The following is a 520914-nucleotide window of genomic DNA, read 5'->3' as shown; positions in this document are numbered from 1 at the left end:
TGGGATTACAGGCACACGCCACCATGCCCAGCTAATTTTTGTTATTTTTTTTAGTAGAGATGGGGTTTCATCAAATTGGTCAGGCTGGTCTCAAACTCCTGAACTCGTGATCCACCTGCCTCAGCCTCCCAAAGTGCTGAGATTACAGGCATGAGCCACTGCACCCAGCCCCCTCCAGTATTCTTACTGTGCTGTCTGCAGCTTGGTGAGTACATTGGTTCCACTCATGGGGAAGCATGATTATAGCCTGTATGATTAGGAAACCTGATTATAGCCTCTCCTCCAAGCCATGTTTTCCAGTCTATTTCCAGTACAAAAAAAAAAAAAACAAAAAACTGATATTCATTTATCTTATCCCACTATCTATCTGGTTTAGAATTTAGAGAGAGACAGGAAACTATGATTCATTACCAAACCTCAACACGTGTCTAATTTTCTGTTCCTTGGCTGATTACATTGCCTACATCTCACAGCAGGCGTTTATAGTCTTACATGCCATAGGGTGCAGTCTGCTGCTTACAAGATTTGTGAGCATGGGCTAAACACATTAACTTCTTTCTGCCTCAATTCCATCACTTCAAAACAGAACCAAAAATAGCTATCTCATTCTGTTTCTACAAGAATGTAATGAGTGAATTATATACAGTTTCTATCTAGCATGGTATCTGATACAGATAGGTCTTGGTAGTTCTGTAACTTACAAACTGTAAGGTGCTTTCCCAAAGTACCCATAATGATCAAACTAAGCAGGGAATAGAAGATATTACTGGCATATAGCATGGAACATTTTTGTCTGAAGAGAGAGTGTATTATCTAAAATAAATATCCCAGGTGGTTCAGATTCACTAAATAGGTTCAGCTCCCTCTGTCTTTCCTCCTGGGGATCTCTTGCCATAGTACTGCTGAGAAAAGAGTGTGTAAGAAGCTCCTTTTTACTATAAAGCTAAATGAAATAGCATAGCACCTGGTCACCCATTCTAGTGGTATCCAAACAAAAAGCTATGATCTTCCCCCTCAAGCCTGCAACAGGGTCTTTTGAGAACCTCATGGGGAAAGCCTCTGAGATTTTCAGCCCACGGGAGCAAATCCAAAGAGTTAGATAACTGAGATAAAGAACTCCGGTAGACTAAGTGGAGGCCATTGTGTTTGAACAAACACCTTTGAAAGGTAGGAATATTCTTTGAATTTTTTCCCCTCCTAGAAACTGAAACTAGGGGTATTTAGGATCTCTTTATCCTGCCCTCTTGTGCAATTTCCTTTTCACTCTCAACTTCATTTTGCTGTGCTTGTCATCACTTCATATTCTATGGACTGTATAAGCTCTCCTTTGTTCCTGCTATTTTAAGCTTCCTCCTTATCACAGGACTGATGGTCTTAGCATCAGGTTTGAAACCCCTAGACATGCTGGAGCCACACTGCAGAATCCCAGCAGAGCTGAAGGGGTCCTTTTTCTTTCCCGAGGTGTTTTCAGTTTCTGAGGTTCAAAGCATGAAAACAAGAGTTATTTCCTTTAACAGAGGCTGTAAGAGCATTTTTATTCTAACAAAATGCTATGTTTTAGTAAAAGTGGCTGGTTGGAGGTTGCCCCTGTAGTAATTTCCTATGAGAAAAATTGGTTTCAAATGGAAGTTGTGTGGAGCACATATGTATTTTGATTTTTCTGATGCTACGTGTCCATATTAGAACGGCATAACATAGTTAGCTTCAGTTTGAACCCAGGGTCAATCTTATCTACCTGTGGCAGCTACCAGGGCACTTTAGTCTTTCTTACCTGCTTGCTGGTAGCTGAGGTTTCTTCAGTAGAGGAGAGAGCCTTTCAATTCCCAGTTAGCAATAAGGATTAACACTGAAAATTCAAAGACAATGGTTCTCCACCTGGTCTATTTCCACTTAAGTACACCTGAAGGATATGATGCACGTAATAGAAGCTTATGGTAAAGGTCAATCTCACCAGGTTGAGGTTAGGAGAGAAAAGAGCTATCAGAGAGTAAGATTGGATAGGGAGCTAGATGCTGGGAGAAAGGAGCCATAGAATGGAGAGGTCAGGAGCATTAAGACAAATTTGGAGGACTCCCAGTTCCTTTCCAAGGCTTACTCTGCCAATAGTCAAAAGCAAAAACACTTCCATGAGCCATAGTTTCTGTACCATGGAGACTCTCATCTAGTACTTATATACCAATTGTTCAAATCACTAGCTTCCCTATACCTGCTTTTAAGTGGGTCTCACAAAATCCGCAGTTTGCAACCACCCCTGCCTTCTCAGATGCATAACTCATCCAGCTATCTCTGCAGAGCAGATAGAGACCCCATGACAGCAGCAGCCAGATTACAGAGTGGATAGATACAAAGTTACAAAGATAGGAACTTAGTTACCAAGTTACCATTCATTAGGAAGTATTAGGTTTTCCATACAAAAGGAGGGATCTTATACACTTTTAATTCTTTGTGAAGTATTAATATACTGTTTTTTGGTTTTTTTTGCAAGACAGAGTCTTGCTCTGTCGCCCAGGCTGAAGTGCAGTGGCATGATGTTGGCTCACTACAACCTCCACCTCCCACGTTCAACCAATTCTCCTGCCTCAGCCTCCCTGGTAAACTGGGATTACAGGTGTGCACCACTATGCCTGGCTAATTTTTGTATTTTTAGTAGAGACGGGATTTCACCAGGTTGACCAGACTAGTCTCAAACTCCTGACCCTATGATCCGCCTATCTTGGCCTCCCAAAGTCCTGGGATTACAGGCATGAGCCACCACGCCCAATCAATATACTGCTTTTAAGAAGAGAAAATTGAGTCTTAGAGTGTTTAAATAACATGATCACACAGCTGCTGACTCCAGAAGCCTTTAGTCTTTCTATAACATCCTCCTCTCCTCTGCCTTTATAACCTGCAAAAATGTTCAAGACCCACAGGTAATATTCCAGGTACTAAGCAGATGGGCAATCCTAAGCCTGTTGCCTGGATTGCTACTCTTAATGGTGACATATATGGAAGTATCCCTAGAACTTTGAGCATGTTTCTGCCCCAACATTGTAATTAAGTATGTTAAACATGACTCAGAGATGAACTAATAAAAGTGTTCATGAAACAGACAAAGCAGCTTGTTTATTCCCATGGACATATGAAAGAAAGGTTGGACCACCACTCTTTAGATATAAATTATGGTCAGGCTGTCAGACACTTGCAACTCAACAAGATCCTGCTCTGCCTACCAATCTCCCAAAAGATAAGCTAAATTTCTGAGACAGTTGTGGACAGTGATTCTTCAAGTGTGATCCCTGGAGCAGCAGCAGCAGCAGCAGCATCACCATCACCTAAGAACTTGTTAGAAATGCAAATCCGGCCAGGTGCAGTGGCTCATGCCTGTAATCCCAGCGCTTTGGGAGGCCTAGGTGGGCAGACCACGAGGTCAAGAAATCGAGATTATCCTGGCCAAGATGGTGAAACCCCGTCTCTAGTAAAATACAAAAAATTAGCCTGGCATGGTGGCACGTGCCTGTAGTCCCAGCTACTCTGGAGACTGAGGCAGTGGAATTGCTTGAACCCAGGAAGCGGAGGTTGCAGTGAGCCGAGATGGTGCCTCTGCACTCCAGCTAGGCAACAGAGCCAGACTCTGTCTCAAAAATAAAAAAGAAATGCAAATCCTCCCACCATCCCCAGGTCTACTGAATCAAACGTTCTGAATCCAAGTTTTCCAAGTGATTCTAAGCATGTCAAAGCTTGAGGACCACTCACTGTCACCTCCTGTACCTTGATAATTTCAGCTCTCATTGGTCCAGTCAATCAGCTAAGCCACAAAAATTGATCCATCACCAGCTGTACCAGTCTTGGTAGGACTATAAAAGAACATTCTCTATCCTCAAGAAGTTACATATAGACTTGAAACAGTTAAAGAAAAAAACATGTAGTACATAATACCATGCTGCACTGCGTATAGGCCAGACTCATACAAAGAACCCTGTGACTATTACATATGTTAGCAGAGATCAGTCAATTCCAATTTAGGTGTGCAGGGAAAACACATATTTTCAAACTATGCAAAAGATCTGTGGATCACTAAACATCTATGGCAGCCAGTGGCTGACCTGAGGCTAATTCCTTGGAAATAGGGTGGCTCTTGGAGAAAGCATTAAAGACATGAAACTTAGAATTACAAATAGCTTCAGATTTTACACGTAATTGCCTTTGGCTGACAACCAAAGACTTGTGTGTCCAGTGGGGGCAATATTTTTGATCATCATCAAGCCATACTCATGTCTGCAGATAGAGATCTCCACATTAAAGAATTTCAGTCTCAGGGTTTAGGCAGACGGTTGTGCAGACCAGTCACTATAGTAGATGAGAGGGTTATATCTTGGACTTGGCTGATGCAGAAAAGATTTAAGTATTGTACTTGATGAACAGAAAACGATATTAATTAGCCATTTATTGAGCACTTTATGTACACAGAACGCTTACTGGTTATATGAGGTAGTTAAAATAGTACTCACTTTTGAAAAGCTCAAAAATGCCATCAAGACGTCAAAAACACAACAAAATGGACAAAAGAGAAAGACATGTGAGTACAGAATGAACTGTCTGAATTGAGTAGTTATCCAAAGAGTGACTAAAAACAAATTATGTTAGCGAAGGAGAATGCAACTAAAATATAAAAAATTAATAAGGAAAGGAAAATAGAAATGATGATGATTGAAGACAAGAGGAACAAATGATATAATGAATATGAAGAAGCCAGGCACAGTGGCTCACATCTGTAACCCCAGCACTTTGGAGGCCAAGGTGGGCGGTTCACTTGAGGTTAGGCATTCAAGCCCAGCCTGGCCTGGCCAACATGATGAAACCCCATCTCTACTAAAAAAAGAATATATATATATATATTCTTTTCTGCAATACTTAATTCTTTGTTATATATATATATAATCCCAGCATGGTGTGGCAGGCACCTATAAATCCCAGCTACTTGGGAGGCAGAGGCAGGAGAATCCCTTGAACCTGGGAGGCAGAGGTTGCAGTGAGCTGAGATCGTGCCACTGTGTTCCAGCCTGAATGACAGTACGAGACTGTCTCAAAAAAAAAAGAAGCTGGAGACCACCAATCTAGTTGAGAATATAAAACAGAAAACAGACCAAGTTCTAAGGAGAAATGGGAACGGACCTAGAAAGATCGATGAGTTGGAAACCTTGAGTTCCGTTATCTTAATTATATTTTTTTTAAAGTAGACATTCAGAAGTCAATACAGAATTCTGGACAGAATAATGCCTTGATAGAAAGTATGCTTGAAGACAATTTTCTGTTGTGTATCAACTAAACAGAGCTATAGGAGAAAAACAGCCCAGCTCTGTAAAAGTTTCTACACAAATGCTGAGAGCAAGAGGGTCATCATCTTGCTTTGTGGTTGTGGAGTGGAGGCAAAGGAGAGAGGACGGGAGAAATGCACAGAGAACAGTGAACAAGCTGTGGAGAAGACCAGCCAAAACTCAGTGCTTAGTTAGGTTCTCTTAACCCTAGCTGCACAATTAAATCACCAAATAACCAACTTAGACCAATTAAATTCCAGTCTCTCCAAGCTGAGATGATATTGATGCTTTAAAAAAAAAAATCCTCACACATTTCTACCATGCACCCAGAGTTAAGAGGCACCAGCCTAGTGCCCAGGAACACTGCAGTGGCAAAGATTAGGAACCAATGATTTTATTAAACTCACCTCTTTGGTGAGTTGGTGACAAATTCTTTCAAGGTAGATTATCTGTAAGGGGAAGGAAGTATGGACGTTTAAGGCAAGAGATAGAAAGTGGGAGTTATTAACTTACAGGGGATTTTTTTTTTTTTTTTTTTTTTTGAGATGGAGTCTCGCTCTGTCACCCAGGCTGGAGTGCAGTGGCATGATCTCGGTTCACTGAAACCTCCGTTTCCCAGCTTCGAGCAATTCTCCTGCCTCAGCCTCCCGAGTAGCTGGGACTACATGCATGCGCCAATGTGCCTGGCTAATTTTAACTTAAAGGGGATCTTTAAAGCTGTGTTAGCTGGTACCTCTAAGATGCTGCAGAGAGAACAGAGAAACTAACACAGATTTGTGGACCACTGCTTCCATGATTGATCAGAGTAATGAGTGGCTTATGGGTAAATGAAACGGGAGATTAGCAAACAGAAATAAAAGAGTAGAGGCAAACCTTCAGTCATCAATCACGTGCAATGAAATGATCCTTTGTCAATACTGAACTCTGACTTTTTGCATTATTTTCTTCCTTCCCTCCCCTCCTAATGGGCTTAGCTTTACCAGGTAGTATCCCAGCTTTACCGAATGCTTTTTGTATAGGACCTTTTCCTATGAAATGTTTGCCAAAAGAAGGAGAAACACTTGCCTGCCTTTGCATGTCTGTCCTTACACATGTAAGTGGTACTCTCAGTGGTATTTTCCTCCATCTCTGCTGTATTTTAGCTGACTGTTTCCAGCTGCCCCAAAATTGCCTGCCCCTAACTGTATAGATTACCCAGGTACGGCTTCCCTAGAGTAATAGATCCTAGTATTACAAACATTTGGATAATTCCTATCCCTTAAAGTTATTTGATTGTAATTGAACTGAGCAGAATAAACTGACCTCTCCCAAATATTAATAAACGAGATTGAATGAATCTTTCTGGGTTTTATTCTGCTTCTTAGCATCAAAGCAGAATTTTTGAAACTTGAAAATCTCAAAAAGAGACCCTCTGATGTATTTAGCTTTTAAAGTCTGCTAAACTCAACTCATTCTTAAATAAATAACTGGTAAAAGGAACAAGATTACCACAACCCGCTTAGGTTAATCACTGATAGTGGAAAAAAATTGCCAAGTCAGCCACAGTGATGACTGTGCTGGTTAAACTCTCATAGATCCTCATGGTTAATGAGCATGATTCGGGGAGCAGTTCTCCTCGGTCACTCTCATTGTCTGTATGAAATCCTTCGTATTTTGTAAGAGATGTAGTTTCACTCTGTCTTTGCATGGTATTGTCAACCGCCAACAGTCAAGGAGAGACAGACAACACAGGATGGACAGAGGTGGAACAGAGATGATAGAGACAGAAACCAGGGCCACTTTGTGGGAAAGAGAGAGCGCAGCATGGGTTAATTTCATAAGTGGTCAACTCAATCATGCATATTTTTACTTTATGATCACTCTTGGTTCCCAGTGTAATCTTGTAACTTCTGAGAACCACACAATTCATTTTCTAAAGAAAATGTACTTACATTTTCTTATATATTATAGTACTTACATTTTGAGTATATACTTCTTGATTCTCTAGTCAACTTCATTAAACATATCTTTCTGATAGGACCCCTGTTTAAAAAAAAAAGTGAACCTTTTGAAACTCAGGTCTGACCAAGCTACTTCTTGCTTAAAATAGTTCAGTGGTTTTCCACTGGTTTTAGGAGAAACATCAAAATCCCGAATAGGACCTATAAGCCAAGCAGTGTGTGGCCACTGCCTGCCTTGGAACATACTCTACCTTGTCCTTTATATTCCAGAATTTGTAAAATGGCTCAGTCACAAGTTTGCTCACTTGATTACAGGATGTTCTCTCTTGTTCTCCCAAATTTTCATGAGAAAATTCCTTAGTCAGTTAAAAATCACCCTAAACGCAAGGAATTAGCTAAATTCTTATATTTTTCATATTTTTATATAAAGCTGTTTAAAAAGTTTGTCAAAGAAGAACTTTTCAACTAAAAACCATTTCCTTACACAGTAGATTGGTCCTTAGGCAGACCGTTCATGTTGCTGTTTAAAATGCCATCTTTTTCTTTGCCAATTTTTTTTTGTTTTCTCTCCTTTTACCCTCTTTTCACTTTTCATTATCTCCTGCAGCACTCAAACTTGTGGCTAAAATTTGGTGAAAATGTTTGATAAACTCTATCTTGAATCACGGATAGATCTTACTAAATTTGAATTCTGAAGTCTGATCTTGGATGACCTCTTTTCTCTAAGCCTTCATTTTTCAATTATGCCAGACTGGGGTAGGGGAGAGGATAAGAGGTAATATTTATTTCCTATGATTACACAAGTAATTTACTCTTTGTAGAAAATGTGTAAAGACTAAAACTATATAAAGAAGCAGAAAAATAGTCTATAATCTTAACACTCAGAGACAACCACTGATAATACCCTGACATGTCCACTGCTCCCACTCTGGTGCCAGTCACCAGCACCTCACACTGAAACCAACCCAATAGTCCATAGATCAGTGGTCCCCCAACCTTTTTGGCACTAGGGACCAGTTTTGTGGGAGACAATGTCTCTAGAGACTGTGGGGGGCAGGGCGGGGAAGTGCCAGCAGGTGATGGTTTCAACATGATTCAAGCACATTACGTTTATCGTACACTTTATTTCTATTATTATTACATTGTAATATATAACAAAATAACTATACAACTCACCATAACATAGAATTAGTGAAAGCTCTCACTGAACATTAAGCATTAGATTCCCATAAGGAGCACACAACTATATCCCTCACATGCACAGTCCACAGTAGGGGTTTCACTCCTGTGAGAATCTAATGTTAACACTGATCTGCCTGGCAGAGCTCAGGCAGTAATGCAAGCGATGGGGAGTGGCTGTAAATACAGATGAAACTTTGCTTGCCTGTCACTCACCTCCTGCTGTGTGGCCTGGTTCATAACAGGCCATAGACCTGTACAAGTCTGTAGCCTGGAGATTGGGGACCCCCTCATAGATAGTTCTTTAAAGTGAACATAGAAATTGACACTTCTGATTTCCTGTTCAATGAATTATGCTGGGTTAACTAGCTAGCTATAAGCAAAAGATTAAAACTGGATCCTTTCTTTACACCATATACAAAAATTAAATCAAGATGAATTAAAGACTTAAATGTAATACCCAAAACTATAAAATCCCTGGAAGACAACCTAGACAATACCATTCAAGACACAGGCACAGGCACCAATAACTATAGCAACAAAAGCAAAAATTGACAAATGGGATCTAATTAAACCAAAGAGCTTCTGCACAGCAAAAGAAACTATCCTCAGAGTAAACAGACAACCTACAGAATGGGAGAAAATTTTTACAAAATGTGTATCTCACAAAAGTCTAATATCCAGTATCTATAAGGAACTTAAACAAATTTACAAGAGAAAAACAAATAACCCCATAAAAAAGTAGGCAAAGGACATAAACAGATGAACAGACACTTTTCAAAAGAAGACATATATGCAGCCAACAATCATGAAAAAAAGCTCAACATCACTGATTATTACAGAAATGCAAATCAAAACACAATGAGATGCCATCTCATACCAGTCAGATGGCTATTATTAAAAAGTCAAAAAATAATAGATGTTGGTGAGGTTGTGGAGAAAAAGGAATGCTTACACACTGTTGGCGGGAGTGTAAATTAGTTCAGCCATTTACTAATTGGAAGGAAGACAGCGTAATGATTTCTCAAAGACCTAAAGACAGAAATACCGTTCGACCCAGCAATCCCATTACTGGGTATAGACCCAAAGGAATATACATCGTTCTATTATAAAGACCCATCCCATGCACACTGTATTAGTCTGTTCTCATGTTGCTATGAAGAACTGCCTGAGACTGGGTAATTTATAAAGGAAAGAGGTTGAATTGATTCACAGTTCTACAGGGCTGGGGAGTCCTCAGGAAACTTACAATCACGGCAGAAGGGAAAACAAACACGTCCTTCTTTACATGGCAGCAAAAGAGAGAAGTGCCAAACAAAGGGGGAAAAGCCCCTAATAAAACTATCAAATCTTGTGAGAATTCATTCACTATCATATGAACAACATGAGGGGACCATCCCACGATGTAATCACCTCCCGCGAGGTCCTTCCCCAACTTGTGGGGATTATAATTTGGATTACAATTCAAGATGGAATTCCAATGGGGACACAGAGCCAGACCATATCATTCTGCCTCTGGTCCTTCCCAAATCTCACCTTTCAAAACTAATTATGCCAACAGTTCCCCAACATCTTGACTCATTTCACCATTAACCGAAAAGGGGGTACAGGCATTGGATAAATACACCCATTCCAAAGAGAAGTTGGCCAAAATGAAGAGGCTATAAGTCCCATGCAAGTCCAAAATCCAATAGGGCAGTCATTAAATCTTAAAGTTCCAAAATGATCTCCTTTGACTCCATGTCTCACATCCAGGTCATGCTGATGCAAGGGGTGGGTTCCCACAGCCTTGGGCAGCTCTGACCCTATGGCTTTGCAGGGTACAGCCCCCTTCCTGGCTGCTTTCATGGGCTAGCATGAGTGTCTGTGGCTTTTCCAGGCGTATGATGCAAATGATACAAGCTGTTGATGGATCTACTGTTCTGGGGTCTTGAGGATTAGTGCCCTCTTCTCACAGCTCTGCTAGGCAGTGCCTCAGTAGGGACTCTGTGTGGGGGTTGCAACCCCACATTACCCTTTCACACTGCCCTAGCAGAGGTTTTCCATGAGGGCTCCTTAGCAAACTACCACAGTAACAGAAAACCAAAGACTGCCAGTTCTGACTTTTAAGTGAGAGCTAAATGACAACACAAAGACACAGAGGGGAACGACACACTGGGGTTTATTGGAGGGTAGAGGGTGGGAGGTGGGAGAGGATCAAGAGAAACAACTAATGGGTACTAGGCTTAATACCTAGGTGATGAACTAATCTGTACAACCAACCCCCATGACAGAAGTTTACCTATGTAACAAACCTGCAAAGGTACCTCCGAACTTTAAAAAGTTGAAAAAAAAAAAGAAAAAAGAAAAGAAATTGACCCTTCTGGTCTTAAAGCTTGAAACTTATATTTGTTTTGTCTGAGATCCTTCCTCAGAAAAGGACCTTCAGGTCTCTCCAAAAAAGTATCAAAAGAACTGAAAGTTGCCAGATCACCACATCCAAACAATGCGACTCTGGACCCCTCATGCCTCGTGACTGCAGCTTGCCATTTCCTTAGGTTCCTGTTGGCTTGCACATTGTTACATTTCTTCCCTGCTATGGAAACCTCTAGTGTTGGTCCATTAGGGAGATGGATTTGAGTCTGAGTTCCCATTTTTTCTGCTGCAGAACCCAATTAAAGCCTTCTTCCTTGGCAATAATCATCATCTCAGTGATTGGCTTTCTGTGTGGTGAGGCGAGTAGGACCTAGACCAAATGTGTGACGTTTCAAAAACAACACCTGGACTATTGCACCAGGCCTCTGAGCTACCCTGTCTCACTGCCATCCACAGAATCTTCCAGGAGCTGTTTCTCAAACCAGACAAGCAGCTCCTGTCTCTTTTGCCTTCTAATACGGAAGCTTCTTTTCCAACAAAGACACATTTTACTCCCTTATCTTCATGTTTTCTGTCCCAATGTTCCCTTATCAGACCTTTTCTAACTAGCCTATCTGAAATAGCACCCTCACCCCCCATGACTCCCATCTCCCATTTTATCTCCCTGCTTTATTTTCCCTATAAGCACTTAGCATTTTCTGATTGTGTGTGTGTGTTTATGTACATGCCTATTTACTTATTTATTTGCTAATTGTCTGGCTCCTCTCACCATAATGGAAGCTTTATGAAAGCAGGAGCTTTGTTTTTGTTCGCCACTACTATATTCATAGCATTTAGCAGTGCCAGGCAAGTCACAGGCCCTCAATAAATATTCGTTAATGATTGAATGAAACAATTGGTATTTTTATTACCATGTCTTCTTCCAAAACGGGTTGAAATTTCAGTTCTTGAATGATTTCAAGTGCAACTCTAAATCTGGGCTTGGTTTACACAGCTACTCAGACTAGGTACATATATCTGCAAATTGGCAGGTTTCTAAATGGGCTATAACAAACATAGTTGACTTTTTGCCTGTCTTAGTCTATTCAGAATGCTGTAACAAAATACCATAAACTGGGTGGCTTATCAACAACAGACATTTATTTCAGACAGTTCTGGAAACTGGAAAATCCAAGATCCAGGAACCAGCAGATTTGGTGTCTTGCGAGGGCCTGCTTCCTGGTTCATAGATGGCACCTTCTCACTGTGTCCTCACATGGTGGAAGGGGAAAGGCAGTTCTCCAGGACCTCCTATAAAGAGGCTAATCCCATTCATTACTGCTCTGTCCTCAAGACTTAGTCCTTTCCCAAAGGCCCCACCTCCTAATAGCATCACATTGGTAATTTATTTTCAACATAAGAATTTTGGGAGAACACAAACAATCAGATGATAGCAATGCCTTAATGCAAGCTATTAATTGTTTTATGCATTTTTCTGTCAGAAACAAGGCTCAGCAACTTAAAACAAGAATAATCAAAGTAATCAGCAATAAAAGTGGCAGCACCCCAAGGTCTGGAAGATTTTCACTGGGTTCTTGGTGGATGGTAGGCTTATTTCTATTTCACTTTTCCAGGACTCCTGACTGGCCCAGAACTTTTATTCTTTTCCCTGAACAATCCTAGATCATGGCTACTTCACTCTTTTTTTTTTTTTTTTTTTTTTTTTTTTTTTTTTTTTTTGAGACAGAGTCTCGCTGTGTCACCAGGCTGGAATGCAGTGGTGTGATCTCAGCTCACTGCAACTTCCGCCTCCCAGGTTAAAGTGATTCTCCTGCCTCAGCCTCCCAAGTAGCTGGGACTACAGGCACCCACTACCACGCCCAGCTAATTTTTTGTATTTTTAATAGAGACAGGGTTTCACCATGTTAGCCAGGATGGGCTCGATCTCCTGACCTTGTGATCCACCCACCTCAGTCTTCCAAAGTCCTAGGATTACATGCATGAGCCACAGTGTCCGGCCGGCTACTTCACTTTAAAACTGACATTCTGTGATTTTCCAATAGTAAAGACTGTGATGATGATGATGATGATGATGATGATAGGTGAAATTACATTATATTACAAAATTACATATTTGTGTTTCCACCCAAATCTCATCCTGAACTGTAGCTCCGTAATCCCTATGTGTCATGGGAGGGACCAAGTGGGAGGTAATTGAATCATGGAGGTGGGTTTTTCCCATGCTGTTCTAGTGATAGTAAGTCTCATGAGATCTGATGGTTTTATAAAGGGCAGCTCCCCTGCACACACTCTCTTGCCTGCCACCATGTAAGATGTGCCTTTGTTCCTCCCTGGCATTCTGCCATAATTGTGAGGCCTCCCCAGTCATGTGGAACTGTGAGTCTATTAAGCCTTTTTTTCTTTATAAATTACCCAGTCTCAAGTATTTCTTCATAGCAGTATGAAAATGGACTAATACATTTCTCTAACTATTTAAATCCTCTGACACATGCAATTTTGTCAGTCAGAGCATTTATTGACAATCATGTGTAGGACAGTATGCCAGGTGCTGAGGGAAATCATAAAGGTTTGTGTTACAGTGTAATTGTCTTGGCCATGAAATATATTCAATAAATATGTGTTGACTGATTCATTATTAAACCCTTTGGTTTTGTTGCTCATAATCCTATTCAGTTTTTTTCTGTTAATTTTTATTCCAAATACAAGCCATATTTTACAAAATCTCTGATTACAACCCAAGGAAAATACCTAATGGCACAAATTAGGAAATTTAAAAAACAGATAATAAAAGCAGCATAGTAATATTTCATTTGAGAGTGTAAAATAACTGGGAAACTAGATCACTATCACCAAAAAAGAACACTTTGTGGCTGCAGCAACACAAAAAGTGTTAAAAAAAAAAAAGTATCCGTTCCCTTTTTACAGTCAAATTCTGTAACTTACACTCCACTTATTTAAAGTATATGATAATTCAAACAAAGCCCAAATTAAAGTGCATTTTTGCCCTATATATTTTTTAATCTATTCTGTGAGCATGAGTGGTATAATAAGAGTTTAAATGAATATTTAATCTACTTAAGGGAATGTGGCAGACAGGGCTGGCTGCCTATTCAATGTGCATTGTTCCATTCTTCATTACTAACAGAGCCCAGATTTTGTTGAGGGTAGCAGTTTAGCCCAGTAAAAGTATTCAGCTTTCCAGACTCTTTGCAGCTCAAGGTGGTTTTCTGACTCAACACAGGACACTGAAATTAAAATGCAAGGTGATAGGGTTGTTTTCCTAATAAAAAACCAAACTCAGCTGGCAGGCATCTTTTACTCTTAGTTCTGCTCCCTTTTTCTCCATTTTGAATAGAGATGCAATGGCTGGAACTGGAGTAGCCATCTTGCAACCATACAAGGATGCAAAGCACATGGTAAGAATGATAGGACAGGAAGTATGAAAAAGCCTGTGCCCTTGACTGAGCATGATGGCTAACACCTGTAATCCCAATGCTTTGGGAGGCCAAGATGGGAGGATTGTTTGAGCCTAGGAGTTTGAGACAAACCTGGGCAACATAGCAGAACCCTGTCACTTCAAATAAGAAGAAAAATTAGCCAGTCATGGTGGCATGCACCTGTAGTCCCAGCTACTTGAGAGGCTGAAGCAGAAGAATCACTTGAGCTCAGTTTGAGGTTACAATGAGCTAGGATCATACCTCTACAGGCCAGCTTGGGTAGTAGAGTAAGACCTCATCTCTAAAAAAAAAAAAAAAATACAGAGAGGCTCTGCTCTTGATGGCTTCCTTGAGTGACTGCACCAGCTCTGGCTGTCAAGTTTCTGATACACATAGCCAAACACAGTTCTCACAGACAGGATAATCTCCTAATCTCCTGAAGGTTTCATTTATGTGCAATTGGATATAGACATGATAGATGCATAATAAATAATTCTTACTTTCTTTCTGGTTATAAGTGTTAGCCTCTACCATGCTATTAGCTTACTTCCAGTCACTATTAACTATAACATTTTCTTTCTTAAAAATAATGCATCATTTCGTATTTTCCACTGAAATGGCCCACATGAGTATGACTGTGGTATTATTTCATCTCAGAATCTATATACTATTTACTAGTTACCTATTCAAAGTCAGTGATGTGGGCAACTGAAGAAATAGGCATCAATCTTAGGATATGCATGCACAGATTTCAGAGTCATAGACACTGAGATTGAATCCTGCCTCTACCCCTTACAAGCTCTGTGACCCTGAATACATTACTTAACCTTTCCTTTCTCTGTCCACCATCCCTTAAACCCTGTGCTACTACAATTATCGCAGCATTTACTACACTACACTGAAATCACTAACTTACTTCTCTTTCTTCTCAACTGTACTGTGAGCACTTTGAAGTTCAGGATGGTATCTTTAACGACTCTTTTCTCCTAGTATCCATCTCAGTATCTACCACCTGGATGTTATTCAGTAACGATTTGTTGAATGAATCAATAAGCAATTCTGAACCCATAACTAAGTAATTGACTCTCCAAAGATGACATTCCCTACAAAGGAAATGTAGAAAACACGGAAATTGAAGGTATGAAAAGTGTCTGGAAAGTGACTGTCGTGATCAACAAAAGAGAATGTATCCCACCAGAAAGCATTTCACCAAACCAGCATGGTAATACATCACAAGTGGGAAGGGCCATGTGCCTTCTAAGTCTCTCTCTTACTGAGTCTTAGTGGAACCCGTGGGAATTTAAGAGGCTACTCGATGGTATTTAAAGTCTGTATGAAATGAAATGATCCCCTGGAACTAAAGTCCATTGCATTCCTTAGATTTGGCTTCTTTCCTCTCCATCTGTAGAGGACTTTCTGTGTTCTGGACCATATGGTGTGGAGAGAGGGATTCTCCCTCTCTCCTCTCTCCACATACAGGACTCCAGTGTTGGTGCCACAGAACCGTCGTGTGCACCCATGGCCTTACGTGGGAAGCGGTATGAGCAGAACCGGGAGTGACAGTGCTTCTCCGGATGGCTGTGAGAGGCAGCTCTCTGAAACAAGAATCCGCATGCTGCTGTGAGTCAGACTGTCAACTACATTACATGAAACACCCACCAGAAAGAAAGAGACAGAAGGAAAAGAGAGGGGAAGAGAGAGGAGGGGAGGGGAGAGGAAAATTGCTCTAGGATCTGTGGAGGGAGGACATTGCCAATTAATGATATCTAGGATCTCACTATTGGGAGCTGCTTATATCAAATACTGTGCAAATCACTTCCCACATACTATCTCACAGCAGCAATCTTAATAAGAAGGGTGTTACTATTATCTCCATTTACAGGTGAAGAAACGAAGGTCAAGATAGATTAAGCAGCATGTCTGCAGTCAGTCATGCAGCTAGAGAATAATAGAAGGATGGCACCTGGATTTAACGCTTGGTCTATGATTCCAAAGCCTATGCCTTTAAATATTCTGATAAACTGCCTCAAAGAACCTAGAGTCTAATAGGAAATGCACTCACATATAGAAGTACACTTGTATATACACATATACTCACATACACATATACATAAACATGTACATATACATATGCACATACACACATTCATGTATACATGCATACCTACTCACAAACACATATTCACATGCATACCCACATGCATAACATAGTCACACACACACACAAACACACACACACACACACACACACACGACTAGGGCTGCCCATCCACAGAGACTCTCCCAATGCATGCTGATTTTTTTGTTTGTTTCATTTTTTTTTTTTTTTTTTGACACAAAGTCTCACTCTGTCACCCAAGCTGGAGTGCAGTGGCACAATCTCGGCTCACTGTAACTTCCACCTCCCAGGTTCAAGGGATTCTCCAGCCCCAGTCTCCCAAGTACCTGAGATTATAGGCATGCACCACCATGCCCAGCTAATTTTTGTATTTTTAGCAGAAATGGGATTTCACCATGTTGGCCAGGCTGGTCCCAAACTCCTTACCTCAGATGATCCACCCGCCTCAGCCTCCCAAAGTGCTGGGACTACAGGCATGAGCCACCACACCCAGCCTCGTGCTGATTTGAGAGAGCACTTTGCTGCATCCAGTCCACACCCTCCCCTTTATCTCCCACTCCTCATAAAGGTCCTTGGAATTAGCCAAGGACTCTCTCATACAATTTATTTAAGATTCTGCAAATACCAGAGGGCTAAAAAGGCATTCAGACCACTAGGGGATGTTGCTGTGTGGGGATTTTGAAATAATCAATTAGAACATGTATTATGGACTCCCTGAAAACACTTTTTAACTCAAGGGAGTAACTTGACTGGTTTTGTTAGAAGTCAAAAGGATGAGTGCAGAGCCTGACCTCCTATTTTAGGCTTAGAAAAAAAAAATAGCCTCATCTCATTTTGTGGATTTTCCCCCTTATCTTTTTGATACCAAGGGAACTTATTTCTTTTCTTGATTACACATATCACAGACAGTGAAGAGGCAATCTTTAGAGAGCTTTTATTTGAAGTGGTTTAATTAAAAAATGAGTCACATTCTCAGTGCTGTTTTTCAGGTTCCAAGATATTTTTCACTTTTCCTTTCCCACAGCCAACACAAGGAAAATAGACTGCAGGTCAGGTAATGTAAGCAACAGACCACAAGATTATTGCCAAAAATGTAACCATCCAATCAACTTCAAAGGAAAATATTCATTAAAGTGACACACGTTAATAGTTTTGAATTCAAAACACTTGTTTGGACACCCAGATACCGGAAAGTGCCATATCCTGCTTAGCTGAAATAGTCTCAATTCTCTCAGATCTTCCTTCCTTATTTTGATTGCAAGTCAGGTTTCAGAGAAATTCTTTCCCACTACTGTCTACTGATCACATCACTAAAGCATTTAAAAATCTTACTTGTTTCCTATAAGAAGAAATGGAAATCACAACCACAAATATTTGTGTAAATGTCACCATTTATTATTGGAGGCTTTGTTCAGGCTGTTAGAGAATTTCTGCAGCAAGTTCTTGTAGCTGGACTCCTCTTCAGACACTTCCTACACTAAACATGCACACTCAGACACACCCATAGGCTCACTCTCTGTTTTTTTCTATGCAGATGATTGATTTTCGATTTCTTTCATCTTCTACATGTAGTCTTCAGATGGAAGGTATATGTTCTACTATGAGTGTTTTCAAGCCCAGGGGAAGTGGAAAGGCAAGGGAGCTGTTCTCGCCCATAGAAGGCAGCAAATATAATCCACAGAGAGGAAGATAAAGCACTTCCAGAAGGCAGCAAGTTCACGTCCCAGCCTATCATTCACCAAAAAGGAAGAACAGAGTGAGGCAGCAAAATTGGGCTTTAACTCTTTCCTGGAATGCTCTGAACCAGATGCCCGGGATTTCATTTTTATAGAATTAGATCATAAATGGGACCAAGCTCCCTGTTCAGTCATTTGTCACCAAATAGCAAGAATGTGGTGTCCTAACATGGAAAGAATGTTATGTCCTAAACATTTATTTCTGGCCATGTCTTTCCCAGCCTTGAGATCAAAACTTCACCTAATAGATAAGCATGAGGCCTGGACCCCTTGTCCTACCCACTCCTCGATAGATAGCACCCCACTTGCCCAGCCTGGAATAGTCATCTTCTCCATGTTTTAGCCTGGCTGGGCTGCAGTGATCTTTAGCCTCAGTTATGTTTCTGGAACGAGTCTCCCTCACATTTTCTCACACCCATTCATCTCTCTGGTAGGAGTGCGATTCCTCTCTCTGTTTCCCTTTGCCTTGCTGGTGTTTCTAGGAAAACAACTCTGTATTTTATTAACTGAATAAGTATTAGTCATTTGTCCAACTCTATCACTCACTCATGCTTGTTGCTATACAAGGAGTGTATATGTAGGGTGAGTCTGTGGGAGTGGGGGAGGGATCCAGTGGATTTCCACACAATCCAGATGCTAGACTGAATTATCTTTGGGCAACATCATGAAATGCTGGAATTGGTTTCATCCCCATTAAGAGCTGTGTATGAGGAGTGATTCACTACAGCAATGTCAACAGTTTCTTGTCCAATAGTCAAAGGCTTTAGCCTCTGCATAGTTCACTCTGTACCAAGGGAACTATACTTCCTTACACAGAGGAAAAATCTAGATTTGCAGCTTTTCCTCATTCTGTCTTTGTTTACTGTGCCTGTCTTACCATGCCCAGGACTAGCACTTGCCATGTGGTTACACAAGAAGAATGCAGCAAATTTATTGATATCATATTTTCTCAAATTAAAAAAAAAAAGCAGATTGCTTAATGATAAGAAGGAGAACACTGGACAAAATGAATGATATTTGGATCCACACCAGGGGTTAATATTTTTATTTTTATTTACACCTTAGTTATGTGATTGATTGCTTTGGCCCAAGCTATTTGTACAGATGTGTTGCTTTGCATAAGAGCCGTGGTACTCCAAAACACAGAAATGCTGTTGAGAAGAGGGAGCTACAGGGTACAGGGTCAGGATCCCAGCTACATCTCTTATTAAGGTGTGACTCTGGGAGAGTTACTAAGTTTTCTAAACCTTAAGGGTTTATTTGTTTGTTTTTCAATTAGGCTAACATCTTTATTTTTTAATTTTTATTTTATTTTAATACTTTTTGGGGAACAGGTGTAAACTTCAAATTTTAAAAAGCAGAAGACAATGATTTTTGGGAGACAGAAATGAGGTATTTCATATAAAGCTCATAGCTCAGTACCTGACACAAAAGGTTTATAAATGCTAATTTTAATATTATTATAAATACTAATATTCAAATCCTATTGTAAAGGATCTATGGAAGTTTACTAGTTCATTTATAATCTTGTGAGGAATCATTTTGTGAAGAAATAATTGTTTTGCAGGTGAAAAATTCTGCCCTTATCAATTGTTTATACATATGGACTGTTTTGGCCCAAAGATATTGACATCAGTTTCATATTTTCATTAATAAATTTTACCAAAAGATGTTTACACACACACAAACATACAGAAACATACATACACATATTATGTGCATACATAGTTATTTTATGTGTGTGTATATGTAAATCAATACTTTCTTTTTCTTGAATCAATTATCAGTGCCCCATAGATCAGAGGACTTATTGAAGACACACACCAATGTTTTCTTCTTAAGGCTCCAAGAGGGAAAAATCATTTGATAATCAGCAGCTTCCTATACCGCAACACTCCAGACTCCCTTCAAAGGACAAAGTTTAGTAACATTTCTGTCATCATTATTCCATCTAGTCTCAGCCTCTAACTGCCTGAAAGGATACAGTCACTGTGAGCACAAGCCTTCTGAGGTTACCAGCAGGATGGTGTGGAATTCCACCCTCCCCTAAATGCTCTGAACATAAGTCATCACTGATGTTGACTTGAACTGATTCACATTGCCCAGGACTTCTTCCTTATTGAGTACCAGTCCTTCAAAGGATCAAATGAGATCATCTCCCTCTCTCTCTCTCTCTCTCTTTTAATAGGGATAGAGAAAACTTAAAGTGCTTTTCAAACTGCTGGGTCTTGCAATGTCTTCCGATATCCTAATGCCCTCTGCTTCTCCATTCCTCTCTATTCTAACAAGAACCTCATCAAGTCGTGCTCTAAGAGGGATCTATCCAAAGGAAAAAAAAATGAAAAAATGTTCTCATCCAAAGGAAAAAAAAATGAAACCATTTGTAAGACAGAATAAGGTAATGTTCCATTCTAATACACCTTTACTTCTTTAGCCAGGATTATAGCTGGACCACTCTGGACGATAAAGACACTACCTTGTAAGATTTATGTTTTTATTTTGTTATACTTTTAGCTTTTTTGTTTAATACCAACAAAAAATGCAGATAGTTTTTTGCCTCTCCTTTGACTTCTTTACATATCTAATTCTAATTTACTTGTGTCTAACTTTCCTATTGAGTTCACATTTTCTTACAAAAATGTGTCCCCAAGAAAGAATGCGTGAGAGAAGATAGTCAGTATTTTAGAATTCTGAAACATCCTGTCATTGGAATTTTCATGTGAAGCATTTTCAGTTGACACATATTATCTCCTGAAATCTGTATGGGTGTTGGGCCTTAAAAAGAATACCTGAAAATGACAGCCTCAGCAACAGCCTCAGAAAGCCAAAGTTTCTCTCTGACCTTCTGCCCTCCTGCCTCAGTCTCATCCTCTCCTAAGGCTAGCACAGGAACTAGAAGCCCTCTTGTCTAGCTGGTCACCTGGACAAAACCCCTTTGCTCCAAAGCCAGCCATAAAACTTACAAATATTATTCTAATTTTCCCTCCGCCTTTCTGTGTAAAAAAATTGGCCATAAAGAAATGATCTGACATACTTTGTTCAACTGTAGGTCATAAGACCCCCATTCCAGAGAGGGCCCTGCCCCATACCCAGAAAGAAAGAATACATGATCAGAGAGGCCGAGAAGAATCCAGGCAGTCAGGCCTTGGTGGGTTTCCCACTCAGTCTATTAGCATTAGACCATAACCCTCTTGTCTAATCATATTTCTACATGGCTGTCCATTCTTTGTTTGAGCATAAAAATGGACAATTTCCTCTGTATCCTTGGGTGTTCCTTCCAAAAGCCCTCCATGTGTACATGGCAAATAAATTTGTACACCTTTTCTCCTATCAATCTGCCTTTCGAGGGTTGATTTTTCAGCAAACCTTCAGAGGGCCCTTGGTCGCTACATAAATCGTGTCTCATCAGTGAGTAAGTATTTTGTTCAGGAACTATCATCGTTACGATTATGTGGGACTCAGAGTCGGGGACAATGGGCACTTCAGCGGTTGCTCCTTGGCTCCTAACTCAGGCTCCACTTAAGCTTTAGGAGAAGAGAATGCGAGAGGAATGGAAGGAAAAGGGAAGAAAGATGAAGCCTAGAGAAGCAGCTCCCTCATCTATAGAATGAGCAAAAGTAAAGATACTAAAAGAATCAAAGCCCAGCCTAGCACCAAGTTCAATTTAAAACAGTATTTAAATCACCCATTTTGACTGGATTACTGACCATACTCATGCTTTGCCTGATCTGGCCAATATTAGTTAAAACAGAGAATATTTCTTCTCAGATATAAATGTGTTCATTCTTTGTTCATTCTTTGAATAAATTGCTCTCTTGCTTTAAGTTCAGGAGGTTACCTTAGCTTTTGCAGTGTCTTGAGTTTTCCTTTCCATGGATGACGGCTCATGGACTTTAAAACAACAATTAAAAAGCCGTTGATTTAATTGTTAAGATAACCATTAAAAGCACGCAGGTCTTGTTATTTTGGCCCTTAGCAACAGCCATCCCCTAGTTTGTTTAGGGGTGGGAAAGGAGAAGAGAGAGCAGAAACCTGCTGGGCATTATTCTAATCAGGGTTCTCCATTTGGCAGCCAGCACAGACCAGCTCCTGTTCTGCAGAGTGGTTATCCCCAGGGTGCTGGAGAGGCGAATACAAAGGCCGAGCAGGTGCTGGGCTTTCCCGACTCACCATTCAGGAAGGCGTTCTTTGTTTTGTGCCAGAAAGTTGTTGGTAAGCCACTAACGAAACTACTGGGCATGTTCAAGTAGTATAGCAAAAGCATTCTCAGTGCCTCCAGATCAAGCTGAGGGTAGCAACCTAAGAAAAATCTCAGAGAAACAATATCATCTTGGTTTCAAGAATATAATGGCTATTTAGTCAACAGTTGGGCTGAGAAATGTCTTTCTTTCCCTCGGCCAACCTCGTGTGTTTGGAGGCATGTTCCAAATGCATGATGTCATAGATCAGAGATATGTAAACGGAAATTGATATCCATCAATCACCCTATACCACGCAATCAACAGTTCCACTGAGGGTCTTACTCTCACAGAGAAATGATCCCTAAATGCCACAAAGGAGCAACCTGCAATGCAATCTCTTTTCTCTAAATGATGTGAAAAAGGCTTTGTTGCACAAAAGCGCAGAAGGGGGTTTTAACAGCACTTCTCTTTTTTAGCTTTTTGGTCAAAGGTCTACTCTTGCTAGCAAGGGGAAATCTGTCACTTCATAAAGATTTGAAAAGTAGTATGAAGGCATACAATAAAATATAAAAAGCACATGAAATGGTAATCAGGAGAACCTGGGATTTTGTCCCAGATTCAGAAGACATGTAATCTAATCTCACTCTGACTTCAGGCTGGAGTGCAGTGGCGAGATCTCGGCTCACTGCAACCTCTGACTTCCTGGTTCAAGGGTTTCTCCTGCCTCAGCCTCCCGAGTAGCTGGGATTACAGGCGCGCACCATCATGCCCAGCTAATTTTTGTATTTTTAGTAGAGACGGGGTTTCACCATGTTGGCCAGGATGGTCTCGATCTCCTGACCTTGTGATCTGCCCACCTTGGCCTCTCAAAGTGCTGGGATTACAGTGTGAGCCACCGCGCTTGGCCCCCTTTTTTTTTTTTTTGAGATGGAGTCTCGCCCAGGCTGGAGTGCAGTGGCGCAATCTTGGCTCACTGCAACCTCCACCTCGCAGGTTCAAGCGATTCGCCTGCCTCAGCCTCCTGAGTAGCTGGGATTACAGCTGCCCGCCACCATGCCTGCCTAACTTTTGTATTTTTAGTAGAGACGGGGGGGTGTTCACTTGTTGGCCAGGCTGGTCTTGAACTCCTGACCTCATGATCTGCCCACCTCGGCCTCCCAAAGTTCTGGGATTACCAGCGTGAGCCACTGTGCCAGGCTCAGATATTGGCGCTCTTATACAATGGAGCTGTACCGGACATTGTGCTTAAAGGAATACATGTAAGTCCAGATTAAATGAAGTTTCTATCCTTCACCTGTAACACTAGTCAGTACGATAAAACAAACAAGCAAACAGAAATGGAAACTAAATTAACTACCATGATAGCTTGCAGTATGACTGCCTTGTGCATACTTTAACACTGTGGTCATTTGAGAGGAAAAAAACAAGAATACTGTGTATGCAAATTTGAACAGAAAGGATTAAATAAAACTCATAATTAGCAATGAAAACAAATAATAGGTAAAGTATGGATAATAGAAAAAGGTGGCACATTTGCTGGCGTTTAATTTTAGATGGATTGGGATGTAGAGAGAAGAAAGATAGAAGCCAATTAGAAAATGTCCTTCTTGCATAAAAAGCTATTAGTTGGCCTTAGTGACTTTGAGGGGTAACTGACAGGAAGCCTCAGTTTTGCGTATTTAATAACTTTTCACGAATGACTATATTGGGATACCATGATAGGAGATTCTAGACAAAATAGTTACTTTCTTTACACCTGGGAAACCATGCCAGGCTCACTAAGAGAGAAACCCTCACTGTCCGCTGGACTAAGCAGAGATAGAGAGTGGCAAGTTGTGCATTTGCGTCTCACCTCTTCCCACCCTTACTTTGTTCTGTGCTGCATCCCCAGTACCCAGCTCAGTACTGGCACATGAAGCAGAGTCAGCAAAATTTTATGGAATACATTTTCCCACTATGCAAGAATGTAATCATCCCTTTATCTTTGTCAGCTAGTCACTGCTCATTCATTCAAAAACTATGAGTCCATCACTATATTAGATGCTGGAGATAAAATGTCATTTAAGCAAACGTTGTTCTCCGTCATGGAGAGCTCACTCTAGTAGAAGAGATTGACATTAACCAGATAACCACATAAAAGTTCAGCCTATAAATATGGATGTGATGGTACCATGAAGGAAAAGGCAGAGCAGTCTGAGGAGAGACCCCAACTTGGTCTTGGTCTAGAGTGAGAAAACCTGTTCTAGAAGCTTCCTTGAAGCAGTGACTGTTGAACTCGTAACTGAAAGATGACTTGGCAGTTGACAATGTGAAGATGAGGAAACGGCAAGTCAGACATAGGGACTAGCACGAGGTGGACGTGAGCATGGAAGGTTGGAGCATGGTAGCCGGAGCACAGAACGTGAGAACAAGATGCAGGAGGCAGGAGACGTCGGCAGGTGCTGCATCCTGGAAGCCACACCAAGAATTACCATCGATTAGCCAGGCATGGTGGTTTATGCCTGTTAAACCCATCAGTTTTAGAGGATCCCTTGAGGCCAGGACTTCATGGCTGCCGTGAGCTATGATGATGCCACTGTATTCCACCCTGGGTGACACAGTGAGACTGTCTCAAAAAAAAATATGTATGTATACATAATTTCCATCGATAGATAGATAGTAGTCAATTCCAAGCAGATGCTTTGTGTAGGGCACTCTTCTTACGTGCTGAGCATCTCAGGAAGGTAAGGCTCAATCTCTCATCTCAATGAAATAGAACTCTAGTTTGTGAAAATAGGATGTTTTTTACATGATTAAAAATTAAAAAGTTAACAAATGCCTTCAGCTAGGGGCCAAGTGAGTGGGTCCCAGGCATTGCAGAATGGAAGCTCACTGGAAGCCATCCCAGAAGAGGAAGAACTTCACCTGGACACTGAAGAGCAGACAGGACAAATCACACAGAGATTCCAAGTGTGAAGACCAAGACTGGAAGAGGACATTGGTAGGATGCTTGGGGAGTCATCCTAGGACGCCTTTGACACTGTCCACCTAAGAGGGTAAAATCAAATGAAAAGAGGCCCACCAGACTCCCACGCAGTGCCTGTCTGTCTGATTTCAACTGAGTTTTTTCCTAAATTCCATCAAAACAGAGAGTAGATGACACACCGATTATTTGCCTTTTGTATGTATCCTGCAAAAATTAGTTAAGCAATAACACAGTCTGCGTGTAAATTTTTCCATCTGCAACAGAAGGAAAATGTATCTGCTCATACCAACTAACCCAAGATTCAACAGACTGAACCAGTGAAGGAGGAAAATGAACTTAGTCATTTGCAATGTGTCTGTCAGGATAAATTAAATTCTCATACCTACACTTTGATGTACTTGTCCTCAATTCTTTCAAACCAGTTTCAATTACTTTCCCACCATACAGTAATGTTCATTAGTATGTTTCTGGATGATTTTAAGTATTTCACAAGTATTAACTCATTTTATCTTCACAATCACCCAATGCGGTTAGTACTGGTGTTATCTCCATTTAATGGTTGAGAAAACCGAGGCAGAGCGAGGAGAGGTGACTTAACCAAAGCCACAGCAGGGCAAAGGAAGAAATGGCATTTGAACCTGGGACATCTGGCTCCAGAGCTATACTCCTAACCTTTACATTATACTGCTTCCCTAATGTGTATAATAAAGCAGGGGCCAACACACTTTGTCTGGGAAGTCCCGGGTAGTAAGTATGTTTGGCTTTGCAGGCCATACATTATCTCTGTCTTCACTACTTTATTGTCGTCATTGCAATGTAAAGCAGCCACAGACAATATGGAAAAGCAAGAAGCGTAGGCCAAGCATGGTGGCTCACACTTGTAATCCCAGCACTTTGGGAGGCTGAGGTGGGTGGATAACTTGAGATCAGGAGTTCGAGACCAGTCTGGCCAACATAGTAAAATCCCATCTCTACTAAAAATACAAAAAAAATCGCCAGGCATAGTGGCATGTGCCTGTAGTCTCAGCTACTCAAGAGGCTGAGACAGGACAATTGCTTGAACCAAGGAGGCGGAGGTTGCAATGAGCTGAGATCGCACCGCTGCACTCCAACCTGGGTGACAGAGCAAAACTCTGTCTCCAAAAAAAAGGAAGAAGCGTGGCTAGATTTGACCCATGGCAGACCTGACCAACCCCTTACATAATTTGCCATTGCAAATTAAAATAAGGTTACTTTTCGTATATTTACATACCGTGAAAAGGATCTTGCTTATTAGCCTTTTAGTCCCCATTTGTGAACATTCATTTATTTACTTAACAAATATATAGTGAGCCCATACTCTGGACTGGACACTTTTTTTAGGTATTAAAATAGCATCAGTAAACCGGATAGTTTCTATCCTCTATTGCTATATTCTAGTAGAGAAGACAGACAATAGGCAAACAATAGAGACAGGCTAGATAGACCACAGGACAGTAGGCGTCGATAAGCACTATGAAGAAAGACAAAGCAGAAAGAGAGACTACGACAGACAGCGATTGCCACTGCAGGGTGTGGTCAAGGAAGGCGTCCCTGTTGGGGAGGTTTCTGTAGAAGTAGTCACTGAAGTCTGGGAGTTCGATGAGATCTCCGAGAGTGTACGCATCATTTGAAAAGAGAAGTTCAGGGACTGAACTTTCAAAACTGAAAAGTGAAGGATTCAGCAAAGAAGGCTAAAAGAATGCTTCAATGAGGAGAGCGAAGCCAACTGCAACTGCATTGAACACTGAAAACATTCACACGAAGCGGGTCTGAGAGGTGCCCGTCGGATTTGGCAATGAGCATAACCCTGGTAACTTTAACGAGAGCATTTTCAGAAGAGGGAAGAAAGCCCATTTAAAGGAGGTTCAGGAGCAAGTGAAAGAGAAAGGAAGACAGTGAGTGTGAAAAAACTCCAGGAATTTTACTATAAGGAAAAGAAATAGAACAGGGTAGACAGAGGTTAGTATAGTATAAAGGAAGTGATTTGCTTTTGTTTTGTTTTGTGTTTTTTTAAGTAGGAAGACATAATACACAATATGCTTTTGTATTAATAGAAATCATCTATAATAATATATTAATATATGTTACTATATTAATATTAATATACACTAATTCATACATATATAATTAATATATAATATATATTAATTAACCTATATATTAATATGTTAGTATATTATATAAATGTTAATATATATTAATATTAATATTATTAATAATCTATTAATCTAAATAAGAGAAAAAGTGGAGGAAGTGAGAAAAAGAATAAATGCTCTTGTGTTTGATGTTGCTATTCACCTGTATAATGGGCATTGAATATAATTTAGATGTTTTATATGTTGCTCTTCACCTGTAAGAGGTATATAGTGTCATTTCCATGTAACACAGACCAGAGCTCAATGCAGAAACAGGGCCAGTATTAATACGCACCAGTACACACATAGCAGTTGTCTATGGTCAGTATCTGTTCTGACTGCTTAATGCATTTCCAGTTAAATATTTTATTTCTCATTCCTGCTCAGAGTGTTTATGTAATCCTAATTTTTACACATAGTCATTTATACTATAATAAAATTTTTTTAATTGAAAAGAATCTTTGCTTTTCAATAGAATTCACCAACAACAATGAAATAAAAAACCGTTGGATTAGAACATCAGACAGGTTACCGGTTTTTGGGTTATTGGTTGATTTTAGCTAGAACACATCTCTCTATTACTCGATCTACATTTTGGGTAGTCATCCTGAGTTGCTTGCTGTGGGCATTTTTAGAAATCTTAGGCCACTCTAAGTAGAACGATATCTCATACCCAAGCCATTGTGTTTGTGGGTTTGCTTAACTGATCTAAGGTTAATGCAAGTGCCGAGCAAACAAGCTTTTGCCCATGTAAGGACTGTGAGTCTCGAATGTGCCCAATGACAGAGAGGATTCCTGCAGAGTTTATGACATTAGACCTGGTTGGTGGGGGGTGGGGGAACAGCCGCCACTAACCACATTCCTGAGATGTACAAATGCCTTGGGAGGAAAGGTATCTTGTTTGAAGGAAATTCCAGAATCATTTTTGAATTCCCAGGTCTGGGGACAAAATCACGAATTAAGTGGACATCCTTAAATTCCTATTGACAACACATAAAGACTAGTGCCAAACTCCCTTAAAATGTTTTCTATGTCATATTTTCTCATTTTATTTTATGCTATAGACCATACACATTTAGAGCGTGGGTGGAGAGGGAAGTAACTGAATATATTTGGAGTAGATACATGATGAGCTCCTTAAAAGCAGTCAACTTGTCAGTTTTGTATCCCACCAAATGGCACTTATGTGGGTGTCGTGTGAATGAATGAATAAATAAATAAATAATTGGGCAAATACATACTCAGTAGTCCAGCTTTGGGTAGATTACAGCTGGTTTCTCACTCACTGTCTGTGTGGTCAATACTGTGTAGTTTACTCATGTTTCCCGTTTTTCATATCTAAGTCATTGAAATACAGTTTCTCAAGCCAGATGTACTTAACAAAGCCTTAATGAGACACTAAATGTTTATAAACCAGTATCAAAATTATATTTGAGTTTTGGTTTTTGCTATTTATGTTTTTGTCTCTCTTTCTTTTTTTAATTACAAAGCTATAGTTGTTTAGCCGCCTCTCTCTCATCAGACCCTTCATTCATTCGACACTCATTCACTAATATGAGCTAGACCAAATGAGTGTTCCAAGTGCTGGAGATACCAACTGAAAGAAAGCGCCAGACCTCTGTGAGCTCACTGACTGGAGGCTGTGACCATGACAAAGCAAGGGGTTGTTTTAATAACAGCTCGCTTCTCCATCATCACCCTCCTTGATGTCTCTTCATACTCATCTTTGAATCATCTGGGTCATGTCAATGTCTGAATCTGGCTTGTTTTCTATTGGAAATATCTTTACTATGCTCATTAAGTAGTGAGTTGGCCAGTAACTATCACATTGTTATACTGCCTTCATGAGGGCAAGGCCTTCCTTCATTTGCTTCTGACTTTACCCAGAGATGATGATAACTGAGTGTTATCTTGGAAAGATTTCTGTTCCTGCTCCTGACTGCTACGGGAGCCTTCAGAAAGCCATGGCCTCTTTAAAATTCAATTCCCTGAATATAAAATAAGACCATGGAGATCGACAGTCTCAAGATCCTTTCTAATTTCCAGTGTCTGTGATTATTTAATACTCAGAAACGTTCATTACTAAGCTAGAAGGAATTTCTGGCACCTAAACATTTATTTTGAGGGAAGTTTAGCTTAGTAGTGAAATCTGACCTTTGAAGTGCCCTGAAGAATCAGGTAGTTGCTTTCAAATGCAAATAACTAGTTTAATAGGAGTAACACAAAAATAAGAGCCTTGAAGAACCCAAATTTGGTCAGATCATTTTTGTTTTTTGAATCTGATCTTTCTCTTAAAGGATCAAAACAAGGACAGCCCTGAGAAAATCAAGGCAGTAAGTTGCAGCAATTAATTCAGCCCTGGACTAGAAGCACAGACTTTCAACCCACCCCTCTAATAGTGATGGCTGATGGCATCAGGCATCTCCCTGGCCCCAGTTTCTTACCAAAAAAATTAAATGGTCAAATCCAGAGACCGCAAAGTTCCCATACAGTTCCATCATAACATGGTTTTAGGAAGTCTGTAGCGTTAGTATAGTTATGTAAATATCCTAGTATTTCAGAAGTCCTTATAACATCAGTTTAGCAACCTTAGATAATCAATAATCCAAGAACTTGTCATTGCAATTTCAGCCTATATTGCTACAGACTCTGGTATTTTTCTAGGCTTAAGCAAAGCAGCACAGATTAATTCATTTGATAATTAAAGACCTATATATGCATGGAACTTGGTAGACACTATAGCTAACATGGATAAATATATCTTAACCTTGTCCTCAGGTAACATGGTAGGTACATATATAAAATACACACAATTCATTCACTTCTATAATAACATTTTGAGCCAACAGTTCCAGACACACAAATACAACAATGAAACAAGTAAAATCAAGCATGACATAGACTGAGTTCAGAGGAACAGAGGAAGGAAGAGGCACAGCAAGTTAATATGATTAGGAAGAGCTGAAAGAGAAAATGAAATTTGGAGTGAGGATTGGTCATTGGGCAGAAGTTTCACAGACAGGCACGAAGAAAAAAGCATTTTAGGTAGAAAGAATGGCATGAACAGTTACTCAGAATTGCAAGTGCACATGGCTTTTCCCAAGCTGTGAGTAAGACTGGAGTTTAGAATATGGGAGAGGTCAAAGATGAGACTTGGAAGATAGACTGAATCAGAGTATGAAGTATATTGGATGCCAGGCTAAGGCATTTAAATTTGTTTTGAAGATACTGTAGATTTGCATCAAGGCAAGGCACACGCTTTAGGAAAGTTGCTTGATAGCTGCCACTATGGTTGTGAGTAGGGAAACATGGAAACGGGAAGAGAGAAGAAGATGTTGGCACAAAGATTCTTATTATTAAATTATTTATATTAAGTAGAAAGTAAGAAATTACTGTAAGGACTGATAATAAGGGTAAGTTGGATTGTTACACAACCATTAAAATATGATTACAAGGAGTTCGTAATTACACGGAAAAATGACTATAAATTTAAAAGTTTGTGAGACAAATTATATATATAGACACACCCAGACATATATGTATGTGTGTACATTCATGCATCATTTAACGACAGGGATACGCTCCGAGAAATGCATTGTTAGGTGACTGTCATTGTGTAAACATCCTTTACGTACCCTGGAGGGTATAGCCTACTACACAGCTGCAGCTATTTACACGCCACAGCTACAGCTATCCTAGCTACACAGCTAGGATATATAGTATAGTATCTTGCTCCTAGGCTACAAATCTGTGCAGCGTATTACTGTGCTGAACACTATACAACTAGACAACTGTCTATAACACTAGACAACTGTAACACGATGGAATTTGTTTATTTAAAGTGATCTAAACATAGAAAAGGCACAGTAAAAAGATGGTATAAAAGATAAAGAACGGTACACCTGGAGCCTGCAGAACTGGAGGTTGCTCTGGGTGAGTCAGTCAGTGAGTGGTGAGTGAAACTGAAGGCCCAGGACATTACTGTATGCTACTGTAGGCTTTGTAAACACGGTGCACTTACGCTGCACTAAATTTATGTTTAACATTTTCTTTGTTTAATAATAAATTAACCTTAGCTTACTGTAAGTTTTTTTTTTTGTTTTTTTTTTGAGATGGAGTTTCGCTCTTGTTACCCAGGCTGGAGTGCAATGGTGCGATCTCGGCTCACCGCAACCTCTGCCTCCTGGGTTCAGGCAATTCTCCTGCCTCAGCCTCCTGAGTAGCTGGGATTACAGGCACGCGCCACCGTGCCCAGCTAATTTTTTGTATTTTTAGTAGAGACGGGGTTTCACCATGTTGACCAGGATGGTCTCGATCTCTTGACCTTGTGATCCACCCGCCTCGGCCTCCCAAAGTGCTGGGATTACAGGCGTGAGCCACCGTGCCCGGCCCAGCTTACTGTAAGTTTTTTAACTTTATAAACTTTTTAAGTTTTTTAACTTTTTGATTTTTTTTGCATTATCAGTGAGCTTAAAACACAAATACATTGTATCGCTGTACAAAAAGAATTTCTTTATATCCTTGTTCTAAAAGCTTTTTTTCTGTTTTCTAATTTTTTTTTTTTACTTTTTAAATTTCTTTTGTTAAACAAATAGCAAACATATGCACTAGCCTAGGGCTACCTGTGACAGGGACAGGACTGTCAATATTGCTGTCTTCCACCTCCACATCTTGTCCCAGTGGAAGGTCTTCAGGGACAATAACATGCATGGAGCTGTCATCTCCTATGATGACAATGCTTTCCTCTGGATCCCTCCTAAAAGACCTGTCTGAGCCTGTTTTACAGTTAGCTTTTTTTATATATAAGTAGAAGGAGTACACTCAAAAATAATGATAAGAAATCATAGTAAATTCATAAACCCCAGCATAGTTGTTTATTATGATTATGAATAATATGCATTGTACGTAATTGTATGTGCTATACTTTTATATGAGTAGTAATGCAGTGGTTTTGCTTACACCGTCATCACAACAAAAGTGTGAATAGTGCATTGCACTACAGAGTCAGGGTCGCCATAACATGACTAGGCAATAGAAATTGTTCAGCTCTGTTATAATCTTACGAGATCACCATCATATATGCAGTTCATTACTGACTGAAGCATCATTATGTGCCCCATGACTATCTATATGTGTGTGTATAACTCTAAAATATAATTGGAAAAATAGCCAAAAGAAAATGTAACAGCTATTCCTAATTATGGAACTTGTAGGTGAAGTTTCTTTTGATGCCAACTTTTTCTTCTTTTCCATAATTTTGATAAAATATAATAATATTAAGTAGCAAGAAATAACATTTTCCAAGGAAGTTTGGGTAAGAAGTAATGGCAACCTGAGTTCTGGTATGAGCAATAGAAATGAAAAGCAGAAACTTAGTGACGTATACGGAAGATATGCTTTTGGAATCTACAGATTTTATTTATTTATTTATTTTTTGAGACAGAGTCTCACTCTGTCGCCCAGTCTAGAGTGCAATGGTGTGATCTCGGCTTACTGTAACCTCTGCCTCCCAGGTTCAAGCGATTCTCCCACCTTAGCCTCCTGAATAGCTAGGATTACAAGTGCATGTTACCACTCCTGAATAATTTTTGTATTTTTTAGTAGAGACGTGGTTTCAACATGTTGGCCAAACTGGCCTCGAACTTTTGGTCTTAAGTGATACATCTCCCTCTGTCTCCCAAAGTGTTAGGATTATAGGCATGAGCCAACCGTGCCTGGCCTGGAATCCATAGATTATTCAAATTCTTTCTTCATTTTGGCCAATAACATCAATCTCCTGTGGTATCAAACCTTTCAAACTTCATACGCAAGGGACTACAAAGAATAGTGTTCAAGAGAATGAGCTCTGATGTCAGATTGGTTGAGTTTTAATCCCTTTCTGCTACTAACTAGCTTGGTGAGTTTAGGCAAGTCGCTCTCTAAGCCTCAGTTTCCTCATCTTTAAAATGGGAGTGATAATACAAATTCATAAGGCTATCAAAAGGACTTAGTGAAGTCAAACATTAAACCATTTAGTAAAATGTTATCCACATAGTAACGACTCAGGAAAGGTTAACCGCTATTTTTATTATTATTATTTGTCTTGTTCATCCTCTAAACAAAGATCAAGTAGAAATAAGAGATAATCAGTTCTCTATGGAGCATCAGAGAGAAAAAGGCAATATTCATGCAAATGGATAATAACCACTGAGAGCCAGAGTCGCATGTATACAGTCAATAGCTGAACCTTCTTTCTTATCTCCAGCACTAATCTAGTTACTCTCTTTTGTTCTTGACTGAATTTCAGCTCTCTAACAGCTCCTGAAAGTTGATGATTATAAATTATTATGCTGTTACCCACCTCGCCAGCCCATCATCCTAAGTTACAAAATACATTTTATTTCTTTATTCCATTTTTTTTTTTTTTAGATGGAGTCTTGCTCTGTTGCCCAGGTTGGAGTGCAGTGGCTGTATCTTGGCTCGCTGCAACCTCCGTCTCCTGAGTTCAAGCACTTCTCCTGCCTCAGCCTGAGTAGCTAGGATTACAAACATGCGCCACCACGCCCAGCTAATCGTTGCATTGTTAGCAGAGACAGGGTTTCACCATGTTGACCAGGCAGGTCTTGGACTCCTGACCTCAAGTGATCTGCCTTCTATTTTAATTCCTGAAGAGTCACATAATACTTTGCAACCTAAGGCTGAGTGAGAGCAAGTGTCCAAGGACCTCTAGTCAGTGTTCCATATTCACAGTCAGAGATCAAATGTACTTTGTTAGCCGGGCGTGGTGGCTAACATCTACAGATGTTCATCATGAAATAAAAGAGCTGCATCACTGAGTTAAAGAATTTCCAAAAGATGCCAACAGGAAACAAAATTTCTTCCTCTTAGAACCTTCTTGCGTGACAATGTGTACTTCAGGAATTAAAATAGAAGCTTTGTTGATTGAAAACTAAAAACCAGCCAAAAGGAAGTAGTGTCTTTTACTGTGACTTTTCTGGATCATAAAATACTCTTCATTATTCATTGCCACAAAACAGAGGCATTTCTATTATCCAGAATATATTATTGACCTTCATTTATCCAAAGGAAAAAGTGCATTACTTTTTTTCTGCTGCTTTAAATTCCACTTTCCATTATCCCATCCTTCCCCTCTTCCTCCTCTCTATGTTAATATATACAGCATAGACAGAAATGACTATCACATAGAGTATAGATTGATAAAATAAATTCATTTAAAAGTGTTTAAATGAGATCCACATATCTGCATATAAACCCATGTAGGCAAATACTGAAACTAATTCTCTAGTTCCATAGTTAAATTCTTCTTCCTTTAGTCAGTAGATAAAGAAACTTATTTAGAGAGAAACTAGAAAAACTCACAGTGGTACAGTAGCAGCTAGGCAGTTGAAGAGCCAGGAAAGGAATACAGGAGCCCTCCCTGCTTATCCTATTTAATTAATTCCCCCACACTATCCCCTTCAGAGCAATGATAATACCCAACCTTTCTTGGAAAGCACCATATTTTTCAGGCTATGTTTCCTTTGGAATTGTTCTGGAGACAACAACATCACTAAAATTTCAGGCAAGGGACAGACACAATATCTATCTGGTTGCTATTAGTGTTTTGGAAACTCCAAATGAAATACTGCTAGTTAGCAACTAGAGGTGTTGATGAAACAATAGTTCCCCAGCCAACATAAAAACTGATTGTACCCAGATGACTCTGCTCTCAAGCATTGGAATTTGGGGCATGTGGGTAAAGCTTGCTAATTATGATACTGACCACAGTAAAGCACACATATGTATGGGAAAACAGTCATACATTGAATTTATGGCATGCCAGAGATAGCCATTACATGTGACACAACCAGCTTTATCATCCAAAGCAACTTTGTCCCAATGTAGTAAACTGTTAGGGTTCATGATAATCCATTGAACAATTCATCTATCTCATAGTCTCTCTTGCACTCCATTTTACAAACTGGGACTATACTTTGGGACTGAAAATATGGGAAAGCATTCAGATATGAATTGCTGAAATAACTACAAGGAAATCTCATTGCACACCATACAAGTTATGTTGACATGGAAGAATATCTCCCCATCAGTCTGAGTAAACTATTACATAACAGCTAAGCTATAATAAAATCCTGATTCCAAATCAAATAAGTCTCCCAGACTTCTAAAATGAGTCACCAACAGCTTTATAAACATACAAAATACTTGACAAGGAAGTCTCTGATAATTTTTTAGTAATTATGTCTGCAAATTGTTCCTTGCTGACATCACCATTAGAAATGGTTTCCCATAAGCTTGTATTGCCTCTTCACATCTGTTCATTAATCACTAATGCTTTGAATATTTCTATCATTATTAGGTAATTCACGGGGTTTACATGATTCCGCAGTGCTCTCCTCAGTGGAGTTTTTAATTAGTGGAATCAGTGTGATCAAAGCTGATATAATTATGGTCTCATGTTCCTTGCAGTATTTTTTAGTGCAGATTCATGACATTGACAAACCTTTACCCTAAAATAATATTTCAAAAACAAAGATGACATAATTTCTAAACATCTTGAAAAAAAGTCCAAGGGAGAGAGAGGGGACAGAGTTGAGGGGTCACCAAGTTGACATATTTTGTGTTTAAAGACATTTCAAAGCACTGGCGTCATCTCTCTTTGTGTTGGACATGAGATTTGAAGTCCTGTTCTGACATGTGATTCACAAACCAGCCCTAAGCCAAGTATGAGTGTCAGATTCTGGGTTCTGCATACTGTATCGTCTGGCAGTGAGTGTAGGAGAGAGGGAAAGCTATGCAAAGCAGTCCTGCTGCTCTAGGATAAAGAAAGAGCAATGCCAGCCTGGCCACATGGTTTTATCCCTCAACGGAGGGCAACACAGCAGAAAATGGAAATCTTAGACCTGGGAAAGTGGTTGGGGACAAGAGGACTCCTTGGCCTAAACTATGCCATTATAATGGATGTGACCCAGAATAAACTAAGTCCTTGATCTCTCTGTAACTGTACTCATCCAGTGATAAACACTGGCTCCCTGGAAGCCTGAGAAAGTACAATATTTAGAGGAGTTAAAAATGTGTCTAAATGGAATTTGGATTTCTCCCTAAATGACCTGTGTGGTGGGCATGCCAGAAGCTTGCCACTGGAATGCCACTGGAATGAAGATGGTTGGACAAGCAAAGGAATAAGCACGGTACTTCCTGTCGAAAACAAAATTGCTATCTTCGTCAGGCCCGAAGCCTTCAGTTTAATACATAAAATAAATGCTTGGGAAAGAGAAGATGTTTTCTATGGGAAATTGGAAGCTCTGAGGGTAAGATTTAGGTTAATACAAAGAAAAATCTTTCTATCATTACAACTATCCGACATAGTTGGATAGGGTTGAGAAGCAAAGTAGAAAGTATTTCACAACAGGAAGCTTTCCAGAGGAAACTGTGTATGTGTCATATAAGTAATTCACTTGTTAATTTATTCACTCATAAGAAATTATTTGTGGAGTGCTTATTAAGTAATCATAAGGTACTGAGAATACAAAGATTGATAAAATATATCCCCTAACATCCAGGAGTTCACAAATCAACGGATGAGACCACACCAAAGCAGAACATTAAAACACAATATACTCAATAATAAGCTAACAAAATGACCCAGCTTTGGGCCACACATAAGACCTGTCTTCAAAAGATGCTGGAGAAACAGACTGTATTCTTCCACTGGGCTTCTGAGTGGTTGATTCTCTATGCTTCCAAAAAGACAGAGCTTCAGACTCGTTGGTCATGTTAATAGAAATTGATGCTCATTCCTTTAATTTAAAGAGAAGTAGCAAGTTGGAATAATAGAGAATAGTAGAACAAGCCATGCTACCAAATAAAAGTGAATTCATAGGGGGGAAAAGATAAAGAAAAAAGAAAATGGTATGGGTAGACTCTTGGAAATCATGGTTTCCACGGCAAAAAGTTTGCTTTCTCTCTGCCTCTGACCCAGGAAGTAAACACCTTCTCATGACCATAATTACAAGATACTCCAGACTGTAGAAATTTGCAATGACAGGAAAATTCACACACACACACATGCAAACTCACACACACACACACGAGCCTGTTTCCATAAACTAACCATGGAAACTATTTAAAAACTAATAGTCATATAACCTATACCAGAATGTATGAAAATAATTTTTAAACCCAAAGCATATAATAAATACCAATAGGAAAGAATTTATGCTGAAATAGAATGAAAACTATTTATTTTATATAAGATCCCTGAGATAAGAAAACTGAAAGCTGAGAACCATGAACCATTGGCAATTGTTTTGAGAAACTATGAAGAATATGAAAGGTGACAGAACATTGGAGAAGAAAAAATGTGGTTCCAGACCAAGCCCACCATGAGGTTCACTGAATTAAGCAAGAAATAGGAACTTATTTCCTGTTCTGACAACTGAGAACTTTGACTGTCTGAGAAGGATAGTTGACAAGGTGAGTCATGATGTCCTTGTGGGGAAGATGTAGAAATGTGGGCTGAGATGACCAGGCCACTGGTGACTTTGTAACTGGTCGAATGACTGTAACCTAAGCGTGATGACTATGGAGGGCATTTAACCTAGAAGAATTCTCAGAGCAAGCCATGGATGGCTCTTCCTCTGTCTTATGCCTTATTTCAGTCAACATATTTGCCACTAATTAAATGAGAACCCTGACAGTGTACTGACGACATACATAGATAACAATAAACAATAAACTAATCAGAGGAATACCTGATTAGTTAGTTGAGAGAATTCTGTTTCAAAAGAAGTTTTGTCACTCTGAAGCAACGGGTATTATAGCTACGAGTAGAAAATTCTGTAGCTGACCTAAACATTCCAATTTCAAAAGTAAACCAGGGTGAAATGAGATTTAAGAAGAGAATTCTTGAAAGTAATCAGAATTATATCACAGTATACTGCCACTACCGAAAGCTACTGTAATATGAAATTTTCAGTAGTATTAAAAGTATGGTTGAGAAGGTAAAACAAAGACTAAGGTACAAATGGAAGGTATGCAGGTTTTAGTGCAACGCAAGGAACACTTTCCGATATCGAGAACTGTTTAAAACCGTAATGGGTTTCCGGAGGAAAATCAGAGGGTACTGGAGTGAATTATTCCTTTGTGACTATATAAAACTGTGTTGTCCTATATGGTGTCTACTAACCATATAGGCTAGTTAGCACCTGAAATATGGCTGGTCCAAATTAAAATGCACTTTAATTGTAAAATACACTCTGAATTTTGAAGACTTGATATGAAAACGAGAAAGATAAAATATCTCACTGATACGGTTTGGCTGTGTCCCCACGCAAATCTCATCTGGAATTGTAATCCCCATGTGTCAGGGGAGAGACCTAGTGGGAGGTGATTGGATTATGGGGGTACTTTCCCCCATGCTGTTCTTGTGACAGTGAGTTCGTTCTCAGGAGATCTGATGGTTTAGAAGTATGTAGAGATTCCCTCCTCTCTGCCTCTCTGTCTGTCTCTCCTGCTCCATCATAGTAAAGAAGTGTTTGCTTCCCCTTCCCCTTCTGCTATGATTATGCTTCCTGAGGCCTTCAAACCATGCTTCCCATTAAGCCTGCAGAAATGTGAGTCAATTAAACCTCTTCTTAAATTACCCAGTCTCAGGTAGTTCAGCAATGTGAGAACAAACATTAATTCTTATAACGATTACATGCTGAAGTAATAATTGTTTGAACATATTGAGATAAATATAGTATTAAAATCAGTTTCACCTATGTCTGATTACTTTTGAAAAATGACTACTAGAAAATTTAAAATTACGTATGTGGTTTGCCTTTTGGCTCACATTCTACCTCTAGTGAATAGTTAGTAAAAGAGGTCAGACAATTCTAGACAGTTTGGGATGAGAGTTACATGCTTGTCTCAGTCTCTAAGTCCCCTTCAGATTTCAAATTTTAGCTGTAGGTTAAAGAACTGCTAATAGAAGCTGCAAAACAATTAATGTTTTCATTGTTAAATACAAATGCCTCTCTAGTAGCTAACATTTGTTGGTTTAAGAGTCCTGCTCAAGTTAAGACCATTTGTGGAAGAAGCTAAATAGCAATGACTCATTACAAAAGTGTCTCTGGACTCACGGCATTTTCTAACAGGATCATCGTGTTGATCAGCCATCACATTGATATCTGTTGACACAGAATCTCAAACTAACAAATGACCAGCCTTTAAAATAGACACCTATAATAATCGTATTTAAGAATTTTCTAATTTTTGTTTCCTTCACTACCTTATAAAAATGATATTTACAAGTTTAATAAATGAATTTTTAAAATTGCAGACAAGATCAAAACAACTCAACCTCAAATATTTATTCTATGTGTTAAGGAAAATTGAGGGAGGAAGTACAGCCTATGTTCCTAAAATCTTTATAATGGGTGTTCTTTACATTTCAAGATTGAATTGTTTATCTCCTTAACCAGGTTATTATAATCACCTTACACTTAGCATGTAAGTTCTTTATATATGAAGTGTGAGCTTTGTACAATAAGAGATCTGTTAGGCACCAGATAGATGCTTGCTATGTCTAGAGATTATAATAAAGTTAAGTATTTGGGGAGAAGAGTTCATTTTCAGAGGGGAGTGGAATTTTCAGATAAGCCCTGAAAGCCATATAGGAAGTTATCCTAGTTCAGATCACTGCAAATTCTAATCCCACCTTCCTCCCTCCAGTAATCAGCAAGCTCTTCAAGAAGTTTATAATCTAGCTAAAAAGTTCACAGTCACATATTATGGGATATTAGGGCTGAATAAGCCAGCTCTGAAAACTCTCCTGACTCCAGTCTTGATCTCTTAAGTTCCACTTGTGTATGTTACTACCTAGGCATCTCACGTGATTATAGGAGTTTAGTATTTTATGGGACAGGGGAGAGGGTCAGGAGCAGAAGTAATGGTTACTATTGATAATAATCCTCGACTGGAAGTGATCTGCTTTTCGCTCATCTTGATCAGTGATCTAGAAATTCTGACAAAATATCAATATCCCAAAGCTCTGCAAAGACTGCTTATATAATTGTTATCCCTATTGTTTTATAGGCATTTGGCTTGATAGAAAGCTGATGATGGGCACTTAAAAGTCAAATGACATGAGTAATTAAGAATAGCCATGAAGGATGATGTAAGGGCATCTCCATTTCAGACTGGGGAAAGCACAGAAATGTTCTACCTAGTGGATCATAGATAAAAATAGCTGCCATCTGCTGGTGCCAGGTACTTTTTATGATTCTCTCATTGAATACTCACAGCCAATTTATGAGATGGGTGCTACATTATTCCTACGTAAGACGTGAGGAATCCAAGGCAAGGAGAGATTTTGCCACTTGTCAAAGGTTACAGTCACTGTGGCTGGAACTCAGTACCACGCTGATCTGATTTCAAAACCTAATCTCTTAACCATTGTACTGTGCTGAGATGAGACAGGCTCAGATGGGTCCCTGCTTAGGGAGTTGTTTCCTCTGAAGGAAAAGTGGGAGCTTCTATAGAGCAGGAGGGAGAGAAGCCGAACTGCCAAGACAGAGCTGGGTGTGCTCCTGGGTCCCATGGTGGGCCCTCAGGGAAATCTTTACCTAGCAAGTCCGTGATGACACAGGACCTTGCTCTAAAAAGTTCCATACATCTTATAGCTGTACACCTCACTCAAGACAGCAACTAAGAAAAAAAATTACCAAAAAAAAACCCACCTAACATTCGGGTTAAGTATTATTGGCAGCACAATTTCAGTAACAATTCACTCCCTAACTCCCACTAGAAAGAGGTAAATCAACTCTTCTTATTTCTCATTGAAACTTCTCTTTTGTACCCTTGATCATTATGCTGCTCCAGTGGAACTGTGTGCAAATTAAAACCCTTAACAAACTTGCTATCTTTGTTTTCTGTTCTGAATTCAGTCACGAAATGAAGGACTCTAGTCACAATCACAAGCCAAGAGAAAACAAATGCATGTAATTCATTACCATTAAAACCTTAGAAGCTTTACACTAGTGATGTTGGGTAAGAAATGTTATCTTTGGGTAAGAGAAACAGAAAAAAAAAAAGTGATGGCATGTCTCTCAGAGTCAAGCAGGAAACATTCTGGAAAAGTAGGTCACATTAGAAAATGTCTGCAGTTGTTACAAAGCCAAAAAGATATTGACTGTTTTGTGCAGAACACAGTTCTAGGCACTATTAAGGTAAAGCGCAAGAGAAAAAGGCAGGAAGAAAGGAGGGAAGGATTAAATGCGAGAAGGCTGAACAGATGGATAGTTGAAAGGAACAAAACATACTTCCTGCTTTTAAAGCGTTTATCTTTGCGCAGGCTTCACTAACTGACTTATTTGCAACCACCAGATCATCAAAGCCTTAATAAAAGTGAAACTATTCTCCATCGCTAAATTAGCCAGTGGCTAATAAGGAGAGAGTATGAAAGAGTGTGGATTACCCACTCCAATTCATCAGGAAAATAATAACTCAAACCACAGGACCTAGAAGAGGATGATTTAAATAAGGATAGGCACTCGCTTCAAAGAAAGAACAAAGTAGTTAGGGGATTCAATGAATAGCGCAATTCAAGTGGCAGATATCTTAATTACCTAATTTAGCTGAGTTAAATTGTGTGCCTGCCTTTGCCAGTAAAAAATTGCCATCTAATAATACGGCCAGTTGTTAATAAAGTATTATTTAGAAAAAGAAAACAATTCCAGATTCAATATTATATAAAGGTAATGGCCTCATTAGGTATGCGTCAAAATGATGCATAATCCGTACCATTATTATTATTTATTAATAACAGTGGTATGGAACCCGATTTCACAGTGGCTGAGGTCAGCCTCACATGGATGACTCACACACATGGCTGATCTACATAAATAGCATGTGCTAAGATTACCATCTGGTATAACAATCTACATCACAAGACTCCACATTTCCTGTTACCCAGGGTAAGTAAATTTCAAGCATGAGGGAAAATTTTAGCAAGTTTCTCCAAGTACCTTTACTGAGAGACTAATGTGGCTTACAAAGAGAGGAGGGGAAAGGAAATTATGAGGTAAAGGTTATTCTCCCTTTCATCTCCCCCTGACTTCCTCTTCACATGAGAGGAGAAACACCACCTTTGCAATTCTGGCTCATATCATCTATAAAATCAAATTTGTTTAATTAATCTCTAACAAAGGCACACCAGGCATACTGTAAGACACATATGTGAAACAACATTAACAACAGATGGCATACATTTGAAAATCTCTTATTCCTTTCCTTGTACCTTCCTCTTTTTTTCTTTTCTTACCTGAAGACATCAGCCTCTATCATGAAATGACACAGAGAGGCTGTGGCCCCTGAAGATTACTTTGATATTTTGGATTTCCAATAAAGACATCTATATCTGAGACCATTCTCATATAAAACTAATTTTGAGTCATGTGTAAGATTGTTATCAGGGTGTTATTACTGCCATAACCACCGTCAGAGATGGGTGAGGGACCTCCTACATTCGTACCTGTTTGCATGAGTCCCTCTGGTGCATGATCAAACACCCCCTTCTCCCTGAGAACTCCCAGGGTGTACCAGTCTCAGAAGCCTGGCTAGATACCTTATTCCCTCCCTATGGATGAAGTTCCTAAAACTTCCACAAATGAAGTGGCTTCCTGAGGGAATACACCTAGTAAATGTTGGAACCAGGACTTGAATTTGGACTTCTTAACTATTAAATAGATTATGATTTAGGGAATATACCACGTCTCTTCTTCTTCTGATTTGCCAAGGTAAATATTAAACTCTAATGATATTTCAAGTATTGATATCAACCAAAAGATTTTTGGGACCTCATTTTAGGTAATGTTTATCAGAATATTTTCAATGGTGGTCCATCTTCATCCTAAGATGTTTAGAAACGGCCCCAAGTCTTCTTACGCCATCTCTTAACATAAACTTCGAGTCACGAACACAATTTGGCTACAATGTAATGAGATATTTCTTCTGGATGGGCCTCAGAAACCAATTCTGAAGATAATATTTAAGCAGAACACCCCCTACGAAGTATCTTTTAAGCAAATAAATCTTTATTGGATGAATAAATAGCCTTTCGGTGAATTAATCTTTATAGAATTTTAGAATTTACCATTTAGGAACTTTGAAAATAAATTTTTCCAATTTCCTTATTTATAGAAGATGAAGGAAACAAATTTAGAAATGTTACTTTGAAGAACAACATCCAAATCGTAAAATCTAATGTTTGTTTTAAAACTTCTCTCTCAGCAGTAATAAATAATAATGAATTGCTCTCCAGTACACATCTTGTAAATTACACTGGGTATAGTGATTTTAAACCAGGAAGGGTAAAATCTGGGAAGTCTGGATATTTTGGGCCAAGCTACTCATTCAGATGACTTCCCCAAATCTCTTCCAATCCAAAACTCTGTGATACTATGTAAAATTAGCTGGAGTCAAAGCCAAGTTTTGTAAGCAGTGGTAACCATTTACTGAGGGCTTCCTATATGCCTTGCGGAGTTCTCAGCCCTTAGCTCATAAAACAATCCTATATGGTAGTTATTGTTATTCCCATCTTATAAATGAGGAAACCTAGGCTTAGAGATGTTTGCCTAAGTTCACATTTATAGTTAGGGGCAGATATTAGATTCCCAATTGATTGGTTAGTTAGGATTCAATAAGAAAAGATTATCAAGAGTGATATATATTTGACATTATACAGTTAGCGGAACCGGCTAGACTGGTTATTTACTGCTGTTGCTTTTGCATTTGGTGCTAGGCTTAAGGAGCAGGCTGACAGGAAAGAAAGATAAATATAAAGTAGGAAAGAGCAAAGACAAACTAAATCCATGAGGATAAGCTGGAATCTATGAGGATGAACTGGAGCCTGTGCTATCCTCTCACCTCCAAGCCTCAACTTCAACGGTATGTGCAGAACTGGCCTATTTTGCCACAATGCTCCACGTGAAACTGAGCAGCATTCTCGACTTCCAGTTTAATGAAATCACTACTGTGGTCACTCCCTTGGAAACTAAGACCTCTAGACTAACAGAGCATGGACAGGAAGCAAAAATTCCACTAGGATTCAAGAGGTGCATTTGCATAGATAGGTAAATCTTACTTCTGGCAGAAACAGCATCATATATTGGTCAGTGATTAGAGCAAATAAAACATCCTGGAGGATATTACTTTTGTCCTCCAAGTTATTTACATCCAGTTGACACTGTATCCCAGTCTTCCAAAGGTCATCCCACTGTTCTAGCAGGCCAACTGCTTTACAGTGCATGGGAACATAGAAAGACCAGTGAATTCCATGAATATGAGCCCAATGCTGCACTTAATTTGCTGTAAACTGAATTGTTTTGTCAGCAGCAATGTGTAGAGAAGACAGCATTCTGTGAGTTCACAGATGGTGGCATTGGCAAGAGTACTACAGGAAGTTAAGGCTAATCTAAATCTAGAATAAATGTCTATTCTAGTAATAACAAAGTGCTGGTGCTGTCCCTTACCTGATGGAATTGATCCAGTGTAATCAACCTGCCACCAGGTGCCTCGTTAAACCCACCAGGTAGTGATGCCGTACAAGTGTTGTTCTTGCTATTGATAGGACAGACCCTTAGCAGTGGCTGAAACAAGTCAGCCTTAATGAGTAGAAGTCTATGTTGCTGAGCCCATGCATAACTTCCACCCTTTCTGTTATGCCCACTTTCTTCATAGAGCCCTTTGGACAAGGACGGGGGTGGCTGGAGACAGAAACTGATTGATGACCATAAGCCAGGTCATCTCATACACCTGATCATTGAGATCCTCCTCTGCTTAAATTGCTCTTTGGTGCACATTCAAAGAGGCCCATCTACAAAACTTTTCCCCAGACCTCTTTGTCACTAATTTTCTAATAGGGCTTCTTCGAAGTCCCTAACCATCCAGGTAAACTAATAGATACAGTCAATGAGTCACTATATATCCATACTTTTTGCCCTTTCTCTTTTCAAGCAAAATGAACAACCAGGTGCACTTCTTAAAGTTCTGCCTACTGGTATGTTTTTGTTTTTGTTTTTTGCCACCGTCTTTAGGGCCACTCCAGAATGGGGCTATAGGGATGCAGCTGTCTACTTTTGGGCACTGACAGCACATCATGAAGAACTATCTATAAATCAGGCTGAAATGTTTCCCCTTCAGTCAGCATCTGTGCCTTTGCATGTGCAATTTACCTTTGCCTTCAACACCTGCTTCAACCTGATCTCATTTATATCATTTTCCTTTAATAATGGAGTACTTCTACGTACATATGACTTTTCTTTTTAAGTGATGGAATCTCATTCTGTTGCCCAGCCCAGGCTGGAGTGCAGTGGTACAATCATAGCTCATTATAACCTTATACTTGTGAACTCAAGTAATCTTCCTGTCCCAGCCTCCCAAGTCGTGAATAGCTAGAACTATAGGCATAGGCCACCATGCCTGGCTAATTTTTTATTTTCGGTTTTTGTAGAGTCGAGGTCTTGCTGTGTTGCCCAGGCTGATCTCGGATTCCTAGCCTCCAGCAACCCTCCAGCCTTAACCTCCCAAAAAGGTGGGGTTTTAGGTCTGAGCCACAGTGCCCAGCCACACACACGACTTTATGAGCCAAATATTTGTGTCTCTATATCCCGTAATCTTGGCTATTGTGCTACACTTCTGTCATAACAAACAGGAACGAATGTATTTAACATAGAAGGAAAGGGCAGATAACCATCATTGTTTTCAACATCGCTGTAGACATTTATTGTGTTAACACTTCTAATTACGAATATAAAGTAGAATTAATGGAAGAGCTATGACTTAGGCAATTTCTGAGAAAATTACAATGGAGGATGTCTGATTTACACTCTTGGAGATAATGACCTGTGACTAGTAACTAAATACACACGAGAAAATGTCTCCTATATTATATATAATTTAAATTCTAAGCATCTTTTAAAGTAAATAAGTGTTTCACAATTTTTTTCTGTTTAATGATGCATTCCTGTTGCAAAAGAATAAAGGATTCGGTCTCTTCTTGACTTTTCAATTTTCTTCTCAGGCTTTCTAAAATACAACTTTATACAAATTATGGTAATTCCTCAAAAAACATAACATTTATTCCATCACCAACCTCAAAACATTCTGCATTGTATTTTGTCACAAGTTGTAAACTATAGCTATCTGATAAACTTGGTTGTCCCTTTGGGAGGTTCTAATATGTTTCAGGCAGATTTGATCCCCGAATTTATAGAGAGTAAATAAAAGGAGAGACAAGCAATTCCTTCCTGAAGCGTGGAAAAAAAGAAAAAGAAAAAGAAAAAACCATGTCTCAGGAAACAGAGTGCAAAGATGACACTGGAAAAGCATGGCTGTGATGTCAATATTGCTACTTCACCCATCATGGACCAACGAAGGCCTCTCTAAGTGGAAAGGTTGTGCATCTATGAATTAGGAGACACTAGGCTCATCAACATTATACACATACGAATAACAAGAAGTAATTTTCTTCTAAAAAGTTATAGTATTGCATTTACAAAGATTAAAATATTAAAAATGGAGTCAGCTATCCCTTGAATTTTCCTTCCAGTCTTCTGGATGACTTTTACTCTCTGGGCTTCACAATGGTGGCTGTGACCTGTAAATCTCAGCTCTAGTCTCTAAGCTTCTGACATGTGAAATTTCTCTAGGTTGTTTTTTTTTCTTTCCTGTTCAATTGTCCTCCTCCGGCTACTTGTTGACATAAATGAGAAACGAAGTTAAAAATGCAGTCACTGTCAAGGGTATTAAAAAAAAATAAAGGAAACGGTAACAAGGATAATCCAAGACCTACAGTTACTGTCAAATGCAAGGATAATCGAAGAATTGCAGTTAAGCCAGAGCATTAATGCTTAGCTTTGGAATGGATCATCGAATTTAGATAGCCTTCTTGCTGAACTCTAACAAATACTAAAACGAGTCTGTGCCCTGGGGATATCCACCAATTTATAATTCTGATAGACCAGCCTGCATTTAACATTTTTCTTCAGTTGAGGTACAAAGTGGACAATCCAGATACATTAATGGAAAATCAATTGTATATGTTAAATGTTGAGAAATGCCAGCGGGATGAGGAAAGGGAAGAAGAGATGAAGCAAGGACGCATATTTCACATGTAGCCAGGCCTACAGGGCCTCCAATCAGATCCGTAATCCTATCTCCCACACTTTAGACGATGCTTACAATAGTCACGGGTCACCACACGAAATCTTCTATTCCCATGGCAAATAGCATTTGAAAATGAAGCTCCGTGCAATTAAGGTTTGTTGGGAATTTTTTCTCTTTTCACATATGGCAATATTTATCTTCAAAGTCCTTCTCTTTGGCTCACAGGCTCCTTTATAAAGCAGCTGGTCTTGTGTGGCCTAATTGTGAGATGATTTGTTGTGTGATTCAGTAGCATTGTTTATTTGTACAGTGGTTCGGTGGAATTTATAAACTGCATAATATTGTTCTAGACTGTTTTCCTTTTACTAAGAAGCCACATTTTCTCCAGCATTCATGACTGAGATTATAATTAGGTGGAGCACTTGAGATATTTTCATCCCAACTTCCTCTGTTAATTAATGACATTAAACAAGAAACTCTTGCAATTGAATGGAAAGATGTAAGCAGAACATGGAAAGAGAACCAGAGTGACGAATCAAGTTGAATTCAATCTTTGTTTTGCGTATGAGAGCTTGTAACAAATGCTCACATGTAACTAATACAAGCGGTAAGTTATTTCTAATTAGTCCTAGCTGTTCTCAGCAAAACCTAATCAAATCATGGAGTATTTTAGAAAAGATCTCTTTTGCTATTCTTGGTCTGTCCCTGAGAAACCCTCAGCAAATGGTCCCAGTTACTTGTCACACGTTCTTCAATGATGAAATGTCTCCAGTGCTGCCAGACCTATAAAAAGTTCTAAAAGCAATTTGACCTTCCCATTTCGTTTCCTTTATTAAAAAGAAGCTGCATGTGGGCATTTTGATTTTTTTCCGATAGAATACTTCCAAATCAAGTATGAATGGAATTTCCAAAGTACTTCAGAGATTAAAAAACAAAGTGATCATTTCAGGATCTGGGATGAGAGTTGAAATCATTAAGATCTGTTGACGCTCAAAGAATGGCTTGGGGCAAAATAGGGATGTCACATGGGAACAGCCAGTTAGCTATTGGTCAAGCAGTTTTCGACGTGGCATTGCTTTGATGAATGAATTACAAGCCAGGATCTGGCCCTCGGACTTTGCAGCCCAGCAAACGGACCTTATCAATAATCCCGGACTTGGTCAGAAACTTGTGGAGCCACTCACACACTAGTGCACAGGAGATTAATGTATAAACCAAAAGATCAGTTTACAACTTTATTATGGCAGATATCTCTGTCCAGAGTCTTGAATTGTTGCCCCTCCTAGCTAAGGCATCCTTTTGCACATGCTGAAGGAAATGTTCCCATCTTCCCAGCTGGGAAACTGGGTTATTATTCTGAATGTTGTTTGGTTGGCATGGAACTGCAACAAAGGGAAGGGAAATGTCTCAAGGATCATGTCATCTGAGTGAAGATAGGGTTCAATAAAATTTCCATCATCTCACAGGGAACAATCCACTACACGTGTCCCCCAAATTCAGTGATTTCAATCTTCCAAGACTGAAGGTAAATTATTAATTCTGTTATTGCTTTCTTCCTATGCTGCATGTCTTTATTTAAAAGTTTAAGATTATTGTTAATTAACATCCAATGAATATTTCTATAGACCCCAGAAGACATGCTATCCATTCCTGTTATATGCTTATTTAATTTATTTAAATTTCTAAGAGCAAACTTTTTTACCCCAGGTCTAAGTTTCTTGGGAAAGTCTTGCCATCACCCCAATGTATCATCTTTAAACTTTAAAATTCAACCATTCACTGAAGATATATTCATTTATCTGAAATGTATTGAGTACATGCTCAGTGCAGAGCACTGGGTTGGGCATAGTTAAAGGCATAAAAAGAAAGAGGAGATAAGCCCTGCTGTCGGGAAACCTCAGATTCATTTAGAGAGATGAACTACACACAGACACATCCAAAAAAAATAATATAGTGCAGTACATCACTTAGTGACAACTGTGTAGTAGAGTTCAAAGGAAGGAATAACTAGAATTGTTCAGAGGAAGTTTTTGTTTTGTTTTGGGACAGGAGCTCTCTTTGTCATCCAGGCTGGAGTGCAGTGGTGCAATCATTGCTCACAGCAGGCTCGACTCCCCAGGCTCAAGCGACCCTCCCACTTCAGCCTCCTGCGTAGCTGGGCTACAGGCATGTGCTGCCACACATGGCTAATTTTTCTTTTTAATGTAGAGACAAGGTTTCACAATGTTGCCAAGATGATCTTGAACTCCTGGGCTCAAGTAATCAATCCACCCACCTTGGCCTCCCAAAGTGCTGGATGACAGGCATGAACCACTGTTCCCCATCCAAAAAAAGTGTAATGGAAAAAGTGGGATTTCGTAGAAAAACTGGATAAATTCCTTCTTAGATTAGGCAAGATTTCTCTATCTAGGCACTATGGATATGTGGATATGTGAATCAGAGAATTCCTTGTCGTGGGGGCCTTTCTCATGCGTTCTAGGATATCTAGCAACATCCCTGGCCTCTACCCACCATGCCAATAGCACCTTCCCCTTAAGTTTCAACAATCAAAACATCTCCAGAAATTGTCAAATATCTCCTGAGGGGCAAAATCACCCCAGGTGAGAACTATAAGGTTAAGGTGACCAGTCATGTAAGTGAATTATTCAACTGACCCTTAGAGATGGGTGAACAGTGTTCAGGGGAGAGGTTAGGGCTAAAGATTCAGAGTGGTGAGTTGGCAACACAAGGATGTGAATAGATAATTCCAGGGAGTGGGCAAGAGGAGAATCTAAGAGAAGAGGTGGGCCTGGGACTGGATGTAGCATAACTGTGGTTATGACACTTATGTTTTGCACAAACACTAATGTTTTATAAGTGCTAAAAAGGCTCCCATCTTTATTCTAAGTTGGTGACATTTAAAAACAGATTTTTCTTTGAAAATACTACAAATAAAGGGGAAGGGTGGCAACACACAACAATTATCTCAGGAGACATCTAAAATAATATTTCAGGGCCAGATACAGTGGCTCACACCTGTAATCCTAGCACTTTGGGAGGTCAAGGAGGGCCGATTACTTGAGGTCAGGAGTTCAAGACCAGCCTGGACAACATGATGAAACCCCATCTCCGCTAAAATACAAAAATTAGCTGGGTATGGTGGCTCACTCCTGTAATTCCAGCTACTCGAGAGGCTGAAGTAGGAGAATTGCTTGAACCCGGGAGGTGAAGGTTTCAGTGAGCCGAGATGGCACCACTGCACTACAGTCTGGAGGATAGAGCAAGACTCCCTCAAAAAAAAAAATTAATAAATAAGATAATAATAATAGTAATATCTCAGAAGACATGTAACTTTGTCCTATAAGAAAAAAAATGGGATTATAGGAATGCCACCAACAAAAATTTGCAAGGGGAGCAGAGAGTTTCCTCCTTACTATATATAATGCTGCTTGAGAACTTAAAATCTAAGCTGAGTGCCTGAAATATTACAAAGCACATTTCAAAATAACAATCCTTATAAGCAATGTCATTCACAACTATCATCCAAACCCTTTCAGGGTGGTTTTTTTCCCCACATTAGGGCTGCACATGAGCAAAACCCCAATCATCACCAATAGCCATTTGGTTTTCCCAAAATGCCTAATGAAACAGGCCAGCTTGAGAGAAGTAATTGTTATCTGTGGGCTGTCCATGTCTTTGCTGGTGACCCTAGAAAGGGAATCAAGGAGAGGGCCGCTGGCAAAGGGATGCCTGATACCACAGCAGGCCTGTGTACAGTCTGTGAAGGGAAGTCATCAACAGGCTCATTGTATCCCAAATACATTTTGTAATAATTCTAGCAGGAAGTGAGAAGGTCCAGTGAGTCATGGAGAAATACATCCTTCAAAAAAAAAAAAAATCTAATTGACCTTTCCAACTTGTCCAGATGTACACTGTTTTTAAATTTTGCTTGTTTTTAACTCACCATACAAATAGGTACTGTGAGGATACCGGTTAAGTGCTGATCCCAGGAGATTCTTTTGCCTACAGGGTGGTGCCCAGAAGCCTAAAGGGGCACAGAGGAGAACAACGAATTCAGAGAGGAAGTTAGGCTGTATCTGAAACCTTTACCAGCCTTGCAGAGTTAGTTTCAATTCTTTTTATTTTGCTGTTTGCCTGGCCTCCAGCGTGTCGGGAGCAGAGGTGCAGAAACAACGCTGATTCAGAAAGTCTGGTTGCCAGACATTCTGCTGGAAACAGAAATCCGAAAGGGATTCTGACCTGTGTTGAGGGGGAAAGCTGGACATGGCTAAGACCTGTTATCCTTGCATGCAGAGGAAAGAATCAGAATCCCCCGAGTCAAAAAAAATCACAGTGCAAAGCAGCCTTAAAAAAGAAAAAAAAAGTGCTCGCTTTCCTTGGATTTCCAGAGTTTTGGGTTAGAATCCAATGGGAAATGCCACAGTGGGGAAAATTTCTCAGACAATTCCTCCCCCCACAACCCCGCCCCAGATAAAACCTTTTCTATGCAGCGATTCTCTCAAGCCAAAGAATAATGTTTAGGGTAAATTTTACTTTGTCCAGACCCTTTTATCGATTTTTCACCATTTATTCCCTTTCTTCCCCAACCATTGCCACTTGTTTCCTTTAAAAAAAGAAGAAACTGCTCACATGATGGCACACACTTGAATAGCTCTAAGACCTATTCTTAGACTGATATATAAGGAATTTACTCACCACTCCCTTCAGGATTAAAGAGCATTAACCTTTGGAATACAGTCTTTTTATGCATGTCAGAGTATTTTTAAGAATGGGAAAAGCCAGGATACCGATAAACAACAATGGTTCCAAAGGAGAGTTATTTTTAGACCTGACATCCCCAAGTATGTAAAGCTACAGACACCAGAATGGTTCTCATTCATGTACCCATCCTGTCACTTTTACAAATCACTCTCCAACCACCCACTTGGTCTGATGCGTTTGTGCATGTGCACAAACATGCACACACATGGCACATACACCGCAGACCTCTACATAAAAAATCCCACCATCACAATCTCTAGTTTTTATCATAACCCAAACCATGCTGAAAAGCAGAATTTTAACAGTTTCCCCCAGATTAAATACCATTCTTGATAAGTCTTCCTCCTAAAACTTTTGTAAAAATTGCCAGGATGGTTGAAAGTTTTTCTATACACATTTAAATGTTGGATGTTTCCCCAAACGAGTCCTGAACTCTTGAGGGCGTCATGGGAAAATGCTGGCCATGTTATCCTTCCTGCTGTTACTACCAACAACCAGTCTTTGAAAAAATGGACAGAGACTCCATTGAAAAGAATAGAAAAAGCTCACTTATGTGATATTGCATATAAAATCTGCAACAGAAGAGAAAGTAATAACACCTGAAAGTTTAATTCACTTAAACTAATAGATCTAGAGCACTCTGTTGAGGTTCCACGTGGGACATGCAAAATTACATGTTTATTCCCCAAATGTGAATCTATCTAAAATATGGAGTACACTTTAGTAGATCTCTTGCTTTCCACTTATTCAGGGCATATTTTGTCCTCTAAAGAACTAATAGGGTCTGAGGATAATGTGAACTGTTAGCCACACATATGGCTAAATAGTTCTAGCACCCAGAGGGAATCAATTTCTCTGGATGGTTTTACCAAAATTGTCTAAGCATGTTTATGTTCCAGGAGCAGAAATATCATTGTGTTAACAATTTTAAAGATCTTGGTCAACTGATTCACTACCTGGGATATCTTTCCAAATAATCCAGTGGAGGAAAGGGGAAAGTGAAGAATAATGTAAATAAGGCAGTTAGTTATAGATGAATAAAGGATACATGGGGCTCCTGTACTCTTCTTGCTACTTTTGTGTATGTTTGAAATTTTCTGTGGTAATAAACTTTTAAAATGTCCATGTAGTCATTCGTTTATGTGACTTTCAAGAAAGCACATTTTTCCAGTGTAATTCACATAATTAAAGCATACATACAGCTAGCAATCTAGTTTGGGGGCTTCATGGAGCAGTGTAAGCAGTAAGACACCCAGAGACCCAAATCCCGGCTTCACCCCTTCCTAACAGAGGGATCTGAGGCAAAATTACTTACACTCCCTGAACATGGTGATTTTATATGTAATTTGATGATGGTAACAGTATCTACTTTATCATAAAGTTGTTGAGAAGGGTTAAAAAGTTAATAGAACTAAAAGGGTCCTGATGCAATTGGTAATGAATAAATATGAGGTGTATTTTCCATCAAAATCATTGTTGGAATGTTAAAAGCCAAAATTATTTCAAACTAAACACACACACACACATACACACACACACACACACACACAAAACAGAGTGTAAGTGCTTATTTAGGTATGAATCTGACCTTCATATAGTAAGCACCTTTTGTGTGCTTTGAACTGTGCCAGGCACAACACGGAATAATATATAAACATTGTTTTAGAGGATCCCATAGCCTAATGGTGGACAGGTAAACAAATTTATACAACCAGTGAAGAAGAGCTAAAACGGGGGTATGGATGTAGAACTCCTGCAGTCCTAGAGAGGACACTGTGAGCCCAACCCAGAAGGGGTCACTGAGTGGTTAATCAGGCACTCACTAGGGCATCCTACTGACCACTAAGCCCTGCTCCACAGCCTCCCAGGGAATCCATCCAAGCCCCCGGCCAATCCTTTGCCTCCCCTGGCCATATCCTAGGTAACCAACAGACAGCCACGGAAACGGAGCATACACAGTGGAAGGAAACCAGAACAAATAACCTCTGGCATTTCCACTCATTTCAAGACAGTACATCTGAATTGTTAATAAACAGAGAACAGAACTGTTGGAAGGAGCATAGCAGATTGGAGGGTCTAACTAGAGGGGTTTGGGCGGAGACGTGGGACAGAGGGGCATATAATAGGAACGCTTGAAAGGTTGTTTATTGCCAGTACAGGGGTCAGATGCAGAGCCCCTTGGGCATCAGATGGCTGTCTCTTGCAGGCTTTGCCTTCAGGCAGGGGACAAAGAAGATGTGAAAACCGAAAAAGAGAAATAGCTGGCAGGGAGGACAGTGTGCAGAAAAAGGCAATGCTCCAAATAACTTGCCCCTCCTATTTTCTATTGGCACTATAAATACCATTCTAAAATGTTACCGTAACTTAAGGAGTCTCTTTTAGGAAGCATTTGGTAGTGAGTCATCCCACAACTATGTATAAAGCTGAACACCCTGCTGTGACTCTGTGAAACTCAACTGGCTTTTACTGGGTCTGTTTTGGAATCCCATCTCTGTGGCAAGGAAGGACATGTGCAATTTGCAGGCAAGGTCACCTTTGCTGTCATGATCTCGCACACGGCACTTAAAACTGTCTTGCCCAGGGGACTTCCAGGAGATGAGGGGGGAGAGTCAGAAACCTGGACGACACAGATCCACTTTGAGGAGAGGAAGGCAGGGGCTAAATTTAATGAATAAATTTTTCAGAACACCACACTTTTCAGTTGACAGGCTACAGACAAAAGAGCAATAGACCCAGGGTTCAAGACAATGGACTTGAGACAATTAAATCTTATCCCCAAATATCCTAGATGCACTTTTGCCTGGTGTCTTTGCTGCTGCAGCGGCCAAGCCGCCATTTTGGCCACCTGCCTAAGTAAGCTCCACGCACTTCCCTTTCAAGCCTCATCCCCTCCGCCCCGTGGCTCTTCGGAAAGCCAGCAAGAACAATCAAGGGCCCGCATTGTGCTGACACAATGCTAGCAAAATTGTCACATTACCTTACACAGAGAGGGCCTTTCAGTTTATATGGAATCCTTACCAAACCCCATGACACAGGCAGTGCTTATTAGCTTTGGGTTATTGATATGGTTTCATGATTCTATCTTTTGAATAAAATTTATTTGTCAGTATGATATTGTGTGTTTACTATGTGAAGATAATAAAGCAAAAAATAATAACCCAAAGAGATAAGAACTAGTCTTGCATCACACAGAGGTAAGAACAAATGAGGCTTTTGGTCCATTTCTCTGCTGCATTGCACAGTAGGTCAGCGCATAGGCTCTGGAGCTCATTGCTTACTTTATATTCTTAGCTCCTCCCTTTTTTTTTTTTTTTTTTTTTTATGAGACAGAGTGAGACTCTGTCTGACTCCCTGGTTCAAGTGATTCTCCTGCCTCAGCCTCCTGAGTAGCTGGGATTACAGGCACATGCCACCATGCCCAGCTGATTTTTGTATTTTCAGTAGAGATGGATTTCACCATGTTGGCCAGGATGGTCTCCATCTCCTGACCTCCCCGTCTGCCTGCCTCAGGCTCCCAAAGAGCTAAGGCCAGGCGTGAGTCACCACACCTGGCCTTAGCTCCTCCTTTTAAGGACTGTATGACTTTAGCCCATCTACTTCTCTGGTTATCTCACGTTACTCACCAGAAAAATGGGGACTGTAATAGACTCTATCTCGTAGGGTTGTTGTAAAGACTACGTGTATTAACAAATGCAAAGCACTTAATAACAGTGACTGAAAAAACAAGCGGTATGGAAGTTCGCTCTTCTCAAGGTTCAGCTATTCTCTGCCTGCACTTTTGTATCCTGCTTGCCACTTCAAATCAAACTAGATATATTTTTATATGATGCTAGCAACACTTCATAAACAAAATTTTGTAACGTTTCTTTTTAATGATAAACTATTAAATGTTTGCATGAAAATTTAGAAAGTATAGAAAAGCACAAAAAAGAAAATGACGGTGTCACCAGATCTTACTGACCTTGGATAACAATTATTAAATTCTATGTGTCTCAGTATTTTGTATGTAGAAATTTTGTCAAAATTTAAACCGATTGTAAGTATTTTATATTTTACTAAATATTCTTCTATAGCATTTTATTAGCTTGATTGAGGCATATAATTTATATACTATAACATTCACTCAATCATAAGTGTATAGTTTGACAAGTTTTAACATATATTCTGCTGTGCAACCATCACAGAAACACAGCTTGAAAACACTTCCATCTCCCTAACACAATGTGATTTTAACTACTATATAATATTACCCTATACGGTTATACTGTGTTATATACATTACATAAGTAATTTATCTAACTAAATCCACATTGCTGGGCCTCTGAATTATTTTAATTTTCTGTAACTATAATTAATACTGTAGTGAGTATCTTTGTGCCTGGAGCTATTGTGATTACTTTATTAAGATAATTTACCACAAACAGCGTTACGGATGTGTGTAAATATGTACAACCATCTTTTTCCGTATTTAATCTTTGTGGTTATATAATAGGTGTGTATATTTATGGGGTAGATGAGATGTTTTAATACAGGTATGCAATGTGAAATAAGCACTTCATGGAGAATGAGGTATCCATCCTCTCTAGCATTTATCCTTTGAGTTGTGGACAATCCAATCCACTCTTTATTTCAAAATATACAATTAAGTTACAGTTATCCTTTTGTACTATCAAACAGTAGTTCTTATTCATTCTTTCTAACTACTTTTTTGTACCCATTAACCATCCCCCACCTCCCCTTCACCCTCCCACTATCCTTCTCAGCCTTTGGTAACCATATTTCTACTCTTTATGTCCATGAGTTGAGTTGTTTTGATTTTTAGATCCCACATACAAGTGAAAACATCCAATGTTTGTCTTTCTGTGTCCTGCTTATTTTTCTTAACATAATGATCTTCAGTTCCATTCATGTTGCTGCAGATGACTGAATGTCATTCTTTTTATGGCCGAATAGTACTCCATTGTGTATATGTACCACATTTTCTTTATCAGTTCGTCTGTTGATGGACACTTAGATTGCTTCCAAATCCTAGCTATTGTAAACAGTGCTGCAATAAACACAGGAGTGCAGCTATCTCTTTGATATACTGGTTTCCTTTCTTTTGGGTATATACCCAGTAGTGTGATTGCTAGATCATATGGGAGCTGAATTTTTAACATTTTTAGGAATCTCCAAACTGTTTTCTATAGTGATTATACTAATTTACATTCCCACCAACATCGTACAAGGGTTCTCTTTTCTCCACATCCTCACCAGCATTTGTCACTGTCTGTCTTTTGGATATAAGCCATTTTAACTGGGACGACATGTCTCAGTGTAGTTTTGATTTGCATTTCTCTGATGATCAGTGACGTTCAGCACCTTTTCATGTTTGTTTCCCATTTGTATGTCTTCTTTTTGAGAAATATCTATTCAAATATTTTGCCTAATTTTTGATTGGATTATTAGATGTTTTTCTATAGAGTTGTTTGAGTTCCCTTTATATTCTGGTTATTAATCCCTTGTCAGAGGGGTTTATAACAATCTTGATAGTCAAAATTCGTTCTAAAAGAGTTATGAATTAACTTCATTGCAGAAAGATGTTCATTTCACACATCTTCACCAGTATTGAGTGTTAACAATTATTTCTATTTCTTAATAGTGGAAACAGAAGCTTTATTTATGTGCTGTTTAGTACTGTAGCCACTAGCCACATGTGGCTACTAAGCACATAAAGTGTGGCTTATTCAAATTGAGATGTATGGTAAGTGTAAAATACACACTAGATCCTGAAGACTTTTGATTAAAAAAAATATATAAAATGTATTATTCATAAAGTTATATATTAATTACATGTTGGAATCATAATATTTTGGCTGTACTATGTTAAAATATTTTGTTAAAAATAACTTTACTTGTTTCTTTTTACATTTTTAATATAAATTGGTCTTAGTTCATTTTCCATTGCTGTATCTGAATACCACAGACTGAGTAATTTATAGTGAAAAAAAATTTATTTCTTACAGTTCTGGAGGCTGAGAAGTCTAAGATCAAGGTGCTAGCACCTGGTTAGGGCTTTCTTCCTGCACCGTAAAATGGCAGAAGGCATCACATGGTGTGCAGGCAAAGGCATGCCAGCTCAGGTCTCACTTCCTCTTCTTAAAAAGGTACCAGTCCCATCATGGGACACCACTCTGTGACTCTATCTAATTCAAATTAGCTCCCAAAGGGCCCACCTCTAAATGCCATCCATAAACAAATTTGGGAATTAAGTTTCCAACACATGAAATCTGGAGGACACATTCAAACCACAGCAGGATTCTAGAATATTTAAACTATGCATGTAGTTTTCATTCTACTCCTAGTGGAGAGTACTTTCTCTGAGACTAAATGGTGTCTGTATTTATGTATCTGGTGAGCAGAAAAACTGAAACCAGACTAATAATGTCTTACAGCTTTGAGTCCAGAAATTTCCTACTATATCACTGGAAGAAAGTTATAGCGCTTTCTTTGTATAAAAGCTACTATTTATTGAGATGCTTTTCTACCAAGTGCTGGGAACTGTCTTAGCTATTTTATAGCCACAATCTGTAATTATTAAAGATGTGTTCTCTTGGGCTGGTCGTGGTGGCTTACGCCTGTAATCGCAGCACTTTGGGAGGCTGAGGTGGATGCATCACCTGAGGTCAGGAGTTTGAGACCAGCCTGACCAACATAGAGAAACCCTGTCTCTACTAAAAATACAAAAATTTAGCCAGGTATGGTGGCACATGCCTGTAATCCCAGCTGCTTGGGAGTCTGAGGCAGGAGAATTGCTTGAACCCAGGAGGCAGAGGTTGTGGTGAGCTGAGAGCGCACCATTGCACTCCAGCCTGGGCAACAAGAGTGAAACTCCACCTAAAAAAAAAGTATGTTCCCTTTTCCTTATTTTACAGCTGAAGAAAAAAGAAGTTCAATGTTGCCTTGCTACATAAAGAAACTATCTCACGGCCCTCAAATTGCTGATTTCTTTGGTTGTGTTACTCACTGACTACAATCTCAAGAACAACAACAACAAAAAAGCTTGGATTATGAAGACAGGAAATACAGATAAAATACAAGGAAAACATACAAATAAGTAAAAATGAAGCAAAACTCTATTAATAAGAACACACTAATTAGGCCGGGCACGGTGGCTCACGCCTGTAATCCTAGCACTTTGGGAGGCTGAGATGGGTGGATCACCTGAGGTCAGGAGTTCAAGACCAGCCTGGCCATCATGGTGAAACCCCATCTTAAAAAAAAAAAAAGAACACACTAATTTAGATTATTCATATGGAGACTGAGCTTGGCACTGTCTTCATTTTCACTAATGTTAATTTTTCCTTTTACTGGTATTACCCATGCCTTGCCCATCTCCAGAAAAAATGAGTCACAGCAAAAAGACAGGTAACAGAATGGGGAGTAAGTAATAGAAAGCAGAGGCGGAAGGAGGAGAAAATCCTACCTGGCATCCCAGGCTAAGGAAACGCCTGTGGTAAGCTATGAAATTTAGCTCTGAGCTCACTGGCAGTCAAGATAGAAACAGATAATCTATGCATTGTATTCTTATAATTTCATTAAAGAAAGTCTCCTACGACATCAGGAAAGAGTTATATTTTATTAACAGTTGACTGTAAGAGAAATTAGTTTGTGGTCTTCCACGTGTGGGACCATAAGGAACACAGTAGAGGTTATATTTTAAGTTTTTATCCAAAACGGAGATGTTTCTCTGGCACCCATTTCTCATGTTTTCTCAATGCTGTCCAACTGCATAATGATTTGCTTTTAAAATTGAATAATATTTGGAAAAACAAACTTAAATCACCCCACATACAACAGATCATTCTTGATTTAGTAATCTGTTGTTGCTTTATCATAAGTCTACATGGGTTTTTTGTTTTATATTTTAGATTTCTGTGAATAGTCTATGTGGTTTAATGCAGTATTTTATTTTACTGCTATATATATAATTACAATGTATACTGTTTCTTTTTTGTGTTTTGTTTTTTCAGATGGAGTCTTGCTCTGTCCCACAGGCTGGAGTGCATTGGCATGATCTCAGCTCAGTGCAACCTCCGCCTCCCAGGTTCAAGCAATTCTCCTGCCTCAGCCTCCTAAGTAACTGGGACTACAGGTGTGCACCACCATGCCCACCTAATTTTTGAATGTTTAATAGAGATGGGATTTTACCATGTTGGCCAGGCTGGTCTCGAACTCCTGACCTCAAGTGATCCACCTGCCTCAGCCTCCCAAAGTACTGATATTACAGGCGTGAGCCACTGCATCCTCCCCAACAATGTGTACTGTTTCTTGATAGAGGGAATATATAAATTCATTCTGCTTAAGGAGAGAACATGAATTTTTTAAATCGTGTCTTGACACTATATTGACTATGGTATCAGAAGAATATTTTTAAAACAAATCTTGCAAATTGAATAGGAAAGACAAAGATCACACTGAACTTATTAAACATATGTGAGGATAATTTAAAACTCTTCAAAGGTTTACATACCAAAACTGACAATTAAAAATAGTTCTTCTGTGACTTATCTACATCATTTGTGTGATTTCCCAAAGCCTCTATTATATAACACTTTGTTCTAGAGTCACTGCACACTGAATACTTGAAAATATTAACATTGCATTCTTAAGTGATAGCTTGCGTTTAGACTTTCTATTAACTCAAATGTTTCAATGAATACACCCTATAATTATACTTGCAAAGATACTCAGGGGATAAAAATAGGTCAGTAATCAGAGAATCAGGCCCCTAGAACTATGGAAATTTCCACAATCATCCGTGGAATAGGCTTCCTTTTTGAACTCCTGGTTGATTTTTCCAAAGATCATAGGAACCTCGAAATAGCATTTTGTTTGAGAGGGAGACTTAGACTTTGTGTGAGAGACTTAGGTAATAGTTAATGGTATTTGTAATTAGAAAATGATGCTACAGCTTCCCCAGAAGGGATTTTAGTTCACTACATAATTTGTTCACATAATGTATCTGATGCTAAGTAGATTGTTGTGGAAGTAGGAGCAGAGAGATTCTTTCCATGCACCTCTGTTGCACTTCATAGTGTAAGAGCTGCTTTCAGGCTCACTGTGATGGCACCGGAGGTGACTTGAGGTTTTAAACTATATTTGTGCGAAATGGTCCTTGAGTTTTGCAAGTTCAGCCTCAGGTGGTCCATGTTCAGGTATTGTACCACTACGATCAACCACATGTAGCCACGCTACACAGCATCCAACACACCATTTCCCACCGAGACTTGTGGAGGTTTTAGGCAGAAGACGTGGTAAGACAGAAGAAGACAAGACAAATTGAGGAAGAAACTTCTGTTTGAAGGCTTCATGCACAACTCCAATTGGTTCCCTTTATTGGTAAAGTTTTCCTTTGTTGCTTTTCTTTCTGGTCTCTTGAGGACTTGACCAATAACTCATGGAATGTGTCAGCTCTAATTGCCTGTGTGGATTGGCACAAGTCATGCCTCAAAATTGGAATGTTGTCACATATAACATAGTCCTGCAGGGGGATAAATGTGGCCTGGAAAATGTTTTATCCAAACATTCCTTAAAAGCAATTGTGTTCTGCCATGGTAAGAGGCAGACAACATTTAAGAACCAGCTGAGTGAATTCCCAGGATGCCAAAGTTTCAACAGGTGTCAGGACACTGCTTCCTCCCCCTTCCCCTAAAAATGCAGATGGCCTCCTCCCTCCAAGGACTTCAGACAATGGCCAATTGCCCTCTGGGGTACTCTGGCACAGTTGTAGCCAGGGCAGCTTTCCAAAAGAAGTGGGTAATTGGTGAGTGGTGAGGACAGATGAGGGATCTATGAACCTGGGCTGGCTTTGGTGAGTGCCTCCTAATTGATGAGCAACTTACGCAAGTGTTGCTGATGGCCAGGTAATAGCTGTCAAGCAAGCCTCATTGGAACGGGTTTGAAGAAAGTATAGAAGCTATCTGTAGGGGGAGATTGGCCACTAAGAAAGATGCCATGAGGTAAGCATATAATATGATTAGGGAGGAGAAGAATGGACACGGACATCTGTGGAGCACCTATTGTGTGCTAGGCACTATGAGTTGACATTTCCACACATTTTCTCACAGGGCTCCACAGGTCAAGTACCTACATTCTCATTGCAACGTCTGTTTGCTTTAAAAATAAATTGTGGCAATCTGGTTCCTGGCAACCAATTAAGTAGTAAACACTGGGCTACGCAGACAAATCAGTTCTTTGCTTATGCATTCTCCTTTCCTTTGCACCAGGCAGACAGGTGCTGGGAGGAAAACAGGTGCTTGAAGCAAACACCGCAACATAGTAGGGAAAACATTCATTTCAAATGTAGTAAGCTCAGATAATGTTCCTCTAACCTCAGAAACATTCCTCATTAAAGGTGCATATGCAGATACCAAAACAGTTGTTGAACATAAAATAATAATTATTATTTTGGCTACCTACAACTAATCAACTTGTTGACTTAATTTTTGGAAAAAATAATCGAAGAGTTGAATTGCTCTTTTTATCTGGAAAGATTGAGTTGGCTGGGGACTACTATAAAACCAAAACTATCCGTTGGGGAAGGACAATCAAAATCAAAAGCTGCCACCAGGGAAGGGCTCTCTACAAGAAAACCTTTCAAAAAGTTCCCATAGAAAACTTCAGGCCCACAGGAAATGTCTGGTTGAGATGATGGATCACAGACTGCCCCGATCACCAGACATGCATGGCAACCTTCTGCAGGCACCATCATGTGAAGGAACAATTCTCATTTTTGTCCTAGGATACGTCTTTTTTAGGAAATGACAAACCATGATCTTCTAAACATTTCATGTTTGATATTTGACATTTTCCCAAGACTCCAGCCCTGACCTTGCCATGCAACAGAATGGGGAGAAATTCTTCTTTTTTAGAGATGGGCAACATTGCTTTTAGAGAGCTGGGCAGATACACAACCATCTCCCAACAGCACATGGAGCTGAGATGATTGGGATTCCTGGAGAAGTGAATATGAGTCTGTTATCACACCACATCATAGATCCTCATCTTCTGATAGTAGTTCAAATATTTGCAGTTATCATGAAAATATCTTTCATTGAAATGGTCTCATTTTTGTGAAGATGTTCTCATACATTTATATCCCACTTGGTTAGACAGTTATTGACAAATGCTAGCATTGTACTGCATTAGATTTACCTGGAATGTATTTCTTTTTTACTATAAAATTCCTTTTCTATCCTCCCAAATGGTCTGACACAGTAGGTCTGGGATAGACCTGAAAATCTGTAATTTTAGAAGCTGTCAGGCGACTGTTGCATGCCCTGGTTTTGGATCAGTGAGGACAGGAGGAAGTGCCCATCCACACAGAAGTGTGAGAGTTTTGCTCCAAAAGTCTACAACTGTAGACTTTTTCAAAGTGTCTGACAAAGAAGACCGGGTTACAGAGTTTGATCTAATTGACCCAAATCTTTCCCTGTTACTGGCAGAAATATCTGGCCTTTAGCATGTTGGTAAAGCCCATTTTTCATTCAGTTAATTCTTCCTTGAATTTCTCCAGAAATAACTATTAATAGTCAGTCTCTTCTGCAGGTCAGAGTTAAACTGTTATAGATTGAATTGTGTCCTCCCTATAAAGGATAGGCTGGAGTCCTAACCCCTAGTACCGTAGAATATGACCTTATTTCAAAATAGGGTCTTTATAGAGGAGATTAAGTTAAAATGCAGTTATTAGGGTTGGTCCTAATCCAATAGGACTGATGTCTTTATAAAAGGGAAATTTGGACAAAAGAACAGACACACATCAAGAGAAGACAGTGTGAAGAAATGCAGGGAAAAGATGGCCATCTGCAAACCGAGGAAAGAGACCTGAACTAGATCTTCCCTCAACAGCTCTCAGATGACACCAACCATGTCAATGCCTTAATTTTAGACTTCTAGCCTTCAGAACTGACACAATAAAACCTTGTTGTTAAAGCCACCCAGTTTGTGGTACTTTGTTACAGCAGTCCCAGCAAACTAATACATAAATATTAGCGGCCCAGCCTCCACGTTTCTTCCTAATAAACAACTTTTCTCCTGTGTAATTATTTTTTTTTCTTTTCTTTTTCTTTCTTTTTTTTTTTAAGATGGAGTCTCACTCTGTTGCCCAGGCTGGAGTGCAGTTGCTTGATCTTGGCTCACTGCAACCTCCGCCTCCTGGGTTCAAGGGATTTTCCTGCCTCAGCCTCCCGAGTAGCTGGGAGTACAGGTGTATGCCACCATGCCTGACTAATTTTTTTTTGTATTTTTAGTAGAGACACGGATTCACCATGTTAGCCAGGATGGTTTCTATCTCCTGACCTAGTGATCCCCCAACCTTGGCCTCCCAATTTGCTGGGATTACAGGTGTGAGCCACCTTGCCTAGCCTATTGTTTTTAATATAGGCAGTCTTGCTGGGAGAGTAACTACTTCCTGTTGCTCTACTTGCCACAGAAGGAACCCAGATTCTTTCCTAAAATCCCATGTTCTAGCAAAGGAACTGGCTCATGACCTAAGTTCAGTCAATTGATTTCTTTCTTCTGGAACTTTCCATCTTGAGTGAGGGAAGCACTGAGTAAAGAAGTATTGGGAGGCTATGCTCATAGCCGCCACAGAGCAGTGGTGTCTAGCCCAGCAGTGACTCCCCTGGTGCTATGGTCTGAATGTTTGTCCTCACAAAATTCATATGTTGAGGTTCTAAACTCCAAAGTAAGGGTGTTAGGAGGTGGAGCCTTTGGTAAGTGATTAGTTCACAGAAGCAGAGCCTTTATGGATGGCATTAATGCCCTTATAAAAGTGGCCTGAGACAGGCCCCTTGGCCCTTCTACTATGCAGTGAAAAGATGGCCATCCATGAACTGGAAAGCAGGGTCTTATCAGATACTAAATCCGCTGGTTCCTTGATCTTAGACTTCAGTCTTCAGAACTGTGAGAAGTGAGTTTCTGTTGTTTATAAGCCACCCAGTCTATATGATAGCAGCCTGAATGTATGGGTTTCCTCTTTTCTGCCTCTAGTCCCTCCAGGACTTCCTTGATCATTGCTAATCCCCAAGCCTGTTTTCCCTGTGCCTTATTCATTCCGCAAACCTCATGTGAAATGATCAATAGTCAGTCTTTTATTTTCTTATTTTTGCCCCCCGACACAAAAAAACCTAATGATGTAGCCAGAGTCATTTTTTCTTGTTACTAGTAGCCTCAATATTTCCAGTGCATCTCATACACATGTTATAACCCAAGAGCATAATTCACATGTGTCTCTCTTCCCAACACCACTGTATTCTCAATACCTGTAAAGTCTTTCGTAATTTTTTTTTGATTCTTTGGTTGCCCTGGTGTGTTTTTCTGTGATTGTCCTAACACAGGTACAAGAAAACAAGCATCTACTCGTTAATTCAACAAATAATTACTGAACATATTCTATATGTCATATTTTGTTTTAGGTTTTATGTTCTAGATTCACCAAGTAAACAAAACAGGACTTTACTGGTCACCCCATTTCAATATTTTTGTTATTTACAAAGAAAGCAGTGACAAAGTTAGGTGGTTTTACCATGTCCCACAGTATGTCAGTGGCAGAGCTGGAGCTACAGTCCTATCTATGCCCTTTTTCAGTTTAACAAACATTTATTAAATTGCCATAAGCTCAATTGTGTACTAGAGGCTGGAAACAGGATAAATAAGGAGTTGTACTAGTCTGTTCTCACACTGCTATGAAGAAATACCCGAGACTGAGTAATTTATAAAGAAAAGAGGTTTAATTGACACGATTCCATATGGCTGGTGAGACCTCAGAAAACTTACAATTATGGTGGAAGGCACCTGTTCACAGGATGGCAGGAAAGAAAATGAGTGCCAGCAGGGGAAACGCCAGATGCTTATAAACTATCAGCTCTCGTGAGAACTCTCACTCTCATGAGAACAGCATGGGGAAAACCGTCCCCAAGATTCAATCACTTCCCATCAGGTCCCTCCCATGACTCATGGGGATTATGGGATTACAATTCAAGCTGAGATTTTGGTGGGGACGCAGAACCAAATCATGTCAAGAATGGTCTTGAATAAGAAGCATAGGACTGGGAACACTCGCTGATTATAGGGAGGCTCCTGGAAGTGGGATCTGACAATTCCAGAAACCCAGCACAACAGGGCACAGACTGAGAACAAGGGGCCACTTTTTCCCATCGTATCATTTCTGCAGCTAGCACTTTGGCTTTTAAAGACTCATATCGAAAGACAATGGCACAGCGAGATTCCTGGTCTGAATCTTTTATTTCAAGTTAAGCCCAGTTGACCACTTTTCTCTGTTTTTCTCTCTACATTTGTTTCATTATTTTTTCTTTATGTAGGCAGTCTTGCTGGGAGAGTAACTATTCCCTGTTGCTCTTCTTACCACAAAAGAAGTTTACTGCCGTGATGGTATATACAGGACATCAGACTCGACTAAGTGTGTGGCACACGTAATGTTGATGCTCAGGGTCCCCAACTCCCTTTCTGGCTCAACTTGCTTTGTCCATCCTGCCCTTCCACTTCCATCTTGCCCCGAGATATTCAATGGACTCACTATTCCAGGTCCCTGATGGAGATTAAATAAATCAAAATCCATCTTAGCATGTTTCAACTGAAATTGTTTCCTGTGCTGCCCTATTGAGGATATTCATATTTAAAACTATATATATATATATTTCCACAAGAATATATTATGTATATCATATATATGTGTGTGTGTGTATATATATACATATATATATATATATATATATAAATTTGAATGCAGCCAGTGATTTCTTGGAAGGCCAGGTTATGAGCAAAGGGAAGATGTGCACACGTGGTGATGTGAAATTTGATATTTCACTAAATGAACAACCGCCACTTGATTTAAAGTTCTCCCCAGTTTTCTGTAGAGTTTAATTTTGGTTCAAATGAAGAAATTAGTGTTACACCCATGCTTGAGGACAGGCCAAACTGCATGACTTCACATCTCTTTTAGAGCAGTATTGAATTACATAACTTCTTAACTTGTTTGCTCCCAACAGCCTGAGATTCAGGATTTTTCAGAATTGAGATTTGGGCCTGAGGAGAGGGTTTCCAACTCCAGGGCTGGCCAGACCTTGGTGATGTCACCTGAGGAACATGTCTGTGTTCTTTCAGTTGGGTTGGCATCTATAGGAAAGAAAATCCCACATTGGAGGGAAAGCCTAAGAGATTATATTGGGCCTCTTTCCTGACTAGTAATTTTTTTTCTTTTTTGTTTAATTATGTCTGTTCTCTTAGGCTGAATGATTTTCCTAGTTCTGATCACACAGCACAAAGTCTCTCTCAGTACATTCTGTTCCTTTTACAAGGTCTCTGCCCAATTACAGGAACACACTCATCTCTTCTCCAAACAACCATTACTTGCTGAAATAAAGAAACTAACTACAAAATAATTCAGGGAAATAAGATTCAATCAGGGAAAAACCTAAAGCAACCCTTTTATTTAAAAAAGGCAATTAAAAAGGATTCTGTTTGCAATGTTGAGTATAATTATTCATATATATTGATACAATTACCTAATATTTATATCATTTCTCTAATCTCATCAGATCTAGTTATTATGCTCCAAAAGAGGCACAAAAATAACATTTCCTCTACTATCTCTGACCTGACCTGGAATGTTAGTAAAATCAGGGTCCTAGTTTTCTTTGTAAGTACAGAGGAGGTGGTTGCAGAGACAGCAGAAAGACTCGAGAATAGAGTGATGATTTCGTAGATTAGCAAAAAGACATGCGATCTAGTTTTGCTAGTCTTTGATAGAAACAAAGGCATGTATTAGCTAACATTCAGACACAGGTTTGCCATGATGCGCTTGAAGTCCTGGCCTTTCACTTTTATGGGCAATTTTGTATTTGAAATTTTGCTTCTTTTTTTTTTGAAGCAATCCCCTTCCCACATACATTATATGTGTTTCAGGAAGACAAGGCATACATCCATCCTTAGCCTAAGGCCTATTAGCAAAAGGAGCACAGCTCAGCTTATTCCCAGATAGAAAAGCAATGCCATCTCAAGACTAGTGACTGCACGGAACACAGTGAGTTTTTGGCTTTTTCTTTTTATTCCCCACTAAAAATGGTAGAAAAGGTTGGCACAGGTATATTACTGAAGGTTTCTACAGGTTGAAATCATTTGATACAATAGCCCAACTTGCTTAGGAGTAGGTTGTGCTGTTCCACTTAGTGGGGCTTTGCTTGTGTGTAACCATCAGTTTCATCAAGGGCTTTGCCAGTGAGTCTTAGGTAACATTTGCATTTTCATTATCACAGATGTCAGTCAGCACCACCTTTTATGTTGAACTCTATAGAATGCCAATATTCAACATATTTTGACCTACAAAAACTTCACTTTCATAAGGTCTGACCTAATATTGTTCAATCATATGTAAATTACAAAAACAAAACCTGGTAATATTATAGCTTATGGGAATCATATAGCCATTGTTTGTAAACAGAACTGCTTTCAAATTCTTCTCCAGAGTTGTCTACTAGAAATAGAACACAAGATACAAATGTGAGCCACATATGTAATTTTAAATTTTCTAGTAACTGTATTGAATAAGTGAAAAAACAGGTAAAAATAATATACTTTATTTACTCCCATATATTCAAAATAGTATTATTTAGACATGTAATCAATATAAAAATCATTACTGAGACATTTTACACTCTTTTGTACTAAGTCTTCAAAATCTGGTGTTTATTTTACACATCTGGCATATCTCAATTCACATTAGCCATCTTTCAACTGCTCAGTGACCACATGTGGCTGGTGGCTAATTAATGGACAATGAAGTTCTGGACCCTTCACTTAAACTGAGTGGTCTTCGACAAGTAATTTAAGTGTTCTGAGTCTGCGCACTTCCTTGTAAAATGGAGTTATATATTTTTTAAAAACCTACATCATAGGATTAAATATGAGATTAAATAAATAAAAAGACAACAGTATGTGGTAGGTGCTCAGAATACTGTAATTATCAATACTGCATTATCATGTTAGGGAGTGGGTCATTCAACTAGCCACTGTTCTCTTTTACTTTGAATTTTAGTTGATGGGCTTCAGCAAAGCTTAAAATGAACATCTCCCCTGTAAATAACTTCTGTCAGTCCTGTAACCAGGTTAACATATAGAGTTATAGAATATTCTCAGGAATTACTGATGTCCTGATCAATTTACGAGATAAGGGTCTGGATGTTTTACACATTTAGTATCAAGATGGAGAAATATGAGCCCAGGTTATAGTCTGGAGGTTGAAAGTTCATTACAAGATTGCCAAGAAACCAAAAACAGCAGGCTGGGAAACATTGTTAAGCCTGCCTGCCATTTACTCTGTCAATTACAGACCAAACCCTAAGCAAAGTACCTTTTCACGTGCCTATTCACTTAGCAAGGGCACTAAAACACACAGGCAAAACGCTGTAGAGCAGGTATTCTCATCTTCATTTTAAAGATAAATAAAGGCCCAGAGTTGCTGATACATTTGCCAAAGTTGGTAAGACTGTTAGGTGGCTTTTTTCATCTCTCTGATTCTATGATACCTTCTATGCTTACTCAACAATTAAATATAATGTGGGTTGGGGCGTTAGGTCTGGGACTGGCCACGCTGCACAGAAGCATTAACTAATGGGTTTAGAGTGACACACTCCCTCGCTCTCTTGAGTTTACTATAAAAGATCAAACACAGATGAGATTGCAGAAAAGGGAATCATTTTCTCTTCTACCTCAATACTCGAATTGATGGTTTGTTTCTAGATGATGTTTAGACAACACAACAGGCACACACTAATTCTTTCACTAGACAAAGCAAGACAACCAGATTGAGTCACAACTTCTTTTTTATCAGTTCTATTTATTAAGAGATTGGCAACTTATTTGAAACGTCTGGTCTTGTAGGCAACAGCCAAAAAAATTGGAGGAAATAGGGTGGGCTTTTTGTTTTTGGTGCAGTAGTACCAGTGAAACTGACAGACGAGTAGCTAATCCCAAATAACCAACCCCAAAGAGCACGTGGCTCTTGTTATATCTGGCTGGCTCAGCAACTATCCAAGTTATGGGGCTACAGGGGATACTGTCTAGACCAGTCCTTTTGGCCCTGGCGTTGGCAGAACATAGAACCAGAAAGCCAAAGCATGGTGCAAACATCTCTCTGCATTTTTTCTGGTCGGCAGTCAAGCTGGATGGAAACTAAATCTCAAACAATTACCAAATAGCAATAAATAAGGGAATAAAAAGACTGCACAGGGATTTCTTCCATCCTTGATGGATATGGCCTGACTCCTATGCTTTAAAGCATGACTTCTGAAGTGACTATCCTTAAGGAAAAAAGCACAGAGGGCAATCTAAAAGGTGGTATGACTTTTCCAGCTTGAGAGAGTCTCATTGCATCACAGGTGTTTTCTAGACTCAGTGACTGTACTGATAGGAAAAAGACATCCACATATCATTGAAATAATTTATTTACCACTAGAGCACCACAAAAACAGACATACATCGTGTTAAAATACAGCATAATTGGTCATCAAAATACAAAACAGCTAATCTTATATTCCATTTTTTTAAACCATGCCAACGATCAAATTGTACTGCTGATTAACACACGAAAAATTGCTGCCCACTTGCATACTACCACTTCCCCTGCCTTCCCACCTCCACCCCCCTCCCACGGCAACATTTACTTATGGGAAATAAAGACCTTATAGAACCCCCCCCAAATTAAAAAAAAAAGATTCAGGAGATCTTAAAATAGAGCTTTTAAAATATTATCAGTGCATTCATGAGGAAAGACAAAATAATACAAAAAAAAAGTCATCCTATCTGAGAGGAAAATACCTGCAGAAATAAAAGTGATTTACACATAATTAATAGAAAAGTGGAAGACACAAAAGAAATAATCAACACACACTCAAATCTGGGATTGGGTTACATCCAACACAAGGGCTGTTTACTATTGTGGCATCCCATCTCTTGCTTTTCCAGTTTTCAAACTTGCAAATCCAATCTTTATTTTAATTAATGGTCAGGAAATTCCAAAAAAGAAGTAGACCATATCAAACAACTTCACTTTGGATTCTCACCTCCTTATGCTGCTCTTTAGGCGAAACTGCAAATATTCCATTGCTTTCCCTATTAATTTTTATTTTAAAGCTAAATAAGTGACAAGTGACAAACTGACATATTCTATAAACCCCAAATGAAGATACCTCTTCTGCAATGATGTGGCAAATTATTTATTAAAGCAAGGCAAACTTTAGCCTCAGCTATAGATAACTTTCACTCAGAGGAAAGAAAGAATTTTTTGATCATAGGAAAAATTGGCTCGTGCCTTTTCACCTTGACAGAACATTTATGAAAACCTTAACTTCAGTGAAATACACAAAATGACTTAGGCTGACCTGGACTTTTTCCCCTTTTGAAAAATCAACTAAAACGTCTATCTTTCAATTTCCCCCTGAATATTAAAAACCTGACTAAAGAAAAAGATGTTTCCTATGAAGTGTCTGCTTTGTAATAACAAGAGAATTTTATAAAAATATGGATTACACCAAGGTAGAGAAAATTTTCTTAACTCAATTGAGTCTGAGTTTTAGTTAGATCCCTAAATCCTTGCTAAAACTAAAACATTTGACCTCAATTTTCTATGTAGCTATAACATTCCTCCTTTTCCTAACATAAAAGCTTGTTAACGTCTGACATAGTTAGTAATGATGCTTAGAAGATGAAGGAAGACCACTGAACTCGAACCCATCTTTTTTGTAAAAGAAAAAAAGGACAAGTGGACCCAGGTAGCTTATGTCATAATAATGAACAATACACAAAGCACAAGTAGGGCAAATATCATAAAAAATGCATTTGTAGTGCAAGTCAAAATATAGGGGCTTTACTCAAAAGTACTGGCCAGCTAAAAGAAACATACATTTGTGAGTCATCATTAAAAAGAGCCGAAATTTAAGTCAATCTAAATCGTAGTTGACATTATTACAGAATATAAAAAATATGGTAAAAATTTACACATTACACATAAAGTAGTTAATGTTTTGATTTAATAGTTCACAAAAGAGATCTGCAGATGTGTTTTCAATTATGCTGGCCTCTATATCCATCTATTTTAATAATATAGGTATGGTTACATATACCAAAACAAAGGAAAAAAAAACCTATACCATAGCTATACAGCAATATTTTAAGGTCTGAAGTTTGACCAGTACATGTCAAAACATTTCAACATTTCATCGGTTTACTAAACTGACAAAGAACCATTTACAATTAAAAAGAAAAAAAAAATCTTACAGACTTGTTCTGACTGAAAGTTTCTTTTATTAACAGGCTTTTTAGTTTTTGGATCTTACAAGAAGCTTCCTTAGGCAGCTGGTACATAACATGTGTTTTCAGGGTCTTTATCTTAATGTAGACTTTCTCGGTCATATAATAACTCACTTGGGTTTTCATCCCATTAATATGGCCTCTTTTTTTCTGGCTCGTTTGAGTTCAAGTTCCTTAAGCCATCCATGAGTTTCTGGCAAAGTATTTGGTCTCCACTTTATACACCTGTTTTATTTTCCAAGGGCAATGAAACGTTCATTATATAGTAACACACAATAAATAACTCACTGTTAACTCTAAGAGTAAGAATGGGAAGGGTGCCTATTGCATAGCAATACAGAGAAATCAAGTGAGGCGTGGGATAGGAACGGTACGTACAGCAACTCCACTTAATGGGATTTTCCTGTTTTATTTTGTTGTTGTTGTTCACATAATTAACACTAATAAATTCTTCCAGTGTTTATTTTTTTCTTTAAAAAAATTTTGCTTCTTGTCTCTCTCACTTACAAAGTAGGTGAAATGTAGAATAAGGCCTTCAACTTTTTTTGTGTCAGATGCCAGTTTTAACAAACAACACAAACTTCCAAAGTGTCTGAACTAGTACCGCCTTTTCAAATTTTTTTCTAACACTGATGAACCAAGGCTCTCTTATGTTTTCTTGTTACAAACATCATCATTGTCGTCGTCGTCATCATTATCATCATCGTCGTGATTTTGGTCTTGCCACTTTTCCAAGAATTTTAGCTGCATTTGCAAGACTTTACAATCATATTAGAAAGCTGTTCAATCTTGGGTGTTTTGCCGATGTAGTAGAGAATGGTTAGAGGTTCTAAATCTTGGGACACGCAGCAGGGAGAAGCAGATGCTTCTGGATTTATGGTATTATATAAGCTCAGGACCTGAAAGGACACAGGAGGGGAGAGACAACGTAGGGAAAGACCGAGAACAAACACAATTAGTTTTTAAAAAACAATTCGGCATTGTTATCACTCACAGCACTGAGCAGGCAATTTAAATTATTTTCGGTTCCTAATTTCCTAAATCACAGTCAAACGGAACGCGTTCTTCACACATCTGAAGCAAATGATTCTATAAGAGTCAGATTGGAAAAAATTGCTCATTCAACAGATTTTCCCAGTTTTTCCAGTAAGTCTTTCCTCTGATCGGTGCTTGGTCACACATACTTCCTAGGTCCCCACAAAACTGGATCCTTGTAGTATTTGGTCTTATTTCTACACTACTCTCTAAATGAAGTTGTTTCCTGAGTGTACATTTTTAATTCCATCTAGATTAAAAGCTCCCTCCAGGTCAGGAACTCTATAGACTTTGTTTTTATCTTGTAGCCCTAGTAAGTCTTCTCTGGACAAAATGAGATTCATGTACTAAGTGAAGAAATGAATACATGAGTAAGCAGAAGAAATAAAAAGTTTTATCAAAGCTCTCATAAGAGCTTTAATCTACCCTCGGGTATAGAAAAAGACACCTGTCTGCAACGTGGAATCTTTCCACAGTCTGGGCGCAGTGGCTCACGCCTGTAATCCAAACACTTTGAGAGGTCAAGGCCGAAGGATTACTTGAGTCCAGTAGTTCAGGACCAGCCTGGACAACAGACCCAGGTGCTGTTTCTTTAAATACATAAATAAGGAAGAAAGGAAATGAAATCTTTCTATGTTAAGTGTCTCCTCAGGCCTGTTTCTTTAAATACATAAATAAGGAAGGAAGAAAATGAAATCTATGTTAAGTGTCTCCTCAGGCCAATTTAACATATCCTCAATTTTCATTTTTTAAAAAAAGCCTTTTTATTTACCATTACTTCATAAACACAGTGATGCTAGGAACAACATAAAAGGTGATCTCTAAGATCGCCTATAAGAAAGAATTATTCACTTTCTTACATTTTGCTTAAAACGATCATAATCGTAATCACAATCATAATCAACCCTCCATTAACCTTCCAGGAGGTAAATGGTAGCTGCCGAGCTGGCGGAGTGAATGGCAAGTCCGAGAACAGAATGAAGAGACAGTTCTATAATTAGCCCTATTATACCTTTAACCCCATTCTATATCAGAGGGGTGTGCAGCTTTTACTAATGGAAGTATGTAGGTTCCCTGCTGATGATACAGAGACATTTCCAAGGATGCCATTAATGTGTTAGTCAAACAGCAAGTGACCTTTTCCTCGAGATTCACTGCAATTTTTTCAGCCTAAGACAGAAGATCTGTTCAGCACAGCAACACTGACTACTTTATTAAGCTACCTCTGACTTCTTGGGTAACTGTCCAAACCACATATTTGTGACCATGACAGTTATTCTTCCTCTCTCCTTGAAAAACAAGCATGGTCTCAGCCTTCACACACTCCCTCTGTGTATCAGAGAGGAGAATTATGTTTCTACTTGGCAACAGGGCCTTGCCCACATTACAGCTACTGCTGCCGCAGCCCAGAGGAGGCAGCCCGGCCAGAGAGCTCAGACAAAGGGACAGGCATGAGCAAGCTTCCCTCACATGGCCAAGCACACGGTCGCCCCCGAGTGCCAAAGTCTACAGGGGAGTTGGGAAAACAGCTGAAGGAAGGGGAGCCATATTTGTCAATTTAAATTCCAGCATATGCAGGCATTTATAAATAAATATACTTTATGCTCCATGAACACATGATTTTTCATATGAACTAAAGAGAAATTTTTATAATACAGATTGTCTAAAATAATTGATAACCCCCAAACTCGTGAATTCAGCTGAATGTAGTATGTGATCTTTTTGGCAGCTGATTCATTTTCCTACCCTGCAGTGAAGGCAATTTTTCTAATGCCTCTTTAACAGGGAGATTTACAGAGGCATAAAGAGCAGAATAGAAACCCCAATGTGTAGCCACATTTTAGGAATTAAACCCAGTAAGACAGAGCTAATGGAGGCCTGGTTATAAAACAAGGAGGCATGCATGCCAAGCCTTGGTTTGTCACTAATTTTCTGTTTGGTCTTGGGCATCATCTAGACTATGTGATCTAGTCCTCAATTTCTTTAAGAAAATGAAAGGGTTGGATAAGATAACTCATGAAGTCCTTTCTATCTCTAAAATCCTGATGAGCCATAAGGAGGAAGCATGTGAACAAATATCATTATCACACAGAAAAAGCCTTCTCTAATCTTGGCTGGAAACCCATACCATCCACTCTGAAAATTACCTTCTGAATTAACCCTCTATCTTCATTGAAATAATTTGATAAAATACTCAGATCCTCGATTACTTTGTGTCACATTTAAAAAAGTAGAGAAACTAATTTTCAAATCATTTTCACATATATCATCTTTTGTACTTCATATCAACTCTTGAGTTTGGCATTATTATTTTAAAGATAATTTCTAATGCAAACATTTCTTCTTACTGATAAGAAACTGAGGTTTAGAGATGTTAAATGACTTTCTAACTGTCATACATTAGTAAATTGCTAGCGTATTCACTAAACATCACATAAGCCCAGGCATTAACTGAAATCGCCAAAATTCATTCTTATATAACAGTCCCTGATGGAGATGACAGCAAATATTTTTTTAGATGAAGACCTGAGTCCCTTCACACTCTATCTATAAAGGACACTATGTAACATATTGATTCTAAAAAGGGTATTTTTTGGCTAGTTATGCTTTTAGCTGTTAAGAATATAAAATTCATGGAGGCAGAGAGTAGAGTAATGGTTACCAGAGGCTGGGAACAGGGTAAGGGTGAAGAGAAGTTGATTAATAGGTACAAAAATACAGTTAGATAGAAGGAATAAATTTTAATGTCTTACAGCACAGTAGGTTTACTATAGTTCACAATAATTTATTGTGTATTTAAAAATAACTAGAAGAGATGATCTGTAATGTTCCCCAAATGAGGAAGTAATACATTTTTGAGGTGATGGATATCCTAATTACTCTGATTTCATCATTAACACAGTGTATGCATGTATCAATGAACCTCGTTAATATATGCAATTATGTATCAATAAAAAATATTTTCTAAAAAGGATACAAAATAAAGAAAAAAATTAAACAAAACTTCCTTCCGGTTGTTTCTAACTGGACAGGTGAGACCTATAGTTTGAAACTGACCAGTGTTACATTCTGATTTCACCCACAGACTACATTCTTACTCCTCATCTATTGGGGGGTGCAAAAATAATCATGGTTTTTGCCATCGAAAGTAATGGCAAAAACTGGGATTACTTTTGCACCAAACTAATGAGAATTTCTCCAGTACCCATATATGTGTGATGGTAAAAGGCCACTGGGTTAATTACAACTCATTTGCAAATACAATCAGCAGGTGCACACGGTAACCCAAGAATAGAGGTAACAGGTTAGCCGAACACTCACCCTGCTGTGCTGAGTGTCTGAACTCCATAAATATGGGCATGCTCCAGCACAGAAGTTGGCATTGTACCCTTTGGGTTCGTGTATCCATTTCCACCCAAGATCCCTCTTGAAATCAATGTAAAGTGGGCGCAGGCAGCAATTGTCCTGCACATTTCTGTTAAGAAAAAAAAAAGCAATGGAGATTTTAAAGCTGATTCACCACCCTCACTCTCCCACCACCTCACCCCAAACCAGAAAAATGACTCAATCATTTATTCAACAAACATCTAATAAGCAAATATCATGGGCCAGGTTTTAATGGCTTTATTGTAATCTTAAGTGACTTTCATGATAGGGTGTTGTGTGTGGTGATTTGCTGGACTACTTGCCCTTATGAGTTCTATACCCTGACTCCCTTGTCTGTGACCTGGAAAGTCATTACCTTTACCTTCAAATGACAAGATATAAGCAGGGAGTGGCTGGATGAAGCCCTTTCCAATCAACACTGGGCAGTTCTGCCATCCAGCCTCTATTGCACTTTCAAATATAAAATGAAAGAAGTATAACAGCAATTTTCAAAGAACCATCTAAGGCATTTTCTTTTGAGAATCAATCCTTAATTTCACCATGTGTTCCCTGATCTACATAGGATGAACCAGAGATCAAGAAACATGGGAGTCTTGCTGAGGGTAACCACTGGATCTGGTACCCAAAAACTGCCACTTTCCTCATGGCCTCTGATGCTTTGAGCACTTCATCAGTGAGGACCCTTCCCTGCCCTATACCTCAACAAAATAAGGAGGGAGCCCTCCTCTTACTAACTGAGACCACATAAGAACATTCACATTCTCCCTCCATGCCTCCATGTGGGAATAGGAAATAAATTCTTCTTGCTTCTCTCATATGCTGTTGCTAGAGGCGTGACAGATGGCATTCTTCTGCTGTCTCATCTCTGTTATGATGAAAGAAGTGTGGCTATGAGCACTTGGACTTGGTGAGGGTGAAGGCTTCATACAGATGCTGGGTCTTCCTTAATTAAGGAGTTGCCATCATGCACCTCAAATAAGCATCTATTTGTTATGAGGAGCAGAGAGCCCACTTTCTTCTTCAGCACCAAAGAACTTCCAAGGAATTTGAGGGAAAAAATTCAGGGGGCTAGTTTTCTCCCTTCCTACTTGGTTCATTGCTAAAGAGCTGATGAATATAAGCCTCTGGGAAGAATGGTGTTATGAGTTGGAGGAGCTGTGCTGCACTCTTCCTGGCATTAGCAATGAGTTCCACTTGGGTCAATACACAGTAGAAGAAAGGGCAAAGGCAGTGTAAGAGTTAACAGATGCAATTACTTGGTTCTATTTTTATTTCCTTTACCTAAAGCAATAGGCTGCATCCAAAGCACGCTTCTTCCGCCGGTTGGTCTGTTGTGACTCAAGTCTGTAGGAGGGCAATAACATTAGCAGGAGATGTGGGGTCTTCCCACTGTTTTTTTTCCTATTGGACTTTAGAGTTCTCTGATCACCACTGGTATATGTGGAGGTGCCATCAATACCTTGAAAAAATGCATTTGGGTAATAAACATTTAGCTTCACCTTCATCAAATATAATCAGCCATATTTTTTCCTTTGTATATTGTCACAAATAGCAGTGATGACCACCAAAGCAGCATCAGCTAGCAACAGTCATTCCCCATGGAAACAGATATGGCACAACAGGACTACGACGAACCCATGTGACAATTAATTAACACTTCTAAATGGGGCTCTTGTCAGAAGGCAGTTTGGTGTCAAAGCCAGGGCTGTTGGTTGTGAAAGTCACTACAGAAGCAGTGTTTGACATAGTCCAAGGGCAATCTAGGCAGTTTATTTTAGTCAATCCTCAGTTTAGGCTGTGTTCAAACCCTCAACAACTGAACACATGGCAATAGAACATGCCTTGTCACCCACTGGTTCACACTCTTCCTAAGACTACTAAACTCAAAAGACTTTCCTAATGAACATAAACTGAGACTTAACTGAATTGGAGTGAATTAGGTTCAAGTGAAACAGAAGTCACCCTTACCTAATGCTATTTTGGGAAGCTGTGAAGAAAGGGCTTTTTCATTTATTTTATGGCATCCTCAACACTTTCCTGATTCCATCTGAGATTTAGAAACTTGAGCTCCCCAAAGCATGCTCAAGAGACTGCCAGTTTAAGCATTTAATCTCCACACTCCAGAGAATCATGACTAGGTTAGAGACTGAAATAAATCTCTAGACCTCTGGGAGTATTTTTCCATGAGCGAGGGCTGCTGTAGTCTTCTAAAAGTGGATGGAGGTCCTGGGTGATGTTAGGAGGGCAGGGAAATCAGTTCTCTGGCCTGGCATTGTGGACAGATGCTGTACTGGCACATGGGCACAGATTCCCTCTCACCTCCCATCATCCAACAACTCATCATCTAACACATGAAGTGACCTGATCCCTTGGTATCTCCTTACTCTCCATGACAAAAGTCCAACTTACTTAAAGGTGAGCATGGGGAAAGCCAAAACGCTTTTTATGTGTGTATAAACTTCTGATAAGGAAGCCACTTGAAATGTTGGGTATGGGCTAGAAAAGGTGGAATGTTCTTATACATGGAAGGTTAGTTATGGAAGCTGTAGATGAGGAGACTCCTTTCTTCTGTGAAATATGGTTATTGGTTCCTGACGTTTGGTTTGGGGGATTATGAATGAATTTTCTTAGATGCATGCTGTATTTCTCTATAATATCAGTATAGATGGTAAGCTGGTTTGCTAAAATGAAGAACAAAGGTGTTATCTTACTACTGGAGGGCCAATGAGTTAATCAGTTAGTACTGACCAAGTCTTCACTGGGCATCGAGAATTATAAACTGGGAACCAATCCGTTCTTCCAGTTCTTTCTCCCTTCACATATGTATATCCAACCATATCATTGTCCAAATGAATGAAAGTCCCCAAGCCTCACCAGTCTCATTTTCACCTACAAACTGATTTTTATCCCCATGAAATTATCAATATAGACCCTTCCCGCTCCCATCACATATGACCAAGTTACAGTTACCTGCAAATCTTGCTTCTAGTTCTTCGCTTTTATTTGGGATGATGTAATTATTAGATGGTATAAAAGTACAACAGGGACAATGTAAGCTTATTTTAAATCCCAGGTTCCTGTCTGGAAAACATTAAGTCAAGGAGGTCATTTGTATGTATGTCTATATTCTTAAATCTGCAATCAATTTAAAGTAACTTAGGGATACTGAACATCTCGGGAGGAAAAGAGAGAGTGACTTATGACCTTTATGGTGAAGCCATTCATGAACAGCATCAGTTACATCAAAAGAGAGCCATTCGCCTTCTGCTCTTGTTTTCACAACTTTGCTGTCGATGTAGCGCTGGGTTGGAGATGTTAAATCTTTGGACTTGAGAATCTAGAGGGGAAAAGAGCAAGAGAAAAGGCTGAGTTGGCATTCTGACAGCATGACTAAACCAAAACTTTAACAGTGTTCTAATTCATTATCTAAATTTAGCTCTACTGTAGTATAGCCATGTATTGTCATTTCAATAGCATGGTCACATGCATAAAAACATAACACCAGGCTATTTGCCATGAAAAACAGAGCTACTAAATCAGCTGCATGTTATGATAAAGGTGACAGGAACCATAAAGCCAAGTGTCTAAAAGAAAGTGACAGTAATTATTTTACTTTGCTGACCTAAGCTTTGCAAGGTTTTAGTCATAAATTCTATGCTATTAAGTTAATGGTTTTCTTGTTCTGCTTCCCTACTTAGTTAATTTGGGGAGTTGGGGTACAGGAAGGGACAAGAGAAGAAGTCCAGTTCAAGGACCCAGGCACACTCTCAAAGGCCCTGAATTATAAATCTCCTTCTAATAAAGAACGGTCCTAACCTTGGTTTCTAAATCCACTGCTATTAAAGTAGGTGTCATGCCTCAGCTTTTGAGGTAAGTCTCTAGCTGGGATTTTTTTACTCTCAGTGTGACTTTTTGTGATGTATAGAGATATTCCAGCTCCTGCAGACTAAGAATGAATCTAAGCAGAAGTAATTTGGCACAGTGCATAGATGAGTATCTGAAAGAAAATCAGCCTAAACACTGAGACTTTAGAAAGGTGTATTTATCTCAGGCTGGGCGCAGTGGCTCACTGTAATCCCGGCACTTTGGGAGGCTGAGGTGGATGGATCACTTTAGGTCAGGGGTTCAAGACCAGCTTGGACAACATGGTAAAACCCTCTGTCTCTACTAAATACAAAAATTAGTCAGGCATGGTGGCGGGTGCCTATAATCCCAGCTACTCAGTAGGCCGAGGCAGGAGAATCTCATGAACCTGGGAGACGGAGGTTGCAGTGAGCTGAGATTGCACCACTGCACTCCAGCCTGGGCAACAGAATGAAACTCCCTCTCAAAAAATAAGAAAAAGTTAAAATTTCAAGAAAGATGTATTTATTTCAAATGAGTAAAGCACAACTGCAGTATGTTCCTGGGTTTCGACAAGAAGTGAATATTTTAGGTGGTTTTTTTTTAAAATGCTATTTTGAAATGATAGTGCTTTAGGAACTAAATCATGATTCCAAGTCTTCTAGAGCTATAGTAAATCCCTACCGAAACCCTGTATCCTGCCGTTCCTGAGTACTAAGGGATTCAAGCTCTGTCATTTTTGTACTATTCTTCCTGATATGAAGTCTACCTGTTTTGTGGTCATTTCCATACCTATGGGTTCCGTCTCTCCACCAAGTTCATAAAACTTCCCAGGCCAGGGATCATGTGTTCAATTTGATATCATTTCAAAGCATAGCCCTCAACTGAATCAATGTCTATTAAATGCTTACTTCAGTATCTAAAAGATCTTGTAAAACAAAAATGCAAGGCCGGGCGCGGTGGCTCAAGCCTGTAATCCCAGCACTTTGGGAGGCCGAGGCGGGTGGATCACGAGGTCGAGAGATCAAGACCATCCTGGTCAGCATGGTGAAACCCCGTCTCTACTAAAATACAAAAAATTAGCTGGGCACGGTGGCGCGTGCCTGTAATCCCAGCTACTCAGGAGGCTGAGGCAGGAGAATTGCCTGAACCCAGGAGGCGGAGGTTGCGGTGAGCCGAGATCGCGCCATTGCACTCCAGCCTGGGTAACAAGAGCGAAACTCCGTCTCAAAAAAAAAAAAGAAAAAAAAACAAAAATGCATAATCTTTCCACTGATTTGAAAATGTTCTTTTCTTCCATGTGTGTACATGCTTTGTTTCAGGTAATTTGGCAACAAACACTTCCTGAAATATTTGGCATAATAGTAGACTTTTTTCTGGATTAAGTGGGTATAGAAAAGGAAGGAGATTCTGACACAAGAACAGAAAACCAAACACAGCATGTTCTCACTCATAGGCGGGTGTTGAACAATGAGAACACGTGGACTCAGGGAGAGGAGCATCACACACTGGGGGCAGTTGGAGGGAGGCTAGGGGAGGGACAGTGGGGGCTGGGGAGGGATAACAAGGGGAGAAATGCCGGATATAGTCAAAGGGGGAATAGGGGAAGCAAACCACCTGGTTATGTATGCACCTAGGCAACAACCCTGCATGACCTGCACGTGTACACCAGAACCTAAAGTAAAATTAAAAAAAAAAAAAAAAAAGATCTTGGGGAGGGGAGAGGCAAAAAAAAAAAAAAGAAAAAAGAAAAATTTTAAGTCATTAAAAAATAAAAAAGAGTGGGCTAGGCATGGTGGCTCACGCCTGTAATCCAAGCACTTTGGAGGCCAAGGCGGGTGGATCACCTGAGGTCAGGAGTTCAAGACCAGCCTGACTAACATGGTGAACCCCCATCTTTAAAAGAAAAAAGGAAAAAGAAAAGAAAAGGAAGGAGATTCATACAATTGGACCCCTGGGTGCCCTCACGAATTTTACACAAGTCCTACTCTACAGACCTGCACCTGTAGTCCAAAAATTCTACTAAAAGAAGAGAATGTAGAGGCGATCATGACTCTATTATAGGCAAGAAATGCTCTTTGTGAATTAAAGAAAGCAGATGAACATGACTTGAGGGCTGGGTACGCTGAGCTCTGGGCTTGGCACACATTATTTTATTTTATTTAATCCTCCAAATATTCCTGTAAGGTAGACTAAGGAAGCAACTCAAGGGGATGCCTCCCAGTGAACAAGTGTGACGAGAGGATCTAACTCAGTCCCGAGTCATTTTCCCACTTCCCACAGTGCTAGATTTTTAAAGGCCAAACAACTTGTGGAAAACATTCAATGATAGAGGCAAAAATTTTTAAATAAGATCAAAATAAATGTTGGTACAAGATGAAAATATAAGACGGTAGAACATACACACAATGAATGTTGGTGTAAAGCTGTAATTTTAAAGATATAGCTTAACAGCAGTCCATCCCCTGAATCAAAACTTGCCTTGAAAATACTCCCAGTTGGGCAAATAAGACATCATCTATCTAATTCCGAATAAATGGTATAATTAACCTACTATGGAATAGCAATGATAAAAACAATGGTTGAGAAGTTTTCAGGCATTTTGATCTGCCTCACTGGCTAAAAATCGGTAACATTCACAGAACTCACTGTTCTGTCTTTAAATTCTTCCCCTAGCTAATCTGCAACCATGCCTTTTTACATAATGCTTTGCATATCGCTGTGCTGCTCATTAGCACAGTGTATATCTTTATTCATATAGCTAACACTTAGACACACTACCTAGAATTAAACATTGTTTCCATTGCTGAATTAATTACTTATGATATACATAGTCAAATGTCTGACATATATAACACACGTATATATGTGTGTATATATATGTCCAGTCTCACTAAAGACACAGAATTTTTAAAATTATGACCATATCAACCAGTTGGGCAGAAAAGACACATAATGCTAAATCTATAGAAATCTTTCACTTTACAGAAAAAAAATACATTTAGATTATCTTGTTTGAAAAGAGTCCAAAGAGCAGCAAAGAGACTCTGAAGTTTTTCTCTTTTAAATCTCACTAGGAGACTTACGATGAGGGCTTCCTCAACCACAGAGCACTGGTCGGCTCAGACAATGGACATCTTCATCCTCTCCCTTGGGTGAAAGATCCTCTGGATCTTTTTCACTAGCTCCAGATTCAAGAACAGGCCACATATAAACCATCCCAGAAATACAGTTAGTTAGCTACATAATTCTCAAACACAGAAGTCACTTTCGCCTGGTAGATTTGCTGTCTTGAACTTCATGGCCAAAGAGTTCTTAAACCCACTTGTTGCATGTTAACTCCGTTCTTCTTATCCAGTCCTTAGTGGAAATAGGAAACAGCTGCTTTCCATCACTCAGAGACTATCCTTCATATTCTTGGAGACTATGATTAAGTCCCCCTCAGCATGCTTGCTTGCTCTCTCTAAACTAAATAAACCTAGTTCCTTTAGACCATATTTAGAGGGGTAATTTCCCAAACCTTTAATCATTTGGGTCACTAACGAGGATGAATGATGCTATACAAAAGTATTCCTCCTACAGCTTCATGATTTCGCCTCAGAACTGTCTAGAAAACCTTCTAATCACATCGTAAAATCTTGACTCTTAACTTGAAAGGTATCTTCTTCCTAAGAATAGGCAAAACCTCATTATCCTCGTTTATCTCCCATTTATCACCCACACTAAATTGAACTATAAGAGAAGAAGGCATGGAAAATCAACCTGCTGCTTCATTCAAAAGTTTATACAAGAAGTGACCAGATCAGTCAACTTCTCATTCCATTTTAGCCTTTGCTGTCGGCCTGCCTTTCTCTGGTCTCTGAATAACAAGAGTATTGAATGTTAGCAGTCATTGATATGTAGTTGTTAATTGTTTTTCCAGATTCACGAGTCATTTACTTCTTCTTCATTTCTTTATGCATCTTTTTTTTTTTGGAGACAGGGTCTTACTCTATCACCCAGGTTGGAGTGCAGTGGTGTGATCTTGACTCACTGCAACCTCCACCTCCCAGGTTCAAGTGATTCTTCTGCTTCAGCCTCCTGAGTAACTGGGACTACAGTTGTGCGCTACCCACGCCTGGCTAATTTTTTGTATTTTTAGTAGAAATGGGGTTTTGCCATGTTGCCCACCTGGTCTCAAGCCACCCGCCTCAGTTTCCCAAAGTGCTAGGATTACAGGCTTGAGCCACCATGCTCGGCCTCTTTATACATCTAATCATGACAAAGATAATTTAGTTGAATAGTAGAAGCTCTCTTAACTGGCCTCCACTTAACTGGCCAGAGTAACCAACATTCTCCATTAATTCTGTGTTTTATAATATGTATTGGCTGACGCCCAAAGCACACTGGGGATCGTTGGGGAAAGTTACTCTCCAAGCACCTCCAGTCTTACCAATTGAGTTGTATGCTTAACAAATATCAACTATATATATTTCTTTTTTCCCTAGAAAGCATGAAATGATATACATTTCTAAACCTGTTTATGACACTTGGACTTATTATTGTAATTATGCAAGTTAATCAAATGGTCTAGAAACTGATGAAATGCAGGACCAAAAGTAAAGAGAGCCGTTTCTTCTCTGAAAGCCAAGTTGACTGTTTTGGAAAGTCTTCCTAAAGACGAGTTCCTGTAAGAAAGAAAGTTTTTTGGAAAACAGTTTGGTAGTTTCTCAAAAAAGGCGAACACTGAATTACCCCAGGATCCAGAAATTCCACTCTTAGCTATATAGCCAAAAGAACTGAAAGCTGGCAGTCAAGCAATACTTATACTTCAATGTTCATAGCAGCATTACTCACAATAGTCAAAAGTTGGAGAAAAATTCAAGTATTCATCAAGAGATGAATGCATGAACAAAATGTTGTACACTCATCCACTGAGGTATTATTCAGCCATACGAAAGAATAAAATTCGGACACATGCTACATGGATGAACTCTGAGGATTATGCAAAGTGAAATAAGCTGACACAGAAGGACAAATACTGTGATTCCACTTACATGAGGTACTTCGAATAGGCAAATGCATAGAGATAAAAAGCAGAATAGCAGGCGTGTAGAGGGTAATTAGAAGGTATTGTTTAATGGGTACAGGGTTTCTGCTGGGGATACAAAAAGTTCTAGAAATGGGTATTTTTTTGTATTTTTAGTAGAGGTGGATACTAAGGGGATAGTGCTGAGGGCTATATAATATTGTGAATGTACTTAATGCTACTGTCTTGTATACTTAAAGAATGGTTAAACTGCAATTATGTATATTTATCACAATAATTTTTTTTGGATTTTAGGTGTAAGAGAGACAACTATAAAAGAAATAATAAAAATTTAGAAGAATCTTGCACTCAGGTTGTTCAGCAATTATCCTTAAACTTCTCTCTCTACTTCAGAGAAACTAAAAATTAGAAATTGTAGACGATGCACAATGAATGTGGTTTATACAAAAAAAAAATGACACGAATTGGCAATTGGCACATCCAGGTCAAAGAAAAGTCTTTGGCCTTTCATGAAAAAAAAAAAACACCTCAGCCTCAGCATGTGAATGTGTATGTATACATCTATATGTATGTACAAATACATTTGTTTTAAGAAATTTAAGGTTTGCATCTCTCTCTTTCCTTTTTTCTAATCCCCTGCTTTAACTGATTTTTTATCTTTGATCAAAAACTGTTTCTGATTGAATTAGAAAAGGGGGCTTCTCATGTATTGAAAATGAGATTTAGCTGTCTCTGGCTTAGCTGCCACCCACAGTGATGTCTGAATGCCACCTTCATTACATTACTGATATATACACATTAGATATAATATGTGCGAAATACCCACATATCGCCTTTAGCAAGGCTCTCAGCTCTTCAGTGAATTACAAAACTCCTTACACAAAAGCATCCATTCATTTCTCTGCCTTTGGAAAGCAGCCAACTAGGGAGTGGATAAAGGTGAAAGTCACTGATGTTACCCAATAATCTGAGGGGGGAAAAACAAGAAGTCTAGATGCAAAATTATAGCCAGAAAAAATCTTAAGCTTAAAAAAATGCTGTAAAACAACTCAGGATTTGGGTTAGACACTAAGGGCAACATCTCTTACACATCTATGAGACAATGCAAAGAGTCGTAAGAAAGCATTGGGAATTCAATGTTACTTTCCATATTCATACATCAGTAGACCCACAGGAGACCATGGGGCAATGCAATCAGACTTCTAATGCAAAGGGAACTTAACTATAGAGAGCGCTATAGAGAAAAGCTGATGCCAAGTTCATCAGCGTGGGCCCATCTTGTTTCTAAATGCATTTAATGTTTTTAATGCTTTAAACATGTTTAATCATAAATATCTTTAAATGTATTCAATGTTTAAATGTATTTAAATGTTTTAAATGTTTGCAGTGACTTGCAAGCAGTGATGCACAAATGATGAATCAAACATTCACTCTGCTGGCTATAAGCAGGATTCTCTCAGATCTGCCTGACCTCAAGTCATTCACTTCAGCATTATGAAATACTAGCATTGGCAAGGCACTTACAGGCCATCTGCTTCAATCTAATACAGTTCATTCTCTAACATCTCTTTGTCTAAAGACCTCTCATGACCGTGAATTCACTATTTAACGAGAAAGGTCATCCCCGTTTTGGACAATCCATATTGTTGAGATTCTCCATTATCTTGGGCTTAAAAATTCTCATCAACTAGTTTTCCTTAATAGCGCCATTGCTTCGTATTTGTACAATCATTGTAGCTTTTCAAATATTTGAACATTTTGCCATGTTTTTTAGCCTTGACAGAAACCCTGTGTGGTGAACATTATGGCCCTTATTATCTGCATTCTGAAAGAAAAAGAAAGCTGAAGTGCTTAGATGTTTCACCAAAGCCCTTCAGGAAGAGCCTGGACTAATGTCTTTCCCTCTTAGCACAAATGGAGAAGGCTTTCTAATATTGTGTTTTGCCCTCTGGAGCAAGATGTAAAATTATTTCTTTTCCACGTCAGGTTCCAATCACAAGAGGTGGCTTCCCTCAACTGATCCCTTTAGGACAAAGTTCAAGGTGTGTCACCTTCCTTGTTTAATCCCTTTCCAATGTCTTCTTAAAATTAGTTCCTCAACAAACTCCAGATATGGTCTAACATAATATGGAGATATACAGAACCTGTCAAATGTGAAGACGGGAGTAGCTATGGCTTCCCTTGTTCCAGTCACTACTTTTAATACAAACTATTTACTTTTGTCAGCAGCCACATCACACCATTGAGGCACAGAAATTTTTTTGTAAAATAAAACGTTTGTTCTTATTCACAAACTGTTGTTAAGTCAGATTTTTCCACCCCAAATCCTTTCTGGAATGAGGTGGAATAAAAAGAAAGAAAGAAAGGAAAGCAAGAAGGGAGGGAGGGCTGGTCTTTCTAGGCCAGTGGTCTCCAATGTTAGCCTGCTTCAGAAACATCTGGAGTGCTCATTAACACAGATTGCTAAGCCCCATCCCCAGAGCTTCTGATTTAATAGGATGAGGTGGAGGCCCAAGAATTTGCATTTCTAACAAGTTCCCAGGTGACGCAGAAGCTGCTAATCAGGGATTGCTCTGAGAATCACTGCTGTAGTCTGTATTTATAGAATTCATTTTTCAAACATAAATGCAAATCACACATCTATATCTGTTAATGTTGAACACTATTACCTGACCCAGGTTTTAGCCTTTTGTAATCTCTCTGAATCTTCAGTTTGGTAGTCAATGTATAAGCTACTCTTCACAGCCACAGAGCACCAGCAACGGTGCAGCCAATGTCTGAATCACATTGGTGATAACAATGTTAAAATCATAAGGCCAAAACCAGAAACTGTTGCTGGCTTCTTAGTTACTTCCTTCCTGGTGCCCATTTCTGAAATCAACACTCTGTGGTATGTTGTATACAGCCCGAAAAAAGTAGAATTTCACTTGTTGACTAAGAGTCCTGGCCATCTGGGCCACCTGACAGTCAATCCATTCCATTTCCTCAATGGTCCCTTAGAGTTCTTTGAAGCAGCCTTAGGGCTGTGACAAATGCGTTTGAAAATCATTAGCATAGTGAAAGGGTCCAGAGGCTTTGGAGTCAGACAAGCCTAAGCTATGGCTTACTGGATCTATGATTTTCTCATCAGCAAAAGGGAATGATAAAACCCACCTTGTCTGCGTGTTGAGAAAATTAAGTGTCACAGACGAGGAAGAGGATCAGTCACATTGCCTGGTATTCAATACATGTGAGTTATTGTTATGATTATGTCCTTACCTGGTCAAAAACTGTCAGAGGCTTCTAATGCCTAGTGAATAAACTCCAGATTCCTTAGTTTAGTATTGATAATACAACTGGCCACCAACCTATCATCCCAGACTCGCCTTTTATCCCTAGACGCCTAATCTAAACAGTATCTCTAAAACATGGATTATGTACTCCAAACTTTGGCTTCTGACTAGTAACCCTATCAGAATGCCTTTCCCTCCTCCAGTTTCCCCCTAAAAAAACAAAACAAGCCTTTCCACTCTTCAAACCCAAACTTCAAGTCCAGTTTTTCAATGACATGCTTCACTTTCACTCTAAATTAAAGTCAGGTTCCTCTTCCTAGTTCCCCATGCAATTCTACAGGGTTTGCTGAACATTTGGTCCCGTGCTGCACACAGCGGCTTCAAGAGTAACCCTGGGTGTGTGAAAACGTCCATTTCCTCCAGTATGAAGCCCACAAAAGATAGAGGGAAACATAAACTTACTTAAATCTCCAACAAACCCTTATATTCTGGTTTGCTGACACTGATAGCTTAAAGAATATATATTCATTGATTAATTTTGGAGGAATCTGACTCTCTAGGTTGAAACCCTGTTATTAAAGACCAACATTTTCTCTCAGGCAGACAGGCACAGAGAACACACTCCTGTGAGCATTTCTTGGCATATCCACAACAGGAACAAGTAATTCCTCCAACACGTCACTCTCACATCCATACTCTGGAAGGCTTTCATTGGCTTTGAAGGAGCCTTTTACCCTCATTCAAAGTACAATAATAACAACCAATAACATTCAAATATTTAATATGATCAGCTAATTTGTTTGGTCATTCATTCATTCATTCATTGTTGAGCATCTTGTATGCACCCGAGTCCTCATTTATTCATTTGTTTGATTTTATTTTATAGCTTACTTCCTCATGTTTAATTCAACAAATATTAAACACTGGCTGTAAGCAAAGCATTGCACTATATGTATATCCCAGGACAGTAAGATGGTCCCTGTTCTTAAAGGAGTGCATTGGATAGTAAGGAAATACAGACATCTCAACAAAAACGTAAAACAATGTGTTCACAGGGTGCCAGGAAATGTTAGAGGGGGAGCGTCTATCCTTGCCAGGTAGATGAGTTCAGGGAAGATTTCCTGGAGAGAGGAGAGAGTAAAAGGGTGACTATGAACATGCAAAAAGACCAGCACTAAGAGATCACAGTCCAGGTAATAGAGATGTAGGGGTTCATTAGCAAGGAGAACAAGGCCAGGCGTGGTGCCTCATGCCTTAATCTCAGCACTGTGGGACACTGAGATGGGAGGATCACTTGAGCCCAGAAGTTTGAGACCAGTCTGAGCAACAACATAGTGAGACCTCATCTGTATAAAAGCATTTGAAAAAAACAGCTGGACATGGTGGTGCACATCTGTAGTCCCAGCTACTCAAGAGGCTGGAGCAGGAAGATCTGTTGAGCCTGAGAGGTTGAGACTGTAGTGAGCCGAGATTGTACCACTGCATTCCAGCCTATGTGACAAAGTGAGACTCTGTCTCAAAAAAAAAAGAAAGAATAAAGACAGGAGAAAAAATAAATGCATCCTCCTCTCGCTTCGGTGCCCTTGTGTCTTTTCTAACAATATATACTAGAACTTACAAAGAGTTGGCTTGACAGGAGTAAGGATTTCCTAGAACTGCAGTAACAAAGTACCACAAACTGGGTGGCTTAAAATAACACAAACTTATCCTCTCACAGATCTGGGGGCTAGAAGTCTGAAATCAGGGTGTTGGTCGGGCCATTCTCTCTCTGAAGCCTCAAGTGGAGGATGCTTCTTTGCCTCTTCTAGCATCCGGTGGTTTGCTGGCAATTTCTGGTGTTCCTTGGCTGTAGTTGCACAGCTTCAATCTCTGCCTTCATCTTCACATGGCAGGCTCCCTGTGACCGTGTCTTCACATGGCTGTCTTTTTATAAGAACACCGGTCATACTGGATTAGGGACCCACCCTTCTGCAGGATGACCTCATCTCAAATAATTATATCTGCAATGACCCTATTTTCAAATCAGATCACATTCTGAAGTACTGGGGAAGTACTTTTTTTGTGTGTAGGGGAGGGGAGGCTATGTCACTTCTAACAGTAGGGATTCATAAATTATACTGTGGGGAATATAATGCTGGATCTAACTATGAGCTTCTGCAAAGCAAAAAATGTTCTTTCTCTCTCTTATTACCCCCACAGAGTCCTTTTCATGGCAGCTCACACAATCCCTGCTTGGTAAATTCTTATTAACTAACAGACTTCATTAGAAAGACACATTTAATCAAGTGACAAGCCCCCAAACAATCAGTCTTTCACAATGATTAAAAAAAAAAATTTTGCTTCTTGGAATTTTATACACACTCAGAAACCCACCACAGAGATTATATAGATCAAGAAGGACAGAAAGAATCATCAGACAGAATAAGCAATTTAATACTGTATTTTATCCTTTCTACTTATTTCATTATGAGAATGAAATAAGGGAGAGAAAGCAAGAAAGAGAATTTCCCAGTAATAGCCAGTTGAGTCTTACAGAGAATCAGAACTGGGTAAAGTGGCTTTTATGTCACGGAGGCACAAATGGACTCTCTCTTCCTGTCTAACTGTAGCCTCCCTCATTACACTGGGTCACTTTGGGTGACACACTGCATGATTATCCTTCAGAAGTGGCTTAGCACACCCAGTACTTATCTTGCTTCTGCCATCAACATGTCCTGTAATTGCCGTGGCTCCTTTAAAATTGCATCTTTCTACGACTTCGTAAGTAATGTACACCTGGCAAGGCTTCACGAGGGCCTGCAGAGTCAGCTCCCATGGAATACACATCAGCCTCAGAAGACTGAAAACACAGTCTCTTGGGAGCTCAGATAGCTACCTTATGATGTCACTACGTGAACTCTTCCTCTTGACTGTACAGAGCACTGCACTCTGATACATACTTGTATTACACATACTCATGTCCAATTATGATAAAGTAGACCTTTAATGACCTTTATGGAAATGTCACTAGATATGTCTTCAAGTTATACACACACATGCACGCACACAGGAACGTCTCTCCTCTGTGATGAAAACACCTTATAATTCCCTATTGTTTTCTTCATTTAAAAAAAAAATCTGTACAGATGAACCTTTGTGCTGAGTCCACATGTGCATAAACAAGTGAATCCATTTCTCCAGGTCGAAGGGATGAAGGAGTCCTTTGTGTGAACAGAAAGTCTCTCGGATGCTGCAGCTCGGTAGCACTCATGAGACCATCAGGCATAAATCACACAAAAGAGAAAAGGATTCAACTGGACTAAAGCCACATCAGTATAGACCAGGAGCGAGAGAAGTGCAGTACATTATGGAATGGCAGAATTTGAAGGAAAAGTAAATCAATACCATACTATCCTTTTCTCAGCTGAATTCATACAGTCCCTGAGCCTGTACCACACAGCCCAGCACTATGGATGTTGACAAATTACTAGCTGTTTCCTGCCATGGAGGGAAAAACTGTCCACAAGACCTCAAGCTCTCTGGGGCCGTATCTTCTCATTTTTTATTTGACCTCCCCCTTCCAATTCCACTCTGACTTTAACACTAACACTTGTGCACTTGGGGAAGAGACTTCAAACACTCGATTCCTACCTCCTGGCACCTATAACACAAGTGGCCTGTACTATGATTTAAGTGAGCACTTTAATTTAGGGCATGTGACTATAAACTAACAAGCCCAAATAAATAAATAAAGAGCCTGGTTTTTCTAAAAACCTCAAGTTTATGGGATACCCCAGGATATCAGTTTCATTAATTTATTACATAATTTTATTTTTTTACCTACATGGTTATTATCTACTAATATTAAATATTTCATCAGAATTTGCTCTGAATAAGTCACAGAAGATACATAGTTATATATATTTCTTTTTTAAATCAATATTTAGATATCTTTACAACAAATGGAGCAGAATTTCCAAATCCAAATAAATGAGTGATGTTTCTCAAAAGAATCCCCTCATAAAGTTACAAGCTTATTTGAAGGACGTTCCTTATAGTTGAATCTTATTTTGACACTTTACTTAAATTTAGTCAAAAACACTTATTGAAACACCCACTGCTGTGAACCAGACACATCTCCAGGAGTTTATGGCTAGAGGTGGAGATAAGATTATGAACAATGCGAAGATGGAATCAATCGAATATGGCAGATAGCGAAGATTATCAAGTAGGAAAGCACAGTAGACACTGGGGCTAGGATGTGTCGGGGAGAGGGCCTCTGAGATCTTAGGTAGGGTAGCCAAAGAAGGTCTCCCTGAACAGGTGATCTCTGAGGAAAGACCTAAAGGAATAGAGGGAACCAGGCATATGGGTAGCTGGGAAAAGCACTGTGGCTGGAAGGAACAGTGTCCACAAGCTACAGGAAGGAGTGACCGCAGGGTTTCAGGAAGAGCAAAGAGGTTAGCATGGGGGAGCCGCAGGAGTGAGGGGGAAGTTACGGCTGAGAGGCGGGTGCCTGAGGAGCAGGTCGGAGCCAGCCTCCTAAGTCATGGTAGAGACTTGGCTCTTACTCAGTGTGAGATAAGAAGCCACTGTAGATCTTTAAAGAGGGAATTTTGATCTGACCAACATTTTATCAGAATCACTCTGACTGCTATGCTGCAAACAGTTGCTGAGGGGGTATATTAGTCCATTTTCATGCTGCTGATAAAGACATACCTGAGACAGCAATTTACAAAAGAGAGAGGTTTATTGGACTTAACAGTTCCACATGGCTGGGGAAGCCTCACAATCATGGCAGCAGGGAAGGAGGAACAAGTCACATCTTATGTGGATGGCAGGAGGCAAAGAGAGCGAGCTTGTGCAGGGGAATGCCTGTTTTTAAAACCATCAGATCCCATGAAACTTATTCACAATCAAGAGAACAGAATGGGAAAGACTTGCCCTCATGATTCAGTTACCTCCCACCAGGTCCTTCCCACAACACGTTGGACTTCAAGATGAGATGTGAGTGAAGACATAGCCAAACCATATCAGCGGGCCAGCGTGGAAACAGGGGGACCAACCAGGAGGCCACTGCCATGGCCCAGGTGAGAGACAAGAACTGCTTGGACAAGCACAGTATCAGCAGAGACATGGGAGGTGGCTGGCTTTCAGAAATAGAAGAACCAGCAAAATCAGCTGAATGACTTATCATTTTCCTCTTCCATAGAACTTTGACAGTCTTCAAAAAGCAACACTAACTTTCACAAATCCAGATTTGTCCCCTTTGAGGGAATTCGCAAGTATGTATGCTGGGCTTTGCCACAGTTCCAGAACAGGGGTTCCAAAAAATATCCTGAGTACTGTTGGCATTGAGAAATAAACATACATGCTCCTTTCAAACAGCTTTTGCCCTAAAGGAGGTTACAGAAGAGTTGGAATACTGAACATTTATAACATTAAAAAAAAAAAGGACTGTAATCCCAGCACTTTTGGAGGCTGAGGCGGGCAGATCATGAAGTCAAGAGATCGAGACCATCCTGGCCAACATGGCAAAACCTGCCCCCATCCCTGTCTCTACTAAAAATACAAAAATTAGCTGGGCGTGGTGGCGTGTACCTGATGTCCCAGCTACTCGTGGGGCTGAGGCAGGAGAACTGCTTGAACCTGGGAGGCAGAGGTTGCAGTGAGCTGAGATTGCACCACTGCACTCCAGCCTGGCGCCTGGCAACAGAATGAGACTCTGTCTCAAAAAAAAAAAAAAAAAAAAAAAGAATCGTATTGAAAATCAATTGGGAAGCATATATCAAGCCTATTTGTGTGGTGGTGGAGCAGGGAGAGGTAGTAACAGGATGGGAGAGGAAATAAAAAGATAACCCCTGTTGGAGTCAGTCACTGTAATCATTCTTCAAAAAGAGAAGCAAGACACAGCACAGCCCCCATCTCAGCCCTGCAGCCCTTAGCATCTTGATAAAGCAAATGTACTCAGTGACAAAACAATGGCTGTTCCCCAAAACCCTGCTCTATCCCACTGAAACCAGGAAACAGGTCAGACCTCATCAAGCAGAGATGCCTGACACCACTGTAGAGTGGTTTTAGAATCACAAGCCAACCTTAGGGGAAATATGAACCATGTCCAAGATGACGAGAAAAATCCTGACAGTAACCCACTCCTTCTGCATCTAACGTGCCAGACACTTAACCTAGGTGTTCTCCTCACAGAAACTCATTAGGCAAGAGCTGTTATCTCTGTTTTAAGATGAAAAACTGAGGTTCAGAGAGAGGAGTGATATGTAAGGCCAGAAAGCTAGTAAGTAGAAAGAGGAAGAGGTAAACCCAGGCTGACTGCCTGCAAAGGTCTTCTCCTTTCCCACTCTGAGATGCTCATCTGCAACTTTTTTTTTTTTTTGAGATGGACTCTTACTTTGTCGCCCAGGCTGGAGTGCAGTGGCACAATCTGGGCTCACTGCAACCTCCGTCTACCAAGTTCAAGTCATTCTCCTGCCTCAGCCTCCCAAGTAGCTGGGATTACAGGCACATGCCACCATGCCTGTATAATTTTTGTAATTTTAGTAGAGATGGGGTTTTGCCATGTTGGCCAGGCTAGTCTCGAACTCCTGACCTCAAGTGATCCACCTGCCTCGGCGTCTCAAAGCGCTGGGATTACAGGCATGAGCCACCATGCCTGGCCTGCTCATCTGCAACTTAATCAGACCACCACAAGCTGAGTGAGTGGAAAATATTCTTGAAGGACTCCCTGAAGCAAACTCCTGGGACAGCAACCGAGAAGCCAGACCCTGAAGCAAGAAGGGATGGGGGAGCATTCATTTTTAAGAGATTCTGAGCAGACCATAAATTTCAGAGAATGTTTCTTATAAAAGTTCAAATCCAATGCTTGGAAACTGTAATGATAGTAACGTTGAGGATACAGATACTGTGCTAGAAGTTTCCATGCATTATCTCTATGCCTTACAAAATCTTTGTCAAGTAGGTGATTTACCTGCATTTTACTGGTGTGGAAATATTGTCAGTGACATGACTTCCTCAGACTCCCCAGAGGACCAAAGCTATGCCTTGAGCCCACCCTGATCAACTCCGAAGTCTGTATTCTTTCTGTTAGTATGGAATCATGGTCAAGAGCATGACCCATGAGGTCAGACTGCCTGGGTTCAAATCCTGGCTCTGCTTCTTCCTAGCTGCCTGGCCTAGGCAAGCTACTGAACTTCACTGTGTCCCAGTTTCCTCACTTATAAAATAAGGATGAGATACAGTAAGCACTGCATGTATTAGTGATAACTATCAATATTGTTACTGAGTCACATTATGAAAAAAGAATAAGATTATTAGTTACTATTGCATATTCATTAATATTTGTTTGAAAATAGTGGAGAAGGGCAGCTGCTCATTCTACTTTTTGGAGGGTCTTGTCTGTTGACAAGATTACCACACTTGTGCTAATATTATAACCTAATGCAAATGATAACAATCCAATTGCCTTATGAGGCAAGCATGCCATTCGATCAGTTTGAAAAAAACCTGAGATATTAATAGCCCTGTGCAAACAAAGTGTTTATTATACTTCACGGCTTTTTTTTTTTTTAGGTGGGTTACTATGCTATGTATGTCTCCAATGTGGCGCCGGGGCTAGGCTCGGTATTAAGAAGATTGTATGCTGTAAAATTCTGCACCACGGGAGCACAGTATGGCTTTTTGTTTGTTTGGCTGGCTTTTTTTTTCAGTAGCACTTTTGCAAGTCTAATTTAACAGAAAGTTTTTTTGGCTGACCTCTTTTTTTTTTACACCCCCTTGGGCAATATGAGAAATGAAAGCTGAACCGTGTGTGTGTGTGTGTGTGTGTTGGTATATACGTGTGCATGCACAAAAATAAGCACACGCATGCGTTTAGGGTTAGGAAAAGGGGGCACTCTTCATTAACCCCATTAGTGCTGGGCTCCCTGGTATGATAAAAACTCCACCTTTCAATTTTGCAGCATTAGAATCCCTTACCTGGGCCATCTGCCCTGAACTTGACTATAAAGCCTTAAGAATGTGCACTTTAAAATCGTTTGCAGAGATGTTATATATGGAACGTCCATTAAAGGGAGCTGATGATTCACTCCCCCCACTACAGTCTTTGCTTACTTATTTTCCTCCATAAACATCAATTCACCCTATCACCCTCAAATCTGAAAAATCATTTAATATTTACTATACAACTTGAAGCCAAAACTAAATGGATATGAATGACTTAGGATTTTGCCACTGTTTTATATATTCTTGCAACTGATATCCTCTAGAAAACATTTCATCACATTTGACATGCTTGGTACTGTTTAAGTGCAAATTCAACAAGGCATTAAAATCCTAAGGAAAGAGATCAGAGTAAATAGGAGGACAGATTTTATTCTACAGATGCTCCTCGACTTACAATGGGATTGTGCCTTGATGCTATATATATGAACAAAAGTAAGCTGAGTCACTTTCACACCATCATAAAGTTGAAAACATCATAAGTAGGGGACCATCTGTGCTTTCACTTGCCAAAGTCTTGACAGTTTTCTGTAGAGAGGGGGGTTCCTTTGCCATGCTAGTGGTGGCTTCAACTGAAACCAGATGCCCAGCCTCTCTGTAAAAATGCACAGTGCTGGTGCCTTCTCCGGCCAATCAAGAAATCTAAGGTTCCCATTAAATCCACTGAGCTGACTTCATCTCAGCACATTTCTCTTCTACTGGTTAACAGGAACCCATCGGTGGATGGTATTCTAGCAGCACCAACAGTGGCACAACAGTGCTTTCGGCTCGCTGCAACCTCCGCCTCCTGGGTTCAGGCGATTCTCCTGCCTCAGCCTCCCAAGTAGCTGGGATTACAGGCATGTGGCACCACGCCCAGCTAATTTTTGTATTTCTTAGTAGAGATGGGGTTTCACCATGCTGCCCAGGCTGGTCTCGAACTCCTGGGCTCAAGCGATCCATCTGCCTCACCCTCCCAAAGTGCTGGGATTATAGGTGTGAGCCACCACGCCTAGACTCTGGACCTAGTTTTTAAGAGGACTTGCAGCTTCTGCCTTGGACATTTGCACACTTGAGTCTCCATGTAAGAAGTCAGACTGTTCTTCTGGGAAGACCACATGGAGACACCTGAGACTATCACTGAGGGAAAAGGCAATATTTTAGTGGATTTTTCTCCTGATGTTGTAAGATGTATGAAGCCAATACATCACTGTGCTTCCCCCAGGGAGTTACTTTTGTATTATTTTATTCAGTGGTCTGAAGCTAATAAATCAACTTAAAAACAACCTGGCAACTGACTTTCACAGGTAACTCACGAGAGAGCTCTTCCTACTGGAGGAATCAAAGATGTGGAAGTCAAAATCTAAGCATCAAGAGCAAAGGAAGGAAGCTCACACATGTTGAACACGCACTCCCCACCTGGCAGTCACAGACATTACTTCATTTCACCTTCACAATAAGCCCCAAGCTAATCGGGAATTGCTAAGAAAGCTTAGGTCACAAGGCCCATAGCGTTGCATACTATGCCATGCCGCCTCAATAAGGTAAACAGGGAGTACAGACATAGTCACCAAATCCCGGGGCAGACGTAGTCACCAAATCCCGGGGCATTAGTGCACACACTGAAACACAGTGAAGGTTGTTCTAACGTAAAACTATGCATACCACTTAAGCAAACCCACTCCTATTTCAATCTAATCTATTCGGATATCTCTGCAACAAATATTGTTGGGTTCAAAGGAATCTCTTGATTCGGGCACGTGGCTCAGTGCCTCGGAATTACATGTCTGCCCATGAAAGGAGCCCAATCAAGATGACAAGTTGCCCCCAAATTCTCACAACTCCCTTTCTGGCAGAAATGAGTTCTGAGGCATTTCTCTGGATTCTCCCGCTTTTGCTCTTTATTCATGGAAAGACACCACTTATATGGACATTCTTCACAAGACCCTGAGCAACCGGAAGGCGGAGGCTAATTTTTCTCTAGATGGCTGGCACCAGGTGTGATGCTGACCCCAGGAGGTGCATGCTCACAGTCTGCTGACCACCACTTTACTTTAATCTGGGTTAGTGTTCGAGATTAAAGATGGCTGCAACTTCTTTGACACATTTCCCGTTGATATATAGAATCTATTCCCTTTCCCTTTGAATCTGGGCCACCCTGTAGTTCATTTGACCAACAGAGTAAGGTAAAGTGATGCTGTGTCATTTCTGAGTCTAACATTTTTTTTTCTTTCTTTTTTTTTTTTTTGTGAGACCGAGTTTGGCTCTGTCACCCAGGCCGGGGTGCAGTGGCGTGATCTCTGCTCACTGCAACCTCCACCTCCCATGTTCAAGCTATTCTCCTTCCTCAGCCTCCCGAGTAGCTAGGATTACAGGTGTGTGCCACCATGCCTGGGTAATTTTTGTATTTTTGGTAGAGATAGGGTTTCACCATGTTGCCCGAACTCCTGGGCCAAGCGATCCACCTGCCTTGGCCTCCCAAAGTGTTGGGATTACAGGTGTGAGCCACTGCATCCAGCCTTTGGGTTTAGTCTTTAAGAGGACTTGCGGCTTCTGCCTTAGACATTTGCACACCTGAGTCCCCATGTAAGAAATCAGACTACTCTTCTGCAAAGAGCACATGGAGACATCTGAGACTACTTAGCGGGAGAGCCCAGCTGAGCCCAGCCTTCTAGTCATCCTACTAAAGTTCCAAGCATAGGCACAAAGCCATCATAAATCCTCCAGACCAGCCCAACTATTATCTAAATACCACCCAGTGACCCCCAGCCAAAGCCATATGGAGAAACAGAACATTCAGCCAAGCTCTGATCGAATTTCTGACCATGAAAACTTTTGAAGTATAATACAATGATTATTATTTGAGGCCACAAAATTTTGAAGCAGTTTGTTACACAGCAAATAGATAACCCAAACAGTGGTATGAATCTTATTATTCTGGAGGTGGTAAGGTTTTAAATGAGAAGTATTGAAAGGGTGTGAGTTGGTCAGAAGAAACTAGAAATACTGGATAGTCCTCTGTGGTTAGCAAACTTAAATATAAGTATTCTTTGGTGGTCCCAAAGAATTATTTAGGGCCATGAAGTTATGGGTACCCTTAGATAAGTCATTAGGTTCCCCAGGCATTTCTTCATGTGTAAATGGGGTTTTATCCAACTCCAAGATGGCAGGTGTTCTTGCTCTTACAGGAGATGCTTAACTTGAAGAGAAATCTCCTTCCTATTTTCTCTCCCTCTACCTCATAACTCTGGTCATGATTTTAATCATGTATACAGGGGAAACTATGTGTTCAACTTTACAGATAGGCTGAGAGCTATAACAACAATCATGGGTTTGAAGGCATTCCTAGAGCACTGGAGTTTTATCTGAACATATTGAAATAAAGGCTGCTTGTGGCATAAAGCTTTAAAAATATGGCAAGGATCGTTACTATCTAAAAATTTTTCATCTTTGTTTTCTCCTCTTTCCCTCCCTCTGTCAGAGAACTTTATCCCTTTCAGAATCTCTTCACTACTGGCATACATGGGAAGCCATATCTTGATCACACCAGTAGATGCTACTTAGAGTTTGTTAACTTGAAAGAGGTTAGAGAAAACAGGACAGAAAGATTTTATTTTACTATCATTCATTAATGTTCTGACAGACTGTTCTGTAGAGAGGGGAGGGAAAGGAGAATCTGAAGTTCACAAGCTTTTTAGTTTTAGCCAAGCTCAGAGTGACTTCCACAGAGGCATGGGTGCCCTAACTATCCCAGATGGAGAGAAACAACAGACCTCCACAGCTCTGGACAAGACAAACCCTGAACTCATGTATAGAATTGCTATCCCAGGTCCATCCAGTCTCATATTATGACTCTATATAAAGAATGCCTGGAGGCATTTTTATGAGACAGAATGACCCAAAAATCTTGGGCTATACTTTAAATCTGTGAATTCCAATTGGAAGATCCAAATCTGAACAATCACATGTGAATCACCAGGAGAGCTTTTTGAAACCAACATCTGTGCCCAGGCAACTCTCATTTTCCTTTCTAGGGAAAATCAGAATCTCCTTGAAGGGAACTGTGGTTAGTCTTTGTAAAAGATTCAAAGGGATTCAAAACTTAGGGGAGCTCAAAACGTGGGGGAGTGCCAATGCTCACATGTAAGTTCACAGGCATGTGTGCACACATGCACATACATACATACTCTCCTCCTGCGGAAAATCAGTGTCCTGAAGAATCCTGATAAGTCATCCATACAACCATGTAAACAACCTGAGAACCTTTTCATAGTCACCCTGTCTTCCTCTAGGGAGTAGGATGCCAACTGAGTGTCAAGTAACACAGTAATCAAAAGGTATCCAAGAACTCCAGAGGCTTTGTTCTTCTGAAGAGCTGAGCTTTCCAAATAGCTCAAGATCTGCCCATTTAAGCACCAAGTCTTTTTTTTTTTTTCAAAATAATATTTCAGCAATTTTGGATGTGAAACTCTGTAAAATTTATTGCATGTGTTCAGTTTCCTGACTATAATTTAGCCTCATCTTCATAATTCAATGCTATTATCATAGGCATCAATTCCTGCAATGGGAGAGATGGGAGTTTATTACCAAAGACTACAAAGACCTCCAAATGGCAGCTGGAGACAAGAGGAAAGTTGGAGAACACCATGCTAAAAATGGGACTCCAAATAAAGGAGCCAGAAGCAAAAGTCAGAAGCCAGACAGGAAGCCAAGGAGATGAAGGGTGGGTTAATTATCAACAGGGTAAGATTTAGAAAACTTGTCCACAACAGGCATTGCTTCTGTAACCTGATAATCTGAGATAGCATTACTGTGATGCACTGGCTGAAATTTTTAGTCCAAATCTGGACGGTACCGGTCCATGGCCCATTAGGAACCGGGCCACACAGCAGGAGGTGAGCAGCAGGCAAGCAAGCAAAGCTCCATATGTGTTTACAGCCACTCCCCATTGCTTGCAGTAACGCCTGAGCTCCACCCCGCCAGATCAGCAGTGGCATTAGATTCTCAAAGGAGCAGGAACCCTATTGTGAACTGCACACGTGAGGAATCTAGGTTGCGCGCTCCTTATGAGAATCTAACGCCTGATGATCTGACACCGTCTCCCATCACTGCCAGATGGGACCGTATAGTTGCAGGAAAACAAGCTCAGGGCTGCCACTGATTCTACATTATGGTGAGTTGTATAATTGTTACATTATATATTACAATAAAATAAAGTGCACAATAAAAGTAATGCTCCGTGGAAAATTGTCTTCCACAAAACTGGTCCCTGGTGCCAAAAAGGTTGGGGACTGCTGGTCTAAAGGACCTGCTGCTGCTGTCAGGTCATCTTCCTCAAGCCCTCTTCTTTTAACTCAGTGCTTCTGATTTCCTGCGGTCCTCCAGATAATCAACCTAGTTGAAACAATAAAAAGCAAGAGGCTGCCCTTCCGATCTGTCAACGGCGCGTGTGCTTTGTCTTCTTTTCGGGTGTTCAGGAATCTCTTTGACTTGCTCTCTAGACCTTGTCTGTGTTTCAGCACGTGTATGGCTGAGCCCCAGAAAGATTTTAAAAATGCTATTGTTTTATGTTTTTCTGCTATAACTTTCTTCTTCCAGATGCCCATGTTTAGTGACAGCGAACATGCCCATGCCTCTCTAAACTAAAAGCTTCCATCTTGGGCTGTTCCTCTTTCAACCGAAGGACTCTAAGCCATGCAGATCTTGCTGCTTGAGTCATGGAGCAGCCGGTGCTGCAGAAACCACTGAGACACATCCACTAAGAACTCACTAAGGTCCTCTAAGTTGCCAGCCTCAAGAGAAACACCCTTTCCTGGAGATGAGATGGGCTCTGGAAAGAAAACAGTCATTGGCGAGCCTGCTGGCAGAGGCTACTCTTCAGAGGACAGGGTCAAGGGGCCACAAAATAATAGTGACTTAGCAGCTTACATTACAGGCAATGAGATCCAGGAGACCCTGCCTTCAATTTACTGAAGTCATGTAACTAAAGTAGGACCAAAGAGAGCAACCTATGAGGCTGTCGTCAGTACAGAAGGAAATTTAAGAGTGATTACATTGGTAAAAAAGAGAAAAAAAAAAGGGAGACATAATCATGTTTTTTGTTTGTTTAAATCATCTTATAATTTATCTGGCTACCCTTAATCTGGCTTTTTTTCATAGGAACCAGTTTTTGCTTTCCCTCCAAATATTATTTCATCCTCTAGCCTAGTTTGTCTTATTATTATTCTATTCTGGCTGATCCCGAGGGTAAGAGAAAGGGGAAAATTTGCTAGGAATAGCATAGTATGTAGTGAGGAGCAGGAGGGACTTGGGAGTCAGAGGTGGGTTTGTATCCCAGCCCTGCCATTTCCTACCTGTGTGACCCTGGCCAAGTTACTTAATTTCTCTAGGATTTAGCATCATTCTCTGTGAAATGGAGAAAGACTATAATAGCAGAAAGAATACTTCAAGCTGGGCGCAGTGGCTGACGCCTGTAATCCCAGCACTTTGAGAGGCCGAGGTCGGTGGACCATTTGATGTTAGGAGTTCGAGACCAGCCTCGGCAACATGGTGAAACCGCATCGCTACTAAAAATACAAAAAAATTAGCCAGGCATGGTGGCGGGTGCCTATAATCCCAGCTACTCGGGAGACTGGGGCAGGAGAATCGCTTGAACCAGGGAGGCGGAGGTTGCAGTGAGCCAGGGTCATGCCATTGCACTCAGTCTAGCCTGGGCAACAAGAGTGAGACTCCATCTCAAAAAAAACAAAAAGAATACTTCATTGTGCAAACTTCATAGAATAGCTATGAGTATCACCGGGAACAATACTTCGGATTGTTTGCTCAGCATAGCGTCTGAGCTCAGCATAGCGTCTGGTCACACAAGCATGACCTGTCTGACCTGGAGGTGATAAGCAACGGCTGGCCCATTGGTGCTACCCAGAATGCAAGTTAGGATTTAAAGGTCTCCAAAAACAAGTTCTTGAGAACCCATTTAAATAAGAAAGAATAATTCTTCATGAACACACATGTGAACTAGTACTTTAAAACTGGGTCATTAATATGACCTCTTGTTTTCTGGCTCGTTTGAGTTCAAACTGGGGCCAGGCACAGTGGCTCATGCCTGTAATCCCAGGGCTTTGGGAAGCCGAGGTGGGACAATCTCTTGAGCTCAGGAGTTTGAGACCAGACTGGACAACAAAGCAAGACCCCGTCTTTACTAAAAATTTAAAAAAAAATTAGCTAGGCGTGGTGACGGACAACTGTCTGATCGTTTGAGCCCTGAAAGTTGAGGGTTGTAGTGAGCTATGATTGCATCACTGCATTCTAGCCTGGACCACAGAGCAAGGCGCTGTCTCAAAAAACAGAAAAAGAAAACAAAACGACTGCTTTAAGTATTTTAAACTATTCTTCAGGTCTCATATACATTTGTATGGTAGTTCTCCATTCTCACAATAAATACAAAGAAAATTTTGATCCTAATTATCCAAATTTCCATATGATTAGAGTCCAGAGAAACTAGAGGTTTCTGCACATAGATGCCAATTTCTTTTTCTCAAGGAATCCCATGTTTTAATCATATTGTCATACATATCTACTACCCCTTATCACGGGGATCCCAAGGGGTTTGTTCTTAATCCTCTGTAGTGTCATTCTACACACTCTCCCTGGAGAGCCACCTTCTCCCCGGTCTCTCCTCACCTCCGGGCACTGAGTGCCATCCATGCACCAGGTACCCTCAGCAAGCCCATTCAAGACTGTCTTTGCACTGGCTGCTCTTCCTACCAAGAATGAGGATCCCTCATCCTGTTTTAATAGATATTTCTCAAGGCCTCACCGAAATGTCAGCTCCCTGGTGAAATTTCCCCACCTATACCCTATATGTGAGTACCACCGTTCATACAGCACCAGGATATATTAAGTTGCCTGTTTACAAGGCTGCACCAGACTCAGGATTTGTCAAGTGGTCCTTTAATGTGCACAAGAAGCACCTGGGAATCTTAAATGGAGATTCTGATTCTGTAAAGTGTGGGGTGGGGCCTGAGAATCTACATTTCTCATAGCCCCTAGGTAATGCTGATGCAAATGCCCTGTGGACTACACTCAGGTAACAAGCTTTTAAGAACATCTCTGAAAATCTCAGTAAGTTACCATTTCAACATCATCATCATTATAATTTAACACAGCTGCCCACCAACTCCACTCTACTAGAAATATGAGAACAGTAGACGTCAGGGATGTCCAAATGGAGGAAAGGGGTACCCAGAAGGGGGTGTGTGTGTGTGTGTGTGTGTGTGTGTGTGTGTGTGTATTGGGTGGGTGGATTGGAGAGAGTAAGTAGAATTAGAAAGGAAAAGGAAACGGAATAAGGTTAATAAAGAGACAGAAGGTTGCAGGCTGGGCGCAGTGGCTCACGCCTGTAATCCCAGAACTTTGGGAGGCCGAGGCAGGCGGATCACGAGGTCAAGAGATCGAGACCATCCTGGCCAACATGGAGAAACCTGTCTCTACTAAAAATACAAAAATTAGCTGGGTGTGGTGGTGCGTGCCTGTAATCCCAGCTGCTCGGGAGGCTGAGACAGGAGAATCACTTGAACCTGGGAAGTGGAGGTTGTAGTGAGTTGAGATCACACCACTGCACTCTAGGCTGGCGACGGAGTGAAACTCCATCTTAGAAAAAAAGAGAAGCTTGCAAAGAGAGGAAGAAGAAAGTGAAAAAGACAGGAAGACAGAAGACAATAGAAAAAGAAGAAATCATAGAAAAGGAGAAAGAAACAGCCATAGAATGAGAAAAGGAAGGTCAGCTGACCACTCCTCAGGAAGGAATTGGACCTATGTTATCTGACTTTCCAGTTTAAGGCGTTGACTTCTGGAAGCAAACCCCCTCAAGAGTACATACACCCCAGCTGTTCATGCAACATGAAGTGTGCTCAGAGCTTCAACACTTCATTCTAAAGGTTCTTCCTTCCTGAGTGATTAGGAACAAGCCATTACTGTAACAGTAATAGCAAATGAGGGTCTATATCATGATTGTGAATTTATAGAATGACTTATATATCAGCTAAGAAAATCTAAGACACTAGAATTCTTTTACTCTAAGACCTTAAACTGATTGCCCACTAAAACAACCTAAATGAACCAGGCATGGTGGTTCATGTCTGTAATCCCCAAATTTTGGGAGGCCAAGGCAGGAAGATCACTTGAGGCCAGGAGTTCCAGACCAGCCAGGGCAACACGGTGAGACTCCATATCTACAAAAAGTTTTTTAAAAATATAGCTGGGTGTGGTGGTGCACTCTGCAGTCCCAGTGACTTGGGAAGCTGAGGCAAGAGGAGTGAGCCCAGGAGTTCAGGATTACAGTGAGCTGTGATCATGCCACTGCACTCCAGCCTGTGTCAGAGAGAGAGACTCTGTCTCAAAAAAAAAAAATACCCCAAATGAACATTACCTGATACAGCTCGATCCGTTGTTCAGGCACTCTGGCTTTTGGGTTCTGCAAACGAAAGACTCTGAACTCTGCTTTCACCAAATTGGAAGCATTCTTCTCCATGGCTGAGACATCAAATCGGACAATTCTGAAGTAGGGTCTGTAGAAAGTGGGCGGGATGGCATCTGTAAAAAGTTAGGGCAATCATTGAAAATGATAAAATCCATTGTACTTTCAAAAAAGACCATAGTGTGAGATAATCCCAAGAAACCATAAGGGAACTATCTACAGAATGATTAAGTTTCCGATGGCCAATTTGGCACCATTAACAATTTACCCAGAAAAAGAAGAAATAAAATAAACATGTGCATTTAGTTACAGGAGCAGCAAATTAATAGAGATTAACAAACCACTTCCAACTCTATTTGAAAGCATGCAGTTAACCCCATCCTTTGAAGGTTGACAGAGTGGTGGAAAATCCTAGATGGTTTTGAATTGGAACAAGTTTATGACAGTTGATGACTGGAGAGAGCTGTCAGGCCTGCATACACTTTAATCAGATGTGCCAAGAAAATAGTTCCTAATGGCAAGCAGTTTGCCCATGTATTTTTTTTCCTTGAAAGTTTGGCATCCAAATAATCTTCTTCTAACTGGGTTCATGTATCGAATCTCTTTTGGCTTTCATATTTTAGTTTTTCACACACGTATGATTTAACATAATCTCTAGTCAAGTTATAAGGAGGAAATCTGAATAAACAAAAGCGTAGCCCACATACTAGCCTATACCAGCTCTAGTATTAAAATTCTTTATTCAGGATAATGTCTGTTGGTGGGAGGTCATCCTAGCTAACCAAGAAAAAGAATCGGCACAAATTCCTTCAGTTCTAAACCAGGTAAAATACAGAGTTGCTGATAGTATATGACAATTTAAAGCTCCTGGGAAGCCCAGGTGCAGTGGCTCACCCCAGTAATCCCAGCACTTTAGGAGGCCGAAGCAGGCAGACCACTTAAGATCAGGAGTTTGAGACCAGCCCTGGCCAACATGGTGAAACCCCATCTCTACTAAAAATAAAAAATTAGCCAGGTGTGGTGGCACATGCCTGTAATCCAAGCTACTCCAGAGGCTGAAGCAGGACAACTTCTTGAACCCCAGGGGCGAGGGTTGCAGTGAGCCCAAATAGCACCACTACACTCCAGCCTGAGCAACAGAGTGAGGCTCCATCTCAAAAATGAATGAATGAATCAATCAATCAATCAATAAAGCTCCTGGGTTACTTTAGGGTTTTGCTGGGATTCTTTTTAGTAATCTGCCAATGCCTTTGAATATGCAACTGAGGCTATACCAAGACCAGAGCAGGTCCTATTCTAACTCCACACTTTCAAATACAATATTCATTTATTAAGCACCTACACTGTGCAGACCACTTGTTGCAGGTATGTTTCTACAATCTTCTTCCAGAATCTCCTGGACACTCTTTCTCCCGCTTCCAGATGTTCCATCCAACTCTGGTGGCTCCATTTCTTTCTACTCACTCTTCAATTATCTGATTTTATTGCAAATAATCATTCACAGTTGTTCATGTGTCTTTATAAATGTTTTTATGACTTCTGCATTACATTTGTTTATTTTGTTCCCCCTGTGAAATTTTAAGAATCTTGAGGGCAGAGCCTGCATTTGCCAAGTCTTTCTTCTTTCCCATGTATCTGGAACAGGGTTCTGTATACATGGAGTTCACCAAATATCCTATTTGCATAGTTGGTCATCAACAGGAGTCTCTTGAAAGACTCAGGCATCTGACTGTTGGCAATGCTAACTTCTTATTAAATAAATGAGCCATCTCGCCGATCTTAAAATAGAAATGAATACCTTCCGTGATTTCTTGGGGAAATCCATGCCCTGACGAGTACACTGAAGAAAAAAAGATGCTAGGAACACACCAACATGTTCTCTCCTTAAGAGCCCTGAATTTTTTCCTTCATAGGAACTTTCTCCCAACCCTTCTCCTTCGCCTATATAAGTGTGACTCTCAGAACACAGCCTCACGGAGAAAGCAAGGATTTCGACACCAGTCTGCTCCATACTGGTTCATAAAATGACTGTGTGAATTGAGGCTTTGTAACCCATGAGTCAGAAGTCTCAGAAACAAACAAACAAACAAAAAACCCCAAAAATCCAAAGTATCCAGGTTTCAGAGTAAAAAAGTATTCATGCAGACATGGTGATGCCCCAGTGCATCCCACTGCAAACTAGGCAGCTTCCCGGCTAGGGAGGACCAGTCCGCGCAGAAAGGCTTTTGGAGCCCCCTAGCACAGCATGTTGACAAGGTAGCTGCTGAGAACAAATAGAACTTTTTCTCCTCCGAAATATGCCCGCCCCCATGATTGGAACGGCTGGTACTATGCTGACCAGCTCAGCTGAAAAAAACAGGCTGGACGCCCAGAGAACCCTAGGCCGGTCTAGGGCCAGGCTCTCTGGCTTTGCACACCCTCTTGGCCAAAACCTTCCATAGGCTGATGATGCATTCATCTTCACATAGCCTCTGCATTAGACAGCAGAAGCTTCAAACATCTTTGAAGGCGCATGGAAGAGCGAAGCTAATTTAGCGTGTTTCCTGTCGTTAGGAAGAATAAACATCTCATTCATTTTCCCCCTTTCAGTGGAATCCCTGCAGGCCTCTTCCACTTTCACAAACACCCATCTTTCACACCCATCCGCCTCAATCTTATCCTTCTATCAAGTTTGTAAATAAGTGCTCTTGAGATTTATTTTTATCTCTTTTGTGTTTATTAAACTTTGGACCATTTTTTTCTCCCTTTTCTGGTCCTCTGCCCATCCACACTCTTTCTTTTTATGGCTGCCTCGGACCATGAGGTCAATTTTGTTTCTTCTTCTTCTAAGCAAATCATCCAATGATCCTGTCCTAGGCTTTTGAGCTTTGAAGGGGCGTTTGCAAATATTTACAGGAGTAGCTCGCTCGTTAAGTAGAGTTGTTCAGCTGGGCTTCCTATACATTGGCAAACAGCCCTCCTCCCCTCTGGCTCTTATAAGCATTTAGGCTGTTTAGATTTCAACTGTCTAATAACACAAATCTGCATTTTTGGTTTTTGTTTTATAAGTAGAAGTAGCTAATACACACAGTGAAAGCACTGCTGAGCAGCCCCCATCAGCCACTCCGCTTTGGTCTTGTAACCACAGCGAGGCGGCCAGGCCAGGCCAGGAGGAACCGGCAGCCTTCCCTCTGTGCTCCTGCTCCGGCATAGGCTAGCGCGGTAAAAACCGTCAACCGAAGAACTGACTACTCCTTCCAGGGGTCGATGCCAGCTGTCCTGTGCTGTCATCTGCTCTGGGTCACAAGCCCCCTGCCTGGCTGAGGAACGTGAGCAACTGGCCAAATGCCTCCTCATTTGGAAAGACAAATTTGCTGCAAATTGCTGTGGCACAGTCTGTGACCCTGCCTTTACTTCATAAACGCCTATGGCTACAGGGAGCAGGGGGACCCAAAAAGGCCCCTCGACGCCCAGTCGGACGCGGCAGGCTCCCGCCCTCCACTTACGGAGTGCGGGGTAGGTGTTTAATGGCTTGTGCAGCTCTGATCCACCCACTTAGTCTTGGAGGGATGGAGCTTTTTCCTCTGCTTCCTCCAAGAACTCATTTCCCCCTTTGGAATGGGAGTTCTCTCTCAAGTCCTCTGTAATTCGCATCCCAGCTCCTATTCCATTGCCAGGTGGTCAGGTACTTGAGCTTGACCTTTGCCAACTTATCCACACTCACATCCTGGCCCACTCCTTCCCTCAATTTCTGACCTACTTTTTCAGTTCAATCAAATCGATTTTCCTTCAACCGTTTGGATTTCATACCAGGAGGCCGATTCTGGTCCTCCTCCCAGGCTTTCTCATGGGCCTTCCTCCCAGGGAAAATTTTGCACATAGAAGATTCCAGTATGTCATCGAGTGGTGTCCCCCTCACCTCAACTCTGGCCACACATGCCTGTAAAATCATATTTCGGAGAAGGAAAAGAGGGAAAAAAGCTGAGAAAATCTAACTGGTCACTGATTTCCAAAGTAACAGTATACAAAAAGCTTAAATACAGCGCTTAATCACATACTACTGTATAAACATTATATGTTGACTTGTACCTGCTCCAAATACTTCACTAACTTAATTGTATGTAAGCACCCTGAACTCACAAATCTTTCCTTATAGTTTTTCTCCACAGCCCAGGGTGCACTTCGCGAGCGTGTGGCCAGCACAGGTGCACAGGGTCTCCATCCTCAGAAAGGTCTCATACTTGAATTTAGTGCTCTGTGGCATCTACAGTCACCATTTTGAAATCCTCAATCGTTTTATCTTTGAATTGATGCTTTGTAAGTGAAGTCTTATAGGACAATGGAGCATGCACAGAGGGCTGGGGACCTCAGGCCTATGCCATCCCACCTCCCGTCACCTGTCCACTTGCCCAGGACACTCTGCCTCCTACCCCTTGCCCTCTGGTGTCCCCAGTCTCACCCGGCCTTCCCTGGCCCACCCAGTGGCCACTGTTTTCCTCTATCCAGCGAGAGTTGGGGTCAGGCACACAACCCATGCCATTTCAGGGCAGGGCCTGGTGGCAGCTGTCCCCACCACAAGCTGTTAGTGCCACAGTGTGTTCAGGGGGCAACTCAGTTAGAAGCATGTCTCTCACCCACTCCTTTTTAAAATTTTTTTTCAATACTTTCTGGGGTACAGGTGCTTTTTGGTAACATGAATGAGTTCTTCAGTGGGTGATTTCTGAGATTTTAGTGCACCCTCTTAATCCAGGTCCCAAGCACATCCCAGTGCAGAGTTTCCAATTCTACGGGTTGAAGTGGCAGTCCCATGGGAAAGGAGATACCTGGCTCAATGCATCATGAATCTTGCGGGCTTGTGGCAGGGGGACCCCAGCAGCTGGTGGGCTGCATGTTCCAAGTTGCAGGGCAGGGTCTCAGGTCCCCGTAAGAGTCTCTTGTCACTCTGGGAGCATCCCCATGCCCAAGCAAGCACAATATTAAAAAGCACATAAAAAAACACCATGACACTTAGAGTGAGAGAGAGACGGAGAGAGGGAGGCCATGGGACAAAGGAAAAGGTTTTATATTTTCGCATCTTTAATAGAACTCCTTTTCCTTCTTTTTGAACAAGAGGCCCCATATTTTCCTATTGAAAAAGGATTCTGCAAATTTTGTAGCTAGCCCTGCCAAAGCCTCAGATAGTTATAGGATTCTTATGTACTGAAGGACCTCCGAGGCTATCTGAATTCTAATCCAGTTAAGAATGAACTGGTTGAATTGAATCAACCAGTTCGTAGCTATGTGGCAGCAGGGACATTATCTGGCTTTTCTGAGCCTGTTTCTTTGTCTATATAATGAAGTAAATAATTTTCTACCTCATCTGTATTGGATCGTATTGTCAGGATTACATAAGTAAGCAGATGGAAAGTTGGAGCGCTGGGTCTAGCATAAATTTCGACACAGTTCCCTCCCTGCCTCCTTTCCCATCCCGCAGCAAAGCTGCCAAGTGGTCAGTGGGCCTTTCATGAATGCCCCTGAGAGAGAGTGCTCTGCCTGCCTGACAGACTTAATTAGAAGAGGAGAGAAAGAACAGGAGGAGCTGAGTGTCCTGGGGCAGTTTATACAGGACGCTATCTACTCGAATCCTTTTTCCTGCACAGGGAGAAATTAAAGTCACCAAAGTTCTCACAGACTCCCCACCACTATCCTTTCATATTTCACCTGTTTTATATAAACCTATCATCATCAGAAAGGGGGACAAGAGAATCCTATCTTTTCACCAAACAGCTCTGCATCAAGCAATTTCACCTCTCACTACAATGTTCATATTAGGACTATTTTTTTTAGATGGAATCTTGCTCTGTCACCCAGGCTGGAGTGCAATGGTGAGGTCTCAGCTCACCTGCAACCTCCGCCTCCTGGGTTCAAGCAATTCTCCTGCCTCAGCCTCCCGAGTAGCTGGGATTACGGGCACCTGCCACCACACCCGGCTAATATTTCTATTTTTAGTAGAGACGGGGTTTCACCATGTTGGCCGGGATAGTCTAGATCTCTTGACCTCATGATCCGCCCACCTCGGCCTCCCAAAGTGGTGGGATTACAGGCATGAGCCACCGCGTCCGGCCAAAGCAGTGATTCTTAAAGTGAGGTTCCCAGCCCACGGCATCAGCCTCACCTGGGAATCTGTGATAAATGCCAATCATCCAGGAAAGTCTGATGCACCGTCTCATCAAAGTTTGAGAACCAATGTGTGACTACATATTGGTTGACTCCTAGCTGGTGAAACCAGTGCTAGTTAACAATTAAAAGCACATTAGTAAAGTCCAGGGGAAAAGAAGGAGACCTTAGTGTCTAATATCAGCTTTCCTGGAGTCAGCACTGACCACAGTCCTGAAGGACAGATGAGCACTGGTCTCAGTGTCCTTGGGGATTTTCCAAGATAAGCCAGAAAGGTCAGTAGTTCAAAGTGAAACACAGAAGGTGTGGGTGTGAACGGAATTGGTAGTGGCCTGAAGGTTTTGTTTATCCTCCTGCCTGAGGTACTACTCACCAATTACCTGAACAGCAAATCCAAGCTAGTCCCCCTCCTAGGGGAATAACTGCACAAGGCCTACAAGGCAGCACAGGTTCTGCCGATTGCAGTGGATGTATGGATCCTATATAAGTCTTTCTCAAAGAGTGCGAATGGTGGTCTGCACTTTAGCAAACTTCTTGAGCAATTCCTATTTACCCTAACATTTGAGAGCCCCTGAAATATAGGACAAAAGAAAAGAAATCTACAAAGAAATACAGAAAGACAAAAGGGCACCTAAAGTTTTGTTGTTGTTGTTTTTGAGACTGAGTCTTCCTCTGTCACCCAGGCTGGAATACAATGGAGTGATTTCGGCTCACTGCAACCTCTGCCTCCCAGATGCATGCAATTCTCCTGTCTCAGCCTGCTGAGTAGCTGGGATTACAGGCACCCACCACCATGCCTGGCTAATTCTTTGTATTTTTAGTAGAGATGGGGTTTCACCATATTGGCCAGGCTGGTCTCGAACTCCTGACCTCAGGTGATCCACTCACCTCAGCCTCCCAAAGTGTTGGGATTACAGGCATGAGCCACTGCACCTGGCCCAAGCACCTAAACTTTTGATCAGGCTTTATACCTAGAAAAAAGAGTAAGACAGATAAAAGGGGAAGAGTTCTAAAGCTCTTAAACTAGAAAAATAGGATTCCTCTATGATTTGGAGTAATAGTCTGCCTTGACTGCACGTTTGAATCAACCAAGGAACTTTGAAAATCCCGATGCCTGGGTTGAACGCCCTTGCAGTCTAGTTAATTGGCTGGGGTGGACGTAGTTCTAAGTTCCTCCGATGATTTTAATGTGCAGGCAGGATCAGCAGCCCTCACTGAAAGAAACTGGTAATACTCAGACTGAAGAAGGGAAGACTTAGAGATATCAAATCCCTTAAGGGATTTCAAATATTTCAGGGACTTACTTTCTATATAGCCAAGGAGCCATAGTTCGACTCGATATAAAAATAATTTTCTAATAATTTAGAAGAGTCAAAAAAAATGACTCACTCTCTTTCAAGGTTGTGAGAGATCACACCTCACTGGTCTCACTGGAATAGCATGTGTATCACAAGCTGCACTCTGTCCTGCAAGATGCAATGGGGCTTCCTGAATGTGGCAGCAGGTGAGCTAGACGGCCTCGCAGCTCACTTCCAGCCTGCTGTTACATCATGCTCATTTTAATGCTCTCCACAAATGGAGCCTCCAAAAATGGTTTTTCTTCCCTAAATCCCACTCTGTTAATTAGGTATTTGTTCACTGACCCCCTGAATCAGAATCACCTGAGGGGCTTTTTAATACGTTTGCTACTTGGTTCCATACTATACCTACTGGGTGAATAGTAGGTGATTCTTTTTTATACTCAAGTTTGAGAACTTCTGCCCTAGACTATGATGGTCTAACCACAATGCACTTGACCAAGCTTCCCTTCTGGTTACTCAGTGTCATGAACTAGCCAGAGAGGAATAAATAATGTCCATCCTACCTTCCCTACTCCAGAAAGAATGACCTGATCTCACTGCAGACTGAGAATTCTGTTTCACGTCCCCTTCTCATTTTATAATAGCTTTCCTAACTTCATCACTGCAAAGGCCTTTTTTAATAATCCCCATTTCACAGACAAAGAAATTAAGAGTGAGGAAAGTAAAATAACTTTGGGCTAAAGTCAAAGTGAGGCTGGCCTTTGAATCAAGAGCTTTTCAGTACAATATCCTGCCTTCTGTGCAAAGGAGCCCTGAGTTGAAGGCATGACTACCACCCCAGGCAGAAATACCAACACATTCGATGGAGGAAGGTGGCAGCAAAATAAAAATAAAATAACAAGGCAGCAGCTCCTCCTCTACTAGAAGTAAGTTTGACCTTGCAATAAAGCTTGAAAAACTTTAATGCAAGGTCATAGTATTTTCATGGATACTCCCTAAGAGAGTGACGCAATTTGGAGACCTGGGGGCTCACACAGTGTGAAAGTTTCCCAGTGAGAGGCACTTTACTAATACCAGTATTGCCCGGAGTCTTTCAGATCCCCATACATTGGTGCCTCGTGCTGCTGTTCTCAGTGGTATCCCCTGGCTCTTATTCCCAAGCCCCTGGAGTGAACAGAACAAACTCCCCATTTCCCTCTCCAGAAATGACTGCACTTTTCCTGCAGCTCAGCAGTGACTGGGGTGGACTTCTGACATGCTTAATGAGTGTGTAGTGGCCCCTCATTCCTGACATCCCCAGCTTTGAAGGAAGTAGTTTGGGGTTCATTAGCCATCCCCCAGAGTGTGGCAAGACAAGCGACCCACCAAGTGGTTGGAGGGCAATAAACTAGCTACTATGTGTGTGTGCACAGACACAGCCAGCAAGAAACCAAGACAATTGTGTTTTGGGGTTTTCTGAAATTTGTCTTGGCACACTAGATATGGATTTTATTTCACTACCACATCCCAAACACTGCTGACATTCAAGTCACAGCAATTTAACATAAAATGACTGAGAAATAAACAGCGCATCAGCGGTGGTTTCTGATTTTCTCTGCGGCCATCCCACCTATTAAATGTAACACAGCACCAGAGCATCTGCTATGTAGAGACAGAGTCTCCGAGAGGGGGATGGTATCAGACTTGATGAGCTGCTGGCAATGGTGAGTCTAATTGTGTCAGCATCAGCTTATGTGACTTGGCCTTCATCTAACTGCTATTTGAGACTGTGCGTACTGTCAGCATGAGTGTTTGGGCTCCTTCTTACACTGTGCAAAAAAAGTAAAATAACAGTGGTGCCGGCCCATGGTGTTTAGTTTTCTCGAACTGTGTCAGACATGGGGTTTCTAGTTTCTATTCCAAAGTTTCCATCATCCTCATAAAACCCCACGTACACAGAGACACCTATTTCACTTCAGTTCCTTTACATTTCTCATCAGGCTCAGGGTCGTGCAGGCAATTTGTGTAGGGTGTACTGGGTGTTAGCGGGAAAAGCACTGGGTGCTGAAAGGCAGGCCAACTGTTGCTGTTAAGAGGTTGATGCCTAACCTAGAGGCATCTCAGAGCGCGTAGCATGAAAAGAGCATGGCTAGACCCACGTTTGTGGGCAGGTAAACCATGAATGTGATATGTCCCTTCCCAATGGCCTCACCGGGTCAGGTGGTCCTTACAGTTGGAACAGGCCACAGAAGCAGCTCTTCTTTGCCATAATCTCATCCTTAAAAGTACATAAATGTATTTATTTTTCTCTCTCCCTTCCTAGCTTTTCTCCTTCATTTGCTCCATTTTCTTTCTCTCCTCTTTTTCTTACTTCCCTTCAATCTGTGCTTTTGTTTGCTGTGATAGCCAGGGAGCAAAATGGTCATCTTTTTGGTCCATGCATGGCTTTTAATGAGGCCAATGACCCATGACAGAGATAACCATATACTATACTAGAATGCAGCAAAGGCTACAAGCAAGATCAGTAGAAGGAAGCCAACCTGTGTTGATTCCTTTAATGAATTAAACTTGGACATTTAGGATCTCATCCTTAACCTTTTAATAGATTAGAAGCACATTTTATTTTGATCTCTTTTACAGATTAAGAACTGAAGAGTAAAATCTTTGCAGGATGACCCCAAGCATTGGCAAAATGGGACTTAAAGCACACAGCCCTGGACGTTCTTGCTCATCTCTGCAAAGAAAGCATTCTTCTCCCACAACAAATCAACGCCAACATTCCCCTTTCCAGAAACAAATGCACATTCCCTGCAGCTCTGCAATGACTAGTATGGACTTTTGACATGCTTAATGGGTGTAGCGGCTCCTTATTAGCCCAAAAATCTTTCTCTAATCTTTTCAAAATTATAGCAGTGATGCATGTAATGGCCAATGCATGTCTTGTACTGTGAGATTTTCTTTGTGTTTTCTGTAAGCTTCTTGCTTGTGGCCTAATTTTTCTGCAAGACAATTGCCTAATTACTTTGAGGCACTGTGCTGATTTGTTGCTCTGCCCTAAAGCCTAAGCTAATAAGTGGCAGGGCACACCCTGTTAGGGTTGCAGGCTGTTTACCAACTTAACCAAGTGACATGGGCTGTTATTACTAGCATATGAAATTCATGGCTTGAGACTGAATAAATACGAAGAGAATACATGGTCTTATCCAGTTTTAGAGAAGTAAAAAGCAAATACAGCTGATGTTCAGTCTCTTTGCGAGTCTTTATTGAAATTAGAAATGATAGCACACAAAGAGATTGCCTGGCACCTATTAGGCGCTCACTCTTATAGGCATCTAACTCTTCTTACTGCAATTTTCTTATTTTCTTTACAAGACAAGACAAGACAGTCACTCTCAGAACCCTTCAGTGACAGGGAACTTAGAACCCAGATGGGTGGCCCACTTCAGCCTCTGACCACTGTTCCAACTGCACAAGAGTTCTTCCCTGCCTTGGGCTCTCAGTTGCTTTCTTCAAGAACTATGCCACGGTGGGTCTAGTTCTGCCACACAAGATGATCTATTCCCCTTCCACTCGATCCTACTTAGATCAAGCCAGTTTTTGCATATTCTCTTCTTCATCTCTTTTCTTCTGTGAGCACACATCCCCTCTTTCCTTTCACGTTTTGTCATAAAAGCCATTCACTTGTTCTAATTGTTATCTACGTTGCCCCAATATTAAACCTGAACCATTACATCTGAACATAATTCTCGAGGTAGAATAGAGTAGAACTATCACCTTCTCTGTGATATCCAGGGAGCAAAATGCTCCTGCATGCTTTTAGGAATGCATCCCAACACTGAATTATTCTCTCTCTTTATTTTTTGACCTTTGCACTCAACATCATATTCTCTGTGTTCTGGATATCTAATAAGTTACAAGTCTGTGGTCTTTTCCACACAAACCATTTTTCAGATGTCATCATCTTACGCTTACACTCTGCAATATTTACAATATACTCCTATTCAGTGTATACTTATTTGATTTGAGTCCTCATTTAAAATATGCTGAGAAGAATTTGAAGTCTGATGTGGTGAACCTGTGCACTCATGTGTTAAATGATACTGCAGGGCACAGTGTTTTATAATACAATGAAGGGTCCTTGATGTTATTTCATTCAATCCTCAAAACTCACAGAGAAGTAACAAAGTTTGTTAGTTAAACGTTAAGTTACCAGATATCCATATTAGCACTTGAAGATGGCCATTTAGTGGTGTAGAAAGATATTAAGAGTTTCAAATGATGGTGCTTTCTTAGGGTTGGTAGATGTATTCATTCCCTCAAGTTTGTTTAGGTGGAAGAGGACCTGAATTCACACTAGAACTTATTCCTTCTGAGGTGTTTCCTCTGCACCAGGCACTGCCCACTGTGCTGCTCAATGCCAGGGACACAGCCAAGTCTACGGGCAGGGGGCTCCGGACCTGTTCAGGCACACACTTTCACCACAATGACTTCCAGTGTGCCCAGCAGCACATCTTCTTCAAGGGGGACCAGTAGGCCAGCTGTGTCCTACTGCCAATCACCAAGGAAAATGCCCAGTGGGACAGAACTCAGGAAGGTTCTGGAACCCACCTTGGCCCAGAATGCCCGCCCCCTATTAATCAGCACTCTGAGGGATTTGTTTCAAAATATGCTTCCTTGAAAAGCTGAATGGAAATAAAATAAATAAATTAAAAAAGAACAAAAAAAGAACAAAAGAAAGAAAGAAAGAAAGAAAAGCTGAATGGAAAGTCTGAATTTTTCTTTATGCCAAATGGTAGCCCTCTATCTAGAATATAAAGATGGTAGGGAGTAAGCATTGCTCAGAAGAAACGTTAAGTTACCAGATATCCATATCAGCACTTCAGTAGACGGCCATTTAGTGCCGTGGAAAGAACATTAAGAGTTTCAAATGATGGTGCTTTCTTAGGGGTTGGTAGATGTATTCATTAAGGGTGTGCACTCTTCCCTCATCCTGTTTGTACTGGCAACACAGCTATGGGCAATTAAGATATGGGAACGTACAGGAATTATAGGAATCCAGATGAACTGTGGCATGAACAAGTTCTGGAATGGAGCCAAGGGTGTTATGCTTGTTTTAAGAAATCATGTTCATTTGGGTGCTAAGCAGCTTTCTGTTCTTCAAGGTTGGGCCACTGTTTGTGAGAGGACGAAAAACAGTCTTTAAATTCAGAATCCACATTGCATAACTAGACCCTGGCTAAGTACTTTAAAATGCTGAAGTATGTGTTATTTTAATTCAATTGAACTAGCTGAGAGCAAGCTCCTATAGTTTAGCTTCAATCTCATTATTTTTGTGCACAGAGGCTATAAAATGTCCGAATTTTAATCTGCTCTAGGGACACTGGGAGAGAAAACTGCCTGAAAAATGGCAGCTATGGTCTCCAAGGAGTTAATCCAACTGGTCCCAATTTATTGGAAAGCACTGTAGTTTTCAGAATGGAAGGAGAATTATTTTAAAATAAAATGGTTTTTTTTTCGTTTGGGGAAGCTTAAGATCTGTCATGCAGATCTCTGTTTTTTTTAGGAACCTTCAAGAAGTCTTTGCAATGGAGGCACAAAAAACTCAGGTGGTTTCCAAAGTTTTCCTACTCTCTTTTCTCAGGTGGTTGTATAGATAAGGCAGAGCAAATGCTTTTAATTAGTCCCAAGTCAATGGCTATCCTGTACTGCCTAAAAAGCACTTGCTAAGTCCTCTTTAAAGAAGTGTTTTTTGAATAAAGCCAGTGGTTTATAAATGTGTGAGGGTGAAAGCAAACAGAATTCCCAGAGCACCACAGTGGAGTGATACATACATGACAAGAATTAAATAGCAAACGAAGGTATAGACATGGGAATTTTACACAAAGCCTGCATAGGGCTTATCTATATGTACTCAAGTATATCCTAAAGTGAGTGGAATCACTTTTAGTATGACAGGGTACCTTAGTGATGTCACTGAAGATGTTCATTTCTTACATATTATTTTGGTTTCACTAGACTACTCTTAAAGGCTAGACAACATGTCTGAAAAATTTCCTTGTGTCAGAAAAGTGAAAAAATAGTGAGTTCCACAACTGTATCTGAATAAATTAATTCAGCTTCTGCATGTGCAGTGCCTGAAAGCTTACCAATAAAGAAGATATATTCCTTGAATGGTTGATTAGTATCCATATACACTGTACCACAGAGCACCCATGAGATACTATTCTGAGTACATTCATTGGCCAGAGGGTTTTGATCAGGGAAAAGTGATAACTCCTCTCAGTTCTCTTCAGTGCTCTTAAACACCCGAGAATGCTCTTTAGTGGGAAGAAGTCGTATTGCTGCCTGACTGTAGCACTGGATTAGAGATCGCTGAAGGCCCGGAAGAGGTCTGTTTTACCTGTGAGCAGGTGCATATAGGACTGGTACAGGAAGAAGAGCCTCTGTATCAGGGAAGGGTGCCTTTGTAAGTTTCACGAGCACACACACTGAATCTGTCATCTTCCCACTCCTGTGTCCTAGCTCCAGGCCCAAGACAAAGTCCCTTAGTATACAATAGGTGTTCAACAAGTATCACAAAGCAAAAGGAAATTAATCCCTCTCAAACAGCTAAATCACATAACAATGATGAATGTTAATCCCAATCCTTTAGGTCTTCATAAGTGCTTCACCAAGCACCTCCACATATACTATTTCACCCTAGCCTGATAACTCTGTAGGCTAAATAGGATTATCCCCATTTTACTGTTGAGAAACCACAAGTCAGAGGCCAGATGATTTCATGTAAGTGACTCCTCCAGACTTCTCAGTGCTAATTCAACGCTTGTCTTCTGACATCAAGGCTCAAGAATAGGCTCCCCTGAAAGATGTAAAGCAGCAGGTGGAAAAACCAACCCTGTACAGAGTGCCTCCTTTTTTTTTTTTTTTTTTTGAGACGGAGTTTTGCTCTTGATACCCAGGCTGGAGTGCAATGGCGCTATCTCGGCTCACCGCAACCTCCGCCTCCTGGGTTCAGGCAATTCTCCTGCCTTGGCTCCTCCCGAGTAGCTGGGATTACAGGCACGCGCCACCGTGCCCAGCTAATTTTTTGTATTTTTAGTAGAGACGGGGTTTCACCAAGTTGACCAGGATGGTCTCGATCTCTTGACCTCGTGATTCACCCGCCTCGGCCTCCCAAAGTGCTGGGATTACAGGCGTGAGCCACCGCGCCCGGCCCCAGAGTGCCTTCTAAAGGGGAAGCAGGACAAGGCCAATTCTGAGACCTCCATCATATTCCAACTTGAAGAGATACTCCAACATTAAAACAGTTTGTTTGTAGCTGCCTTTTCAACTGGCACTGATACTCTGACAAGAGCGGTTTTTCTCTTCATTATGATTGTGAATCGTTATTACTAGTGCTGAGAGCATAAGTATCTTCCTCTAAATGCACAGCAGCCTTAGTGGCGGACACTGTCTGGAAGGGATCAGGATGGAGAAAGTGATTAGTGTTCAGGCAGCCAACTCAGGAATCAGCTATTCAGCAGCTCCCTATACACGGTGACCTTCTTTGGAAATGGTACTTTGGGGATGACCTGGGGATGAGATCCAGAGAGTGACAAGCAGGGAGAGGACCAGGTGCCCCATGTTTCAGCAGGAATAAAGATGTCTTCAGAACAGCCTGCTCTTTCTTTCATGGTGGGCAAGGGGGCCATGGGCCCACCTCAGTGGGCACAGCAGAGACTCACAGATGTTGCTCAATCATCAGCCTCAATGACAAAATCACTTTTTGGTGTACCAAGCAATCCATAATTGCACAGTAGTTTACTGCATTTTTAAAATGTCCCTCTGGATGTAAGGGGACCAGCTGTGACCTCTCTTCCCTCAGGATGGCCTGACGCAGGTCAGTCTGCCTTGGACAAGCAATCAGTGCAACCTAAACACAGATAGACTTTAAAAAACACCAGTTGATCCCTTTGCTTTGTTTTATTGGAAGAAACCGAACATACATTACCTTTTTTAATTGTCAGAAGGAAGCTGAGAAGCTCTAGGAACCAAAATGTGCCTTCTCCATAGTTCTACTCTAATTATATACTATGCCTAATTCCATGTTCATTCCTCTGTGGGTGCACAGGTCCTTTAACTATAGCTTCTATTCTTGCAGAGGACACAGATATGTTCTTGCTCTCTACAGGTCATCCAGATCACAGTCATTTCCATGTGGAATAATGCCAGTGGGGGTGGGGGGATATAAACAAGGACATGAACTTCGTGGTATGGTGAACCCTTTAAAATATCTCAGAGAAGGATCCCAGAATCCTAAAAGCATTTTCTAAGTCTAATAGCCAGACATCATAGAGTCATCATTCTAATTTCCCAGCCTTCAATCAGACCACCTTTTCTCACAAGTCTGGCCTGGTCAGAAGGAACAAAAAGTTCAGGTGGGAATAGGCCTTGTACAGCAACCACTTGAACTGTGAAGGGATTTAAGATGTGCAACACAGGTGGGGCTTTTCAGAAGTGAGCATTAAGAGAAGGTAGTGGTACAACTGATTGCTCTGTAGATCTCATATAGAGAGCAGCATCAACTTCCCCAGGCCTCGATTCCCTCATGTCTAAAAGAATGATGGGCTTGGATGAGACTCTTCCATCCAAGGCTAGGAAAGATACTAGTCGCCTTTGAGGTTACTGGGGTTCAAGGTCAGAAAGCACTACCCTGTGTAGCTGGGCATGCCTTTTCCAGGAACAGAGACAGCCTGGTACCAAGCAAGCCTACTTCCACTCTTAACCATCCTTTTCTCTCTCTCAACCTCTAACAAGTGAAAAGTCTTGATAAATTTCAAATATCCCAAAGAGACAACTTCATGGCATGTCCATTTTTGTACTCCTGACCCCAAACTCCCTTTCCAGCTTCGTCGGCACTCCGTCGTCTCTCCTCCACTCCCCTCCCACCCCTGCCATATGGGATTCTGCCCCAGGCCCTAGGTGTACCACATCATTTCCAGTCTCCAAATATGTTAAGCACCACCACACCCATGCCATGTCAGTCTTTCACCTGGAAACCTTTACATTTGCCAAATCCTATTCAACCTCAAAGGCCCAGCCTACTGTCACCTCTTTTTAGAAGTGTCTCCAGCTCTTCCAGAGCACAAAGGAGTTTCTCCCTTCTTTGCATCCTGACACTTATCATACTGTGTATTATAGTCGCCTCTTTAGGTATTTACCTTGATAGATGGGAACAGCAAAAGAGCAGGGACTCACTTTATTTCTGTACCTTTAAAATATGATAATAGTAGCACTAAGAATTGCCATAAGGATCAAATAAGGTAATAAATATGAACATACTAAGTACTCAATAAACATAAGCTCATATTATCAACAGAACACTGGAAGCCAAAGAGTAAAGGGTGCGCCTACATTCAGAATCTTATGTCAAGAAGACTTTTCTAGATGGGAATACAGAAAAGGTTACAAATCTCAAGACAGGAGCAGTATCAAAAAACCTTGTGGATGGAAGCCCTCCCTTTCTCTGCCATCCAGAATCAAAGAAACCAGAATGGTCCTGAGGTCTGCCTCTAGACCTCAGTTTGTAACTATTAGCATCAGGAACCTGTGGGCAGGCTTAAGCCTGATTCAGTAGGACACATCTTTGAAAGCCATTAGTTTTGTTGGCCCATTAGATTACTTGATAAATCAGCTATACAAAGAGACTTTCATTGATTTTCTAGGAGTTCTAGGAGCAGTGCCCGCATTTGAAAATGACTTACAAAGGGCTTTCTTGGACATAATCTCATTTTTAATGACACCTGGCAATCTCAAATAAATGCTATCTTATTGATAGTGCCTACTAGGTTGGCTAGATAATTTCCAATCCCCACCACTCTCATTGTATGAATAAAGAGACTGAGGTTTCCAGCATCAGGAACCTGACTTGCCTAAGTCACAAGCATACAGCTGAAACAGAAAGGTAGCTAGAAATTCCAAACCAAGTCTATCTGATCCCAAGTCTGCACTCCTTCCACTGTCCCATGTCCCCATCCCTCCTGATAAAGATTTGTTCTGTGGTATTTAAAGGATCGGGGGATGATAAATCTCAGAACAGCCCAAGCTCAGTACAATGAAGAGCCTTCAAACAGAGTTACCTACAAAAGGAGCAAGCGGCATCCCTGCGAGTAGCCAGGATCTTATGACAGGATTCAAGGAGTAATGACAGAACTAGATGACCTTTAAAATAAGACCACTGTAGTCTCTCTGAACTTATTCTGGTTTGGGGGAAAGAATTGGGGGAGAGACTGTCCAATTAAAAAAAATAAAAATAAAAACAAAATAAAATGCAACCACCGTAACAACCTCTGACACTGAGGCTTAGTAGAGAAGTCTAGTTCTAACAGTTTGAATCTTCAATTTTCCTCCAAGGGGAAGATGGGGAAGGAGTCAGATAGCACTGAGTGCAGAGACTGAGCTTATGAAAAGCCTAATTTAGGTTTTGAAGGAGATGCTAGGAAACCCCTGCTATGCCCCTTCTCATCAGCCCCTCACCAGCCAAAGACATCCTCTGTGTATGATCCTCTGAAGCTATGTGAGAAGACCGTAGCCTTAGCCTTGACATGTGGTCATGTTAAAACCCTTCAGCAAAAATCTCCCGAATCTCATGGTTAAAGGGATAAAGGGCTTATCTACCAAGGATGGTCACCTCTTAGCAAGCAGTCCCATTTTCCTCGGAAGTCGTGTTACTTTGGGGAAGGCCCAAAACGTTTGTGCTTTGTGAACTGGTGATCACAGGGCTGTCGTGGAGCTCAAATACGATAATGCATGTCCACGCCCTTTTGTTAAATGCGAAATGATAAGTGAAAGGTAGCATCACTGTACTTCAACTTACTCTTAATTATCATTGAATAAGAATATGCTGTCCACACATTCCCAGAGGTCATTCAGAAATAAGCAATTGCTTACATTATCTTATTTAATTCTACCACATCCCTCCAAACAGCTTTTGAGGTACATCTCCCCTTTGCAGATAAGGAAACCAAGGCTCAGAGCTACCTACCAGAAAGTACTAGTAAGTGGGGGGAAAATAGAATCAAACCCAGACCCCGTCTCCTAACACACCACTCACCACATCCGCCTCAAACATGGGAAGGGTTCACTCGGGTTTCAATGCATGTAATAAAAGGAGCCATCCTTCGGGTGGTTATGTGACATCACTGCAGCATCGGCCTTAGGGATAATAACTGCACAGGCTGCAATGTGCTCTGGGGCAGCCTCTGAAGCATCTGCAGTCACTTTGTCCTCAACTGTCAGAGACATTCGGGCTTCACTGAACCTCCTCCCGCCATGAGTCATCCCCCCGGGTTTTATGTTAACCATCCATTCTCAGCAGATTTAAGTTCTGCCTTCTGACCTTTTCTGGCAAGACTCTAGGGGTGTGAATGGACTGTCCATAGCCCCTCAGTTTAAGGGAAAATGAGATGAAGCAAACGTATGTTACATCCACTGCCTGGAAAGCCAGCCTCTCTCAATACGTGCAGGGCCAAGAATAATAACAGCAGCTGGGGCTGACCTGGATTATCTCGTTTAAGCCTCACAAGAACTCCACGAGGTAGATACTATTTTCATTTCCATTTTGCAGATGAGGAGACTAAGGCTTATGAGGATTAAATAATTTAGCTAATAAGTGGTGGAGTCAGAGTGGAAGTGGCTTGCAATGAACTACTTTTAGTGCTTTATTTTAAAAGGTAAGAGAGACTCTTATTGTACGTAATCTTTCTTATAACACATAATAGTATAGGAAGCATTTAACATACTTGTTTTTCTAAGCCTTTCAAATATCCCACATACCTGCTAATGCTTTTTCCACCATGATATTCCAAATCGTTCTAACTCCATTCCAACACACATAGCTACTTTCATTATCTACCTAAAAATGATTGTAACTTTTAATCCAATAAAATAATGAGTGACAAGATACAGTTACTAAAAATAAAACATAAACCCAATGCATTCAAAATACTTATGCTATTTAATTCCTTTTGTTTTTCTTTTTAATGAATCAAAGCGTTCTAGAAGGGAAGGGGGGGAAAATCCTGTAAATGACTTTATACTATTCACATAAACCTTAAAAATACTTTCTCTGTATCTCATTTTCACAGAACTGTAACAACAACCACAAAATCATCATAAATGACAAACTCTGTGATGTGGAAAGGAAGCAAAGGAGGAGGGAAAGCATTCTTGTGTTGTTTCACAATTATTTTTGGGATCCCGACTGTGGTGCTTTTTGTCAGTGCATGTTTACTCTCTACCTTTCTAGATGGGGAAATCCAAAGTCAGTGTTTCTTACTCTAAAATGCCTTTCATGGAAAGTTCTTCCAAAGCCTGTGGTTGATTTTGCTGCAGTTTGTAACCCCTTGAAACCTGACTCATGGGACATATAATCAAATCTTGCAAGTCCTTCCACCATGTAGCTGTGTTAAAATCCTTCAGTAAAACCTCACAAACACTATGGCTGAAGGGATGCGGGCTTCCGTAAGGACCGCCACTTCTTGCTAAGATTTTCTATCTGCATGTGAAGTCAATAGAGGGCTGTGTGACGCTGAAGGCCTGAGGACACTCTCCGTCTCCCGCCTACTCCCCACATACACACACTTCTCATGCACCTGCTTTCCCAACAAAGAAAATGAAAAATGACTTCCGAAGGTCAATCAGCAGCCCTGTGATTGCATTTTAAAATGGTCTTGTGTTTTCTTAAGGTAGATTCATATTTGCAATAGACTATATATTAAAAAGGACACATGCTTTCTAGCCTTGAATTTTGGACCCTCCTAAAGGTCACTTGGAAATCCATGCAGAATTATGCACTGACAAAACAGAGGTTTCAGATTCTGTCTAAATGTGGTTCCATTCGTGCCCACATCTTCTAATTAAACCCCTGGCTGCATGATAAATCCAGTCAGAGGACCTTGCTATAATATCCAAGGACAGAATACGAAAGTTGAAGACTCCATCACACAGGTTTCCTTCCTCTTGGTTGGGAATGGCCTTTCTTTTTAACTTTTATCCTTCTTTGAAACCTCTCCTTATCACCTAGTGTTTAATTTTAAAACTCAAATATTTTCAAGAAGACTAAAAAGAATTTACAGTGGGCTTGTGTCATAAAACAATCTTCTCACCCCTATGAACATTTATTTTCAAAATTTGAGATGAGCAGCCCAAAGAGAAACAGCACCTCACACCTCCGTATACACCACCAGTGCTTAAAACTGAACACTCAGGAGAGACTAGAACTCCTATGGAAACTAGAGGTTGCATTTGAAGATGATCTCAGCGATTGTATTGGGACCAGAAGCTGGTGACTCTAGTCCTTGTTTTCCTAATCCTGACGTTTTTACTCAAAGACTGGCCAATTCATTACAAACAAACTATTCTACCTCTCTTCTAATTTGGATTTCAAGTAATAGAAAATCATCCCTTGCATTCAGTTCCTATGTCCAAATGTCCATGGGACATGGTGGTACTGTGAAGTCAGTAGAGAAAAAAAATCTCACTTTTCACAAAACAAATTTATTGTTTCAGAATAAACTATGAATATTTTAATTCAGAAGTATGGCCAACTGCTTAAAACTAGTCACGTTATCAGTCTCACATCAGTGAGCACCTGGATGAATCAGTGGTTCCGCTCAAGCGTGTGGATGTGTCTTGGGGCACCTATCTCTCCACGGGGGTGACTGTTCTTCCACTGGCAGCACTAACCACAGAGCGTCACTTCACACCTTTGCTTTTATCATTTTCCACCTTCAGCTAAAAACATTGATGTTGGGGTGAGATTCAACCAAAGCACGGTCCCCAAAAGCAAAGGTACCAGTAACTGAATAAGGGCTCTTGCCAGGGGCCTCTAGGCAAGACATTTTTTCTATTTATTTTTCCAGCTTTGTCTTCTATTTATTTTGTCTTCCAGCTTCCTTGGAAGACAGCTTTGAGCACTGCGGGAGGTGTGGAGGGAGATGTATAGAGTGGTTTCCAATGCTATAGCTTAGTTTTCACAAAAATACTTCAATAATTTTTTTTTCAGTTGAGTTGAGGGTTTTAACGGCGGCCTCCATCTGGTAAGGGCAGGAAAGAACTCAAGCCAGATTTCACCATCTCTTTTTGCTGACCTGCAGGAATCCCCTTAAAATTTATTCGTCAGATGAAGTGATGATGAAAGTAAAACATGGGACATTGCACACGTGCTTCTCTGGCAACTGCTAATTTCTTCAATTTAAAAATAAATCTCCCCTGCTCCAGCCTGCAACCGCCCCACTGTGTGCATATGTACACACACACAAATGCACACACACACGCACAGACACACAGACACACCTAGTAGCATTATCACATTTACTAGCTCTGTTTATTCACACACAGGATTCAGTACAAACTATCTGAGCTCTGCCTCAATCCCCTTCCCTTTTAGGAACATCACAGAAAACTGAGCTTGTCCAGAGTTAGAGTTGTGTTTTGTTTGTGATCTTGTCACTGATGCCTAATGAAGACATCATGTTTTAACACAAACAGATTTAAGATCTGGGATTCAGTAAACCCAGATTCTGCTCCTGGATTTACCACTGAAAAATGTGGCCTTTGGCAAATGTCTTTAGCTCTAAGACCTCAGTTTCCTTGCAGAATGTTAATAACACCTAACTTTCAGGGCAGTTGGGAAGGTTAGAGAAAGTTAAGAATCAAGAGGAGATACAGTAAGTGCCTTGACTTGTTGGGGCTCGGCTTGATGCACTGTCATTCCTTGCTCTGAACTAGTTTTAGTAAAGTAACAAAGAGACTTTGGAACAGAAGAGAATTGACCTTGGGTAATTAACTTAACTCTCTAAGCTGCACTTTCCCCATCTACAAAGTAGGGATAGTAATAGCATCTATCTCGTAGAATTGTAAGGATGAGTTAGGATCATGAAAGCCGGACATCTGGCACTGTGTCTGGCCCATGGTAAGCACCCCAGTATGTTAGCCTCTGTTATTTTTTCCTAGATTCCAAGTTGCCAGCAAAAGGGCTTTTTCTGGCAAATCTCTGTTCCCTTCCCAGCTACCTACTCATTCAGGGATTCCTCTCAACACTGAGCTCCCTTCCCAGCAGCCTGAGCTCCCTTCCCACCCCCACTCTATTCATCTCTGCTCTTCATCTCCAGATGAAGCAAAAATCTGGTAAATATTACACTTACAAGGTAACAGGTCTGGAATGCTTGGCATCCCAGGCAGAGTGCAGTTGCTTCTTGGCACCCGGACACATATACTCTGCAGCCTAGGGCCAAACTACATTTGGCTGCTTTGTGCAATTCAAATAAAGATATTAAAAATCTTCCAACTCTATAAACATTTGTACTATTTGCTAATCAAAGGGGTTAGCTAGGGAAAAAAGCCATTTAGAGAGAACTTAGCACTCTGATTCCTCTTGCCAGTTTCAGACTGTAAGAAGCATAGCATGTGTGTGCACCATGTAAGTTTCTGACTTGCTGTGATAGCACAATGATGTATATATTTTATGCCAGGTGGAATCTACTTCTAGAGTGGAATGTCCTTCCCCAAACATACAAACCTAGGCCATTTTCATTCCAGAGTTTGTGCCCTTAATCATTACACTGTACTGCTGCTTTAGGGACACAGGACTGGCAACTGACTTGAGCTTCCAATGAAGGCGAGTGATTGATGGGTAAACTTCTCAGCTATACCACTCATAGCTTGGGCAAGTTATTTAATCTCTCTTTGCCTTGGTTTTCTCACATGTGAAACAAAGAGAGTAATAAAATCTATTATTGCCAGGATCAAATGAATATTGACGTCTCTAAAACTGTGTAGAAGAGCGCCTGGAGTATATGAAGCACTGCATCAGTATTACTGTTGCTGTTATTATTATTGACCAAATACCAAATGCGGATAAAAGGAACTAGACATAGGTACTTATCAAAAGGTAACTGGTTCCTTAAGTAAGAGAAGTTAAATGCAACAGAACGTTTTAAGACCCAGCTTCCTCCATTAACTAAAAGCATGTGAAAGAAAATGGTAAAATGAGATTGTATCACAGCCAGCTGACTTCAACTCTGGTCTTCCCTGATTCAAACATCAGGACTGACTGAACTTCTCTCAGGCATCAGAACAGAAAAAGAACACTGTTTTCAACTGGCTTCATCTTATCTTCCAGGTATTTAACCTCAGAACTTTTAAATAAAACCTCCTGCCAAATGGCAACCTTGAGAAAAAATATGAAAACTAAATTTGAGTGTTAGATAGGAACAAAGACAGGGGTAGCATTTTCATCAAGTTAAAGATAAGATGTTCCAAACTCCCAGAAGTAAAAAAATAAAAAAATAAAAAAATTAAATAGAATTTAAAAATAAAGAAAAGGTACCATGTTTTCTTGGTCTGCTTTTATAAGTAAAGGTACTAATGAGACCAGATTTCTCTTGTGAGTGGCAGAAGGTAATGTTTTAAAGACTGCTGGGATGACAACTAGAATTTGCTAGCAGACAGCTTTCTAGGCTGAGCTGGCCTGAGAAGGTGCTGCTCGGGAGGGTAATAGCCACAGACTCAATGGAAGCATGTGAAGGCTGCTGCCCTGGCCGCCCCTCTTCTTCCATTACCCGCCTTTCCTCCCCTTTCCTTGTCTGCCTTTCCCCATCCCTCTATGTGCACCCACAGTGCATGATGTTCCCCAGGTCCCTTCTGTATAAGAAAAAGAAAAAAAAAGACCGGGCGTGATGTAGCGCCCCTGTGATCCCAGAGCTCTGGGAGGCTGAGGCAGAAGAATCCTTTGGGGCCAGGAGTTCCAGGCTGTAGTGAGCTATGATCACTGCACTCCAGCCTGGGTGGCAGAGTAAGACTCTGTCTCAACAGCAAAACAAACAGGCTGGGCACAGTGGCTCACACCTGTAATCCCAGAACTTTGGGAGGCTGAAGGGAAGAGGATCACTTGAGGTCAGGAGTTCGAGACCAGCCTGGCCACCATGGTGAAACCCCATCTCTACTAAAATTACAAAAAAAAACTAGCCAGGCATGGTGGTGGGTGCTGTGATCCCAGCTACCTGGGAGACTGAGGCAGGAGAATTGCTTGAACCCCGGAGGCGGAGGTTGCAGTGAGCCAAGATCATGCCACCGCACTCCAGCCTGGAAAACAGAGCAAGACTCTGTCTCAAACGTGAACATACAAACAAACAAAAACGTCATAACATATATAATGAACTAAACTAAGGAGGTGGTGGCAAATGGGAAGCCTCATCTCTGGATTCATTTTAAGGAAGATACAGGAGGATGCTGGGGTTATATTAGTAAGAGAGAAGAAAAGATTTTTTCCTCAGTAAGGCCTTCTGGGAACTCAGACTGCATCCTTTGGAAGCATCTGTCCTGCTTCCCCATGAAACTGGGCAGAGTTTCTCCCCAGCCACAGCTACCCAGGGTATAGGACAGGATTGGGCTTCCCAGGGGTTGCGGGTGGGGCAAGGTGGCACAACAGAGGGGCAGGTGATCGGCAGAAGAGTAGGATTTCTGTTCTTTGTGCTTGAGGAAGCATAAGTATCTCACAATGTAAAGTACATTACGGGGAGGAGAACTAAATTGAATGAATCACAGTGCTGATTTGGGGGTGGAGCTGGTGGGGAGGGATGCCCTTGTGGTTAACCACATTTTACTGGGGTTTTTATTGATTGCAGTTGTATTGAAAGAGACATGACTCACACATACCATATTCAAAGCCACGTAAAGCACTGGGTTCTAATGGAATTTCAGTGTCTGAGAATGTCATGAACTATACTACAAAATGTGAAAGTTATGCTATCAACATAGGTATTTGCTTCTGTCCTCTACCAGCTGAAAAGGAGGCTGATTTTTCTATTTCCCTTTTACTTTAAGGCTGTGGCTAAGCACTTGAGATATACGTGTTGTTCTATACATGCTAGAGACTCCTAAAAGTTGGTTCCGGCTGGGCACAGTGGCTTACGCCTGTAATCCCAACACTTTGGGAGGCCGAGGAGGGAGAATCTCTTGAGCCCAGGAGTTGGAGACCAGCCTGGGCAACAAAGCGAGACCTCATCTCTACCAAAAAAAAATTAAAAAATTAGCCAGATATGGTGGCAGCGTCCGTAGTCCCAGCTAACCTAGGCTGAGGTGGGAGGGTCACTTGAGTCCAGGAGGTCAGGCTGCAGTGAGGCAGTGAGCTATAATTACACCACTGCACTCCAGCCTGGATGACAGAGCAAGACCATGTCTCAAAACAAATAAGCTGGTTTCACTAATCAACTATCTTCCTATGCGTTCAGATTGAAGTCTGCTTGTAAATATCATTCGGCAATTTTTAAATTTTTCTGCTTTGTTCAGGGTAGCATGTACAAATGTGGCAGGGATCATATAGTAATAATAAAAAGAATGAGCATAAGAGCAAAAGCAATGTTACTAGCTATTGGGAGCACATCAGCTGTCAGGTATACACCTGGATTTATCCCACTTAGGTGGGGATAAGAAACTGAGGCTTAAAAGAGGGAACTTGCTGAGTGCTATGGAACTAGAAACAGTAACACTTCCATTTAAACCTAGGTTGTATGGTCCTAGTAGTCTCTGAGCTGTTGGTGATGCCTCTTCCAAGAGGGATTCATCCCTACTTATCTCATTTTTTATTCACCTGCATAATCCAGGCACCAAACTCTTAAGGCAGTATATGCTTGGTGAATTTTAACTGAATTAAATAGAATAAAATAAAATGTTCTAGGTCATTGTTTTCAGGAACCATCCAGGCAGAGCTTAAAGTGAAATGAAAGGCTGGGCGTGGTGGCTCATATGTGTAATCCCAGCACTTTGGGAGGCCAAGGCAGGCAGATCGCAAGGTCAGGAGATCGAAACCACCCTGGCTAACACACTGAAACTCCATCCATACTAAAAATACAAAAAATTAGCCAGGTATGGTAGCACGTGCTTGTAGTCCCAGCTACTTGGGAGGCTGAGGCAGGAGAATCACTTGAACACAGGAGGTGAAGGTTGCAGTGAGCCAAGATCACTGAACTCCAGCCTGGGCAATAGAGCAAGACGCCATCTCACAAAAAAAAAAAGAAAAGAAATGACAAGGAAGTGACATGGCTGATGTTCCACCTATTTGTAGAAATAGTTCTAATAAGATAATTCTATTGTGTAAGAACACTTAACCGGAGATGTACGCCCTTAATACATTTTTAATTTACAATGTATTATTGTTGTCTATGGGTACAATGTTGTGCAACAGCTCTCTAGATCTTACTCATCTTGCTCAACTGAAACTTTATGCCCATTTATTAGTAACTCCTCATTTCCCCCATTACCACAGACCCTGGCAACCACCACTCCTCTCTTTGATTCCATAAATTTGACTTACAAATATAAGTTATAGATATCACATGTTTTTTTCTTCAACTTCTCAGTCCAGAGGTACATGTGCAGGATGTGCAGGTTTGTGACACAGGTAAACGTGTGCCATGGTGGTTTGCTGCACAGATCATCCCATCACCTAGGTATTAAGGCCAGCATCCATTAGCTATTCCTTCCGATGCTCTCACTCCTCCCCTGATATCCCATATTTCTAAACACTATCTCCAATATTATCTTCCTCTCACAGAAATTGGTACCACTTTTCTTCTTTTCTAGACTTTGAAAAAAAAAACACTCGCTGTTCTCAATGTATGCTGACATGAGATTTAATATATGGCCAAGAATTTCTACTTTTTCTATGGTTTTCAAAATAAGAAAGCAAAATTGTTAAAGGCATCAATGATCACCCTAAAATGACTGAATGAATGACAATTTACTCAGCCTCTACCATGTGAAAAACATTTTTATGTATTAGATAATTTCTCTTTTTAAAGAACCATTAAGAAGTAGTGTTGAGGTTTTGGGGGTTTTTTTTGGTGTTTTTATTTTGTTTTTGTTTTTTAATTAACTCTCATTTTGCGGAGGCGGGGAAGAAAAAGGTTCAGAAAGGGTAACTGACTTTCCCAATGTTACACAGTCAGAATTTTACCCAGGTCTCCTGTATGCAAAGCGTATATTTTCTTTCTACTCTTTTGTAAGACTAATTGTCACACTCAAGAGTCATCGTTGGCTCACATGTGAGTCAACAGCAGGTTGGGATAAAAAACCCAAAGGTTGACATCTTCACAAAGTTTAAAGGAAGGGACCACCGTCTGTTAGACAAAGCGAAAGAAACAGAGAGACCCATTATATGAACTCGTCTGTCTAGACAGATGACTAAACAGGGGTCCCTCCAGGGTTAGACTTGAATTTCCTCCGTTCAGCCTGTTGGATATTTAGCAATAAAAAAAATTTTTTTTAAACTGTTTAAAGGCTGTAGTACTAATCCAACCCCTCCTACTCTGCCCAGAGAGTAGTTTAAAAGTATTTCAGCGAAGCCTGCATGTGTTAAAGTTTCAAGTAGAAATCAGATTGAGACAAAAAGAGCCCTAAAAATACTTGTGCTGTCTGGCTGCAGACCCAAGAACACAAGCCTAAATGTCCCTTTATAACTCCAGTGACAGCAGTTTGAACTCACAGAGGGAGCAGGGTCTCATCCAGGTGTCCCTGTAGCAGGGGACATGAATGCATCCAAGTTGGGCTTCTCATCTTTCACACGGGCTGGCAAGCAACTTCTCTCCTGTTCCTTATGTGCCCTGGGGACAACAGAACTTTTTCTAACTTGTAATATGAAGAACGCTGCTTAGAGTAAAGCCAAAGTCAGCCTTCTTTCATCAAGGCTGAGAGATATAAACAGAAGCTTGTGATGATAAGATTTTTTTTAAGCCTACTAATATTGCTACGTTTAGCGTACAGAAAGCTACTTCTGGTAGACAATTAGGAGTTGGTTAGCAGACCATGGGGTCCCCGTGGAGGAACTGGGAGCACAGCAACTTACTAAGACCAACCACTCTCACTTCCCAAGAAGTCCTTATCAATATGCAGGGTGCTGTTTCTATTAGGGTCCACATATGCAAAAATTCATTCACTGTCTCTTTTAAGAAATATTTAGGCAGGGCGCGGTGGCTCATATCTGTAATCCCAGCACTTTAGGAGGCCAAGGTGGGCAGATCACGAGGTCAAGAGATCGAGACCATCCTGGCCAACATGGTGAAACCCCATCTCTACTAAAAAATACAAAAATTAGCTGGGCGTGGTGGCATGCACCTGTAGTCTCAGCTACTGAGGAAGCTGAGGCAGGGGAATCACTTGAACCCAGGAGATGGAGGTTGCAGTGAGCCAAGATCGCGCCACTGCACTCCAGCCTAGCAACAGAGCAAGACTCCGTCTCACAAAAAAAAAAAAAAAAAAAAAAGAAAGAAAGAAAAAGCTATTTTCACTCTTTTAATGAGGAACATGAAAAGCATGTATGAGCTAAGCTCAGAGGCCACTGCTTAATTCCAATACCAGTTTGCAAGCCCCTGGGTTCTACTGCCTGCCTTGAACTTTCACAGGTTCTTAGGAAAAAAATATTGCATTTAAGAGAAAAAAGGAAACACATCCAGACATATCTTTTTTTTCCCATTTATCAGAAAAGAGATTCCTTGACACATATAGATGCATGTGGTTCTTGCTCAGAGGATTCTCCTTTTTAGACATCTCATTCTTTAATCCACACTTTCTCTATTTAAATGTAAATTTGGAGGAGTGATGACTAGGATGAGCCTTGGAGTGAAACAGCTGTGTGACTGTGAGGAAATCACATCCGATGTTACTAAACCTCAGTTTCCTCATTGATAAAACTTGGCATAATAATAGTGTTTATGCATAGTGCTGATATGGAGATTAGTCCAGAGCCTAATGTAACTACTCCATAACTGATGGTTAGTATTATTGCTAATCATATTGTTATAAAAGACAGAATCCACTGCCCCCATCCATCAACGTCACCACCCAAATAGATGTCTTTTCTTCATGCAGAAATTCACTCAAAATATAACATGGATATCTAGATAGAGCCACACAGTTTTATTAAAAGCTTTGTAAGCCCCCAGAACAGAAGTTCTCAACTCCAGCTACCCATTAGAATCTCCTGGGAAGTTTTTTAAAGCTAAAGATGCCAAGTCCCACTCCAGACCAACCGAGTCAGAATTTCTGGAGGTGGACCCTGGCCTGAGTAATGCAAGTGATATGCTAAGTGCTCCCCAGGTGATTCTGATACACAGTGAAGTTGAGCACCTCTGCACTACAGCACCAAACAGAAGCCACAACCTTGACTGCCAGCGCTCCCAACAAAGAACCTGAGTGCTCGGATATCCCAAGTCCAGGTCCAAGTCGTTGCCGTGGTAACAGTGCACCTAGAAGGTTAGCTATTCTTGGTGCTTCACCTGTTTCGTTTCTGACAAACAATCTGTTCTCTACCTAACAGTAACACTAGAGTTAACGATCCTTGAAGTCCCAGCAGCCACAGTTCCACAGGGAGTTACCTTCCTGGTCTCCTGAGTGTAGACAATGGACAAGGTAAGCAGCAGTCTTGGGAAAACAAGCAACAGAGACCAGGAAAACAGAGAAGCAACCCCTGCTGCCACAGCGAACACAGACAAAGTCAGCTCCACTTCAGAGCAAAGATACAATCCAGCTGAATATTAGAAAAATATGGTCTGACCATTTAGATTTCAGAGGGATCCAAAACCAATTTAGACTCCAGTCGGTTGACAAAGTTCACATTCAGCAAAACAGCTCCAGCAGTTGCATCATACACACAACAGGGCAATTCAGAAACACAGATGTCCAGCCATGTGCAAAACAATGCTTTCATTTTTTTTTTTTCTCTTTCCCACCACTGACCCCGAGAGCAGGCTGGAAAAGCTCCGCATCTGTTGCTACTAAGAATAGGCTGTGGAGATAATTATTTATGAACTTGCAAGCACCGAGCTACCTAGCACGCTCAGGGGCGGTCAGAGCAGATCACTGTCACTGGGTTGAGGGTCACACAGCAGATGCCCCATGCCAGGCAGGGTTACTTTCCAGTTTGCTCACTGGAAACAACAGGTAGGAGCATGACTCTGAACAATCAATTTGGTGGGTCGTTCTCAAGAGACCAGGGTTCCAGTTACAGACAGGGTTCTAGGGAACTACGTGCTATACAGCATTTAAGATGGCGTGGAACTCACACAAGAGAGGTAAGAAACAGGAAAGCCTGGCTCCTTCTGGCAAACAGCTAAACATCCACAGAACCTCAGAACCTCATGGAAACTCAGCCTGAATCGCTTATTGTGGACAGCATCTACTGGATACTGCTAGGCATATCAGGACCACAGTGACAATCTGGGACTTAAGACTAAAAGATGTCACTACATGTTTTGGAGGTAAGCCTGAGTTTCAGAGTTTGCCAGACATACATTAACGCCATGTAATATATCAGGACTTGCTTTAGAAACCTGGTACTGGGGCCAGGTGCGGTGGCTCACGCCTGTAATCCCAGCACTTTGGGAGGCCGAGGCGGGTGGATCACGAGGTCAAGAGATCAGACCATCCTGGTCAACATGGTGAAACCCCGTCTCTACCAAAAATACAAAAAATTAGCTGATCATGGTGGTGCGTGCCTGCAATCCCAGCTACTCAGGAGGCTGAGGCGTGAGTACTGCCTCAACCCAGGAGGCAGAGGTTGCGGTGAGCCGAGATCGCGCCATTGCACTCCAGCCTGGATAACAAGAGCAAAACTCCATCTCAAAAAAAAAAAAGAAACCTGGTACTGCCAACGGGGCCTTTTGAAACAGATAAACTTATCTGGGTTGGAGGAGAATGGCATTGATGAAAATGGAGGGAAATAACATGTATGTCTTTTAAAACCAACCAAGTATGCAGTAAATATCCGTATTTCAATTAAGTGCCCCATATTTCCACAGATACAGCAATAGTGTGGAGCCAATCATGTCATATCCACAAATCAGAAAGTTTTTCTTTTCTTTTTTAAAATTTATTTTTAGTTATTTACTTATTTATTTATTTTTTTGAGACAGAGTCTCCCCTCTGTCACCCATGCTGGAGTATACCGGTGCAATCTTGGCTCACTGCAACCTCTACCACCCAGGCTCAACTGACCCTCCCACCTCAGCCTCCTGAATAACTGGGAACACAGGCACATGTCACATTAGGCCTGGCGATTCTTTGTAAAGATGGGGTTTCATCATGTTGCCCAAGCTGATCTCAAACTCCTGGGCTCAAGTGATCCTCCCGCCTGGGCCTCCCAAAGAGCTGGGATTACAGGTGCGAGCCACTGCGCTCAGTCAGAAAGTTTTTAATGTGGGTAGAACCTTTCTCTCTTCCCCAACTCCTCCACCTACACTGTGGTAGATTGTATCATTTCTTCAAAATGCTGGCTGTCCCTCTCCCCTGAGGCCATCCTCACAGCCTTTCTCCCTTGTACCCAATTCCTACTCTACTGAAATCATGCGTGGCCGTGTGACCTGCTTAGACCAATGGAATGTGGGTAAAGGCAACTGCCACATCTCCTGGTTCTGCTATAAGGTCAGCATGCCCAGGTTAGGGGCTGCTCCCTAAGCCCTGGTCCTGGAATAAAGAGTTCACATAGCAGAGCCACAGACAATCCACAAGGCCATCTATATGAATGAGAGAGAAACCTGTGCTGTTGATTGCTCACTGAGATTGAGAGAAAAGGTCTAGACAGTGACCTTGAGCTTAAAAAATAATGCCATATTCCAGAGTGCCAGTATTCCATATCATCACGTGGATCTTTATATACAGTAGGTCCATTATGTCTTCTGAATCTATACTTGATGTAATTACATCGTCCAACTCTCCAGTCTCAGTATTTCAAAGCTGTTCTCTTGTAAAGAATACATCAATTTTTTCAAAGACCACACTAAGCATTTCTTGCTCTTTCAGGACTCATTACGATGGTAGTCATGCAAACTCACAGAGGAAGAAATGATATGAGCGGACAAATCTCCTTCCAGAAAACATAGACAGTTGACTACCAAACTACAATCTCAAAGGTCATCTTTTAAGATGTAAATATCATCTCCCCCAGTAAGGGTTTCTTTACGACTCTAGGCCAAGTTGAGCAATTCTTTTTCTGGCCTCTCAGACGCCCTCCTTGTAATCATCACATAGGGTTGACTTTTTCTTTCTCTTTGGTTGGTTTGGTCTGCCTGATTCCTCACTAAGCAGCAGGCTCCCTGAGGACAGAATCTCTGCAATTTTCTTACATTGAGCACATAGCCGGCTCAATGGATGTTTCTTGTACAGATGGACGAAGGAATAAAGTCAACATCCCAGAGTGAAGTCTTTCTGTTCAAAACTTAAGAATTAGAAAGCAAACTTTAGTCCAACAGAAATGCTTTTTGACTGATAAGAGACATAGTTTTACAAATTCTCTGGCTTATGACCTCATTTCAAAGTTTAGGCAAAAGTCCTATTTCATGCACAGAGCACAGCTGGACAGATCCAAAGATGGATCCTTCCAAGCCTGACTTTCTATTTTACACCAGGAAAGGTAGTTTGACATTCTCCCAGGCCAAAATATGGTCAGCTATGGGTATGGTGCCATATGTCTCTGGCCATCACGTCGAAGAGGGCCATGACTAGGCACTACCGAGAGAAGGAACTCCAGTAACTGCCATTCCACATGCGTCTGCACAAGATGGGAGACCCAGGGGGTTATTTCACACACAGAAGGCTGCAGAGCTGGCTTCTTCTCAGAAAGAAAGGGGGTGAGTTGCCAGTAACTAAGGACTATTAATTAAAAACCATCAAACAGAAAAACATTTCCTAAATACAAAACCCACTGTAGCCTGCCTATCAAACTATTTGCTAAAGGAAAAACTCAGCATAACGCAGGTCTCTTTGAGATCCTTGCTATAGAAATGCAGTTGCAAAGCGCCATCCCAATGCATCACAAAGACCTCACTGAACTTCCTATCTCCACCTTGGCCATTCGACGTACCACTCTTAACAGCCACATGGCCCTATAGCTAAAACCACTCTTCTCTCCGTTTTAGTCAGGAAAAGCCACAGACTTGACGATTGCCTAAAAGGCCCCACATCACTTACCTCTCATTATCTCTCTAATCTCATCCCTAGGATGCTTTTGACAATCCTTGAACACGTCAGGAACAGAACTAGCTATTCCCTCTGCCAGAATAGAATGCCCTTCCCTAGGTATCCCAGATTACTCTCTGACCGCCTTTCAATTGTCTGCTTACACACATCACCTTCTTAACAAACTCGTCCAAGCCCAGCTTATATAAAATTGCACTCACCTCCTCATCTCCATGACCAATCTCTACTTCCCCTGCAAAACATTTATCACATTCTAACATTCTTATTTCATCTTTATTATTCATTGTTTATCTTATGCCACCAGAATGTAAACTTCCCAAGGGCAAGGATTTTTGCTATTTGAATCACTGGCAGCTAGACTGCTGCCTGATACAAGTAAATACTCAATAAATACAGCTGAATAGGTTGGGCATGGTGGCTTATGTCTGTAATCCCAGCACTTTGGGAGGCCGAGGCGGGTGGATCACCTGAGTTCAGGAGTTTGAGACCAGTGGGGCCAACATGGTGAAGCCCCATCTCTACTAAAAATACAAAAATTAGCCGGGCATGGTGGCATGTGCCTATAATCCCAGCTACTCAGGAGCTTGAGGCAGGAGAATTGCTTGAACCCGGACGGTGGAGGTCACAGTGAGCCAAGATCACGCCACTGCACTCCAGCCTGGGCAACCAGAGTGAAACTCCGTCTCAAAAAATAAATAAATAAATAAATACAGCAGAATGAACTAGTATATCATAAGAATGTCCTCTCCTCACCTTTCTCTTCCAATAGTCTTTACATGCATTTGACATTTATCTTAAAATTACATCTATATTTGTAGTTAATGTATAGCTCTTTTAACTGAAGACTTATGTGGAAGTAAAATGAATACTATCAAGTCATTCTTCTCACACTTCAATAGCCATGTGGGCTATTTAGTGAGGCAGACCACACAAGAGAACTGGGCATTTCTATAAATAGTTCAATAGCCAGAAAGAATCTACAGTAGTTATAGAATATCCATACTGCACAGTTGGTTTCAAAATATTATGTGGTTCAAACACATCAGAATACCAGGAGGCACAGGGTTGCACAAAGAAAATTCCAAGTGATTTATCATTAACTTTGCTTCTTAATAGGTTGGTCAGATTCTTGCCTGCTCTAATGCCTCTGGTTGAACAAAACACCATTTGGAAAGAGAAACCTTCAGTTACCCAAAGCTGAGTTTGGCTGAGATAGTAAAGTTTACATTCCATTATTTGCTAGGTCCTTACCCCATGGAATGTCTCAGAACAGGATTCAGGCCATCAAGAGGTCAGCAGCGCTCTGACCAAATACTACCTCAAGGAATTATACATTACTTTATACATGATATATGGCACTTATGCATTTAAACACTAGCTTTGAAAATGCCTTTCCCACTCTACAGTTGCCCAGTTGAAGGCATCTGAGTGCAGAAATTCACTCGCATACACAACTTCCAAACTAGGCGTCCAACACCCACCCACATGATTAATTTACTTCCTTGCATACTCATTGTTCTCTTCTGTGATGAATAGTGAATAGAAGGTGTGCATGGTACTATTAATAACAAGTAATACTATTAATAACTACCCAAATATTTGCATGAAATATGAAAAAAAATTGGGAAAATTGAAAGCACATGGCAAAAACTCCATAGGGGCTGCTGTAGGTTCAGGGTCACACTTGAAGGTCCAGCTGATCCAACAGAGAGTCCACGGGATCTGAATCCATCCATGTGGTGTGACTGAGTAAACAGATGTGCATAATCAGAGTATGCTTTGACTTGAGCAGCTGCAAACTTCAGTGAGGTCAGATGCACCTGCAGTGCCTGTTTAAAATGTGCAGAGTCCTCAGCTCTACCCACCCCAGTGATTCTGACTCTGCAGCTCTGAAATAGGGCCAGAGAATCTGCTGGATGCCCCAGGAGACAGAAACACAGATCACATTTTGAGAAACACCACCTTGGGTCAGGCACAGTGGCTCATGTCTATAATTCCAGCACTTCAGAAGGCTGAGGCAGGTGAACTGTGTGAGGTCAGAAGTTTGAGCCCAGTCTGGGCAATACAGCCAGACCCCATCTCTACAAAAACTTTTTTTAAAAATTAGCCAGTGTGGTGGTGCACACTTGTAGTCCTAGCTACTCAGGAGGCTGGGGTGGGAGGATGCTTGAGCCCAGAATGAGACGTTACAGTGAGCTATGCTCATGCTACCATACTCCAGTCTGGACAACAGAGAGAGACCGTGTATCTGTCTCTAAAAAGAGAAAGAGAGAGAAACACCACCTTTAAATCTTAACCAAGTTACTTAAGAGCCTCTTACTCAGTAAATACAGTAAATACTTTTTTTAAAAAAAATTATATTTGCCTTCATGACTATTCATCCATTCCTTCACAGAGAGACTTATCTTTAATGCTTACACACTGGATTCTTACGTTTTAATAGGAAAACATTTAGGCAAGCTAACAGCATCTTAATCAATATTATCGGGGATAATAAGCTTGAGAACAGATAAATGATTTTGCAATCACATGGGCTGTGAGGAGCATGGACTATTTTCTCCCCCAGGGTATTTAATTTAAAGCTGGTGCAGCATCAGAGCTGCAAGTCCAATTGTCAGTGTCAGAACACGTCATTATCAACAACACCCAGGTTAGAGAGTGAGAAAAGCAAGAGGCGCCACAGGCCTCACGCTCCCTTCAGCCGCTCCCAACATCTCCTTGGAATGGAGAGGCGGTTCACGCAAGGTGACAGGGATGGCCCTGGAGCTGCTTGGCACAGGCCAACTTCACTTAACGAGTGTTCAGAATCACACTCAGCATGGAGAAACTCACCCTGACCCTGGATGCTTGCCCCCTGGCATACGCTCACTTACATTTTTACTCAATTACTATTTCTAAGAACAGAGACAAAAAAAAAAAAAAAAAATGCAGAGCCCCACTGCTCAGCAGCCTTGCATGGAAGGTCTAAAAGGGGTCTGCAGGCTTTTTGCAGGGCCTTGGAAGAGCCTCCCACTGCACGGGATTCCATGTGGAGCTTGCGCCCCATTTCCCCTTCCACACCCTCAGACACTCCTGATTTTCCCTGACTCGCTGAGGAGCAGGGTGGGTTTCCAATGTTTTTTTACCAAAGGAAGAGAGAAGCTCGCAGCAATTAAGTGACCGAAAATAACCCCAAGTGAGGAGTGTCTGAGAAGAAAAACCACCCAAAGAACTGGGGTAGGCCTCTCACTTTGTTTACTATGGGAGGAAAAGATGAAAAGGAAATTAATCCCAAGTAGCAGGCAAGAAAGTTACAAAATTAACAGGACAGGATTCCAAAGGAAATGCAAAAACTGGGGGGAAAAGTTTGGGGTCTCTGTTGTAATGTGGCCTCCAGGCCAGACCTGAATTCAGATTTTGGCTCTGTCACCAGTCAGCTCTGTGACCAAGGACAAGGTGTTTACCTCTCCAAACCACAATTTCCTAAAAAATGGGGATCGTCATTCTGGCCCTCCCTGACCAACCAATGCGGGGAAAATTAGGATGATGTGTCTTAAGTACCAGGGACATAGCGGGTATTCAACAAATGTTTTCTCTCTCTCATTCCCTCCCCTTTTCCTTTCCAAATAGCCAGTTAGCTAGGGGGGGAAAATCAGATGTCTAATTCCTTGGTTTAACTAGTGAAATAAAATTAGAATTTAGAGTATAAAAACAAAATGTAATGACTCACAAAAGGGAGCTTTAAAGGCATGATTAAACTTTTCACTCTTTTTATTCACATTGCAGCTTCTACCCACTTTGAGGCTTTCTGTACTAAAATCAACGTATACTCTCAATAGAATGAGTTCTTTTTGAGGAAACTCCAGCTTAGGCAATTGTAAATAAACTATACTGATTTCTAAGCAACAATGTGTAACCATGATAAATTGCAGAATAGGATATCCAGTGACCTAGGCTTTTCCTAGGATAAGAAAAACATTTCTTTTGTCTCTAGCTGGGACCTCCACCCGCACTTAGAATTGACATAATCCAAACCTTCTCAGGGCCTCAAAAATATGTAGTGAACCAATGCCAGGATTGCAAGCCTGCTTCCTTTCTTCCTGAGCATGGTTCAGGGATAACTTTCGCCACTGAATTCCTTGAGTGTTGGGATCGCCCAAGCTCACTTCTCTGCTGTGGAATCATTGACCAGCATATAGTAAGCATTCAATAAATGGCTGAATTAATCAGTGTTGCAAATGAGAAAGGGGTGAAGACCTCTGAATTTGGTACCCCTTAGCCTAACACCTGGTGCTGGCTCTGAGGAGCCTGCACCTGCTCTGAGGGTCAGGGCTAAGTGGTTTGAGCAAGTGGCAAGCTCACAGGTCCAGTTAGCTGAGGGCCTGACCCACGACAATCCATTTCCTCATGCAATCCAGACATGTCAATACAAAGGTCACAAATAATCAGCAGCATAACTTCCCCACGGGTCTCCCTCTAGAGCAGGGGCCTTCAGTCTTTTGGCTTCCCTGGGCCACATTGGAAAAAGAAGAATTGTCTTGGGCCACACATAAAATACACTAACACTAATGATAGCAGGTGAGCTTTAAAAATCGCAAAAAAAATTCATAATTTTTAAAGAAAGTTTACAAATTAGTGTTGGGCCGCATTCAAAGCCATCCTGGGCTGCATGCAGGCTGAGGGTTGGACAAGCTTGCTCTAGAACCTTAAAGGAGAGAAAATCTCCTTCCACTTTAGTTCAGGACAAGAAACATTAAATGAGCAACTACCATGCGTCAGGAACACGAACATAGATACAAATACGATATTAAAAAGGAACGTTCTCTTGACATTCAGGCCATACTGTCCAACCCTCCGGAGAGTGGCCTCCATGGGGGTCAGCAAAGGTGTATGTCAAATCATTCTGTGACCCCGAGAACACATAGCTCATTCCCACAAGTCATTCTTTTACATGCTGCGAGATAGTCATTGCATTACTTCAAAGCTATTCATCAGTTTTTCTCATGTACACTCTTACTAAAAAAAATTCTAGGCACCTTTGTGATCACTCAGCTACAAGGCTGCATTTCAGAATCTCATCTTGCCTCTGGCAAGTTCCCCAAGGAGACAAACACTAAAGATGGATTTGATATAACTATGTCAAACGAGGAATAAAGCAGACAAGTGTACTCACCAAGGTACCCACAGAGCACCTGGGACTGTCTGGAGCACAAGCTGCCCACTGAGCCAGAGGGTGTTGTAACAACTGGGCAGACAGCTAGGAGTTTTAAAAAGCACAGTCATTAGCTATTTTACTGAAGAGATGCCTGGCACAGAACTATACAAAGATTCAAAGTAGAAGAGGGACTCATTCTTATATCATTTCCCCAGAAATAAGGTCCCTGCTACCTGGGGCCAGGGAGTTAGACACTGAGGATCTAAGGAGGATTCTGGATTCTAGTCCCAGATATTCTGACATCCCTTAACCAGCAGTCAGACTCCTGGATTCGGTTTTCTCTTTAACATTAGTTCCAATGTTAAAATAACAGTGCACAATTTACATAGTGAAATGGTAAAATAAATACTTTGATTTATATTAGAGATGAATAAGAAAGGCTTTGACCTCCTTTGACAAAAGACAGCCTACCTATTAAGAATAAAACTTTGGTTTTCATTTGACTGGCCTAGATTTCAGTGTTCTTAAAACCACCTGTCATCATTTCTAACTCGCATGTGAAAACTCCTTCTTGAATAAGTCAAAAATACAAGTGAATGTTGGTTTGGGGCTACTTACCTACTGTTTAAAAAGCTAGAGCTCTCTGAAATGGATTAAACACATCTTCTGCGATAGTTATTACATCCGGAAAATCTGAACTTCGCTTTCTTTAAAGTAATAGCAACCCAATTTGTATTTTGCCCACCATTTTCTTAGAAAAGAAAGCATACCCCCTCCCCGCAAAAATACTGCAAACTGAAGAGAAAACATTGCTGGGTGTTCAAAAGCTTTTCTATCAGTGGTAAAGTCAATAAACATATAGAATTTTTGCAGGAGAAGATGTGAATTCAAACCCTTATTCTGTCACTGATTTCCTGTGACTCCATGGACAAGTCTGTAAGATGAGGCAGGCATAACCCCAGCCCTGAGGGTTTTTATAAAATTGAAATGAGATGATACATTTAAAACAGACTGACACATAAAAGGTGATGAAGGAATATGAGCAGTTGTCTAACTTGTGTAACAAAAGAAGCCCTGACTGCCTTTTAGGCCTGGCGTGAACATTATTCTTTCCTAGCTCCTTACATACATTGAGAATCCATGCACCTTCCATTTCCGTAGGGTACATCTTCTAGAAGTAACGCTACTACTATTCAGACCTGACTTGAAACCTTTCAACACAAGGCAAAGGCTTTGTGGACTCCTTTCTCGATTTTTATTTTATTTTATTTTGCCACATGTGTGCCTCTTATCACTCAATTTTTAAATGGATAACAAAGAATTTTTCCCTACTCTGGAACTTACCATGTCCAATATTCAGCCCACTAATGAGATCCCAGTGACAGATTTTTCACACATGTGTGGATTACACCTTCTACCCAGAACGCTCTTAAGCTGAGATATGGGACTCTGAATGGCCTGTGTGGCATGGAAGGCGAAGACCCGACACCCGGGACTCTATAAGCACATACTACTATCATGTGGCCACCATGTGCTGCTTCCAGCTGACATCTGCTCACATATGTCCCCACCAATAAGAAACCATGCTGTTTATTTTTAGAGGCTTCTCCACAGTCTTACAGGAAGAAAATTCCCTCAAATAACCAGTCGGCAAAGACAGGAAGCTACACTGGATATAAACTGTTTGTCACAAGATGAACAAGTCAAACAAAGTTTTCTCATTCATATCTGACCTTTAAAAAGAGACGCTGAAAGTTATCTTAAATAGAAATCTCAAAGACTATAACCAGAGAAAGGCAGAATATGCAGAGTAAGTCACTTGGTTAGCAATACTTATTCTTCGAACTATGGCCCTATGCATTTCTTGGGGGGATTTAACTGCTTTTCCTGGGAAACAGCACCTTCTTCAGGCCAGTGTACGCCGTGGTGCAGAAGAGGGACAATTCTATTCAACAGAATTCAGATCCCAAGGTCACCCAGGTCATAGGAAGTCTGTGTGGGAATAAGGTGAGATAATTACTGTCACTTGCAATTTCCAGCATGCAGTTCTCAAGTATGCACCTTTGGTTTACTTTCACTCTGCCTTAAAGCAGTATTTAAATCCCTTCTTTTCTTTCCTTTCTTTCTTTTTTGTATTTAAGGAAGCGGGGAGGACAGGGAGCTCTGGTGCTAATCCAATGCCTTAGAAGTTAAGACCATGAATTAGAAAGAGATGTAAAGATGCTAACGATTGTTCAGTCCACAGAAAGCAATCCTTAGTTTTAAAATAATCAGTTTTCAGCCCAGGCGCGGTGGCTCACTCCTGTAATCCCAGCACTTTGGGAGGCCAAGGTGGTCGGATCACGAAGTCAGTAGTTCAAGACCAGCCTGGCCAGTATGGTGAAACCCCATCTCTAGTAAAAATAGAAAAATTAGCTGGGTGTGGTGGGCATGCCTGTAGTCCCAGCTACTCGGGAGGCTGAGGCAGAATAATTGGTTGAACCTGGGAGATGGAGGTTGCAGTGAGCCAAGAACGTGCCACTGCACTCCAGCCTGGCGACAGAGTGAGACTCTGTCTCCAAATAATAACAATCAGTTTTCAATAATCTATATCATTGAAGCAGCACTGAGGTACAGATATGTAAAAATGCTTTATGAAATGTAAACAATTATGAAAATCAGAGACATTTATAGTCTTAGAAACAGAATTTTTTTGTTGTTTTAAATTTTATTTTATTTTAAGTTCCAGGATACACGTACAGGATGTGCACATTTGCTACATAGGTAAACGTGTGCCAGGTGGTTTGCTGCACCTATCAACCCCATCACCTAGATATTAAGCCCTGCATGCATTAGCAATTAATCCTGATGCTCTCCCTTCCGACTCCCCACTGACAGATCCCAGTGTGTGTTGTTCCCCTCACTGTGTCCATGTGAGAAACATAATATTTTTAGAAGAACCCAGGCACTCGCTAATTTATGATGGGGGACTACGGGTAACACAAGTCATAAAATAGAAACAGTCCTTTAAAATAGAATTAAAACTTTGCATGGGTAATTTACAAAGTAATTAAATGACTATGAAGTTAATTAACTATAAAAGTGTTGGGGCAGGGCATGGTGGCTCACGCCTGTAATCCCAGCACTTTGGGAAGCCAAGGTAGGCGGATCACGAGGTCAAGATATCAAGAGCATCCTGGCCAACATGGTGAAACCTCGTCTTTACTAAAAATACAAAAGTTAGCTGGGTGTGGTGGCACGCCTGTAGTCCCAGCTGCTCAGGAGGCTGAGGCAGAAGAACTGCTTGAACCCGGGAGGCGGAGGTTGCAGTGAGCCGAAATCGAGCCACTGCACTCCAGCCTGACGCCTGGCGACAGAGCAAGACTCTGTCTCAAAAAAAAAAAAAAAAGTTTTGGGGTTTATTTTTGCCTGTGATGACACGGCTAAGAAATAAAGCAACAAAATGAAAATATACAGTGTTTCCAGAGTATATTTCTGAACTATCTGCACAAGAATCACCTGGCCTTTTTATCAAGATGCAGGTTTCTGGAGCACACCTTAAAACGAATGAATTATAATCTGAATTGGGGTGGGCAACAAAGGCTTGGGAATCTACATTTATGAAGGTACATCAGTAATTATTTGGCATGGTAAAATTTGAGAAGCCTGATACAGGTCATCGTGCCTTACAGGTTAGAAAGGCCTTTTACAAAACCTCATTTGACCTCAAAACAATCCAATCAGGTGAATCAAGGAAAAATTATTCCCTCATAAGGGCTATTTGTTCTGAGTAGGTAGTGGTTTTGTATAGTGTTTAAGTGTCTACAGGGTAGAGATAAAGCCATTCTTACTGCAATGATGTCTTAAGCAAAATTAGATGTCTTACAAATGTAAACTCCCTATCAAATAAACTCCTGCCTCAATCCCTCCAGCCTCTCCACGCAAACATATAATGCATTTCTCTTGTGATTCAGCAATTCTATAAGTGGGTACAATCATTCCTCCCAACACTGAACTACAGTGAATTTCTACTCTTCTTAGAGAATTCTCAGCAAATGTTACTGAGAAAGGGAAAACTAACCCAAATGTATAACAATTTGGGGTCAGCTTGGATCAAGACCCTCTTTCTATAATCTGAGTACTTGTGACAAAGAGTTAATAAAATTAGACATGACTTTACACATAGTTTCATTATTGATGGTGATATTTCCTGACAAGGGAATTCTTCTGCAATATCTCTCTCTCCAGGACAAACGAGCACCAGTCACCTCATTCTACGTAGAAGAAAGGCATGTTTAGTAGGTGGAACAGAGGCAGTTCAGGACTTAGTTTAGAGATCTGATCAGTGACTTTAGTTAACACACAGAATAACCTGAGGCTTAATACCATGAAGAAATACAAATGAGTGACTAAATTACTATTTAAAACAACATGATGTTTTAAAAATGTCTCAAGATATCTCAGACAGAAAACAGTGAAGACAGCAACCCAGGGTGGTGAAGTTTAACAGACACATCTGAAGGTGGAACCTGGTGCTTCAGAGCCTGAGGTCATGGCTATTATTCAGCTTTGCTTCTGCTTGGCTACTTCCAAGTAAGAGTCTGAAGGTTTGGAGCGCTCCTTCCTCTGTCTCCCTCTCTAACCTGCAGAGCCCAAAAGGCCAAGCATGAGCTTGAATGTAGAAACGTTTTCCCACGAAAGCCCTGACTGACCTCCGGGGGGACCAAACCACCCATTCTTTGCACAGAAATGTCCTCGATCTGCAATTGTTTCTGTTTCCTTCTCCTGCTAAGGTAAAATCAGAATAAGTCATTCACACTTTTTTGGAGTTTCTAAGCCAGCAGCTTTATTACAAGAGTTCACTATAAAGGAAGTAGAAACAACTTCAGTCATATTGCTATAAGATGTCAAAGCAAAAGTGAAAATCAGATTAAGATAGGGAAATAAATGATCCTATTTTTTTAAAAGTCGAAATAGAATAAATGACAAAGTTACTGCTACATCTGGTGCAGACAGAAACATCCCTGATAAACTTGGTCTAAGAAGCATTGACATTACCAACACTGAAATGAATCCAAAACTTTAAAATTAAATTCTATTTCCCAGAAAATTCCCATTTAAGTTTTGGCAACAATAAATATTTTAGTGCTCTTAAAATCCACTAAAAAGTACACAGTAATCTTTCTCAGATAGAGAGATCTGCAGAGACCAGTGGACTCGCAGTCATTTCAGTGTCCTTCTCAAAACCAAATTTCGCATTCTTGTTCACAAGATGAAGTAACAACGATTCTTACAACAGCCTAAAATTATGAATGAATAGTTATTTGCAAACTAGCTTGTCAAGACAGAAGTGGCATTTGCCAGTGTGGTATGGGTCAGATAAGAAAAGCAAAATGAACAGAGCCAAAGTCACAGTCACAACGTTTTTCTTTTTCTTTCAGAAGACCAAAAAGACGTGACAGTATTTCCTTAAACAAAAACTCCAAAAGACCAGCGTGATTCTCAAATAGCTACTCCATGACTCTTTTTTTTTCAGAAACGTAGCTTCTCTTCTTCAGAAATAACCTGTTTCATAATTACCAACATATAGGTAGCTAGGAAGGCCCGAGGGACTGGGACACGCTGGTGGAACACGCTAGTGTGAGAGAAAAACAGCTGCCTGTGGAGGAATGGAAATGCATTCAAACTATTTCCACAAGGTTTGGGCTTCACAATAGCCAGGAAGGATTTTCCATTTGCCTTAAGTTCCTCAAGTCATTGTGGTCAAGGGAACATCTAAGCCAAACATGTCTGACTTATCAGGCACTAGCAAATTCAAGCGTTCATTCGGGAGAATGAAGGGATGGTCCCGGCCCAGGGAGGATCACTTTCTCAGCACGATGCGGCTTTCCCTCCTAACAGACACTAAAGCCAGTGAACTCAATTCCTCTTGGACGGCAATGTTTTTCCGCACCAGTCAAGTGGTGTTACTGGGTTGCCCCAGGAAAGCCAGGAGGCCAACTCACTGAGAGAACATGCTGCACTGAGCACAAGCACCCAAGGCCTTAGTGTGGCTTCCCCTCGCTGGTGTCATTCCTCCTCCTCAAACCCTCTGCAGTGACTCTCCACCAGCCCCTCCCCTTCGTCTCATCCAGCTTCCTCTTTGAGATTTCTACACCCTAATATCATACTTTTGCTAAAGCCTTTATTTATTTATTTATTTATTTATTTAGAGACAGAGTCTTGCACTGTCACCAGGCGCCAGGCTGGAGTGTAGTGGCACAATCTAGGCTCACTGCAATCTCCACCTCCTGGGTTCAAGCAATTCTCTTGCCTCAGCCTCCCGAGTAGCTGGGACTACAGGCGCAAGCCACCACATCCAGCTAATTTTTTTTGTATTTTTTGGTAGAGACGGTGTTTCACCATGTTGGCCAGGATGGTCTCGATCTCTTGACCTCGTGATCTGCCCGCCTCAGCCTCCCAAAGTGCAGGGATTACAGGTTTGAGCCACCTCACCTGGCCAAGCCTTTTTAAAAATGAATCCACTGAGGCTAAGAGGCAGCTGTGGCAGTGCTTGGTTGCAGAGGTGAAATGAGGTCTACCTGAGTGTAACCACAGCTGCCTGACCTGCCTCAGCCTTGACTCCAAATGTCCTGGCTTCTTTGCAAAGGGTGGAGGTGATGAGAGACAGGGCACCTGTGAGGAGAAGCGAATCCAGCCCAGCAGCGCATTACACCGAAGCCCTATCTGCATGTCAGCCTTTTATCAGCAACAGCCCCTCTTTGATTTTGGATTTTGAGATCCAGAAAAATGAAGAGGCAAGTACTATGTGACTCTTATGCACCTTCAGAGATCAGTTCAAATAGTTTAAACAATTTTTCTCAGCGGGATGTGGTGGCTCACATCTGTGATCATGGCACTTTAGGAGGCAGAGGCGGGAGGATTGCTTGAGACCAAAAGTTCAAGACCAGCCTGAGCAACATGGTGAGACCCCAACTCTATAAAAGATTGCAAAACTTAGCCAGGTATGGTGGTGCATGCCTGTGGTCCCTGCTATTCGAGAGACTGAGGCGGGAGGATCACTAGCGCCCAGGAGACGGAGGTTTCAGCGAGCTGTGTTTGTGCCACTCACTCCAGCCTGGGCAACAGAGCGAGACTGTCTCAAAACAAAAAGAAAAAAAATTCCCCTAAAAATTTATATACCCTTTGAAACAACTGGCACACGTTGAGATGTCAAAAATAAAAACAAAAAATGTTTGATTTCCAAGACACTCAGGCTGGGTGGAGTATGTACTATGTGGATTTTCTTCTCTTCATTCCACAGATGGGCTCCTAACATTCATTAACTAGAAAACGTTTCTGAGGGCAGATGTCATGCCTCCACTTGATTTCATTTTCCATGTGCTTCGGCTACGGCCCTCTATACCATGTGCACAGACTGCTATTCTTTCATTTCACAAATGTTTATGTGATTTCACTGATTCTATATATTTTTCACATTCTATTATCTCTAAAATCCAGATTCTCTCTTACAATCAATGGCCGAGTTAATTGGCAGTGATATTTAATGTTATGTTCTAACTAATAGTTAAATTAGCAGTGATATTTCTTTGTCAGTGGCACACAAAATAGTGGTGTGTTTTAAAGTCAATGAGATTCGATGAATAATAGCTGCTGTGCAAACAAGGCCAGAAGCAGCTGCACCAGGTGCTTTTTCACACACATCATCCTTTACAACCCCTAAAAAGTCGATGTTCTTCTTTACAAATGAAGAAACCGAGGCTGGGCTAAGTGAAGGGGGCTCAAATCCAGCTGCCAAGCCGACAACGGCAGAGCCAAGATCTGAATTCAGTAGGAAGCAACTTAAATATCAATGAGGCAGTTTTAATAACTTGCACTGAGAGAGCCAAGTTGCTAACCAGAACAGGATCACTCTTCAGCAAATGCCACAGGCCTGGAGCAGGACTTCTTGTCTTTGATGTTACCGCTTCCTTTTCAGCCTTCGAGATTCCTTTGGTACAATTCTCTTTTATTTATTCTCCTTCCTTTATTTAATGGGTCTGTCTAGCTCCAAAGTCCACACTCGTTGTATATCATCTTCCCTTCCCAAATAAATTAATTCTCTGAAATAGGAATGCCCTGTCAATAAAATGTATCCAAATTTTTGTGAGGAAAATGGTTGCAGTTCAAAAACAAAACCAAGACTGAGCACCGTGGCTCAGGCACCGTGGCCCAGCACTTTGGGAGGCCAACGTGAGCAGATCACTTGAGATCAGGAGTTCAAGACCAGCCCGGCCAACATGGTAAAACCCTATCTTGACTAAAAATACAAAAATTAGCTGGGCGTGGTGGCGTGTACCTCTAATCGCAGCTACTTGGGAGACTGAGGCAGGAGAATCACTTGGACCCGGGAGGCAGGGGTTGCAGTAAGCCGAGATTATGCCACTGCACTCTAGCCTGGGTGACAGAGCAAGACTCCATCTCACAAACAGACAAACAAACAGAAACAACCAAAGGCTTAATAAATCACACTTTCTGTATCAATTAAGTGCAGAAATAAACGCTGAATGTGTTCATGGCAAGGAAAAAAAACACCAGGTTTTGTGCAAGACTTCAGAGCTGTATTTTCTTTTCTAGGGAAAGAATTCAGAGCTTGTGAATGTCATTCTGGTTAACAGAGAGAGAGTCACCATTGTCTCATGGATGTATTACATCATTTATCAAGAGGGCAAGAAAGGTCATGCTCTCTATTTCCTGGGTTCTGTATAAGGGCTTCTATTACCTGTGGTGGCTGAAAGCCTAATTTCCATAACACGTCGCTAGTAGAAATAGCTATTTCCATTTCCTCAGATGTCAAAGGGACAATATGAGTATTAACCTCATAGGATTGCTTGTATTAAAGAGTACATAAATGTAAAATATTTAAAACTATGCTTGGCCTATAATTAGTCCTCAATAAATGTTAGCTTTAATCATCCTCATTATCACCACCTTCGTTATTATCTGAGAACTGGAACCAGAAAATATATGGCGATGAGAAGCCCTGTGCTCTTTAGCATAGTGACATGACCCATAAGACACATTTTCCCTGATAATGAAGGAAAGGACACTGCATCTCTCCCTGTCTCCTTGTCCTGACACCTCTTTGAACTCACAGATCCTTCATCTTCCTGTAGTTCAATCTTATTCTCTAAAGGGAATGCTCATTCATCAGACATTCCTTGATCAAACACAATATGCTAAGTTCTATAAGAATATAGATAAGTTAGACCTGGTTTCTGTTCTGAGGCAGTCTACAAACCAGTGAAGAAGAAAACCCAGAACAGAGAGAGATCTTACTAAGATCAAAAGAAAAGAGGCCAAGATAGAGATAACCATCAGTACAGTAAGAATGCAAAGGAAGAGCTAATTAAATAAGACTAGGACAATCAAGGAAGGTTTTCTAAGGAGGTAGCATCTGACTAGGCACAGACAGATTTTGTTTTGTTTTGTTATTTTTAGAGGCAGGGTCACATTCTGTTGCCCAGGCTGGAGGGCAGTGAGGCAATCATAGTTCACTACAGCCTCAAACTCCTAGCCTCAAGCAATCCTCCTGCTTCAGCCTCCCAAGTAGCTAGGATTACAGATACATGTCACCAGGCCCAACTACATTCTCTGTAGAGACAAGATCTTGCTATGTTGCCCAGGCTAGTTTTCAACTCCTGCCCTCAAGTGATCCTCCTGCCTCAGCTTCCCAAAGTGTTAAGATTATAGGCGTGGGCCACCATACCAGGCAGAAGAATTTTTAAAAGTGTGAAAAGATAGCTCTCTATGTGGAAGAAACAGCATAAACAAAGACCCCAGAGGCATGAAAATAAATGACCCATCTGGGTAAAGGCAAAGAGGATGATGTGACTGGAGTATAGTTTTCATGCAGGGATTTAGTGAGAGGAGGGGCTGAGAAAGGAGGAGACACCAGACTGAAATGTCTGAACCTAATAGCCTGAACTTTCAGGCCTTCTCATAGGAGGACTAGATAGTGCCAGGCATGGTGAATTACCAACTCTACATTCTCTGTTTTCAGTCCCACCCCATCCCTGCTGTGAAGTGGCAGAGGCTACCGAAGGAACAATCTGAGTGAGCAAAGGAAAGAGAGCCACTGAGTAGAACTATTACAAAGAATGAGCTGGAGGTTCCAAGACATCACAGCTTAATGGAAGTGGTTCCCAGGGCATTGCTTATAATCAGATTTTCATCTCTCTAAAATCCAGACCCTCTCTTAAAACCAATGGCATGTTCACTAGAGTGCTATTTTTTTTTCTTAGTGGCACATAAAATAATGGTACAGCCTAAAGTCAAAGGCGTTTGAGACAGAGAATTGCTGCCAGGCAAAGCAGGCCTACTCCATGCCTGAAGCAGCTGCACTAGGTGCTTCTTCACGTATGTCATCATCAATCCTTTACAACTCTAGGGAGGCAGGTGTTATTTTCTTCTTCTTTACAAGGGAAGAAACTGAGGCCTGGTTAAGTAAAGGGAGTGCTGTCTCCCACAAACTCAGCAGAGTATCGAATGGGAACACAATGTGTGAGCATTCGACCGTCCATCCATTGCAGACATTCCACCACAATGAAGGAAAAGAAGCCAACTTAGAGAGGGTGGGGAAGAGACCAAGGGGCAGTTTTATTCAGAGTCAAGGCCACCAAGCCAATTCAGAAAGTAAGGTAGCGGTGAGAGTGCAGCGCAGTTCAACACCCACTTCTGCATATCAGCGCTTAGGAAAGAAACAAAACAACCAACCGTCAAAAGCAGCTTGCGGTTGTAGCATGATGCAAATTCATTCTAAACAAATGACAGAAGCAAACTTTTTAGTCTAAACAAACCCATCAAAGAATCACTAACATATTATTAAGTCTAAAATAACATACCTGGAGAAGGCTGAATTCCCAGGTTAGAAACTATCATTGTTTAAAGGCAATTGTTTTAAATGAAAGCACACACGTGCCTTCAAAATGATAACGGACATTTGTTTATCTCCGGCAGAGCCACATTTCATCAAGCTGCTCAGTGGAATACACCCGTGAGCAGAAGCACTGCCTGAATAGAGCAAGCACATCTGGCAAATCCAAATCCTCTCTCCAGGAGCCTATCAGTACCGGAAATGCTACATCAAGATAGTGGAAAGGGCTGTTTCCAGAGCTCTTCATGCAGTCTCCCGCTCACTGCTCACCTTACTCCTGAACCTATAAGGGGGTGCGTGGGGCAGACACAGGGGTAGGCGGGTGGGAGTGGCGGTGGGCCAGAGTCCCGCTCCAGTGGTGACCCTGCACACCTCTCCCAGGACCAGGCAATTCCACTCTAATTTCTCGAACCTTCTAAATATGCACCTAAAGTATGTTGTAATCTCTGGGCAAAGGCCTACGAGTCAATGACCTCCTTGGTTCTAACCCAGATTTGATGTGGGTTCAGCAGTGAGTCATTAGCCCTTTTTTCACAACTCAGTTTCCTGTAGGAAAAATGATCTGTCATTCTTTCGTATCTCTATATGAAAGATGCTGTGACTAGGTTACATTAGCATTTTTTTACCAGGGAGAAGTCATCATTCAAAAAGTGCAGCTCCTCCAGTAGGCCACAGGGGGTGCTGTGGAGACACAGTGGGCTCCCCCAACCCCTTCCTTCTGTGGGGTGGAGAGGTCCCCACCTGCCCCTCAACCTCCGCCAAGCCTCTCTTTCATCGGGTAGGGTCTTCTCAGGAGAGGCATAAAGCTGGCTGGCCTCACTTGGCAACAAAGACGACCCAACTGCTTCAGTTATAAATAGTATACTTCTTTGAGAGGTTTTTCTAGTCTTTGAAAAGTGAAAAAAAGAGGAAATCCTGAAGGAGGAGCATGTGGCCTAACTTAAATGCAACCACAGTTAGGCACTAGAGTTAGTACAAGCAATGATGCCATAAAAAAGGGAGAATTAAGCTCGGTCTGTTGTGCATTAATAACTCAATCATTCTGGAAGTCAAGGAGTTCAAGTCTGTCTTTGATACACTCTCTTTTTCTTTCTGTTTCTCTCTCATACACCCACATACAAACACACAGAGAATCCTAAAAATTAAAATAGTAAAAATACTTACTACATAAAGCAGAAATACCACTATGTTCCAGCAATTGTTAATATTTTCCTTCACTGGGCAACTGGCCAACAGACCAGCAACTTGTATACAGAAAGACATATTCATGAATTGAATGCTAAGTCACATTCCCTAAAACCATAGTGTCATTGGTTTTCATTCTACATTCCACAATTTAACTTGGAAAATTACAGAGGAAATAGAAAAGGAGATTGCTTCATGTTAAATATTTAACATTCATGTGAAACAATTACAAAGGAAACCTCATTGTGAATTTTCAGGCTGTATATTTTTAGTTCATCTACTTCAAAATGGTAGAATAAACCAAGATGATTATTTACTTTCTCCGGTTGCTTAGCTTGGAGATCCCACTCTTTATTAACACAAACTGCTTATTTTCCTTGCAAGGAGAATCCATGATAATTCCTCACTTCTTTTTTCTCTGTTCTAACATCACACTGCTGCTGACTGAAGCTATGAATGGATAGGTCAACACCATCACTTAAGCTAAATAAATGGGTAATTTTGATGTCTCTAATTTAGGGGCTTTAAGACTACAAAAATAAAATATATCCCATATATAATGGGCTAAGCCACACTCCATTTAATTAAGATAACTGTCTGACTATCCTCCTCTTCGGTGATCTCATTTGAATATCATTTGATCATAAAAATTTTATTTTTATTACTGTTTTTAAAATGGTACTATTAACAGAATTCAGTAACCCCAAATAAATACAAGGACTCCTCAACAGGGGCATTACTGACATTGTGGGCAGGATAAATTCTTTGATGTTGGGGAGGGGAGGTTGCCCTGTGCATTACAGGATGGTTAGAAACACCCCTGGTTGACCCACTAAACAATAGTAGCACCCCTCCACCCCCAGTCATGATAACCAAAAGTGTCTCTGGACATTGCCAAACGTTCCAGTGGGAGTAGAAGTGGGAGGGTTGGGGGGAGCGGGGAGACAAAATCACCAGGGTGAGAACCACAAGATGTGCTGATTGGTCACAATGAAAAAGGGAGAAAAAAGAAAGAAAATGAAACTTTTTGTCTCTTCCTCTTTTTGACTGTCCAACTCTCAACAGATTTTTACATGTCAATGATTTGAATTCTTCCTGTGTCTAATGGAATCATCCTTTCTAAGTTTGTAAAACTTTGTGCAGCATCTTTCAAATACATGTGCCTTGAACTTCAAAAGGACTGTTAAACAACTAGAAGTCCACTAATTCCCAGTGGGCAAACTATCGGTAAACCTTAGCATAACTCCACTTTGAGTCTTAAACTAACAGCACATGAAACGATCAATATGAATAAATTCAAAACTAATCAGACCCCTTCTTTAAATGTTGACACAGTATTATTTATATCCCATAAATACATTCTTGACTAAAATTCATCCTAGGAGATTGGCACCGGGCCAGTACTATTCATATTTACTGTATTTATATAGTACACTTGGCCAAGGATACTATTTAAGACAAAATATGCCTGAGGGCATATACGATATCTCTTATATTTTCACTTTTAAATCTCCACATTGCTAAAAATATTTAGTCTGAACTTTATAAAATGTCCCGCAAAGGGCTATCAGCAATCTGTAATGATATATAGCTCATTGAGTATAATTAGAGCATATTTGTAATACTTGAGCTGCAGTCACTCCCTGAACGCTAATAAGTTGGTGGTAAAAAATGAACCAGTGATCTTTCCCATGCCTTCATCTCTGGGGCTTATGACCCTCACCGGACTCACTGCAAGGAATGACAGGCACACTCCCTCCCCACAGCCACTTCAGTGACAGCTGAGTTAAAAGTCAGGCAGAAAAGTCCTAAAGAGGGAAAGCTGGTATATACGCCAATGCTGTACTTTCAATTTGATTTTTAAAAATAAGGTTTTTTTTTTCTTTTCCTCCTTTTTTTTTTTGGAAAAGTTTGCTATATTCCAACGTAACTAGAAAGTGATGGAAAATCAGTTAACCTGTTTTCTATAAAATTATCCAGTCCTTGCACAGTAGTATCAAACCTGCTGTTAATATGGCTGTCTACTCCTAAATTTCCATACGGAATACAGACTTTTTAAAGCCTGTATTCTTTGTATGAAAACTGGCAGTATATTTTATTTATCCTGGATGTATCGGAGGTTTTCATTTATTTGGTGGCTGGGGTGAAATGGAGAGGAGAATCCACACATTGATGTTAAATGCCATACTCTGAAATCCTCCTAATAATCTAGGAATTTTTCCAGTTTGTTGATGACCATGACCACGGGTTGGACCATCTCAGCTCTTCAGACTGAAGTGTGCTTGAGAGAACAAAGAATTAATGCCCTCTTGGGTTACTTGCTCTCTCCATACCTATTCAGTAATGAGACCAGAGCTCCTTTCTGTGTTATAAAAGCCCTGGCAGTTTATTGGAACTTTTGCATATAAACATTGAAAGATGAGTTATTCGGGTTCTACATAACATACTCTCCTCTCTGCCCAAATACCAGTAGAACCGGTGCACGTGCTAGAGAAAGCAAACTGACTCAACTCCTTGTTTGTCTCAATGGTTTTGGACTAATTACAATGAACTTTCTTTCCTAATATCTCCCTGGCTCCACCCCAGATAGAAAGCTTTACTTCCCGAAGGGGATAACCAGGGGTGGAGTGTATTTATCAACACTGCTGTGGACAGTGCCATAATTACAGTAATAAAATCATCCTGCTTGCCAGAATTCTCTGCATCTGTTCTGCTATACAACAAGAACAGGAGAAGCTGCAGCAAGATAAAGGTCATCGGGAAGACTGCGGTTAGATACATGGGCTGACTTCTGAGACCATCAAGTACAAGACATGACAAGTCACATAGCTAGGACTTGTCAAACTAAAAACAAATATTAAAAAAGAAAAGCACCACCCTGCAATTAGAACCTCTATGATAAAATTATCAAGATGGCTGTATTATCTATTTAGGCAAGACACAGAGACTTTGCAAAGGCAGCCAGCAAGCATATAGGGCATGGAAAGGGGAGGAGAGAAATGAGCAACCAATGAAAAGTTTACGACTTGGGATTTGGAATAGGCAAATGTTGAAGAGCTTTTTGTTTGTTTGTTTTTTCCTTTTCTTCTTCTTCTTCCTGGTATTTAACCCCTCTCAGGTATTAGTGGATGCTGCTGCCTCTTTTCTTGTTTGTTTGTTTGTTTGTTTTAAAGAACTCTGAAATAATTCTACACTGTCTCTTCCCTTCCTCTACAATAAATCATTTCACTCCCATTGCTACTGTATGCCAGCTGGTTTTGAGGACACTGTTCTCAGAGAAGCCAGTTTAAAAAAAAAACAAAAAACGGCTGTCGTCTACTCTGAGTTTTAGAAATGCATTGAAATAACTGCAGGAAGCCTACGAAAAGGCAGGAGCGGGATAACAGACCAGAAAAACGTAAGAAAAATGATCTGCTACACTGGAGTTCTGAATAAGGCAGGTTTGGGTGTGTTCTGAAAAATAACGTGAACTAAAACCTTTTAAAACACAGTCAGAAACGAAGTTGTCCTTTCTACCACTCCAGGTGAAAAGGGAACGTGGTGATAGGATTTTGCCTTTGGGTAATTAAACATCTAGTGATGGCAAACGATACATCAAGGACTAAGGGTTTCCAGGTAGGTTTCTCGAGAGGTCTCCAAACCGGGTTTTGTCTCCGCGATGCTGACATTTTTAGGGGAGTTAGAGACAATAGAGAAGGCTTGGGGAACCAGCTGATAGGTCAGCACGGAAAGGGGGCGCCTTCCGGAGAGGCTAGTTTTGAGACACTTTTTTTTTAACCCCTTCATGCACCAATTCGGCGCGCTCCACGCCAATCGGAGCAAAGAAAACAAACCTACCAAGATTCCCAAGTTTAACTCTCCCCCTGGGAGCACCTCTAGTTTGACAGAGTGGGGCTGACTCCTAGTTGGTGGCCGACTAAAGAATTTTAGGGAAGAGAAAAAGAGAATAACGCCTTTTAAAGGGCTGAATTGATGAGGGGAAGGGAGAGATGGAGAAAATAAAGTAGAAAGTAAACGTTTTAGAGCCTGATGGCCTCAGGCATACAGATGGAAAGGAGGTGGATGGGGCGAAGGACAGGAGAACGGGAAAAGAGCAAACGGGAACTGCGAGAGGGAAGGGCGATCCCGGGAGCTGCTGCGGTTTTGAGAGCTCCGGGCAGCGCTAAACCTCGGGGGATGGAAGTGAAAATGAGTACTTACTTTCGGAGGGGAAGAAGGGCGGCATGTCTATTTTGTAAACCTCCTTGGCGTAGTACTCCTCGTCGCTTCTCTCGCGCTCGCAGGCGGCCGCCCTCCGGCTCGCCTTCTCCTGGAGCAAGTCCCTGGTGCTGTTGTAGATGGAAATCACCTCCGGGGGGACTTCCTCGGGCTCAGGATAGTCTTCTGGGGGGCTGGTGAGCTTCAGCTTGCTCAGGATCTGCCCGCGGATCGCCTCGATCCTCTTGCGCATGAACTGGTCCATATCGAGTGTGCTGCAGGTAGACAGGCTGAGCGCGACCGTGACCAGATGCAGGATCAGAAAAGCGCTCAGCACACAGTAGTGCATTTTTTAAAAAGGCGGAAAAAGGTTGTTTTTAAAAAGTCAGAAAAAAAAAAGAAATCAACAATTCTCAAAGTATAGATCAAGGAGAGTTGTTTGGTTTTGTTTGTTTTTGATGCGAAACTTTTGCAAACAATCTATTCAATGCCCAGTAGAAAAACGTATCTGCTTGAATTCCTTTAAAAAGAAAAGGCAAGTAGTTCCAAAAGTGGAAATATTAATACGGGACGGGCAGGGGGAACCCTGACTTTGGAGAGTAAGAAAAAAAAAAATTCTTGGAGCAACGAGATGGGGAAAAAAAGAGACGAGTGGGCTATTAAGCAGAAATAAATTTAAGAGGAGGAAATGGAGTTCAGTGTGTCAGTCTCGGGTGCGGAGTGGCGAATCTGAACTCGGCTCCTCCGGCCAAAAGGGAAGAGATGAAAAGGTCCCGGGGCTGGCAGCTGGCGAACTGACGGGAGGGGCGCCGGGAGCGCGGTGAGGGGGGCCGCCGAGGCTGACCTGGGCTGAAATTTATATATTTAAAGAAGGAGCGGTTCGGTCCTGCCTTCCACTGCGGCGCTGAGAGTAGGAGCAGCAGCAGCTCCGGAGCAGAGAAGCGCACACGTGTGTGCGTGTGTGTGTGTGTGCGCGTGTGCGCGCGCTGGGGGCGAGCCCGGCGCGCCGCGGGGAGGAGTGCGCTTCGCGCGGTGCACGGGACTCGGTCGGGTGCAGCAGGGGCCGCAGAGGCTGCTGAGGCGGCTCGGATCCTGCTCCCGGAGCTGCGCGCCGTGGCCTACACCCGGACGGGCGCGCGCTGACCCGCTTGCTTACTCCACGTTGCCGCCGCCGCCGCTTGCAAACGCATCCAGCCTGCAGCTCCCTCTTTCTCCTGCTCCTCCTTCTCCTGCTCCAAACGCCAACCCAGCCACAGACGATCAGCCGCCGCCGTTGCGTTCACCCCCTGCGGATCACAACGGCAGCCCTTGCGACACCCTGACTGGGGAGTTTTATTCCGGAGGGGGTTGCGCAGGGGCTCCCTGGGACTCCCACCCTTTCCCAACCTCTCCTGGCTTCTCCCCAACGTGGAATTGCTCGCTTAGGGTAGGTAGGTACTTGCCACCCTAAAATAGACCCTCTCTGTCTCCTCCAGTCTGCAGCCGGGCAGCCCCTTAGTTTGTTCCTGGATGACTCCCTAGACCGTTAGGCTAATATTCTCCAACCTCCTCCCCTGCCTCTTTCGCTTGCGCTCTGTCTCCGCTGTCTCTTTCTCTCTTTCTATTTCTATCTCTATCTGTCTCTCTCTTGTCAGGAGCTTCTGGAGCTCCGCTCGGAGCGAACCTCCTGCTGCCAGCAGATAACATCACGATCTTGCCGGGGAGGAGAGATTTATAAGTTCTCTCTGAACCACGTGTCTGCCTTCAACAAAGTGACGTGCTAGGATTACAGTCAGAAGTCCTCTCGTTACTTAGACCACGAGCTCTCCCCGTTGAGGGGCGGTGGAAATGAGGACCGCTGTGGGGAAGGGAGGAAGGAGGTGGGATGTGCGCTCTGTGATTTACGGTATTTACTTTCTAGTCATTTTGGACAGGTCTGTTGAAGGACAATCAAGTCTCCCGTTTTTACTTAGTGTAGCTCAGTCACAGCCTCCCAAACTGAATCACTTGCTCTAGAATGGAAGGATTTCCTCCTTTGTTACGTGTGCAAACCTGCTTCTATGGGAGGGAACGCCAGTCTACTCAGGGCCAGGCCAGTCCTGAAGACATACCTTCCAATCTTTTAAATTCATGTCCTCTAATTTTCTGGGATACCTCAACAGGCTGCCATCCTAGAGTTTGTTCTGTTAGTTTGTAGTTTACGATATAGCCTTCTGTTTGTGAACTGCTGGAAAACAAGAGAGGCATCATTTTTTGCCTAAAGAATAAGGTATATTTGTTTGTTTTACTGACTTGAATGAATGGTCACCTTTATAATTTGCTACCTAGCCACTTCCTGTATGGCTTTCTTTTCACCTTCTTGCTAGGCTAAACACTATCAACCAACTTCATTCTTTCCACAGCATTAATCCAGGAAGCTGGAATTTTAAGTGTTTGATGTCTACTGTTCTACACTACTCATAACTTGACATTTTCTATTTCAACCAAGTCTAAATTAGATGAATACAAGAATAATTCTTACCACTGTTCCACTTTCCCTTTTTCTTTTATTTTACCTTTAGTTACTCAAAGTCAACATTTTCATTTCAGCATGACTCTGAAGCCATACTGACTAGACAGATGATTTAAACTGGAAACTCTGTTGAGTTTTCCCCCAAAACCAAGGTGTCTATACTATTCCCTAGTTCATATGTTCCCTAGTTCAGAAAAGTCACAAAGAACCTTCCACCACTTTTGGAATTTATACTTTAGACATGTGTATGAGGCCTAGATTATGAGTAGAGCACTGGATAAATAAAATAATAATAGCTAACATGTACTACACTTAGTAATTTGATGTGTGTTGTGTATGGTCATTTAATCTTCACAACAACCCTATAAAGTAGGTATTACCATATTTTGCAGATGAGGAGACTGAGGTACAAAGAAGCTAAGTACTTTGTTTAAGACCACAGTAGACGGTAGAGCTGGATTTTTGCAGTCAGGATCCACTATGTTCTTACCCACTATGTGCTTTTGAGAAACTGTGGTCCCAGAATATGTTCTGACAAACAGAAATTCTGGGTCAAACAAGTCTGGGAGATACTGGGTACTCTACTGTCCTCTTAGATTCCTCATTCCGGAACATTATCATGTTAAAGGCTCTGAAACTCCTGCAGAAAACAAAACCTTTTCACTCTTTTAACCCAGCATTTTCTGAACTCCCTTGAATACAGAATTTTTTCCATTATCACATATTGAAAAACTCTGGAATAAAATAATTGTTCCAACCCATTTCTGAATAATTCTAAAAATTATGTCTAAATCAGTACTAGCAGGTTCCTTTCCTTCACACCAGTTTTGAATTGAAGCAACTTGAAAGGAGTTAGAAACCAGCTACCATCCCAGTAGCCCAAGATAAAGAAAATCAAGAGGCGCTATTGTCAGATTAGTAGTTTCATCCAGTTAAGTCCTCCCTCCGAGTTCAGTTTGAGAACTGCAGTAGGCTAGCTCTACTGATTGGACAAAAAGTGAATACTCCTACACCTGCGGCCATTATAGACATAGAGAAGGAGGTCCAAACTAGAGCCACTGAGTGAAGGTGCCGCTGTGGAATACGGCTGGTTACCTGAGTTAGCCGTCACCATATTTTGCTGAGGATATAGGTTCAGCTTTCCCACAAGCCAGTGAGCGTCTCTCATGTTTACAGACAACCTTCTTGGTACAGACACTGATGCACCTTAAGTTAAGTAGATTCAGATTAGAGTGTGGGGAGAGTAGCAAAAGTCCATTTACAGCACTTCTGGGAAAATGGCCTAAGCCATAAATTCTGAGAGACACCCCTCTTCCTGACGTAGACATACACACTTTTGTTCATATACTTAGTTTATTGAATACCTATTGCTCACTTAACAACTCTTCAGACCTGATACCCCTGACCTATTCGTAAGAGGCTACTTTAATTTCCCCAAAACCCAGCAGGGTAAGACAGGGGAGGTATCGGTAAAAGCTTCTGGAATGGGTAAGTGCAGAAAGTGAGTATAGCAAGAGAGGAGAAGCCCCTTTCCACGTCTCAAATGATCAGTTCTTTGAAGACCTAACAGGCAAGATCGCAAGAGCTGTCTCCCTGGTAACCGTAAATGAATCCTTTCTTCTATTAAATAATTCTTTTAATGCCTTTTCATCTCTATATTTAAAAAGAAAAACATTCACTAAATTTATGGAGATCTTATGTGCCAGGGTCTCTACAGTCTTCATGGTAAAAGGGTATTTAACTGATATACACCATCTTGACTACTTTAAGGAGGCAGGAGAGCACAGTGGTTTAAAGGGCAGGCTCCAGTTACAGTTTCTTGGGTTCAGATTTCTGTCACTTTCTGGCTTTGTGATCCTGACAGAGTTACACACTGACTCTCTGAGTTTCTTATCCTATCATGTCTTTATTTCTGTCAGAGAATTTATAATAAAAATATCTGGCCTTCACTTTCTCTGAAAGGCTGGGGAAGAACCCAAGAAGAATCTGCTTCTACTTATGCCTCCTAGAGTTTCTGTAGGCACATTTTAAATATTATGGTATTTTGCCCCCAGTAATTATAGGAGGAAAGGACAAGAAAATATACTTTTGGTGAATAAAATGCTAAATGACTATCAAAGTTCAGTTAAACATTCACGATTAAAGTCTCTTATTAACACCCTCAAATGGAATTTTGTTTCCAAATTACAGAGGTAGAGGGTGCAGCTGTTTCCATCTTAGCCATTCTCCACTCATCAATAGGTCTATTCACTTAAGTAATGTGGAATTTCTACAAGAGGCTGAAGAAAACAAAACTACTCATCCCTGTCCTGGACTTTTACGTCTATGGATCATAGGTCCTTCCTAACATTGACCAAAGAATAACTTCATTTGTAACAATTCTGGAAGCTTTCCAGGATAATTTCAAGCATGAAAAATAAGGAGGTAAAAAAAAGAAATACATGGAACAACTGTAATTGATTACATTTGCCCCCAAATAGTGATACTTGATAAATGCAAAATAACCCTTTAATATGAAAATACACCAAAAACCTTTTAAGCTTTTATTTATAATTTTATATTTGATACTACTATTCAAAAACAATGGTCTATATCAATTTTGTTTCCGTATGCATTTCTATAAACAGCTTCATTTCATTATTCTGGTTATGAATAATGAAATGGAAAGGTGGTTTCCTCATGAAGAATAATCCGATTATTATTTGTATTTAAAGGTTAATCTAAGGAAGAAGTATTATGAAAAAAGGAGGGAACGATGGGCAAGGAGGAAACTGGAAAGAGGATGGGTCTAAAGAGATCAGAGGTGGTAAAAGATAAAGAGACAGCACCAAGAGAAAACAGAGCATATCAGCAGGTTGTGAGGCTTTAAAGAGATAAACTCATCACACTAACGATACTACACCATGGGAACGTTATCTCATCCTTTGGAATTATGATTAGTTGACTGATGACTGCTTACGGCTTTTGGGCCAGTCATCTCTCTACAATTTTAGCTCTGCAGGAAAGTCTTTCTTTGGGAGGCGGTCTCACAGGGGCCTGCGCTATGTCATCCCTGTAGCTGCAGCCTCTGGTTTCTTGCCCCTGGTGAAATTCATCCACTAAGATAGCATTTAGTGACTGATATTTAAATAAATGAACATATGGTAATAGTTGGCATACAGCATAACACTATGGATATGTGCTTAACAAAATGCTAAACAATGTTGACAAAAAGAAGCCAGCAGTAGTATTTTCCTTATTTTTTAGAGCAGTATTTGACACTCACCTTTACAGAATCTCTACTCCCACTTCATTTACTCTACCACCATAGAAGTTCACAGACTTCACAAGGCAAGAAGCTAGAATGGTTGCTGAGGAGAACTGGACAGTGTTTTGGCCAACTAAAAATGAAAACAAAAGATGAGAAAGAAGAAGAGAAGGTGAATGATCGAGAAAAATATGACTGTGTTCTCATAATTAAAATGAGAATAACAAAAGTTTTTTTTTTAAAGATACATGTTCTTTAAATGAATTTGTGTCTGTTGTCATCTCAGAGGGCTTCATAGATTGGGGCAAATTCCAAAGGTCTAAATTTCCGCTACCAAAATTACCAACCTACATTTCAAACAACTTTGCCCTTCTGCTACCTCCATCAGCCTGCAATTAAAAAAAACAAAAACAGGCTGTGCACAGTGGTTCAAACCTATAATCCCAGCACTTTGGGAGGCCGAGGAGGGCAGATCATGTGGTCAAGATATCGAGACCATCCTGGCCAACATGGTGAAACCCCGTCTCTACTAAAAATACCAAAAAAATTAGCTGGGCATGGTGGCGTGTGCCAGTAGTCCCAGCTACCCGGGAGGCTGAGGCAGGAGAATTGCTTGAACCCGGGAGGCAGAGGTTGCAGTGAGCAGAGATCGCGCCACTGTACTCCAGCCTGGTGCCTGATAACAGAGTGAGACTCTGTCTCAAAAAACAAAAACAAAAACAAAACAAAACAAAAACCAAGGGTCAATAGTAATTGCATAAAAAAGAAAACCCAAGTGTAGTTTATGATAGAGGGAAAAATGAGTAAATACGTATTTTTAAAAGCCTAAGTATATGATAAGGATTTTTAAAAGCACAGCTATATGGATGGTTATAATTTATAAAACTAGAGACTACAGACTACAAACTCACTGATGATTATGTTAAGTCTTAGTAGAAAATAAAGTTCTCCTAACTAGGGTAACTATATCATTTATCATACAAATCCAAACGATTTTTGGAGTAAAGAGGATGCCACTCATTAATATATTAAGACAACAGGGGTAAACCAGGACTATCCCAGATAATTACCTTATTTAAAATGAAGCCACTTTAAAATCTAAATCTTTAAGAATACATCAGTTAGACTTTGATCTTTTTTCGGTTACAATGGTGATATTATATTTTACATACTTCCAATGCCTTTTTTTCCCTTTGCCTATGCAGCATATTCTAAAAATCACCACTGGAGATATATTTTGAAAATGGTTACTCGCACAATTTAGCATTGATATAAACCTGCACCACCACAAAAATGAATTCCCAAGAGGTGCTCGGTCAAGTTCTTTTGAGCTCAGTGAAAGCAGTCTCCCACAAAGAAAGGAAGAAGAAGATAAATACAGTAATGGGATTAACAAGCATTTTATGTATTTTGTGTACAGCCAGAAAAATTCATTTTAAAATTTTTCAAAATCAACAGAAAAAGAATCTCAAAGGTAAAAATGAGTTTGAGCGCCCCTTCCCATTTTAGTGCTAGTACAGAAAAAAAGAACAGTGTTTCTGTTTGTCGTTTGGTGCTTGCAGGTCACATAATAATGACTTTTCACATGTTGATCCGTCTTGTTTAGCAAACAGTAATTGCTTCATAAAACCAGAGACACCAGGAAAATTAACTTTGTATAATTGAAGGGGCTGTTTCCTGTTATTGTGAAAATTTTTGTGATCAAGAATCCTACAATTTGTGGTTTCTCTTTAGATTTGTTATATCTATATGAGTCCTTTTAAGTACAAAGGCAGCATCTTTACTGTCCAAGTAAATAGCAAGCTATCTACCATAAGCCAAATAAATAAATCCAGAAATGGATGTGTCACTGTGATCTGAAGAGACAAATATTTCTGGCTGCTGGCTTATTGGAGATAACAAGTGTTTTGTATGTTTCTTTAAGACCACTTTGTCTTATAATTTTAAGTTAATTAAGATCATTAAACAATAGACTATTACATGGTCAATCTGGCTACTTAACCAGTTGTAACAATTAAATCTAATCAATGTCGCACTTCAGAAACTACACACTCCTGTGGTTGTAGGGAAAAATTTGATTCAATGATAGTTTAAATCATGCCACCTAGAGGAAAGCTGTGGTATGTCTTACAACTTCATACTGTTACATTCATTAATTTATAATTTTGCATTGATTTGTTGTTACTGCACATCAAATAAAAATGTTTCAGATAAATGTTGTAAAACGCATTTTTAGAAAAGGTGCTAGGTCAACAGCAATGGGATATCCTTAATTATAAAGTTTTGGTTACCGGTTATCTCCTAGGCAGTAACATGGGAAGCTAAAAATCTCATCCTCATTTTTATAAAGCATAACTTGAATACCTAAATTCTTAATAGCAAAAATGTCAACCACTTACACCTTTATGACTCATCTAATGTCATTAAGCAATAAACAGCAGCAAATATCCAATATATTGTATCTTAGGAATAAAAAAAATAGCTATATATAGTAAATCATTGGATACCACTTCAGTAGTTAAAGTAGTTCCATTTCTGCAGCATCCAGATAATTCAAATGTAAAGTTTTAATTATCAGACATGCTCGGGTAAGACCTATAATGAATTATCCTATAGTACATTGCAGAATAAACTGACAGCAACAGCCTGGGGTGATATGTTAACTCTAAATTGACACAGCTAGGAAAATTTTCACCTTCTGATAAATGGCACCTACTAATTTTTTTAAAGTACAAATCCCATTTTACTTTTCTCCAGAGGATAGTTTTTCTTCAGTCCTCAAAGACAGCTCCTTTAATGAGCTTTGATGCCAGCATCTGCAGGTCTAAATAGGAGTAGGGATGTTGCAGGCTTCCTGCTGTGAATGGCACAGCTCACACAATAATGTAGCTTCACATACAGTTCAGGAAGCACATAGGCATTGAAGACACTTGCTGCAGGCTGTACTGTGTTTTGAGTAACTTCTTGGCGGGGAGCAGTGGCTCATGCCTGTAATCCCACCACTTTGGGAGGCCGAGGTGGGCAGATCGAGACCATCTTGGCCAACATGGTGAAAACCCATCTCTACTAAAATACAAAAAATTAGCCAGGATGGTGGCATGTAGCTGTAGTCCCAGCTACTCGGGGGGCTGAGGCAAGGGAATCGCTTGAACCCAGGAGGCAGAGGTTGCAGCGAGCCAAGATCGCGCCACTGCACTGCAGCTTGGCAGCAGAACAAGACACATCTCAAAAAAAAAAAAAAAAAAAAAAGAACTTAATAGCCCTGTCCTTGGGCACACATGTGGCCACCACCCTTTTTGTTATGATCATTGATCCTTTTCTTTGTCATCTTGGAAGTGAGGACCCGAAAGAGCATGGCATCTACTACTACCTTCCATTGGCCGTAGTTTTACGTCATAGTTAAATGAGACCAAAATACTGAATGCCCATTTATTTCTCCAGAAGAGTTGACTATCTAGAATTTCATTTTCTATAAGACATTATCATCTAAAATGTGAGGAATCACTGTTGTGTACAGCAGCTCTGTGACTCGAGCCTGGATTGAACTCTATTAGCTGTGTGGCCTTGGCCAGGTTACTGAAACCGATTGCTTGTTTCCTCATCTGTATAATGGGAACAACAGCATCTACCTAACAGGGCTATAAGGAAAATGGTATGAGTTAAGGGGCATTATGAAAATCTTAGATATTGTCTGGCATAAAATCAATATTATTTAAATGTTTGCTATTATTATTACATGTTCTGTTCCAACTTTTACTTGAATAAGTGTTAGAACTATGCAAAATAGGATGGTTAAAAACAAAATGGCAATGATTTTGTTTAAAAATCAAGGAAACACGTTCTCACTTAAAAATAAAGTTTTATTAATCAAGAGGCACAGGGAAACAGCGGACAGATGGAAAGGGAGTCAAATTTTTTTATATTCAACATTCAATGCAGGGTACTTAGCAAAATTTAAAAGATAAAGTAGGATTCTAGCAAATAGGACTCTTCATATAAGTCATCTAATGCAGCTAATATCAATAGTGCTCTATTAAACAGTATTTAGAGTTTGGGTTCTAGAACAGAGTAAGTAAGCAAAAAATAAAAAATGTTTTAGTATCTCATTCAATGTCGAATCTTTTTTCTCAATATAAGGCCTGTCTTTTCAGACTGTCAAAAATTACATTCTTTAAAAAAAGTATTATTGTTTTCACCTCACGCCTCTATGGCATTTAAGAAATTTACTTATACTATCCATAATGTTTTTAATCTTACTTTTTAGTTAACAAATTGACACTGTTTTCATCAGTCTTCACAACCATCATTTTACAAGGAAGTAGAAGGCTGGCGATTCAATAGTTTATATAAATGTCCTCATATCACTGAACTTGTAAGTTTTAAAAAATTTCTTGCTGTTAAAAACAATTCTATATAATACTGTTTACACAGCATTTTCTGTCATCAAGATCTTTTCCTGAGGAAGGTTTCCAAAAGTAGAATTGCTGGGCCTCAATAAGTACCTACCATCTGTCACACTTTAAACTTCTGTGGCGGTGGGGGGAATTCGATCTAGAAAAGGAACACTCACAATTACATAGATGAAGAATGAATGGCAAACCTACAGGCGCAGCATCTAATCTTCCAAATGCATAATAGAGAACATCTCTTGATACCTACTACATATCAGGCACTGTGCTAGAGAGACACTGCATATTAGTCCGATTTTTATACTATGAACTATATATTATTATATCTGATTTACATGCTAGCCTTATGAAGTTAAGAAACTTAAGCAAGGGCCAGGCACGGTGGCTCAAGCCTGTAATCCCAGCACTTTGGGAGGCCAAGGTGGGTGGATCACGAGGTCAAGAGATCGAGACCATCCTGGTCAACATGGTGAAACCCCGTCTCTACTAATACAAAAAATTAGCTGGGCATGGTGGCGTGTGCCTGTAATCCCAGCTACTCAGGAAGCTGAGGCAGGAGAATTGCCTGAACCCAGGAGGAGGAGGTTGCAGTGAGCCGAGATCGCGCCATTGCACTCCAGCCTGGGTAACAAGAGTGAAACTCCGTCTCAAAAAAAAAAAAAAAAAAAAAAAGTTAAGGACATTACATTTCTATTAACTTGGAAAATTCTGTATAATGTTTCAATATAAGCCATTAATAAATTGTTTAAAAAAAAAAAAAAAAGAAACTTATGCAAGGAAACCAAGCTAGTAAGACTCAAAATTGAACTCTGTTCTATTCCAAAATTATGCTGTCTCTCATCTAACAATGAATACTAGTATTTCTTGAAGTGTCCAGTGTAAATATAAATTTACTGGTTATTGAGGAGTATATTTGGGAATCCTAGGAAGGACCAAGATAGGCAGTCATGTCTCATGCAATCTATCCTAGTGTTCCTGCCATTTGTAGAGAAGGATATCATCACATTGAACCTTTTGGACTATGAACTTTTATATTTATAATATACTTAAGAGAACCCAGTGTTATTGTACAAAGACAAATATTATTGTGTAGAAACAGCCTTGATGTTATGCTTGGTACTTCTCAGTATTTCAGGGCAACTGCTGAGTCTGGCTGCTGCACTGATGTTTTCAGAGCTGATGTCAATCCATTGTTTATGTCCTTTCCATGGGAGGGATACATTTTTACCTAAGATTGAAGTCTGGTTCTGCAAGTGCAAAGAGGCAACTGTCTGGTAGCCTGAGGGTGAATCAACAGCTGCAAGGCCACCCACGCATACGGACACAGCTCGGACACAGCTCTCAGCTGTCTCTCCATTTAGAGCCCCAGTTGGTCCTGACCTTACAGATTTGGTGTTTTCACTTTGATGTTTATGAACCGATTGCATTAAAAATGCAGGATAATGATTCGGGGTTAGAGAAACTATTATTTATACAAATGTGGTTAACACCTCATCATTTTAAATTGGCTGTGCTAATAATGCTCATTGTGCTCTTTGTGTGTGTGTGTGTGTGTGTCTGTGTTTTCCAGCAGCCTACATTTGCTTTGGCAGTATGTTGAGCGTGTGCTAGAATAGAATGGAACTAGGCAACTCTAGGGTCCTACAACTAAATACGCTTACTCAGGAAGCCTCCTAAATAAGTAGGCTCCTAGATAGAAGTCAAAAGCATAGGAATTCAGTCCGTATATGGTCTATTGCTCCAGCAGTTCCCAAGATGTCCTTTTAATGTACCATAAACCCATTCTTTTGGAGAACAACAAAAAAGATTTAAGGTTTGATATATTAATTCTGAAAGCCTCAGATGATAAATAATACTAAAAAACCAAATACTATTTGTTATTAAGTAAGTGGCTTAATGTTTAAGGACAATAGTTACCATACAATACAATTTAATTATAAAGAAACATATCTTTTTCAAAATATAAATACTGAAAAAAAAGTAAACAATAACTCAATAAAATTTCACCAGTATTTCTATATGCCTAAATGACATCAATAAACATTTATAGAAAAAGCTCAAGAGAGATTTACGATTCCCAAATTCACTGTTGTTTTATTAGACTAGATGTATGCTCTGTAGCTTTACTCTCTTCATAGTTTGGATAGACCCACTAGCCACATGTAACTTTTAAAATTTAAATTAATTAAAGTAAAATTAAAAATTTAATTCCTCTGTATCACTAGCCACATGTGAAATGCTCAATACCCATTTGTGCTAGTGGCTACCATATTGGATAGCACAGACATAAAATATTTCCATCATCACAAAAAGTCCTATTGACAGCAATGATTTAGACTTTCATTCCCTATAATTTTATTATAAGGTATTATGCCCACTCTTCTAACATATATCCTTGCTTGCCTTACTCAGTTGAAAACCAAACAACATTTAACAGAAAGCTAAATATGTACTCCTCCCCCTGAAGGAGAGGGCAAAAAAGAAGGGGAAGAAAGGTGAGCAATGTTGGAACATGTATTTTAAGAAAGCAAACTTAAATTTAAAAGGTTTATCGCATCTCTAGATTAAAAAGTCCTAAATACTAACTCTCTGAAATTATGTTCAGTAGACTAGGTAAAAAATATTAATATGGCTCTCTAAGCTAGAAAGTACTCTAAATTTAGAGAATCTAAAATTATTTAAGAACTGTTAGAATGTATCTTCCATCTACATAATTATGATTAGATTCATTATAACTTAGCATTTTATTAAGATATTTGTCACAATTCTAAATGTCCTGTCGACTACCTTAAACATTCTACTTCTAAATCTGTTCACAGATTCCCCTCAGTAATATACTTAATTAAATTTCAGAAAAGCTCGCCCAATGAAAAATTTACCAAGACTACCAATGCTGCAATAGTAAGATTCAAACACCCAGCTGGCCAAAATTCAAACTCCTGTTTTCTTGGGGAAGGAATGAGAGAGCTTTTTGTGGGCACGAAGTAGTTCTCTCTCCTGTTTCCAAAATTTGCTCTCACTGCCAATTCACCTCAAACAGTCTTCAAACTCGTAACATCTGCAGGGCTTACAAGCGTCTATACCACTGACACAGAGAGTGGAGATAAATGTCAACCACATTGATCCTAATAGATGAACTTGAGGAAAGAACAGAATTAATTCTGCTTTGGTCAACTGGAAAAAAATGTTTCCAAATAAAAACAAAGCTAACATTATCAATAAAGTATTGACAAATTATAATATCCACAGCTCCACATAAGCTTCATTAGTCTAGGATCTCCATTAACGTGCTAACTTGAAGGAATTTAACTTCATTCCTTCAAGTTAGCACGTTAATGGAGATGTGGAAGGAAACGGAAGGAAACCATAAGAAGTTTCCCAGAATATATGCATCCCTTTCTTCACCCATCTGTTCTAAAAGACAAAAAATATTTTATTTTAGACAAATTGGACTGCCTGCAAAAAAACCTCCCAGAACCTCCTACTGAATGACTTTAGGCTCTAAATGCTAGTGGTAACCTTCTGTCTGAACTATTCATCCAAAAAGTTTCCAAGGTGTATTTTGCAATCAATTGAATAGTATTTGGACAATGCAGAATTCTAGGTAATTTGAAAATAAATTCAGTGCTCCAACTCCATGATAAAAAGTGCTGAACTACTATGATAATTCTATTTTCAGTCCTAATCAGGTATTATCTTTGGCTTTCAAATTCTGATGCTTAAAAATAATTAACAACCCATGCTAAACTAGGATAAATACTAAGAACATTAACCCCAGCCATCTAAGTATCTAGAACATTTTATGTAGGAAATAAGGAAATAAGATAATTATTTCTTTATATGAAATAAGGAAATAACACTTCCAAATTGTTGGTTCCTATTTCCTATAGTTCTAACTGAAGAAAAGTAACCTACTATATTATTCTAAGTAGTTACCAAAAATAAAATCCTAAAAGTGTTATGTTCAAACAAATGGCGAGGTGGGAAATACAGTTTTCTTTCCCCTCCTTAAAAAATTTAAAAGACAGATGGGGTATGGTGGCTCACACCTGTAACTGGAGCACTTTGGGAGGCAAGAGGCAGGAGGATCGATTGAGCTCAGGAGTTCATGACCAGCCTGGGCAACATGGCAAAACCCCATCTCCACCAAAAATACAAAAAATTAGCCAATATGGTGGTATATGCCTGTAGTCCCAGCTACTGAGGAGGCTGAGGTGGGAGGATAGCTTGAACCTGGGAGGCAGAGGTTGCCGTAAGCTGAGATTGCACCACTGCACTCCAGCCTGGGTGACAGTGTGAAACTGTCTCTCTCTCTCACACACACACACACACACACACACACACACACACAAAATGTAGAAAGATGAAATACATTCAGACTCATATCAGAATAATTTAAATGTTGTAGGTAAAATATTTAGAATAGAGGTGACAGAACTAAGCTACTCAAAACATTCATTTAAGATACATAATTAGTTTCTAAAATATGCACATTCTTGGTTTCATATTTATACATAATGGTATTCTGCTTATTTAATATCCAAGATGCAAAAATACTAATACCTAGAAGATATCAAATCTATATGATAAAAATCATGTCATATAATTTATATATACTTCATAGCCTTCTAACAGAAGTAATACTTTTTTTTCCTTATAGTGGCAACTCAATTTTGCTTTGGGATAAAATAATTTCTGAACAATGAAAATCTGCAAATATTCTCTTCCTTACTTTCAATGTGAAAATTTTGTCAAATTTTTTTCACATTAAATGAGAGACTATAAAATATGAGTGTTGTTTCAAAACATTTTAGTAAATAAGCTGTTTATCCATATCTATTATGTGAATGTACTATTCAGAAAAATTCCTGCAAAGCTCTAGTATAACCCAGAAACAGATGAAATTAAGTGCAATCTTATTTCTGGGGAGAAAAATGTGTTTAAGTTGCTACATATTTTTTTTTCAAAATTATGTGTTTGCTAGCTCATATTGAAATATTTATCTGTAGTAAGTTATAGCAGGATATTTAGCTCTCCTGTATTACTACTGAGGTATATTTGTTCATTTCTTTATACTGAAAGACACTAAAGTTCAAAAGTTAAATACAAAAATGCATCTTGTACTTTGCTGTTTTAATCACTTGATATCTTAGGTGTACATCTTCCTTTATGATAACAAATACCAGGCCACAGACTGATTCAGCTTCAGTCATATAATACTGTAACACTAAAATGGGTTTCAAAATATAAACATCTCTGCTCTTGCATAGTTTTTTGGGGGAGGATTATCCTTCAATATATAACAGATGCAAGTGTGTGCAACTGGTTGGTAGGAGGGAACTATTTTTATTACGAAAAGAGATGGGTCCTCTTCAAAAAGGAACAAATCACATTTATTAAATAATTCCCTTTAAAACTTTAGAGCATAGGCCACATTTCACAGAAATTTTGAAATGATTTAAACAATCTCTTCTCTTTTTAACAGCTAGATAGTAAAAGTCACCCAATTTAATAGCCTTTAAGGCAATAATATAGAATTGAGTCTCAAATCAGATGCAATATTCTGCTGCAGATTACTTGTTGTCTAACTACATTTCACTGGTTGGAAAGTCTATAAAAAAGAATTTAAGGTGACTCAAATATTTGGGAGGAAAAAAAAGGTGACAGACTAAAACATGTCAAACATGCTTCCTAAGAAATTTTGTCTCGTTGCGTAAGTTAAGCATGAGAACTTCCACCTCTGTAAAGCTATCATGCAAAAACAGCCTAACACTTAAATCTGTCATAATTTATATTATTTAATAAATAAAAGGAAATAAAAGTTGAACTCTGTGATTTCTTAAATCACAGCTTCCAGATTACCTAAAATTAAAATCATGACCCAAAATTCAAAAAATTATAATTTTAAATTTTATTATAAAGGTTTTCTCAATAACTTCCCAATACAAACCAAAAAACACCAATCATTCCCAAAAACTACAGATACATAGTTGGGTCTAGAAGTTCGAAGGCAGAGAACTATTAACTTGAAAGAGTTTAATTATGAATTGGTACTATATTTCTGAAAACATTGGTGATACTGAAATAACACACCAATAGACAGGACCAATATGATCCTGGCAAAATGCTTATCTCACTGGTCAAGCAGCAATATTTCCTTTTACAAATGTTCTGAGGAACAATGCTTAAAATTATACCAGGGTTTAAAATATAATTTTAATAAAGTATATATAAAGTGTACATGAAAAGGGGAAATAGGAAATCAGGCAAAAGTCTTTTGACTTTTGGTATCCTTATAATTCCCCAATTATCAGGGGATGAAATATTTTTCTAGAAAAAATAGAATGATTATTTTATTTCCTATGGTGCTTTATGTATCAGAGTCACTTGCAGATTCTGGTCTGCTGTCATCTGGCCCATCACTTTCCTTGTCCCAATCTTTCATAGATGCTCCCATCATGAAATCATCACGTAGGATCGTCCAACCTGGGCCCTCTTCTGATTTCACTTCAGTCTGAGGAAGATTATAGAATCAAAATATTCCAAAATTAATTCCATCATAAGGAAACAAAAAGGTCCAAGCCACAAAACAAATTTTTCGATGCTTAGTTTTTATAATAGGGGCAAAACCAAGAGAAATTATAAACTGACTGACTTTATACACTATGACTATATATGTACAGATGTATAATAAAGAACTAAACATTAGTAAAATATTCTATGGACTCCATAAAAGAAAAATGAAAGCAAAACAAAAAATGTTTAGAAGTGAGGGAAAAACACATAAATTTAGATTTGGTATTAATTTTTTAAACACTTTTGATAACCAAAACAGATTCACAATACTATTTAACCTTCGGTGATAATTTACTAGAAAATTTTGGCAAATTATTTCACCACAAATAACAATTTAACAAAGGCCTTTAACCTAAAGTAAATTAAAAGTGGAAAAAGAAACCTCCCTGGTACTATGTTAGGTTTTTTAAGCTGCCATCCCATTTAACATTTTTATAAAAATTTTGAACCAAATGTTGTTCATGTTATGAGCTGCCTGACCCAATCATGTAATCAGAGACTAATCACATGTTGAAATTATAAATAAATGAAGCGGGCAATAAACATAATAGTCAATTCATTTCATTTAGTCACAGGATTTATGAAAGCTTACAGGCTTTCATTTCATGGTACAACAGTACCACCTTGTGGTATCAATTAAGTAATACAACAGATGCAGCACTCAAAATTTTTCATTCCTTCCACAAATATTTATTGAGAATTAGCTGTGTATCAAGCAATATGTTAGAAACATAGTGATGAAAAAAAAACATGCCCTTCATTTGATGTGGAGCCTAATGAAGACTGACACATTTTAAAATCTAATTCCTCAAAACTGTTATGTAAGATAAAATATTAACCATAGTAAGACATTTTCAAATTATGAACTCATAAAACTTAGAAAATTTTTTATAAATTAAGTTAGAATTGACTTTTTCATTTGTCAATGAATTAAAATTTATTAGAAATCAAATGTATCATGTATTTAATGACTGTGTGTCTAATACAGATTTTAGAATCCCCCCCACCTCCCACTTTTTTTGTTGTTTTAATTAAAGACAGGGTCTTGCTGTGTCACTCAGGCTGGAGTACAGTGGTGTGATCACAGCTCACTGCAGCCTCAACCTCCTGGGCTCAAGCGATCCTCCCGCCTCAGCCTCCCTAGTAGCTGGAGCCATAGACACCATTAGGCCTGGCTGACTTTAAAATATTTTTTTAGAGATGGAGGTCTTGTCATATTACCCAGGCTGATCTCAAATTCTTGGGCTCAAGTGATTCTTCTGCCTCAGCCTCCCAAGGTGCTGCAATTACAGGTGTGAACTCTCAGCTCTTATGAAAATTTTCAAACAGGAAGAAAATTACAAAGAATAGTAGTGTAAACACCTATATTTCTATCACTTAGGTTTAAAAGTTTTTAATACTTATATATTTGTTTTACATAGCTATCTGCCTTTCTCTCCTTCTAGATTTTGTTTTGGGTTAATTATTTGAAAATACTATCCACATGTACCCCAAAGATTCTCTTTTAAAAAAAAAATCAGCTTTATTGAGGTATGATGTTCACATACCATACAATTAAAAGATTTTTTTTTTATAAGTTTGAGAACCAGAATTCAATCAAGGCTCACCATTGCATTTGATTGTGTCTTGCTCTCCCTTTAAAACAAGGTTTTCTTTCTTTTTTTGAGACCGAGTCTCATTCTGTTGCCCAGGCTGGAGTGCAGTGGTGTGATGGCTTACTGCAACCTCCTCCTCCCCGGTTTAAGTGATTCTCACGCCTTAGCCTCCCCAGTAGCTGGGATTATAAGCCTGTGCTACCACACCTGGGCTAATTTTTGTATTTTTCATAGAAATGGGGTTTTACCATGTTGGCCAGGCTAGTCTGAAATTCCTGACCTCAAGTGACCTGCCCGCCTCGGCACCGCAAACTCCTGGGATTACAGGTGTGAGCCACCATGCCTGGCCAGAGGCCATCTAATGTATGTACCTGTTTTTAAAATATATTAACCTACACTTGTTTGTATACATTTTCTATTGTGTCTTTTTTTCCCCAAATTATTGCTTCACAGTGTAAAAATGCTACTGTAATGATAGCTTGAATGATGCAAACTTAAACAAAAAGTATAATGATTGACTGTAAACACTGAATGAAGAAAAATCCCTATGTCCATGATATTTTAAAAAGACAAACAAGCCGGGTACAGTGGCTTACGCCTATAATCTGAACACTTTGAGAGGCTGAAGTGAGCAGATTACCTGAGGTCAGGAGTTTGAGACTAGTCTGGTCAACATGGTAAAACCCCATCTCTACTAAAAATACAAAAATCAGCCGACCGTGGTGGCCAGTGCCTGTAATCCCAGCTACTCAGGAGGCTGAGGCAGGAGAACTACTTGAACCCAGGAGGCAGAGGCTGCAGTGAGCCGAGATCGCGCACTCCAACCTGGGTTACAAGAGAGAGACTCCATCTCAAAAAAAAAGAAAAAGAAAGAAGAGAGGAAGGCTCATGTGCCTGCACTGGACGTGACTTAAACTCCTTACTCTGGAAAACCGTAACTAAAAGGGATGAAATATTAACCCCCATCTTTAGGAACTTTAATTCATCTCCTGAAAAATGTCAGCTAATAAATTAGAAAACAATTGAGAAAATCACCATTCTGTAACCTCAAGTCACTTAACTGTTTTAGGCAAGGATCACAAATAATTGATGCTAAAAGGCAAAAGATGGAGATAGGTATACTTGCTCCTGCAAAACTATTTGTCCCAGAAGTTACAATCTAACTGTGGGGTAGGAGGGTACACCTTTAATGAGAAAATATTTATTTATTATCACTTTAATCAAGTGGAAACTGGCATTACTAGTATGAGACATTCTGATGATGTGTCTCCTGATGTGTTACAATAGCAAGTACATAGCATAAACTATCACACATGATATAATTATGGCAAAAAAAGTTTAACCTAAATCTCAGCAAGCCTATAGTCCTAACTTCTAGCTTACAGGAAAAGGGCATAGAACAAGGTAAATGACACCATAATGAAGTAATCAGACAAATTAATAAACCTAGATTCATTATTCATTCATCAAGGCAACTGGCTTGTCTCTTTAAAAAGCCAGTTTAAAAAAAAAAAAAGGCAAGGGATTTGTCTAGAATAACAGAGAATAAGACACAATCAAATGCAATGGTGAGCCTTGATTGAATTCTGGTTCTCAAACTTATAAAAAAAATCTTTTAATTGTATGGTATCTAAACATCATACCTCAATAAAGCTGATTTTTTTTTTTTTAAAAAGAGAATCTTTGGGGTACATGTGGGTAGTATTTTCAAATAATTAACCCAAACAAACAAAATCTAGAAGGAGAGAAAGGCAGATAGCTATGTAAAACAAACATAGTAAGTATTAAAAACTTTTAAACCTAAGTGATAGAAATATAGGTGTTTACACTACTATTCTTTGTAATTTTCTTCCTGTTTGAAAATTTTCATAAAAGAGCCAGGAGCTCACGTCTGTAATTGCAGCACCTTGGGAGGCTTGAGGCAGAAGAATCACTTGAGCCCAAGAACTGATGATCAGCCTGGGCAACATGGCAAGACCTCCATCACTAGAAAAAAAATTTTAAAGTCAGCCAGGCCTAATGGTGTCTGTGGCTCCAGCTACTAGGGAGGCTGAGGCGGGAGGATCACTTGAGCCCAGGAGGTTGAGGCTGCAGTGAGCTGTGATCACACCACTATACTCCAGCCTGAGTGACACAGCAAGACCCTGTCTTTAATTAAAAAAAAAAAAAAAAAAAAAAAAAGGGTGGGGTGGGGGAAATCTAAAATCTGTATTAGACACACAATCATCAAATACATGATACATTTGATTTCTAATAAATTTTAATTCATTGACAAAGAAAAAGTCGATTCTAACTTAATTTATAAAAAATTTTCTAAGTTAGTTTTATGAGTTCATAATTTGAAAATGTCTTACTATGGTTAATATTTTATCTTACATAACAGTTTTGAGGAATTAGATTTTAAAATGTGTCAGTCTTCATTAGGCTCCACATCAAATGAGGGGCATGTGAGACCTAGGAAAAAGCAGAATGCAAGCTGCTTCCTTCACCATTCTCTTCCTAGTCTTGCTGATACTGTGGCTCATTAGCCAGCCCCAGTTCTTTCAGCTCATCTGAGTGAGAAAAGGAAGAGAAGTTTTCTACTGGAAATGAATTATGTAAAAACATCTGTCATAGCATCTGGCACAAAGCATACACTAGTAAGTGCCCTCACAATCCTTCTCCTCACTATCCTTACTTGCTGATGCCAAGTAATTGTGTATCCACATAATCCCCAACTTGGGACAGGTATAATCTTCTAATGATGTTATGCACACTTTTCACAAAGATGAGAACATTCAAATAGCATGACAGCATCCCCACAGAAACCAAACTTACCTTAATAAGTAAATTCTTGTAAATAATATAGTTAGCTCAACCAAACTTGAAATGGGGAACAAGACAAAGTGGACCCCTTTCTAGTTCCTCCAAATCTAGATTTATATTTTCTAAGAATTATGTACTACTAGAGCCATCACACCTAAAATGAGTGAGAATGTCCAAATCTAAACGTAATTTTAATCAAGGAAGATTTTTGGATTATCTAATAATTCAGATAAAAAGTAGTAATAGTTCCCCTTCAAACTGGTTTCCAACTTTGGAATTCATCTTTGACTACAATTTTTAGAGAAAAAATAAGCACTAAGTACAAGAAACTTGTTTTAATGGTATGCAATGCAAAATAAAAATAATTGCAAACATTTATATAGCACTTACTACGTACTAAGCATCATTCTCAGCGCTTTATGTATATTAACTCAATTGACTCTCAACTGACCTACGAGATAGGGGCTGTTATTACTACTATACATAACAGGCATTTTGAACTCAGGCAGTCTGGTTCCACAATCTGTGGCTTTAGTACTATGTGTTATATATCCCCACAAGTGGTCTCAACTGCCTACTATACAAAAAATGGTAATTTTTACCAAGACACAATAAAATATTCTGATTTTTAAACTTCATTATAGGTGCAAACACATAAGACTGATGTCTTAATATAATGCATTTTTACGAGTCAAATATATAAGACTCATTTGTGCAGGATAATTTTTTTTTAAAGCCTCAACCTCACTAAAGAAAATCCAATAAAGGCAGCCACTTCAGCCACTTCAAATAGTGAGCATATTTCTTCATATAGGGGCAAAAAGATATATGGCACCATTAATTTCAACAGTAACTAAAGATTTCTATAGCAGTTCTGTAATAACTAGTTCTTATTCTTCACTAATAACCGTATTTTCCCCACATCAAAATGCTGTATGTGCCATACTGCCAAACCCAAGTTCACTTTGATGACAACTGTTGTTCAAATCAGACCACCCTACATTAAAACTAAATAGCATATTTTAAAAGACTAAAATACTATGAGAAACTGGCTTAAAACTGTTCCCATCAACGGTAATATGTACAATCCTGCTCGTTCTCATTTCAAACTTGGAGTCTCACTTTTGTCTAAACTCTATCTAGGAATTTTCAGTAAACAAACATTAGGCTGAATTATTTACAAAATTAGGATTCCACAGATTCTTGTTAGAACAGCTTTATGTGAGAGTAAAACACTGCTGTCCTGCAATGCAGGGGCAATCTAAGGACAGCATCTTTCTCCACCCTCTTGCCTGCCTTCCACACTCCAACTTGATTTAAAAGCTAAATCCTGGCCGGGCATGGTGGCGCAAGCCTGTAATCCCAGCACTTTGGGAGGCTGAGGCAGGAGGATCACTTGACGCCAGGAGCTCGAGACCAGCCTGGTCAACATGGTAAAACCCCATCTCTACTAAAAATACAAAAAAAAAAAAAAAAAAAAAAAAAAAGCCAGGCATGGTGGCATGTGCCTGTAATCTCAGCTACTCAGGAAAGCTGAGGCATGAGAATTCCTCGAGCTTCCACCTTCCCGGGAGGTGGAGGTTGCAGTGAGCCAAGATCCCAACATTGCACTCCGGCCTAGGCGACAGAATGAGATCCTGCCTCAAAAAAAGAAAACAAAACTAAATCCTGAAAATTGCTGGAGGACCACCAAGAAACCTGAGTGAGGAAGTCCTCCTTTCCTAGGCTTCTGTCTTTAGAAGCAAGAATTCAGCAGATCTAAGAACTGAGAGAAATGCACATTTTTAAAAGTACACAGCAATCAGAGTCTGGGTCTAAGTTGTAAGATACCAAAGAGTCCAGGTATTTCAAAAGCATTCTCTCCACTAATTATCTACCTATGAAGAAATTAGGAGATTGTCATTTGTGAGAAATAAATGAGAAATAGAGAACCCTACCTTATCTTTGTTTGACATTTAAAGTGCTCATATCACAAAATCAGAAAAAACAATAAATATCTAGGCTTTTCCAGTAACTCTTTTTCCTAGGGACATGTATTGAAAATTGTTGTGTAGCAATGAAGTAACTTTCTAACAGAAACCAGCTAGCATTTTCCCTTACTATAAAATTATAATTGCAGTTTCATTATTAAAAAAACAAAACCTGAAATTGATATATTGGCAATTTCAAATAAATGAAAACCTTGTAGAAAGTCTGTAATTCAAGAATACAAGTAACATATAGCCAATGCTTTCCTAACAGCAGCCAATGTATTCTCCTTAGAGACTCATAGATTTAAAATCACACCTGCTTCTATCTGGCCTTTAGAGTAACAGAATTAAATTCCAAGAAATCTGATTAGATTTTAGTTGGCTTTTTAAGAAAACAGCAAAAGGAATAATTACAACTTTGAAAGCTAACAGAAAAAATTAATGCCTCTACATTAATAAAATCTTGATTATTTTAACATACTGAGAAACAAATCACTCTAGATAGGAACATGTTTTGAATAGAGGTATTAATCCTTTAAAAGTTAAAGCTTAAATTTTTAATAAATTTTTTCTTAAACAATATGTTTTTGTTGCTTCCTTAAACAGTGTTCCAAATACAATGTATTATTTTTAAAAACCACTCAGGGTCACCAAGCATGGCAGCTCATACCTGTAATCCCAGCACTTTGGGAGGCCAGGGTGGGTGGATTGCTTGAACCCAGGAGTTCGAAACCAGATTGGGTAGCATAGCAAAATCCCATCTCTTTAAAAATAATAAAATAACATAAAATAAAATGAAAAAAAAAATCACTTGGTGTCAACATCAAGATATTGGTCAATATACCTTGCCACATGTTGGTATGTAATTGGGACAGTGCTTCATGTATTTGGTCCCAAGGAGGAATTACAGCTCTGGATTAGGGAATTCCTTCCAAATTACTGAAAACTCATTATCTAAACATAGAAGATTTTACACTTAATCATGTGAAAAACTCTCTAAAACAGACTATTCATATTCCCTGACTCAGTAAACAAGTTAATCCTTAAAGATTCGGGGACCCTACTAAGACATACAGGACTCATCAGCTCCTGCCCCAAGTGGCCTCATCATACTCTGCTTTTCCGGTTGCCTCCTCATTTCTGGTCATCCTATTTTCTGAACTAACCAAACACTTCTCCCATACTGCCGCTAAGCTGATCTTTACTGTCATCCTTCTCATTCTGACTATAATCTGGAGCAGCCACTGCCTCCAAAAGTCTTTACCTCTCAGACATGTTCTATATTTTATATTCTCTATTTTTGTGAAAGCTGTCAGCATTTCTGAGTCTTTCAAGCTGTAAACCTGAGTTATTAATAACTCCTCCTTCTCCCATATCCCTCTGCATCATGTTAATCCCAAATCAAGTCAATCTATACCTTAAAACTGCCTCTTAAATCTGATTCCTCTTTTCTGTTCACCCCAACCCACTTTATCCCATACAATCTTAGTTCAAGTTCTCTCCTCCTGCTTTGAAAATGGCAATTGGTTCCCACTAATTGGTCTTCTGACTTTTCCATCAGCCCTTTATTTTCCTTAATAATGAAATCTTCACTATCTGAGCAACAGATTCAATCATTCCCCAAACCTCGGCATTGCACAATATTACTCTTATAACCTGCGCATGTAACCCCTTAGTCTAAAATAAAAGCTGAAATAAATCAAAAGAGAAAGAAAAATCAATTCTGATCACATCACTTACTTTATGGCATTGGCCTCCAAATATGTAAGGAATAAAGTCCAGATTCCTCAAGAGAAGATAGGAGAGTTCAAATCTGATGACAACCTAGTTCCTTAGAATCCCTTTTCCTAACTCCCCACCCATCAGCAAACATCCTTTATTCTAACTTCCATAGAAGAAAACAGAAAAGAAAATTATAAGAAATCTGAAAAACTAGAGAACTGGTAGGCTTTTTTCCCCTTACTATGTTTACTTCGTGTCATTTTAAAATCAAAGTTAAGTTTCTTATATTCTTCTAAAGTACATTCCTCCTGAGAGTCACATTTCCTATGAATATCCCCACCTCACAATTTTTCCAACACTACAATTTTCTAATTTCATGAGCAATATATGTACCACCCAGAACAACTACTAAAACAATTTGGCAAAGGGTTTCTCTTCTCGTTTCTAAATGAAGTATGTGGTAAGCTGATTCATTCCATAGAACCAAATCTCCAATGAATTTAACATTCAACACTTTACCCCAAATTTCTATTTATTGGCTAAAAATCATTTTTCTTATGTTTTCTCACATCCACTAACAGTATCTTTTTTCATAGGCCTCACTCACAAAAATATAAATAAAACAAAATTAGTGACTACCAATTAGTCACTATAAATTTTTTAAGAACAGGGATAGAGAAGATCTTAAGAGGTTCCAAAAAGAGAAGAATTAGAAAGCAGAATAGCACTGAATCTCTCAATGGCAAAAAATAAAAGAGAAAATTTCTCTCAAATTTCTGAGAGAAACTTACTTTCCAGCATGGACATCTATGTTCTTTTAGTTTCTTTGGCTGCCATAACAAATTATTACAAACTTGGTAGCTGAAACTAACAGCAATTTACTCTCTCACAGTTTTGGAGACCATAAGTCCGTATCTGGCAAAGCCTTACTCCTTCTTGGGGCTTTCAGGGAAGAAGCCATCCTTTGCTGTCTCCTCCAGCCTCTGGTGTTTCATGGCATTCTTTGACTTGCAGCCACATCACTCCCACCTATACCTCCATGGTCACACTGCTTGCTCTGCTTCTGTCTGTCAAATCTCTCCTGTGTGTCTAAGCACACTTGTCAACAGACTTAGGGCCTTACTGAATAATTCAGGATTACCCTTCATCTCGAGATCATTGACTTAATTGCATCTGCAAAAACCCTTTTTCCAAATATTGGAAGCCATCTATCAGGCCAATATAGCAATAAAAAATAACAACACCTATACTCTCTCCCAGAATGCTGATAACTGTGCCATCACCAAAATGCAGGAGAAAGCCAAGAGAAAAGAAGACATTTAGTCCAAAAAAAACAGAGGATACTGCACAGGAGAGAGGCAAATGGAATTCACAGGAAGGGAATAAAGAAATGTTGCAAAATGACAGTGCACAGCAGGTAAAGAAAAACCAGTTTAGACTGTAGCAGCAAGATGACCACAAGAAATATACTACTGAGAAGGGTTTAACAGTTCTTTTGAAGAGTATGGAAGGATTTTGACACATACAAAACTAAGAAATAAAAACAGGCAAGTGATAACTCTAGGAAAATAAACATTGTAAGAAAGTTAAAGAAAGTAAATATTATTGTATACTATTTTGCTCAGCAGTGAACAATATTCACAATGAATACTCGTATTTAATCTAGCATAAGATATTTTAATATGTTTGAAGGACAGAATGTGGAGAGGTATGAGAAAAACCAATTTTATCTTCCATAAAAGATAGTATCTAGTATTAATAAAGAAATAGTGTAAATCTTATTTAAGTTATGGAGATAAATACTAGGAGAAAGAACAAAGAGTTGCCAAGGTGTAGAGAAGAATGGAAAAGGGCAGTGGTTACTTTATTTAATCATAAGTTCACTTTTCATACTGTGCTCCTATTGCTTTGATAATAGAATTTTAAAATTCTAATGCAGAAAAGATTCTAAAAAAATGACTTGTTCGGGCCCTATCACAGTTAAAAAACATTTGTCAAAATGTCTGTTTCTTATATCTTGAAGAAATATGAAATTTCTATAAAAATTCTTTAAAAAAAAAAAGCATTCTTAAAATAAATTCCCAAGTCATGTGTACATTAGGAGAAAACAAAACCAAAGAAAACACCAAAACCACTCCTAAAGTATGGTCACCTATAATGGGCTCAACCTACATAACTTATGTAATATTATTATAATTTTATCCAGATTTACTTTAATATAAAACTCCTGCCTCTTTTGATTATTGAATATAAGACTTTAACATCAAAACTGAATAACACATATAACTGGGAAAAAGAATTTAAGTTATTAAAACGAAGGTGTTTCCGAATTGGTATCCTGATAGACAGCTGTCAGTGAATCTAGTTTATATGTGGGTGGCCTCTGATTTTAGAGACTTCACAATATTAGGAATATTGAATTTAAAAATATCTGTGCTCTGAATATCATTGCAGCCCAGGGAAGGGACAACAATCAGATTCCTTTCGTTCCATTCTGTGATGAGAGAAGGAACATCTATTAGGAATACAATAGCTATGGTGCTAGGACAAGGTTAAATATAAGAAAAAAACCGCAAATGTTATTTTCTACTTACTTAATATCCTCCTTAATCCAGTTCATTCAATGATTCATTTCTAAATAGCACTTTGGCACACCAAATCTATGCTCACCTTTGCCACACTGCCTTTCCTTGAACTGCCTTAAAAGTTCACCTATTTCAAGTAACATACATAGATATAATCAACTATGCTCTAAATAAATAGTAGCAGTTACTCTGAAATTCCCCCCTACACAGGGGTAGCTGTTTAACGTACATTTTGTTAGAGCTGGTGTAACTGATGTTAACGTGTACTCGGCATATTAATTTAGAATTTGCCCACTATCAAGTTAATCTTGCTTACTTACTTTACTTGAAGTCATTTGTCCATCTTAATTGTAAGACTTTAAAGGACACAAAGATAGCACCTGGTAGAAACAGGCACTTAATAAATAGTGTAAATCTTATTTATCTTATTGCTTTATATCAATAACTAATCCAATCTCAAATAGTATAGTACTTTCAGAGTTATTCAGATGCAAACTCAAGCAAAATTTTTTAAAAAGGAGTCTGTTTTTCCGTAAATATGAAATCAAAAAGAAAACACACATTTTTAAAAGAAAGAAATCTGTCAGGGTATTGGTGGCATGGGACAAGAAGTTCTAGAAACAAATTACTTTTAGAGCAAAACCACTTTGGCTTAAGTCTCAAGCAATTTTTGACCTTTTCCCAGATTTATAAATACCGTGATCACTGAAGTAGAAAAAAAGAAAGTCAAGGGCAAGTGCAAATGGTAAAAAACAAACAAAAACAACAACAACAAAGAAAAACAATGCCAGTGGGAGGAATCCCTTGTGCATTTTCATAACTCATGAAAGAAATAAGCCCAAAGCAAAATTATGTGCTTCTATAAAATGTTATTTTGAAACCGACTATAAAGAAAAAAAATAAGTCTTTTCATCTTCCCACCAGTTCTTTCCCGCCCAATCCTGCTGAATCTTTTTGTAACTCTTACAGTAAAATGTTACTAGTGAGAATACAGCCTATTAAGGCTTTTGAAGTAAAAAGTATAAATCTCCAAACAGAGTGTTTATTTACAAGTACTTCTGATAGACATTTTAAAATAGCAGCAATAGAGAGAACTATTATTATATAAATACACTATTTGAGCCCTTTGATATTCAAAAATAAGACAGTTTCAAAAACGTTAGCCAAAGTTAGGTAAAATTCAACTTAAACAAGAAACTTAAAAAAATGCTCCAACCCTAGGCTAGTATAAAATTCCCAAATGCTCTTCTTGCCTGGCTTTCAATCATCTTCCCAAAACACAAACAAAAAATTTATGACAGAAACTCTCATTTCTTGACTGATTAAAAGTACCTTTGGTTTTGCCAACAGAAATCAAGTCATCAAAATACAACTGGATACTTTGCTTTTTTAAAACAATGACAACAACATAGAAATCCACCCCTTATAAAGCACATTTTAAAACCTTTCACCTGGTACAGTAAAAAGAAACTACTGGCCGGGCGCCGTGGCTCACACCTGTAATCCTAGCACTTTGGAAGGCCAAGGTGGGTGGATTACCTGAGGTCAAGTTCAAGACCAGCCTGGTCAACATGGTAAAACCTCATCTCTACTAAAAATACAAAAATTAGCCGAGGGTGGTGGCGTGTACCTGTAGTCCCAGCTACTTGGGAGGAAGGAGAATCTCTTGAACCCAGGAGGCAGAGGTTGCAGTGAGCTGAGGTTGTGCCACTGAACTCCAGCCTGGGCGAAGAAGGGAGACTCCATTTCAAAAAAAAAGAAAAAAAAAAAAAAAGAAGAAGAAGAAAAAAACTACTGAGGTCCACAGGCCAAAGAGCTGGAGAAGCAAAGCTATGATGCCAAAGGTCACAGAGAGTATTTATGCTCTTAATCTTACAACCAGTCAAACATCACTAAAGATGCCTCCATGTAAGAATGACTTTCTACCATCTCTGACTCTTCATATTTTACAGGTTACACACCATCACAATTACTTCTATGGGTAAAAGTCTGAAATTAAAGCTGTGGCCCACACAGGCTTCTGTTCTCCAAAATGAGCAAAATGGCAGGATTTCAGCTAGGAGAGATGCAAGCCCTATCTCTAAAGGTTGTGGGCAGGGAGGAATTTTAATAAAATCTGGAAAAAAAAAAAACAAAAAAAACCTCTGTAATTCTATAGTCTGCTTTTCCATCTCAAGACTCTTTAGTCTTAGAGCTGAAAGTCTGATACACTGAATCCTGAATAAATGTTTTACCTGTTTGGCTTTTGGTTTCTTCTTGCTTGAGGTAGTCTCATTTGTACTTTCATCCATTCCTCTCAAAACACTAATAAAATCTTTCTTGGAAACAGTTGATATCAACTTAGTTCGCTTTCTAATAGAGCTTCCAGCTTCTTTAACCTTCTCATCAACGTTCTTTTGATGTTTCTGAACAGCATTAAATAACTGCACCACACCCCTATAGAATATAAAATGACCAGAACAATGTAGTTAAATAATTACATGAGATACAAACTCTGAGGATAGGAAAAATGTATTTTCACTGTCTAGAAAAGAGGCAAGCATTTATCAAGTACTCAAATGAAAGAGCTGGATAAATGGTTAAATACATCTGATAAATATATCTGAAAACTGAATATACACTTCAATGAATGAATATAAGTTTCTGAACAGATAACAAATGTGGATTGGTACATAACTTTGTGCTTGACCTGAGAAAAAATTTTTCTGGATCTCAATTTCATCTGTAAATTGGAAAAATAATACCTGAGTAGCTTAAAAGGTATTCAGCTATATTATCTGCAACTCTTGTATTATTAAACTATTTTAAAATCCTACTTTATAAAATACTTATTTTAAAAACTATGTTCTGTATTTATTTGAATTCAGTCAAAGATAAATTCTGAAAATTAAGACCTGCAGCATCCAATACAGGAGCCACAAATGGCTAGTGAGCACTTGAAATGTGACTGCTCTGAATTCCCATGTGCTATAAATGAAATACACACCAGATTTCAAAGACTCAGTATGAAAAGCAGAATCCTTAAATCTCATTAATAACTGCTTCATACTGATATGATGAATATTTGGAATATAGAGTTAAATAAAATATTGAAATTAATTTCACCTCTTTCATTTTACATTTCTCATTGTATCAACAAGAACATTTTAAACTACATATTAAATTACGAATGAATATCGTTCACATTCATTTCTCCTGGACAGCACTGATTTAGACTGTTAAGATCCCTTCCAGCTCTAAAATTCTGCAGTCTATGAACTTTCTTTCTCTAATAATTATTGGAAGAGGCAACCTTCCAGAAATTATTGGGCCTTCAGCATCCCTGCATATGCTTGCTGGATTTTTCAAGAATGAATGCAACTGACTGCTCTTTATCCAGGCCATTTCTCAGGGTTGTTTGTAGAAAGTGACCTTGAGGAATGAAGTAACGTCTCCCCCAGACAAAGAGCAGGCTAGTTACCAATCAGCATAAAAGTGATAGATTCCCAAGCACAGTGTTCCAACTCTTATAACACAACATATTGCACATGCAGGAATCCAACTGGGATACCAGCACTCCCTCTATGGGACACAGGAAACAGTGGGAATGTGAAGCGCTGCTACTGCTTTTGCCATGAGTAATAAAGTCCTTTGTCTTTGACCCAAAGTGTCTTGTCTTCTACCAGCGTCTAGGATAAACTTTCACAGGCTAGCTTATAAACTTATAAGGAGAGTAAAATTCCAGACCCTTGACAGCAGTGATTGGACCAGGGTGAGGAAAGGGAGGTGCCTAGGACATAAAATTTAAGGAGGCTTTCACTCTCATGTACTGATCCTATACTTTTCTAAGTTCTGTATATGTATCCACTTAACTATCAAAGAAACCCTATAGGCTAGGTATAGTATACTTATTCACAGATAAACTGAGAGAAAAAGAAATTAAGTAGCATGCCCAGAGATACACTGCTAGTAACAGCCAGTGCTAGGATTTGAACCTAGCAGTCTGGCCCTATTACTCATGCCCTTATTAACCACACCATACTATCACACTGTGTAATACCTAGATGGATTAGAAAATGACCAAAATAACTTAGGTAACAAGAATTTAAAAGTAATTCTGCCAAGTACAACTGCTACATTCTTTAGTAGCAGCCCAAATGTTATCTTCTCTGTAATGCCTTCTCAAACTCTCCCAGACAATCTTCTGTTCTATGTTCCCAACACATAGGCATAATTCTATCCTCAAAGAGACTGTAATTCTACAGATGACTAGGCAAAGACCACCCAGCAGCCACCATATCCTATTTATCTTTGGACACAGAGGGCAACGAGTAAATGTTTGGTGCCAATGATTAAATAAGCGGAGTAAAAAGATAGCATGAAGTAGCTATAATGTGTAATGTATTATGTCATAAATATAATGCAAGATAAAAATCATCGAGTGCCATAAATTTAGACAGGCATCATAAGTGAAATGCAGCAAGACGTCTGATTACACAGTTCTCGTGACTATAAAAACAAGATGATCCAAAATAGGTTCATACCAAATATACACTTAGCACATTAGATTCTTGCCTCACGAGACCTGCAAAATCTTTGGTTTAACTCAGTGTTAAACAGGCAGGCTTAGATATTTATCACTTGGCTCTAAGAAGGCTGAGCTTAAGAATCAAATCTGGTCAAAAATAGAATCATAACAAAGCTTTAGTATGCTTATTTTTTAAAGGGCAAAAACACTGTCTTACCTCGTTGCAATTCTCTGAAGATTTCTCTCTGTCTCCTTGTCTTGGACAACATCTGGCTTTACTCTGCACATCATTTCCCACTCCATCCTCTTATCACGCTGTGTTATAAATATTGTTATGTGAAAGAATATTAGATATTTCTGAAAGTGCAGCAAACATCAGTATGATACTCTGTGAAAGGGTGAAGGTAATAAATCATTCTGGCTTAGTTTGTCATTGGGACTTTTAAAAAAAAACACCATTTTAGGCGTTCAGCTTCAAAAGCCTGTGGTTAGCACTCAGTGTGTCATACGAGAGGTACAAAGTGAGTTTCTGTCAGGCCTCTGACAGCAGGGCCTGGAGAGCTGCCAGCATATTCGGCCAGGCAGTACAAGATAGGTTATAAGGGAGCCACAGGCCTGCTCTGCCATCGCCAGACCAGCCGACGAAAGCATAAAGAAGATTCCAAACTACACTCTTTGGAAATTGTAAGTTCATCTTTACTTTCAGAAAATGACTTCCTCAGTCATCAGAATTATTATTAGGAAATTGTATCACTTTTAAAAGAACAGCATCATATCCAGATACTTATACGATGACCAGTATTTCTTTGCACAAAATCATTTAAATCCATTTCTCTTCTCATAGCATATCTGACCAATATTCTTGCCATATATGGCATATCAGTTGTAAACTATAGCAAACTGTACAGAAGCAGAAGGGGAGGGGGGAAATAAGAAAATCCCATAGATAACATAATTTAGTTTGAACTTGTCTTTAAGTAGCATCCTTGTCCCAGGAATCTGATTTGATACATTGCTTGTTCATGTCTCCTTCTCAGGCCAACATTTAACCAAATATCAAACGTAATGATATAATTAATTAATCACCAAGAAGCTGGCAAGCATCAAAAGCATCAAAGCCAGTAACAAAGACATTTTTATTAAAATTTCTCTTTTTATCTATTTATTTTCTCTACTAATCTCTCATTTTTTATTAATGAAAATGTCTAATCACAGTAAAACCAAATTCTTGCTCTCACTATAAAGATTAGCCTGATTGATAGCTTTCTAAAGAAATAGATTCACCTTCAAACCAGACAAGTCATTTTAGTGGTCATGAAATTCACTGTCAGATTATGACAGAAATTTTTTTTTAAAATCTTACTTTTAAGTTTGAAAGTCAATTTTAAATTATATTCAGTACTCAAAGGCTAATAGGTATGCTTAATCCTGAAACACTTTTAACTCTGAAATTTATTTTTGTATTTATGATTAGAAATAAGTAGCTGATATACTAGAAAACTTAATGGTTAACATTAGGAAATGATAATTTACATACACTCTTCTAAGAAATATACACAAAGAGCATTTGTAGCTGCTGTGTCTTGTTTCTGGTATCAACACATGCACGTTCACGCATTATGGAGCCAGTATCATCTCTAGCACTCAAAGCTTTGGCCTAGAGCAGAGTTACAGACTCATTCCTCTTGGCTTCAAAGTGTTCTTACCCTCACTAGAACTCTGGGACCAGAGGAAATCAAAGATTCTGATATTGTTGAAGCCTCTTCTAGCATTTGCCAGATAATAAACAAAGATTCAAATTTTCAGTTGAAAAGCTATCTGTAAGATTCAAAGACAAAACGTATCTTAAATAAAACACAATGAGAATACTGAATTAATAATAGAGTATGCTATGTTTCTAAGAGCAACGCTTAAAAATTTCCATCTTTCACACAGAGCAACCAGTATTAAGAACAAAGAAAACATTCATCTTGAAACAAGATAAGGAGATGGTAAACATAAAAGGAAATATATGCCAATTCAAACCTATTTTTCTTTCATTTTTACCTATGAAATAACTTTGGGAATCAGTACTTCTATGCCTCCAGTACATTTGTAGAAAATTATTTTTCTTTCATTAAAAAATAATTTGTGTTTTAGTAACCAAGTATTTTAGACAGAGATCATCAAGTACAGTGATATGAAAACCTTATTTTTAGTTCTTATAATATACAACAAATTTATGTCCAACTTTTGGCCTTAATTAATAGATTATACCTAGTCTAATGTCTATCACCAGTAGTTCAACAAAAGCGTAATGAATTCAAATTTATCCAACACTGATTTGCCTCTAACATTGAAATAATCAGTTTTCAGAACTGCAACCAATCCTTGAGTTGTGACATCTTCACAGATTTCTATTATAAAATAAGTTTTGACAAAAAGTAACTAACATGCTTCTTAGTTCAAAACCTAATAAAGTCAGCATACAGACAGCTAAAACAAATAAAATAGGCTCAGGAATCACCACCACGTGTATAATTCTTGATTTTAAAAACTGGCTGGGTACGGTGGCTCACGCCTGTAATCCCAGCACTTTGGGAGGCCAAGGGGGGGTGGATCACCTGAGGTCAGAAGTTCGAGACCAGCTTGGCCAACATGGTGAAATCCCGGCTCTATTTAAAAAAAAAAAAAATCAAAAAATCATAATAAAATAAAAATAAAAACATGTTTCCTCAGCATTAACATTTCCATTACTTTGCCTGTGCCTAGATGATTAAAACGTGAACGTGCTCAATGGAGTAATGTAGACTAAATTCCTAAACATAACCTTAGTTATCCACCTTCACATAAAAAGCAAGTTAAAAACTGGAGTGTTAGTTGGACAAACACTGCAAGGAAGAGTTCAGTCAAGATAACAAGTAGCCTAGACAAACTACGTAATCTACAAGACAACTGGTGGAACACACCTGTTTTATTTTCTCTTGTCTTTCTTGCTTTAACTTTTCTTTTTCCTTTTCCAGCTTCTTATTTTTGACCAGAATAGTAGGTTTACTTTCAGGAGTTTTCTTGCTGAGGACTTTAGCCATGGCATCTGCCCAGCCCGTATTGGTCCCAATATTTGATTCTGCGTCATCTTCATTTTCTTCGTCACAGGGCTCAGCATCACCCTCATTGTCAGCTTCTATTGCTTCCTCATCAGAATAAAAGTAGTCATATTCTGATCCACAGCTTCCTATTATAGATCCTCCTACTATAGAACCTAAGAGTAAAAGCAAATTAAACTTTAATATCCTAGGCAGAGGTTGCCAAGACCCCTGGAACCCTTCCTGGAGCTCTGCCCATCCCCATTTTTGCAAGGGGGGACTTTTCTGAGTCCCACGCTACAGTAATGATGAAATGCAACAGTACCATCTATCCCATTGTTATTAGCTCCTAGAGACCTAGCCCAGCCACAGACAGGGGATGTCACAGCGGCTTCAAAACCTAGGACCCAGCCAAGCGTGGTGGCTGATGCCTGTAATCCCAGCACTTTGGGAGGCCAAGGCGGGCGGATCACGAGGTGAGGAGATCGAGACTGTCCTGGCCAACATGGTGAAACTCTGTCTCTACTGAAAATACAAAAATTAGCTGGGTGTGGTGGCACGCGCCTATAGCCCCAGCTTCTCAGGAGGCTGAGGCAGGAAATTGCTTGAACTCAGGAGGTAGAGGTTGCAGTGAGCCGAGCGGGACCGTGCCACTGCACTCCAGCCTAGTGACAGGACAAAACAAACAAACAACCCCAGGACTCAGGCAGCAGAAACAAATCCAATAGCCTCTGCCACGTCCCTATTGTCAAAGTGGTGACATGCTGACATGGAGTCAGTGCAAGGTGTGTTCAAGTACATGAACCTTAATTGTGTCACTAAACTAATGGAAGAGGCTAATGAAGACTATTAAAATAACAGAAGACTTTAATAAGAAAATGGTACAGCATTACCAGAATAAATCTTCTAAGGGATTTGTCCCAGATATTTAAAATTCTGAATTTGTGTGCAGAATAAAAGGCCTAAAACTAAAAATTAGCCTCATGTGAAAGAATTTGCATATAACATTAGAAAATTGGGCATTTTAACATTTTTGAAAAAAAATTAATGATGTGCCCAAGATACTGGATTCAACTATAGTGCTGAGTGACTGAATGAAAATACCAAGTTCTGAGTTGAAGATACAAATATCTAAGTGTACCTTTGACTTTTATCATACAGAATCACCGAAAAAAGCACCGACAGGTTACCAGCAAACTATCATCATTTAAAATTCAAATGGATGAGAAGGATTAGCAGAAACAATAAATAGTCCAGAAAGTGGCTTGGCTTGCAAATCAACCTGCTGAGCAGCTCTGGGTAATTTAAACTTTTCACGCTTTCAACTTCTTAAATTAAGTGCACTTTAACAAAGAGAGCACAAGCACCCAGCATAGCATGCATGCATCTCTATATCCCAGAGCTTCTGGAAAGCTTCTGTTCCTCAGAAACCTATAGAATTTAATAGGAAATACTTCGAAGAAGACAATCTTAGTAACCTTGAGTGTTTTTTAATTAGCAGAAGAGGAGCTAACAAAAAAGGCTGAGGCGTCAACAAAGAAGAAAACTCAGTAATATACAAACAGCTGCCATTTAGCAGTGATCACTTCGGATAAACAATTGTGCTTTCTTTGGATGACTCCAGAAATAGTTAAATCTCAAAAGATTCTTATGGAAAATGCCATTACCTGAAACTTTTCCTATCAAAGTACCTCTACAAAACAATATTAGTAGTTTAAGTATTTTTTTAATATTAAAATATTATTTAAAGTAACACTAGAAGAAAAAGGCCAAGGCATAAGCAGGTTTCCTGCTGCTCCTTACTTTACTCAATTCTGTTCCTCCCACCCAAATCAGAACCTTCACTTAAATGCAGAGGATTACAAAGAACTCCATATGCTAAAGGCACTGCAGTATTTCAGTGAGGCTGCTCTGGGTCCATTTGCCCTTAATCAAAGCCAAGCATCAGAACTGTAACTGCTGCTTCTACCGTCTATTGATTGGGTCTTACTATTGCTTCAAAATTAGATAATTTTCAACTCTGAGGCTCAGTTTCTTCTTTAAATAATTTCAAGAATATGTTCATAATTTGCCTATAACATCTTCTCAGTCTTTCATATCAGCTATTGTTATGAGCAAGTAAATGGAAGAGGCCACAGTCAGCTATTACCTTCAGAGTGTCCCCTCTACTCTCTTGACTTTAACCCATGAAAAGACCTGACTTTTTGCACTGATTATAATACTTGCAATTTGGGCATTATTTTTGCACGATATGTTTATTTTTTCAGTGCTGAAAATTCATAAAACAAAAATGATGAAAATCATTAATAGATTTCAAGTAAGAATTTATAACAAATTAGAAAGTAGCAAGTAAAAACATGCCTACATAAAAATGAACCTCGAGCATGAGTAAAAACAAAGTATCTTCAAAAATTTAACTGAACATTACATAAAAAAGAAAATAACATTTCACATTTTTAAAAGCATAAAACAAAGTGCCAACAGTATAAAAGAAAATGTTAAAAACAAGAAATCACTTGCAATTCTATCATGCTAATAGAGCTGCACATTTCTTGATAAAGAGAAAAAAATTAATGAAAATATTTAATTTGAGCTTTTTCTGTATCTTATACACTGGGCCAATTTAAGAAGCCTGAACACATTTGTGACTCTAGGCTTCAACATACAAATATAGTTGATATATAAGAAAGAATTTTATTATTGCTAATAACACTAAAAACAAAAGGTATCTAAATTAAAAGCTGGCAGCACTATTAACCAATTCAATAGGAGACTGAATTTTTTATTCCAGGGCCACAAAACTTTTCCCCGAGAAGCATCTCCAAAGGACCAGTGTGCCCTGGAAAGTACACTGGAAATCAAGGTTTGGAGAATATAGTTAGCTGAAAAATATATTATTTTAATACTACATATGTTTTACTCTTCAGAGTCAGTAGCGTTACACAGACACTAACACAAAATAAACAATTCTTAGAAAAAGTGCTTCCTATAATAAGTATTTAACTAAATGTAAAGAGGCAAGATGGCTTGAAAGTTTGGGTCAATAAAAACTATCATGGTGATTAAAAGCAGAAAGATCTTGACTAGCTTCTGGTAGCATGTCAAAACTGCAACACTGACATCTAGTGTTTCGTCCTGATGTACTCACACACAAATTGCCACAGATTTCATGTTTTTCAATGGTACTATAAAGGCAACCAAAGCAAGCCAAAACACTTTGCGATTGTGTAACCCATTCCAATTCTCCACTTCAAAACCATGGCTATTTTTCTTTGGTGCTTTTCTTACCCAGCTTGACTACAACATGCATAATATGAATATACAATTAAATCCATGAAAAGTTTATAGCACCATTTTATACAACTTGCACTCACCCCACCAATTAAAAAAAAAAATCCAGAAGAATTCCCTTAAGTCATGGTTTTTATTTTATTATTATTATTATTATTTTTTGAGACAGAGTTTCGCTCTGTTGCCCAGGCTGGAGTGCAGTGGCCTGATCTTGGCTCACTGCAACCTCTGCTCCCAGTTTCAAGTAATCCTCCTACCTCAGCCTCCCCAGTAACTGAGACTACAGGTGCGTGCCACCACACCCAGCTAATTTTTGTATTTTTTAATAGAGATGGGGTTTCACCATATTGGCCAGGCTGGTCTCAAACTCCTGACCTCGTGATCCACCCGCCTTGGCCTCCCAAAGTGCTGGGATTACAGGCATGAGCCATCCTGCCCAGCCTATTTTATTATCTTCTTAAAGAATCTCTATCTCGGAGGTTTTTTATCAGGCATTCACTGTCAATGCAAATGATGACATTCAGTATAAACAAATTAAAAACTGCAAAGTAATTCGGTCTCCCAGCATACTAAAAAAAAACAGGATTTACTTCTAGGATACCAAAGATTATCACTATGCAAATGAGAAAATAGAACTGGCTCAAAATATTATTATATCCTAATTAAATGAGATTTTAAAAAATTTTCCACTCACCGATCTATAACAGCAGAAGCAGATATATCCAGGTGTCTAAGGGCATAGACGGAAATCACTAAATGAAAAATGCCTTTGAAGTCCTGTGTGTTGCCTTAAACATTAATTTTGCATTCTACTATAAAAATCTGGAAATTAAAGGTCTACAAAGGATGCTTATTGAAGTAATGACTAAAAGTTCCAATCATGGCAATATTCTCTATCAAAGCTGCTCAGTAGCCACAGCCACAAGAGGCTATTGAGCACTTCAAATGCGGCCAGCACAACTGAAGAACTGAATTTTTATTTTCTTGAATTACCTTAGATTTAAATCACATGTGGCTAGAGGCTACCTTATTGAACAGAGCAGGGCTAAACCTCTGACGTACTGAGGTAGTCATAAGGCACTTCTCATCTCCTGCTGCCTTTTCCCCCAAACCTCCAGTTCCCTTTCAAACCTGCCATCTGTTCCCTGACCGGAGATACAAATGGTGAGCTACTGGCGGGAAAGTGAACTGTTTAAGGGCTGACCCTGCAGTGAACTGTATGGTGACCCTCATTAACCACACAACCACCTCGGGAGGCCTTCTGGAATTAGAAAACCTGAAATGCCCATAAGACCATGGAAAGAGGAAGGAATGATCAACCCCTGTGGTGCCTACTTAACTCTGAGACATTCTCTATTGTTTCTCATTCCATTCAAGCCTCAATTGACAAGGCCTTTGGACTTTGTAACTGACCTTGGCCAACACCTTACAACCAAACCCCATGAGGCCCTCCCAGTTTGGCCACCCTACAACCCTCTCCCAGCTTGGCCAACCTCATGACTCTACACCCTATAGATCCCCTCCCAGCTTGCAAAAAACCACCCTAAACTTTTGTAACTTTCCACTGCCTCCTCTACAACCTATAAAACCAACTCCTATTCCACTGCCCTTTTGCCCATTTTCAGCATCAGCCCGCCTGCACCCAGGTGAATAAACAGCCTTGTTGCTCACACAAAGCCTGTTTCTGGGGTTTCTCTGTTCAATGTGCATATTTTAACATGAGCCATTTTCCTTGGTCCGTGATAAAGTTTTAAGAAGACTCACAGTCCCTCAACATTCACTGAGCAGTCATGTGTGATGGGCAAGAAAGGACAAAGGAAAAATCTAAATCTAGATTTCTCTCCTTGAAGAACTCAGGAGTTTAGTAGGGTGGATAAATTACATAGCCAAATTGCAATAGGATTTGTAGGTGTTCTTAAAAACAATGAGGAAGAAAATTTTACAAAGACGATATTCAAGTTGTTTCTTAAAGGGCAAAGCAAAAGTTTATTTGAATTACAAGAGAAAGGAAGAGGCCAAGGAAGTAAGATTCCATAACCCAGACCAGCTGATCAGATGGCAAGATCTCTGAACCTAGAACCAAACACATCCTAGATTTGAGTCAGTGCTCTGTAAGTAAATCAAAATTAGTATTGTAATCATATTATTGGCACCCCAGGCAGAAGAAATCAGCATGTCCAAAGGCATGGGAATGTTAAAGATGATGAGATATTTATAAAATGACACAAAGCTGAGACTGGTTGAAACAAAACATTTGAGAACTAGATGGTAAAAATTGGGCATATCGCATACTATAAAAATGCTTCAAAATAAAAAAGCAAAGAAAAAATGATTGGGCATAAAGAAAGATTGGGATTTCATAAAAATGTGATTTATGATCCAAGAAATACAATACACATCAATTCCAAGATGAAAACCAAGTAGTTTAAAAGTTAATACTCCAGGTGTGTGCTTCCAGTAAAAGGCCAAATAGCTGGAATTTTTTCTCTCCTAGCACTTACCTTGAGTCTTTACTTCTAAAAACATTCTCTATTACAGTTTTTCTTTTAAAATGTAAATGCCACCTGAAAGTAGTAAGTCTATTGGTTAACCTTTAACTTCCTTCACACCTTCAAAATTTGCCTTAGTCAAACAGAACTCCTGGTAAAAACATGATTGAGGACAGTTAGTAGGGGACAAAGAAATAAGGCTACCAGGATTCAATCTCAACTCCAAACACAAATCTAAGTGGCTTTTCTGACATTAAGTCTTCTGCCTTAGTTGCCTCATCTGTAAAAATGGGAATAAAGCGGTAATTACTTCTTTGGGTTTTCATGATAATTAACATATATAAAGTTCTTTGAGTGTCTACCGCATAGTAAGCACCACTTAAATAGGTTACAAACCACATACACATGCAGAAGTACGCTCACAGACACACCCAATGAGAATTTCTATGTGGCTGTGGTAGAGAAGGAGAAAGAAACAAGGAAGGAATACCTCTGGTATTGGGAATCTGGAATTCACATGAGGTGTTAAATGAGAAGCTTTAGATGACTAGAGAGTTATGGCATGGGAGCAAAAATACAGATTACTGAATTAGACTAATAGCATAGTTTTAGGCAAGTTACCTAACCCTTCTGTGTACCAGTTTCCTTATCAGTAAAATGGGGATAAAAATAGTAACTACTTCACTGGATGATTAAATGAGATAACACATGAAAAGCACTTAGCTTAGACCTGGCACAAGAGTAGGCACTAAATAAATGATAATCAGTAATCAGAGGACAGACAGAGATCCTGCGAACCTGAGGAACAGAGAAGAGAGGATTACAAAAGCTTAAAAAAGGATGCCAAGAAATAGAGGGAAAATGAATGTGAATTCAATTATAAAAGTGCTGCCTGGCCGGGCATGGTGGCTCAAGTCTGCAATCTCAGCACTTTGGGAGGCCAAGGTCAGGAGATTGAGACCATCCTGGCCAACATGGTAAAACCTATCTCTACTAAAAGTACAAAAATTAGCTGGGTGTGGTGGCGCATGCCTGTAATCCCAGCTACTAGAGAGGCTGAGGCAGGAGAATTGCTTGAACCAGGGAGTTGGAAGTTGCAGTGAGCTGAGATCGTGCCACTGCACTCCAGCCTGGCAACAGAGCGAGACTCGGTCTCAAAAAAAAAAAGTGCTAAGTCTTGTTATAGTGTATAACCCGTATGCCATGGAATCATCACCTGCAGGCCACTTTTTACTTTATTTCATGAGTGGCCAATGTCTCTGTCCTACAACCTTTTCAAAGTACTGTAAAATAATGAGAGCTAACACACAGTTAGACCTAGGTACTATTTATAAAACACTTTCTATGTATTATCATTTCACAACACTTTTTCTTTTTTTTTTTTTTTTTTAAGAGACTCTGATGCCCAGTCTGGTATATAGTGGCACAATCTTGGCTCACTGCAGCCTGGATCTCCCAGGCTCACTCAGTCCTCTCCTTCAAGCCTCCCAAGTAGCTGGAACTACAGGCACACACCACCACACTCAGCTAATTTTTTGTAGAGATGAAGTCTCACTATGTTGCCCAGGCTGGTAACGAACTCCAGGGCTCAAATGCTCATCCCACCTCAGCCTTCTGAAGTGCTGTGAGTAAGCCACCATACCCAGCTCATCTCACAACATGTCTATGAGTTGCTTTTATTACTTTATTTACAAAGGTGATGATTCTGAAGCTTAGAAAAGTTAAAAACATGCCCAAAGTCAAAACGGCAAAGCTAATGGGACTGTTGGACTTCTGAGACACTACAAAGTTTTGCATCAAAGATTCAATTTGGACTAATGTGTGCTGAGCTAATGTAGCTACTCATTAAATATTTTAAAACATAGTTTAATAAAGCTTGAATTTAAAAAATTTCTAAGCCTCAGTTAACCTGAATAGTCTATTCCCCATCCTCATTCTGATTTTACCTAAGTATACACATCCCCCTAGTTATTCAAGGCTCTATAAAACTACTGCTCCCCATTCAGTTGTAAATCATCTGCTCTGCTCATGCCACGTGGTCTTTCCTACCAATTACTAAATTTAGAATATTCAAAATTGATGCTTTAAAACTTAAAAAAAATTTTACCTTTGAAAAAAATGAAGTCATCCCAGGTTTCCATAAAAATAACCAAAAATAAAATAATAGTGCTACCATGGGAAAACACTGTCAGATGTGATTACATGTGCTAGCGGGCAAGCCAAAACAGATAGAGCCTGGAAGTAGTCTGTTAACTGAGCCTGTCTTATAAATTGCTAAACCACTCAAGTAGGACTACGATATACTTCATTTCTTAGGCATGTTCCTTTGCTATTTTAAGTAACTTAAATGATAAAGGAGGCTATAAGCTACAGTTTGATGAAAAGCACATTTATCTGCTAGGTTATTATATCCTAAGTACAGCATTGTAGTTTATCAAAAATGAAGGGATATCTCCCAGGACCTTCTAACCTGAATTGTTATCAAGTCTTGTGTTATCAGTATATGGCCATTTTTCACATACGTAACCAGAACAATTCAGGCTTTTTAACTCCCTGGAAAACCTGAAATGATCCTCCTTACTATTTTATAGTCATATAGGCACATTTTATGAGGGAAGAGTAAATCAGATCATGGCCCTGGACAACAATCAAGGCTTCTTTTTTTTTAACCTGGGTTGATTTACAGACAACAGAAGCTTCCTGTCGCTTCCCCCCTCCCCCCCGCCCCGCCAAACCCCGCATCCTGTCCCAGGACTACAAGCTTAGAGTTGAACTTCCATAAATCTGAGTAGCTCAAGGATAACTCAGAGGTAGGGGCTATCATCTTACCCTTTATCATACTTGATATCATCAACCACTGTCCTTATTTTTTCACTTGAGGTGATTTACTGTCTAGGGAGGCTGTTTTTCTGTTTGTTTAGTTTTTCTTTTTTTAAGACTACAAGCTTAAGAACCAAGTATATATTGTATCTAAACTTCCAACAAGGTATCACATCAATAAATCTGAGTAGTTCATGGATAACTCAGGTAGGGGATTAGCTTCCCCTCTATAACACTTGTCATTTTTATATTATTTAAAATTCAGACTGTAGCACTTCACCTTCTGTGATACTGTGAAATATGTATTTGGTCAACTCCTAAAATCCTTGGAATCTCCAAAAGAGTGTCTTCTTGTACGCTAATGATTGAGGGCTGGTAGTCCCAAGGCAGCTTCAGGAGGATCAGGGCTGGTTACCAGATGCACCAAGACAGGATTAGAGATTTGGAACTTTCAGCTTCATTCCCAGCCTCTGGGAAGGGAGAGAAGCTGAAAGTCAAACAAATCACCAATGGCCAATAATTTAATCAAGCATGCTTATGTAATGAAGTCTCCATAAAAGGTTCAAAAAAACCATGGTTCAGAGAGCTTCTGGATAGCTGAACTCCTGGAGGTTCCTGCAGGGTGGCACACCCAGGGAGGGCATGGAAGCACCACACCCCTTCACCCTATACTTCGCCCCAACATCTCTTCATCTGTATCCTTTGTAATATGCTTTACGATAAACCCGTAAACTTAAGTGTCTCCCTGAGTTCTGTGAGTTGCTTTAGAAAATTAATTGAACCCAAAGGGAAGACTGTGGGAACTCCAATTTTAAGTCAGACAGTCAGAAGTTCCAGAGGTCTGGATTTAGGACTGGTATCTGAAGGGTTTGGGCAGTCTTATGGGGCTGAGCCCTCAATCTGTGGGGTCTGACACTACCTCCAGGTAGATAATGTTGAAATGAATTGGAGAGCAAACAGCTGGTATCCACTGCAGAACTGATTACTTGTTGATGTGTGGGAAGGAATCCATATACATTTAATCACAGAAGCCTGTGATGATTGTTGTTGAGTAGTTGAATGAGAAAACAGAGAAAAGCATACTGAGTGGTGTTTTTTCCACATTCACCTGCTGTATATCTCTGATTCATGAACTCCTTCAATTTTACTATGATCAAATTTCAAATCGTACTGAGAGTACCACAATTCACCAAAAATTCAATGAGTCATTTTGCTATTATTCAAGTTGACATATATAACTGCTAATTTTACCTCCATGATAATCCAGTATATGAGTATTAAAAAAAATCATGTTAAGAGAAATTTCTAATTTATTCAATGAATAAATGGACATCAAGTACTACACCATGAATCAGGCTCTATGCCAAATTAAGATGTAGCTGTCATCACAGTGACAAGGTCTCCATCCCCACAGAACTTAGAAAACTTCTGCAGTCTAACAAACAATACTTGAGTTTTGTTCTCATGAAAGCACACTCTTCTACCTTTCTTATACCATATGTCTAAAGAAATTAAAGCAAGAATAGAAAAAAAAATTCAAACAACATATGGGTTATATCTGTGTGTTTTCTATGAAACTCAAGTAGGGTCTTAATAAAGGAAGTTTTTCAAATGTAAACATAGGGCACATCCCTATCAATTTTTATAATTCAGTTAAAACTCAAAGATAAGTGTCTGATTCAGTTTCCTGATAAAACAAGCCAGTACTCTTTAAATATATCTATAATTTACACACTGATTCCTTATAGGTCGGAAGCCTCTGCCTTTATAGTTTCTCAGTACTATCATCTAAAAGTTTTTGATAACTTAGTAGTTCAACCAAGACCACATGTATACAATTACCTGACTAGAAAATCCATCTCCATGGGTAACCTTTACAGAAATACTTAGTTTCATGAGAGGAAAATAGCAATTTTTTATATTAAATAGCAAATTCTGGGTTAAACCAAAGAAGAAATGTTCCATCTTTAACCAATAGACCTCCATTACTAAATTTATTAAATAAAGAACTCTTGAACCAGGCGTCGTGGTGTGCACACATAAGACCATGGTGTGTACCTATGGTCCCAGTCATTGGAAGGCTGAGGCAGGAGGATTTCCTGAGCACAGGAATTGGAGGTTACAGTGAGCTATGATCATGCCACTGCACACCAGCCTGGGTGACACGCCAAGACCCTGTCTCTAAAAAATAGTAAGAAAAAAGTTATCTTTAAAATAATAAGTAAAATATATGACCCTTTATTATTTGTCTCTATGGCAGAGACAGGGTAAGTTGTAAAAGACAAAGTAAAAGAGACATTTATAAGTTGAAACCTAAAGGATAGAAAAAAGCTGGAGCTGGTTAGAAGAAAGTAAAGGAGAACAAAAAAAGACAGAAGCACGACTAGAAAGAGAAAGAGCAGAGTGTATTCAAGAAACTACTTCAGCATGCTATGACACTTGTCGTCTAGGGACTGACAAGATGTGAGCCCTGAGAGGTAAGCAGTGGTCAGGTCACATAGGTTGGGTATGCAGACTGTTGCCAATTCACAAGGAGATTCAGTCAGTCAATCGCTGTTACTTGTGGATTCTGTATTTGAGAATTCACCAACTCAGTAAAATGTATTTCTAGCCCCAAATCAATATTCATGGTACTTTCGCAGTCATTCACAGACATGCTTAGAGTAGTGATGAATTGGAGTCTCCCTACATGCACACCTCCTAGCTGAGGTTGTAGAAGAAAACACTCTGCCTTGTTTCAACTTTCTCACTGTAAACTGGTGTTCTTCCTACAGTCTATTTAGTGCCACATTTTCTATTTCTGTGCTTTTCCTTGGTTATTGCAATGCTTAAAATGGCCTTCAAGCATAATGCTGAAGGGTTGTGCAGTGTCCCTAAGCACAAGGATGCAAGGGGCCTTTCAGAGAAAATATGTGTTGGATAAGCTTTGTTCAGGCACATTACTGGCCATGAGTTCACATGTTAATGAATCAACAAAGTATATAAAATTATTATTATCCACTTCATTGAAGAGTATACTATGCCCAAAATGTATGGTGCTATGAGTTTATATTAAAGTTCATTGTTTGAAAAACTGAAGGCTGGGTGCAGTGGCTCATGCCTGTAATCCCAACACTTTGGGAGGCCGAGGCGGGAGGATCACTTGAGCCCAAGAGTTTGAGAACAGCCTGGGCAACATATTGAGAGCCATCTCTACAAAAAATAAAAAATTAGCTGGGCATGATGGCATGCACTCCAGCCTGGTGACAGAGCAAGACTCCATCTCAAAAAAAAGAAGATGACGCTTGTGTTTCCAGCTTGATGGGAGTACATGGCAGTGTCTTTCTTAGAGATAGAAGCAGCTTTGACAAAGAAAATTATAAATTGTTCTGCAAATATTGAGTTTGAGATGTGTATGGCACAACAAAGCAGACACAATCAATTGTTATCAAAATCATTACCACTGATCTTGAATTTTATCAATACGTGATCAAATGGTTAGAGTATAACAGCTGGAATAACAGATAACATCCTGCACCTATGGAGGTAACAGTTTTCTACTAGGAAGCAATGATGTACTGGAAACACTATTTCTAAGCTTCTTTTCTTATCTGTAAATAGAAATGCCATCAGCCACCTTACAGGGTTACTAGAGTAATTCAAACCTCTTTTCTGGGGAGAGCTCCAGCTTACAATCACCATGTTACCAAAGGTGGGAAAGCTTATTTGGCAAAAAGAAAGGACTAGTAGTTTCTTTTAGATTAGAAGAGACATCATCATCATCACTAATATTTATGAGTGGGTACCATGTGCCAAATATTAAATGCTTAACATATATAAACTCATTTAATCTTGACAACAATCCTGAAGTAGACACTATTATCATCCTCATTTTGTAGATGAGGAAAGTGAGGCAGATAATAGTAAATAACTAGCACAAAGTCACTCTGAAAGGCAGTACCAACACAGGTGCCTCTTACACAGTTGCGTGAACATCAGAATTTGTTTCCAGAAATAACGTGGATTTTAGGAGAAAGGAAGGAAGGAAGGAATACTCTGGTTATAAACACTGGAAGAAGTGCTATAGAAATCTGAACACAAAAATATTTCTTGGTTTAAGTTACTGCTAGCAGGTTAAGTTAAAAAAAAAATCCCTTGGTGATAAAACCTTCTTGAGTGGGAGGGAGAAAAGTTTGTCTCAATACCAAAGTCTCCTTGTTCCCAATCCTTTCTTTCTTTAGATTCAATGGCCCTGCCCTTTCACTTTCTAGATAATTTTTTTATTATCTGTGTCCTCCTGATTCCTCAACCATATTAAGGTAGTGGTCAAGAGCATAAGCTCTATAATCAAATGTCAATAATGGTTGTATCATTTATCAACTTGCTTATTAGCTTATGTACAGAAGTGGCAAGTTATAAACCTCTGTGTCTCAGTTTTTTCAATGTAACATGAGGATAATAGTAGCATCTATCTCAAAAAGCTGTCAGAATTCTCTGAGGTGATACATATATGTAAGGAACTCAGAACAGAACCAAGCACCTAGAAAAGCTCAAAAAATATAACTATTGTTATTATTAAATTCCTCTAACAGTGTAGTATGCCCAAAACTTACGGTGCTACAAACTTTCACCGAAGTTGGCTGTTTGGAAAACTGAATACTTTCTTTCCAAAAAATGTTTCAAGTGGGGCCTTTCTCTGTCTTCACTGTCCTGTCCTAGTGCAGATCCTAACATGTAGTTCTGCAAAACTGCCTACAAACTCTTTGGCAGTTACCATCTGGCAGCAGTACTTATAAATGTCTGTCACCATCTTGCTTAAAAAAGTTCTCAGTAGCTCCCTGCTGCCTACAAATATACAAGGCCCTTTATAATCTACTTTTAACCAGTTTCCAGTTTTACTTCTAGTCACTTCTCTGAACAACTAGAGCCATAACAGAAGATTACTTTGTCTGCAATAGGCCATGAATTTTAAAAGACTGCATGCCACTGTATATGCTTTTATGTCTGAGAAAACTGCCCTCTATGCTCCCAGGCCAAAAAAAAACTATTCATTCTTCTAAAGCCTAGACAGAATGCCACTTTATTCATTTATTCAACAAAACAATTTACTGAATACTAAAATATGCAAAGAAGACCCAGTGAAAATAAACAAGACATAGTTTCGACATTTGGGGAACTTATCTCAATAAGGAGAGAGACATGTTAATATAATGATAACATAGTAATATTATCAGTAATACATGTAAGATACAAGTACGCAATGCCTAGGTTGGGTTCCAGAGGATATGGATTTCTGTTTCCATCCTTACCTTTCCTAAATTGAACCATGATCTTGAAAACTACCTTTTAATTATACCTAATACATTATGTTACAGTCCTGTGTTTAATGTCTTTCCTAAAACTGTAATTTTAATGCAGACATTTATTCATCCTTTGTATCCTCAACACCTAGAGGGTGACTGGAACCTGAGGGAACATAACAATTGTTCATTGAATTGAATTAGATAAATTAGGTGTCCATATTAGCCAAAAACCTTCTTAATCCATAATGCAGCTGATCTATAATAGCAAGAGAACCTTAAAACCTAATCAGCATTTATAATAATACGCTGAAACATCAGAACAGTTCCAACTTGGAATTATCCAGTACTTGAACAGAAAAATCCAATTTGGCTCAGTGCAATAGCTCACTCAGGCCTATAATCTCAGCACTTTGGGAGGCTGAAACGTGTGGATCACTTGAACTCAGGAGTTTAAGACCGCCCTGGGCAACATGGCAAAATCCCATCTCTACCAAAAAAAAGCCAGGTACAGTGGTATGTGCCTGTAGTCCTAGCTACTTGGGGGCACTGAGGCAAGAGGATCACTTTTGGGGGCAGTGGGGGAGGAGGTCAAGGTTGCAATGAGCCATGTTTGTGCCACTGCAGTCTAGCCTGGGTGACAAAGCAAGACCCTGTCTCAAAAAGAAAAAAGAACCAATTTGTAAGCAGTACTGACATTTTGCTCCAAATACAGTACTCTTCCTTTTTTGAACAATACTGTTCGAACTAGTCTAATGAGTTCAAAAAGTATCAGAACCAAAAGCTCTAATTTCTGCTCAACAAATAGTTTGTTTTCCTTAACAATGTGGCAGGAGATGGACCCACAAGGCAATAGGAAGTGAGGATACAGCAGTTTCTACTTTTATGGAACTTACATTCCAGTTGGGAAAGATACGCAGCAAATATATACATCAAATGGTTGGGCAGGGTTGAAAAAAAAAATAAAGCAGGGCAATAAGTCAAAAAGCGAAGAAAGGAAGGCAGGAAGAAGAGTAGTGGTGGTACACTAGATAGGGTAGTCAGGGACAAGTCTCTCTGGTAAAGGACTGGATCAGAGGCTGAAGGAAGTGAGGGAGAGACATGCAAGCATTAGAAACCTATTCTAGGCAGTGGAGCCAACAAGTGCAGAAACCATGGTGTGGGAGCATGTTTAGGGTGTTAAACAAACACAAGCATACCGATATGGCTAGATTAGTTAGTGGTTCGTGAGGGGCAGACTGGCCTACAACAGACAACCCGGCCCAAATCACACAGGATAAAGATTTTGGATGTTATATGCCGAGATGGGAAGCCACTGAATCATCTCAAGCAGAAGGCGGACATGATTAGAAATATGTCATAAAAGGATAGCTCTGTTAAATGGGTATCAGCTAGTACAAAGCAGCAATAACTGGGCAGTAGGAAGTCAGGGATTATCTGCAATTCCTTGCAACCTAAGAAGCTGGTGCCAAAAATGATGTAAAGAGGAGCAACAGACACAGCATGGTTGAAAGCCTCAAAACACATCCTTCCATGTTTTATTATCAAGCATCTCTGAGAGACATAGTTATCAAACGCTACCAGTTTTTAGTCGACCTTAACCACCAACCTCTTCTTTCACTTACTATTGTTTAGTCTCTGAATCACGCACGCATCTACCACACAAGAAAAGTCAAGTACACGAGACTTCTTCCTCTTACCTCTTTTAACCTTTTGTTTCTTACACCCTGTGAGATCCATCCTACTCCTGTTTTCAAGTACCCTCTTCCTTTCACCCTTTGCTGCTGTAAGTTTCTCGGTAGCTGCAGCTGTTTCACCCATTTTATTATAATTAATAACAGTGACCCTGAAAATGCCTAGTAAAAGAATGCAGAAACTCAAAATTACAGTTGACAGCGTTCCTTCTCTGATGAACACGACTTCCCCAAGCCTCCTCACTAAGCCAAAGTCGCTGCTCCGATTTGGTGCCAAGATAAAACCCGGGGGGCTAGCAGCAAATGCAGTCGCAAGCGCTGCTTGACATGAACTCAGCCTGGCCCTTCCTCCTAGACACCAAAGCTCAGCCCTACCACATTACCTTCGCTATCGGAAGCGTCTGTGCCCTCCTCTTCCAGCACCGACGCTACGGCTCCGGTTGCCATTTTCATCCTCTTCTTTGGGGTCTTTTTCAGATTTTCCTTCGCACTCACACGTGAGTCCGGAACGGCGGCTGCCATTTTTCCGCGCCGGAAGTGTTTAGGTCACCCACAGTTGCGTCCGGGTACAACTAGAGGAACCTCTGCATTTAGTGCTGGTGACACAAAGTTCCGGGACGGGGTCTTCTAGCCTGGCGTTCCGGGGGCGGGGCCTCAGAATGTGACTTGAGAGAGCTCTGAATCGCCGGGTGTGTTCACGCGAAGTCGGTTCCAGGACGGAAGTCAGCGGCTGGATGGCCTCAGCCAACTCCTCCGCCAACTCGCCTGTGCCCTGACCCGCCGCCCCAGTGCGGCTCCAGCCCGGCGCGGTCCACTTTGATTTCCTCGGTTGCTTCCCTTGTCTGCTGCCTTAACGTTGGTTTGGAGCCCTCCTCAGGTGTCTCAGTGCCCACTGAACACAGCAGCAGCTCGGACGCGGGACAGATGCATTGGGGGTCCCTAGTTACAATACGATCATGTCTTCTCCTCACCCAAGGTAACACGCGAGACCTTTCTTGCAAACCGACTCACCTTCTTTTCCTGGGTCCCTGGTGTTGTGGGATCCAGCCGCACCCCGCTCCCTCGGACCCGGCTGGGGCCTGGAGGGTTTCTGGCGCCCGACTGCGCGGTGCAGACCGAGAGTGCGAATCCCTCGTTGTCTGCGCGAGGTTCCTGCCTCCTACCCGGGGCCAGCATTTCCCAGAAATCAGCCTCTGTCGCCAGCTCAGCCTCGCGTTCCATGGAAGCACCTAGCACAGTCGGCCTACATTTCCCCCGCTAAAATGTTGGCTCCTTGGAGGAAGGGAACGTATTTCGTTTACCACGTCCCCTCAAGGTTGGCAACAAAAGTTGGCCTGAAGTGAATTTTCCAAAAATATTTTTGGAAGGGATGAATGAATGAATGACAGAATACAACTATTGACAAGGTTAATGACCCAGACTGATAATGCAGCAAACCTTTACTGGCCAGGCTTGTTCTAAAGGCTTTCCCCACACTTAACGTTTTTCCCTTCCTCTCTTAAGGAGATTCATAGGTTTTGATACCCATAATTCTTTTTTTTTTTTTTTTTTTTTTGAGACGGAGTTTTGCTCTTGTTACCCAGGCTGGAGTGCAATGGCGCGATCTTGGCTCACCGCAACCTCCGCCTCCTGGCTTCAGGCAATTCTCCTGCCTCAGCCTCCTGAGTAGCTGGGATTACAGGCATGCACCACCATGCCCGGCTAATTTTTTGTATTTTTAGTAAAGACGGGGTTTCACCATGTTGACTAGGATGGTCTCGACCTCTTGACCTCGTGATCCACCCGCCTCGGACCTCCCAAAGTGCTGGGATTACAGGCGTGAGCCACCACGCCCGGCTGATACCCATAATTCAAAAACAAAAACAAGAATCCTCATTTTGACATATTTTAGTTGATGTTTATGTAGGGAATAAATGTGTATTCACATCCTAAAAACTCGCTACAACATTTTTTAACATTTTTTTTTAGTTTTTTTGTTTTTGTTTTTTTAAGAGAGAGGGGGGTCTCGCCCGCCACGGTGTCTCACACCTGTAATCCCGGCACTTTGGGAGGCTGATATAAACAGATCACTTGAGTCTAGGAGTTCAAGACCAGCCTGGCCAATGCGGTGAAACCCCGTCTCTACTAAAAATGCGCAAATTAGCCTGACACAGTGGCATGCGCCTGTAGTTACTCGGGAGGCTGAGGCAGAAGAATAGCCTGAACCTTAGAGGCGGAGGTTGCAGAGAGCCAAAATCTCGACTCTGCACTCCAGCCTGGTGACAGAGCGAGACTCCGTCTCAAAAACAAACAAAAACCACCACCAACAACAACAAAAAACAGTCTGCAGAAAAAAAAAAAAAAAATGACATGTTGAATACACGTGGTAAGAGATGAGATTCCAGTATAAACCTTTAAAAAGTGCAATTAGTGGCCGGGCGCGGTGACTCATGCCGGTAACTCCAGCACTTTGGGAGGCCTAGGCGGGAGGATCACTTGAGGCCAGGAGTTAGAGACCAGCCTGGACAACATTGTGAAACCCTGTCTCTACTAAAAATACAAAAAATTCGCCCGGCATGGTGGTGCGTACCTGTAGTCCCAGCTACTCAGCTACTCAGGAGGCTGAGGTGAGAATCGCTTAAACCCCGAGAGGCAAGGAGGTGGGGTGGGGGCGGGGAGGGGCAAAGGTTGCAGTGAGCACAGATCGCAGGTATGGTGGCTCCAGCCTGTAATCCTGGCTACTCCAAGGCTGAGGTAGGAGGATCACTTGAGTTTGGAAGTTTGCGGCTGCAGTGAGCCACGATTGCGCTACTGCATTCTGGCCTGGGTGACAGAGTGAGACACTAACTCTTGAAAAAATAAGAAGAGGTGCACTTTAGGACGCTACTGATGCCCAGAAGCTCTCACCGTCCTGCTCAGTGTGATCCTTTCATTGTTGCTGTGTCCTGGTCTGGAACCTGTTTTTTGCTGTCTTTCATATCTAACACTTGCTTTTGCGTAGGGCTAAGTATAAGTTGGAACAAAGAGTTCCAAATAAAGTTCGGAATGCATTGAAGAAAGTTGTAGAGAAGGAACCAAAGCGAAAAAAAAAAAATGATTGCAGTGGTTCATTGGAACCACTGCATTTGAAACATGAAGTTCCTGCATTAATATGTTAGTGTTATTTAGTGATCAAGAAGGGATGTTTTGTGCATTTAACATCTTAATGTGAGTTTATGTATAGAAATTTTTGTGTGTTTAGTTGCAGTTTAAGAAATTGCTTAGAGGGGAGGGATGGTTGATTCGTTACACATTCACATTTTTCTTCCTTAAAATAATGTTAAAAAGGCTCCAGGTTTTTTTGTTTTGTTTTTTGAGACGGAATTTCGCTCTTGTTACCCAGGCTGGAGTGCAATGGCGCGATCTCGGCTCACCGCAACCTCCACCTCCTGGGTTCAAGCAATTCTCCTGCCTCAGCCTCCCGAGTAGCTGGGACTACAGGCGTGCGCCACCACGCGCAGCTAATTTTTGTATTTTTAGTAGAGACGGGGTTTCACCATGTTGACCAGGATGGTCTCGATCTCTTGACCTCGTGATTCACCCGCCTCGGCCTCCCTAAGTGCTGGGATTATAAGCGTGAGCCATCGTGCCCAGCCAGACTCCAGGTTTTTATCTAGAAGTCTGATTTTCAGGAATTATTACTGCTGTTTAGTTGGAGATACTTATGTTAGCTTATTTAATCTTCACAATAAGCTAATGAATTAAGTATTTTTTCCATTTTATAGATGAGGAAACTGAGGCTCAGAGTAAATCACACAACCAGTACATGGCAGAATCACACTGAGACTCAAGCACTCAGCTGCAGAGTCTGCTCAACCACTGAGTTGCACTGCCCACTCAGAAGGTTGTACTTTAGCACTTAGTGTACAGTCACATAGGCAACAAAAATTTCCTTTTTTCTTTTTCTGGTTTTTCCTTTTTTAAATTTTACTTTTAAGTTCTGGGATACAGGTGCAGAATGTGTAGCTTTGTTACATAAGTGTACATGTGCCATGGTGGTTTGCTGCACCTTTCAACCCATCATCTAGATTTTAAGCCCTGCATGCATTAGCTATTTGTCCTAATGCTCTCCCTCCTCTCACCCCCAATTCCCGACTGACCCTGGTGTGTGTTGTTTTCTCCCTGTGTCCATGCGTTCTCAATTGTTGAACTCCTGCTTATGAGAGAGAACATATAGCATTTGGTTTTCTGTTCCTGCATTAGTTTGCTAAGGATGATGGCTTCCAGCTTCATCTATTTCCTTGCAAAAGACATGATCTCATTCCTTTTTATGGCTGCATAGTATTCCACAGTGTATATGTACCACATTTTCTTTATCCAGTCAATCATTAATAGGCATTTGAATTGGTTCCATGTCTTTGCTATTGTAAATAGCGCTATAATAAACATACGTGTGCATGTGTCTTTATAGTAGAAGGATTTATATTTCTTCGGGTATATACCCAGTAATGGGATGGCTGGGTCAAATGATATTTCCGGTTCTAGATCCTTGAGGAATGGCCACACTGTCTTCCACAATGGTTGAACTAATTTACATTCCTACCAACAGTGTAAAAGCATTCTTATTTCTCCACATCCTCTCCAGCATCTGTTGTTTCTTGAGTTTTCATAATTGCGATTCTGACTTGCATGAGATGGTATCTCATTGTGGTTTTGATTTAAGCAACAGAAATTTCTAACAAGAACTGGAATTCATGAATTAAAAAACAGTTTCTGCGCTTACAAGGAACCAAAATAATTGACAAGATTCAAACAGAATGTCCACAGTGTGGTGGAAATAACTGAAGTCACCTAATGATGAGGTTATATCCCAATAAACCCACCCTAAGTTGAAAAGATCAACAAAATGTATCTAATACACTTAAACATCACAGCTTGGCCTAGCCTACCTTAAACATGGCTGAGAACACTTACATTAGACTACACTCAGGCAAAATTATCTAAGCAAAGCCTATTTTATAATAAAGTGTTGAATAATCTCATGTAAATTACGGAATCCTGTGCTGAAAGTGAAAAACAGAATGGTTCTATGGGGTCTTACTCCATTTTCTGTTGCTTATAACAGAATATCTGTAACTTACTAATTTATAAAGAAAAAGAATTTATTTATTACAGTTATGGAGGCTGAGAAGTGCACGATCAAGGGATTATATCTGGTGATGGCTTTCATGCTGATGGGAACTCTCTGCGGAGTCCCAAAGCAGCACAAGGCAAACCCATGCTGAGGGAGCTAACTCACTCAGGTCTCTCTTCCTCTTCTTAGAAAGCTACCAGTCCCATTCCCATAATAACCCATTAATCCGTGAACCTAATAATCTATTAATCCATTAATTCATAAGTGGATTAATCTATTTATGAGGGCGCTGCCCCCATGACCCAATCACCTTTTAAAAGCCTCACGTTTCAATACTGCCTCATTGGGGATTAAGGTTCATCATGAGTTTCCAAGGGGATAAACATTCAAACCATAGCATATGAGTACTTGAAATACAGCTTCTACTGAATGCATCACTTTCACACTATCATAAAGCAGAAAAATCCTAAATTGAACTACTGTAAATCGGGGACCATCTGTATAAAGTAGCATTCACAGGTTCCACAGATTAGGACATGGAGTCTTTGGGGCCATTATTCAGTTTACTATGATATGTTTAATTTACTCAGTTTTAGGGACAGTGTTTTTAAAAAAGACCCTTTAGAACATTTTTTAAAAAAGATCTCTTTCTTCTTTATCTTTACTTTGCTCTGGCACTGAACTCCTGTGCTGGATATAATTAACACCCAGGCAGTGGCCTCATGATTACTAACCACACTGAGACCTTTGTACTATGTTTGATTGCCTCTTTAGAAACATCCCTGTAAACAAGAAAGGGACAGATTATATCATCTGGTTGGTGTTAAACAACGGAGCAGGTGAATACTGGCAAGACTAATAGGCTTTTTATTTCTTTTGAACAAATTACTCTTGGATTCCTGATCTCAGAGCCTGCATTAGTGAGACTGGTACTATCATGCATCAAGGAGACACATTCCACCTTGCAAAAAACCCTTCCATTAAAATCTCACCTCGCTATGGGATTTAACTGTCTCTTAAGCAATATTCATCAGCAATGACAAGATTGCCCAGCATTTCTGAATGATCAAGCAAACAAAGGAGAAAAATGGGCTACCTTGATCCCGCCAGAGTTTCAGACTTTTTCTTTCTGCTGGTAGAAAATGCATCCCGAGTTGTGAGAGGAACTACCACTTCGTTTCCTTGTGACTGTTAACCCCAACCTGTGTTCCTAATAGACCAGAGACTCAACTAAAAGAGGTCTCAAGAGCTCAGTCTTTTTATTCCATTCTTTTTTTTTTTTTTTTTTTTTAAAGATGGGGTTTCACCATGATGGCCAGGCTGGTCTTGAACTCCTGACCTCAGGTGATCCACCCACCTCGGCCTCCCAAAGTGCTAGGATTACAGGCGTGAGCCACCGTGCCCGGCCTTTATTCCATTCTTCCGAAGTTGAGTGGCCAAGTCACCCAAGACCAGTGATTTATCCAGTAATTAGGTCTTAGGGTCCAGCCTTCCTCAAAATGCCATTCATTCAGTTGACAAATATTCAATGAACCTTGCACCAAGTTCTCTTTATTTTATACTTTTTTATTCTTTTAGGTACACAATAGGTGTATATATTTATGGGTTACATAAGCTATTTTGATACAGTCATACAATGTGTAATAATTACATCAGGGTATTGGGGTTTCCATCACCTCAAGCATTCGTCATTTCTTTGTGTTACAAGTATTCCAATTGTACTCCCTCAGTTATTCTAAAATGTCCAACAAATTATTGCTAACTGTAGTCACTCTGTTGTGCTGTCAAATACTAGATCTTACTCATTGTATCTAACTCTTATTTTTGTACTCATTAAACAGCCCCATTTCTCCCACCCAAATCCTTCCAGCCTCTGGTAACCATCATTCTACTCTCTATGTCCATGAGTTCAACTGTTTAATTTTTAGCTCCTACAAAGGAGTGAGAACATGCGAAGTCTGTCTTTCTGTACCTGGCTTATTTCATTTAACATAATGTCCTCCAGTTCCATCCATATTGTTGCAAATGACAGGATCTCATTCATTTTACAGCTGAATCATATTCGATTTTGTGTATGTACCACATTTCCTCTGTCGATTTGTCTGTTGATGGACACGTAGGTTGATTCCAAATCTTGGCTATTGTGAATAGTGCTGCAGTAAACATAGGAAATGTAGAAATCTCTTCAATATACTGATTTCTTTTCTTTTAGATATATGCCCAGTGCTAAGATCTTTTTTAGACACAGAGGATTTCTAGCAAGACAGACAATTCCTTGTTCTTATGATGTTTACCTTCTATGTTTGAGTGAGACAACAATAAACAAGTATATTTAAAAAATAGAACAAATAGCTGCAGATAGCGGTATCAGGAAGATAAAACAGAGTAGTAGAATAGAGAATGGTTTGGGGACAGAAGAGTGGCTGGCATGGGACACTTTAGATCAGCGGTCCCCAATCTTTTTGGCACCAGGAACTGGTTTCATGGAAGACAGTTTTTCCACTGGTGAGGGATGGTTTCAGAATGAAACTGATCCACCTCAGATCATCAGTCATTAGATTGTCATAAAGAGCACACATCCTAGATCCCTTGCATGTGCAGTTCACAATACGGGTCTCGCTCCTATGAGAATCTGATGCTGCATCCGATCTGACAGGAGGTGAAGTTCAGTTGGTAATGCTCACTCACCCATCGCTCACCTCCTGTTGTGTGGCCCAGTTCCTAAGAGGCCACAGACCAGTAGTGGTCCATTACTCTGGGGTTGGGGACTCCTGCTCTAGATAGAGGTCAATAATGCTCTTAGGAGGTGATGTTTGAGTTGATATAGGAGTGGTGTGATTGACATGGGCATGTGGCAATCTAGGACAAAATTGTCCAGGAGAAGGCAACAAGCCCCTTTGAGGAGGAAAAGCCAGCATGAATAAGGAATAGTGAGCAGGGGAGGTGGGGTGCACATTGAAGGGAGAGGGGAGAGGAGAGTCCAGGGCAAGTATGTCCTTGAGGGCCATGGTAAGGACATTCAACTTTGCCGCAAGAGACCTTGGGAGTCATGTAGCTATTTTACACAGGATAATGACAAGACAGAACTTATTTCTGAAAGACTGGCCTGGCCTCCCAGCCTACATATTTCTCCTAAGCTGGATGCTTCCTGCCCTTGAACATCAGACTCCATGTGCTTCAGTTTTAGAACTTGGACTGGCTCTCCTTGCTCCTCAGCCTGCAGACAGCCTATGGTGGGACCTTGTGATCGTCTGAGTTAATACTTAATAAACTCCCCTTTATATATATATATATATATATCCCATTAGTTCTGTCCCTCTAGAGAACCCTGACTAATATAATGCAATAATGATGGAGTTCATTTCATCATCAGTTAGTAGAATGCAGTCAAAATTCAGATACAGTTGAACATCTTTCTTTGGGAGATATGAGGTCATGTAGCAACAATGAAATTCTATGGCAGCCTATGGGCCAGGCCATCTCAACTGAGAAAGATGGTGCAATGGCTTGGAGGTGACCCTTTCCCACACATTCTTGGCCTCCCTGTGCTGCAGTCTTGGAGTGCCCCCCGACCCTGTTCTCATTCCACATGAAATTTCTCTCCTCTCCATTGTTACTCTTTTTTTTTATTATTATTATTATTTTTGGTAGAGATGGGGTTTCACCATGTTGGCCAGGCTGGTCTCGAACTCCTGACCTCAGGTGATCCGCCTGCCTCAGCCTCCCAAAGTGCTGGGATTACAGGCATGAGCCACTGTGCCTGGCCACTGTTACTCTTAAAGGCATTCTTTTCTCTTCCAACACCCCTGAAACACATAACCTCTTAGAGTGAGTTTATGATTTTACAAAAACTTGAAGAGCACCAGATTTCAGACAGTTCATTTACAGCTCTGCACAAGTCACAAGGTCAGGGAAATACAAAGGCCTAGTTATCTACTTAAAACTTAAACTGAAAAGGACAGAGGGATTGGAGAGCAAAATACAAATTCTTATCTCCAAATTATTATCCAGACTTTCCTTACAGGAAGTATTTAGTTCAGACAAGTGTTAATGGAGACCATTAGTTATTATAAGGAATCTTCATAGCAGTACCAGGATTTGAAATCATCTTATGTACTTGTTAATTTCATTCACTCAAAAAAGTATTTGTTGGGTACCTTTTATATGCCATACACCATTCTGGATGAGGACACAGAGCCCAACCACGGCTGAGATTGTGACAAACTAAGTTCATTCTTTTTTTTTTCTCACCCTGTCACCCTGGCTGGAGTGCAGTAGTGTGATCTCAGCTCACTGCAACCTCTGCCTCCCAGGCTCAGGTCATCCTCCCACACCAGCCTCCCCGGTAGCTGGGATGACAGGTGCATGCCACCATGCCTGGCTAATGTTTTTGTATTTTCTGTAGAGACAGGGTTTTACAAAACATGTTGTCCAGGCTGGTCCTGGACTCCTGGGTTCAAGTGATCTGCCCACCTCGGCCTTCCACAGTGCTGGGATTACAGATGTGAGCCACCAGGCCTGACCCAATAGGTGATTTTTAAATGTGTCCTCTCTCTCTCACCCTCCCAGCTTCCCAGCTTCTTCTCCCCTTCTTCATTTTCTTTTTCTTTCTTTCTTTCTTTCTCTTTCTTTCTTTCTTTCTCTTTCTTTCTTTCTTCCTAACTTCCTTCATTCCTTCCCTCCTCTCTCTCTTTCTTTCTTTCTTCTTTCTGCCTCACTACGTTACCCAGGCTGCTTTCAAACTCGATTTGCCCCCCTCAGCCTCTCACAGTGCTGGTTTTACAATCATGAACCACTGTGCCTGGCCTTCTCCCTGCTTCTGGGTCTCTAATGTCCGTTGTACCACGACTTGAGGATGAGGACTTCTGTCATTAGATTTTCTTCCCTTTTACTGCACTATTGCCAGAACTAAAGTATGATTTTCTCTCAGTATCTGAAAAGGATGCTAAGCACAGAGGACTAATGCTATTACCCTACATATTTTTTTTTCCATTTTTTTCTTACCAAATTTGTGAGTATTGGCTATACTTGCTGGGATCAAAATATGAACTCAACAAACAGCACAATGCACTGCTCAGCCCCCAGCCTTCTTTGTCTAAGAAAGTAGGAATTCTTTTTGTGGGATTTCTGATTGACAGATGGATAGTGACAGGAAGCTTGAAGTTTTGACAATTCAGAAGTTTGTTTAGCCTGCCAGGCTTAATCTGAACACTTGATGCCTAGCAATAAGAGAAAAACATTTCTATTTTCAGAATAATCCTGGACCTGAACAGAAAGGGATCACAATATGCAGTGAATCTGGTGAAGCAGCTCCTGAGTTGAGAAAGAAATTAGGGAATTAATCACCAAAAGACAAACTTGTTCATTCTTAACAAGGAAATTTATTTTTTTTGTTGCCTCTTATGATCATATTAAAGTCAGAGAAAAGAAAAAGAAAATATGAAATGTTGTGAATTTATTTCTTATAAGCATAGAATTTTAATGTCTGAGAAGTCTTTATGTATTAATAAGAGATTCAGGTGGGTTGAGACCATATATGCCCAAGGCCACCTAGGAAAAACTATTCAGCACTCATATGTCTGTGCTCTTTCCTCTGCACCATGTTGCCTCTCCATGGCTAAGTTCAGTCTTTTCAGACTTCCTTCCAGCCTCTACGGAAATATTAACTTTCCATTTTCTTAAACTTCACTAACTTGAGGAGTTGTTGTAGTATTGATAGGAATAATGTTCCTTAAGCAAAATACAGGGGGTGGTGAGGTGGTTCACGCCTGTAATCCCAACACTTTAGGAGGCTAAGGTGGATGGATCACCTGAGTTCAGGAGTTCGAGACCAGCCTGGCCAACATGGCAAAACCCCGTCTCTACTAAAAATATAAAACTTAGCCGGGCATGGTGGTATATGCTAGTAATCCCAGCTACTTGGGAGGCTGAGACATGAGAATCGCTTGAACCTGGGAGGCAGAGGTTGCAGTGAACCAAGATCCTACCTCTGTACTCCAGCCTGGGTGACAGAGTGAGACTCCGTCTCAAAAAAAAAAAAGAAAGAAAAATGTGGATAATGATGTGTTTCATCAAGACTCATTATAAGCATTATTACAACACAGAAAATGGGCATTATTACAATAAATACTTTAAAAAAATTTTTTCTGTAGAGATGGGATCTTGCTATGTTGCCCAGACTGGTCTTGAACTCCTGGTCTCAGTTGATTATCTCACATTGGTCTCCTAAAGTGCTGGGATGACAGGCATGAGTCACTGTGCCCAGCTATTATATAACAAATACTTTTTTTTTTGAGACGGAGTCTTGCTCTATCGCCAGGCTGGAGTACAGTGGCGCAATCTCGGCTCACTGCAACCTCCGCCTCCTGGATTCAAGCGATTCTTCTGCCTCAGCCTCCCGCATAGCTGGGACCACAGGCACGTGCCACCATGCCCGGCTATTTTTTGTATTTTTAATAGAGACGGGGTTTCACTATGTTGGCCAGGATGGTCTCGATCTCTTGACCTCATGATCCGCCTGCCTCGGCCTCCCAAAGTGCTGGGATTACAGGCGTGAGCCACCGCGCTCGGCAACAAATACTTTCAAAGTAAGCTACAGCACATTGCCTACTGTCTTTTCTAATTTTTTTTTCTAATTTTTTAAAATAAAAACTGGTCATTTTGCCATTTAAGATAAATTTATTCACATAGACGTAGAAAACCTAAACTTTAATTTTCTTAAGAAGGAAACTAGATACAATTGGGTGTTGATTTCATCAAACTCATTGCACTAGGACCTTGTCACTGTACAGGAGAAAATGAAAGAAGAATGTTGAGATTTGCAATAGAATTTAGAGCAAGCTTTACCTCAGAGAAGATGTCTCTGTGAAGCAATTGGCTCACAGAGGCTGAATTTGGATATGCTGATCCAGATATATACCTACAGCCCTATGTTGTAATGGGTACCACTGGTTTTGTTACTATATGTGTATACTCATAGATCTTTATGAGAGGGTCTTTTCATCTTGCTTATGAAACATTGCTGGCTTTAGGAAAACTTGTGTTCTGTCTAAATGAAAGATTATTTTTTTGTCTCAATGCCAATATTATTTCTGCACTTGACGTTGAATATGATTCGCTATTGTAAAATTATATATTTGGAATGACTTTGGATTAGAAGCAGCTCCCAAATGTCTACCTAGCCAATAGGTTTTTAAATATAAAGAATATTAATAGAGTCCCTGGGGCTAGAATTCCACATTTAGAAAACCCATCAGTTATATTCTTACTAATTTTTGATCATCCATTGATGGTCTGTGTCTCACTCACAAGAAAACTAACAAGAATGAAATTGTATATTTTGTATTTTGTAGAGAAATTCAGTAATGGCCCAATTATGTTCTCTAGTGAAAGGTCTCTCTAATTAATGGATGAAAGTTGCAGGGAAGCTGTGACCTTTTGTTCCTTCTTTTACTAATGGAAAGGCCTTGTACTCTGTGAGGGTGGGCACAACAAAATTATACTGAAACCCACTAAATAGGGAAATACATATATTCTGACTATTGTTGATTTTTCTGTGAGATAACCAAAAGACTATTTTGTCGACTTCAGCAGATGCTCAGACTCTGGAAGACTCAACAATGATATTTTTTCCTTTAAACTTGAGATTCCTCCCTGAGTTTTTCTTGTCAAATAAGTATCAGTGGTATGATAGAAACTGCTTTGCTTTGACAAGCTTCTAGTAATCCTACTCTCAGGAAAAACAGAGAGATCACCAAAAGGGGCCTGTTTAACCTGGATTTCACTTCAAGAATAAATGCAAACAATGTTTTTCAGACCACACACAATCCAAGGTCAACCTTAATAAAAATTTAGAGTTAAAAATTATCCTCTGTAAGAAATAAACAAAGAAGTTTCCTGAATCTAAAAAAAAAAAAAAAAAAAAAAAAGTTGAAATCAGAAGTTATAACACAACCAGAAAAGCCCAGCTCAAAGCTTGAGGAAGAACCAGCAGAACAGAACAGGTCAGATGAAATAGTGAAAATGATCATAAAGATTATTAATGCTACTTACATTCTACTACCTAATACCTCTCAGATCTATCAGCTTTTCTCCATCCTGCTGCCACTACCTCAGTCCAAACCTCATCATTCCTCCAGTAGATTCTAGAATAAACTTAAGCTGTTTCTCTGCATGCTCTCAGGGATATAGGAAATTTCTTTTTTAATGCAAGTCAGATCATCATAATCTCCTACACACTCCTCTTCAAACCTTACAAGGCCTGAATGATTCTGCAATGACCTAATAGCTCAGTGTTTCAACCCCAGAAAGAGTTTTCCTTCAGAGGGTCATTATCTGAGATATTTTTTATTGTCACATTGAAGTGTGTTATTGGCCACTAGTGGATATGCTGCAAAACACTCTACAAAGTACAAGACAGATCCCCCCTACAACAAAAAATTATCTGGCCCCAAATGTCAATCATGCAGAGATTGAGAAATCCAGACCACTCTTCTCCTAATTTATGCTTCAAGTATGCTGGATTTCTTTTAGTTTCACAAATTTGCTATCTTTTCTTCCATTTATCATCCTCTGTACATGTTATTTTCTTTGAACGGTGTGCTTTCTCCCCTACAATTCTTCCTATTCATTATCTAAATGCTACCTTAATGTCCCTTCCTCAGAGAAACCTTTACTAATGTCCAACTGGCCTCTTATATGCTTACAAGCATTGTTAGGATTGTCTTAAATCCTGGGTAGGACTGAGACTACAGATTTAAAATCTTCAGTGGTGACAGCCAGCCAATGAGATAGGGCTATAGAGGAGACTAGTTCCAAAGGGGTCCATGTGTACATGGCTAAGTGCTTGAGTTTTCTTCTGCCTGATCGATTCACTTGTTGATGTTCTCTATTGCATTTTTTTCTTTATTGTATTTTTCAGCTCCAGAATTTCCATTTTATTTATTTATTTATTTATTATAAAGATGGGGTTTCACCATGATGGCCAGGCTGGTCTTGAACTCCTGACCTCAGGTGATCCACCCACCTCGGCCTCCCAAAGTGCTAGGATTACAGGTGTGAGCCACCGCATCCGGCCTTCCATTTTATTTTTAAAAATTATTATTTAAATTTCTCATTACATTTCTAATTCTGGTCACATTGTTTTCCTCATTTTGTTTGTTTCTCTAGATTTTCATTTATTCCCCAAGAGTCCAATAAATTGTTCTTTTATTTTCTCATTCTACATTCACATTCAATTATGTACCCATATTAGAGTTTCTCTGTATTTTCCTGAAGTTTGCTGAGCTTCCTCAAAACAGTTATTTTGAATTCTTTGTCAGGTAGTCTGTACATCTCCATTTCTTTAGAGTTGGTCATTTGTGCCTTATTTTTTCCATTTGGTGATGACATGTTTCCCTGATTATTATTTTTATTTTTTTTTTAAGCCAGTAAAATTTAGCACTTGGAGGTTGTATACCCTGATTGTTCTTTTTTTTTTTTTTAAAGATGGAGTTTCACCATGATAGCCAGGTTGGTCTTGAACTCCTGGCCTCAGGTGATCCACCCACCTCGGTCTCCCAAAGTGCTAGGATTATAGGCGTGAGCCACTGCACCCGGCCCCCTGATTGTTCTTGATCTTTGCAGTCATGCATCAATATCTGCATATTCAAAGAAGTAGCTACTTATTCTAGTCTTTGCAGACTGGCTTTGTCTGAACGCTCTATAGCAGGGGTGGTACTGGGGCACACCAGAAGCCCTAGGCTAAGCAATTGTGGCTGGCATGGTGCTGCAAGAAGCCCAGAGACACTGAAGAATGCCTATCACTGAGGGCTGTCTGGAGCCCAGGGCCAATGACATCAGCCTGGTGGCAATGCAGACTAGAGATCAAATCCTCCATGCAAGCCTGAACCCTGGAGCTGTGGGGTCCAGGGAGAAGTCCTGTGCTAACTTCCCTCTTGTTCCCCCAAGCATACAGAATCTCCCTCTGCACTATGTAATCAGTATAAAATTATTATTATTATTATTTTAATTGAGACGGAGTTTCGCTCTTGTTACCCAGGCTGGAGTGCAATGGCACAATCTCGGCTCACTGCAACCTCTGCCTCCTGGGTTCAGGCCATTCTCCTGCCTCAGCCTCCTGAGTAGCTGGGATTACAGGCACGCACCACTATGCCCAGCTAATTTTTTGTATTTTTAGTAGAGACGGGGTTTCCCCATATTGACCAGGATGGTCTCGATCTCTTGACCTCGTGATCCACACGCCTCGGCCTCCCAAAGTGCTGGGATTACAGGCTTGAGCCACTGCGCCCGGCGCTTGTTAGCATCTTCTTATTGCAATTACAGCTAACATATTTTTAAGAGAAAGTAATTTATAAAAATTATTTTTTACACAGAATGAATTTCTAGGCATTGAAAAAGCATTTCTTCTGTCTTTGCTCTGACAGAGATCAGAAGAAGGAAAACCCCAGGAAAACCACATTCAAATTGGTAATAGAAAGCACTAGATCCCATGAAAATATTTCCATCTTGTCAGGCTCCTTATTTGTATTGCATCACATTTCCTGCACGACACTCTTTGTTATTGTATTTAATGCACAGACATAGAAATCTATTTACACTAGTAAGTTCAAATACTAAGTGCCATTAAGTAGAAAAAAGTAGTTATTTCCAAATGAAAGAAACAATTCAGTGCTCTTTAAAACCCTTCCAGAGCACACACAAAAAAGCATAGCTAAGTCTGAAATCTGAAAAAGTATTCTGTGCCCCCTCTGTGGTCAACTCTGATGTTCTGCTTTAGAAGGAGGTCCTTTTCTCCCTCTTCAGGGAAATACCATCCCTATGCCTCACTTTGGCATTCTTTATTTGCATGCGCTAGCCTTTTTATTGCAAATAGGGCTCTAAATCTTACTTTAGAAATGGATATTGCACTATGTGTGAGTACATGTGTGAGAGAAGCTATCAATAATGTTAGTTATGAAAACCTGATCATAAGTGTTTTTAGTCCATTAGCCATTTCACTTTATTTATGCCCCCTTTCAGGCAGGATTTGAAGCCAATATTCAAAAGATGAAGTTTGGATGAAGAGCAACACAAAAGGGTATAAAACACTGTCACATTTTTTCATGCTGGAAAATATTTCTTCCTTATATTATTTCTTTAAGCAGCTTCTAACAATAAGTAACCTCTGGGGACAATAAGGAGTGCAGAATAAGAAACCGGGCCAAGGATATGTATTATTTAATCTATCCTATCTATCTATCTATCTATCTATCTATCTATCTATCTATCTATCTACCTACCTACCTATTCTTTTTCTATTATTACATTTTATTATTTTTAACGATCATTATTAAATTTCAAAAGTTACTATGCACCCAATAAATGTACCTACAGGCAATTACGAATAGTTTGCTCCGTTTCACCTCCTAACAGAAATTCAGCTCATGGTTTATTAATAAAAATCCTGTTTGCACTTATTTCAGCTTTATCTTCCAAATCGCATACATTATGAACAGTTGAACCTCACTGTTAATGCTTCCTGTGCCTTCCCTGGTGTACAGTGGCTGTCAACTATTGAGATTGCTGGTGCATGGTTACCAATTTAATGTAACCCCAAAGTCATTGCTTGATCCTGTCACAGTGAGAAGTGTGTGGAAATGTCAGCCAGCCTCTGGACTTCTCTCAGTTCCTCACTTGAGCTGTAGGTAGGAAGACTATGGCAATCACTCCCAGATTTTGTTCATATTTCACAATGCCCAAGGAGAACAAAAAGAGAAAACAAGACTGGAGGGGAAAATGTTGCCTCACATAATCTTTCTTTCCATTGTATTAAAATTCATAATAAAATAAATCCAAAGGAGAATAAATTTTCTCCAGTAAATCAATGGGGAGGACTTTTAAGAAAAGAATCAAATGTTTAGTCTAATGTCCAAAAACAGCAAGTAAGGTTGTAACTCAATTATCTCACCTCGGCAAATATTTCACTTGAGTCTTGTGCACTTGATAGTGAGCCTCTGACTTTTATATTAATTTCCATCAATGACAATGCAGATAACATGTTTTAAATCTTCATGCAGCCCCAAAAGAAAGTGAATGCTAGCTCCTTGAATCACCTAGTCTTTCTCCATGGAATCATTTCTAATTGAATGTTAAGATCAAAGTTTAAGTTTATAAGAAAGAAAAACAAGTACAGATAAATAGTTATTATCTGACATCCTTATGAAAATTCATGACCTGCAGTTTTATCAGAGGCCTTATAAGAATTCTAATTGTGAAGTATGCAGAGCTATTAAGTGGCTAGTACGCTTCAGTCTCTTGATAAGAAGTGAGTTAAATAATTGTCCTGTTTAACTTGTGCTTGTTAACCTTTAAGGTCAACTAGTTTGAACATACGTTTAATGAAATCCTGGAGCCAGAATTTATGATACTGCTGCTGAATGTTAAATTGGACAATTTACATAAGCAGGACATTAACCTTCTGAGCACTAAATAGCATTTTAGCACTTAGCCGCTGGGGACAATAAGGGACATGTTCTATATATTTGTGATTAGCTTGCCTGGAAACTCTCATGATGACCAATTGGCCTACCAAGTTTAGCAGCATAATTAAATGAATGGACTCAGCCTAAGTAAATTATCAGTGCTGTGTACAGTATATCATTATAGTACAAAGGAAAAAAGATATGAATAATTTAATAATACATTACTAATTTATCAATGCTAAATGACTTAGAGGAGGCTCTTTGTAGTTCATTGTTTTAAATTTGATATTTGATTTACTGCTTATGTGATTAAAATTGAACCTATTTTATTTCCTACCAAAAATATATAGAAGCAGTAGATTTTATTTTATTATTTTAAGGAGAAAGGAGTGTTGTTTTCTGCTTTGGTGACATTACAAAATACCTACCACTGTGCACTGATAAGCATGTAAACTAGTAATTTGTCACAATCAGATGTATGTAGTCCACACTACTTGGTAGCCTTATGGAGGGAGGGCACTAACCCCGGAGTTGTTCATAAGCCCAGCTTGCAACATAGCAGCAATTATCATTATGGTTTGGAAGGGTCAAGCACCAGGGAAAGCAATTTGCACTTCACCTAGGAATGTTCCTGCTGATTGTGGATAATCAATCCACTGGGCTGACTCTCTGGGAGTTGTATTCTGCAACTGCAGACTAACATTAGGGTGTATTGAACTTTAATGGCCAAGTACCTATTTGGGGAAATAGTATGTCACCCTGAAGTCAGCTGGAGCCCCTGCCCCTTAGACTTCTAAAGTCAGTCTGGCCTGGATCTCAATCATTATCAGTGGCATTACAAAACTCTTCCTTTTATTCTCTAAAGGCTCTGCATTTTTACTTCTTTATACTTTTCTCTTGACCTCACTTGAATTCTCTTTTTTTTTTTGTTGAGAGTCTCTGAATGTAGTGCTTAGCCCTTTTAATGGCTTTCTTCAAAATCTACTCACCTTCACCCTTTCGGGTTTTTTTTGGCAAGTGATGTGGTAGGGTCACAATGTGGAGCCCCTGATCTTTGACTAATCTAGTTGTCAACCTTTCTTCTCTCCTCTTTCTCTTCTTCTTTAAAGGAACAATATTGTTTCTCTCTGTCTCCCCCAGGGCACCTGTGTGGTTTACCTTCTATCACAAAGATTTATGCAAGTATGTTTTCAAATCAATATTTTCCCTTTTATAACATGAAAAATGTCTTCACAGTCAGTGTTAATATAATAGGAATATGGTTCCAAGTGAGGTGGATATTTGACATATATTTGGTTGATTTGCTTAATGTAGCAAATATAACTGTCTATGTTAACTCTTCCCTTTCTGACTGCATGAACCAGAGCATGCATCACCAATATATAACCAACAATAATAACATTTTTACACTTTAGAGAATACTTATATTATCTCATCTGATCCTTGAGAACCTGTGAGTTGTGAGGTAGATATTATTATACCAATTTCCCTTAAGAAGAAATTGAAACTAAAAGATTTAGATCTTATACAAAGAAATCCAGCCAGTGGTTACAGATCCAAATTTAACATTTATGTCTAATTTCAAGTCTACTACTTCTGGATTCACATGACTTGTGTGTTCTAATCACTGTTTAGGTCAACGAACATTAATTGGACCTTTATTAAATACTATTAATGTTCAAATACTTTAAAGTAATTCATGTACATGATAAAAAATAATTAGAATAACACAAGTAATTATTTTCTTTGATTTAGTTACCCTTTCCAGAAGCAATTAATACCACTGATAGTCTATTCTTTATTAGTTTGTATGTCTATATTTTAAAAAATATTTGGTAACATACTAGACAGACCCTATTCAGCACCTTGATTGTTCACTTAACACTATGTCTTGGTGATTGATTCATATTAGCACGAATGCACCCATTTCATTTATTTTAATAGTTACACAGCCTTCCATTTTATGTATATCTATTTATTTACTGCTTTTGATAGCCATTTAGATTTTTTATACTTTCCTATCATAAACAATATTAAAATCTTTGTAATATATCTTTATATGCAGATTTAAGTATATCTAGAAGATGAATTCCTGTTTTTTTTTTTTTTTTTTTTTTTTTTGAGACTTGCTTTGTCGCAAGGCGCCAGGCTGGAGTGAAGTGGCGCAATCTTGGCTCACTGCAATCTCCGCCTCCTGGGTTCAAGCAATTCTCCTGCCTCAGCCTCCTGAGTAGCTGGGACTACAGGTGAACGCCACCACGCCCAGCTAATTTTTGTATTTTTTAGTAGAGACGGGGTTTCACCATGCTGGCCAGGATGGTCTCGATCTCTTGACTTCGTGATCCACCCGCCTCTGCCTCCGCCTCCCAAAGTGCTAGGATTATAGGCGCAAGCCACTGCGCCCAGCAGAATTCCTGATTTTTTTAAAAAAATCACTCTTGGCATTATTCATAGCCATGCACTGGCTGCTCAGCTTGGTGCTAATCTCTCTATCAAAAAGAAAGTAGGTTTTTCTATTAATATTTACTCCATTTGCTCCCTATTGCTTCAACTTCATCCCATCTTTCTAAACTAAGCTATGTTTGGGTTAGATCACCAGAGCAGAACAAATGAAAGATTAGGAAAATTAGAAATAGGGCAGAGCATTAGTAAACTAACTGAGAAACAGGAGAAGGTAGAGTCAAGCCAGTGTGGTGAGGACCCTGGAATAAAACATACCTAGATTTAAGTGGTGGCTCTGCTAGTTACTAACTCTGTGATGCGGGCGAGTTGCCCAGTCTCTCAGTCATCTTTTCTCATCTCTACATGGCTAATAACAGCACCAATATTCATAGAACCATAGAGGGATGAAATTACGTAATGCTTGTAAATGCAATTTCTGTCTTAAAGTAAGCAGTCAACACTTCTTTTTTTTCTTTTTTCTTTTTAATTTTTCTTTCCAAATAGGATGACAAACACTTAACTATTATCAGCTGTTAACATTATTACAACTGTGCAAATAGTTGATTAGACAGCTGAGTTAATGTTAGATAATGTTTGGCTGTTTTTTTTTTTTTTTTTTTTTGAGGCGGAGTTTCGCTCTTGTTACCCAGGCTGGAGTGCAATAGCGCGGCCTGGGCTCACCGCAACCTCCGCCTCCTGGGTGCAGGCAATTCTCCTGCTTCAGCCTCCCGAGTAGCTGGGATCACTACAGGCGCGCGCCACCATGCCCAGCTAATTTTTATATTTTTAGTAGAGATGGGGTTTCACCATGTTGGCCAGGATGGTCTCGATCTCTTGACCTCGTGATCCACCCGCCTCGGCCTCCCAAAGTGCTGGGATTACAGGCGTGAGCCACCACGCCCGGCCCGGTTGTTTATTTTTAATTTTTTAAGTATTCACATCAAGCTCTTACTTGACAACTAAGTGTTAATTGGTCGTATTAACAGCCTAACACTGGAATAGTCTTCCCAAGTAGATGTAACCCAAAGGTTAGGCACTATTATATATACATTGTTAGGAGAGAAGAGTATTGTTCAAGTGAGTATTTTCTTTATTGTTCAAGTGAGTATTTTCTTTTCTTTTCTTTTTTTTTTGAGACGTAGTTTTGCTCTTGTTACCCAGGCTGGAGTGCAATGGCGCGATCTCGACTCACTGCAACCTCCGCCTCCTGGGTTCAAGCAATTCTCCTGCCTCAGCCTCCCTAGTAGCTGGGACTACAGGCGTGCGCCACCATGCTCAGCTAATTTTTGTATTTTTAGTAGAAACAGGGTTTCACCATATTGACCAGGATGGTCTCGATCTCTTGACCTCGTGATCCACCCACCTCGGCCTCCCAAAGTGCTGGGATTATAGTCGTGAGCCACCGTGCCTGACCATCAAGTGAGTATTTTCAAATGAGACCTTATACTAAAATATTTTAAAGGTGTAAATTCCTAATTGTTTCTTTCTGTTTACTTTATTATTAATTTTGTATTTTTCTATAAACTAAAAGTATTAAAAAAGATTTTTAAAACGTTGGGATCTCCTCTTCTTTTTTTTTTTTTTTTTTTTACAAATGTAAAGGAAAGATATAATCAAGTTTCATGTCAGTCGTCTCCCTGATGTCCCTGATGCCTAACCTGACTATACAAAGCTGACGTCTCTCCTAGAATTCTCTGTGAGGATTCCTGTGATCAATTGCTTTTTGGGATATTTGATTTTCACTTGGATTGAACCAGCCCTTTTCAAAGTCCTCAACTTTGTCTCTAGATGTTCCAAGGATTGACATTTTGAGATAATTTGGCACAGTGAAAAAAGCACTTGGATTTGGAATTAGAGGACTTGGGTGTTTTTTACCTTCAGTAGGGCAGTTGCTGAAGTCAAGTGTTATAAAAATCTGTCAAATATTATTCAAAAATACTGGCCCTACTTACTTCAGGAACAAATAAGATGATGAAAGTTCTTGTCCGGGCGCGGTGGCTCAAGCCTGTAATCCCAGCATTTTGGGAGGCCAAGGCGGGTGGATCACGAGGTCAACAGATCGAGACCATCCTGATCAACATGATGAAACCCCGTCTCTACTAAAAATACGAAAAATTAGCTGGGCACGGTGGCGCGTGCCTGTAATCCCAGCTACTCAGGAGGCTGAGGCAGGAGAATTGCCTGAACCCAGGAAGCGGAGGTTGCGGTGAGCCGAGATCGCGCCATTGCACTCCAGCCTGGGTAACAAGAGTGAAACTCCGTCTCAAAAAAAAAAAAAAAAAAAAAAAAAGAAAAGAAAGTTCTTTACGAATAATACAGCATGGGTCAAATGTTAGTGATTATTGTCATTATAATTCCCATTGAGATTAGAAACAATGTTCAGCGAGGCAGAGATATTATAGTATCTAGGGGCCAGTAACAGAAGAATCTCTGCCAGGTGGGTTGGAGAAGCACTCTTTCATCTCTGAAATTAGCTGGCTTTTTTGTAATACTTCCCATTCTGTTATGCAAACACCTTGTCAGTATTTTCAGACCTCCTAGAGCTTATCTATTGGCAGAACTTTTCTCTTACTCATGGTCCAGCTGGGAATTTTATATATGAATGTGTTGACAATAGCACTGAATAATTTTCTTTTCTTTGCTCTCATGCACACTTTCAGCTGGCTAAGCTGAAACTGTAAAGGTTCTGTTTCTTTCTTATCAAGTCTTCCCATCATTTCCCTTCTAGTCTGTCTGCCAGTGGTCTCTAACAAATCACTGTATGTTCTGGAAATGCAAACTCACTAGAACAATAGCCATATTGAGGTGAAATGCGAAAGGTAACTTGTTGCAAAGAAACTCTATAAACCTTATTCTGCTTTCAAACCCAAATAGATGTGGTTTATGATTTAGCTAATAGTCTGGATTATCTAAACTGACATTCCCCTCTGTTATGTTTTGATACTCAAAGCGTTAATTCTTCTTAAATGCCCAGTTGTTTAGAGTAATTTATGGCAACAGATGCAGCAAGATAATAGTTTCATCTTTGTCCCCACCTTTTCTTTGTGACACATTTTCTCTTGCAAATATATCTGTAAATTCTCATTTTTAGAAAAATTAAGTATAGAAAATAACTATTGAGATGGATAAATCCTGGGACCTAAATATCCATTTGGGAATCCATAGTATAGTGCCCCCTAATGGTTACCGTATTCATCCACACAGAGTTAATCTGCTTTTTCCTTTAGCCACATTGCTTGCCAGACATTATAGAAGCATTAGTTTCAGAACACTTTCAAAGCATGCAAATAATTTCTTAGCCCTCTTCTTTTTAGTCAGTATAATCTCTGCTTGAGCTACTTTTCAATAAGCATTCGATGCTTCAATGAGGCAGGTTTCCTTGTCTCCTACTTATTGGTCTTCTGCCTTCCTTATATTTTCTTTCTTTTCTTGGCTTGGAATAAATTATTTAGTTGGGCAAGGGTAACTCTGAATTATCTCTAATCAGCATATGACTAGAAATATATACAGACAGACTTTTAAAATCTATCAGGACACACTCAAAGAATTTGAAAAATGAAAGTGTTGGTGTTGCCATCTGAAAAGATTTGAAGCATTCTTTCAACTTCATTGCAACTATCACCCACTTTGCAAGGAACATGATTCCTGCTAACTGAAAGGAAAAGAAATTTTTCTGACATATTTTTCGCCCAGACCTCTTCAAGATAATTCCTTTCATTGCTTTAAGTCAATCACACTAACAGGTACCAGTTATTCTCTGCCTGCCTTGGGCTAAATAGAGCAGGTGACAAAAACCCTTTCTGGTTGTCGGGTATTAATGTAAAATATCCCTAGACCTCACTGCTTATTCATCTTCATCTAGTTGACTAATGCTTTTCCCATGTTGTTACATGTTGGTAAATTAAAGGAACCTTCCAGACAGTTCCGTCAACAGTTTACTGAAATGTGCCTCATTAGTGAGGTTGAGTTGTCACATGAGCGTAATTTAATCCTATTGAATTATCACTCAAAAATACCTAAGTCCCGGGTTTTTATACACTGGATAGAAGGTTTGCTATGAACACTGTCACATTTCCATTTGATGAGAGAAGAAACAAGCAAAAAATATGCAGGGGCCTCTCTGTCCCCACCTGCCTCACTCAGTGCAGTGATACGATTTCAACTCTTGAACAGAATATTACATTTCACTGTAGAACAAGAACATTCTCATGGATCGTTTTCTTTTCAAATCTAAAATGTTAAGAGCGAGAGCTCACTGCTCCCTCCTTCACTTCCCTGTCCACTAACAAAAGGAATCACTGATAGAAAGGCCACTCTGAATGAGACATTCAGTTTCTCTAATGCTAATGGAACTCTTTACTGTAAGATACCATTTGTGAACCGCTATAAGTGGCACTGTGTTTTATAAATGGCAAAATAGAAAATAGCATATGAGATTTTTTTCTATAGTATTTTCATTGTGCTTTTTTTTTTCTCATCTTGTCTCAGCTCATCATTGTGCTTTTTATGCTATTCTGTGGTGAGCTATGTCAAGGGAAGGATAAGAACTAATTATAAGACATGAATACAGGCTGTGTGATGCACAGTAGGAACATTTTGTCCATCTCCCTTTTCTTTTCTTTAAATTTTTAAAATTTTAATTAATTTATTTTTATAGAGACGGGGTTTCACCATGTTGGCCAGGGTGGTCTTGAACTCCTGACCTCAGGTGATCCGCCTGCCTCGGCCTCCGAAAGTGTTGGGATTACAGGCGTGAGCCGCCACTCCCGGCTCATCTCTCTTTTCCAGAACACATTTGTAACTGTCTCCTCGGGTATTCTCACAATTGTGGTGATGTGATCAAGGCATGAGTTTTTAATTATTGTGACGTGCCAAGTTGATCAGTCCATCTGATACGGTTTTGCTATGTCCAACCCAAATCTCGTCTTGAATTGTAGTTCCCATAATTCCCCCGTGTTGTGGGAAAGAGCCGGCGGGAGAAAATTGAATCGCGGGGGCCGTTTCCTCCGTACTGTTCTCGTGGTGGCAAGTCTCACGAGATCTGATGGTTTGATCAGGTGTTTCCCCTTTCACTTGGCTCTCATTTCTGTAGCTTGCCTGCTGCCGGGAAAGACGCGTATTTTACTTTCTGCCATGATTGTGAGGCCTCCCCAGCTACGTGGAGCTGTGAGTCCATTAACCATTTTTTCTTTGTAAATTACTGTCGGGTATGTCTTTATCTGCGGTGTGAAACGGACTGATACTATCTTACAGAAACTGAGGAGAGTCTCGGCCGGGCGCGGTGGCTCACGCCTGTAATTCCAGTACTTTGAGAGGCCGAGGTAGGCAGTTCACGAGGTCAGGAGATGGAGACCGTCCTGGCCAACATGGTGAAACCCCGTCTGTACTAAAATACAAAAAATTAGCCGGGCGTGGTGGTGGGCGCCTGTAGTCTCAGCTATTCGGGAGACTGAGGCGGGAGTACTGCTTGAACCGTGGAGGCCGAGAATGCAGTGAGCCGAGATGGTGCCACTGCACTCCAGCCTGGCAAGAGTGAGGGAAAAAAAAAAAAAAGAAATTGAGGAAAGATTCTAGTGGCTAAAGCCAGATAGCCAAAAGGTATATAGACAAATTCAAAAAATTAGCCTGACACCACAGATACACTCATGAGGTATCTGTCATAATAACTGCTAATTTTTAGTGGGTGCTTAACATGTGCCGATCTCCATATTATGCATGTGACATGAATACTTTTTTTATTGTTGTTATTTCTCTCAACAACTCTAAGGATTTGGCTTTATTCCAATCACCTATTAAGGAAGTTGAAACTTAGAAAGGTTAAGGTTATCTAGCTCACAAATGGTAGAATCAGAATCTGGACTCAAAGCCCACGCACTTAGCACTGATGAAGCTCTTCGGTAACAGCTACGAAGTCACGGAGTCTGGTCGTAAGTTCTAGTTATCCTAACCTGTCACTACTGTTCTCCAAATGAATGTTGGCAACCAGGCAATGCTAGTTCTATCATTTGCATTCGGGCTCCTACTTAGTGTTTTCCTCTTCCGTCATAGCAGATTAGCTATGGCCCTGGAGTGGGACATTTGTTCACTGCAATGCAGGTCATGGGATAATGAAATAGGTTCCTGTAGCTTTTGGAGGCCTGGCTGGTGCCCCTTTGACAGCACACTCGACCTTACCTGCTTGCTGTGCTTTTACGGGAATGAGGATTGTAAATTATATAGCTGCTTTCTTAGCCTTCTTACCTTCCTCCAACCTCCCCCTACTCACCCTCCATGTACCTGTCAGGCTTCACCAAAGATGCACTAAATTCTAGGTGGTGAAAAACTGACTCTGCAAAATGGGTGGTTGAAAAAAGGCCACGGTAAAAAAAAAAAAAAAAAGAAAGAAAGAAAAGAAAAATGAGAAAAAAGAAAAGAAAAAAGGCCACGGTACCTTCTATTGCCATTAAGATGGCAGCCAACTTTTTGCCTGAGAAATACAAAGGAAAATGCTAGGGGAAAAATTTTCAGAAAGAACATATATTTTCATACTCATTTTTCTTCTAAAGGCAAATGAAAGAACTCAGAGTAGTTCTTTGATTTGCCTTTAGAAGAAAAAGAAATAAAAAAATCAGAGTAGGGCAGGTACACATCTTTTTTTCCATTGATAGACTAAAACTCATAAGCAACCTCTGAGACTGCTCTAGACATAGAACTCTTATTGCTCTTGACAGCTATTTTATATGAGAGACACAAAAGCTTCTAGTGATTTTAACAGGCCTGGGAAACCTCATTCGGGAAACAGCAAAGGTGGTAGAAATAAGCTGGGTCAGGAGTACTGAGTTCTAGTCCCACCACTACTGACTAAGTACAACATGCAATTAAAATTCATGTCTACTGATTTACTGACACAGAAATATATGTGATTATCTGGTAAATTATTATTTTTTCTTTTATTTTCTTTTTTTTAAAGTAGAGATGGGGTGTCACCATGTTGGCCAGGCTGGTTTCGAGCTCCTGACCACAGGTGATCTACCCATCTCGGCCTCCCAAAGTGCTGGGATTACAGGTGTGAGCCACCACGCCCGGCCTATCTGACAAATTATTAACATGTTGACATTATCTTTTTGGAAATGTCATTACATGTTTTGGTACAAGAAAAGGAATTGAGAATGATGCATCAAGGCTGTTGATAAAGTCATTCTTTAAGGGAAGAATAGGTTGCTATCCTTTTCCAACAAATGACACAAAGTGAAAAGCCTATACTGAAAAAATAGGTGTTTCACTGTCATTCCTTGCCCCAGACCACATTGAGCCAAGCCACAATTAGTTTGAAAATAATTGCAGCTTTCAGATTTTACATCTCCTGCTACCCTTTTAATAAAAGTGAGCATGCCCTTTCTATTAACATGGTAACAAAAAAATAAAAATTAATGATACCACGCATTTTAGTATTATTCCCTTCAATGTCTCTTCTTCAACCTATTATTTTTGTTAATAAACTACATACAAATTACATGCAAGCATATAATGTACAACTACATATAAATTATACAGCCAGTCACCTATTCATTCATTTATTTATAAAGTGGTCATGCCTGTTCCCCATTCCAAATCCTTGTCCCATTGTGGCTGGTCAATTATAACAACCTCTGTCTTATTTTCCTACTCTCTATTTCATTGTCTTTTATATTTACTCTTTTCTTATCTTTTTAAGTGTTATTTTATTTTTATTTCTTTTTTTAAAATTTTTTTCTTTTATTTCCTTATTCTACACTGGCTCAGAAACAATTTATTTTTATTTCTTATTTTATTTTATATTTTCAGAGATAGGGTTCTTACTCTTGCCCTGGCTCATCTTGAACTCCTGGCCTCAAGCGATCCTCCCATCTGAAGCCTCCCCAGTGGCTGAGATTACATGCTTGTGCCACTGCACCCAGCTCTGGTGTTCAACTGTTTTCAAATTTCATTGCCCTTTATCTGCCCTCAGAGTCTTCCAGGTGTCTTGCATTAGAAAACTGGAGAAATTGTAGTGCTCTTTTTTTTTTTTTTTTTTTTTTAACACGCCCACCACACCTGTAGAGCTAAATAGGTAGAAAATGTTGGAAGATTAGAATTAGAGAGTGGGCGGGGGGAAAGAACAGGTTGGAACTTACTGCATTAGGTATCAAGAAGGTGAAACAAATGTGAAAATGATTTCCAATATGTGACAAAACAAGGGTAGACATGATGGTGGATGAGATCTCTAAGAAGATCAAGTAAAGGGAAATGAGAACTGAGCATAATAGTGAGTACCCAATAAACTTTTGCTATTTATGGTATCCTTAGTGGGAAATGTATTTCTATTATGTTTGTTAGGATGATCATGAGCTGATTCTTTTTTTTTTTTTTTTGAGACAGATTCTTGTTCTGTCACCTGCGCTGGAGGGTAGTGGTGCAATCATAGCTCACTCAACCTCTGCTGCCTAGTCTCAAGCAATCCTCCCTCCGCAGCCTCCCATGCAGCTGGGGCCGCAGGCACTTGCCACCACACCAGGCATTTTTGTATTTTTAGTAAAGATGGGGTTTCGCCATTTTGGCTAGGCTGGTCTCAAACTCCTGAGCTCAAGTAATCTGCCTGCCTTGGACTCCCAAAGTGCTGGGACTACAGGCATAAGCCACCACACCTGGCCTCTGATTCTTTTAAATTGTGAAATTCTCTTATTCCTTTTGTTCATTATGGATTCTGATTCTCCACTTCAAAAGTTATTTGCAAGAGGGATATTCCTAGAAACGTTCTTTCGACAATCAAATAGCAGCTCAATGGATGGAAAGTTTCCAAAAACAGATCTTTAAAATAGATTGTAACCCTCATCCATCTTGAGGCTAAGAAAAGAACGAGTTTTGTAGAAGGAAAATCCAAGAGCAGCTGCAGAAAAGAAATACTAGAAAAAGACTTCAGAGATCACAGCCAGAACACTTGTTTACTATAAGAGAAAACAGGCAAAGAAAGGTTAAGAAACTAACTCAGGGCCTTCTGCTTATAACTGGCAGAAATCTCAACCCATGTCATAGAAGGGCGGATTCAGAAAAAGAAAATTCACTCAACGTTCTGGTAATGATGGGTGTACTCCCTGGAGCCAAATGTCAAAATAAAGACCCAGCGTGCGATCTCAAATTAAAACTTTAAAATGTCAATTAAAATTTTACTTAATTAAAAGAAAAAGCAGGAGCATTTTTCAAGAACACCCCTTCCCTTCGCTTGAAAATCAGCAAACAACCAAAGTCAGCCACTGATTTGGATTTTTTTCACTTTCTATCTAAAAATGGTCACGAGGCTGTCACAGGGTAGCTTGGGGGCGCCCCAGAAGGGCAGAGCAACCTCACAAGACAATCTGGACCCACTACCCTTCACAAACTCAGCGTGATTATACACTTTACCACATTTTAAGATCTGTATCATGAGTATGTTTCTGGAATTAATGTTAAACCTTTTAGAAAATTCAGAGCACAAAAATCTATAAAGGTGGAAAAAAAAAACCCAAAACAAACAAAAAAAATAGAAAAAAAAAATCTGTAAAGGTAGAGACAATATGGTACAGGTATAGTGAAGAGAATAAAGATTAAACAGCCCAGGTTTACATCTTAAATCCTTCTATGAACTTTAGCTTTCTCATTTTAAAAACGGGAATTCCTGCCACACAAGATTGTAATGAGAATAAATAGGTAACCAAATAAAGTGTTGAATACACCAGTGGTTCTCAACATAGAATAATTTTTACCTCCCTACCTCCTGCCAGGGGACAGTGGCAAAATCTAGTGATATTTTTGTTATCACAACTAAGGAGGGAGTGTTATTGGTGGGTAGAGGCCAAGGATGCTGCTAAAAACCCTATAATACATAAGACAGGCCCCATGACAGAGAGTTATCTGGCCCAAGTGTGGATAGTGTAGAGGCTGAGAAACCCTGGTATGCACAGAGCAATTAGGCAGGGAATGGTGGTTATTACTATTTCCTACAATATTTCAGTACTAGATCTGATATGAAACAGAAACAACATGAGTGGGGGGAGATGAAATGTCTCCCCATCTCTTATAATGAATTAACTCCTAGGTTTCCTTGGACATAAACATAATCATCTGAACAACTTGAATACCCTTCCTATAGCTCCAGTAACATTCAAAATAGTATCTGGGCTGAGACTGACTTGTATGAATGATTAAAGGAATTTTCCTGTCAATATTATTGTATGTCAAATAGCAAATCTCTTGATATATATGACAACTAAAACCTAAGACAGGCATAGGCTGAAAATACCGTTTAAAATTTGGATCTCTCAGCCTGGGCAACATGATAAAACCCCATCTCTACCAAAATACAAAAAGTAGCCCAGCGTGGTGGTGCATGCCTGTAGTCCCAGCTACTTGGGAGGCTGGGGTGGGAGGATCACTTGAGCCCGAGAGGCAGAGGCTGCAGTAAGCCAAGATTGTGTCACTGTACTCCAGCTTGGGTGACAGAGTGAAATCCCCCCTCTCAAAAAAAAAAAAATTGGATCTCTGTTGTAGTAACCTGACTGACTATTCCTTCCCACTCTCTCCCACCTGCATTACCATGAACTGAAATCCCTGCAAGCTTTGGGCCTTCTTTGCAGCCTCCCTCCCAGGACAGTCAGGCTTTGGGGTCAGTGAGATATTGCACACTATTTATAAAATACATCCTAAAGCTCCTGAGCTCTTGGAAATCTTACGTTGTTATTTCTGTGCTCTTCTACAAATGTGACGTTCCTCTGTCTTTTCTATTATGGAATTGTCCCATGATGTTCCTATGTAGGAATATTTTTCCATGGTAACTTTGAAAAATCACATAGTAGTTAAAATGCATTACACTTGGACTATTTTTTAATATGCCAATAAAATAATTTTTTTCTTTTAACTCAATCCATTAAATCAGATTCTGACATTTTCTGAAACGGACCTGTATTAAATTGAATCTAGTTTCTCACATACTGTTTTTATGGAATTTTTTAGATTAGCCATCCTCAGGTAAAAGCTTCCCTCTTCATTTTGTCATATGACAGTTTTGAACATTGTCACTTATAACCTCTTTGCCAGTTTACCTCAGCCACCTACTAGGAAGTTCGACCTTTCTGCATTGCCATAGCCATCGTATATGTATGTATTTCAAATATTACCCATGTACATTTTTTATTATTACTCTTTCATAATCAATTTATTTATTCACACCAGATTTAAGACAGTGGTTGTTTTAGGAATCTTTGTATTTCAGTAGAGTCAAGCATAATGCAGATACACCCTAAGCCCTCACTAAATGTTAATTTAATGAAGAAAGACTGATACATGTTCAACCAAGTTGAATGTTCAACATAAGTGTTTTTGATTCCCAAGAATAGTGTTTACATAATCTTATCAATGTTCCCTTGGTTCTTTCTATGTAATATTAGGAACATCACAAACATGTCACAGGTGGAATTTATCTGTAACTAGCACCAGATCTTATAGTAGATGGAAGTTTTGTAGTCATAGGAAAGATTCTGAAAATAAATATTGTTAAGAATTTATATCTATCTTGAGCTCCTTAATCATGAACAGGATATAAGATTGTATCTTTGATAAATATGAAATGAAGCAAAATGAAATGAAGTTAAGCAAAACCTTAAATATAAATAAAAGAACCCACTACATTGATGCAGATAACTTATTGCATACTCGCATACCAAATGACACTGGCCTAAAAATTTCTTGCCAAATATTTAATTTTGTAACATACTGCCAAAATAAAAGATTTCAAGAGTTTGAAATGACTTTTAAGTAAATGATACTAATTAAAACTGAAAAAAAAAAATAATCCAGTCTTGCCTTTAACCCAACAAATACTTACTGAATACCTATTATATGTTAGACCCTGTTCTAGATACTTGGGGCATAACAGTGACCAAACTTTTTTTTTTTTTTTTAAGAGATATACTCTCACTCTGTTGCCTAGGCTGCTGGAGTCTAGTAGCACAATCATAGCTCACCAAAACCTCAAGCTCCTGGAATCAAGGAATCTATCTGACTCAGTTTCCCAAAGCATTTAGATTTTAAGTGTGAATCATCACACCTAATGAAACCTGTTCTTGAAGCTCACACTCGATCCATACTCATTTGCAACTGGAGAAATAGGAAGGAATAATGGTTTGCTTCTTAAATGTATTAACAAATATATTGTTTGCATTTTTGAGATATATTTAATGAGTTGAGGATCTGGATTTTATATGAAAGAATTAGGAAAGAGTGCATGAGTTTTTAAAAGTTATATCCAAATAGGTGAGATTGAATAGTTTGAAAGCTATTTCCTAGAATGCTTCATTGATGGTCAGGTGAATTCCCAGTTAGGATGATTTTCTACTTTACTGTTTTACTTACACATAATCAGTGTTCATTGTCTTACGGATATAGAACAAATAGTTTTATGTACCTACACATTTAAGTGATATGTTCAAATTTTAATCTTTTATTTTAAAATAAACAGAGAAGTCTGAGGAAAAGGAAAAATAGCCAAAAATAAAAAATAAAATAAAAATACTTACCTCTGATCATTTGTGTAAATTCAGTTGTCTGTACATTATGGGGAATTAGTCACTTTTTAGAAAGAGGTTTTAATTGCTTAATCTAAGTAATGTGGGCAATGGCATACGTGTTTTATTTTAGGGTCTATCTAGCCCACTCAGAAAATGTAATGGACCTAATTTTCATTTAGTATAGGTCTGTGCAGTTCCTAAAACATCTAAATGGCTATTAATTTAATCAGGTAATTTAACTATAGCTCTAGAAAAGGCCACCAGCTAGTTGTCACGAAATGATTATGAGGATGACATTTCTATCCCATGATGCCAGAGGCAGACTTTGATACATCATTTTCTTTTTGAAGGTTAAACTCAGATAACCTGCCTTTGGCATTTAATTAGCTACATATTAAACACTCTTTTAATAATAAAATGATTAAAAATTTTATTGCTTCTCAAATGAGGCCCTTTTAGATAGATTTAATGACTTGGTTAGAGCTCTGTAGTTTGTGAACCAAACCTTACTTAGGCTAGTATGTAGTAATGATATGCTTTACGGCTTGCAAAATCTGTATTTTATTCAAATGATGGCCATAATCATTTTGGATAAAACTTATAATGCTTTCTTCTGTATTTTTAAGTCTAACTGTTAAATGTCATTGGAAAGTAACCAGAAACCCGTTGATTCAAAATTTTCAGAAATTACCAAGTTCAAGATTAATAAAGAGACTGTGAAGTCTGTTTAATGTGCTGAATCTTATATACTAATTGTTTACCCTTTGTAAAATCATTTGTCACCATTGAATACCTGCAAAAAAAAGTATTATAGAAATGACAGAGAAGTGTGAGTGGACTGCAAATCCCCATCCATATTTTCAGTTAATATTAGCTCTTCAGTGAAAACGGTCATCAAGAGAGCATTCATTGTTCATCCTTAGCATGAATCGAGAGGGAAAGGGGGCATTAAAATAATCTGTAAAATAGAGTTGAAGAGACAAAATACTGTCGCACAAGAGCATACAGTAACTATAGTTTGAATAAAAATGACCATTTTACTTTTATTCCTTTTTAAACTTTTTATTTAATTTTGAATTTATTTTATTATCTGTATCTGCACAGGTTTTAAATGCTCAGTTCCATGAGAATTGACATGAGTATACACCCATATAATGCCCACCTCAATAAAACTATAGAACAACTCAGTTATCCTCAAGAATTCCTCATGCCTTTCTAGTCTAGCAGTCCTCACCACTGCCCAACTCTGTTGAATTCTGTCACCATAATTTAGTTTTGCCTGTTTTAGGAAGATACATATAAACACAATCATGCAGTGGGCATACTTCTTTTGTCTATCACATTGTTTTGAGATTTATGCAAGTTCTTGCATGTATTTATTGTTTCTTTTTATTGCTGTACAGTATTCCGTTGTGTGACTATATCACAATTGTTTATCCATTCACCTGTTGATGGACATTTGGGTTGTTTTCAGTGGTTTACTATTGTAGATAAAGCTGTGAACATTCTTTTACAATTCTTTTTGGAACATATGTTTTCATTAATGTTGAGTAAATATCTAAGAGTGGAATTACTAGGTCATTATTAAACAAGTATATTTAACTTGAGGAGAAACTGCCAATTTCCTCACTTTTGAGGTAGTTGTCAATGAGTCAGTATCTATTCCTTTCAGCTTGGAAAGATGAAAGAATTCAATGAATAATATTCATTGCAATGAATGATGCAAAGGTGTTCAGAATTTTAAAGGTAATTTTCTTATTTCTGTACATATAAAATTTTCTTTTTGGTAGTTGAAAGAGAGTCCTCCCTTGTTCCCCATTCTATATTAACAGAATATTGCTTTCTTTCTTTTTGTTTTTAATTTTTAAAGATGAAGTCTAGCTGTATTGCCCAGGCTGGTCTTGAATGCCTAGGCTCAAGCAATTCTCTTGCCTCAGGCTTCTCAATAGCTGGGATTACAAGTGTGTACAACCAGGCCCAGCTAACAGGTTATTGCTTTTATTCCAGGTTTTAGGAAAATGTGGGATTTGGGGTAGTTAGAAAAAATAAGGGAAAACTATAAATACACAAATTGTTAATGAAATTAACATGAATAATATAGAAAAGGCCACCTGTTACTTTATCAAATGTAATATCTATTTGAACACTAAAGAAACATATATGGCTGGGTGCAGTGGCTCACACCTGTAATTCTGGCACTTTGGGAGGCCAAGGTGGGTGGATCACTTCAGCCAAGGAGTTCAAGACCAGCCTGGGCAATATGGTGAGACCCTGTTTCTAGAATAAATAAATAAAATAATAAAAATAAAAAAGACACACAAATAACCAAGCTTTGTAGATAGATGGCAACAATGTTGATCATTAGGGTCCATAGTAAGCAGCAAGTTACCAAATAACATAAGAAAGTATTTTTTCTCTCTAATGTGCAATCTAAGACAGCTAGCCCAAATTCTGAAGATTTTAGGTCTTTCTTTAATTGAAATTAAAAGAAATCCTAGGAAAAGGTTTTTTTTTCCCCCACTAGAATAGTTATTATAACTTCCCCTGATTACAGTCCTGACATCCGTAAGTCTAGGGGAGTGTACTTTCCCTAAACAACAGACTTAGTATTTGAGTCATTCCATTTACATTTTGTGCTAGTTCTTCCTTTATAATTGTATGTCAGGGTTTGTCAGGCCAACAAATATAGATTTAAAAAATATATATAACCAATAGATAAATGCACATTTTTATTTTAAAAATTACTGATGCGTTTTATTGAAGCAATAGGTGTTTGTTAGAAAAAATAGAAACAACAAATAGGCAAAAAAGAAAAATGAGTGGCAATTCTACCATTCATAGCCATTGTTAACATCACGGTGAATATTCTTTCAGGTTTTTATGTTTATATGTACATATAGGTGACCCTTGAACAACCCAGGTTTGAACTGCATGAGTACTTATACACACATTTTTTTCCCAATAAATACAGTCAGCCCTCCATGCCCCTGCATTCTGCATCTGCAACCAAATGTAGGTGGAAAATATAGTAGTCACTGGATGTGGAAACCTGCGGATATAGAGGGCACTTTCCATAAAGACAGGTTCCACGGGGCCACTGCAGGACCTGCAGATTTTTAGTATCCATTGGGGTCCTGGAAACAATCCCCAGAGAATACAATATGTGTGTGTGTGTGTGCGTGTGTGTGTGTGTGTATGTATGTGTATATATATACACAGACACACATATGTATGTACTTTTTAGAAACAGTAACCAACTTTTCTCACCAAACAAAATATAAAAGCATCTTTATATTTAATACATATATCTACGAAACGGTTTTGAATATTTGAATAATGCTCTATGTATTATAATATAAATAATCAATACCGCATTGTTGGACTTTTATGTTGTTTACAATTATTTATTTATTTATATCATTATACTATAAGTTCTGGGACATGTGCAGAACATGCAGGTTTGTTACATAGGTATACACATGCCATAATGGTTTGCTGCACCCATCAACCCATCATTTACATTAGATATTTCTCCTAATGCTATCCTTCTCCTAGCCCCCCACCCCTCAACAGGCCCTGGTGTGTGATGCTCTTCTCCTTGTGTCCATGTGTTCTTGTTCAACTCCCACTTGTGAGTGAAAACATGCAGTGTTTGGTTTTTTGTTCCTGGGTTAGTTTGCTGAGAATGATGGTTTCCAGCTTTATCCATGTCCCTGCAAAGGACATGAACTCATCCTTTTTATGGCTGCATAGTATTCCATGGTGTATATGCGCCACATTTTCTTTATCCAGTCTATCATTGATGGTCATTTGGTTTGGTTCCAAGTCTTTGCTATTGTGAACAGTGCTGCAGTAAACATATGTGTACATGTGTCTTTATAGTAGAAGGATTTATAATCCTTTGGATATATACCCAGTAATGGGATTGCTGGGTCAAATGGTATTTCTGGTTCTAGATCGTTGAGGAATCACCACACTGTCTTCCACAATGGTTGAACTCATTTACATTCCCACCAACAGTGTAAAAGTGTTCCTATTTCTCCACAGTCTCTCCAGCATCTGTTGTTTCCTGACTTTTTAATGATCGTCATCCTAACTGGCATGAGATGGTATCTTACTGTGGTTTTGATTTGCATTTCTCTAATGACCAGTGATTATTTTTTTCTTCAGTTCATTGGCTGCATAAATGTCTTCTTTTGAGAAGTGTCTGTTCATGTTCATTGCCCACTTTTTGATGGGGTCGTTTTTTTCTTGTAAATTTCTTTAAGTTCCTTGTAGATTCTGGATATTAGCCCTTTGTCAGATGAATAGATTGCAAACATTTTCTCCCATTCTATAGGTTGCCTGTTCACTCTGATGATAGTTTTTCTTTTGCTGTGCAGAAGCTCTTTAGTTTAGTTATATCCCATTTGTCTATTTTGGCTTTTGCTGCCATTGCTTTTGGTGTTTTAGTAATGAAGTCTTTGCCCATGCCTATGTCCAGAATGGCATTTCCTAGGATTTCTTCTAGGGTTTTTATGGTTTTAGGTCTTACATTTAAATCTTTAATCCATCTTGAGTTAATTTTTGTATAAGTTTTAAGGAAGGGGTCCAGTTTCAGTTTTCTGCATATGGCTAGCTAGTTTTCCCAACACCATTTATTAAATAGGGAATCCTTTCCCCATTGCTTTTGTCAGGTTTGTCAAAGATCAGATGGTTGTAGATGCACAGCATTATTTCTGAGGCCTCTGTTCTGTTCCATTGGTCTATATCTATTTTGGTACCAGTACCATACTGTTTTGGTTATTTCAGCCTTGTGGTATAGTTTGAAGTCAGGTAGCATGATGCCTCCAGCTTTGGTCTTTTGCTTAGGATTGTCTTGGCTACATGGACTCTTTTGAAATTTAAAGTCGTTTTTTCTAATTCTGTGAACAAAGTCAATGGTAGCTTAATGGGGATAACATTGAATCTATAAATTACTTTGGGCAGTATGGCCATTTTCATGATATTGATTCTTCCTGTTCATGAGCATGGAATGTTTTCCCATTTGTTTGTGTCCTTTCTTATTTCTTGAGCAGTGGTTTGTAGTTCTCCTTGAAGAAATTTTTCACATCTTTCATAAGATGTGTTCCTAGGTATTTTATTCTCTTGGTGGCAATTGTGAATGGGAATTCACTCATGATTTGGCTGTTTGTCTGTTATTGGTGTATAGGAATGCTTGTGATTTTTGCACATTGATTTTGTATCCTGAGACTTTGCTGAAGTTGCTTATCAGTTAAGGACATTTTGAGTTGAGATGATGGGGTTTTCTAAATATATAATCATATCATCTGCAAACAGAGACAATTTGACTTCCTCTCTTCTTCTTTGAATACCGTTATTTCTTTCTGTTGCCTGATTGACCTGTTCAGAACTTCCAATACTATGTTGAATAGGAGTGCTGAGAGAGGGCATCCTTTGTCTTGTGCCAGTTTTTAAAGAGAATGCTTCCAGTTTTTGACCAGTATGATACTGGCTGTGGGTTTTTCATAAATATTAAATATCTCATTATTTTGAGATACATTCCACCAATACCTAGTTTATTCAGAGCTTTTAGTATGAAGGGTGTTGAATTTTATCTAAGGCCTTTTCTGCATCTATTGAGACAATCGTGGTTTTTCTCATTTGTTTTGTTTATGTGATGGGTTACGTTCATTGATTTGTGTATGTTGAACCAGCCTTGCATCCCAGGGATGAAGCCGACTTGATCATGGTGGATAAGCTTTTTGGTGTGCTGCTGGATTCAGTTTGCCAGTATTTTACTGAGGATTTTTGCATTAATGTTCATCAGGGATATTGGCCTGAAATTTTCTTTTTTTGTTGTGTCTTTGCCAGGTTTTGATATCAGGATGATATTGGCCTCATAAAATGAGTTAGGGAGGAGTCCTTCTTTTTCTATTGTTTGGAATAGTTTCAGAAAGAATGGTACCAACTCCTCTTTGTACCTCTGGTGTTTTTGTTTTTTTACATAGTGATGAAGTAAACATGCTTGTAGACAATCCTATATATTAAAATTGTGTTTTCTTAGAATAAATTTATGTAAATAGAACTGCATAAGTAATGGGTATTCATAATAAAGATTTATGTTAGGAAAATTATTTTTATATGAAGAGCAAATAGACTTGAAACCAGTATTATACTATTAATCCCTATTGTTCATTTTTAACTATTTGTGGAACAATTTGTTAATTATAGTACCAGAATTGAGAATTTATGTGACCTATAGAAATATCCTTGGACTTTGACTTTGTGAAAAGAAATGCAATGGAGTCTGGCACCATCACCTGAGAGTAGATTCCTAGTTACGTAGAACCTTTATCTTTAGAATAAATCTATAGTAAAGGTCTCAGCAGAAACTTAACAATTTCGAGATCCAACCTAATAAAATGGATCTGCCTTTTGGAGCCACTTTATTTTATTTATTTATTTATTTATTTATTTATTTATTTTGAGACGGAGTTTCACTCTTGTTACCCAAGCTGGAGTGCAATGGCGCGGTCTCAGCTCACTGCAACCTCTGCCTCCTGGGTTCAGGCAATTCTCCTGCCTCAGCCTCCTGAGTAGCTGGGATTACAGGCACGCGCCACCACGCCCAGCTAATTTTTTTTGTATTTTTTTTAGTAGAGACAGGGTTTCACCATGTTGACCAGGATGGTCTCGATCTCTTGACCTCGTGATCCACCCGCCTCGGCCTCCCAAAGTGCTGGGATTACAGGCGTGAGCCACTGTGCCCGGCCTGGAGCCACTTTTGTTTAACTTTACTCTTAATGCCTTGCAGCCTCTTTCTTTTATTGTTTTATTTTTTTTAAATTAAGACAGGGTCTTATATGTTGCCTAGGCTAGTCTTGAACTCCTGGCCTCAAGCGATCTCCCTGCCTCAGCTTCCCAAAGTGCTAGGATTACAGGTGTGAGCCACTTCACCCGGTCTCACAGCCTCTTTTGATGACCCAGAATTGCACTGTCCAGTATGGTAGTCACTGACCACATGTGGCTACTGAAGACTTGAAATATAGCTGGTCAGAATTGAGACCTAGTACCAAAATATGTAAAACATCTCATGGCTCACGCCTGTAATCCCAACACTTTGGGAGGCTGAGGCGGGTGGATCACGAGGTCAAGAGATGAAGACCATCCTGGTCAACATGGTGAAACCCTGTCTCTACTAAAAATACAAAAAATTAGCTGGGCATGGTGGCGCGTGCCTGTAATCCCAGCTACTCAGGAGGCTGAGGCAGGAGAATTGCCTGAACCCAGGAGGCGGAGGTTGCGGTGAGCCGAGATCGCGCCATTGCACTCCAGCCTGGGTAATAAGAGCGAAACTCCGTCTCAATTAAAATAATAATAATAATAATAATTTTATACTGATTACATGTTAAGGTGATAATATTCTGGACGTATGGGTTAGATAAAATACATAGAAATGAATTTTAACTGGTTTCTTTTTACTTTTCTGAACACAGCTGTTGGAAAATTTAAAATTACGTATGTGGCTCCCATTTTATTGCTGATTGTCATTGTTCATCTAGATGTATTAATATAGTCCCATACTATACAAAGTATTAAACAAGTATTGCTACATGCTAATTATATTTTTTGTGGTTATAAATGGAGAGTGATTTCAATAGGTGACTGGTTCACAGAGGTCCCTTAAAATTGGCCTCTAGTGAGTGAATGAATGACTAACGAAGAAATCTTAAGTTTGTCTGAAGCACCTAAACTCTATGGGTACCAGAAGACCAATTCTACTTAGTAGTATTGTAGACTCCATCCCTGCTGAAGTTCTGAATTATTGGCAGGAGTGGTTATAACCAGTTTTCATAAGGATAGGTTGAGAGCAAATGGACAAAGCAAGCAGAATTCCATTCTTGATTCTCTTTTCTTGTTGCAAATTATGATGATCACTACTTCACAGAGGCATAATTTGTATTTATCCTCATACAATCTCAACATAAAAAGATGAGGATGAATGCAAGTGAAGAACAAATCTTCCCTAAAGACAGCTAGTAACTTAAACATGTGAAAGTAGAACTCCGTGTAAATTTTTCTTCATGTAGTTATCTATAAATATAGAATGCAGTAAATAATTGAGGGCATATATCCTTCTCCAAAAAGAACAAACAAACCACCCAAAATTTATAGCATAAAAGTTAAGTAACTCAAATTTTTTGACTACAGGCATTTATGTGATTGCCGTGTGTGTGTAGATATGGCCAAAAGGCAGACCTTATAGGATACTGGAGCATACATATTTTCTGAGAAGAGCAAAGAAAGTTCTCTGATTTCTAAGAAAACTCTCATCTACCTTGAGTGTAGCTCGGTCATAGGCCTCATTGATGGCATCTAAAAGTGAGTCTGTGGAGGGTATACTTGCAAGAGTTACAGAAAAAAGGAAAGAAAAACAATGTCATCCTATTCTCTTTTTAAACCGCTTTTTTTATTTAATAGAGGTGGGGTCTCACTATTTTGCCTAGGCCGGTCTTAAACTCCTGATCTCAAGCCATTCTCCTGCCTGGGACTCCCAAAGTGTTGGGATTACAGGCGTCAGTAAGTGCTCCCAGCTCACCCTATTCTCAACAGGATTAGAACTTTAATTTCTTTTTTTTTTTTTCTTCTTAAATTAGGTATATTTAAACTAGATGATAATCTACAGAAAAGGCTTTGGTTACTTTCTTTTTCTTTTCTTTTCTTTTTTTTTTTTTTTAGAACTTTAATTTCTTAATCCATGTATTGGATGCTATATCAAATGCAAAGCTCTCCCCACCCGAAGTTACTCTGTTTACAGAAACCTCTTGTTTAACTTTCCTTTTATAAATGTAATCCTTGCTGAAAATGTCACATTGAGTCTTAGACTGCCTATGTTCTCCCCACCAAACAGAGCTATCTGTGCCTCCCCAAACAAACTCTATCAATGCATTTTAGTCATGTATGTCTTCATAACCCCAAAAAGTTGACCAATGTGAGGACTGGTTAACCAACAAGTTGCTTGTTCTACATAAACCCAGCTAGCTGATGTGTTTGAGTAATTGGACTGGACAGCAAAGCTGTTTGACGTGAAGTTTCTAGTTGTAGGTGAGACAGAGTTCCAAGAAATATTTTGTACTGAAGAAATGTCATGCACATGACAATATGATTTCTGAATTGTGACATCCGTAGCTCTTTGTATATCGTTATCAATTGTAGTTTATATGCACAGACATTTAACTGTCAGAGAGTTAGGCGGTCTCCTTTAGTATACAGGGCCACTATGGTATGGCATTTAAGAGCAACGACACTGGAGCCGAACTGAGCTCTGCTACCTCCTAGCTGTGTGACCTAGGTACTCATCATTCCGGGCCTATTTCCTTGTCTTTACAACGGGGTAATAATAGTATGAAGTACAAAAGCTGTTCTGAAAATTAGGAATTTTTAACGTGCCTTAAGAAGTGCTTGGAATATATAAACACTGTTAATTGTTACCTATTTTATATTGCAATTAGAAAGTCTCACCAGTTCAATGCAGTTATGGGTGCATCAGTTTAGAAATACTTTTGCTGTTACACAGAACACCTAAATTTCTTATTTTTATTTTCTTTTTTATTTAAAAAATTGAGACATGTTCTCACTATGTTGCCCAGGATGGATTTGAACTCTTGGGCTCGAGCAATGTTCTCTCCTTGGCTTCCCAAAGTGCTGGGATTACAGGTGTGAGCCACCATGCGCGGCCAGAACACCTAAGTTTCTATAGCCTTGGACAGTCTTAGATGCAAAGAAGTTCAGGTAATTTCCTACAACCTTCCCACAAACTGCTAAAAATTACTTTTATCTTTTTTTGATGAGAAATGATTTCAAAACAGGAAACTAGAGTCAAAACTCCCTGTTCTTCCTCAAAATTACATACTTTTATGTGGAATTCTTTGGAAAAGATTTGTGCAAGCTAGCCACCCATCGGTGTCTGTTTCTTTAATCTAAGATATTAGCACAATTCGTGAAAGTTTTATCTTAGAGAGGAATGGCTTATAACTCTAAAGAGTCAGCATAATAGAAGTGATGCACAACAATTCAGGCTCCAGACTTCTAGGTGTCTCTTCTTTATGAGAACCAAGGCAAACCACCTAACCTCTTTGGGGTTCAGTTTTCTCCCCTGAAAAATGAGGATAATATAAGCCCCTGCCTCATGGGATTGTTGTGACAATTAAATGAATTAAATACATGTAAAACTAAGTATAGTACTTGACCCACAGAGTCCTCAAGAAGGGTTTGGCCTGTTAGATTTGTGACTCTAAATCTCAAAACTCTCAGTTTCTCAGAGCCTTTTGGAGAATTGTCTAGGCATCTTATTTCTAGTTTTCTCCCTGGAGAATTGTTGGGGAGCCCCTATGACTTCGTCAGGCTTGAAGAAGAGGTTTATTATGAAAAAGAGATTCTCATTATCAGACTGGTTCTGCATCTCACTTTCTTACTTCTCAGGGCAAGGGTTTTCAGCAGGTCTAGCAGCATCTTCTCAAATGGTCTCTTGGCTTGCATCAAGTTGCTTCAGTATACCAACATCTCTCATTTACAGCTCAATTCCACTCGTAATTTTTGGCGACAGAGTCTGGCTCTGTTGTCCAGGCTGGAGTACAGTGGCACAATCTCAGCTTACCATCACCTCACAATCTCAGCTTCCCAGGTTCAAACTATTCTCCTGACTCAACTTCCCAAGTAGCTGGGATTACAGGCGCATGACACCATGCCTGGCTAATTTTTGTAATTTTAGTAGAGATGGAGTTTCACCATGTTGGCCAGGCTGATCTTGAACTCCTGACCTCAGATAATCTGCCCGCCTTGGCCTCCCAAAGTACTGGGATTATAGGCGTGGATCACTGTGCCCAGCCTTACAAATCAGCTTTGAAAAGCATGTTTTCCCACAAGTCTATAGGAAGGAAAAAACAAACTTGATTTTCCCATGGTTCCTGCAGTACCCCTGTCTGGGACAAAGCTAGGTTGATTTGTTTTCCAAGCAACAAGAGTGCCATTAATGCAGTTGTGTTAATATGCTTCTCCAGTCAACAAACGTTCCCAGGCTGGGACTCGGGTCCTGGAAAGATAGGAGCCAAATGTGTATTTAATGACGAGGTCTGTATTTTTAGTTTCCAGGGTAGCATCTATAAATTGAAGATGTTCATTAAATTTAATATGAAATCTTTTTCTATCAAAAACTAGTGATTGATTTGTACATGGCTTGGAGTTTCAAATAAACAAAATTGCAGCAACTATTTAATGTGAACTTTGGGATTAGTTAAATAAATTTTGATATATCCATACAGTGGAATATGCAACAGCCATTAATAATGCAGTCTTGGGAATATGGTTATAGACATGTAAAGATACAATATGTTCTTAAGGGAAAAAAGGGCAAATTACAAAATAGCATTTATTATATGTCCCAGGGTCTTAGAAAAATATCTGAATGTCTAGGCATCAAAGTATTGATGAGTAATAATTTATGGTGATAGGAAATAAAAAATTTTATTTTGAGTGTTTTTTTTTACGTTTCCTAATTTTTATGCAATTAAAATATATTATTTATGAAAGGCATGTTAAACCAAGCTATAATATACAAATGTCATTAATACTATAGCTAACTATTAACAATTTTAGGTGATTTCTTTGTAAACATGAAAAATTAGGTCAAAATAGTATGAATTAGTCATTCAACAATTATTGCAATTTCTTGATTGCCTACTACTTGTGAGCTACTAATTGTGTAATATTAAAAGTTTTCTAGTAAATATTACTATACCCATTTTATTAATGACGAAGCTGAACTCAGAAAAGTTGAATAACTTGCACAAGTGTAGCTGATAAACAACAGGGCAAAGATTCAAATCTTGCTCTATTGAATTTCATTCTACCACTGCAACCTGCCTTTCAAAATGAGGACCAGAAGAATCAAATCAGGTTGACTAACAAATTACAGATTTCTGATTGGCACTGGGGTCTTTCTAATTCCAAAGCCTAAGGTTTTTCTACTACACTGCTATGTCTTTTTGTCTGCGAATGTGCTATTGGTGAAAGCAAGTCATGGCCAAGGGTAGAGTCAGTGTGAGAGGGGACTAAACACATGTATAGATAGCAGGAAGTGTGATTTATCAGGGGCCATTGATATGCAATCTGTCTTAGACATCTCTAGCTGCTGTAACAAAAATACCACAGACTGGACAGCTTAAACAAGTATTTGTTTGTCACAGTTTGGGAGGCTGGAAGTCTGAGATCAGGGTGCCAGCATGGTCACATTCTTGATGAAAGTATTCTTTCCATTTTACAGACAGAATTCCTTGTACCCTCACTTAGCAGGAAGCAAAGAGGGAGAGGAAGCAAACTCTCTCCTCCCTTTCCTTATAAGGGCACTAATTCCATCCTGAGGGCTTCACTCTTAGGATTTAATCACCTCCTAAAGTCTCCACCTTCTGATACCATCCCATTAGGGGTTAAGATTTCAAAGTATGAATTTGGGGAAACATAAACATACAGTCCATAGCATAGCCTAAAGAACTGAAGATGTTTCAGAGAAAAATAACTAAAATGGTTGAGGAAATGAGGTGGGAGAAAATTATAATATGGCCAAAAGTTTGCCTCTGAAAAGGAACATGAAGATATAAATAATATGGATAAATACACCTGAACATTTTTATCAAAGCCAAAAATACTATAAAGAGAATTCACCATTTGACACTAAATCTAAATAAATTTAAAGCAAATTTTAAAAAATTAAAATGTACAACTTTACACATCTAATTAATTTTGGGGATTCAGTATTCTATGGGGTGGTACTGGCAAAAAGTACAAATTGATCAAGAAAGAATGTGAACAAATTTATGTATGTTGGAGCTCCAAATGGGCTTTAGGGGAAGCACTGGTTTCCAAAAAAAAAAAATGATCAGACTCACTTTGGGGAGCTTTGAAGCATGTATATCTTGGTCTGCATACCGAAGAGATTTCACTGTTTCAGTGGGAAAGATACTTCAGGTCCTAATTTTCTCAAAAGATGGTCTTATACTGAAAACAAACAAGCAAAACCCAACTATTCCTTCCTCCTCTGAATGTTTGTACTGTTAAATTTCTGCAGAAGAAAATTAGGTCCTCAGTCCTACTTGAAGGCATAACATTTAGTCGTAAGAGACCTGAGTTCATACCTTGGTTTATTTACCTACTAGCTGTGTAAACTTGGGCAAGAGAAGCCATCTTTCCCAAGCAACTCTCCATTACATCCCCACCCTTTACCTGAAAAATGGGATAAAAATGCCAACTTCATAGGGGTTTTCTTTAGGATGAAATAGAATAATAGGGGTTTTTTTTTAGGATGAAATAGAATAATAATCTATCGCTTCTTGGCCTTTTGGCTAAGATCAAGTGTAAATAAAATAATCCATATAGTACTTAGTGCATGCTTTGTAAATATTATGGGCTCCATTAATAGAAATTATTATTACTAACAACTTGGTCGTTACTCTCCGTGTTGGTGACAGACTCCTTGAGTGAATGGGACATAGTTTTAGATTACTATGACAGTTCCTGTTCCTATGATTTTATAGTTTTGAAATTGATAAGAAAAACAAGATGATTTACTGTTGAGAGAATGTAGTCTCTTCCCTTGTTTTGAAAACTACATTAAAGTAGAACTATCTGTACACACTTGAAGGTAGTTAGCACATGAGGGTATATCAGGGAAATAATAATAGCAATGATGATGATAATTCTGTCATTTACCGAGATCCTATTTTGTTCCAGGTATAGTCCCAGGTTTGTTTTGTTTTGTTTCTTTTGAGATGGGGTCTTGTTCTGTCACCCAGACTGGAGTGCAGTGGTGCAATCTTGGCTCACTGCAACCTTTGCCTCCCAGGTTCAAGTGAGTCTCCTGCCTCAGCCTTCCAGGTAGCTGGGATTACAGGCACCTGCCATCATGCCCACCTAATTTTTGTATTTTAATAGAGACAGGTTTCACCACGTTGGCCAGGCTGGTCTTGAACTCCTGAACTCAAGGCTGACCTTGGCCTCCCAAAGTGCTGGGATTACAGGCATGAGCCACCATGCCTGTCCTGTCTGTTTTGTGTACTTTACCTTACTTCATTCTTGTAACAGTCTATTAGGATTATGCTACTGTTTTCATTTACAGATGAGGAAACAAGTTTGGAGATTTTTAGTCACTTGCTCTTGGTCAGCTTACAAGAGCCAGTATTCCGAACAGCTGTCTGAGTTGGTTGTAGACTTGATAATCTACTTAAATATAGGAATCTGCCTTGATTATCAGTATTTTCTCTTCAAGTATTTATGGAAAGAATGAGGGAGTAAGTGAACGAATGAATGAAAATGAAAGTAAAGGTGCAGAAAATGTTTAGGGCAATGAAATTACTGATCTGCTATTAGATTAAAAAAACACACACACACACAAACTTTAAGCAAAGTTGTGATCTTCAGGAAGAGCAAAGGGGATAATTTGAAATATTTCAATTTTGAAAATGTCTTTACTAAAAGATGCTGCTTTCTCCTCTCTCAAATTGACATACTTTTCTAAGGGCTTACTTATTATTGCAGCTAATTTCTCAATATTAATGTGTTCATAGGGAACTTTTGGCAGTCTAGGAATAAGCATGTTAAAGGGATTTTAGTGGTGAGGAGGAGATTGCAATTTCAGGTAATTTTCTACTTATACTGTTCTTTCCGTAGGCTTTTAGTTGGGTCATGGCTTTGTTCGAGAAACCAACTGCTGTTTGCAGCCCTACTTTGTCAATGAAACCTATTGTAGTAAAACTATTAAATCTATCTTCAACTGACAAACTATGTAACATTTCACTTTTTTAATATTGTTGCTGTTATGAGATCCCCCAAGTTTCTTGTCTTTGGTGGTGGTTTTTTTCTTCCTTTGCTATATGCTTAGCTAGTAAGATTAATTCAAGTAGAATATTCACACCACTCTTACCTAAACCAACTTTCTTCCCTCCTTTTGGTGTCTTCTTTGTAAAGGCACTCTCTTTGTGCCAGTTTAATGAGTTTGGGGAGGAGTTTTAGTTCTTTTGAGATCTGTGTACTTTCTGGAGGTCTCCAGAGAGTAAAACAAAGACTCCTGATTATGGCTATAAACATTGGTTTAAGTGGAGACCTCGTGATGGAGGACAAAGGGAGATTTTCTATGTCTCTGTGATTTCAATGGATTTATCTCTGTACTTTTCTGAACAGAAAAGAAGCCCCTAAACACCAGCAAATCAACAAATACACACTTTTTTTTTTCAGCCCAAATATTCACTAGAGGAAAGTGGCATCCAGGCAAAAGACATCCCAAAACACAAGGCTCTTGGGTTGGAATTGTACCAGTGGTCATTTTCCTTGCAGAAATCTCAAATGCCCCCCACCCTGAGCAAAGAGCCCCTGTGCAGAAGGGTTGAAATTGCTTACTGGCGGTGGCCACAGCAGGGACATCAATCCTCATCTGTTCCCCACCACTGAACTTTCCACTGAACACTAGAAACAAGCGACACTCTCTCCAACACCAGTGGGACCTGTCTTTTGGAAGTAAGATTGAATGGCTATTAGAAGGGGTGACGGGTATAACTTACCACTCCTTGCAGTGAGAGCACAGTAATGAAGTAACTCAGAATCATAGAAGGGTAGACCTGGAAGGCTCCTTAGACATTATCCCAGCCAATGTCTTCATTTTACAGGTGAAGAAACTGAGGTCCAAAGAGGTTAATTGACTTATGCATGGTCATGTTGTAAATTGTTGTTCTTTTGTTGTTCTAGGTCACCTTTAAACAAAATTATTTTTTTTCAAGGTTTCTAAGAGTTCAGAGTCCATAGTCCATCAACAATTATAGTTTGAAATGCTTTCTTTTAGAATTCATTCATTCTGCAGTATTTAATGGGAGCCTATAGTAAACATGTTCTATATATTATAGGTGATTTTAAAAAGGAAAAGAGATTTTAATTGGGGGTTTCAGAATTTATATAGCAAGAGGAATATCAAATGCTCAATTTATGTATATAAATGCTATATGTAAAGTCAATTTGATTGAACTAGCGTCTTCAGCTTTATCTTAAAGGTTTAGACTTATGGCCATTATTTGTATTAATATATGGAGAGCTGACTGGGCACAGTGGCTCACAACTGTAATCCTAGCACTTTGGAAGGCCGAGGTGAGAGGATCAGTGTGGCCTGGGAGCTTGAGACCAGCCTAGGCAACATAGTAAAACTCCATCTCTACAAAATATTTTAAAAATTAGTCTGGTCTGGTGGCACACATCTGTGGTCCTAGCTACTCAGGAGGCTGAGGTGGAAGGATCACTTGAGCCCAGGAGGTTGAGGTTGCGGTGAGCTGAGATTGTGCCACTGTACTCCAGCCTAGGTAATAGAGTGAGATCCCATCTCAAAAAAAAAAAAAATATATATATATATATACACACACACACACACACACACACACACACACATACGTATACATATATATGTATAAGTATTTTATATATGTGTGTGTGTATATATGTATATATGTGTATATGTATGTGTGTGTATATATACACATATGGAGAGAGAGAGAGAGCACTATTACTTTGTTAGAGATTATAAACTAAAAGTGCTGAATGAGAATTTATACCTTGTGATCTGTACTCTTCCCATATATCAGCAAGGTTTTCTGGGTGTTTCAGCAGCCATGTACATCAATTGAGAATATGCTTATGATCCATGAAAAAAAAATTGAATCTTGGCTCTTTGAAGTAGTTTCCTTTCTTGATCCTGGTTTCCTCATCTCTAATATAAATAATGTAAAGTGGTCAGATTGGCCGGGTGTGGTGGCTCACGCCTGTGATCTCAGCACTTTGGGAAGCTGAGGCAGGCAGATTGCTTGAGGTCAGGAGTTCGAGATCAGCCTGGCCAACATGGTGAAACCCCGTCTCTACTAAAAATACAAAAAAAAAAAAAAAAATTTAGCCAAGCATGGTGGCATGCACCTGTAGTCCCAGCTACTTGGGAAGCTAAGCCAGGAGAATCACTTGAACCCAGGAGACCGAAGTTGCAGCAAACCAAGATTGCACCACTACACTCCAGCCTGGGCAACAGAGCAAGACTCCATCTCAAATATATATATATGTTAAAAAAATAATAAAGTGGTCAGATCGGATGATCTTTACATTCCCTACTAATTTCCACTTTCTATGTTTCCATGATTAATGAGTGACCAAAGATGAAATCCCAAACATCTGGATCTGAGAAAAGTCCTGATGCACCTCAATCGTTTTAAATTGTTTTTCATTTTCTTGAGTGGCGAAATCCTAATACCATTGAGAATTTCATATGAGATCTTTTCACTAACCATTGAGAATTTCATATGAGATCCTTTCACTAGAAAAACTGATTTTAGGGCTATGCACTGTTCACCTTTTTGACAGATTTGGGTTACTCATTAATTCCATTGGGTAGAACAATATTCTGGTATCAGAAGTACCAAACTCAAGTTGTACAGGCACAAGTTTAATAGATGTAACACCTTGACAATTCTTCTGGAACTGATGCACTGTTTTTGTCTACCCATCAAAATAATTGGCAGAGGTAAATAAGTACTCATTATCCACATGAACTTTTCCACATCTTCTGCTGCAAAGTTGTTTCTAAGTATATAGTAGCATTAACAACCACTGAAACCTGAGTCAGCAATGGTCATTTAAAAAGCTCCTGTGACTTACAAATTTGTATTTACAGGTGCCAGGTAGCTAAGTGTCTCTCAGATACATTTGACAATCTTTGCCAATGCAGCTTTAGGCAGTAATAATACCTAACACTTAGTGAGACTAACTATGAACCAAGAACTATTACTAAATGTTTTGCATATATGATCTTATTTAATACTCCCAATAATCCTGTGAGATAGGTATTATTATTTACTTATATATTTATTTTTGAGAAAAGTCTCATTCTGTCTTTCAGGCTGCAACTTCCGCCTCCTGGGTTTAAGTGATTCTCATACCTCAGCCTTTCAAGTAGCTGGAATTACAGGTGCTGCCACTATGCCCAGTTAATTTTTAGGATCTTTAGTATAGATGAAGTATTGCCATGTTGGCCAGGCTGGTCTCAAACTCCTGACCTACGGTGATCTGCCCACCTGGTCTTCCCAAAATGCTGGGATTACAGGTGTGAGCCACCGCACCTGGCCAGAGATAGGTACTATTATTATCCCCATTTTGCAGATTTTAAAAACCTGAAGATGAGAAGATTAAGTAGTTTGCTAAAACACATCTAGAAAACAGTAAAGCTGAGATCTAAAACCAGTGTTTGACCCCATAGGCAAGCACTGATGACTATACAGTATTGCCTCCCTGCCTGCAATCTAGAAAACTGAGATTATTTTTTAAGTTGCTTTAGTAAAAGCACTTTATGTAGTAGAATGATGAGTATGTAGAGCAAGTAAGTATGTGATGGTGATAGGGGTTGAGGGTGAGAGGAATTGTTAATATTTAGTGACTTTAGCAAATTGTATTTAGTTAAAATCTGACCATGACATTTCGCAAGTGAATATTATGCTGATCTGCAGTATCACTGGGAGAAGGAATGTGGGTAAAAGGCTTAGTATCCATCGTTCCTTCAGAACCTTCACTTGCAGACACAAGCGTGCATCATCCAACCCAGGTCTGCACAGTGAGACCAGAAGCCATTTCATTATTTAAATTTCTGATCTGCAGTGTTGTATGAAATACTGTTAAGAACTCTGTGCTTTAAATTCTGTGGAATATCAACACACCTCCAAGCCTAAATCTAAAGCGATCGTGCTTAATAATTTATATGACCACATTCCCCTCCCCCTCAATGTTGTTAAAAATAATGAAATAGAGAACCTGCACTCTCTGAGAATGTAACAGGCCAATTTATGATTCTAATTCTCTGTTTGGTCATCTAAAATATACTATTTTAGCAGCTTTATGCCTTTAACAGGTATTTCTTAAAAGCAATTCCTACTTGCATTACTGTTCCATAATGTTTTGGCTTGAAAGAGAAAATGTGTCCTTCAAACAAGTCTGTTTCTTTCAGGGCTACTTCTGTACATGAATTCCTCCGTGGTGACTACCCAGGGTTTTCTGTTATCATCTTCTGAGGGTTCAATTCATTACCCCTGTTCATTATTCAATTTGTTGGGCTTTGAGCACCTGAATAATTGAAAGCTATGCAAGTATTATAAATTATATTGTCCACGTTCATAATCCCCATTTTAGAGTTTATAGCTTCACTGTAAAAATTCACTGTGTTGGAACCTTACATACAAGGTCTTATATTGAAAACAAATTAATTTATAAATTCTTTTTTTTTTCTTCTCCAAACTCTATTTTATCAAATCTTACATTTTTCAGTGATGGTTTTTATGGTTTTTACTGCCACAGCAAAACCAATGAAAAGAATGTTTTACATATTCATTTATTCATTCTTTTTTGCAACAAATATTTATTGAATGACTATTACTCTTTTGACAGTGGGAGGCTGGGGCTAGGTCAGCCTATTCTCTGAGAAGAATGAGAGGGAGCGCTGGCTTAAGCCAGTTTAAGATCTTTTTCTTTTAAGCCCATTAAGTTATGACCTCCACCTTCTGAAACCTTCCAAAAACAAAACAAACAAAAACAATGAAAAAGCATATTATCAGCAGCTCTGCCTCTGTAGTCCCTGCCCCTTGGCTCTTCCTGGTCCACCTAGTGCCAGGGGGACTGGAAGATTCTCCAGCCTCCTGGGGGCAGGTAACCGAGTTCTTGGCTCTGTATTTGAATATTGGAATATATTTCTCAATGAGAATAACAGAACTATGCTTTAAAAGTTAGAAAAGAAAGGGAGTGAGCATGTGGGTGAGGTTTAAGGGGCACCCATGACATCCATGCTAGTAAGTGCTTGAACTGGATCAAATCTTGTGGATGCAAATCTGATGAAGTTTTTCACTTCGTCAATGCTGCCTCACTATTGATAAATTGATTCATTGATTGATTGGTATACCACAATGAAAATAGCTCTACTGTTTTTTTTTCCTAATTATAAAATCCATACTGACCATTCTTGTAAAAGTTGAAACAACGGATGAAGGCATCAAGTTGAAAGCAAAATTTGCCTGCAAATGAATATGTTCAACATTAGTTTAACAAGTATTTATGGAGTACATATTCTGTACCACTCAGGCTGGATAAATAGTGGTAAATGATACTGATGTGGTTCCTGCCCTCATTTAGTATAAAGTTGGTAAAAGACACAAATAATAAATAAGAATGCAAACAAATAAGTGTATCTAATACTATTTTTTTTTTTTTTTGAGACAGGGTCATGCTCTATCACCCAGGCTAGAGTGTAGTGATGCAATCATGGCTCATTGCAGCTTCGACATCCTGGGCTAAAGTGATACTCCCGCCACAGCCTCGCCTCCCAAGTTGTTGGGACTACAGGCACATGACACCATACTTGGCTAATTTTTTATTTTTTGTAGAGACAGGGTCTTACTATGTTGCCTAGGTCAGTCTCCAACTCTTGGGCTCAAGCAAACCTTCTACGATCTCCCAAAGTGTTGGGATTGCAGGTGTGAGCCACCATGCCTGGCCTATAAAATACTCTTATGAAGACAAAAAACAGAGAATTATGAAAATTCAACAGGGGAAGAACTGCTTAGGGCAAGTTATCAGGGATGGCCTTTCTTAGAAAATGGCATTTGTGGGAGTGCCTTCCAGACTGGTTTCTCTGTATATGTACATACATTTTCACTTTATTCTTCTTTTATCTTTTTTTCTTTAGAGCTACCTCTAACTAGATGTATATACATTTTTTTTTCTAAAACAAGATCATATATGCACATTGATCTTTTGCAACTTGCTTTTTAAATACAAAATCATAAATGTAAATCTTCCATGTAAACAAGTCCAGATTGAGAGTATTCTGCTATATGAATATATTATAATTAAAAAAAATTAATTTCTATTGATGAATATCTACTTTTTGCTTTTATATGCATTGTTGAGATACATGCCCTTTCATATATCTCTTGGGGCATATTTACTATTATTTCTTAGCATAAAGACATGGAAATGAAATTCTGGGTCAAAGAGTATGCACACTCTAGAAGTTTTGATACATGTTATCAAATTGCCTTATGGAAACGTGTATTAATTTATACTCAATGCAACATAATGTTCAAGTGGGAGGTAGAATAGAAGAATGATTTCAGGGACTGGGCTTCGGAGTTGGATTACCTGGGGGTAAATCTCAGGTCCAGCTGTGTGACTTTGGACAAGTTAAATACCTCCCAATATTTCCATTTCCTCATCAGAATGTGGGCATAACAACTTATGGGGTTGTTGTGAAGATTAAATGAGATAAACTGTAGTAAGCATTTGACACAGGACATGGCATATATTAAATGCTCATTGATTATCAGGTATTACTATCATTTACCTGATGCTCTTGTCAATTCTGGGTACTGTAATTGTAATTTTTCTAATTTTTAACTTTTTTCTTTTTTGAGACAGCGTCTCGCTCTGTTGCCCAGGCTGTTGTGCAGTGGTAGAAACTTAGCTCACTAAAGTCTCCATCTCTGAGGCTCAAGCAATTCTCTCACCTTAGCCTCCCAAGCAGCGGACTACAGGTACCCACCACCACGCCCGGCTAATTTTTGTATTTTCCGTAGAGACAGGGTTTCACTATGTTTCTGGTCTCAAATCTCCTGGGCTCAAGTGATCCATCCACCTTGGCCTCCCAAAGTTCTGGGATTACAGGTGTGAGCCACTGGACCCAGCCAGTCTTTAACATTTTTAAATTACAAAAATAATGCATGCTTACAGTAAAGAAGGTCTCAAACCAAATCAAAGGATATAGAATGGAAAGTCCCCTAATTGCTCCTTCATCTGCAATTCCACTCCCTGGAGATAACCACTTAAAACTTTCTAAATTGCCACTATTACTTTAAAATAAATGCCCACAACAGCTATTCCTGATTGATCAATTTTAGACAAAATCTCTGGACAGGACACTATGAAAGAAGAGGAATTTAGTTCCCCTCCACTCTATGTCCACCTGATTTTTGTCAGTTTATTTTTCAGTTCATAGAAAAAAAAAATAGTGTTTCAAATCAAGTGTCTATGTTGTTAGAAACCTAATCAAAGAAGATTTACACTTCCCTTTTCATGTTGGCCTCATAAAATCCACAAAATTAGATAGACCTGTTACTGCAATGGGACATCTTGCAATGGTGACTTTGTAGTCACAGGGCACGTACTCATCCTGGTTTGTTTGGGACAGCCCCAGTTTACATTTTTTGTACCAGTGAAGTTTTTATTAGTATCCCTCATCACTTTCAAAACTATGTTATGTGGATAAGTTATGGATTCCCCCAATTTATGAAAAGAATGCAGGGGAGACTTCCTCGGATTGAGACTGTAGGCGGAAGGGGACCTCTGGTGGCTTCTTGACCACTCTAGCTCCATTCATATACTCTCACCAGCTATGAATAAGAGGTTTTATATTGTTGTAAAACTGTTAAACTCAGGAAATTAGACAACCAACTAATATTTATTGAGCATCTATTGGTACCTGTTCTAGGCATTGAAGATAGATACAGATAAATAAAAGGAAGTCTCTGCCATCTGATTTCGGGTAATAGAATCTATATACACATGAAATTCTTTACTGATACATTTATCAAATAACTACTACACATCAGCAACTGTCATAGGCAATAGAAAAATCAATAATTAAGACACAATTCCTGTTCTCAAAGCTAAGAGACTGAGGTTAGCAAGTGCATCCATTGTTGGAAGGAGGGTAACATTATTTCCAACTGGGTTGAATGGTGGGAGGTAAAATGAGGAGGCAAGGTTTCACCAGAAAGATTAGAATAAAGATGGAAAACAATTGAAAGACATTCCAGAAAATGTGAGTGATTTGTGTATTCCCTTTGCCACTCCTCCTTTTGCACCTTCTATACAATCGTGAATATATACCACATCGATCAATTTTCCAATTACTAAGGAAGACAACTCAGAAATGAAAATATTTCATAAATGTAAATAAATGGCTTGATTATATAAGGACTTTTTTTTTGTTATTGGTAACCTCCAGTATCTGAGACTAAATGTATAATATATTTAAGTAAATATGCTTTTTATTATTCTAAATGCACTTTAGAAAATTCCAGCTTTCTGTATATAGACTTTTGTTTGCTAGAGAACAAGAATTGTTATAAGAAGATATAAAAGCTACTTATTTTTTATGGGACTTCTGCATAAATCTTATATCTATAACGTGATCTAGTGACATAAATTTTAGCAGCGTGTTTCTGTTTCACCTGCTGTGGAACCAGTGCTGTCCTACAGCAATATCCAGGAGTGGAATTGAGCTATTTGCTGGTGTCATAAATAAGAAAGGATGTCATGGCTGTTTTCATTTGACTGAGCAGTAATGGAGTTAATTATACTTTCCGTCTCTTTGTTTTTGATCTGTGTTTCCAAAGTCATCTAAGCTTTTGGGAGTTCTCATATTTTAACTCTTCCCTTGTCTAATTGGATTTCATAGCTTTTGAAATTTCACCGCTATAGATTATTATTCTCCTTAAATTTCCACCTTTTATTTGTAACTGGGCAGGTTGTTTTACAATAGTTCTTCTCCAAAGGAATATGGAAATTGACAGCATTGTTTTGTACTTGATATGTAATGGGGGGCATTTTTATATAAATTATCTGTGGAGAAGGAAGAATTTTAGCCCAATTTTCTAGATGAGACAAACACAAGAAAGATGAGTTCTGAAGTATAACCTAGCAATCCAACTAAAGAATCAGGAATGGATTTTAAATTTTCTGTCATATTTCTGCTGGGATTATGCACCATTGCTGAAATGCAAAAGGGCTTCCAGAATTTTGCTCCCAGGCCATTATTTATTGATTAACTGGAGATGATATGAATACATAAAAACACATATACATATAAACATTTGGAGCCATCAGATTAATTTTTCATCTCTATTCATATTATTATTTAAGTCTATGACTGTACAATCTGAAATACCCAGATTATTAGTTAATAAGAATAATTTAGCTTTATCATCTTAATTTTTATCTATGTAAATATTCTCTTATTTTTCTGGAAACTAAGCTCCTAAGGAAGAAAATTAAGGAAAAAATTATTTGTGTATGTCTTTTTCTAACGACAGATATTAGAATATTTGGAAATAAGATTTTCTAGTTTTTTGTTTTTATCAATTGCTGGACAGTTTGGATAGCAGAGACATTAAAAAAGCAGTATATCGTTCTCATACACACAGACATATATACATATACGTACACAGTACATATTAAAAATAATAGAAGAAATTTACCAGTATCACGGTTTAATTTGATTTATAATTTGATTTGGCTTTTTAATACTTAGAACTCTTCCCTTGTAATGTTCCCTTGGTAATAAACAGCTTTACACAAAAGCTTTCTGATCCATAATGCTTCTTGTAGGTTGGGATTTGTTTTCAAAGATGATTTAAACAATTCCCAAGCTGCTTATTTTATTCAAGTTAAAAATACTTGAGAAATCCTGAATGCAATTGTTTTATCTCATCTTTTGTCTCCTGTACAAATGACTTTTTACTATGAATCATTCTGTTACTATGATTGCCATCTTTTTAATGAAGAATCTACCAGTCAGTTTGTGTTTTTTTATCACATGAAGAAATAGGTTAAATACAGAGGCAGTACACTAAAAATAGGGCTGGGAATCACAAAGAAGTTTTGTTGAAATGTAGGTGAGAAGTTAAGTAAGAATTCACAATAAGGCAGAAAAACTTGCCTTCATTTTTGGCCTGAGGTTTTCTATAAGGAGTTAAGTTAAATCTTTGTAGGCAGGAGTGTGGAGAGGCTCGGATGACATTAATTGTTAAGGATTTTCTGCAAACCTGCAGAGGATAATTTTTCTATCCCTGGATACTGAGGTATGACCCTGGTGGACTTATTTCACTTTTTAGGGTTTTGGTAGGAATTTTTGGTAGTGACTCAGTTAGGTTAACCCTGAACTCACTATAACAGACCCAAATGCTGCCACGGCAAAATTCCTTTGTAAACTGATAGGAAAAGTAACCTGGGCAAGAGCTGCGCCTTGTCATAGGATATACCCGTTTAACAAAAATTTTATATTACCAAAAAAAAAAAAAAAAAAACTGGTGAGGAGCATAGTGAATTAGCATTTTGTATTAATTCAGTAATTCAACTAACTTCATTCCAAAGTGATCCCAAGTAAATCAGATCTGCTGTTCAAAAGTAAAGAAAGGAAATACACTCATCCAGAACAACTCCAAAAGAGTGGAGTTGAAAAGGAAAAACAAAGAAACAAAAAACCCCAGACCCATAGCTGCTAAAGTTTCAGCCTCAGTGTTGTATGCATTAATGTACAGGAGAGGTGTGTGTCCCTTGATGTCCCTGGCTCTTTAACAGGCATGTATTTCAATCATGGGATTCACCATAAGAGTGAATTTTGACACATTTTGACCTAGGAGATGAAATACAAAATTTGACACATCTTTGGCATTAAGAAAAAACTTACAAACTAGAATTCCAGCTTGTTGGTTTTGGGTTGTTTAGGAAGTCAATTACAAGGAAAATGACATTCCTTATGTGTTTTATAAATGTCATGGAACTTCCTTACCTAAAAGTGAATTTAACTGAGCAATAGCCTTTTACTAAGGAAGGTCAAATTTTCTTCTCTTTGACGTCTTTCAGGCTCCTAACCAGTTTGCATATTGAGCTTCCCAGAACTATTTTCAACTACCTGGGGCAGTTGAGCATGAAGAACACCATTCTCGATGTCTTTAGCTACAAATTGGTAAGCAAATGGGCTACGGAGGCCTGGTGAGGAGGGGCACACCCCCTAAACCCCTCTGTTTATTACTGAGGAAGTTCTGATCAAGTTTATGGTGTTAAAGACTCCAACATATCAACTCCATTGAAGAGCAGGACAAGCCATTGTAAATATGAACCATCAAAGCATTAGCCATTTCAATGAAATGAAGCAAATCAATTGTTTTTCAGAAAGGTGCCTTTCAGATCTCCTTTCTCAGGTTCTGAGTTTTTGTATCAAGTTCACATTAAAACGACTTGTGCTAAGAGGATTTTAACTCAGGATTTTGGAAGGTCAGTGACTTGGCCAGTAAACCATGATTTACCTAATCTGTGGCAAAACAACAAACGTGCTACTTTAAAGCCATTTAAAATTTTTCGGTGACATTAGCACTAGGACAAAAACAAAATAGCTAAAATAATTCCAGTGATTTAGGTTTTGAATTTGCTTCTATGTATCAGTTTACTTTTATTTAATATAGCATTAATCATCCTCCCCATGCAAATCTGTTAGGGATATGGGTTAGATGCTTGTGAACTTAGAGAGGCTAGTTTTTGAAATAAAAATATATTTGGTTAATATATTTGTAATTTTGTATTCTATAAAATAATTTCAGATGCAAAGAGGATGTTGAATGAGGTTTCTGATGAAACCAGTAAAATAGTAATTACCATATCATGTACTGATGATTTATTCTAACATTAACTGAGTGTCTTCCATATAGCAAACATTGGATTTGACATTCTTGGATGTTATTTAATCTAATGTGAACATTATCAACCTCCACACGCTGTAGGCTCCTAGAAATTGAAGATATTTTCAAAACCTTTGTTTATCCTTAAGAACTAGTAAAGTGCCTGGTATATAATAGGTCCTCAAAAATGTTCTGTTAGATAAATATAAATATATGTTGACAGCTTTTAAAAATAGTAATCTTTGGACTGAGAATTTGAATTCAAGGTAGGAAGTCATTTGGACGAAGCAAAAACAAAGATTTACTTCTTTGTTTTTAGAATTTTTTTTTTCTTGTGGTCATGACAAAATTTTACTAAGTATTTTATAAGTTGCATTTACCTTTAAATTGGGAAGTGACTGAGCTTAGAGAAATTCATTTTGCTTAAAAATTATATAGTATTGAACAACTATAAAAATTAACCTGCTGTTAGGTAGAAGTTTGGGGACATTTCTTGAAGATGAGCTATCTTAATAAAATTAAAGCTAGATAATGAAAATCAGAACACTTGACCCACAGTCAAAGAACTACCTCTCTTTAAACTGGTTAGATGTTACTTTTGTATAATACACAACCTACCAACATAGATAGGTAGGTAAAGAGAGAGAGAGAGATAGAAAGATAAATAAAAAAATCAAGAATGGGGGGGCGAGGAGAGAGAGAGAGAGAGTCATTTTGCATCAGGAGCCAAGCACTAGGCTATACTGCAAAATATAGCATAGTCTGGAAACAGACAATAAACAGATAATTTTAATACAAGTCAGGCAGAGTGGGGTGGAGAGGGTATTGGCACAATCCCATTAGAAAGAATTTCAAAGACAAAAAGCCCAAACTGTGGTAAGTTCAGTGTAGCTAGAGGATAGCGGGGCTGTCAGGAGGTTTCCAGTAGGGTGGGTAGGTGATGTGGTCAGGCTTTGTGTCCCTACCCAAATCTCATCTTGAACTGTGGTCCCCATAATCCCTGTAATCCTCACCTGTTAAGGGAGACACCAAGTGGAGGTAACTGAATCATGGGGGCAGTTCCCTTATGCTGTTCTTGTGATACTGAGTGAGTTCTTACAAGATCTGATGGTTTTATAAGGGGTTCTTCTCCCCTTTTCTTGGCACTTCTCACTCCTGCTGCCTTGTGAAGAAGGTGTCTTGCTTCCCCTTTGCCTTCTGTCGTGATTTTAAGTTTCCTGAGGCCTCCCTACCCATGTTGAACTGTGAGTCAATTAAATCTTTCCTTTATAAATTACCCAGTCTCAGGCAGTTCTTTATAATAGTGTGGAAATGGACTAATACAATAGGAAAAAGCTTTGTTGAGGACTGTAAAACCTGCTAAAAGATTTGCTCCCCCAAGCGCCCACCCCAAGGCAAAGAGGATCTTTTCAAAGAATTGCCTGAAGGAGCAGCTTGATTTGAAGAGCATTCCAAACTTCAGCCAGCATTCCTCCTCTGGGTAAAGTTTGGAGAACAGATTGATGCGGGTTCACCCTGTTACAGGCTGCTGTAGTTAACACTGGATATTTCCATTATATGGTAGGAAAGTTTGGAAGAAGCAGAAGTGAGGTAATTTAAGAAAACATTATGAGAGAGAGAAAAGGTTGAAGCAGGAATTCTAGATTTCTGACGAGCTATTGGGAGAGGGTGCAGTTGTAGTCTGTAGATATAATGCAATAACACAGGGAAAGAAAACAATAATCGGGGAAGGGATGGGGAAGAGAGTAGCATAGAAGTCATGGTGAACCTGGAGAAGTTCCCTTGTTCCCCCTTGCAGGGGTGTGATGGGGGCATGGCTCGCTTCTTCAGTGATGCTCAAACCTCTAGGGGAGCATATGGACAAGCAGGTCCCTCGGCAGCGCGTCTAGGGTTGGATGTTTACTGCTCCTGAAGTCCCAGTGGGCATGTGTTACCGTCTGCTCTTTTAGTTTTGTCTCTATAGGCGACTTGTGTTAACCAGCAAAATTAGACCCTCTACCTTGTTGCAAAGACAGAGGGCTTTCTGTATCCTGGGTTCTTGCCTTGGTGTACAGGAAGAATCAGATCACTCCTGCGCTTGGAGAATGAGTGTAAGGTTTTATTGAGTGGAGGTAGCTCTCAGCAGATGGGGGAGGCCAGAAGGGGATGGAGTGGAAAGGTTTTCTCTAGGAGTCGGGCTGCTGAACAGCCTGAGGTCTCCTCCACGACTGCCTGGCCAAACTCCCCCTCATTCCACTGGTGATGGCCTGCCGCTGTGCCAATGTCTGTCATGTGTTCTTCCGCTGGCATGCTCCCCTCGATGTCCAGCCACTTGTGCCTTCTTCCACTGATGTGTTCCTCTCCACATCCAGCCACTCATGTGTCTGCCTGCTAGGGTCTTGGGGGGTTTTATAGGCACAGGATGGGGATGTGGCAGGCCAGGGTGGTCTTGGAAATGTAACATTTGGGTGTGAAGGCAGGAGTGCCTCTCCTCACCTAGGTCCATGGGCCTGGTGAACCCTCCCTAGGGAACCCCCCCTTCTCCTCCCAGCACTTCCCTGCCCCCCTTCCGTATTGATGGTAGAAGAAAAAGATGCATAAATTTAATTTTAGATCTGTTGAGCTTGAACAGTCCTCTAGACATTCAACTGAAACATTCAGTAGTTCATAGACTGGAAACAATATTTGGAATAGACAGGAAACTTGGAGGTCATTTGGCATTCTCTATCCTGATTCTACTAGTGCAGGGTCATTTTCAGCTCCAAACTAAACTCATCTAGGAAGTCTTTATTTTGTATTGCCACCTGCAAAATCTATGTCTTTTTAGTATTTATGGTTTAGAATATACAGCTTTTTTTTTTTTTAGAGCATAATGATTTGCAATGTTTTAGATATTGCTTCGAAGAAAAAAAAATAATAGTGTCTAAGAGGAGAGATTGTAATCAGGCATTCTGAGCCGAAATTCCATGTCTCTTACTTTCTAGCTCTGTGACCTCGAGCAACTCACTTAAACTCTCTGAATCTCAGTTTCTTTATCTGTAAAATTAGGATATCATTAACTGAATAAAGAGTTTTTATGAGAATTAGATAAAATAATATATAGAATGGTTGGCAGAAAAGGTGACATGTTACAATAGCTTAATAAATGGCTAGGTTAATTTTAATAGAATAAACACTGTTGACCAGTAACGCATAGTAGACATTATATAGACATTATAATTTGTCCTTTTACCATATTTTCTCATTTATTGCTCACAAAAACCCTGGGAGGTAAATATTATTTCTGTTTTATAGAAAGATAAATGAATCACAGTGGCACATAACTAAAAAGTCATGGAGCCAAGATTGGAAGTTAGATTTTAAAATTCTTATGACTGGTGTTTTATCTGCTCCCTTCTGGATTCTGGAGATTATGGATCAAAAGTTCTTGTCTATTTCTCAGTAACTTCCAGCTTTGTACTGTGTAGAAGGATGCTCTGTAAATATAGATGAACAGATTCAGGACCATATGGAATATTTATTGAGCTTCTACTACAGGCCAGACATGCACTGAGAATACAAATAATTTATGCTTCACCTTTGATTTTTTGATGCAGCAAACATTTTTACAGAGACCTATAATACAGTGAGGTCTGTGATCAACCAGAGGTAAGAGAAAAACAAAACATGAAGAAGCAGCACTGAATTTTGTTTTAAGGTTGGGATATGGAAGAGAAATAAAGTTCAAAAAAAATCTCAAAGGAGATGAAATCTGAATTAGGGTTATTTTGGAGAATTTTATTTAAAATAAAAATTTTTAATCCTTATTTCTATTTAATTGAGAAAGCATAGTTGGTGTTGTTAGACATTTCTTATTTCTTACAATAAGATTTCTTATCCAAACACCAGACATGACATTGAATTAGGTATAGCTTATGATAATTGATGGTCCTGTTTTAAAAAAATAATCTGACCATTTTAAAAGATCTGAATTTAGAAAATTTTAATTTCATTAGTAAAAACCATTTTAAAAGCTAAATAACTGTCCTGACTGTCCAAATTCCAGAAACAACCTCTTACTTGATATGTGGCCTTGAGAAGTTACATGACTTTTCTATGTCCAATTTTCTTTGTAAAATAAGATTTCTGTAAAAATTAAAATATTAGAAAGAGATAGTAAAATGATAAAGGCTCAGACTCTGGAATGAACCTGCCTAAGTTTGAGTTTTAGCTCTGTTGCATACTAGCTGTGTGACTGGGCAAGTTACCTAACCTCTCTGTGCTTTAGTTTCTTCATTTCCAAAATTGATAACCTACATCAATTGTCAGTACAAGTTAGTGAAGAGTTTGCTGTTTCCTCACAGATTTAAAAAAGATACACCTTTATTATATATTAAGTTCTTACATAAAGTAGGTAGATTTGGGGACTTTTTAGTGCAGTCATTGATTTGTTCTGTTTCTATCAGTGAATTTATATATTTTGTTAATTGTTTTAGTTCTATATGACATAATTTTAAATACATAAAAATTCAATTCTCCCTTCATCATTCACTCTCTCTCTTTCTCTGTGTGTATATGTGTGTATTTATATATAAACACAGAGGTTTTGTTAGCTTATTTATTCTTTATCATGATCTTAGAATCATTTGTAAACACAAAATCCCATTACATTTTGATAGGAATTGTATTAACCCATAAATTAATTACAGAGAAATTGACTATTAGATCTTACCAGCCAAAAAGAAGTTGATTATTTCAAGTCCTCTTTCATATCCCTTTCATATACCATAGGAAGATTTTGTGATTTTTCTTCACAAAAGCCTCTATCTTGGCTTGTTGTATTCATTTCTTATGCTGTTAAAGGTATCTGTTGCTAACATGAATGGAATAATAATGTTTCCCTTATTTTTCTGGTTAGTGCTCTTTTATAAAAACGTTATTGACTTTTGATGTTTATTTTGCAACTAGCCACCTTTTTGAATCATCTTATGATTTCTAATAGTCTCATAGTGGAGAATACCTATCAACTGGATTTTGCACTTACAACTTTTTTAAAAAGAACTTAAATTATGTTTATGATGTTTTGTGGGTTATTGCTTAAAAATGTAGTTAAAGTCTTCCAATGTACATGGGTTTAACAAGTAAAAACAAAGTAATATTTTACTCCACAAAAGTTTCATAAATTTATATTAAGGTATTAAAATAAAACAATTTATAGTTAACATATCCAGTAGAAAATATAATTCCACTCCTTTCTATAGTTCAATGTTTCACACTTAATAATGATAAATTCTATCATTTTTTGTATCTGCCATGTTTTGCTCCTTATAACTCCCTAATTATAGAAAAATTAAAAGTCCATTAAATAGTATACATTAACACCTACTATTATGGGATTAGCTATAACGAGTGAGCAGCTGCAAAATTCAGCAAGTTTGATTATTTTGATGTCTGAACACAAGATTCATTTAATCACACTTGCTTATTTGTATAAAGAAATAATACTGACCTAGGAAACAATTTATTTTGAAACAGGTCAATGGCAGGAATGTTAAACTTCTTCCAAAATCAGCCTGAAAAAGAAAATTGATAAGTAAAGGAGAAAATTTATTTGAACTGAAAATTTATTTGAACATTTTATTAGCTAAGATTTAAAAATGATCATATTTCTATATTATGGATATATGCAAACTATACTTACTTTGCTAGAAAAATAAATTAGACTTTCTGACATGGGTCTCATAGGAAAACCGTTTTTTTGTTTTGTTTTGTTTTTTATTTGTTTGTTTGTTCTTGAGATGGTATCTCACTCTGTCACCAGGCTGGAATGCAGTGGCGCAATCTCGGCTCACTGCAACTTCTGTCTCCCAGGTTCAAGTGATTCTCCTGCCTCAAACTCCTGAGTAGCTGAGACTACAGGCACACACCACCATCCTGGCTATTTTTTGTATTTTTAGTAGAGATGGGGTTTCACCATGTTGGCCAGGATAGTCTTGATCCCTTGACCTTGTGATCCACCCACTTCGGCTTCCCAAAGTGCTGGGATTACAGGTGTGAGCCACTGCACTTGGCCTGTTTTTTATTTTGATATTTTATTTAGCCATATTTTGACTGAACATTAAGAAAATACAAATATAGTAATCCCTTCTTATCCAAGGGACTTCTAAGACTTCCAGTGGATACCTGAAACTGCAAATAATACCAAATTCTAAATATACCTGCCATATTTTTTCCTCCAGTTATTTGCTGCATAATGACAATGTTTTGGTCTCAACAGCAGACCACATATATGACTATAAGATTATGAGATTACAATGGAGCTTTTATATGGTATTTTTACTGCACCCTTTTTTCTTCTTTTCTTTTTTTCTTTTTTTTAGATAGGGTCTCACTCTGTCACCCAGGCTGGAGAGTGACTCACTGCAACCACCACCTCCCGGGTTCAAGTGACTTTCCTGTCTCAGCTTCCCAGGTAGCTGGGACTACAGGGACACGCCACCACACTCAGCTAATTTTTGTAATTTTTGTAGAGATGGTGTTTTTCCATGTTGCCCAGGCTAGACTCGAACTCCTAACCTCAAGTGATCCTCCTGCCTCAGCCTCCCAAAGTGCTGGGATCACAGGCTTGAGTCATCGCACCTGGCCTACACCTTTTAAAAATGTTTAGAAACACAAATACTTATCATTATGTTACAGTTGCCTACAGTATTCAGTATAGTAACATGCTGTACAGGTTTGCAGCCTATGAGCAATAGGCCAGATCCTTCAGCATAAGTGTGTAGTAGGCTGTACTATCTAGGTTTGTTTAAGTACACTCTGATGCTCACACAACAAATTTGTCTAATGGCACATTCCTTAGAACACATTCTGTTGTTAAGTGATGCACCACTATACATACATATCTATAATAAAGTTTCATTTATAAATAGGCACAGTAGAAGTTTAACAATGATAGCTAATAATAAAATATAACAATGTGCCAGGAGCACTACTCTTGTGCTCTGGGGCTATTATTAAGTAAAATAAGGGTTCCTTGACCAAAAGCACTGCAATACTGCAACAGTCCATCTGATTACTGAGTAGGCAACCAAGTGACTAACTGGTGAATAGCTTTGACAGTGTGGTTGATTCATGTCCTGGACAGGACCGAGTCAGGTGGCATGAAATTTCATCATGCTCTTCAGAACAGTGCATGATTTAAACTTATGAAGTGTTTATTTCTGGAATTCTCCATTTAATATTGGAGAATTCCAGAAATAAACACTTCATAAGTTTAAATCATGCACTGTTCTGAAGAGCATGATGTAGACCATGAGTAAGTGAAACCATGAGTCAGGAGAGATTACTGCAATGTTTATTCTTATAGGCTTTGACTAAAAACATAACTGTGAGGACACCTCTGAATATCTAAGTCCTAGCATTATAAGATTTGGGATTGTGTACACAAGTAACTAAGCCATGTAGTCTTTCATCTGTATACACACGAGAAGTGCTATTTCATTTCTGCTGGCAGGTTCCAAAGGACTGAGTACATTTTCATTATGTGAAAAAAGGTAAAGGAAGGAAAGATATTGAATGCTAAAGACGTTACGAAGCAATGAAAGGTGGGCTAAAGTAGTAGAGAGAAAACCTGAAGGTGTCATATCAGAAAGTTATTCTGTCATTAAAGCATAAAAAGACACTTGGAGATGAAATCAGCTGCCAGTAAAAGTTTTATTTAGAAAGGCAAAGTTTTATTCATTTATTATTATTTGTTAGTATTAATATGTATTAGTTTTATGATAAAGGTATTTTTTAAGCCTTCAAAATCATAACATCATATATTAGGATATTAACACAGCATATTCTTACATGAAGTGAACACATTTTTTTAGAGTGTAAATATATTTGATAATGTATTGCATAAGACATTAAATTTTAAGATAATACATAACTAAATAAATAAGTAAATAAGTTTTGCAATTCTGACAAAGAAAAAGCCTATCTAATTGTTACATTCGGTTCAATATATCCCATTTGAATTGTTCGATCACTAGATGGTATGTAACTTCAGACACTTGTGTATATTCAATTAGCTATCACACTAATTTATGTATAATAGGCACTGAATAAATATTTTTGTTTCAAGGAATGATACTTCCATTGGATATTTCTAAGATCTTAGAAATTTTAAAATTAAAACTCAAGTTTGCAACTTAAATCACATGAATCAGGGCCAATATTTTCTATGTACTTTAAAACATTTTAATTATTAAATTAAGGTTGAGTTAGAAAATTAAAGGTAATTAAATTAATTATTTAATTTAAAAGATGTTATAAATGTTATGGCATTCTATGCTATTCTTTACTAAAGGATATATGTGCTTTAGATTCTATTATTTCCAAGGCATATGGTACCTAATATTATTTCTAAGGCATGAATGTGTTTTTAAAATGTTTTCTTACTAGACATAATGGGTCAGGCCTGTAATCCCAGCTACCCAGGAGGCTGAGGTAAGAGGATGCTTGAGGCTAGGAGTTTGAGGCTGCAGTGCACTATGATGGTGCCTGAGAATAGACACTGCACTCTAGCCAGGCCAACACAGTGAGACCCCATCGCTAAAAAAATAAAAATAAATGTGTTTCTGAATGAGGATATAATATTTTTAAACATTATATTCTGTATTATATTTTAAGTAAAAGCATCCTTTGTAATAAAATTTAAATAAACTAGTCTGTTAAAAATATAGAAAGTCCAGCCAGGTGTGGCAGCTAGCTCACGCTTGTAATCCTAGCACTTTGGGAGGTCGCTGAGTCCAGGACCAGCCTGGGCAACATGGGAAATCCCTGTCTCTACAAAAAATACAAAATGAGCTAGGCATGGTGGTGGACGCCTGTTGTCTTAGCTACTCAGGAGGTTGAGGTGGGAGAATCACATAAGCCTGGGAGGTCAAGGCTGTGGTGAGCCATGACCGTGCCACTGCACTGCAGCCTGGGTGACAGAGTGAGACCCTGTCTCCAAAAAAAAAAGAAGAAGCTTTAAAAATTATTTTAATTAAAAAAAAATAGAGAAAATATATATATATATGAACTGTGTTACCTAAAGATCCCTTAAATGTCTTGGCTTTAGACAAAGCCTGGGAAACTATAGTATCAAGAGATTATAAAACAAATGTTTGCTGAATTAGAACGGTCAGTTAGACTTTCACAGTCATTCTCAATCACTCGTTCCTCTGTAACCTTTATATCTACCCCACCTTCAAGTTCTGTTGATTTCTAAGCAAGTCATTGTCCATTTGTCCAACATATCCATATTGCATAGGCAAAGCTTCAGTGTTGGAAACTGATGGGGTCTGAGAAAGTCAATGATACATACGGAAACACTCAGCATGCTCAGACTCACGTGCAGCTACTGTCCACTGTGGTAGGTGGTTAATAGCACAGTATTTTGGATGACTTATTATGACTCCTTCCCAGTTCTGATCTTGTCTGCTAACATGCATTCCAGTCAAGAATTCAGCTTCTCTTTAAGTTCATCTGGATTGTAGACTTAGCAAGTATAACCCAGGGAAGAAATGATAAATAATTTAAAAAATCATGTTACTTAAGGGTCTCTCCAACAGGTACGTGGATCAGTGCAAATGAAATTTTAGTGGCCAGTATAAAAACTTGAGGGTCTTTACGTTTAAATCTACTCTTTTTAAAAAGTCAGTGACTTTTTAAAAATACATGTTCTCTTCTATTTCCTGAAGGAAATATGAAAAAATGTGTCTAAGTAATTTCTGCAACATGACATAAAAAAAAGGACAGGAAACTTGGCTCTTTGCTAATAAATCCTTCCTCTCCATTATTGGCTACTGTCTATTTTATGAGCTTTGACTAAGCCACAAATAGTCCAACAGCATAAATCCCTAATTTAGTAGAAGACGCTAATGAGAGCAATGTCTTCTACATTCTACAGGTAATGAAATACCCTTTCAGGTAACATTTTTATGGTGTTTGCATTTTAAAATTTTCACTTATATCCAGTTATCCTGAATGAATTAATCGATATATGAGAGTAGTAAATGTACAATTATCTGACACACATACCCAGTGAACAAGTATAAAATATTTGCGTTCTGCACCATTCATCAGATTTATGTTATTTTCCATATCCATTATGATTGTAGGCTCAAATGGCAATGGCCATTAACCTGGTGAAAATACTAGTCTTCAAACAGTTGTGAAGTAATGAAAGCTTTCCGATTTGTCTAGTTTCAACATATTTAAAATGTTATCATTTTTAAAAAGAGATAATTCCTATGACTTCTTAGAGGACAAGAATAAATGAATATAACAAATTAATTACTTTTATTAGAGTAACTGGGTTGAGTGAGAACATGCTGTTTCCAGTTCTAGTTATGTGCTCCCTTCCATCAGGAAGACTTTCCTAAACATTCCTGCCTGACTAAGGACTCTCCTGTCTTTCATAACTCTTAATATTTTGTAAACTTTTCCATAATCTTGGTTAATTTTACAGAGATTATTTTTCTAGCTCTTTGGCTTATATTTATTATCTTTGTATGTTCAGTGCCTAGAAAAGTACTTGCTACACATAGGTACTCAACAAACATTTATTGAACTAACTACAGAGATAACTTTTATATTTAAAGTCTAGTAAACTAAGTATTATTTGAAGACACATAAAATAAGCATTTTAGAGTCTATAAACTATAAAAACCTTGAAATCATTTTTCTTTTCTTTGGGGCTACTGTATGATTTAATTTTAGAAATGCCATAAGCAGATACCATTTTTGTCTATAGTGTTCCAGATAGTAAATACTTTGAGATGTCTGAATTTCCAGATAGTCTGGCCAGACAGTCTGTATCACAGCTATTCAACTCTGCTGTTATAGCATAAAGCATCCATCGACAACACATAAATGAATGAGCATGGCTGGATTCCAACAAAATTTTGTTTTGGACACTGAATTTGAATTTTCATGTGTCACTTAATTTTCTCTTTCTTTTCTTCTTTCTTTCTTTTCTTTCTTTCTCTCTTTCTCTTTTTCTCTTTCCCTTCCTCCCTCCCTTCCTTCCTTCTTCTCTCTTTCTTTCTTCATTGTCTCAGTCTATCAGCCAGGTTGGAGTGCAGTGGTGTGATCATAACTCACTGTGGCCTCGACCTGCTAAGCTCAAGTGATCCTCTTACCTCAGCTTATAGGCACATACCACTATGCCTGGCTATTATTATTATTATTATTATTATTATTATAGAGTCAGGTTCTTGCTATGTTGCCCAGTCTGGTCTTGAACTCCTGAACTGAAGCAATCCTCCTGCCTTAGCCTCCCAAAGTCCTGGGATTACAAGTGTGAGCCGCTGCACCTGGCAACATTTTTTTTCAACCACATAAGAATGTGGTTGATTCCAAACAAATGGCCAACCCCTGCTAGAAGTTTCAAAACAAATGGCCTACACCTGCTAGAATTTAATAGAGTATTAAATTAGAATTCTATAGAATTTAATATAGTATTAAATCGTATATTGCTACCGTTACCTAGTCACTAATAATCTTTCCCCCTGTACTATAAATATAAATATTTGTGGCCCATACTATTTATTTGTGAAATAAATTACTTAACGAATATTGGACCCTGCCAGACTTGGGAAAGTTGAGTTTGAGAAGTCAAGAATAGAAGCAGGAGGTTTTTGTAAAAATCTTCATGAGAGAAAATGACTTAAACTCGTAGGAAGAGCAAGTAAAAATTAGAGTTCAGAAATATTTAAGGCCTTGATAATTGATTGAGGAGGAATCAAGAATAACTTCTATCTTTGGGGTTGTTGTAGATGATGGTACCATGAAGGAAGATTGGAAATACAGAAGAAGTTTGGGGGAAAGACAGGTTTCTATTGGACATTGAGTTTTGGGTGCTTGAGTAATATCTAGATTGACATATCCATCAGGGGGTTTGAATAAATGAACCTGAGGTCTGGTCTAAAGGTGTGAATGTGTTAGTTATTTGCATACAGAGAATTGCCAAAACCAAGAGAAGGGGGTAAATCTGGGTCACTCAGGAACAATATAACAAGCCAGTTAAGCCTTGAGATAAATATATTACATAAAAGCCAACATTTAAAGGTGGGAGAAGAAAGAGGAGCTTATGAGCAAGAAGGAAGACATGGCCAGAGAAGGGAGGACAGCCAGCAGAATGGAGAGTTTGCATGCTACTAAAATAGACACAGGTATCAAATGCCATAGAGAAATACAATCAAATGCCAATTTGGCAGTAAGAAGGTGGAATTTTTAAAAAGTGCAATCAGGAGATGCAAGTCAGACATGCAGAGGTTGAACTGCACATTGAGAATATAAAATGAAAACTACACTTTAGAGAAATTTTGATTCAAAGGGAGAATTACACTGAAGATAGCTATGAGGAGAAGGTCAGTTCTTTGTTTTTGTCTGGGATAGGGCAGGAGGAGAAGGGGTTAAGAACACTGACAGGGCTTGAAGAGAAAGGAGACTTTCTTTTCACTAAAACTGAAAGAAAAAAGATAGGAATGAGTGAAAATAGAATGCCTTGATTTTTATGTATGCAGTAGTAAGTATAATAATCTCTTGAAGATTGGGCAGAGGTAAGAGTTAAAAAGAGCATTGAAGGATGGTGCAAAGGTTTGGTACGTTGAGGGAAATGAGAGAGTAGATTGATCAAAGACAAGAAAATGTTTGAATAAAAGTGGTGTTGCAGTCTGTATCAGTCCATTCTCATGCTGCTAATAAAGACATACCCAAGACTGGGTAATTTATAAAGGAAAGAGGTTTAATGGACTCACAGTTCCACATGGCTGCAGAGGCCTCACAATCATGGTAGAAGGCAAGGAGGAGCAAAGTCCCATCTTACATGGTGCAGGCAAGGGAAGTTGTTCAGGGGAACTCCCATTTATAAAACATCAGATCTCACTCTGTGCTTACGCAGCCAACTTGCAACATGGCACCGCAGAAAGACAAGAAGCCCAAGAAGTCCACCTGGAAGTTTAATTTGGACCTTACTCATCCAGTAGAAGATGGAATTTTTGATTCTGGAAATTTTGAGCAATTTCTATGGGAGAAGGTTAAAGTTAATGGCAAAACTGGAAATCTCAGGAATGCTTTTCACACTGAACGCTTCAAGAATAATATCACTGTTGTTTCTGAGAAACAGTTCTCTAAAAGGTATTTGAAATACCTTACCAAGAAATACCTTAAGAACAATCTTTGTGATTGGCTTCGGGTGGTTGCATCTGACAAGGAGACTTAGGAACTTCATTACTTCCAGATTAGTCAAGATGAAGATGAATCAGAGTCGGAGGACTAAGCAAAGGCTTCACTTACAGGGCTTTGCTTATTAATAAAATAGATGAAGTATACATGAGAAATACCATGAAATTGGTTTTTAGTTTATCAGTGAATAAAAAAATTCTGTACTCTTAAAAAAAAAACAAACAAAAAAAACCCCAAAAACATCAGCTCTCGTGAGACTTATGCACTACCATGAGAACAGTATGGGAGAGACCGCCCGCATGATTGATTCAGTTATCTCCCCCTGGCCCGGTCCTTGACACATGGGGATTATTACAATTCAAGGTGAGCTTTGGGTGGGGACACAGCCAAACCGTATCACAGTCCCAGCAGAGATCTGAAATTATACACTTGCCAGAATTGTGTGACTGCTTGATTTTCCTCTAACATTGTCAAACCATGTAACAGTCGCAGCAGAGGTCTGAAATTATACACTTGCCAGAACTGTGTGATTGCTTGATTTTCCTCTAGCAGGTGCCTAGATCCAGAGCTTGGATTTGGGAGGCTTGGTGCAAGAGATTCAAATGTGAAAGGAAATTGAGAGGCTAGTGAGAAAGTAAGTTCATAGTAGTTCCTGTAATCAACCACAGAGTCCAGATTGGGTTTTAAATGAAGAGGCCAAGAAGAATTCATGGCATTGGAGGTCTCCATGCAGTAGAGTGCAGAGACTGCTGGAAGGCCAAGTGGTTATGGTTAGAGAATATAAGACTTCCAGGATTATGGATCTGATAGATAAAAACAAATGCCAAAAAATTCCAAGAAGTGGCCATAAAAATGTGTAGCTAAAAAGGAGTCAAGGTGAAGGTTATTGGCATTTAGCTATAGTGTTGGGTGAATCAGCCTGTGGAATGAGGGAGAGTGATTTGGAGGTAAATTGAAGCAAGGGTGATGAGTGTTGGTATGGGATGTATAGCATGGAAGAAGCTCGAAAAAGGATGGACTCAGACATATATCCATAAGGATAACCTGAAGAGGCTCTATTACTATAGGCTTTATAAATCAGTAACAAATACTAATTCAAAAGGACTGAATCTAGGCCAGGTGTGGTAGCTCATGCCTGTAATTCCGGTACGTAGGGAGGCCAAGATGGGCAGATGGCTTGAGTCTAGGAGTTAGAGGCCAGCCTGGGTGACATGATGAAATGCCATCTCTACAAAAAATACAAAAATTAGCCTGACATGGTGGCACATGCCTATAGTCCCAGCTACTTGGGGCTGAGGTAGGAGGATCCCTTGACCATGCGAGGCAGAGGTTGCAGTGAGCTGAGATTGTGCCACTAGACTCCAGCCCGGGCCACAGAGCAAGACACCATCTCAAACAAAAAACCAAAAGAACAAATAAGAACTTAATATAGTTGGGGGCACATCTCTAAGAGCACAGAGACTTTTGTCCCTCAAAATATGTTTTGAAAAAGGTTTGGCTGAGCACAAAGTTGCTTGAAAGCTAAATGATCATAGAAATCTTGACTCAGTTGTGCATGAGAATTCTGTGCTTCTCAAACTTGAAAGTGCATGTGTATTACCCAGGGTATCTTGTAAAAATGCAAATTCTAATTCAATAGAATTAGAGGGGCATGAGATTCTGCATTTCTTAGAAACTCCCAGACACCTATTTGCTGTTCTGGAGATCACACTTGAGTAGTATGGCCCCAGAAATCCTCTAGCTTCTTCCTTACCTTTGATACTTTCCTTAAAACAATTATGCCTAGGCATGTAGATAGTGGAATCTAGTCAATTCTAATTCATTTAGAAGTGCGAGGATTATTTTGAATTACAGTTGGATATATTCAACATGAATAGCCTAATGATGGTCATGGCATAACACAATAACCACCAGTGGGAAAACAAAGGTTTTTTTATGGATTGGCAAATATGCATAAAGGAAACATTTATATATGTTTCCATGAATGTTAAATATGATCAATCTTGTCAACAAAAAACAAATATGAAGCTGGAAAACCAGTTAATAGAATAATAGAAGAAGCAGCTTTTGTTATAGCAAAAGCCAGCAATGTCCACGTTCATTCAGAAACTCACCATTTTATTTAGGAATAATACAAATACGCTCAGTACACATATGTGGACAAATCAGGGAGCAAGTTATCATAGGGTTAAAACTGAGTATGTGGGCAGCTAAAGTACATGCCACTTTTGAGAATAAAAATAGTGTGTACCTTATTAAAAGCCTCCTGACAGGGTCAGCAGCCTAGTCACAGAATACCTACCAAGAACAATTTCAATTTTAATAGGTTTTACTATGTATTTCATAAGCATGCCCATTGAAATTGAGTCATCAAAGCCTCCCAGTTCCTCCAAGACAGATTTTAGCCTGAGAGCTTGGAGTAATTATCCCACTGGATGTTAGCCTGTGTAGCTATTTCAGCCTCGTTCATCATTTCAAACAGCTACGTACTCTGCCTGCTAATTTCTTCCGATGGATTAGCTGCTCTCACTTGTCTATCTTTTTTTATTTCTGGGGGGTAAAATATTGCCTTCTTCCTATGTTTTAATAAGCTGAGCAGGCATGCACCACTGCACAGCTTCTGACTCCTATTTCTTTCAGCTCAAAGAATGATCTTCTGGGGGAAAAGCTGGGTATAAATGTGAAGGTGAAAACTTGGCCATTACTACCTGCAGCCTGAAACCAGCTGCATTTGAACAAGGGCTGAAAACACAGTTCTGAGCTGGTCTGCCTTTATCTGTTTATAGTACATTCTAAGCTGCTTTTCCTCCACTCTATGACTTTTCCTCTTCTTTTGAACTCTGATCTTTATTTTGTCCCCCACTCCTATATTTCACCTCCGCTCTGCCTGTGTGCCTCCTATTAGAAAACCACAATACACAGAATTATTCATTGCAGGATATAACTTCCTCAGTTCTTCACAATAATGACCCTGTTTGAGCCTTTTAATTCAGAGGTTCAGTGATTTCTTTATTATCTGACCTCCCAGTGAGAACACAGAACTTCATGTGCTGGAATATCATTCCTTCTTAGGTAGATTGTAAAAAAGCAGGGATCCTGACGACAAACAAAACAAAATTTTCACCCCATCTCTGCCACTTACTTGGAAGCTTGGTGACTTTGGGTAAGTTTTACACCATTTCTGAGCTTCGGTTTTCTCATCTATATAATAGGAACAAATACTTTTTTTAAAAAATTATAGGGTTATAGTGAGAAATTAATCAGTGAGATTGTGTGTGCCTGTCGTACAGTAGGCACCTCAGCATATCGAACTTACGTTTCTTTGATCTTAGTGATTTAATAAATGGTCTTTTGACTCCCTCACACTTGCTGTTAATGTCAATTAGCTGTTAAAGCTCTGGCAGCTTTGCAGTGGATCTTTAAAAAAACCAGATGAAATGACAGCAGAAGTTGAGGGAGGCATGTTCACGCAATTCACAAGTCTAGCCTACCTAACATTCAAAGCCATCTTTTCTGAAAACGTGTCTGAAGTTCTACAGCATCAGTCTAGGTGTCTCCACTTAACACTTTCCCATGACCCCACCTGAGTATCTTGACACTGGTTTGAACGACACGTATTTCCACTGAATTGAAAATAGAAAACGGACCCTGTAACCCAAGGTAAAGAGGACGAGACAACAGCAGGTAGACTGCTTCTTCAGATAAAATCTTCAAATGGATCCACAGAAAGGTAATGGGGGCTAAATTTTCTAACCTTTAGAAAAGACCAGTGCCCTGAGAGCTGCCAATTTAAGGAAAAGCTTCTTTTACTCTTGGTTCCATCCAGAACTATAATGTATTTGCTGATAAATTGGAGATGGATAATTTTTATCCAGCTTAGGAGGAAGTGTGAAAAGGAGTAATTTGGCTATTCTTAGAGAGTGGTGCAGGTCTCAAGTCACTCTCAAGAGATTTTTTTTTGGAAATATGATATCATCTGGTATTATATTAATAAAAGCACTGCCTGGGATCAGAAACTTGGAATTGGTAGAAGTTTCTTTCCTTCAGAAACATAAAGCATCCATATTCTTCATTTACACATAAATTATGTAACTGGATAAAATCCTCATTATTAGAGAATGACCTTTATGTTAGGACACATTGATATTATGGGTGATGTTCTTTGAATTTTTGCAATTTTTTGACATTAGTTATGGTTCAGTGCCAGTATCAAGATCATTAGTATTGAGTCAAATACTTTTGTATTCACAAGGTAGTACTTAAAATGACGTTTCCCACTATTTATGTATGTTTCATCCAATGAGATTTTACACGTATGTATATTTCATCTTCAATTTTTCATTTTTTTGTGACCTCTTGTTTCCTTCCCCCCACTTTTTTTTTGGCAATGGGTGAAGTGAAATATATAGATTTTGATACTGGCAAAGAAAGGGCATAACCAAAGACCTCTCTAGAGCAAGTCACCATTTCCATGGATGCTTTGTTCATTTTATTGAGGGAAATTTCCACAGTCGTGTTGCTTTCTTTATTTCTCCCTTGTCCCATCCCAATGGAATGAACAATTTCAAAACAATTTTATTATCTTAAGTGAAGAAATAAAACTAAGTATCAGACAAAATCTGCTTTCCAAAAGGTGGTACCTTTATTTATTTATTTATTATTTATTTTTTTTGAGACGGAGTTTCACTCTTGTTACCCAGGCTGGAGTGCAATGGCGCGATCTCGGCTCACCGCAACCTCCGCCTCCTGGGTTCAGGCAATTCTCCTGGCTCAGCCTCCTGAGTAGCTGGGATTACAGGCACGCGCCACCATGCCCAGCTAATTTTTTGTATTAGTAGAGACGGGGTTTCACCATGTTGACCAGGATGGTCTTGATCTCTTGACCTCGTGATCTACCCGCCTTGGCCTCCCAAAGTGCTGGGATTACAGGCTTGAGCCACCGGTAGCTTTATTTTATATTTTATTTTAAGGTGGAGTATTGCTGTGTCTCCCAGGCTGGAGTGTAGTGGTGCGATCTCTGCTCACTGCAACCTCCACCTCCCGGATTCAAGCGATTCTCCTGCCTCGGCCTTCAGAGTAGCTAGGATTCCTATAGTGCCTGAATTCTATTGCACAGAAAAATGGTTCTTAAATGCATACATCTTTATTGTGATCATTTGATAACATACATGAGAACCTATTATAGAATAAAACTATCTCATAAGATACTGAATCTGTGTCTTATCATGCTTATGTCATATATATGAGGTATTGTTATAAAAGATTGAGAATTTTAAAGCGAATTTACCTTGACATATATAACCAAATGTGTGTCATCGTTAAAAATGGTCTCTATCTCTGAGGATACCTACAAAAGGCAAGGTCCACAGATATGTGGAACATCACCATCCTTGGCCCAAGAGGACAAATGAACTTAGGGAAAATGTTTCTCATGCATACATCCTGAAATGTAAAGTAAGTGAGTCCATTAACTCAACTCCTTATAAAATCAAAATGGAAACGCATGAAACTTCCCTGACAAACACTGACACTCATGCTTAAAATGAGGCTGAGTGAGGACTTGCATCCACACAAATGATTAGACATTAAGAAAAAAATATAAAGAATTGAAAGAATAATTGTGCTCATTATTGTTTCTTGATTCAGATATTATGGTTTGTCTTCTAAATAAAGCTTCTTGGCCTTTTGTCTAATATCAAGCAAAGATTTATCATAAAAAAATAAGGATTCATTAAAAAAGCTTGAAAAGAAAGGTAAATAAAAATTTCACTCACCATTGAACACAGAAATAACATAAATATTAGTGTTTGCAATTCAAAAAAATACATTATATGCACATATATCTGTATACATTTAGCAATTTTAATCGAACTTTGCATGCCATTTGATGACCTTTCTCTATTTAAATATTCTCCATATTTTTATATCATCATCATCATAGTATTTGTTTACATGAATGTGATATATTCTATTGTAGACATGTTGCACTAGCTATCCCTTTTATTAATGGGCATTATCATTATTGGCAATTTTTAAGATTATGAATAATTCTGTGATAAATTTCCTTGTGCATAATGTTCCCCATAAATTAAGTATTATTTCTTTGGAATAAATTTTGAGAAGGGATGTTACTTTCCTAAATTATAAAAAAATTTTACTTTTTAAGAGAGAGATTTTAATCCATTCTAGTTCTAAAAATCATAAAAGTAAAATATGAAGATGAAAATAATTATGCACAATCCTAAAGCTAGAAAAATCATTATTAATAGCATTTTGGTATGTTTCCTCCACCTCTCTTTCTTCTATACATACATACATACATACATACATACATACATACAATACATGATTTATAAAGTTGAAATCTTATTGTGTATGTAGAGTTGGGTTCTGCTTTTTTTCATTTCATATTGAGTAAAAAGCATTTTCTCAGGCCATTAGTTATTAGTCATTTTCTTATTGTTGAATTTTTAAGCTGTTTTCAAAATTTTGCTGTTATAAATAATATATTTTTGTATGTGATAGAGTTCTTTAGGATGGAGTACCAGAAATAATATTACCAGGTCAAAGACTGTGCTGTTTTAGAAATTCATATTACCCATTTGCTTTCCACATAATTTGTATCAAAATATATACACTCTTACTGGCAGTATATGAAAGTCCCTATCTCATTGAACTTTCAATAACAGTTAATAATATGATTAGATTTTACTGTTTTTCATTATAAAAATGCAAAATGACAGCTCATTTAAAATTTTCTCACTCATTTTATTACTGGCAAAGTTTTCTTTTACCATATGTTGATTGGCCATTTTCAGTTTTTCAAAATTGCTTGTTCATGTCCTTTGCGTGTTAATGATTTTCTTATTGATTTAAAATTAGTTTTTATATACTAAGTACTGAACTTCATATTTTTGTAAATTCATATTGTCTTCTACTTTTTAAGTTTACGGTATTTTTGGTACATTTAAATTTTTATTATTTGGATGTTATGTTCTTCATTCTTTATTGTTCTTTTATTTATATATGCTGAGATCAAAAAAAGCATTGACTCCTTTTTTTCTTTTTCTAGTTTTACATTTTCCCCCCTTTACAAGATTTAACCCTTTAATTCTTACAGAATTGATTTTTTTGTCTGAACTTTTAAAATCTTTTCTCACGATAGACTTTTATTTTAAAGCAAAAGCATGAGACCATAGCAAATAGCCCAGCAACCAGTTACACAAGATCTAAGGCTTAGGTAACTGCAGATTGGGATGACCAGTGTGGACAGATCGTTACATTGGTATTATAATGCTAAACAATGGTTGTATCACATAAAATGGCAAAATTTGACTTTTATTCCAAGTGAGTTGGGCAGTTTTATGTTCATTTACTCGTTGTACTTAACATACATTGTCTCTTCGTGTCTGTTGTTCAGTATTCACAAACAGATCTAGTGCTCTATTTGCACAGAAACATCATTTTGATTTCCTTTTTGAATGCTGACCTGCATGAAATTCTCACAATGTGCTATTTTCATATTCTGGAACTTTCCCTACCCCTGTCCATTGACCCAATTAAGGGTACAGAACACATGAGAACCAGCATCTTCCATCATCCTACATGATCCTAGCACTTCATAGGCCAGACTCTTCCTCTGGCCTCTGAATACCAGACAGGCTAGAAGCTGAAGTCCTCATATCTGGCAGAGGACTGCTCACCCATTTCTCACCATGGCATTGGAGTCTAGGACTGGGATGGCCAAATGCTCTTAAAGCCATTAATCTTTCTGATTCACTTTGGAGGAACCATCCCTCCAAAGTGTGCGAAATAGCTATCATCTTTCTGCTCTATTTTAATGCTCTTAAACATTTACCCTAAAATTCAAACATATCTATATGTTTAGTGGGTATTATCTTCCTAGTTGGAAGGTTTCTGCCTCTCTTTTCCTGTCTTTCTGCACTCACATTCTGACCTACCCAGCTTTGTAGGGCTGTTAGTTTACTTGTTTATTATAAAGCATTATATGAATGGTCTATGACTATTCACAGTGTTTTACAGAATATAGATTTTTCATTAAAATATATATGCCTGTTTTAAGAAATCTAGTTACAAAGATGGAAGTAATAATTGCTTAAAAAATTTCAACACTCAGATATAATGTCATTTATACTAAGCGATCATCATTCCAGATGACCACATGCAAGTATACATTTTAAAGCAAAAGTGAATTGATATATTGACAGAGATAATATTTATAAGGTGGAATCACATTAGCAATGGCAGTTAAAATAAAAGGTCTTTAATTTTTTTTGACAGCAGCAAAAGAGTCTAAAATGTAATTGAAGGATCTATTAAACTTCTGAAAAATATTTTCCACTTCAGAAGGAATTAATTTCTAAAATCAAGGGGGAAAAACATTATGAAACAATTTAGTTATTGGCCAAATAACAAGTTTCACTTTTTAAAAAAATTTGTATTTAATTTTTGATAACTTGGACACCAGAGGTTTCCCTTTTAGACAATATTAATTGACTGATTCCATGCTGGGAAAAATTTAAAAATTAGTATATTCACAGTGCCTCTCACATCCTGAATTGTATTAATTACACATTTTTTTCTCACAGTTTGTACTGTTTATCTTCTGTTATTCTCATAGCTGCAATTCTTACAGTTGTTGCATTTTCACCCTGAAATGAATTTAAAGCTTATTCCCAGTTCTATCACTGGTAGAGTTCTTAATTTTAATTCATTTCTTAATTGACTAAATATCATTATCCAGAATTTTGGTTTTTTTAAAGCATAGCAAAGAGTGGCCTCAGAAGCTGGAAGAATAAGTCAGCACGCACTTGGGTTATCAACTACCAGCTTTCATTCATTCAAAAACATGGCTTCCCGCAGTCTCAAGATCCCCAGAACTTCCTCTTTTGGAAGTCTTCTATTCCCATTCTGGAGACTTTGTTTTGAAAGCATGAAATACTCCTAGGTGTGCACATTATACATGAACTTTAGGTTTGCAATATTGCTAGGTCTGGAACATTTCAGTGTCATTCTATGAGTACTCTTCAGTCTGGAATAGAGTTGTATCATTTCTCTATATCCCATCTTTCTTGAAACATGGAGTAGTTCAATACATGCATTTCCCCCTGAGTTAATGTCAATTTATATGATTACAATAATATCTGCCATTTGTTTAAAAGTTGTTTTTTTTTTAATAATTTCACTTTTTTGTTGTTGTTGTTGTTGAGACAGTCTTGTTCTGTTGCCCAGTCTGGAGTGCAGTGGTGTGATCTTGGCTCCGGAGCCTCAGCCTCCTAAGCCGACGGCATCCTTCCTCAGCCTCCCAAGTAGCTGGGACTACAGGTGCACGTCACTATACCTGGCTAATTTTTTTTCTCTTGTAGAGAGTGTATATTAGTCTGTTTTCATGATGCTTAATATAGACATATCCAAGACTGGGTAATTTATAAAGGAAAGGGGTTCAACTGACTTACAGTTCAGCATGGCTGGGGAGGCCTCACAATCATGGTGGAGGATGAAGGAAGGGCAAAGGCATGTCTAAATGGTGGCAGACAAGAGAGTGTGTGTGGGGGAACTCCCCTTTATAAAACCATCATATCTTGTGAGACTTAGTCACCATCATGAGAGCAGCATGAGAAAAACCTGCCCCCTTGATTCAATTACCTTGCCCTGGGTCTCTCCCATGACATGTGGGGATTATGGGTGCTACAATTCAAGATGAGATTTGGGTGGGGGGACACAGCCAAACCATATCAGACCAGGGCTCACTATGTTGCCTAGGCTAGTCCTCAAGATATTCTCCTGCTTCAGCCTCCCAAAGTACTAGGGTTACAGACATGAACCACCATACCCAACATCAATTTCATTTTAGTTGTCTGATTTTCAGTTCCAAATTGACTATTATTTCCTTAATGAAAGATGGCTTAATCAATTATCCAAGGTCATCCTTCTTTTGCCCTAATGTTGGCTTTGTTCTATAAATACGCCAACCTATTTGATTCTAATAGGTAAAAAAAAAACAAACAAAAAAACCCCAAAAAACAAAAAACTGTAATCTGGCTGGACATGGTGACTCACGCATGTAATCTCCGCATTTTGGGAGACCGAGGCAGGTGGTTCACCTGAGGCCAGGAGTTTGAGACCAGCCTGACCAACATGGTGAAACCCCATCTCTACTAAAAATACAAAAATTAGCCAGGCATGGTGGCGCACACCTGTAGTCCCAGATATTCAGGAGGCTGAGGCAGGAGAATTGCTTGAATCAGTGAGCTGAGATCGCACCATTGCACTCCAGCCTGGGCAATGGAACAAGACTCCGTCTCAAAAAAACAAACAAAACAAACAAAAAACAAAAACCTGTAACTTAAGTATAGATTGCAAGCTCCTCAAAGATTTTGTCTGCTGATATAACTTGGACAGTTTATAAGAACTTGTACATACAAATGTGTTATTTTAGATTGGATTGTTTTTGGCCTGATAAGCACTTAATAAATCATTTATTGATCATAAAATGTTATTTTCCAAACTAATTCTTTAAAATTCAGAATATGGCAGAAATTAAGACAAATATGTTGCCTAAGTTTGGAAGATAATGCTTTTCCAGAATTACCTCATGATATAGATGTTAGAGTTAGAAAGGGAAGAAAAGGGAAAGGGACACTAAGATTGATAATAACATTGATTTGAGAGAAAGGGAATATTTTTTAACTACAACATTGGGTCTTTTTAAAAAAGCACATTAAAAGTTCATGGATTTGCCCATTCTATTTACTTGCAAGCTCAAGTCTTTTTATTTGAGGATTTCTGAGGTCCTTTCACTTACGGGTATTAGGAATCAAACAATAGTGTAAGTCAGATGAATACTATATGAAATGTTCCATATTTGGAAAGTTTAATATTATTTTCAGGTAAGTTCAAGAACACAATTCAACTGTAGTTTTTAAAGAGTTTTTCTGTTGGTATCAAGCATATAAAATTGTTGCTTAAGTTTTACAAAGTAGATTCAGAAGAATAAGAATATTATTCTGAGTATTCCCAACACATATTCAGTGAGGATGGGGCAATCCTAGATGAATGTGATCCACATTAGAAAAGTTAAAAGATAAGTGGCCATCCTTTCCATTTGTCTGCTTACATTGAAGCTATCTTGAAGTATCTCATATAACTGATAATAAAAAACTTCAGTTTTTTATTCCCTTCTAGGTATTCATATCTATTTGAAATTTCATGGAAGCCAATATAAAAAGAATTTATCATAATGTTTTCACCTAAATTTCCATATATTTGGTGAAAACATTTTGGTATGTGTATGCAAACATTAGGATAAATATCATCCTTTGTCAAATGATCTTGATAACAGCTGGTAGGTATAGCCAATATCAAATTATTTCACATAGAAAGTTACTTTACTGATAAGTGGAATAAAAAAGGAAAAGGATATCAAGGCAATGTAACTAATAAAAACATGATAATATTAGGTTTAGAATTTCACTTTTTTTGTCTTCAAGATCTTTGCCAACATTAATTAATTAGTATGCATGGTGCCTTGGGAGGTAAATATTATCATCTCAATTTTAAATAAAATTGAAGAATAAAGGTTAAGTGGTTTCCCTCAGGCTACAAAAGGATTAGATTTTATTTTTTTACAAGGAAAATGAAAATGAGTATTTAACCACAATCGTAAATAAGATAGTGGATGTAAAAGTCCCTATATACAACATCTGATATAGAGTAGGTTTGCAATAACTATATGCTGAATATTTTAATCATAATACCAGTTAAATATATCTACTTCTCTTTTTATGTATTATACGTACATGCACACAGTCATGATTTGTGTATATACAGTTACTGATTAGAAAAACTAGAACAATTTTACTGCACAATCTTGTTTATTCTTTTCTCTTTAAGAAAGCTGCTTTCCTTGAGATCCAAAGGCAGTTGTTATATTTTTAAACATCATCATGAAGTGAGATTATAGATTCTCTGTAGTAACTAATGACACCCATGTTTATATAAAACTGTGTGATACACTTAATCAGGGCAATAAAGAATTCAGTTGATCATTAATAAGCTTTATAGATCTGCTACCACTACATATATGGCCTGGTTGGATTTTTTTTTCTCTTCATCTAATTAACTGAAATTTGATATAAATTTACCAGGGATTTCAGTGTAATGTTTAAATATTCTTTATGTCAGATTGTTCTCTACAGCTAACCTAAACTCTCTACGATACTCTTCTTGAATATTAGAAGGTCTTTGTTTTCTTCCTGGTCTCTGCTGGGCACACACTAGGAACAGAGCTCAGTGGATCTTGAGTGGTATCAGGAACTGCCATGAATATCCTTGTTAATTTTCTGTCTTGTTGATCTGTCTAATATTGACAGTGAGGTGTTAAAAGTCTCCCACTATTATTGTGTGGGAATCTAAGTCTCTTTGTAGGTCTCTAAGAACTTGCTGTATGAATCTAGGTGCTCCTGTGTCAGGTGCATACATATTTAGGATAGTTAGCTCTTCCTGTTACGTTGATCCCTTTATCATTGTGTGATGCCCTTCTTTGTTATTTTTGATCTTTGTTGGTTTAAAGTCTGTTTTATCAGACACTACGATTGCAACCCCTACTTTTTTTGCTTTTCATTTGCTTAGTAAATATTCCTCCATCCCCTTATTTTAAGCCTATGTGTGTCTTTGCATGTGAGATGGGTCTCCTGAATACAGCACACCGATGGGACTTGACTCTTTATCCAGTCTGCCAGTCCGTGTCTTTTAAGTGGGGCATTTAGCCCATTTACATTTAAGGTTATTATTGTTATGTGTGAATTTGATCCTGTCATTATGATGCTAGCTGGTTGTTTTGCCTGTTAGTTGATACAGTTTCTTCATAGTGTCAATGGTCTTTACAATTTGGTATGTTTTTGCAGTGGCTGGTTCCAGTTTTTCCTTCCCATATTTAGTGCTTCCTTCAGGAGCTCTTGTAAGGCAGGCCTGGTGGTAACAAAAATCTCTCAGCATTTGCTTGTCTGTAAAGGATTTTATTTATCCTTTGCTTATGAAGCTTAGTTTGGTTGGATATGAAATTCTGGGTTGAAAATTCTTTTCTTTAAGAATGTTGATTGTTGAGCCGGGCGCGGTGGCTCACTCCTGTAATCCCAGCACTTTGGGAGGCCGAGGCAGGTGGATCACGAGGTCAAGAGATCGAGGCCATCCTGGTCAACATGGTGAAACCCCGTCTCTACTAAAAATACAAAAAATTATCTGGGCATGGTGGCGTGTGCCTGTAATCCCAGCTACTCAGGAGGCTGAAGCAGGAGAATTGCCTGAACCTGGGAGGTGGAGGTTGCAGTGAGCCGAGATCACGCCATTGCACTCCAGCCTGTGTAACAAGAGCGAAACTCCGTCTCAAAAAAAAAAGAATGTTGATTGTTGGCTGAACTCTCTTCTGGCTTGTAGGGTTTCTGCAGAGAGATCCACTGTTAGTCTGATTGGCTTCCCTTTGTGGGTAACACAACCTTTCTCTTTGGCTGCCGTTAATATTTTTTCCTTCATTTCAACCTTGGTGAATCTGATGATTATATGTCTTGGGGTGCTCTTCTCAAGGAGTGTCTTTGTGGTGTTCTCTGTATTTCCTGAATTTGGATGTTGGCCTGCCTTGCTAGGTTGGGGAAGTTCTCCTGGATAATATCCTGAAGAGTGTTTTCCAACTTGGTACCATTCCTTGTCACTTTCAGGTACACCAATCAAATGTAGATTTGGTCTTTTCATACAGTCCCATATTTCTTGGAGGCTTTGTTTGTTCCTTTTCATTCTTTTTTCTCTAATCGTGTCTACATGCTTTATTTCATTAAGTTGACATTCAATCTCTGATATCCTTTCTTCTGCTTCATTGATTTGGCTATTGCTACGTGTGTATGCTTCACAAAGTTCTCATGCTGTGCTGTGTTTTTCAGCTCTATTAGGTCATTTATTTTCTTCTCTAAACTGGTTATTCTAGTTAGCAATTCATCTAATCTTTACTCAAGTTTCTTAGTTTCCTTGCGTTGGGTTAGAACATGCTCCTTTAGGTTGAAGGAGTTTGTTATTACCCTCCTTCTGAAACCTACTTCTGTCGATTCGTCAAACTCATTCTCCGTCCAGTTTTGTTCCTTGCTGGTGAGGAGTTTTGATCCTTTGGAGTAGAAGAGGTGTTCTAGTTTTTGGAATTTTCAGCCTTTTTGTGCTTTTTTCCTCATCTTTGTGGATTTATCTGCCTTTGGTCTTTGATGTTGGTGACCTTGGATGGGGCCTCAAAAATAATGCCACACATTTACAACCATCTGGTCTTTGATAAACCTGACAAAAACAAGCAATGGGGCAAGGATTTCCTATTTAATAAATGGTGTTGGAAAAACTGGCTAGTCATATGCAGAAAACTGAAACTGGATACCTTCCCTACACCTTAGACAAAACTTAATCAAGATGGATTAAAGACTTATATGTAAGACATAAAACCATAAAAAACCCTAGAAGAAAACTTACACAATACCATTCAGGGCATAGGCATGGGCAAAGACTTCATGACTAAAGTGCCAAAGCAACAGCAACAAAAGCCAGAATTGACAAATGGGATCTGATTAAATTAAAAAGCTTCCATACAGCAAAAGAAACTATCATCAGAGTGAAGAGGCAACCTACAGAATGGGAGAAAAATTTTGCACTCTATCCATCTGACAAAGGGCTAGTATCCAGAATCTACAAGGAACTTAAACAAATTTACAAGAAAAAAACAACCTCATCAAAAAGTGGGCAAAGGATATGAACAGACACTTCTGAAAATAAGACATTTATGTTGCCAACAAACATATGAAAAAAAGCTCATCATCACTGGTCATTAGAGAAATGCAAATCAAAAGCACAATGAGATACCATCTCATGCCAGCTAGAATGGTGATCATTAAAAAGTCTGGGAAAAACAGATCCTGGAGATGTGGAGAAATAGGAATGCTTTTACACTGTTGATGGGGGTGTAAATTAGTTCAACTATTGTGGAAGACAGTGTGGAAATTGCCCAAGGATCTAGAACCAGAAATACCATTTGGCCCAGCAATCCCATTACTGGGTGTATACTCAAAGGATTATAAATCATTCTACTATAAAGACACATGCACACATATGTTTATGCAGCACTGTTCACAATAGCAAAGACTTGGAACCAACCCAAATGCCCATCAGTGATAGACTGGATAAAGAAAATGTGGCACATATACACCATGAAATACTATGCAGCCATAAAAAAGGATGAGTTCATGTACTTCGCAGGGATATGGATGAAGCTGGAAACCATCATTCTCAGCAAACTAACACAGGAACAGAAAACCAAACACTGTGTATTCTCACTCACAGGTATGAGTTGAACAGTGAGAACACATGGATGGGAACATCACACACAGGGGCCTGTCAGGGGTTGGGGGGCTAAGGGAGGGATAGCATTAGGAGAAATACCTAATGTAGATGATGGGTTGATGGGTGCAGCAAGCCATCATGGCATGTGTATACCTATGTAACAAACCTGCACATTCTGCACATGTATCCCAGAACTTAAAGTATAATTTAAAAAAACAAGAAGAACTGCCCACGTAACCCCACACAATTCAATCACCCTTCATTCTTACCCTCTTTAGAGTTTAGGTATGCAGTACTCTACTGACTCTTTCCTGATTTCTTTCATAGTAAACAAAGATTGTTGTCAGCTGTTTTTGTTGTATAAAACAAATAAAAACCTCTTTGTATATTTTCAGTCCCTCAAACTCATCCCCCCACCTTACATGTTCAGGTATGATATTTGCTGGAGATATTTATAAACATTTCCAAATTCTTCTTAGGATGTTTGGATCCAGATTTTGCATGAACATATATCACCAGAAGGCAACCAGATTAATGATAGAGATGCAGAGTTAAGCCAGTGTGCTGGGATGGCCTCCTGGAACCTTCCCCCAGATCAGTCAGTCAAGTATCAAAACAGTCATCAGAAAGTGGGGGCACTAAGCCCAGTGAGGCAGCTCCCCAGGGCCAGTGGTAGGAGGAAGACTGCAGAGGGGACCACATCACACTGGGGCAAAAACACAGCAGAGGCAGCAAGACTACAATTAAGGCAAGAACACTGGGCATAATGTTCCTGAAAAATTTATTGTTGCTGTTGGTGCATCAGGTAATTCAGGTTTGATTCCCAGTTCTAATAGTTTCTATAATGTTTAGTAGCAGAAAATTGTTCTGACAAATGGCTTAATCCTTCTGTGCCTCAATTTCCTTAGTTGATAAGTACTGAATAATAACTTCAGAGTTGTTATGAAGGATAAATGAGGTAACACATAATAAAGAGCTAAGAACAGTGCCTGCCACATATTATTCCCTCAGTAAAGGTTAACTGATGATGATTGTAATTATAATGATGAGGAAGTATTTTATCCACAGTTCACAAAAATAGATGCATGATTGATTTTTGGATGCTAAAGAGTAGCAAAAATGGTACACAAATACTAAAACTAGGACTAATATAATACAAATAGTTATCAGTCTCCAGTATCAATATTGACTGTGAATATTTATTTGCTGGGCCAAGGGAATATGTAATCACCATGATTTTACCTAAGTAGTTCCCTGACAAAAATGTATATGATGAATTTTATAAAATTAGACTTTATTGTACAAATGATCAATGGAAAATACATTTAAACCTTGTCAAATAAGAGCATGAAACATAACAGTTTTCTCCTCCTGTCCTCTCTTCCTCCCTCCCTCAAAACCCACTGGTCTCTCTGGTAAACAAATTGAACTTTTCTAGACCAACTTTATTTATTTTATTTTATTTTATTTTTCTAGATCAACTTTAAACTAATGCTCTTGTTATTTTGGTACAAAACCATTGAAATTTGCAGCAAAAATTAAATCAGAAGAACAAATTACAAAGGCATCCATCCTTGTGGCAAAATCAGGCACATATTACAGCATAGCCAGTAATTCTGGAAAACCAGCCACAGTGTAAGTGACAAATACATTTAGTGGTTCTCTTAGGACACTGGCTCTGGGAGAATCCAGCTGCCTTGTCTGATTACCTCAAGGTTGTCATGCTAGAGACACCACATGGGGTGCTCTGGTTGTCAATCACTGCTGTGCCCAGCCACCCAGCTACTCCTACCAAGGCAGCAGACATGTGAATGAAGCTATTGCTGACTCCAGATGAGCCCATCCACCATCTGAGTCCCACTGAATGACCTTCATCAATGCAATAAGGACCAGAAGAAGTACCTGGCTGAGAGCTACATGAATTCCCAACCCCTAAAATATATTAAGTGGTTGTTGTTTTAAGCCATTAAATTTTGGGATAATTTGTTACCCAGCAATAGTAACTGAAACACTTTCAAGCAGGTTTTATGTTGATACCAACTTAGTAAACATGACTCCATAATTTTTTCATTTGAGTTTACTGGTAATATCCATAACTATCTGATAGTCATGTGTTTCAATTTTCAATGATTGCTTATTGTTAGTTAAGAAACTCTAGTTTAGAAAAGCAAGGAGTAAAATATTTTAAAAATTAAGAAATAAAACCACCTGGACATGAAACCTGACCTATGTTGTAAGCCTATATTGGACCACAGTCTGGGGAACTTGGTCAAGGACTGAAAACAAAATTATAGATAGAAGTGACATGAAGCTATTATTATTCAATTTTAATTGTGCTTGTAGATTTTTGTATTTTAACATTTGTAATCAAGTTTTAAATAAATTTCTTGAAAATACTGATGTATGTGACAAATGCCCTTAGGTCCTTGGCTGTAGCTTGAATTATATCTAAGGTCTTAAATAATGTAACACTTGACATAAATTGCTTAAGCATTAGTAATTCGTGAAGGTGATAGAAATATGGTACATCTTGGGTTCATACTCCAAGTTCACAATGATATATATCAGCATATCTCATCATAACAAACCTAGCTTTTAAGGAATAATTTGAATACCTGCTTCACTATCTTACACTTTCCAAAGATAATATTTAAAGAAATGAAGGAGAAATAAAGTCCATTTCTCTCTCTCTTTCCCCACCCACCACCATCTTCCCTCTCCATCCCATGGACTTGGCTACTCTAGTGGTTGAGTGGAATCATAGAAAATACAATGTTGAGGCCAGGTGTAGTGGCTCATGCCTGTAATCCCAGCACTTTGGGGAGACCAAGGTGGAAGGATCACTGAAAACCAAGAGTTCAAGACCAGCATAACCAACATGGCAAAACTCCGTCTCTACTAAAAATACAAAAAAATTAGCCTTGTATCGTGGTGCCTGCCTATAGTCCCAGCTACTCACGATGCTAAGGCACAAGAATCACTTGCTTGAACCTGGGAGGTAGAGGTTGCAGTGGGCCAAGATCACGCCACTGCACTCCAGCCTGGGTGAAAGAGCAAGACTCTGTCTCAACAAAACAAAACAAAAACCAGAAAATATAATGTTGATTCCTAAGGACCAAAAATATCCACATTTAGTAAGATTTTTTTTTCAAATTTTAGCTAATAATCTGATCATCTTGACAAAATGGTCTATTAGATAATCTAGGTTAAAACTTGAGAGTATGCTACATACATAAATAGTCAAATATTCATATACAGACTATAGTCTACATATATACTATATATGCTATAGGATATATGTAGAGAAGTACATATATCCTATAGCATATATAAGGATTATATGTGTCTGTATACATACACATATAATGTATGTGTATGTATACAGACACATACACATGTACTTATGTATAGCTTATGTAGTCAATAATATGTTTAAAATAACAGACAAAACTTTAGTCTTTTCAATATATAAACAGTTGTTTCAATTTATTACTTTATTTTGCTAGAGTATACTTGGTTACATGATCAAGTTACTAAACTCTCAGTAGGTGACCCTGGCAGATGCACTTATATGATCATTTTAGCAATGTGTTAAGCATTTTTATGAACTAGAAAAAAAATGTTGGAGCCAGAGGAAATGAAGTAAAAGGTAAGAGAGATCCTAAATCTACTAAGGATAGAGTCTGTTTCCATAAGCACTCACATCCTTTATAAAAGAGATAAATTTAAATTTCACCCTCACTGTCATTTCTCTTATGCTTCTTGATCAATATGGATCATAGGCAAATGGGGAAACACTCCAGTCGAATTTGCGTTTCTTTTTTAAAATGGTGTCTTTTGTCTTTTAATGCAACCACATAGATATCTTAATAACCATGAAATCACAAAATTCAGCCAATATTTAATTTCATTTTACAATACTGTATGTCAGTTCTTACATAAAAGCATAATGCTCCATAGTATCAACTTGTCTAAATCTGTGTAGAAAAGAAAACATTCAATAAGGACTATGATTTTTGCATAAAACATATTCCAAGGGTTAAATCAATAGCACAGTGGCTTCAAATCCTTATTTAAAATATGCCCCTTCATAGAAAAAAAAAAGAAAAATGATGGGTATTCACATGATTGACAACCTTTCCAAATAGAAGTGTTGCTATAATTAAGCAATAATGTATGAGTGAGTGTACATTATGACAAATTGGAAGCTTAGTTGATTAGATTGAGCATATAAGCTGTCAGTATAATTATCATATTTTAATCATTTTTCTCCATTTTTTATAACAGCATTGTCTTCAGCCTCATTTGGTGCTTATTAGATTGATATTCTAAGAGGAATTATACAACATAAAACATGTCCTTAAACAGGATGAACTTTAGATAAGGCTTTAGTTGTGTCTATAAACATTTATAATGATTGCTGTTATGTTTCTACTTTCTTCTGTCTACTGTTTTGCTTTAGGTAATGAAAAATTTTTTTCAAGATAAAATGGATAAACTTTAGCATATACATCTCCACAAAACAACACTATTTTTAATAGAAACAAGTAAAATGTTTTACTATAAATGCCTTCAAAATGTAGAGTTTTCCCCTTCCATTGCCTGCTCTATCTGTAGACAGATAATTCAAGTAGATAGCTCAATCCTTCAAGCTGAATGCCTTGTTTCTATTCCTTGGTTTGGCTCTCTTTAATCATAAATGCTGAATCTTCCAGCCACATAGGAAGGGAATTTGAGGGGAGCGGGTATTGTGGGAAGTGGTAATGGTCCAGCTTCTATTTAATAAGAGCCACTCAAATAACCAATGAAGAGATAGCACTAAGAAAAAGACAAGATGCTACTTAATATTCAAGTTATAAATACAAAGCTTGTACACAGGTTATTCTGATTTTATGTGGTAGAAATTTAGGAAAGACTTTAAGGGACTTGAATATTAATGTTCATCTCTCTGCCTTAAATTAGAATGCTAGCCAGCAGTGTCAACAATCCATCCTTCCACCATAGAAAGAAAATTCTTATGACGCTCTCGGGTCTACGTTTTGTCTTAGTGAGCCACAACACAGTAGTATGAACTATAGGGTTTATAGTGCATAAGAATGTGCATACTTAGAACCTAGCAAAGTTTCCATTTCCTTCAGTTTTTCAGTGTTCTGAGAGAGATGCCAGAGTTTTCAGTATGTCCTTCTAACTCAGATGCCCTTAACTCAAAGGTTTGTAAGCTAAAATATTTTCCATTTATTCATGAACTTTCACTGAGGGCCAAAAAAAGAAAAAAAAAAAAAAAAGGAACTGTGTTAAAGTTATCTGTTGTATGGCAGTAAATTATATGATGGTAAATACCAATGCTACCTTGTGTTAAGAGCAGTTCAAGCCATTAAGCCATCATTCAGCACACTCATGAATCCACAGGCTCAAGCAATAATTGGAGAAAAGATCATTCTTCAAGATGCCCAATCTGTTCTACACAAACACATTTTTAAAAATATTTAGAAACTGTACTATTATATATGCTGATCACAGCCTAAAGTTCTGGTATAGTCTTAGGCAAGTAAAAAATTATGGTATGTTATCTGGCTTGTATGGGTTTATCTTGGTGGGAATTCTACATGATACATGGGTTACTATGTGGAATTGGTAATATTTTTACAATGGCATGGATAAATTCAAAAACATGAACATTGGACGCTAAGGAGAGAACAGAAGTTTAACTCAGAAAAAAGGCATACAAAGGACAGAGAATGGACACTAGGAATTATTATTATTATTATTGAGACAGGGTCTGGCTCTTTAGCCCATGCTAGAGCGCAGTGATGCAGTCTTGGCTCACTGCAACCTCTGCCTCCTGAGCTCAAGCCATCCTCCCACCTTAGCTTCCCATGTAGCTGGGACTATAGGCGCATGCCACCACATCCAGCTAATTTTTGGATTTTTTATAGAGATGGGGTTTCACCATATTGTCTAGGCTGATCTTGAAACAGCTATAATTAAGCAATAATGTATGAGTGAGTGTACAAGCAATCCACCCACCTTGGCCTGTCAAAGTGCTGGGATTACAGGTGTGAGCCACTGTACCCAGCCAGAATTATCATTATTGAGACTTCATGTTTGATTAGTGTTTAAGAGAGCACCAAAGGTTAAGGAGGGGTTGGGGTAAGAGGAAGACGTATGTGGCTATTAAAGGGATAATATTAGGGATTCATGTGGTAATGAAGTATTCTGTGTCTTGACTGTACAAGTGTCAGCACACTTATGATATTGTACTATAGTTTTGCAAAATATTACCACTGAAGAACACTGGAAAGAGAAAGTGTTCATAAGATCCTTGTATATTGATTCTTACATCAGCATGTGAATCTAAAATTATCTCAAAATTAAAAGTTTAATTTGAAAAAGAGACTTGAGGCCAGGTGCAGTGGCTCATGCCTATAATCCTAACACTTTGGGAGGCCAAGACAGGAGGATCACTTGAGCCAAAAGCTGGAGACCAGCTTGGGCAATATAGTGAGACCTCATGTCTACAAAAAAACTTACAAAATTTGCCAAGTGTGGTAGTGCATGCCTGTAGTCCCAGCCATTCAAGAGGCTGAGGTGGGAGGATCACTTGAACCCAAGAGGCAGATGTTGCAGTGAGTTGAGATCTCACCACTGTACTCCAGCCTGGGCAACAGAGTAGAACCCTGTCTCAAAACAAAAAGAGGGAGAGAGACTTGACATTCTTTTGATGCATATTATGAACGAATGTTTGTATCCCCTCACAATTCATATGTTGAAATCTTAACTCCCAATATGATGGTTTTGATTTGAATATGAAAATTATTCTGCATTTTCTCTGGATTTATGCAACAAATTAAATTCAGAAGTAACTTCTGATTTACTTTTTTAAAAACTATCTGAATAAATTTGATTTCTTAAGCAAAAATGTTTCAATTGTCATATTTTTATTTTTTCAGATCTAAGCCCAGCATCTTAAAATACCAACATATCTGGAAATCATGTAACTCCTTTTTAAATCTCAGACTAATTTTATCATCTCTAAAATGGGGATACCCTTATCAATTTCATAGTTATTCTGAGTATTAAACTATAATTTATGTAAAGTATCTAACACAGTGCATAAGTATTCAAGAAATATTAGTAGCTCTCCCTGTCATGTTGCATATAAGCCCCCAGTAAATATTGAGCTTTGTGACAATCTAAGTGCCTGGCTCTATGATAGTCACTGAAGACACAGAAATAAGACATCATTTTTGCTTTCTAGGAGAACATCATGTTAACTCTTAGAAAGAGTAACCAAAGCAACATGTACAATGAACTGCTGAGAGTATGATAACAGTGGATGAGGTGCCCAGGAGGAGCACACAGAGTGGCTTCGGACTCAGGCCAGTCAGGGAAAGCCTCTGAGAAACAGTGCTGAGTCTCCAGGGACCAAGAGACTTGAGTAGAGAGAAATCAGAATAGATAAGGCCAGGAAACCTGGGAGAACAGGAGAAGGTGGATGGTTTGCTAAGATTCCAAGAGGTTAGATGTGAAACATGTCACTGAAGATGTAGGAAAATGCCAAATTATGTTGGCCTGGTATTTTAGGCCAAGGAGTTGTTGGTTTTTTTGTTTAATTTTACTTTGGGAGTAACAGTTTTGAAGGGTGTTAAGCAGAATCATTGATTAGATTTCAGTTTTAGGGAAATTATTCTGGTGGCAGTGTTGAAGATGGTTTGCAGAGGGATCAAACTGAAGGCAGAAATCATCAGAGGTAAATTAACATTGCGGATTTATGCGGCTTTTTTTTAGACGGTGTCTCGCTGTGTTGCCCAGGCTGAATGGCCCAGTGGCACGATCTTGGCCCACTGCAACCTCTGCCTCTTGAGTTCAAATGATTCTCCTGCCTCAGCCTACCGAGTAGCTGGGACTACAGGCATGCACCACCTTGCCTAATTTTTGAATTTTTAGTAGAGACAGGGTTTCACCATGTTGGTTAGGCTGGTCTTGAACTCCTGACCTAAAGTGATCTGCCCACCTTGGCCTCCCAAAGTGTTGGGATTATAGGTGTGAGCCACCACGCCTCACATATGAGGCTTCTTTTAAAGTACTAACACATATATAAGTTTGATTATAAGATTAAGATTGATTTTGCTAAATGCTTAATAATGAATGAATGAATTGATTAGCTCATATAATCAAGAAATCTCTAATGAACATATAGTATGTGTTAAGTATGCTAGATGTTTGGGCAACAAAGATGAATAGGTCCCTGCCCTCAATGATCTCTATTTATTTACCTATGGAGGCAAACTTGCAAGACAAATGACTTCTCTACTAAACAAATAAATTAATCTACACATCCAGTTAACACAAAAGCCTTCATCCAAGAGGGTTATTTGCATCTGAAAGAATTTAGTTTGGCAATCTGAAAGGTATTAGTTACCTATCTATATCTTTTTTCCTATGTGTTTGGGCTTGAGTGGTTTAGTGTATAACAGTCCTTTTTCATCTTTACCTAATGCATGTTTATGGTAGAAACAATCTGGTTAAGTTATATACATCCTGCTGGATCTGCATAAGGTGTGGACTAGGTAAGTGTTAAAATGGATTGGATAAACTAAAGATAACCACTAAATCCTTAAATACTTGGTCAAAGATCAAACTGAAACATTTAGAAAGCTCATCTATTGATATTAAACAAATCTTGGTCTCACAATTATATTAGCTTTAAATAGGAGCCCAAATTACAGGAAAGAAAATTAATGTTTTTTTGTTAGCAGTTTTTGCTGTCCCAGTAACATCTTCCAAGTTCATAGATGTTGAATCTGCCAGTGTTAGGGCAGACAAGGCTGACTTGAAACCACAGTTAAAAGCGTTGCTTAAACATCCTTTCTCCATGACATGGTTGGATCTGTGTCCCTTTCTGAATCTCATGTTGAATTGTAATCCCCAATGCTGAAGGTGGGGTCTAGTGGTAGGTGGTTGGACCATGAGGCAGTTTGTTATGAATGGTTTAACACTATCCCCTTTGGTGCTATTCTCATGAGAGTGAGTGAGTTCTCAAGAGATCTGATTGTTTATAAATGTGTAGCCCCTCCCTGCCCTTCCTCCTGCTCCAGCCATGTGAGATGTGCCTACTTCGGTTTTGCCTTCCACCATGAGTTAAAGCTCCCTGAGGCCTCCCCAGAAGCAGATGCTGCCATACTTCCTGTACAGCCCGCAGAACTGTGAACCAATTAAACCTTTTCTCTTTATAAATCACCCAGTCCCAGGTACTCTTTTTAGCAATGTGAGAACAGACTAGTGCACTCCATTTTCTACATTACAGAAAGAATTATAAACACATTCATATATTTTAAAAACAGGGTTTGTGCACATTCTAGTATTCCATAAGCTTTCTCTGTGGTTGTGACAATCAGTGTGACAGTCCTCTAGTACTATTTTTTACACATTCTAGTGTATCTGAGGCTTCTGGGGAACTTCTGACAAATACTGGTTGCTGGATCCTAGCAAGTGGAATTGATTCAATCTGTGTTTTTAAAAAGTCCCAAATGAATCGGATTCTAAGTTTGGTAACCACTGCTATATTTTATATACAAAAATACCTCTGTAAAGAACCTTGTCAAATGACAAATACAGTTATAATGCATCAGGTCATGCCCCCAGAGCTCACGTTAATGTAAGTTGGGTCCGTGTCACTCTAACAAAAAAAGATTGTAACAGTTTCCTTGGCCCCTGACCATAGCACTGTTAGTACAGTTCACCAGTTGGTAGTTAATTACTGGCTGAGTGCATGCTAAGGGAGAAGAGAAGGGAAGATTATCATGAAATGAAATAGTTCATTACTGGAGCTCTGAAATATTTTTCTTTCTTTAAAGAGTTCAAAGAATTACATAATTAAATTTTAAATTGAATAACTTCCCAATAGTAAGCATTTCAAACCTCGCAGTAACCGTGAGGTAGAAAAACAGAATTTATTACTGAACATCTACTGTGTGCTGTATGCAGCTCTAGATGCTTGACATTCAGCTCTAATCCTCACAATACTGTAGGAGAGGCCCCATAATCCATTTTTTGAACATACAGAAACAAGGCAATTTAAGTGGCTGGCCCTAGGCCACACAACTAGTAATTGAGAGAAATAACTAGTATTCAAACCAGGTCTACCTGATGCCCAAGTCCATATGAACTTTTCCATTCATAAGTAGGTGGGGATGAAATGAAGTTTTGCTGGGAAAGAAAGTTAATAGTCATTTCACCTGCCTAATCATCCTTCCTCATAATAACAGTTATTATTATGAGAATAGCAACAGAAAGTAATTCATTAAAACATCTCAAAACAATATGCAAACAGAAAATTATGGATGTATTTATTAACTTGATTGTGGTGATGATTCAAGGCGTGTATATATGTATATGCTTATGCATATATATGTTTGTGTGTGTTTGTCAAAATATATCAAATTATACACTTTATGCACAATTTATTGTAGTCAATTATACCTCAGTAAATTTGTTAAAAACAACCTATAGCATGATGGGGAGGAAGGCAGCAAATCACACTGCCATGTGTGTACCTATGCAGCAGTCTTGCATGTTCTTCACATGTTCCCCAAAACCTAAAATGCAATTAAAAAAAAACAACCTATAGCTACATACCAGTTAAGTCCACCAGTTAGACAGTAAGGTCACAATTATGGTTTAATTCCTGAATAGTCCAGTGGACTTCAGAGTTTTCTACTCCTTGCGTTTAGACCGATCTGCCTTCTCTTTAATGAAGGTCAGGGTCCAAGGAAGAACAGGTGAACATATGACGATACAAATAGATCAGAAAATAACTCAGGAGCTTACCTGTGCTTGGCTGCACATCTCTTAGCCCACTTGACTTCATAGCAGCTGAAGCAATCATTCCATGCACAGAACCCCCGTCTCTGCTGCAAGCTCCCTCCACTTTTCTGCCCTAGAGTTTTCTTCTTCAAAATCTGCAGAAAGTATGTGCAAGCACAGCTTAGGAGTGAAGAAGAGTTATCCTCTCCCAGGAAACCTTGCAACTTTGGGTGGACAGGAGTCTATGGACAAATGCCCCAGATTTCCATCTTTGGGAGGCACGATTGTGGGGCACAATTCTGAGGTGCATTTTGTATGGTTCCTTAGAGGGTCTCCCGTGGGATGGAGCAAGCCTCAGTTGCCCAAAGGGATTGCTAATGATGGAGCTTGATTGGCTTTTCCACTTCTCTTGACCTGCTCTCCTTGCTCCCTCGCTCATGCTTCCTAGGATCACTTCTTGCATAAACTACCTACAACCAAGTCCTTGCCTCAGGAAAAGCAAAGGCAGCACACAACTCTGATTTTCATATAAATATAAAAGTACCTATCAATTTTGTCAAGGAATAGCTTATGTTTATTTACATAGTGTGTAAATTACTAGGTGATATAGAGACAAAAATGGCCAATACCAAGGGCCTTTTATGTAGGGAGAGTGTATCATGTATTGCATGCAATTGCCAACAGTACTTGCTTCATGTTGGTTTATGATCATATAGATTATTGTTCATGTGGTTGGTCTGCTGGTTTGCAAGCTCCTTAAGAGAATTGTACCATCAACTCCCTTTACATGTTATTTCTTATGGTGTCCCCTGTTCTGCCTTTGTTGAATTCACTATTTCTTAATTTTCTATTTACATCTAAAATTTTACTTCTAGTTTTGTAAACCATCGGTATTATGCTAAAATAGGAAGGTTTATATTATTTAGTTATTTTATGGTACTAAGGTGTGGAATCAGTATTTCTAATTTTATGAACAACTTCAGATGTTCACAGAAAGATGGAGATTGCAACTAACTCCTTGCAATTCTTCACATTAAATGACCAGAATCTAGCCTCTTTTTGCTATTAAAATGGCATCCCAATTTTTTTGATTGAGGATATCACATGATAAGTAGTCCAGTTTCGTGCCTATACACTTGAAAAAGTCATCTCTTTCCCACCTAGTTTCCCCACTCCAATTTTCCAGAATTTGGATACAGGTTCCTTTTTGAGTAATTTCTTGTGTCCGCCTATAACATTATTCCACAGATTTTCTAGTGAAATGAAATACTGCAGTGACCTTTTTAATTCCCCTGACTTTTTACAATCTTGGAAATTTAGCACAACAGCAGGAGTTTAATCATATTCAATGGTGTAAAAGACAAAATAAGGCACCTTTAAATTCAGAAGATGTGACCTCCAAGGTGTCAGAGCCTTCAGAGACTCCCCTGCTGTCCCTACGGACTGCTGAAACTATGTTACTCATGTTTCTCAGGCCAAGTCACTACATCTCTGGCTGACACATCTATTCCCTGCTTATATTTTATTTTGAACCAATAGGCTACAAACTCCTGCATCTGTACCACATTTGAAAACTTAGCTCCCCGCCCTCCTGGGCTGAGTGGAGTTGGGTGGAATAAAAAAAGAAAGAAAGAAAGAAAGAAAACTTACTTGCCATACTGTTTATATTATGTATTCATTTCTTTTTTAAGAATGTAATTTTTGGTTTGTTTACCATAGTATTTATTTAAAGGTTTCAAAGACTTCCGTTCATTTTTAAAACCTATCCTGTGACATTGGATATTTGAAGTCTCTACAATATCAGACTATAACTCCATGATGTGCGATGCCAAATACCCATTTGTTTACATGAGTATCTAACTATTAGTGGGCTGATTCTTTAAATCAAATTGAACGGTTAGTCCGATTCCTTGTGGATTTAGCAGTGCCCAATCATTTAACCAAGTGTCATTATATGTGTTTTTTAGTTTTAGGTCTCAATTGTTGTGTAGTTTAGTTGATGGATGAGATGGCCTAGAGAAAAGAAAGAAAAAAAGAACAATGTTCTTCACATAGCCCAAAGTGACAGAGTAGATCAGCTCTCTTAAATCCCCTGTCCATATAGCCATTGTGATCAAGGTGATTGATGAAGAATCCTATCAGCTCTGAGCTGTTGAGGTGTCAAACTGATAGGAAAAAGCAGTACTCACAGTATTCCTGCAAACAGTTTGAGAGGCCAAGAGCTAACACATCTCTATAATTGGATATGGCTTCTCCTGTCCTTTAGATGCACACAAGTGATTATCAATTCACATTTGCCATGAGATTTTGCTTTCTGCAGCTTTATAGGTAGTCACCTTTAAAAAGCAAATCACTGAATGTTTCATCCTCTACAACTACTTTTTCAAAGCCTTAAATTGAGCCCTGCTAATGAGTATAGGTGTGTTAGTGCAGCTGGAAAAGTATGCTATGTATTTTTAGTTTTTTTTTTTTTTTTTTTTTAAGCATTTTTACCCTTCCCACTGAGTGTACTTTGTGGATTATCTTAATTACAGTGGTAGACAGTAGGCTTGCTGCTTTTCAGGGTCATAGTTTTTCTTCCCCAAACAATGTGTGTCTCTTAGTGACCTGTATGGTCACAATTAGCCCCTCAAATGTAAGTCCCCATGAAAACTGAAACCAAAGAGTAATGAGAAAGAGAGACAAATGATACACATTTATTTTTAGGCCTAAATTTACTAGGCTCCAGGTATATCAAAATATTGATGCTTGGACTATTCGCTATATACTATAAAGCAGATTTTCTGGTAAATTATAAGTAATTCAAAGATAAGAGAGTTTGGTTAAAGCTTACATTAACCAAAATCAAATATAGCTGTAAGAATATGTCTAATAAATTTATGATCATCATAGTGTTTGATGCATATTTGAACTCTAAAATATCATATATTCCTGATCATTGATCTAAAGATTCTTGGCAAGGGGGTTCTTCTTTATTTAAAATTGCTTGTCTCTTGATTGAGCTAGAAGTACTGAAAAAAAAAAATAAATAAAATAAAGATGTCATTCCTCTGATCTGAGACTGGGGAACTTCAGGCTCCATAAATTTGTTTTATTTGATTTGAATTAGGCAGTAGATAATGTATTTGGGCACAGTTAGCAAGAACTTATTTTTTTATTTAAAGAATTGTTTAAATAAAATTTAGGGGAAAAGAAGAAAAATAGAACATGCAAATACCCAAATGGTTCTGTTAGCTAAATTACAAGCAATACATCGCTGGCATTTTGGCATTTTGTCTTTTTGAATATGAAAAGATTTTTAAAAATATAGTTTTGATCATTTTACATATACTTGTTCTAAAATCCTGGTTATTAAACCTAGCATTATGTACCAAGACCCTACTACATTATTATGAATACATAGTTTTCACAAATTAAATCTTCTTGTAAGTTCTATTTGCAGACAATGTTGATTGCCTGTTTCCCCATTGAATCCTTGCTAGAAAATCCGCAGTTTGTTCAAGGGACTATCCCTCCCCTACATAACTTAGTGGGGGATAGGTTGTTTTTTTTATAAGATCTTGGATTGGGTCTCAATCCATCACAGTGGTCCCATTCCTATTTCCATTGGTTGGCTATGAGGTGCCATGTGACCTATTTATTCCCAGTGAGTTGAAACAGGGAGGTCTATCATTTTGCTCATAGCTGCATTTCAAGCCTTAGATTACTGCCTCACACTTACCAGGTGCTTAGTAAATAACTGTTGAATGAGTGAACTCTAAATGCCAAAGAGTTTTCCTTTCAAAGTAAGAATTTATTACAAAAGACAGTTCTTTCTGGATATTGCTGTGCCTATATGAAATGGCTGGAAATGCTACAGTCATTATAAGGATGAAGCTAACCCATAAATGAGGTGGACCCAGAGACTCAAGGAAGCAACACTCAAACTGTCCCTGCAGATCCCTTTTAGTTTTTTTTTTTTTTTTTTGAGAGGGAATCTCACTCTGTCATTCAAGATGGAGTGAGGTGGCACACAATCGGCTTACTGCAACCTCCACCTCCCAGGTTCAAGTGATTCAACTGCTTCAGCCTCCCAAGTAGCTGGGATTACAGGTGCCTGCCACCACACCCGGCAAATTTTTGTATTTTTAGTAGAGACAGGGTTTCACCATGTTGGTCAGCCTGGTCTTGAACTCCTGACCTCAGGTGATCTACCCTCCTTGGCGTCCCAAAGTGGGATTACAGGTGTGAGCCACCGCGCCAGGTTAATTTTTGTATTTTTAGTGGTGATGGGGTTTCACCATGTTGGCCAGGCTGGTCTTGAACTCCTTACCTCAGGTGATCTACCTGCCTTGGCCTCCCAAAGTGCTGGGATTACAGGTGTGAGCCACTGCATCTGGCCTCCCTTTTAGACTTTTTTGAGATAATGTTTTCTTGTTTAAACCAACTTGACTTAGGGATTCTGTCACTTGTTGCTGAAGTAATCTTAACTGATGCACACTGTTTTATATCTAGAGTTTACAAAGCCTCCATTTGGTGACCTACTATTACAAGACATACTAATATTATCTCTTGCTAAATTTAATGAAAAGATGGATGTTGATTTTTAAGAGATTTTATGAATGTGATACATATTTTATAAAATTCAGTAATACTTAACAAAACATGATATTGCCATAATACAAGTATCAACCCTGGTGGACCTTTTGAGAAGACTAGATAATTCTGTAACTCATCTTACACTGCTTTTAAAGCTGGGATTATCCTTTACTGCTTTCATTTCAGCACCAGATTTCTGAAAGTATGTTCTGGTCATCTATTGCTACATAATGAATGTCTGCAAAATTTAGTGATTTAAAACAATATTCACTGTATTATTCCTTATGGTTTCTATGGGTCATGAATTGGGGAAGGGCTTAGCAGGGTGGTTCTGACTACAGGACTTTGACTGCAGTCAGATGGTGGGTGGAGCATGATCGAGGTTGGAGCCACAATCAGCTGTAGACTGATTTGGCATCTCACTCACTTTGTGTGGTCTCAGGACCTTCCACATGTTCTCTGCTAATGGGCTAGTTTAGATTTCCTCACAACATGGTGATCTCAGCATAGTTAGGCTGCTCACATAGCAGCTGGAGGCTTCTAGAGGGAAGCAAGCCAGATAGAAGCCACGGTGCCTTTTATGACGTAGCCCAGAAGACACGCAGCATCACTACTGCCTCATTTTATTGGTTGCAAGTGAGCTACAAGCCTTTCCAGAATCAAGGGGAAGGGAATTATATTCTACTTCTTGATGGAGGAGCAAGGTTGTAGAAGAGCTTATGGGTAAAGGGATATTGTGATGGCTATCTTTGGAAACTACAGTTCACCAGAAATATTGAAGACCTTTATGTGTGGTTTGTCATTCTATGTCTCTTTCTTTTATATTAATTTGGCTGTTTTACCTCTATGTCTAAAATCTGTGGAATGACCAAAGCTTTCAGTTACTCAGAAGTAAAGAAGTCATTATTTCTTTCCACTCATTTCTAGGACCACTCAAATCCTATAACAAGAATCAAATTAAGTTCATAAAGTGAAAGAACTAAAGAGAATAATGATGTACGAGAGCATGAGTTTGTGCTGTAAAATATAAAAAGAATGATGTGTTTTAGTATGAGTGACAAGTAGTGGCAGGCATGTCTTTAAAAAATAGTAAGATTGAAGCTAAGTAACAAATTTGGAGGAAAAAAGTGTTCGAAAAACAAATCCCTATAACCATAGTTAATTTTCACCCTGCAAACTGATTGTCTACTTAGAAGTATATATCATAACATCTAAGCATCTTCATTAAAAATTTCTTGATCAGTGACTTTGTGTGATATGGCTAATGAAACACATTATTTATTACAAGAACCTACCCATTTGGTTAATGATCTAAATATCAATAAAGGAAAACTTTTGCAATAGGAAATCAAATGTACATTTTAGACATAAGCAGGTTGCAAAAACACAGAGGTTTCCTTATAAGAACCACACATTATTTTACAAGGAAAAGTAGAAAACCAGGTTTAGAAAGCCAATCCAATGTTTCAAGAGAACACATAAAAATTAGAACAAAATGAAATTCTAGCAGCTGATGGTAACATCCAATCTTATATATAAAAGTAAACAAAATGTAAAGTGCTCTTTTTGGTAAACTCTCTTCTTGCCTTGTGATTCTGTTGAGGTCAGACTTACTATGTTGTCACATCTAGAAAAAAAACCCACAAATCCAATTTCAGAAATGTTTCTCAGTAATGTACATCATGGGGCAGGGTGGTGGTGTGGAGAGATGCAGAAGGATGTTACATTGTACATGTTTTCCAGTCAGCACAACTTGGAGCTGTCTCCCCTTCTGGACCAGATTTTACCTCGGTTCTTTTTGATCTTGTACTTCTTATTCATGCATTGTGCTTAACATGTGTTACGAACATAATGTGTTTAATTATCTGTCTCTCCCATTTGACTATGTGGACATGAAAGTGGGGATTGTTTTTGTCTGGCACACCTAGCAGAATGAATGAACAATGCCAGTAATGTTTTATTCAAAGAGGAAAATAATTGTGTGTTTGTGTGTGTGTGTGTGTGTAAACATATTGGAAGAGTATGCAGAAATTGATATGTTTCTGTAGTTCCATAGGGTAAAAAACTAAGACTTACAGTAAATGAATCAGCAAGACAGGTTTCAAATCCTTACAAAAAAGGAAACATAAGCTGCACATGATAAAAAGATACAACATTATCTGCTAACTTTCTAACAAAAGATCTTTCCAATCACAACAGCTTTCCAACAATGGCTCAGGTTGCCTCAATATGTGATGAACCTATTGACATGAGAATACAAGCAGAGGCCACAGGAGTGTCTCTCAAAGATACTACAGTAGATTCTTGTTCTGGGTGGACAGTGAGATTAAATGAACTCCCAATGCCCTTCTAACACTATGAAGCTAATCTTAGTACAATACTAACTCTAAATGGAGTGGATAAGGGAAAATCGGCACTTTTGAAGCACCTCCAGTAGACAGATATAGTTCTAGTCATTGGGGATACAGCCATGAATAAGGCATAAAAGTCCCTGTGCTGATGGAGCTTAGATTCTAGTGAAGGAGATAAGTGATGAGTTAAAAAATAAATAATTTTAAATAATAATTAGCACTATGAAAAAGTAGGTACTGAGAGTGACTGGTGTTGAGACCCGACAACGTTAGATAAACTGGCAAAGAAGAAAACATTTTATGTTTCATATAATCTGCATTTATATTTTAGCATTTCTATAGAAACATCCAGGACATATTTAGTACTGGCACTTTAAAAGTTAACCTTATCGCTGAAAAGTGTGGTTCAGTGTATTATATGAATGCCAAAGAGGGGAGACACACCCCCTGATTTGGAGACATTACAACCATTTGGGAAAGACAATTATGTCATTTGTAAATAATTAAATAGTAAAACAGAGCTGTTGACAGCAAATGAGAGGATGGAGAGTAAATATTGTAGTATTATAATCAAAGGGGAAAAAGTAACATCATCAAGAGTGACCAGGGAAGATATGAAAATAAAGAGGACTCTAAAAATATGTAATTTTATATAAAATCATTAGAAAACCAAATATTCAGATTATAGTTAATGTGATAATGAAATGCCCATTACAGTCCCAGATATTTGATGCTACAAATTTCTGACATGCTTCTGCATGTAAGATATATCATTGCAAGCTCAGGACCCATTAATATGTGCAAATGTTCATGCAGCAGATGGCATCTCACTGTATAAACATCAATGCAGATATTAGCAGCTAAAACGTTACCTATTTCATATACTTACTTCTGTAACATGGACCCCAAGGATTACTTAATTGTGAAGGTTGGTGATATACAATTCTCATCTCTTTTTTTTTTTCTGTCCAAAGAAAAGATCCTTTAAAGCCCGCACACATGAAGTGTCTGTGTGTGCGTGTTGTAATCATTTGTCTTACTATTTTCTCTCAAATGTGGATAGATGTACAATGCAAATTTATGCTTTTAGGAAAAAGTTACTGATATTGGAGGGGAAAAAGAAAAGCATTTTTACATTCATTCATTCATTAATTTATTCATTCAAAAAATAATTATTGAAACTCTACTGTGTGCCAGGCACTGAGAAATCAAAGGTGAGGAAAAACTGATACTGCCCTTTTTCCTCAGACCAGTGCAAATAGCAAGGTACTCACATCAGGATCAGCAGGGTGTTATGAGGAAAGAATGCAGGCTCCCCATCTAAAGAGACCTTAAAAAGTCTATTCTATAATGAAAAATATATTAATGTTTAGGAGAAAGAAAATTCGGCAATTCTGATAAGGAAAATAAACACCAACATTTGTTAATGGACATATGAAGTTGGTTTTAGTTTAAAATGCTTTGAAATTACTTTGCATTCTTACAAGTCTCTGCTAAGAAAGAATTCCTATCTTGAAAGCACTTGGAGAGACAGTTTTTACACATAGAATAATCCCATCAATAATTATATAATATATAAGAATTTTAAACATCTCTAAAGGAAAAAGCTACAATCCTTATTATTTGATAAGCACTCATAAAATAACCTGGCTGTAAGAATAGGGCAATGTAAGACTCTCTTCAATTTGTGGAAATAATCAACTTTGCATGAATAAATTAATAGAAAGTTTTATGTCTTTGATTGCATTTGAACACTGCTGAGTGTTCCTGAGCATCTGAAATGCCTTTCTGAAAGTTCATTCAGCAAATTCACAATGAATTGTGAATTCAATCTTCGGCACTGTACAAATGGCATCAATGTGGAAGACCAAAAACCAACCCAGTATGACCATCCACCCTATAAACTCATTCAATTTAAAACTGTAAGAAAACCAGAAACAACCAGATGTTGATCGATACTACTGCACATTTGCCACTGCAGAAGGATTTATGGAACTCTACAATGACAGGAACCTTTTCATACATCAGCAGCATTCTTTATTCTGAGTGTTGTGCTGCCTCTTGGATGAAGACATCAAAGAGCCACAACCAGCAACAACAAATTTAGCACTAAGACTGCCTACGTACACTGAGCGAAACGGGAATTTGAGGCAGTAACCAGGATATGCTTTTAAAATCCCAACAATTTTTACATTGTTTGGTCAAATCTTTTAGGGAACATAAATTATGCAAAAGTTTTCCCCTCTGGCAGCTTCATTTCACCTTGAATATGCAGAAGAGGATACCCAATTCTGTATTAATTCCCATTTTTGTATTTTGAAATTTAATGGTAAACAAAAAGCATCTAGTCATTCTTGTATGGTGATATTTTAAAAAAATTGAGGAACATGTTAAAATAAGATGATGAAACACCTTAGAAAAGTCTATGAAATAATAATAATTTTATTATTAAATTGTTATTGGAATTTACTTACTGCATAATTTAAGCAAGATTAATTTCACTTAATATAAACAGATTCCATTTTAGTAGGCTGTTAGTCTTAGGACAAAGTTTGCTGTATTAATTTTGCAATTCTTTTCAACTATTTTAGTAAAAAATAGTATGATAGGTTAAGGGTATTTACTTACCGATAGTTTGGGTCTATAAATTATCTTTTTAATGCTTATCAAAAAATAGGATTGCCTTTCAATTTGAAGGTTTAGAACCTTTTTGTTGTGATTCTTGCTCTTTGCTAAAAATGCCTTTATATTTCTTTGTGAATTTTTAATTCTTTCATTTGTTTTTTGGGAAGATACAGAAAAGGTTCATTTTGATTCCAAGAGTATAATATCAAATGAATTTTCTCTGGATAAATCTGATTAGTTTAAACTATTTTAAAATGCATATCCATTATTATTTAAAAAATATCTGCTGACCAAGTTTGATCCTCTTGAAAACATCTTTAACACAAACAATATTTAAGAAATGTAAATTTGAAAGAAGAGTCATTAGTAAATAATTAGGATAAGATGTAAATGTTATATAAAATGTCTTTTAACAGGAAAGAATTTCTCATAAGTTTTAATTTTTATTTTATGAAAGCCCAAAGAAATTTTACAATAGCCTCCCCTTCTTCTGATGCTCCTCCTTCTGACCACCAGATGTCAGACTTTCACTGCAAATTTAAAATCCTTCATTGCGTAGTAAACAGTTACCTTTTCATTTGTAAATGTTCACTATTCTGAAATCATTTCTCTTTTTCACTTCCAGCACACGATTGAAAAACTTGCCTTTGAATATGAATACACAGACATTGATTTTAGCTGTTTCAGGCATACAATTACAGCTTCCATTTACAGTATGTCGATTTTCAATTCACTAATGAGTATCATATTTTGAGATATCTACATGTACATCAAAATAGAGCTCCTTTTAAAATAAAAATGTCATATATACATGCCAAAATATGACTATATTTGAAACAACATATATAAAAATTGATAATTTAAGAATACCAAAATTTATTTTTGATTCTTGCAAAAAAAAAGGTAAGAAAATATTTAAGTATTTTTATGTTTTTCACATAAAATCTGTTACATATGTATTGTTTTTACACAAATATCTACAACAGCTATGCCAAAATTCATAACCTTATTTGAGACATAAGCATAATTTAATATACTTACATAATTTTAAATGGAAAACATTAAATATCAGAGTGTTATACTTTTTAAAATTTTGTATATGCTACACCCCAAATGCATAAGCTTAATACAATACAAATTTATCTTTTCACTTAGTTATATATAATATATTGTGAATACTAGTTTAGTGTAAGACTTTAGTTCATGTTTTTAAAGAATCATCACTTTTTATTTGTGTATAATCCCTGAAATACATTGATAGAAATACAGTATAAGAAACAATACATAAAAGTAATTGAAGCACTTTGGTGTTAAAGTTTTTATGTGTATTAAGATTTTAAGTTTTAAAAAAGATTTTAAGTTTAATATTTATTAGTTTAATTAATATCTGATTCTAGGTAGTGCAGAACCTAAATAATTTCAAGAAGTATGTAATTGGAACAGGATAAGCCAGGAAAAAGTATACTCTGTTTGCATCACTCAACATGTTTTTTTAAAAACTAGATACACCCTATCATAAGCATTAAAGTGTTAGTAAATTGGCAAGAACTGGTAAACTGCTACTATCATTTACATTTCTGACTTGGCATTTACAACAGTAAATTGTAAAGCTACTAAACAGCTAGCTACAGCAAATTAAGTGATACAGTTATCTTAAAGGAAAGGAAAAGAAGGAGGCAAGGAGACTGCTAGAATGTGTGCAGGAGGGAACTATCTTATTTAAGCCAAATCTCCCAAGTGTTTTAGAATTTGCCTGCCTTTTGGCAGTATATCAAAAATAATACAATTGACATTTTCCTGTCTTCACTTCTGTTAAAACTTTACATTGTGTTATTCTTTCCAGTTGAGAGACATCAAATTCCTCGAATTGCTAAGACTGACTGTGGGTAGTCCTGATTTCTTTTATGATAATCTTTTAATTGTTGTTGATGTTAAGAGTTTTATTAAAATAAAAATATAAAGAGCTACTTTATTATTTTTCAGTTAATATAGTTATGTCTCACTTATTTCATTCAATATGCTTTTGGCATCTTTCTCTTTTTAATAGAAACTATACATATTTATCATATATTTCTATCTTTAATGCTGCTTAGATACCCTTTTTTAGAAGCTTCAATCTGACCTCTTTTAATATGCATGTATTCCTTAGTAAGTGAATAAAACTTTGCTTTCAGTTAATAGTAGGTACTTCATTCTCATTATTGAGACTATGTGGAAACCTTGAATACTTGTCACAGATTCATTTTATAATCCTGAGGTTGGTTTGGCATTCCATGATTTACGTGGGGGCTTTGCTTACAATAATTGATTCATTCCATACTTGAAACCTACTGATCTCATTACAATGATAAGAAGGCATTTTAGTTGTTGCAATTTAGACTTACCTCAAAGGAAAAAAAAAGGCACCCTCTACCTGCTTTGGATTTCTGCAACATGTGAAATAATTAGGTCATATCATGTATCAAAATAAAATCTTGTTACTGACCTTTCTAGACTCAAAAGGCTGCCCTGGAAAAATACAATAAAACATATTTCATTTTGAGCAATATTTGCATGGTTGAGAATGACAATATTATCAACTATTAATTCATGCACCTATTTTTCCATTAATAATTTTACAGTATTAAAATTACCAAAACACAGGTTCAAACTATAAATTCTACTATTTAAGTCCACTTCTACAAAGAAGCGCTCAGTTCTAAGAACCCAAAATATGGCATGTAGTATATTAAGTATACCTACTGAATATTATTGAAATCCTGACTCATCTTTAAAGGTATATACTGTATTTCTTTGTTTCATATACTATTCCATAAAAATTAAAGAACACATTTTTAAAACCAACTGATCATATTAAAATATGTCTTAGAACACTGCATTTTTGAAGGCTTTGATAAAAATGCAGTGGGTCTTAAGGAACACACGGAGAGAATTCTTTTTATATGCTAATATTTTGAACATTTAAGAAAATAGAAAATAATTGGTGAAATACGGGTTATTTAAGGCAAACCGAAGTAGCATTTTTATTTCATAAATAATTTAAAGTTATTTAAAAAGAAAGGGGTGTTGTACATCTCTTCCAGTTATGTTCTTTTCATTGAACTTTATTGCTACAAAGACTTTAAAAAAAAACTAGTTTACTACATTGTAATTTTATCCACAGCAGGAAAGAAGTTTTATAAAGTCAAAAAGAACATTTTTGCAAAAAGCATTTTCAAGTACTTATGAAAAACTACATGAAATAAATAAAATGAAAACTAGGTTATGTGCACTTAGTTTATTGCTTAGGAAACATTCTCTTTAAGCTAATATAATTATTTCTTTGACTTACCACTGTTTAGCTGTGGTGGTGGGGGACATTTCTCTGGTGGGGAAAAAGAAACTTGGAGTTTTCCTGTCAACTGTGAATATTCTTAATTTGGCTGATGGGAGTCTTGATCTCCCAATCCTAATATCTTCAAGTGCAGGGAAATCTAATTCATTAACTTTTCCAAGCGTTTTAAAAGTTTCTTTTCCATCAGAGACCATTTCGACCTTCTTTATCCATACCACTCTAGAGATCAGAAATACAAATGACAATAACAGATACCCATTAGTTAGCAGCTCAGAAGCCCACACTGTATGACTGTACACTCTAAAAGCAAATTATCTTTGTACAAAAATATCCATATTTTAAATGAACTGTTAGATGCAGGATACCACAATGACAAGTATTCTAAGATCAGCATAGGATCATTTAAAAATGTTCTAATCTTCAAAATGTGAGATGCAAAATACTTTTAAATGTATTTACAGCAAAATATATTTTTAAAATACCCTCGGAAAATTTATACATCTCTCTTCCTCCATTTATATGTTTCAATTAAATATTAAAAGTAAAGCAAAGTCCTGATAAATGACTGATTTTCAGCACAAAGGATAATTGTTGTTCTTCAAATTACTTCAAAATTATAGGAGGAACAGATCTTTTTAAAACTTGTATTGCTTGAACAAAAATTAATTTAATTTACATATATTTTCTTTTTACTGAATAATCCTTTAATAATTAGAATTTCAGTATAAAATGTGTTCTACTAATCCAAAGAATAGTATCAGATGCACATATGAAGAATTTTTCATCCTTACCAATAACTATATGATTTTTAATTTCTAATATTAAAATAAAAATGTTTACAGTTCATTTGTTTAAAATAATCATCTTATAATTAATATATAATATTTATAGAAACAAAAGGGAATTTTTGATTTTCAAATTTAGAATATATTGGAGTTTTTAGGAGATAATTTAAAGATTAAGGCAAATGACTATTTTTCAAGATTATGTTTGTGAGTGGTGTTGCTGAGTTTTCTAGACTTTAAATTTACATTTTTTTTTTTAGTTTCACAAAGTTGTATTCTACCCACACCAAAGGGGAGGAATGAATAAATTTGAAAGTTTTTTTGACCCTTAAAACAGAAATATTAATATGAATGATTACTGTGACTTTCTTTAGCCAACTCTAAGTGACTTCATTAAGGCAGGGAAATTAGTAAATCTCAATGCTTTAAGTTTTTTAAAATAAAAAATTTAAAATTAACTAGAAAATCAATTTTGAAGTACAATATTAGTGAGAATAACTATAAAAATCTATCAAATGCTTTAAAACTGAATCCATCAGAGGTGACTATTACGAGATAAATTTTCTTCAAAATTATCTAAATTTCTATTAGCTATGCCTTTCCTTTTTGTCTCAGAGTTTCTATTTCATATACTCTACTATTTTATATATCTTACTGAAATTATAAAACATACATTGTCCTGAAACAAATGTTAGTCAAACAGACATTTCATACTGCACTGAAACCTAAAATGCCCTCAGAAAAACTAATAGAAAAGACTTAAAAATAAATCTGGAAAGATTGGCATTGTAATAAGCTTTACGTTGACTAGAATAATTTATTCACTATGTTATTTTCAGTATTTTGTTGAAATAGAAGGCATTTATATATATACTTTTGTTACTCTTGTAGAAAAGAGATTCCCCCCTTTTTCAAGTATAATTAATGTACTGAAATCACTCTCCCGTCACTTATATAATTGCAACCATTAATAAACATTTGTGTGGCAGTATTACCAAGCAGCACCTAAAGTAAATACATACTTTACAAATTCTGGATTATGTTCTCAATTTGCACTCCATTTCCTTTTTCCACTTGGTTATATTTCCCTCACTTCCCTTGTTTATTTTCATAATCACACCTTCCCCGACCTGTCCACTAGTGTTAACTAACTACTGTCACAGTTAAAAACACTGTACAGAAACATTTTCTACAGCCAGTTTATGAGAGTATTGATTCATTTGGGGTGCTTTTTCTTGACACTCTACTGCTTTTCTGCCATTCTCACATATGCTTCTTATTCAGGGCACTTCCATAAACTCCCCTCCTCTCTCAGCTGCTGAATTCATCATGCCCACCACCCCCATCAAAAATTAACCCCCTTGAAGGACTCCTCCCAAATCTCATTCTGTAGATGGATGCATTAAGTTTAATTTTAAAAATTGGGTTTCTCGTGAAAGTTGGTTTTGTGATTAGGTGTCTTAGAAAATTCTTTGCACTGGGAAACGAAGTATATGGGAATTTCCTTGTTTTCTTTTTCTCTCCCCACAATGCCACATAAGGTGCGATTCAATATTTTTGATAACTTTAAGAGCAAATAATATTTCATGTTAATTCCTATTTCCTGAACAGAATTTTAAAGCAAAATAATATGCAGACAGTAACCCCTAAAGATGGTTTAAATTTTTTTTCTCATTTGCATAGCAAGATTTAATTTTATCCCTTAAATATGACGAATTGCTGAGATTTTCTCCAGTTAATGCTTTTAACAGCTCCCAATAAACTTCATTAATCAGGCAAGCTCGAGGCCCAATGTGTAGCCTGGAAGCAGCTAATTTGCTTGATGAGACCCCGACTTTGGTGAATAAACAGGTGTATAATCTGAGGGCTTTATGGCCTTAATTACAGTCTAATCAGTTCAGCGGTTGGCGGGCAAGAGAGAGAGGAAAAAAGTGCGGGGGGGGGGCCTCAAAGCCACTTTTCCTAAAATAGGCGGCATGCCCTCTTTCTTAATACACTTGAACGACTAATCTTAAGTTTCTTCTCCCTATTTCCTCCTTGCCGTCCTCTCGCTCTTTCTCCTCGGCCTGCCTTCCCCTTAACCTCTGCGTTCTGCTCCTCCCTTCTCGCTGTCTCGGCGTCTCCCCGGGAAGCGCCCCGCTCCCGGGTTCCGGCTCGCACCTCCGCGATCCCGGTTTCTGCCGTTCCTCGGGCGGCGGGGTCACTTTGCTGCCCCTCTCGTCGGCGTCCCCCCTTCCTTCCCTCCCTTCCCGCTCCCCCCGGCGTCTCCCGCCCCCGCTCCCCGCCGCACATCCTCCCTGTCACCCGTGGGCCGCCTGACAAATCACTTCAAGGGCAGCCGAACTTTGAAGGACAAGACAAAGCTACGGCATATGGTCCGATCCCCAGATGTTTGTCTTTCTTCCTCCGCAGCCCCCCACCTCCCCCTGCCTAGGGTTCGTTGGAAACCCCGCTTGGCGCTTCTTTCTCCGCTCGCGCCGCGCCGCTCCCCGCTCCTCCACCTCCAAGTTCCCCGCCGAGGGGAAGTCGCTTAATTTTCCTCTATGGCTTTTGTTTCGCCGGCCTCCCCCTCTAGACGATTAGTGGGCGGCCAGGCGAGGTTCCTTTAACCTAACGAGGTCTGTGGAACTCTGCCGTGAGTCTGCAGGTCGGCTCCTGGGACGGGGGGTGCGGAGAGGCCGCGACGCGGCAGGACAGGGCAGGGCCCAGGCGAGGTGCGGACCCCGCGGAGGCGCGGGCTGGGGCCGCCCGGGACGGGAGGGCGCGCGGCGGGTCGGCGGCTCCGCGCCGTCCCCAACCGCTCACTCGGGGGCGCGCTGGCACCCCCAGACCCCGGCCGCAGAGGAGCGAGCCTCCCTCGTCCGGCAGCCCGACTTCGGCTGGGAAGCTGCGGCAGGGGTGATCGAGGAGACACCCCCCGTTTGGGCGGAGGGAAGCCGCCGCGCCCAGGCAGCCGGGAGAGGTCCTGCGCTGCGCGCGCGGGATTGGCCCAGTTTGACCTGGGCCCCCTGCCGGGGAAAGTGCGGACGGGACTGGAAGGGACCAGACGGGACGAGACTGGGAGAAGGGAGCGACCCGCGCCGGGCCGGGCAAGGGCGGACTGGAAGCACCGGGGCTCGCGCGGGAGCGCCTCTAGGTTCTAGGCCGTCCGCCGAGCCCCACCTCACCCCTATTTCGGACCGGCCAGACCTCCACCCCGTCTTCTCGGTTCTGCTGATGACCCGTTGCTGACGAAAACTGTTTTGGGTCTAGAGGGTCGCGCACGTTTGGCCACCACAGTTCTGGGGCGAAGGAATTGGGTTTCACTGAGCCAAACTGCCCTGCGGTTTACTTTCTTCCTTCCCCTCAACCTGCATCCCCTTAGCAGTGATTGATCCATAAGCTCCCAGAGAAAGTCACTCCCCCCACTTCTTAATCAGCTGCCTCTATCTATTTATAACCACACAACTTTGCTGGCGGTAGGTCAACAAAGGCGTGGAGAGCGGCGAAGAGTCTCCGTAGTGCAAACAATGAAATAAACGGGACGTGTCTGTTTGCATATACATTACCCGGTGAAATCTGATTGTCCTAGGACAAGCCAGCGCTCAAAGGCTGCAGTCATTCTATTTCTCCATAATTTTATTTGCTTATATTTAAGGAAGTAGAAGGTACTAATCCTGCACAGCAAAAATAAAAGAGCATCCGGTAAACAGTCTCCTCTCTTCCACGAAATGTTTTAGAAGTCTGCGCTTGTGATGATGTCCTGTACAGCGAATTCTGGTTCTGACAAAAATGCAAATTCTAACCAGAGAAACAGTTTACATATTCAGATGTTGTTTTTATTGTTACTGTTCCCTTCCCCGACCCCACACCCTAGGTGGGGAGAGTTTTGGAGTTTTTACTTTTTGTTTATTCCCTGCTCTCACCATTCTTTAATAATATTATTTTAACAAAAGTATTTTAGTCATTTTAGAAACAGACTCGAATTATGTGAACCATGTGCACAGTAGAATACGTTATCAATATTCTTTCACTGATGTAATAGAAAAATATATCCTACGCAGAAGGATTAACTCGAATAAAATATTGACTAGTATAAAACAAACTTTATGTTTTCACCACATTTATTTTCGGTAAGTGGTTGAATCAGCAGAAAATTACTTAAAACTGTGTACAGCTATAATTTCTTAAAAACAGATTATGGCACTAACTCAAACCATGTAAATAATGAGATCATGAGAGTAAATCAGAGGTTTCCAAAAAACAGGAAGAACTTAAAAAATTAAAAAATAATTTTTTTGCTGCTATCCTCACATAAGTTAGATTCTACAGTCTTTGTGGACAATAGGTGAGCCTGGACCTTTTGCTCTTTTGTGTGTGTATGTGTGTGATCCTAAAGGAACAAATGTCTGTTTTGCGACTGGAGAATCAGGCATCTCCAAAAGAATAGCCATGCTCAGCATCCTCTACTTACCTAAACTAAATTACGGCTTAATAATATTGCATCCTGTGCTACCTGGGTGCTCTCACACACCTGAGTGGACCAGGGCATTTTACTGCCTAATTTCTCTTTTGTGTTATGTCTTGATAATAAAAACGCATTATTATTTCTTCTTCAAAATACAATAGGAATCCCTCATCCCCTGCCCCCAAGTTCTGAAAATTCTCATACCGGCCCTGGAGAAATACAAATGCACAAAGCGACAGGCGAAGCAGGCCCTGTGTTCAGCACTCAATCATTTCCTGTCACAGGTGCAGCCACTATGCATTATCCTGCCATGATTGATAGAGTGGGTTTGTGCAGACTGGGGGAGCTGGGGAGGCTCAGATGGGGTCCTGTCATTTGGGCTCCATTTCTTACTACCTGTAGGGAAAAGGAAATGCTTTGCAGGGATTGGCTGTTTCGTGAGTTTTAAATTTTAGTTTCTCATATATAGAAAGGTCATGTTTTCTCAAAGTTAGCTATAGCTTTAAGCTTTATCTTAGAGATAACTTCATTCTGGGAAAAACAAAACAGTCAATGGTAACACAATAGATTTAATTTCATTTAGAGTTGATATGTTACAGAAGTACACCCACAACCTAATTTCCCATAATTAGGTTAAGTATGTAGAGTTATTTTTTTAAATCTTAGTTTTTAAACAAAAAAACCCAAAACATGTTTGGGTTTGGTTTATATCCCCAAGTGGCTTAAGGATACAACCACCTAATACTGAGACTGATTTCTATATAACAAGGCTAAAAAAATGCACTTACATTATTGTGAAGCAGTTCACTAGGCAACAAATTGTGTTATTATTTGTCATTAATAATACATTAAACATAAAGAATACAATACAAAATGAAGCAGAAATATTTACCATTTTAAATTGTGGCTATTCATTTTAACTGAGGTGCAGATTTCTGAGTTTGCTGTTGCTATGATCAGTCAAGATCTTAACTAATTAATGTAAGATCAAAGTTGGCAGCCATCTCACCAGTGTTATGTAAAACTGTAAAATCCTCTAGGTCCTTCATTTCTTTTTGAAATGGCTAAAGGCAAAATGATTTGCATAAGGAGGTCTCAGATTTTAAAATGTAAAACTTCTTTCATTGGGATTATTAAGTGGCTTTCAATGATATCCACAGATGTTCATGCACCCACTGCAATGCTTTAGTATTTTTCCTTGTGGTTTTTACATGCAACCTGATAGATTGTTTAAAATGATAGGAGTGGGAAATGAAATAGCCTTTAAAATGTTCCCAATTTTTTTTGACACCAGAGCATTCTATCAACACATCTCCATTTTATAATTTCAGCAAACACTATTGCATTTCTCTGAAAAATTTGCCAACCTAATTGTTACCAAACATCAAATTATGCTTTATTTTTCTTAAACTGACAAATTATACCCAAAGAAAAGAAGGATTAAACATTTTAGCTTCTTAGAAAACAGACATACAATCTGTAAGGCATTTTTGGTTTTGTATTTGCCCTATTACAGCACCGATCTGGCAAATACAACACTTTAAAATTCTGATGGCCCGCTTAATCATTTGGAGTAAATGTTTATATAAGGAGCATTTATAAAGAAACATTAATAAAAGGTAATTTATATTGCCATTTTCTCTTTTTTATAAGAATTAGAATGAAGAGGGACAAAGACAACTTTAAAATACACACTATTTTATTGTAATTAGCATTAGACTACTAGATTCATAGTTAACTCTGTTCATTTTATGTTAACCATCAAGCAAGAACTGTAGTTATAAAGTGTTCATGATACAGAATGTTCCTTTAGTGTGTCATTTATTATTAGGTGAAAAATGTCCTCTGCCTTATAACACCATTGTATTAATGTTCTTAGTCAAGAAGAACTTTTGTGTTTACATAGAGAGAAACCTGCAGTTGTTTTTTGTTTTGTTTTTAATACCAGTGAGTTTCAGGTTTGTGTTGAATTACATTTATGACTTACGAATAAAATGGATACTGGTTGAAAGATGTGTATGGTTAAATGAAACAAACTTTGTGAGTGGGAGAAAAAAAGCTTTGGCATTGGGTATATGTATGTGTCTGTCTTTTTTATGATGGGATTTTTACAATCTTCTTTAAATATTGATACAGAATCCCCCACCCCCAAATTGACAGAGATGCCAAGTGAGATATCGCCACACGAGGGCAAGTTCATCCTTTTTCTTATACGAGGAATACCCTAAAAAGCAGACCCAAAGCTGCCAATGTGCCAAAGTAGGTAAGTCAACCAAAGAGCCAGATGCTGTAGTAGCGAAGCATTTTCTCTGTCCTTACAGCTCTTGCCTTGAAACAACTCAGAAGGAAGAGGAGAGGGTTTACCTCTAAATAATAGGTGGTATCCTTCCGTGAATAAAAATGTCTATATATTTCCACCTTTCTCTCAAACACACACCCACACATGATGGCATTCTTCAAAGAATATTATAATGTTATGCTGGTAGGAGTGAAGGGTGAACAACAATATAATAAAACACGAAAAGTCGAAGCTTAAAAATGTTTTTGGTTAGCTTGAATTATGTGACTTCACTTTTTTGTTGTTTCAATTTTTGCTTTGTGAGACCTGCAGACACTGATGATCAGGTTCAGTGCCTGAAGGAGCTTTTGGTTGAAATCTGGAACACCACCTTTACAAATGTATCTCTAAGTGAACAGAGTAAGCCAATGAGACAGCTACCTAAGCAAACAACACTATTGAGCTCTCTATTGGAAAGTCACAATTCTCACCTTTCTACATCCCTTTTCCACCCAGTAGATCTCAGTGCAGTTATTTTTCAATGTCTTATAGCTGTTGATTCTTCATGGCTTAAAAGGCTAGCTTTTTTTTTTTTTCCCCTGAAAGGTATCGTGTATACAGCTTGCTAACAAAACTTTTTGAAGTAGACTGGCATAGTGATTTATTAGCAGTGGCATTACTAATAATATACAGAGTAGTATTTCTCAAGTGACAGCAATATAATTAGTAATATCAAGAATACAAAAAACACAGGACTCAAGTGCCCGTCTGAGAAAAAGACAAATAACATTTAACCAAATCAGGATACAGGTACCCATTCAACCCAGTTGATTTACTTGGAATGTTAGACTTATTGATTTCTTTTTAGCTAAAGGATAATTTTTAAAAGTTACCAGAGCTACAATGCTAAATCATGTAAACAAATTGAATAAAATAAAAGGCATTTAGCTAGAAACTAGATTTTCCAATTTTATAGTTGCAACTTATTTGCCTTAATGATAATCTGGTTTGGCAGATAAGTAAATGGAAAAAAGAAAAAAGCAAATTGCCACTATTGTGAGGGAATTCGGGCAGGGTAGCATTCAGAACAGTGCTAGTAAAATGGATGCTGGGTCAGCGGTATTAGCAGCATTTCATTACCAGGGGCCCTACCCCAACCGATGGAATGAGATTCTTTGTGACTGGGGCCCAGGGTTCTGCATTACAAGCTCAAAGACAATTCTTATGCATAATGAAGATTGATAACTTCTATCTTAGAATGTAGCAAGGTGGTTTAGTCTTTCTTAGAAATGTATTTTCCTGAAATAGCTTCTATTTTAAGTAGGTTTCTATCAGAAGATATTTCTTATATAAGAAATGAAATTGACCAGAAAGTCTTAGCGCTTTGGAATCTCTGTCTAAATTACATTTATAACTTTTTGAACTTGCTTAAGTTGAAGTCTCTGAAGTTGAGATAATGTACAGACATTTCCTATATTCGTTTAAATAGCGTAAAGCATGAGTGTGTTAAGTAGTTATGTCTACATGCAATAGTTGTTTGGTTGTTTTGTTTTTATGACTAGCGTGTATGTGTGGCCCTAAAGGCTCTGACAAACCAGCTGTAGTTTTTGAGGGTTGATTACAAGCCTGCTTTTCTTGTGTGTATCACTTCCCACCCTGGATCACAAAGGAGGTGGGAGAACAGCAGGAACAGTGGGGAAATTAAAAAATAGTCTGGACAGTAGTTGGTATTTGACAAAATGACATGTATTATTTTTTGGAAACACTTTAGCAAATCAGTCAAGATTGAGATCGCCATAGAAAAGACAATGTAACATAGATTTGATCAACAAATATTAGTTGAATGATTAATGAAAGTATGTAAAAATCTGCTTAGTGAACTCTTCATCATTTCTTCTGTCTGGAAATCTCCTTCTTGATACAGGAGACGGCAATGACTTCTGTACTGCATTCCAGTAGAGCAGGGGTGTCCAATCTTTTGGCTTCCCTGGACCACATTGGAAGAAGAATTGTCTTGGACCACACTAAAGTACATTAATGATAGCTGATGAGCTTTAAAAAAAAAAAATCACAAAACATGTTTTAAGAAAGTTTACAAATTTGTGTTGAGCTGCATGCAAAGCTGTCCTGGACTGCCTGTGGCCCACAAGCAGGAGTTAGACAAACTTGCAATAGAGCATGCCCGATCAATGAAGCTAACAAGTCATAAAGTGTGTGGTGCTACTGCCTGAGGAGACGATGTCTTCGTCAACAGTCGAAAGACGATGTCTTTCGTCAAAGCATGAGTCAAAGCCAAAGTCAAACCATGAGTATGTATTGACTGTCTACTCTGTACCAGCACAGTGGTCAAAGGAAAAACAGAACTAATGGACTTCGTTGTACCCTCAAGAAATTTTGTTGGAGAGAAAATAATTGCTTGTTCAAAATAATAGGAAAGCCAAAATGAGCGGTGTCTATTTATTGCCAATGCAAATTTGTTCAAAGAAGATGATAGTGTTTCTTGTTGCAAGGAGCAGAAACTGGCCAAAACCTAAAGAGAATACTCAGCTTACAAAACTGAGTTGTCTTTAGACTGGAATTGGAAATGACCTAATTGAGAATCTTAGTGATTCATCCCATGTCTCATGTATTTCCTTCTTTCTACCTTACCTGCAGGAGTGTCAGTTTCATCCTAAGTCTAACTTGTTCATAGTTCCAAGATGTTTTCCAACAGCTCCTGGACCTGCATGCTTATTTGTGCAGTGGGAAAAGAAAGTACATCATTGTCTCAGCATTTTAGCAAAACCCTAGTAAATTTAATATGTCTATCCCTGAACTAAATATGCCATCAAGGGAATTCAGTGCCTGGGTTTAGCCCAGGTCTCAAGTCCCACTTTTAGAGCTGAGGATGGTGTGAACATCCTTGGAACCAGAACCTTGCCAAACACATCTTGGGACTGTTAAGAAGGAGGGAATGGAGGATAAAGAGGCAAACAAGAGCCAGCGTAAAGGGTAAATGAAGGCCAGAATAATGAAGTAGTACTTCTTGTAAGCCATGGTACTAGGCTGGCACTAGAAGAGCCAGTAAATAGAGATAAAGAGGAAAGGAGAACACTTAGTAGCAGAAAAGAAAAAATAAGTACAAAGTTGAGAATTGGCATGGGTGATGCAAACAATGAAGCAGTTCTGACTAAGCCAAAGCAAAAATCATATTGGACTGTGTAGGCTTCAAATTTGGTGTTTGGGGCCATATTTTGCAGGGTAGGCCAGTTTAGATTTAATAGGGTAAGCAATAGGGAATCATAGATAGACAGGTTGAGTAAAGGAGTTGCACAGTAAAAAGTATTCTCTTACACCGTTGTTCTTTCTCAAACCAATTGCATGTGACTTCATTTCATTTTTGTTTTGTTTTGTGTTTTGGCAAACAATTACGTGTGAGGTGATGGGTATAAAGATACAAAGCACAGAGCCGACGCTTAGAGAATTTCCAACCTAGTAATGTAGATCCATATAACCGACTTCATTATGCAGATTGTGCCAAACAAATTTTACCCCACTAATTCGTTTATTAAAACTAGGAAAAACACGATGAAATATGATTTTATATTTTGCTCAAAAACAATTACATTCCCTGACTCTTTACATCTTTAGGTTTTATACTCAGACTCAGGGCTTTGCTTCGTATTCTGTTTGGCCACAGTGAAAGAAGCCTTCATCAGCTTTGTGGGTGTGAGAAAGGAATTGAGAAGTCTAGCTGTGAAGGGGACTCAAGTTATTTTGAAAAAAAGTCATAAACAAAAACTCAAAAGGAATGCCCTACACAAGAAGGTACAAGACCCAGAGAAAGAGAGAGAGGGAGAGAGCTCCTGTATGCTGTCTTTGGAGGAGGCTTCGTGTCTCCCAATGGGCCGGGCAGCCTGGCTGCTCCGTTCAGCAGGGACGGGTGTCAGGTTGCTGCAGGTGTTGCTGACGGCCGGTGAGTGATTGCACCATCAGCTTCCTACCGCGATCCATCATGCGGCCCCAGCCGGTGAAGAATCACAGCCTCAGCAAGGTGCTGAGCCCAGCAACATATCATTAAACAAGGTTACCACCGGCAGATTTGTTCCCATGATCAATCTGGTCAATAACCGTTCCACCTCGCTGTACAATTTCTCCCCCACCCCCCCACCTTAAAACATAAACAAGTATTATGAAAGCACTTGCAGAACAATGTAAAGCTTTCAGAAGTCTTCATTTCTCCTCTGGCATTCCGCAAGCTTCTTTAAAAACCCTTATAAATCATGAAAAATAACCTTTACTACAGGATATATCCTCAGGCAAGTGCTCTACCCTAATTCCATATTTTATTACCTGATACTGACTGATTTTTTTTTCCTCCAATTGATTACTGAATAGCATTGGGACAATTTCTTTTTTTATTTCCCCTCAAGTCTGCATAGCTCACTAGTTTCTTCCCTTAGGAGGTCCCAAATGAGATAGAAGTAAAACACTTATTGCTTTTACTGCTCAACTTTAATTCTTGTGTTTTGCATTTAACTCTTCACATGCCTTTGCAGACAAATTACTCAGTAGTGTCAGATACTTGCTTAACAGAAAGTATCTTGACTTCATTACAGTGTAATTGAGATTGGTAAATGTTATAACCATTAGAATTGAGCAAATTGAACAGGAATCTCACAAGAAAAATCTATTCAGTACTCACCATTGGGTGGTTTGAAACAAAATATCCCACTACATATGGGAATTAAGCAAACAAACATGAAAAAGACCATATATATGAATGCTTATTTCAAAAAGAATATTTTTCAAACATAAACTCTCTTTTCTGACTGAGCCCCCTTGACTATTTCAGAAACTTTAAATTTTAGCTTATAAAGTATCTTACACTTTCAATATGAAATCATCCTTCAAATGGTAGACAAAATATTAATCTTGTTCAGGGTAGGTGCTATGGCTTATGCCTGTAATCCCAGCACTTTGGGAGCCAGAGGTGGGAAGATCATGTGAGCACAAGATTTCAAGACCATCATGGGCAACATATAGAGACCCCCATCTCTACAAAAAGTAAAAAGATTAGTTGGACATGGTGGCATGAACGCCTGTAGTCCTAGCTACCTGGGAGGCTGAGGAGGGAGGCTTGAGCATGGGAGGCTGAGGCTGCAGTGAGCCGTGATTGCACCACTGCAGTCCAACCTGGGTGACAGAGTGAGACCTTGTCTCAAAAAATATATACATTAATCTTGTTCAAGTGGGATCTCCTCTAATTCTAAAATTATGGATCTAGTTTCTCCTTATGCCTGAGTCACTTATGGCTGTGAGTTTATATTCATATGATTAAAAATATATACAATATGTGGTTAAAAATGACACATTGGTGATCTTGGCCTTCTTAAAAATTAGAATTTCAAATTTAATCACCAATATGAACTCAAACTCTATACCAATTTCCAAATCTTTCATTAATACATTAATAGAAAAATACAGTTTGTTCTCACTCCTACCTTTAGGGAAGGGCCTCTTGAGACGATCCTAGGGAGAGAAAACAGATTTCATTTTTAAATCCTTCCCAAAAACAAGGTTTCTACAAAGTCCCTTTAAGTAATTGCATCGAGTAGAAAATCCATATAGAGACTCAAGTTGCCTAATATTTTTCTTTATTCTTTTATTTAAATCCATTTCCTCCATTTCTTTATCTTCTTAGTAGAGATAAATTGCAGCTGGGGATTTATCTCTGTGTAGAACACCATGTATTCTAAGTTAAGCATTCATGGGTACAAGATTAAATGCTTTAAATGCTCAAGGTACCACTGGCTTGATAAACCTGAGCCTTCTTCCCAAGTAAAAATTTAGTTATTTGAAGAAAGTAGAACTCATTGTTTAAGACTTCAAAAGTATATAATTACTTCTTCTTTTAAATGTATATTTCCTGTTATTAATGGAATTCACTCTTTATATTATTTTTAAAAGTTTATTTTTAGCTTATTTTTGAATATTCCTGTAGTAATCCTTGCCAGAAAAGCCAATTTTAAGAAGCATATCTAACCTATATTGATATTACCACTAGGAAATTGATTGCATACTGGTGTAGATTAAAAGAATACATTGTTCTTTCAGAAGATGTGTGTTAGTCTATTCTATTCTGGCTAATGTGAGTTCCAGATTCTTCTAGGAATATCATTTCATATATCAATGTTGATGACATGATAAAAATGTTATAGATTAGTAGCCCTTAATTCATTTATAGAAGAAAAATAGGAAAGATTTGTAGTAGATCCAGGTCATATCTTTAGTTCAAGTAATATTTATTGTATGTCCATTGTGTGTAAGGCACTATGTTTTAGTTTTCTCTTATAATAATTGCATGGTTGCAGATTACATTGCTATCTTCAGAAGATACTAAATCTGAGTCATGTAGTAGAGACTTAATTTGGTTAAAACCAAGATGACTTATAGTCTAGACACAACATTCATGGCAGCTCCGTAATGGGCTTAGGTGGCTCTTATAGTATAATAATGCAAAAGATTGAAGGAAGCTATTGCTTCCATAATATACTATAATTTGACTTAGGCTCTGTGTAGATACAGTCATCAATAACTCAGTAAAAACAATTTCACATCTAAGCATTGTCTCTAACGACAAAAATGCCTGGACTCTTGAAAGGAAGGTGATAGAAATACAAGGCATTTTTCTTATTATCCATTATTTTTCTTTTGTTGTTGATTTAACTAATGACATAAACTCAAATTTAGAAGGATATAAATGAAAAAAGATACATTTGAAAATATATTAGTTATTGGTGTCTTTAGAGAGCATTTTAATAGTATTTTTAGTATTCTGCATAAAATTGTGTGCAAGCATTAGTAAATAACCAAATGCTGTTAAATAATAGCATTTAATTTTTAATTCAATGAAATTATTATTTTAATGACCCAGAACTAGGGATATTTGTTCCTATTTAAGGGTCAGATAAAGCTTTCTTGAGTGTGTGTGTGTGTGTGTGTGGTTGTGTGCACATTTTTAATGTTTCTCTGTGTCCCTATTGTAAACCAGTTGTGTGCCTCTCACAAATTAATTTTCAAAATCCTTCCACCGCCATCTTGCATAAATTTTATTCTCTGGAAATATTGTAGGAGAGTCAATCAAATGCTTTAATGATGCTATTGCCATATTTACTGTTTGTTCTACATTTAATTATTAATTCACAAATCCTTCCTAGAAATTCCACTCACCTCCAATCAAATGTGTTCCCATGTTTGTTTTCCTTTGGATCATTCTCTTTAGACCCTATTATGGTCAGCACAACATATCAAGCAAGCCTTGAAGCTTTACCTTAACTGAGGTTGCCTGCATTTCTCACATCTGGTGCATTACCAGGTGGCATGATGCAACTGTCACGAGACTCAATGCCTACCGATATGTATTCTAGTCCATTCTTTTCTGTCTGTTTTGTGTTCCAATTTCTTTTCAGTACCAAAATTTCACATATGTCCTTAGGTCTAACAAAAGAAGCTCCCTTTCTTTTGAAAGAAAGAGAAATGTGTTTAGCTAAGCAAGAATGAGGTATAGGGCTGGGGAGTAGGAGTGGTATGGAGGGTAAGTTTTTGTTTTTGTTTGTGTTTAATTTTGTTCAAGGCTGGAAGTTAGCCTACCAAGGCATTGCAAGTGAATAACTTGGCATTGTAGAGAACAGGATTTTCTAAGTTTTTTGGTTGATACTAGTAAAGCTGTGAACCTAGTTGTACCTGAAGGACTTTATATTTTGTATTTTCCATTTTGGCTTTTTAAATTGTGGCCATCATTGCTTGGATACCACTTCCTAGTTTCGGCTTATTAAAGCACAAGCACAAGTAGTCAGCACAGTGGAGGCCTCAGCCCCTCCAATGGTACCTACTGGTACCTGGTATTATGCCAGGTTTAGGGTCCTTTGAATGGCAACAGTCTAACACGTTTTGAGACTATAGGGCCAGATATAGTGGCTTCTATAGGGCCAGATAGAGTCTCCTTCTACCAATATCAGGCAGCTGTACGGTGTTTTTGTTAGCATTTCTGGACAGAGCTGTATGCATCATGGCAAAACAAGACTAATTGAGAGTTTGTGTGTCCAATCAGCCATGATGCATTAAGATGGCTAAACATGAACAGCAGGAACCTGTAAGTTCAGGCTCTTGCAATTCATCTCACTAGAGTAGACAAGTTTCAGGGAATCACATCTACTAAAACATGAAATACACTTGAATTTGCCTTATTCTTGATGTTTTGCTTGCTTACTTCATTCAACAGACACGACGAGGGTCTTCTTCAGACTCTGTGAGAAAGGAGATTTAAAAACACAGCTCCAGAAGCTCGGGGTGGAAAGCAATAACCAGAGAAGCAATGAGATCATCCCAGGATTATGTGAGAAGTGCAATGGCATGGATATGTACAGGGTGTGCTGAGAGCAGGTGTCAAGGAACTACACTGTCACCCCACATCAAGAAAGTCTTTGTGGAGTTGATGCTTAAAAGCAGGAGACTGCTGTCTGGACAAGGAGGCAAAGTGAGCAGCATGGTAAAAGTTCCTCAAGCCCACGGGAATGCAATGAGGCAGGTGTGGTGGTTGGACCACTGATTGCCTGTAGAGTACAGGTGAAAGATGAGGCTATATCAATTGGCAGGACCCACCTCCTGAAGGGATGTGCTGAGAAGTCTGGATTTCATTCTGGAAGAGAGCAAAGTAACTCATCAGTGACCTTGGAAAAGGATTTTCCTTCTTCTGTGAAACACTTCAACTCAGGGTACTAACAAATGTTTTAAAAATGCATTCATAATAATAAATATCATAATTGTAAAAGCAGTTAACTCTCACTTTCAGTATAAGGCACACAATTTCAGTTTTATGGAGGTTTATCATGGCTGTGCTCATTGAAAGAGAGATTAATTCGTTATGTCTGAAAGTCATCAAAGAAAGAATAAAATTATTATAGAAATAGAGAATCAAGGGGGCCTACACACCTAGTGAAATTATACCAATAAGTGAAATTGCATAATAACTGCCATATTCTTTCTTCAAGAAGCATTGCTATCAAAAGGATTTTAAAAGACAGGCAAAGAAATGGGAGGTAGAGAGCAGGCTCTAAATTTCTAAAGGGGGAGGTGTTGTCAAGAACTGTGGCCAGATGGATTGCTGGTGATGGAGAACTAGTATGATTCTGTGTCAGCTTTTCCTCCAAGAACGCCATGAGGGATGGGACTCCTCAGTTCTTGTTTTTCCGCTCTGATGGCAGAAGCAGTTCTGTTTAGGAGTCTTCAGTGAGTGACTGAGGTGGATACAGGTACAGCACTCAGTGGTTCGCAGAATAGGGGGAAGATGGTCTCCAAGTCAACAATAGCAAATAACTTTTACCTAATGTTTATTGCATCCGTTGACTGGGGAGCTCATCTAAAGAGAAAATATTGGAGTCATATATGAAAGATCAAGTATTTCCATAAAAAGTACTATTTTGAAATAAATAAAATGTTAAAACTCTTTGGCCTTAGACATTAAACCCAAAGTGGAAACACAAACATGCAAACGGTTAAATAGAGGATACTCAAGAGCTGACTTCTTGTTTACATTTCAGTATCATGGATAATATTTTGTTAGACCAATTTCCTTGCCTTTATCCATGTATAAACATTTGAGGGGATCAGAACAGAATCAATTCAAAGTGTAAGCTTATTCATATTCCTAGCATCATATTTTGCTTTTTGTGGACTTTACGTAAAGTGGAATTGTATAGCATATAATTTTCACATATTATTTTTTTTGTTTAATATTATGTTTGTGAGGTTCATCCGTGGATTATGCGAGCAGCTTTTCTTTCATTTTTATTGATGTACAATATTTCATTATATACCATAATGTACTTATTCGTGCTATTATTGATGGGCATTTAGGTAATTTCCAGTTTAGGGTTATTATGAATATTGCTGCTGTGAGTATGTCTTTGGTGAACATAGGTACATATCTCTGAAGGATGTACAGTTAAAAGTGCATCGGTCATTGGATATATTTGTGTTCAACTTTAGTGAATACCGCCAAATAGTTTTGCTAAGTTGTATCAATTTATAGTCTTTCCAGCAGTGTCTGAGAGCTTGTTGCTCCACATTATTGCTAAATATTTAATAGCTGATACTACTTTCTTTAATTAATCATTTTGGAGAGTGTTAAATAGTATCTCATTGTGGGTTTAATTTGCATTTTCTGATGAATGCTATTGAATGCCTTTTCATTTGTTTATTGACTAATGAATATACTCTTTGAAATGCCTTGTTTGAATTTTTTGTTATTGGATATCTTTCTTTTTATTAATGATTTGTGGAGGTTCATTTATAGTCTGGATTTAAATGATGTGTTGGATATACATATGATATACATCTCTCATTCTGTGGCTTTCTCATTCACTAGCTTAAGGGTGTCTTGATGAATAGAAGTTCTTAAAGTCAATAAGGCCTAATTTGTTCATTTTCTTCTTTAGAATTATAGCCTTTTCTATCCTATTTAAGAAATCATTGCTCATCCTCACATCCTACAGACACTTTTCTATGTTAAATTTTAAAAAATTTATTGTTTTATTTCTTACATTTAGGAAATCTATCTGAAGTTGATTTTTGTGTTTTGTGTGAGGTGACGGTCAAGAATTATTATTTTTTTTCCACACTGGCACCTGTCTGGGCCCTTTTCCCATTGCACCAGAATGTCACATGTCTACGCATGTGGGAGTCTGTTTCTGGACTCTGATATGGTTTAGCTCTGTGTCCCCAGCAAATCTTATCTCAAATCGTAAACCCCACATATCGAAGGAGGGACCTGGTGGGTGCTGATTAGATCATGGATGTGGCTTCCCCCAAGCTGTTTTTATAATAGTGAGTGAGTTCTCACAAGATCTGATGGTTTAAAAGTGTGGCACTTTTAAACCTTTGCTCACTCTCTCTTGGTTGCTGCCATGTAAGACATACCTTGCATCTCCTTTACCTTCTGCCATGATTGTAAGTTTCCTTAAGCCTCCCCAGCCATGTAGAACTGAGTCAATTAAACCTTTTTTTTGAGACAAAGTCTTGCTCTGTCACCAGACTGGAGCACAGTGGCGTAGTCTCGGCTCACTGCAACCTCCGTCTCCCGGGTTCAAGTGCTTCTTCCGCCTCAGCCTCCCGAGTAGCTGGGACTACAGGTGTGTGCCAAATGCATGGCTAATTTTTTTGTATTTTTAGTAGTGACGGGGTTTCACCATATTGGCCAGGATGGTCTCGATCTCTTGACCTCGTGATCCACCTGCCTCGGCTTTCCAAAGTGCTGGGATTACAGGCGTGAGCCACCGCACCCGGCCAACCTTTTTTTTTTTTAAGTAAATTACCCAGACTCAAGTATTTTTATAGCAGTTTGAAAACAGACTAATGCAGACTCTATTCTGTTTCATTGCTCAGTTCCTCTGTTCTGGCACTGATAGCACACTGTTTTAAATACTGTAGATTTGTAAGTCTGGTGGTTTTAGTTCTCCAATCTTGTCCTTCTTCAAAGTTTTCGCGGCTAATATTGATCCTTTGTGTTTCTTGTTAATTAAATTTCTTTCATTTCCACAAAATATGCTTTTTTATTGGAGTTAGTTTTTGAAAGGAGAATTTAGATCTTTATATTACTCTTTTAAGTCATGAGCATGATACATTCTACCATTTATTTAATTGTATTGAATTTCAGTAATGTTTTGTAGTTTTCTGTAAGACATTACATATGTTCATTAAATTTGTTTCTAGATGTTTAATTTTGTGATATTATATAAATGTGTTTTTCAACTTTTATTTTTCTAGTTATTTGTTGCTAGAACATAGAATATGTTGTTTTTATTTATTGACATTTTATCTAATAACCTTGCTAAATTCATTTAATAAGTCTGATAATTTATGTGTTGATTTCTTTTTAAGGTTTTCTCTGTATGCAGTCAATTCACCTACAAATTATGTTTTTTCAACATTTTACCATTTATTTTTTTTCTTGACTTATTGCCCTTTCAGTAACCTCCAATTTAATGTTAATGGTGGCAAGCATTCTTGTCATTTTTTTCTACTTTAAAAGGGAAATGAAAGCTTTCAATATTTTACACTTAATATACATAGCATTCATTGTAAGTTTTGGTAGATATTCCACACCAGAATAAGTTTTCTTTTCTACTATTTGTCTACTTTTTATTTTCTTTGTTTATTTATTTTAGAGACAGGGTTCCACTCTGTCACCCAGGCTGGAGTGCAGTGGCATTGCCATAGCTCACTGCAGCCTTGAATTCCTGGGCTCAAGCTAGGATGACAGGTGCATGCCACCATGCCCAGCTAATTTATAAATTTTTTGTAGAGACAAAGATCTATCATGTTGGCCAGACTGGTCTCAAACTCCTGGGCACAGGTAATCCTTCTGACTCAGCCTCCTAAAATGCTGGAATTATAAGCATGAGCCACTGTGCCCAGCGTATGTGTGTGTTTTTGTTTGTTGTTGTTTTTTAAATCGTGAATCACCGTTGAGTTTTATCAAAGCTTTTTCTGAATCATGTTTTTTCTTCATTATGTTAATGTGGCTTATTACTTCGATTTTCAAATTCTAAGCAATTTTATAATTCTGAAATAAATACAACTTTGTGATAATTTATCTTTTTAAAAATATAATTTAAAGGGCTATTTTATATGTAATCCAAAGAATTGAAACCAAAGGGCTTCAAATTGACAATGCAAGACTTGGGCAAATATTGCATTCCATTTTTATCACTGAAAGTTTCAATTTGTTGATGTTATAAAAAAACAAGCCAAAATAGGTTAATGCTTATTTATGAAATACAAAGATATTGTTATGGTTTGAGTTTGTCTCCATCAAAACTCATGTTTTCATGTTGCAAATTTATCCCTAGTTCAATTTTGGAGGTCAGGGCCTACTGGGAGGTGTTTGGGTTATGGGGCATATCCCTCATGAATGGCTTAGTGCCATTCTAGTGGTACTGAGTGAGTTCTTGCTTTTTATGAGACTGGTTAGTTCTCTCGAAAATGAGTCAGTTTCCACAGTGGGAGTTGTTACAGATTCAGTTTTCTTCTGTTTGGTCCTCTCTTTGCACAGGCCTTCTTCCCCTCCTTCTCTGCCATGTTATGACGCAGCATGAAAACCCTCACCAAAAGTTCCCATGCCCTTGAACTACCCAGCCTGCAGAATCATGAGCTAAATAAACTTCTTCTCTTTCTACATTATCTGGCCTCAGGTATTTTGTTACAGCAACACTAAGTGGACTAAAACAAACATATTCACAGTGCTTACAAGTGCAAAACTAAATTAGAGTTAGAGAGACAGCCTTCCCTAGTGGAAAGCACCCTCTTTGGAGTCAGATGCCCCGATTGAAACCTGGGCCTCACAGTTTACTTAGATGACTTTGAAAAGTGACTGTGAGCTCAGATAATTTATTTTATTTTATTCTTAGGTTTATTGTATGGTTTAAATAAAATCATGTATTTAAGATCTAGTTTCTTCTATAGGGTTTACATATTGTTAATCAATATGGACTTTTAATTAATTTTAACTGACATTTGTCAATTTTGCTCTTAAAAATATGTCAGTATTCATTACTGGAGCATACCAATGCAATTTCCTTCCATTCTGGGGAGATAACTTTCACTATTTCTATGAATAACAAGCAAATTAAATAATAATAAATAATCCAAGGAGCTAAATTTTTATTATCACTGCAAGTTTTGGCCAACTTTTCTCTAGCACCTCTATTAAACAAAGCAAAGTTGGCTGAGGGGAGAAGATGGGGAGGCCCATATTCTGAGAAAATTCTTCCACATGTATCTTTCTTAGAATATTTTGTTGCTGCTATATTCTTAGTGGTTGCTCTAAGGATTATAACAGGTACTTTATTACAATGTACTTCGGGTTAATGCTAATTTATTTCCAGTTAAATATGGCAACTTTGCTCCAATAAAGCAACATTTCTTTTCCTTTTTTCACAGGTTCTAATAGAGCAACATTTTTCTTCATCCTTGCTTTGTGCTCTTATAGTCATATATTTCATGTTATGTGATAAATTTAACAATTCAGAGTAATTATTATTGTTTTATAAAATTTTGTATATCTTTTAAAGAACTTAAGAGAAGAAAATGAAAAAGTATGAAGTCTATTGTATTTACCCACATAGTTACTATTTTCAGTGCTTTTCATGTTCTTTCTTCTTCTCTTTTTTTTTTTTTTTGAGACAGAGTTTTGCTCTTATTATACAGGCTGGAGTGCAGTGGCACGATCTTGGCTCACTGCAACCTCTGCCTCCTGGGTTCAAGTGATTCTCCTGTCTCAGCCTCCTGAGAAGCTGGGATTACAGGCATCCATCACCACGCCCAGCTAATTTTTTTGTATTTTTAGTAGAGATGGGTTTTCACCATATTAACCAGGCTGGTCTAAAACTCCTGACCTTCAGATGATCCACCTGCCTTGGCCTCCCAGAGTGCTGGGATTACAGACATAACCACTCCACCTGGTCTATTTTTCTATAAATTCAATTTACCATATAGTATCATTTCCTATCAGGATGAAGGACTTCCTTTTAAGTCAGGTGTGCTAGCAATAAATTTTCTTAGTCTCTTTATCTAGAAATGTCCCTTCTTTTCTTTACCATTAGAATGATAGTTTTGCTGGATATAGAATTCTTGATTGACAGTTATTTTTGTCACAGTACTTTAAATATGGCGTTCCAATTCCATTTGGGCCCTGATGTTTCTGAAAAGAAGTCAGCTATTAATCATATTATTATTCCCTTTATAAGATGAGTCTGTCTTCTCTGCTTTAATTTTTTTTTTAACAGTCTGATTATGATATGGTTAAGTGTGGATTTCTTTGTTTTGATCACATGTGATGTTACATTGACTTTCTTGGGTCTATAGATTAGTGTTTTTTTTAAGATCAAATTTGAAAACATTTTAGCCTTTGTTTCTTTTTATGCCTTTTGTTTCTCTCTCTCTCTCTGTCTCTCCACTATTTCTTAGACTTCCATTACATGTATTTTTAAAAAAATTTTTACTTTTTATTTTAATAGGCTTTTAGGAAACAGGTGGTATTTGGTTACATGGATAGGTTCTTTAGTGGTGATTTCTGAAATTTTGGTGCACCCATTACCCAAGCAGTGTACACTGTACCCAGTGTGTAGTCTTTTATCCCTTGCCCCGCTCCTGCCCTTCCTCCCAAGTCCCCAAAGTCCATTGTATTATTCTTATATAGTCCTCATAGCTTAGCTCCCACTTAGAAGTGAGAACATATGATATTTGTTTTTCTATTCTTGAGTTACTTCACTTAAAATAATGGTCTCCAATTCCATCTAGGTTGTTGCAAATGCCATTATTTTGTCCTTTACTATGGTTGAGTAGTAGTCTATGGTGTGTGTGTATGCGTATGTTTGTGGGTGTGTCTCACATATCTTTATTCACTCATTGATTGATGGACATTGGGCTGATTCCATATTTTTTGCAACTGCAATTTGTGCTGTTATAAACATGCATGTGCAAGTGTCTTTTTCATATAATGACTTTTTTTCCTCTGAGCAGATACCCAGTAGTGAGATTGCTGGGTCAAATAGTAGATCTACTTTTAGTTCTGTAAGGAATCTCCACACTGTTTCCTATAGTGGTTGTACTAGTCTGCATTCCCACTAGCAGTGTAAAAAATGTTCCCTTTTCACCACATCCATACCAATATCTATTTTTTAATTTTTAAATTACGTCAATTTGCAGGAGTGACAGGGTATTGCACTGTGGTTTTGATTTTTATTTCCCTGATCATTAGTGATGTTGAGCATTTTTCATATGTTTGTTGGCCATTGTATATATTCTTTTGAGAATTGTCTATTCACATCCTTAGCCCACTTTTTAATGGGATTGTTTGTTTTTTTCTTGTTGATCTGAGTTTCTTGTGGATTCTGGATGTTAGTCTTTTGTTGGATGCATAGTTAGTGAAAACTTTCTCCCACTGTATGGGTTTTCTGTTTACTCTGCTAATTAATTCCTTTACTGTGCAGAAGCTTTTTACTTTAATAAAGTCCCATATATTTGTTTTTGGGTTCTTGGTCATGAAGTCTTGCCTAAGCAAATGCTCTTAAAAATTTTTCCTTCATCTTTTTTTTTTTTTTTTTTCTTGTAGAGATGGGGTTTCACTATGTTGGCCAGGATGGTCTTGATCTCTTGACCTAGTGATCCGCCTGCCTCGGCCTCCCAAAATGCTGGGATTACAGGCATGAGCCACCTCACCCAGCCCTTATCCTTCATCTTGACTTTAGATAACCTAATGACTTTGTGTCTAGGCAATGATCTTTTTGTGATGAATTTCCCAGGTGTTCTTTGAGTTGCTTGTATTTTGATGTCTAGATCTTCAGCAAGGCTAGGGAAGTTTTCCCCAATTATTCCCTCAAATATATTTCCCACACTTTTAGATTTCTCTTTTTCCTCAGGAACACCAATTGTTCTCAGATTTGGTCACTTAACACAATCCCAATCTTCTTAGAGACTTTGTTCTTTTTTTGAATTCTTTTATCTTTGTCTTTGTTGGATTGGGTTAATTCAAAAGCCTTGTCGTTGAGCTCTGAAGTTCTTTCTTCTACTTGTATGATTCTGTTGCTGAGACTTTCCAGTTTATTTTGCATTTCTCTAAGTGTGTCCTTAATATCCAGAAGTTATGATTGTTTTTTATTTATATTATCTATTTCTCTGGAGATTTTTCTTTTTATATTTTGTATCATATTTTGGATTTAAGTTGGCATCATCTTTCTCTGGTGCCTCCTTAATAATCGACCTTCTGAAATATACATCTGGCAATTCAGAGGGTTTGTTTGTTTGTTTAGATCCATTGCTGGTGAACTAGTGTGATCATTTGGGGATATTAAATAAGCCTTGTTTTGTCATATTACCAGAATTGTTTTTCTATCTTCTTCTCATTTGGTTTGTCCTTGTCAGAGGGAAGATCTGGGGCTCAAGGGGTGCTATTCAAATTCTTTTGTCCCATGGAGTTTTCCCTTGATGTGGTGTTCTCCTCCTTCCCCTAGGGATGGGGCTCCCTGAGAGCTGGCTTAGTGATTGTTATTTCTCTTCTGGGTGTAACTACCCAGCAGAGCTACTGGGCCCTGGGCTGGTACTGAGGCGTATCTGGAAAGATCCTGTGATATGATCTGTCTTCAGGTCTTTCAACCTTGGATACCAGCACCTGCTCCAGTGGAGGTGGCAGGGGTGTGAAGTCGACTCTGTGAGAGTCCTTGGTTGTAGTTTAGTTTAGTGCATGAATTTTGTGTTGGTTGGCCTCCAGCCAGGAGGTGGCACTTTCAAGAGAGCATTAGCCACGGTAGTGTAGAGAAGATACAAGCTTACCATAGGGACTCCTGGATAAGTATTTCGATTTCTCAGGCAGTGGGCAGGTACGTAGAGCTCCCAAGAGATTATATCCTTTGTCTTCAGCTACCAGGGTAGGTAGAGAAAGACTATCAGATGGAGGCAGGATTAGGTGTTTCTGAGCTCAGACTCACCTTGGGTGAGGCTTGCTGCAGCTACTTTGGGGGATGGGGATGTGTTTTTTCCAGGCAGATAGAGTCATGTTCCCAGGGGGATTATGGCTGCCTCTGCTGCATCATTCAGTTCACCAGGGGAGGAGGGGGTGAAAGCCAGCAGTGACAGGTCTCACCCAGCCCCGACACAGCCCTACGAGTCTCACTCCCACCGTGCCCCTCCAACAGCACCAAGTTTCTTTCCAGGCAGCCAGTGACCAGGGCTAAGAACTTGCCCCAGGCTACGTCTCCCTGCTGAGACAGTAAGCAGGGCTTTCAAGTTTCATGCCTTCCCACCTGCCGTGGTTTCTGTGCTCCTATCTGCACTCCCTGTTTGCCCGCTTCCCTGTATTCTGTCCAGGAAACTTTGCATTTGGTTGAAATTGTTACAAAGTTCAGCTGGAAGTTTCCTTCTCTCTGTGGTCTTTTCCCAGTTACACTGGTAGCCCTCTCCAAGGACCCCATGAGACAAAATCAGGAATGGCTTCCCTAGGGACCAAGAGTGCCCACAGGGTTCTTCCCGATTCTTCCTCTATCACTATATTTTGCTTGGCTCTCTAAAATTTGTCTCAGCTCCAGGAAAGGTCAAATCCTTCTCCCATTATCTAGACTTTCAGGTTCCCCAGTGAGGATGTATGTTCAGGGGTGGACATTGCCCCTCTCACACTTTAGAAGCTGACAGTTTTTCGGCTGTCTCGTAGAGCCTGCAGAGGCAAGCTGATTCCTTCCTTTTACATGTATTTCGGTATGCTTGATATTGTCCCACATGTCTGTGTTGCTCTGTTTTAATTTTCTTCAACCTTCCCCCCCTTTTCTTGAGATTGAATAATTTCTATTTATGTACTTCAAGTTCACTGACTGTTCATTCTGCAACCTCAAATCTGCTGTTAGGCATATATAGTGAGGTTTTTATTTTAGTTATTGTAATTTTAACCTTCAGAATTTCCCTTTGATTATTTTTTACAGTTTCTAGGTTTTTTTTTAACTAAAATTTATTTGATGTGATAAATCATTGTCATCCTTTTCTCCCATAACTTTTTGTTAAAACCTGGGTATTTTATTTATTTATTTACTTATTTAGAGACAGAGTTTTGCTCTTCTTGTCCAGACTTGAGTGCAATGGTGGGATCTCAGCTCTCTGCAACCTCTGACTCCTGGGTTCAAGCGATTCTCCTGCCTCAGCCTCCTGAGTAGTTGGTATTACAAGTACCCATCATCACACCCAGCTAATTTTTGTACTTTTAGTAGAGAGGGGGTTTCACAATGTTGGCCAGGCTGGAACTCCTGACCTTAGGTGATCTGCCTGCCTTGGTCTCCCAAAGTACTGGGATTATAGGTCTGAGCCACTGTGCTAAATCTGGGTATTTTAGATAATACATTGTAGCATTTTGGGATTCTGATTTTTTTTTCCTGTGAGGACTTTTATGGTTTAGTTTTTAATAAATTGCCTTTACTTACCTCTAAAGAACCTCTCTCTCTATGGTGTATGGCTGCTGATATGTCTACAACATTCCTTCTTTTTAATAATTTTATTTTTTAGCCTGACTTCCGAAGGCTGGTCTGTGTTTGTATAGCATAGTTATCAGTAAATATTTAATCAGAGGTTGTGTTCAAATACATCTCTCCAGAAGTCTTCCTCTTTGAGTAACTGCTTTGGGTGGGAGCTGGGGAACATAGTCAAGGTTCAAGAAGTTTTCAAGTCTTCCCCAACCATTACTTTCTGCCAGGCCCTTTTGGGTCTGCCCTGCATGCCTACATAGGCCCCTAGTCAGCTAGGTAAATGTGGAGTGATTAGGTCCTCTCAGGTTTTCCCTATGAAGGTGTACAGCCCTTTATTCAGCCAGGGATGTGTGGAGAGCATACAGAGCCTCTCTGTGGCTCTCTTTACTTCCAAGTATTTCCTGTCAAACTTATGGCCGGTCTACCAGCTTTTGCCCACCCCAATAGGATGGTAACTATAGTCTTGCAAAGCTGCAGTCCTTTGTTTCTCACTGAGTTCAGTGTTTTTATTGACAATGCTACTGTGTGAGCTCTTCTTCCTCTGCTTCAAAGAATTACCCACGTTAGTCAGCCAAGCTACTGGTTTTCACAGCCAGTCCTCCCCTGGTAGCACTATTGCACAAACTGATCTGGGGGCAGCCTCTGGCAAGAATTCCCCATACTCTCACTATTCCTACCTAAAGTTTGGCATTTTTTCATGAATAATGCTTCTAAGTTTGTTATTTGCTTCGGGTCAATTTCTAGATCCCTGAAATGGTAGGGTTTTGAGTTTTGAAATTTCGTCCAGTTTTATAATTGTTTTTTTGGGGAAGAGAATTTGTCAATTGCTTTAGTTCGCCATCACTAGAATGACTTTCTCACTGAAGAAAATTTCAATAAAAATTTCCCAATTTTTTTCCAAGATAAATATTGTAAAAGTTCTCAATTTTTGATTGAGGATTGTGTGTTGAATTGTGCTTCTCTTCTGAATATGAGATATATTGAAATTCTAAACTCTGGTACCTGTAAAGATGACCTTATTTGAAAATATGGTCTTTGCAGTTGTAATCAAGTAAAGATGAGGTCATATTAAATTAAAGTGGGCCCTATCCCCAGTAACTGATGTCTTTATGAGAAAAAGAGGAAGATTTGGGTCAGGCACGGTGACTCACACCTATAATCCCAGCACTTTGGGAGACCGAGGTAGGCAAATCACTTGAGGTCAGGCATTTGAGACCAGCCTGGCCAACATGGTGAAACCCTGTCTCTAGTAAAAATACAAAAATTAGCCAGGAGTGGTGGTGTACACCTGTAGTCCCAGCTACTCAGAAGGCTGAGGCAGGAGAATCGCTTGAACCCAGGAGGCAGAGGTTGCAGTGAGCTGAGATCACGCCACTGCACTCCAGCCTAAGCAACAGAGTGAGACTCTCAAAAAAAAAAAGGAAAAAGAAAAAGAAGAAGATTTGGGCACACAGACACAGACACTTCAAAAAGGAAAATGGTCCTGTGAAGATGGAGGCAGAAACAGGAGTGATGTAGCCAGCAATAAGCGAAAAAATGCCAGTAATTGACAGCAGCCACCAGATGCTAGAAAACAGCAGAAAGGATTTTTTCCTGGAGCCTTCAGAGAGACCATGGTCTTGCTGACACCTTGATTTGGGACTTGTAGGTTCTACAACTACGAGATAATTAATAAGTTTCTGTTGTTTGAATACAACCAGTTTGTGATACTTTGTTATGGTAGACCTGGAAACTAATATATATGGCAAATAAACAAAAACAATAGGAAAGACATTGACTATTTGAATAGCACAATTAACAGGATCTATTTAATAGATTTAGAAAGTGCATTAATCTAGTAGTGAATACATTCTGTGACATATGTGTCACATTTGTAGAGATTAACCATCCTTATACCATAAGTCAAGTCCCTGCCCAATTTCGAAGAACTGGTATCATACAAACAAAAATTCAATTAAACATTCATTTTATGGTTGAGGAAATACAAACAGTAATAAATATCTGACCAATTGTTCAAATACCTAGTTACCAAATAAATGCTAATTAATTCCACAATGAGATACCATTTTTACTTGTATCTATTTGACAGGCCAATGTTAATAAGTCTGACAATAACAAACGTTGGTAAAAATATGTAGAAAGGGAAACTTTTATACATTGCTTCTGGAAATGTAACTTAATATTGAAAAATAGATTGGCTTTATCTTATTATATTGAACTTTTGCATAACCTATGATCTAGCCATTTCACTCTTAGAGATACTAGAGATAATATTCAGGGGTACCAAAAAACACACTTAAAATAATCAAGCCAGTCATAGTGGCATGTGCCTGTAGTCCTGGCTACTCAGGAGATTGAGATGGGAGAATAGCTTGCACTCAGGAGTTCAAGACCAGCCTAGATAACGTAATAAGAATCCTGTCTTGGAAAAAATTAATTAAAAAAAATTAATTTAAAATGTTCATTGCTGCATTGTTCATATCATGAAAAGCTGGGGAAAATTTATTTATCTGTTGGAAGGATAATGGATGTATAAAGTTTTATCATATAATGGAAAATTACATAACAGTGAAAATGAATTACATCTATATGCAATAATATGAATGAATTTTAGAAACATACATAGAAGCAAAAAACAATTTCTCGGAAGACTCATACAGCTTGATATTTTCATAAAATGTGAAGACAAGTGAACCTTTAGTAATAAATTGTTTAGAGACATATATGTATGCAATATAATTATAAACATAATAGAGTATAATTCCCAAGTATTGAAAAATACAAGTAAAGGAATGACATACTTAGGCCAATGGTAGAGGTAGGAGGTGGGGGTGACAGTGTGGTTCAATAGGACAAGGGCACCCCAACAGATGTAATGGTGGAGCTGTTAAATTGGGTGGTGGGTTTATGAATGTTCATGCTATTACTTTGTTTCATATCTTAGACATATTTCTATATATACTCTTCTGTATGAATCAAATATTAGATTTAGAATTTTGGCACAAAACAACATCTAATCACCACCACAAAAACAAATTGAACAATTCTTACATGTAGTAAATATACCACTATTAAAGCTTTTAATTTCCATTCTCTAGCAATGTCTTATTCTATTATTATTATTATTGTTATCATTATTGAGATGGAGTCTTGTTCTGTTGCCCAGGCTGGATGGAGTACAGTGGCACAATCTCAGCTCACTGCACCTTCCACCTCCTGGGTTGAAGCGATTCTCCTGCCTCAGCCTCCTATGTTACATTTCTCTCTTCAGACTGATCCTGACCCTTTCAAATCCTACATCTAAACCTAAAAACTTTGCCTGTATAAAAATTGCCTTTATTACAATTATAAAACTGCTCTGTGTATTTCACACAACAATCCAGACCTAGACAATGGCAGACACTGACAAACTGGTGGTTACTCTTTCTATCTAAAAGTAGCATGTTCACTTTGCATTCTGACTCACAAATCAATTGTGCATCATCTGAAAATTATTGTTTTAAATTGGTTACTTTTTTTTTTTTCTTATCTCCCAGGCTGGAGTACAGTGGCATGATCTTGGCTCATCGTAAACTCAATCTTCTGGGCTCATGCAATCCTTCCACCTCAGCCTTCTGAATTGTCAAGACTACAGGTGCACACCACCATGCCTGGTTAGTTTTTGTATTTTTTGTAGAGACAAAGTTTCACCATGTTTCCTTGGCTGGTCTCAAACTTCTGGGCTCAAGTGATCCACCTACCTCGGCCTCCCAAAATCCTGGGATTACAGGTGTGAGCCACTGTGCCCAGCCTTAAATTACTTACTTTTGAGTAAAATTAATGCCCCCACAATATATGCCATACCATGCTCATTTAGTGCCATCCATTTCCCAGTTTGGGAGGTCGTGGCACTTAGTTCAGTCCTCAATGGTAATAACATTTTATCACAAGTTTAGATTTTTAATATGCGCTTATAATCTTATACGATCTCCAATCTAAGATTGGAGAATGCATCATTCTTTATCAGAAGCATTAAACCATGAGAAATTGTGATTTTTTTGAAGTGATGGAAGTCTGTACTAGTGTGGTGGCAAAAGGAATAGCAGTTAAACAAGCATTCAATTCCTTATTTCCAAGGTGCAAAATAATAATTTTTAAAAATTAACTTTATTAAGGCATAGTTTACATTTAGAAAAGTGTACTAGTTTTAATTGTGTAGTTTGACTAGTTTTGACAAAAGTATACATCATGTAATCCCTGCCCCAAGATCAGGCTTGCTCTCTGTGAGGTTAGTCTCCTATCCAGCCCTGATCCCAGGCAACCACAAGTCTACTTTCTGCCATTACATAGTAATTTTCCTTTTCTCCAACTTTACATAACAAAATCACACAGCCTATACTCTTGTGTTCAAGCTGTATACTCTTCATATATATGCTCTTTGTCTGCACTCTTTTGTGTGTCAGTCATTCATATCTGTTATTACTAAGTAATATTTTATTGTGTGGATATTTATTGTACAGACTGACCCTGACTTACAATCGTTTTGTGGTAGGAGGTGGGACTTGACTCCAGAGAAGGGGCTTGGACATTGGACCAAATTCAGGGCTAGCTAAAACAGGGATGGGGCAGAAGCAGCTTTTTCCACAGGACACAGCCGCTAGTATGCCATGTCAGTTTACCATTACCATGGCAGCACCCAGGACTTACTGTTCCTTTCCACAGCAATAACCCAATGACCCAAAAGTTACCCCCATCTCCCTAGCAATTTCTGCATAAGCCACCCCTAAATCTACATGTAATTAAAGTAGGTAGAAATATGACTGCAAAACCTCCTGAGCTGCTACTCTCTGCCTATGGGGTAGTCCTGCTCTGCAGGAGCAATTACCACTGCAGGAGCTGTAAAGCTGCCTCTTCAACAAAGCTGTCGTCTTCCACCTTACCACCAGCCTGCCCTTGAATTCTTTCCTGGATGAAGCAAAGAACCCTTATGGGCTAAGCCCCTCTTTGGGGCTCACCTGCCCTGCATCAGTTTGACTTATGAGTTTTCATCTTTACGATGGTGTGAAAGTGATATGCATTCAGTAGAAACTGTACTTTGAGTTTTTAATTTTAATCTTTTCCTCGGCTGGTGATATGAAGTATGATACTGTCTCATGGTGCTGGGCAGTGGCAGTGAGCCACAGCTCCCAGTTAACCACTAGACCATGAGGGTAAACAACCAATACTCTACAGTGTACAGTGTTGCCAGATGATATTGCCCAATTAAAGCCTAATGTAAATGTTCTGGGCACATTTAAGGTTAGCTATGATGTTCGGCAGATTAGGTGTATTAAATACGTTTTAGACTTATGACATTTTTAATTTACAATGGGTTTATTGGTACATATTCCATCCTAAGTCAAGGAGTATCTGTAATCTGTTTCTACATTTATGTTTTGGTGGGTATTTAGGTTATTTTCAGTTTTTAGCTATTATAAATTAAACTGCATAAACATTTTTAGTGACGAAAACTAATAATATTGAGCATCTTCTTATGTGATAGTTGGCAATTTGTATATACTCTTTTGTGAAGAATCTGTTGAAATCTTTTGTTAATTTTTAAAAACTAGATTTTATCTTCTTATTGTTGATTGTAAAAGTTCTTTACAAATTCTGGATAGCAGTAATTTCTCAGGTTCAATACAAAATTTGGATTCAAATATTTTGTCAGAATGTTTTCTTCCAGTTAGAGGTTTTTCTTTTCTTTTTCTTATTTTGTTTTATTTTTGTTTTTGTTTGAGACACGATCTCGCTCTGCTGCTCAGGCTGGAGTTCAGTGACATGATTGACCTTGACCTCCTGGGCTCAAGCAGTCATCCCACCTTAGTCTTTAAAAGTAGCTGGAATTACAGGCATGCACTGCCACACCCAGCCAATTAAAAAAAATTTTTTTTTTTTTAAAGAGATGGGCTGTCACCCAAGCTGGGCTAAAACTATTATGCACAAGCAACCCTCCTGCCTCAGCCTGCTAAAGTGCTGGGATTATAGATATAAATCACTATGCTTTGCTACTTTTTTTTTTAAATGGTATATTTGAAAAGCATAAGTTTAGCCAGGTGCAGTGGCTTTCACCTGTAATCCCAGCACTTTGGGAGGCTGAGGCAGGTGGATCACAAGGTGAGGAGATTGAGACCATCCTGGCCAACATGGTGAAACCCTGTCTATACTAAAATACAAAAAATTATTCAGCATGGTGGTGTGTGCCTGTAGTCCCAGCTACTTGGGAGTCTGAGGCAGGGGAATCGCTTGAACCTGGGAGTTGAAGATTGCAGTGAGCTGAGATTGCACCACTGCACTCCAGCCTGGCAACAGAGTGAGACTCTGTCTCAGAAAAAAAAAAAGCATATGTTTTACGTTTTGATGAAGTACATTTATTATCTTTTTCTTTTATGGTCTTGGTTTTCGTATCCTAAAAATCAGGACTACTACAACTCTAAAAAAGTGTTTTCTCTTTTGTTTTCTTCTAGACGTTTTATCATTTTGACTTCTATTTTTAGGTGTGTGACCTATTTTAAGATAACTGCAGTGTGTGATGTGAAATAAAGATAGATGTCCATTTATTTTATATAGATAGACAGTGCCATTTGTTGAAAAGACTATCCCTTTCTCACTGAAGTACCATGGTACTCCTGTCATATGGCAATCACCCATATATGTGTGGATCTTTTTCTATCCTGTTGATTCTTACATGAATACCCACTGCCTTGATTACTGCATTTTTGTTTCAAAATTACCATGACTATTTTAGGTCCTGTGCATTTTCGTCATACATTTTGAACCAGCTTATTGATTTTTACTACATCCAACTTAGATTTTGATTGATTGAGATCTCTATAGATCAATTTAGGGAGAATTAATAGCTTTACAATATTGAGTCTTCTAAACCTTGAACCTAGGAAGTCTTTCCACTTTCTTAGATTGTCTTTGGTTTATCTCCACAAAATTTGAGAGAATTTTCAGTTTATAAATCTTACACACAACTTATTAAATTTATCCCTATATGTTTTATGTTTTGAAGCTACTCTGCAATTCATTTTGGCTTAGTGATCTTACATTCTGCAAACTCACTACGTTTACTTATTAGTTCTATGATCTCTTTTGTAGATTTCATATGGTATTGATTCACATGATCATGTCATCTATGAATAAAAACTGTTTTACTTCTTCCCTTTCCAATTTACATGATTTAAAAAATGTTTCTCTTGCTTTATTGCACTGGCCAGGACCTCCAGTGTAATGTTAAGTAAAAGTTATGGAACTGGACATCCTTACTTCTTCCTGATAGGAGGAAAATATTTAATCTTTCACCATTATGTTATTAGCTATGGGTTTTATAGATAATCTTTTATCAGATTGAAGAAGTTTCCTTTTATAACTAGTGTGCTGATTATTTCTGTCATACATGGCTACTGCAGTTTAAATTTTTTCACACCTCTTTCTGTACCTGTTGAGATAGTCACAGAGTTTTCAAATTCATCTATTAATATAGTGAATTACATTCATATATTTTTAAATATTAAACAAACCTTACATTTCTAGGATAAATTCCACATAGTCATGATGTACTATTGTATCAATCAGGTTTTGATCAGAAGAAAAGAACCACTATACTCAATATAGACTACAGAGTTTATTGTAAGGATTTGACTTTATGTAATTGAAGGAGCTAGCTAAACATTTTATGTACTACTATCACTTCTAACTTTGGTGCTAGGACTGGCTCAAGTGTTGGAGAACCTGAAAGAAGAGATTCAGTGTGACCTGGAAGAGCTGTGGGCTTGGCGGCTGCCCCAGGAGTTGCACATGCTGGCCAATGATTCAAAGAACCTGAAGGAAGAGATCTGGCGGGAGCTGGAGAAGCTGCAAGCTCAGCTGCTGCTTCTGGAGCTGTACACTCTGGCACTGGATTTAGAAAAACTGAAGGAGATGATCCAGTGGGAGTAAAGCAACTGAACGCCCAGATACTGTGCAGTGCCAACAAGGTAAGCCAGCAGATCAGCAACAATGTGTGTGCATTGTAACAGCACCAGATGCCCACATCAACCTTCCATGCATAAAAGCAATATGGTTGCTTCCACCTTTCATATCTTATGCAAAATGTGTCTTCAGGCCAATGCTAACTTAAAATTATGGATGGATAAGAATTCTGGGAAATGCAGTTTCAGCTTAGCTAGGTTCATGCAATACCAATCAACCATAGTTATCATTTTTACATGTCATTTAATTTGATTGAATCCTTTTTCTGTTTTTTGAGACAGGGTCTCATTCTGTCACCCAGGCTGGAGTGCAGTGGCATGATCACAGTTCACTGCAGACTTGATCTCCCAGGCACAAGTGATACTCCTGCCTCAGCCTCCCGAGTAGCTGGATCTCTAGGCATGTGCCACCATACCTGGCTAATTTTTGTATTTTTAGTAGAAACGGGGTTTTACCGTGTTGCCCAGGCTGGTCTTGAACTCCTGAGCTCAAGCAATCTGGCCACCTTGGCTTCTCAAAGTGCTGGGATTACAGGCATGAGCCACTGCACCCAGCCAATACTATTTTGTTAAGAATTTTTGCGTCTATATTTATGAGAGATTTGACCTGTAGCTTCTTTTTTTTCTTGATTTGGTTTTCGTATCAGACTAATACTGTCTTATGAAATAACTTAGAAGGAATCTCTTTTTATTTTTTGAATAGTTTATTGATTGATTGATTTAGTTCAACACTAGTTTATCTTGTTGCTCATATTGTTCTACTCTGGCCCTTTGACATACTTCCATCATTGAGGTGCTTAGTTTGTTTATTTGTTTTGAATACCTCTTTACTTTCTGATATAACAAGAGGCTCCAGGCTCACCTTGTATATTTCTTGCTCCAGTCCTAAAACCATCCATTTCTCCAAAGAGCCTTGGTTCTTTTTATTGGAAAGTGATATTAGAAACCAAGATCTGGGTGCTAGGTATGCTCGTTGCTACTAGAGTGTCACTGTTTCTAGACCCTCTCAGCTGACAGAGAAAGAAAACATGTGTGCATATATTAATTCATGTACAAATATATTTATCTATAAATATTTCTATGTGTAGATATTTTATGTATGTTAAGTGTGAGTTTATGCTGTTGTTGCTAACTCTAATCCATTACTATTAATGGATCCATAGATCCTTCTAGCCTCCTTTACCTGCTTTTTTTAGACTTCCACTCCAAGAGTGAGAAATTCGAATTCTACCGTTAACTATCTATTTAATAGTGTTCAATTCCATTATTCAGAAGTGTCAGAATTATTAATTCATATTTCTGTCAGGTACAACTTTATCAGCTGAGTACAGTGCTTATATACAGTTTTGGTGTTTTTTTTTTTCCTTTGGCTTTAAAAACTGCTCCTTGATTTAGTAAGGCCATATTAAAAACAACCAACCAAACAAAAACTCATCTCATTTCTAAAGTTACTTAGGTTAGCATTTTTTCTTTTAGCCCCTTCAGTGAGATTTTTTAATACATTTCTAATACAACCAGATTGTTTTGTCACGTTTAACATTCTCTCCTGGTATTCTCTCAGTCTCTTAAATGACTTTTTCTCCCCAAGTTTGTGTCTGTTATACTAACATTCATTCTTTGGGCTGTAAAATTCAATAAGTTTTGACAAATGCATAGTATCATGTATCCGCAATTATAGAATCATACAGAATAGTTTCACCACTCTAAAAAATATCCCCTGTGCTTCATCTATTTGACTTCTGCTCCTCTACTGCTAAACCTCTAGCAAACACTGATCTTTTCAAACACTGATCTTACTCCTGATGGGTAAGTATTAGATTTTTGTTATTTATTTATTTATGTTTATGTTTATTTTTTAGAGACAGGGTCTTGCTCTGTCACCCAGACTGGAGTGTAGTGGCATGATCATAGCTCACTGCAGCCTTGACATCCTATGTGCAAGTGATCTTCCCGACTCACCCACCTGATTAGCTGGGACTACAGGTATGTGCTACCACATCCAGCTAATTTTTAAACTCTTTTAGTAGAGATCAGGTCTCAGTACATGGCCCAGGCTGGTCTTAAACTCCTGGGCTCTAGAGATCCTCCCAGCCTCAACCTCCCAAAGTGCTGGTGTAAACCCCTGTGCCCAGCCCCTAGACTTCTATTTTTGTCTTCTTTAAGCAGCTCTGGAATTAAGAGCATAAAGACTTTTATTTTTAATGTATAGTTTTTTATTCATATATTGAGATGCCAAAGCACTAAACACCTGAACTTTGAAAAGAATAGGTGAGATACTATGGAAATAATATTTATAATAAAATGAAATGTAACATTTATGGAACTAGACAGTATGCTAAGCATGTTTTATATCTTATCTCATTTAATCCTCACAACACTGCTATGAAATATTTTATTTCTCACTACATCGATAAAGGGATTATGAAATCATTCCATTAATTCTCTCCTAAACACTCTGAGTTTGGTAGCTCTCGTATTTTTCCAAGTTACTATTTCATTAACCAAGGCACCAGAAGTCCAACATAGGTTACCCATTGTACTTTTGCAGACAGCCTAACTTGATGAGTAATAGCATACGCTAAATTCTAGTTCCATCATTTACTATATACATGACCTTGGTAACTGATCCTCCTAAGTACCCCAATTTCTGAAGCAAATTAAAAGTAAAAATGGAAATGTTCTTCTCAGTGCTTATGTGCTCAGGTTAGCAAATTTATTTTCTCACCTAGAAAGATCAATTCCAATGATAGGGAATGGAATCTCTGAGAGGATGTCGAATTATGTAAAACTCTGGAAAGATCTCCTGAAAACGTTCTGGGAAACCAGCCTGCTTGCCTAATGACTTATCCTCTTGGGCATCTGGCCTCCTGGTCTCAATGCCTTTCCAGTTGTAAACAAAACAAATTTAGTAAACTCTACCTAACCCCCGTCGCTTATTTCTCAAAAACCGCCTCCCAATTCAGCCCAACTGCCATTCTCGGGGGAGCTGTGCTGTGGAATTTGGAGACTGTTTAAAGACAGACGTCCAGCACTATGACTCAAGGAAAGGAAAGGCCATTGACTCAATGCCTATCCACCCTTCGGGTAACTTAAAGTTACTGTGTTAAATGCATAGCCTCTAGGACTATAATAATTCTGCCTACTCTAGCTTTAAAGGTGAGTTTTGCAATTTTTGAAAAGGTCCTTAGAATCACATTGCAGAATTAAAGGGTGTATTATAATTATCAATATCAATAGTAATAAAAGTTTATTAAAGGTCATTAAAATGAAAGGGGATGGCTCTAGATCCCATCAATCTGAATTGACTCCCTCCTCTTGTGTTAATTAGAAAACTCAGATAATGGTTCTATGGGGGAGTACAGGGAAAATTTAATTACGAAAGTTTAATGGGCCACAATCTACTTCCTGCCAGATTAAAAACTGATGATTTACACAATTTTAGATACTACGACAGGTTTTTCTAACAAAACATGTTGCAGAGTAATGTAAAAGTTTACTGAGAGCATTCTATTCATTTTAAAACAATGCCAGCAAAAGGCACATTTGCATGCTTCTTTAAAAAAAACCAGGCTACCACTGAAGGTATATATTCTGTTGATTAATGCTTACAACCCTAAAATAAATAGCAACCAGAAAATGCAGATTTTTTCACATATACATTGGTTAAAAATAAAATTAAATCTTTTATCCTATTGGAACCAGAGAATGGGAGACATATTGGGGTGGGGTGGGAATAGATTTGAAGCCATGGAGGAAAGGAAAAAATGTTTTCATGTTTCTGCCTCATGTTTTTTATTGAGAGCTTTCTACCTGGGATCTCAGCATCTAATCTACTTCCCTTGATCTAGAGTTGCCTGTGCCCAACACAGAGTGATAGGCTCTCTGGAAAATATGGAATTTAAAGAACATGGGTGTAGAGAAAAGAAATGACACAGGAAAGAAGAGAAGTAAAAGAAATAAGAAGCAGCCCATTCTTAACTATGACTTACTTTTTAAATGGTGTAGCATGGGATCATTGAGGAGTTAGATCCCTAATCTGGCTTGGAAAATAAGATATCCAGAACACTTACATAAAACACACAGACACTTTTGAATTTAATGATAAATTTCTGATTGTTAGCAAGTCCTCTAGATCTGCACTATTCAATATGGTAGCCACTAACCGCTTGTGGCTACTGAGCACTTAGAATATCCCTAGTTCAAATTGAGATGTGCTGCAAGTGTCAAATAAACACCAGATTTTAAGGCTTAGTATTTTAAAAAGGATGTAAAATATCATTAATAATGTTTACATTGATTACATTTTGAAATGATCGAGCTATTGGATTGAATAAGATCTATTATGAAAATTAATTTTTCCTGTTTCTTTTCACTTTTTAAAATGTGACTACTAGAAAATTCAAAATTGATATGTGGCTTGAATTCTGTTTCCCTCAGGCAAGTGAAGGATTTTAGGATGGGATTCCATGGCTAGGAGAATCCTTTTAGAGACCTCCAGGACTCACTTTTGAGGACTGAGAGCCTGAGATCCAGCTCAGGAACAGCACAAGAATGCAGGTAAGTGTGATACTGTGAAGTGTTAGCTCACGTCACAGCTAGAGGATCTCAACAAATTTCTGAGAAGATACGATAGTGTCACATCATACACATCTTCAACTTATGTTAAAGGAATGATAGAAACAGAGGAATTCTTGGACTGAGCTGGAGAGTGCATAGAACTTAAATAAAACTGGTGATTCTGCAGTGAATTCTACATTTTTGACCACATGGTCCAGACTGAACAAGTATGAATGAGATGTAGAAAAACCCTCATGTTTCTTCAATATCAACTCCTTTGAACTTCCCATACTGTGGAACTCTTTTATGTTGAGTGTTATTCTAGAGCTCAGAAAATACGAACCCAGGCTAACTTGTTCACATCGTGCTGTACATTAAAAAATATTATTGTTCCAACACCGGAGAAGATGATGGCTGTGTTGAATTTATAGAGACACTATATATCTGCATATTTGGGGTGCTGTATAAGTATTTTTTTTTGCTATACATGGTGAAAGCCATGTATAGTTAAAATTACCACGAGTTTCATCACATATAATGATGAAACATGAAAGCCATGTATAGTCAAAATTACCATGTATGAGTTTCACCACATAAAATGACTTCTCTGTATGAAAGAAACGTTCTCAAATTAAAAAGAAAACCTGGGAAGTGGGTTATTCAGAAAAAAGTTACCCCATCTTCCTACACGATGTGCCAAAACAAGTTCTGCATATATTAAATACTTCAGTGTAGACATAAAAGCACTAAAAAACAAAATGAAACAAAAAATAGAAGAATACATAGTTGAATATTTAACTGAGCTTAGATTAGAAAACAAAACACTTTTTAAAAATGCAGATGGCAATAAACAGAATTTCAAAGGATAGCATGGATAAATTTGACCAAATAAAATTTTAAAGGCTTTGGATGTAGAACAAATGAAAATTAAAGTCAAACAACTAAAATTTGAAAATTATATGTAATAGGTATGACTTATAAGGGATTAATATCTTTAAGATCTAAAAAATCTGTAATAAATAAGAAATATTAATTTCAGTTAGAAAATGAGAGCTAGGATATAAACTGGTAATCTAGAGTGTGAAAGTATAATGGAAGCATTTTGAAATTCAACTTTATTTGTAAACAAATAGATGCTAATTAAATAACAATCGAATATGATATTTATTAAAACAAAAATTATAACTAGATATTTAATAAGATGGTAGGATTTAAATAAATTATTGTACATTCAATGAATAAAAATAATAAAAATAATATTTTCAAATAGTTGTATTTGAAAGTTATATTTTCAAATTTTTTTAAGAATAAGAATATTATAAATAAAAAACAGAATTCTAAATTATATATACTATATGATCCTCATTGGAATAAGATTTAAGCCATAAAAAGTAAAATATCATTAATGGGAACGATATCTCTCAGTTGTGCAATTACAAATAATTTTTATTTATACATGTCTCTTTTGACATTTTCCTGATGAGCTTATACTACTTTTATCATATAAAAATTATTTAAGAAAAATGTAGACAAATTATTCAATATAACTAGTGATTCAAGAATACAAATTATATCAGTATCAAGTTGCCATTCTTTTCTCTGAAATCAGCAGTGAGTAAGAGCAACTAAGCATCAGTGTGGTAAGACAGAGTCCCTGGCAGCAATGTTGCATGACCATGGATCAAGAGCTGTCAATACAGTACCATGACATTCAGGAATTAATCTTAAGGGATTAACCTGAAATTTGAGCATGAATTCATTGTATCAAGGTGTTAATTGAAATTAGAATAGAACATTAGAAATAAGCCAAGCATTCAACAGTGGTGGTTCAGTTAAACGAGATTCAGCCATACAATGATCTATTAAATAGTCATCAAAAAGGTATTTTGGGAATGCTTTCAATGACATGGGGGATATTCATGGCATTCCCACTGAAAGCAAAAATTAAAATGCAAAACTATATGTAACTACCCATTATGCAAAATATTATATTGTATACTGAGAAAAGATTGAAAGGAACCATGGTAAAATGTTAATAGCAGTTATCTCTGAATTATAACATGATTAATTATTTTTTTCTTATGGCCAATTTAAGTTTTTTGTTTATCATTTTCTATGTTTTCCATGTTTAAAAATCAGGAAAAATGTTTTAAAATGGCTTTGATCCTAAAGAGCTGCGTTTAGTGTGCAGCTAAGATGCTCCTCAGAAGCTTCACTGAATGGTCCAGGGACTGAGGAATTCATAAACTAGTAGAAAGACTGGTTACTGTTACCACAGAACTAGAAGAAAGACTGGTTGCTGCAGGAGGTGTGGTCAGGAGCTGCTGCCAAGAGGGGAAGCATTCATGACTGCTGGGAAAGGATGCCCTGGTTAGAGTAGCAGCTTCCAGGAGCAGCTGTTAGGAGACTTCACAGATAAATGCCTTGGGAGCAATGCATGGTTTTTATGCAGGAAGGCCACCAACCTCCCATCCGCCTTGCCAGTAGTATTATTCAAATGAAAAGGGCCAGTCTTTCTCTTGCTCAACTTGCCCTCTTAGGGAAGAGTAAAGACTGTAGATTTTTCATTATAATCCTCCCTCAGGAGAGGAAAAGAAATATTTTTCTTTTGGAAATCTGGTGATATCTAATGCCCACTCTGGGTCATGAGTAATAATAACTCAACCTTTTCCTCACTTTCCAGCCAGAATCATGTTGCCTGGGGAAAGAGAGCTGGAGGAAAGAGTTACATGTTTTAAATGCTTGTTAACTTTAAACATTCTTTATTTTATAAATAATTTAGATTACATATCAAAAAAAGTTTTTGTCCCAGACCTCATTGGTCAAAAAGTATCGGGCAACCCCCTTACATAAAAGTTTTTACCCAAAATTTATGTAATGCTCTGATATACTAAGGATATGTTTACTATAAAACATATATATAAAGTATATATGTGTGTGTGTGTGTGTGTGTGTGTGTGTGTGTGTATATATATATTTAGTATGTGGATATAGAACCTACATAAAATAGAAATTCAGAAGGGATAAGTTAGATAAGATCAACAATATTAAAAATAATTTGTATTTGATTTATTGATGGTATAAAAAGTGTAATAGGAATTGTGGTTAAATATGCTTCATTAGTTTTGAAAGAAATTTTGTTAATTCTCTGTAACATAGTGATTTGAAGATCTGGTTTTTCAGCTTTTATTTTAGCAGTGTTTTAAGGGGATGTCATTGCTGGGAAAGCAGCATCTCACAAAGAAAGATAGATCCAAATGGAAGAAGTTCATTCTTGGCTCATCTTACTAAATTATGATGCTCATTTTTCAATCCCAAGCTCCAATTATGCAAAGGTATTTATTGTTGGCAAGGCTGTGGGGAAACAGACACTCTCATACATTGCTGGTGGGAGTGTAAATTGGTACAACATTTATGAAGAAAATTTGGCAGTATCCTTCAAAATTATAAATGCACACTTTTTGATCCAGATATTCGACCTCTTAAGAATGTATCCAACAGCCATACGAGCATGTGTGTAAATGGCACATAAAACATGGCTATCCAATGCAATGCTATGTGCACTAGCAAAAGACTGGAAAAAACATAAATATGTATCACTTGGGGATGACTAAATCAATCATGGCATATCTATAAAAAGGAATATTTCAAATCTTTTGGGTAAATACCCAGAAGTGGGATTGCTGGATCATATGGTAATTCTATTTTTAGTTTTCTAAGGAACCTCCGTACAGTTTTCCATAATGGCTGTACAAATTTACATTTCTGCCAACAGTGTACAAACATTCCCTTTTCTCCAAATGCTCACCATCACTTGTTATTACACAGTATGGTGAATATAGTTAATAATAGAGTATTGTACATGTCAAAATTGCTACGAGTGTACATTTCAAAATTCTCAGCAAAATTGTTAAGTATTTGAGGTGATGGATATTTTAACTAGCTTGATTTAATTATTTTACATAATGTTCATAAGTCATAATATTACTTTGTACTACCATAAGTTTATATAATTATAAATTGTCAATTTGCAATAAAAAATAAGAAATATTATGCAGCCATTAAGAAGAGCACAAAAATTCTTTACATATATGGAACTATCTCCATAACATAGCAAATAAAAAAAATTTAAGATGTAAAATGTTTATGGGATGCAACTATTTTTATTGTAAAAGAGAGGGGGTAGGCTGGGCATGGTGGCTCATGGCTGAAATCCCAGCATTTTGGGAGGCCAAGGTAGGCAGATTGCTTGAGCTGAGGAGTTCAAGACCAGCCTGTGCAGCACAGTGAAACCCCATCTCTACAAACAAACAGACAAACAAACAAACAAACAATCACCAGGTGTGGTGGTGCATGCCTTTAGTCCCAGCTACTTGGGAGGCTGAAGTAGGAGGATTGCTTAAGCCCAGGAGGTTGCAGTGAGATATGATTGTGCACTGCACTCCAGCCTGGGTGACAAAGTGAGACGCCCATCTCCAAAAATAAATAAAATAAAATAAAATAAAAAGGAGAATGGGTTGGAAGGCAAATATGAAGAAATGCCAGCTTGTTGTGTATGCATGGTGTATTTTTTTCTAGAAGAACCACAAGAAACTGGTACTGCTGATCATCTCCACGATGTGGATTGGGATGGGAAACCAGGATGGGAGGATGGCTTTTCATATGCTCTGAAGAGGTTTGGATTTTATACACTATGAAGGTAACATCTTTAAAACAAATTTTAAAGTTATTAAAAATATTTGTTTTTATAAAATTAACCACATTGATAACATCCTATAGCATGTAAACTGAAATATATTGCAGCTGACAAATGAAGGCCTGAGAAATGTGCCGTCTACCGTTGAATCGTAGAGTTCTTCAACTCTTCTCTCAGGATGTAGCAGGTTCTACATGTCACGTAGGAACCAAAAGGACAAGTGGTATTCATCCCTATATTAAAGGTCAGTAAAGCTTATTGATTGATTGATTGATTGGAGATAGGGTCTCTCTATGTTGCCCAGGCTGTTCTTGAATTCCTGGGCTCAAGAAATGATCCTCCCTCTTCAGCATCACAAGTAACTGGGACTACAGGCTGGGACTACACCATACTTGGCTTTTTCCCCTCACAATTTATACATAAAGTGAATAAAATAAAAGTTGCATTGTTATTATTCTTATTTTATTATCTATAGGTAAGGCAGGAATGTCCAATTTTTGGCTTCCCTAGGCCACATTGGAAGAAGGAGAATTGTCTTAGGTCACACATAAACTATACAAACGATAGCTGATGGGCTAAAAAATAAAAATGGCAAAAATATCTCATAATGTTTTAAGAAAGTTTACGAATTTGTGTTTGGCTGCATTTAAAGCCTTCCTGGGCTGCATGCAGGCTGCAGCCCATGAGTTGGAAAAGCTTGAGCTAAAGGATTTCCACAAATCCTGTGGATGCAGGCACCCTGCTTTGGGGGTACTGGTTCCAGTTAAAGTCATAGTACCATTGGTAAAATAGCCAAACATTAGCATAAACTAAGAGATAAGAATTTATTAATGTATCCTACATATTGGTAATACTTAACTTTTTCCACAATGCAAATTCTTTTTTTTTTTTTTTGAGATGGAGTCTTGCTCTGCCACCCAGGCTGGAGTGCAGTGACACGATCTCGGCTCACTGCAACCTCTGCGTCCCGGGTTCAGGTGATTCTCCTGCCTCAGCCTCCTGAGTAGCTGGGATTACAGGCATCAGCCACCACACATGGCTAATTTTTGTATTTTTAGTAGAGGCAGGATTTCACTATATTGGCCAGGCTGATCTTGAACTCCTGACATTACGATCCACCCCCGATGGCCTCCCAAAATGCTGGGATTAGAGGCATGAGCCACCACGCCCAGCCCTCCACAACACAAATTCTATGTAGTAAAAGCTGTACACCAAGTCAGTGAGAGGGTAACATACTTCAGAAGTCTTTGTGCCATCCTCTTTCTGCAGCACATATACTATGTGCTACAGTCAAGTCCCTTTGGACATTAAAATGGAGTAACTACTTTTGATTAATCATTTAACATCAGAAATATTTTCCTTTAAAATAAAGAGACATTTATGCAAAGGACAACAAAGAAGGTGCCCCAAAGCAAAACAAACAGAAAAACTCAGTTTGCTCTGTTTCCTTCTCTAGCTAGATTCCAGTGTTCCATAGTGAAGAATTTTGCATGATAAATCCGGGGCTGAGTTGTCAGTTCTAATTTAGGTGGATGTAGACAGTCTTCCACAGCAGATCTGGCCTGAAGCTGTCTATCTGACTTCTAGACACCATTGTATCAACAGCATGTCCTTGAATATTTCAGGTGCAGATAGAGTCAGTGGTTTATACCAGAGACAAGACATCAGAAACTAAGACACCAGGCAAGTGGAGCCATGTGATAGCAGTAGATATTTGAAAGTCCTTGTAGACTCGTTTTATAAGATGTCCAATGAATCCAGATGAAATATAGAAAAATGGTTATCCTATGGACACTTAATTGCAGAGAGTTTTTTCCAAAGCATGTTAACATTTTCTGGGAGGAGAAAGGTATACGACAAATTGTGAGAGTATAAACTGCAGAAACACTGTCAAGTATGCATCACAAGACAGACGCTGTGCCTTTTCCACATTTTCCCTTGCAAGCCTTAAAGTCAAAATCAGACTGGCATGTCCCATCTTGCCCATTTGACCAATGCTTAGACAACCAAGATTCATCTGGATTGTAGCCTCCTGACTGTAGTCTTCCTCAAATTTATGAATTTCCATCCCAGTTCCTAGGAATGCAGACTTAATTGCTCCCTCTCCTGTCCTAATGGCACTTTTAAGCAATGTCTATTCTTGCAATTCTGTGTTACACTCCGGCTTTGTCCACATGTCTGCCTTCCTACTGAAGTGAGCTTCTCAGACGATGACTGTGCCTTACTCACACTGATTATGTTTGATTTTCTAGTGCCCAGTGCTATGCATGCCACTTTTAGATTTTTCATAAAAGTAGATTTTAGAGTAAATAAATGCAATTTGATTTGAGTATGTACACATAGAATTCTTTCCTCTCAAATAATTGTTACATTCATTTGAGTTTTCTATTTATCTTATCAATAACATTTTTGTGTAGTCTGTGACCTACTATAATTATTGTGGCTGTAGATGCTTTCTTGTGCATTTGTAAAGCTGTGGATACATTTTTGGACTATAATTAATAGCTAGCACATAATAATGACTAGAAAAGAATGGACTGATTTCAGGATCACTTTCTCTAGGCTAACTAGTAAGAAATTTTCTCCCCACCTCCAGGATCTACATTAAATAACTTAGAGTAAACAATGATAACTGGGACAAAAATTAAGTTGGTATAATATTTTCCTTGTAGTTTCCTAATTACCATTTTCCTGTTTCTTATCATCTACCCTCCAGACTCTATACACCTTTCATTTCATTTCTTAACCAAGTGCCTATCTGTGTTTCATATTCAAAGTCATTTTTTGTCCAGAAATCGTTTGAAGAAAAAAATAAATCTTTAGATATAAACTCATCAGGGTTTAAAGTTAATGGGTATTTTCATTTGAATAGAAAAATCTGAAAAGAATAATTTTTGAATATGAAGCCATCTTTGAGAATAAAAAATGTCTTTATTGAATGAATAAGATGCGATATTATAAAAAGAGCCTTGAACTAGGAATCAAGAGATGGAGATTTATCCATCACTAGTTTATCCTTTATATCATAGATTCTAAGACATATTTTTGATGCAAATCTGAAAAGTTTTGTGCCCTTTCCCCTCCCAAATTAATATGTTGAAACCCTAATCCAAAAGTGATGGTATATGGAATTGAAGTCTTTGGGAAGTAATTAGATCACAAGGTTGGAATCCTCATAAAGGCATTGGTGCCCTTTTAAGGGCAGAGAGCTATCTAGTTCATTTCTGCCATATGAGGACATAATGAGAAGTTGGCCATCTGCCACTTAGAAAATGGCCCTCAGTAGAACTCAACCATGCTGGCATCCTGATCTCAAACTTCCAGGCTCTAGAACTGTAAAAAATAAATATCTATTGTTTGTAAGCCACTCAGTTTATGGTACTTTGTTATAGTAATCCAAGCTGAATAAGACATTTGGTCATCTTTTAATATCCATGAAATCAGGATGCTTATGATCAATGACATATATTTTGACAGTGTTTTTTATTTAGTGGTACATAAAATAATGGCACAATGCATGGCATTTTAGTCATTAAAACATATAAATATGATGTTTGATAATTTATAATCATTTACTAATTCTCGTATTTAATAAATGTTTATCCAGCACCTATTATGATCCACTATACTTGGCCTTGGAAACTCAGGAACAGTTTTTGTATTAAAGTTTAAAAACTATTAAAAGTGTAGGGGGTGACTCTGTATACCTGTTTTCTCACCAATAAAATGAAAGAATTGAAATAGATGACTTCTAACATTGACTTTAACATTTTATAGTCTTTAAAAATTAAATTATATGAAAAGCCTTTGGAACACTTTTTTCCTTGTAACAATCTTTTGGTATATTTTGTGTTATTTTATGGTTGGGAAGGACACTAATATTTATCATGTACCAAATTACTGTAATAGCTGCTTCACATGTGTTAATTCTTTTCATTCTTATACTTTTGTCAGATGAGTATTAGCCCCATTTTGCAAAACAACAATAAAAAAACTATAGTAAATATTTTAAATAATCTACAAAAAAGATGAATTTAATGGATAAAAGAGTGGGAAATCCTAAATAAGATATGAATGCTGTAAAATCAAAATAAACTGAAAGTCTTGGGACTCAAAATTGTAATATTTGAAATTAAAAATTGGCTTAATGGGACTAACCAGAAGAAAGGACCCAGTAGAAATTATGCAAATTGGAAAATATTTTAAGTTTTAAAAAATGAACAGAACCCCAATGACCTACTGTAGGAGAGTATCAAGTGGTCTAAAATATATAAAAGAATTTCAGAAAGGAAGGAGAGAAAGAGAATGGGACATAAAGATATTTAAAGAAATATTGGCTAAAAATTTCCCAATGTATTCAAAAACAGCAATCTATAAACCTGGAAACTGAATAAACCCAAGCAGAATAAATACTAAGAGAATAACACATTATAGTCAAACTGAAGAAAACCAAGGATAAAATAAAAATTCTAAAATTAGTAAAAAAAAAAAAAAAAAAAGGACGCATTATCCATTTTATGCTGGAGCCGGTTTGTACTGACTCATGACAGCTGATTATATATGCCTTTCTGCAAGTTTGTGCTCTGTGATGTGCTCTATGATGTGATGTTGGTGCCTTGAAATTGGCCATAGTTGGGTATTTACACTGCGGAAATCAGCAAACACTGCAAATCAGGCTGTTCCCCCCACAGAGAGCCAGTTGTTAAACATCTGCCAGCTCACCGCTTCACATCACATACAGGAGAACAGCAATAAGAGTGATAGATGATTTCTCATCAGAAACAATGGAGGTCAGAAGAAAATAAAGTACATTATTAAAGTATTAAAAAAATTTCCAATCTAAAATTGTATTTTGAATAAATATATCTTTCATAAATGAAGGTAAATTACAGATATTTCTATGTATCAAAGCTAAGAGATTGTCATCAGCTGAACTACACTGCTAGCAGTTCTTCAAGTTGAAGAAAAATTTGGATCTAGGAAGAAAAGAAGAGCAATGACAATGATAAATATAAAATGATCTTTCCTTCCTTATCTCAAATTTTTAAAAATTGAGTAGACTTGTTAAAACAAAATAACAAAATTGTAGTGTAAGGTTTAGGACATGTGTAGGTAAAATACAAAATGACATTGCACAATGGATGGGAAGAAGTCTGAATGAAAATATAGTGTTATAAGATTTTTACATTATGTATGAAGTGGGTAATACTAATTCCAGGTAGACTGTGATCAGTTAAAAACACAAATTGGAATCTCTAGAGAAACCACTAAAAAATACAAAGAGATATGAGTAAAAGCCAATGGAGTAGATAGAGTGAAATATTAAAATATTTGTTTAATCTGAAATAACTCCAAAAAGGGTAATGAAAGGAAGGAATAGAGTGGATGCATGTAAAGCAGATAGAAAGATGGTAAATTTAACCAAATCTTATCAATAATCATTAAATATGAATGGAACAAGCCCTTCAGTTCAAAGACAAATATTATCAGATAATGAAAATAAGACAACTTTTTACTACCTACAAGATATGTACTTAAAATATTAAGACACAAACAAATTGAAAGCAAAAGGACAGAAAAAGCTACGCCAACCAAAACTAATCACAAGAATGTCAAGCTCATATTATTATCAAAGTATATTTCAAAAGGACTACTGACACAGAAAAAGGGTCATTTTAAAATGATAAAATAGTTAATTAGTAAAGAAGGCATAACAATCTTCAGTGTGTTTGAATCTAATAACATAACAGTTTTTGACTTACAAGAAAAACTGAGAAAACTAAAGGAGGAAACCATATTATAGTAAAAGATTATAATATCTCTTTCTAGAACTGGGTATGGGAACTCATTGGGCTGTCTTTACAATTTTTCTTTTTTCTTTTTCTTTCTCTTTCTTTTTTTTTTTTTTTTTTTTTTTTGAGGCAGAGTTTTTCTCTTGTTGCCTAGGCTGGAGTGCAATGGCATGATCTCAGCTGACCACAACCTCTGTCTCCTGGGTTCAAGGGATTATCCTGCCTCAGCCTACCGAGTAGCTGGGATTACAGGCATGCACCACCATGTCTGGCTAATTTTTGTATTTTTAGTAGAGACGGGGTTTCTCCATGTTGGTTGGGCTGATCTTGAACTCCTGACGTCAGGTGATCCACCCACCTTGACCTCCCAAAGTGCTGGGATTACAAGCGTGAGCCACCGCACCTGGGGTACAATTTTTCTGTATGTCTTAAACTGTTCTATAATAAAAAATTTGCTAAGAAAAAATAGAACAAAATGGAATTATAGAATTGAAAATTATGATAACCTAAATGAAAAATTTACTAGAGAAGCTCAACAGTAGATTTGAATTGGCTGAAGAATCATAGAGCTTGTAGATAGAGATTATGTAATCTGAAGAGCAGAAAGAAAAAAGAAAAAAGAGAAATTAACAAGCTTCAGAGAATTGTGGGACACCATTAAGTAGACCAATATGCATATAATAAGAGGACCAGAAAGTAAAGAGAAATAAAAAGGAACGTGAATGTATGAATGATAATATAAAATCACAACATACCAAAATTTGAGGGAGCACCCCGAGAAGTGCTTAGGGGAAATTTATTGTTTTAAAATGCCTATATTGGATAAGATAAAAGTTCTAAAACCAATTATCTAAGCTACCACCGTAAGAAGCTAGAAGAAGAAATGCTATTAAGCCCAAAGTAAACTCAATAAAGGAAATAATGAAGATAAGAATGAAAAACAATGAAGTACAAGTCAAAGAAAAAAATCAACAAAGTAAAATTGGTTCTTTAAAAAGATTAATGCAATTAATAAACCTCTAGCCAGACCGATCAAGGAAAAAGAAGAGAGAAAACATTTTTCATCACTATCAGGAATGAAAGAGGAGATACCACTACAGATCCTACATAACATTACATTTTGTTTATTTGTTATTTTCTTAGTGGTTTCTCTAGGGCTTGCAGTCCATATCTTATTGCATCAAAATTGACTTCAGATTTATACTAACTTAATTTCAGTAAGATACAGAAAAATTACCTCATATGGCTCCCTATTTTTCTCTTTTTTTGACATATTATTGTTATACATACTGAATGCATATATATTACAAATGCCATAATACATTGTTGTAATTATTGCATTACATACTTTTCTATCTTCTAAATATGCTGGGAGAAGATCACAAATATATGTGTAATAAAGGAGGAAAGAGAACTAAATATACAATTATGCTGTCTTTCCTTATTACCTACAAATTAACCTTTATCAGAGCCCTTGTGTATGTTGTGGGGTGGGGGGTTGTGTATATGTGAATTCAAATTACTCTCTGGTGCTACTTTTAGCCTTGAGAACTCCTTTAAAATTCCTTTTAAGACAGTTCTGCTAGCAATAAATTATCTCAGATTTTGTTTATCTGGGAGTGTCTTTATTTCATCTTTAGGAAGATGGTTTTGCTGAATACTTGGTTGACAGAGTTTTCATTTTGTCCTTTGAATATGTTGTCCCACTAACTTCTGGCTGCCATTATTTCTGATGAGAAGTCAGCAATTTCCTTGTACATTATGAATCATTTTTCTCTGGCTGCTTTTAAGATTTTTTTTCTTTGTCTCTGTCTTTAGGCCATTTGACCATAAAATGTCTAGAGTTTATTTTACTTGGAGGATGTGCTTGTCAATCCTCTTGAATGTGTAGATTAGTGTTTTTCATCAAATCTGGGAAATTTTTAACCATTATTTTTTCAAAAAATTTTATGTTTCTTTTTTATTTTTATTTTATTTTATATATATATATATATTTTAAAAGACGGGGTTTCACCATGTTGGTCAGGCTGGTCTTGAACTCCCAACCTCAGGTGATCTGCCCGCCTTGGCCTCCAAAGTGCTTGGATTATAGGCGTGAACCACCATGCCTGGCCTTTTCTTTTCATCTCTCTACTGTTGGGCTCCTCTAGTAAATTTTTCATTTAGGTTATTATAATTTTCAAGTCTATAATTCCATTTGGTTCTATTTTTTCTTAGGAAACTTTATATTGTAGAACAGTTTAAAATATACAGAAAAACTGCAAAGATGTCACAGTGAGTTCTGAAGCTGTTTCCCCTATTATTAACATCTAACATTAGTAAGGGACATTTGTTACTTAAGGTACAATTAAGAAATTAATGTTGATATGGGTCACACTTTCCTGTTTCTTTGCATGTCTTTTTGTTAAAACCTGAACATTATATTTAATTTATTAAAGCAACTCTGGATACTGACTTCATACCTGTGAGGCTGATTATTGTTTGCTCAGCTGTTCGTTTTTTTTTTTACTGCCTTGTTTGAACTAGTCTGTGAAGTCTTTTTTCCCTACATTTTTCAGTCTGTGATATCCCTGCTCAGGTTTTTCTCCTTGTTTTATCTCTTAGCTTCCTATAAGTCGCCTTAGGTCGTTATAAGTCACTTATTGGTCAAGGTTTGTGTGTAAGCTCCCTTAGCCAGTTCGATTTTCACCCTTTGCTATTAGATGTGGTTGTATTTTGGAGACTGCTTTTAGAGTTCATTTCCGGCCCTGCATTTAGCCAGGAACTAGTAGCTCAAAAGTGTTCTCACTGGCTCTTCTTGAGAGAATGCAGTCTTGGATATGCAGTAGCCTTCTAGACTGTCAGGAATTAGTGTGGGTTATTTTTAATTCTAAATTTCCTGGAGTTACCTCTGGGCCAGAGTAGCTTATTGTTTAGTCAGTTGTGGTCAAAGGTTTTGCTGAAGCCCCTTGAACCACTAAGTATGCTGTCATTTTCTAATGGATCTGTGGGTGGTTTGGAGAATACTTTCAAAACTGCCCCATGTCTTTCTCTGATTGGCCTAGTGAATGCACTCAGCCTTGCAGATTGCACAGTTGACTGTGATCCCAGCAAAGCTCTTCTTGGCTATTTCTTCTTGGTTATTCCTTTCCCAAGATTTATCTTCTAAATGTCTAACTACACTGTTCTATTGCTTGTTTCATGCAGCTAGCAGCCTCCTCTTAATTTCTGTTTACTAAGATTTTCACTGTTTTTGACAAGGGCGTTAGGCATGGAGTTCTCTACATTCTGTTCCAAATAAAGTCAGTCCCCTTAGGCAGAGTTCTGGAGCTCTTCACAGTCTGCCTCTCCTCCCCTATGCATAACCTCACAGTTACTGCACTTAAGCTTTGGTGTGGACAATGGACCACTTTTTCCAGAATGACACCTCTGCAGACACAGAGGAAATGGTAACTCCTGGTCTTCTAGATTTGTCCTTCCTGACATTGAACCTCTGCTCTACAAGCAAACTGGGACAGGAGTATGGAATATGGCAGAGGGGGAAAGTATTGACATTAAGTCCCAATAAATGACATTGCCTACTGAAACTAACATAAATATTTGAATCTAAGAGTTGAGTGGAGAAAGAGAGTCCAACCTTTTGAGTCATGATCACTTAAAACAGAACGTCACCAACACGGAGCTGAGGTGAAAAATAATGATGGCCTGCCCCTTTCAGGGTGAAACTGTAGTTCCTAAGAGCTGAGGAGAGCTTTCATAAAATGGAGCTGGCTGAAGGGAGGTTGATGGGCACTAGACTCTTGTTATTCTTACTGAGTTAACAGATTTTCTTCAATTCATGTTTCTCTATTTGCTATATTTTCATGGTCAATTTCTAGACACTTTAATTTTTTTTCTTTTTATAATTTTTATCAGTTAAATGGTTGCTTAAGTGGGAATAGGGTTGGCCAAGCTCCTAAAAAAATCATTACAGGAGTGCTGCCTCTACAGATGTGAAAATTCAGTATTAGAGTAATAACAATAACTGAATTCCAATATATTAATCAATTTCAATTAAATGAATAAATTCCTTGAAAACTACAACTTACCAGTCACAACAAGAAATGTTTTTTACAAACCTATGTCTATTTTCTTTCCATGTTGTAATTGATATAAGATGTAATTGTAATTGATATAAGATGCTACACCTTACAATAGATATTGGAATTCCTGTTGGGGAGGATGGGTGGAAAGAAACGGTAGCATTCATTTACTTTAATGTCTCATTTAGCTCTTTTTTTTTTTTTTTTTTTTTTTTTTTGAGACAGAGTTTCGCTCTTATTACCCAGGCTGGAGTGCAATGGCGCGATCTCGGCTCACCGCAACCTCTGCCTCCTGGGTTCAGGCAATTCTCCTGCCTCAGCCTCCTGAGTAGCTGGGATTACAGGCACATGCCACTGTGCCCAGCTAATTTTTTGTATTTTCAGTAGAGACGGGGTTTCACCATGTTGACCAGGATGGTCTCGATCTCTTGACCTCGTGATCCACCTGCCTTGGCCTCCCAAGGTACTGGGATTACAGGCATGAGCCACCGCGCCCGGCTCATTTAGTTTTTAGTGGAACAATTTTGCTATACACTACCCAGCTGGAAAGATTTCAAAAATAAAGAGTATAATTTCTAAAATTATTTAAAGACTTTGTTACACTTTTGGCTTAGAAATATAACAACAAATTGCATTAAAAATAAATCATAGACATAAATATAAAATCTCTTGAAAATCAAAGATGCAATTTGTCATTTTATCTATTTCTTCAAATGAGTTTGAAGAGTAGTTCTAAGAGTGCTGCTTCATGTTTTTGCTGTTTTACCACTACTCTTGAGAGTTCCTTGTAACCACCACTTTCTAACCTGTCTAATCTATACAATTAGTTGTGGGATATAAGTTTTCTTCCTTTGTTGTTAAAAAGTTTCTGGAGGCCTCACTAGAAATGATGGAGTGAAGAGTATAAGGTGAAAAGGATCATATTCTAAAAAATGTCTGATAACACACATGCAGTTTATTCTAAATTGCTTGTTTCATAGATCATTCATAAAAAATGAAGTAGAGAGTTGCTACAATTTTCCATGTAAAGTGTGCCCTAAAGTTCCAAATACTCCTGTCTAAATGATCTAAATGTTGATAGCTAAAGTAGTGTTGAATGTGGCTAAATTGCCTCAATTCCTTCCTATACTTCGAGTGAGAAGACACCACCTGAGAGGAAATAGCTGAGGAGGGTATCCTATAGGCACCTAACAGCTGCTCGTTCTGAGGCTAGGAAACTGCATCATTAAGGATGATGAATGGCAAAGTTGAAGGACAAGAGGTGAATTTGGCAGGTTAGCCTGGAATATGGTAATGGAATGTTGTAATAGCACTTGGATTGGCTTCAGTAATTCCATGTGCAGAAATTTCTGATGCATCTGGTGTCAAATTATTGAGTTTCATCTCCAAGAAGGAGTGCTATTAAAAATCTACCTGGCTTGTATTGGCAGTAATGGGGATTTAATAAGAGTCAGTAAATACATTTACCAAATTTTTCATATAGTTGAAAAGCACTATTATTTCAGATCTTTTGCATGCCTTTAATGAAATTTCATTTTTTAGAGAAACTTCTGCCAAAGGCTCTCCATACTGTAGTAATTAAAATTTTCATTCATTCTTCCAGTCTACTGAGCTCTGTTGAAACCTGCTTTTATGATCCAATAGATAACTCCTTTTTTCAGCTTTATGTCATCTCAAGATATGATCGACATGTCATCAGATACACTGTGCCCTAGTTTCCTCATCTATAAAGTGAGGGTAATAATAATACCTAACCCAAAGGGTTCTAGCAAGTATTAAATCTGTTAATATAGATATAAAATTTTTAGTAAATTCAGTATTTCATATATTGTTGCTGTTATTACTATTTCATAAATTGATTTAAAGTAATAATTCAAAGGCAAGACCAAATGCCATATGTCACTACTCATGCTACTGCAAACCTCTTCTAGGAAATGGTGGTCAAATAACCAAAATGATTTGAGGATTTTTGTTTCTTTGTCTATTGAGTGATATATCCTTTTAGTTGGACCAGCACTCAGTCCATGCTTCTCACAAAAATAAAATGAGAGCTTTTGTCACATGGTATTTTTCTGATATAAGTAAAGTATTATGTATTTTTCTGATATAAGTAAATAACCCAATCCAAACATGAAACAGATTTTTGTTACATACAGTCAATACAAATTATCTGTATTATATTTATAGCTATTTCCTCTATAAATATTGGGCATTCTAGAGACCATCATCATTTTTCAAAAATGTTTAGAGACCCTTCATACATTTATTCTTTATTTAGAGTTGATGAGTACTTTCTATGTTCTAGGTAATAGTCTCTACATTAGAGATAAAGAATAGTTACTGTTTGGATGTCTTGTAGTCTAAGGAAATACAGGTAATCGTTATAATTTTATGGGGAAATTATAGCAGGAGGCCATAAAGGCCCAAAGGAGGGGTTTCTTTAAAGACGTGACACTTGAGCTAAGTCTGAAGACAAGTGAACCCTGGTGAAGGGAACAGGTAGAGCATTCTGAGAAGTAAGAGCAGGTGTGAAGGGATGGACATGTTTGTGAGAGGCAACTGTTGAGACAAGGAAAATAAGGTAACCTGTAGGGTTGTAGGGAATTGATAGGCAGTGATGCTGGAGATCTGGATAAGACTGATGAGTATAAATTAATTAGAGAACAATACTGTGTGGTACATGACTTAGTGCTAAATTGCTTGTTCAATCCTGTGATTTTTAAAGAGTTGAAGGCAGGGGATAGCTCTGGGATGGGGAAGGGTTGTGTAATTCTGTGGACAACAGAGTCTGACTGAGATATGACTGTACTGCAAGTCCTGTGAGTCTTAATCCTCTAAATGTCGCATACCTGTGGGAGAAGGGTAATGAGGAGATGCTCCTAACATCAGTGCAGACCATGAGGTCCCTGGCAGTGCCTCTCATCCAACCCTCGTGGGCAGTGAGTGGGGTGGTGACTTCTGTCCTTCATGAGGTGCCTTAGTGGAGGCAGCCTGCAGGAAGATAGCTCTCTGCTTTCTATGCAAGAGCAGACAGTGGATATAAATTCCATTTTAACCAGTGCCTTTCTTTGCATGTGTGAGTTCTTTTGTTCTCCACACGATGAGGAAAAACTTGTCAGAATAACTGATACTAGACTTGCTATTCAATTGTAGTCCATTCTTAGTTCAGGCCTCACTTCTGTCTCACAAAATTTTGTTTGAGCCTCATAGTACTTTTTAAAAATGAAAATAAAAATTCTATGCTGTACACAGAAAGTTCAATTTAATAAATTTCCAACGACCTAGCCACTTTAGGATATGAAATTTTCCTTGAGTTTAGAGCCTAAGACTTCAATGAGTGGTAATATATTAAGGGTCAAATCATGCCACCAACCACTCTGACCAATTCTTGCTGACTTAATCCCAAACTGATTAGTTTAAAGAACCCCAGAAAGTGTCTTACTTCTTAAGATTGTTGTTGTCACAAAGTCTTAATGGTCCTTTCAAATGAAAATGTACCTCGCAGGCCTAGTAACTGACCTATTTGATTCCAACATAGATCATAGTAATTTGACAGTGTCACTTATTTTAGAGTCTGATTGCCTTCTTTGCCTCCGGGTGCAAGAGAAAAAAGGATTTGTGACTGAAAGGGTTAAGTGGATTTTATTATAATGTGCTCCTATTTCATTTCCCTCCCTTCAGCTCCTTCACAAAATGTTAATCTAATTGTGATACTATCACTTTGATGACAATATGACAAGACAGACAAATTTGATTTTATTCTCCACAGAGCAAAGCATATGCTGCTTGGGAGGCTTTGACAGAGAGAAGGACATAAAACAAATGGAGTTCATGAATATACAATTTTTATTGTACACAGTAGTGACATCCAAACTTCGGAGACTAGGTGGGTGAGACTGAGACTTTACTATTGAGATTAATGGGTACGTAAAATGGTGCCAACAGAGAGTACTACAGTTTATGTTAAAAATGTCGATGTGGATAAGAATAATTTTCTTCTCAAGATGAATGATATACTTAATGGTTGTGAGACATTTGTGCCCAGTAGCAGTTTCTCCAAAGTAATTTTTTTGTTGTTATTGTAAATTATATAATCTTAACTGCAATTATAGTCCTGTTTAGGTAAAGGTCAAGTTAGTGCTGTGGATAGTTATAAAGCAAAGAGGAAATTGGTATAGGGATTCCCTTGTTGATAGCTTAGGAATGATTTCAAGTAAGATGATTTTTTGGTAACTCTATTTCTCGTTTAATGTAATATAGCAAGTAAAGACAGCACACATTAACAAACACAAATTAGATTTCTCTAAGTAAACATGTATCTTCTAAAGGAGTGTGGGGCTGTTGGGGAAAGGACAGTTTGAAGGTTAAAGACATCCAGCAAACAGGGGAGGCTCACTTTCAAGAAAAGCAGAAGCATGAGAAATTCTCATTGTTGGGTTTAAGTCTCTATTTTTCTATTTGGCTTACCGAAACACAAAATCCAGCACAGTTCCTCCTCTTTGCTTTTAAAAGCTTACTCTGACATTAAGTGAGATTCAGCTCACTTTGTCTGAAAGGGATAAAAATGGTGTCTGAATATCCTGGACGCTAAGCAGGAGAGTTTGGATCTCCCTATGATAATGAGTTTAGAGCAATTCAATCCAGGTCCAATTTGAATCTCAAACTTTATTCTTTATTTTGCAAAGAAGAATAAAGGTTAAGATCATCATATGAAATGTGAAAGTAGTATGTTAAACTTTAAAGTTTTTTTAAAAAATGTAATAAACCTCATATAATGAAAGGCCTGAAAAAATATTATTGGTATTATATGAAACTTTATGATTTAACTATGTAATTTCCTTCCACTGGAGTTTCCATATGATTCTGGTCAAACTTTCACAGAAGGTAGCGTCAAATAGAAAGAGAATAACCTTGATATTTCCAGCCATTTAAGATCATCTGGTTAAGCTATAGTTTCTTTCTCTAGTAGATGTATCCTTTCGGTCAGTGCAGCACCTTCTTGGGGGAAAAAGCCTCTCCTGGAATCAGGTGGGGGTGACTCTGCTCTCAGACTCTCAGAGGGAGTTTATGACCCAGGCCTGTCTTGTGCAAACTCCCCTAAGTCATTTGCTAGAGTATTCAAGAAAAAGGTACTCTCGGGGCCCGGGCGCGGTGGCTCACGCCTGTAATCCCAGCACTTTGGGAGGCCGAGGCAGGTGGATCATGAGGTCAAGAGATCGAGACCATCCTGGTCAACATGAGGAAACCCCGTCTCTACTAAAAATACAAAAAAATTAGCTGGGCATGGTGGTGCGTGCCTGTAATCGCAGCTACTCAGGAAGCTGAGGCAGGAGAATTGCCTGAACCCAGGAGGCAGAGGTTGCGGTGAGCCGAGACGTGCCATTGCACTCCAGCCTGGGTAACAAGAGCAAAACTCTGTCTCCAAAAAAAAAAAAAAAAAGGAAGAAAAAGGTACTCTCTTCCCGAGCAGTATGTATGTACTAAGCAAATACCGAATGCAGTCATGGAGCTTTTTGCAACCACCAGAATTTTAGATAAGCTGGGATACCAGTTTTTCTCTTCTGATTTGATATAATTTCAGCCAGAAACAACTTTGATGTCTTAGTGGGGCTTTGGTGGCTCAAAATGGGCTAGATACGTATACAATTTCCACTGGTGCTTTCAAAATACTGAAAATATCTCATGGATTCTTACTATCTTGAAGGGAAACTGGAAAATATAGCGTTGGATTGTCATAAAGGTCACTTCTGGATTTTTATTACATTCTTGGAATCTTCTTCAGGTTAGAATATGGAGTTCAGGTGTGTTTTTGGATTATTTTGGGTACAAACCATGTGCAGAAAGGTAATTATAAATGCAGTTTTTTTCCTTTTTTAATGTAACATGAGTTAATTTCAACAAAAACTGGTTTTAGTGTTATATAAAAAATAGTTTCTGAAGCCAGGTGCAGTGGCTCATGCCTGTAATCTCAACACTTTGGGAGGCCAAGCCAGGAGGATCACTTGAGGCCAGGAGCTTGAGACCAGCCTTGGTAATATAGTGAGACCCTGTCTCTATAAAAAATACAAAAATTAGTCAGGCATGGTGGCAGGTGCCTGTAAGTCTCAGTTACTTGTGAGGCTGAGGTTGGAGGATCACTTGAGCCTAGAAGCTGAGGCTGCAGTAAGCTGAGATTGCTCCACTGTTTCCCAGTCTAGGTGATAGAGTGAGATCCTGTCTCAAAAGTAAGTAATACATAAATAAGTCTTGGAGCTATTCTAGGCCACTTAGAGGCAAGGTAGTCTAGCCGAATGATTAAGAAAGTAGATTCTGGCACCAGTTGGTTTGAATCTTGACTCCTTACTAGCTATAGATCTTGGATAAGAAACTACATGTATTTTTTCTTAGTCTTCTTGTCTGCAAATTAAGGAACAGACTCACATTTTTTGTGGAGAATAAATAAGTAAATATATACAAAGTACTTAGAAAATTGTCCGATATGTACTATGTGCCACATACTTAGTTATTGACATTATAATTACTTCCTGCATCTGTATTTAACATGCTTCCCCTGAAAGGAATTAGAATATGCAATCCCCAGAATACTTGATTTTGGCATAAAAACTTTTTTAAGCTGAAGGCAACTGAAAAAAAAGCAAACACTGAAAAAGCTCTCTGCTTTTTCCCTGCTTGCCTAACAGCAGGGCATAAATTAACTTTGTGAAGGTGTCTCTCCTATCTTGTACCAAGAAGGGAGGAACAACCCTTATCAGTGGAGCAGGAGACAGTACTGATATGACTCTGTATAATAAACCTTACTAAATAGCCCTTATCTTCCATTAATTTTCCCTATATATTTACCTTCCCACAATTTACCACCCCTAGTAGCTCAAGCCCCTTTTTCTTTGTCTTATCCCTTCTTCACAATTTATTGTCCTTTGCCAAAATGATATATAATCTCCTGAGTTTAACCATTTCTTTGAGTCTTGACTTCTTTTTTACATAGGCCTCCATGCACATAGAAATTAAAATGTTAATATTAAATAAAAATTTTATGCCTTTTCTCCTATGAATCTGCCTTTTGTCAGTCTAATTTACAGGTTCAGCTGCAGACCTAATAAGGTAGAGGAAAATGTTTGTTTTCTTCCTTATACTTCCCACCCATCCCCTGCAAAATCAGTAACTTATTTCTCTGTAGGTTCTTCCTGGTCTTGTTGTAGATTACAACCACCCACTGCCCAAATCAGTTTTCTTACCTGAGCTACACAGTAGAACCACCTTAGGAACTTTTAAAACATCTCAATGCCCAGTCTGTACCCCAAAACCAATAAAATCAGAGTCTTGAGGCAGGCAGTGGTGGGGTGGAATTCAGGCATCAGTATTTTATAAAGCTCCTCAAAGTTGTAAGTGAACTAGCATCACCTGGGGTAATTTTTAAACAATATCTATTGATATGGTTTGACTGTGTCCCCACCCAAATCTCATCTTGAATTGTAGCTCCCATAATTTCCACATGTCTTGGGAGGGATCAGGTGGTGGGTAATTAAATTGTGGGGGTGGGTCTTTCCCATGCTGTTCTTGTAATGGTGAGTAACTTTCACAAGATCTGATGGTTATAAAGGGAAGCTCCCCTGCACAAGCTCTCTTACCTGCCACCATGTAAAATGTGACTTTGTTCCTCATTTGCCTTCCACTGTGACTGTGAGGCCTCCCCACTGTGTGGAACTGTGAGTCAATTAAACCTCTTTCATTTATAAAGTACTCACGCTTGGGTATGTCTTTGTTAGCAGCATGAGAACAAACTAATACATCTATATGGAGACTTACTTCTAGATTTTCTGATTTAACAAATCTAGGATGGACCTGAAATTAATATTTTTAAAAAGCTTCCAAATGAATAAAATCTGCCATCAAGACTGAAAACAATTAGAGTGTGATGTTAATTGCTAGAGGAACAAAACCCAGCAAAAACAATTCTCAGAACTGGAGGAACTGAGATTCCTAACTGATTTTGAGTCCAGCTCAGGCTGAAAAGAAAGGTATGAGATTGAGCAGGTAGAATTGGGTCATATGATCAGAGCAGGGTTTGAAATGTAAGTGAAAGGCTAAACTTAGAAATAAAGAGACATCTGACTAGAAGAGGAAGAATGGGTATGTTCAATAGAGGGTATGACAGATGGTGTGATTGGAGCAAAAGTGGAGAATAATTTGAGATGAGGCTGAAAAGGTATGTAGGGTTAGGGCAGGTAAAGCCTTACAGGGCATGTTATGGGTTTGATGTGCATCGTAAGAGTACAGACAACTAATAATTTTGAACACGGAAGACTATGATGACCTTTCTCCCAGGTACTGCCTTTTTCCCGAATTAGGCTGTAGTTTTTCTCCCCAGCACTTTGCACCATCTAATCCACTATAAATTTAATAAGTTGAGCCATATGAAATAGCTGATGGTAAACCATTTTGATGTACAAAAATGTCAGTTTCATTTAGCATAATCTATTGCTTATTTAGTTTTATTTCTTTCCCTCTAGAGTGTAAGTTTCATGAAGGCAAGGATTTTTGTCTTTTCTGTTTGTACTTGTGTTCTTAGAGTTTCAAACAGTGACTGGCACAAAAAAGGTACTCAATAAATATTTGTTAAATAAATAAATTTAGAAAGAGCTCACTGAAGATTAGAGAAAATCAATGAATAAAATCTATGTTTATGTTTGCTGGTGAGATGTTTGAATTGAAAAGATAAGAAAAACATATTTATACATATTCAGAAAAGAAAAGTAAAACATTTTTTGTAAAAGAAAAAAAAAACTTTTAGTATCAGATTCCTCCTTGCACTAAGTTAACAGAAACCTTTGAAATACATTTCCCGAAATTTTGATGGGAAGATCATCACCCAGAAATTGTATATCTTGCCCATTTTTTATTTATATGCGAAAGCACATAAGGCTGGGCATGGTGACTCATGGCTGTAATCCCAGCACTTTGGGAGGCCGAGATGGGTGGATCACTTGAGGTGAGGAGTTTGAGACCAGCCTGGCCAACATGGTGAAGTCCTGTCTCCACTAAAAATACAAAAAATTAGCTGGGCGTGGTGATGTGTGCCTGTAATCCCAGCTACTTGGGAGACTGAGGTAGAACCCAGGAGGTAGACGTTGCAGTAAGCTGAGATCATGCCAATGCACTCCAGCCAGGGCAACAAAGTGCGACTCTGACTCAAACAAATATGAAACACATAAAGTTTCTCTGACATAAAAGGACTAAATAAAAATATATCATTCTCAAACTTTTCTGGAGAAAATGATCTTTGAAAAGAAATCTGCAAAAGACTGAGAAATGAGTTCCAGTAAGGAACTTAAGACTTAAAGGGAGAGAAGCCTGGGTGAGACCCTGGTAAGAGTGAGGGTGTAGGAATATAGTAAGACCCTGTTCCTACCAAAAAAATAAATAAATAAATATATAAATTAGCCAGGCATGATGGATGTGCCTGTAGTCCCAGTTCTGGCAGCTGAAGTGGGAGGATTGCTTGAGCCTGGGAGGTTGAGACTGCGGTAAGCCATTATGATGCCACTGACCCTAACCTATGTGGCAGACTTAGACCCCATCTTGAAAAAAAAAAGAAAGAAAAAAGGGAGAGACTTAGTTAAAAAAAAAAATAGTGCTGAGCAATAGGACCATAAAATGCTTAATCAACCCAGTGCATGGGGTTCCATTCATATTAGTTTCAGCACAGTCATGAAGCAATGCAAATGTTAAAATAATTCCTGAAAGGTACATAGCCTATAACATTAATTATTTAAAATCACATCTAAAATTCTAAATAAACTCAACAAAAATTTGAGAGATAGAGAGGCATGTGTAAAGAGCATTATTTATAATAATAGAGAATTACATATCAATAAAGTTTGGGGGTAGAATATCAAGATAAGTCTTTTGGCTTAATTTACTTTCTTACAAATTAATATTGGATTTTACCCTACTTTTCAATACACAGCAATGGCTAATCGTTAATATTATCCTTTCATACCTCTGCTAATTCTGACGGGAACGAGATATGACATCTCTCAACGATGTGCTTTTTTTCTTAGAGAAAACTACAAGCTATCATGCCTGCAAATGTGTTTAAGCGAATTCACAAATATATTTTTATGAAAAAAAATTTTAATTTTCTTTAAACTAGAATCTGTGTTCTCCAATTAGCAAGAGGTATAGTCTGCAGATTCCCATCCCACTCTAAGAGGGATGCTGGCAGAGAGCTCCTGTAACTCGTCGTAGCTTGCAAAGCACAGCGGGGTTGCATGGCTTTCCTCTGAATGAATGTCAAGGCCGACCTTTCTCCTTTCCCTTCCCCTGGGGACCCAAGCCATCCTGATTAACCAAAACTTTGTGAAAAATGATCTCTCCTGCTATTTGCATGTTTTAGAGCATTCATCAATATCCTGTGCAGTGACGGCTTTATAATGCAGTTGTGACAGAGCTTGAAAGATGCCAGTTCTATCAATCAATATGTAGTAGAATTACAAAGCAATGCTTTCTCATGCTGTTTTCTTCCCTTTGTTCTTTTACTGTCTCCTTCTTTGGCAGTAATCATTTTTCTGTGTGCACGTTCTTGTTTGCCAAAAAAACTTAAGGATTTGCAGTTTAAAAGCCAGGGTAATCTTTTGTGGATGAACTTCAGCAAAATTCTTTAATAATAAACTTGGCTGCACCGGCTATCAACAACCTATTCCATCTCCTGTTGAATGTTGTTATATTTCAATTATGGAATGAATGAGTTACAGTTGGCTGCATTGAAACTACATATGTTTCTCACTCCTTTGCTGGTTTTGAAATTTTTTAAGGTATTTCTTATTTGGTTTTGTATCCCTTCCATCATCTGCATATACCAGCTAGAGAAATTTAAGCAGTTTTAAGGCAGAAAAAATGTCTTCTCAAACTTCATTTTTCTTCCTATCTCTACTCAATAACTGCATTTCTCTGTACACACGCCATTTGTAATTGGCCACCAAGTTACAATTATTTTGCCTTTTAGTCATCTCTTCTAAAAACTGAGGTCAACTATATGTAAAGGGAAGTGCACAGGTCTTAAGTATGTGATTTGATGAGTTTTTAATTCTATCTATTAACATCAGCTAGCTATCTTATATCTATCTATATCTATACCTATATAGCTTGTTTAATCATCACCTCAATCAAGATATAAAACATACCCAGCATTCCAGATTGTTCTTTCATGTTCCCTGCTGGCCAGTTTCCACCTTTTTCCCATACCTCAAGAAATAACACATCTCATTTTTCTGACTTCAGATTTTTTTTCCTTTGCTTAAATTTTTTTCAAAAGGAATTATAAAATATGTATTTTTTGATCTGGCCTCTTTCATTCAACATAATGTTTTTGGGCCTCTTTTTTATGTCAGCAGTTTATTCTTCTTTACATTTATGTCCATAAGGGATATTGGTCTGTAATTTTACTTTATTGTAATGTCTTTGTCAAGCTTTTGGTATTACAATGAATTGGGAAGTGTTCACTCTTTTTATCTATTAAAAATAATATCTATAGAATTGGCAATAATTTCTTCTAAAATATTGGATGGAAATTATTAATGAAAGCTTCTGAATTTTGAGGGTATTTTGATGAATTCAATAGCTTTAACCGATATAGGGCAATTTAAATTTTCTATTTCTTCCTGTGTCAATTTTGGTTAGTTGTGTTTTTTAGGCAGTTTGTCTACTTTATCTACTTTTGTTAATTATTGGTTAGTCATAGTTTTTTTTTTTTTTCTTTTTTTTTACTTTTCAAATGTCTTCACTGTACATATTCTTCGTTCCTGATATTGGTAATATTAATACTTGCCAATTTATTATACTTTATACAGAATTAACTTCCTGGTTAATTTTCTTTTTTCTTCTTTCATTGACATCTGCTATTATCTTTATTTTTTATGTCTATATACTTTGAGTTTATTACTTTCTTTTTTTAGCTTCTTGAGGTGTAAACTTATACAGTTTTCTTTATATCTGTGGTTTTCAGCAGTTGGAGTATGATGTACCTAGCTGATTATTTTTGTACTATTATTCTATACGATTTGAAAATTTTTAGCTATTTTTATTCAGGTTTTTTTTCTATTCCATCTGTCTTCTCCCTGTGGAACATTTAAATGCATGTACATTAGACTTAAACATATTATCCCACATGTAACTGAGGCTTTGTTCTTTTGTGCTTTGTTTTGTTGAGGATTGTTTTAGTCTTTCTTGCCTTTAGATCTTATACTATCTACTGATCTCTCCTCATATACACTGGATCTTTTGTTATCTTCATATTGCCATTGGATCCTTTTGATGTTTTGTTTTGATTTTAAATTTCAGATATTAGACTTTTCAGATCTAGATTTTTCATATGATTCTTTTTTTATTATTTTCATATTTGTATTGAGAATCTCTGTCTCTTCACTCACTATAACCTTTTCTGTTAAGCCTTGAAATATATTTACAATAACTCTTTTGAAGTATTTGCCAATTGCAAGACCTTAAACATCTCATATTCTGTTTCTGTTCATTCCTTTTATTCTTGATTGTAGGTCATATTTTCCTACAAGTCTGGATCTTTCAATATTCTATGTTAAACATTTCGGGTGGTGTGTTGTAGAGGTTCTGGGTTATGTTAGTGTTTGTTAATTGGGTTATGTTAGCATTTGTTAATTGGTTAATTAGTTGTTTTTTTTTTTTTAAAGAGATAAATCTGGGCCGGGCACGGTGGCTCACGCCTGTAATCCCAGCACTTTGGGAGGCCGAGGCAGGTGGATCACAAGGTCAAGAGATCGAGACCATCCTGGTCAACATGGTGAAACCCCATCTCTACTAAAAATACAAAAAATTAGCTGGGCATAGTGGCGTGTGCCTGTAATCCCAGCTACTCAGGAGGCTGAGGCAGGAGAATTGCTTGAACCCAGGAGGCGGAGGTTGCGGTGAGCCGAGATAGCGCCATTGCACTCCAGCCTGGGTAACAAGAGTGAAACTCCATCTCAAAAAAAAAAAAAAAAAAAAAAAAAGAGATAAATCTTATTTGTGACAACATAGATGAACCTAGGAGACATTATGTCTCCCAGGCCAAGAAAGACAGATACTGTGTAATCTTACCTATCTGTGGAATCTAAAAAAGTTGATTTCTTTTTTATTCTTCTTTTTTTTTTTTTAATTGCATTTTAGGTTTTGGGGTACATGTGAAGAACATGCAAGATTGTTGCATTGGTTAATTAGTTTTGTTCTGAAAGACGAATTACTGGCAGCTTCTTTTGAACATGTCAAGCATGGTTGTATTTTTATTAGGGTGAATCTCTTTGGATTTTGACTTTAGCCATTGAGTGTGGCATTATCCTTACTCCAAAATTGTGTCTTTTCGGAAGTTTCGGCTAAATGCATGAAGGGCTTTTGAATTCTTTCTTCTCTGACTGAACTGGGTCTCAAATGTCTCCCAATACTCTATGACTTGATACCATCATTTGACATTCCATCCCATAGCTGTCACTCTCTGCTAGGTCTTGCAGAGTTTTCCCTGTTCATGTATAGCTTAACCTTGAAGTAAAGGTTCATGGTGAACTACTAATGTAGACTCACGGTGACCTTCCCCCAACCCTTGCACAACTCCCTTTTCTCAGGTACCTTGTCCTGCAAACCCCAGCCGCTTCAACTGCCTTAATACACATGTCTCTCCCTCAGCTCAGTGTGCCTACTACAGTTTGAACTCTTCTTCCTATGCTAGCAGTAGGGAAAATGCCCCCATTCTGAGGTCTGTGTCATTTATGAAGCTGACTTCATGAATTTTTCTTCTCTCAAGTTCTGTCTGTTATTTAATACCTGCAAACAGTGCATTGTATATTTTGCCCAGTTTTATACTTGCCTACTGCAGAAATTCAAGTCTGATAACAGTTATGCTACCATGGCCAAAAATAGAATCTCTTAACTATTTTTTAAAATATAACCACTTTTCTGTATCTCCAAGCTACCATTTTTCATTTTTATTGTATAACCTACTAATTGATGTATCAGTATTTACTGTTTCCTATTCACTATGTCTCTCACTCTAAGCAGAAGTTAGAGTGCTATTTATCAAATATGAGTCTGATTATGCCACCCCATTGCTTAAAACTCTTAGATGCTTCACAGTTCTTTTAGACTGAAAGTAAAATTTATCAAATGATCTGCATAGTTGTGTTTGAATGCACCATTTCCTGCATCTTCTTCAACGAAGATCACTGTTGATTTCTCTCTGCCCTAGCCTTATCAGATTTGCATATCCAGGGATTTTGCACATTCTAGTCCTTCTCCCTGGAACTCTGTTTTCTTAATGGATTCCTTCAGAGCTTAATTCAAGGATCACTTTCTAGAAAACTCTTCCCTGATGTCCTTGACAAAGTCAGATTCTACTAAGATGAGCTTCTGTAGCACCGCAAACTTTGATAGGACTTATCATTGCTGCAATTTTACATGGATTTCTATATTTATTTGGCTGATTGCTCTCTTACCCACTAAGATGTAAGCTCTATTAGGGAAAGGATCTTACTTGCTATTGCTCCCAGTGCTTGGTGAATGCAAGCACAGAATGAATACTTGCTGAATGAAAGAATTCCTGCAGTGGGTCCCTGAACTCTTTGGAAATATATTTACATGTAATTAATACAATTTCTGAACTATAAGGATAGAACAAACAAAAATTGGATTCAATTGAGAGAATTTAGTAAATGCTACATAAACAGCTTATGTGTGGTGATAAAGCTCCTTGGCTATGTCTATGCAAAGTTACACTATACAATGAATGAAAATACAAAATGTCAATTAACTGTTTATATATTAGAAACAGCCATATGGTATCCTGTTTTATTTTTCATTCCCTGAATATGTATGGATTTAAGTCAGAAAATATGCAATATAATTTCTGAATCCAGAAATCAAAACAGCCAAAATTCATTAGAATAATTTTATTTGATGAAATATTTTTATGCTTTCCTTAAAAAAATGAGAATGGCCCATTTTTAAAGGCTCCAACTCCTGAAGAATAATCTGGCCTAGTTATAACACATACATTTTATTTGCTTGGTATAAATAAGCAACTGTTATTTAGTATCCTATAATAATTTAAGCTAGATTTCATATAAAAACATTGTTAAGAAGTGGTGGCCTATGCTTGTAGTTCTAGCTGCTCAGGAGGCTGCAGCGGGAGGATTGCTTGAGACCAGTAGTTTGAACCTGTAGTGAGCTATGATCATGCCATTGCACTCCAGCCTGAGCAACAGAATGAAACTCTGCCTCTCTTTGTGTGTGTGTGTATGTGTGTGTGTATATATATATATATGCACACACACACATATATGAAACTGACTAAACTACCATATTTACCACAATGACATTGTATTACAAATTATATTGCATTACAAGAAAGTATACACTTCATGAGACCACACAGATCATCTTCTTCTGAGTCTTACCTTTATTTTGCTTCAAATAGTGCTAAAAATGCAGTCAACCATAGCATAAAAATTTGTTACTGATATTTTAATTGTAATGTCATTTATATCAAAAGACTTGTCTATTAGTCTTTACTGTTGGAATATCCCAGCTATGGAGAATCTTAGGTTTTTAGATTAAAAAATAAAGGAATTTCTCAGCTAGATTGTAAATCACTTGAATAAAAAAAATTATTCATATATTCACTACATAATTATATGCATATGTATATACTTATGTGCATGTGTGTATGTGTGATGTATCCCTTATTAACTAGCATGAGCATGTTGTAGAGTATCAAGTAAAATTTGCTGATCGAATGTTGAGGAAAAGCACAGACTCAATCTTTTAAGTGTGAACTGCCCATAAAGCAACCAAGACTCTCTTATAACCAAAATAAGATTGGCAGCTACATGAGGACCTCTGTTGTGGTTTTTGGTATGATTGTCCCTGTAATTGTATAACAATAAACGAAGTCAGTTTTTCCTATTGTACTCTCACAGCATAGAACACTTCTTTGACTCAGATATGTGGGTTTCTTTTCCCTCCACACACCAAGCAATTCAGCAGCTGATTTTTTGGTGGACACCAGCTAGGTGTCCTCCAATTTAATCCAGTGCTGATGCTGTCTACCCGGAGATAGTATTAGACCTCACAGGTAGAAAGATCAACCCTACAAAATTGTTCTCTACTTCAGACACCAGTTGTAAGTTTCAGGTTGTGGCCCATGCTTCTGACTCACTGCTATTAATTGTCCCATGATCCCCTCTTTGGTTTCGATTAGTTTGCTAAAGCAGCTCACAAAACTCAGGGTAACACTTATCTACATTTACTCATTTATTAGAAAGGATATGACAAAGGATACAGATGAACAGCTAAAGAGATGCAGAGAGCCAGGTATGGGAAGGGGCATGGATCTTCCGTGTCGTCTCAGGTGTTCCACCCTCCAGGAACTTCCCTGTGTTCAGCTATCTGGAAGACCCCAGAACTCAGTCCTTTCAGGTTTCTAGGGAAGCTTCATCACCTGGGCATGACTGATTAAGTCACTGGCCATTGGTTTTCCAACCCAACCTTCAGCACCTCTTCCCTCCTCAGAGGTTAGTGGGTGGGATTAAATAACTTGGTTAGTTCCCTTGGCAACCAGCCCCCATCCTGAGGCTATTTTGGGGTCCCCAGACATTAGTCATCTCATTAACATACAAAAGACATTTATCACCCTGGAGATTCCAAGGGTTTTCTTTAGCTCTGTTAAATAGGAAGTAAAAAGCTACAGTATTGGTGCACTAAATAACATATTTAGGTGTAAGTGAGATTCTGAGCAATTTGTGTAATGCACACTCTTTCTATCATAAACTAGAAGAGATTGAGGCAGGAGTAGGGGAGGAAAAGGATACAGTAAGAATGAAGGGTGGTATCTTTGTCCATTATTGCTGCTATAACAAAATACCATAGACTGGCTTATAAACAATTCTGAAGCTTGGAAAGTCCAAGATCAAGGTGCCAGCAGATTCCATATTTGGTGAGGTGCAGGTTTCTGGTTCACTGATACCACCTTCTTACTGTGTCCTCACATAGCAGAAGGGGCAAGACAGCCCTCTAGGGTCTCTTGTATAAGGCCACTGATCCCATTCACGAAGGCTCAACTCTTAGGACCAAATCACTTCCCAAAGGCCCCTCCTCCTAATACCATTACATTGGTGATTAGGTTTCTACATATGGATTTTGGAGGAACAAAAACTTTCAGACCATAGCAGTGTGGAAACGAGGGAAAAAGTATTTTTTTCTTGTTGTGTTCTGTTTTAGCAGAAGTTAGAACCTAGGCACAATACATAAATTCCCTAACTTAATTTTGAAGTCAACTTGATCAAGTAGCTAATGTTACCTTCTCTGTTTTGAAGAGAGGTATAGAAAGAGTAAGTACTATGTCAATTACGAAGAGCTGATAAGGCCAACTTGGAACCCAGGACAAACTTGAAAGAAATCCTGAGACCTTCCCAGTATAATTTTAGGAAGATAAGTCTGATTCTTTATTCTAAAATGTCTATAGTTTAACGTTTTACCTATGGCATTAGCAATCAAAAGGACACTTCAGATTTCCTAAGTAGGATAATAGTATCCTAAATCTAATAAGATGTGACACAAGATCTAGAAAAAGATGACTCTCTGCTAACTAGGCTGGTTAGATGTTTTCTGTGACAGGCTCAACAAAAGGGCATTCTTGCTGTTTCTCTTAACAGTGTCTGAAGGGGGTCAGCTTCCACCTGGAGGACATGCTGGTGCTGAAGGGAACTTAGTGCAAATGATGTACAGCCTCCTCTGCTCTTGTGGACTTGCCATCTCCCTGCTCCCAGAGGGCTCCAGGCTGCCACAGGGGCAGTCCCAGCTGTCCTCTCTTGTAATGTGTATTTAATTCAAGGTTGGTTTTCTCACATTTATAAAATGCTGCTACAGCTACAAATCAGGCAGGCAGTTGTTTTCTAAGCATAGTAAACCATAAAGTTCATATATACATATAGTTCTGTGCATATATATAAGGTGCATCTATATATACATATAAATTATACATATATAATTTTAACTTCAATCTTTACAATTATAATCTTTATCAGTTCATCTTGAAAGATGGAGATATCTTCTTACAAATATATCTTAGTTACCTGTGTAATATGTGTTTCCTCTCAAAGTTTAGAATCAGGCAGTATTTACCCAATTGGTAGGATTAAAGTAGGTAAAAAATGTTCTGGGTTTTTGTGAACCAGCTGAAAGGTTCTAAGCATGTCACTTCAGTTCTCAGTGTTGCGGCTTTTCTCTCCCTTAGTTCAGTGAGAGGAAGGAAGTGGTGCCCAGCAGCTTCTTCCCTTCTGCCTCCGACAGCTTGGCAAATGGGAGCATTACAGCTCTTTCACTCCTGCAGTTCATCAAGTTCCTGGTTCTTTTTCACAATCAACAGGAATAAGGTACGTGGAAACTGGAGAGTCAATAAGGCAGAGTAGAATTTTATTGAGTGACAGAAGGAAAGCTTTCAGCAGCAAAAGGGAACCCGAAAGTGGGTTTCTGCTGTGAGGCTGAGTCCAGGGTCTTTATGAGCTTAGAATGGGTGAATGTGTGCTGATTGGTCCATGGATGTACTTGAAAAAGGCACCATTCGATTGGCTAAAAGGGACCATTCAAAAGGAACCAATTGAGAGAGCGTGGGTGAGACAAGAATAGAACTTCTCACTCCCGTCATGGACTCTATCCAGAACTGGCAGCTCAGTTTTCAGGCTTCAGACTGTCCTTGACCTGAAGGTTAAGTTTCACTGGGAACTCATCCTTGTCTGCCTAGGAACTTGTCTGTCTCCTGTCACTATCACTGGTATCTTAGTACCTTCATCAGGAAAATGCAATTTGATATATGTGTAGATAACTACTGGGACTTCCTTTGTCCATCCATTTCTATCCTGAGTAAACTCACCATTAATTGAATATAAATACATTTTATTATAATCCTAGTAAATCACAATTAAGAAAATAAATATTCCAGTAAAGTCATAAATACAATCTTAAGCCAAATATATGTGCATGTTTATGTACATGTATATACACGTGAACATACACACACACATATTTTGTCAATTATGTATACATGTATAAATTATTTGTCATTTTGACTGAAATTCATCATCATTCCCCCACTTTCATTGTATTCAGATTATCACCTGGGTAGTGTTCGCATTTAATGTTGTCTATCCCAGCTCAGCTCCCAAGTAGCCTGGAAGTTGCTCATTCTACCCACAGGAGTTGTTTCTTTCAGCCACGGTTTTACAATATAAGACAACTCCATTACTTCAATTGCTTGAGTCAGAGATGGGCACTTGACATAGGTTTGGTCAATGAGGAAAATGGTTTTGGGAGTAGGCAAAGGACAGGTAAACTGGGGAGGTTTCTGAGGGAGATGTGCTTCAGGACTTCACCAGGAGATGTAGAGGAAACTGGCCTGAAAACAGAAGAAAATGGATAAAGCAGATTCACAGAGAGGAGAAGCAATACAGATGAAGGATGTGTATTAAAGGTAGCCAGTAACTAGGTCCCACCTGTTTCAAAGGCCAGCTACATCTGTGCCCTCAGATTCTGCAAAACACTCATATTCTTATAATCAATTCCATTTTTGCTTAAGTTGGTTTCAGAAGGATTCTGTTATTTGCAATCAAGCAGTACTAACCAATGTGACCTCCAGCTAGCCACATTTACCCCCAAACTGCCAAATGTGTTTAATTTTCTGTCTGTATAGTAAGTACTATAATCTGTACAACTTAGATCTAATGTACATTCTTTTTGGTCAATATGTACAGCTGCTAAAAGAGTCTTTCAAGGTAACTTGCATTTATAAATCTCTCCATTCCATTTTCTCCACTAGCTACTGAATTATTACTTTGCAGCAAAACTCTTGGAATGAATTGTGTATATTTGCTGTCTCCAATTAATGTCCTCCATTCTCTATTTCACCTACTTTAATCCACTTTTATTCCATGTCTCTAAAGTGCTTTTGTCTTGGTCACTAACAAAGTCCATTGGAAAGTTTGTGGTTGATGTTGTGTCTTCATTTCACTTGGCCTGTCAGCATTTAACAACTGATCATTTCCTCTTTGACAGATTTTTTGACAGCTTTCAGAACACCACACTCTTCTAGCTTTTCTCCTACCTTATTAGTCATTCCTCATTCTTCTTTGCTAGTTTCTGCTCTTCTCCCAGTTTGCTTATTGTTAAAGTGGTCCTGTCTCAGTCCTTGGGCTTCTTTTCTTCTTAATCTTTCATTGATCTTATCTAGTCTCATGACATTAAATACATTTTTATACCAACAACTCCCAAATTTATGTCTCCAGCCACACCTTTCTCCCAACCTCTAAACTTAACTAGTTTCTTGATATTTTCAAGTGGATATCTCACTGATAGCCTCAATTCAACATATCCAAAATTGACCATCTAATGTATCCTGCATTACTTGTAATTATGCCATCTCTGCTGATAACAATTCCATCTTTCTAGTTTCTCAGATCAAATATCCTGTAGTCATCCTTGATTTCACTATTTCTTGACAAATATAAATGTGTTTTTTTCACTATGAAATTTCTCAGCTTGGCTTCTAAATATGTAAAGAATCTGACCCCTTCTTGCCACCTCCATCATACCACCATGGTCTGAACTACCATCATTTCCTGCCAGGATGCCTGCAGTGCTTCATAGCTGGTCCTCCTGCCTCCTTTACCTTTGACCTCCTTCAGTTGAATCTCAAAAAAGAAACTAGAATGTTTCTGTTAAAATGTACATCAGATGATGTGACACTTGTGCTCAAAACTCTTCTGCAGTTCCCTATTTCAACTCAGAGTAAAAGCTACAGTCCATAGAATGGTTTACAAGGTCCTGCTTGATCCAGCCCTTTCTCTCCTCTGATTACATCTCCGACTCCACACCAGTTCACTCTCACCTCAGGACATTTGTGCTGACTGCTTCCTCTTCCTGACCTACCCACCTCCCAGATAACTGCATGGCCAAATCCCTCATGTCCTTCACGTATTTTCTCAAATTCCCTATTCTCAATGAGATTCTGTTTCTTTCCACTATCTAACATATTATAAATGTGCAAATCCATTACACTTATTACTTATTGTCTCCCCCCCATGAGAATGTAAGCTCCACAAGGACAGGGACCTTGGTTTCATTTACTGATATATTCCAATGGCCTAAAACAGTGCCCAGAAAATTGCTGGAAATCAATACATTTATTGTTGAATGTATGAGGAGGAGCCTGATGCATCATGAATTCAAGTAACGTTCCCTTAGTCCAACAGATAGTAAATTGAAAAGTTGGGATCCCATCGATATTTGGTTAACATCATGCTTGGAGTAATTTATACAATTCCTAGGGGGAAAAGTGCATTAAATAATTTGTTCTTTATCTATTAAACTGCACATAAACTGGTGGAAATAATTCCAATTCTGCTTATTTATGAATTGCCAAGTTTCATTATCAAAAAAACATCGTGTGTCAGTACATCACAACTTTGATGTTGGTTCCAGTAATTATATGTTCTCTTTCCATTTGGCACAAACAAACAGAAACAAAACTAAATATAGACAAAAACAAAAGTGTTCAAAAATTGTATGTCGGCTTACTTCTGTGTTTCTGGTCTGCATCTGACTTGAAGGCATGGTGGAGTGGCAAGAGGAGGGAATAAGGAGGAAAACTTCTTTGCTTCTAAAATCCATTTAAAGAGTAATACAAGTTAACGAGTTTATATAAAATTTTTTTTATTTTAGAGTCAGGGTTACATGTGCAGGTTGCTTACATAGGTATGGGTTTGGGCTTCACCTGAATTCATCACCCAAATAGTAAGCATAGAACACAGTACGTAGTTTTTCAACCCTTGCCCGCTCCCTCTGCTCTCTAGTAGTCCCTGTTATCTATTGTTTCCATGTTTTATGTCCATGTATGCTCAATGTTTAGCTTTCTTATAAGTGAGAACATGCAGTATTTGGCTTTCTGTTTCTGTGTTAATTCAGTTAGGATAATGGCCTTCAGCTGCATCTGTGTTGCTGCAAAGGACACGATTTTGTTCTTTTTTATGGCTGTGTAGTATTCCGTGAGTTTTCTTTCTTTCACATTTTCTTCATCTAATCCTCAGTTGATGGACACCTAGGTTGATTCTGTGTCTCTGCTTTTGTAAATAGTGCTGTGACAAACATAGGAGTGGGCAGGCATCTTTTGGTAAAACATTGTACTTTCCTTTGGATATATACCCAGTAATGGGATTGCTGAGTCAAATGGTAATTCTATGCTTAGGTCTTTGAAAAATCTCCAGGCTACTTTTTACAGGGGCTGAATTAATTTACAATTCCACCAACAATGTGTAAGGTATTGCCTTTTCTTCCCAATGGGGTTTTTGTTGTTGTTGTTGTTGTTGTTTGAGACAGGACCTTGCTCTGTCACCCAGGCTGGAGTGCAGTGGTGCAGTTACAGCTCACTGCAGCTTCAGCTTCTGGGGATCAAGAGATCTTCCCACTTCAACCTCCCAAGGAGCTGAGACCACAAGCATGCACCACCATGCCTAGCTAATTCATTTTATATTTTGTAGAGAAAGGGGTCTCCCTATGTTGCCCAGCCGTGGTCTTGAACTCCTGGGCTCAAGTGATTCTCCTGCCTCTGTCCCCCAAAGTCCTGGGATTACTAGCGTGAGCTACTGCACCTGGCCAAGTTTCTTTTTCTTTTTTTTTTTTTTAAAGCAGATATCCTTAGAGTGAGTTTTTCACTTCATTCCCATTATATATGAGTGTCTTTAACCAAGTTTATTTTTTCTTAACCCATGCTAAAATAGCCCATTGTTCAATTTCAGGAAGAAAGTATTGGAGAATGGTGCACTCTCTAAACGGCTGCCTGGTGAATGTTCTTGAGAAAGGGCATTATCCAGCTAGGAGGAAATGGCAGGAGTCATGAAATAGAAGAAAGGCAGAAAAAAAATGGAGATTGGAGGTGACAAAACAAAATTCCCTTGGTTTAATGTTTTTCCTAGGACTCTATTGTCACCAATACTGATGATGCTGTAGTAGGCGTTGGGGCTTGCCTTCAGTGCTTCTCAGCTTTAGAAAATCTCAGAGGTCATTTTCTCGCAGTCTCTGTTAGCAGGTCTGTTCTCTTTCTGTCCTGTGAAATTCATACAACACACCTGCACAGGCACACTGTAGCCTTGAACTCCCAGGCTGATTTTAAATTTTTGTTTTTTTGGTAAAGGTGAGGTCTTGCTATTTTACCCAGTCTGGTCTCAAACTCCTGGGCTGAAGCGATCCTTCTACCTTGGTCTCCCAAAGTGTTGAGATTACAGGCATGAGCCACCATGCCAGGCCCCAGCTGTTCTTTTGACTAAACAAGTTAGAACTTACCAGGGGCAGGAGGAGTCCTGGTTTCTAACCTGTCTCTGCTTTCTTTAGTCCCTATTGTGTCTCCAAGTTCCAGCCTCCTCTTCTTCAAAACTGGCAAGTAGAAGGGTGGTTGGTTCAGATAAGCTCTCCTGTACTTTTGATCTCAAAAAGTCACAATTTAGTAATTCACAGCAGTCCCAAACTTGCCTTATAGTAACTAGCCCACATATGCTCATACAGGACCGTCAAATGCACACAGCATCCACCTGATTCCATGTTGGAAGAATGTAATTGCTTCAGTTCCCACAGCAAGTAATATGTCGATTAAAGAGTTGAAAGGCATAATTCCCTCACTTATTCATCAATTAAGAAATATTGCCAGGCATGGCAGCTCTCGCCTATCATCTCAGCACTTTGGAAGGCTGGGACGGGCAAATCCCCTGAGGTCGGGAGTTCGAGACTAGCCTGACCAACATGGAGAAACCCTGTCTCTATTAAAAATACAAAATTAGCCAGTAGTTTCTAGATTTCATGATTTCATGAAAATGTATAAAAAAATTTAAAATGGGACTAACATAGATTTGTCAGTTTTGTTTTTCCTGGTTAAGGGCATAACTTTTCCCTCCCATTTATGTAACTTTAATTTCAAAAAGAAAGGAGAGTTTAACTGAATTAATTTAAGCCCAGTCCTGAGAGGCACCAAGGATTTGATTGTGGATATTTACTACCTTTTCCATGATACTTTTTTTTCATTTATGTTTTCCTGTAATACAGCTCTCAAGGCTTTCATTTTTAAAACAATTATTATTATGGAGATGGAGTCTCACTATGTTGCCCAGGCTGGTCTTGAACTCCTGGCCTCAAGCAGTCCTCTCACCTTGGCCTCCCAAAGTGCTGGGATTACAGGCATGAGCCACTGTACCCTACTCCAGGACACTGCTTTATCCTGGTAGATGGCCTAACGCCTAAGTATCCAACCAGCAACCAGGAGCTCCTCTCACAGGAAACTTGTTAATGCTGGCAGATGCCCTTATGGTTCCTCCCTGATCTGTGTCCAGTTTATTCCTACCCAACAGCCACTCTCTAGGAAAGCTCTGCCCAGGAAGAGGGTTAGGTTCAGGTATGTCAGCTGAGTGAGACACAGAGGAGGTGGCACAAAAAAACACATGAAATAACAGAAGCAATTTTTATTACCTACAAATGCAGAGAGGAGAGGGTAGCATGCCTCACAGGCCCGGTGGGAAATGTGGAGCTGTCTGGGACATGAGTTCTTGCTCAACCAGTGGAGGAGGAGCAAGAAACAGAGTGAGGCACTTGTGGGTTTAGGGCATCACCCACGCAGGTTTCCTTTGGGGAGGTTCAATGGCTGGGATTACAGCAGGCAGGCATGAGCCCTGCAGAATCCTGCTGCGACTGAGAGGGGCAGTTCATGGGGGTGGAGGAGTCAGTGGGGCAAATGGAGTAGGGGTGGATCTAGCAGCCTCATAGGGAGGCGGTCACTAGGAAGCAATTGTATAACGCAGGCATCTGGATCCCTCACATTCAGGAACCACGGGGAGAACAGGAAACTGTGTCAAGGGTGACTAGATCTTGCTTCTGGTATGAGAAAGTCCAACATATATTCAAAATAGTTGCTGAGGCAACATAAATTTATGAAAATTTACTACGAGATGAATAGAGAAAAAAAATGTGGCATATCCATATAATGAACAATAGAAAGGAATGAACCACAGACGCATGCAGCACTGTGGATGAATTTTAAAGTCGCTATGCTGAATAAATGGCACAAGACACAATGTGTATATGCTGCATGATTCCATGTGTATAATATTCCTACAAATTGCAAGCTAATATATAGTGACAGAAAATTGACCCATGATTGCCCAAGGCTGTGGAAGAAAGGATGGACTTTGAGTGAGCACAGGGAATCTTTTGGGGGTGAAGAAAATAATCATTTTATTGATTGTGGTTTTGGTTTCAGGGTTAAATACAAATGTCAGAGCTCATTTAGTTGCACACTTAATGTAAATTTAAAATACAGTTAATAGCACATACATTATACCTTCATGAAATTGGTAAAAAATTGCCATGAGTTCAAAATAAACCCAAACAGGCCGGGTGCAGTGGCTCACACCTGTAATCCTAGCATTTTGGGAAGCCGAGGTGGGGAGATCACCTGATGTCAGGAGTTCGAGACCAGCCTGGCCAACATGGTGAAACCCCGTCTCTACTAAGAATACAGAAATTAGATGGGCGTGGCAATGCATGCCTGTTAATCCCAGCTACTCAGGAGACTGAGGCAGAAGAATCGCTGGAACCCAGGAGGCGGAGACTGCAGTGAGCTGAGATAGCACCACTGCACTCCAGCCTGGGCAACAGAGTGAAACTCCATCTTAAAAAATAAAATAAAATAAAATAAACCCAAACTATTGACAATTCAACAAAGTGAAGCAATTCACTTGGGTGTCCCTCACTTCCTGAGGTTAAGGAAAGAACTTGTAACCACTTTGTTTACCTATATTGTTTAAACTAAAACATTATAGACACATAGACTGGTGTCAAGCATATTGCTAGTATCTTTAGCAACCATACAATCACAATGCATTGTAACTCTTCTTTGAGTTTTGCCAAGCTGATATAGACGGATGTCCAAGATGATGAAAGCTCAGAGGAGGCTAGCATGATTTCAGTCCACCTTGCTGTGTTGCCAGACCACTAAAGCTCTCAAGAGCTGTAGAAACAAAATCGTTTTGATATTTTCCATTATAATACAGCTACAAAATGAGCATTCATTTTAAAGCATTGAAGTATTTTTTTTACAAACACTTACACACCTTGCCATAAGGAATTCCAGTGTTCTCTAGATTGTTAATGAAGCCCTAGCATAATCAATAGGCCTCACTATTTTCTTCGGTTTCCTGTTTGCCACATCTGCCTGTTTCTATAACCATGCTGTAATTTCAAGAAACATGTGTGAACTACGTTTTACAGTAGGATACATTGTTCAAAAGGTCCCTGGCTATCATCATATAGGCGGCAGAGGTCCATCAGACTGCTACGTTGGCAGATGGCAGCTTTTTGGAAACCTAGTGACATATGGTCTGCATGTACAGTGGTGAGGCATGCTTGTCACCCTGTGGCTGGATTGCTGCAACAGCCACAGTTCTCCCCGCCTCTGGATCATCTTGCATAGATAACTGTTCATTATATCTCTGCCCTATTCAGAAATAACACTGCAACAGACTAACATTTATTGTGCATTACCTACTGGGCACCACGGCGCTGGTTGCTTTTGCATATGTTATCTCATCAGTTTTTACAATGCACTCATGAGGTACTTAGGGATCTATGGTGACTTCTTGTTACTAATCAGATCACATTCAAACTCTAGATGAAAATTAAGGGATTCAGGCAATATGCACCTTAGATAGTCAACCTGTCCCTCATTCCTGCTCATGCTGTGTTTGTTAGGACAGTCCTCCCATTTCTGTGCTCCATCTTTCTTTCCTTGCCAGACACCTTTCTTACTCTTTTTTATCTACTCAGGTTTTTAACTTCCTGCAGGACCACCCCCAGTTCACCTCCTCCAGGAAGCCATTCTTAACCAAAGGCCTTGCCAGTTACAAAGTGGTTTTTTCCTCCCATATTTATCCATCTAGTCTGTGCCTTGTTGGTATAGACATGTTTGTGTATTGATTTGAAATATACAGTTGTCTAGTTTTTAAAGTATTTAATATATATATTTAATTTCCTAGGGTGGCCTTTGTAGCCTTATATACTGAAATTAATCATTGAATTGAGTTGCATGACTGTGAGAGAAAATGTTAGTGACTTTGCACCTACATTTGGGTTAGGAGTGTGATTCAATTAGACTCTAATCTTCTTCAGAACACTTCTTGTGTGGTGTTGGCTAATGTAGGAGGAGACTCAGGAAAGCTGCTGCTATTGCCCCAGAACTTCTTTTCTCCATCATAGTAAAAAGAGAATAGTCCCTCTCCCTCATTGATACCATGAGAGTAACAAAGTGCTTCAGACACTTGAGTCTGTCAGAACACACCAATACAATGTCAAGCCAACAATCTGAATGAGTATTTACTCATTCAATGAAATAAATCAGTGCCTCATGTCCTCTTAGTCACGTAATCGGAGACTTTCTTGGTCAACAAGATATTTACTCTCTTGAAATACAATGCCCCGTATCTGGGAGAATATTCTGATAAAGAAGCCAGAGAGAGTATCTTGGACTTACAACCCCAATCTTCAATTACTTTGAACCAATGGCCGTCAGATATTTTCACCTTTCTTTTTATGACCATTTTAAATTATAGTTTCTCTATTTCAGTTCTACTAAATATGAATGAAGCAGGTGAAGTGTGGCCCAGTTGGAACATTATAGTGTTTGGGGCTGGTTACTATCTTTAGCAGAGATGCTGGAATTCATTCTCATCTCATTTGCTGAGCGCTCTATCATTAAAGTGTCATTGAGAACTGACACCACTTAATTTTAGCAGCTTTCAATTCTCGTTTGCAGCAAGAATAGCTTTAAATGGAGAGGAGTGCAAATTACAGAGAGAGGGATATTTTTACACCACACTCAGCATTTTATCAAACAAAGCAGCCTCCTGGGGAATGGAGGACAATACATTATAAAACCAAACTCTCCTCTGATGCTGCTAAATGGGTATTTAATCTTCAGATTGCAGGCATCCACTCTGATGAGGCTGTCATGAATACACTGGCAGAGACATTATCTGAGCTGTTGTGCTTTCCTACTCCTTAAAATATCCTTGGTTTTTATTTCGGGTGTGGTCAAAATGAAAAAATAAAACAAAAGAAGAAAGAAAAGGAAAAAGGCTTCAGAGCTCAGCTGTCCCCTGCAGGCCAGCACAGAACCTTTACCTCTTTGAAAATTACAGAGCTCTGGAGATTTTTCCCCTATTAATTGCATAATTGCTTTTCCTGCCAAAGTAATTTGAACCCTTGGGGGTTAAGAAAATCACTTACTGTGAAATAGTGGCAATTTTTAACCCATTCAGCTGGAGTTTCTTTGCCTAATTAAATGTAAAACGGCTGTTTGCTGCCCACTGTGTGTATGTGTTTCTGATGCTGCTCAAACTGCTTTGCCTTGGTAGTCTCTGAGTATTTAAACTGTAACGGAATTATTACACTTAGTTTTTGTGTGTCCTGGAGATTTATATCATTATTTTGTGCAGCAGAAAACTTCATTTAATCATTGACTGATCTCTAATATTTGTGTCTATCTTTCTGAAAAAAAAAATCAAGCCATCATTAGTATAGAGAATGTTTTGGCTGCTGGGAAAATATCTTGTCATATGCTGACTTCGAGAGCGGCTCAAAGGGTTTTCATCAAAATCCAAGTCATCATTCCATGGCGTAAAAACTTGGGCCCAGAGGCTTCATGACTTTTCCATGGTCACACCTGAAGTCAGCTCTGGGATTTTCAAATTATCCCTGCATTTCTGCCTCTTCTCTTGCTTTAGCGGAAGTCACATTCTTATATCATTAACCACTTATAAGAAGCAATTTAACCCAAGGGTTTATGGTTCTAACTACTAGACGTAATTTGGTGTTTTGAAAGAGAGGAAACTGACCTATAGCAAAGAGACTTAAATATCCATTCTCTACTTAGGAGAACACATTTCGTTGCCTTGTAATATCTGAGCATAAATAGTGCAGGAAGACGGGTCTAGCTGGGCTGTGCATTTTAGACCAATACAAAAGTAACCTCAATTTATTGTCTTTTTCTCTAAAATATTAACTTTATACATGGCTTAAGCTCTAATTTTCACAATTTGCTCTGTGCTTTCTCTCTTTTCCCTTTGTATTTTATCTTAATTTTTTTCCTTTTCCATTTCTAGTGCTATTGCTCCATATACTTGACCTCTGGAATATTTAGGTGGCATTGAGTTGGCAAAGTTTGAAAGTTCTTCTTAAAGTAAAACTAAACTCTTTGACAAGCTTAGTTATCAACTGAAAAATAAAGCATTGTATAATCAGAGTACATATTTATTTCCCTAAAGGAATCAGGTTCTTGGTAATAAGCTTTCCATGGGGGTGGCTTGTGGCAAAGGCTAAGGGTGCAGGGAACAAGAGGTAGGGAGAGCTATATTTTGGGGTGGGGCTTCTTCTTGAGCTGTGTGACTAATGCTGCGTGGATAAATGAGGCTGAAAAAGAAGACATGATGTGTCAGGGAGTTCTGGAAAGAAGAGACAAAGCTGGAATAAGATACAGCTCAGGCATTCTACGGCTATCATCCCCATAATACAACACCATCCATTGGACATGAAGTCCTAAATACTTTAAATGATTAAATCACAGCATTAGCAATTGCAAGTGTCTTATGTAAGTGTGTGTTTAAAGTTTTTAACAATCCACATACTGATGTTGTTACTTTACGCTGATTTCTGTTGCAGATGACTTCTCAGCATCTAGTCGTGATTCACCCTGCCTGAGGGATGGTGACCCTCTTTGAGCACTAACCGATTCATTCATCCAGGTTGAGTGGCCCTCTAGACCACCATGCTCTTGTCATCATGGAGACCTGAAGTAAGTAGGTCTACCTTTCCATCTACATTTGCCAAATAGCCCTGATTCGGAGGGATAAGCCCCTGGCCTTGTTTCTAAATCCCACTCAAGCCACCACTGAGAAAAAAAAAAGGTAAAATTTGAGCATAGTCAGGTAAATGGAGTTTGGTTGAGGGTGCTGAAGCAAGAAAACACAGAAGTAAGATACGTTAGTACAAGTATGGAAACACTGAGTAGTTGGGTTTGGCTCCAGCGTGGGGCACTGGAAAGTAATTTGAGACTAGATTGTAGAAGACCTCACATACTGGGTTAAGAAATTAATTCTTACTTTTTAGGTAACAGGGAGCCTTTTAAGCTTTTGGAATGTGACACGATCAGAGCTCTGTAGTAGCAAGCACTGTCCAAGATGAATTAGACATAGGGAGACCAGAGGCAGAGTCAAAGACATTGCAGAAGCTCTGCCAAGAGGTAACGAAGTTTTAAAATCTGCTTTTGGAAGTGAGAACAGATATAAGAAACCAATTGTCAAAGACACTGTGGAGATAGAATTGATAGACTTTATTCTGGGTTGTAAGGAGAGAAAACTGAGGAAAGTGACATCATACTATCTAACACTGATGTTTCAAGTTTGTTTTGCCACCAGGAAGGTGATGCATTTCATAAAATTAGGAAACACGGGAGGCTTAGAAAAGTGGTTATTGGGTCTCATCCATCAAGAGTCTGAAATGTCTTTGTGAGAGTAAGGTAGTGACGTCCAGTTGGTAGTTGAAAATACAGGCTGAAATGGAAAGAGAATTCCATTTCATCTGCATAAATAAATCAAGACATTGAATGTGGCTATCAAGGGAGAGAGAATAAAGATAAAAAATCAGAGTTCAACTCAGATCTTTAGGAAACACTACATTAGCGTGTTCCCCCCCAAAAAAAACCATCAGTAAATTAGACAGTAAAGGAATACAGAGGTAAGTGAGAAGCAGAATATGGAGCATCATGAGAGTCAAGGAAGGAGAGACTTTATTTTTAGATGGAGTTTCACTTTTGTTGTTAGGCTGGAGTGCAATGGTACGATTTCGGCTCACTGCAGTCTCCGCCTCCCGGGTTCAAGCAATTCTGCCTCAGACTCCCAAGTAGCTGGGATTATAGGGATGTGTAACCACACCCAGCTAATTTTTGTATTTTTAGTAGAGACAGGGTTTCACTACATTGGCCAGGCTGGTCTCGAACTCCTGACCTCAGGTGATCTACCCTCCTCGGCCTCCCAAAGTGCTGGGATTACAGGGTGTGAGCTACCGCACTCGGCTCTGAGTGACTTCTTGAGCAGAAGTATTAGACTTATTTAAAAAACTGATCTTTAGAGGTTTAACAAGTTTAGGAATGTTGTTCACAAAGAAACTTCTAGCAAGAGTACCAAAAGCAGCTTGATGACCATGAAAGGAAGGGGAAATGAGAATTTGAACAGCAGTCAGAATGAAGGAAGGGTTTTATCTGAGTAAGAAGACCTGAGCGTGTTTTTATAATGGGGCTCATAATCTAACCATGGAGAAGAGAGAGGAGCACGACGTTTGGAGCAAGGCCTTGGAACAGGGGATGGAAACTAATGCATGAGTAAGGGTGGTTACCTGGGAGAGGAACCAAGGATCCATTGATCTCTGAGACTGGCAGGAAAGAGGAGAAGAATGGGTGAAATGAAAAAGAAACGTTTAACTGAAAGAGATGGAAAACAAGGCAGCTCATATCAAAGGTTATCAGTACAATATGGAACTAAGTTACATAAAGAGAGAAAGAGAACTGAGGATAGGCATCCTAAAGTATACTTGAGTAGGTGCTGCAGAAAATCTGGTTTATTATCATTTTAACAAGCATTTATATAATGCTAACTATGTACCAAGCACTGTTTTAAAAGTAGTTTACTTAAACAGTCATGAATCACTTAACGATAGGGATAGGTTTTGAGAAATGCATAGTTAGATGATTTCATTGTCTGAACATCATAGACTGTGCTTACGCAAAGCTACGTGATATAGCTGACTACACACCTAGGACCATCATTGTATATATGCTCTGTCATTAACTGAAACGTCATTATGCAGCATATGACTGTATTTGCTGATTAAATATTTTAAAGAATCCTAAGTATTATTAGTACCTCCATTTTACAGATGGGGAAACTGATGCACATGGAGGCTAAGAAACTTGTCCAAGGTCACACAGCTAGAAAGCAGCAGAGTCACCATCCCCCAGGCAGTCCTGTTGGAACAGCTTTCTCTGCGACATGCACTCTTTCCTGATAGTGGTCCGTTGGATATAAGCAAAGGCAATGGCCAGTAACCCCAATGACACAAGTGAACCATATTACCTCATTAGGAATAGAATGAATTGGTCTGTTGTTGAACTGTTTATCATGATCTGCAGCCCAAAGACCAATAATTAAAATTTTAATTTTAATTTACTTAGAATGACACTCAATAACAAATAACATCAAAACAAATCAAGAGAGAGCCCATAGAAGGAAACAAGAGGGTTTATATTTCAGTACATTTAATGTCACCTTTAATGCTCTGCATTTTTATTCATATTTTGCACTGAGCCCTGCAAATTATGTAGCTGAAAACGGAGCTACAGCAGAAATGTAGTTGCAGAGGAAATGAGCAGTGAGTTTTCCAAGGGCCTCAGTGAGCGTGTCCATTAGAATCTCCAAAGGAGCTTTTAAAAAACACTGTGCTCTGGGACCTATCCCAGAGCAATAATATTAAAAAACTGAAGGTGAAGTTTAGGAATTTTTTTAGAAAAGCTCCCCAGGTGATTGTAACAGGTAGCCAAGTTTGAAAACCCACCAGACTTGGTAAATCCAGATGGAGGACAGAAGAGGGAGACAATCGAAGGTTCCTGGAAGTGTTTCCTTCACATAATGAGGACAGACAAAGCTGAATGGGTAGAATGGGAGGACAGGAAAGGATGAGGCCTCTATAGCCCCAGATTTGGGAGCAGACAAACTGTGGAGGAAAAGAAAGCATGAGAGAAAGTTGCAGTTAGCCAGGAACATTCTTAATTGTTATAGGCCAGTTTCTTCCAGAAGTAGTTGTGCAATAATAGAAACCCCTTGTCACTGTTTCTAGAAAGAGTTTGAACATCTGTCCTAAAAATGATCACATCCCTGCAAAAACAGAATAATATAAGCAAAAGCAGCTTGTGGACAAAGTGCATGCAATCTACACTGCAGGAAGAGATCTAGGCTTCTCGAATGATCTGTAAGGAAAGAACAGGCTTTTGTTGGTTTGTTTGTTTTAATTTCCCACCTGTTACGCTGATATTTTTGTAAGATGGAATAAAAAGTGAATTGCTAGGAAATGAATTAGGCACCCCAAGTCCCTATAAAACACAAGTCCAAATGTTTTTATTTTTCAATAAAAATTGATAATAGACTAGATTCAGCAGACATAAAATTATTGTCAAATTGCTATAATCTTTCTAAATGCTCTCAATTGCTATATCTTAACATTTCATCATGAAACACTTTAGAGATCAGCTTCAGTTCATAGACTACACATGAATACTCACAGTCATTCTTCCTCCACTTGGAAATGTTCATGTTTAACACCATCTCTATGAATCTCTGCAAACCTAGAACCAGAGTTAGTTACACAATTTGCAGGGCTCGGTGCAAAATAAAAATGCAGGGTCCCGTTTTCACAAAGCAGAGAAAAAAAGTGATGTTGAAGGCACTAAAACATAAAACTTGTTCTTGTCTTCCATGGTCTCTCTCTTGACTTGTCGTGACGCTATTTATTTGCTATTAAATGTCATTCTAAGTAAAGAAAAATAAAAATTTTTGATTATCAGCATCAATTTAACCATTCATCCTTATGTTGTGCAATACAAACTTTAAATTCAAATATAAAAGCATTTAATCATATGCAGAATCACCAAAATTACATATTTTCTATTTCACAGCTCAAACATACATGTCTTTTCTTACTTTGCACAAAAGAAACGCAACTGTTTTCATTTCACTTTTTCATGCAAATATATTCTGTTATCACTTTCTATCCTACCTTTGGCTTAGTGGTGATAGGTAAAGAAGCACTAAACTAAAAAAAAAGGAATTATGGGTTTCTGTGTCATTCCCTTTTCCTCTGTGTCATTGTTTTCACCGTAAGTAGAGTATAAAGAAGTAACTCAGGTAAGGGTATGATAGAGTTCGCTAGTCATTAATGTTTCTTAGAATGTTATTGCCTTTTTCTGTGTTTGAAGCATTTCTGGCTCAGATGGAAACTAGAAGGAAACCTCTCATGGCTGTCAGCTTCCTTGCTTACTCAATCATAGATATAACACGCTGATCTTGTATTTGCTTTGAACTTCTACACATCATGAGTCCACTGTAATTCTGTGCTCATGGGGCACTGCAAACACTATACGTAAATGAGATGTCAAGAAACAGCAGACACACATATTGTGTGTACCTCCTCTGCTTAGGCTTATGCTCCATTGCCCCATCACCCCATCACACTTCACCTACAAAACACACAATGCCAACAGCAGAGCATACACCAAACTCAGGGCTCTTATGAGCATGAGACCCTTGCATGGCTTTGCAGGTCACACTCCTATAGCATTTTGTCAACAGCTTTCTTATAGAACATTATCAGGGTTTCTGTTGTGTGGTTCAACTCTGAACATCATTTTTGAGGTTTTCAATCATATCTTCTTGATCCCAGTTTCATCTTGGTCTTGTACCTTGTCTTATTCTGGCAGGTCCTTCATGCCTCTGCCATGGGAAGCTTTCTATACAAAAATTTCATTACACTACTCTTTGTCTTAAAATTCCTTCAGAGTTCCAGTTGCCTTAAGGACAGAGTTAAATCTTTTAACTAAGATGCTACAGACTTTCTTGATCTGGTCCATTCCCTTTTCTCTAGCCTCATCACCAACCATGCTTCTATATATATGCAACTTATAATCCAGGCAGAGTCCCTTCCATGGACCTTCCTGCCACCTTGAACATGTGGTTTCCTCTGCCTGAGAAACCTTTTCTCATTTTTCTGTTCTCCTCCACTACCCCGTGGCATGTCCTCTGGATAACACATACTGAGTCTTCAAGATTCAGTTTTTGTAGCATATTATCTTGAGTCTTCCCTAATATCCAGGCTGGTTTGGAAATCCTCCTTCATACTTCTCTGTACTCCCCACTGTGTGCATTGTATTAGTCTGTTCTCACACTGCTAATAAAGACATACCTGAGACTGAGTAATTTATAAAGGAAAAAGGTTTAGTGGGCTAACAGTTCCACATGGCTAGGAAGGCCTCACAATCATGGCAGAAGACGAAGGAAGAGCAAAGACATGCCTTACATGGCAGCAGGCAAGAGGGCCTGTGCAGGGGAACTTCCCTTTATGAAACCATCAGATCTCATGAGACTTATTCACTATCATGAGAACAGCATGGGAAAAATGTGCCCCCATAGTTCAATTACCTCCCATAGGGTCCCTCCCATGACACGTGTGGATTATTACAATTCAAGGTGAGATTTGGGTGGGGTCACAGAGCCACACCGTGTCAGCCATAGTCCAGGATGTGCTTGCTATGGTTAAGACCGCTCCAAAAGTAGAGGCTGTGTATCCCCAGGGCCCTTCATCAAACTTGACACTTGGGAGATGCTTAAGACATCACCCAAGTGTTAGGATGTGGCCTTATGTTGCTTAAGACAAACATTTGGTTAAATGTTTCTTTAACCAAATAAATGAACAATCAGTATTCTGTACTGATTGGAGCTATGTTTAAATCCTCCCTTGGGACATATTTCAGTGTTAGGGAGGAAATCTTCTCTCTCTATGTTCTAACTTAAAGAGTTTCCAAAGTTATTTGTGCAAGGGATGTGTGTGTTTATGTAATTACTAGTGCTGAGTTTTCACCTTTATTGGTCAGTATAGGTTTTCATCTTCAACTTTTTTATCCTTGCCAAAATGCTCCTGTGGGTTTCTAAGAGATGCCTTACTTGAGATCCTGGAGAAGGCACTGTAGTGTAACGGAAAAAGTGTTAAAGTGTTGGGTTTCAGTCTCAGCTCAGCCTCTTAACAGTTATGTGACTTTGGAAAAGCTCTTTAGTATATTTGAATATCAGTTTTCTCATCTTCAAAGATAGATTAAGGATTGTTGGAAAGAGTAACGTATACATACAGAAAACCTTCTTTCCCAGTGCTCATACATAATACTCATGAGTAGCTGTAATTATAATGCTGTGAAATTTCTCATTCCTAAGTGTATAGCTCAGAGTCTGAAATAAGACCTGAAATCAATTCAAAATAATGCACAACATCCTAGAATGTTAGATTGGGAAAGGATTCAGGATTATAAACTTCATACTTTCTAGATGAGGAGACTGGATCTCAGAGAGATCAGTGACTTACTTGCCTGAGGTTTCAAAGCTAATCAGGATCAGTCTTGGGACACAAGTCTTGATATTCTGATTCTAATAGCCGTTTAAAAAATTCCCAGTGACAGCCAACTCTGTGTGGAAGGCTGGTTACTGAGAAGCCTGGTCAGTCTGTGACCCTGGCTTCCATCTATTACATTCCAGGGGCCAGTGCTCTCTTCCCTTACTGCTCATGTTGGATATTATGTATATTGATCTAATCAAAGATATGTAGCAATGAGAGTGAAAATACATTCAGGAGAGGAAAATAAAGAAGTGCTTCATGGCCAGACAGTAAACATCCAATATATTCTTCTGTATTTTGAACTGAAGACCTTCAGAGAGAGAGAGAGAGAGAGACAGAGAGAGACACCATAAAGAGGACTTCAGTGGCAAGACAGCTGGGTCTGCACTCCTTTTCCTTCTACTCCTGCAGTGCTGAGCTTCCTTGGGTTTTCCTGGATGCTTTTTGCTACTTTTCCACTCATAGGGTCACAGTGGAACTCTCTTACTTGACGTCTCAACATGAAATTATTTACAGTGAGCTGATACTCATTGAGTCTAGGCTGCACTGACAGAGAAGAAACTGACCATCTGACTGTGAGGATATACTGTTGAGAGGACATAATAGCAATGAGTCTAGAATGTAGGCCACTATGATATGTGGCTTTGGAATATTGAATGAAAATGCATAGATCTCAAATTCTATTTTATTCTAGAGGTTGGGATCAAGCAGTTATAGTAGTATTCCCTAAGAATTTGCATAGATCTTTATTTTTTTCCTTCAGTAACATAACAGAATTCCACTTGGATAATATTTGGTGTTTTCTAACTTTAGTATTTTATTTTGCATGATAAGGGAGCATACAATACATAGACTTTATTAGTCTTTTGGGTTTTTTCTCCAAACAAGTACCTGAACTCTCACAGTATGTTATTTATACAAATATGTTTATTATCATACAGGCATAGATTAATTAATCTGCTGTTCTTAAAAGCTTGTTAACTATCCCCCTAATGGACATAGAATCCTTTGAATTACCCTTTGAAACTACTTTTGCTGTAAATTGCATGAATTCCTAATGATCCATATACCTGACACATACAATCTCCTACTAAAAGGATGTTTGTTTCCAAGGAGGCCCTGTGAAGTTAAAGGTAGAGTCTAAAATCATGGGAGGAAATTAGAAAGTAGGACTTTGAATGGCAGCCTGAAACCCACTGTTTTAAGCAACTAATTCGTTCAGCCAAAATGTCTACTATGGTACCACTGAACTATGAATATGCCACCAAATCTTGATACTGTTTTTCTTTTTTTCTCCATTTTTATTTTATTTTGGGGGTGGGGTACATGTGTAAGTTTGTTATTTGGGCATACTGCATGATGCTGAAGTTTGAGGTATGAATGATCCCGTTACCCAGGTACTGACCATAGTTCCCAACACTTCGTTTTTCAGTTCTTCATCTACTGGGTGGAACAACAGGTGTAGTTTTTCTCTCCTTTTTCTTATATTTGATGTTTGTGACCCCTTCCTCCTTTACCAACCACTGAAGAAAAAAATCCACTGCCATTGCCTCTTCCTCCTCCTTCTTTTAATTTTTTAAAAACTTTTTTATTTTTATTTTTTCAGAGATGAAGTCTCACTCTTTTGCCCAGGCTGGAGTGCAATGGCATGATCATAGCTCACTGCAGCCTCAGGCTCCTGGACTCATACAATCCTCCCGCCTCAGCCTCTCAACCATCTGGGACTACAGGTGTATGCCACCAAACATGGCTAATTTTTTAATTTTTAATTTTGAAGAGATAGGAGTTTCACTATGTTTCCCAAACTGATCTCCAACTCTTGGCCTCAAATGATCCTTCTGCCTTGGCCTCCCAATGTGCTGGGATTATAGGCGTGAGACACTGCACCTAGCCTTTTTTTTAAAAGTACATTTTTGTTCAATTAATTTTCCTTGAGAGATCTTGTTATTTTTTTTACTAATCTTTAGCTCCTGATATCCTTCAATTTTTATTCCATTTTGTAGAGTGATCTTTGTATTTATATCTTTTCTTGTCAGTTGCCCCAAGACTAATCTTTTTTTTTCATAATAATTTAGGTGATAAATACTTACTGTTTCATTTAAGCAGAATAAATAGAGTATATTCTCTGAATACTTTTATTTGTGGTGTTTAAAGAATAGATATGCGTCTTTAAAGCTTTAAAAACTGTTATTTTTATTTTAAGGTAAAGAACAGATGTTGTAGGGGTCTGGGACGTTATTACATTCATGCCTCCACTTTCAGTACTATTAGTATGATAAAAAATATATAAGGGAACAGAGATCTCCATATACCACTCTCTTTACTCTCTAGAGCATCTGTATGACCATAATATGACATTTTAGCTAATAAGCTAGAACTAATTCATTCAAATGAGTGGTACCCACTTCCAAGTTGTCACCTTGGGAAAATACACATAAATTCCATTAATGCAGTCTTGTCCAAACAACATTTTATAACTCCCTTTTTGAAATAACCTTGAGAACCTGAGAATGTCCTGATTAGTGGCAAATTGATATACTTTGTTGAGGATGGGTTTGTTTTTTGGAATTAGCCAAATGCCATATAGAAGTAAAATTGGATGGATAATTTAATAGTTAGTGGTATAATAGCATCAATGATCTAAAAAGAAATGTGACTCTAAATAAATGGCACTGATTCTCAAGGCATTTCATATGGAGTCATAGGAATTTTTTTTAGCAGTGACAGTGCCATTAGAGTAAGTGGATCATCAACTAAGGTGACTACTTTGAAGGCTGTTACCTATTTGATAGAAAGCCTCTGGTATGTTTGTTAAATTAAAAATATGACTTAGACTCACAATTTATAAAACTTCCTTCTTCTTTGTAAAGTCCTGTATTATCTAGCATTACGCCAAAAGGATCCTTCATTTGGCCAGGACAAAGGCAACAGTCTCAGCAGGATCAATAACTAGACTCCACCCTTCTTTCAACTTCATAACATGTGATCTTGACTTTCTTTGGCTCTGTGATTTGCAGGAGTCTTTTTTCTAAATCTTTCATTGTGATGTTTTCCCCTCGAATTTCTTTATTTCTTGTATTTTTATTTTTCCAAAGAAGTAGAAAGGATGAAACTGAAGACAGACAGCCCAATTGAGATAGCTGAGGCAGGGCAGTTTGTCCTGTTGAAAAATAGCTCACTACAAATGAAACTGCTCTTTTTAAGTGTATATGATATATATATATTTTTCTTTGCAAATGGAAGCTTTGTCAGTCTGCTTAAATTTCTGATAAACATAAATTATAAATTTATAAAATTATAAATAAATTATAAACATCTTACCAATCTTTTTAGATAAAATACACAATTTTCCTAAATATGTTAACATTACCCTTCTCCCTTGGAGCCACCTCATTTGTGTGACAAACACAGTTTGACATGGTACAAAAGAATTCAGCACTAACTCTTACTGAATTATCACATATCTTTAATTAAAGGTGTCTACATTTTGAGGATGTTACTGAGGCTTACTTACTAAATACTGTTAACCCATGACTTTGATGTTCATTGAAAAACTTACCACATCTGGTATCAACCTCATTTCATCTTAATTTTAAACACCTGGGTATTTTAACCCGATCCTTGAAATGATGGAAATATCTTTATATTTTGTTTCAAGTTTGCCACCATTTTTCATTCATCTTTTTATATTTTCTCATATGCCTCATATAAGACGTTTGCTTTAAGTGGATGGCACAGGCATTTTTGATATGGTATTTGCTGACAACTTGCCTAGATTCAAGGTGCAACATCCTCTAAAAAATGGAGAAAAAAACCCTTAATCTTTGACTCCTTTAGTATATAAATAACTGCAGGAGAGAAGTATCACAATACACAATTACATGTGGAAAGTGTATTTGAATCATTGGGATAAGATAGATTTCATTAATAAGACACACAGTCAAAACTGGCATTACATAAACAGAAATAGAATTCCACTTTCCATGCAAACTTTGTTGTATAACCTAGTTGTGTGTCTCACATTTTCAAAATTCTGATGTATTCTATTTCTGAAGAAAACCATGAGTTCTGCGTTTCTGCTGAAAGCATTTATCTTTCCCCTTTGGGTTGTTCGTGATTTGGTTAAGTCATGCATAGCTTGGAAATCTCACATTTTTGCTTCACTTTAGATAATATTTCTGGATGTTTGGATCAGGATGTCAAAACTCCCTTTGTTCCATTCTCCAAGTTCTAGTTTTAATTCGTTTATCATGCTGCAGTTCGTGATTATTAGATTTCCCTTGGACCTTTATTCAAAAGGTAATACATCAAATACACAATGTGCCAAGCTTCTCTGCATACTGAAAACAAATATGTGCTTTGGTGTTTGGAACAAGATATAATACGTACATACACAAACATATTTGAAATCTAAATGTCTCCTTCAGGGCTTCCTTTAAAGGAAGTCAGAAAGTAGATCACGGTGGGGATAGAGATGGGGTGGGGGCAGATAAGGAGGAGAAAATTGAACTTTCCAAGATCAGTACTTAACATAAAAATTTCATCACAATCTTTATCATCTTGCAGTGGTTGCAGAAAAGGCCTAGGCTCCCTCCACCTTTAACTTCCTAAAGTCGCCTATTTTACCTTCAAATCTGATGAAGTGTCAAAGTCATTTACCAGTAATGAGTTCTGCTGCAAATTTTATTTTGCTTGGAATTTAATTAATGGGCCAAAGACTTTCCATTGTGATTTGAGCAAATGAATAATAAATCAAGAAAGGAGATTTGTCAAGGAAGGAACATCTGTTTCTTACAAGCGTTACAACATGACTACAGCTTGGCTGTGCATTACCAGCACAAAGACAGTAGGAGTCCTCTCCGGTGGAGCTCTCTTCATTTATTGCTCCACTGAAGGTGAACAGAGAGCACTCTAATGGGCCTCTGGTGTTAATAAAAGCTTTGCGCTTCTCCAGTTTGGCTGTAGCCTCTTCCTTTAGGGTGCTACTGTCCTTAGTACATGGTTTGTTGAGCCACGTCAGGATTCTGCAGTGTCAGTACTTTATTGGATGATTAATAAGGGAAAGACAAATTCATAAGCAGAAACAATATGAAATTACCATCATATTAGTGTTCACTGTCATGCTTTTTATTTTGGGGGGTTTGTAAATGAGATCGTGATTGAAGTTAAGTACTTTGACTTGCACTGTCAAAAAGCAAAAATAGGTCACCCGACCTGTTGGGCTTTGTCTAGTTAACCAATAACAGACTATCTATAGTAGTGTGACTTTTGTAGTAGTGCCGGAGCATGCATTCTGTGGTTAAAAACAGGAGAAGAATTAGTCTATCCACCAAGGTCTGCACTGGTTGGGGAAAAAGAGAGACACGATAGTGCTTTCTCTGCTATTTATTGCTGGAACACACTCTGCTCCTATACACAAAGGAGGTTTAAGTGCCCACTAGGTAGGAATAAATCGCCTTATGAAAATTTGCACTGCAGGGTTCATGATGACCCTTGTGTAATGTTTATAATGTATGCAGAACAGTAATGGGCGCTAATGTCATGCAGAAATAACACTGGGTCCTACGTGTTACCCTTTTTTAAAAACCTTTTTTTGAAGGCTGGTAAGATGATAAGAAGAATTTCCAATTTTATGATTTTTTAATATGTCTCTGGAATACACCTTAGAGGAATGTTTCCCTTACGAACTGAATATTTCCCATCATTAGAGTAACGTGCAGCCCCCCAAACAGTTCTTTCCAGCATCCTGCACAACGTTACTCTGTTTGATATGGCATCCTTCATGCAATTTCTGTCTGAAATAGCTCTACAGAGTGAAAGTAAAAAATAGATCTATCAGCTGTGGGAGAGAAAGACAACATGAAAACAGAGAAAGGGGTTATTTTGGACAGGGTTTAGTAAGTACTGAGTCAACATGATGGGCTGGGATTGCTCCCATTTTTCAATGTCTGGGAATCAAGAAAATAAATCTGCCTCGAAAATCCGCATACTGAAAACCCTATTAACAGTTTCCCCCACTCATTCCTTTCAAACATAAAAGGGTAAAATGTTAATTCTTCTCAGGAAAGTGTTGCTAGATGAAATAAAAAACACTTTGTTAAATCTGAATAAATAACTGATTTTATTTTAGTGTATGTCCCATATATTGCATGAGACATCCTTGTACTAAAAAATAGTCATTATCTATCTGAAATTCAAATTTAACCAGGCAATCTGTATTTTATGTGCTAAATCTGGCTACCTTACTCCAGGGACATTTCACATTATAAATATCAAAATTTCAAAAGACCAACACATTATCTTCTGATTGGAATGACTTAAAACATTGTTAAGACTTGTTTAAGATTTAAAAAATAATTATTGAATTTGAATAAATAATTTTGAGATACATTTGAAATAGCCAAATATCTATTATATAATTTAGAGATTAATATAAATTACATATTAAAGTAAATTATATAATACTATTATATGTTACTTTAGAGATTCATATATGAGTTATATATCATATGATATGTAAAATCGTATATATGATATCATATATTCCATATTATAGATATGAATCTCTAAAGTAAATTGCATAACTGATATTTGACAATGCTTTGTTCACTCTCACACTTCATGCCAGTCTTATTCAAATTCTTTCCTTACATCTTTGACATCAGTGTGTTTATCACCACTGAGCCTCATTTGTTATCAGAGTTTTACAGTGGCTTTCCTTACACTTTCTACTTAGCTGTTTGAGATATAACACCTTTACATTTATATATGGTGTGGCATTAAAAGTATTATCCCAAGCCATGATGCCTATTCAAATTATATTTGGATAGCTTTTGGTTTTCTATTCATCGTAAAGGCACATTTGTGTTCTTCACAGCATGACTATTCATGGTGTTGTTTTAAAGTGATCTTTAAAAGATTTGATTATAACAGCAGCCAATACTTGTAATTGTACTCTCAGAATAAGTACTAACCTGTGTTATATTTCTTAATATTTATTTTATCTTAAGCCATTTCTATCAACAATACTAACTGGTGATTTAGGGCTGTTCAATTTTTTTTCTCCAAATGAGATGTTACTTTTGAAAATGAAGAAGTTGAGAGTAAACCCTTTGGATATAAGAAAGTTATAAAGTGACCCCACTCTTTTCTGAGGAATAATTTTTGGAACATCTCTTGCCTTATAATTGGGCATATGATAGAACTGTGCCTATCAAAAGAACTTGCCCATGGATTTTACAATCCAGAGTTATCAAGGTCACTTCTGTAGTTAATTGACAGTCTTTTTGCACCTCAAAGATATGGCTCTGCCCATGATTATTATTATTATTTTTTTTCTGAGTCACAGGAAACAAGAAAGACCTTCTTATTTGGAGGTATATGTAGTGGGACCTAAAAAATTGGGACTTCTTCCAGTCATGATCAGGAACAAAACAATTAATCAAGGTAAAGGGAACAGAGTTATAAGCGCATTATACTTCTGTGATTCCATCTTTTTTAATTGTCTAGGTAAATTATATATTCAAGTGTGGGTAAGAGTTCTTGTATTTTATTTTATGTTTGAACATTTGATATTAATTAAATGATCAAGCTCATGTGGTATATTAGTCACCTAATTCTAGACATTAATCTTTGGTTTAATGTAATTAAACTGTGTGTATCTGCATACCATGAGCATGTAGATATATGTATATAATACGTATTTATACAAACATACAGAATAGCAAAGTGAAATATTACTTATGGCATGGCTTTTTAAAAAGGCATTGTAAGGGAAATTTACTTATCAAATGTAACACCTGCTTTGGTTTCATATTCCTAAAGCTAAAATGAATTTATTGGACTACTTTTTAAAAGTAATTCAAGATTCTTTAATTCCCAAGTAACTGGCAACTCTCAGGGCTATACAATATAAAGTTGCAGAAGCGGGTATCATACTCTATAGAAAATAGCTGCCCCAAAAATGCGTGTTGAATGAATTCACTGAGAAGTTAAAAGAAAAAAAAAGACTAAAATGATTTATTGTTTCCACAAACACTTCCCCATCCATCCCCAAACTGATTATGTAGAAATATAGTGAAGGTAGCTGTTTTGTGTCAATATGCTCACACAATCATCAAAGTTGATCAGTTCTCCTCAGTCGGTCTTATCTTGTTTCTATCTCAGTCTGCCCATGTGAACCTACCCTTAAAATCAGTCTACACTTTCCATCTTTGAAAATGGAGGACTTAAATACCATAATTGATGATGTCATTTTCAATGTGATGCCACTGAAACAGCTCACTCATAAAACGCCTCATTTCTACTTAGTCTTTGCCACGGGATGGTCCCCTAGGGGGACATATCAGAGTTACCTGAGGGACTTTTTCCAACCTCCTCCCTTCACCTAGAGCTGAACAGTTTCCTCCCCCCTTGAGAATTATTCTAACTGATGGGGTGTGTTGTAACCCTCAGGTGGGTTGGGGTAGAAAATAATTTGAAAGTAACCAATCAAATGAAAAGCTAAACATCTGGCCAATTATTAGCTATTTTCCATCATGCTGATGTAGATGTTATGTGAGCAGACATTCAGATAACAGAATTTTCTCCCAAATCCAGTATTTGTCATCATGTAAATGCTGTTATATGCTCAATGGATTTTGTGGGAAAAGATATATAAAATTAGCAGTCCTCAAATAACATAAAGGGCATTGTTCAGAATGTTCATGTATAAGTTAGGTTCTTGAAATGTAGAAATATTTTTTCAAGAAAGAAGAAAGTAGAAAGGGAAACTGAGGAAGAGAGAAAATAAATTTGTGAAAATGTTAACCTTGGTGAATAAAAGTAAAGGGTAAGGTATATGCAACTCCATTGTACTATTTATTCCTTTAACACTTCTGTAACTTTGTAATGTTCCAAAATTAAAAGTTGACAATGATATACAATAGAATCGAACAGAATAGAAGAATTAGAAATAAATTTAACCAAAGAAATGTAAGAGTAGTAAACTGAAAACTGTAAGACATTGTTGAAAGGAATTAAAGATCCAAATAAGTGGACTAATATTCTATGCTTCCAATTGAAAGACTTACTATTGTTACTATTATAAACAATACTCCCAAACTGATTTACACATTCACTGCAATACCTGTCAGTAATTTAAAATTTGCAAGAGTCCCCGAATCGCCAAAATGATCTTGAAAAGGAAGAACAAAGTTAGAGGACTCACACTTCCTGATTTTAAACTTATGTAAACCTACAGTGATAAAGACAGTGTGGTACTTGTAAAAGAATAGATATATAGATCAATGGAATAAAACCACAGGTCCAGAAATTAACCCATACATCTATGGTCAACTGGTTTTCAATAAGGATGCCACAGTCACTCAATGGGAAAAGAATAGTCTTCACCAAATTGTACTGGGACAACGGGATATTCATTTGCAAAAGAATAAACTTGAATCCCTACTTCATATCATATGCAAAAATTAACTCTAAATGTATCAAAAACTTAAATGTAAGCTAAAACTATAAAACTCAGAAGAAAACATCAGTATAAATCTTCATGACCTTGGAATAGGCAACTGTTTCTTAGATATGACACCAAAAGCACAAACAATCAAAGAAAAAGTATATATATTGGACTTCCTCAAGAATGAAAATGATTGTGCATCAACAGACAATACCAAGAAAGTGAAAAACATCCTACAGAATGGGAGAAAATATTTGTAAATCATATACCTAATAAAGTTTTGGTATCCAGAATATGTAAAGATTTCTTACAACCCAACAACAAAAAGACAGACAATCAAAAAACAGACAACAGATTTAAACAGATATTTCTCCAAAGAAGATACACAAATGGTCACTAAGCATATGAAAAGATGCTTAACATTGTTAGTCATTAGGGAAATGTACATTAATGTCACAATGAGATACCACTTCATACCCACAAGGATGGCTAAAATCTTTTTTAAAAAAAGGAAAATAAGAAGTGTTGGTGAGGATGTGAAAAAATTGGAACCCACAAACATTGCTAGTGGGAATGTAAAATAGTAAAGATGCCATAATAAATAGTCTGGTAGTTCCTTAAAAACTTAAACATAGACTTCTCATAGGACTCAGTAATTTCACTCCCAGGCAAATATCCAAGAAAAGTGAAAACATATAAAAACTTGTACACAAATTGTTGATAACAGCATTATTCAAAATGGCTATGAAGTGGAAACAACCCAAATGTTCCTCAAACGATGAATGGAGAAACAAATTGTGGTATATCCCTATAATGGAATGTTATTTGGCCATAAAAGTGAGTAAGATACTGATTCATGTTACAATATGGACGAATCTTGAAAATACATGAAGATATATGAATCTTGAAAATATAAGTGAAAGAAGCTAGACCCAAAAGGCCACTTACTGTATGATTTCATTTATATAAAATGTCCATAGTGGGCAGATCTGTAGAGACAGAAAGTAGATGAGTACTTTCCAAACGCTGGGAGTGGTATGAGGGTGGGGAGTGACTGCTAATCGGTATGGGGTTTCTTTTGGGGATGATAAAAGTGTTCCAAAATTAGATTAGATTGAAGTGATGGTTGTGCAACCCTAGAGTATACTAAAAACTACTTAAGAGTAGAAATGAAACTTCAGAAACTTTAAAAAGTGGAGAGGCTGGGTGCAGTGGCTCACGCCTGCAATCCCAGCACTTTGGGAGGCTGAGGTGGGCAGATTGCTTAGCCCAGAAGTTTGAGAACATCCTAAGAAACATGGCAAAACCCCATCTCCACAAAACAAAAAAATACAAAACTTAGTCAGGCATGGTGGCACGCACTTGTGGTGCCAGATACTTGAGAGGCTGTGGTGTGAGGATCGCTGGAGCCTGGGAGGTTAAGGCTGAAGTAAGCTGAGATTGCATCACTGCATTTCAGACTGGGTGACAGAGTGACACCCTGTCTCAGGAAAGAAGGAAGAAAGAAAGAAAAGAAAGAAGGAAAGAGAGAAAGACAAACAGAAAGAAAGAGAAAGAAAGAAAGAAAGAGAAAAGCTTGAAACAATAGTGTAAAATGCAAAGCATAATGACACAGATATAAGACAAAATAGGAGGGCAGGCACAGAGAATGAAGAATGAATACTCCTACTAAGTATTATAAATATACATCTTTCTAGAAATCAGGATCCTGTACTGTGCCTTGATTGGTATCACTTATTAAGCTTGTGAAATCAATGAAGGAAGCAACAACTCTTTCTTGTTCACTGCTTTATCCACCCTATCCTAACACAGGGTATGATACATCATAGGTACCTAACAAACATTTGTAAAGTTAACAAATTAATTATATTCCAGAGGGACAAAACAGAAGATAGAACTAATCACGTTTTAATAGAAAACAATTCCAAGCTCAATAAATACCAACCTAAAATTTGAAGGGATGTCTAAAATCTAAGTAATTTTGATCAAAAGAGACCCATATACTAGGAAAAAGTATTGAGTTTTAAGAATAACTAAAATAATAATTGTAAGCATCCAAATAGGAAAGCTAGGTTTCCACAAAGAAACTGGCCTCAGACTTCTCTTCTACCACACTCAATGACAAAAGATGATAGGGAGAGAGATTGCCACTTAAGAATTAAATACGAAGCCAAGTTATCATTCATGTGCTAAGCCAAAAAGGCTCTCAGCCTTAGAATGGCTCAAAAATATGCCACTTTTATACTTTGCCTAAGAAGAAATATCATAAAGATAAACTCAAGCAAAATGAAAAATATTAAAGTGTCAGAATGGTATAATGTAAATGAATGGTGATAAGTTAAACAGAGCTAATGCATTATTATAATAAACAATAAGTAGAGGCCTGGTGCAGGTCACAGGAGGATCACTTGAGCCAGGAGTTCAAGACCAGCCTGGACAGCATAGTGAGATCCTGTCTCTACAAAAAAAAGAAAAAAAAAAAGTCGAAAATCACCAGGGTGTGGTGGCACACTTCTGTAGTTCAGCTATTTGGGAGGCTAAGGTGGAAGGAGTGCTTGAGCTTAGGAGGTTTAGTCTGCAGTGAGCTATGATGACATCACTGCAGTCCAGCCTGGGCAACAGAGCAAGACTCTGTCTTAGAAAAAAATAAGAAAACACAACAAAAAAACCCCAACAATTGTAAGAATGGTTAACAAATTTAACGCAAATACCCAAAAATATTTACTGAGAGAGACAGTACTAGGCTAGAATGTTTCTGAATCTTTTTCATGTTATGGCAGAGAAAATTCTGTTTCTACAACACACTGACATAAATGGATGAGCCTGCCAGCAGCCTCAGGCCCCACTGGGTAGCTCTGTTAGCTGAGGTAGCCAACATCCGGGCACACCTGTAGCCAGTGTACCCATTGCACATAGATTTAGATTTGGCTCTCAGTGAGTTGGAAAACCAATGGAGAGTTTTTAATAGCAAGTAAATAGTAGGAGAAAAAAAATCATAGAACAAATCTGAATAAAAAGTATGCTTTGTATTTGACTAAAATACATTTTACATAATTGGCATATACCCATTCACAAGAATGTTAATATATTATCTAGGTGGTAGTGTTTTTTTTATACTTTTCCTTATTTTCCAAATAGTCTACAAAGTGTTTTTTCATAATCTTCAAAATAGCACACAATTTTCTTAATCTCCAAAATAAAGCCCAATAAGGGTTTAAAAAACAAAAACTTGTCTTGGCACAAAATATCAACAGACAGATTAATGAAACAGAATAGCCTTAAATATGGATGTGTGATACTAATTCTAGTATGTATTGTGAGTACAAATAAAAACATGTAACATATAAGTAAAAGAAATAAGACTCCAAGTATGAGCTGGGTGTGATGGCAGGTGCTTATCATCCAGCTACTTAGGAGGATACAGTGAGAAGACATCTTAATTTTTGAGCCCAGGAGTTTTGAGTTTAGGCTGGGCAACCTAGTGAGGCCCCAGCTGAAAAAAGAAAAAAGTAAAGAAAAAGAATCCAAATACATAACTACCTTAATAGACATGGTGTTTGCAATGTTATATATCCATTAATTTAACAAGGGGTATTATAATAATTATTATTTTATCTGTAATAGCATTAGTCATTACAATTTCCAAATGTACCCTTTTTTTTCTTTTTTCCTCCTCCCCCTGACCTTTTTTTTTTTTTTGAGATGGAGCCTCACTCTGTCACCCAGGCTGGAGTGCAGTGGTGCAATCTTGGCTCACCGGAACCTCTGCCTCCCAGGTTCAAATGATTCTCCTGCCTCATCCTCCCACGTAGCTGGGACTACAGGCACCTGCCACTCCACCCAGCTAATTTTTTGTATTTTTACTAGAGACAAGGTTTTGCCATGTTGGCCAGGTTGGTCTCAAACTCCTGGCCTCAAGTGATCCGCCCCCCTTGGCCTCCTAAAGTGCTGGGTTTATAGGCGTGAGCCACCGTGCCTGGCTGTTATCTTAACTTGTTTTTTTGTTTTGTTTTGTTTTTATTGCTGTGTTGCCCAGGCTGGGCTTGAACTCCAGGCTTAAGCAATCCTCTTGCCTTAGCTTCCCCTGCTTTAAGCATTTCAGCTTCTCTTGGCATTTGCTTTTGTAATTATATCTGAAAGTCATCCCCCAACCTTCCCCACTTCCCAGGCAGCTAATCCATGGAACTAAGTATCTTAGTATTGAACTCCTTAGCTGCTCATTTAATGTATTTTCCTTAGAAAAACTACACTCTTTCTGCTTCTTCTTGATTCTAATGGGTGCATCTTCTGCCTCATTCTGTCCTAATTTACTATTTAATTTGCTCAACTTTAATTTTTGTTATTCTCTGAGCAGGAGGAGAAAAAGCATTTCTGTAGTTTTGAGAATTCTGTAGAGCTAATGTCTGGCTGTACCAATGAGAGAGTTAAACATTTTTGAACCACCACTGCTTGTGTCTGTCCTCTTTTGCATTTTGAAGGGGAATTGAACTAGCAGCCACAACAGACAAACCCTGACATCTTGGTGGTTGAACATACTAAAAGTTGTATGTTACAGTCTCGTGCTGCATTTCCTCATTTCTTAGCTACACCATCTGATGCTTGTGGCCCCAAGGTTACTGAGGAAGGGAAAGAGAGAGCTGAGACTCAACAAAATGGTTTTAGAGCGAGACCTGGAATTGACTTATGGAACATCTGTCCATACTTCATTAGCCAAAATTTAGCCCACAGCAACTTAACTGCATGGCAAGCTGGGAGATGTAGTTTTGCTGCGTGTCCTACACGACACCTGACTGTCAGCTTCTTGTGATGCTGTTTCCACATTTTCTTTCTTTCAGCCTAACAAAATATTGAATGCATGTCAAAATGATTTTTTTATTAGTATTATAGGCCATGGTAGCTCAAATATTTGCTGTGATTATGAACAATAATCCAGCTCTCTTGATTTCATACTCTAATACATTAGACAACATGTAAAGAGCAAAAAGTTTATATTTTATATATATTTAAAAAATACATGTATTTGCTTTTGCAAACCTATATAATTATTGGTACTTTGGGACTTATTGGCAAATATTGCTAACTGGTTATGTTAAATTTCCTAACCCAACATTTGAGGTGAAAAGGCCACAGGTCTTCTATTCAGTGGTTGGACCAGGGTCTGGTTTGCAAAAGGAACTCAATAAATGTTTGTGGATTATGTGAATCCACTTTGTCATCTACTTTGGGAAGGTAGTAGTTGACTTAGAAAGAAAGAAGCTTTGGATTCCTGGTGTCTTCAGTGCCATTCATTCTCTTGAACACTGGGGCAGAATATAAGTTTAAATGTGTCTATTTTGTGTCTCCTCCCTTTCTCTTTCCTTTTTTTTCTCCAAGCCCAAATGTAGGTATGATGAGATAAAGGGCAGTAAGTAGTTTAGTAAGGTAGAAAGAGGGGAGGTTTGGAGGAAAGAATAAAGAGGGCACCTACACATTCACATAACTAAATTGATAAATTGTAGACTCAAAGCTGAGAGTTGAGCTATTTTTTATGTACTACAAGAAGTAGAAGCAATGTCAATTTCACATGTTGCTAGTATCTGAGATGGCAAAAGCATTGCTCTTCTGTTTTTAGTTGATACCAAGTTGACTATGTTCTGTTCCTTAGAAGTCAGGCTGTTTTCTTATTTTTAGTGCCTTGTAGCAATAAGAGAACAATTCATCGAAGACAGCAATAAAGAACAATTTACTGGCTGGGCACAGTGCTCACGCCTGTAATCCCAGCACTTTGCGGGGCGGAGTTCTCCTTGAACCCAGGAGTTCGAGACCAGCCTGGGTAACATAGTGGGACCCTGTCTCTGAAAAATATTTTAAAATTAGCTAGGTGTGGTGGCACACACCTATGGTTCCAGCTACTTGAGAGGCTGAGGTGGGAAGATTGCTTGAGCCTAGGAGGTCGAGGCTGCAGTGAACTGTGATCATGACACCGCACTCCAGCCCACGTGACTCTGTCTCAAAAAAAACAAACAAGAAAAACAGAACAATATATTCAGATTTTCAATGTCTTCTTCCTAATTGCAAATACACATTTCACATATATGCAGACTGGAAGCCATCAATAGTTTCACTGGTAAACCCAAACATTCCCAGTGTAAGGTTTCATAGAAAACATCAAAACCACTCTGTTCCATTCTGGGTTCCCAGACAAAATTAATTAGGGCCTCATCAAGAGGAGCACTCACCTTGACTTTCAATGAGCCATGGATACATAATGAACTAAGTTTCAGTTGACAATAAAAGGGCCTTGCTTAAAGGAAAAGAAGGTTTAATACTTGGTTTGGGGACAACCACCTGCAGTGTGTCCCTGTAGTTATTTTTTTTTTCTCTTAACATCTCTCTGTGAAGCTTCATCATTGCACTCTAACAAGTCAAAAGAGAGCATGGGCCAAAAACCTAACTATGTTTAGATAAAGACAAGTTTGAGGTTGGAGGTTGCAGGCTGCATTTCTGCCTTTGAGAATAGTGTTATGTAAGACAACCAATCTATTATAACAAACCATTCCTAGAGGCCACTGTGGGAAACAAGCACTGGGCAGAATGAGCTATGGGTCTTGATCATTTGGCACTGGGATTGTGATCACAGAATCATCGTTTTTCCTCTGACCTCCAGATGCCAGTTCTCATTTTCCTATTATATGCATTTCATTGTATTTTGTGCATGGACTTCGATTTGAACTTAGAACGGCTCCTGTTGAGACACCTTTTAATTATAGTGCAAAACATTTATTCAGGCAAGGAAGTCTTTGCTGCAGTTTTCATACTTCACAAAACTGAGCTAAAATATCCCTGTTGGGATGAGAACTTAAACCGTGGGCAAGAAACATTGATTCTCCAGGCCAAGAACCACACAATATAGATATTCTTGATGTGAGTGAGAAGTGTGGGTTTGGAGTTATTATTTCAACCATGTCCTATCTGGAAGAGGATAATAATGCCCAACAGATCTTTTGTTTAGTGCTTCTTATATATAGTAAAATATTGTAATTTAACAGCTTGCTGGGGGAACAAGAATTTGTTCCAGTTCCTGATTTAAATGTTTATGCTAATTGCTATTTATTGGCCCAGATGCAAATGATAGGTTGGCCAAAGTGAAATTTTATGACGAGCAAACTCCCCCCTTTTGTGCAAATTGAAAAAGTGAAACAAGAGGAGGATGAAATGAGCCGAAGATGGTCTTAATGGCTGCTTTTTAATGGGGAAGATAAAATTAAGACTGATTTACGTGGCCAACTCCCCTGTTTTCTCTTATCAGCTCATTTGGCAGGAAAAATGGAAAAGTAATTGTTCCTCTTTCAATGTGGGCCTCAAACCATTATTTATTGGCTGAAATTAATCGCTGTTTATCCTTCATTCACGTGGAAACCGCTCTATCAGCATTATGAACCCCAGCAACTCAACTAGTCCCTTGCAATTTTGTCGACAGCAAGCTTGGATCCTGATGAGGCATGCCTTAATTTTCTGGGCTGTGGGAGTTAATGAAGACTCCTTTCTGAGGTGGACATATTTGTATTTCTACAACATTAATAACAAAGACCCACACTTTCTCTTTGGCAGCAAATAAACTTTTTTTTTTTGAAAAAAAAGAGAGGAAAAATTATTGAAAGACGGTGCTTGGGGGAAAAACAGAAATAGGATCATGAAACCAATTTGTTTTTACTTCAAGCACATCTAAAACATGAGGAGATGTGTAGGCACTCAAGGGCCGCACGTGGACCACAGTGCTTCTGGGAATGCCCTGCAAATTGGAAAAGGAGAATGGAGATACTGCAAAGCCACACATTCATGAAGAATCACTTCTTAGTTCTTTTTTGCTTCCACTTTGCCTCTTCTCAACCCTGCTTGATGCACGTAATTGACAGCCTGTGGTTTTTCCGGGGCAGAGATTTCTGGATTGCTTCCTGCTCATCCTCAGGGGACCATCTGGAACTGACAGTCTGTCCTCCAGACTCGTATCTTCCTCTTTCCAATCAACCAGTCAATCATCAAGCATTTGTGCACACCTTATGTGCCCAACAGGCCTCCTTTGCTGTGGGAGAAGCACTCAAAGCTCGAGTGCCCTCTGCATTCAACAGAAGCACAGCTAAGTGTTGAGGCTCAGGTTAAATTTCAGGAAGCATTTATTGCGGGGAGGCAAGCAGGTTGTAATCGCAGGTTTTTCAGAGACATGTCCAGTCTTTCTGTGAGTTTCTTTAGATCCCATCTCTGGTATTTTCCTGCCCAAATCCAACCTTTCTACCCTTGCCTGACTGACTCTATGGCTTTTGATCTAAAGAGTATGTGAGTAAATGTTTTCATGAGTCCATAATTACTGTAGTCAAAACTGAAATTATGTGCTTTACCACATAGTAGCTTAACAGATGCCTTGAGCATAGATTCACACTTGAAATTTTTTTATTTGGCTTTTTTTTTTTTTCAGAATGAAAAACATATTTTCTTCAACTTTTTAATGATTTTTTTCTTTAGTTAACCTTTTAATGATGTGTGATGCTCTATCTTATTTTTAAAGTTATTATTCATTCTTTTATCCAACAAGTATTTAAATGACCACATATTGTATGTCGCACATTATTTAGGCATCTAAGGATGGAGCAGTGAACCAAAGACACAAAAGTCCCTGCCTCCATGGAGCCTATATTCCAGTGGACTGCTAATAAGATGATAAGTTCCTACGTTCTTAAAGTCTCTGTGTTCCTAATTCTGAATAGCCAGATGCTAGTCCATTTATATATAACATGGTTTACTTAACAGTTCACGAATTTTCTATTTTAAATAATACAATGATGAACATCTTTCATGCATGTTTTCTTCATGTCTGATCATTTCCTCAGGCTCTCCAGAATTGCTGCAGTGTGCTTTCAAGTTCCCAGCCTAGCCACACTCCAGAATCACACCATCCCCGGCTTAATGAATCAGCATCTCCAAGGTAAGTTCCAGGCATATGTATTTCTGATTCTTAGCCAAAGTTTAGAATATTATCTTATTATGATTCTACATTGTCACTTTGATTCTGTTTTTAATTGCATATTTATTATATTATATATAATATTTATAAATTCAAGTTTCTCTGGTTTTTAATAATAATTTACTGTAATAAAACCATTATTGAATAGCTGGTCGGTTGGTATGGTTCCTATAGGGGCAGGGCTCAGTCTTTATTATTCTGCCGTAATTCACATTTTAAATGAAATGCTACCCAAAGAATGAAATACACTTTGCAAGTGAAAAGAGAAAAAATAATGATTTGTGTTTATCATAACAGTTCCTAACCTTCCTTAAGAAGAGTTTTCTCAAGTTGTATTGCAAAATTGATTTTATAATCCATAGTATAGATTTTTATATACTGATGCTGCGTTTCACCTATTTCTATTGATTCTCCATTAGCACTTTACTGTCTTTAAAAAATAAACACAAAAAATCAATCTTGCTAATTCATATTATGTTTAAAAATACTATTTCTAGGTAAAATTCCCTCTAGTTGACTAAAAAACACAAGGTAACTCAAGATTTTGGTCAGGGGTGGGGTGGTAATAAGTTTGCGTAAGGGTGGAGAGGTTTGTATGCCTGGTGAGAGGTCTAGAGATATTTGGAATTTAGTACCTTAGAAATGTTTCTTTTTTAAAAAAAATGGTACTATGACTTTTATAATGAGGTGCCTTTGTATTAAAAAAAAAAGCAGAGATAAAATACTCATTTTTTTAGATATTTTAAAGTATGACTATCATTCAAAATTTGAAGAGCCATACAGCAATTAGTCACTAAATTCAGTTTCAAGCCTCCTAGAAGCCAAGGCAAAAAAGGGAAATCTATACTTCTTATTGGTCTAGTGAAGTATATAAAATCATTCAGAAAAGCAACATTTCCTTTGGGAGGTTTTTAAAGATACAGTCAAAAAACTTGAAAATATGATGGATGTACGTTCTGAAGATCAGAGTTATTTCAAAAACCTTTCAAGACTTTCTATTCCTTTCTGCTTCTTACTCTTAATCACTTCTCTTGTTTTGTCTTTATAATTTGGCATTCTGTATATGGGCAAAAGTGCTGCTATCAAAGACAAGTAGAATGGCTCCTGTCTCGCTGCTTTCCTGGCACTTGAGCTATGTAGTGTTAATACAAGTGGGGAAGGCTCAACAGAAGACAGCTATGTTTAACTTCACATCAACTTTGTTAGCTTTTTTCTCATTACATTATCAAATTCCATTAGACAAGGGTCAGGAATTAACATTTTTAGCATCAAAGGTTTATATTATTTTTATGATTTAAATTATTAAAATAGCATAAGTTGTTCTTAGTCACTTGTTATTATTCTCATTTGTGTTCATTGCTGTGGGATCATTTTAGTAATTTATAGTTGACCCCTTAATGCAGCTGTATGAATTATTGAATATTCTTTACCTTTCTGCTACAGTATTTTCTAGAGAAACTTTTGATAGTGAATACACCCTGATATTAGCATTCACAGAAGATAGAAATATTTGTGCTTTTTTTGTCTTTTCGGTTGTTTTATTACAAAATATATACTTTCTCTTGGTAGATATATTCGACAATTAGAAAGGTAGAAAGTAGAAAGGAATATTCCCTGCTTCTCAATTTCTGTTTTCAAAGAATTTTTATTTGAAGGTTTATTATTTTAGGCTTTCAAAAATATTTATGGATGGCTGAGCATAGAAATATTTGTATTTGTTTTTTTAAAAAAGGAGCATTAATGTTTCAGAAAAAAAAGCAACATTTATTTACCAGTAACAATTTTAAATTGTTATTTACTTAACATATACTTATGTATCACTTGCTATGTTCTGTGTTCAAGTTCTATATACTTACATTGCGCTAAGTGTGTTAAAAGTCATTAGCTATTGGTGGGGTGCGGTAGCTCATGCCTGTAATCCCAGCACTTTGGGAGGCCGAGGCTGGTGGATCACCAGGTCAGGAGTTCGAGACCAGCCTGACCAATATGGTGAAACCCGTCTCTACTAATAGAAGAGTTAGTTGAGTGTGGTGGGGTGCACCTGTAATCCTAGCTACTCAGGAGGCTGAGGCAGGACAATTGCTTGAACCTGGAAGGCAGAGGTTGCAGTGAGCCGAGATCGTGCTACTGCACTCCAGCCTGGACGACTGAGCAAGACTCCATCTAAAAAAGAAAAAATCATTAGTTATTGTAAAACTCCTATAAAACTAAGACACAGAGGTTTAGTCACTTGCCTTAGGTAGCACAGTTAGGAAGTGGTAGAGTCAGAATTCGAATCTAGACAGCCCAGCCTCTAAGACTTCTATCTACCAGGCTCTTGATTCCGACAACATCCCTTATCAACAAAAGAAAAACAAAATTCATCTTTGGAATTTTTCAGACATAATAACATTTTCATAGTTTAAATCTTTATAAATCCTCCCTTAATGCATGCAGTTTTTAGAGCTACCATTTTGTCTTCCTCCTTCTAGGGTTGTCAGATAAAATAGAAGATACCAGGCCGGGTGAGGTAGGTCAGACCTATAATCCCAGCACTTGGGAAGCGAAGGTGGGTGAATCACTTGAGGTCAGGAGTTAGACCAGCCTGGCCAACATGGTGAAATCCCATCTCTACTAAAAATACAAAAATTAGCCAGTTGTGGTGGTGTGCACCTGTAATCCTGGCTACTCAGGAGACTGTGGCACAAGAAATGCTTGAACCTGGGAGGCAGAGGTTGCAGTGAGCCGAGATTACACCACTGCAATCAAGCCTGGGTGACAGAGCAAGCTCCATCTGGAAAATACACACACACACACACACACACACACACACACAGACACACACACACATACGTGTGCTTATGTATATTAAATGTTTATATATGTGTGTGTATATATACTAAATGTATATATGCTAAAAGTATACATGTATGATAAAAGTATATCATATATGTGTGTGTGTATATATATATACTTTTTATACACACACACATATATGATATCCAGTTAAATTTGAATTTCTTATAAACAAATACCTTTTTAGTATAAGCATGTCCCAAATATTGCACTTTTAACCGGCATCCTATATTTTTCTTTGCTAAATTTGACAGCCTTATTTCCTTCCCCTTGTCTTGAAACTTCTCAAAGTTAATACCTTTACTTTCTCACCACCATTCTCTCTGTAACAGGGCTCTGTTAACCCTATTTTCTCAAAGCAATCCATGGCCTTGTCTCAATTCCCATATTCTCAGAACTCTTGGCCACCTTGTATAATTTTGATAGTATAACTTTGTAACTTAACATCAAAATTAGATACTTTTATCCAGAGACTGTAGATAAAACAGAAATTGTCTAAGGAAAATCAAGACTTAAGGTGGAACTAAATGTTGAACACCTCATCCTTCTTAAAAATTAGTTTTTTCCTGATTTCTAATGTATGCTGGTTACCCTGTTTTTTGTACTTTTAACCCATTACACATTCAAAGTCTCTTTACTGGCTTTGTTTTTTCTTTACTTCCTACTTATCAAATGCAGGTATTATATTTGTGATTTTCTCCCAGATTTATATGTCTAGATCTGAATGCTTCCTCAAATATATTTCCAACTATCTTATAGTCATATTTCTGTTATGTCTCCCAGACTTTGCAAGTTGCATGTAGATAGATACAGAATTATAATGTATAGCATTTGTGTAATGCTTACTTATACCTTGCATATACTGAGGTTTTTATTTTCACAGCTCTATTATTATACCTATTTTACAGAAGCTGAAGCACAAAGAGGCTTAAGATATACTTCCAAGGTCACAAAGACAGCTAATGGAATTGCCAAGATTTGTCCCTTTAGTACTGGAAAGCTTCCCAGGAGCTTTCCATCTGCTGAGTCCAGGTGCCACTTTTCAGAGTCAGACAGATCTTCCATATTCTGCTTTCTTTCTTGCACCAAGTCACGGAACCTCAGCCAGAACTTCCTTCTCCTTATGCAAGCCGCCACCACTACATAGCTCCACTCCTACCCCTTTCCCCACCCCCAACCCAGCCTGGATGGCGAAGGAGGCACAATTTCTCCTGCGATGCTCTTCCATGTTCTCCAGTACAAACAAGCATAAACATAATCTGGGGGAGGGAGGGAGGACAAATTATAATAAGAGATTACAAATAAACACTCAGGGAAATACAATTATTCAATGTTTTAACTCTTATGATCTGCCCTATAATTTTTACATGTCTTCTGACAGAGTAACTAACTAGAAGTCTAGTAGAAATTAGCGCTTTTGTTTTTTTGAGATGAGGTCTTGCTCTATCACCTAGGTTGCACTGCAGTGTTACAGTCAGGGTTCACTGCAGCCTTGACCTCCCCGGCTCAAGCTATCCTCCCACCTCAGCCTCCCGAGTAGCTGAGACTACAGGTATGCACCACCATGCCTGAATAATTTTTAAATTTTCTATAGAATCGGTCTTAGAGATAGTCTTATCATGTTATGCAGGCTGGCCTCGAACTCCTGGGCTCAAGTGACCGTCATGCCTCAGCCTCAGTGGTCAGATTACAGTATGAGCCACTGTGCCCAGTCTGAATTATAAGTTGTAAATGGATGATTTACAAAAGAGCACAAGGCAATTTTTGGAGGTGATGGATATATTTAATACCTTGGTTATGGTGATGACGTCATGGGTGCATGCATATGTCTTAACTTATAAAGATGCGTACCTTAAATGTGTGCCATTTTTTATATCAGTCATACCTCAGTAAAACTAAAAAAAAAAAAAAAAAAAATGGGTGAATTGTCCCTAACTAAACCTGCCCTAAAAAGTAAAAGAACACAGTCTTCATGATCCTGATCCAAGTCTCTCACATTCTCCATAATTCAGAGTCTGCCCTTTTTTCCTGAAAGCAGCTATTGTTGTTGATGTTTATTCATGTTACTTGAATGGATCACTATTTGTTTATTTTAAAATGATGACTGAGCATCTAATATGTGCCAGGCCATGTTCTAGATATGAAGGAAGAGTGTAGCGATGAACTGCAGAGCGTTCAGGAAGTTAATATTTCATATGGAAGACATAAGCTAAATAAGTAAACAAAGGAAACATAAGTGTTCCCTGCCTGTGGGGGAAGGAAGGGCTCTGCTACCCACCTGCAGAGGCTCCTCTCCAGTGCATTCTTCTTCTAAGAGTCATTTTCTTCATCTGTGACATGGGAATCATTTTTATTTCGCTTGCCACACAGGATTTTCTAAAAGAATCAAGTAAAATAAATTCTGTGAAAAGTCCTCAAACTGTAAGAAATATGAAATTTAACATTTAAAGAAGGTTTGTGTATATTCAAAGAAAAGAAATATTATGTTTAAATGGAAAATGTAAACAGACACATGAAATGTCCATGAATCTGGGGAAGAGTTTCCTCAGTCACATTCCTCTAACACTTGTGTCCATTTTTAGTACAGTAACGATGCTTAAGATTGTGTAACTGAATATTTCATCAGAACAATCAAGGTTACCCTTCAAAGCAGTGATAGAATTATCTTCTCCTAACTAAATATAGGTACCTTAACAAACAGAAGGGCTTCCCCATGAGCCAAATGAAACGGCCTTTATGTTTGAGATACTCGCTTACTTAGAAAATAAAAAAGGAAACAATTTGCTAAATTTGTCGCTTTTTCTTCCTAGAACTTTGAGTTAAAATACTTGTGGGGAAAGATTTTTCACATGATGTATATTTAGAAAAAAGAAAAAGAATTAAGTAAAAGGTAAATTTGTATTGGTGAAAGGAGAAGGTTTGCATAGAGTTTTACAGTCTCTCTCGGGTATGTTTAATCTTCTGAAGTTTAAAAACAATTACCTGTACCTACCTTTTCTCTTTCTTGATTCCTTTATTTAACCTTTGAATTTAGTAAAAAATGGTCTCTATTTTATTACAGTTATAAAGATTAAAACTGACCTTTACATTTTCCTTTTTTAAATTTAAAACTTTGGTCACTTTTCTTTTTTAATAAAGATGGTCATATAAAATTGATCCACCAACAAATGATGTAGGAATTTCAGGGTCTTATTGAGATTAGTCTCTATTAATTATAAGGTACGTTAATTATACTCTAAATGATAATTAGGCTATTCTCTAATCTATTCCTTATTTTCACATTGGTTTCATACTTGGCTTCCTGCAACTGTGTATTTAAGATGATAGAAATTTTGTTTGAAAACTAACTTTAGTAGTAAAATTTCCTACATTGCTTAGACATTTTGAAAGTGCTTTACAAGTTGCAAAAATACTATAAAGCCGTAGGGTAGTGACAGTGTTCGTGTTAGTCTGTTCAGTAAGCTATAATAAAATAGCATGACCTGGGTGGTTTATAAACAACAGAAATTTATCTCTCACAGTTCTGGAGGTAAGGAAGTTGAAGAACAAGGAACCAGCAGATTTAGTGCCTGGTGAAGATCATGCTCCTAGAACATCATCTTTTTGCTATGACTTTGCCTAGTGGAAGCGGGGAGGGGGCTCTCCTTTATCTAAGGGCACTAATTTCATTCATTAGGGCAGAATGGACTTAGCCCTATCTCCTAATGTCCTTACTTGTGGGGTTAGAAGTTCAACATTGAATTTTGGGGGGAAGCAGACATTGAGACTATAGCAGTATTATTATATATTCAATTTGTTACTTGTTAATTTTGCTCCAAGCAGCTTCCTCACTATCAAATCACTAGCTGTGCATCCATCTCATTGTTCCTCCCTGTCTCTTATCTGACTTCTCTTCTTTGAAATTCTCTTCCACTTTCCATCTTACCTCTTCGTTGCCACTTTGTCTGGATCTCTGCCTCATCTTTTTTTCTGGTTTAGAAATGTAGATGGTCTCAATTGTATCTATGGTTTGTCTGGTTTTTTTTTTTTCACCTATACCTTTTTCTTTAGTGATCTCTTTTATTTCCTAGCACCATTTCTTAAATTATTTCATTTTACATTCTTGTCATTTATCAGTTCAAGAAACTGTAAGCCAACATTGATATGTACGTAAACACTACATTTATAATCTGTAGTCCCATCTTCTCTTCAAACTCTGATTTCACACTTTGACTTGAGATCTCCTTTTGGAAAGGCTGAAATGTTCAATCTCATTTTCTCAAACCTAACCCATAATCTTTCTCCAACTTGGCTAATTTTTTGGTTAATGTATTCTATTTCTAGTTCACTTGGTACTCAGGTGTTATATTTGACTCTTTCCTTACTTTTTCTTACTCTATATCCAGTCAATCTTCAACTTCTGTGTATTCTGCTGCTAAAAGGCCAGTTTAATCTAGAAACTCTTGCTAACACTTGCCTGGACTAGTTGCAATAGTCTGCTAATTGACATGCTCTTTGTAAAATCCAGTTTTTTTCTATTGGCATTATCTTATTCATGATCTATCTTCTACTTGCTTTCTGGACTTCTTTCTTATTAATTTTCTATGGTATAGCCAAACATAATTATTCATCTTTCCTTAAAACATCCCAAACTTTGTACGTCTTTGTTCATCCACTTCCTTTTTTCTTTAATGTGACCACCACCCCTTTACTCTGTTGAAATACCATCCATCTTCAAGCTCCAAGTCAAATACTGCCACCTCCATGGAGATCATCGATTTCTTGATCTCATGATTTCTTTTCACTCAGAATTCCCACAGAAATTTGTTTCTACTGCTCTTATTTCATAAATTTTCAAGACTTTCATTCCATATAGCCTGATGTTATGGCTATGTATGCCTATCATCTCCCTCACTCCTCTTGGGAGACGAGTCTTGTATATTCCTATAGCCCTCTCACTATACTTAGCTCAGTGCCTTGCATGTGGTAGGCATCTGATGCACAAATGGTTGCGTGACTGAACCACTTGGCCATATAACTGAGTCTTGATATTGTGCTTCTCTTAAAACGTTCATCTCCAGGCCAATTTCGGTGAACCATTCCACAGGGTTTTCAGAATCATTCCTTTCTAAAGATGAAAGAGCAAGCACTCTGTGTAGTGCTCAATATTTTCTTAGACCATGTACATTGAGGTCAGAAAAGGAAACAGCTCTCTAGAGACTTTTCAAATGTCCTTGGAGAGTGTAAAATTAATATAGGTATCTTCTGGCTTTTTAAAATTGTCTTCCATTATATGAAAAATGCCTATGTGGATTAAAAATTCATCATTCAGTGGGTACTAATGGGAGCAAGACCTGTGAAGGTAAAGCTCCTGAGACAGAACAATGCAAAGCTGCAAGTGCCTTCATTGCAAAATGCTTTGCCACCTTAAGACCTGAAGCAAATAAACTTCAGTGAGAACACTTACATAAAGACACATTCACCCATTATCTCTCTTCTCTACAAGGACAAGAAATGAATCTCAGGGTCTCTATTGGAGCCTGATGGCTGTTTTTATCCTGAAGTGATTATTCACTTACTTTTTAAATATTGTTCCATTTTAGAATATTAAAATAATTTATTTCTGGCTTTCCAAGTGATACTGTCACTTGCATCTAATATAGAGAAAATCAGCTGTTATTGAAAAACTCCGTAGAAAACAGAGGCATGTACAAACCTTGGGAACTGCAAAATACCACATGGGAACAAGAATTATGCTAATATACAACTTACAAGAGAAAAGGAGCAAAACTGAGGCAGCAGCTGCTCTCAAACAATGATATTCAGATGAATGGCATTGAAGTATGTTTAACTTTTAGAATTGATGACTATCTTAGGTTCCTAGTCTTTCATGGATAAACTAGATATAAGAGCAGAAGTTAAACCTACCTAGATTTTTTGCACATAAAGCCTCAAGTTGCTTAGCACCTCAAAGACCTGCTGCCAAATATTTTAACTCTCACTGCAATCTGATTCCTAAGGTATAATTCTGAGAACAATGAATTCTTTATCTTGTACATTTATTGCTAGAAAATAATTTCACATTTCTGAAGGGCAATTAGGTAATTCCAGCGTAAGTCTTAAAATATGCAATACAGAGTTATCTTCTGTTTAAAAACAGCTTTATTATAATTCACATACCATACAATTTACCCATTTAAAGCATATGATTCTAAAGATTTTAGTATGTTTACAGACATGTACAACCATCCCCACAGTCAACTTTAAAAGATTTTCTTTGCCTCAAAATAAAACCTGGTACCCATTAGCTATCATCACCTACCTCCATCTCGCCCTTCAGCCCTAAGCAGTCAATAATTTACTTTCTGTCTCAGATTTCCCTATTCTGGACCTTCATAGGACTGGAATCATATGATGTGTGGATGTTTTGTGACTGACTTATTTTCCTTCACATAAAGTTTTCAAGGTGTGTCTGTGTTGTAGCATATACCAACACTTTAATTCTTTTTATGATGAAATAATATTCTGTTGTATGGGAATACCATATTTTAAAATCCATTTGTCTCTTGATAGTCATTTGTGTTTTTCTACCTTTTGGCTATTATGAATAATGCTGATTTAAACATTCACGAACAAGCTTTTTTATGGACATATATTTTCGTTTCTCTTGCTTATATACCTAAAAGTAGAATTGCTAGGTCATATGGTAATTCTGTGTTTAATCATCTGAAAAACTGCCAGATTGTTTTTCAAAGTACGTGGACCATTTTACATTCCCATCAGTAGTGTATTAGCGTTACGCTTTATCCTTATCCTCTTCAACACTTGGTACTGTCTGACTTTTTAATTCTAGTCAGCCTTGTGGGTATGAAGTGATATATCACTGTGATTTTGGTTTGCATTTTTTTTATGACTAAAGATGTTGACCATCTTTTCATGGGTTTATTAGCCATTTGTACCCCATTCTCTGGAGAAATGTCTATTCAGCTCTTTTGTCCATTTTAAAAATTGAGTTGTTTTTATGATTAAGTTATAAAAGCTATATATTCTGTATACCAGACCCTTTTTGGGTACATAATTTGCAAATATATTCTCCCATTCCATGGGTTGTCTTTTCTATTTCTTGATGGTGTTCTTTGAAGAACAACATTTAATATTGATGACATTTCATTTAATTTATCTTTTTTTTCTTTTTGCTTATGCTTTTTGTTTCACCTCTAAGAATGCTTTGCCAAATCCAATATTATAAAGATTTAGATCTATGTTTTTTTAAAAAAATTGTATAGTTTTAATTCTTTCATTTAGGCCTTTGAACCATTTTGAGTTAATTTCTATACACAATGTGAAGTAGGGATCCAACTTTATCTTTTTATATGTGACTATTGTTATCTCTGCACCATTTGTTAAAAAACAACAACTATTCTTTCCCTATTGAATGGTGTTAGCACCCTTATTGAAAATCAATTGATCATAGATGTATGGGTTTATTTCTGTAGTCTCAGTACCATTCCATTGATCTATATGTCCATTCTTCTGCCAATGCCACACTGTTTTGACTACTGTCACTTTGTAGTAAGTTTTGAAATCTGAATTCTCCAACCTTATGTTTTTTAGGATTATTTTTGCTATTTTTGGCCCCTTGCAATTTCATGTGAATTTTAGTATTAATTGTTAATTTCTACAAAGAAATCAGCTAGGGGCTGGGGTCGATGGCTCACACCTGTAATCCCAGCACTATGGGATACTGAGGCAGGTGGATCACAAGGTCAGGAGTTCAAGACCAGCCGGGCCAATATGGTGAAACTCCGTCTCTGCTAAAGATACAAAAATTAGCCAGGCATGGTGGCGGGTGCCTGTAATCCCAGCTACCCTGGAAGCTGAGGCAGGAGAATCACTTGAACCTTGGAGGCAGAGCTTGCAGTGAGCCAAGACTGCGCCATTGCACTCTAGCTTGGATGACAGAGCAAGACTCTGTCTCAAAAAAAAAAAAAAAAAAAGAAATCAGCTGGGATGCTGGTAAAGATTGTGTTGAATCTATATATGTTTGAGGAATATTACTATCTGAACAATGTTGTCTTCTGATCTATGAACCTAAAAGTTTGTTCATTATTTGGCTTCCTTTACTTTCAACAATGTTTTGTAGGGTTCAGAGCATAAGTTTTGTACATCTTTTATTCAATTTCGTTATAAGTATTTTATTCTTTAAAGCTGTTGTGAGTGGAATTGTTTTCTCAATTTCTTTTTCAGATTGTTTGCTGTGAGCATATGGAAGTAGAATTGGCTTTTGTGTATTGATCTTGTGTCCTGCAACCAACCTTGCTAAACTAATCTATTGATTCTAATAGTTTTTAGTGGATTATTTAGGATTTTCTAAGTACAAGGTCATGTAATCGGTGGATAGAGATAGTTTACTTCTTCTATTCCAATCTGTATTCCTTTTATTTCTTTTTCTTGCCTAGTTACCTTAGTTTAAATCTTTAGTACAAATATTGAATAGAAGTGGCAAGATCAAATATTCTTGTCTCATTTCTGATCTAAAGGGAGAAAGTATCCAGTCTTTTATCATTAAGTATAATGTTAGCTATGGGGTTTTTTAAAACAGATATTCCTAGCTTGTTGAGAGTTTTTATTACAAAAAAATGTTGGATTTTGTTAAATGTTTTCTCTACATCTGTTGACATGATCTTATGGTTTTTGCTTTTCATTCTGTTCACATGATGTTTTACATTAATTGATTTCAGGATACTAAATTATACAACGTTTTACATTAACTGATCTCAGGCTTTTATTCTTTTGATATGATGTTTTACATTAATTAATTTCAGAATATTATATTAAATTAATCTTTTATCCTTGGGGAAAATTCCACTTGATCATGGAACATAAATCTTTTTATATGTTTTGGATATATTGTGGACTTTTCAATGAGTTTCATCTACTCTATAGAGTATGTTTATATTCTTTACAGCATAAGGAGTGCAACAGAAACACAGGCATCACACTAAAGGTTTGGCATATTCATCACAGTGCGTTAGTACTATTTGTTGGCTTGACTGCTGACCAATATTGAAAATAGTTGGCTTCTTTAAGGATTACTCACTCATCATAAGATAGTTTACTGCATCCTCATCAATCCAAACTCCAAACATACATTTGAGTAAAAAAGCCCAGCCAGCTCCTTGCTGTTATAAATACTAGGTGCTTTGTATATATTTGTAGACTAATTAATTGATTAGACAACAGGTTCTGAGACATGCAGGCAACTCACATGTGATGTCTGATATCTTGAGCACATTTGTAGGCTGTCCGTACAGAAGAGTATCAGACTACCATCAAGTGGCAGGTTGGGAGAGCCAGCTCAGGAAGTTGGAAGGGGAGCAAGGTAGGCATGTCATGTTCAGGAAACATAGCGCCAAGGCTCCTGAGTGGTAGTTTTATTATGAGCTGAAGTGAGAGGATATAAAAACATGAAACATGATGTTATTTTAACTGCTAAAAGAGAACATGATAGATGCCTTTCTCTGAGTTCCCACATGGCCTGTGCAGGCCTCAATCATAACACTTGCTGATTTACTTGCCAGTCCCCATCACTGGAAAGTCTGCATATCAAAAGTGTTTGGCATAGAAAAAGTGTGCAATAATTGCCTGTTGAATGACTAAATAGTAAGCTGACTGATCCATCTGGTGGGTGACAATGGCGGGCATAAAAGCAAATAAAGCATAGCAACTCTCAGGGAAAGAGGCGAAGACTTTTTAAAAAGATTTAAAAATAGCAATAGCTACTATAATCAAATAGTAGATTTTGATGTATTTGGCTTTAGCAGAAGTATAATTTATCCCCTTGATCAGAATTCTTGAACAATGTAGACAATGACATTTTATACTCCAAGGGCCAAGCTTCTAAGCTCATATGCTTCTTCTCTCTCTCTCATTTCTAGAAAACAGCAATAATCAACTCTCATCAAATCTGCAAAAAACAGTTTTTCCAAGGTTAAAGAACACACAGAGATCAGGATTAAAGAAAGGATCTTTCTGTCTTCCATTAGTTCACTACATTTTCAAAACACCTTCAGTTACATTTTCTAGAATTTAAAAAAGTATTATGCTAAGTATAAAAATCGACTGCAAATTGGATTCTAATTTTCAAAACATTAAAATATGCATTCCAGAAGCAAAGAAATGTAGTCTATCTGTTTTCACTTTTCGGCTCATGATATCCCACAAAAAAATCAAATAGCATTTTAAACATGTGTTTAATGTGGTGTGTTTTTTCTGTTATGTCATATCAAGATGACAATGAGGTACTTTAATGATAATACTGATGATCACAGTACTTTTTAAATCTCGCTTGGATACTTAGCCAACAGGGCTTAACTTGTGAGTAAATAGATGTCTGATTATATCTATGCAAACCAATTGCAATTATTCTTGTCCTTCAGATAATAAGGTCTTCCCAGCTTTGTGTAGTTTCAAAGGAAATAATTTTGGTCTTTTAAACACAATAACCAGCAGGCAGAAATGAGAACAACAGCATTTAAATTCCTGTGGAAAATAGTATCTCTGCTATAGGGAGGGGTCCTTACAAGCAGGGAAAGATAGATGTGGCTTCCAATGTACTTTTCTCTGTCTTAAATTCTTGGTTCTCACAGCTCTCTTGGTTTCATAGTTGATTTCATTAGAAAAACCAATAGATGGGAAGGACTTCTATCCTCTAAATGTACTGCCTAGCTTGAAAACAGTGATATGTACAAGGTGTTTTTCTTTCACCCATTGACAGTCTAAAATCTAGTTTAGTAGACACTAAATTTAAGGCATTTGAAAATCTGGTGAAATTTTTAGAGTATCTGACCTCACGCTCACATATTGAATGAAAGAGATGTTCTAGCTAATCTTCTTTAAGGTCCTATTCACTTAATGGAAATGCTTAGCTGCATAATTGCTTTGAGCCTATTGCCATTCCAAATGGAAAATATAATAATCTAATGGTATTGTCTCTATAAGCGAATGAGAATTTCAGGAGTGGCTGTTGGTGCCACCCATGTGATCCAGAGAGGTTAATGCAGTTAAAGTTATTTCACAGTCCATTAAGGAGCTTACGGTGACCTCGCGACCTTTGCGCCAACAACACGGAATCCATTATCATCACAATGGAGGAGCTGTGGGTTCGGCTGACTTGACAATGGGCCCGGGAAATCCCAAGTTAGTACTTAGTTAAAAAAAATGCACTTTTCTTTCTGCTTCTTGGGTATGGCTATTAATATGCCCTCCTATAATTTGTAACATTAACATTGCTGAAGGTACAGAAAAGGACATTGAAATGAAGATGTCAAAACTGCTGACTTAGTTCAGTGCAGATAATATTGGCTATGTATTGAAGTAGTAGGTATCTAACAGCAAAATCAAGATGAAGAAAGTCAAGGAACTCAGTTAATGATAAATTATCACAGGTTGTGAGATTCATTTAGGCAAATAATAGCTTTCCTCTATTTTTTAATGTTACCTCCTATCCTGAGATTTGATATATGATTTAGAAAGAAACAAATACTTTTAAATTGACAATAAGAATGTTAAGAATGTAATTCATCAAAACTACATTGAGTTACTTTATGAAAATCCAAATGTCAGAGGAATGTGACAGATTGTATTTTTTCAAGCACATCTCACTATGGCAAATAATGCCACTAGACAGACATTAATTGTTTATCTTTCTTCTGTATGTAATTGGGTGAAAGATACCACTGTCACTTTTTAATAGATTTAAGGCATGGGGTTAAAAATAAAGATTTTTATGAGCGTACTGGTTAATAGGAAAGTGTTAATTAGCATTTTTGCTCTCCAAGATGAACTTTACACAGGAGTCTACTGTGGAGAAAATAACAAATATTAAAATTAAAATTAGATTTTGCAATACAGGCACTTTCTATCAATAGAAAAGAAATACTAGGTCAAATCGTTCTTATGCCAAAAAAATTAAACAAGATCATTTATAGATGTAAAGGTAAAATTGTAAACACAGGCTGCGAAAGAGCCATTCATATTCCCAGAACCCAAAAAGAAATTATTTTAAAATAATTTAAGGAAGGCATTTAAATGTAATTAAAGAATCTAGCAGAACATTTCAAAGATAGTTATTGCTGATGGTAGTTAACATATCTTTCCTCATTTAAACACAATAAGGTTTCAGCATTTATTATAGTTCCAAGTGCCTGTAATATAATCACACTAAAGCTGAGATCTCCAGTTAATTTTCAGGAACACATTGTGATGATGGCTTTTTATGGTTTGCTGTCTGAGAAAACAATTTTTAAAAAAGTTTCTCCTACTTCTGATGATTCAGAAGAAAAGAACATGATCAAACAGTATTTTCTTAACAGTTCCAGTTGAGACCTGTTTTATTTAAGAAAAAATATTCAAACGATATATTAAATTTAGTGTTTGGTGTTAAAATCTACCAGTTAAGATTTAGAATTAAAATAAAAGTATCTTCCTGTAGGTTTACATTAAGTTAAATAAATATAACTCAGAAATAATATATGTAAAAAGTAGGTATGTAATCATTTATTATTAAAGAAGTTTACAGAGGCTATAGTTACCACCCATTAAGCCTGCAGTGATGCTGTTTCTAAAAGAGGATTTAACAGTATTTGGCTTTTGAATTTTTACATTGTTATTATAATTTTGAAATAATTAAAACCAACCGAGGCTTATTTTAAAAAGTCATTGAATTTAATTCTGTAATTCATTATATAACTTACAAAAGAAAAATAGCCAGATAATATACTTTCAATATTTGCTCTAATTCATTAACCTAAAACGTCTTACAAGATATTTACAGTAGTTGGAAGATGTATTTTTCATTGATAAACTCTAGAAGATATGTTTTAAATGTTTTTTTCAGTGAATATTTGTTTTAATGATTAATCTAATTGTCATTGTAATACCATTTCCATATCTTATTCCTTAAATGAGCATCTTATTCCTTAAATGAGCCAGAATTTCAGACAAGAACAGTATGAGAAACTGGCAAATAGAAAAGCAACCACTATAAGTGGTTTTAAAAGAGTACATATTTTAAAGGTGAAGAAATAATACAGAGTAATCATGGGTCAGAATTTTACGTGTGCAAACTATGACAAATTTTGATGGAGTTCTAAGCCATAATATATAAAATTTCTCCACAATTTGCAATATATAATATTAAATACCACTTAAAATACATTTAGAGATATAATGTACCTGACACCAAAAACGGACATAACTACTGGACTTGACTTTCTTTCAGGGTTACTGATAAGTATCATTATCATTGCTATCAGCACACATCAGAAACTGAAGGTTTAAGCATTGCACTTGTTTTTCTTTAACTTTTCTTAAAATTTTTGCTGGTTCTGACAGTTCTGTTTTCTGAGGGCTTTGTTTACAAGGGTACCTCTTCTATCAAGAACTGTCTCTTTATAGAAGAATTAATAATAGAAAAGAAAAAAAACCTCAAAACTCTGGCAAAATATAAAATATGATTCTTAAAGGAGAAATGTGTAACTCCAAGCTCTAGTGAGACAGAGCAAATTTGCTATGTAAAGATGCCTCTATTTGACTAAAGGGAAAGTTATTGCTCAGAGGCTGGCATAAAGCGTGAAAATAGAAATGCTGCTTCCAAAGTGAATCTCAGACTTCAGTAGCCAAAAATAAACTGGTTCTTGGCTGAAAGACATAAGTGCAATTGTGAAATTGATATCCCTTCTTGGCAGAGTCCCAGACAATATGTTGCCTTTCGGGGGCTGATCAACGTGATTGATGTGATCTGTGAAAGCCAGGGGGGCGCTCCCCTTTAATCAAACCCACTGTCCTCAACAGAGAGGCAGCTGTGGACTAACAAGTTCTTCAGGCTTTCTCCCTCCAGGTCTCCTTAGAAATCTGACAGCCCAGAAGGAGAAAAAGGTGGCAAAATAACTGCAAACCAAACGCCACCCTGGAAAAGAAAAGGAGAGAAAAGAATGAAAATATCAGCTATTGATTGAGACATAAGATGGCAGCAATTGAACAGTATATTGCCTTTCAAAGAGAAATTCAGACTTCACTTTTAATGCCATAACAAACTTACTAAAGACATGCAGCTAAGGTGTTGTTTTATTTCCCTTCTAAAAAGCTAGATTTTTCTGCTTCCATCCTTGGTGATAATCAGGGTCATAGGATCAACACTCCTGTTTTTTTATTTCCCTTTTCAGTTTTCATGTTTGCATCATAGATTTTAAAGTGTACTAATCTGTCCTCCACAAAAGACATGCAAAAGATAAAATCCTGTAGAGAAAAATAACCTAAAATTTTTCAGGGAGTAACATTAAGTTTACAGACATGCTGTGGTTATCAGTGTGGTGAATTTTAAACACTAGGTCCCTAATCTTGTAATCACTTAACTTATCACTTGTTCAGACACTTCTCTGTTGCTATAAATGAAGTCATAGGAATATCAGATTGGAGCTTTTGCATTTCCTAGGGTAAATGTTTCTAAACCTATAACAAATTGGCACTGTTCGTTTCTTCTATAGCTATCGTATGACTCAAATTGATTCTAGCTTAAAAGATGAACACCTGGGTATAATCTATTTTTTCAGGGTTTTCTTTAATGTTGAAAGGCTTCCAAATTGGTTAACCTTAGCACACTTCCCTGCACTGTTGTCCTATTCTCACATAATATTCTGGTGCCAGATTGTCAGCTAATTATGTCACAAGCAATCAACTAACAAAGCACAGCCATTCTCGCCTGGAGAATGAACCTTGTTTCAGAGCTACTCCAAGGAAAAAATAGGTTCTTTCATTAAAGAAATCTGGAGCAAGAGTTTTATTTAACTCTACATTCCATTTCAACACTGCTATTTCTGCGATGCTGTGGGGATGTTGATTGCTGGTTATTTCTTAAGCAACTGCATTGGGGGAACACCCTGGAGCTCCGTGAAGCCCCTGGTTCATCACGAAGTGTAAATGGGAAGATGCACAACTATTTGGCAAAACTCTATTATGTCAGTTTCTAAAATGAAAACCAACAAGTCATCTTCCTCCAAAAGGTCATTTTTGGCTTAATCTCTTTGAACAATTACCTCTGGTAAAGACCAGGTATGAAGCAAAAATACAGCAAATTGTTAATGATGTGTTTTAATGGGGATGAGATTTAGCATAGACATGAAAACTAAGAGAATACCCAGAAATCACTGACAGTAGAAAGGTGAATTTGTGATAGAAGTGTGGAGTTGTCTGGATATGTTTCTAAGAGTAGATAAAATTATGTCTAAGTGCCTAACAGACAGCCTGGCATGGCACTCAATAAAGACTAGTTCTCAGGGTTAGGTGCAGTGGCTCACACTTGTAATCCCCAGCACTTTGGGAGGTTGAGGCGGGCAGAGATCACCTGAGTTCAGGAGTTCGAGACCAGCCTGGTTAACATGGTGAAACCTTGCCTCTACTAGAAATACAAAAATTAGCCAGGCATGGTGGTACATGCCTGTAATCCCAGCTACTCAGGAGGCTGAGACAGGAGAACCACTTGAACCCAGGAGGCAGAGGTTGCAGTGAGCCGAGATTGGGCCACTGCACTCCAGCCTGGGCAATAGAGTGAGACTCCATCTCAGAGAGAGAGAGAGAGAGAGAGAGAGAGAGACTAGTTCTCCTTTTTATGTAGGCAAACTTTAAAATTAGTTCTCAATTTTTGAGCACATGGCTGCTTGTAGGTGGAGAGACCTAGCCAAGTGATACGACAATAAAGAGCCTGTGTGGATAAAACATTTACTAAGAGTAAATGATTTATGTTAGTACACATCTTTCTTTTCATCTATTAAGGCTTTACTGGTATTCATTACCTATTAAATAAAATCATAATTTAATGATGAACATATTTTAAAATCCTACTGGGAAGGGAAAACTAACACACAAGAAGAAACTGGATAAAATATTACAGTACATAATTAAGTGATATACTTTATAGCATGACTAATAAAATGCAACAGGAATTCAAAAAATAGGAAAATTTGCTCATGGCTTCTTCTTGAGGTTCTTAGGTCGTTCCTCAGAGTTACAAAGCCAAGAAGAGCTTTTGGGTTCTTGGTTATTAGCAAATGGGAGAATAATCTCTTGGAATGCGGTCCAATACTTTGCTCTGACAATGAAAATGTGAAACTTGGCGGACACAGTGGCTCACACCTATAATCCTAGCACTTTGGGAGGCCAAGGCAGATGGATCACCTGAGGTCAAGAGTTCAAGACCAGCCTGGCAACATGATGAAACCCCATCTCTACTAAAAAATACATACATATATATATATACACATATACACACATATATACATATATATTGTATATATATACACACACACATATATTACATATTTTATATACATATATATATATTAGCCAGACGTGGTGACAGGTGCCTGTAATCCCAGCTATTTGGGAGGCTGAGGCAGAAGAATCTCTTGAATCTGGGAGGCAGAGGTTGCAGTGAGCCAAGGTCACACCACTGCACTCCAGTCTGGGCAAAAAGAGTGAAACTCTGTCTCAAAATAAATAAATACATAAATAAAAATGTAAAACTTTAAATCCTGATAATTAAGATTAGACTCAAAATTAAGGTTTTAGGTACCATGACCACTAAGATCCCAGAGACTGAAAGTATAGCTCCTGTACCTCCAATGGGTACTATTAATACTTGTTATAGGGACACTACTTACTATTCTCATTAATTTCTTTAATTGTATTGATTTAAATAGAAAAAAAAATTGTAAGGTGAGACCTTAAAAACTACCAAACTGCTAAGAGTATTAACGAAATATTCATTAAAAATAATGACGAAGAGAAAAAAAAAATTGTTTGGAATGTATGTAATTCCTTTATTTTTAGTAAGAGATGCTGCATTTTCATCGAGTGTAACAGAAAACACCTTCATCCAAAGGGTTTTTCATTTTATAACATGATTCTGGGAAAATAAAATCTTAGCTTGAGAAATGAGTAGATATGCAGGAATACTGCTGAAAAGGATGCAATTTTCACAGTATTTCACAAGCTGAATCTAATTCAACTCTGCAGCATCTTTTACAAGACCATGATCTTGAAAGCACAAATAGGAGAAGAAACCAAAGAAATAATTCAGTAACCCTCTCATTATATTGACAATGATCAAAACTTAGTGTCAAGGCCTTTATGTATGGATAAACTAAAACGATAAGTAATTCCTAGGAGGGCCACAAATATATAAAAGGTGTTAAAATTAGGCATAAGGCAAAATTTAAGAAGTTTGAGTTTCCTGGCTTGGTGAAGTGATTTGTGATTAATATTCTGGGATATAAGAAGTTATAAGACATTAAAAATGTGATCATATATTTCCAATTTCTACCACCAAGAGAGGAAAAAGAGTGGGTAAGTTTAAAATGCATGAAGGGGATTGAGCTTAGAAATTCTGAAGATGGCCTGGACAGGGAAGATTATACTGAAATTTATAACTTGGAAAAAGTCTGAAACTGTTTTCCCTGGAGATTTTTGAAAATAGAAGAGAGATGATGTATTTTGGTTCAGAATGATTTTAATGCCATCCTGTCTAGAGTCAAAGGAAGAGGTGACTAAAAATGTCCTATCCTGGCTTTGAAAACAAGATTATTATGAAGCCAGCCTACATTCTTCCAGTAAAATAATATCAACAGGAAAAAACAATTTGATTTTTGTTGCTAGAAAAGTGGGCTAGATTTAATTTTTCTAAGTTGCACACTCTACGGTAAATTTGCTTCTAAGGCCACCCCCTGCCCATTCCCTTGTCCCCCCAAAATAAAAGCAATCAGCATATTCATAAGCACTATGTGCAGACCTTCATGTACTTATTGGATCTGTGACTGGGGAGTCTTACTTAGGTGGGTTTTTATCTTCATGGGGATCTTGAGGTTTTGCTGTTTAGAAGGAAACAGGAATTCTAAGGCATGAAGATAATGTAATTATTCCTATTTTAGGATGAGTTTTGGGACTTTTTAGGCATTATAGATTTTTATTCTTGTATTTCTTCTTTTTTGGTAACAGGAGAGAAGCAAAATATATGTAAAGTAGTAGTTTATAATCATATTCAATTGGAGGCTGGGAATCTTTAAATAAAAAAATTTCAAAGTTATATAACTTGTATAAGGCAGCAATTATATTTTAGTGCCTCTTTGAGAAGTACATAGAAAACAATGTACAGCACATAGACTTTTAAATGAATTTTTTAAAAGCATTATTAGTCACTATCTTTACATACACATGGAAAACAGGTGTTTTATCTTCACCTTATAGGCAATGCCTGGTACACATGGACTGACAGAAACTCTTCAGGGGTCCTCAAGGACCCCTTGCCCTTGGGTTAGAAACTTCTCTTTTAAAGAAGTGGCACTCATTCTTTTTGGCATTTTCCCTCTTAGCATGCAACATTATCATCAATGGAGAAGAAAATCTGTTTTTAGGGTGAACTCAAATTCGAAATAAATGACTCAACAGTGATTGGAGATGACTTGGAGCATAGAGGAAAGTAATATGCTATTTACAGTGACAAATTTCACAGTTGTTTAACTTCAACCAATTTTAACCATTTGGGGAAAATTTATTTATTTAGCCACTAAAGTTAAAGATTAAGAAAATCAGCCTCTGGTATCACCTAATTAATGATTTTTCAAGGTGTCTTTTTCAAAATAGCACCTTATTTATTGCACATATTCTAGATCAACATTTAAAAGGTCTTCCTTCAGCCCCTGTCAAGCAGGCCTATTAGGAAGTGAGTAAATTTAATAAACACACAACTGCACTAAGTATGCATCACCTAATTTGCATGTCTGTGCGGGTACAAGTGCAGTCAGTGTGGGCAAACAGCTGTCTGCTCTTCGTTTGTGTGGGTATGTAAATGAGGCCCTCAGAAAATGTGTCTCTATCAAATATAGCAAACCTAGGATTGGAAGGGAGCTTCAGAAGCCATCCGGAACATCCTCAGGCATGCTACATTTAAATCATCCCAAAGGGAGCTGTTGGTCTGCTTGTTAAGATCATTATAAGAATAGGCCTCTAAAGAGAGTTAGGAAGGAATAATACATAGAGGAAAAAAAACAGCATATGATATATTTAAAAAATTTTTTTCGGCTGGGCATGGTGGCTTACGCCTGTAATCCCAGCACTTTGGTAGGCCAAGAAGGGTGGATCGCTTGAGGTCAGGAGTTCGAGACAATCCTGGCCAACATAGTGAAACCCTGTCTCTACTAAAAATAAAAAAAAAACTAACTGGGCATGGTGGTGGGTGCCTGTACTCCCAGCTACTCAGGAGGCTAAGGCAGGAGAATCACTTGAGTCTGGGGGATGGAGGTTGCAGTGAGCCAAAATCCATGCCACTGAACTCCAGTCTGGGCAACAAGAGCGAAACTCAGTCTCAAAAAATAAAAAGTCAGTTTGATAGGAGGTATAGCACAATTGTTTCATTTTGAAATACTATTTATTGTAAAAAATGAGATTTAAAACATTTTCAGTAAAATGACATATCAGGTCAATTAGTTGTTTTTGCTTTTAATGATAATAAATATTTGTACCATATATCATGTGAAGCATAGTACCAAATAGGACCCCCAATAGGGGAAGAGTAAGCAGTAGGTGAGGTAAGGTGGGTCCTCTATATAATTTGTACTAGTGTTACCAGAAGGGAGTCCCAAGCCAGACCCCAAGAGATAGTTCTTGGATTTTGTGCAAGAAAGAATTCAGGACAAGTCCACAGTGGAAAGCAAAAACAAGTTTATTAAGAAAGTGAAATGGTGAAAGAACAGCCATTCCATAGACAGAGTAGGGAGTTCTCGAAAGTAAGAGGAGGAACGCATCCACCCTAGGCATAATACTTGTTTATATATAGGATGAAAAAGAATCATGGGGAGATGTGCTCTACTACAAGGGTTTATGATAAAGGATTCACTTTTTAAATTACTGTATTTTGCAAGAATTGATACTATTATCTTCGAAGCAAAATTAGGAATGCTTTTGTTCTCAAGATATCGGGATATAAGGAAGCTTCTAAGTCTGGGTCCGTTTATAAAAGTTATCAGTCCATCCTCTTAACCATAAACATCTAGAGGCTAGGAGTACCTAAATTCCTGAGAATACAACCCAGCAAGCCCCAGGCTCATTTTTCCTAGCCCTCACTCAAGATAGAGTCACTCTGGTTCGAACGCCTCTGACAGTAGGTAGGTCACTCAGATCTTACCAGGTTTCAAAAACGGGTACCATCCTCTGAAATTCAAATGCATAATTGAGTTCTATCAATTTTCTGTGTTTTCATAGTTTGTCATAGAAAAAAGAACTTTGTTTTCTTCATGTAAGTAAATAAACAACGACCTGCAGATATTTGTTTGGTCTTGTTTTCTCAAGCCGTGTAGGCTTTCGTATAAGGAAAACGGAATTCTAGCAATGGATCAGAGTCTGCAGGTCGTGGTGGGAAATATCTTCAGTGTTATGAGCAGTTTCATAGCATAGCCATACCACAAAAGATTAACATTGCTAATGTGAATCAGTTCAGTAAACCACAAATATACATACATTTGTGATGTTTATAGATTAATAGGAATGTCCACAGTCCTGTGCATTCATTGGAAATGCTTCCTCAGGGATGATGCCATTTAACAGAGTCACAATAGAGCCACATTCTGGAAGATTTCATACTCTGCCATGAGAAGGACCCTTCAGCGGGTGCTACAGATACTATCGTGTAGCTAAACGTAGCATATGTTGCCAAATTCCTATTTGTCCTTCACGTGAAGTCCATATTGACTGCTTCAAAAACTCTTTGTATGAGCTATTATTTTCAAATTGTTTCCCAACTTATACTGCAATTGAAAATTGGACAGCTTTTCAATTGCTCTCGCATTCCAATTGATTACCAATACAGTTTTTCAGAATTAAGAATATCAGTCTGTTCTTTTCCCTGGCATCATGTTGACTCTGTGTGGTTTTCATTTAAATATTGCAGTACAGTTTGTGTCTGACTCTGTGTTAAGATAACGTGCAAGGCGATCAATTAGATTTATTATCTCTTCTCTTGACTCTGAGGTATGTATCACTGTGGGAAAAAAAAAAACAACAACCCTTAGACATAATGTTGCCTTCGCTTCAAGGTCTCCTGGGATTAGTATCCGAACTTAGCTTCTGCTGTATCAGACAGGTCTCAGGGTTTGTGATGTATGCTTTAGGTCAAGGCAATTGTAATGATCAAATGACTAATATGTTTTCTGAATAAATGCATACTAACACTGTTAAGTTATCAGATCAAATCAATACATATTTATTGAGTGATTACTATGTATAAGGCACTATGCTAGGCCCTGGAGGATGGGAAGGGGAGTGAATTTTGAGCTGCATTTTAAATTCTCAGAAGTATCTCAGAAAAGACTCAAAAGTGAAATTAATAGGAACAAGGGAGGGAATCATTTAATTTGTATAAGACATTTCTGAGTGCTTTAAAAATCATTCAGTAATGTCCTCAGTGGTCCTGTGATCTTTCATAGTAGTTACTGTTTTCCAATGGGACAATTGAAGAAGGGAGAGATTAAATACTTTTCTCAAGGTCACACAGCAATACAGATGCAAAGCTGAGGCTGTTACTGTAAACTGCTGTCTCCTGGCTTTGTGTTCAAAGTCTCTGGAAGAACAGTTGTTGTTGAGGGGCTGGGAGGAGGTCTGTGCTTAGGCTTGGCTGTGCTTTGTTAACTGGTGTTAATGACATAATTAATTGACACAAAACTGCTGGAATTTAAATTAGCATAATATGACTGGTGTTTTTCTATCAATACAGAGTTCTCCCTTTGTGAATAAGTCTAACTAAGCCCTCTGCTTTTACATGACTAAAGGAAACAAGAGTTTATTCTTCTTGCTATGAGTGTACACCCCTACAGTTTATTGTGAAAAATTTCAAGCAAACATATAGTAAATTTAATAAATTTCACAGCGAACACCTATAGACCCACCACCTTGATATTGTCATTGATATTTACTCTACTTCCTGTTACATATCTATCCATTCTAGTATTAATCTATCAATCCACTCTAATTTTTGAAGTATTTTAAAGCAAATTGCAAGTATATCCCTTTGGGAATTATTTTCACTACAGGGCAAAGAGGCTTATAACAGTAGCATGATGGTGTGGGAAGAAATCATTATAACTGATGTTCAGACAGATTTATTCAAGATTCTCCCAAGTATTGACTAGCCTTATATTTGTGTAGTGCTGCATTCATTAGTCTATTCGATTCCAGCAATTAACCCCATAGGATGGAAAGGCAGATAGCAATAACTCCATCTTACAAATTAGAAAACTGAGGCTCGGACCTCCCAAGATAACCCAGCAGGTGGCATATCCAAGAACAAATGACCTATTTCTTTGGTTCCCAGCGCAGTGTTTCTTCCGCTAGACCATGCCACCTACGCTCTTTTGTTAAGACTGCAGGATAAGTTTAGTAATTAGTTCTTAAAATAAAAATATTATAAACCCCAAATATCTGAGACAGGGCTCCGTTAATTTAGAAAGTTTATTTTTCCAAGGTTGAGAACGCATGCCTGTGACACAGCCTCAGGAGGTCCTGATGACATGTGCCCAGGGTGGTTGAGGAACAATTTGGTTTTATACATTTTAGGGAGACATGAGACATCAATCAATATATGTAAGATGTACACTGATTCTGTCTAGAAAGATGGGACAACTCAAACAGGGAAGGAGCTTCCAGGTCACAGGTAGATGAGAGACAAACAGTTGCATTCTTTTGAGTTTCTGATTAGCCTTTCCAAAGGAGGCAATCAGATATACATTTATCTCAGTGAGCAAAGGGATGACTTTGAATATAATAGGAGGCAGGTTCACCCTAAGGAGTTCCCAGCTTGACTTTTCCCTTTAGTTTAGTGATTTTGGGGCCCCAAGATTTATTTTATTTTTACGTTTCCCCCCTTTACTTTTGAAAATCTTTTGGAGAAAACATTTTAGAAGAAAATGAATCTCTGGTCTCTGATTTTGTCTGATGTCTCATGGATAAGACAGTTTATTCTTAGACAGGTCCTGAGTTATTAGAAAAGCTCATTTTTAGTAGGTTGTGATGTCTCATGTCCTATGAAGAGAAAATAGAGGGAGAAAGGGGGAAAAAAAACAACCAAAAAACAATCCTGGAAAATCTATGTAGGCCACATTATTCTGAAGTCCATACATCAGTAGGCAGATATGAAAGTGGCTTATGTATGTAAATAGGTTGCTGTTATTTTTTTCTGAAGTTTAAGTTGTCTAGCTTCAGTTTGCAGGCCTTTAATAAAGCACAGCTTAGTTTTTAGTGATTTCAAATTAGAAAAAATGGGGGACAAAAGGAAAAGAAAGAAGAAAAAAATGTTTGTAGCCTGGAAATATTAGAATTCAGTCTAAACTGTAGAAAATAATAAAAATTGAAAAACATTAGGCAAGACTAGAATCTAACATGTACTATAGTTTTAGAAACATAATGTTTCTCTACCCAGTTTCCCATTTTTACTAAAGACAAATCAGGGTAGAAGTGATTTGCTTTATTATACTTGGTTGCATAATTTGTATAAAGTGCAACAAGAATAATTATTTTTCACATAGGCTTTTAAAATTGGCTTTGATAAAACTTAGTTCCATAGAAGGAATCTCAGATAAGACTTTTTAAAGCAGAGCCCAGCTATCAAATTGTACCATCAAATACCTATGAGTTGGGTGATTCCTCTCCTCTTAAGGTACCAAGATAATTTGGGGCTCCTGACCTGTGTTAAGTAAAGAATGCCACTTTCTAACAGGTCCAGGAGAGACCCTGTGCAGAGACTGTGTAGAAAAGGTATGACGCCAGTTTTCCCAAGGGGCTTTTATTGGGTCTATAAGTTAAGTTTGATTCCTTAAAGGAAAGCACACCATTCCAGTCAAAGCCTTGGTAAAACAACCAGTTTCTCCAACAATGTCCTGTTACAAATGAAAACAGACTCTTATTGCACTTATGCAAATAACTATAGTGCCAGAAGTGAAGAATACTCACAAATAATTACCAAATTGTGGAGAAAACAGGTAAAGAGAAATAAATATACTCTAAGTTTCTGTTAAAATCTGTCAATAGCTCAACAGAATAGTTTTTTGACTCCAAAAAACAAAACAAAGAATCAGTAACATTTTAAGCAAAAAGTCAAAAAGATTATTTTAGTTTTCTATTAGTTCAGTCTATGTAGTTAATTCCTATTCTGCTTGATATTCATGAACATTTCAGCTCTCCATGAGTCCTGAAAGTTTTTCCTCTATTCTGATGTCACAATCTCCAAAGTTATCAGAAACCTGCATTCAAGAACACCTATTACAGTTACATAGCTGATTATAAAACCACCTTCTAAGGAGGACCAAAACAAAACAATTGTTTGTGGATGTCAAAGAGTTTCAGGGCAACCATACTTGAAGACAAAGTTGACAAGGAAATTTGTTACCTCTGTGACACAAAAAAATTAAACATAACAATTATAATTATTACTGATAGCATACACTAAATTGAATCAGAATTGTAGGAGTTTCCCATAATTTTGGAACATATACCAGTAACATATTTACACAAATACAGCCCAAAGAAAGCCAAACAGCATTTCATATCTGACAATGCTTTCTGGTATAATTTTTATTCCAAATAAGCCAAATATGTCATTTTTGGACTTTAGGGAACCTAGTATCTTAAAGGATTAATTAGGTCAGAAAAATACATAATTTATAATTTGATTTTGGAAAGCTTGTCAAATATCAAAGGTTTAAAACACTTAATATTGAAGCAGAATATTACTCTTACCTCTTTGTGGGATTCGCAACAGGGGTGCCTCATTTACTCAGCCTGCTGCTCTCAACTCTTCAGAGGAGGGAGCATGAAAGCAAACAAGGCAGGAACTGGAGTGCACGAGTGCTGGAACCAGACAGCTGGTTCGGCGCTGGTGGGATCCAACTCCACTCACTAGGACCTGCTGCATTCAACCCATGGTGGAAGGGAGCACACTGGTGAGTGGGTGTAGGAGCCGGAGCAAGCACATTTGGGTGCTGGCAGGAGTGAATTCTGTGCAGGCTATGTGGCAGCGTCCAGGCAGGGTGCCTGCAACTCCTGAAGCCCCAGAGGGTTTGTTACAGTGTTCTTTTAGCTCTGCTGTCCATGGATGGCTTAAATGTTAACAGCTCAGTGGGCCCTCTGCCTTTTTGCATGAGGTGGCTGCCCACTGCCAGGGAAGGCAAAGGGCCAGTGTGACAGCATTTTATACCCACACTCGTGGTTCCTGAACTCTTGTCAGTGTCCAGGAAAAATGAGGTTGCAAGAATGAATTGAAGGATGGTAAATTCGGGGGATTTAATTGCCAGTGAGAGTGGCTCTCAGCAGGAAGGGGAGCTGAAAAGGGGACGGGGCAGGTAAGCAATCTTCCCTTGAAATCTGACCGTCTACAACCAGTTTCCTTTCCGAAGTTACGCCATCAAGCTATCCCTCTGAAGTTAAGCAGCTTCTCTCCAAAATTGAGCTGTAGTCTCTGACACCCAGCTGCTTCTCCTCTCTGCTGGCTGAGTCTGAGGTATTTATAGGCACAAGATGGGGTGGGGCGGGCCATGGGTGGTTTAGAAAAAGGCAACATTTGAGCGGGAAAACAGGGATAGAAGTTCTCACATTGAGCCACGGGCTTCAGGATTTTCTGCTTGAGGGTGAATTTTGTTGGGAACCTTCCCTTTTCTACCTAGAATTTCTCTGCTCCCATCCCTATCAATGCCACAAAATAGGATCACAAGTCATTGTCAAATAAATCATTTATTTAACCAAAGTGATAACTCAAAGATTTCAAAAAAAGGTGAAAACCTTCATTCTTTAAGAGAGAAGACTTAATTTTCCAAACAATAAGCCCTAATAAAAACAGCATGAAACCAATTAAATTTATTTTTGAAAATTTTATAAACAATCTATTAAATTTTAAATTGACCATAAAATATAACTTCCATAAGCCTTTTATTACTTTTATAATCTTTATTAAGGAGTCAGTTAATGCTTCAAGAAAAGCTTGTTTGTCTGACACACAGACCCAGTTGCTGGTTTTGCATCAGTGTGCCTTTGACATTAATGGTTAATTTACAGAGAAACTGAACTTATTTTATCTCTCAAAATTGGCCCTTAGAGACTTATACTTCCACCTCTTTTGCTGTAGTCCCTGGGCCTTGAGGAGTTGAATAGCTTTAATTTCTGGCCCTATGTCTAATGTATGCTGTTTATTTTGATTGGCCTAAACATGAGTTTTTAATTGCTGTCAGCATTTAAGATTTATCAGGACTTAGTGTCCTTTTTAGACCCAGGAGTCAAAGCCCTATAACTCAATGCCATAAAAACTTTAAAAGCACATACAAAAAGATACATGGCTGTAATAACCTTAATTTAAAATGAAACTTTTTAAATCTTAGTTTTTTTCTAAGCAAACCAAAACTTAATAATAATGGCATAGGAATTATTTTGATAAAACATAAAATCTGTTAGGCCAGTTATCAAAAGGCAAAAGAAAAGATCTTCTGCAGGTACAGAATATTATGTGGAGGCAAATATTTCCTTTAGACCTTTAAAAAGAAATATTGTTAGCATCAGACCACAACAAACAGAACCTGAGGAAAAAATCTTATATGAACTGAAAACATGTTGAAGGAGAACGTAGCTATTTCATGACCTGTAAAACAGGAGAAAAACTGAAAATGGTGAGATGCAATAAAAGTTGATTGTTGGGTTAAAAAAATTAAAATGTCTTATAATTTATTAAGAGTAAATCAACCCTTTAAGAAAATTTTATTGTTCTAATCAATTTTTTTAGTAGTTTTTACATCAAGCCAAATCTCTAGAAAGACCATTTTAAATTCCCTTTAATTATAGTCAACTTGATCATATACAAGTTTTTGTTTTTTTTTCTTTTTATAAAGCCTCTTATTGTGACTTACACAAACCATTCATAACATGCTTGGACTTTCTGGTTTGTCCTGAATTTCCTTCTTTTTTAAACAACCAGTCATTTTATTCTAGGACTAAATTTACCATACAAGATTCTTTCTCCTATAAAATTATTTCTCTTTAAGTTTTCTTAACAAAAATATCTCTTTACTTCTATAACTTTCTTTACATCTCTCTTATTTCCTGAGTCCTTTTACCTTGTTTTAAATATAATCTTTGAATAAGCTTTAAGCTTGGAATTATACAAAAATTATTTACCTTTTTAAAAGACACTTTTCTTTTTAGAAAGAATGTTTTCCTACAATATATTTTTATTGAAAAATATCCAAATAATAAAATATTTGTTATTTAATTTAATATATTTATATGATTTAATTATATATATTGTGAATTATGACAAGTTTATCTACAAATATTTATCTCATTACATTTACCTAATTATTTTATTTTAATCATTTACTTTGATTACTTATGAAAATTGCAATAGCCATTACAAAATTGTAACTGAGACAGTGTAAAAGATCTGACCTAACTGAGTCCATATTGCTTTTAACCTCCAAGCTGTTTGTCTTCATTCCTGGCATAGGCCAAACTATGCTAGGTTGGTAGAAATGTAATTACAATTTTGGACCATGAATTTTAAATCATTATAACTAAACCATTATAGTCAACACATTTTGCTAACAAGAAATGTTTGTTTACTCCTGTAGCATAAAAATCTGTGCTTTGGGATTCAACAAACACTTAGAAAGCATTTCCTGCATCCCGCTGTTTATGGAAGCATTTTCCCTGCAAAGAGTTGTTGAGATGCTTGAAGAAGTGGTTGTTGGTTGGCGAGAGGTCAGATGAATATGACAGTTGAGGCAAAACTTCAAAGCCCGATTCATTCAACTTTTGAAGGATTAGTTGTGCAACATGCAGTTGGGTGCTGTCATGGAGAAGAATTGGGCCCTTTCTGTTGACCATTACTGGCTTCAGGCATGGCAGTTGTCAGTGAGTGCATCTTATTGATTTGCTGAGCATACTTCTCAGATTTAATGATTTTGCCAGGATTCAGAAAGCTGTAGTGGATCAGACCAGCAGCAGACCATCAAACAGTGACCATGACCTTTATTCAGTGCAAGTTTGTCTTTGAGAAGTGCTTTGGAACTGCTTCTCCATCTAATCATTGAGGTGGTTGTTGTCTTTTGTCGTTTAAAATTCACTTTTCGTCACACGTCACAATCCAATTGAGAAATGGTTTGTTGTTGTTACATAGAAGAAGAGAAGATGACACTTCAAAATGATGATTTTTAAACATTTTTACTCAGCTCATGAGGCACCCAGTTATCAAGCTTTATCAACTTTCCCATTTGCTTCAAATGCTAAATGGTCATAGAATGATTGAAGATGAGTTCTTTGGCAACTTCTCACATGGTTGTAAGAGGATCAGCTTCAATGATTGCTCTCAGTTAGTCATTGTCAACTTCCAACGGCTGGCCACTGTGCTCCTCATCTTCAAGGCTCTCATTTTCTTTGCAAAACTTCTTGAACCACCACTGCACTGTACATTCATTAGCAATTCCTGGCTAAATGTGTTGTTGATGTTGCAAGTTGCCTCATTGCTTTCTGACCCATTTTGAACTTGAATAAGAAAATTGCTCAAATTTGCTTTTTGTCTAGCATGATTTCCATAGCCTAAAATAAACATAAGTAAACAGCAAGTAATAAGTCATTAGAAAATAAATATATAGAGAGAAATCCACATTACAATGATATATAAGACAACCACATTTATTTAAGAATGTATTCCAATATCAGACGGCAAACTTCAACAATGCAATAAGCGCAATTACTTTTGCACCAACCTAATAACTTAGGGGGAAACTTAGTTTTTAGTTTACCTTTGAAACAAAGACAATAAGAGCCCTTTCCCAAAACAAATATCCTTCGTACCTGTGGACTAGACTGCCTAAAGTCCCAAGATTAGAAGTCATAGTAATTTTAGTAAATAATTCAAGATGTAGCTATTTTCATTAAACCAATATCAGTGTCTTATTTATTAAACAAGCAAAGATTATTCTGTTTTGGGCTGGGTTTACAGTTCTGAGACCCCTATGCCAAATTTTGTCACCTTATAGTATTTGTATAAGTATAAAATTGCTTGATCAATAAATGCAAACAAATATATATGCTGGCAATACTTAAGACATTTATAATGTTACTTTACCAATAATTTAAAAGCTAGCTCATTTATTAATAACTTTAATTAAGTCATGTAAACTTGAAAAAGCATTTGATTAGTCTTTCCTTTTTTCTGATAGAGTATTGGATTTAAGTGCTATTATTTTTCTGTAAGCTAATTAATTAGGGCTCTTTTATATATTTTCAATAGTGAAACACTGTGTATACAACACATACATATACAGACGTGTTAGACATACTGTTAGAAGTATATCTTATAGATTCATGAGCCCTCCTTTCCCCACCCCCCCATCTTAGTTTTGCAAACTCTGGATAACCTGTTTCATTACCCTGACAGTTGTCAGCTAAATACTTCTGTCTGCATATTAAAAGAAACAACTCTTAGGTGACTCTCAAGGTACAGAGAGAACAATTCTGGTGGTACTGGAGGGAAATTAAAGATGGATGGCAAATCAAACATAAAATTATAGAAATCTATCATTGGATTTTATAAGGAAACCAATTTTTTAGCTGGGTACTACCTGTCTTTTAACTGGATCTCTGAGCTCTGGGCAGAGCCCACACTGAATCCTGGGTCTCCAGAAAGGGAGAATTATTATGAGGCCAGATCATGTGATACTTTTACAGTGCACATAAAAAAAATTTTTTTTAAACAAGTACATTTTTAAGTGTCTATTATGCTTTTCCTTAAAAACTGAAGAGTCTCTGTTGCAATAACTATTTTAGTCAAACAATCAGGTAACAAAATATAAAAGCAAGCAGTTTAAGAGCTGAGACAAACTTGCCTGTTTGCACTCTTGGGGTTCTATAAGAAAAAACAAAGGTTTCTACCCAAAAGGGAGTCTGGTGCCTTCTCCATTTTCTTTACGAAATCCCAGGCTATTATAAACTGCTTTAGGTCCCCCATGCAGCAGCGGGTGCAAGAGAAAGAGAGACAACAAAAGGAAATGAAACAGAATTCAGTCAACAGAGAAGAAAAAAAAATTTGCTCAAAAAAGACAAAGTCCTAGGAGAGAAAAAAACAAAGACATGAAGGCCTTTTAAATACAAACATACATGCACACATATGCACACAGATCTTGAATGTCAGCTTTTAATTAAACTGACTTGACCATTGAGCTCCTTAAAAAAGTCTTCCCAAATCTTATTACCATATTTCAGCTAGGACAAATTGCTGCCATTTCTGAAGTACCAAGTAGCAAACCAGAAAGGGCTTGATTTAGGAACCATACCCAGGCTGTCACGTAAAAAGAAAAGAAGGCAGAACCTTAGCTATGGAACTACAGTGTGGGGTGACAGTCATTTCTCTTTCAGTTTGGCCTGACTAGCAAAAAGGTTGCCTTGTTATGTGCATAAATCCCCTTAAGAAGTCAAAATAAAAAAATCTTTCTTTTTTTCTTTTTTCATTTTGCTGGTCATTTTTCTCCACCCTCCTCATCACGTTTTTTTTTTTTTTTTTTTTTTTTTTTTTATAGGAATGTAGCCACTTCAGAGGCCTCGTTCCCCATAATTTGGAAATTTCCTTCAGATTTGGTTAAGTCAGTTAGAGTTCGTCAAACCCAATGAGAAAAAGACCAAAACAACAACAGAAACAGAAACAAACAAACAACAACAAAAGTTAATCAAAATAAACAATCACACCACTTTCATGATTACTAAGAACTCTAATGATAAAGAGAAATTAAGACCAACTGGTTGTTAATCTTAACTTTAGCCAAGACAAACTCCAATTCAGTTACTTACTTAGGGATGGGTCTTAGGCTGAAGATTGCTCTCTACAATCCTGGAAGCAGGAAAAAAACTGAAATTTATCTTCCCTGTTGGAAGCAAGCTCAAACTCCATAAAGGAGTTACCTGCCTTCCATTGTCATGGAAGCAGGAAAAACTTGCCTTCCTTGTGTTGGAAGCAAGTAAAACTCCCAAAAAAAAAAAAAGTACAACAAAATAAACTCTATATCTTGACCACTTGACCAAATTTTGGGAGATTAGGAATTCTCTGGAGGGGGTGCATCCAGACCTCAGCAATTGTCCTATTGCTTTGAGCCATAAACATAGCTCAAACTTGTACCAAGCACCCATAGGAGATTTGTCAAAAGTCAGGAACACCTTCACTCAGAATCCCTTTGTGGTTACCAAAACGTGAACCCGAACATCTGAGACTGGTCTCAGTTAATTTAAAAAGTTAATTTTGCTATTGGACTAGTTATATTTTCCTAGTTGATTTATAGGAATTCTATATACAGTTAGTAAAGGATGTATACCTGTGTAACATATGCTGAAAATACATTTTCCAATTGTGGTTTGTTTTTTAACTTTATTTATGGTATTCTTTTTTTTTCCCCCCTCAGGATAGGGTCTTGCTCTGTTGCCCAGGCTGGAGTGTAGTGGCACAATCATGGCTCACTGCAGCCTAGACTTCCTCAGCTCAAGCAATCCTCTCACCTCAGCCTGGAACCCCAGGGCTGTGACCACAGGTATACACCACCACACCTGGCTAATTCTTTTTATTTTTGTAGAGATGGGGCTTCATCATGTTGCCCAGGTTGCTCTCAAACTCCTGGGCTCAAGTGATTCTCCTACCTCAGCCTCCCCAGATGCTGAGATTACAGGTATAAGCCACATACCCAACTAAATTGATGGTAGTCTTTTTCCATACAGAAGTTTTAAATTTCCACGTGGTCAGTCCGTTATTTACCTCTTAGTTCCTTTCATTGGTATAATGATAAGAAAAGCTTTCCCTAACTAAATATTTTAAATTAGAAAAAATGTCCTGTATTTTCTTTTTGTATTCCTATGGTTTAAATGTTTACAATCCATTGAAAATATGCTTTTTAAATATGGTATGAGATAGCATATTTAAAAATATGCTTTTTAAATATGGTATGAGATAAAATACCATAAAAAATACTAAATTAATTTTTTTCCCTAATGTTTAATTAATTGATAACATTTTATCTTTTAAATAATCCATTATTTACCACCGATCTGAATAATTCATCCTCCATCCACTGAATGACCTATTTCTTGTATAGGAAATTCTCATGTACACGCTGAGGCTCTATCTAGTTTAATTAGTCTGTTCCTAAGTAGTATCAGATATGTTTATTTACTATAGCTTAAAATATATTTTGATGTCTAGTTGGGTGAGTCTTTCATCATTATTTTTGATATACAAAACTGTCTATATTCCCCTGTGTATATTTTTTTCAGATAAACTTAAAAAAATCAATTTGTCATATTCTAAAAACAATTTATTGGGATTATTTTTTGAACTTTGACATCTGTAGAATACTGATCCTTTCCTTCCTAGTCACAGAATCTATCTCTGCATTTATGCATTATGTCTTCCTTACGTTCTTCTGTGAAATTTATGGTTTCCATCTCATTCAGAGTAGAACTTTTGAGGACTCTGTAATCTGTGTTCCACCATCGCCCCCACCACTCCACCTCCAGATCTTTGGGACCCCATCTCCAACTCCCTTTCCCTCAATTATCCTACTTCAGCCATACCAGCCTTCTTGATGGTCCAGGAACATGCCACACACATCTCAAGGGTCTCTATGCTGTTGTTTCCTCTGCCTGGAAAGCTGTTACCTTCCCGGCAGGCCTGGTGACTCATGCTTCATCTTTTTTAGGGAGGTCTTTACCCAAATGTAAACTTCTTGGTGAGGCTTTTCTTGGCTATTCTACATAAAATTGCACCTCATTTTTTACTTCTTCCTGTATTTCCTATCTCCCTGATCTTGTGTAGATTTTCTCTTCAGCGTTTATCCCTACTTCACTTATATAAGTTTGCCTGTTTACTGTTTCTCATCCCCAAGAAGAATGTTTGCTCCAGGAAAGTGGTGTTCTGTTTCACTGTTATATTACAGTGGAATCACTTTTTAATGTTTTTGACTGGTTATCTGATATAAAGAAAGACTTGGTTTTTATAAGTGTTTCTTAAATTCCAGTTCTAATATTCTTAATAGATTTTCAGCTGACTCGAAGTCTTACAGCATTATATCACTAATGCATAATGACAATTACTTATTTTCATTGCCCATTGTTTTGTATTATACATCTTTTTCTAGTCTTATCTATCACATTGGCTAGAATCTTCAGAAAAATATCCAATACTAATGGACAAAATATGCTATATCAGTCTACTTAAGCTAATTTGTGTGTTAGTAACAAATGACTCCCTCATTTCAGTGGTTTGTAACAGTAGAGGTTTATTTCTCACTTATAGTTCATGTACATTATCAGTCAGACACAGCTCTGTTCTATGTTGCCTATTTTCTTAAACCTAGGCTGGTATAATCTCTAACTGGGACACAGTAATCTCGTGGGAAATAGGTAGAAAACCGTGGCTGAATCATGAGCTGCCTCTTAAAGTTCTGTTTAGAAGTGTCACCATTACTCTTACCAAATGGCCAAAACAAGTCATGTGGCAACTAATACTATCAGTGAAATGGAAATATATAATTCTCCTATAAGAAGGGGCACAGCAAGTCACATAGCTAAGCCTGCCATTGAAGGAGGAAGGATCTGTAATCTTCCCACAGAGGGGCGAAAACAATAGTTAGAGTAATAATACAATCTTCAACATAGCTGTTATTTCTTGCTCCTCACACACTTTTTACACACCTAGTGTGCTCCTATTACATCAAAGGATGCTCTTTATGACATATATTCTCTATTATATTATGTCTGTTGGTTTTATTTTCAAGTTACTAACACTTTATTTCTAGTTGAATATTATCAAATGACTTATTGACATGTCTTTATGCAATTATGTCTTTAATAAATTTATGTATTAAAATAATAGTTGCTTGGTATTGACCCATTTTTATAGTCCTGAAATAAACTTGCTTGTTCAATTGATTTTCTTGCTAATAGATATTTTTGTATTCGTGTACTTAATCCTTCACTCAACACATATTTACTCAATGTCTGCTTTGTATGAGTCATTGCACTAGGAATGAAAAGATAGCTATGAAAATTCACAATGCCTGCCTTCCTAGCGTTTACAGTCTGGTGGAGAGTCATGCATTATTAAACTAATTATTTAATTACAGTTGAAATAGGATATAGGATAGTACAGGAGAATATGATCCAGAGGACTTACGTAGTCTAGAGAAGGCTTTTAAGCAGAAGTGATATTTGAGTCCAATACTTAATACATTTAACTAGGAATTAATTAGGCAGAAGTGATAAAGTAAAATTAAGGAGATAAAAAATTTCAAATAATTAGTGCACAGGCTCTGGAGTAGAAAGGAGGACATTATGCTTGATGGATTAAAAAAGAAGGTCAGTGTAGCTGGAGTGCAAGAAGCAAACTAGAGAGTGGCCTGAGATGAGGATGGGTTAGACAGTGGCTAACTGCAGAGGGCCTTGCAGGGCAGGTTGAGGATTTACTTTTTGTCTTTACAGCCATACAGGAATTTAAATAGATGATTTTAGTTGTAGAGTCAAGAATGTTTGGAGAAAAGAAATAGTATTTTATAGTGACTAGTTGGGAGAATGATAGATTCATCTCTGCAGCCGATGATGGCATAATTGTGAGTTCTGTCACTGAAAATGGAGTGAAATGGAGAGACTTGAGATATTTAGAAGGTAAAAGTGTTAGGATTTGATCATTGAATATATATAGGGATGAAGGAGAAGGAGTTTTCAAGGTTACATGATTTGTAAAACTGGGTATTTTATGAGGCCATTATTTAGAAATAACTGAGAACCAAAAATTTATGGAGAAGACCATGAGTTTAATTTTGGATATGTCATCTATGAGACGACTATAAGACAGTCAAGTGGAGATATCAGATAAATGACTGGCTATGTCTACCGGAGCTTAGAGTAGGGTGAGCTGGAGATAAACATTCGAGAGTCAGCAGGGCATTTCCAAATCTGATAGGAGTGAGATTGCCTAAACAAAAAAATTAGACTGAGAATAAAAGAGAACATAGGCCAAACTTTGATTGGGGCATTCTAACATTTAATTTAGATGAGGATGAGCTAAAAAAGACCGAAAAACAGTTACAGAGCTAGGAAGAAAAGGGTATGGTGTTATAAAAAGTAGAGAAGAGAACTATGTACAAATGAGGTGTACTCATCAGTGTGGAATGTTGCTTTGGTGGCCATGGACTTATGAAAAATATTTACCAGCAAGAGCTGCCTGAGAATACAGTGAACAAAAGCCACATTAATGTTGGTTGTGAAATGTGTGGGAAATATGGAATTGGAAGAAAAGGCTTTGAGGACTTTTCTTTGAGGAAATTTGGCTGGAGAGCAGAAGGATGAGAGTAAGCAGATGGGGGACATTACCCATCAGGTGTGGGTTTATTCCGCTAGATGGAAGAAGACTTGAGAATGTTTAAATTCCAATGAGAAGGCCTTAACAAGATAAAATGGTGAAGACTCAGAAGTTGAGAAGGGAATATTCTTAGTGAGAGAGAGCTGAGAGAGTGGCAGGGGGTGGGGACAAAATTTAAGCTCATGCTGAGGAATTGAGTATCATGGAGGGAACACCTGCTCTGTTTTAACAGGAAGCAATTGAGTCAGGCTGCAGGCAGATACAGTTTGTACTTTGGACGGCCTAAAGTTGACAGAAGAATTCCCATCTGCAAGGCTATGGCATTCGCTCTCTGGAAAGATCACATCTGAGAATGATGGAGAAAGATCAGGTGGTTAAATGAGAAATAGGAAGGTTTGGAACAAACTTAATAGAGGGGTATAGTCATGACTAAGACTAAACCATTGGCTTCATTTTTGACATAATCTTCGTTGGGTTTTGGTATCAGAAATATGTTGGACACAAAAAATAAATGGAAATTTGTCTGTTGTTTTCTATGTTCAGGAATGAGGTAAAGAAAACAGGAACACTGAATTGTTGAAAATTTGACAGTAGTCACCTGTAAACTGAGCCTTATCCTTTTTTGTAGTAGTTGCAGGATGCCTCATTTTCTTTTATGGCTGTCATTTTCCGGATTAATATTACTTATTTCACATTTCCTTGAACACCACAAATTTTATTTTAAATACATGTGAAACTGTCTAGAACAATTTCTCGTATTACAAAAATATTTTGAAAAATGTGCTTAACTTTCTCATATTTAATGTTATTTGTTATACTCGAGAACTTATCTGTTACATTCCCCTTCTCGCTCATAATGTATTATATATACACATATACACGAATATATGTATATTGTCATTTTTCCCTCAAGGGGCTTGTTAGAGATTTAGCTTATTGATCTTTTCAAAATATTAGCTCTTTTTATTGTAGATCAATCTCACTAACTTCCCCTAAATCATTATTTTATCTTTTGTCTTTATTAATTCCTTCTTCCCACCTAATTTTAGTATACATTGTTGTGGTTTTTCAGGTGAATGAATGAGTGATATTTAATGCATTTTAATTCAACACTAAAAATGTTTAAGGCTAAGGAATTTTCTGAAAATAGCTTGACCACATCAATTTATAGTGTTTCTATTTGCATTAATCTTTAGGTAAACTGGAAACTGAGTTGTAACTTTTTCCTGTGGGAAAAAAAAAAGATTATTCTTATTGTATAGAAAATAGTAATAGTGCAAGAGAATAGAGAAAAAGTGACCAATTGAGGTCATTGCTATAGTCCAAGCCAGATGAGTGCAATTCATGGAGATGGGGAAAACAGGGAGAGGAACAATTTTGAGAGAGATTTAGAAGGGTCAACCAACTAGGTCAAATTTTAATGACAATAAATTTTTTATCACCTGAAAGCAACCACCTTCTAGAACTTTTATTTACTATGCCACAAAATATACCCTGACATACCTTTTTAATTGCCTATACAATATCCATTTTTCTTTCTAACAGAATCCCGTCTTTGGTATGCAATTGTGCTCAGGAAACAGTCCCAGGACTGCTTACTGCTAGAAATGGCCATGTCAATCAGCTCTGGCCAACAAGATATAAATTAAAGTCTATTAAGGATTTCTAGGAAAGCTTTTACTTTCGTAATATAAAAGGATTAAGCTTTTCTTCCTATCATGAAAGTGAATGTCATGTCTAGAGATGTAGCAGCTATGTTGTGACCAGGAGGTAACAAACATAAAGATAAATACTTCTACCTTAAGAATGTCAGAATAGAAAGATGAAATTCCCCAAGTAGCTGAACCTAAAGAGCAAATATTTACAAATAGTCTTCTTGCTGTGAGATAAATTCCTATTTTTGTAGCCCATAATTAGCATTTACGTTACTGTCAGCCAAACATTTTTTCAACAGATATATATATGTTGTGCCAATTTTGTTACCTTCCACACAGTCCTCTGTATACTGTGAGACCTGGGTTTGCCTGCTGCATTTTTGCAATGACCTCCCTTAAGAATGTTAAGAATACAACCTTTCTGTGGGGAAAAAGGAACATTTACACACTGTTGGTGGGAGTTTAAATTAGTTCAACCATTATGGAAGACACTGTGGTGATTCCTCAAAGTTCTGAAGACAGAAACACCATTTGTCCCAGCAATCCCATTACTGGGTATATACCCAAAGGAATACAAATCATTTTGTTATAAAGATACATGTACTTGTATATCCATTGCAGCATTATTCACAATAGCAAGGACATGGAATCAACCTAAATGCCCATCAGTGATGGACTGAACTAAAAAAATGTGATACATATACACCATGGAATACTGTATAGCAATGAAAAAGAATGAGATCATGTCCTTTGCAGGGATATGGATGGAGCTGGTGGCCATTATCCTTAGCAAACTAAACACAGGAACAGAAAACCAAATACCTCATGTTCTCATTTATAAGTGGGAGCTAGACAATGAGAAAATATGGACACAAAGAAGGGAACAACAGACACTGGAGCCTATAAGGCGGTGGAGGGTGAGAGGAGGAAGAGGATCAGGAAGAATAGTGGGTACTAGGCTTAATAGTTGGGTGATGAAATAATCTGTTCAACATACCCCCATGACACAAGTTTACCTATGTAACAAACCTGCACATGTACCCCTAAACTTAAAATAGAAGTAAACATAGAATACAATCTTTCAAAATCAATGAGATATTTTTGTATGTCCTATTATGCATGGTAAAGGTGTCACATTCTCATACCATCTTTGAATGTTTTATCTACCTCCTATATCATATTTGTTTTGTCAACTAAGTCTTGAAGTTCTTTTTCTTTATTAATCATCTCATTCTTCAGCCTGAGTAACAGTTTCGCTACTGGTTCTCCTATTTCATTCCTTCTATTTTCTAGGTCACCCTATCTTCTGCTGCCACCCCTGTCTTCCCAATGCTATCATTATTTGATTCCTCTGCACATAGCATAGCAGAGATTACCCAATACATGAGAATTAGACAAATTATTTACTGGGAATGTTCTATCCTTCTCCAAAATCTTCCTGATTTCCTTTTACAGTCATGGTTATTTTCACACAAATGCTTTATTCTAATCAAACTGTTTTCCTGCCCTAAATATATCTATCAAATATATTCTTCTCTATATTAAATTCACTCTTATCCTCTCCTGTTCCTCTTCAAAGCCTCATTTTCCAAGATTCAGTTCAAGTGCCATCTTCTCTGTTAAAGCTTTCTTGTGCACTGAGACCAAACCTTCTTTTTTCTCTTTCTTAAATCCCAGACTTAACATCAGTATTTTTATCTTCTATTGCATCTGTTCACCTATAACATGTCCCAGCTATCTTGAGCTAATCAACCAAACAAACTTTGTCTTTGCTCAGGCCATTCTTGCAACCTGAAACGAGTTTCTTCTTCCCCTACTGGGAGTGTTACATGTCATTCCGGACACAGCTCAAAAATTTCTTCATTTTAAGCCTTTCTTCATTCTTAGCTTAAGATTACCAGCACTTCCCATACAGCTTGTCCATTATAATAATTGTTGTTTTAATTTCTTATCTAGTTGCTATTTGTTTACATGATTTTTCCCTACAAAGGCTTACAACTATCAAGACCGAATAGAGCAGCTTCTGTGTCCTCAATTCATAATTCATCAAATCATGGCTTTCTTTGTGAAAAGAAGTTTTACTGATCTTCTCATCTAATCCTCCATTTAATAAGAGAAATAATAAGCCTGCAGGCAGGTGACAACTTGCATAGTCACAGCATTCCATCCCTCAGGCAGGGCCCAATACTGTGAGTGCTCAGTGTAAAAAATATGAATGACAGATAGTTCCATCTGACAAGGAGCTAAAAATTTAAATATTTAGTAAAGATGACATATATATATATATGAGACAGAGCCTTACTCTGTCACCAAGTCTAATGTGCAATAGTGTGATCTCAGCCGACTGCAGCCTCAACATGTCAGGCTCAAGCAATTCTCCCTCCTCAGCCTGCTGAGTAGCTGAGACTACAGGCGTGCACCATCTTGCCCAGATAATTTTTGTATTTTTAGTATAAGTGTGGTTTCGCCATATTGGCCAGGCTGGTCTCGAACTCCTGGCCTCCAGTTATCTGCTCACCTCAGCCTCCCAAAGTGCTAGGATTACAGTCATGAGCCACTGTGAGCAGCCAGACATATTTAATTAATAAATCACAGCTCCTTCGAAAATAAATTGTGAACATCATTCTGTACTATATATTTTCTAAAGCTTCCATGATGCAATGGAGGTTAAATTCTATTTAGAAAGACAACAGTAGGGCATTTTTAAATATTAGCAAGTATAGTATATTAATTTTCTACTAATTTTAATTTAAAGGAGATGACTCATAAAAATAAGCCACCAATCAGGATCATCTGAATCAAATTATATTTGCAAAATTGTTTTTAATATTACAAAATTGTTTTTAATTTTGCAAATTTCTCTATTGTTACATAAGTAAAGTGGTACAAAATTAAACAGAATAAGCAAATGCATCATATCTTCATTTGAAATTTATGTGACTAATATTTACCCATCATCTGTGTTTAGGAATAATAAAAAATAATTCTCACTCATGTCTGATCCCATGTTTCAGTTCATCTACTCTTTATTTTGCAAGAGAGGCCATAATGGGAAATGTAAATAATTTGCCCAGGGCTCTTTAATAATTAAGTTCGGCCAGTTGTTTATTTTTTCTGGGATGGATTGGTGAGTTGTTAGTGCAGTCATAATTATGATTAGGGGACATTCCTTTCCATAGTCAGAATTACTGGCCATATGTGTCAAAATCAAATATGTTTGCATTGCCTACTTAGAGACTTTCTGTACTTCTTTGTATACTTGTGCATACTGTGTATACCCAATGCATTATTGTTAAAAAAAACAACTTATTCTGATTTTTTCATAACCATAACCATAATTTTATACATCTCAGTTTAAATTAAGTACAAACTATCACCATTCATAGAAGGAAAAGGAATTATTATTTGACAAGTTCAAGATTCTGTGAGTTACTGATCATGAATCCTCGAAGAACTTAAAGACTGGAGTTTGATGCAATTAAACATGACCTTGCACTTTCTTAGTTTGGTTACATTAAGTACCAATTCTTTTCACTAGCCTAAATATGGAACTGCCCACAGATCATCTTCTCCAGTAAACAGAGCACTAAATTAAATGACTGGTAGGAGCAAGAGTTTTGCTTATTATAATTTGAAAACAAGACTATTGTAAAAGGTTAGCACCTAATTTCTTTTACTCCAAACTATGAATGAATGAACTTCAAAAAGATATTGGATGCAGATGGATGATGCTGATTTTTAAATATTCAGTTATTGATTTCTGAGTTATCCTGAGTATTCATTCATTAAAATTGATATAAAATTGATTTATCAATATTGAGTGAAGATATTGACTTTGGGTAAGATTTATTAGGCCTGAAAACTCTGGACTAGGTTCAGACAAATTCTGACCCTCAGTGAAAGGACTTGGGAATCATACGAAGTGAATGCTAAAAAAAATCTGTAAGAGAAAAATCTACTAAATTCAACTGAATGGCTTAGTGGTATAGATTTGATAGCAATTTAGATGACAAATCGCAATAACTAGTCAAACTCCTAATAAAGTGACAAAAGTGACGAAGTGAAATCAGAGGAGTAATGAAACTTGGATTTCATTTAACCTGTTCCTATAATTAAGGAAAATGTGTCAGTTTCATTCTCTCAGTTGGCGATTGTCTTAGTCTGCTTGGGCTGCTATAACAAACTACCACAGCCGGGATGGCTTAAGCAACAAGTTATTTCGTAGAGTTCTGGAGGCTGGAAGTCCATGATCAGCATGTCCGTATAGTCAGGCTCTTGGTGAAGGCCCTCTCCCTGGTTTGCAGATGACCATCTTCACTTTGCATCCTTACATGTCGGAGGAATGAGAGCTCTGGGCTCTTCATTTCCTCATGAAGGCCCTTATCCCATCATGGAAGCTCGATCCTCATGACCTAATCACCTATCAAGCTTCCCGCCTACTAACACCATCATCTTAGGGGTTTAGGATAGAAACATATAAATTTTAAGGGGACACAAACATCTAATTCATAACAGGCATCAAATGGTCTATAGAACCACTTCCTAAATATATTGAGTTAAACACAGTCCTTATGCCTGCAACTGAATGGACATCCTCCCACCTTATAAACTCTGACACACAGCAACCTGAAAGCTAAACTTTGGCGTGAAGTAAGGACTAAAACTCAAACTTCTCTATCCTTTGTGCATTTTTGAAATCTTGTGTTCCAAGATCCCTGTAATCATTTCTTTTTATACCTACAGCAAATGCTTACTGGCTATTTTAATAAAGTGCCCCCTACAATGCCAATTTTTTGAATTCCTTTATTTAAGTATAAAGCAAACTTCTTTCTCTTTCCTGGGCCTAAACTGGTAAATGCATTCAAAATGCCAACTGGTACTTGCGTAGATCTCTGATAACCAACTTGTATTTTCCTGGTGTTCTTTGTTTGTTTGTTTGCTTGTTTGACTCTCAGTGATCTCTCCAGCAATCTGTTTTGTCTGTAGTGGCTGACAATATCTCAGGGAACCTGGCTTAGTAAGATTGATTGGAAGCTCCAACTTAGCCATTTCCTTGCAGAATGGCTACTTCCCCACCTCCTCCTTCCTCTTTTTTTTTTTAACCTATTTTTTTAACCTTTTTTTTTTTTTTCCTAATGATGTTACATTTGTCCTGCAGATGATGTAGAGCTCACTGCAGAGGATGAACGGCTGGGCTCAGATTGCTCCTTTCTTGGCAAGCTCTCACACTTCACACCAGCCCTCCTTGGCACCATTAATATTATATATAGATACCCTTGTCACAGATTTACATTCAGTGATCCAAAATCAGGACGGGAGGGTGAAGTGTGTGTGAGGAGAGGGTGGAGGAAAGTGGGCTGATTTATTGTGGGGAATGTTAGAGAATAAAAAGGAGGTGATCAAATTTATATTAATGTCCTGACCTATATTCTTAAAACTGCTTTTTGCCCATTTCAGTGCTTAAGCATTTTGCTGCCTAAAACCAAAGAAAAAGAAACAGAAAGAAAAAGAAAAGGAAAATTAAGCACTATGTTGTCTTGTTATTTATTTTCTCTTTATTTACTGGAAAATGGCTCAAGTTATCATGCATGTGTAAATGTGTAAGCTTCCATAGAGAATATGGAGATGGAGATGGAGTGTTTATAGAGATCGAAATGCTGCCTGTCTCCCCTTCATGAAAACAGACAGTACCTGAAGATATGTGAGAGTTTTTATGCAATAGTCTGAAATGATTGGTAAGTTTCATCTGACCTGGCCTGATCTAGTGTAACATAACCCAGAAAGACCTAGAATCATTTTATTATATGTGGGTCCTATATTGAAGGTCAAGAGGAAGATTGACCATTTGAGATATAGAGATAACATTTGTGTGGTCCTCCACATCTAAAGTAGATTTTCTGTGGATGGGTCTTCCATTTTTCAAAGTTAGAAGTAATTTACCTTGGGTTTATCTTTAGTCTAAATTAGGATATTTAGCAAGATTCTAAAATTCTTCTCCATGTTTTATGCCTGTGTCTGTATTTGCGTTGTTCATTCTGCAAAGTATTTGTCAACACTACAACCTCAAAGTATTATGTTCCAGTTCAATACAAATCATTCCTTATTGCATCTGTTTGGGCACTCATTGGAGAATATCTGTAATTTCAGTTTCCTTGTTGTGTGCAGCAGCATGGATTTCTGAATCTCTCAAGTTTTTATTTGCTATTCAGGACTTGTTATTGAAACCAGTTGCTTAGTGCAAAGAAAATAATGGGACATCCTTTATGCTTTTTCAAAATATTCTAAGACATTATATATGACACCTTTTTTTCTGTGATTCAGTCAGTCCTCACAGCAGTCTTTACTTTATTTAACAATAGCTTCATTGAAATATAATTCATATACTAACTTAGTCCATTTAAACTGCTTTAACAAAACACCATAAACTGAATGGCTTATAAGCAACAGAAATTTGTTTCTTATAGTTCTAGAGACTGGGAAGTCCTAGATCAAAGCACTGGCAGATTCAGTGTCTATTGAGGACCCACTTTCTGGTTTATAGATGGTGCCTTCTTGCTGTGTCCTCACTGTGGAAAGGGTGAGGGGTCTCTCTCCAGGCTTTTAAGCAATGGCAATAATCTCATTCAGGAGGGCCCCACCCTCATGACCTAATCACCTCCCAAACATCGTCACATTAGTAATTAGTTTCTAATAGATGAATTTCAGGGGGACATAAACATTCAGACCATAGAACCGTACAATTCAACCATTTAAAGTATACAATTCAGTGGCTTTTAGTATATTCACAGATATGTGCAACCGTCACCACAGCCAATTTTAGAACATTTTTATCACACCAAAAAAGAAGCTTCACACCCATTAACAGTCACTCTCCATTTCCTCCCTTCCAGCCCCTAAAAACCACTTATCTACTTTCTGCCATTATACATTTGGCAATTCTGGACATTTCATATAAATGGAATAATGTCTGTAGCCTTTTTTTTTTCCCTTTTTGATTTTTTTTTAAAATTGTACTTTAGGTTCTGGGGTACATGTGCAGATCATGCAGGATTGTTGCATAGGTACATACATAGCAATGTGGTTTGCTGCCTCCATTCCCCTGTCACCGATATCTGGCATTTCTCCCCATGTTATCCCTCCCCAACCTCTCCTCTCCCGCTGTCCCTCCCCTAGCCCCCTTCAACAGACCCCAGTGTGTGATGCTCCCCTCCCTATGTCCATGTGTTCTCATTGTTCAACACCCGCCTATGAGTGAGAAGATGCGGTGTTTGATTTTCTGTTCTTGTGTCAGTTTGCTGAGAATGATGGTTTCCAGATTCATCCATGTCCCTACAAAGGACACGAGCTCATCATTTTTTATGGATGCATAGTATTCCATGGCGTATATGTGCCACATTTTCCCTGTCCAGTCTATCATCGATGGGCATTTGGGTTGGTTCCAGGTCTTTACTATTGTAAACAGTGCTGCAATGAACATATATGTGCATGTGTATATGACACCTTTTTAAAACACTTTTTATATGTACCCAAAGAGACTTTATAGAATCTATAGAGACTCTATACAGAATCTAAATCATTACCTTACAAGTATGCATAGTGAAACCATTGAGTAGACTATCATCATTGAATGAGTGGAGAGGGGGAATGACGAGGTCAATACTAAGAGCTGTATCTTCTTTTTTATTTTTTCCCTGAGACAAAGTTTTGCTCTTGTTGCCCAAGCTGGAGTGCAATGGCTCAATCTCAGCTCACTGCAACCTCCACCTCCTGGGTTCAGGCAATTCTCCTGCCTCAGCCTCCTGAGTAGCTGGGATTACAGGCATGCGCCACCATGCCCGGCTAATCTTTGCATTTTTTAGTAGAGGTGGTGTTTCACCATGTTGGTCAAGTTAGTCTTGAACTCCTGACCTCAGGTGATCCACCTGCCCCAGCATCCCAAAGTGCTGGGATTACAGGCATGAGCCTCTGTGCCCGGAGGAACTGTACTTTCTTATAGCTCAAAATTATCTACATCCAGAAAGGCTTAAAGCTTATTAGCTTGAGAAAATTTTTGATTTGATATAATTTCGGTCATTTTCATTTTTGAGGCTCACTTATGTGCAAACCATTGTAGTGGATATTGGACAAGCCTTAATGTAGTAGATGGCTCTCTGCCTATTCTAGGCTTTTTGTGGTTCCTTAACTAATCCATTTTCCCTAGTACCTGTTCCCTCTTGTGAAATGAACAAAGCACACAACTGTAGACATTCATGAAATAGGTATTTGAAGGTGATATTTCTGTTAGTCCTCTCTGGTTTTGCACACGGGTATGTTTAATATGAAATCTAGATTACTGCTAATCTTTCCCAGACTGGAAACATAATTTCAGATGCCCATTACTGAATGAAAGGCTGCCTTATGGACTGAGAGTTTACACCAAAGCTTGTGCTCCACCGCAATTACTCTCTTCCTAAAAGTCAGGTAGTCCTGACTCATCAGAGGAAGAGAGGCTGATTTCCTTAAACTTGGCTGCTCCAGTCTCCCAAACACTACATTCCTTTTCTCCTTTGTGCTCAGGGCTTTCGTTTTGAGAGGTGTTTGGAATCACCTGAGTATCCTGAGTGGAAAAAGTATGGGACAGGGGAACCTGTCCCTCTTGACTCCCTGAGGAGCCTGAAGTGGTTACTCTCCATTCTGGGTTTGGGTTGGTCCCTGCCCAGGTGTCCAGGGGTAGGCTTTGCCCCAGCAGATCATGCTTCCACTCAGGCTTAACAGACTGCCGAGTAATTTCACAGTCACCGCCAGTGGGTAGGCTGAAGTCCTGAGGGTGGGAGTATCAGGATAGAAACACAAGCCAGGCCTTGGGCAGAGGTTGAGTTATAACATTTGAACATAAAACATATGAGATATGGGCCTCCATTTGTACCTGGTTAGGGCCTCATAAATCCTAGGGGTAGTCCTGGGTATTTTCTCTGCCCAATCCAGATTCTGGAAGTCATAGATTTTTCACTCTGGTGATGACTTTGCGATCTGACCCTTACCATGTTCTTGATTACATTTTGTATTTGAATCCCATCTCTTCTCCTCATATTTGACACTTCTATTTATGGCCCAAGCTTATTTTGCTTATTGGTTTAATGTTGCTTGTATTCTCCTTGCCTTGGCCTAGGAATCACACCTAAGGCACCGCTCAGATAGGTTCAGCTGGAGGGACCCACCATCCCCTTATTGCAACTATCCTCACGTAAATATTCATTCAGAATGAATGGGGGCAGTAGGGTATATTAGGTAAGAAATAAGCAATTTGAAAATAAACCACAATGGAAAGAAAGCAGCACTAGTAAATGGTTTCTTCAAGTTCAGTGACATGCTTTTGTTGTAACTGGTGCTAACATTAATAGCCACTCATGAATCACTGTGCAGGTCCCAGAGTAGAACTTGGCTCATGCCACCCTGACACTTACTTAGAAGCTGAGTGCTAAATGGCAATGTAATATTAGGGGCACTATTCAATTTACATTAGACTGTCTTCGTTTGGTGTCTGTTCAGTGGGAGCTCCCTGGATGATTGTAAAAGGCAGGCGGCTAATGGTGTTGGCATCTTCGCCTACATTTTTGCTATGGGAACAAAAGTTGCACATACAGACTGTTCACATTGACAGTAATCCTCTTACTCCACAAAACCACTGCAAATTAAGTCAGTAGGTTTTCAGACAAAATGAGTTAAGAGTCAGTGTGGAGAAATTCCCCTATTTTTCCCTGTGTGTCACTTTCTTTCAATATGATGATGAAATTTGTTGCCTCTTTCTCAAAGACTATAGGAAATATGTTAACCAAATTTTCTTTTTATTTTAACAAACATGCCAACAAGCTAACAACTTGTAAAAGCCTCAAAAATGGAGGCTTTGAGTTACAGACTGAGAATTCTTTGAAACATCGTAACTCCAAAGCGTATGTCTAAGCTCACAGGAAGTGCAGCTCGCTAAGGAAAAAGAGACTCTCACGCTATTGCCCACCCAAAATGACCTTTTCTAATTAAACCCTCTTAGGACTAAAGAGAGCAGCTACCAGATACATCTTTTATCTTCTCTATATTCATTTCTGTCTCTATTTGAGGTGCTTCCTGCCCAGTTTTCATTTTGTGAATATGTATTAGCATCATGGAATATTATTTCATGGAAAGGTAGTATTACAGTCAGACAGATCTCGGTTTACTACCAACTCTCTCCTTACTAGATACGTGAACTTGGGCATTCTACTTACCTTCTCTAGATGATCGTTTTTCTCATTTGTTAACAAGAAATTATAGAACTTTCTTTACTAGGATGATTGGGGAATTAAATGAGATAACCTGTGCAAAGCAGTGGCAGAAAGCACAATAAATTAAGAGTTAAATAAATGTAAACAGCTATAAAGAAAGATATCAAGTATTAAGAGAGTACAGGTGTTCTTGAAGCTTCTTCTCTGCTCTGCTAACATAGATTGTGATCTAGACTCTATTGTAGTGGCTTTTAACTTGTTTGATTTTCTTTACCAATGGGACAGCAGTACAATGTTATACGTGGATCAAAACAAATCTTATAGTCTGGCTGTCAAGAATTTATCTTACGCTGATCCAATTTAGTCTAAGGGAGTATGGCTCGTAAATGATGTCTTTATAGGCAAGGGCAAGGACCTGGTCTGTCTTGCTTACTTCTGTGTGCTCTGCACACAGCACAGTGCCTGGCATATAATAGATGATCAATAAGTATTCATTACAAGAATCAAAAAATGCATAGAGAACTTTGTGACTAGATGTGAGGTTTAAATGGCAGCACAGGGTACCAAATGGGACACATTTTGGTATTAGAAAATAGCAACAATGGCTGGGTGCGGTGGCTGACACCTGTAATTCCAGCACAGGGAGGCTGAGGTGGGTGGATCACCTGAGATCAGGAGTTTGAGACCAGCCTGACCAACATGGTGAAACCTCGTTTCTATTAAAAGTACAAAAATTAGCTGGGCATGGTGGCACATGCCTGTAATCCCAGCTACTGGGGGTGACGGGTGGGCGGGCTAAGGCAGGAGGATCTCTTCAACCTGGAAGACGGAGGTTGCAGTGAGCCAAGATTGTGCCACTGCACTCCAGCATGGACAACAGAGCAAGACTCCATCTTAAAAAAAAAAAAAAAAGAAAGAAAGGAAAGAACAACAATAATTTATAACATATAGGTCATTCTAACTGCATATATCTCACCTTTAAAACAGGAAAGGGTCAGGAGGAAGCCAATATTTCATTAACAGGATATGAATTTAGTTGTGCTTGGGACATCAAGTGATTATTGTTAATGTAATTAGATATAAATTAATTTCCTTCAAGTTTTGTTCATAATTTTTATAAATGCCTTTTAATGTTTAAAGTGTAATTTTGTTATGAAGTCAATATATTCAGATGAGGGAATAAAACCAAATTAATTTCAGTGCCCAGGACTCTTAATTGCCAATCAGAGTAGAAGTCTCCTTTTGCCCACTTTATAATTAGCCCTAATTATAGGTCTATAATATGTTTATTTGGTTATTCAAAGTTTGTTGTGCTTTGAAGTATAAAACAATATAAGGAGCATTTAAAATTTGTGGCAAATAAAAATTAAAAGACACTGTGGTCATAAAAGTAACTCTTTGAAGTAGCCTAGGACATAATCTACCTGTCTAGAGAAACACACTGATATTTTCAATGAGTTCCTCTGACAAAATGTATGTCAATAAAGAAAGATACACGTTTAAGTGACAATATTATAATGTTGTAAATAAAGTTAGAAAACAATCTGTCAACCTGCTTAACTTTGTTGGCCATGACTTTTCCCCTAATGAGCGATCATGAAATTACAAAACAACTTTCTCATGGTCCCTTTTGGCGTCCCCTGAATGGCCAGGTCCAGGAAAGGAAAAAGAAATATTGAGAGATGGGCAAGAAGATAAGAAGATGGAATAAATGATGAAACTAAGTTTCATAGGAAAGGGGAGGAACTTAGCTGTATTAAGTACATAGCCAAATGGATTATCTCAAACAATGACTGAGGGCATTTTATCCCCTAACAGACAAAAGAGTAGGAGGAGATACTGTGATATTTGTTATGGAAGGAAGAGAAACTGAAAAAATTCTAAAATGACTTTGTTGTCCTTACTTGGAAGTTTCAGTAGAGTTAAGAAAGTTCATAGTAGCCAATTGGGAGTAATACATTTCTGCAGCTGAGGACCCTGTAGCTGCCTCTTGAACTAGGTCTGTTTTGACCTGCTTCTGAATATTAGATGTACTGTGCCATGTTATCATGTTCAAATAGGATTGAACTGGCGAAGGTTGAGAGAGGGTGCAAGGTGTTTAGGGGTGAGTTGGAGGTTTAATAAGATATTTGATAAAAGACAAGATAATTTGAATTGGATGAATCCAAAAAGTACTGGGGATAGAAGTGTCAAAACGGTGTCTAATAGCCAAACTAGGGAAGAAAATAAAGACAGGAACGACTCATAAACTGAGAACTGGGAAGGCTAAATGACTGGAAAACAGCACGTGTTCAGTGAAAATATGGTGACATACCTGGTAAAACAACCTGTTTTTGGTAAAAATGTGTGGATTTCAGAATCTGTAATCTTGAAGGTGGGAAGCTTACATATGGTTGATATGACAGCTCGGATGAAAATCTTACTATTTGTGCCCTCTCTTTATTAGAAAAAAATGCCTGGGGTTAAGGGGTTGGTGGTGGGTGAGATGGTGTCAGACATCTTAGGCACTTATTGTTTTAGTTTTTGGTTATATCTTGCCACAAATGTGTACTTCCATAGAATAAAGAGAACTACATTTGCATTCACAATTTATGCTACTGAATCATGCACTGTCATGTTTCATGTTTTATACAGCTAAGTTTTTTTTCTTCTTGAATACTAGGATACTATGTTGGGATTTTTTTCCCCTGTATCCCAGGATAATGATGGGATATTGATGTTTTCATATACTGGAATCATATGTTGATAATATGTTGTCCTCATATACCATAACAATATGAGGGCTACATCATGCTGTGCGCATAGTGCTGCTCCACCAGCACACTGGCTACACCCCATCCGAGTCACATCACTGCAACTATTCCACAGTTTTGAGCACCTCAGGGACAGAATCTTTGTCTTATTTGTCTCCGTATTCATCGCACTCAGCAAAATCTCTGACACTTAGGGAGAATGTTTGATAAATATTTGGTGAATAAAGGAGTGAATAAATGATGACAAGTCCCTGTAATTCCAGCTACTCGACAGGCTGAGGCACGAGGATCATCTGAGGCCAAGAGTTCAAGACCACCCTGGGCAACACAGGAAGACCCTGTCTCAAAAATAAATAAAAGTTAAAAGATGAAATGAATACATACATTAAGTAAGGAGAGCAAGAGTAGAACAGAAAATAAAATTATAATTCAAGTTTGAAAAAAGTAGAGAAATGAAGATGGAGTTCAGTGGTTGACATGAGGATGGGGAAAAGGTGCTCTAATTAAATGACATTAACCTGAAATAGGGAGTACTCCTGAATTATGCTTGTGTAAGTAGCAATGGGAAATGAGAAGAATTCAAGCCCTTCCCATTAGCACTGGGGAGAGTGCATGAACAGTAACTAGAAAAGGTGGTGAGGGAGGAGGTGTCATCAGGGAAAGCCATAAACAGTGCTGAAGTCCTTCAAGGAGAAATGATTCACAGTAACACTGTGCACCTATTAAAAGAATGTGACATTTTCCTTGGTGCTTGTCAAGGCATATATTTTAAAGTTTGTTTGAGTGCGGCTTTGCTCTTTCAAGAAGTCTGAGGGAAGATTAACGCCTATTTGTTAAATATTTCTCATAGAGTTAATTTTTCAATCTTGTTCTTTATATTGCTACAGTATGAATAACATGATTTAAAATTCTGGTCTCATGTGGCTAGTTCCAAAGTACAGTTTTGATTATCAGAGAATTGGTTTAATCACTTGTTGCAAGGAATAATAAATTTCCACAGCTGAGGACTCTACAGCTGCCTCTTGAACTAGGTCTGTTTTGGCCTGCTTCTAAATAATAGACATACTGTGCCATGTTATCATGTTCAAATAGGATTGAATTATAGGATTCAAATAGCTCTGAAATGAAAATAAAGCAATATTATGAGATTAGAAGCAGAAAGACATATGAATTGTATTAGGTTTTTATTGTTTTACCTAATGAAAGAAAAATACAATGCAAAATAGTGGCAAAATGCCAAAAGGCTATTTGATGAGTGGGTAAAACTGCACCCAGATGGTGAAAGTAAGAGATCTTATAAAGTTCCAAAGTGAGTTGTAGCAAGTTCGCTAATCACTGGCCTCTCACCCTTCACATGCTGGGTTTTATACTTATAAATATCTGCTATGTAATACAGAGGCCATTCTCCCATCCTTACCGTATTCTGCCTAACAAAGTAGGTTGTTAGATGTTTATTGTGGCCATTAATGCCAACCACCAAGATAAAGGGTAAAGGCATTAATGTCATATAGTGTGAAACAAGTTAAAAAGAAGAACTGAAGTGTTACCTCAAAATATTCATAAACCAGGTTTCTATTGTTCTAAGTAATAAAGCATTCGTGTCAGCCCCACCAGCTTCTGATATGTCTCTCTTTTAAATTTCTGAGAATTCAGGAAGAAATTTGGAATTCCTGAGAAAGTGGGATAAGTAATTTTTAATTTTGATCAGTAGTTTCACCCAAATAAATTTCAACTGTCAGATCCTGGTGACTTGCAGCAGAAATGAATACCAAACTGATGTTATAGATCACTGGCCTTTTTACAAAGAATTTGGTTTCCTTTGATGGGTCAAATTCATAGAAAGAAAAGACAGGAAATCAATACCTAGAGTAAGAAATGAAATAAAAGTGGGCTTTGTCTTAAGCATGTTGTTTGCTTCCATTTTATCTTTTCATCAGTAGACTTTGTTTCTTTCTATTCCATCATTTCAGCAATAGACTTTCTTCTTCTTGGATCCAGAAATGTCCCAGTCCCAAAGTTTTTAATGAAAATTCCAGAAAAACCTCTGGTTCTGACATGGTTTGGCTGTGTCCCTACCCAGATCTCACCCTAAATTGTAATAATCCCAACATATCAAGGATAGGGCCAGGTGGAGATAACTGAATCATGGGGATGGTTTCCCTGTACTGTTCTCATGGTAGTGAATAAGTCTCATGAGATCTGATGGTGTCATAAATGGGAGGTCCCTTGCATAAGCTCGCTCTTGCCTGCCTCTATGTAAGACGTGACTTGCTCCTCATTCACTTTCTGCCATGATCGTAAGGCCTCCCCAGCCATGTGGAACTAGGAGTCAGTTAAACCTCTTTCCTTTATAAATTACCCAGTCTCAGGTTTGGCTTTATTAGTAGCATGAAAACAGACTAAAACAGGTCTCTTCTTTCTATCCTCACTCTGAATATTACTTAAACCTGTGGTTCTTTTTTGTTTTTTGAGATGGAGTTTCGCTCGTTACCCAGGCTGGAGTGCAATGGCACGATCTCGGCTCACCGCAACCTCCGCCTCCTGGGTTCAGGCAATTCTCCTGCCTCAGCCTCCTGAGTAGCTGGGATTACAGGCACGCGCCACCATGCCCAGCTAATTTTTTGTATTTTTAGTAGAGACGGGGTTTCACCATGTTGACCAGGATGGTCTCGATCTCTTGACCTTGCGATCCACCCGCCTCGGCCTCCCAAAATGCTGGGGTTACAGGCGTGAGCCACCGCGCCCGGCCCAAACCTGTGGTTCTTAACTGGGCTGGGGGCGCTGCCATGCTGTAAGGGGCATTTTGGTTGTTACAGAGCTGGAGGTACTCCTGAGCTGGCCCTGGGAGGTTGGATATCAGGGAGCTGTTTACACGTTTATTTTCTGCTTGAGTCTTTGAAGTTATATTATTCATATTTGTTCCTCCAGCATCAAGCTCAACAGATATTTGTTGAATGAATGAAGAAGTGAATAAATGAAAAAAACAAAAAGTGTGCATTTTAAATTATAAACAATGTTTGCTGGGACAAATAGATTTTTTAAAGATCTACTTTATTTTGTTATACAAAATATTTAAGGGAAACATGAATTTAAGATTTAGAGGAGTTACAAACTTTTGAACAGATAAATAACCATATTTTTAATAGCCTCTCAGATTTATTTACTTATGGAATCATTGCATTTTTGACAGTTTTTGTGAGTGATGAAAATGGCTAAGGGAATAACTGCCTTACAAAAATCAAGAGACTCTTGAATCCCCCCTTTTAAGAAAATCTATTTTCTTAACTGATGAATATCAGAATTTGCTTCCACAACCTCAGATGGGAACATGTTCAGAATCTTAAAGGCAGCTCAGAAGAAAACCTTTCTGGAAGCCTATTTCTGTCAGAATGTTGTAATTTCCTTTAGAAACTCCAGCTGTTCCACAGCACGCAGTTAAATTAAGTGTAAGCGCTGTTAAATAGGAGGTAACCATTAGAATATTTTTAAAAATATGACTAGCATCCAATGTTTTAATCAAATAATTTGCTAATCACTTGCTGTGGTGCAGCCTCCCAATCAGCAGCTCTGATACTCCATCCTTCTGACTGCATGAGCCCCACGCTCCTGCTCCTCCTCCTCCTCCTCCTCCTCCTCCCTTCTCCCTCCTCCCTCCACAGCTCACTAAGCCCTTATTTTTCTTTGGAATGTTCCTCGGAGCCCATTAAGGAGTGCTTTAATCCAAGAGGATCTAGATGATCAAGAAAAATTAAGCTCCTAATAACAGCAAAATCGTAAGAAATTTGGACAAAATGACTCTCCGCATCACAGATTTTGTTTACTAGTGGGTAATTAATTCTCCACATATGTTGGGAACATCTGTCGCCGTGACCTGCCATCGGATCTGCGAAATGACTGCTGTGCAGTTTCCCGGCAGGTCATTAGCAGTGCTCTGAAAGGAAGCTCCTTCCACCTGCCCTCAGCCCGGGCAACTTTCTCTATAGCTGGGAGTTTCTCCATGTAAGTTCCTGGGTGTGAGATGCCCTCCGCCACTTTTCTCTGTGTCACCGGCGGGCACTTCTGGCCACCCCCTGTCGTCTCCCAACTAGGCTTAAAGCAGGAGGAAAGCAGCTTTGTGGTCATGGGGAAAATAAGCTGGGCTGTCAGGTGCTCCAGGAAGCCTCGCTGAGGCAGTCAGTCAGACTGTCTTGCTAGGTGGGGGTGAAAGTTTCCCAGCCGCAACTGAATAGACTCCAACAAGAGTCTGGATGTTTCTGGTTTGTGACTTTCCAGTCTAATTGGTGAAAAATTGGCCTCAGATTTCTAGGGTATCATTGCCAAGAGGCCTTGTCTTGACAGAAACTAAAGATGGCAAAGAAATTCTGGGAAGGGGCTTTGGCACATGTTGTGAAATGCCATCCATTGACTGGCATTCTGCAATTCAAGTGGAGGGAGGAGAGGCTTGTGGGAAAAGAAGAGCATTTGCCCCTCTCCCTGAGGTTCTGATAAAAGGCCAGCTCTCCTCCTGGCAGCTACAGGGGCCACCAAGTATCCTGGAAAACCAGAGATGAAAAATCGCAGATATAAAGGGACTTTTAAAGTAAAGTGGTGACAGAAGGGACTCTGCTGACCACTAACTACGGGTTATGAAGTTTGCACACAGTATATCCCTCAGTGTCCTAACATAGCACTTAACACACTTTGCACTTTGCTGTTTGTCACTTGCCAGTTCTCCGCTAGCACAGTAGATTTCCTAAGTACAGGAAATTTGCCTTACTCATCTTGGTATCTCTAGTCTCTTATTATGTTATCTGTTGAAGAGCAGATGCTCAAAAATGTGTGATAAATGAATGAATCGATGGATGTTACAGTTGTTCCTCACTACAGTCTTGCAAAGTAGGTGTTACAATTTCGATTCTTCTAGTAAGGAAACTGAGGCTCAGAGCATTTAAGCTGGGCTTGTGTTCCAGCTCAGCTCTGTCCACATGCAGCATCCAGGTACTCCTCAACATAGTGTTGTCTATGATGCGCTATTGCCTGGAAAGGTTGGGTGATGTTCTCCCAGAAAACAAAATGATTTATAATTTCTTGTTAATTTTTTGAGTTAAACTTAGTGAAATCTTTTTCTTAAAGCATTTATTAAGCATTTATAGTGGGAAAGAGCACAGGTCTTGAGGGAATACAGACCTCCTGGATTTCATTCCTGGTTCAGCCATCATCCTGGGCAAGTACTTGACTTCTTTGAACTATAACTTCCTCCTCTGTAAAATGAGGAGACTAATAGTTTCCAGTTCACATGACTGCCATGAAGGTGACATAAACAATGTATGATAAACACAGTGTCTGGCATATAGTAAGTGCTCAATTAATTGTGCAAAAGAGAAACCCATTGCTTCCTGTGTTGCTTTTTAAAAGTTATACCAAACCCACATTCTATACAACTGGCATTTGTCACCTGATTATAATTATGGTACTTGTTAGTAACTAGATCACCCCTCCTAGTTACTAGAATTGTATTCAGTACTTTATAATTATGTGAGTAGTTATTTCTAAGTGCTTAATACCTGCTTTCTTTTGTAGAGATTCACGTCATGATGGCAGGGCTATTTTATACACTTTAGTGCCCCCAATTCTTGGCTGAATTATGAAACATCTTAGTAGGCTTGCAGTTAAGTGAATCAGAAATAAATAAGAAAATAAATATTCCATAAATTCTTAAACTGGATAATCAAATTGCCTCCTCAAATTAGAGTTTCCTGGAATGCAGCCTACAAAATGTCTGCTTAGTACCAGAGCCAGCTTTTTTTCCTCACTAGCTTTCAAACTAGATTTAGTTTCTAGATGGACATTTTTGGAGCAGGGGCAGGATATAAAGTCTGAGGTGTAGTTTTAGCCTTCTTGCATAAAATTAGGAGAGATTTTTTTTGGAAAAAATCAGTTTTGGAAATATGGAGAGTTGAAACCCTCCTCTCATCTTGGGGCCTGATGTTTTCTTTATCTCACTTTTGATGGATGGAGTCCACCTAAATTCTACTGATGTCCCTTTATGTCCCCTTTAGTGACTCTAGTCTGTTAATGACGGTAAGAAAAATGAGAAGCGATGGCCAACATGATATACTTGTAAGTACCATGTTTGGACAAGGTTGAGGATGCGTTGGAGCCAGTACTCCTATTTAAGAGAGCATAAGTAGAGATTTTGGGAAAATAACAGCAGCAGAGACACCTTTCCAACACAAAAATGGAAAAGCAAAGACTCTTACAGACAGCAAACGTAGATGTACATTATTAGAGGGTTAAAAGGATGCCTAGCTTCATACTGGTCTTCTCAACCCCACTCCATAAGCGCAGTTCCTTTCAGGACCATGCCTAAGCTCGTCTTGTGTATCACAGTCACGTGGCTCTGACTTGTGAAAGTACCTGTAATTCCTTCATCTAGTAGTTTTGATTTAATGGGTAATTATTTTGGAGACTAAAAGCTAATATTTATTTTTTAATTTGATGTTTCTTTTTAACACTATTTTTTAGTGTTTTTGAGCCCTCAAACCTCTGATAAATTATTTTAATTTATTTCAATTCAACAAATATTTCTTGAAAGCTTACTATGAGCCAGGCATTATACTCAGGGCAAGGGATACACAGATTTATAACATAGTCCCTACCACTGAGAAGCTGAACACAAGTAAAGATTAAATAAAATGAAGGCCGGGTGCAGTGACTCACGTCTGTAATCCCAACACTTTGGGAAGCCGAGGCAGGCAGATCACAAGGTCAGGAGTTCGAGACCAGCCTGACCAACATGGTGAAAATCTGTCTTTACTAAAAATACAAAAATTAGCCAGGCATAGTGGCGTGCGCCTGTAATCCCAGCTACTAAGGAGGCTGAGGCAGAATAATCGCTTGAACCTGGGAAGACAGAGGTTGCAGAGAGCTGAGATTGTGCCACTGTGTTCCAGCCTAGGCAACAGAGCAAGACTCCATCTCAAACAAACAAACAAACAAATAAATAAATAAAATGAGATGAACGACACAGGAAGAGTATGTCTGAGTGTTGCTGAATCACTAAAGAGGGAACATGAAACTCTATTTTGAATGATACTGAGATGTTCCATGAAAGAGAGGACATTTGACTTGAGTCTTGAGGGATGAGTAACTGAGTAGCATCGTGATTAGGAGTATGGACCCTGGAGCTATCTGGGCTCACATTTTGGCTCTCCCCCTCCTAGCTATGAGATTACAAGCAAGTTGCTTAATTCCCCCGTTCCTTGGTTTTCTTACCTATAAAATAGAGGTATTAATCGCACTTGCTGCATAGTGTTTTAAAAGTTTGTGTTAGTAAAATGCTTAGGACTCTTCCTAGCACACTGTGGTGTTACAAAGGTGTTAAGCAAATAAAGACAAAACATTACCTGAAATGATCCAAGGAGAAGGAAGCCACAGTGTGTCCAGGAATCAATGAACAGTTCCGTATGAGTGGGGTGTAGTTTATTGGCTGGTCCTCTCTGGACATTAGCCATGAAAACCTAGACAAATTATTCCACATTGGGACTTTCTTTCCTGCATGATATTGTTTTACTCTTACATATTGCTGATTGAGTGTCCCTGCAGATCTACTGCAGCTGGTTTCCAGGGTGAGGCCACTGTTGTTTCCTATTCAGTGGTACAGCTGTCATTCAATCTCAGCATGTATTGTCACAAGCAGCTCGCTCACTCTGCCAAAATTTCCATTTGCTCATGGTCTTATGGGTACATTTGTCACCAGTTTTTACTTTTATCTGACATTCATGGTTGGGGATCTCGGGGGTCACCCACATGTGTGAGGAAGTAGGTGACAGCACAGGGTTGGGCCAGCTTGGAACTCTGTGCCTGACCTTCTGAACGCCATGTCTCACTGCAGTGTAGCCAGGGCGCTACACCCTTTCTTTCGTACAGGGACTTCTACATTTGCGACATACCTTAGCCAAAGCACAGGTCTCTGTGCACTCTAGCACTTAGACTCTAGTATCTACTTGGATTTCAGTCCCCAGGGTCAGTCTATGGAGAACTTTGAATGATAGGCTAAGGAATTTAAACTTAATTCAATAAACTATAAAAAGCTGTTAAAGGTCTTGTGCAAAAAACTGATATGATAACTCAGCAGCATTTAAGATTGGAAAAACAGAATAAAGAACTAAGAAAGAAAGTTTTAAAAGACAGGACAAGAACCAATACATCTTGGAAGCCAGAGAAGGAGGAATTTCAGGAATGAAAGTGTAATAACCAATACTCTACTGAGAAGATTATACCTTAGATTCTAAGTTATGTGATAAAGTATTCTTTTATGATAATGGTTTCAACAGAGTGGGAGAGATGAAGGATGGACAGTGAGGAGTTGAGATGAGTGTTGAGGAAGTAGAGGCAATACTTGCAGATCATTTGGGAAAGCATGGGGTGATAGCGATGGGAGGTACTGGGAGAAGGCTGGAAGACATTACTGGATTTAGGGAAAGGGTTCCAGTAGAAGAGAATAATTACACAGAAAGGTAAGAAAGGGCACAACTGAAGAAGGGTGGTGCAAGAGAAGAAAGGACAAATTTTAGGTGTGCTGTGATAATAGGATGTAAAGCAAGAACATGTTTCGTGACCAAAATATAAAGATGTTTAGAAAAATCATGTTTTGTCAATTAATTCACTGAGGTCAGCACTTGTCTCACTTCAAAATACACCTAGAATACACAATCAAAGGGATTCTTACTTTTTTATAATCTAGCCATTCTCTAGTGCTTATTTTATGCTAGTGTCTATAATTAATATCCAAATGCCTTGATGAATGTATTGGAATTGTTTTAATTCAGTTCTTTGTAATCATTCAGTCCATTTTATTCTTATAATTATGGGGGGCAGGATTAACTAGAAAATCCTCTCCTTCTATCAGGATTAAGCCCCAGCTAAATGAAAACACAAACACCACAGGACAAAGAGGCAGCTATTTTCAGCAAATGTGGTGACTTTTGTAATGCAAACCAAGCTCTGGAGTGAGACAAACAGCAATGGTGAATGCATTGTGTCAGATTAGGGGAGGGAAAGCCTACCTGATAGGAAGAATAATCTCTCTTTAATAAAAGAAAATAAAAAATGATTAGCTTATGCTTATTTCTTAGGAAAACTAGTTCTGGTAGGAAGACTAAAAAGGAAGGAAGTGCTTCCCTTCTTCCTCATTTGGGGACAGAGGCAGGCATCCTCTCCTCCACATCCTGCCAGGACTGAGCATCATTCACCACCAAGCTAAGCTTGAGGAGCTCCACTTTGTAGCATAAGGGAAGAGCCTTATCTATCCACTGCCAATGTGCAGAGAGGGAGGACAGGGATGCCTGACTGTGAGACTTGAAAGAGGGAAAGATAAAAGGATTCGGGAGAAGGGGCTGGAAACATCCACTGGGAGCCCTCTACTTCAAGTCTTCATTACCAAAGAGCCTAGCTAAGTTAAACAGGGATTCCTAATCTCTGTTTTGCTCGGACTGAGACCTGTCTTAACCACTTACCTTCAAAGAACATCATAACCCTTTATGTTTAATTTGTTTAAAATGCTGGCCGGACGTGGTGGCTCATGCCTGTAATCCCAGCAATTTGGGAGGCCGAGGCAGGTGGATCATGAGGTCAGGAGTTCAAGACCAGCCTGGCCAAGATAGTGAAACCCCGTCTCTATTAAAAATACAAAAATTAGCCAGGTGAGGTTGCAGGTGCCTGTAATCCCAGCTACTCAGGAAGCTAAGGCAGGAGAATCGCTTGAACCTGGGGCGGAGAGTGAGGCAGGGCAGAGGTTGCAGTGAGCCTAGATTGTGCCACTGCCCTCCAGCTTGGGCGACAGAGTGAGACTTCATCAAAATAAATAAATAAATAAATAAATAAATAAATAAATATAAATAAATGCTTACAGAAAATAATAAAATTATTATTAAAGCACACTTTTTCCAAGTTTATCCAAAACATAGGTATTACTTATCTTGTAGAAATAGTTACTAAGCTGTCAAAGAAGGTAAATGATTGTCAGATATTATTTTCAGATGAATAAATACTCCAGATATGCCTCTTTAAAAAATCCAGGAAGGAAAAATGTCTGACTGTATAGTGCAGTGTTACATGGCGAACTCTTTATATCCAACACTGATTTTTTTTTTGAGATGGAGTTTCACTCTTGTCGCCCAGGCTAGAATGCAGTGGCACCATCTCGGTTCACTGCAACCTCTGCCTCCTGGGTTCAAGCAATTCTCCTGCCTCAACCTCCTTAGTAGCTGGGATTACAGGTGCCTGCCACCACACCCGGCTAATTTTTGTATTTCTAGTAGAGATAGAGTTTCACCATGTTGGCCAGGCTGGTCTCGAACTCCTGACCTCAGGTGATCCTCCCATCTCTGCCTCTTAAAGTGCTGGGATTATAGGCGTGAGCCACACACCCGTCCCCAACACTGATTTTCTTATCTTCTTCACAAAATCTGCTCCACCTGTGACCTTTTCCATTTGAATTAGTGGCAATTTTTATCTTCTAATTTCCCAGCCTAAGAACACTGGAGTCATCATTGACTCCTCTCTTTTTCTCATATCCTCCATCCAATCAGGGAATTCTACTAGCTCTATCTTCAAAATATACCCAAACTCTCACCAGCACTTTTGACACTACATCCTTGGTTCAAGCACCAAGCAATCTCTTGCTAGATCTTTGTAGTAGCCTCTCAACTGATCTTCTAGTTTTCGGCTAACCACCCCAAAATTAATCATCAAACCAGCAACCAGAGTTATCCTTTTATTATGTGAATTGAATGATGTCCTCCATGAAACCCTCCGATGGCCCCCATTTTACTTAGCATAAAGCCAGAGTCCTTCAGTGGCCTCCAAGACTTGGCCCCACCTGGCCCTCCACTAACTTCCTAAGCTCATCTTCTCACACTTGCTCATTTCACACTGGCCAGAATGACCTTCTGGCTGTTCTTTGGCTCTATCAAGTTTTTGTCCAAATATAGACTTAGTAAGGCTTCCCCTGACCGCAACACAAAACCTCTAGCCCTAGCATCGGTAGTTCTCCTTCTCCTGCTCGTAATTTTCCTTCCATGTGACTTATCACCTTCTAGCACTGTCTTCCCCACTAGAGTGTAAACTTCTTTGAAGTAGAAATTTTGTCTGTTTTGTTACTGATGTATTTCTATCATCTTGAAAAGCAACAGTAAATGATTAATAAATGTTTGTTGAATGAACAAATGAACTTGGACTAACCTCTGTGTTTCATCCTGAACCATGGAATAGTATTACCTACTTAGAAGGGTTGTTGTGAGAATTAAATAGGTTAATACACGTGATGCACTTTGACTAGTACCTAGTACATGGTAAATGTTAAAAAAATAGTTTCGTTACTACGTATGTTTGGCCTTACAGTAGTCCCCCTTATCCATAGTTTTGCTTTCCAGTTTCAGTTACCTTTATTCACCTACAGTCCAAAATATTAAATGGAAAATTTCCAGAAATAAACAATGTATATCTTTTAATTTGCATGAATTCTGAGTATTGTTATTGTTTTACTTTATTCCTTATTGTTAATCTCTTTCTGTGACTAATTTATGAACTTCATAATAGGTATGTATTACAGGAAAAAACAGAGTATATATATGGTGCAGTACTATTTGTGATTTCAGGCATCCACTGGGGTCTTGAAATGTATCCCCCATGGAAAAGAGGAGGCTACTGTACTGTAGAATCAGTCTCTTTAAAAAGTATTTTTTGAATGTTGTTTAACTTTCATGTGAAATACCTTATTTACTCTTCACCTAAATTTCTATGAGGTAGGCTCATTTACATTGTGAGATTACAGCTTTGGGCTTGTGACAAAGATGTGTTCCCAAGCCTATCCAACTGTAAGCCTTAGTCTTTGACAAGTGTTTGAGCTCTCATTTCCTCCTCTAGAGCCATATACCTGGATATAGTTTGCCTTCAAAGCCAGAGCCATATACCTGGATATAGTTTACCTTCAAAGAAGTCTTTCAGTAGCATGAGACTCCCGCAGCATGTTCCTATTATTCAGGTCGTTACAGCCTTTAAAACAACAGTTGAGTCATCAAATCTGCAGCAAGATCCTTCTTCTTACTGTCTCCTGCCAGATTCTTTTCCACCTCTATGAAATATTGGAAAACCTTGGAGATGTGTCCTCCTCCTCTCACTCCAGTTTTCCCTCCACTAATCCATTTTCATGACTTTAAGTACTCACGGTCAACAACTCCTGCGTTTGTATCTCTAGTCTAGAACTCTCTTTTGAGCTCTAGATCAATGTACACCTCAGCATCCACCATCCAACAATCTCCTCAATAAATCCACAGAATATATCCCATTGCGTCTTTAGAGGCCTTATCTTAAAACGGAATTTATAATTTTCCCTCAAATCCACTCCTCCTCTAGAATTGTGATCTTAGTAAATGACACAACTTTCCTTCTAGGTCTACAGGTCTCCATAAGTGGTAAGTAATTCCCTATTACACACCAGAAGCCCAGAGGGTCATTCCGATTCTTCTGTCTTCTCCTTAGTCACTCACCAAAGTCCAGTCCTACCTGGTCCTTCAATTTCTCCTCTTATTCCCATCCTCACTTCCATCATATTACTTTAAATCTTGATAATCCCTCTCTTCTATGTTACTACAATAGCTTCCTACATGATTTTTTTCCTACTCTCCCAAATTGTTTCACTTCCCAGTCACCTTCCATACTTTAGCCACACTCTCCTTTTCTGCTTAAAATTTCAAAGGCTTCCCATTGACCTCGTGATAAACTCAATGTGTTGGCTTTTGATATTTCAAATTGGCTAGGCTAAACTACAGTCCCCAGGTATTCAATCAAATACTAATCAAGGTGCTACTACTATAAAGGGATTTTTCAGATGTGATTAAAACCCCTAACTAATTGAATTTAAATTAATTAAAAGATTATCCTGAGTGGGACTGACCTAATCAGGTGAGTCTTTTAAGAGGTTAGTCCTTTCTCAGGCTTCAAGATACTAAACAGCTTATCCTGTGGGATTCTAGCCTTCTTGTGATCTTCCCCTCCTGATGGCTTTCCTTACAGACTTTTAGACTTGCTAGCCCGCCCTCACATTGTATAAGCAGTAAACATATGTATGGTTGTGTACACACACACACACACACACACAGAGTTCTACTTCTCTAATTGGACCCTGACTGATAGACTTGTTTAAATGGCCTGTAAGCTGTAAGGCCTGGCACTATTAAACCCTGGTCTATTTTTTCAACTTATCTCTCCTTTTCCATGTCATGTAAGAATGCACTTAGCGGCAAATAACAGAAAACCCAGTTAACATTTGCCTAGAGATAGGGTTTCCTTCTTTCACAAGCAAGATACTTGAGCAGCTCTGACAGAAGTCCATATTTGGAGATACTACAGAGCAGTGTTCCAGGGACCCCGGTGGTACTATCTCCTCTGCAGTCTTTTGTCTCATAAAGGTCACCTCTTTATGGCAAAATGGCTACGACACTCTTGGACATCAAATCAATGTACAGATAGAAAAAAGAAAGAGGTTTAAGAAAACACAGCAAAAAAATGAAAGGACAAAAAGGCTCTCTCATTGCAAGGCTTTGTGTTTTTATGAGGGAAGGGTTGCTCTTTTCAAGGATTTCCCTCTATATCTCACTGGCCAGAAATGTGTCACACGGCTGCCCCTGCTGGAAGATGGTGTGGGAAATCTTATTTTTAACCTTGATAATCTCTGTGATAGAGGCAGGCAACTCACAGTATTTGCCAAATTTCCTATCTTCTCTTTTCAAGTGGTTAACTCATACCTTCCTTCAATCTCAACATAAATATCATGAGAAGTTCTTCCTCATCCATCAGACCAGGTTGAGTCCAACTCTTAAAAAGTCTTCTTTATAATGTTTACCATATCGAAGTCAATGTTCCTTGGTATGGCATAAGCTGTCCAACAGGGCAGAAACCAAATCTCTGGTATTCGTAGGGTTAACACAAAACCTACAACATATATTTGCTTCATAGTCTTGGCAGACCTGGTAAGCACGGTAGATTTTGAAATAATGCCATCTACCTCATCCACTAAGTTGTATTTCCAGGATTTCTTTGAAGCGCCAGAAAGTGGAAATTTAGTAAGATTGTCTATAAGCCTCCTTTGCTTATGACTAAAGTTTTCATCAATAAGAAAGTAGCGTTATTGATTTCCAGCATATAGGCAAAGGGGAGTCACCAGTATAGAGAAACCACACACACAGTTTTCAGGGCAAATCTCCTATCATAGCCCGATAGGAACACCCAGGAGGCCTGCATATAATTGACTGTCATCATTTACTGGGCAGATTTCTTCATAACCTATAAAATACATATAATTACAATTCACTAGAAGAGAATTAATTGAACTATAGTTATTCATCAGTCAGTTCTTTTAGATTTCATAGAAGGCAGAAAGCTTGGTCCATTGTCTTGGGTGCTTAGATACTTCAATTGAATTGATGATGCCTTTATTAGAACCCCAAAGAGATTTAAAGGGCAATCTAGTTGACAAGCATGATAACCAATCTACCACATGCACCCCCACATTGAAACTTTCTGGTTCTCTCATTAGCTGGATTAGTTTGTGTGCACAGAAAATTTTAATAAACCAGAGTTCTTATAATTCTCAGGAAACTAGATATATATTGATAAGTTTTTAATCATTCACACAGTAAGATGTCTGCATCTCCTATTTCATGCATTGAAATATCTGAGAAATACCTATATCTGAATTTTTCCCATAGATCCTAGATTCAGATGAATAGAATGTGAGTTCCATGAAAGCAAAGACTTTGTTGTTATTGGCGATGATGGTGGTATGTGTTTGTCCCACTGCTGTACTCAGAGTCCTGAGCAGTACCTGGCACGTGGGAGGCAGTCAATAAATATTTATGGAATAAATTATTGTAGAGTTATGAGATGGTATTATGTTTACACCTGTCACTCTTACCCTATTTATATGATGGATCACATTGATTGATTTTTTAATGTAAACCAAACTTGCATATCTGGCATAAAGCCCACTTGGCAATTGAGCTAACACAGTGAGCTAACCAACTCACATGATCAAGCCTTATTAATACTTTCAAGAATACAAGCAATCAAGAAGTACAAACAAAGAACAAAGAGGTCTGTGAAAACCCACAGGAATCCCCAGGTACTTCCTTCCTGCGTTGAAAGTGTACTTTATGGATGAGAATGATAGCTGAATTCCCTAAGTGAAATCAGTATGTCATCTTACACATTGGTGAGTCTTTGGGTTATGGAATACTTTCATTTTATACCTCAGATATTTGTGTAGCCTAGGCAATATTCTCCAATTAGCCATGCTTCAATTACTACTAGAATCTTATATTTGTTTATGATATGCAGTCCTAAACAAGGACATCTTGTAAAGGGGATTTCACAGATAAAGACTTTACTACTAACAAATATCCTTAGTGTATTTACCCCTCAAACAACAGAATATACGTTCCTCTCATCTGCACATGGCACATACTCTAAAATTGACCATATAATTCATCATAAAATTCTTGGCAAATTAAAAAAAATTATATCAACCCCATTCTTGGAGCACAATAAAAATAAAAATCAATATTATTAAAATAACTGAAAACCATACAATTATATGGAAATCAAACAACCTGCTCCTGAATGACTTTGGGATAAACAATGAAATTAAGGCAGAAATCAAGAAATTCTTTGAAACTAATGAAAACAAAGATACAACATATCAGAATCAGTGGGACACAGCTAAAGCAGTATTAACAGGGAATTTTACAGTGCTAAATACTCACACTAAAAAGTTAAAAAGATCTCAAATTAACAGCTTAACATCACACCATCAAACTAGAAAAATAAGAGCAAACCAATCTCAAAGCCAGCTGAAGACAAGAAATAACCAAACTCAGAGCTGAACTGAAGAAAACCGAGACACAAAAACCTATACAAAAGATTAATGAATCCAGAAATCGGTTTTTTGAGAGAAAAAAATATTGATAGACTGCTAGCTAGACTAAGAAAATGCACTTGGCTTATGCTACTGGCCCAGATCCCATACCTGCCAAGGGTGGGCCAGGCATGGAGTGGGATGTGTGAGTGAGTGAGTGCAGGGTCCAGTCACTGTGCACAACCAGGCATGTTAGCTGCTGCAGTGAGCCAGGTGCTGGCATAGGCATCAGGTCCGTGCAAGCCTGTGGCTGGATCAGATGCCCCACAAGTGGCTTCTGAAGCAAGCACCTGTGTCTGGACGAGGGGAACGTGGTGGTACCCAAAAGCTTGGAGATGCCAGAATTTAGAGTCTGACTTACCAGCCTGACTCTAAATTGGAGGTTCCTGTGACATTCTCCTCAGTTTTTGTTAATATGCTAGAACAGTTTATAGTACTTGGGAAAACACTTCACTTCTATATAGCAGTTTATTAATAAAGAATATGATAAAGAATACTGATGAACAGCTGGATGAAAGAGATAGACAGGGCAGGGCACGTGGCAAGGGGCATAAAGTTTCCATGCCCTCTCAGTGTGTGCTGGCCTCCAGCTCCCTGTATTCAGCAATCCAGAAGCTTCCTGAACCCAGTCTTTCTGTTTTTTTATGGAACCTTCATTATGTAGGCATAATTTATTACATCCTTAGCCATTGATGATCAACTCAATTTTTAGCCCGTCTTCACTACCCAGAGGTTGGGGGATTGAATGGGAAGTCCTAATACAGTCATGCCTTAGGCTTTCTGGAAACACCTCCCATCCTGAAGCTATATACAGGCCACCAGTCACCAATTATCTTATTAGAATATAAAACATACTCTTATAACTCCAGAGATTCCAAGAGTTTCAGGAACTCTGTGCAAGGAAACTGGACAAAGAGCAGATACTATGTGACATTTCACAATATCACACAGCCGCCAAAGACAAATAAAGAGCCCATTTCTTTTTAGCACTGAATAATATTCCATTGTCTGATGTACCACGCTCTTATTTATCCATTCATCTACTGAAAGCATCTTAATTGCTTCCAAGTTTTGGCCTTTATAAATAAAGCTGCCTTAAATAATCATGTGCAGGTTTTTGTGTGGCTGTCAATTTTTTATTTCTTTGGGGGAAATACTAAGTAGCATGATTGCTGGATTGTATGGTAAGGGCGTGTTTAGTTTTGTAAGAATCTGCCAAACTGTCTTCCAAAGTGGCTGTACCATTTTGCATTCTCACCAGCAATGAATGAGAGTTCCTGGTGCACCAACATCTCTCCATTTATTTAGTTTTCTTATTTTTTTTTTCATCAGAATTTGTTGTTTTCCTCATGTAGATCTTGTACAGATTTTATTAGATTTATACCTAAGTATTTTATTTCTTGGGATGCTAATGTAAATGGTACTGTGTTTTGAATTTTAAATTTCAGTTGTTCACTATTTGTACATAGGAAAGTGATTGACTTTTGTATAGTAATCTTGCATTCCCCAAACTTGCTATAATGATTTATTACTTCCAGAATTTTTTGTTGATATTTTTTAGTTTTCTAGATAGATAATCATGTCTTCTATGAACAAAGGCTGTTTTATCTCTTTCTTCAAAACCTGTATATACTTTATTCCCTTTTAGTGTCCTATTGCATTAACTAGGACTTTCAGTACAAGGTTGAAAAAGAGTAGAAAAAGAGGATATTATTGCTTTGTTCCTGATCTTAGTGGAAAAACTTCTAGTTTTTCACCATTAAATATGATGGTTACCAGAGGTTTTTTTAATAGCTATTCTTTATTAAGTTCAGGAAGTACCCTCTGTTTCTAGTTTGTTGAGAGTTTTTTTTTTTAAATAATGAATGGGTATTGAATTTTATCAAATGCTTTTTTCTGCATTTATTAATGTGATCATGTGATTTTTCTTCATTAGCTTTTTGATGTGATGGCTTATATTAATTGATTTTTGAATGTTGAGCCAGACTTGCACACTTAACAATAAAACCAACTTGGTCATGGTGTATAATTCATTTTATACATTGATGTATTTGATTTGCTAAGATTTTGTTGAGGGTATTTGCATCTATATTCATGAGAGATATTGGTCTGTATTTTTCTTTTCTTGTAATGTTTTTGTCTTATTTTGACAGTAAGACAATGCCAGCATCATAGAGAGCGTATTAAGTCCATTTTTTTTTTTAATGGCTGCAAAGAAATACCCAAGACTGGGTAATTTAGTCAAGGTTAGCCTCGACTCACAGTTCTGCATGGCTGGGAGGTCTTAGGAAACTTAAAATCATTTAGTTCATTTTTTTCATGGCTACAAAGAAATATCTGAGACTGTGTAATTTATAAAGGAACAAGTTTTAATTGACTCACAGTTCCGCATGGCTAGGAAGTCTCAGGAAACTTACAATCGTGGTGAAAGGCAAAGAGGAGGCAAGGCACATCTTACGTGGCAGCAGGACAGAGAGAGAGAGAGCAGGGGAAACTGCCACTTTTAAACCATAAGGTCTTGTGAGAACTCTCTTACTATCATGAGAACAGCATGGGGGAAACCATCCCCATGATCAAATCACCTCCCACCAGGTCCCTCCCTCAATGTGTGGGGATAACAATTTGAGATGAAATTTGGGTGAGGAAACACAGCCAAACCATATCAGAGAGTTAGAGAATATTCTGTCTTCTGAAAGAGAATGTACAGAATTGGTAGAATTTCTTCCTTAAATGTTGGGTAGAATTCACTATTACCTCCATCTGGGCCTAGTGCTTTCTGTTTTGGAAGCTTATTCATTATTGATTCAATTTTAAAAATAGTTATATGTGTATTTAGAATGTATATTTCTTTTTGTGTGAGTTTTAGCAGATTGTGTGTTTCAAGGAATTGCTTCATATTAGATTTGTGGGCATCTAGTTGATCATAATACTTATTACCCTTTTAATATACATGGGATCTTTAGTGATTTTCTGTCTCTTTCACTTCTGACATTAGTAATTTGTGTCTTTTCTCTCCCTCCTTTTTTTAATCAGCCTGCCTATAAGCTTATCAACTTGACTGATCTTTTCAAAGAACCAGCTTTTGATTTTCCTGATTTTCTCTACTGATTTCCTATTTTTAAATTTTATTGTTTTCTGTCCTAATTTTTATTACTTCTTTTCTTTTGCTTACTTTGGCATTAATTTGCTCTTCTTTTTCTAGTTTTCTAAGGTTGAAACTTTGATTATCAATTTTAGATCTTTCTTATTTTCTACTATATGCATTTAGTGCTACACATTTTCCCATAGGTACTGCTTTTGGTGCATTTCACAACTTTTGTTAAGTTGTATTTTCATTTTCATGTAGTTCAAAATATTTTTAAATTTCCCTTGTGATTTCTTCTTTGATCCATGTGTTATTTATAAAATGTGTTGTTTAGTTTCCACATATTTTATAATTTTCCCAGCTAACATTGTTATTGATTTCTAGTTTAATTCCATTATGATCTGAAACAGACATCGTATGGTTTCTATCCTTTTAAATGTGTTAAGGTGGTGAGTGCTTCATGTGAGCTTCAGAAGGATGTGTATTCTGCTGTATTTGGATGAAATAGTCTACAGATATCAATTATATTCAGTTGATTATGGTGATGTTGAGTCCAACTATATCCTTACTAATTTTCTGCCTGCTGGAGATATTTTTGATAGAGGGATATTAAAGTCTTGAACTATAATAGTGAATCCATCGATTCTGCCTTGCTGTCCTATCAGTTTTTGCCTTATGTAGTTTGATGCTCAAAATATGTTAGGCAGATATACATTAAAGATTGTAACATCTTGGAGAATTAACCATTTATGTAATGCCCCACCTTATCCCTGATAACTTTACTTGCTTTGAAGCTTGGTCTGTCAAAAATGGTTACAGTCATGTGTCATTTAAAGATGGAAATATGTTTCAAAAAATGTATCATTAGGCAATTTTATCATTGTGCAAATATCATAGAGTATACACAAACCTAGATGGTATAGTCCATTGCTCTTAACCTATAAACCTGTACAGCATGTTAATGTGCTAAATATTGGGGGCAGTCATAACAGATTGGTATTTGTGTATCTAAACATAGAAAAAATACAGTAACTATATGTTATCATAATCTTATGAAATTACTATTGTATATGTGGTTCATCATTGACCAAAATGTTGTTATGTGGCACATTGCTGTATATTTACTACTTCTTTCTTTTGATTAGTGTTAGCCTGGTATATATTTCTCCATCTATTTACTTTTAATCTAATATGTGTCTTTATATTAAAGTGGGTTCTTACAGACAACATATAGTAAGATCTTATTGTTTGATCCATGTGACAAGCTCTAGTCTTTTAATTAGAATATTTAGATCACTGATGTCCAGTGTGATTATTTAATATTTGGATTAATATTTACCATATTTGTTACTGTTTTCTATTTGTTACCCTTTTTCTTTGTTTCTAATTTTGTCTTACACTCTTTCTTTGATTTTTGTGGTTTTAATTTATCATTTTATATGATTACATTTTATCTCCTTTCTTAGAATTTGTATTATACTTCTTTTTTTTTTAACTTCTTTTAATGGATGTCCTAGAGTTTGCAAAATAAAATAAAAATAAAATAATTTTTTATTTTTTTGTACCATTACTGCTATTCATTTCTTATATATAAGCATTCTGAACACATATATACACATAAGATAATTGTAAAATTGAATACATAGTTACCATAATTTTGAACTATTATAGGCTAGATCAACTAAGAATAAGAAAGATAAAAGTTCTTATTTTATTTTCACTTATTTATTTTTTGATGCTCTTCCTTTATGTAAGTCTGGTTTCTGGTCTATATTATTTTTCTACTTTCTGATAAACTTCTTTTAATATTTCTTGCAAGATGGATCTACTGGTAGCAAATTCCCTCGATTTTGTTTGTCTGAAAAAATATGTATTTTTCCTTCACTTTTGAAGGATAGTTTTTCACAGGGTACAGAATTCTAAGTTGGTGAGTTTTTCTTTCCCTCAACACTTCAAATATTTTACGTCACTTTCTTTTTGCTTGTCTGGATTCTGAGAAGTCAGGTGTAATTCTTATCATTTTCCTTCTATGTGGAAGGTGTATTTTCCCTCTGGCTTTTTTCAGGATTTATTTGATTTTCTGTAGTTTAAATATGATATACCCAGGTGTAGTGTTTGTTTTGTTTGCATTTTGCACTTATCCTGTTTGGTGTTCACTGAACTTCCTGGTTCCATGTTTTGGTGTCTGACATTAAGTTGGGGAAATCCTATCATTATTATTTCAAATATTTCTATTCTCCTTTTTTTCTTCTCCTATTGGAATTCTCATTAAACATATTTGATGCCTTCTCTACTATTCCCACCGTCCTTGGACATTCTGTTCTTTTCATCAGTCTTTCTTCTCTTTGCTTTTTAGGTTTAGATGTTTCTATTCATATGTTTTCAAGCTCAAAGACTCTTTCAGTCTCAGTTGTGTTCCGTCTATTAAACCCATCAAAGGCATTTTTCATTTCTATTACAGTGTTTTTGATATCTAGCATTTCTTTTGCTTCCTTTTTAGAATTTTCACCTCTCTGCTTACATTGCCTCTCTTTTCTTGCATGTGGTCTACATTAGCCATTAGAGCCTTTTGCATATTGCTCATAGTTGTTCCAAATTCTCAGTCTGATAATTCCAACATCCCTGCCATGCCTGGGTTCTGATGCTTGCTCTATCTCTGTAAATAGTGGGTTTTATTTATTTATTTTTAACATTTTAGTATGCTTTGTAATTTTTTCTTGATAGCTGGACATGACGTTCCAGGTAAAAGGCTGGGCACAGCGGGTCACGCCTGTAATTCCAGCACTTTGGGAGGGCGAGGCAGGTGGATTGCCTGAGCTTAGGAGTTCGAGACCAGCCTGGGCAACATGGTGAAACCCTGTCTCTACTAAACTGCAAAAAATTAGCTGGGCATGGCAGCATGCACCTGTAATCCCAGCTACTTGGGAGGCTGAGACAGAATCGCTTCAACTGGGGAGACGGAGGTTGCAGTGAGTCAAGATTGTGCTACTGCACTCCAGCCTCGGTGATAGAGTGCAACTCCGTCTCAAAAAAGAAACCCTGTTGAAATAGTTCTTTAGAGGTATGGTTGGGGGAAGGAAAGCATTCTGCAATCCTGTGATTAGGTCTGTTTTTAAGTTAGCCTGTTCCTCTGGACTGTGAGCTTCACAAGTACTTCTCACTACCCCTTTATCCCCCATTTAGGTGGGACAAGGATGATTAGAGGGAACTGGAGTTGGGTATTTTCTTTCTACCATGTAGAGGCTGCAGCTAGCGGTAGCTAAAGCAAGGTATTTCCCTTCCCCTAAGACAGGCTCTGATAAAACTCCAGCAGGTTATACTCTGGTGAAATAATTTCTCTTGAGGCCAGGCCTTTTAAGGAAGAATGCAATGCTCTAACATGTTTCAAAATGATTCCTTTTCCCCTCCCTCTGCTGGAAGCATGAGGAGATTCTTCTGTGATATTTACTCTGAAAACCTAGATGAACTCCTAGAGGTAAAACTCACAAAATATAGAGGGCTCCCTATGACTGAGTCCCCTGGCATTTTTAACTCTTAGACTCTCCATACAGAGCCTCCAGCAGTTCATCAATCACGGTTCAGGGTTTTGTTGTTGTTTCTCCCCAGCATTGATTCCCTGGGCAGTTTCTACTTCTGAGTCTCTACCCAGTACCCAGTGTCTCCCAGTACTCACTGTCTTTCTTTCCAGTCTTGGGGGTAGCAGTTTGCCCTGTGCCCTTACTTCTCTTTTGAATCCAAAAGGAGTTGATTTTTTCAGTCTTTTTAGCTTTGTTCTTGTTGTTAGGACAGAGTGGCAGTTTCCAAACTCTTTACCAGCAGAAGCAGAAACTAGAAGTTTATGCTTAAGTTTTTTTTTTTAATTCTGAACAGTAAAGTAAGTATGATACAGTTCAATAATGTTCTCATTTTACCTGCATTGATTACTTTGATGCGTGTGTGTGTGTTTGTGTGTGTGTGTGTGTGTGTGCGCGCGCACCCCTGTTTGACTTGACCACCATGCCAGGCTTGTTTGCTTGAGGAGTTACCTGGATTGCTGTGACATGGGCATTACTATATCCAACTGAGACTTTCAGGGGGATGTAACTTGATTAGAAACCTGGTAGGTAACAGAGCTGGAGTAGGAAATCCATGAGTCTGTGCTATCCCACTCCACCTGAGAATTAAAAGAGGCAGCAGACACAAGTGTGAAACATGTCAACCCCTACTATTTTAATATTGATATTTATGAAAATCCTCAACCTTGAGTATCATTTCATTTTCTGGTCAAAGTTCGTAATTATAAATAAACAGGCATTATCAACAATAGCTACCTATAGTATCTTATTAATTCTAAGAGGTGTCTTTTCTTTACATGTTAATATCTCTGAAATCAAGATGTAATTTATGATGGCATCTTATATTTGATGAAATCTAGTAATACTTTCAAGGTGTTTATTATACATTAGATGCCATTCTAATTGTTTTAAGACTCCCATTAACCCTACATGGTGGTGAGATTATTAACCTCATTTTGGAGGTAAAAAAGCTGAGGCATAGAACGATTAAATAGCATGCTCAAGGCCACACAGCTGATAGGCATGAGATTGGTACCATGAGGGGGGCTTCAGAGCTTGTGTTCTTAACCTAAAAAGACATGGAAGCTACTCACTGCTCTCAAGAAAGAAGGCAGACTGGGCCCACTCAAGACTGAAAAAAGACCTAAACTCAAAGGTTTAATAAAAGTTGACTACATTACCTAATTATAACTTCCTTTTCTTGCTCTCATGTCTTCCTTCCAAATGTTCTAGCAGTGCTTTCTCATCCAAGATGCCAGGTCAGTTTCCACGGAGTTAAACACTATGGGAAGTAGGAAAAGAGAGAGTCAGGTGTCAGAAGAATGTAGTCCTGGAAAAGTTCTAACTCAGTGTTTTGCTACCAGAAGGCAACTTGGCAGCTTATCTAGGATATGCTACATGTCTGACTTCTGGAATTCTGAATTTTTTTTCCTCCTGTGCTTTTTGGTCCTGAATTCACTGTAAAATTTAGTTTATGTTTTGTGCTGAAACCAGGGAAGGAGAAACGAATTAGGGAAGCTGAGAATTGTTCCAGTCATCCTGCTATACTTTTCAAACTCTGGTTAAAGTGAGCATTGAAAAAAAGACACACCAAAAAAACCCAAAGCCTCTACAGATGTTGTTCTCATGATAAATCACTTTTTAATCAGTCATAATTTTGCATTAAGTGCTGAATAAATGCCCTTTGTTTCATACTTAAACTGTCAGTTACGAACATGGGGAGGGCAGACTAGTGCCTATCATTAGAGCAGAGAAAAATCAATACCATTTTTAATTAAAGGCAGGCACAGCCAGGCCTTAAGACAAGCAAATCTCCTTGTCAGATCATCTCCCCTTTAAACTCTTTCAGAAGTTCAGTTCAGAAGCTAAGAGACATCCAAATGCCGGAAGAGAGTGACACAAATGCTTTGGGGGAGAGGAGTAGGCAAACAGATGAAGATGACAGAAGGAAACACTGGGAAACGTATGCTTTTCACTCAGTCTGCCCTAAGGGGCGATCTTAAGGTGTGATAAAAGGTAGATGCCCGCTTATGCCATTGAGGTGATCTTTTCACTTGCAGACTAAAAGAGGATGGAAGGACAGTCAAACAGACATTCTTGCCAGTCACGTTTTATTATGGTTTAGAAACCAGCACATTGCATATTTTTTAATGATTCCTTTCACACTCTATTTTACAGCTTGGAATTTTCTCACTTTGTAGAACAGTAGTCCAGCAAGACAGAACTCAAAGTGTTTTATAACCTAATGGCAGAAGTGCCATTCCATCACTTTTGCTACAGTCTGTTTGTCAAAAGCAAGTCACTAGGCCAGCCCGCACTCAAGGGGAGAGGCTTACACAGGGTGAGAGTACCATGAGGTGGGTCAGTGAGGGCCCCTTGAAAGCTGCCTGCCACAGACCTTGATATCAAGGAGCATATAATCTATTTAGAGCGAGAATACAAATACATTTAGAGCAATATGAGAAAAAGAAAAGGTAACTTTTAACCAAATCCCGAAATATGATAGAGCCCATGAGTTCTAGAGATAGGAAGGATGGAAATGACATGGAAAGAATTTAATTAATGGAGGCTGATGGCACTTTGGTAAAGGTACAAGGCTATTTAGAATAATGTGACTGATTTCCTTCTGGTTATATGAGAATTACCATGTAAAGGACCCTCCGAGGCTCTTCCTAGGTTTCAGAGTTTTTATAAACCATGTGCCTACCTTCTACTTATTATTTTCTTCTTAGGATGAGAATTCCAACTAAGGCTGGTTTTGTAGGCAATGCTTTTACCAATCCTAATTTTATCAATCCTAATTTTGCCTTATGATTCTGAGTAATTTTTTTTGAGGCACAGTCTTGCTTTGTTGCCCAGGCTGGAGTGTAGTGGTGTGATCTCTGCTCATTGCAACCTCTACCTCCCAGGTTCAAGTGATTCTCCTGCCTCAACCTCCCAAGTAGCTGGGATTACAGGCACCCACCACCACACTTGGATAGTATTTGCATTTTTAGTAGTGACGAGGTTTTGCCATGTTGGCCAGCCTGGTCTCAAATGCCTGACCTCAAGTGAACCACCTGTCTCAGCCTCCCGAAGTGCTGGGATTACAGGCATGAACCACCACACCAGGCCCAGTATTTTTTAAAAAATCCATCTCAAAATAGCTTAAGGATGAGCATTCCAGCTGAGACTGGTTTTGTAAGCAATGAATGCTTTTACCAATCCTAATCTTTATGATTCTAAGTAATATATACTTTTAAAATCCATCTCAAAATAGCTTAAGAATAAAATATGATCCAGCAGTTCATGTAACTCAAAGATCCAGGGGTAAGTTAAACCTCAGATTCCATGTGATCAGGAACCCAGCTCCTGATTCTGGAGTTTTCTGAGCTCTGCTCTCCTTAGTGTATGGGCTTCATCTCCAGGTGGTTTCCATACAGCAAGGCGGCTACTGACAGCAACCAGGGCAGCATACAATCTTATTCACATCCGGAAGTCCATGTGTGCCCTTCACCACAAACTCCACATATTGTTTTCACATTAGCCACTAACTTCTGCCTAAATGCCAATGTTTCTGTGAAACCCAACAAAAATGGGTCCTATTTTAAATAACATCCTCATACAGGACAGAAGCGGGATGCATAAAATCCACTACGCAACCCATAAATCAATAGCACATTTTTGTTGTTGTTTTTAAACCACTTTTTAAAAAGAGTGTTGCACATTTCATGCATACCGTCCTTAGATCCAAGCAGGAGCCCTCTGCTCTGACTCAACATCTGTAACCCCTGTTCCTCCACCCATTTTGGCAATCTCTTCTCAAAATGTTGGAGGTCTAGTCCCTTGTCTGGAACCAAGAAGGGCACCCAAAGTTCCTGTTTCTGCCTTTTTGGGGGGGGGCTCTCTGACCCCTCACCCTGCTGGATCAAGAGGATCCTACAGAAACCGGCACCCAGAGTGGTTGGTGCCCATGTGCTAATTTTGGGTGACTCCCACTCACGTCAGGCACACGGAAGAATTAAGGGGTCTGGACTACAGCCCAATTCTGTCAGAGCCATGCCTCTCTTCCAGCCACAGTGCTGCTTCCCAGGGCAGGAGGCTTCCTTGTCCCTTCCTCTGTGTGCTCCCGTGTTGGCACCCAAGGTGGTCACTCGTCCTCTCCACAGATCCTAGGCAACGCTGGGATGGCCACCGCTCCACCAGATCAACGGGCTCCCCTGGCTGAGTCAACAAATGCTCCTGATGTGGCTCTCCCTGCGTGCCTTCCCGGAGTTTGTCTCAAAGGACAGACATTTCTTATGGGAATGGGCCTGCTTTTCTTGGGCTGCCCAGCAGACGCTGTATGGCAAAGGTGTGGTCAACAATGAAGGATCACATTTTAGGAACATAGAAATTACAGCCCAGGGTTCAGGAGAAGTCATGTCTGGAAGATCTATTTGTGTGTATAATTCTGATTAGTAAATTTGACCAGAAAATGAGATATGGTTTACATTTTCCTGCATACTCTGGATAAGTCTTGAATTTGTAGTCATCCTCAAAGAAACATAGTTAACAACCTTTGAGAGAAGTCGCTGGAAGCCAGCATTCATTAGTAGCACCATGGATGATGTAAAGAGCATTTCGTATTAGAAAACTACCGAAACAGGCTGGGCACGGTGGCTCATGCCTCTAATCCCAGCACTTTGGGAGGCCAAGACTGGTGGATCACCTGAGGCCAGGAGTTCAAGACCAGCCTGGCCAACATGGCAAAAATCCCGTCTCTACTAAAAATACAAAAAATTAGCTGGGTGTGGTGGCACACGCCTGTAATCACAGCTATTTGGGAAGCTGAGGTAGGAGAATCTTTGAATGGGGAGGTGGAGTTTGCAGTGAGCTGAGATTGTGCCACTGTACTCTGGCCTGGGTGACAGAGTTAGATTCCTTCTCAAAAGAAAAAAAAACAAAGAAACAAAGATCTATGTTGTTTCAATGCAAGCAGATTCTGAAGAGCTATGACATTTTAAGCCATAAAAGTAGAATTTTTACTTTTTTCTTATGAAGGAAGATACAAAATTAGCTGAGAAGGGAGCATGTGACATTAAAGACCACAAAGAGATGGTTCCTGGACTGAAACAGGCATTGATGACTCCTACCCATGAAGAGAATCTCCATGTGCTCTGATTGAACAATAAATATGTCTATTCTCTACCCATCTATTCTAAATCTTCATTAATATACCATTATATCTCACATGGGTTCATTTAATTTTCAATCCAATTGTTTATATAGACAAGAGTTCATAAAAAGTATTTGTCCCAGGTCCTGTATACCCTAGGGATATCCTGTATATCAGAGTGCTAATTCTGAAACGGTCACTTAGATGCCATGAAAGAGATGTATGTATAGATATATAGATAGATAATTTCTGAAGCTGGATTATCCAAATTGTGTAGTTTACAAAAGGTCAGAAAGATGCATATATATGTATATATACACACACACACATACACCCTCATGACACAATTTGTCTATGGGAAAGAAATTTGTCACTGACAATCTATTTAACTTTAATACATGCATAACTCAACCAAAGAATTCTTTCTCTCTTTTTTTTTTTAAGACAGGGTCTCACTCTGTCAACTGTGTCATCCAGGATGGAGTGCAGTGGTACAATCATGCTCATTGCAGCTTCAGTCTCCCTGGGCTCAAGCAATCCTCCCACCTCAGTCTCCCGAGTAGCTTGGATGACAGGCATGCAACACCACTCCCGGCTAATGTTTTTGTATTTTGTAGAGGTGTGGTTTCGCCGTGTTGCCCAGGCTGATCTTGAACTCCTGGCCTCAAGTGATCCACCCACCTTGGCCTCCCAAAATGCTGGGATTACAGGCATGAGCCTTTACACCCAGCCAACCAAAGAATTAGTAATGGTATAGTGTTGACATGTAATTGATTGATCCACAAATTGTAATTGCCTATAAAATCGTGAAAACGTCTTGGTGGCCTCCATAGTCTTTCCTCGACACCAGCTGTAGCTACCCATTCTTGGACAGAGACCCTCCCCTCTCTTCAAGTCTCCACACTCCTCCAAGGCCTGACTCAAGTTCAATATTTTAAATGAACTTTTGTTTAAGAAGTTGTAGTACATATCCCTGAACAGTCATCAGAAATGATAACGTTTACTGTTAATAGAAGTTATTTGGAGGTTTGGAGTTAACTACACAAATGCCGCAATTCCTATTTTGTCTTACATATTCCTTTAGCTTTTGATGTTATGCTCTACTCTCTTTTGCATTGCCCTTAGCTACTGCACAAAGTTGATTGTCAGTATGTATCTATTGATTTGTAGATGAATGAACGGCATGGAATTCCAGACAGGCCTTTGTCCCAGGAGGTGACTGGATCAACTACAATTACCTTGGTAAGGTTGAGGGAAGGAGCTGGGGATAAAGTGTTACGTGTGTAAGAGAGGAAAAGGGAGAGAGAAAGGTAGGTGATCACAGGATTGTATATCTATTTAATATTAATATATATATTTTATATATGCCATTTATTGGTCTGTGTTTAATTAAGAATTACACAGTGAAATAAGACCTATCTCTAGGTTAAAAAAAAAAATCCCTTAGTGGATTTTCTATACTTTTTCTTCTGCAATTATAGTATAAACAATACATTAGTAGTTTCAGATAATGTCAATAGTGATTTCTTAATTTTTTTAATCTTAAATTAAGTAAGTTCAATGTTGCAGTCCTCTAGTGGCTTGATTTTCTGATGAGCACAGGGAAAGGAATTTATTATAGAGGTCTCTAGATTATTTCCCACTTGATTGAAAGTTTTTTTGAGAGCAGAGCTATGGTATTCACTAATTTTAACAGACTTTATTTTTTAGAACATTTTTTGATTTACAGAAAAATTGAGAAGATAGTATAGTGTTCCCATATATCCAAGCATCCAGTATCCCTTATTATGAATATCTTATCTTGGTATGAATCATTGGTTACAGTTTAATGAACCAATATGCATACATTATTATTAGCTAAGGTCCATATTTTACTCAAACCTCCATAGTTTTACCAAATAACATTTTTCTCCCCAGGACCCCATCTAGGACACCCCATTGCATTTACATTTGTTCATCATGCCTCCTTAGTTTCCTTTTGGCTGCTGCAGTTTCTCAGACTTCCCTTATTTTTGTGGACCTTGGTAGTTTTGAGAAATACTGGTCAGGTATTTTGTAGACTGTTCATCTATGAGAGACTGTCTGATTTTTTTTTCTCATAATTAGTCTGGGGCTATAGGTTTTTAGGAGGCTAATTACAGAGGTAAAGTGGCATTTTCATCACATCCTCTCATATACATCACATACATATACACATCGATATATCATATATCGTATCAGCATGACTTGTCACTTTTGTGCAACTGGTGGAGGTAGTTTTTGTGTCAGTTTCCTCCACTGTGGAATCAGTCTTTTTTCCCCACTTTCCACACTGTGCTTTTTGGAAGGAAGTCACTCTGTGCAGCCCACACTTATGGAATGGGGGGTTCATGCTCCTCTTCCTTGAGGATGGAGTACTTACATCAGTTATTTGGAATTCTGCTACGCAGAGTGTTGGTCTCATTTCCCCCAATCAGTTAATTAATATCAGCATGGATTCATGGAAATTTAGATATATATTTTGTCCTTTGAGTTAGAATCTAATACTACTGTTTTTGTTGCTCGAATTGTCCCAGTTTTGGCCATTGAGATCTCTTTCAGTTGGCTCCTGTGCCCCTTTGATAGACCCATATTATTGAGGAGGTTTGGTGTTTCAAGTTTTTTTTTTAATTACTTTCTTTCTTTCTGGTACACATGATCTCAACTCCCAGTAACTCAATCAACTAATTGTTAAATAAGTGTATAATATATTAAATCATACTATGCCTTATTTTGCTATCATATTTACCCAGTTTAATTTTCAAAAACTATAACACCTCTGGTTGTATTTCTGTCTTGTAAAAATGCCCACACCGCCTATTTTGTGATCAAATATGTTTACATTTTTCCTTCTTGAACATTTCTCCCTCTATATTTCTGTTACGGGCCAGAAGTTCAGAGGCATTTCAGCAACATTTTTGGACATTTACTTAAATAATTCTAACGGCTTTCTAAAATTTAAAGCGCGACTCAAATGACTCTAGCTAAGTTGGAGATGGGAGCTTTGCTTTCTCTCTTCTCGACTCAGGCCTCCCTGCTCCATCTCCCATGGCCGACATAAAACAAGACATTGACCCGGGAGTTGAAAAAGCTAAGAAAAGGGCCTAGCATGAGTGTGGGCAGATGTAGTAAATTTATGTCTCAGGTCAACCCAATTTACTCCTGCCTCCTCCCCCCAGTTCTTCCCTGTCTCTTGAGTCTTGCTTCAGACAATGAATTTCCAGGGAGTTTTTTGCCTTTTGATCTTCTCTCTGATCTAATGCAATTGTCCACTGGCAGAAGCGCTGTGAGGTGCAGAATAAAGTAATGAAGTTAATTTGATTTCCACTCCACCCCCACCCTTAAGATCTACATGTCTTTATTGTATTAGATTCCTAATGAGATTCTCAGTCTGCACTCCAGCAAGAGACTTGGAGGGCAGTGGCTGTGGGAGGGGCTCATCTCAGGAGATTTTTCCCCATTTACATCCCATCTTTAATGGATATGGACCTGCCTGTCCTTGAGTCATAAGGTGGTCATATTTCCCTTCCTGGACTCTACTGGACAAGAAGTGGGAAAACAGCCACTGCTTCAGGGAAGCCTGGGACTTCTTTTCAATTCCAGGGGAAAGAATACAAAACTAAAGGTTTGTGCTGAGCTGAACAGCCGTGGAAAGAGCTCCAAGCACATTTCCAGTCCCAAAGCAACTGTTTCAGAAGGAGATTTGCTCCTGTGTGGAGGCGCCCTTATTTCTGTTTTTGACACCAGCACTATAAATAGTGAACAACAAAAAATAACATTTCACAGGGTCTTCCCCAGGGTATCAGATTATTCCCTGGACCATTTCAGTTGCAGAGGTGGTTCCACGGATTTCAGATTAAGTCTCAGCCAAAGTCTGGCTGGCCAGGGACCGTTTGAATGGGACATAAATAGGAAGTCTGTTCTGGAGAAGTCCGTCCTTTTCAACGCAATGCTCATTCACTCCCTCAACCGTCCCCACCACCCACAATAACAGATTTAAACCATTTCATAAATGTCAACCCTCCATTTATCTAGTCTGTCCTCATATCTACCAGGACTTTTGCAGTGATACTGACGTTACCCCTTACCTATTTTCCAGATCCAAAATATTTATCTGTTTCAAATTATAATATACACTAGGAAGATAGTGTGATACAGTTTTGCATTTTCAGTCTAAAAGCTGCTTTGAACTGGTGACAAGCTTGCTGGAAACTGATTTAATCAATATAATGCTCTCATTTGTCCAGCTCAGTGAATTATTTTAAGACCTAGTATGGGTGAGGCAGGGAGGCAAACATCAATAATTAACAATTCACAAGTTGATTATTCCAACCTAAAAGAGTTTTTTTTAACCATTTCAGTTATATAAAAAGAGAAAGTAGAGTTCTGTCCTAATAGTGGTTTTATAAATGCAAACATTGCTCAGTTTGCTTTAGATCTCTCTCGAATCCCTGAAATCATGGGAGGAAAGGAAAGGAATGGTGATTGGCATCATGACGACTTTTCTAGGGGGAAAAAGGTAGTTTATATCTAATCTAAGGTCTTTAAGAGGAATCTATCAGCTTTGGTTTGGCTCTCAGTGGACAGGTGTCTGTATCATAGAAGCACCATACATAATTCACCACCAGAGAGCCCCAGAACTTAGCAGGAAGGCTAAATTACCTGTCACTTCCAGAAAAGGTGTTCCCTTCAGGTCAAGGTTGAAAGCTCTGGTAAACCCGTGTGAGGAAGAGCACATCAGTCCCTATTTAAATGTCAGCACTGCTTCTCAGCTGTGGGAAATGCAGGCTGGCTATTTACCCCGTGAATTTGCCTTCCTCTTTTGCAGGGCCAATTAACAAGTTATCATTCTGAAGTCAGATTGGAAAGAAATAAGGTTGCTTGTTTTAGTGACAAGAGACTACTTTGTTTATGTCAAATCAGTGGATGCTGGGAGAACTCTCTTCATGGAGTGGGTAGGCTGAGGGGGTCCTATCTGAGGTGTGAGCCATTAAAGCTTATACTGAATACAAAAACATCTCATGATTACCCGGGGATAGAACATTGAGTCTAGTCCCAGGCAGACTCTGACTTAGGAACACAGTTCATGAAAGGCAGGTGCCATCTGGCTGTCATTAAGCTGCTGATTGTGCCCCTTTCCTTGATTGACTGGTGATTGATTGGCAGGTGAGGTGAGGTGCGGAGGCGAATGTAGCCTGCATCAGGGAGATGGGGACGCTTGTGTTTCAACTCTGTAGCTTGGAGACCTAGTTTGAGGCATCACACATGAATTTCTCTTCAGATTTATCACCTGTATTTCAGGAACTTTGTTTTTGAAGTAATATAATACAAAAGAAAATAAGACAGAAAACATAGAGCCACCTGAGAAACAGAGAGAGAGAGAGAGAGAGAGAGAGATCAAGAATGCTTATTTCATTAAAAGATACTTTCTAGGCTGGGCACAGTGGTTCATGCCTGTAATCCTAGCCCTTTGGGAGGCTGAGGAGGGCAGGTCACCTGAGGTCGGGAGTTCGAGACCAGCCTGACAACATGAAGAAACCCCGTCTCTACTAAAAATACAAAATTAGCTGGGCATGGTGGCACATGCTTGTAATCCCAGCTACTGGGTAGGTTGAGGCAGGAGAATCGCTTGAACCCAGGAGGCAGAGGTTGCAATGAGCCGAGATGGCGCCATTGCACTCCAGCCTGGGCAATGAGCGAAACTCTGTCTCAAAAAAAAAAAAAAAAAGATTTTTTTAGGTTTAATTCTGAGGTTAATGAGACAAGACCAGTTCTATAGTATTTTTAGCACTTTTGCTGCTTTATAATTTTTTATACTTATAAAACAAATGTTTAGTTTCAATTAAATAATTGGGTTTTATAAGTTCTTTATTTCTAATAAAAGAAAAAAGATGACTGCTTAAGATTTCTGAGGGTGTTTGAAAAGGATAGTTTGTTATATTAAAACACTTTAATCAAATTTAATTGTTAATCAAATCAATAAAATCAAAATTAAGAATCAACTCTGCAATACCTGTGTTTATTGCACTTGGTAATGCAGAGGAGCAGGAAGGAGAAAAAAATCACAGCCACAAAACTTGCTTTGCAATCTCTGCCTCCAGGATTCAAGCAATTCTCGTGCCTCAGCCTCTCAAGTAGCTGGGACTATAGGCACATGCCACTATGCCTGGCTAATTTTTGTATTTTTTTGGCAGAGATAGATTTAAACCATTTCATAAATGTCACACTCTCCATTTTGGAGGGTTTTACCATGTTGGCCAGGCTAGTCTCAAACTCCTGACCTCAAGTCATCCACCCACCTAGGCCTCCCAAAACACTGGGATTACAGGCATGAGCCACTGCACACCGCCACAGCCACAAAAATTTCTAAAGGCAAGAAGCAAAATGCAAGACAATTGGATGTCACTATTATAAGATGTTGCTCGATAAATATTTGCTTGACTAATTGAGAGCTTAAATTTGTTCCAGCTTAAAAAATCTTCAGTGTTTAAATTTGTATGATCTTTTTGCTGAGAAAACTTTCTCAGCTATATCTCAATAAAGTATAGTGCTTCAAATTGTGTAAAAAAAGTATCATTTTAATTTCATAAGCTCAGAAGAAGTATAAATGAGTGATTCAACAAAGAACATTTTCTATGTTTTTATGGTAGAAATGAATACTCTCTTTAGAGTATTATTTTAGGATGATATACTTAAAACTAATGCATTTTTAAAAGTAGCTTTTACAAACATAGCTAATTTTATAAAAATAAATTAAATATGAAAAGTCCTTGCTAACTACTGATTCAGAACTAAAAAGTTAAATTTTCTCTTTTATATGTATTATTTGTATAAATGTAAATACAGTGTAAATTCTATTTTTTATTTGCATATTCCAAGTTCTTTATATATGTTTTGCTTTTAAATAATTCTACATGTAGCCAAATGTAGTATTTTTAAAGAATGAAATCAAACATCCCTTCAAAATGTATATACAGGCCGGGTGCAGTGGCTCACACCTGCAATCCCAGCATTTTGGGAGGCTGAGGTGGGCCGATCACCTGAGGTTGGAAGTTCAAGACCAGCCTGACCAACATGGAAAAATCCCGTCTCTACTAACAATACAAAATCAGCCAGGCATGGTGGCGGGTGCCTGTAATCCCAGCTACTCGGGGGGCTGAAGCAGGAGAATCACTTGAACCTGGGAGGCAGGGTTTACGATGAGCCGAGATCACGCCATTGCACTCCAGCCTGGGCAGCAAGAGTGAAACTCCTTCTCAAAAAAAAAAAAAAAAAAAAAAAAAAAAAATATATATATATATGACACTTAGATGCTGCAAATTCTTAGGTGACCTCCCTATAAAAGCCACTGCTATGCCTCTGATACAGTTAATATGGGATATATGCATAACAGGGATTATTACATCGCAAAATTCTCAGGGAGCAGGATATGAAAGAAGAAGTTTCTCTTGCTATTATTTCAAGCTGACGTTTGACTTTCAAGTTAAATGTTTGCAAAAGCTCCCTTCATGCCTTTTGTTGAAATTTCTTGGGGAGTAGGCAGGCTTAGTACATAGAAGCTTAGAGCTCTTTTCTGTTCCACAAAGATGTGAGCATTTAGATACATCTATGGGGCCTACAGCTCCTTTGGGAAATGACTCAAATGGATCCCATGACTGTAAATACCATCTATACCTTGATGACTCTCAAATTTATATCTCCTCCTTGGATATCTCTCCTGAATTCCAAACTCAGGATATCGAACTGTCTACCAGACTTGGAAATTCATGTTTCAAACAATAGCAAGTTCAAAAATGAACTTATTTTTTGAATTCATGATTTTTGCTTCTAGACTTGTTCTTTCTACAGTCTTCCCCCATGATAGTTACAACAAATCCACCTTTCTAGTTGATCAAACCCCGGACCTCAAGTCCTCCTTGACTTCTCCCTTCCCCTCACGTTCTACATCCATTTTGGTGAAATCCTATTGTCTTTAACTTCCAGATCTGGAGTCCAGTGACTCTTCACCAACTTTAGGGCTCTCCTCTTCTCATCCTGGATTGTGCGAGCCTTCTGGTTGGTTCCCCTCTATGAGTCTCCCCCAACCCAAGCCATACGCTATTCTCACATAGCAAGCAGATTGATATCAAAAAAAATAAACAAAGGTAAGTAAGACCATGCTACTCCTCCACTTGAAACCGTCCAGCAGCACTCTTCACACAGAGTAAAGTCAAGTTCCTATGTCTATCTAGGATTCTCTCAAGACCCACCTCCCTGCTCCTCTGATTGCATTTTCCACTGCTCTCCCTCTGGTCCCCTGCACCAGCCAGCCCCCTCTCCTTCTCGGATTGTACCAAGCACATTTTTCCCTCTGGGCCTCAGGGCCTTTCGTTGGCTTTCTCCATATGGCCATCCTCTCATCTCCTT

At 38.3% G+C, this 520914-nt stretch overlaps 3 protein-coding genes and 3 long non-coding RNA genes across 11 annotated transcripts; 4 read left to right on the top strand and 2 right to left on the bottom strand.

The window, feature by feature from the left end:
• Positions 1-70759: 70759 nt before the first annotated feature.
• On the bottom strand, positions 70760-163187 carry TGFB2 (transforming growth factor beta 2). 4 transcript variants are annotated; one of them, XM_012459684.3, is made up of 8 exons: positions 161492-163187; positions 145231-145314; positions 106606-106769; positions 80268-80400; positions 80034-80144; positions 78345-78407; positions 76998-77151; positions 70760-73540 (listed from the first exon to the last, which is right to left on the bottom strand). In XM_012459684.3, exons 1-8 carry the CDS (start codon positions 161835-161837, stop codon positions 73534-73536), a joined length of 1062 nt encoding a protein of 353 aa, XP_012315107.1. In that variant the 5' UTR covers positions 161838-163187; the 3' UTR covers positions 70760-73533. The 4 variants fall into 4 exon arrangements, with proteins under 4 accessions (XP_012315107.1, XP_012315105.1, XP_021532956.1 ...); XM_012459682.3 differs by having other exon boundaries at positions 78345-78522; positions 161492-163179; XM_021677281.2 differs by lacking the exon at positions 145231-145314 and having other exon boundaries at positions 161492-163180.
• Positions 163188-177531: 14344 nt separating this feature from the next.
• On the bottom strand, positions 177532-212577 carry RRP15 (ribosomal RNA processing 15 homolog). The gene is made up of 5 exons (XM_012459681.3): positions 212417-212577; positions 196344-196636; positions 193613-193710; positions 191123-191324; positions 177532-178149 (listed from the first exon to the last, which is right to left on the bottom strand). The coding sequence occupies exons 1-5, from the start codon at positions 212553-212555 to the stop codon at positions 178006-178008; spliced, it is 876 nt and encodes a 291-aa protein (XP_012315104.1). The 5' UTR covers positions 212556-212577; the 3' UTR covers positions 177532-178005.
• Positions 212578-212712: 135 nt separating this feature from the next.
• Positions 212713-357766, top strand: LOC135277423 (uncharacterized). 2 transcript variants are annotated; one of them, XR_010345022.1, is made up of 4 exons: positions 212713-213009; positions 270302-270404; positions 330739-330865; positions 357656-357766. It is a non-coding gene; the product is annotated as an uncharacterized LOC135277423 (long non-coding RNA). The 2 variants fall into 2 exon arrangements; XR_010345021.1 differs by lacking the exon at positions 357656-357766 and adding an exon at positions 339144-339475.
• LOC135277422 (ribosomal protein eL22-like) lies at positions 282735-284717 on the top strand. The gene has a single exon (XM_064383460.1). It carries the CDS (start codon positions 284021-284023, stop codon positions 284327-284329), a length of 309 nt encoding a protein of 102 aa, XP_064239530.1. The 5' UTR covers positions 282735-284020; the 3' UTR covers positions 284330-284717.
• Positions 357767-362357: 4591 nt separating the features above from the next.
• Positions 362358-380870, top strand: LOC105722268 (uncharacterized). Of its 2 annotated transcripts, none has more exons than XR_001108535.2 (4): positions 362358-362474; positions 367053-367173; positions 367278-367414; positions 380793-380870. It is a non-coding gene; the product is annotated as an uncharacterized LOC105722268 (long non-coding RNA). The 2 variants fall into 2 exon arrangements; XR_010345020.1 differs by lacking the exon at positions 362358-362474 and adding an exon at positions 365711-365809.
• A 25959-nt stretch (positions 380871-406829) lies between these two features.
• Positions 406830-520620, top strand: LOC105722267 (uncharacterized). The gene is made up of 4 exons (XR_001108533.3): positions 406830-406958; positions 431432-431781; positions 513661-513732; positions 520492-520620. It is a non-coding gene; the product is annotated as an uncharacterized LOC105722267 (long non-coding RNA).
• Positions 520621-520914: the final 294 nt, after the last annotated feature.

This window comes from Aotus nancymaae, unplaced genomic scaffold (assembly GCF_030222135.1).
Source record: "Aotus nancymaae isolate 86718 unplaced genomic scaffold, 86718_ANA_hifiasm-v0.15.2.pri h1tg000032l_0, whole genome shotgun sequence".
In the NCBI taxonomy this organism is placed as follows: domain Eukaryota; kingdom Metazoa; phylum Chordata; class Mammalia; order Primates; family Aotidae; genus Aotus; species Aotus nancymaae.
Note: the sequence above shows the minus strand (reverse complement) of the source record. Positions and strands in the feature narration are given on the sequence as shown.

Bases quoted from the DNA above. Each gene is read 5' to 3' on its own strand.
- TGFB2 (XM_012459682.3), bottom strand. From the start codon at position 161,837: ATGCACTACTGTGTGCTGAGCGCTTTTCTGATCCTGCATCTGGTCACG. The intron at 106,770-145,230 runs GTGAGTACACTT...AACTTTTTACAG, and splicing joins GGTGCTCTGTGGGTACCTTG to ATGCCATCCCGCCCACTTTC. The intron at 73,541-76,997 runs GTGAGTGTTCGG...GTGTCCTTTCAG, and splicing joins CAGACACTCAGCACAGCAGG to GTCCTGAGCTTATATAATAC.
- RRP15 (XM_012459681.3), bottom strand. From the start codon at position 212,555: ATGGCAGCCGCCGTTCCGGACTCACGTGTGAGTGCGAAGGAAAATCTG. The intron at 193,711-196,343 runs GTGTGTTCCACC...TTTATAACACAG, and splicing joins GACAAGAGAAAATAAAACAG to CGTGATAAGAGGATGGAGTG. The intron at 191,325-193,612 runs GTAAGACAGTGT...TATATTCTATAG, and splicing joins CTTCAGAGAATTGCAACGAG to GGGTGTGGTGCAGTTATTTA.
- LOC135277422 (XM_064383460.1), top strand. From the start codon at position 284,021: ATGGCACCGCAGAAAGACAAGAAGCCCAAGAAGTCCACCTGGAAGTTT.